This window comes from Chroicocephalus ridibundus, chromosome Z (genome assembly GCF_963924245.1).
Source record: "Chroicocephalus ridibundus chromosome Z, bChrRid1.1, whole genome shotgun sequence".
NCBI lineage: Eukaryota > Metazoa > Chordata > Aves > Charadriiformes > Laridae > Chroicocephalus > Chroicocephalus ridibundus.
This window is the reverse complement of record NC_086316.1, coordinates 86,462,246-87,036,818: the sequence shown is the minus strand read 5'-3', so window position 1 is coordinate 87,036,818 and position 574,573 is coordinate 86,462,246. Positions and strand designations below refer to the sequence as shown.

The 574,573-nt window shown below is 45.4% G+C and overlaps 11 protein-coding genes and 3 long non-coding RNA genes across 52 annotated transcripts; 5 read left to right on the top strand and 9 right to left on the bottom strand.

Annotated features, from left to right (window-relative positions):
- Positions 1-7,630: 7,630 nt before the first annotated feature.
- GRP (gastrin releasing peptide) lies at positions 7,631-12,363 on the bottom strand. Its single transcript, XM_063320437.1, has 3 exons — positions 12,055-12,363; positions 10,698-10,948; positions 7,631-8,019 (listed from the first exon to the last, which is right to left on the bottom strand). Exons 1-3 carry the CDS (start codon positions 12,203-12,205, stop codon positions 7,966-7,968), a joined length of 456 nt encoding a protein of 151 aa, XP_063176507.1. The 5' UTR covers positions 12,206-12,363; the 3' UTR covers positions 7,631-7,965.
- An 11,306-nt stretch (positions 12,364-23,669) lies between these two features.
- On the bottom strand, positions 23,670-29,471 carry SEC11C (SEC11 homolog C, signal peptidase complex subunit). The gene is made up of 6 exons (XM_063320637.1): positions 29,234-29,471; positions 28,108-28,217; positions 27,195-27,344; positions 25,210-25,329; positions 24,295-24,352; positions 23,670-23,871 (listed from the first exon to the last, which is right to left on the bottom strand). Exons 1-6 carry the CDS (start codon positions 29,273-29,275, stop codon positions 23,818-23,820), a joined length of 534 nt encoding a protein of 177 aa, XP_063176707.1. The 5' UTR covers positions 29,276-29,471; the 3' UTR covers positions 23,670-23,817.
- Positions 29,472-38,958: 9,487 nt separating this feature from the next.
- On the bottom strand, positions 38,959-87,495 carry ZNF532 (zinc finger protein 532). 12 transcript variants are annotated; one of them, XM_063321304.1, is made up of 10 exons: positions 86,933-87,495; positions 84,416-84,525; positions 69,346-71,705; positions 62,585-62,766; positions 59,486-59,662; positions 51,911-52,073; positions 48,670-48,948; positions 43,476-43,588; positions 42,189-42,336; positions 38,959-41,271 (listed from the first exon to the last, which is right to left on the bottom strand). In XM_063321304.1, the coding sequence occupies exons 3-10, from the start codon at positions 71,683-71,685 to the stop codon at positions 40,777-40,779; spliced, it is 3,897 nt and encodes a 1,298-aa protein (XP_063177374.1). In that variant the 5' UTR covers positions 71,686-71,705; positions 84,416-84,525; positions 86,933-87,495; the 3' UTR covers positions 38,959-40,776. The 12 variants fall into 12 exon arrangements, with proteins under 12 accessions (XP_063177374.1, XP_063177373.1, XP_063177372.1 ...); XM_063321303.1 differs by lacking the exon at positions 86,933-87,495 and adding an exon at positions 86,156-86,270; XM_063321302.1 differs by lacking the exon at positions 86,933-87,495 and adding an exon at positions 85,349-86,140.
- Positions 86,205-92,764, top strand: LOC134508991 (uncharacterized). 2 transcript variants are annotated; one of them, XR_010069201.1, is made up of 4 exons: positions 86,205-86,317; positions 89,425-89,586; positions 91,818-91,949; positions 92,614-92,764. It is a non-coding gene; the product is annotated as an uncharacterized LOC134508991 (long non-coding RNA). The 2 variants fall into 2 exon arrangements; XR_010069200.1 differs by having other exon boundaries at positions 89,425-89,598.
- Positions 92,765-103,262: 10,498 nt separating this feature from the next.
- On the bottom strand, positions 103,263-137,297 carry MALT1 (MALT1 paracaspase). Of its 8 annotated transcripts, none has more exons than XM_063320576.1 (17): positions 136,718-137,297; positions 134,795-134,961; positions 129,109-129,230; positions 127,828-127,978; positions 127,228-127,406; positions 126,554-126,650; positions 125,791-125,823; positions 124,314-124,340; positions 123,166-123,201; positions 121,103-121,306; positions 115,463-115,640; positions 114,071-114,145; positions 112,860-112,987; positions 109,926-110,075; positions 108,327-108,484; positions 107,335-107,460; positions 103,263-106,567 (listed from the first exon to the last, which is right to left on the bottom strand). In XM_063320576.1, the coding sequence occupies exons 1-17, from the start codon at positions 137,167-137,169 to the stop codon at positions 106,103-106,105; spliced, it is 2,748 nt and encodes a 915-aa protein (XP_063176646.1). In that variant the 5' UTR covers positions 137,170-137,297; the 3' UTR covers positions 103,263-106,102. The 8 variants fall into 8 exon arrangements, with proteins under 8 accessions (XP_063176646.1, XP_063176647.1, XP_063176648.1 ...); XM_063320577.1 differs by having other exon boundaries at positions 123,166-123,198; XM_063320578.1 differs by having other exon boundaries at positions 124,314-124,337.
- On the top strand, positions 137,256-214,963 carry ALPK2 (alpha kinase 2). Its single transcript, XM_063320556.1, has 14 exons — positions 137,256-137,391; positions 138,156-138,190; positions 139,273-139,326; positions 148,362-150,053; positions 158,579-161,459; positions 164,057-164,204; positions 165,723-165,850; positions 165,950-165,985; positions 168,015-168,289; positions 168,411-168,499; positions 170,208-170,425; positions 171,933-171,981; positions 179,144-180,628; positions 214,836-214,963. Exons 4-13 carry the CDS (start codon positions 148,698-148,700, stop codon positions 179,376-179,378), a joined length of 5,415 nt encoding a protein of 1,804 aa, XP_063176626.1. The 5' UTR covers positions 137,256-137,391; positions 138,156-138,190; positions 139,273-139,326; positions 148,362-148,697; the 3' UTR covers positions 179,379-180,628; positions 214,836-214,963.
- LOC134508675 (uncharacterized) lies at positions 171,988-189,892 on the bottom strand. Of its 3 annotated transcripts, none has more exons than XR_010069122.1 (6): positions 189,475-189,892; positions 182,803-183,015; positions 181,922-182,032; positions 180,559-180,797; positions 177,377-177,814; positions 171,988-175,904 (listed from the first exon to the last, which is right to left on the bottom strand). It is a non-coding gene; the product is annotated as an uncharacterized LOC134508675 (long non-coding RNA). The 3 variants fall into 3 exon arrangements; XR_010069123.1 differs by having other exon boundaries at positions 180,718-180,797; XR_010069124.1 differs by lacking the exon at positions 181,922-182,032.
- Positions 212,981-379,903, bottom strand: NEDD4L (NEDD4 like E3 ubiquitin protein ligase). 13 transcript variants are annotated; one of them, XR_010069120.1, is made up of 36 exons: positions 379,526-379,903; positions 342,241-342,314; positions 310,324-310,405; positions 305,726-305,764; positions 302,861-302,914; positions 300,482-300,616; positions 300,196-300,379; positions 298,134-299,353; positions 263,140-263,190; positions 259,804-259,865; positions 259,597-259,699; positions 258,545-258,711; positions 256,134-256,266; positions 254,828-255,004; positions 251,107-251,181; positions 249,088-249,147; positions 244,203-244,334; positions 243,601-243,720; positions 242,802-242,999; positions 242,186-242,263; positions 240,039-240,093; positions 239,893-239,949; positions 235,210-235,268; positions 232,038-232,103; positions 230,810-231,039; positions 229,025-229,146; positions 228,110-228,180; positions 226,951-227,046; positions 225,953-226,026; positions 223,096-223,156; positions 222,611-222,670; positions 221,998-222,105; positions 221,031-221,127; positions 220,356-220,428; positions 216,218-218,063; positions 212,981-213,923 (listed from the first exon to the last, which is right to left on the bottom strand). XR_010069120.1 is itself a non-coding variant. In XM_063320557.1 (35 exons), exons 1-35 carry the CDS (start codon positions 379,571-379,573, stop codon positions 217,961-217,963), a joined length of 4,524 nt encoding a protein of 1,507 aa, XP_063176627.1. In that variant the 5' UTR covers positions 379,574-379,903; the 3' UTR covers positions 212,981-217,960. The 13 variants fall into 13 exon arrangements, 11 of the variants coding, with proteins under 11 accessions (XP_063176627.1, XP_063176632.1, XP_063176633.1 ...); XR_010069121.1 differs by having other exon boundaries at positions 216,276-218,063; XM_063320557.1 differs by having other exon boundaries at positions 212,981-218,063.
- Positions 379,904-387,244: 7,341 nt separating this feature from the next.
- On the bottom strand, positions 387,245-422,549 carry LOC134508676 (uncharacterized). The gene is made up of 5 exons (XR_010069125.1): positions 422,415-422,549; positions 421,157-421,230; positions 398,966-399,140; positions 391,111-391,255; positions 387,245-387,322 (listed from the first exon to the last, which is right to left on the bottom strand). It is a non-coding gene; the product is annotated as an uncharacterized LOC134508676 (long non-coding RNA).
- ATP8B1 (ATPase phospholipid transporting 8B1) lies at positions 422,498-461,514 on the top strand. Of its 6 annotated transcripts, none has more exons than XM_063320572.1 (30): positions 422,533-422,617; positions 424,015-424,145; positions 425,638-425,774; positions 437,576-437,776; positions 440,523-440,620; positions 441,935-442,048; positions 442,587-442,685; positions 442,791-442,852; positions 443,290-443,362; positions 443,458-443,528; positions 444,793-444,875; positions 445,633-445,791; positions 445,970-446,058; positions 446,808-446,998; positions 447,912-448,120; positions 448,966-449,009; positions 449,156-449,312; positions 450,196-450,384; positions 451,128-451,240; positions 451,720-451,884; positions 452,238-452,349; positions 453,475-453,550; positions 453,951-454,083; positions 455,248-455,533; positions 456,305-456,528; positions 457,079-457,162; positions 458,136-458,381; positions 458,635-458,773; positions 459,793-459,923; positions 460,147-461,514. In XM_063320572.1, the coding sequence occupies exons 4-30, from the start codon at positions 437,596-437,598 to the stop codon at positions 460,375-460,377; spliced, it is 3,759 nt and encodes a 1,252-aa protein (XP_063176642.1). In that variant the 5' UTR covers positions 422,533-422,617; positions 424,015-424,145; positions 425,638-425,774; positions 437,576-437,595; the 3' UTR covers positions 460,378-461,514. The 6 variants fall into 6 exon arrangements, with proteins under 6 accessions (XP_063176639.1, XP_063176642.1, XP_063176644.1 ...); XM_063320574.1 differs by having other exon boundaries at positions 422,554-422,617; positions 423,991-424,145; XM_063320571.1 differs by lacking the exon at positions 422,533-422,617 and adding an exon at positions 422,664-422,828.
- A 278-nt stretch (positions 461,515-461,792) lies between these two features.
- NARS1 (asparaginyl-tRNA synthetase 1) lies at positions 461,793-475,906 on the top strand. Its single transcript, XM_063320638.1, has 15 exons — positions 461,793-461,886; positions 464,021-464,103; positions 465,028-465,093; positions 465,200-465,292; positions 465,516-465,605; positions 466,481-466,559; positions 467,570-467,640; positions 467,917-468,003; positions 468,785-469,006; positions 469,405-469,604; positions 470,071-470,206; positions 471,263-471,376; positions 472,931-473,062; positions 473,705-473,836; positions 474,441-475,906. The coding sequence occupies exons 1-15, from the start codon at positions 461,844-461,846 to the stop codon at positions 474,570-474,572; spliced, it is 1,680 nt and encodes a 559-aa protein (XP_063176708.1). The 5' UTR covers positions 461,793-461,843; the 3' UTR covers positions 474,573-475,906.
- Positions 475,907-479,421: 3,515 nt separating this feature from the next.
- On the top strand, positions 479,422-499,248 carry FECH (ferrochelatase). The gene is made up of 11 exons (XM_063319489.1): positions 479,422-479,575; positions 482,133-482,238; positions 483,479-483,598; positions 483,983-484,131; positions 489,741-489,875; positions 490,391-490,497; positions 491,485-491,583; positions 492,359-492,466; positions 493,448-493,612; positions 494,028-494,087; positions 494,556-499,248. Exons 1-11 carry the CDS (start codon positions 479,500-479,502, stop codon positions 494,688-494,690), a joined length of 1,260 nt encoding a protein of 419 aa, XP_063175559.1. The 5' UTR covers positions 479,422-479,499; the 3' UTR covers positions 494,691-499,248.
- Positions 499,249-505,512: 6,264 nt separating this feature from the next.
- ONECUT2 (one cut homeobox 2) lies at positions 505,513-535,340 on the bottom strand. Its single transcript, XM_063320104.1, has 2 exons — positions 534,185-535,340; positions 505,513-517,460 (listed from the first exon to the last, which is right to left on the bottom strand). The coding sequence occupies exons 1-2, from the start codon at positions 535,338-535,340 to the stop codon at positions 517,174-517,176; spliced, it is 1,443 nt and encodes a 480-aa protein (XP_063176174.1). The 3' UTR covers positions 505,513-517,173.
- Positions 535,341-542,001: 6,661 nt separating this feature from the next.
- ST8SIA3 (ST8 alpha-N-acetyl-neuraminide alpha-2,8-sialyltransferase 3) lies at positions 542,002-553,325 on the bottom strand. The gene is made up of 4 exons (XM_063320534.1): positions 552,904-553,325; positions 551,675-551,797; positions 549,015-549,572; positions 542,002-548,267 (listed from the first exon to the last, which is right to left on the bottom strand). The coding sequence occupies exons 1-4, from the start codon at positions 553,080-553,082 to the stop codon at positions 547,985-547,987; spliced, it is 1,143 nt and encodes a 380-aa protein (XP_063176604.1). The 5' UTR covers positions 553,083-553,325; the 3' UTR covers positions 542,002-547,984.
- Between the last annotated feature and the right edge of the window lie 21,248 nt (positions 553,326-574,573).

Here is a 574,573-nt window from a genome sequence, read left to right as displayed (position 1 = left end):
CCTTAAACAGCATCTAATTGCTCACTGTAAAACCTTTTCTTAAAACTGGATTAAATCATCTAGATCCTTAACCACTTCTTTACTCTAACTTTGCTAAGGCTATTAGCCTGGCCTTTTCTGAATGATCTATTTCTTCTTTTGCTTAAACTGTATTAGCAAGATAGTATTTTTAGTGTCTGTATTTGACTTCTTTGCAACATCTGGAGTTCTAAGGAAAAATAATACCGATAAAAGACTGCCAGCGGAAATATTAAGAAATGTACTCCTTTGCAATGAGACAAGCGCAGACGGTGAATGCTGGGGAAATGCCAGAAAATGGGATGCCACCTCTGGGAGAGGTGGAGGTGCAGGACAGGGTTTGTGAGGGGTAGTGGCTGCTCCTGGAAGTATGTAGGGTTCGTGAGGCTGTAAATGCTTCTTAGAGTTTTTCCAGGAGTAATTTGGTCTTTGCTCAGTGTCCTGACCATGGGGCAGCGGGCAAGGGCTGCCCCAGGAGACGCTGGAGAGATGGCCAGGAGGGATGGCTACCTCGATGGAACCCTCGCTGCCCTCCCGTGGGCACAGAGCCCTGCTCCTGGGGCTCCCACTCCTCCCCTCCTGACACAGGGCAACCGGCTCGGGACGGGGGGCAAACCTCGCTGGTGGGTCTGCCACCGGTCCAGCTGGGCTCTCCCGCCGCCTGACGCTGAGGAGCTCTTTCCCCTTTCCCTCCCTGTTGCCTTTCACTGGCTGAACAGGCTGAACTTAACTGTGTTTTATTTTAGTTCATTCCCAGGTAAATCCCACATGACTGGTCTGAGCTTCCTGGTTTTTTAACTGGGGAGAAGATGGATGGATAAACATTTCTTTATACTATGCAAGCCCTTAAACTGTCCACTTTGCATTTGCTTCAAAGTTCTGGAAAAGTAAAATCAAATCCCCGTCTCTGCATCTGCTTCACCTGTAGCGATGGCTTCACTGGCAAATGGGGTTAATCCTGGGTGATTTCCCATTAAGATGTGAAATGCAGAGAGGTGGGCTGTTTTTCGTGAGAAGCCTTCCCGTTAGGCCTGGCTGTCTTGGCCCAGCCCAGAAATCCCAGGCGTAACGTACAGAAGTGTGAAGTTTTGCACAAAACATAAAAAAATGTTGAAAACGTTGAAAAAAACATGAGCTATGCAGGAGAGAAGGCAATCGCTATAAAGAGCTTTGAAGATCTCTGAATTAATAATTATGAGGAAAGTGCCATCACGAAACTTGGTCTCAATGGCACGATTTCTCGGCAGAAAGTGTCTTCTAATCTGTCTTCCTTCCCACCCCTGTTCAAAATCCTGTCAGTGTTCAAGAGAACTACCAAAGACACGTGACCTACTTAAGCCAAGAAGTGTTTTGGCATGGAGTTTGGCTCACTTGCTTTCCAGTGGAGCAGGACCAGCTCCGTGTCCAGGGCTGAACCCCGGTCCCTGCCGGACGCGGCTGGGAGAAGCTGCCGTCCCTGCTGGAGACGTGGGACGGACGCCGTGTTCGCTCCACAAAGGCTGGGTCTTGGCCCCCGCAAGGCGAAAACACGCAGAGCCGGGTCACAGTTCAATGTCTGTAGGAGGTGTTGGGGCTGAGGGCAGCGCTGTTCCCTTCCTCTGTGGAGGATGTGTCGATGTCTGCAGGCGAGACGGAAGGTTGAAGGATCTCCTTTCCATCTGCCTCAGCTACATCTGACAGGGATTTCGAGTAAGAACATTTAACTACTTACTGTTGAAAAATCTCAAGTATCTGTTCAAAGCTCCTGGCTACATCTTTCTTCGTTTCAGAATGTTGGGGCATACTACGAGGTCCAACTCCAATGGGCATTAATTTGAGGTGCTTCCCTTCAGCTACAGGGGTTTTGGGCTGGACACTCAGGTTCTTTCTTTCATGCAATCAGCATCTTCCCGTGTCACTGATGCCGTGGGTTATAAACCGTGGGACTTCAGCAACTTCCTTCAGTAGCTTGCCCACCACAGAGTACCTATCTACAAAATCCTATCGTAGCCGAAAATGGCGGAATAAAACAAACAAAAGCGATCAGCATGAAAAGCTGGTTAGAGCAGGACACTGGTCACTCCGATAACATCACGATCTTTTCCCGGTGGAATGAATATTGTGTCTCCTCTCTCTGAGCATCTCTGTGTTCCGCCAGGGCGTGATGTGAAAACTGGCTGACATTTGGCAGCCACCCCTCTGTCATATGACATTTCTGCCCCACTAAGAACTGCGAAATCAGCTCTGAAACGTTTGGTTCTGTGTAGAAATGCAGCCAAAGTCAGCTAGGCAAGGCACTCCGGAGACAGTCTATATGGAGGCAGCAGAAATTTGGACGGAGGCAAGAAGAGGTAAGAGCCGAAGCTTTGGCCACAGATCCAGAAGGGGGTGTTGAGGCAAAGGGAGGATGGCGTCCTGCCGCTGAGCAGGGCAGGCAGGTCCGATGTCCCTCCTTCGACTCCATCTTGGCAGAGGCAGGCGCAGGGAGCAAACGACGGGCCCCTGGGTGAATCGGAGCGTCATGGAGGGGATGCTAGCTTGAAGCAATGCTTTTACACAAAGGTCTCCTCAGGCTCGCCAGCAGCTTGTTCTCGCTCAAATGCCTCCACTGGCTGCAGTGCGACTCCCAGACAGGGTGGCTCGCGTGGCCAGTCTGTGATGAATTGGTCACAAACATGCTGCTTCCCCGTCCCTTCCCCATGTCCCCGTCCCTTCCCTGTAACCGCCTACGAAATACCCTTGCAGTTGATTGATGCTGCCTTTGTGGGGTAAGGGGGGGGCCCCTGTTTTTCATGCGGAGAAACTGAGGCGCGGAGAAACATGGTTCACCCCAGCTCAGACGGGGATGGCCTAACTGCGTCGCCTCGTGCCCCTACAGCCATTGGAGACCCCTCAGGTAGCCTGAGCCACCCACACGTGCCTGGCGCGTACGACAGGCTTTGCAAGAGCAAAGTACAGCCCCTCGGCTTTCGGTGCCATAGCTGGGTCCGAGGCTGCTCACAGCAGCAGTGCCGGTGCTCGGCATCCCGCCCGCAGGCTGTACGAAGATCTCCCGAGTCTTCGGGTAGTGCTTTGGCTTCTGGGCCGGGCTGCTTCTCTTTTTATTTCTTGGCTGTACAACACATGCATGGATTCACTGCAGTGACTTTGGCCGCAGGAAGACCAAAGCCAGCCTCTGAGACACCTTTTGTGCCGTCCCTCTCGTTTTGCTCAGCTCCCCCCTCCACTCCACCTTCATGGCTGCCAAGGTCAGGAAAGGGAAGGTGGATTCAAATGTGCGAGCAAAGCTTCCCGGGGGTGGCCCAGTATCCCTGAGGGAATGTGGCACCGGCTGAGCCGCTGCAGTTTGTGTAACGTGGGTAATTTATACCGCGATGGGAAACCGAGAGCCTGCCCCCCACCCTGCCCCAGGAACAGCTGCCTCCTGCTTCTCCTGCTCTTCTGGGGATTCCCCCTGTCCATTGCCTTTCTGTCTCCTTCTGGCACTGCCGTCCCTGTTGGGCCCTGCACTGAGCCAAAATTAAACCACTTGATGGCAGAACCCAGATTGCATGGGAGCTTTCTCACACGGCCTTTGTCGCAGGTCCTTCCTCCAAGAGGGAAGAGGGCCTTGGGGAGAGGGGAGGAAAGACAGGCACACCACATGAGCGGGGCTGGGGGGGTTTCTGAAGTGCTAGTCCTAACTCCTGGCAAAACTTCGCATTGTCTTCAGGCAAGGTGGCAAACAGGGACAAAAAGAGAAAGGCAAAATTGAAAAAGATAAGCATTTTTTAAGTTATAAAAATCCTGGGACAACAATTAAGTACACTGGGTATTCCTTTTGGCTGGCATAGGTTGGGATGTTGAGAGAAATCTGATTTACCCTGGAACTCAGAATATCTCAAAGGAAGCATGCCGGTAATCACTAGAGGTCATAGAATCATAGAATCATAGAATCATAGGGTTGGAAGGGACCTCTGGAGATCATCTAGTCCAACCCCCCTGCCAGAGCAGGGTCACCTAGAGCAGGTTACACAGGAACACGTCCAGGTGGGTTTTGAATGTCTCCAGAGATGGAGACTCCACCACCTCTCTGGGCAGCCTGTTCCAGTGCTCTGCCACCCTCAGGGTAAAGAAGTTCCTCCTCATGTTTAGGTGGAACTTCCTATGTTCCAGTTTGTGCCCATTGCCTCTTGTCCTGTCCCCGGGCACCACTGAAAAGAGCCTCGCCCCATCGTCCTGACACCCACCCTTTAAGTATTTATAAGCGTTGATAAGGTCACCCCTCAGACGTCTTTTTTCCAGACTGAAGAGACCCAAATCCCTCAGCCTTTCCTCATAAGAGAGGTGTTCCAGTCCCCTAATCATCCTCGTAGCCCTCCGCTGCACCCTTTCCAGCAGTTCCCTGTCCCTCTTGAACCGGGGAGCCCAGAACTGGACACAGTACTCCAGGTGCGGTCTCACCAAGGCAGAGTAGAGGGGGAGGATGACCTCCCTTGACCTGCTAGCCACGCTCCTCTTGATGCACCCCAGGATGCCATTGGCCTTCTTGGCCACAAGGGCACATTGCTGACTCATGGTCATCCTGTTGTCCACCAGGACTCCCAGGTCTCTTTCCACAGAGCTGCTCTCCAGCAGGTCAGCACCCAACCTGTACTGGTGCATGGGGTTGTTCCTCCCCAGGTGCAGCACCCTACACTTGCCCTTGTTGAACTTCATAAGGTTCCTCTCTGCCCAGATCTCCAACCTGTCCAGGTCTCTCTGTATGGCGGCACAGCCTTCCGGTGTGTCAGCCACCCCACCCAGCTTGGTGTCATCAGCAAACTTGCTGAGGGTGCACTCTATCCCCTCATCCAGGTCATTGATGAATATGTTGAACAGGACTGGACCCAGTACTGACCCCTGGGGAACACCACTCGTCACTGGTCTCCAACTAGACTCTGTGCCCCTAATCACAACCCTCTGAGCTCTATCTTTCAACCAGTTTTCTATCCACCCCACTGTCCATTCATCTAACCCACACTTCCTAAGCTTCCCTATGAGGATGCTGTGGGAGACCGTGTCAAACGCCTTGCTTAAGTCAAGGTAGACCACATCTACCGCCCTCCCCTCATCTATCCATCTAGTCATGCCATCGTAGAAGGCTATCAGGTTAGTCAGACATGATTTCCCCCTGGTGAATCCATGCTGAGTACTTCTGATAGCTTTCCTTTCCTCCACGTGCCTTGAGATGACACCCAGAACGAGCTGTTCCATCATCTTTCCAGGGATGGAGGTGAGGCTGACCGGCCTGTAGTTCCCCGGCTCCTCCTTCTTGCCTTTCTTGAAGACTGGAGTGACATTGGCTTTCCTCCAGTCCGCAGGCACCTCGCCTGTTCTCCAGGACTTTTCAAAGATGATGGAGAGCGGCCCAGCAATGACTTCCGCCAGCTCCCTCAGCACTCTCGGGTGCATCCCATCAGGGCCCATGGACTTGTGAATATCTAGATGATCTAATTGGTCCCTCACTCGCTCCTCCTCAACCCAAGGGAAGTCATCTTCTTTCCCTGTTACTTTATTCAATGCCTGGGACTCCTGAGGGCTGGGCCGAGCAGAAAAGACCGAAGCAAAGAAGGCATTCAGTAACTCTGCCTTCTCCACATCCTCCGTCACCATGACTCCTGCCTCATTCAGCAGTGGGCCTACAACTTCCCTGGTCTTCCTTTTGCTTCCAATATACTTGTAGAAGCTCTTTTTGTTTTGCTTGATGTCCCTAGCCAGGTCTAATTCCAAGGCAGCCTTGGCTTTCCTTGTTTCATCCCTGCACGCTCTGGTGGCATTCTTGTAATCCTCCCAAGGGGTCAGTCCCTTCTTCCACTTATTATAAACTTCCTTCTTCCACTTGAGCTTTTTCTGAAGCTCCCTGCTCAACCATGCAGGTCTCCTGCGTCCCTTGGCCGATTTCTTTCTCTTAGGGATGCATCGATCCTGAGCTTGGAGGAAGTGGTCTTTGAATATCAACCAGCTTTCTTGAGTCCCTTTGCCTTCCAGAGCCCTAGCCCACGGGATCTCTCCAAGCAGGTCTAATTGACTACTAGCACTACTAATTGCCATGGGCACTCCGGTGCCTTTTTCTCCGCACTTTTGCCTGAGAAGACGTGCAGCGCCCCCGGTGCGGGCAAGAAACACCCGCGCGGCGAAGTTTGAACCCCGCCGTGCCCGGTGCGGGGGGGGCGCTCCCGGCGCACCCCCAGCGCCCGCACCCCCGCCTGGGTCCCCCGCCGCTTCCCCGGGGCGACCGGCCCGGCCCCCGGCTCCCCCCGCGGCCGCGGCCACCGGGACCCCCCGGGACCCCCGCCCCGGGGCCAGGACGCACCCTGCGGGTCGCCCGCCCCCCCCGCCCCCGCGCGGGTCGCCCTTCCGCGGTCCGAGGGCGCCCCCTGCTGGAGGCGGCCGGCGCCGGCTCTGCCCCGGGGCCCCCCCGGCTCCGCGGGGTCCGCAGCCGGACGGAGCCTCCGCGGTGGCCCCTGCGTCGGGCAGAGGGTTTGCACCAATGCGGTTGTTTGTGCAAAAACGTGCATTTGACTAATTCGCCTCCGCTTCAGAGAGTGGCTGAGGTCGGCAGGGACCTCTGGAGGTCACCTTGTCCGACCCCCTGGTCAAGCAGGGTCACCTACGAACAGTTGCCCAGGACCACGTCCAGATGGCTTTTGACTGTCTCCAAGGATGGAGGCTCCACCACCTCTCTGGGCGACCTGTGCCAGGGCTAAAGTTGCCCCCACAGTGAAAAAGTGTCTCCTGATGCTCAGAGGTGCCCGTTGCCTCCGGCCTGTCACCGGGTATCGCTGGAACGAGCCTGGCTCTCCCTTCTCTGTGCCCTCCCGCCAGGTGTTTATACCCTTTGGTGACACCCCTGAGCTTCTCTGCTCCAGCCTGAACAGCTGCAGCCCCTCCTCAGAGAAGAGATGCTCCAAGCCCCATCATCATCTTTTGTGGCCCTTTGTTGACCTCTCTCCAGTTTGTCCATGTCCCTCTTGTACTGGGATGCTCAGAACTGGACGCAGCACTGCAGGGGTGGCCCCTCCAGTGCTGAGCAGTGTCACCTCCTTACCCAGGCCTGCTTCTCCTGCTCCGTGTTGAGCTGTGCATCTCATCCTCACCGTCTGGTCTGCCGGTGCTCTCCTTGGAGGAAGGGTGGCAGCACCATCTCTCCTGTCATGGCCGCTGATGGTGTGGCTGCCCAGGCCAGAGAACTACAGGTGAGCAAGAAGCACTGCTCAGTGCGCTGTGCCCCACAAAAGATGTCGCCAGCTCGTTCTCCTGGGAGGCAACATTCTTCCTTTGCTCCCGTGTGGCCACACAATGGGTACCGGACCTGCTCACATGCGGTCAGGAGTGTGGTGCGGGCACATCGCTCAGAGGCAGAGCATCTCTCAGGGGTCTCCAGGCTGCCTGCCGGTGGAAGGGCATCACCTGCCCCGTCCTTGTCCCACTGACACCTCAGGAGGGCCGCGGCAGCTTGCCTCTGCTGAAAAAACACTACGGACCGGGGAGCGATTCAAGAAAGAGAAGAGCTTCAGTGGAAAATTAATCATTCTGTGTTTTCTTTGTTATTAGCTGTGGCACAGCCAATTTCCATTTTATTGACTCAAATAAAAGTATAAACACAGCCTTTTTACTGGTACTATTTATTGCGAATGTTGAAATGTCATGTAGTTTTGAACTAAGATGAACTGATTAGATAGGTAAGTCATATAATTAATTGGAAGACCCTTCCATGACAATTATATATATCAAAGCCATTCAAGTGAGAAAAATGCAACCTTGAAAATGAAGTAAAGAGTTTAGTCATTGCCGAAACATACAAGAATACGTGTATTTAGATATTTTACACAAGGGAAATCTTGTTTACAGAAAAGAGACCTTGTTGATTATCTGATACAATCAAGTGCTTGTGAAATAGTCTCTTACGGAAAGTATTCAATTTCTTCAAGATTTAGAGACCTTCTTTCAGCTTGGAGTGCTCTCTTTCGCATTCACAACTTGAAGCAGATAGTCCATCATCTGATAAAAAGAGAAAAATATTATTTATACTCCGGTCCTGAAAAAAGTAATTCACTAAGTTAATAATCCTAATGTATATCTCCTCTGTGTATTCACATAACAAACACATTCCTAATAACCTTTCCAAAACAGACCTCATTTGTCTTGGTTAGCGTAACAACCAGCTGCCAAAGGACGAGGAAAGTCATTCTCCCAAATAATTCTGGCTGCCATCTCATTTATATAGTGGCTCATTAGTGTTAAAAAGCCAAGTCATAGAACCAATTTAAAGCTTATTTTCCAACTTACTTTTACACTTAGGCCAACTTGCAGGAGAGATTTCCCTTCTGACCCTTAACTACTTTAATTGTAATTTAGTCACGGAATAAAGAGCAGGCAAGACCTTCATTTGCCTGTTGTTAACCGAAAACAGAGGAAAATAACTCAAGTGCACCACCCTAAGCCTGATTCCCAGAACTATTCTGCTCACGACTTTGGCTGTTTTGGCTATTTGTGAGCTGCGGCACTTTCCCTACTCCGGGTGACTTTCAGAAAGAATTTTCTTATTCTTGAGAAGAAACGTACAGCACAGCGTGAGCATTCGTGGTGAATAATGCACTGGGTGAATCTGAGCTAATAAGCAAGACCTTGAACCGAGTTACCTGAAGTGCGTATCCAGCCCTATTTACTTCCGCAGCCTTTAGCTTTGGGGATTTAAAATTCAAATTTTAAATTAAAGGTCATTGATGCTCTTGTATCACTGCGCACGTGTATGACTGAATTTCATATATATATATCAGGATTCCACCTTTATAAATAAACAAGGCATCCTTTATTAAAAATAACGATTATCATTCTTTAAATGTTTAGGAAACGGTCACAGGCCTCAAAACCCACAAAGCACATTCCCTTCCATCTTCAGGTCCTCTCCACCCGAAGGCAGATCTCAAAAAGAAACACAGCGTAACTTTCAGGTGCTGGGTTTTTACTCGCTGAAGCCAAAGGAAAAGCAAAGCGTCGTATCTTATCTGGGCTGCAGATAACCGCGTATCTGGGTCCAACAGCAGGAAAGGTCACATATTACTTTCACGCTTATGTTTTACTTCAAGATGTAGGCAAAATAACTGCTAACTGCTGGGAATCAAAGGTTCTGTGATAAAATGAGGTTCTGCAAGTTGTCGTATATCTTGGTCACATGAAAGACACGATTTTTTTATCAATCATTGCAGAAATCCATACATTTAAGGCAATAACCTCACCATTCCATGTGTATATTCAATGTCTGACCACAAAAATGTGGATATTAATTTAGGGTAAAAGTACACGCATATGGATATGATTCAACTTCCTGGAGGCAACTTTCAGCCTTCGTGAGTACTATTTATTACCAGATACTTTTAGAAGTCAAAATATTTCCCTCTTTCCACGGCATAATGGAATTTGTTCATCTGATTTGATTACGAAGCTGCACACTGCAGAGCCGAAGATGAGATAAATAGTTTTCTTTTTAGGTAGTATTAATCACAGTTATTATAAGCAACACTGTCGTAAAGCCATCGCCAGAAAGAAACCCCCGGGCGGCGTTCATATCAGTGGTGTAAGAGACTTAAATCATGGCTTAATTTAACGGGCAATTCAAGTCAAAACCAAAGCATGCACTGACTTCACTGCACCAGGATTTCAGGAGGAATACTGGGCTGAAGTTAGCCCGGGAACATTAATTACACCGTACTGCAGTAAAATATAGGAAGAAAAAAAATCTTCCCGTTAATGTCTTTAAGGGGGTGTATTAACCTTTTTATTCTATTTCAATGCCACCCAAAAGAATTCTGCAGCTCCATCAATATTACTGCACTTGGTGCATTATAAGGAAAGTTTTCTAGTAAATTCTGCAATTTACATTACGTCATTTAGACACTGATTGCTTTCTGTAAAAGCTCACTGATACCCTTCCCAGTGCATTTCACGGGATTTTCCGGCAGAGTCGGGGCGAATCTGTTGTTACCTTGTGACACGGTGCTGATAAGTACGCTACCCCGAGGAAAGAAGAGGTGGATCCTAGGCACACATTATAGCGCATCGGTAGCCACAGGCTCGTTTTGCAAGCCCGCAAAGGACCACAGCAGTGGCCAGCACCACCCGCTGCAGGGGAAAGGCTTGTGTGAGGCAAAGACCCAGCTGGGAACAGGAGAAACTCTCCGACCGGCCGCTCTGTCCGCTGGCGGGCAACCTCACAGGCCAGGCAAGGAAATGACAGCCAGAACGGCCACCAAGGGTGACAGTCACCACGGTGTGGCTTTATACACAATTTGCCTTCTTCCCGCTGCCGGGACTCACACCTGCTTTTCACACCGGCTTGTTTCTCCTGGGTTTACACAGAACTGGGTGCCCAACGCGCTCATCTGAGCGTGAAGTGCTGGGAAAGGGAAGAGTGGAACCACCGAGCCACTTGAAGGGAATTCAGACACTAAAACCTGCTTAACCCTTACTGAGCTTTTGCCCGGTACCAAATTAATTCATAAAAAGTACCGTCTGTGAGTGACAATCTGTAATCAAGAGCAGAGTCTTACTTCACTGAATGTGCAAGATGCATTTTTGCTACTTTTCTGGACAATCCACAAATTAGAGGAAGCTGGTATGTTACTGTAAAACAAAATTTGAATATATGGAGGTATTTTTACAGGTTTTATCTTACTTACATCTTTCCAGCTGCTATTGTCATCTGTCTCCCATGTGTTCCTGGTATACCAGGGAAGCCCCCCTTTTAAAAAGTGAGCACTTTTATTTTCATTCCCTTCCAGCAGCCGTAGCAAATATTTTGAGATTTCTTCCCACTGCAGGTAGTCTTCCAGCTGCTTGATATTTTCAGGTAATGCTGAAAGCGGGGTCTTATTTTCTTCTTCATAAACATAAGGAAAATCTCCAGTGCTCTTTTTCCCCATTAAGTGTCCTGTAAGAACAATGGTGGTAGCATGAAGTTAACGAAAGCAGGTACAGATTTGGTTGTTTGACAGCAGCTGGAAGTTGTTATTGACTGACACTATGGAGAGAAGGGAAGGGGTTGGATGATGCCGAAGTGGGAGCGCAGCTGGGACCGGAGATTTTGTCACAGTGTCACACGCACAATTAATTTCCTCTGACTCTACATTGTCAGAGAAAATGCTGCTGAGAACAGGACAGGGATAACCGAGCGTTTTGCCAGGGGAGGCACCTATTAGGATTTGCTGGAATAAGAAATGGAATGAGAAGCGGTAGGTTTTAGACTTTCCTTGCCTTGACACGGGATGCGGGAGCCGTAGTGCCAGCCTGTGTTCCAGCGCCTTTCGAGGGGCTAAACTGGAGCCACTTGGGATATACCGTGTCTTATGGTCACCAGAACGAAATCATAGCCGGATTTAGGCTGCAACGGAGGCTTCCGGGAAGGGGAAGGAGAGAGGCAGCACCGGAGGAGCCTCCTCCGTCCATCTGAGCGCCCCAGGGCGCCCCGAGATGCTGACTGCATCCCCCCGGGCGGCCGTCGGCCTTGGGTTCGGGCTCCTGCATCGCTGACGGGAGGTCGCGGCAGGAAGCGACCGCCGAAAAAACACGCCAAGGGGAGCGGGGAAAGCGGTCGCCCCGGCGCTGCCGGTCCCCGGGGAGCGCCCCGCCACCGCCGGCCGGTACCGGGGACGACCGTCAGGGACGCGCTGCGGCGGCTCCGGGGCGCACGAAGGGACGGGACCCGCGGCGCGGAGCCAAGCGGCACCGGCGGGGAGACCGGCAGCGGGAGGCGACCGGGACCGGCGGGGAGACCGGCACCGGGAGATGAACGGCACCGGCGGGGCGACCAGCATCGGAGGCGACCAGGACCGGAAGGGCGACCGGGACCGGCAGGCGGCTCCGCCGGCAGCCCGGCGCGGCGACGGCGGGGAAAAGTCGCAACCCTTCCCTGTCCCCGGACTGTCCCCGGGGGCACGGAGAGCCGTCGGGGCGAGGCGCTGCCGGGACCGGTCGAAGCGCGGGGGAGTGACCGGAGCGGCGGCGGAGCGTCCATCCGCGGCCGGGACGGCGACTTACCCACAGCCCAGTGGCTACCGCGGGGGTAGATCTTGGTGAGCCCGGGGGACCCGCCGGGCTGCAGCGGGGCCGCGCCGCCCTGAGCCGCCAGCAGCGCCAGCGCCAGCAGCGGCAAAGCTCCGGGACGCCGGGGGCCACCGCCTCCGCCCATCCTACCGCTGCCGGTACCGCCGCCGGTGCCGCCCCTCCGGCTCCGTCTGGGCGAAGCGCTGCCCGCTGCTGCCCCCCCATTTATACGGAGCCGGGACCGGGAGAGAGCGGAGCTCCGGCGCCTGACGCCTCCTCACGGGGACGGGGATGCGGCCGCCCCCGGCCCCCCCGTGGGTGGCTACCGGTAGCCCTCCTCCCCCCGCCCGCCTCCTCGCTCCCGGCGGGGGGGTGGTGACCCCGGGGCTCAGCCCTCCGAGGAGTCGGGCTGCCCTAGACCAGGTTGCTCCAAGCCCCGTCCAACCTGGCCTTGAACCCCTCCAGGGATGGGGCAGCCACAGCTTCTCTGGGCAACCTGGGCCAGGGGCTCACCGCCCTCACACCAAAGGATTTCTTCCCAATATCTCATCTCAATCTCCCCTCTTCCAGTGTAAAACCCTTCCCCCTCGTCCCATGGCTCCCCTCCCTGCTCCAGAGTCCCTCCCCAGCTTTCCTGGAGCCCCTTGAGGGACTGGAAGGGGCTGGAAGGTCTCCGCGGAGCCTTCTCTTCTCCAGGCTGAACCCCCCCAGCTCTCTCAGCCTGTCCCCACAGCAGAGGGGCTCCAGCCCTCCCAGCATCTCCGGGGCCTCCTCTGGCCCCGCTCCAACAGGCCCATGTCCGTCCTGTGCTGAGGGCTCCAGAGCTGGACACAGTGCTCTAGGTGGGGTCTCACCAGAGCAGAGTGGGGGGGCTCTGGTAAGTGTGTGTGGGGCTCTGAGGTGGCCTAGGTAGCTGTGAGGGACGACCAAGATGGGATGGATGCTGCTGGTGGTGGTGCCCAGTACGACCGATCCTCACCTTGTCAGGGGTCAAAAACAGCCCCAGCCACGGCACAGGCGGTGACAGAGAGGGACGTCCCTGCTGCAGGAGCCTGCGGTTTGCGAGGGCACATGGGGGGCTTTGACTAATGTGGAGGAGGTGGGTGAGGGAATGCTGATGACACCGTGCGGTTTTCACCCTCACCATGTGTGTCCTCCTGCTAAGCTTTACTGGGTAAAAAGGGTTGCCACGAACTGCTGGACCAGGGAGCCAGGGTGTCGTGGTTACGCTTCTGTTACAGGAACTATTTTTCTGAAGAAGAAGTTTCTGTTAAAATGCATCTCTCTTCTTTACAGAAAGCATGAAAATGTTCACAGAACTGGTTTGCTGCTCCAGACTAAAATGACCAAACAGGTTGAAAAATTTTTTACAAGAGCTCGTGGAAAAAAGATGCTCCAGCATTTTTTAAGAGGGAGGAATGGCTGTAAAATGACCAAACTCAAACCAACATCACTTGAAGTTCATTGAAATAGAAGCTCTTGTGCAAAGCGTTTCTTTTAGTTTCCAATATCATGTACATTTACTGTCACAGGTGACAGTGAGGTGACTCGCTGATTTACAGGATTTTCTTCTTTCCTTGCACAGAGACCCTGTAATCTTTCTGGTGCTCTAAGGCACCTGGAACTGGCCAACTTTGTAATCTTTAATGGATGAGAAGATTTCCATCCTGAAGAGGCAGTGCCGAGGAAAGGATGGGTGAATCACCGAAGGAGACGATATACAACTGTAAAGGCCACGTAGAGGCAGAACGCTTAAATGCATACTCAACTTCAGGCGTAAGTGGCTCAGTGAAGTGAGGGTGGGTGAGCAGCGCAGGGATGTCGCGTCCTGACGGGCCGATTGTCCCAGAGGGGGACGACAGAGACAGTCATGTGGAACTGGTGCAGCTTGTGTGATGGCTTTGCTGCCTGGAGAACCATGCCAGGAAGCAGGAGGCACAGTAACCGAGATGACTGTGAGGAACTTGCCAGATCCTTCAGCGAACGCCGCACGACTGGAACTGAACTGTGCCCAATGGAAACTACCGTGGATGTGAATTAACATAATTACCGGGCAGACTATCTAGTACAATCATGTTTGAAGGCAATTGTGTATCCATACGAGCTAAATTGTTCCCTTGTTTAGTCTTAGTTTATTGCATCTTCTTTTACTGATTAATGTGATTCATTCTTTTATTTGGGTTATTAATTATGCATTCTTGTTCAATTTACAATAGTATTCTCATGCCTCAATCAGGGGTTTCGCTGAGCAGCCCGCAGACCGACCACACGTGCTCTCTGCGGAGCAATGGCTCATCAAACACAATATTCCCATCCCTGGGAAACTCTGATTGTTCCCTGCCATTCAAGACAGGAAATTGAAAAATTCAGGAAGCCGCCTGTTTTCAGACCCAGTGGCCCAGACTAAAAACGGGAAGCCCTGGGACTGTCCTCCCCTCCCCAGGCTGCTGTGTCGGACCCATCCCAGCCCTCCCCGGTGGCCTCGTGGACGGCGGTGACACGCAGTGCGTCTGCAGGTGACCTGGGCTCCAGTCCTGGTCTTTCCAGAAGCCACCGACACGGGTCCCCCCAGACCCTGCTCCACCAGACCGGGGGGAGTCATCAGCAGGTCATCTCCCTGAAACCGCCACATTTGCACAAATTAACTTGGGAAGCCAGTGGTTTCCTCGTTCTGTGTTCGACACGGAGCTTTTGCCACTTTCAGCTGTTTACGGTGTTTTTGCTTCTGTTGCTTTATGCAGGGCTTACTGAGGATGAGCAACACAAAGCAATGTTGAAACCTGGTCAGCGAGTCCCACGTGGCGGCAGGTAACGCCCAGCACGCTGGCCGTGAGCTTCGGCTGGTAACGCCAAACCACGGACTCTTCCTCTGTTCCTCGTTGCCCAATAGTCCCAAGCCTCTTTTACCACAAACACCGTGCAATTCTTCATATTTTGCATACATACTACGCCTTCTATACACTTCATGTGTTAAAGGCTCTGTCTCCACATTAGATCACACTTTGCTCTGCCTTGAGCTACTTTCATTTGAGATTGTTCCCCATACACTCCCATTTTCAGACTGGGTATAATGGACTTAATGAAAGTTTAAATTAGTTTGACCTTTAGGTGATTAAACTTACAGTGAAAAATACTGATTTAGAAAGTTGATTGAATTTGGGGTTGAATTTTCTTTTTAATTAAGATTAGCTTTTTGAGTGGAGGGATATTTTTGCCAAGAAAAACATTTTCAGGGTTTTGTCATAAAACAAATGAACAGAAATTAAAGGTACAAAAATCTGTTTAGCTCTTCTAAACAACCGAACTGGGTTATTTGAAACAAGCCAACAACAAAAAACTCAGTTTGAGGATTTTCTGTTTTTCTGGAAAAGAAAAACAATAATTTTCCCAAACTCGAGCAACCCCACAGGCCTGTTTATCTCTATTAGTTTTACCTTTGCTTTTATACCGAGTGCCATCATGAGAGCCTTCTCTCTTCACTGCGTATGTTCAATGGAAGCTTATTCTTACTGTTTTCAAAAGAAACAGACCCTAGTAAAATATTTAATCCCGTAATTTGCACGTGTCTCTTGATTCCTGCATACACAGAACTGACACCCGCGGTAATGGACCTGAAATACTGAGCCCTCAGCAGGCTCCCGAAAGTGTCTGCAGGGAATGTCAGAGCCAGGCTTGTATTTTTCCAAAGCATCCTCGGCTGCACGACTTAACAGTTTCCCCAAAATCTATTGCATTATTTGTGCTGGACACATCACAAACGCTGCTTCGCTGGTCTGCCAGATACGGCTGGGGTTTTCTGCTGCCTGGTGAAACGCTCCCGGAGCTTTTGGGATCAAACATCCATCAGGGCATTCTGAGGACCTTCCTCATCCCCTCTCAGAACATCTGACAACCGGTTTTGCAATTGAAATTCATCAGAGCCCGGGTCTGGGGTAAATGGGGCTGAAGAAAAGGTGATGCTGGAGTGGCGGCTGTTAGAGGAGGAGCCGCTGCCCGAGCATTCACACGCCGTCTCAGGCACGGGACTGCATAAAATAATCGATTTAATTGAAAGGTACCGCAGCAAGGGCAGCCTGGGCTGGGCGCCTCCGTGGAGAGGGACCGGAATGAAGGAACCCCTGGACAATGGTGCCCTTGAGGTCCACTCACCCGCCCCTCGCGCGCTGGCCAGGCGTCTGCTACCCCAAGGGTGACTTTTGGTCTGGGGTCTTCTAACATCTCATGGGGTTCTTCTTCTGTGTCCAGGCCGGCTCTTACCTCGTTGATTTGCAGTTTCAGCCGAGGGTTGGAGCCCTCGCATCTCCTGGGTGTCACTCCTCCTGTGCCTGCACTTGCTGGCAGAACAGGGAGAGCTGACGAGCCCCAGACTTGGGGAAAACACCACCAAAACACCAGTGAGATATCAAACCACTTTCCCGTACTAAAAGACTAAACGCAGCGCTGCACCAGTTGCTGGGAGAATTACTGAGAGAAATAACTCTATCGCAGCCTAAAGGCTTCAGCAAATCCAGCTACTCCTGCTAAGCAATGCTCGGCAAACAGCCTGAATCACGCCGTATTCTAATCCTAAGTAATTTATTCTCATTACAGCTTACTCACTTACGCTAAACAACTAATGTTCCTCAGCAGTTGTCCCCAGGCTGTCACGGGGAGCCTCGGGGCTGGCGGGGTTGCCATCGGGGTGTGCCGGTGGCAGGGAGCCTTGGTGGCACTGGCCAGGGCTGGGGACGAGGACACTGCTGCCGTCGCTGGTTATCGCAGGGTCTGCCCGCGGCTCATGGCGGGGGAGCGGAGCGACAGTGGTCCCGAGCACCGCCAGCTCTGCTGCCGCAAGAAGCATCCCTTCATCCCCGCGGGGCACCTGCCTGAGCAGCGCCACTTGCTCGTGGCCTCACGGGAATTAGGCAGATACATTAATTAAACGACCTAACTGAATCTGCAACAAATACTCTTGCGGCTTTACACAGCCCCCTCAGGCCCTTAGTGGCTTTTGTTGAGCAGGAGAAAATGTATAATTTGTTTTTTTAATGGGCAGTACATGTGCGATCCTTGCCCGTGGTGAGGTGATGGGACCAGATTTGCTCCTGGGTCCGTCTGGCTCCGTCCCAGACCCAACTGCTGGCCCACGGGGTCCACTGCTGGCTACAGCCGATGGCTGTGGGAGCAGGCAGAGCTGTGAAGGAAGAAGCCACTCCTGGGCATATTTATTATGCCATGATCCCTGTAGGCCTTGATGACTTTTCATGGGCAGGATTATCATCTGCGTGCCGTGGCTCATGTCCCCTCCAGCTATGGGCACCCACCTGGCCCGGGATGGCAGTCGCTCTTTCCATTGTGTGCCTTCCTCTGCTGGCACCTCTGGTCTAACAGGGCACGAGTTAGTGCATTCTGTACCCAAAAACCCGTCCTTCCTCCTTGGCCTCGTCACCTCTTCCTCAGCCCAGCTGAGGGCCCAGCACACTCTTTAAACACATTTGTGCATTATGAGTATTTCTTTATTTACTTGCTCATAAGGAAAAAAAAGGCAATATGGATTTATTCTAATTATTCTTATTTTTATTAACCTTTTCAGAAAAATAATAATTTCATAATACACAGAAATACTATACGGGATCCCCCCAACAGAGAAGGATCCGGGTACAATAAATGCACGTTATCAACTGTGAGTCACTCGTTCATTTGAGACAACCTTTCCTTCTTGTAGAAGAAATCCGATAACATAAATTTGTGTTTGAACATCAAGAAACACCTCTCCATTTTAAAATATCCTTCTGCTTTTCATATATCCCATGACAAAGCGAACTATTATTGCAGTTCATGGCAGGAAAATATTAATGGGGTTTAAATGTTATTACCACAATAACACTCTTTAATTTCCTTCCTTTACATTTTAGACAACTATGATTGTTCTATCAGCAAGGCAGATTTTATGGAAATAAAAAGGGACAAAAGAAAAACGGTGTGCCTTTCATCATCTTCTTTGTGGTGATCCTGACGTTAGCGACAGCCATAATATATGTACAGAGCAAACAATGGTTTCGGCGTATCACCAATGTAATAACAGGGCGCCATCACTAAGGAATACTTTGTAAATGTTGAAGATGCTGAATAGACTAATCTCCAGCACTTCAGACCCACCGTCAGGGCCGGCATTCGGCAAATAACCTGAAAATTGACTCTCTGCAGCCTCAGCTCCCTGAAGAACTGAAGACATTTTTCAGAAAAGAGCTCCACAACTATACACAGGCTGAACAATATGAAATAATAAACATTTATTTAATAAGGCGCAGTTTAAGATATTTGATACTGTTTGTGCTGCATTTTAGGAAGCCCTAGACCGAGGCAGTTGAGGCCGAACTAAAGCCATCACTTACTGCACGTTCAGTGTCTGTCAGTGGCATCAGCCACCACATTTATTGTGATTTTTGTGGTGGAGGGCTTCAGTATTTTGAGAAATGGGAAGCATTTATGTTTCTGAATTCTGGGGAAATGCTGTTGTCAGGGCAGAGGCAGCCCCGGCTGAGCGTCCCGGGAGAAGACAAAATGCCCAAAGAGATATGGCTGCACTTGCAGTCCTGGGGGCACAGAGCGATGGGGACGTGGGCTGCAGGGCAGGGAGAGGTCGTCTTCATGGAGCCACAGACTCACGGCACGGTTTGGGTGGGAAGGGACCTTTAAAGCCCACCCAGTGGCACCCCCTGCCCTGGGCAGGGACACCTCCCACCAGCCCAGGTTGCTCCAAGCCCCGTCCAACCTGGCCTTGAACCCTCCAGGGATGGGGCAGCCACAGCTTCTCTGGGCCAGTGCCCCGCGCCTGCTCCCTTGCAGCTGGGAGGGCAATTCCAGACTCCGCGTCGGCTTCCACACGTGCTCCGTGTCCCCCTGCAAACACGAGGCAGCAGCACGACCAAGCCGTGGGTTCCGCCGCCAGCCGCGCGTGTGGGGAAGGGCGCGGGGAGCAGGTTGGGCAGGGGGCCCATGGCGAGGGGAAGGGCTCGTTGTCCCCGCACGGTCCCAGCCCTTTCAGCAGGGTTTCCCCAGGAGCTGGGGCTGGGATAGTGCAGCCACCAGCAGGTGACTCATCTGCCCATTTGTCAGTTTGCAACTAAATCTATGGAAAATAACCACTGCGGAAATTTAAAACTGCAAGTTTTATTTCCCAAATGTCAACTTTTTTCCACATATAGCTGCTGCTGCTGCGCTTATAAACACCGTATATTTTGGAGAAAAGAGAGCTGAGAACCTGCACGCCACAAGTCCAGACAGCAGACAGACAGCAAGACAAGTGCAGGTGGCAGAAAGGACATGAGCAAATCACAAGGCTACCGGGTGGTCCCAGACCCCCGTCACAAGAAGTGAAGCGGGAAAATGGCGCTGCATCCAGCAGCTGGCGGGGAGGTCACTGTCCCTTGGAAGCAGGGAGCTACCGTGGCCAGCCACGAGCCCCTGGGCCACCATCAGGTGCCCAACACAGCCCCGGGGGCAGAGTCACACAGTGCCTCCTTTCAGAGAACACAAATTCCAAACAGAACTCGGGCGGTGGTCACGTCAACGCCAGCTTTCAATACACCTACACACAGACACAGACTATATATAGCATTCGTATACATAGTCTCTGCTGAGAGCATATTCAAACCAAATGATAGGAGGCAGAGCGGTTCTGTACACAAAAGCAGTGCACTGGAGCATAAACGATGACAGAAGAGAGGGAATATACTTATTTAAGCCAAGCTGTGTAGCAGAGAAACATAACGAATTTTCGTCATGTGGGTGGCTTACGTTTTGTTTGCTTTTGACCCCCAAGTTGTTCAAAGAAGCACAGAGAAAAATCCACGCACACAGAGGGAAATGTCCTTTTCCATCACCGTTACTCGCTCTCTTGAGTAAACATAGAGAGAAGCGACTCGCTAAGCAAGGCTTAAACTGGAGGTCTAAAACTCCGTCACCGCCACCTCAGGCACCCAAGGCCTGAGAAGCCGAGGGGAGCGAACAAAGCCAACCTCCAAGCCCTTTCCCTCGAGCACACCCCCGTCCATGGCCGCGGGGACCAGCCTGCGGGGCCCGGCCATGCCCGCAGCCCCCTCCGCACCCCGCACGGCTCCGGGTGCAGGGGGGTGGTTTTCAGCCGGGCCGTGGAAAGGCAGCCTACCAGAAAGAAAAAACAAGCGGCTTCCATCAAAGTCTGAGCTTCTCCTCCCAATTACTAGTTAAAAACATACTGCTTGTGCCTGGAGCATCTTCATCTTTCTCAAAAAAAAATTAAAAAAAAAATTGTCCAGAGGCCTCGTTAGGATGGAGGCATTTGCTTTAAAATGCTCTTTTCTTTTCCCCAGTGACACAATGCACAGTACTTCACACCAACAGCCAAGCCAGCCGGTCGTCCCGGGGGGTATCGATGTCTCAGCAGCGCGTGAGCCGAGGTGAACCCGTCACCGCAGCTCCCCGGATCAATGGAGCGCTCCGCCGCCAGCTAACGAGTCAGTACCTCTGCCAATTACACCCTTCATCTGCCCTGGCTTCAAAGGGAAGCTGCAGCTCAGAAGTGGAGCAGGTAACTGAAGAAAGAAGTTGTGTTTGTAGAAAAGGGAAAGCACCTCGGATGCATCAAATACATAGGATCTTAACTCACTTCTTTTTATTCGTCAGCCCCATCTATAACCTAAGGAAACACGTGCACAAGCACAGCCTGTCCCTCACCTCTGAAGCGTGCACGTAAAGCTCTGCTTGAAGCACAAGGAGCAGCAATACACATAAATTTAATTTGGGGCTGGCTTGTGCCCTCACCGCAAATTATTTTGGAGGTGATAAACAGATACATGGGATAGAACAGAAGCCCATCCAGATGGAAGGGCTGTACAAGGATCATCTAGTCCATCCTGACCACTTCAGGGCTGACCAAAACTTAAAGCGTGTTATTAAGGGCATTGTCCAAATGCCGCTTCAACACTGCCAGGCATGGGGCATGGGCTGCCTCCCCAGGAAGCCTGTTCCAGGGTTTGACCACCCTCTCAGTTAAAGAAATGCTTCCTTATGTCCAGTCTGAGCCCCCCTGGTGCAGCTTTGAACCGTTCCAAGTTGTCCTGTCCCTGGGTCCCAGGGAGAAGAGCTCAGCACCTCCCTCTCCACGTCCTCTCCTCAGGAAGCTGCAGAGAGCCATGAGGTGGTCCCTCAGATGCCTCCTCTCCAAACCAGACAAACCCAGAGTCCTCCGCCGCTCCTCACAGGACGCACCTTCCAGCCCCTCCACAGCCTGGTTGTCCTCCTCTGGACATGTTCAAATACTTCCATATCCTTCTTAAATTTCAATCATGAACTTACATGCTATAGTTGGGAAAATGTAACAGTTCCCAAAGGCTAAACCCGTTCCTCCTCCTCTGCCTCCATCACGCTCCTTATTTCCCCTCACCTCACGTGCTTTGCTGAGCTGCTCAACTCACACAGCCGGCAGAAAACTAACAGCTTCTTCCCTGCTTCACAACTTGTGTTTTAGAAACAATTATGAGATTCCTAAATCTGAAAAAAAAAAAGAAAAAAAGGAGTCTTTTATCCCACATAAGAGTAGCTGTACCATGTTTTAGTCATTTCACTGTGTTTTTAGCCAGTTTTAGCATTCAACCACCCGCACAGTAAAAATTACTTTTTTTTTAAACGTTCAGACAGAATTGTCTCTTGCCGTGTCACAGGCATCACCGAGGAGAGTCCAGCTCCGTCTTCTTCACACCCTTCCCAGGCAGGCGGGAACGCGTCATGTTTATATAAGATTTATCATTACAGCATCTGGTCCTACGGGCTGAAAAAACCCCTCTTCTTTATCACAAAAGAGAAAGTAGATTATTTATACCGTTGAACAAGTTATTGTACGTGGCTGACCAAAGCTGTCTTGGTGGCTGCAATCGGCAGATCTCGAGGCAGCAGAAGACAGACGGGGCCCCGCCGCCATCCTGCGTTTGGCTGACAGCACACACACGGCCACGGCCACAACCACCTCTCGCCCCTCCGCAAGTCCATGCTGCAGGCTGGGATTTATCAAGGAGAGTTAACACAAGACGTCGGGCATCGCACCCAAGAAATACAACCTTTTTTTTTTTTTTTCCTCTGAGTATGAACCCGCGTATTTAGACGCTGTGTCATTTTACTAATCCGCATTTCCTCAACGCAAGAAGAAATTCCCATAATAACGTGTCAAATTTGTCATTTGGGTTATGTCCAAAACCCCCCTCTCAAAGTCGGAGCTGACTGTGGCAGCACTGGGGGAGGCGGATAGGAATAAACTGATTTCGGCAATATTGGGGGGAAAAAAATAATGAAAGAAAAATCTTGCTACACATAAACTGTCTCTAAAAATTAAATTATTTTTTCTTAACTGTGGTGATACGCTTCTGGGAAGACTGCATTAAGGATACCTACATTATTCTGACATGCCATTTATTATACTCAATTTTATTTCTGCACAATTTGACACAAAATAGGTCATTTTTATAATGCGGTTTGTCATGAAAACTGCTTAGTAGGACACAAAAGAAATAATATTACTTGGAAAAATTCAGCAGTTGTCTGCCTTTCAGCACCAGCAGTTACAACAGAAGAGGTGCCATTATTGGATAATAGTATATTTTTGTAGAGGTACGGGATTATAGAAGAAACAAAACTCCGTAGGAAAAAAGCATCATGCTGTTCCTTCTCAAAGCTACAAAACCAAAGCAAGCGAGGAAAACAAGTTCGGCTTTGTTGAAGCAGCAACACTGACATTTGAAGCCGAGAAAAATCCAGAATTTCATGTAAGACGGTTATCAGGTAAGTTTTAAAATGAAAAAATCAATTTTATAGTTTAACACTAGTTTAACGCCATTTAACAGTTCAACACTATCCAGGCATCATACGAGAGCAGAGAACAATACATTCTCAAAACTGGAACGTGAATTAGGTCTTATTGGTAACGTTACTTAAGGACACTACTGGGCTATTAATTCAGGAATTTACAAGTGTTAATAAAGCCCCACAAAATCTTGTTGTTAGGTTTGTTTTATAGCTAGGGAGGTAAAGGCAGGATGTTTTACAGCCTGAACTCTAGGAACACACACAGTCCCTAGAAGTCAGGCCTCTAAAAACCAGGCCATTAGGTTTTTTGTCCCTAAACCACAAAGGAGGTGGGAAATTCACGGAAAAAGCTCCAAGTTTCCATTTCTCAGTTCTTAATCAGAATGAAAGACCCTTTCTTGCCTATTTTTGTCAGACCGCATCTAGACAACTTTTCTTTAGGTACGAGTCTGACTAAACCCCTACAACTCACTACCTGTTCCAACCCAGCTGCTGTGTCCTACAAACACTGATAAAAACACTTTGTATGGTCGTGACAAGAGAGGGCGCTGACAGAGATTAAAAATAATCAAGCAAAAAAAAACAAGACAAAAAAAAAAAGTGAGCAACAGGAGGGAGCAAGTGGGTTGAGATGCAGCAGCGCGCCGGGAGAACGGCACAGCGAGCGAGGGAGGGCCAGGAGCTGCTCCAGCACACGGCAGTCAGCGTCCTGCAAGCGACCGGCGGACTGAAGGCAGCATCTATTTAAGACAGTAAACACGCCACTGTATAAATAACCGACAGCCAAAAGCTTTACTCATTAGTTGTACAGTTTATTTAGACAAGACAGAAGCTTGTACAGTTTTGTAACTGTTTACAGAAATGAAAACATCTGAAATATATTAGGTTTTTTTCCGCCCCGTATATTTAATTCTTGGAAAAGTGTCTTTTTTTTTTTTTTTAGGATTCGCGTTTCAGCAGTACATATGCTCCCATTACTGCCAGAAGAGCGTACTGCAAAAGAAAACAGAGAATGAAGTCCGATTAGAATTTATCTCCGTACAAGCTCTAAAAATCGCAAATGGTTCAGCTGTGCCCTCTCCAACATTACACCTTCTAGATAAGTACACAATTACAGAGTTGTGTTCCTACGGAATTACAGGAATTTTAATGCGATCAGATTCATTATAAATAGGCATCACAACTACATGCACTTCACTTAACAACATTCCGATAAATTAAACGTTTTCAAATGATACTAAGTTCTACTGGATAACACACAAGCTAAAATAAGCAAGAAAACAGCTCGTTTCAGATTAGGTACAAAACTACAGAAATAAATTTATTAACGTGTATTCTTACATGCAAGGCTCTTACTACCTTTATTTGCTATTTTATAGTTTTAAATCTAAGTATTCAAAATGCCTCCATACATACCTTAAATTTTGGATAGTCATTCATTATTATCGTGACCATACCAACGTAAGGCAAAAATCTGTAATTGACAAGAGAGACCAATGTAAAATTAACCATCAGATATTACACAGAAATGTTTCAGTGTTACTCTGTCTTCAGGATTTTGGATAACAGATTTCAGAGGAAAAAAACAATCAGACAGACAGCAAGAGCTTTAAAGACAATACATACTTGATGAAAATTTGGGAGCAAGATCGCTCAGATTTCCCTCTCCTTCCATGCTTCATCTTGCTGCGTATCATTTATAGCATTAAAAATATCCATGGATCCAGAAATGGCGAGTAAATATCATCGTAATGAGGGGTACGCACAAAAGCCTAACGCCCCACAACACAGCAGAATCAGCTTTTTAGGGTCTCCTGTTGTTCTGCAGCTATGAGAGCCACATAACCTAACACAGAAAGGGTTTAAAACTAACACAGAAGGTATTTTAAAGGAGCATTTAACCTAGCCGGCAGCACCAAAGGTTTAGAGGGGCACTTGTTCTGTTCCTTGTTATTTAACCTGGTGGCAGGGACAGAATCTAAACAACGAAGCAAGTAAGTATTCTTGCAGAAGAGCACTTTGTACTGTTAGGCAAGTTAACCTTATCGCTATGACAACTTACGGAACTCTTAAACAAGGTTAATTTTGTATTTACTGTTGAATTATTTGTTAAAGGTGCCATTTTTTCAGAAAATTCATTTCCACTCTCCACATCAGTGAAAGGACTACAGAAAACAACTTTTCCAGGTAAAGTATGTTTTTTATTAACATTTTATTTAAGAAATTCAAAAATTACCATACCAGATCTCATTTGTACCAACAGGAAAACTCATCCAAATTCTAAATTTTCTATTTCAGTTACGAAGAACACAGACATTTTGCATTACTTACCCTCTGGCTCTTCCAACAACATCCTTCTTCTCTAACCAGTTCTGACCTTCTTTGTACAAGCCTCTATCATCAACTTCATTATTATCCCCTTTCGTCAGAAATTTGATGTTCCCGTTTTCTCTAGAAGGCAATGAGATGATGAACTAAATAACACTTAATTTTAAAACCTCAATTAACATCTACTGAGCACAATGAAGATGGAAAGTGCTACGAGATTAGATAAGAATGTTTACTTCCAGTCCTGCTTATTTAACAAACACCATCAAATCATTAACATTACAGACTGTACTGACAGCGTCAGTAGATCTTTAACAAGAAATGTTTTTTTAAAACACTCCTAGATTGTCATTTGATGTAATCAATTACACAACGAACATCCAGAGCCGGCACTAAACTTCCTCAACAAAAGCAGTATGTGAGCAAAAGCAGTATCTGGGAAAAAAACGCAACCCTCTGCACTGTCAACAAAACAGAAATTTAACTGAAATACTGAATAATACCCTAGTAAGAGGGTGGGGTTTTTTGTTTGTTTTTTTAATTGTGGAATAAGAGCCTGTGAAGCCATCATGCATTAGAGAATTAATTTAACTGAATTTGAATCACTAATTTCAGATGAGGTAGACCCTAAAAATCTTCCCTTAGGAAAGACGGTCGTATAATACTGCAATGCTTTAGGCAATTTTCTTCTAAGTTCTACACACTTGTTTAACTCTTAGTAATCATATTTACATCAAAATAAAGCTTTGTCCTCCTTTTGACGGAAATAAATATTGAAGAGCCTCTAAAGTAGCTGCAAATCTGCATCAAATTCAGTATTTTGTCACTAACGCTGCAATGCAGTTTTAGGTCACTCATTGTTAAACAATATGGCAAGTTCCAGGCAAAACCTCACTTACATTTGATATTTATTAACGTGGCAAATAAAAAAATACATGTAACCACATAACCTTTCCCTACTGTTTCAAATGAACAAAGCATCTTGCACTACATTTTGAACATGATATAATTTAACCCCTGCTGATAAAAAAACCTGCCACATTTCGCTCCCTTTCAAGCATTCGGCATACGTGCAGGTGATACATGCAAGACTTCGGTTCAACGCTCCCATTTAAATAAAGTTATTTAGAGTCCTCAAAATCGTTTTGCTTGAGAAGCTGCTACTTGCAAGCAATGACATCGAGAAACAAGGAGTTTTTATGAAGACAAATTAGGTACAAAAAAAAAGCAGAGGTAGTTCTTTGGTATACATATTAGTTCCAAAAAAAACTTTGAACAGATACTAGTCAAAAGATAAACACCTTCAGTTCACGGCCAGGACTTCTGAGGAGCAAATATGTCAATGCTTGCCACCTCCGGGTCAGCTTTTCGCTGTGCGGAATTAAGAGACAGAATCGCCTCTTTCAGAAGGAACCGTTTATCGTACCAGGCACACGCAACAAAGGCAAAAGCAGGTGATCTACCTGTTGCTTTTCAGCATGAATTGCTGGCATTTGACTAACAGACACAAAAAGAATAAGAATCTCTTCTTTCACTCCGAGTCAAATCTCTTTTCCGGCAAACTTCATTTAGCAAAGATCACCTACTTGTCAGACTGCACCTATAGCTCTGATCCTGAATCTCCGCCTTCTCTCAGAGATTCGCTTCTAGAAGTAGCTATTTCTCATAACCAAAATCCCAATTCAACACAAGTCAGGACAGAAGCGGACTCTGCTCCCACACATATCGCCACCACTGGCAAAAACAACGCGTGCAGCTGGTGTTACCGGACTCCTCTTTGGCACAGGTTTACCTACTTCAAACCGAGGGACAGGAGTCGGAGCCTCAAGAACCGGGGACAAAAGCGGATTGCACCCTAGAGATAAGTTTTATCTTACAGCATATTCTCACTCGCTTTTTTCACAAAATGCTACCTAATTAAAACATAAGTGAAAGTCACAGTGAAGGAAACTATGTTTAGAAACAAGGAAAATGCCAAGTTGCATTACTTTTCATGTATTTTGATTACTCTGTGAACTATTGGAATGTCTCTGCCTTCAACTTTAAAAACAACTATTTCACCAGCTCTGATTGGGTCATCGTGGAAATTTGTTAAGAACAACAGGTCTCCCCTGTGAAAAGCTGGTTCCATGCTGCCACTACAAACAAAAATAAAGAGAGAGTTTATTAGCGTTATGGTAAATGAAAGAACCACCGTGAAAACAAAGGACATTTAATGCTTAGAGATAAACTCACAATTTTAACCGAAATCTGTAGCTTCACCCATTCAGTAACACTACACAGACATTTAACACAACCCAAACCTCAGCAAGTCCCGAGCTGAGCCAGCCTACAGAAGGCTTCCTTACTGCCTCGGTGCAAGAAAGAAATAAGCAGATAATTTACTGATAAAAGGAGTTTTACCGTAATACAGTTTTAAAATAAATACACATATGGTAAAAAAAAAAAAGAAATTAACAAATAGACCAGAAACTGTTCAGTGGCTTCTGGAAGCGCAACACTCATTTTCTTCAGGAGAGCACAGAAACTTCATAGGATTACACACATTTCTATGAAAGCAGAATTAATTTTTTGGAATCATAACACCTATAGAGGGATTACTGTCCCTAGGTAGCAATATGTATATGCTCAAGTAGTTTATCCGTTAATTAAACGAACAAACCTAGATGTTCAAAGGTTTCACATATCTATTGCTTCCACAAACTTCAACGGAAACTAGACTGCCCTTACAAAAGCAGCCTTTGCTAAGTGTCTGAAAACAGAGTTAGTAGAAAATAAGTGTCTGAGTACTTCTTAAAGTAGGTGAGACTTCAGCTCCAAATCTTTCCAAGCGGGAAGGGGAGGAGACGAAGGACAAAACAGTATTTGGACTTTAACAAAAAAGCCTTTACATCGACTTACCTCAGCACCACAACAATAGGGCTTTCACTTCCAGTAATGACGATCAGCCCTTTCCATATCATGAGGGCAGAAGACACTATCATTGCAAAATTTAAGACTTGGTAATACAGCTATATGAAACAAGAAAATTGTTTTTAAAAGTTACTGTGTTGTATTTAGAAGCACAACGTAGGATTTCAACCCATATGCACCGCTGAATCACAATCCAGGCACGTGGGCTTTCAGGCTAAAATCACATTCCAACAGAAGCCCTACCGGCAACCCAACCACCCAAACCACACCGCAGCACGCAGCGAAATCCTGTAAGATAGTATTTTTGCTTAAAAAGAGGAGCTGTTGGGGTAGAAGAGAAACAACAAAGGATAATTTCCAGCTATTGTCAGGCAGAAATTTCTCATGTGGAAAATCTTTCATTGACTTGACTAACTTTCTGCCCCCAAATTCGACTGCTTTGCCAGCCATTACAGCAGTGGATACCTTTTCTTTACGCTACCTCCTTTTTTTTTTTCTTGCCAGCATATGAAGATTCTCTGGTGGAAAACAGCCTGGCCTATCTCCACTTACCATCTGTCCCACTGATGTAAGAGACAGAACCAGAGACTTCCAGGACATCATTCGAGTTTGAAAATATATATGCTGGGATTTCCAGGTGCGTGACCCACTTAACAGCGTAGGCCAAGCTTCAGTATTTGCTCTGAAGTTTGGGGTTTTTTTTAAAACATGGTCGATAGCTATTAAAAACAACCCACCACAAGGAACTGTCAGAGCCTGGAGATCAGGTTTGTCACCAGCCTTACAGTCTCCCTTCCAGCCCGTTATTCGCGCAGACACACAGTAACGATAAAGCCCAGACACCCGTTCTGAGCTACGAGAGTCCAAAACCACCCGTTTGCTTCCGCGCGCTCCAGAGCGAAGCCGATCACTGACACTAACGTCAAAACGCGGTTTCCCTGCGTTAAGCCCCAGGCCCGGGCCGGGGCACGGCCCAGCCGGTGGCGGAGCGGCCTCACCGGCAGCAGGCACGGACAGCCCGGCCGGCCCCGGCGGGCCGCAGGCTCCGGATCCCCGGGGGCCTCCGCGCCCCAGCCCGGGCCCCGGCCCGCACGCCCCGGGGACCCCCCGCTACCTGCCGCTTGTTCATGCGCCGCAAGTCCCCGAAGAGGTCCATGGCCGCCCGCGGGGACGGCCCGCGCCGCCCGGCGGCTCCTCAGCGGGTGGCGGCGGAGGCCGTTGGCAGCCCGAGCCCCAGCGCCGAACGCGACCCGCGACTGCCGCCGGCCCGGGGAGGGGGCACCGCTCTGCTCCCCGGGAGTTGTAGTGTCCTGCCGCCGCCGCCCCGCCGGCCTCTGCGGCCAACAGGACTACAACTCCCAGCATGCTCTGCGACAGCGGGCCCTGAGGGCGAGGCCCCTCGCCTGCTGCCCCCGGAGGTGCCTGACCAGTTTGCTCTCCGAGGGGGCTCCCGGTGGGCGCCGAGACCTCACAATCGAGCGGATCGAACCAGACGCGCCTGCGGAGACGCAGAACTGGCGGCGTCGGCCTCCTCAGCCGCCATCGCTTTGGGCCAGGCGACCGCCGGCCACCTCTCCCCGCCGCCGGTCTGCGTGTGCGCGGCCCATTGGCGGGCGGGGGGGCGGGGCCAGCGGGAGGGGCGGGGCCACGGCAGAGTCGACGGGCGAGGGAGGTGGCCGCGGCCCGCCGCGGGCGGGCGCCGTGACCGGGAGCGGGGCGGGAGGCGGACGTGGGGGAGAAGAGCCCCCGAGGGCAACCTCAGAGATGGCCGGAAGGTCTCTGAATTAGCTTTGTGTAATTAAGATTTTTTTTTTTTAATTAAAAAGGTGTGGAACGAAGTTCTTTAAGATCTGAAATGCCGGACAGATTCATGCACAGAAAAAGGTTTTCTGCGACTCCCCTGAAGTGGGTTTTTTATACCGTGCAATACATAGATATCCTTTTTTTTTTTTTTAATGAGAAATAAAGATTAAAAACAGTGATCGGGACAAAGTGACGGGGAAGTACAAGCGATAGGAGGGAGACTAACAAACCCATCCCCCGTGGGTGGCTGTTACCCACAAAATCTGGAGCCGCGTATTGTTTTCCGTGCCTTTTTTTTTTTTTTTTTTTCTGGGACATACTGAGCCCTTTTGCAGAGTTTACTGATGCTCGTGTGTTGTCGCTACACGCGTTCCGTGATGACAGTTCAGAGCCCAGGCCTGTTGACGAGCCCGTGAACCTTCTCGGTGCCGGCTGAATCCTGCGTTTCGGCCTCCGGCTGCTCTGCGAGCGCGTTCCCCACGCGTCCGGTATTCTCACAGCTGGGAAACGACGATCACAAAGCTACTAATTAAAATATACAACACAAGAGCTACCTGTCATCTAATTACATTTCTCTCCCAGGAAACTGTGCCTTTCAAGCAAAAAAAAAAGGCCAAACTCTCATTTACACCAGAAATAATTGTACCTGGAGTAAATCTGAGCCCCTCGTTGAATGTACCACTAATTCACACGAGGGTGGCAGAACTGAGTTCAGACCAGTAACCCACCAGCAATTATAAACAATCTGACAGTTAAATCTTTGTTAAATTTACTTTGACGTTGGAATGAAATCTTCATGTTACTTCTTGTGGCTGTAAGTGTACGTTTCTATGAAAATAATTCATGGTACTAACGTTGCGGGGTTTCGCTCGGGGAGGCTGAGGACGCTCCGGTGGCCCCGGCTGTCCCCGCGCACCCATCTCGCCGAGCTCAGGAGCCGCAAAACCAACGGCTGACGATAAAGGGAAGAATTTGCATCCCGGACCGGAGTTGTGATGCTGCAACGCATGGAATGAAGGCGGGCGGCTGTGACGGGAGAATGATCTCCGAGTGTTCTTTGTAGGTTAGTGCTTTAGTTCTCAAAACAGGCAGAAAAGTATTCTCGCCTGCCTGTTGTGAAGTAGGAATACAGTAATTCTGGAGCCGCCAGACAGGCCATTTAGCAGGGAAATGGCAGCGCCCAAGAGAAAGTGAACGGCACAGACCGGGTGGTGTTAGAGCAGCTCCTCGCAGTCATTCCTGGTGGAGGGAACTAGAAGTGGAAGTTCGGACGATAAAATCTAATTTTGTAACAAGTAGAGCTGGCGTGCAGAGAGTTAGAAACACAAGAAGGCAGCGTTGTGATGAGACCGGGCAGGATCGAAGCTGCTTAGTTTTTTGTTCACCGAGATGCTGCGTTCTGTTGTCCAAGGTACAAACCCACACTTAATTCTGAGACGGCGGTGTCTTTGCCAGTATCTTTGCCTGTCAATTTGCTATCAATTAGGGTTCCAAAGCTTGGAAAACACTTTTGTTCACCCATTGTTCATGGTGAGTCAGAGGAAACACACTGGCAACATGCTTTTGTTCCTTCTCCACAGACGCTAGGAATCACCCACTCTTCTGTTGGGGGCTTTGTTATTTTACCATCTGGATGATTTAGATTATTAAAGGTTACATGTATTTTGAAATCTTCCCATACTCTGGATGTTTGACTTCAATATTTGTACAGCAGATCTTTTGGAACTCTGCAGCTAGAAAATTATGCTGATGTTTTAGTACGCAGGAAAATGTAGCTCTTGACATTCTGGCTGGTTTGCCAGACCTTTGCAAACATCCAGGCGCCAGTGCTACCTGTAAGTATAATATTTGAATTACAGCTCTTTGTTTTCAAAGAGATTGGTCATGGGCAAATAACGAGCACCTTGCACCTGAGCTGAAAAATGCAGGTTAATGGGCAAAGCCATAGAAGTCCATTTGCAGCCGCTCGGAGTAAAGCACAGAAGAAATGCAATAACAGTGAGCACTCTTTTCTCCCAAATACATCTGGAACTATTCTGCTTCCCGCTTCTGTCGCTCCACGGGCTGTTAGAGCAGCCAGGGCTGTCCGAAGGCAGCAGGCTGCCGTTTACACCAATGCCACGCTCTCTCGGGGATAATTTTTGTACCTGGAGGACTTTGCTGCGCCCCAGTGCGGGTAAGTGGAAATCGGGCCCCTTTGCTCTGAAAGGAGCTTCTGCCGCATCGGCCAAGCGACGGCGCTGACGGGGAAAAGATGTGTCAGGGGAGGGATCTGTCTCAGAGGAGAGGAACCAAAGTATGAACGACAACAGCAACTTGGGCATTCACTAAAGACATCTCGTTTGAACCCGCTGTGTTGGAAGCAGCACTGGCCCACGTGCACGCAGCAGACAATTCTGTGCATCACCTTCTTGGCCAGCCCCAGTTTGATTTTCTTTTACCACGTCCATAAGCAGGATCACGACCCTAACACTTCCTCCTGTTCCTCTTTTAGCCAGAGGAACTCTGCAGGGCCAGGTGCCTCCATCTTCAGCTGTTGTCACTCCACGTTTGCACCCAACATCGCACGGCTGAGCAAAGCTGCAGGGGACTCTGCTCCAGACCCGGTGCCTAATTCTCTTCAGTTTCTCACAAAAATCAGTCTCTGAACACTACACCATTCTCTGAGCCACAAAGCTGAGCTGATGATATGGGCCGGGATAGCCAGGCTGCTGGGAACCTGATCCCAACTCCGTGTCCTCCTCCTGCAGGAAAGCACGAGTTTCTGACGGCGACAGGAATGCCGGCAGCTCCCCTGCGGCAGCCCTGGGCGTCGCAGGGACCTCCTTCCCCCTCCTGGGGTGGTTTACGTGGGGCTTCATCCTCCTCAGCACGGCAGGCCCGTTCATTTTCACACGAACAATGTCCATCCCCTGATGTGCTGAAGGACTGCTTTTTCTGAGTGTGAAAAACAGGACAGTGGAAAATGGCCCCAGGTGCACACCTTTGCTCTTAAAAGTGGTTTTTGAAGTCATTTCAGCTGCTTCTGTTAGACCACACACCAAGTAGTCTCAGGCAATACTGCATGCCTCGCCTTTGAAATCCCATTAAGGTTCCTTAAAATTGGGCGCCCAACAGGCAAGACTCTCGGAATGGCCCCCCGCTGTGGAAATGCAGGCCTCCACGTCTGGGGTCATCAACGGGACTTTCTGGCTTAAGCCTCGCTCTTCTGGGAGGCTTTTTTTCAAAAGAAAACCTAAGTACATTCATTTCCCTGGGGCTTCGTGGAGGCTCTGGTTTATCTAATGTTTTTGGTGTGTGCCTCCAAGGGACATTCTTATTTTGCCATTGTGTCTTATTTTGGTTTTGTGTTGCATTCAAATTTATCTGCCCTTTATCTCAATAAAATTCCTTTCTTTGCTTCAAGGCTAAGCCTTAGCTGGGCAGCAAGGGCTTTATAATTTAAAACATCTCAGCCAGGATTCCTTTGCGAACCGCCCTTGGCAGCTCCTGCTCCCTCAGCCTGGAGTGGGGAGCGCGGAACGGCAGGGGTGAAGGTGAGGAGGGGGAGCAGGAACATCCCAAAAGCCTCCATCGCTTCCTGATTGAGACGAGACTGTTCTGAGAGCCACTGCTGGGACGTGCTGGAAAGCCTCGGGGCTGGCGGTAATTTCTCTGTGGAGGAAAAGTCACATCGTTTCTGTGCCTTCCCAACGCATTCTAATCACTAAACAGTTTTGACTTTTTTTTTTCCCCAAAGCTTATCTACAGCTCTTCATTTCTTGTCACCTCAGCGTCTCGAACTATTTATGACTTTTCCACAGTCTCTTCTCTCTTCTGTAACTGCATGACCTGTGAAGATCAGCAGTGCTGCGCCAGCAACCGAGCTGGCTGGTAAGAACGCTCGTTTGCTTTGGGATTTCCTTAACCTGCGCTGGAAGAGCTGAGGCTAAAACGCTGCCCAGGAAAACAAAAAAGAAATGACACAGGTGATGGCACTTGAAGACCTCAATCCCAGCAGCATCATAGATGATCTGGCGGCTGGTCACTGAGTTCAATGGACAGGAATTTGGCTTCTGGCCGTCGACTCTGCTATTTCACGCTTGTGCCTTGACTTTTATGAGCATTTGGAAATTGCTTGAATTGCAGGCGCGGAGCACACCCTGTGTGGGAAGCGTCGCAGTGAGGTAAACCACCCAGAGCAATGCTGGTGATGGGGAGATGTTTCTCGGCACATAAAGGGCTCTGCTCATTTTGCTAACAGCAACAGTATGTAAATGTAATGACCGAGCGATATTTTGAGGCAGTAGCTCCTCCAATTACAGCCTGATTGCAGTCACCGGGGGCTGCTCTGCATTTTAACTGAGAAAGTGACAGTCACTTAAAGCAGGAAATATTGTTGTACTTGACCTTCAATATTAATCTGGCACGCAGAGCTATGGCAACGTTGGCCAAGTGGTGGACGGACTCGGAGAGAGCAATACTTATAATGCAGTGCGTCCATATCCCCGCCATCGCATTAGAATCATTGAATACAAAATAGCAGAATTTGGGAATATAAAATAAATGAAGTGGATAAAGGCTTCTGCCAAATCACATTAGGGCACATATCTGTGAAGGATACAATGCTCAGATTATTTTGCTAATAGCCACATTACTGCTCCAAATACATTTTTTCCTTCAAAGCAGAAGCCAGGGTGTCGGAGAAGAAAACCGCAGTGCCTCCAGTTCATTTTCCAGACGAATTTGGGTCATTTCCGATGCCTTGCATTCCAAAACCCCCCATGGCAGAGGAGGAGAGCGGGTGCTTCGGCACAGGGCGCTGCTCTGGGCCCTGGCCGGCATCAGCCACCCCAGGAGATGGTTCCGGCGGGGACGGGGATCTCCGCGCGTCTCCAGAGCTGCCCGTTTGCCCGCCAAGCCCAAGGATGGAGGTCGGGCACACTCCTGCCTGCTGTGTTTGCCATATTCTGTACTTAGTTCTCTTTTCACTCCATTACCCACCCGTGGTCCTTCCGGACGCCTAGACAGGTAACCTTTTAGTAATAATCTGAAATTCAAATACAAAGAATTGACTCCTGAACTGCCCTAATATTTGAGAAAGGTTTTAAAATAAAATGGGTTTTTCTGTGTCCCATTATTGGCCTGGCAGCTGCGTGTGCATGCGAGGTGTACTGAGAAAGGTAATATTAACAGAATGAAAAGGTCAGAGTTATATAAAAATCCTTTTAAAACTAAATAGACCTGCCGTATTGAATTCCCCACAGATACACCCAGGTTAAGAACTGGGAACGTTTGGGCCTTTGGCAGGTCAAGTTGTGCATCTGCAAACGCCCTCCAGAACTAAAGAAGAAAAGCAGACAGGTCTGGAAGTCGAGGGATTGTGGTCAGCCATGCTCTGCGTCTGCCGTGCCCAGCTCTGCAAAGGGCTGCCGGCCAGGGCACGGCCAAACTCCCCCCTGGGCAAGGCAGGGCGAGCCCCACGAGTGCCGGGGGGTGCGTGGGACGCACAGCGGGGCGCGCGAGGGTCCGGATTGCACTGCAGGCCTCACGGCTGGGGGCAGAGGGGGGACAGACAGCCCAGGGGCACGGGGACGGACGTATCCTGCCCTTGGGTCAGGGCCAGAGGGGCTGCAGGGGACATCCGTCAGGAGGGGAAGATGGTGTGCGGATCTCAGCTTGCAGGAAAAACCTGCAGCTTGGGTAAGGAAGAGTCTAAAGCCACCCCGCCCTGATCAGACCAAGGGTTTGTCTGGCTCAAGGTCTCTCCCTGACAAAGCCAAAGCCACTGGATGCCTGGAAGATGCTGGTGGGAGAAACCACTGCCCGCCTGGACACGCCATCGCCTCCCTGCACCAACCCACGCCAGCACGGCCGTGGCACCGTGTGGTGCAGTGTCCCAGGGATGGCCGGGGCTTGCACCGGGCCAGGACACACCGCGGGGCTGGGACGCTTGTCATGGTGCCCTTGGCTGTGCCGGTGCCCTTGGCTGCGCCAGAGCGAAGGCCATCAGCCAGGCTTGGCAGGGAGGTGCCGCTCTCGCCGCTCACAGGGGCCATGGCTGCCACGCGGCTCCGCCATGGCCCAGCCTTCTGCTGCCTGCAGGGAATGAGGCGTCTCTGCCTAACCCAGTGCCCCGCTTCCCTCGCTATTGTCCCTTCCCACCAGCCTCACAGCCTTTCTCAAGGGCATTTTTGTTGCTGGCAAATTGAACACTCTGGAAAGCGTCCCAGCACAGTGCTGTGACAAAGGGATGGGCCGGCTCCACTCTGCCTCGCTGGCCATTGTGAACCCCCACGCTGCCATTTTCTGTCACCCTCCCCCTGGTAAGCGCACGCGTGTCCCCACGACGAGACATTCAAATCCTTCCCCAGTGGCCTGTGTGGTTTTCTTCCACAGGTACGACAGCCTCGCTGACCCGTTTCCGTGCCGTTTCCCACAGACCCCGTGCACACCCAGCCCTGGGGACAGCCCGGGCCAGGCGGGACGACGCACCGTGCCGCAGCCAGACCCCACCGACCCCTCGGCGAAAGGGCTGTGTGCCGGGGAGCCCAGCGGCCGCAGAGAGCTCACCCCCTCTGAGAGGTTTGCTCTGAAACACTGAAGCACACTTCGGGCAGCTGAGGGGGCCCGAGGTGGGCACGCGTTCGGACATTGAGCCACGTGGCCAGTGTTAACCGGTATCAGCAGGGGGAAAATCAGTTTTATTCAGGCTGTGCTGGCAGCTGGGTCCGAGCCTTGTGGTGCAGGGGCTGCGCAGGTCGTGAACGGCCGGGAGCGGTGGGACCAGTGCAGCCCCACAACAGCCCCACGCTCCCGGGCTGGTGGCCGCCATCCTGGTCAGGCCGTTTCTCTGCAGCCGGGTATGTGGGAAGAGGCCTCGTCGAGTGCCATTCCTCGCTGGAGAACAGAAGGGCTTGAATGGGAAGGCACGCCGCAGGAGCAGACACACATATATTTATACATGTGCACACGTATGTATGTACCCGTCAGGCACTGCTTCCACGGAGGTCAGAAATCCCCGCCTGTGCGCGGGGTGAACGCAGCGAAGCAGCCACACGTTAACCCCAGACCTGACACTAACGCTCTGTTCGTCTGCCCAAATGCTCCCTGAAGCCCTAATTAGTATTTCTGTTCTAATCTGCCGGCTGGAGTTGCTGTGCGGTGTTAAGTACCTCTGTGTTCAGCCAAAAGAGTGGCTGCAAAACAGTGGAGGATAAATGATCCCTTTCCTACCTCACAGGTTTTATGAGGTTTAATCCATTATTGTTAAATCCTCAGAGGAAAGAAGGTGTAGAAAAGAGGAGGATTAATGTTATCATTGTAATTGACTGTCAGTGTCACGACGTTAATTAAAAGCAAACAGTTCAAATGTCAGATCTCAGGTAAAAAGATGTTTAAATATTTTCTTTATAGTTTACGAGAGGAAATAATTCCCCTAGGCGTGCAAACTGAGATTTTTGCCGTCTCGCTGCTGTCTCACGTTGCTTTACGTTGTTCCGTTTCCTTCCTGGTCTCCAGAGAATCACTAGGGAATCGTCTGAGGGAACGGCAGAGGCGGTGCAGGCTGGAGGGTGTCCCGGGGGTCCTGGGTATCCGCAATGGCAGAGGCGGCCCAGTGCCCTGGAACCAGGGGGCTCCCCACAGCGGGTGGCCACGGCACCCATGTTGGCATCCCTGTGTCCCCTGGCCCTCTCTGCTCCGTGTTGGTGTCCCCATGTCCCCCGGCCCTCCCTGCTCCATGTTGGTGGGTCCCGTCCGGTTCCCGCGGCAGAGCCGGGCTCAGCTGGGGCTGGTGGTTCGGGTTTGGGGCTGCAGAGGACCGGGTAAAATGCACTCTCCGTGATGGATGCCGCTGCGCGACATGAGGGAGATTTGCCTTCCCATCGCTCCTGGCCTTCCTCCCCTTCCCATATGGTGGGAGTCTCTCCAGGGAACAGCCACGCTCACAGTCAGTCAAAAACTGGTTCATTAATAAGGCACTACACTCCCGACGTGCCTGCCTTGCATTTGGGGCCACTATTGGCTTTTACTTTTCCATCTGATAAGCACGCATGGCCCCTGAGGGATGGGTGGACACGGAGATGAGACCAGCATGCTCAGGAGCATGACAGACGCACACCGAGGGGCTTCGAGCAGCAAAGGAGCCGTCGTTTCTGAAAGGGGCAGCCAAACAAAGCGTGAAACTCTTTGCCCAAGATCAAGTAAACCAGCAACAAACGAACAGGTTGGTCATTGCCAGGAAATCTGTGCTCGGACGAAACCAGCTTCTAGACAGAAGACTCTCAAAAGGGAACCGGCAGAAGCATCGCCACTGGAGTAACGCTTGGACACTGGAGATCTCCCTGGGGAGAGAGAGGTACCCGACAGGCCTTTCTCATTACTAGTATCTAATCTTGAATTACTCAGGAGATACAGAAGGAAAAGCCCCAACATCCGGAGGAGCTGGAGAATGAGGCAAGAAATGCTATGTGAGAAACACAATGGTCTTAATTACCACACTAAATCTCCTCCGTCCCCTGGGTCTGGTATTTGGAAAAAGCCATAGTCCTCAAACCAGCTCCTCTCTTCGCCGGTCGGGTGGGTTTCTGCCTGCAAAAAGGAACCGCTACCTGGGGAAAAGTTGCCCTTTCCTGCCATACCCAAGTGCGTACAAGCTCTGACACACAAACATGTCTAGAGAGTACGGGGCAGTTGGAGACCCACCATCCCTTAAACCTTTCAAGAGGTTACTAGATGGAGAGTCAAATCGACCTTCCAGTGAAAACCGAACGGAGCCCACAGCCACGGCGCTGAGCTCCGCTCACCGGCTGTGGCAAAACGCACCCGTCGTGCCAGTCGCGGGGCAAAGGCAGCGTGGGACCTGGGGCGAGGGCTGTGACCACGGCGCCGCTTCACATCCTGCCCAACAGCTTTCAGATGACTTGTCAGGAACTTTCGGCGTTTTGCCTCTTGGCAGCACCAACAATGACTTAAAAGTCACTGGTTCACAGCATCCCTTGGCAGGTGCAAGACAGGGAAAAGGGAAAAAAACCAAAAGTATTAATAATGGCTGTGAAAATTTAATTTTTATTATCTGTTCACTGTATACAAAACACCATTCTGCATAGTGATAACTCATTTGTTGTACAGTTGACAGTGCACATCAACAAACAAGTGTTAGGAGGTATACACTCAATGGGAAGGGCAGTGATGGGCAGTGTACGTTACACACTCGGATCCTGCGACGCCAGCCGTCTGGTCTGGCACGGAGAAGTGCCTCGGAACCACTCAACACGCCAGTAATATCAATGGGTAACAAGCATTTACCAACGAACCAAATTAAGGGTGCGGATAAGAGACAAAGTGGAACTAACGTATCCGATACACAGTTTCCAGAGTGATTTAGAAGTTTTACAGAGGTGGCTGAGAAGGATCCATATTTTTTTCAAACACTTCCATTTTTAAAACTGTTAAAATTTAATGATAAATAACAGAATCTCACAAATCTTTAGGGGCAAAATGCTCCACATTTATTTACATATGAAATGTGTTTAATACAGTTGTAATGGACATAGTGTATAGTAACATCTGACAGCAGCAAGACTTCTAAGGAACCAAACAATTACTACCGTATATCATGCAGCTATCTATATATACACAATTTGTTTTAAAAAAAAGTACAAAAATTTTTTTCAGGGATACATACAAGGTATAAAATGCAAAAACAAACAAAAAATATAACTCTCACAGAGAACTATATATGAAAGGGACAGTATGGTACCTTTTTGTACGTTGTGAAAGCGCAACTAGTGATATTAATACAAGTTTGAAATGGCGGAACGAGCTTCGTAGGGTCTGTGCGGAAGCCGAAAGCCCCAGTTAGCTGCCACGGGCTGCGTGGGTGAGCGTCGGGACAGCTGTGGCTGTGTGGGACACTGAGCACCAGAACATTTGGCATTAGCATACGGAGACGGGACATACCAACCCCTGTAGCAAGGGTTAACTATTCTCTCTCAATAACCAGAGATGAAGGAAAATACATAATGCTGTGTGGTCACTTCTATATAATGTTTAATAAATTACATGACAAAAAACATCATCATTATAAACCTATTCCTCTAATTACATCTTATTTGTTAAATCCAGAGCAGCCCAGCCCTTTTGTAACAATGTGAGCTTTGATCACAAGCACCTGATGGCCTAAAAAAATCACTTCATGATACATAGAGTTGTGCAATTATACTTTTCAAAAGTACTTTATCATTCTAGGGGGTCTGCACCTGTTCTGGTGTTGCCACCTAAAACCAGCACTGCATTTTACGTATGCAGAGGTACTTTTTCTTCTTTTTTTTTTTTTATTATATATATTTTTAAGAGAAAGTTTAAAAGCTTCCTTAAACATTTAGAAGCACAAGATCTTAGAATTTAAAATCTCCCCTTAGCTTGCCTGCCCTCCCCACTCTCCTCCACGTGCTGCCTTCCGATGCGCTTCCATGAGCTAAACTTTCCTTCAGAAGCATTCCAAGAAGAAACAGCTTAAGAGAACCCAAGGAACTGCCCCAGCATCCAGAACTCTGTTTCAAAGAAACTTACTAGAAAAAAAAACAGAAACAAAACCAGAAAAACCCAAATTTTCCACTAGATACCGATACAAACACATAACAAAGAGTATAAAAGTTATTAGTTTAAATATATACAAACTCTTTTCAACGCAAATACTGCTTCGATGGTTTTGAGGGTACAGACAATGAGGTGAAGGGGACACTTTTATGCAGAATATATTGCAACAGCCTGAACAGTACTGTTAACACTATTATACCTTGAACTTTCTGTAGCAAAAGTGTCATTAGTATTCCAATGTGGAGAGAGATTCCTGCATCCCAGATGATCTGATCACTTTTCAGCCGAACTCATCCTTTTTGACTTGATGAAGGCCATGCCATGTGTTCTCATGTGAGTGTTTAAGGCCGCTTCAGTTTCAAAAGTCTTTGCGCACACTTTGCACCTCCTGTCTGAGGCCGTACTGTCAGACGATTCATCCTCGTGATTGGGTTTATTTTCCTGCTGATTATCCTCCCCAGACCCATTTTGTTTTGACACTGGCTGAGGCTCCTTCAGCTTATGTACAATGAAGAGGTGTCTGGAGAGGGACACGTGGGACGTGTAGCAGAGTCCACACTCCCTGCACTGGTACGAAGAGCCATCAGATTTATGCTGAGGAATGTGTTCATGAAACTGGAGAAGATTTTCTGTTGTAAAGCCACAAACAGCACACTTGTGAACTTTAAAAACATTTATCTTTAGCTTCTTCAATGGCTGAGTGATTGCACCTCGTGGAGGCCTGAACTCCAGTACCGGTTCTTCCAATTTACGCTTTGGACTAGGAACCTAAAAAAATGCCATAAACAGTACATTATGTAAGCATAAATACGCAGTTCTTTTCATAACTATTCGTGACTCACAAACTTTAAAATCTTTCCTTTGGTAGATTCCTGTACAACTTTGATAAATACAATATTTGAAACAGTACACGCAAATATATGTTGTACGTGTTGGAAAACCAGGCGTTTTCCTTACTATAAATCGCACATAACATTTGTTTGGTCAGCTCTGACAGAGCTACAGCATCTAATACGCTGTATAAACTTGAATACGTACTTGCCGGCGTAACTGCATCCAAGTACACACACCACCGAGACTTCCATCGTGGACAGGCTGTAGAGTACCAGTCTAGAAACTTTTCAGCACTACCTTCTGGAACTCCATTTTAATTACTTAATATTATTTCATGCCTGAAATTTGACTCGACATATTATCTCCTGCTTGCTAGTAACAGATTTGCAGAATTTTAAAAACTAATTAAACTGATCATTTTTTGTATTCTCGTTATTCTTCTGACATGAATATTTCTCGAGAATCCTCTGTGGCTCAGATACGCTCCATGATGTTTATGAAGACAATGTTTATAGCTGCCACATTTCCAACACGTAAATAAGATGACAATATGTTGGGCTGAAGGAGAGTCATGAGACAACAGACACAGAGACATAGAGAGTCAGAGACAATAGTATGTGTCTCTGCTGTCAGCTCTGGACGTGCTGGGTGAAATTCTTTATCATACAGAGCCTAAAACACTTTAAAATGTTGTTAATTTCTGCATGTAACAAGTCTTTTGGGGGAGGAGGAAGGGCTCTGCTTCACAGACGATCAGACATTTACGGGATCAAAATACCTGCACCTATTTAAAGACGTAGACCCTCAAAAAATTCACTCTCAGTGACGGAACGAATCTTCTAAGTGATTACCTTTGTGTCTTCTTTTACTTCCCTTTCTTCCATATTGGTTGATTCAGTCATTTCTTTCACATCAGGGTCTTTAATGCCATGCATCAACTGAATATGCTTCTCCAACATCAACCGCTTGGTAAAAGTACGTCTTGAATCTGGGCAGTGCCTACAGGAACACAAAGCAGATATGCACAGACTCAAACGTCAGGCCGAACAAACGTCATAGTGTTCTGAAGAATATAAATAGGATTAGTAAATAAATCCCGTCTAGTGTACAAGCTATTGAAGAAAGCAACAATGTTTTTCCAATCAATTGCAAAGGTAAGTATTATTAAGAAAATGAGCATAATTACAAAACAAAACTAGAAATGTTTGAGCAATTTATACACCGAGCAAATGAGAAGTTCTCTGAAGGTAATACTCAAAATGGTACGACGTGTGAGTCAGAATAAAACCTGGGAGCATCTGACTTTGTTTCTTGGACCTCTGCTAACATCACCAAACCGTACGTTCTATTAGACAGGTTCCCGAGTTCTCCTTAATTTATATTTCATAGGGAAGGCAATCACTTTCCATGTAGGATGAATGCTAGCTCCAAACGACACTTAATTCTGCACTCAAATCCAAATACTTTATCTCCTCGGCACTAGTAATTCCTCCTCAGCTGCCTTTCCAACCTCAAGCTAACCAGCCTAACAAACTTGTCTTTCAGAGTCTGTGCTTTGTTCTCCCACACGGACCCAGCCGCATCGCTTCCAAACCTCTTGCGTGCTTTTGGGAAGCGTATTTCTCCTGAGCTCCCGTCTTGTAACATATAGTACAGAAAACTTGTATTATGTATCTTATCTGACTGATGTGGATTTTTCTATTAAGTTACGCATTGTCTCTCCAGCCACTTAAACATCACTAAGGATTTTTAGATACTACGCACTGTTTTATGTGTGAGAAAAACACTACAAATACTGGCTTTTGTAGATTGGAAGCGTGGGTTGTGTATTTGAGAGACCACTGAAAACCAAGTTCACCACCGCAGAACGATGAGCCATGCAAACTCTCAGCGCAGTGAAGTTTCAGATTTGCTCGCCAAAGCCCCTGAAAGACAGCAGACTTCACGCACCTGCATTCTCAGTGGCCTGCTAGGTTTTTAGGACAACCTCAACAGTTTGGCCCGCCTACGTATCTAAATACCCGATTCGTTTGGAAGAACGGGACACTGGCTCTTATACAATTAAGAAAAGAAATTCAACTAACAACATTTTTTGTAGGTTTATGTTCTGTTTCTAAATAAATAAAAGTAGAACTTACGAGCATGTATAAACCTTCCTAATGCCTTTGTGCTTGATACGATTGTGACGACATAAACTATGGGAGGAACTGAAAGATTTGTCGCATTGTCGACACGGGTGTTTCTTCATTTGCTTAAAAAAAAAGAAGAAAAATGGCATTAATCAAAAAAAGCTCAGTACAAGTAGTGCTTGTGTCGAACCTGTTGGTAATAGGAAAGAAACACGACTTACCAGGGGCTGGCACTGTCTCTTCAAGAACACGGCACTCCTACAGCAACACTGCAGGAGTCAGAGGACCTGGACTCTTTCAGAGCAGTGGGGCCAGCGCGAGCTACACACACAGCTATCACCAGTTGGAAACCGGTGGCACAGACTGTGGGTGAAGGGAATTTCTTCCACCAAAGAGGCAGGGAAGATGAGTGGATTATTTCTGGCTCGGTAAAGGCCGTACGGTGAGAGATTCGCTTTCACTCTAACGTAACCTTTCCCTTCCCATCACCAAACTACGTCTGCAGCTGCTGACTGAGAGCTTATCAGTCACCTACAAGGAGGGGTGAAGAGCACACGGTAAGGATCAAAGCACAACATCACGGTCACTGACACACCAACAGGGCTCCGAGAAGTCGTGAAGAAATGAGAGGAATGGTCCAATGCCAACTTGAGGGCCATCTGTTTGGGGAATTCTGTGGCTTTTATACTACAGTTTGTTAAGCGGAAGGAGAAAGAAACGGAAGGAAGCTGGAAAGGATGGAGTGGTCTCCATCTATGTCATTCCAGCTGAACGTGGATGCAGGAGCTCTAGTATCTGAAGAAATACCATCTCCAAAATTGCAGACTATGCAAGCCCCAAGAATGAATGACATGGCCCTGTCCGTTAAATTCCATCAGTCCTAGACCTCAGTTCAAACGGCACGTCCTATCAACGGCAGCAGTTTCATACGATCAGTCAAGTGTCTAGAAGGAAAATCCGGTCCCTTGGATTGCTTTTTCCTGCTCTAGCAGAGATCATAGTTTTCCTTCATAGCATCAGTAACATTCTCTTTCCTGCATTTATTGGAAACTGAAAAAAACCCCAGATTTTATTCTACTATTCCAACTGAGGCCACTGAGCAAAAGACTTGGATCAACACCTGAATTTGGATCCTTCTTGACTCTTCTGGAGAGTGCATCCAAGATCTGTCCCTACGTTCCAAACAGCAAAGACTTTCTTCACAGAATAATACAAAGGGTCACTTATTCTTACCTTCTTTGGAAGTGACAAATGCCTAAAAAATGGAGATGCACAATAATCCGCATGCCTAATATTAATCAGTAATAATAATAAAAAAGAATTCTCAATCCTAAATACTCAAGCCCCACAGAAATGCTTCAGGAACTGAGAAACATCCATCTTATACTTGTGCTCCGAGTGCTGAACTTCATGTTGATGTTCATACGCTCTCTAATGGCTATGTTGCCCAGGAACAGCTACAGACAAGGCACTGGAGATCCGTAGAGGCGATGGCATTACTGGAAATTATCATTTACTGCAAAGTTTGGAGCGAATGGTGGAAGGTTTGTACACGGGAAAAAGTGATGTCTGGAACGGCTAAAGCAGTAACAGCGGATGCAGCGAGATGAGAGACCTTTCGCTATCAAGGCCAAAATCACACAGTGTGGGGAAAGGAAAGCAAAGCAGTTCCGAAAGGTCATTCATGCAAATGTGAAGCATCCCATTAGGAACCATGATATGGTAATTTTATTGGGGCGAGTCAACATAATGCTGTTAGAGGCGCAGTACTGTTCAACCTAGACTTCCTTTTCACATGTAAAGGCCAATTAAAACAAAAGGGAATCAACATATTTCGCTCTTAAATTGTTACAGGTGAAAACCTTACAGTGTGTACACACGGTGCGTGCTCATTAATGCTAATGCATTAATCAATACGTCTTGCAGTATGGTTTTGCAGCTAGCTTATGACTGCACTGCTCTGGGAATAATTTATAAAATAAAATAAAATTAAAATAAAATAAAATAGAATGTGAAGTCCTATTAGGGCTGTTACCGAGAACCAGCCCTGCACCGTGCTGTACAAACACACAGGCTCGCCCATGGCAGCCCGTGTCTCTCTGCCGAGGCCACTGCACGGCGCAGAGCCCTCCAGCATTTAGTCAGAAACGCAGCAGAAGGACCGTGCTCGGTAGGAGCCCGTCCCTCCCGGAGCACCGAGGGCGCTACCCCGGGAACACCACGACACCACACTCATCCTACACTTGTTGGGACGATTCCAGACAGAGACCCAAATGGGATTTCAGATGTTTTAGTTTCTGCAGCGGCAGCCAAAACCAAAAGAACTAAAAAATTAGTTCTGTAATTAGGTGCAGGAGGACCCGTTCCACAGCATCTTGACAGGAAGAAAGAGGATGTTCAATTAGATGCACAGCAAGTCGGAATTGGTAAAGCAACTCCTGCTTAAAAAACATCTGTCCTTTCATAGAAACACAGCCAAGTCCTAGGAAGCTCAGCATATGCCTGCCTGGCCGAGTGCAGACATACGCGATCCAGTTTCAAGCCAGGAGTTTGTGTACAGAGGTGTTAGAACCACGCTTTGTCTGGGCTAATAACATTTATTAATTTTTTTTTTTTTTTTACACAGCACTTTTAAGATGAGGCAGAGTCACACCAAGGTGGCTGCACATTCTCCTACCCTACAGCTGGCTTACCGTCAGCCAGCTCAGGAAGAGGATACAGAAAATGTGAGTCTGTCTGTCTGTCTGTCTGCGTAGAGATTTCCCAGTCAGGTCTGGAAATGGAAGAACCTGTCCCAAGAGGCAATACCTCTCCTATGAACACCTCTGAGTAATCCAGCTAGAAAGGGTTACAGCTCCAGACTTTTATCCTGCAAAACCAGCAATCGGAAGTTTGAAACTAATTATCTTCAAATACGTTACATGACAATGGACTTTGAGAATATCTCACAAATTGCTTAAAATAAGTTTTTAACAAACACTCTCCATAGATCTTTTAGAGCATTTAAACCACACCTATCATTCTTAAAGATAGCAACCTTCTTAACTTAGCAACTGAGCTTTATCACCTATTTCTGAAACGCATGGAGTTGCACCTCTATTCATTTTAAAATATATATGCCTTCTGTGTTGTTTGAGGAACCGCTTGAATAGGGGTAAAAAACAGCGCATAAATGTAAGCAATGCAACAGGCCTTTAGGCCACTATTTGAGTGCAACAATTACCGAATATTTCATAATAAGGGCTGTTCTTGAAGTAACATTGCACATTCTCAATAAACGTCAGCAACAGAAAGATCCATATTTAAAGCTCCTATTTAGAAAGCCTTATCAACGTGCTGCTAACCTTATCTTACAAGCCTTCTGCCACTCTGCTGCAGATGTGCTCAGACTGGGTATCATTCTCCAGTTCACCCTGAAGTGACAGTTTCACAGGGAGGTTGTGTTCTTTTGTTTTTAAGAACTGCATCGATGTAAAATGCATCTGGCCTTAAACTTGCTTCTGTTTGCCGGTAAAAGCACTGATCGAGTTAGTTGCGACTAACAGCAAAACATAGCAGACCAGCAGTTTTTATATGCTGCTAAAGAGACTGATTTTGAGAGAAAATTAAGCCATGATTGTACGAGCGTTACAAGATCAGACATGAACCCTCAGTGCATAGGCACGCCGCAGGGACTGGAACGTGTTTTATGGAGTTTCTTTACAGACACTACCTAGCAGCAGAAGTGTCGGGAATATACCTGCTAGGCTTGAAACTGCAGCAATTAGCAGTTCCTCAGTGACATCAAGGGACAGAAATGCAAAAACGGTCTTTTAAAGCAACTGGAGAAATCAAACGGAGACCAATGATCTCAGCTGTTTGTCTGCTTTTCAAGCCCTCAAGCTGTAAAAACAGCGCCAGGTGAAAAAAAAATGCAGTTCTGTGCATCATAATCCTTTGGTTTTCTGTGTTTCGTCCCGGGGGGGACTGGCGATGTAGTTACAGGGCTCTACAGCAGGAAGGCTGACAGAACAGAGTGGGAGTTATGAGAAACACGGAAATAGTCTCCTGTCAGTCGGGCGTGGGTGCTATTTGCTAGAAGTTGTCGTAGGGAAATTAGAGATGACACTCAGTAATCTGGCATTTTCAGCGTTTCCATAAAATGTTTATAAACAGAGTGAAATAATTTGCAGAACAGCTTTAGAGATAAGCACTGTAATTTGAAGGGACACAGAAACCTCTGGAAACGCGCTGCCATTTATTACAGCGTATCAGCATCCCGAAAACTACAGATTTTCACTCAGGGTGATTCTTCTCCACGTAGGCAAAGGAGTCCGTTATCCCTTCCAGTTCTGCTCCTTTTCTGCAATGCAGCACAGTACAGGAGTTTAATTCCCTGCTTCCCAGCTGAGAAAAGAATTGGGTGGTTTTCAGGAGCAAAGGGCAGGACCGGACCACAGAGGATGCCGAGTGCCGGCATCCAGCCTCCACGGAGCTGGCTGCAGCCTGCCTCAGCCACAGCCAACCCGAGGGTCCGTTCCACCACCGCCTACCTGCCAGTCGTCTGAATTTCATGTCATTGGAAAAGCTAGGGGATGCAGCTAGGACATCAAGCTGTCTTTCTGCTGACTTGAGAATACAGCGTTCCCGCATTTCACTTCAATCCATTTTAAGTAAGCTCTCTCAAATCCAGCTGTTTTGAACACAAAATTCAACTTGTTCAACTGGGCCGACTTGTTGGCTGAACCTGCAAGTGTAGGATTGGAGCAACAGCTCGACCTCAGAGCAAGTCTGCCTTTAAAATGAAATGCTGTTTGCCACCCACTGGACAAACAAAACAAGACTCCATTCCCTGAGTCTAACAGTTAACAAAGTACCGAGAGGGAACTGAGAAGGTACAGAGGAAGAAATAAGAACCTGGATCAGATGAGATGACTTGGACGAAATACCGCAACATCTTTCACTCTTTCCATCTTGAAACTGTGGTACTGGATGAACAAGTCTACAGTTAAGTAAGAGCGTGTGGACTTTCTCAGTAGAACTATGCAGAAAATGACAAAAACTAAGCAGCCAAAGAGAGAAAGATGAACTAGAGATAAGAACAAAGAGGACGAACACTGGAACTTAAAGGCATTATTTGCAAACACACAACCGAACTTGGAAAAAAATTACTTCGTATTTCAGGTTTAATTCACTTTTTTGTAACTGAATATTATTCATTTACCTTTCCATGTTCTTTCCTCATGTGAGAGATGTAAACGTCTCTCTGAGTGAAGAGCCTATCACACTCCCAACATGTCCAGCCAGGATTAGCGACCTTTTTAGGCTCTGCTTTCTTCATGGGAGACGGAGATTTCTTCTCCAACTTTTCTGTTCCGTTGACAGATTTTGTGTCCTCTTTGTTGTGACTGGCTGAGTTCTGAGTTGTGGGTTTAGTACTGAGAGGCAGATTTATCCCCAGGTTTGGTGGCCCCTCAACACTTTTCAAAGTTCCATGCATAGACTATAATAAAAGAGAAAAAAAAAAGAGTACAAAACTAACACAGATGTATACAGCTGTACTGACAAAATGCAAAGAACCTCTGAATCAAAAGTCTTCATCTACTTCCTTGTCATACTATCGTCAGATCACATTCTTAACTTAAAAGAAACATGATTAACTAACGACAAGGCCTAGTATAAAGAGAAACTAGTCGACAGCACTAACAGACACCATCCGTAGCTAAAGAGAAGTTTTCTTCAGTGGCTGGACATTTTCACCAAAAAAAAAAAAAAAAAAAAAAAAGGAGACTTTTTAGGTTAGGTTTAAATTGCTGTTCAATAGGGAGGAAAAAAGGGCTGAAGAGGCACTTTATGTTAAGTTTAATTTCTTGCTTTACTTACCTAATATAATTAGCTGAGCATCCTCATTTCAAACTACGTGACTAGAGACTTCCAAGAAGGAAAAGTTTTTACTGACAAATTTTGACTTGGCACATTGGTAAATAAGACAAGAAAAGTCAACTCTGGAAGAATATTTTATGTTAAGGCTGAGTTAAGCCCTGTCTTACCCCATGCTCAGGTTACGAGCACCCCAACGTGGGGCTCTTGCTAACAGCCCTTAGAGGCAAAGGCGTGCAGGGCTGATGGGGTCCCCAAGACCAGGGCACAGCTGAGAGGTGTCCAACAAGCTGTTCTCAAGCAGCCTGCGGCTCTTCGCTAGTGGCGCTTCCTCACCGATTTCTTTCTAGACTTTAAGTAAACTACCAGTAAGAAGGGAAGAACTCTTCCACCTCCTCCTTCCCCTGTTTCTGCAGCCAGTGTCATGTGCTGGTGTGGTACCTGAGCCTACCAAAAAGAGCACCCGTTCAGAAAGACCTGGCCGTCAGCTGTGTCTGAGTTCTGTACATGAACGTGGACACAAGAGGACTGAGTCAGCAGGGTTCTGGGCCAACAAAGATGCCCGTGGCCCAGATTTACGCTTTGACAGTGGATCCCCCTCTCAAGGTCTCTCTCACATCTAAAAGACTAGCCATCCCAAACATAATTATTTTTCCTACAGGTAACCTCAGACACAAAAGAACACATTCAATACATTCTTGAATCTGGGAATACAAGAATACGAATCTGATACTCCAGTACAATACTTCATTATAAAGTTCTTCCGTAAATCCTGCGGCTTTTGGGACTACACGCTGGCTCTACAGCAAATATCAACCTGATCTGTAGAACACGTTCTTCTATCTAACAACTTTTAAAAGAAAAGCCAGTAATTTAAAAAACTAAAATGTTATTAAAAAGCAAAGCACACGGGACCAACTGACTGGCTCTAAGAACATATGGAAGTTGTGCAGTAAAGGAGGGGGTTGCTAAACATCTTTTAAATACAATACTTGAAATGTAATTTGTTATTTGAAAACAAACAAAAAGCATTAAAGCGTAACATGGAGTCCCAGTGACCAGGGCAGACCCCACCAGCCCAGACCTTCCCCACCTGGTCCCACTGCCTGACAGAGACCTTCTTGCAGCTTGCCGTTACGGGAAAACCAGACATACATTTTGCCAGGAAGAAACATTCACATCTGCGGGAATTATTCCAGGTTATTTTTTATAGCTTTAAATAACCTCCTTCTGAGCTTCTTTCTATCCCTTTCTGTTCTATTTTCAGCCAGGTCTTCTCTGCCTTGATAGCCTATGTCTAGCCATACCAAACAATTACTTTTTGTGCAGCTGGGCTGAGCTCTGCCCTTGTCTGGCGCTCGTCCTCTCCCCGAGTCCTTTTCTGTGTTTATCTATACCCTGTTACCGGCTCTTCCATTTCCCCTTAACTGAAGTCCAGTTTCTACCTGTCTGCTGCTGTCCCTACTACTATACACACATCCTGAACGTAAAAGCACTAGCAATTCTGAAAAAAAGCAGTAATACTGTTACTGCACGTGTACGTTCTACTCCCCTAATTTTATTCTCAAAAGTGTCTGAAACAAAGGAAATATCCAGTCCTTGAATTTCTGAATGTTTAAGATTGGCTTTAAGACCAACTGTTTTTTCAAGACCAACAATCTTGTTTTTCAACACAACTTCATAGTTGAGACTAAAATGCAAAATGATGGTGTTACCAGACAAGAAAGACGTCTGGTTCTCCACTACTCTGCATGCAAATTTTACTAAGTCTTATGTGTCACTGCAGGAGAAATGCACTGAATTAAGTGCTACCATTCCGGATTCAAATGCTTTGCAATGCCGTAAATAACTTCAGCTGTTACCAGGCACTGGATCTTGTTAATAAGGCATAAGAAATTTCAGCACTGCTAACAGATCTGGTATATATAAAACAAAGTAGCACAGCGTATTTAAAATACACAGCTAACACATTATAGCCAGGGGACTGTTGGTTCTTAATAACATGATTTGCAAGGACGACAGTAAATCTTCTTCAGTTGTTAAGGGCCTTTATGAGAAAATCTACTTCGAGCTGTTTTTTTTTTTAAAGCACGTATGTGTTCATGTTCGTATGCAAACACACACACAAATAACCTCTACGTCTATTCAAGAAACATACTTGTTCCTACCGGTGAATTCTGAACATCAAAGGTTTGATTTTATAATGTACTCAGCATTCTCAGCTCCTGACACGGGAATACTACTTACAGTACTGTAAATAAGGCTCAATACTTATTAGGATTGGACTAATTTACTTCACTATTATTTTGATAAAATGACCAACTCAATGCAATGCACTGAGATACTCCTAGTACACCAAACCCCAACATTCACATAGGAAAACCCAGTTAGTGATTACATCACAGATACACATAACATTTTAACATTTGAGAACGTTATTCACAGATTCCTCTTTTGGAATTATTAACCTCTCTCTCTTTGAGCAGTCATCTTGTTATTCTGTGCCTTTTTACAGTATTTTCTCACAGCATATATTGCACGACACATGGTATCTACGAACGAAACAAGAGAAGATGCCTACACACCTTGATATGATCCATCATAAGCTGTTTCTGTGCATATAGAAGAGAACAGTCTGGACACTTGAAAACAGACACCTTCTGGTTTTCAATGTGCTGATCAAAGTGGCGATAGAGCAAAGGTTGTAGAGTAAACACAGTGTCACACATAGAGCATTTATATATTATTCTAAAAACAGAAGTACAATAAACAATGTCAGTCATGTTGATGATCTAATTTGCAAGAATCATGATGTTAACTTTTTTCCTCAGCAGAGACAAGATCTGACACGTTTAAGCAATCATTTCACACTGCCTGAAAAATGTTAAAATTAAACTAACTCAACACCCCCCCAATTTCAAAACACGGGAGCAGTAGGAAAAAAAAAACACAACAGAAGAACAGGAAAAAAATCATTAAAAAGTGCAAACAAGAAGCCAAAACCAACAGCATATGCCAGTCACATGTAATACACCAACAGCTGCTCAGGATACTCTGAAAGTTACATGTCTTCAGTTTCTGAACTCACATTCTAAGTAAAGGACAATACCCGTTATACAAAGGCGATATGTTTTAAAGGAGCGATTGATTCGATCAGAATCGGTAATACACTTCAAGATAAATTTCTTTTTGGCGACGTATATGGCTTTGAACCTCCTGACTGCCAAGCCTTGACCCTGTTAATGCCCTGAAGCTGAAACGTGACAGGAGGGTATTTCCCTGGTTTGCAGTCACAAGCCTTTACGAGCCCACCTGCCAAAGCAACGCGGCGACAGCGCCAACACCACGACCTCCTCTCTCACAGCCCGCGCGACTTCTAAAAGTAGCTACCCAAAGCTCCCATTCTGATGGGCAATATTCCCATTAAAATTGTAACAAAAGCTATTCACGTTTTAGTAGCAGTGTAACTGGTGAAGCAATGCATCTACTACCATCATTTCAAAAGTGCTTTAGAAGCAGGTAATACTAATTAACAAAGAACTAGGTAAGTACTGGGTACTAAAAGCATAGTCCCTGAAAAAGAACACGGTAGCCAAAATCTGCGTCACAAAATCCTAAAACCATTATTAAACAATCTGAAAACAGGTGTATTTTTAGCAGATCCTTGTCAAGTGTCTGTCCAACAGACGAAAACCACAGGGAAACCAGAAACATAATCCTCTGATCTAAATGCTGCAGCAACTACTACACGAACAAGAGTCTGAAGCTGGCTTGATTTTGCTGATGATTTTGTAATAACAAGTATGGTTTTGGTTGCATTCTAGGTAATTATTTACTTGATAGTTTGCTTGCTGTTTTTTCTTATCTGTATGTTTGATTGGATTAAAAATGATTTCCCTGGCAACTAAAGGTGAGTAACAAGATTAGCCACTCAAACCGCAACCCTTGAATGAATCTGTTTATAACTAGTAAATAACTCTATTCTTTCAGAAACATCACACTTTCTTTTAACTTGGAAAATGAATGAAAGGAACTGACACATGAAAGAAAAGTAACAAAGCAATTTGCCATGATGATCAGATGGGGGAGCAGTGTAATCCATCAGCCATCAGCAGCGGCAGTAGCGCAGAAGTTCAGCTCATGCCAGAGAAACCCAACGACTGGTGCCGGGTACGACGACAGGCGCCTCCTCTGCCAAAGCCGTCTTCCTAATCCCATCCCTTCGAGGCTGAGCTCCATCCTAAAGAATGTCTTTCCATTAAAAAAAACAACACAACGCACCCTGCTTGGTGGAGTGCTGAATATTCTCATTATCCACATAAATGTTCCCAGTTCTTTCTAGATCTCTCTAAGCAATTATCATCCATAGTATGTTGTTCAAGAGCTCTAAAGACTGCTCTGCACTGTGTTTGGAGATGACAAGAACAGGGACCTCACTTCGATGTCCGAGCCGTTCTGTGAGTCAAAATATTCAGCATAATGAAAAATAGTACACTTAACCGTATTAACTATGAAAAACATTATTTTTGTGGTCTATCAAGTGGTCCCAGTCTCTCACGCGTGCTCGGATAAATCTGTTACTCACAGAGCATCCCGCGAGGACCTACACACTGCCACACTGCCTGCGGTGAGCCCCGCGTGGGACGAGGCTGCGCGGAGGCGCAGCACCCGCCAGCTTCACCTCGTTGAGCGGGGAGCCCCCTCCCCATCCTCTGACCCCCACATTATGGCCCACAAAAGCTTCTTCAACATTATTCAAAACAAGTATTTTAGTTGGTCGTGTTATTACTGATCTATTCCCCCTCCGAATCCCAACTTCTTGGGTAAGTCCCGGACAGAAGGCGTTAAAGAGCTTGCCAGAAATAGAAAATGCTTCTTGATAATAACTGGTAAGAAAGAAATCCCAGGTTCCTAAAATGCAGTTTCACCTCACGTACCTCACATCAGTATAAACCCATGTATCTTACTAATAGTTTTAACTGGGATCATAAGAGACATCTTCAGGGGAAAGAAGCCGATGGACCACCACCCCAGCAGGTCAGGTGAACTGAGCGCACCCAGAGACGGGGAACCTTCTCCCAGCGCAGTGCTGTCACCGGCACACTCCGTGGGACATGCTATTCAAGGTCCAAGGGTGGGAAGAGCCCAAGGATTTGCTACACCAGGGATCGCTTCCCTTGGCCCAGCACACACAGCTACTGAGCACCTAAGCACGCTCCATCGCCTTGCTCCCATCTCAGGAGAGCAGCTGGAGAGAACTTAAAGCAGTGGTTTTACTGTCAGCCCTCTCCACTCCATCCAAGACAAAACCCGGTTTCCTCAGAAAAGTGCTTGCTGCAGTTGCGCAGGGAGTCCGCCTGTAGCGTCACAAGCCGGAGCGCTGGCACTAACCACACGCATTCCCTACTCCTGGGGCACCACGTATTTTTCTTCTGTCCCTTATGTCCTGTCTCTCAGACCACCGTCTCGCAGCGCCATCAGCAGCTTTGTCCACAGGTCAGGAAGCCTCCAGCCCGATTCCTAACCAAGCAGGCAAACACACCGAGGCACAAGGCCGTACCACAGCCTGCTCCCCAGCAGGGCGATCCTCGCCCTTCTGCTCCATTGCTCACATCCCACTGGTAACACTCAGAATCCCAGCATTCTGGTGCCTGTTGCCAAGCAGTCGATCCCAAGGCCAAACATCAGTAAAATCGCATTGTTCCAGGTTAACAAGATCTAAATAAAGACTGGCAGAATTAAAAACAATTCTCTGATTACTTCATGATGTATATTTCTATTAGAACCGTAGCTTGCTAATAAAATTAGACACAAGAAATTAGAAAAACTGCTTTATCATCTGTGGTGGAACCAGACAGTGATCTCCGCTGCAATGATTTCAGGTCTGTAGTATATAAATTTATCATCTCAGGGTTACACCATTTAACCAAATAAACTATGCTCTACTATATGCTTCAGATTCTTCTTGTACCTAGAGTCAGGAACAGAAGACTACAGAATGGCTGAGGTTGGAAGGGAGCTCCTGAGGCCACCTAGTCCCAGCCCCACTGCCCAGGACCATCTCCAGTCGTGTTTCCAATGTCTCCACAGGCTGAGACGCCACAGCCTCTGGGCAGCCCGTTCCTGTGTCTGACCCCCCTCACGCCAAAAAAGTGACTTGTGCTCAGGTGGAAATTCTTGTGTTGCAGTTTGTGCCCTCTGCTTCCTGTCCTGTCTCTGGGCACCAGGCAGAAGAGTCTGGCTCCCTCTTCTTCATGCCTTCCCATATGGTATTTATACACATCAACGATGTCCTCCTGAGCCTTCTCCTCTCCAGCCTGAACAGTCCCAGCCCCCTCAGCCTCTCTGCACACGAGAGATGCTCCAATCCCTTATTCATCTTCATGTCCCTTTGCTGGCCTTGCTCATATTATCTTAGAATAAAGAAAGACACGGAAAAGATGTTTAGCGTTTTGAAAACTTTGGCACCAGAGTATGGTACTTCTTCTTCCCAAATTTTTTTTTCTCTAAAAAAAATGGTACTTGTGGGATAATATATTTTGTACCAATAATACCGTATATATCCATAATTTGGCTTGATAATCAAGAATTTCTCCAATATCCAAAAAGAGCTCAGCCATGAAAAATACTTCGTGCCATTCCTATGAAATTACACTGTTTACTGACAGAAGAAAATCACGTATAAGCTTTGGTTCCCCATAAAACCCACGGAGCATGTTTGTGCAGCTCTCTCCTGTAGCACAGCTAAGTCAAAAGACAAGACAGCCATCCATTTCCCTGTATTAAAATGATCTAATTTCATCCCACCGAGAATTGCTGCACATAAACTTCATTTTTCATACAGCAAATAGTTTACTGTAGCTGTTCTGAAACAACCATTTGCAATGAAATAAGTCACACAGTTCCAGTAACTGCCAGAGGCACGCAGCCATTTACCCAGCGAGCCCCGTTCCCCTCAACCAGCGCAGAGTCCCTCAGGCCGGACCGTCCCCAGCCCACCCACAGGACCTCCCCAGCCCCCCGACACGCTGCTACGCCGGGACGTGCTTCGAGCTGCACCTCTGCGATGGCCAGAGGAACACCTGGAAGCCTGGCTCCACATCTGCCAACCCGGGGAGGCCTGAGACTCACGTTCAAGGGTCAGATACCTTGTATACACACAATGGAAACTCAAAAGCTTCATGTTTCCAAACACAGAAGGCTACCGTACCCTTCTTTTCATTTGCTTTAAAAAGTATACTTAGAAGAACAAAAATGTAACTGAGCTTATGTGGTCGTATCTATAGTAATTACGTGACTATATTACAATCCTTCTTTTCAGTAATGAATTTGGTAAGCTTTCAAACGTACACCAGTCACGCGCAAACTGGATGCTAGGTAATATGATACAGATAAACCAGCAGCAGCAGGCTGGTCAAATGTGAATGTATTTCCTCAAACACAACGGCTCTACTCAGCGCGGGTGAGGCCACAGCTGGGCCACTGTGTCCGGTTCTGGCCCCCACAACTCAAGAAAGACAGGGATGGACTGGAGAGGGTCCAAAGGAAGGCCACCAAGATGATCAAGGGGCTGGAGAACCTGCCCCACAAGGAAAGACTGAAGGACTTGGGTCTCTTGTCCCTGGAGAAGGCTCATGGGGACCTCATCACAGCGCTCCAGCACTTAAGGGGCAGCTACAAAGCAGACAGAAGGTCCCTCTTCACAAGGAGACGCAGGGAGAAGACAAGGGGCAATGGGTACAAGTTGCACCAGGAGAGGTTTCATCTTGATACAAGAAATTTTTTGCAGTGAGAACAGTCGCTCACTGGAAGAACCTCTCAGGGAGGTGGTGGAGTCTTTCAAGATGGGGTTGGACGGGGCACTAGACAACCTCACCTCGGCTCCCCTTCCCACAAAAGGCTGGACCCGATGATCTCCAAGGTCCCTTCCAACCGGGGCTGTTCTGTGATTTTAACACAGAACACTGCAGCAGATAAGCCACAATTTCAGCAATGTCACAAACATTTGATGTCAACTTGACCAAGATATGTGACCAACATCCTCAGAAACTAATTTAAACACAAACATTTCCTTTTTAAATTGCTACTAAGTAGCAGAAATACATGTAGGTAACTCTGAGGGGAACCACAGGTCCTGATAGCTTGAAATAGACCTCATTAAATGGTGCAAGCGCAGTCAATTGGTGGCAACACCGTGCTACCTACAGATGCTTGTGGAATGGAAACAGAGAGCTCCAAACACTGCAAAGACAGGAAAAATCCTACTAGTCACTCTGCGTGCATTTAAGACAGCATCCTCATTAAAACCGGCAAACTGGAAGAACGCACCCCTTCTTAAGAGAAGCATGCAACTATGAATCCTACGATTTATTACAATACAACAGTACTGCATAAAATTTTATTTGTCTTTTTATAACCAAAATAAATTCATAAAAGAATACAATTGTAAGCACATCTATATGGAAAGAAAACTAATGCAAAATACTTAATTCAAAAAGTTGATCAGAAACAGTTCAGCAGATCCAAGCACAGTACAAGAAATCTTCTGCACTTTTCATATGTGAAGTATCTTACACAAACGGTGACCTCAGTCTTTCGGTCTTCTCTAATGAAACTTAGGGGAATCTGAAACAAGTTTTACATGAAGTGCTGGTATTTTGGAGCCCCTCACCGAAGACACCATCCTGAATTAAAACAAGGTACCATTTCTCACTGGGTGGAAATGTCTTAATTTGGTATCAGACAAAGTAAGTTCATTGCCATTTTGATTTAATTTAGGTTTAAACACCCTAAAGAATGTATCTCCTGTAAATATGTTAGAAGAAACAGTGATAAACTAAATTCTCCTGAAATCTGGTTATTACATTACATAGGACCTTGTTTCCCTCATCTGCCTTCTATTTTCTTGAGCCTGCAAGTTGTTAAAATGCACCAGTGTGCTCTGCGTGCCCCAGAGAAACAGCACGGAGTTCAATACAGCGGTGTTTACTCTGAGTACGGCACTCGTACCAACAGCGGGGAAAGAAGACAGAAGAAAAAGCTCTGCCACGAGAAGGGATCAGGCCAAGACCAATGGGATCTGAAGCCTGATTTCATTTGAAGCACTGCCTTCAGCGGAGGCCTTGATGTCCAACACCTTACAAACAAAGACCCTGCAGCCCAGCTCCTAATTGTGCCCCGTGTTACCATCTTCAGCAAAACACCGTGCTTATGCACAACTTTCCTAGCTACAGAATGGAATCAGCTCTGCTTTAATCCGGAAAAAAAAAACAGATTACGCGTCGGAAAAAAGCTTATATGAAGAGCTCTACGAAGGCATCTATTTTGATTTGGAGGGGCAAGGCTGCAAAAGGTCTAAAGGCTGGCACCTCTCACGCACTGGCATTGCCCTCCTTCAGACACGACCGTCTTAGGAGAGCAACAGCCCAGCTCACAACTCCCAAACCCTACGGCTTCCATGAAGAAAAATGTGGCAGACAGACAGAGGAGGAGAGATCCTACAGGGAAAGCGAGCGGGCGGCGGTGACCCAACGAACGGGTACAGCAGGCGGCTGTAGCCCAACAGAATGGCCCGAGGTCAGCCCTGAGACGACGACTGCTGCTTCCAACACCATCTCCCACAAGCACGCACCCACTCCCCCACGAGCCGATGCACCGGGAGAAACAGTTTTCCCAATTCACCCAGCTGACCGTGAGCCCATAACAGGAAAAAAAAAAAGGAAGTAACTTTTTCACACCTTTTCAACCAGCTGTTATGAAAATCACTGCATAAGCACTGACGAGTCTTGGCTGTTCTTTTTGGCATGCCATTATTCTAATTCACAGCAAAAATGCAGACGAGCTAAGCAAATGAAAAGATAAGAAGGAGCAACACACTAGCTGCCTGTCCAAACCATTTCTGTAATTACTGTATTACTCTCTTGTAGCGCACAGCGTTTGAAGAACTGCTATTGCTATGTTCATAGAAATTTAACCTTTGCCAAATAAACTGCCAGCTAAAAACTCATGAAAGCATGACATGAACTCCACCCGTCACCAACAGGATGAGAAACTGTTGGTTGTATGGTATGCAACATTTAAGATTATAAGCATAGGGCAGAATGCAATTTCACAAGTTACTAAAATGCAGGCAAGTGCAGTAGAAGATTAATTTTGCTTACTTTGGTTCGCCTATCTTGATACCCGGGTGTTGTGTGTAGGCATGGGAGTGTGTGCTGGGAGCAGATTTAAATGCCATGGGACAGATAGGACACTTGTAAAAGACTTCACAGTGAGAACCTTGGATATGAGACTTGAGTGCCGCCACATCAGAGTAAACGACATTGCAATGCACGCAGCTGCAAGAGAGTGGAAAAGAGTCAGTTCAGCCTCGCTCCACGCAGTACTGAAAGAAACGGAATAAACACCGATTTTCAAGCAAGTGGAAGAGATAAACATACATATACACAACGGGGTAAAACTACGTTATTCTGTCAATTTAAAAAACTCAGTGAGAATCAACATAAACAGAGATTTGAGTATCAGAAAGTAAGAAAAAAGAAATTTCCCAAATTTAATTTGAAAATCTAAGAGATACGAAGTCAGAACATGTTTTTATGGCATTACAACAAAACAGATAGAAGGGTCGACAAAGGAATACTCTACTGATTGTAAAGAGAATGCTTACATCCTCTGCAAATTTGTAAAGAGATTTCACAAAATGCATTTTTATCACATGCACTGGATTGTATAAGGTACGCCACAGCAATTTAGAAACTACCACCAAAACGGAAAACCAGTAAGGAAAACATTTCCAGCATTTCCCTTGTTTAGATTTAATGAAGACAAACCGGTAATGATTTTCTGTACACGTAATCAAATCAGCGCTTGGATTTAAAAACAAATAAAAGAGTAATTTAAACTCAGGACAAACAAACCAAATCTCTACAATCAGATCAATTTATCAGATTGGAATTCTGAAAATATTTTTCAAAAACATACTTCTGCTGTGTCGAAAATTTGTGACCTTTCCGCATCTATTCTAAAATGAAATGATTAAAAAATTGAATTAATATTAGTACATAAGAATTTCTATACACAATGGTCCCTTTTAGCACCATACATCTCCAGTACTAAGTGCTACCGAGTAAGTCCAAGAGCATACTGCGATAAGCAATTACAAAATAACCTGGCAAATGAAAACATTTCTTATTGACCAGTGTTCTGCAGTAAGAGCTTTAAAGTTCAAACATAGGCGGCCTCCACCCTTCCACTATGACTGTTGTCATATAAACGTCAAATCATTTTTTGACAGTTTTAATGCCATGATGATAGCAATAAAGCAGGAAATAGTTATACATTGCATTCAAGAATCCCGTTTTCCTTTTAAAATGTATCACCTTTGAATTTTATGAAATGTCATCCTTCCTTTTCCGAGCACTTAATTTACATTCTTAATACTATTAATCAAGTTTATATCTACCTAGTCTCTGCTTACCAATGCATTTTCTAAAGTAAATGGTCCTTTTTTGGGTGTGTTAAGATCTTCTCCGCTCACAGAGATGAACATTTCTTCATAGCGGTACAGAGCAGGATCCTCGCATTAACAGACCTCCTGTAAGGCGTCACCTCAAGACAGCAGGGTCATCTCTTGCCTCCCCACCCCATCCTGCCCGGACTTCATTCTCTAGTGATGCCACGTAATAAATGATCCTCAGCATCCAGCACGGTGTATTAAAACAGCTCTCGAGGACCGAGCCTTCCTTTCTTGGACTGCTGTAACAGCTTTCTTGCTTTCAACTTGGGAGGCTGCAATTAAGGTTGACATTTTCCACGGATTTAGTTCAGACAACTATCCTAAATCACTGAAATGAAACTGATCTCCCTCACAGAGGGCCTCTGGAAAGCCAAGGCAGGTCATGCTGTTCCTTGAGCAAATGCACCGTGGTCATCAGGAGACGCTGAGGAGTCTAAGAAGGAAGATACCAACTTTCCCAGATAGTGCTTTTCTTTGCCTAGGTATTTCTGGTTTAGCCTCACCATATAGAGAAATTCTGACTTAGGGTGATGTGAGATGTTTATGATACAAATTGAAAAGTTTAGTAACTTTAGCTTAGATTCACAGTGAAGGATTTATGAGTCTTCTGATGTTACTGGTGCAGGCCAGGAGTCCCTGAAGCTGATTTTACCCGTGTCCAAATCCCCAAGACACAGACTGGAGGCAAGGGAAGTAGCGTGGAGGCAGCAGATGTGAGAAATTTAGGACAAGACAGACTACTGCTTGGGAGGAAAGAATAAAAGCGATCAACCCAGAGAAATGCAGAGAGCTGAGAGCTGTGTCAGGCCATGGGTTCAACCTGAAACCAGACTGCCACAGCAGCTGGCTTGGTGCAGTAAAAATGCTTTCTTCCCTTAGTGGAAGATTTCACAGCATCCTGGTAAATGAACCGGTGGCACCTGACGAGGGAAGAAGCTGCCTACTGGTAAGATTTTACATTGTCCTTCTCCAGCCAGCCAGGATGAAGCGGAGATGTTTGAGGACGGCTGAGCAAAGCCGGGCTGCTCGGGTCCCTCTTCCGATCTCTTGCTGTGCTGCCTGCCATCCAGTGCCAGTCAAAGGCTAAGATGAAACAATTTTTCAACACTTTCAAAACTTAACGCTTCCATGAAATGCCTCTGATCCCCATTTTCTCAGTGAGTTGCCATTACAGGAAAACAGAAGTACAAAGGGGAAACTGAAGAGTAACAAAGAACCAAAAGACCAGGCTGTTTGAATGAGAAAGGTAATTTTCAAGTAATGAAAAGCTGAGGAATTCTGAATTCCCACAGAAAAGACAGCAACCAGACAGGTGCAGTACGCCCATCAGCATCTCGACAATAAATCCTGGCAGTAAATACTGAAAACGACTGTTCAACCAGAGAGAACAATCCAAAATCCAGTGTTTTGAGAAAACTCAGAAGGATTTTAAGAACCTGAAATTAAGAAAATAATCGGAATTATCTAGACCTTATAAACTATGAACTCCTGAATCTGACATTTTACAGCTGGATGAGATTAGCTAATATTCCGATACAATAACATACAAAAGCAGATGCCCAAAACAAAGCAGAATCCCAATGTGGCATTTATTCCAAAATCTGTAATACTAATAGCATTGTTGCTGTGACAACCTTACACCCATCAAGCTGTATTCTATAAACAATGCTTATGAAAATGGAAAATTACTTTTAAAAGCATAAATTATACATAAATTGACAACAAAAGTAATCATTATACTGACCGAAAACCAACTCTTCGGGTATAATGCAGGCAGTTCTTAGTGACATGAGTCTGGAAGTGGACAGATCTGCAGATTGCTCCACATTCGGGACACGTGTATGGAGATTTATGCTGATGAATTCTCTGGTGTGATGCAAAACTGCACTGGTTAGGAAGCAGCATCTGGCAGATATTGCATGTCTTCTAAACGATAAACCAAAATAGATGAAACAAAAGGTTTGGTTCAGCTATACACACTGTCTTGTGTCAAACACTGTAATACATCAAATAAAAGGTTAGACGTTAGGACTGCGATGGGAACCACGAGAAGCAGGCAAGTACTAACTGCAGGCCCTACTGACCAAGCAGGCAGGACAGAGCTGGCAGACACTGGCCACCAGACACACTGGCACTCTGGGCCACCCAGGCACAACGCCGCTGTTTCATGTGCCACTCACCACGGGACGGGCATGTTGGCTTACATAAATCTTACCAAGGTGCCTCAAAGATTACCGTAATAGGGCAAGGGGCCTAAGTACAGCTTGAGCATCAAACCTTACGGTTTTAACTCAGTGTACCACACAAAGTGAAAAAAAAACAAACCAAACCCACCAAATATACTATCTACGCTTTCTTTCATCCTTGCTCCTGATGAATTCTTACGGTAATATCCATAATACCGATAAAATGGAGTATTATCAGGCAAAAGTTTGCAGATGTTCTCAAAACACATTTCTCGGGCTAGAATACAACACCTGCACTGTATCAACATACTGTACAGCTGAGTAAAAACGAGAGATACGCAAAATGTTTACAAAACTTTTCTTTGCAGGGCAATCTTTCTACATACAGGAGTAACTTACTAAGCTAATTCTTTTCTTGTAATTTGTTACACAAATAATTAAAAAAAAATAAATCTTAAGCTACATGTTGACTATATGCCACATCAGAAACACTGAAATTCTCTGGGTGCTTTGTGCCATTCTCGGGATGAAATGCATGGGATACAACCCAGCTGCAAACAGGCTTCACTTTTGCTCACAGTTACTTTGCATCACTGGAGGGCACAAAGAGCCAAACCTCTAGAAGCGTTCCAGAAAATGTCTCATTTACAACAATGCACCTCTAAAACGTGTGGGCAGGTAGCTGGCATCCAGTACGGAGCTACACTTCTGTCTAGCTTTGATCACGGAAGCTGCTTCACCACCTTCCACAGAAACACTCGTGGTCTCCCAGTCAAGCAGAACAGGACTTTAACTCAACTTCATTTCACAGACTTTGCTTTGTAAGGCTTTTAAAATGATTATTTCTTATGATTTGGGACTTAACCACCTCACCAGTGACTTGGGAAGATTGAAAAACAAAACCAAGACTCCTTCGTGGCATGGCTATCTTTTTAACAGAGATTTGCGTCTTTTTAGAAATGTTATCCGTAAGTCTTGCAGATGTAGCAATGCGTACATTTTGCAAGAATGTGGAACAAAACAAGCTCTCCAGAGCTGTGTTGTAAAGTATTTACTGACCTATGTATGAAGAAATCCTGAAATAATTAAGAAATAACGCCTTTCCTCAGGGTAAAACAGTTTCTTACTAAAAGATAGGTGCTTCACAAAAAGTCACACCCTTCCAATTCAGGCGACTCTTCTTTAAATCTAAGAACAGTAAGATCCAGACCATATAACAGCAGAATCAAAGCTACTATTAGGGAAGAAATAGTACAGTATTACAAACAGCTTTCACAGGAGCCTCAGTTACTGGTATTAGCAACTATGCCAGTAAAAAAAGTACCCTGTTCCCATTCAGTCAGTAGGAGTCAGACATTAACTCCAAAGACGGAAGGAAAAAGCCTTTATAGTCACTGCAAAAAATTATTATTTTTTTCCTAATAGAACGCTATTTAATACCAATGTCTAAAGTAATTTAATTGCCTTAGCATTTATACAGTATTACTGATATTCTAAGAACAAGTATATTTTTGTATTACAATCTGTACATTCCATTTTTAATCTTTTTCCAAAATAGCCTAATCTAAATGCTTTTTTTTGAGGGCGCATGCAAATACTTTTTTCAAAACCACTAATTTTAAGTAGAAATGTTAACATGAAACATCTTGTGGTCACAGACACAGGAGCAAGGAGCGTATTTTCACACAGTTTACTCTGTGAACAGGGTGGCCTGAACTGTCTGAACACGGTCTCCATCCAAACACAGTTCTCAAACGTCCTGACCACAGCAAGATGGTGAAACTCAAAACGTTCAAATAGAGGAAGTTAAGCAGAGAAAATCTACCATTACTGAAATTCAGGTTCAATATTAGCCCTACCGCCAGCCCAAAGGATTAGTAGGTAGCATGGACACATGTGCCTGAGGTTAACAATCCGCAGGGACTTGGAACTCTCACCCCGACCGGAGCCTTTGTGACACAGTATGTCTGAAACTCTGTTCAGACACGAATAAATATCCACTTTGAAATGCCAATCGTTCGTCCTCAACCAACGGAACAGTATGGCGGGCACCACGGCCTCGTGCTCTCCAGCACTGACAGAACTGGTCTGGGATGTCAACTTTGCCGTCAGCTCAGGCTTAAAGGCACAATCCTGACTAACCACAGCTCTACTTAACACGTGCTCCTCACGTTTACTTGGCTCCGGTACCTTTCCTAAAATGTACCTTTTGCCATTTATGTATTAAGAAGCAGCAGTATAATACTGGAGAATCTGGAGTACTATTTGATTAGGTAAGAAAACAGCAAAACAGAACTTCTCATTCCAGTAACAGAAACATACGGGGTTTTCAGAGTCCTTCCAAACCCTTGGTCTGCAGCACTACAAAAGGAAATCACAGAACCACAGAACGGTTTGGGTTGGGAGGGACCTTAAAGGCCACCCAGTGCCACCCCCTGCCCTGGGCAGGGACACCTCCCACCAGCCCAGGTTGCTCCAAGCCCCGTCCAACCTGGCCTTGAACCCCTCCAGGGATGGGGCAGCCACAGCTTCTCTGGGCAACCTGGGCCAGGGGCTCACCGCCCTCACAGCAAAGTATTGCTTCCTCAGCTCTCATCTCAATCTCCCCTCTTTCAATTTAAAATCATTGCCCTTTTTCACATGGCTCCCCTCCCTGATCCAGAGTCCCTCCCCAGCTTTCCTGGAGCCCCTTGAGGGACTGGAAGGGGCTCTAAGGGAACTGGGGACACAGAAGAGCCGTCAACATTCCAACCCCAACAAAGCGTCACCTCCCTGACTTTGCACCAAGCACCTGAGAGATTTATCTGGAATGCTAGTGACTCCTACCGACACCAAATGCCAACAGTGCTACTTGTTAAGGCCACTGGTTTGCTATTTTGATGAGTACAGTAAACTGTTTAATTGATTACAGTCGAGCAAGAAGAATCTACTGGGAAATTCTGAAATTCAGCATGTTTGCTTACCATTTTATTTTGGGGTTAAGGTGGCATTAACTTCCAGTTCTCTCATTCCAACCCATACCAAAATAAAACACAGTTTGTGAAAATCATCACCTGCCTGCATTTAAAGTCAAAGTTTCAGAAAAAAAAAAGGTTAGAAATAAAAATGGTGGAGGTGGAAAATAAAGATACACAAGAACTATGAGTATGAAGGGAAATGAGCTATGTACTTTCCATGGGAGCTATACACTTATATTTGTAAATAAGACGAACACTAACATTAATTAGCTCAGGTTTGCTATTTTTTTCCCCCCCAGGAAGTCGATGAGGGTTTTATTCAGCCAGGAAACCTATGAGTGACTCGTCCTATTCCCTTTAACGGGAATATTGATTGAAGCAATATATTACGAGGTAATAACTTTATAGGGAATATCTTTTAATCACTAGGACTGTGTTACTATTGTTTATTTTAAAAGAAACATTCTGCCTTCGTAAAAGGAGTTTAAGAACAAGAAGTGACAGCTACTTACTGCTTGGACTCACTGAAAACATAAACCAGTGCACAATTTCCATTTCAAGAGCAATTAGCTGGGCACTAGGAAGAACAGTAAGCTGCAAATAGTAACTTTTTTTCCTATTATTTGTTTGCATAAACCCAATGTTTATTTTTATTCTTTCTTCCTTCCAAAATTAAAATATCAATTCCATCTAACTTTCCTGTCTTCCTCCCCCCATAATAAAGGTAGTTTTACAACAAAAAGCCAGTGCCAAGCACTAAGAAGGAAAACAGAACTCAAGAGTATTTCTTGTCAAGCTTTTCAAGGGGTAACATATAATGAAAAAGTACCAAAATGTTTATTAATAAATGCCTGTACAGAGTCTTCCTTCAGCAAACACTACCCTTGCAGCAATGCTTGGGACAAAAGATAGACAAAAAGATAACTTATCGAGAAAGCAGGACGTATTGCTCTCGCTAAAGCAGCTGTTCAGTTAAACAGTTCCCATGGTGGGCATTTCAGCATAGCTACACCACCACAGTATGCAATAAAACGCAACGTAAAAAAACCCTGCACAGAACTGAAAACTGCTGCTGGATATCTGAAAAGGACTAAGAAAAATATTTAATTCATTTTTAGGAGGATACTTCCACAAAGAACATTTAAAACGACATTTATTGTGTTCTTTTAAAATGGAACAACATGAAATCGCCTCTTTTCCTCCAGTGCTTTGCAGCAACAAGGCTTTTTTTAAAAAAAACAACAACCCTGGAAATCCATGGCCTACTAAGCAGGTATTAAGGCCTTGTTCATCCATCAGCTCCTAGGAGAGAGCAAGTTTCCAACAAGAGACAGGAGCACACTGGTAGGCAGTAGGCAGTGCTGTTTTCTGCACCTTCATGAGCTTTCCTCCCTGAAGAGCAGCATCTGTGCACCCCTCCTGATCTCTCCCCCTAACTGCAGGTGTATTTTGACGCTGTATGAGGATCTCAGCTGCTTTCCCGCAGTAAATCAGCGGGGCAAACAGTATCTAACAGGACGCGCAGAGAGCAAACTCGGCAGCAACAGGGCAAAAGCACCAGACAGAGGTAGCAGCAAAGGGCAAAAGGTGTTTCTACAAGTCTGCTTAGTTTCCCTGTCCATGCAAAAAAAGACCCCCCCAGAAAGCCAGTACCTCACTTTTTATCCTTGCTATTTTTTTTCATTTTACCCTCACCTCACCCTCCCAACCTATTCTCAGTATATCTGTCTGTCTCTCAAGCGCTTGCTTTGTCTTAGCGCCTTCTTAATTGCTGGATTTTAAGTACCAAGAACAACAGGGATTTCACAAGGACTACTGGATCTTATCATGCTAAGTGATACCTAATGCACCTATTACGGAAAAAACCAAGACAAATCTAACACCGATAAGCACCAGCAAAGCAGTTAGCTAAAAACCAATTACTGAGTATTAAGTAATGCAAGAGCTGGTGCAGAATATACTCATGGTCAGCCACTAGATACCGTTCAAAACTGCAGCAAGATCCAGGGACAGAATACATTATGATAACTTCTTCCTGGCAAAAAGCTTAAACAAACTCTCTTTAGGCAGGCACATCTGTAGTATCTTACAAACAGAAATTCACAGACATGGCATTCACTGGGAATCCAGGCAATTTCCGCCTAAATCCGCTAGCCCACTAGTAAAGTGGAGCTGAGGCAGAGCCACATAATCCAGATTATTTCCCCATGCAAAGCTCTTTACATGACTGCTGTAGTGTGGGCGCAGGGAGCTGCTGCACAGCCACAGAACAGGGCTTAAGCTTAGTAAATAGACCCTGACAGGAACCCGCCTGCGCTTCTAGGACTAGTGAATTTCTCCCTAACTGCAGGACTTAAAAACCTTTATCCTGAATACTGCTGTGCGATTCCCAGAATATTCCTGGGGCTTTCCTGTCTTGATAAATCTGAGCACGTTTGCAGGTTTTCAGCTTCTCACGTAGCAAGGAGCTGCAACACCAAACTCAACTGAATGCTTTGAAACACATCAGAATCCCTTTTAATTGGCACGCCCCAACAGAAATCCAACTCTTCTAATTAACAATCTCAACTCTTAGAGGATTATAAAATACGTCGCACACTGATTATTATTAGCTTTTATTGAATTACGTGTTTCTTTCAGATTAGGCCACATACATTAGTAAAGAATTTTAAAATGCTTTGTAAATTTAACCCATTAGCAATCGTTAAGAGGAAAGGAAAACCAACACAAATAAACAAACGGTCACACAGGAAGAAATGCATGCCAGTGAACACCACTTTCACTTCTGTTTACAAAAGACTTGAAGAAAACAGCATGCATATCCTTTCCAAAGAATCAGTGTGCCATTTATTCATTGCCTAGAGCCCCCCTAGGTAAGAGGAATGCCTACCTCACTTCTGGTGCTATGTGAAATAGTAGAAACTGAAGACAAATCAAGAATGAATCACTTAAAACTATCATTCAGATTCAACAGATGGGCTGCTAATGAGGGTGCCAATTAAGTGGGTTCCACAGGTTACTTCAATTCCAAAGCACAGAAAGAATCATTAAAAATTCTTGGTGAAGACTATTATTAATTTCAGTATTACAATGTTCAGCTGTAAGAAAGCTAATGCTAAATTTTAGCAAAAATAGGCAGTGTAAATTTCAGACTTCAGGGCCTTAAAAAATCCTAAGAAAACTTGTATTTAAAATATGTTGACGTTCACTACGTAAGTGCTTGCAAGATTTTTTGTGGTTTTCGCTTATACTTTTTAATCGCGGAGGTTCGGATAATTAATAGCTAAACGAAAGCAGAACCATATCCAAAGTCTCCTAGGCTTATAGATCAAACATTGGAATTGAAACATAGGATACTCTACTTGTCCACTTGTGTCTGCAGCCTGCTGGAAATGAGTTGCGAGAGATGTCTCATCTTGGAAAACTTCATTACACTCCAAACACTTTAGACTATGCCTACAGAGTTTGGAGGGATCTTCGTCCAGTGGCATAGCTGGGATGACAGGCGTACTCGCTGGGGCCGATATGACTGTCCCAGTTATGCCAGACTGTATCTTCGTTACTGCATGCGTGCCAGCTCCCACGGGGCTGTGAAGCATAGACGTCGCGGTATTGCTGGAAGGAGATGCTATCATTTGATCTGCTGGGACTGGTTTTAGAATTAGGTGTGAACACTGCATTACAACTCCTTTCTCCTTGTGCCCACGAGCGTGAGAAAGAAGACTGCACTTATTGTAGAAAACTAAATTCTTTGTGCAATGATTACACGTCACTTCAATTCGCACGCTCCTCCTGTCGTAATGCTGGGTCAGGCTCTTCTCAAGAGCAAAGGAGTCGCCACACTCCAAACACTTGTACCCTCGTGTTGGTAACGTTATTCCGGCGTTGGCAGGGGGACTAAGGTTTGGGATGTAAACTGGCACGGGATTGACACTACTCAGCACCTTATTGAACGCTTCCACTACAGAACTTTGTAGAGATGACACCACCTGGACTCGAGACACTTTTTTCGAAGGCTGTGAGGCTGCTGCAGAAATTATTGCCTGCTTTATTTGTTGCTGAGGTTTCGTTAGCACTTGGCGGAGTTCAGAGGTGGTTTGAGCACCTTGAGGCAAAAGATTAAGGTTGGCAAGATGGACCGTCTTTGGCACAAGTTTAGCACTGGCGAGGCTCGACGCTGGCACCACGACCGTCTGCTGTTGTATCGCATTGGCAGCTTTTATAATGGCGCTACTGGCACTCTGCACCGAAGCAGCCGAGATTACAGTGGCTTTCACTGTAGTATTGTTAGCGAGCTTCAAATTAATAACTTGTGAACCTGCTGTTTTAACTGCTGAAACAGGGAGAAAGGCAGTAGCCACAGGTTTGATAGTGACCTGTTTTGGTGCAAGTTCTGCAGATGCAACTGCATTGGTGACAACTGTGGACTGGAGAGGAGCTCGAGGAGGAGAGGAAAGAACAGCAGCAGAAGTCGGTGAGGACAGGAGAGATGTCACGGAAGTTACCATAGAAGCCGTCTGCTCTGCCTTTTTACCAGAGTCCAAATCAACTTCTGGCAACACCCTGGTAACAGTTCTCTTGATCTCCCCAGAAGAAGTCTTGATGGTTTTTATGCGAACTTTAGGAATTGCTGGTGTTGACCCCGCAGGAGAAGATGGAGACCCTTTGCTGCTGTTTTCACTCGATACACTTCTGGGACTATCAGGTGGTTTGACAGATGGCTTTTTAGCACCATCAATGAGACTCTGAGATTCAGGTGATTTTTCAATAGCCCGGGGACTTTCACTCATGTCTTTTGGTAATGGAGAAGATTCTCCCGAATGAGACTGTAAATCTTTACTGCTATCTGTAGCTGCCTTTTTAGCACTCAGTGCTGCAATTGCAGCGATGCACGAAGAAAGCTTTGCTGATGACTTTGCTTTGGACTGTGAAATGCTGGCAAGATTTGTTTCACTTTTTTCTGTACTCAGTTTTCCATCAAGTACCCTGTTTTCAAGAAGCTTCTCAGAATTGTCTTTTAGCAATTTGTCCTCCGATTTTCGAGCTTTAAAAGGCTCATAGACACTTAAGTTCATGGAATTTGTCTCTGTCTCTCGTTTAGCAACTTTATTTTTATCTATACTACTTGAAACGGGGATTCCAGATTTAATCAAGTTCTCCCCTCCAAGTGCCTTTAGTTTGTCATACTCCTGCTGAGATACAGATCCTGCCAAGACATGTGCCCTGAAATTTGCACGCATCTCCTCTTTATCCGGAGGGTCATCCACCTCAATTTTTTCATCATCATCAAATTCTTCAGCACTTGATATTGGGCTAAACTGGTTGAAAGCTGAATCCTTCAGTGTAGTCTCAGATGCTGACCCATCATCTTTAAGCACCTTCCCTTCATCTTTACCGTAACTATCGAGAGCTGATGACGTTAGAAAGCCATTATGCAAGCCATTGCCTGTGGAATGGTGACCGTCCTTGTCCACTCCTTCGGAAGAATCAATAGTACGCACATTTTTCACAATGACACTCACACCGACATCAGATGACGATGGGGCGTGAGAATCTTCATCTGGGTGAGCATTTGGTTTGATGTGGCTTTCATGGTCATCGTGTCCAGATTCAATAGCTGCTTTTGGATCAACCATGTCTGGTATGTCAAAGGCTGCAAGAAGGTCATCGAAATCTGGGGTCTTCATATCCCCCATGGTCATGTATTTGATGGTAAGAAAATCTGTAAAATAAGCAGAAAGCCATCATCTCAGTATTTTAAGCTCTAATAGCACAATTTTACACAAAATAAGCTTATGTTCACATATGCCACGTAAAAAGGTGTTATGTCACTTCTGAAGTAGTATTTTCAGAAATTACACATTACAGAACGGCGTTCCAGTGCAAGTGTACAGTCAAGTTATTAGACCAAGAGCTCTAGGAATCCATCAGCCTCACAGACTGTAACCTAGTCTTTTCATTCTAGGCACAAATTTCTCTTCAGTGACTTTCTTCCTGCCACCGCTCCGACACCCCCTCCTACCCTATCCCACGCTCACCGTGACTACAGCAGGATGCCTAGACTTGCATGAAAATAACATGAGGCACTTGCAATTCCTCCTAAGTCTAGATTTCCCTTGACATTTGCATTACCAAGCTGATGAGCCTTCTTGAAGATGGCAACAAACGTGCTTCTACTAACAGTTGCGCTGTTTTCTATAAATTAAATTGCTTTATAAGAATTATGGAATAAGTGTCTCCCGGTGTTCACAATGCTTTTTTTCAGCAACTCTAATGACGGATCTGCTGTATCTACGCTATTCCTGACAGGTGTCTCACTCTCACCTACTTTAAAGACCTCCCATAGCAGAGGTTCTACAACCTCCGATGTAATTTATTCCAGTCATTCACAGCTCCGTTATATGCTTCCTACTGCATAATCTGAATCTTTCTCGATGCAATCTGAATGAACTACATATGGTTCCATTCACCCATCCTCTTTGCATCAGCACTTTACTGCAAGGCCATTATCTCTCTTCAATCTTCTTTTTAGGCTAACCAACACCAGATCTTTAGGGGTTTTTTTTTCCCCTCACAGAAAACATTTTCCAGATCCTGTTCTTTTAGTTCGCCACTGGCCTCTATTGTTGGGTTTTTTCCTTCCAATTCCCAAACCAAAGAGGTAACTCAAAACTGAAACTTTACAAGTGCTGTGTAAAAAGAAAAATTAACTTTGAGTGTACTTTTAGATTTAAATCCCACTATGACATTTGCCTTTTTCCAGACGTTCCAATAATATGCAGAGATGTGTGGGGGAATCACTCGCAGAGATCTACAAAAATCAGTTACAGAAAGCACAGACAGACATTTTTTCATCCTCTTTCGTAACTGTGCACAGGTATGACTTGTATTGTTGTGACAGAGCTGTTTTTAATGTACTTTCATTGTTCGGTAATTATCAGGCTAAAGTCAGTATTCAATGTGAAAAGATAATTAACCAAATAAGTGTTATTGTTAGCAAGTGCCCGTTTAGGAAGCATCCTGTCTGTCCTCCTGCCTTTGTATCGGCCCTAAAGGGTTGGAAAACGTTCTTATTACATAGCTCAATGTTCTGCCACCAGTATCAATTAACAAAGGCCGTCAGAGAACCACGGTGTGACTACCTGCAACAGCGCTCTCCAAGCTCCTCACATGAGCTCAGGTAAGCAAGAAGCTACATGCCCCAGGGCAGGTCTGCTGGAAGCCACTTGCGAACGGAGATGCATCCTACAACTTCACTTCCTCCTCCCCTGAGCTCATCATCTCCAGCTCTGGAGAGAAACTACTGCTGACTGTTGAATTCAGCTCTAACAATGCTAAGAAAAACTAATCAAAATGCATATATGTTTAAATACATATTTTTATGCAGATCATTAGCAACACAGGCAGCACTAACTGTTCCTCAGAAAGATGCAGTTTATTCAAATGGTATAATCCCTTTGCTTGACAAAAATTTGTAAAACGTATATATTTATCAACGCTGGAAGTCATTATGGACTCTAAGAAAGGCAACTGAGGAAAATTTTTCAAGGATACCAGAATACACGCAGACATTTCCCATAATACCTTCGTATAAATATATAACGGTTCTGAAAATTGTTTACATGGTCCACTTAATGGCTTTGTTGCTTTGTCTAACTTATTAACTCCTTTTCATTGCACCAAGTCATTCTGCAGAGCTGAACTCAGCATGTGATTCGCTATGAGTATTCCATTGCAACTCACGAATTTACTCTCTTAATTAACTCATAATTCCTTTGCTTAATCGACAACATATAGTAGCCTGTCATGGTAAATGCTCATCATCAAGACTTCACTACTTTTGTAAAGCATATGGTTATAATTTATACTTATCAGACGTAAGATTGTTTCATAATGCTGCTAATTCTAGTTTTATTGTGTATGTGGTTTTAATTATAAAATTTTAAAATCTGTTTGTTCAAAAGCAAGTTTCTAGCCCTCGTGCATTTAAAACTAGTAACTGGGATAAAATGAACATAAAGATTTAAGAAAAGAGACTAGAAAAGTAACCAGTAGAGCTCAACTCGTGCAGTATAACCAGCAGCTAACTCGTTGCGTTCAGCACATGTGGCAGCAGATGCCTCTCCTACCCCAAAGCAAGATGATGATCACACTCAGCCCAGGGCTGCAGACCTGGACTTCAGTCTGCCCTCTGCCTGGAGGACTGCAGGATCCTGTGAAAGGGCCGCAATTACAAAGGCAGTTATCTAATAAATACAAAAATGCATACACGTGTAATAACAAAATTACAAAGACAGTTATTATAAGAATTAAACGGAAAAGATTCCAGAGGCCAAAGCATACAAAATCCATGTAAAACCACACAAAAAAAGCCTCAATTGACACAGTTTTTCTTCATTTGAGATACTAATTATTTGCACTCTGATTGTACCTCTGTCGGTAGGTGTCTTTTTACAGTTATTATATACACTGAAAAAGAACTAGAAAGTCCTCCTAGTCTGAAACTTCCTCTAATTACATATAGTGGAGACTAATTAACATTTAGCAATAGCAGTGAATTAAGTAAAGGCCCACTTACGCAGCATTTCATCTTTAACAGCAAAACTGTGTAGCAGAGGAGATACATTTCTCTTTTACCGAGAAACCTGGTGAGGCTAATTCGGAACGGGAAAATATCTCAAAAGAATTCAGAGGTCTGCAGAGCTAAGACCATAAATTAATTGACAGAGAGCACAGTGCATAAAGTTGCAACCATCTTTCAAGTGTGTGCAGCAGGAACAACTCCCGTGCTCTACCAGAGCATGACAACGCAATGGTTCCTTCTACATGGGGGACCCAGAGTTGCTGCTGCCCTTATGAAGAATCTCTCCCATTCTTCAAACTTCTAAAGCAATCTAAGTCAAACAAAAAGGGACAAAAGACATTGCCAGGCTTGATAAACAAGTAAGCAAAGTTGTAGCCTGGCCATTTTATTCATCTCTTCCTCCCTGTTTCAAGGTTCAGTATACAAACTGTGCTTCCACCACAACTGCCAGGACTCTGAAGCCACGTTCCTCCTTTTTCCCCCGAAAACCTTTCAGTAACTTCTTCCCTTAAGGAAAAAACTCCGCCTTTTATCCAAGATCCAAATCAACCGACACCTTGGCTGCCAGACAAGCTGTTAGTCTGTTCCTTCTCTGGGCCAACATGATGCCTGTAAATACTTCAGAACAGGAAATGAGGCAAGTTCCTGGTTCCCTAGGAAATCGTGATTTTCCAGGAAATGGAATTTCTTTGAGAACTGCTTCTAAGTGCTGAGAGCAAAGCTCAGTGCCTCCAAAGAGACAGAGCAAGGTGTAAAAATCTAGCATCAGAGGGATGCCATTAAGATGATCTTCAGAATCAAACTGAGGAACAGTCCACAAGGTGTGTAATCAAGGACACATTCCTCAGACTAAACAAACAAAGACATATTTAAAGAAACAACCTGCAAGTCACCCACCTCCTCACACATCTTTGTCCCAAACAGAATTTTTTCCATTTTTAGTTTCTGAACAATAGAAACAAAATTCACCCCAAAACAGGGGAATGCTGACTTACAGCATTACAAAGAACAATGGATAGAAGATACAACAAATTAAGCACTCCTAATTTTGTGGGTACTCGTATGAAGAGTCAGTTCTTAGATCTACTGACCCTGTCCAAAGTACTATGTCATTTTCAGTCTCCTTTTGTAACTTTCCTTTTCCTTCCCATGGACTAGTACCATTTCCTGCCTCTCCACCCGGCCGTCTGCTGATGTTTATCACGAAAATGCCACGAAAAACCTATCATCTTTGTTGTAAGATCTGTAACCTTTAGGACACTTGAATTACTTAAGAAAAGTTATTAAAGAAAACCAGTTCCTTTAAAAATTCAACTGTTACTTTGCTTACTGATTATTCAACAATAAAAGTAAGTAAAAAGGAAAAAAATTCTGAGTATGTCTGGTAGGAATTACACAGCTAGAGAGCCACGGAGCAGTGAGGTGCAATGCTTCTGGGTTCTGCTTCTTTGATGGGGGACAAGAGGGCTTCTGGAAAGATACTACAGAGTCTTAAAAACTTAAGGGAGCGGATTCTGAATATACTTACTCCATGATTGCCATTGATCCCTTCAGTGACAACATCCAGCCCTACGTGTATCAATATCTTACTGAAACTTAAAGTGCAGATTAAGTTCTGGAGGATAAATCAAGATTGGTTTGTTTGTGCTCATGCTTTGTTCAAAGCACGCGTGCATGACCTTCTACGTTAATTCTCTCTTTGGAAACGCATCTCCTGAAATAGGAGCTTCCTCTGAACAGCATGAAGAAAATGGCACAGGTTTTAGCCAAAGGAAGACACCCCTTGACTGCTCCACTATCTTACTTCTCCCAGTTAGCCTTTTCACTCCAGCTCATCTGATAACACATTCCAGTGAAGCACCCACTTGGCTCATTATGTCAAAACACGAGCCAGCCCACGAGAACTCTCTACTGACAGTGGAAGAAGCAAGCAGGCCAAGAATTCGATGCTACACCCATGAGAAATAGTTAAATTCTTGTAAATCTTTGGGGGCCTCCATATCCCAGCTGTTAAGATAGAAAGCCTACAGATGTATTCCAAGACTTGAAAAGGCTGATCTCCAGAAAAAGGGGAAAACATCTGCAAGATGTAGTGCATGTGGGAGCTTCTGCCCTACTACCAGGGATTCCAGAGACCATTCTGAAATACTGCCTTCTTACAGCAAGTATTTGTGTAGATGTGAGGAAGGCTCAAATATGCAATGACATAAATATCAACCAAAGAAGTATTAGGGCTTAGAAGTAAATAGCTGCTTCTGAAATAATAAAAAAAGCAGTTCTGTTTTACCACATGGAATTTTTGTCACTCCTCAAGCCTCGTATCTATACTCGTTCCAGGTGGAGGAACTCCAGCCCTATGAGGAAAACCAAACGAACCCACCCTTTCAAGTACTCTGCCAAGGGAGAGGGGACAAGGTAAACACACAGAAGAAAACATTTCTTCTCACTTTCTAAATATGATTTATCTCGTAGCTTGGGCTTCAGGACAGCTGCAGGCGGGGCTGTCTTTCTCCACAAGAAAGATCAAGCTGCCTATAAATTGGTACTGAAATGAAAAGGTACTTTTTGGTGTAAAGCTGAGCAATTGTAAACACTCAAAACAGACTCGTTTTGGGGAAGCTCAACAGCCTAATGAAGACAAGAAAACGGAATCATCTGGCAGCTCCCAGACATGTCCTATCTCCAAAGCGCTCAGAACTCTGATTTTTGTCCCTCAGGTGCAAGAACGACTCAGGCTTTCCTGGCCTAGCAATGACAAAAAATCCTCCTCCCTTTCCAATACTTTTCCAATTAATATTCTCTACACATGAAGGCTGCTAACTACTGTTTCTGAATCACAAGCATGGCCTTACATGCTCAATTTTTATTCTTCTATTTCATCATTAATCTTTAAAGAACTGACCAACTTTTTCACCTTGATACTCGCCCTCCGGCTCGTCCAAATCTCTGTTGCTCAACCATAAGTCTAGGGACTCTATGCAATTGCTTTAACTCCCTGTACTAGCGCCGTCTTTTCTACTGTCTTTTCTACCATATTAAACTCCTACCCTCTGCCTTCAAATCCCATGTAACTGTCTATACTTAAAATACGTAACTCCATGCTTTTGTTCAAACAACTACTCAACTCAAGCTTCTCTCGGCAGCAAGTCTGTTTATTATTTAAGGAAATAGGAAAAAAACCCAACTTTAATTTTCACCTACCTATGGAACTTATGTTCTTGCGACTACATTCCTTTACCTCCCCTAAACTCTCCCTACAGTTTTTACCTCCGTTTGTACTATGTACAGTTCACTCTTTAGGGCAGAGAACTTTTCTTTTGTATGTTATTCAAAGAAAATCAGTTCTCTTCCGTACTGTGAAAACAAGAGCATTGAGACACCACTTTTCAGTGCCTAGCACATGGTAATGTCTTGATTCTGGAAGAATACTTCTGGTGTAACCATATATAACAATTATTCTGTTAAAGTTAGACTGGTATAAATTCCCAGTTAGACACACTATTCCAGAACAAAATTCTGATAATCTGGTATAATTACTCCACTTCCAAAAACATGAGTAGTGATGCCTAAATAACATCATCCTCATTCTGGAATAAAATGCCTACACGGGGAGTAATACCAGCCTAATGAGCATAAAAGCATATTTTGGGGTTTTTTTAGTTTCTGTATTGTTATGCCAAGAAATTTCATCAGGTAGAGAAGACTGAAGTGATTCAATCAGCATTACAGTAGTATGTATCCTAACATTAGGCAAACATCAGCCTAATACACAGATTATGTGCAGTTCATTAGTTATTCAACATGTATTAGTAATTATGCCTGACTAAACCTACTGATTACTTACTTTGAAAGCTAAATATCTGAAAGACAGGCAAACGCAGTATGCTAATTCAACCACCAAACCTTCTTCAGGAAACGAGAACCACATCTCGAATCACAACTCGGTGTGGTTTGAAACACACAGCGGGCAAATACGATACGCAAGAGGCCACTTTAACCACAATCGGCAACGTCTATCACAGTCACATAAAATACAGGTTTCTTTTAGCATACCAAAGGTCCCATGACTTGTTACTGTCGCAAAACTCAGGTAGATTCCTGCTTCCAGAAATACAACTTTCATAATACACAGCATTTTGATTTCTTAGGATAAAGGTCTTATTTACAATCCATAGTATCAATAAGGTCATGCCAGTCCTTATGTAAACGTCTTTGTGAAGTATGGGGTGTTTTACAGTTAAAATTTATACCAACCAATCTGATATTGCAACATTATATACACTGTACCTATCTGCCTTTAAAAAAAGAAAAAAGAAAAAAGAAAAATCCAATTTCCCTCCATGCACGGGCCTCAATAAGCAAGAGAAATCTGAATTTGCACTTCTGGTTTTCTAAGAGAACATTGTACCTCCCTCTTCCCCCTCAAAAAAGCTGTGGAGGGTGTTAGCCCAGTATTTCAAGTCTTAAATTTTTTCACTTTTTTTTTTTCCCACTCAATGCAGTAACCTCGCTGTTGCGAGTTTCAGGAGAATTTCAAAATTCACTCTTTACTTGCCCAAAAAAGTTTTCTACGGGCATTTCTCCCAATCTCAGAATAGCTGAGGTTGAAGGCGACCTCTGGAACTCCAACCTCCCTGCGCAAAGCAGGCGCAGCTACCGCAGGACCTTCAGGACCCTGCCCAGTCAGGTGCTGAGTGCTTCCAAAGACGGAGACGCCAAAACCTCTCAAGGTAACATGCTCCAGCATTTCACCGCCCTCACAGCAAAACAGATTTAAACCATTTATTAGCATTCAGACCTGCTCCCGTTCCCTTGCCTTACCGCCCACTTATGACAATATCGAAATGCATTTTCAGAGTGCACCATCAAACGGAACAAGCCACGGAAGCTTGTGAAACCACTGCCCACAGGCTGCTGATGCAGAGCACAGTCCGGCTCACACCACGGTCAGGTGGAACATTCTGGAACTGGGACAGGGTAAGAAGCTACACAAACCTCAGCTAGTGGTGGGGATTTACCAGGCTGCCTCTGTGGCCCATCCCCCCAGCAGACGGTACCAGTTCACATTTGACTTTGATCTACTTTCATGCGAGCTGTGCAATTAGGATGCTATAAACAAATCTGGATGCTATAAGGAGGGAAAAAACCATGAACACCAATCTTTCTCAACTATTAATCCAAAATACTGTTCAGTATTACACACAAAAGACGATATTCTTTTAGAATAATTGCTAGACTATTTACAAAATTATAAAAAATTATTTAACTAACCCATTCCTCCACTCATTCTACTCTTACTCATCTAGTTCTAAAATACCACAGAAGCCTGTTAATCCACACACTGCCTGCAAGAGTTGTTTTAAACTACCAAATGCTGGAAACAAGCAAGCAATAAACCCACCAAAGTCGATGCATTACCAGGTGTATTCTGTTGATTTGAATAAAAGTGCAGTTTGGTTGTAATTGTTTACAATATTTTTAATTTTTCAATTCATGAGTGTCTTCCACATAAATTTTGGAAGTTCAAAACCACATACCCCAGGAATGAAAGCAATGGCAGCAAATTACATTTGGTGTGGCAGAAGATGGAAGTCGTGGAAAATATCATGAAGATACTGAACAGCACTTGCATGACGTTCACCGTGTATTGCTGTAAGCTGGCACAGAAACAGACCTACAGTGCGCGTGTACGCACATTGTCTTCTCCTGGTAAACAAAACAATTTGGGAGTCCCCAGAGGCCACGAGGATGATACTTATCGCCATGCACAGAATACAGATGCAGTTGCAGCCAGACTAATGCTTCCTTTTTTGCTGCTAATTCATACAGACAAAACTTTTTTCCAATTGGTTTGCCCATGGATTCAACTTTTGAGCCTTAGGAACACAAGATCTCTGCAGAGGAATCTCTTATTCAAAGTCTTTAACGTGAGGTATGGCAAAGTGCTATTTGTGCCTATCACTTAGCCGAGTTCTGCACTTATGGATCACCAAGCCATGCCAAACCAACAAGTGAGATATCCCCCTGAAGAAAAGGACTTGGGGGTGCTCGTGGACGAGAGGCTCCACATGAGCCCTCAGTGTGCACTAGCAGCCCAGAAAGCCAATCGTATCCTGGGCTGCACCAGGAGAATCGTGGCCAGCAGGTCGAGGGAGGTGATTCTCCCCCTCTACTCCACTCTCGTGAGACCCCACCTGGAGTACTGCGTCCAATTCTGGAGCCCATACTACAAGAGAGATATAGACGTGCTGGAGCGTGTCCAGAGAAGGGCCACGAGGATGATCAGAGGGCTGGAGCACCTCTCCTATGGGGACAGACTGAGAGAGTTGGGGTTGTTCAGTCTGGAGAAAAGAAGGCGCCGAGGAGACCTTTGAGTGGCCTACCAGTATCTTAAGGGGGCCTCCAAGAAAGCTGGGGAGGGACTTTTTAGGATGTCGGGTAATGGTGGGACTAGAGGGAATGGATTAAAACTAGAGATAGGACGATTCAGACTGGATGTTAGGAAGAAGTTCTTCACCATGAGGGTGGTGAGACACTGGAACAGGTTGCCCAGAGAAGTGGAAGTTTTTAAGGCCAGGGTGGATGGGGCTCTGAGCAACCTGATATAGTGGGAGGTGTCCCTGCCCATGGCAGGGGGGTTGGAACTAGATGATCTTTAAGGTCCCTTCCAACCCTACCAATTCTATCATTCTATGAAAAGAAGCCTGAGTTGTTTTACAACTGTAAGCATGTTACCACCATTTTCAAAACATTGATAATTGTCTTTGTCCTCTTTTCTACCAGATCCTACACCTGATTATGGATCCTTCTTATCTGATCTGTTAAAAAACGAACACTTTCACCCTGCAATAGGTATAATTAAGTAAAGACAGCTCTGCAAATTTTTGTTTTGTTTTCTTAAACAAATTTCCACAGGGTTTTTCTGACAGCCAAAATAGAATTACTTGTAGTTTATGACTCCTTAGAAACCTCATCTTGCAGTCTAACTCCTCCATTTCTGTTCTTATTTTTTTGCAAAATGGGTATCTCAAGTTCTCTTTGGGTAGGAGAAAACAGGAATGGAAAGAGAAGGTGTATGAAGTCTGTCCGTTTCCTCTTCTCACACCACCACTGACCTACCTCTAGCACAGTTTAAAGAGAACCACACGCAACTGGTTCAAAGCTCACTATTACCAGCCTTTGGCTGGCAAAAAGAAAAGGCATATTTTAACACACAGGCAAGGCATACCACACCGTATGGAGCTGAACAGACCATCTCTATCCACAGCTGGCCAAATGAAAACTACCTATACCTATTGAGAGGTTTTGGGCCTAGCAAATTCCTGAATTTCTCACAAAATGGAGATGAACCAATGAAAAGCAGGTAAATCCCCATACCGTTCTTTGTGCACTTGACTTAAAAATGAATTATAAAATTGGCTTAATTTTGTACTTCTGTATGTAAAATGGGCTGGGACAATAACACGTGAATAATCCAGATGTACAACAATAATGAATAGGATCTTGAGATTCCCTATTTAATGCAAATTTGAGTCGCATTCTAAATGACACTTGCTTCCTGCCCATTTTCTTTAATGTACTTTTTTTTTCAGTGGATGGCAATTCTTACTCAAAACCAGCGTGAAGCAGCTGCAGACAATCTCGGTGAGAGCACTCCCAGTCCGGCAGGGCCCGCCTGGGCAACACTTGCAACAAACAGGCCCTAAAAGGTTAGGGTCACGCTTTGTTTTGTTGTTTTTTAAACATACATTCCCAGCAATCTGTATGCATATTTATATGTTAACCACCCGTTCACACTTCTAAGAAAACCACTTAATTAATTCAAAAGAGGCTTGGAATTTGATAAACCATTACCCTTATTCTCAAGATCAACTACCTGAAACAAGCCTCAGTGCAAAATGAGATCATGATTACTGATACAGAGGACCAACGCCCCAGCATTAAGCAGCATTTTCTGCTGGAAAGCTGGCCTACGTGCAAAATCAGAATCTCCTGGTGAAGAGCACTTACAAATATTATTAGACTATAAAAACAAAACTCACCAAGAACACTGCGGACTCCAGCATCTATTCAGGTTTCTCATCTTACAGCCTACAAAAATCCCTGCAAATTCAAAACCTCCTTTGCTAAAAATACAAATTCATAGTACAGATCATGTTCAAAAATCCAAACAAAGCAGACACATTGAATTCCGTGACGATTCAAGAAATTACAATTTTAAAATTGCTTACTATTCTGGTAGAGAGAAAAAATAAATCGAAGAGGTGCTCTCATGTAACACATGAATTTTAGCTGACACTTTGAAAAGAACATGCATCATCATCAGCAATAGATACTATTCCTATCATGCAACAAGAATTCATGTTTGCAAGCATAATTTTGCTATGGGTGTCTATAGTCAAATATAGAACCTCTGCATCCAAATTATGAAAAATATGAACAGAAGTCAGCACAGTAATGTTAGGCACATAAGCTGTTTACTGCCCTATCAAATCTGAGAAACAACACATTGTAGCTGTATTAAAAAGCACAAAACCGTAATTTCAGGCTAAACATCAGCATGCTATTTTCGCTTTTCTACAATTAGTATCTAAATACCTTACATAATCTACTGCAGTCAGAAATGAAAAGGTTCCCTTGTATTGTCACTCTCTGATGCAGGCGCCCTGCCTATCATCAGCCACCATACAACTTACCCAATATCCACAACCTCTCAAGGCTTTTAAGACCGTCTACTTTATTCTGCTGAGCACAGAGGATAAAGACCCTCATTGCACACTAGAACAGAACATTTTCAGTGTTTTGCTTCCATATTTTTCTTGATTGTAGATTACCAAACCAGCTAACACAGCCGGGACTGGTCAGGTTTTTCAAAAATCATACTGGATAAGATTCTAGAGTTGCTGATTTCCTGTTATAGGAAGTAACAGTTCTAGCAGAAGAATCCCCAAGGCAAAACGTTTAGTGTTCCAATGTGTAAGCTCTAACAGCCTTTGTTCTTCCCTTTGCTATATTCATTACTGCTTTCTTCTCTCTCCCCCTCGCCCTCTCTCTGAATCCTTCAGCTTTCACTATAAGATACAAATGCCAACTCAAAGTACACATTTATTTTTTTAGATAAGGGGGGAAAAAAATAATCCTATCCATTATCTATTGCTTTGAGTTAAAAGTAGTCATCCCTCAGGAGCTGATGCACTGCCCATCTGGTTTCCTATTCTTATTTCATTACTGCACAATATTATAATTCATGCCACTAATAACCCACTGGAGCTCCATCAAACCTCTAAAATACATCTTTCCACTTGGCTGCTGCAAAATCCTCCCTAGGTTACAACAGTTTAAGAAACACCGTCCATACTATTTATTTCCTGGGCTGTTTTTTTTCCATGTAGGCTATATTAAGTACACGTTTAACACTGAAGACCTTAATTCAGAATTAAGCATTGGGTTACTCAGATATGTCCAAACAAGCAACCTTTAAATAATTAGGCAGCAAATTCTGAATGTGCAATGCTGTAAAACAACACAGAACAGTTCACTGCCATGTGGTTCACAATTTATGATTGTCACTCAGAGGCCTATTCTATATCACCGCATTGTGAAAAACCGTCTATCTGGCTATAAGATATTTCAATGATAATACTGTATTTAGCTAAGATATCCGTCTTTACAAATAATAGCTTTAATCCTATTAAAACTGGAGGACGTTAATAGCATTTCTTTAGTAACACTTAAACAATTGTCTCCTTACTAGTGTGCCAAGCGTGCAATCAGGAGCCAGATTCACTTTTCACATACATGTACCTTCATGCTATTGTTATATTCATACCCAAAACACCACATCTCACCTTGTGAACCTTGACCTTTGAAAGATTTTTTTAGCCAATGCTCAGTTACTGCCACAGATGCATTACCTCTGCAAATATGAAAGGGTTAAAGGCAGCCCCAATCAATAGGCCTACAAGGAAAAAAGAAAAAAAAAAAAAGGGAAAACGGATATGCCTTACAGCATCTTTGCAATGCTTTTATGCACAATTCTACAACAATATTGTTTCCTTTTGGCCTTAGAGAAAGGCACGACACCCCCCCACACACACTTAACGTCTCCTGAAGAAGAAAACCACAAGACAGCACCCTGTAAATAAAACAGCATGCAAAGCAGCATTCTTCAGTCACAAGCATAACTACAATTACAAATCATTCAATCAATTTTATTTAGTTTAGTTTTAAAATAGACTGCATAACCAGTGTCCCACCCTTGCAAAGCAAAAATATTTTAATAAGGGTCATAAATCTCAGCTCTTGCCCATTCCTTAAGCATAAAAAGGCACGAAAAGCCAAAGTAATCTCAGTTACTGCAAATATGTACATTTATATACAGAATCCTTTATGACTATATTAGCCACATACCAGTGCTGTGTGTCTAAAGTGTGCATTCACATACTGTTTTGGGATGGTATCTTTCTGCAAGCTCCTCTGCTTTTGGCTGCCATGAAGGGAGGAAGCTATCCCACTGTAGTAGCTCAGTGACTGCATTGTGTTCAGGAGCTGATCTGCCTCAAACCAGTTCCAGCCGGTTCTGGTCACCCTACATAAAAAGCTATGGCAACCCTCGCTGAGTTGCCAACAAGTCCCTGGAAATCGCAGGGGCTGTTTTTTCAGTGGCGGCGGGGCCAGCGGCGGCCCTGTGCCCCTGCTGCCCTCCTGCCCGGCCCGCGCAGCCCCCTTGCTCCCCAGAGCCGCCCCACACGCTCCCTTCTTCCCCCCCCCCCCCCACTTACCTCCCACAACCTGGCTGAAAGCTGGGAGTGTGTGCGTGCCTGTCTGTAGCTAACAAAGAGACCGCAATAAAAATCCTCACAGGATCTCTCTTGCAGCACCAGGCAGGCTCGGCCACAGCCCTGGGAGACAGCCTGCTCCCCCCTCTCTGCCCCCCTCAGCACACGGGGCGGCTGCCCACCGCCGCCACATCGGCCCCCTCACGCCCGTGGCCGTGGGGCGGCCCATCCAGCGCTTCTCCCGGCCGCCCTCCCCACTCCTCGCCGCCTCTGGGGCCGCCCGGGTGGCATTTTCTGCGCTCTGCACAGCGCTGCTACCGAGATCGCCCGCAGGCGCGCCTCCCTCCCCTCAAGAAATCCATTTCCGCAGCAGAGAGATGCCTGCAAAATAGTTCCTTTGCCCCCTCCTCGCAGCACCGAGCTGGCTGCTGAGCTCTTTTTTTTTTCTTTTTTTCTTTTTTTTTTTTTTTCCTTGCTATTCAACTATCCTTGAGGCACTGCAAAGCGGCAGGCTGCAGCCCCCCCCGCCTGCCCACGCCGCGGGGGAGGCCCGGGCACCCCGCAAAGATGGCTGCTGGGCGCAGCCTGCCCTCGGCCCCACGCCCGGCTCCGGGCGGCTCCTCGCCGAGGTCACGGCTCCCTGCGGGGCCTCGGTCCCTCCAGAGGGCCCTGCACCCGCCTTGGCCCACGGCAGCCTTGCTCCTGGCCCGCTCCCCCTTTCCTCCCTGCCACCCAGGGCCTTCGGGCTGCGGGGCCGCCGGTCGCCCCCGGCCCAGGCGCTGCTCACCCGGCTCCTCTGTGGCTACTCACCCTGGCACTGGCAAAACCAGCCACTACCTCCGCCTACGCGCCCGGCCCCATCCTCTGCGGGCTGTGCCGTGCGATGGCTCCTCAGCACGGCTCTCCTCCAAGCCGGCTGCCAGGCTCGGCCCCGCCGGCCGGCCCTCAGCGCTGCGGGCTGCACCTGTAACTGTGAGCAGAGGTCTCGGGCACAACCCCTCGCCCCCCCTTCCCCGCGGAGACGGCTCGGATCTGGCACTTTCTCCACATCCCTCATCCCCACCCCGTTCTGGGGAAAACGACCATGTTCTTCCGCTGCCTCAGCTCCGTCTCCTCGGCACAGGCGGCCGCTGCCGGCCCTCCCTCAGCCCCGCAGCCCGGGCGGGCCGCTCCCGCCTCTGCGGGCCACCGCCGCGGGCACCTCGCCGCCGAACGGCGGCCCCCTCCCCTCGGCGCGGCGCCCCCCTTCCCCTCCCCCGTGCCGGGCCCGGGGTCGGCCCTACCGAGCGGGCCCCAGCGGGGAGAACGGCCCCGCCACGGGCGGGGAGGCCGCGGCCCCTCCGGCCGACCGGGGGAAGGGGGGAGGAGGCCACGGTCGAGCGATGCGCCCCCCGCCCCGAAGCCGCCGGCCCTGGCGGTGCTCGGGTGGGCGCGGGCGTGCGGCAGCCGCCGCCCTGTCAGCGCCCCGACCCGCGGCGCGCCGAGCAGGCCCGGCAGGCCGCTCCGCCGCAGGCTGCCCGCGGCGCGGCGGGGCCGGGCGAGGCGACCCCCACCGCATGCAAACGGCGCTCCCCCATGCAAACACACCTGCTGCGGGCCGGCCGCCGCGGTCCGGCCGGCGGCCTCAGGCGGGCATGGCTAGGGTCGGCGCTGCCTCGGCCGCCCGCCGAGCGGCCTGGCCAGGCGGTGGTGGAACATAATGGCAGGGAGGCTCTGCCGGGACTGAGGAGAAGGTGGGGGTGGGGGTGCCTCGGCTTGCACAGATGGGGGAGACGCTCCCGTGCGATTCCCTGTGAAACGGCTCCCTGGAGTGTGCCGGGGGCGGGGAGGGCTGCGCTGTCGCCGAGCGCTCCTCCGGCCGGCCACCGGCAGGTCGCGGCCTCCCGCAGCGCGCGGAGGGGGGGGTCCCCACTCCGCCGCCGGGGCAGGCGGTCCCGCCGGTGCAGGGCAGGCCCCGCGGCCGGCCCCGATACCTCCCCGGGCCCGCACCGCAGCCCCGCCGGCAGGGACGGGGCAGGCCCGCCGCGGTCCCGCGGGAGCCCTGCCCGCAGCGGCGCGGTCTTGCGCCGGGGGGGCCGCCGGGCCGGGCCGCGCGGTCCCCGGGCGCCTCAGGCTCCGGCGCAGCGAGGGCAGAGCCGCCGCTCCCCGCCGTTCGCGCTCAACAGAGGGCGGGAGACAGGACACGGTGCCCAGGCGGCTCCGCCCGCCGTGCGGCTCGGCTGCGGGGCCGCCGCGTCCTGGCGAGGGAGGCGGCGGGCCCGCCGGCCCGGCCCGGCCCGGGCTAGGCTGTCCCCGCCGGCCCCGGGCCCGGTGCGGGGACGGGAGCCGGGGCGGCACCGGGAAATGCCGGCCGAGGGCCTTGCCCTGGACGGGCGCTGTCGCTCCTCACAGAAACCGGGCATGGCGAAGCCATGAGGCCCTTCCCGGGGGTGGCTCGGCCGTTTGGCCGTTGTCTCTTGCGACCAGCTGCCTTCGGTGACAGGCTTTTGTTTTGACGCAAAGCAGCCTGGCCTTAATGCCGTCGTTATAGACTTTAATATGAAATTTGCCCCCTTTCTGTCATGGGACAGCCTGTTTTGCAAGTGTGCACCATGGTCTCTAGAATTCGGTTTTGCACGTGAATCACTTTGTTGGATCATAGTAATGGCTTTAAATAGGTAACACCCCTCTCAAGTTTACGCTATAAGCTTGTGTTTTTCTACGGGCTATACAGCAATAACTACATATTCTGTTTGAGATAACGCCAAGTTCTGACTTGTTCCAGTTAACCCACATGACAGCAAACCGCTCCATGGCCAGCTGAGGCAATCAGTGAGCCTGACAAGTTCATAGAATTTGGATATAATCAATTGATTTGGTGATTTATATAAAAAATAAATGGATTTGTGGTCTGCGCTGGTTTCAGTGTTCAAGAAGGGCCATGAAATTCAGCTCGCAGAAGCTTAGGGCTCATCCTGCAAGTGTCTTGTAGAATCAGGTCATAATATTTATAGCTCCCTATTTCTTCCCAATTAACTAGTAAACTGATTTGATAAAAAAGGTGAACTACAGGCTGTTTTCTGTAGTTTTCTACTACTACAGGCTGTTTTGTTACATTGCGTTTCTGTGGTCGGCTTGCATAATAGCATAAAGAAGATGGCAGCTGCTACCACTGCTTTTGTATTCGTATCTGAAACGTTGATAGGTTTCACAAGTTATACATGGCACTAAGGCTCTTGTGTGTGCTGCCTTTCAGACAGATTTACTTGTTTCCCTTCCAGCCAGGTGTCCTTGACATCTTCATGGCAGAAAAACTCTGTCACCCTAGGTATTTGACTTTCAAAAAATGAAATTAAGAGAATATTAAGTATCATTTACAAGTGCTGCCAGGCTGATAGCTCTCCTCCAATGGCTTTTCAGTTCAAACACAAAAAATAGCTGGCAATTGCAATGCAAGCATCCCTACGGTGTCACTTCTGCATTGTGAGGCTTCGGGAGGTTTTTAGCATGTTGACCTTACATCTTAGGACTGAGATTGGGTCCCTAAGTCACTTCAGGAGTGCTGTGACCCTGCAGATAAAGCTGTTTCGGTTAGCTGCTGGGGAGCCAGCGGCTGGTTTTGGGTTACTCCAGCATTTCTAGCGGCGGGAACTGGAGTCCCTCGCTTTATCCCCTCCCGGCAGCTGGGGCTGTACAGGATGTAACTCATGAATTAGGAGAGTTTCGGTTCCCCACAGCTGCTTGATCTCCACCCCTGGAGGTTCCATGCGAAAGTACTCCTCCCCACACCACAGCCAGGTGGATGCGTGCGGCGTGGTGGCCCCTCTCGGCGGGCAGGGAAGGAGAGGGCCCTGGGGAGGGCTGGAAGAGGGTGGTGGGGCTGGGGGAGCCCGTGCCCCCGCAGCGAGGGGCTCCAGCAGCTCACACAGAGCTGACAGCCCAGGCTGGAGCAGGACCTGCTCTTCTGCGTCAGGTGACGAGTGTCCGAAACAGAGGTCCCGGTCACTCCCCCACAGACACTGCCATGTAGTCCTTAGAACCAGTGATGGAAGAAATTACTGTTTTTTAAGATGATTCTGTTTTCTCCATTGGCTTTGCAGTGGCGAGGAGCGAAGCCTCTGACACCGCTGGCCTCGCCGTGGAGAGTCTCAGTCAAGACAAACGAAACCACCAGTGTTTTCCTTCCACTTCCACTCCAGAACAGCACTGAGAGGGGATTGCTTGGGTGCCTGCACTGACAGAGCCCTGAACTTTGCTATCAGGTCACGTACCAGGTATTTCATTCTCCAGGAACTGGGAATTTTAACCCCACCTTTTATTTTTCCTGCTAAACCTAAAACCAGCCCGCTATTGCTTCCCAGCAGTCAGCAAGGAGTGCTGCCAATTCAAAACATTTTCCCTTTGATGCTGCAGTGAATGCTGAACTCATCTGCAATAATCACTTCTTCATTATTTAACTTCTTAAGGATTTTAAGGCTCTTGAAATCCAGAACTCGAAAATGTGGTGCATTCATGCCACACTTTGTGTACAGGAATCGGTTTTAACTGTATCAAATATAATTAGCTACAAACATAGCTTTTAGACATTCAAAATGTGCTGGGGCCAAAGGTAATTTTGCAGTGGATTGACACAACAAAAAATAAGGTCAATTTACATTTAATTTTTTTTATGTCAGAATAAATGATGCCCTTTCTGTCCTCTCCCAGTTTTGTTTGTTGTTTTTACTCGGTAACAAAACATTTCCTTCCTGGCTAGTGAAGCATCCCTAAGCTTAAGCAAGAAGGGTAAAATACAGATTCCATATTTCCAATCCTAAATTTCTTTTTTAGACTAAGAGCTTTACAACTTTTGGCAAAATCTTAATACTGTCTGTTACTTAAGTGGGTTTTTTAGTTTTCACCTTAAAATTTCCTATATTGTATTACCCACAAGATCAGAGCAGAAGCCTGCATTTCTTGTTTACAATATGCATATTTTTCTTTTTATCACTGTTTAGAATGCAATGGTACTTTAATCACTATATTTAAACATTCAGTATTAAAAAATACCAGCGTACAACTAAACTTCCTATTACTAGTCTCTAGACATTTTCTAGGCAAAAAAAAAATCAATTTCCTTTCCTGGTTATTAAAATAAGTCTCATATTATATTTTGGACTAAAAGCTCTAGGATTGCCTTTAGAAAGATGGGATTTATTAAAAGAAAGGGATCTCGTGAGATAAGATGAAGGACTTTGGTAGGGAGAAATCTATAACCAGACTCAAAATACATCTTAACTACTACCGAGGTCAAGTAAAAATGAATACCTAGGATGGTTTTGAATGGCAATCACAAGCGAGTGCTGCAAGGACAGGTTTGCTGCTCCATGGAGGATGGAGCCTGACCGGTCCTCCAAAAGTAAATGAATCAACTGAGGACTGATGACTTGGTTTTTAGCTTTCATTTTTTAAAACTAAAATAATTAAAAGATGTGCCAATTCTACTGGCCTTCGGAGGCATAATTTGGTAATTCTTGTCCAGAATATTCTGCAGAAGCAATGCAGTTTGCATTTTCCACTGGGATTAGCTCAGAAAAAGAGCACAGAATTGTTGTGAGTAATAGCAGAACTAGAGTGGTAGAAAAGGTGTGCAGGTGGTGTCCGGAGCTATTCTGACTCCTAAGCCTTGAAGTGTAAGCTCTGGTCCGATGAGAGAGGTCTTACTATTTAATAAAGGTGATTTGCAAGTTGGTTTTAAATTTGGTGGGTAGTGAAATGACTTTTACTCCGCTCATTAAAGGTTAATGAAGACCACACTTACGTAAATGTATGAATAGCTGCTTAATTTAGGAAGCAAGAGGACCTTTAATCTGCAAATTGTCCAACTCTGTGATGATTTTGTGGCAATGCCTATGTTGCAACATAAAAAATTAGAGCCATTTTTCCACTGGAGAAGATAAATCACTGGGTGCAGTGTTGGTCTCTTGTTGGGCCTGGTTACACTATGAAAACTACCAGGCAGGACTGGTCAGGATTTTCTCCTCCGTATTGAAAAGCCGTCAATGATTTTTAGGCCCAGCAACCCTTGGGCACTCCAGACTGGGAGCGGACATGACAGAGGGAGCAGGAGAGGCGCAGGGATCCGCTCCCATCTGCGGGGGACATTTCCCCCTGTCGGTGGTCGCCTCTTTCAAAGGTCCCTGTTGCTGCCTTCGCAGGTTGGGTGTACACTCAGCAGCCGGCAGCCAGTTTTATATTGCTGCTGCCTCTGGTACTGGTGCTTACCAACGCAAATAACCAGCACCTGGCTCAGAACAATGGGACTTTTGTGCCCAGTTTAAATGTAAGCGCAGACCACAGCAAACTAGTTAAAACGTACGTGGGCAAGTATAACCCGTAAATACATATATATTTATATATGCCCAGATGTAGCAGATATGTATTTGAAAATGATGCTGAAATAGATTTATGGTCAGAAAGTGAGAAATCTGTTGAAACCCATTCTTAACTACAGATTTTCTCTTCAACGTTGAGCTGTCTTCCTTGGCCGTGTCTCCCTGCTTGGCTTTGAAGACCATCTGTCTTGCAGAGAAACCAGAGGAACAGGAGGAAAAGCAGCGTGCCTAAGGAGTAGATACAACCCAAGGTAAATATCCGCAGTCTCAGGGCAGGGGGAATGTAAGAGCGTAACGTTAGCGCAGTCTCTGTGTGGCAGGGAGAGTTCAGATCGTGCCTGCTGCATCGTCTCTGCTTGTGCCCCCAGCAAACAGGGGACTATGTCTCCCAACAGGCAGTTTCCCCCAGATTTAAAGAACGTCTCGGACAAAGGCTAATGGCCTTGATAACTCTTGTTATCTCTCTGCAGAAGAGAATCTCTAACTACAAATGAACGTTTGCCATGCCCAGATAGCATGAAGAGAGAGAAACTGTAATAACTCTCAGGATGTTAAATGCTGGAAAAAACAGAATACAGTAATGTCTTGAACAACAAAAGACTCAGATTCTTAATCATCTGTAGAAGAGATGCTGAGTTCAGATATAATACACAGCCAGGAGGATTTGACAGGGCTTAATTATTTTTTTTTTTTTTTTTTTGTCCGTTAACAAGCCAGAGCAAACTAACCGTTACCCAAAGAAATCCTGGTTAGTTAGCCAGGATCGTGGGCTTAAAATGGCTCTGTAAGGGAGTGGCAGTCAATACCTCAACTCTTCCATACATTAGAGGTGCTGTCGTGATGCTGTGCTGGAGGTCGCAGCACCATCTAACAGCAACAGCAACAGCCCTCCTCCTTCTCCTCCTCTTCCTCCAGGCCTCGGGAAGGGCAGGAGCTGCAGCCGAGGGGCTGACACAGGCACCGTGACAGTGGGGCAGCTCCGTCCCCACCGTGGCAGCCACGGCTGCACCGTCCATGGCTGCACACGGGGAGCGGCGGCAGGACGAGGCCATGCAGCAGGGAACCCGCGGCGCTCAGTGGGAAGGAGCACAGGAGGAGGACACCCCACGCCTGATCCAAGCGGCACAGAGAGCCCAGCAGGCGGCCAGGCCTGGACCTGGGCTTTCCCAGCCGTCACTTCACAAACTCCATCCTCCACCTGCATCACCAGCGAGTTACACAACAGGCCACGTGCATATTGCAAAGCGTAAGGCTGATGGATTTTCCCATCAGCACCATGGTCTTTTCCGCTTACTAATACCTTCCAAATGCTGGGCCAGCACCCCCTCAGTCAGCTTTCGCTTCAGGCGTTAGCCACCTGCCTGATTAACATCCAGTACAACAAAGCTCATCAGCCTAGGACATTGAAAAATGTCTGGTTTGTTCCCTTAACGTGCCACGTGTGTGGGTTTTTTTCCTTCTTCCTCCTGATATTTATTCACGTATACGAGGATTATTTCTGAATTATTCATCATACAATATCTGATTAGACTGTGGCTGTGCTGGCTCCCACTGCTTAATGAATGAGCCATGAGCCTTTTGCAGATGGTGCTATCAACAGCTATTTGAACGCTGTATGTTCACCTGCATTTACACAGCGCTGTGAGCAAAAGGAGAGAGGTGAACCTAAACACGGGGTTTGGAGATGATTTTTTACTCTAATATCCGTGAAGCGTCACATCACGTGCAACACTCCCCGGCTCACTCGCTGACAAGGTCCAGGGCATGCGTGGCCTCATCAGGGACTCCCTGTAGGAGCCACGGGTGGAGTTTCCACAGGGCACCTTCTGACGCTGGACGCACCTTCTCTCAAGGCTGGAATCCTACAAACTGCACAAGGAGAGGAAGCATTTTTGCAGCGCTTAAATTCTGTTTTAGACAGTATCTAATAGAATTTTCTCAGAATAGGAAATCTTTGTGTAGTTGAGTATATAATCCTACCAAACTACTCATTACATCGCTTCAAGCAATGGAGTAAAATACATAAAAAGAAAATAGCTAGCAGTTATGGTCATTTAGGTATACACTGTCTTTCTGCACCATCATGTGCTGCAGGGTTTGGTCGCTGCTGCCATTTCAGGGCCACAGCTCACCTGCGTGAGCAGAGGCCAACACCGGCCACGTGCTCCAGATGCTGCTTTCTCCTAAAGTCAGAAACTGAAGAGTGAAAGAAGATGCTGTTTGAGACAACCCAGGCAGTGGACTGGCACAACTGGCACAGGCACAGCCCTGCTCCGGGAAGGGCACTGACAGATGTTGGAAGACTTTTCTGTTGAACTGGGGGACACTGTGTAGCTGGCTCACAGTGCCAGCGAGCTCGTGAAACTCAACCCAGAACATGCAGCGTGCTCATACATGCCTGCCGGGCAACGTTCCTGGGCAGGCTGGCACGGAACAGCCGGGGACGGGGTCCAGGAGGCCATTCCTCGTGGGACGCAGCCACCCGCTGCCACCAGCCCCACGGCGTGACTGCCCCTCCGCAGTTCAAGCAGGCACTCGGTACCCGCAGCAGCACAGCTTTTTACTCTGTCTTTCCATAGCCTGCCCCGTAAAATGGAATAAGCACGTAATAAAATAAGAATAAAGGGGACTCCAAAACATCCAGAGCTGGACTCTAAGCAAGTCATCAGAAGAACTAACTGAAAGCCACTAGCAGTCAATTAAGAAACCTCTGCAGCTGGAAGCAGCTCAATTCGGTGCAGCCTTGTTTCCAGCAGGAGCAATTTTTCTGCTACTTTTCTTCTGTTCACCTCAGGAAACGCTGTCCTCATGGCTGAGGATGTCAGCAGCGGCTCAGCCTGCCTGTGCTTGCTGATTTCGAGCTGCCCGTGATGTTCTTCCTACAACTGAAGCAAAAACAAAAATAAAGGCGGCTTGCTGATCTGCAGCCAGCACAGCCGGGGAGTCTCTCAAGCAATCTCAGACTTTCAGTGCTGGTACTTGGTGTCTCCTGCTGGAGGAAGGACATCTGATTCATCACCACCAAAGGCTACAGCAGATGAGTCAGGATTATACAAATTCCATTTAGTTTGTGTAACAACACTACTTTCTGTATTGAAAACTCCTGTGCCATAAAGATCTGTACTGAACAAAACCTTAAATACGCAGTGATCAGCAAGCTGTCACCCAGGCCGGGGCCGGTGGCTCATGTGACTCATTATTCGGTGTTTGCAGGGTGCGGGCTGCGAGGAGCCATGGGGGCACAGAGCCAGCAGGACGCTGGGGAAAGAAAACTGGAACTGAAGTGTCAGAAAAGCAGACAAGCGTGTCAGGTCGCGTGAAAAGCTGTCCAAGAGCAGTAAGAGACACCCAGCCCCTGTGATGAGTCAAATCAAAAGCAGAAATAACTTTGATCAAAACTTGTGATAAGGTATGGGAGAAATGCATGCATAGTTTGCACTTGAGTACTAAACTCTGTATATATTGAGTTAAAACCCTGGATTAAATCCAGAATATTTAAAATATTGGCAAGCTCGTATTTATGTTAAACAGTTAATAAAAAAAAAAATAATCCCCCAAGCCTGTTATAAGCTTTGCTCTTATACACATCATTTTCCCTAGTGATTATTTTAAGAAAATATGATTTTGCAAATGGCTTGAAGACATCCAAATTCCTCAAAACGCTGTACCGACCGTTTTCTAAGGAAAATGAAATGTCTGCAGCCATCACCCAGAGGGACTTTAAGGAAGGTGGCAGGTTTGCAGACTTAAACAACAGGAACCACTGGCATTAATAGCCTGTTGCCTGCATTCCTTCCACCACCGCCGTGAGCCCGAGGTCTGCTACAGACAGTCCTTGAGCTCAAGCTACATCTCCTGTCCCTGCCAGTTAACTGAAACCGTTACTGGGCTTTGGCATTCCCCCAAACGCACACTTTAAAGCCTCCTTTGAGCCAGAGTCCCAGCCCCTGGAGGCTTTCCCCTCTTTTGTGCAAAAGGGCAGGTGGTGCGGCTCTTTTGGTTTGTTTCACATAAAGGAAACAGCTAGAGGGTAGTTATCTCGCTGGAAGGGGCCCTGCTGACAGAGTATTTGTCCCCGTGGGACACGAGGTGGGGCGGCAGCATGCCCCCCCGCCCCGGCTGCTCAGGCCTGGTTACCCTCCAGAAAACCAGGGTGTTTTTGCTGCGCAGCGCGGTGGCTGACCATTGCCCGTTGGTCAGGCACCCCTCGCTGTCAGCAGCGACAATGCCCATGTGTGCCGACACATGCTGCCGCCCCGATTAGATTGTGTTTAATTGCTGGCTGCTCGGGGAGATTACGAGCCCATCGTGGGCACCGGCTCCTCCAGCATCCACACACATTGTCTGCGGGGGCTAATCCGCCCTTTCACACCTGCGTTGTGCCCTCCCCGCTCGGCAATCGGGCTCCCACGCATCCTCACCTGGGGTCCCGCTCTCGCAGCTGGTGGCACATCGCAGTCGCTGTGAGCCTGGGCAATACTTCTAAGGAAGTATCAAGCCAAAAAAAACCAAACCCTGTTGAAAGCATACTGGAAATTAAGTGGTTTAATAAAAATTTAGGTTTGATACGAAAGCGCACAGTTTGAGCCAGTCTGTTGAGTTCCCACCTAAAGGCCCAGCCCTTCGTTAGGCACCCAGTGTTTCCTCTGGCAGCAAAGCAAGGTTTCCAAGAAACCAGCAGGAGGTTTCAGAGGTAGCTGTCGGGGTGCAGCGGGGCCAGGGCTGCCCCACCGGGAAACTGGACTGACCCATTCCGAAAGCCTCCCTCCACCCCCGTTCTGGGGGAACAATATGAACAATTACACAAGCCCAACGTGCAAGAAGTGGCATGGCTTCAGATAAGGCAAAAATTAACATTTTGCGCTGCATATGCGCAAATAACAATCTAGGTAGCAAAGTCAACTGCTGAGCATTGTCTCTCTACTCACTGCATCTTTTTATTACTTCTTAGAGCTGTCCAAAAATGTCCGTCTTACATAATTAAAACCAACTCCAGTTTGTGATACATCAAAATTCTAATTATACATTTTGTACCTTCTCTATAGCATAGTTTGACCACCTCCAGCTCTGGCAGGCAGATGGAGTTTAACAGGAAACGTTACCTCAGCAGATGCTACTCCCGAGTCATCTTTGCTCAGCCGGGGAACAAACCGGGGGTAAGGCGAGGAAACGTGTTTTCTTACAGAGCCACCATCTGCTCGCTTGAGAAGCTGCTGCCGCTGATGACTCAGTATCACTTGTATATGTACAAGTATTACTAATATCGTTCTCAAGACAGCTATTATTAGGTATTAACTTTATTATACCTATTGACTAGCACCAAGATGATAGCAATATGTAAATATTGTAACTAATGAGTCTAAAAAGACAATAACTTTAAATAGAATTAGTGGAGAATGGGCAGTTATTTCTCTTGGGAACCTTCAGACAACAAACCTGTCTTTTATCCTTTTTTACTATCATATTCTGTTAGGAAAGGGAAGTTTGCTGCTTGGCATCTGGCAGAGCTTTTCCAGTTCTGGAAACTTACAGTCTAAAACAGAAAAGAGAGGGGGTGGTGTTTGTCAGAGTTTATAAGGAAGAACTGATTATTGGATTGCCAGCAGCAGCGGTGAGGAGTTACAATTACTTGTCTTAAAAAAGGAGATGACGGGAGCGCACGAGGTGTAAGGGGACGCATGGCATCCCAGCACACCCGGGGCCTGCTGAGCAGGCGGCTCCTCTCATCGGGTGAGGAAAGGAAAAGAGAAGCCGACGGGAAGAGGACGACTGAGCGGAGGGTGAAACCCCTCATTCCTCACAGCCGCTCACCACCTGACAAGGACCGGGAAGGCCTGCAAGAGTTGAGCTCTAGGGAATATACCTGTCACCAAACCACAAGCCAACCCCCAATTTTGACCTGGCAGACACATGATAATTAGCTTTAAACCCCCGCTTTTCCGTCCTGCTGCCCAGAGTGCTGCACCTCTGCACAGCCAGTGCCGGCACCGCTCTTCCCATCTCGCTGTCTGGATTTGCCCTTGCCCCCTCGCTCCCGCGCCAGCAGCGTCACTGCTGGTGACAACCAAAGGCCAAGGCAAATCTCTGTCCCAGGCAGTCGGTACTCCACCACCCACCAAGAACCAGGTACACTCAAACAGCATGCCTGTGCTCCCTTTAACTTTCCCGAAGAATACGGATATTTTCATACATACAACAATTATATGCACCCCTGAGACCCCTCGGAGGGCGTCAGATCAGCCTCTCGTCAAGCTGCACCAGCCGGCATGAAGAGGGACAGCCACATCCTCCGCTCTTCAGATGTTTCCAGCCCTGCAGCTGCTCCCAGCTCCAAACCTTCACCATCCACCAGAAGCAGGATGATACGCAGACTCTCGTGCAGGAACTCGGGTGCAGTCCCCGTGATTGACCCCGGAGCGCCGGACTCAAGAGTTATGGCTGGAGAAAGAACGTCAAAAAGAACCTGGAAGCAGGTCACCTAGAGGTGTCCCGTGGCTTCCCACCGTGAGCAGTGCTGGTGTTGCTCAGTGAATGCTCCAGCAGCAGTGACAAACTCAGAGGTGGATCCCGTAAAAGGGCATCAGTTAAAAACCAGAGCACAACGGAAAGGAGGAGGAGAGCTTGGTGGTTGTTTGCAATACACTTCTAGTTCTCTACAACTCATATTGCATCCTCCAGGCGTTCATTAAGAGAACAGACTGCACTGTGTTAAGGCCCATTTAAACAATGAACATTGTATCTATACCTGTGCACATAAACTTCACGTCATTAAACAAACATGGTATGAGGGAACTAAGAGTTATAATACAAAAATATTTCTGTAATTTTTGAATTAAACTTATTAACAATCTAGAGATGTCTTCAAAAAGCATCCTTAGAATTTATGGCTTTAGGTGGTAGGAGGAGATTTAATTTATCACTTTGGCTCATCAGGTAAAAGAGCTCACGACTTAATTAGCTCTGTGCACTCGGACGAGTATGTCACTGGTGTTTCTCTGTTAATCACGCAGTTGTGCAGGCATTTTTCTCCCACTGTGTTTGACAGAAGCAGGCGGGTTTCTCCCAGCAAGGGGAGTTCCAGCGCAAGTTTTGTGCCTCCCGAGTCCGTCACTACAGGACACACATGACAACAAAATCCCTCGCACGCAGCCAGCACACGGCTCGCTCCTGTGTGTTCCACCAGAGGAAAGCCTCTTTTAGCATGAGGGGCCACCGCGTTATCCCCCAGGATTACGCCAGTGAAGACGGAATGACCGATACCAGCAGGGAGTCTCCCCTGTGACAAGTCCGGCCTCCCATTTCTGTCCTGCAAAACCCACTCCGCCATCAGCCAGCACATCATTTCTGCCATTCCAGGCAAACAGCTGCCGCTCTCTGCCTGCCGGGACAGGTAAATGGCTTGATAGGAAGCACAGCTATATTCTGATTAAAATGAACCCATTATTCCCATTAAAAGCAGAGCTGGTAATCTAATGAGTGCTTCAAATGAAATGTTTTCTTGGCAGCTGCAACAGAGTCTGCGGCAGTTTTCTGCATTTCACCAAAACAGGCCTAAAGCAAAACCTGCAAAACTTTGAGAATCAGCAAATCAATATTCTGTCGTACTCTGTAATTCCTTGAAAGGCTGCAACGCTTCTTACAGCCAAAAAAATGCTCAAGTTTGGTACGTTCTGGCAATCTCAAAGCAGTTCTTAAACGTTTCCGGACCGGTTCTCAGTTGGTCGCGCGAGGCAGACAGCACGGGTACTGCTGGCATTGAGCGGAAGGGAAAAGAAAGGCGAAAAGCTGACAGGCACGAAGACGACGGGGTGCAAACAGGGAACCCTGGGGCCGCTTTAAAAACCTGCAGCACTGAAGCTCGGCACCTTGAGAGGGGAATTAATCTGAGCAGTTTCAGCTCTGTGACAGCGGCCAGGGGGACAGGCTCCTCCAGCTCTCTGGGCTGCCCCGTGGCAATCGACAGGAGAGGTGCCAGCTGCCCAGGGTGACCGGTGCTGTCCCACCACGCACACCCAACACACCTCCTCTTATGGGACATCAGAACGTAGAGCCACATCACCTTTAGGGAGGTGACATAAGTCCTAAGCACCGACCACAGCAAGTGGTAAGAGAGCCCAGGAAACACCCGAGAGCTGTTTGATCTTAGGTGCAGTGAGGCCATTTGCGTAGCAGGTTGAAGACTTTTCATACTAATTTCAACTGGCTTTGAGAAATGGCAGCTGGGCGGTAGCAAGAGACTGCAAGGACTGTGCCTGATGCAGGGATGGGGAAGCCCGAGTCGCTCCTGCATCCGCTGCGGATGCTGTGCGGGGCCGGTCACTGTGGAAATCCTGGCCTCACGCTCCCAGTGCGTGGCAACCACGAGGACAGGAGGCAGCATGTTTTCTTATTAGCTCTTAAAATAAGCCTGGTGTGACCGAATTCCAGCAGTGGTACCTTAGAAATTTAACAACTGCTTGATTTCCACAACATGGAGGTGTTCTTGCTCCATTCTTAGACTATTACAATTACTAAAATAAAAGGATGATCGAACTTTAAAAAGAAAAACCAAACACAAACCAAACCAACACCCAAACCCCCCAAATTCCCAAGCCCTTCTCCCACTGCCGATACCCTAAACCTATCTCCAGTTCATAGCAAACACCTTGGGTCTCAAAATGCCAGGCTCCAGAAAGTGAGCAGATCTTACTCGGCCTGAATGAAAACTCCGTGCAAGGAAGGAGCAACACGGAAAGGCGTTGTACTCGCAGTGCTCAGGGACACGTGTCAAGGTGAACACAGCCCTGAAGCTTGATGCGTGCGAGAGCTGCCAAAGCTATTTATAATTAGCTGACAGAATGAGGAGAAGTAGTCGATGCATGAACAAAAGCAGTAACTTCCCAGACAGCAAACCCGGCCCTGCAACCTCCTAGCGAGGAGTCACAGCGCAGATGGTCTCCTGCAGCCCGAGCCAGCGGAGGGGCTCCCAGGATAAAGGGCTGCTTTACTGAGGAGGCAGCTTGCAGAGTTTTACGGAGGTAGAGAAGGTAATTTCACTCCTACCGTTTCCATGGAACACGAAGAGCCTCCAATCCAACACGAAGAGCGCTTTGACTGGGCGGCAAGAGGAAATGGCTCAAGCAAGTGAAAGGACGGCGCTATTTGGATACCTCCTGCTGTTTAAACAGTTGCACTGTGAGAGAAAGAACGTCTCACCCTGGGCAAAGAATCCTCGAAAAACTCCATTAGGCCAATGCACCACCTGAACTAGACGGAGGATAAAACTTCACCCACGGTATTTGGCTATCCCTCTTCCCACAGCCTCAGCATTAGGGATGAAGCTCACTGGTTTCCGTGATCTGGTGTCAAACAGTGCAAGCCAGGAACACCACCTGATCATCTCCACCACCGGAAGGTTTCAGATCTCAGCTGCGCCAAAATCAGGTCAGGGCGTGACATGAGTTAACACTTCCAGCCAGGGTCAGCCTGAGCTCCAGAATGATATTCTGGCTACCTGATGCCTTCACCACCTAACAGCTGTTCCGAGGGCCCCACAGTGCGTGACGAATGGGTCACAGAGCACTAGGACAGGCCTAGGCAGAACTGTAAAATCCTTCCCATGAAAGCTACCAACAGCATCGTGATTTCAGAGTGCTATTCCAGAAACTCCTCGGCAGAGAAACCTTCTGCCCTACAGAACTCGTACAAAGCGGAGAAGACAGAAAACCAAGTGGACCGGCAGAGAAAGATGCTCATAGAGGACAATACGAATGTCTCGCTGCTTATGACGGGAGGGACGTCCTTTGGCGGCTTGCCACCAGGCAGAAAGACGCCAGAGGATGCCTACCCAAAGCCAGCGGCAGCTGGTGCCGCGTTGACTCCCAGCACCGTCTCCTACAGACAGGAGAGCATGGCCAGCACAGTCAGCAAAGGCCAAGGGTGTGAAATTCCAAATGCCACAGACCAAATGAATTCCAGACCATTAATTTTGGAGTGTCGTGGTTTAACCTGAGCTCTTTCTTTTCATAAGCCTCTCGTGCTCCTCTGTTCCTATCTTTTGCTAGAAATAGGATCACTTTCAGTTTATTGCTGCATTAATACCAGCTTCTTGCATTTAAATTAGCCCACCTTACTACAGAGTGGGGAGGAGAAATAGGAGTGCATCGGCCTTTCTGAAGCATATGAGCTCTTCCTTTGCCAGAGAAGCCTGAGATTATTTGGACCACCTTAAAACCGTTCTTCCAAACCTATTCAACATCCAAACCCAAATATCAAACACAGAAGTAACTTAGCCCAGCAGATACTTCAAGCAAAATATAAGTATTATCCCCTAACGATTGCACTTCAGGAAAAAATCCCAAGTTCAGAAAGGGCATCACAAGCCAAAGAAAGCTTTAACAAATGCCCAGGTTTAGTCACGTATTTTAATCCCACTGATTTCACTGGGATTTAAATGTTGGCTTAATTTACGCATGCTGAACTTTCACAGCGCTTTACTGGCCGTGGGCCAAAGGAAATGGATGCCTCCTGCAGCTTGGCCTTAAGAACCAGAGGATCTCACCCGTAACATCAACGATTAAAACAGTTGAAACAGTTCCTAAAGGCAGCAATACCGTAAGAAAATGCCTTTCCATCACCACCCCCTTTCTAAACGGGGCTCAGAACCATAGTTTTCCTCCACAGACCCTGCTGCCACAGGTAGCATTTTGTCAGAGGACGCGCACAGGTCCCTCCCCAGTCTCTAGAGCTCTGGGATGTTCTCTTCACCATGTTCTCCTTACAGTTCAGGCATCTTGGGCACTGAGCCTCCAAGGTTAATCAGTTCCTGCCGAGGCTGACAAAGACTGTGAGCCATCGGACCACGTACTGAACTTGAGAATTAATCAATGTGTGTTAGAGCTCTCCAGTAGCAGAAAATGCAGCGAGCGCTGAGCAGCCATTCCACCGCAAGGCGCCAGCTGGCTGCCCACAGCTGGCTTCAACTCCCGCATCGGCACGGCCGCTCCCAGGACTGGACAAGCTACTCACACGTCGGCACGGCCGCTCCCGGGACAGGAGACACCTACTCCCGCGTCGGCACGGCCGCTCCTGGAAGCCCTTCCCACGCCACGAAGCAGTGCACCTGCAAACAGACAACAGATACAGCCAGTGAGTTCCCTGCCTCTCTCGGGACTTTTCAAGTTTAAGAATCGGATTCTTTCTCTCTCCGTATTTCTCAAGGAAATTATCAAAAGTGTTACTGAAACTCATTTGGATACCTGCGAAGCGATGGAGAAGAATCATTAGGTTTAGCCACCAGTACAGTGGGATATCAGAAGCCTAGAAGGCATAAAGACTTGCCAAAAAAAAAAAAAAAAAAAAAGGAAAAAATCTTCCTAGTGCAGAGTTTGAGAAACCTTTTGAAAAACCTGCCCAGGACACAGACAGGTTTAACTTGAGCTGAAGCTCATGATTCAGATCTCCCCTTCCTTTTTGTTAAGGAAACTATTTTATTATATGTATTGTTTTCAAACAATTTGGTTTTTTTTTTTGAACTGGGAACCGGGAGGAGTAGAAGCAACTACAGATGCACAGATATATGGTTTTGTAGAGAACAGTTTATTACGAAGTAAAAAACAGAATAAGTTTTTACACAAATTAGAAAACTGTGACAAAGTATCAGCTAAATATTACAGTACTAGATCATATCTCAAGCTTTAATTTTTGATTTATAAGTCAATTACACAGGATAATTAATGCACAGGTAAGGTCTCATTCATCAATAAATACTTCGCTGTTTAATACCCTCCAAAGGAGAAAGGCAGAAACTCAAGCTCATTTGCAGATGTCTTCAAGCATGGCTGTCCTTTTGGAAATAACTACGTTAAAGTCCAGGTACATATATCCACCTTCCAGCGGAGACGAAGGTGAAGATGAGCAGACGCAGTCAATAACGCGTTACCGTGCCCACCGACGCTCGCTCCGGCCGCGTGCGGCACCTCCTCGGCCCCCAGGCAGCCTGCTGCCGGGCCCACGGAGCCCACCAGAAGGGCGGATCTCAACTGGAGATTTAAACTGCTTTGTCCACCACCTCAGTGAGGTTCCATTACTGTATTTTTTGCTGCCTACTTAATGAAGAGCGCTACCATAATTTTTCTAGAGTAAAAAAAGTTATTTCATGAGGGGGATTTTAATTAAAGCAATACTGCTTATCAGTACTTCCTGGGCAGGAAAGGCTGCTAGACATATCTGAAAATTCCCTTGAATTTTAATTACCTCACACCCCAGTATTTTCAAGATTTCATGGCATCAAGACTTTTAAAGACCTAATAAAACATCAGTGTTCTCTCACCTGACCCCAGGCACACAAAAGCAAGTCACAGATTCTTCAGCATTCTGGAACAAAACCAAACATCAAAAAAAACTTATGCGTATTTTTTGACCAAAGTATTCAACCTGAATATGCAAACCAGCTTGGTGAGCAAACTGCCCTTTCCTGAAGGCAGATGAAAAAACTTTGCAACATCTAAGGGGTTCGGCAGCTAGCCCAGGCCAGGTCTGTCTGTTCCCGTGTCCACCGAAGCAGTAAAGCAGCACGTGACAGCAGCTCCGCTGGCTTTCGGAGAAGGAGCTGCACCTCTGCCTGCAATGGCGAGATGCTGGGCTTGGGAGGCTGCTACTTTTGGCGTCTTGTCTGGGGAGGGATGAGCTCCAGAGCCAATGTGTTGGCACACGCAGGGCTACATATGGCGTGTCGGGTCGCGACATGAAGCGAGCGTCCCTCGCCTTCGGCAGACTGCACTTAAAGTGGCTTTATCCTTTGTAAGTCTGCGTGTGCTGGAATCTTTATCTTGGATTTTCACAGTTTTAGGGCAGACTTCTAGCATTTTTATTTCAATCACTACAAATTCATTTGGCCTGGAAAACAGCTGAGGATGGTTTGTTCAGGTTTGGTTTTTTTTCTTCCCCCCCTCCCGATGGCCCCAGAAAAGCAATGGCTGGTGCCCCTGTACCATTGCTGTACCATCCCTGTACTTTGGCCTGAAGAACCCTGAAGTTCTCACTCCTCTTACCCATCCAATTTCAGCCTTCAGCATGTCTTACTGCATGACTACCCACACAATACTTTGCTTGTTATGAACAGGCACTTTTCCCTCACATTTCCATTTAGTGTTCTTCCAGACCATGAAAAGACCACCCCCTTCCAGAAATCTCATCAGCAAAAGTCTTAAGTACATTACATAAGAGAAAGATTGTCATAATCAGAACAATCCACCACGGTATGAACCTGTGACTTTGCTCCCTCTGACGATTTGTCATCTAGTTCTCAAAAAAAAAAAAAAACCAACCCCCCAAAGAAAAAAAGAAAAAAGTGATAACATTATTTTACTATCGTGGTTCAGGTTCTGTTTCCTTGCACAGCTCTTCACCCATCTGCCAGCTGCTGCCCGGCACCGGACATGTGCCCGTGAGAGGAGAACGCAGTCAAAGCTGATTATTGGCTACCTCCAAGGGACTGGAATGTCTGCGACTGATCCCAATACATACACCAGGAAGCAAAGAAACTGGGGCTTGAAAGAGACGTATTCTTAACACTGGAATATTAAAACACAATATCTTCACTTCTGTAAAAGCTCCCTCTTCACTGAGTTCATTTACATTATGTGCTATCTTATATACTCAAATAGGAGGCTGTTAAAACATATATAAATACATAAAACCTTACTTTAATGCAGTATCTAAAAAGAAATCCCTGGGTATTGAACAACCGAAACTGAAAGACAGGAGAGAGAAAGGAATCTTTATCATTTTGGGGCTAATGGATTTTTAAAAACCATGTTAAATCATAGAGGACATAGAAATTAATTTTGCTGCATAATTCTGTCAACATTTTTTCCTCTGACAGCTATACCTGTTTGTCTTGGTTTTGCATAGGATGAGCAATTCCCCTCTGAAAACAGAAGATTTATGAAACATACATTTACAGTAAATCTTTTAAGTCCAATAGGTACTGGAGAAGCAGCTGGGAAGATGCAAGGCTTTACTATCTCAAGAGAACCTTTGACACCACAGCCAGGCTGTTACGCATTCATCCCCTAACAGCGGCAGGCAGCTTCCTCCCAGAAACGCAGGATTGCCTCTGTTCGTCAGCTGCTTGACTGCTGGAGAATGGAACAAGCAACTCTGGCAAGTTCAGGTTTTTCCCTGTATCAAACATCAAATAGGAGAAAAAATTAAAAATCATGCCTCTTCCATTCCCAAATCCATCAGTCCAGCTTTGTCTCTTTGGATCTGAAAAACGTTCATCGTAACCTCATTCCCAGTACCATCTCCAGACTCTCCAGCCCCTTTGTCCTGAAGCCCCCAAACTCCAGAAGGCAGATAAGCAGTGGGGAAGGTCCCCCGTTCCGCAATGATCCTCTGGTCTGTTCCGAACACATCACAGCTACTGCTGTTTGGAGAATCTGAGGCTGTCAGAGAGAAGGAATTCCAGTTCAACAGTATCGTCAGTGGTCTCTACTGGTACATTACTCTTTTCCACAGCGGGGAAGTAATTCCGTACTTCATGTCTTGAAGCTAATATCCTTGAAGTCCCATTGCAAGGACATGCCCCTGGCTGTTGCACGCTATCTGGGCAAACACGGTTCGGCTGGTAAACGCCTGGACAGGAATTTGGTTGGCCATGACTGGGAACATAGTATTTAGTTGCCACTGGACTTGCTTCGATTTGATTATGGAAAGGATTATTAGCCATGCAACAGGTCTGGAGACAGTTGTTATTTTTGAATCCATGATGAAGGCCTAATTTAGCAATAAGGGGCTTCCCAACATTCACTTCCTTTCTTTCATCCATTGTATCTTCTATTCCCGGATACTCATAGTGCAAGCAAACAGTGAAGATCAAGTGTTCCTGCAAAAGTGGAAAGAGACGGCGGGAATTAAAATAAAAAAAAAAAGATGTTACACTTCCTCCCCAAATAAACAATGTAGGAAACTCTTAAAGAGGCACAGTCTACTGGAGAAGATGACTAACATTTTTAGGAGCTAAAGACACATATTTGGTGAGACTTGTTTACTGAGGCCCTCTTTTGGTTAATACTTGCTCACCTGACAGTCTTTATTTCTAGAATCACTTGTATTACACCAGCTGCCAAAAGCACTGAAGAAGTACCCAGTGATGTCCAGCACAGATGTGCATGACACAAAGATACGGAGATAAACTTAACTGTGCCACAGCGTGTTGAAGTGAGACCCTTTCAAAAACTGCATGCCCAAGAGCACAGGTTGGACTGGAAGGAGATGAAATGTAATGTTTACATCTCCTGCTAATGACTTTGTAAGATGCTGCTGTGCTTCAGGTCACGTTCTTCTGGTACTACAGGGCACAGGAACACCCCCACAGTGCAATAGCTGATCTTCACAAAAACAATCATCTTGTCAAAGTTCAGTACGGGCCTAGAAAATACAGAGTGCCTTGCACGACACTATCAGGATTGCATATGCATTGATTCCCTGGCTCTTATTTTTCAGCTAAGAAACTAAAGTCACCAAATTGTGCTACTAGCCATTTTTTCCTCCGAAGAGCATGTTCCTTATGCAGACAATACATAGCCACCTCAACTGCAAAGCAACAGGGCTAAACTGAATGAAACTTGTGAGGAATAATGTATCTATTACCCTTAGTTTTTGCAGTGAACTCAGCCTGGTGTAGAGGCAGTGTTTGGGAAGGTCCTTTGATACTAAATAGCTTCCAGTTTCCTCGGGAGTTCCTTTATTGGCCTCTTTAGGATCCACATCCAGGTCCTGTTGCAAGAAAGAAATGAGAGCTCAATTGAGGGTAGGGAACGCGTAGATCATAAAATAGTTACCAGTATTTCTTTTTATACAGCCAGCATTTTCTTCTCCTTAAAGGGAAAGAAGACGCCAATCTTCCATTACTTGCAAAAGCTGCGAGACCACTGTTAGTCGCAGGCAGAAGGGGTTATGTTGGATAGATGACCCTCTTCTGCTACTAGCTCCTGTCAAACTTGCTGTGCTCGCTTCAGCATTGCTCTTTTTTACCTATCTTCTATGACGCACAGTACTACAACACTAATTCTGTGGCTAAAAATACATGTATTTATTATGCACATTAACTCAAATATTTTATTCATAAAGTGTCAGAAGCGTCCTCTTTGTTCTACCTAAAAAGGTTTTCTGCCCTACGTCCTCTTTCATAGACATCAGAAAAGGAGGATTTTTTGTCCCAAGGAGCTTTCTGTTTTACTCTTATCCTTCACGTTACTGTCATCAGCCGAGTAACATCAATGGAATGGGACGGGATCACCCAGGGGCAAAGAACTGTAAAACTAAAGCTTAAGAAACCTTGTCCTGCAAGGTAGGTGTCTCCTCAGCTCACGTAACAGCTGCTGACATTTAACATCTTTAATTAAATATAACAAATACTGGATATTAGACAACAAAAAACAAAGGGTATTTTGAAAAAGATGGGCTCAGATTCATTTTAATGTATTTTTATATATATTAAAAATATGCATTAAAAAACAGTAAATGTAAGCACCTGATTTCAACAGTCCAGACCCATTTTATTACAAAAGATGCAGTTTGACATGGAGAGACCAGACAGCTTTCAACTTCACTGGAAGGAGATGCCAAAAGGAAGCACTTACGAGCGCAAAGTCTGTAACGTAGGCTCTGCAAACTACTATTTCAGGTGGCTTCTTTACTATTCGCGTGTAAATTATCATGACATTGGAAAATTCGGCTGCAAAGCCCAACTGAATCTGAACACCACATTTGAATTCAAGATACATACTTTCTGGAAGCTCTGCAAATAAATAACACATCATTATGTTCTAAATAAAACTCAGCACATGTATTTTCTTTTTTTTTTATTTTGTTTTTAAATTCAGAAGTTTTAAAAGGTACAGACCTCTTCCTCCTGCCCTCCCTCTGGCTATCACTTGTCTATCTACCCTGAAGCAAAGCAGGTCAGAAGGCGGGCGCGCAGCCACGCTGTTTGCTGCTACCCCACGGTAACCGGCAGACGCCGCCAGAGAGGGCTGACTACTTCTGCTTCGCAGGTCTCTTTCCAATCTCTGCGCAACCAGCAAGGCAAGGTTTACTGTAACTAGCATACAGCTTACCGACCCAAGAATTTGTTTCCATATCTGTAATCAAATCAGCAAGGTGAATACAGTATATTCATATATATATATGAATATATATAGGAGACACAGCTATAGCATGATAGGAGCCTTTGAATTTGACAGCAGAACAAGTTTCAGGTTCTTTTTTTTTTCCTTTCACAGCCTACGTGCACATTGACAAAGCCTAGCCCACAGCATTTTTCTTCCATAGGAATATATCTGAAAGTGCTCAAGGGTCAATGACATCATTCTGTGTCTGCATGCTTTGTACGGATTCTTCTACTCCCACTGGAAGTGGATTATTTAACATTATCATAGACATACCTTTATACAAAGATAAAGGCTATTCTCTTCCCAAATTCCAAACACATTCTCTTCTATGCATGGCTTTAAACAAATAAACCATAAGATAACATTATGTCTTTATAATTTTTGTTTTGCATTTCAATCATTTAACAAACAAGAATTAAGGCCTAGTTTCCACAAATAAAAACCTACATCTGTGAAAGAGCCTGCCTACACAACTAGTTAAGTCTTAAAAATGCCACCCCTGACCCTCTGCCAAACCTGTCAAAGAAATTTTAAAATTTACTCCAACATATTTAGGTAAAAAAAAATAAAAGGGTCTTAAACCCCACTGCCCATCTTAAAAGAAGTCGAGAAAGCCTAGAAGTGATCTCACCCTTATTTTAGTTTTGAAAACTCCTTCTCATCAGGCACTTTTACCACCCAGTTCACCTGGCTGTTTTGGGTGATGACTTCAGAATGAGATTAGCGATGCCTTACAAGTGTCACTGTTAGACACAAACAGAGCCCTGGGAGACCATGCCAGGAGGCAGACACCACACAAGCCTCCCCTTCGGTGTCTGAGTGGTCTTAAACACACTTACTTGGGGTGAATTCTGCATGTCTCCTGTTCATTGAAATCCTACATAGAGGTAAACCTCAACACAAAAATTTCCAAGACCTGAACATACTAATGAAATTTCAGATATGAACTTAATTTTTACCGTTGCCATTCAATGTCACAACCCACCGACTAGAGATTATTAAGGAAGTACGTCCTCTTGTTTTTCCGATTGCGCAAGAAGGGTCATCTAAAAGTAGACTGTACTATACCATGAGCTTTGGCCCACTGTAGGTTCCGTGCCAGAGACTCTGCAGAAGATACGGTTTGTTGAATGGGATCAGTTAATGCCCTTTTCTCAGACAAACTGCTGCGGATCTCCAAAGCTTGCTTGCCTCTGGTAAGGTGACATTTGCCCATATCTAAAAATAAGATGCACATAGTTTCTCTCAAAATCAATGCTGCTGAAATGCTAACTACATTAAGTACACCACGGCAACGCTGTCTGGTTGCTACGGTTATGTCAGTGTCAGCACTTCCATAAAAACTCGCAGTTTCAGAAGGATTCATCGCCCAGCTATCTGCTCACTGCAGGCTCAAACAGCAGGCCAGGTGCCTGCAGGGAATCCTGAGGATTCTGCTTGTGTCCTAGTCAACACGCTCACATGAATTTCAAAACCAGTTCAATATCACAGCTCAGATTCAGTAAGGTCCTAATGAAAGTGACTAACTTAAAGCATACGAATAATACCATTGGAGGGGATTTCTGAAGAATTGGAGGCAAGTGGAGTATTTTAGGGGTTGATAAAGAGGCCAATACTGCTTATTTATCATCATCACAAGTGATCTGGATAACAGGACAGAGCGCACTCTCAGCAAGCTTGCAGATGATTAAAAACCGAGAGGAGTGGCTGATACACCAGAGGGTTGTGCTGCCATCCAGAGGGACCTGGAAAGGATGGAGAATTGGGCAGAGAGGAATCTCATGAAGTTCAACAACAGGAAACATTGAGTCCCGCAAGTGGGCAGGAATAACCCCACGCACCAGTACAGAGAGGGGACTGGCTTGCTGGAAAGCAGCTCTGCGGAGAAGGACCTTGGGGACCTGGAGGACACCAAGCTGACCATGAGCCAGCAATGCATTCCTGCGGCAAAGACAGCCTGCGGGCCAAGGGAGGTGATTCTCCCTCTCTGGTCAGCACTGGTGAGGCCACTTGTGGAGCGCTGGGTCAGTGCTGGGCTCACCAGTACAAGAATGACACATACGTACCAGAGAGAGGGCAGTGAAGGAACTCCCTTTGGAACACCTTCAAGTGTCATCAGGGCACCAATGTACGAACAGCCAATATCGGCTAATACTGACAACAACAGTTGTCACGCTGCCTGACAAATGAATCTTTCTCTCCACTCCGAGTTCAAGAATGAGATAAAGTCATAGGTCACACGTCAGAACATCTACAGCACATGACATTAACCTGGCAGTACAGACGAAGCAGTAGGAGTCACGCATATTTTACAGGACACTTGGGAAAGTGTAGGGAAAATAGCTGCTGGCAGAATTGTGACATGTTCTTATGGGGAGGCCATGAAGGTGAGAGGGAAGAGGAGAGAGAAATCTCAGAGAATAGTAACCCACTCAAGAACACCCCAAAGCGATGACAAAAAGGATGAGGGGAAGAAGAGGGTGAGAATGTTTTTGGATATTTGTTCATGATAAAATTTGTAAACTTCTTTAGCAAGCGAGCATCCAGCAGGAGGTGCCCTGTTAGAGCTGCTGCCAGGCTTCCAGCAAACACAGCTACAGCCAGCTCGGGATTCTACCGCTGCAAAGGAGAGCGCAGCAAGTCCTCAAATCGTTCCTTTGGATTTACGTAACGGCAGAATTGAGTAGTACTGTACGCAAACAAAAAGTGCAAATCGTAAAGCAAAAAGCTTTCTGCTTGAATGCACCTGGCAAAAGAAGAAAAACACATCACCCTGTGGAAAAAAACCCCAACAAACAAACAAAAAAAATTTCAGCCTTTGGAATAATCTGTTTTACCATCTACAGATCCTATTTCTTCAGGATAATTCTGGTATCTTCTGAAACTTTATTTAACTTTTCACAGAAACTTCATTAAAAGTTTACCAGATAAGACCTAAAATACAGACTGGTAAGTTTGTTTTATGGGCTGTAGTCAAGCAGCATACCAACGATAAGCGAAAAGACAGAGAATACATACCAGACAAACAGGCGAACAGTAACCAAGAACCATCACATTTCAGCGTGCATCCTGGGGTATGCTGGATTCCTATTGCCATCAATTTGACAGAAATTCCATGCTGGTATCTCAGCTAGTCCCTTTCCTCAATAGAGCACTGACAGAAGCCCTGTCAGTTTAATCTCTGCATTTCATTTTCAAGAGCCTGACCTGTTGACAGCAGAACTTTACCGTGCATTTAGGATCCTCTTGCATTTTTTCTACTTTTTGGATCTGTCAAAAGACAGACTGGGCAAAATTCTGAGACCTGCAGCTGCATCAAGTACACGCCAAGAAAATACAGCAGAACTTGGCTGATTATGTGCATTACCTGCAAATAACAGAATCTTACACAGGCAGCTCTTTGTTAATGGCCGTATCTATTCTATGTTTCAAGCAAATGTTTGCACAGAAGCAACACATTCTCCCTCAACAGTTTTCACTTTACGCTTCTCTCATCAATTATAAAAGTCAATTACCGAACCAGGCATATTAAAGTAGTGGATTGCCCTTTATAATGCTCTTACACCCTTTGATAGAGAGTAAATAATTACCATCACTATAGCACTCTTTGAGGTAGGTAGGCCTCGGTTAATTGTTTGAATGAATGTGGAAATGACTGGACTATCACCAGCAGCTGACACCACAAAACACAAGAGTAATTTTTGTGGATGGATAATTCATAGCTCCATGCAGAAAGAGACTCAGAACAAATAAGGTTCACTAAAAAGAAGAGTATAAATCTATCACTATTGAAGAAACTCAGATCCCTTTATATTATGAACTTCGTTAATGTGCTGCCCAGTAGCACCTGCTTCTTGATAAAAGATGTTATTTTAACAAAACGCAACAAGGAAGAGCTTAAAGTAATGTAACACGTTCCCCATGAGAAGAACGACATTTAAGCAAAGAAGTTTTTAGTAATGCAGGCTGAGAAAAGTGTTAGTACAGTAAGCTGGAGTTCACCTTCTGCAACCTCATCAAGCAGCACAGTAATCTTCTTGTCTTCTAACAAACGGTCCTTCAAGAACTTCATGAAGATTCCATTGGCCAGCCCCGACTGCTGAATTTCAAAAGCTTCTGCTCCTTGGCACCTATGAGATCACCAGTATCAGACAAAGAAAAAACACTGAACCATCTGCAGGATTAAGATCAACATGAGGACAAAAGGAGCAAAGTTGTGTTGGGAATGGGGGAAAGAAACCCTACAATTTGAAAACCAGGTTGTGTCTAAGTCCAACCTGCTCTTCATGTCCATTTGCAAGCAACTCATCCTGGGCAGATTTCACTTACAATCAAGCCGCTGACCAGAGCTTATGTCAAACTGTTTATATGAGAAGCTTAAATTTCTCTAAAGAGGTCTTCATTAAAGGTCTTGACTACTTCTATTCAACAGCTTTTGCACTTGACTTGAAAACTGATAGCAGGAGGTTATTTAGCTTTCTGCGTAAGTAACCTCTTCAAGTAGTTTCAAATGCGGCTGTAACTTTACTCTTTACACTTAGAATAAGAAACACGGGGGCCAATCCATATGCTACTCCTCAAATAATTCAGTAATTTATATTTCTAACACATTTTTTTCTAGAGATTTAACTTGCATGAACAGAGGATACACATGACTGAAGCGGGTACGGTACATAGATTATAGTTAGTCAAATGCTCCACAGTACTTGACTGCACCGTGAGCTCGGACAGAAGGTAAGTACCGTTAGGAGCACACAGGACACAGCTGCCCCCTCCCCACTGGCACAAAGAAACACAACATTATGGGTCTGAGGGGAAAATTATCTTTTTTCATCTCTAAGAAATCATATCTAGAGCAATTAGAGCAATATGTAAGTAGTAATAACGAGTAGAGCATTCCTACAAGTAACCATTAAAAAAAAGATCAGGAACCCTGCCCGGCAGTTTCTGGACTCACAGGAGTTACCCTCTATCTGAATGGGCGCGTTAAACACTGGGAATCATTACAAACGCGCTGCCACAGGCAGTTAGACTGTGGAATGATTCAATTAACGAAGTAACAAAGATAGTATCAGGACACAGATACGGATACAAATTACTGGTCCTTTAGCACGCAGTTAGCCTGTGTCTCTGTAAAAGATTAGCTATGCAATCTCCATGGTCACTTCTGGCTTCAAAACCTCTTTGGCGTAGCAGAAGCAAAACTTCCTTACGTTGCATATCCAAAAACAATGTTGGCCGTAACCTTCAGAGCATCTAAGATAAGAATTGTGTCATCATATTCGTTTCTGCAACAAATGGAAACACAAAAAAAAGTAAAATAATAATTTGAGAACTAATAATGGTAACAAACTCGACAGTTGTTCAAAATACCAAAACAGCATAGTTCAGAAATAGTCATTTTTTTTTTTCCTCTCCTACAATTCCTGAATGAATCCTGACAGCTAAAAGACAAAAAAATCAGTTATCATCCACACTCTTCATGAAGACTGTGTAAAGAACACAGTCGGATATCACACAGTACCCAGATGAGGGGATGCTATATTAACCAATATACAGTTTGGCTACAATCTCTTAAAAAATGACTTCTTATTTGTTTTCAAAACATGGTGTCTGCATAGTTAAGATGAGGCTTATGGAGCCGTATTTTCTATTTGGACAGCAGATTGTGAAGCTGAACTGGGTCACTGGGATTTCATTAGCAGTGAAGTTCAGAGGCTCCACAAATACTAAAGCACTAGCGATTTTCTATTATGAAACATTCCTTCGAGACCAATTTTCAGAAGTGCTGACTGAAGAGCTGATTTCAAGTGCAAGTTTAATCAGGCATAGTAGTCTCTTAACATGGAAAGAAAACAGCACTTTGGTTAGAGAAATCCGATAAACCAGTTGATTTTTAAGCTCTGAATAAAGATACAATCACCCCAGCATAAAAGCAGTTGACAAAATCCATGCCTCTCAAAAGTTCTAAAATAAGCACCTCACTTAAGCCCTGCTGTCAAATTAACATGCCTTTGACCATATGGGTTCTCCGTCCTCCCTGTAATGATGAAGATGGTTAATGATGCAAGGGGAAAGGGTAATTTTTCTTCTTTAAGATGCCTCATTTCACTTTTATCTAGTAAGACTGATGCTTTATAACTTTTAAACAACAACAAAAAATAGAGGAAATAAGTGTCATTCAATCCAGAGGCAAGTATCTACCCATGGAAACAGAAGTCTGATCACCAGCTTCACGTTTCCATCCGAGGCCAAAGGCAAAGCACGTCTATGAACGAATCCTATTGACTTTCGCAGCACTCAGGTGCAGGCTGGGAATTCTTGGCACCGTGAACTTTCAAGTGAATTCTCAGCCTAGACTAAAGATTTCTCCTCAGCGTGAAGTCCAGCTTTCTCTCAAGATCCCTTGCTATTCTCTCGAAGTGGCTGTTCAGTTTTGTTTGCTCATTTTTCAAATAGGTTCGGTTTTAATCTGTTGCTGCAGTGAGTAAACTGAACTTCACAGTTGGTTCCTAGTATTACAGTCATTTACCCTCTCCCTCTATCGTGAAGCAAAAACATCCCTCAAACATCTAATGTCAGTTCTCACTATTCATGAATTATACCTTTTCCGACACATATCCAGGAGGAAGACATTCAGTCCCGTCTCTTTTTCCTGCATTCGTTTGAGGATGTTCTGCACACACAGACAGTTTGCAGATCGGTAGGGGTTTGGAGCGTCAATAGGAACCATGAAACTGTTTCCATAGTTTTCGTAGCCATGGCCAGCGTAGTATAACAAACCTGAGAATTCAAAAACACGTGCGGCTGAAAACACAGGTCAAGAGTACATTGGAACATTTCTACCAATTTCAGCATGGTCAAAAACTTCATGCAGTATGTGTCTGCGGGAGATGAAGATCATTCAAGCTACTCCAAGCTTATATTGACAGGCCTTTGTAAATACAGGAAGGAAGGGCAGGTGGGGGGCGGAAATCACGTTAACATCAATTTCACAATACACAAACACAGGAAATTTAAAAAAAAAAAAGTCACTCATGCAACAGAATCAATTAGATATTTGCATCAAACACACAAAGTTAAATACTCTTAAAATGCTTTACACAGAGTTATGACTTCTAGCAGAAGTAATCTGTTATGTATAACATGTAACTCGCAGATAGGAAGGAGGAAACGTGCCAACTGTAAAACATCTCCACGTGCAATTACAAAGCTTTGAGCAACAGTGAGTCACTGCAGAATTTATAGACAGAAAAAAGATAGCACTCAACAGTTTGGATGGATTTTTTTTTTTGAGAGATGATATAATCTTTAAAATTATTCTCCTTTATTTTTTTTTTTTACTTACCATTAATCATTGGCAATTCTTAAAAGTATTTTAACTAGAAAAGAAATGAGAGAAAAACCTTGCTTGCACCGTGAAAGCATTTTACAAGTTTTTAGTTTTGCTGTACAGTCAGTTTCTCCATTTGTTTTGGTCTTTTTTTATAAGGAGAGATCAGAAATATTTTTACATTTAGAAGGGGGGAAAAAAAAAAAAAGATTATTCCATGATCATATTTGGTAGGACTCCAGAGCACATTCTCATTACCAAACTACCAACAACTCATTTTCAGTTGATTGCATCTATGTCTCTTTAGTTACAGACTCATGACCCCTGTGGGTCTACTAAACAAACAAATTCTTTGCACACTTACCTAGACACAAAAGATTATCCTACCATCATGTGTTGATACACAACAGCCTACAGTATTTTAAGATTTAAAAACTTAAATAAAACATGCAATAGTTTTGTATAAAGAAAACATATCATGGAATTAAAAAAAAGCTTTTCTTAACCCTGAAAAAGGGAACTGCAACCTAGGGCTTAGATTTTACTTATATGAATAAAAATTTCAAATATTAAGGTCATATGAATTTGCAGTAAGATTAGATGATCTTAGCATTAACAACCTCCGCCGCCATAAAATGCAGTCACCAGAAGCTCGTATGATTCAATGGAATTTTCCTATTGTCTGTTCCCAGTGCTGTTTTTGCTAATGCGTGGTAAGTTCCATCTTCTAAAAAGAATTTTTATCTATACAAAGCAGTCTATGGGTCAGATCTTCAATTGGTATGTAGTGCTGTAGCTGAATGAAAGTCAACAAAAATATGACAGTTTATGCTAACTGGAGATAAGGTCTTATGTCATTATTCTTACTAAAAATAGCTGTGAAATTTATGTCACTACAAAACTTGAATATTCAGAAGAGAAGAAAATAAGCCTTAGCCAAACATATTAAGACAATCAACATTTAAATCAGCTTGCATAGGCAGGTATGCTAGCTATTTTTCCCTTTTCATTACAGATAGCTACGACAAACGAAAACACTTCTCTCGCATAGCCCTGCACTTTTTGTAAAGGAATACCACGATATAACGATAGCCTTCAAACTAAGCCTTCGGTTCTCTTCTACTTGTAAGCTCTCAAGTCATTACCAGTTATGCCAAGACCTTGCAAATCGCTGCATTCCCTCCCACAGTGCCCGGCTTCTTTTTAAGGGGAGCAGGCAGAGGCAGGAGCAGCAGCCAGCGAGCGCAGCCAGGGCAAACTCCGGGAGGCAAAGCTTCACTTAAACCAAGAGCCTAATGGTTATTCATCTGCCAGGGTCTTGGAAAATAGCAACAGCTTCTTTCAATTAAAAGTTAGATTTCTAAAGGGCACAGAATGTAAAGTGCATGATTAAAAACCTAAACAAATAAAGGTACTATTGGGCTATTTATAAGATTCCAAAGTTACCTGAGACTGGGTAGTTTCAAGACAGTTAAAAATGAAATTAAGTGCCAAGTGCATGACTCCATGCTAGGTCCTAAGTTAAAAGGAAACTCTTAAATTTGATTTCCACAGAGTTTGGATTATATATATACACGTATGAGCGTATGTTAGATAAGTAATTGGACTAAGGAAACAAGTCTAATGTAAAGCACAGTTTACCAGAGTATTTCCTCAATTAACAGAAATATTTCAGAAATGACAACTACATTTCTTTTCTATCCTTGAGCAGATGACTGCGCTGTGCGTATGTGATGAGTACCTGCAACAGTTAATACGCTGAGCTCAAGATCAGAAATAAACCTCTGCATACCAAAGTAAGCAGAGTAAACATGTTCGGAGGGCCTCATTAGACACTTTGACACAACAATTTTAAGTAGGCTCAAGTTCCTCATAGACGTCAGCATCTAAGTGATATCTATGTCTCTGTCTCTCTCTTTTTTTTTTTTTTAAAAAGAAACTAGCCTAACTATTTTTAGCCTTTAAAGCATATGGGTCTATGCTTTTACTCTTTGTGGGATACAATATTAATTGCACCCTACATTTAGAACAACATAAACTAAGACATTAGGAGACAATCATCATCTCTTTGTTTACTACTCCTGCTCTGGATGAACAGTACCTGAAATGCCACTTTCCTGGCAGTAAGCAGGAATTACACAATGTCATATCACGAATATCTGTAACAGGGACTAAAGAGGAGTCGCCACTGTGCCTCTTCTGTTTGGAGTTATGCCCACTAAAAATGCAATAAATCATTACCGGTTTGTGCACTGACGGCATCTTTGATATGCTTTAAGCCATTAAGAGCCACTCTCCAGAAAGAGCAAAGTGACCATTTAAATCAAAGTAGTTACTGCCAACAGTACTGAAAGAATGCTCTGCTTACCTTTCAGAAATATCAACTTGCTGGAAACATACAACTGTAAAAATATGCCTTATAAGAGCTTTCATATGGTGCTGGTGAGAGATTCATTAAAGCCTTTCAGTATTTTATTTTCTAAATTCATGTGAACAATTATAGAAAAAAATTAAGAAGGTGCAACAACCTAAAAGCTCACTCAAATGTATAAGCACATCTATTTCCCAGGGTACAAAAAAAGAAAACTGCTCTCAGAAAGTCTACTCTACTCTACTGCCATAATTAGTCTTCACGTCATGCAAGTTTTGGCGCTGACATAGATGCCCAAATGTCAGATCAGCCAGTTCTGCACAGACAGAGCATCAGGTAACACACCATTTAAAAAGTCATACTAAGAAATAATCTGACCTTGTGTTCCAAAAAAGACTCAAATAATGTTTTCCCGGGTGGCCATTACTATAGGAATTCTGCAATTTAAATAGGACAACTGGCAGAAGGCTTTGGTCCCTGTTCTAAATAATTTCTGGAGTCGCTTATGCAATCTTAGCTGTTAGAAAAATGACAAAAATCATGGCATTCAGCAGCAAATTCCTCAAAGCCCACAGAATAATGTTTCTTACACTCCAAGCCAGGTCATTCTAGGCCTTTTCCACACAAGACATGGAGGTTTTTGCTCTGTGCGTCAATTCCACCATGCTCTCCCCCAGCTGGCACAGCCACCAGTTCTGCCTCGTGCTTTGTCCCTCAAAATCAAGTTTATGCCAGACAAGAAATCCCAATATATGAGTCCAATATATATCCATATATATATATATATATATATGTCTCTAAGGATCAAGGCACATCAGCACTAGCAACGCATACCAGACCCAGTTGGTCAGCCATCATCCCAGCAGAAGGCACTTCCTGCTGCAGCATGTGGAGGAGATCGTAAAATTATTATTAATATTCTATTACAGGTAGCTTATAAATGGATGTGTGACACAAATAACAAAAGCTTGGCGGGGGGGAGGGGAGGAGAAGAAAAACATGATAAACATGCATCTTTTAGTACGCATACTTAATTTGTCCTCCTATAACTTAAACCAATAGTGATGAGATGCTGCAGTACGATCATTAAAGTGATGCTGCAATTTAAAGGTGAGAGCCTTGGATTTTTGTGGGGTGTTATTTTTAAATCTCAAGAGTTTAATGAGGAAAAAAAAAAAAAGAGGGCTGCTGCCTGCTTAAGCAGCATACCCACTATTAAGCTTTCCATCTAATGCGCAAAGACACACAGAAAGAATAAATTTTATACTTCCTACTCAGACCTTCCACAGAGCTGTGAAACAATAGTGGTACCCAAGTTCTGCCCAAACAGGAATCTTAGCATTCAACTCAGCCAAAAGCCCTTATGACTGGCAGCTGCAGAAAGTCAGAACCTGAAGTCCATAGCTCACCAATTTCTCAGCTGATGCCTTACACAAGATATATTCTGCAAAGGATAATGTGAATTCTTCTCTGTTATGTTTTACTTCTTTAAAGTGCGTAGACATAACTTTAGAGAACTGCATTTTCATTTTACATAAACAAACTTCTTTTCAATTTGCTTTTTGAATTAGAAATCCAGGTTTGCACAACTCTCACTCCCTGTGAAGCACATTATGAAAAACTCTGTGCTTGTCAAGCCAGTACCACAATAACTGAAAGGAACCAGCAATTCAAAATAAGGATTTCTATTTAACCTGAAAACTTGGCAAAAAAGATTGCACCTGATCTGTTGAGTGTTGTGCCCTAATTCTAAAGCACAATGTTTTCCTCTTATTTCCATATTGCATATTTTGGTTCATAATGTCTTCATGAGAGATACGCTTTGCTACTGTGTCCCACTGTCCTCCCCCCCAGCAAACCTGGCAGGAGAGCGCAGCTCCCCGCCACGGCAAAGCACGGCACCCTCTTCCTCCGTTCCTTACGGAGCCGGTGGGCAAGGACTGAGCGAGCAGAGCAGCCCCCCCGGCAGAGCGCCAGGAGGACAGGAATCCGGAGGGAAAGAGCATTCTGCAGACAACCAGCAGGAAGAGAGGGGAAGAACGGAAGGGTCCCAGCAGCCGGCCCAGAACACGTTCCATGCTGCACTTCAGGCTGCTCCCCACCTCCCCAGCTGAAATGCGCCCAGCAGGGTACATGTGTCAAGGGACTGGCCAGCCCGGACCACACCGATAACTTCTAGGTGCGGGGCATCGTCTGCAGAGCACGTTGTCAAATATGCTACACAGAGGCAGCTGCTTTTATCAAACACATCAGTACTACCAAACAAAAAAATGCACTGCAGTTTTAGGCACGGTTAAAGAAAAAAAGTTCAAACATTTTATCTGTTTGAAGATTAAAGAAACGATAAAATTTTAACCAAAGTCAAAGGATATGCTGGTGGGTGTTTAAAACTTACTTTTCCCATTATACATACATGCTGTTTACCATTAAGTTTGTTTTGCTATCACATGCAGCGAGCTGTCAGAGGTAAATACCAGATGTTTGTGTACCTGATACATCACAAAACTGACCTACTTGAGAAGCGATATCATGTGTTCTTACCGTATACTCCTTTGTCCAGGAGAAGTAAAAATTCATCCACTGCATTTCGCATCTCGGACTCAGTAAGATCCAGCAAAGAAACAACTTTGAAATCCAGCTGCCTTAGCAAATTAGTCAATTCATAGACATCTACCATCGGAGCCTTGAGCTGGGGGTGATTCCAGTAGCTCATATTTCCTATTAGCAAAGCTACCTTGTCTGTTGCTGCAGAGACAAAGGAAAAACAAAACCACAGCACGTTTACATATTCCATCGCTTCAATACCTTTAAATTTAATTTCTTCTAAAGTGAAAATAATTTCTTCTAAAGTGAAAACAGTATCCAATCTCACTTCAGACACAACATTTTATGTTATTTTAAGCATCACCCTACATCAACAATACAGCTCAACTCTCCTCATTCAAAAAACAAAGAAACATTTCAGCATGCTCTGACAGCCAACATATCTGAACTGTGATGCATCTCAGACAGGATAATTTGTCAAGAAGTGAGTCACTAAGGTATCTCCCATTTCTTTCATTTTTCTAAAAGCACAGATAATTACTGAATTCCCCCATGCACGACGAAATCTAATAAACATGAAAATTCTTACAGCAAGTTGCCAAAGCTATGGTCAGTATACTTTCCCACCAAACTCAAATTTTCTTATGCTTCTTAAAACACAAACAAAAAGCCACAACACACAAGAGACCACTTTCACAGCCCCAACTCCCATGTCCCGTCTCTCTAAAACATGGTACTTTTAGGTGGAAACTTTTACACGTCAGAATTAAAAAGTTTTATTGCTATTTGTTAAGGTTTCTTTTTACTGTTCATCTGATTAAAAACAGTTATCTAGAGATACAAGAAATTTACAAAATTCAGAGAGAAATCAACTGATATTCTCATAGTTTGAGTCACTTTCACATCGACTTTATTTAAGTCGCAAGTAATTCTGTTGTGAGTAAACAAAGCTGCAATGAAAGGGGAAAAGAGTCACATTGACAGAAATGCTTTCGAGACCACTAGCCGATTTTTATCACAAAATTGCACACTAAGTTGCAAAAAGGCACTTCCTTCCTGCTTTGTTACTCCCATAAGGAATTTTCAATGGGAATTATTGTCCCCCAGCTCTGGTGGCAAACGAGCTCATGTGAATGCCCCAAACCTGCTTTGGAGTCAGGAACCCCACACAGCCGGATCCCGAGAGAATCCCTGTCCATAGCCTCCATGTCTAACATTCCACCTCCTTCAAACAAGATGTTTTTGACATTTTTGCAGCTGCAAAACCTCCAAAGTCTCGAACAGTGTAAACTATTTTAAACAGCAGAGACTGAGTGCCAGCGGCATACTGTCATTGAAAAACACTTTTTAAAGTCAAGCTTCCTAATTAATTCAGAAAAGATGAACCAGGACTGAGGAGCACTTACACTCCCTTACACTGATGATCCCGAAAGAGTGGTAAAATTTTGACAGAGGCCAGCAGCCTTTCCACCTGGTTTAGTATTGACATGAAAACAGGCCTGACCACAGTCGAGTCTACCATGCAAATTTAAGAATGTGATTAAAATACTATTCTCCAGCAACTATTCTTCATAACACGCATAGGCCATCCATCTATCTTTACGAGCTTTAGCTCGGGATCAAAGCCTGTCCACACTGTGCACTGGAAGAGCTGAGCTTGCAGGGACAGCACACCCTCAGCAGACAGAGTACCAAGCCTTTTTATCACATCTTTCTAATTACCACTCTCTCCAATCATCAAAGTATTCAAAGTAACGGAGTAACACACTTGCTAAGGTCGTGGCCAGAGGAATTTGAAACAGTAAACTGAAACAGAGGAGTTGTAGACGCTCCACCAAGTCACTAAAAATACCAATGCCCTCCCCCTAGTTTACTGCTGAAAGGGCATGCAAGCATTATAAAGGACTTGAAAAATACACAGAACTCTCCCCCTGGCAGCTCTTTAACATGCACTACCGTTATTTCACTAGCAGCAGCAGGAGAAGCAATATGCAGAAGCGGCAAAAGCTATTTCCTAGATATGAAACACATACGTGCCTTACAGCTACAAAACTACTTACCAACAGGTCTGTGATGGGATTGTTCTTGTAGGTCTGCTTGAAATAGATTAAAAGAGCAGATCGTCAGTAACTACAGTCATCGCTGCCAATGTCCGCAAATGAACCGCATGTTCCGTACAGCCACAGTCTATAGGCACTGCTTTTAAGTTATTAGTTTAAAATAAAAAAGTGCTCTTTTTTTTTGTTTTGGTGGGGCTTTGGGGTGTTGTGTTGTTGTTGTTTACCTGATTTCCTTCACCCTCTTCCAGCAAACATAGCCCAATAGGATATGAGTAGCTAGTTCTATAAATTAAGAAGTAACAGATGCTTACAGTACGATTCTGAATCTCACAATTTTCAGTAACATCCCGAAGAGTTCATCCTCTCCAAATGAAATGCAGACATGCACGATGGGGGATGTTTAGCAGAGATGCCCATCTATATGTGAAAACTCTTATTTTGTACTTCACAAAGGGGCGGCAGAGCCAACCCTCTGCCAAGAGGAGCAGGTAAGCGATATGCCAGTGGTACACTTTGGATAACGGGTTACACATCATGGCAGTACCACTTCAGTGACTAAGACTAAGTCTTGGCAAAAGTAAACCTATCTTTGATGTCTAACTCAGGAAATCATGAGACCTTTGTGATTTGAGATTTTGGGAACACTGCACCAGGGATAATCCCTTATGGAGCACTATTCCAGATCTCTGTTTCTATAATAAACACCAAACAGGCTTCAAATCACAATAACTCACTCCAACATTAATCTATGAAATATACCAATTCAACATATCATGGGTGACAGCCAAACACCTTACATTTTTTCACCTTAATCATCTGAAAAAGCAGCAACATACTAAAACTTAACAGACATGAAAGCAAAAGATAATTTCTTCTGTATTTGTATAAATACACACGCAGTATAAAAGAGCAGCTTTGTGTGATTTTACAATGATAATAGCAGCCCTATGATTCACTATATTCTTCAAGTTAATTTATTGGAACCAGAAAGCTGTGCCGCTTTTAACGTGACATCTGCCCCTATTAAATCCCCAGTTATAAATACATACAAATAACGTAAACTAGATATTGTAACCCAGCTGGGCTTTAGTGATTTGTAACATAAAATGAAGATGCAAAATTAAAGTGTTTCAAAACTTGTCACTTACCTGATTTTTGAAAATCACTTAGATCTTCTGTGAAGAAATACACCAATAAAATCATAGTTTAAACAAGAAGCAAGAAATAAATTTTGTATTAATAAAAATATAATTAAGTATCATGCCATTATTAATTGAAGCCGAACATTAGAAAACAAACTGCCTCTCTAAAATACTTTTGGCTTTGCATTTCTGTAAATCTAACCTTTCATATGTTTATTCCACAGGCAGAGAAGAGAAAATCCTACATCAATATACTAAGCTATGCCTGACATAGCATTATAATATAGCAGATCTCAAAACAGAGGGGAAACACATACTATGCCTCAATCCCACAGGCATGCAAGCAGCTGAATGAATAAGGAACAAGAGGTCAGAATCACCCTTTTGAAAAGTAGATGTTTGAAGGACTGATGAAAAAGCACCATCCTGAGCAAGAAATCTTGCTTGGTAAAACCATGTGTATTCAGAAAGGCTTCAGATACAATTTTCCAACATTCTAAGCTACCACGGGTTTCATCTAATTATTGTGAGAACACGGGAAACTATGGAAAAGAAAATAATTTATTTGAAGCCCCAGAGATTCGTCGGAGCAGGGCTGCTCCATGCCCAGAGCCCTGGGCAGACCTCTTCTGACACAAAAGCTAATCTATCCACGTGGAAGACTGCAGTGACCTGAGGGGATACTACTGTAGGTGTTACTGTAGATTAGTAGCAGAACGATGTTGCATCCAAGTAAACTCTAGTTTAGGTGTAGACCCCCACAGACAACACAGTGGTTATCTTCTGCTTCAAGGGTCAGTTAAATCACAGGTAACTAGGAGGCTTTTGCACAGCACTCCATCAGGGAATGCAGACACCCCCAAGCCAGAAAAGGTGCGAAGGCTCAAAGAGATGACGGGTCTCGGAAGCTACGCCATGGAAGGGGCTGACACCGAAACACGTGTCACTTATGTGTTCCAGTGAGTGACAGTACACAATCCCCTCACAACATTAAACCTTTAACAAAAGGGCTAAAAAGGAACATCCGCTCTGCTTAAACTTCAAACAAGAAATGCTGGAAGTTGCTGGAAACACCTCTTGCAGACAGCAAGCTGCCAGTGGAACTAGCTCTATCCAGCTCTCTAAGGTCACCCAGGCTCCTAAACATCTTCAGCTTTTCTTGCGAGGATGTTGCCTCCTGAGCCCAGCCAAAGAAATCTCAAGATCTTTAGATTTCACTGGAAAATGTAAGCACAGGACACAAAAGCAGTGCAAAAAAGCAATCAACTTTGAATGCCACAGAGGAAGAAAGTAGCTTGTTTTTTCTCCTTATGAAGGCAAGGAGGAGAGAAGCACATGCAGAAGGAATGCTGCATCACACATCAGTCTTTTAAAATAGACTGAAGCTCTTAACCCACGCATGCTTTTCAGCAACGCATTCAATGATTCATCACCCCCACCATTAATTTTTAAAAATTGATTCACAACTAAAGGTTTACTTTACCTTCTGTGCACTCCACTGCCATAGCTTTCCTTCCTTGTGTTTTAAGGGGGGGAAAAATTGGAAGACAATTGCTCTCAGTTATGAGAGTTAGCACACAAACTGGAAAGCAAAGGTCACTTCCAAGCTTCTCTGCAGTCTGGCTCATTTTATAGCAGTATAAATCAGCACTGATCACAATGCTGTATAGTAATTATTACTGAAACTCTGGAGTAATAAACTAGAATATTTCTTAGGATAGGAAAAAACTTTTCGTATGAATTATGCAATAGTGTACTCAGATATATGTGAAACCTACACAAACAGATCTTCTTCTCTTTAGTTTACTGCAAATACATGCACACACACTAAGCCATGTTATACGCATTTATTCTGCATGCTATGAATAATCTCACCTGTCCTGATTGCTGAGGGAGTGTAACACAGCTCATATCCCCAACAAGGGTTAAACTGGTTTTCGGTTTTGAAAGAAACACAAAGAAATCAGCTTGCAATCTGCTGACAAGCCGTGTACCTGCTAGCAATGTCAAAAAGCGGTAGCATTTCTATCCTTGTTCCTATAAAAGCCCAAAGAATTTTACAGCTGGTAAAGCACTAAAATTCCATTTGCTGCAAGCACACACAGCTGTTTTAACAAATGGATAAACTAAAAAAACAGAAGGCTATATATACTTGGCTTAATACTGAAAGCTTCAAAAGTAAATTCTAACCATAGGGAAGAAATTGATAGATCAACTGACCTATATCAAACTGAAAAACTCCTTACCTATAATGACTTCTATCTTCTTGCTGTCTTGATCTTCCTGGTCATTGTATACGTGACACCAATATGTCCCCTGATGTTCCACATCCACATAAGTTATCTAAACAAGCATCATCACAGTCACCCCGCCAGACCCCAAAACAATACCTGTATCGGTTTCGTTTAAGCCCACAAGCAAGGAAGAGTAAAAACTGAAAGCAAAGCCTAAACAAATCCAAAAGCTCACTCTTCAGTAAGCTGGACAGCACGTGTGTTCTAGAACTGCTTTCCAGAATTGAAGAAGGCATGCAAATCCACCTCACAGGCTTGAGATGCGTTCACACTGAATGCAACAGCTCATGCAAATCAGTCCTTTGCAGCGCGGATAGAAAGCTTTCACTTTTACTGATACTTAATCTTTGCTATCTCAATACATCACACTAATCCAAAATCCACTATAGCCTTCCACCCCATGACTACAACCTGAAATGTGTTCAGGATTAAAATTATGCACCCAAGAGCCTCAGAACAACATGGGCAAGTCAGAAACGACAGAACAGGAGAGCAACTTATAGCGTGCACTTCCACAAGAGGTTGTCAAAGCCACAAAGAAGTTATTTTGTTCAAGGAGAGATGTGTGATAAGTTAAAGGTGGTTACACATTAGTCCCCCAAGGCTGGCACTTTGCAGTAACTTACCATGTAGACATTTTTGCTCCCATTTGCCAAGGGAAATCCATTTCTGAACCACTGGTAGTGAGGAATTGGGTTTCCAACAGCTCCACATTCTAGTACCAAAGCATCCCCCACTGTCAGGTTTTGTGGCTGAGGCTGAACACAAATGCGTAACTTGTTTTCAGGCAAACCAATTAAGCTCCCTTAAAAAAAAAAAAAAAAAGAAAAAAGGAAGAAAAAAGAAAAGAAAGAGTGAGACAATCTAACCACACATAGACTAACAACAACTGAAAACATTCAGAATAGGCTGTGTGTGTCCAGTCACTAGCAAGTTACAACAAGAGGTAAACAACAAGAAAGTTAAAGAATTGCTTTTTTGGTCCAAGAATCCTCTAAGAATTAAAAGGATCTGAGACTGTGTATGTTTTCCATCTATCTATTCTTATCCACCGCTGTGGAACTTCATTTCTCTTCTGCTTTTGTGACCAGCACAAGAGCGCAATAGTTGGAAACCACATTTTTAATCAGCCCTTTTTCACATCTGTGCAAGACAGCAATGAGGACCCAAGTTCCTCTAACAAGTGGGAAGACAGACTTTCAGAAAACAATGTTTTTGCCACTCACCATGAGATGTACCCTGAAGATCACAAACTTCAAGTCGTGCCCACCGACTGAACACAAAGGAAGATTCGCTGTTCACTCGGCAGATGTAAAAGCCAGAATCATTTACATTCACCGGATTCAAAACCAGCTCCGGGGAATTACCATGGGGAACCTGAATTACAGGTGAACCAAGACATACTGAAGTTTAGATTGATTTAATCTAAACCAGGATGAAACATTAGAATATCTATTTCAATGTCCATAACACCAGCCTGAACTCCTTCATTTATCTGAAAGTTTTGGATGAGAAAGTCTCGTTCTAGGTATTCAGTAGCTCAGAGAGAGGCTTTCTTCCAAAAATAATTCATATGCCTCTACTTAAGACAACTCTGAGCTTTTAAGGCAGTTGAACAGTTATTCCTGAAATTAATAATTTTTACCTTTCTCCACAAATAACTCGGAATAATTTCTTAAGCACCACTCCAACCAGCACGAGTGCTACATTCAGCTCTAGTCTTAAGATATATTCAGCTATGACCAGGAAACTGTAACATTCTTTCACAGAAAAATAATTTTTCGCTACATCTACATTTCAACTGTAATGATCAGGAAATTACTGTAATCATATTTTTTAAGCCAGGGTTTGCATGATCTAGCTAAACCTTTAGAAAGGTGCAGAAAATGAGTTAAAAATTTCAGTCCTAACAGCAATTTAAAATAACCATAAACTTACTGCATTTTTAAAAATAGTACTTACAATAAAACATCATTAAGAAAAAAAGTGCATTCATCTTGTAGAAAGATAACCAGGACCAGAAATACGGGCACAAGTGCTGCCATTCAAATTGCAGAGGCACGAGCTCATGTGCATTCCAGCATTTTGCTGAAGAAATCTGTGGCACGACTGAGTTCAGGCCTTCAACTCTTCATTCTTAGGAAACCAGTTTCCATCTATCTAAAACCAACAGCAACTGGCATTTGCTCCAGTGTGGTGGTTTCTCAGCAGCCTTTGTTAAATTTCTTGGTAGCCTGAGAGGCAAATAAACTTGCAGTTTCCTTACTGTCACGTTCCAAGATTAGCCTTCCAGGATGAAGTGGTTGGAATATAAGGAACCACCTTATTGATTTAGCACATCGATAGGGTCATTATGCAGCATTTCTTAAACTTCTATTTTTATTAGTATATATAGCAATCTTCTCTCCTTGTAAATAAGAGCAACGGTCTTAAAAAACCTCCAACAACCATCACCCAAAACCATTACCTGTTCTTTTTCACCACTTATATTCTGTATCAGCTATTACCTCTTTTTCCTGTTTGAACCACTGGTAATGCACAAACGGGTGTCCTGTTGCCCAACAACACAGCTTGACGACCTGACCAGAGAGCACTGCTTGAGAGTCGGGCTGTACAACAATCTTTATACCTTTAAAAAAGAATTTACACATAGGAAAGTTATTAAGAATTACAATTCCACAATTTAAATTTGTGCTTAATTGTCCTCTGAGCAAAGAGGACATTTCTGTTATTAAATACACTTGAAAATAATTTATTTGTACTGTGTATGCATGCAGTTCCAATTAGTTATATGACTTCAAGACACTCAAAATTGTCTTCCATTACACAAAATCCATGCTTAAATTGGTCAGTACTCTACAGAGTTTATCAAAGACTTGAAGTAGATTATTCAGGCATTTTAACTTTAGGATACTTCAATTCCTCTTGCTGTCTACTCCCTAAAGCAAATAATACTTCCAATGGCATCACAGATCCCTTCTGGGAAAGCTATCCCTGGTTTTAAGAGTTTGCTCACTCCCAACAACTTCTTTGAGATGTTAATCTTCAGATTAAGATTAAGCTGATGGGATGAATCAAACCAGTAAGAGTTAGTTTAACTACAACATAGTCTGTTTTTCTACTATTCCTCATGCGACCTTATCAGCTGAAGCATTGGTTTCTGTGTTACACCTTTACTCCTGTAGAACACATGGCTGGGGTTTTCTTTTGCCAGTCTGCAAGGTAAAATTTTGCACTTCAAGTTTTACCTTGCCAGGCGTGAGCAAAATTCTGACACCGGACTGATATGATCCAGTTGTTTTCTTAACCTAGACCATTCCAGAGATCTAGTTACAGCATGACCCCAAATACAGATCCTGGTACAACCAAGGTCATCAGAAGAAGGCGGGGGGGAAGTCAACTACAGAAAAGAAAGTTTAACCTCACATTGCTGTCAAAAAATACACAGACCTATGCCCAAGGTGTTCACCAACACTGAGCTGATAAGCCATCAAATATCACTAGTTTAAAGCATTATTTGCAACGGATGGTAAAAAGCATTTAACAACCACAGTGGGACCGCAAGCGCTTGTACACATTAATGACTAGTTAATAACTCACAATACTAGTGGTGTGGGTTAACCCTGGTGAGCCGATAAGCACCACGCAGTTCCCCACCAGCAGTGAGATGGGGGAAGAAGGAAAGGGAGAATAAAAACAAGAAAACTTGGAGGTCAAAATAAAACAAAGAAACAAAAAATATTTGTTTAATAAGTGAAGGATGAGTGGAACAACAGGGAAGAAAACAAATGATGCAAAGACAACTACTCACCACCTCCCATGGGCAGACTGATGCCCAACCAGTTCCCAAGCAAAAGATGGCCAGGCCCTCCAAAACTCCCTCTTTTCCCTTTTATTGCTGAGCATGCTGTTATATGGTATGGAACATCTCTTTGGTTAGTTTTTTTTGGTTAGTTCTGCCCAATTGTGTCCCCTCCCTGCCTACTGCACACCTCAAATCTATCCACTGGGGAGGGCAGAGCAAGAAACAGAGAAGACTTTGATGCTGTGCAAACTGTTCAGCAAAAGCTAGAACACTGTCCCATTAGCAGTGCTGATTTGGTGAAAAATCTAAATCACAGCACCATATGAGCTGCTATGAAGAAAACCAACTCTATCCCAGCTAGGCCCTGTACAACTAGTTACAGAAAAAGCACAGAAATAGTGAATGGTACAGAGGCACTTCTTCACCATTTCATTACTCTCAGAAATGAACAATCAAATACAAAATAGGTATAAGTACTAATTTTTATTTTCTTGGAATCAATCTAATTTCCCTGTTTTGGGAGAAACTAGTTCCTTCTTTATAGTTTAATGAAAACACACTGCAGAAGCAGAACGTGTAATCTGGTACAGAAGCAGTATTCCAGATTGCTGGAGAAACAATCTTACAGAAAAGTAGAGTAAACCAGAAGCTGCGTTAAAAAAAAAAAAAACAGCTGGAAAGAGATCACAAATATCCCCGTACAAGACTCAAGATCATCATTTGCTCCACGCCTTCTTATTACACTGTGCCAGGAATTTTCTTTTTATCTGCTTTTTTCCCCCCGTCATGTTTAATGGCTTAGTCACACATCAGAACTTTTTTCTAACAGAGAATGTTTGAGGAGAGAAACCATAACAATTTGATTAACGGGCTGAAACCTGAGCAGAGACCCATGTGGTCAACAGACTGAAACGGAGATCATACGGCATTTGGAAATCACAGAACCTTTGCCTAGCAGGGAAGCGGGTTATATTGACTTCCTCCACACACAACCTTATTCTGAAATACTTGATCACAGTCAGCTACACGAAAGTAGCTACAGGACTTGAAATTTCCCTGCCCTTCTTGCTCTAAAATAACTTCCCTCTATACCCTAGCCCTGAAGATCGCTACCTCAGTTCCCCATTTAACACTTCCTCCGCTGTTTTTCATAGTTAAAGGGAGTGTGTTAAGTACAGTTTATGAGCATCACAATCACTTAACATTAACCAAGACAAACAGGAATTACATTATTTCAGCTTAAAGGACAAAAAAATTAAGACGACTTGCTCTTTCCAAAGATTTCCATTTTTTCTAAAAAAAAAAAAAAAAAAAAAGTCTGTCACGAGATCACTACCATCTCTTAAGAAAGTAGTTGAGAAAAACAAATTATCTGAAAGATTAGTATTTTGCACTCCTTGGAAGTATTAGAAACAATTTCTAAGAAATCTGATTCATAATCTCTTCACAGTTTCATTTATTTTCCTGCAATTCATTCAGCACTAAGCTACTTCCTGCAAGCACCACAGAATTCAATGGTTCAAAAAGAAAACCTTCTGGCTCAATTTTTTGAATGATTACAAAGATACAAAAATACTTCTTCAATTTTCACTGGAAAATGCAAACCTCAAATGTTACCATCAAGGATGGCAAACTGATATTTATGGTTACCAGATGCTGAAATATACGGTGCAACTTAAATACTCATAATCTTAACTATAACCCAACTGTTATGTTCTTAGCTTACACACAAGTAAACATTTTCAGTCATTTCTGGAAACTTGGCCTCAATTACTCACATTCAGACTGAAGTGCCTAAACCGCTGCAGAAGAGCCTGCAGAGGAAAAACACCTCTTTGGTCTTGTTTCAAACACCACAACTCAGTGAGGCTGCACAAGGACTAGACTGTAATACCACAAATTGTGTATTAAGCCTTTTTCCTTCTTAGCTTGGGAGAAAGCTCGTCACATTTCATCCATTTCCAGCAAGTTCACAACACGACAAGATAAAAAAAGGGAAGAAAAGGGACAGAGCGGTAACCCATGGAACACGATGCCTAGGATTTCTCACTACCAAAAAGGAGAAGTTTTAAAGTTATTATTACTTCTATTTTGTGCCTTTATAGAAAGAAGATCTACAGAGTTAACCCAATGTGACAGGCAAGGCTTTAAGTTCTGAGACACAAACAAGTTCTGGAACTTGTTTCTGGGAGTCTATGATTCTCCGAGAGATCCTTTGTATTGCTGCAAATGGCCACAAGCTGTGCCAGGGGAGGTTTAGGTTGAATATGAGGAAAAAATTTCTTCACCAAAAGGGTTGTCAAGCATTGGAACAGGCTGCCCAGGGAAGTGGTTGAGACACCATCCCTGAAGGTATTTAAAAGACGTGTGGATGTGGCACTTAAGGACATGGTTTAGATTTGGACTTGGCAGTGTTAGGTTTACAGTTGGACTCGATGATCTCATAGGTCTTTTCCAACCTAAATGATTCTATGATTCTATAAAGAAAACAAATACATCTTGTACCAATACATCCCTGCCATAAAGGTACTGAAGTGGTATCACTGCCAAAATGCACCACTAAGCAGCATCAAAACTCTTCTCTCATTAACCAGTACACTCACAGGCTTACAAAGGTTTGTGTCTTTTTAACCGCATCAACTAAGCTGGTAGAAAACAGTCTAACAAACCACTATGACAGCTGTAGAGGTCTAATATTAAACAATCCCATTCCTAAAGGAACTTGAGCAACACTTAAGCTTTTTTGGTGTATTAGAACAGTTATGAATTTGTCCTTAGACTGCAAGCATCAACCACCCCTGAATATTTAAATAAACGCACCACAAATATCAGGGCCTACCACTTCTTTTTAAGTAGTTTAAAATTCTTTTTGACCTAAACTTTCTTCAAATACCCTTTGCTTTGGTTTCTCTTGGTTCCAGTTTCTCAATCTCTGTGAAACTACCCAGTGCTCCTCAGCGGAGACTTGAATGCATTCTATGACAGATCTAATGTTCTGCAAGAGATGAATTTATAACAAGACCATCTCTGCAGTTCCAAGAGGTCTTGACAAAAATCTGCTTATTGGCTGGTTCTTCTCAATACAAGAATATCTTAGCTATCTATCCAGCTCCCTAGTCGATACCACTATCTCACAATTCTGCTACGTAGAGAGTTCCTGTTTTAGCCAGGATTTAGTCTTCATTACATATTTCAAAACGTAACTTGACTGACAGCCACACAAAAATCCTCAGGTCAACGGTGGTGATACTCGAGATGATCACAGATCAAGCAAGCACAACATTCTGGCTCAGTGCAGGCACACTGTAGCACAAATGTGAACCAGGAGCATTCCTGTTTTTCGTTCCCACCCTGTAACCACCATACGGAGAACAATAAAAAGGAACAGGCATTCATAGTGTAGGACAGCCTATGCCTCCACCACAACTCCTGCCCCTGTGAACCTAATCCGCTCACAGTGCTATAACACCAATTCCCCCCTCCCTGCCAAGCCTGCAGTAGTATACTTCAGTTAGACTAAGCTAGCATGTAACTCAGTCACACCGCATTCAGCACACCATGATCCTCCTAGCACTGTAAGAAGCAGCAGCCTTAACTCCTTAACTAGATGAAACAGCTGCAAAGCATTACTATAATCTACTTGAAAAATTCCAAAGTTGTCTTAACAATGGTTCTCAGCCCATGGCTTCTTTTCTCAGACTGCCCAAAGAACAGGACACCTATCAGTATGGCAAGGCAAGGAGCTTGCTAGTCTCATTTCCACTCCCTGCTCTGAAGAGAAGCTTTTGTGACTTCCTACTAGGCTGAATATCACCACATCCTGAGGGAGGAGGATGTAAAAAAGGGCCCTGGCTTTACCCTTGAATTCCTTGCATTGCCCCACTTCTAGACCTTTTGCAAAGAAGCATGCTGTATGTGTTAGCAGCGAACAATCTAGTTCTATCTTAAGCTAGTCTGTTTTTCTGTCCAATTAGCAAGTCACACTGGATCCAATATGCACCAGAACTGGCACTAATTGGACCCTTCCCCTTCAATTAGGGTAAGCTATGAAATGCAGTCAATAAAACCCGTACCCTGAACAGATGGCTGGCAACACTACTTGTCTTTCTAATTCAACCATTTCAGTTCAATAAGCATCTCCCAAAGGCATAGCTTGACACAGAACCCAAGTCAGCACCTGTCATACCCATGCAGCCAAGTCCAAATCTACAACAACACTGTGTTAAGCCTGCTTATCTACTTAGCTTACTTTTAATCTCAGAGACAATTACTATGGTAATCATATGGATACCAATCACTAGATGCTTTTTCTTACCGTAGAAAACAAATACTCCAGCGCTTCCAGTGTAAAACACAGAGTTGCAGTCAAAGTACAAACCAGAACTGACCTGAATGGCTGAGACACTGGAGAGCCTCCGTATGCTCCAGGGCCTGCAAGAACTCCACAAGCTCCACCACAGTGCAACCCCGATCTCCCAGGAGTTTCAGGAGACTCCAGCTGGGACTTCCTTCTGGCTCCAGCACTTTGAGGGAACACTGTTCTAAATCCAGAGGGCTACAAAATAATATGAGAAAGACATGGCATAGATCTTCTTAGCCCTTCTTCCTCAGAAAGGAGCAGAGTTAAAAATTACTTGTAGACAAACAAAAAGATTGAAAAAACCCAACCCCAGAGACGGGAAATTCCTAGCTGATTTGGACATATTTGCAGTATTTCCCTCAAGTTTCAGGAGTTCAGAAGTTATACAGCGACTTCTCTACAGACAGAAAGTGGTATAAGTGAGTTGCATGCTACAAAACAAGAGATGCTTGTACCTAACGATTCTGGCCAAATGTATTAAGAAATCTAATTTTAATTTTTTAAAGTCTCAGCAGAAAAGCAAGTACAGCACCTTTCATTTTCATGTGTCTAATTCAGAAGCGGTAAAGAGTGAGTCAGAATCTAACTTGAAAGTCCAGGAAGACTTTGATTTTCAGAGTACTTGTTAAAACAAGCAACTGCTGCAGGTTAACTGATACACACATCTACGGTCACAGTGCAGTTAACTGTTCCAATACGTTCATCTCCAGGTATAAACATGCATAGTTTGAAATTTTAGTGTTAAGTCTTCATGGGCTTTCAATCACAGCCGATTAAAATAACACAGATAACAAGGAAATGAATACAGCTATGGAAAGGGAGTGCAAGTTTATGTATTCCTACTACAAAAGATTCAACAATGTTTCTTGCATTAAATCACAGTGCCATGCAAACCTGGAGGCAAGATATTTTCGCTTATCATGTAGACTTTCATAGTGTTTTACCGGATAATACAGAGAAGCAAACATAGCAAGAGGGCCTACAGAGGGGTCACATTGTAGTCCTCAGGTTTTATTTCCCTATATTAATAAATACAACCATAATAGAGAAAGAACACATCTTCATGATGCGCGTTCCGTGCTACACTTGAAAAGCCTCATTTTTTGAGATACTACCCTCTAAGCAAAACCTTGAAAAGCCACAGGAAGTGAAGTGATCAGGAAGCGATCTAGAGAATTGGACCCAGGCAGAAAGAGCTGAAGAAAACAAAAGTGTTTACCCTAATGCAGACAAGAGGAGCTACAGGGAACAGTCAACAATCATTTTCCATGTTCCCTGTCCAGGGCAGGCAGTTGGCTAGCTTTGTGCTGAGGAAAGCCAGGTGAGCTACAAGGGAATGCTTTCCAACTGCAGCGGTGGCAAAGCAAAACACCACAGGACTTGCGCCCTGTTGCTTCTTCACTGGGAGCCCTCGTGTGGGACTCAGCAAACATCTCCCAGGGTCGGGATACACGTCCTTGGTCCCATCTGCCCAGCGCAGGGGCTTCAGTTGGGGATGGATGCTCCCTTCTTTGTACCAGCAAGGCGCGGGTTTGCAGGAAGGGATGGACGGTGTCGCCAGTGCAGGCTGGGTCATGTGGGGTTCAGGGAGAAGCAGTAGCAAAACCAGCACGGTGCTCAGCTGTTCTCCACTCCAGCACAAACTTACCCGGGAGCTGCAAAGCAAAGGGGAACCCACAACTGCCTCACCGTCGCTGCCCCGCCGCCGGCTTCGGGGTGCCGCTGGTGGGCCCCATCCCTCACGGCGCCTCTACCTTCCCCCACGGGTGCGCGGACCGCGGCCTCGGGCAGGCCCCGGGAGGGACCCCGCGGCCGCTCCCCCACCGGCGGCGGCACCATGGCCTCAGCCCGGCCCCGCCGCCCGGGGCCGCCCCCGCTCAGCCCCGCGGCCGTCCCGCCGTAGGAGCCCGTCCCGCCGGGGCCCTCCCGCCGCCCCGCAGGCCGCCCTCACCTCAGCCGGACCCTGCCGCGGCTCCCCGCTCGCTGCGCCAGGTCCCGCCAGCCCTTGCCAGGCACCGCTCGGTCCAGCAGCTCGCTGAGCCTCCGGAGCAGCGGCTCCGCCAGGCGGCTGAGGGGCAGGGACCCCGGCGCGCTCCGCACCGGCTCCGACATCGCCCCGCTCCTGCCTCCCCAGCGGCTGCGAGTTATCGGGCCGCCCGGGGCGGCGCTCCCGCCCGGAAGGACGCGCCGAGCGCAGCCGCGGCGGAGCACCTGAGGCGCGGCGAGGCACGGCCCGGTGCGGCAGGCCTCAAGCCCGGCCCGGCCCGGCGGTGCCCAGTGCGGCGCGCCTCGGGCGGGGCGGGGCGGGGCATGGCCGGGCGCAGCGCGCGCCTGAGGTGCAGCAGGGTGGTTGGCTGGCGCGTGATGCGGCTTCCCGCCCTTCCCCGAGGGGACGCTCGCCATGTCCGTGCCCGAGAGGGCACTGTCCCTTCGGAAGGGGAAGGTGTTCTCGCGTCCCGGGAGTGCGCGCTCCGGCGCTGCTGAGAGCGTGAGAGAACCGGTCAGGGGTTTGTTTTACACGTTTTGAAGCGGGGAAAGTGGAGCGTGTGAGGGGGAGACCTGCCGGTGTGGGCAGGTAGCGCTGAGGAGGCCATACATCGCCGGAGAGCCGGGAGCAGCTCTCCTGTGAGTGGGGGTTAACCAGGCCACAATCATACAATACTGAGGGCAGGGGTCTTTTTTTGAGGAGAAACAGCTTTACCTACCTACAGCCATGGGCTCTTCTCTGCGATACATCCTTTCCCCCCACTCTGCTGTCAGTTCACAGACAAGCAAGTGCCCAGCTTAAGGGATCAGGTGCCTTACATGTCTTTTAGCAAGGGAGAGGAGGCACTGCTTGTGTCTTCAGACTCTCCTAAGCAGAGATGCTTCCATGACTGCTTCTCCATCACCACTAATGGACAGATGAGTGTGGTGATGATGTAAGAGGAATTCTCATCTCTCTGTAATTACAACTTGCTCAAAGTGGACCGAAGGTGCCTTAGAAAGTAATTTTACTTTAAAACTTTCTAAGTAATTTTACTTTAAAAATTTTTAATCAGTGATCAAGCATTCAAATGTGGCTGCCTGTATTTCTGCAGTATTTTTTCATGTGACTGCAAGCTTGCCTCACTTTCCTAGCAAACAAGCTGGAAGTGCGGTGGCTGCATTCAGACCAAGCTAATAACTGTTGGTGTTCAGCAGAGTCTGTCTCATGAGTTGCATTGCTCTCGTCAGGCTTACATCTGCTTGGAGGTATGCATCTGCCTGCAGAGCAATGACGGTATAGTAGCTCTCCTGACTCCTCTGGGGTCAAGCATCTCTGAATTTAATTAGACTTAGCTTGAAGAAATTGCACTGAGTGGCTTTTTCCTGCATTGTTAACCAATAGTTTATTTCTCCTGGTTTAGGTGGAAAACCAATCTGCATGGCAAAACGAATACAGGTAAGACAGTGAATTTGGCTTGCTGATGATATGTAGTTATCCACAGCTATGTATGACAGCTGCTAGAAAATCAGGCAGTTGCCTTTCACCCACCTCAGCCTATGGTCTGTGCTTGTTGGGTGTCTTCCTACAGCGTCAAATGGTTAAATTGCCTCAGGTTGAATATGGCTTTAAATCCTGGTCTCTCATTTCTTTTGGGGATTATTTTGACTATTAGGCTATTACATAAAACATAGATATCCCTGCTGCTATTTCTGAATGAGGGTGGTTGTAGGTGCTATTTTTGTTGCTGAACACACCAGTTTCCTATCTGGGTCTAGATAACACTGGGAGCAAGAAGTATTTAGCACCATGGTATCTCATAACCAGTTTTAGCTGTGCTTTAGCAAAATGCTCAAAACTTGGCACAAAACTTGCTTTTCAGCCTTTTCTAGATTGCTTGAGCTCAGAGCAGTTTGTGTAGTTCATTCAAGTTCCTCCTGTTTGAGACTCAGCTTCTGGGTAACAGGAGTGGGAATACTTTCTCCAGGATTCACTTATTTGGCTTTGAGGAATGTGAATTGTTAGGTGAATTTTTATGTAATGATTGTTGAAAGTTCACTGTCTACCTTCGGTTTCCTCAACCTACTTGTTAGGGATTGCAGATTTTCTCATGTTCGGCAGAACTTTTGTGTGCTTAAGTTCAAGCAAGTAAAAAATTCCCAACGTGCCAGTCAAAGCAGTTAAGCACACTTAAGCATGTGCTTTAAAAAACAACCCCGTGCTTTATTATGAAAAGCTAAGGCCAACACTTCCTCTCTCTCAAGGCCATGAGGAAATTCCTGTGGACTTCTATGGAAGTAGGGTGTACCCTTTTGTCGCTGCCAACTCTCTCTCTCTGTCTTGCTCTGTCTGGCTGAGGTTTTCCCAGGAAGAGCCATCTGCTGCATGTAATGAAATAGTCTCTCTTAAAAGTCAAACTGTTCTCTGATCAGACTCACTATACTAAGGTCACACTAGCAAAACAGCACTAAAGCTTGCAGCTAGCTTCTCAGCTCTGAAACAACATGCGTAAATTAAATCTCTTTTGTCTTGTAACACAGAGTCAAACCACAGGCCTGGCCCACTTCTAGAACTTAAAGAAAGAGCAGTCAAGGGTAAGTGTGCATTTATGGTTTGAGAGGTCAAATTGTTTATACTTTTAAAATTACTTGCCTACTTTTTTTCCTGTGTGCAAATAGAACGTGTATCATAAAGATAAATGAACGAAGAGGAGGAAGTTACTTTATTTTTAATGCACTACATGAATATAGTGATTTATACGATAATTGAACAGGAAATATGATTTGTTATTTGCTTCTGCTAAGCTATAGTAATTTTTGCTCATTTTGATAGAATTTTTTTTATACACATGATGTACTTAGAATTCTGCTATATGTTTCTGAAATTACACTCTGGTACTCTTTGTATTGACTTTCAGCAAGACAAACAAAATTGCAAGAATCATACCAAAGCAAACTTCCTTCTCTAAAGAACCTGTGACACTAGGTATCCTGAAATATGTATTTCATTCTTTCTAAATATATATTGCGTAGCGTAATACTCATTAGATAAAAATTTCCTCCATTCCTGAGAAAAATCTGGTCACTTGGTAGCATGTAGATGATTATCAGGCTGCATGAATTGCTCATGCTGACAGTGTCAGATGCTCGACAGATGTTAAAAATAGATTAAGACAGATCGGTGTTAAGAGTTGTGCTGTTATTGCTTATTTTAATTACTCTATATTAAGGTCTTTGTTAGAGATACACAGAGCTAGTCATTTATTCTTCTTACATTTAGCCAATGAATTATAGTTGTGGTGTTTTCTTTATACTGTGCTGCTGTTTACAATGGGTAGTACACTAATGTAAAAGTTGTCAAAAAGCCTCAGATGTCAGAAGTTGAAGAAACACAATATACCACACTATATTTGGCAAGGACATATTTTCCAGTCATTTGCTTTTTGAACAGCCAAAACTTCACTGATGTTTTTTTTTATCCAAACCTTGTTAATACAATAGATATATGATAAATGGTTTAGATAATACAGTATTTTGGTACTTTGGTTTCTGACATTACATGCTCTTTGACAAGTGTGCTGCTTTAAATGTTGGATTTGATTGCAGTGTCTTGAAGGAGCTATAGAAGAAAAATATGTTTATAATTATTGTTTGTGGTCCAGACAGAAGTAAGTCAGGCAGAACTGCTGTGAGATACAGAAACAAACAGAAAATGCAGTCATTGTAAATCCTTACATTCACGGGTTCTCACTACTCTTACCCCATCAAATGTTAGACTCTATAGTAAGCAATCTGCTGTATAAATACTTACTAGAGCCCTATTGTGAATAGAGTTCACAAAGTTATAATTGAATTACAGAATTCCAGTTTCTGTTGTCTTGGAGATTTTAACTTTTACAAGTTAACAACATTTAAGTATGCAGGCATGATCACAACACTTTCGGAAAATGTTTTTATGGCTGTCTGGCACAATCACTTTGGAAAGCTTGTATAGGAGTGGAGGAAAGTGGCTCAGAAATTTCATGTGGAATTTGATTCCATCAGTACTGATGGATGCACAGGGAAAAAAAAAAGATTCATGGAAACGTGCCCATGTTGATAAAACTTTTAGAGGAAATCTTTTAATAAAAGCTTTGATTTCTGTTAAAGGAAGAGTTTATAAAGAGAATATGAAAATAAGCATTCAAATATGGCAAAACATGTATGGCAGCCTATTTGGAAAGAAAAGTTTTATGTTTCTGATTGTAAATATAAATATATTGTATGTATTTCCATACAGGGAATATAATACCTCATTTAAGAAATCTAAATTGGTGTGTAATGTATTTATTACATAACAGGAAGAGTCTATGTTTTGTTTTGTTTTGTTTTGGAAGAAGAAAGATACTAAACTAGGGAATTTGCTAAAAAAATTCTGTTGAGAGATGCCCTGGATGAGGAAGTGAAAAAAATGTGTGTATTCCCAAACACAAAACAGTTGGCAAGCTGGGAATGGGGAGTGGATGGAATATAGCTATTGATTTCTTAGAGGAACCTCACAGCTATACAAACGGCATGCACACTCTTTGCAAGAAAGCTAAGAAGTATTTGAGAAATATTTCCAGGGAGAATGGAAAGGGAATTAGCATTAACCTTGGAACGTAACTGTATTTGAGCAGGACCCTAAAGTTTCGCAGATGACTGGATGACAGGATATACATTATACATGCGGTGCTATAGTTGGTTGTTCTGGAAAGGATCTGTAACGTTATTTGGGTGATTAGGCCTGTGATGTCTTTGTATCTCTGAAATCCGAGAGTCAGTCATAAAAACACAAGCAATTCAAAACCTGGGGTCATAAAAACCCAAGCTTTGTTAGCAGTAATCTTTCATTTTAAGCTACGTTTGCTCCTGCAAGTTGTTTGCTCTGCAAGCTATTGCAGTAAATGTTATTCTTTCAGTTCTCATATACGTATTCTAGGAATTGCTATGATCTGTCTGTGGTATGTGGCTTTTCATGCCTAATCTTAAACAGTGCAGTCATGTTTATTGACAGAGATGCATATAAAGTCCTGTTTCCCTGAGCAGTATAGAAATCAATAATCACATGTATAAGTATCTTGTGGCCAGCACTTCATCCCAAAATTTCCTGTTTGTATCTAGACTAAAGCACCTTTGCATTCCTCAGCATTGCCTCAGTCCTTGGTCACGCAGACTGAGGGCCTGGCCAGGCTGTGGCAGGACTTCGTTATATCCCACGTGCTCGTGTGTTCTGTCTGTGCCAAATCAGGGCAAGAAAAAAGCAGTGTGTGCAGCACGCCTTCCAACATGGTGCCAGCGTGAGGCAGGGGCATGGATACAGATCCAGGTAGTGGAGAGTTCCATCTAGTCCCACCTTTTAGACACTGCCCCTTTTAAATTTTTCTTGGGATCGTGTGGTTGGTGGAGATTCCTTTCTGCCTTTTTTTTTGTTGTTTCTGTTCTGCTTTTGCTGCTTTTTCTCCCTTTAATCGATATAATATTTATAACATCCTGCTGTCCATACCAGCTAGCTTTCTGATTGGATCTGCATAGTATATGATCATTTATGTTCATCATAAAGAAAGGTTTTGTGGTTATTAGTGTTTTGGTTTGGAGATTTTTCATGTTTATCTTAAATGAGGTCTAATTATATCCACCAGCTTCCTTTGTGGTTGAGCTACCCGCCAATATAACATCTCTATAAAGGGATGTATGAAAATGTATATAATATGCCAAGGCACGTTGAGAAGGAGCTATTGATAAGTTTAAAGTTTAGTAGCATAGTCTAGGGGATAATAATTGTTTTTCAAAAGGGCAAATCCAGATCCCAAAGTTTGGTCTATGGAATGGAGGTGATAGTAGGAAACTGCTGGCATTTGGGGAGTTTGTTGTCTCAGACGAAGTATCTCAGAATAAGCAATGAAGCACGTAAGCAAATTCTCCACTGATTTTCTAAACAAGATCATTCTGATGGAGAAGTGTTAAAAGAATAGGTGAGTAGACTGTATTATACATGGATCCACATCCTCCTCATATACACATATGTACAAAGGAGAAAGATTGTGCTTTCCTCTATGTAGGTTTGTGTGTAGAAGTTCAATGAAAGTTAATCCTTGACCAGATTTTTTGTGGCCCCACAAATTGGACAACGGCAGATTAGTTACTGAAGACGTGGTGTGTGTGATCTAAGGCTATTACAAACAGACATTATTTATGTAGCTATCTGTTTTTCTTGTGTTTTCAGGTGTCCCAGACCCAGTGTGAACTTGGTATAAAGAGACCAAAATATTAGTTGATGGAAGGATATTTCTTAATAGGAAACATAGGAGGATTATCAGTTTCATTCCTCCTGTGTGTTTAGCTAAGATAACCCTTTGCGTGGGCCAATGCAGGTTCTTCTTTCCCACTCCTTTGCACTGCCGTGGGTGTAAAGCGGGGCATGTGCAGAATATGTACAGCCATATGGGGGTATTTCTGCACTGATGTGGAGCTTTTAACGTACCTAGACAATGCTTGGGTTGTCAGAGCATGTTTAGATAGATTAATTGTACTGCAGAACTATACAAGGTTTAGGCATAGATCAGGTGGCCATTGTGCCCGGCAGCATGTGAATACCAGAATGGTCCCTGCCCCACAGGCTTGTGTGGCAACGATAAGGAGAGAGACAGTAAGTGGGTATAGACTGACAGGTCCTGTGAAAGAGAGGGAGGAGGAAGTGCCTCTGAAAGATAGGAATAAATCCCGTTGAATAAGGGTGTGAGCTGAGTAGGGGTATACAGAGAACAGAGATTACATGATGAATACATAGTACGTAAGAGAAAAGATCTTCAGAGAGGTAGGAAAGGGAATTTTTTCCACTGACTGCATAGGAAATGAACCTCACAGAAAGACACTATTACCTCCTAAGCTTGTAAAATACGTAAGCTTTCTGTAGAAATAACTTCTGTGAATGTGAAATTGCTTACAAAGGAAGGTTTCCATTTTGGTTGTAACTAAATAAAGTAGGAAAAAAAAGTGATGTAAGAGAGGAAAATTAATGGCCACTTTTTAAGTTTAATCAGATTTGTATATTTTTGTCAGTTAAAAAACTTTTTGCTGACATGAGAACTGGAATTTCAGACAATTTTTTCACTATGAATAAGTTTTTCAAAACCAAGATGGAATTATGACAAAGTATGAATTTTCAATAACAAAAGCATTTTTTTTCTGAAAATTTAGGTGAATTTGTTTTACGTATTTTCCTTAGAGAAATGTTGTGTGATTATTTTAGCCATTTTGATGCTTTTTCTACCCATTCATTTGCATAATATTATTTGAAACTGATTGTTTTTCACAAGCACTTTGATTATTTCCTGCCATAAAAGGATTTTGGTGAAGCATCTACAAATATCTTTACTGCCCTTTGCTGCCTTGTTGATCGGACCATTCCAGGCTTTCATCAATTCTGTATTTCTTCTAAATGATATCCAGCCACAGTTCTCAGGTTACTGTTTTCATGCTGCTGCCAGCTTTGTTTTCCCTTATCCTTGCTTCCTAGGAAATTAAGCTTAGGCAACACAGACCTTAAATGGCTTTCCTTGTGGGAAAGGGAAGAGACCTGAGTGGTGGCTGGAGAAAGGGGAAGGGGGAAAGCCAACATATCCAGGGATAGTGAAGGGGAAATTCAAATTGTAGCTGCTCAGCAGTGGTAATTTGTGACTGAGGAGTGATCTGTCATGGAGGGCAAGAAGGCCCAGCTGCAGAAGGGGTTAAGTGGTCTGGGAGCAGGAATTCCAGAGACCAAACTACTCCGTGTAAGGGAATGAAGTTTCCCTTGGTGATAAGAAACAGGCAGGGTATTGTCTTGTAGCCATCCTGCACTGTGAGTGCTCAGGGGCCACCTCTGGGCAGCAGAGCTGGGCTGGGGATGGACCCAGGGCCAGGCTGTGGAGCCCATACAGCCGCTCATGGGATGGTGCTGTGCAGGTCTGTGTCAGGAACGGGCTCCTGATGGTCTTTGCAGACCCTTGTAGAACCATTTATAGCTGTAGGACTGCCCAATACATTGTTCTTTTTCTTATTTTTATTTTTTATTTAAACACAAAAGTGTGTTTAATTCACCTCAAGGGGTACCATAAAATTCTCCAGCAATCACCATTGTTTTGATAAGTAAGAGATGGAAAATGTGATTCCAGATAGTTAGAGAACTAAAATAGGCACCTTTCTTACCATTACCTGCTAGAACCTGGTGGTGTTAATCTCTGTGCTTCACTGTCCTTCTGTCATTAGCTAGTACCTGATTCACCAAGTAGCATCACTGGTTTCCAGAGCAAGACTTGAGGCAAGCAGCCAGAACACCTTTACACATTTAAATGTTCTCTTGTCTTCTCTGCACCAAATGTTCAAAACCCAGTTTATTAGAAATTGAGTTTATTTTCAGGTTACTAGTCAATAGCTGATGGTAAATAGCTGATCTCCCATTCATCTTCCCTCAGTGAATTTCTTTATGCATCTTCTGTCAAAAGTTTTCTGAGGAGCTGGGAGGGTACTATACTGACAATTCTCTTTCCATTTTCTATCTAAATTCAATAATTGAAATGATGGTTTTATCTATATCTTCTGTTTTCTCCCCAGATTTTAAAACAATAACGTCTCTCTATCTTGGGTGGAAAACCAGCATTTATTGCAGTTTTCCTCATGGAAAATTATTTTGCTTTAATTTCCATTGTTGGATCTGACAAAATGCACAGCAATCTAATCTAATTTTCATACTGAGAAATCTGACATCTCTTTTCCCCTCGATGTCAAAATGCAGCTGAACTAAGATAATGGTAACTGTATAGTACAATTGCTTTAGTAAGGAGTATTCATGAGTCAATCTGCATTAAAAAAATGTTGCCAAATCTCTCTTTAGCTGGGAAAATTACCATGCTTTTAGAATAACTTATAGCCTCCAAAAAAGAGAAGAGAGGCATCTGGTCTTCTGAAAAGTGAAGATGAAAGCAGATTTGAAAGAATGCAACAGAGGGAGCATTAGGCAAATTGATATTTAAGAGGAGATGGGTGAATGCTGGGGGGTAATTCCATCGACATGTAATAAAATGGATAACAAAGAGAGTAATCTCTACTGCTCCATTTTTTTCTGTTAAATATTTATATTTCTTAGAGTTGAAATGGTAAGCAAAATGTGATCAGGGATCTGAAAGGCTGAAAATAATGGGATCTGATGCCTGTTTTTCTCTGGGCTGTTGTTGCATGCATGGCCTAGATTGTAGTTCAAAGGCCTGCGTGAAGCAAGTGTAGAGTATTGGCCTAGGGCCAGTCAACAGGTGTCCCCGTTATTTAAAACCACTACAATATGCACTCGTTGTCCTCCTCTTGTTATCTGCAGCAGAGAAGTCCATATTATGAGCATATTTGAATGAGGCTGCTTCTCAGGCTGAAAGGTGGTAGTGTGAGGAAGCCTGCACACCAGCTTCCTGCCCTGTACCTCCTGTGTGGATAACCTGAAACCTTCTGTACATCAGCAGCACTGTACAGCGGCGCATGTTTCCCCTCTTCGTTTCACGCTGCCAAGCATCTCTAGTTCAGCCACTCTGACCAGGCTGGTTTGCACTGCTGCAAAGCTATTTTGTCATCTTCTGGCAACTTCCCAGCTACACCTCCTAGCTGACAGTACACCTTTGTGGCACATCAGGCTTGCTCTTCAAACCGTTCTTTCCCATTGGCATCCACCTCTGTGTGTGCTGGGCCTTTGCCAATGTATTCCAAGACTGAATTGACAAAACATGTCGCATCTTTGCTGCCTTTTCACTGCCTCCTCCCGCTCCCCCTTCTTTTTGTACCGCAAATACTGAGCTCTCCTCTCCGTCTCCTGCCTTCATGCACTCCAAAGGCCCTGTGCTGACCTGGGTTGCCCGTTGGGAGGTGCAGAGGCCAGCAGCCTTACAGCAAGGCTGCTGCAGCTCCATGCCACAAGTCCAACCAGTGAGGCAGAGCACGTGCACTCGGTAGGTACATACATGCGTGTATACAACACACATATATGTTGTGTGCTGGGAGAGGGTGCTGGTCTGGTTGCCCCAGCAGCTGTTCCTCTACACTCCTTTGTTACACAGCCTAACGTTGTCCCTTCTAGTATCCTTCCCATTAACCACCTTCTCTTCCTTCTTTTTGCCTCACAGGTAACTCTGTGGAAAAGGTGTCTGTGGTGGGGTTTGCCTGAAGGAAATTAAAATATATCTAGCTGCTTTATGCTCTTTACACGAGAGGCAGATTCCAAGCAAGCCATGCAAACCCCTTGCTATTTAGCCATTAAGCTCTAATCTGGCTTCCACGTATTTTCTTACTAACTGACTTTGATCAGTGTCTGCAGTGGACTGACATGAAGCTGGGTGCTGACAGGCACAATGACTGCTCTGCTTGTGGCCCTGCAGAGAGCAGATAGAGCGCTATGGAGTGCTTGAAAGGGCGCTGGGAAAGGTTGCTGTGTTTGGGGGCTAGTGGCTGGTGATCGTGCAGCCAGGAGAGAGACATAAGCTGAAAAAGGTCACAATGGGAGAAGCAGAGAGAAGGAAAAGGAGAATGAATAGAGGGGTCTTTAAATTGCTTCATCAGATTAGCAGGATGGCAAGAAAGCTTTTCCTGCTGTTCTTCATGTCATACCAATTCTGTGAATAAAAATAGGTCACTATTTTTCAGAGCTTTTAGTCTGGCATCCTTCATGGGGTCAAATTTACTTGAAACTCAGTTCTGCTACACTACTTTCCCTGATGAGTGGATCCCTGGATGGTGGAAGAGTCCTGCTGTGATGAGTGTGGGTACTCTGTGGTGAAGAATGACCCAGAGTGCCTCCTAGTAGTATACAAAAATATCTCGGGTATCTAAAATCCTAAGATTTGGGGATGCTTAGGAAACAAGTTTTTTTTACAAAAAGAGAGACACGATTCCATATTTATTTGGATTCAGCTAATGGAAGTGGTGTATTTCACTTTGTTCTTACGTAAACTCTGCATTGCCATACCATTTTGCTACTGCACAGCTGTTTGAAAGTAAGACTCGACATGAACAGGAAATTGAAGCTAACCAGCCTCGTTTCATTGTTCTCTCACCACAGAAATTACAGACATCAAGCCAACATACACAGAATTGCTTTAAACAGAAATAGCCCTGTAAAATCTAACCAGATTCATTGTTCCAGGTATTTCTACAAACAGATTTTAGAATTTATGTCCCTATGATGCCAATTCAAGGAATGGCCTACTGTTGTGCCAATGTGACTACCAAAATAGCAGGTACTTGGTACCATGCACATGTGAAAACTTACATTGTTTGCAGATTACTGTTTGTGTTTAGAAATGTCTAAACGACATGTGCTAAAGCCTGTTTTGTGCTGCTCCTTGTATGTGCAGACATGCTTTAGAATTTGTTTTCCTAGCACAAATCCCTCCAGACAGTTACAATGTGTTGCCTTTAAGTGCCATTGCATAGATAGCTGGGTTATAGTTACTGCTGAATGTTTGGTCTTGACTTTTAAATAATGATTTATCTTTTTTTTAAATCCTCCAACTATGTGTCAATTGACCACCTTTTAGAAAATATGTATACCTATTTTGAAGTAATTTTAAACTTTGTGTTTCTTTTATTTGCAGGTGCACAGAGCGAGATCTGCGCTTTATTGGGCAGTACTTGGAAACAGTTTGACAGCTAGAATGACCTGGCATTCAACCTTTGTTGAACTGAAATCAGATATAAAAAACAAAACTTCCCCAGAATTTGTCACTGACCTAAATGACAGTGTGGGAAACTTCAGGGTGAAATGAGAAGAACGAGAAAAATTTTGCACAGCACAAGAGTTACCCCTGTGAGGGTGACCCCACCTTAATTTCACCAGATTCAGTGGTTTACTGATTGAGAAGGTCAGAAAAGCATCAGTATTGTCCCCGTCTGAGAAATTCAACAAACACTTGCCTAACAGGGAAGAGAACATGGATGTAAAAACTCAGGAAAATATTTCCTGCCTAAGGAATTTTTCAGAGAATGGTGATGACCTAATTCATTTTAACAGTATGGTCAGTGTCACTGCTGGAAAAGCAGAGCAATACTGCAGCGGACAGGTGCATTCCCACCCTTCAAATGTAATCACTTATCACACAGACAACTGTTGCCTTAACACGGAAGACCCTGTATCTGGCCAGTATCTGGCAGATGTCCAGGCATGTAAAAAGAGTGGGCTCAGTAGACCTCTAAATATGAATACCATGTTCAGTGATCAGGCAGATACTCCCATAATAAATCACAATCATTTTATAAAGGATGATTCTGAAAATTCTGCCACCATTCTGGAGATTTATGCAGAGAAAATTTCAAGTGTAAGTGATGACTTTTCTGATGATGACCTAGAGTATTTTGAATGTTCAGATGTGCTGACAGTGCATGAAAATGAAATCTGGAAAAAGAAATTACAATTTTTATTAGAAAGTGATGATGAAGATGATTTAAAACTGAGTAAGGATTGTGATGGGTGTGCTTACTTCCTCAGTGAAATGCCTTGTCTGTTCCAAGTGTCAGATAACACTACGCCTATGGATACCACCATTGGCTTCTGTGGTCATCACTCAAAATTCGAAGGAGTAAATGTAAGGAGAGACCCCTCTATGTACAGCCAGTCAACTTTGCAGACAGAGATGACTCTCACTGTTGGACAGCACCGAGATAAAAGTTCCAATTTGAAAGACAAAGAAAACAAAGTGCCTGTTGCCTCTGCAGCCATTGAAAATGACCATCACAGAACTGAAAAAGAAAATCACGGAAGTGGCCACTCAGCTGCAGATTTCCCAACTGACAAATCAAAGAACAAGGATAATGTACGTGCCGAGGTGGACTCCGCTACTAGTGGCATAGGTGCTTCTTTGACAAATCAGGCTTCAGAGACGGTGACAGAAAACAGTACGGACAAGGACTTGCTGGGTGAAAGCTCTTTGCTGCTAGAGGAGGGGGGAAGAAATTTGCCGGAGGAAAATGCAAGGCATGCTGTCTGTACCTTAACAGAAAGTCTAAGAAGAAACCTTTTAAAATTGTTAAACCCTAAAGAGCTTTGCAGATATGTAAGTAATATAGGACAATCTTTCCAGACTGCTGCACAGGCTAGGGAATCCAGTGCTTCGTTTCCCAGTCAGGAAGGTGTTGTTTCAACTCAGATCCCCGAGGAGACAGAAAGCTTGCAAATGCAGGCTGGCTTGTGTCATACAGAAGAGGCAGATAAAGACTGTCATTGGGAGAGGCAAAGGACTTGGGGCCTGTCTGAGCAAAATCAGGTGCCAAATGAACACGTCTCGCTCAGGGTAAGTAAAGCGTTTATCATTTAATTGAAAGAACTGCTCTACTGATTTGAAAGCATTTTGTTCCTATTTGTCACAAAATAATGTAAAATTTAAATTACTTTGAAAGGTACTATTCATGTATTTCTGAATGACAGCTACGGCTGGGAAGGAAATCTGGTTTTGAAAAAGGCCCAAATAAACCATAAGCTGTTCTAATTATAGAGTGAGGCTGGCAATAGTAAGAGTCACTAATGGGACTCTGGACAGCTGGATAGGGAAATCTGATACGTGGGCTGTTGCACAGGTCTTACAAAGTAATGTTTCTTTCAACCTAGAAAGTTTCTCAAATACCTATTGTGAGCGGAGAATGTTTTGATCTACTTTCTTTTCAGTTTATATTCAAAGAACAAAATTGTCATCCACTGATGGTGCTAGAAATTTAAAACAGATCAACAGAGGTTTTCTCTGAATTTATAACAAGGAGGGGAGTTTAATCCGGAGAGTTCATGTTACAGAGGTGAATGGAGCTTTGCTTTTAAAAATAAAACAATGAAAGAGTCAGATACAGTTGGAATGTAAAAAACAGTAAAAAATAAAAAACCCAAAGTGGTACTCTCCATGTACTTGCATATTTTATTCTATTGGTAGGAAATCAACTAGGGAAGTCAGTATAGTTGTACAGACTGATATGATGCTCCACCAGCCTTCATTAAGGGGGAGAATTGGATCATACTTTTTATTTCATGTAGTAAAGACTGAAGATATATAAATATATGAGTATTAAATAATGAATAATCTTATTATCACTGACTTTACTGATTTGAAGGTGCATAGCTAATGGCACAGAAAAAAATATTTATGGCAAATAAACACAAGCTTTTTCCAGTTCCACATGCTTTTCTTCATCAATATTATTTAAGTAAAAATGTCTCCCAGTTCTGTGTAGTAGCCTGACTATAATCTCACCACTGGGGTGTCTTAATGCAGTCAAAAATCACTGAATTCTTCTGCCTGAAAAACATCCACAAGTTTCTCTGTTTTTATAGTACATAAAATTCCAATCACATTTTAGCAGCACATAACGTTCGTATGATGGGGAATACCCACCTGGTTGAAATTAACGTACTGAGGATTTCTTGACAGTATGTATTACCGTGGTTTGCAAGAGGCATTGTTTCATTTTTTTTCAAGTATGGTACAATAATTTTAATCCCGGAACCCTCTTCTCAAAGAGCAGCTGTTACATTTCTGTGAGTGCTGTGGCCAAATTTCGGGTTGTCTAGTTAGACTCTTGATACCTGCAGTCAGCATGTATTTCTTCTGTTTTTGTGTCCGTGACCAAAACTTTACATGAGATAGAAATGAAGTAGGAATGAAGTATTGGTGTGCGCAAAAGGGCTAGAGATGCGCACAGACTGAACGCCTGATTTTATACACGCATGAACGAAGATGAAATTTAGGTGGAGGTTCAAAATCATGTGGTCTTGAAAATGAGCCAAACCAAAGCATCCCATCTGGAAACTACTCTATAGCACAAAGCAAATGTAGACAGCTTCTCACAGCTCCTAAATAGTACACCAGAAACTGCTCAGCAATCTGCTTGTGTAACCTAAGAGAGGCAAGACAGAATCAACCACCTATCGCTGCACACAGGTTTATGTAAAAGTGCACGTGGTATTAGCTGGAGCTCGGCATTTGAGACAGCTCTGCCAGGAGCAAGGTGAGGGCCTCATAGCAAAAGCTGCAGCTGACCACTTTTGAAGGGCGTTGTATTTTCCCTGTCCGTGTCGTGAATCAGGTCTGCTGAGAGGTACATAGCAGCCACAGAACCACAGCACTAATTACCCAAGGATTTACACTTCCCTGTAGTGCCAAGTTGCCTCTGACTGGAACAACCTTTGCAGTCTGTCTTGTGCAGCAACTGCTGTTCTGGGTGACTTCTCCTTCCATCAGATGGTCAATGTGGGAGGCTCCTGACTTCTCTCATGACCTCATGGTCTAGACCCAGGTGAAATTCTTTATTTATATAATGCTTCAAAAAAGCTTAATTAGTAATAGGTCCTAAAAGCCAACTGTGCCAGCTGTATGGTATTACATACTGCACAGAGAGCCAGGAGGCTCCAAGTTGGCAGTGTGTCATTCAAGAGCTGGTCTCTGTTTACTGGTCAGCCGGCACCCTCAGCACAAAGTACTGGTGTCACTCCTGAATTACAGAGCCCATGTGGCCTGCCGAGTGCCAGTGATGTTGGTGAAGTCCTGCTGGAACTGGCAGGTTCAGAGGGATTCCAGGGCATACACAAAATACTTAATGTTTGCACTGATACCCCAGGAAGAATGGTGTGTGATGTTTCTGTATTTCTATAGGTTTTTTTTTCCTGCTGATTAGATCTATTAGTCATCCTGACATTATTTTGTTTTTGCTCAGATAGCCTGTTCTCATAAAATTTGAGATACTTGGTTTGACCTTCTTGACATAAATTTATGTCACTTCTAGATGATTGTAAATTTTATTGTACAAAAAGGAGAGAAGCAGAAGTGACACAGAACTTCCAAGTAATCGGGTAATCTGGTTGTGCACAAGAAGTATTTTGTCTAGTACATCATACCTCTGCTTCATTAGATTCCAGGGTAGCTGAACCATTTCTGTTAATGAAAGCAAGTAGTTCATCTCTGAAATGAGATGATTAATTTTACCTCACGGTTTCTCACTGGTTTTTAAGAGGAAATAGTTTAGCAAGGTAATTCTCCACTGTAAGTAAAGTCTCCATTTATATGGAAACCTCTCTTTGTACAAAACTCACATGGGAAAGGGTCATTTTAACTCCAACTTTCCTCATACCTTTTTATCCCTAACAGCAGTTAGGGGATTTAGCTGCTTTTCTGTTCTTTGCTTTATCACAACCTAATGTATTTGGCTTTCTTTAATGCTTTCTCATATTCTGTCATTCTGAGGTCCTAGCTTTATATATTTATTTAGGAGATAATTATGATGTGCTTGTGCATTTTGATATCAAGAAATACTGATAAGTAAAGGTAGTGCCAGTATCACTATTGGCTCTAGCTAACTACATAGAGTTTCTGCCTTAATTACAAATCAAAGCACTTGTACTGGTGTTTCTGTTTTACCTTCACTCTATCTTTTAATAAGTCTCTGGACATTATTTGTTGTGAGACATCAAGAAAGGAAATTGTAGCTCTGCTCCTGTATCATGCCACAACCTCCATTGACCTTATTATTACCTGCCATATTTAGTTTTTCCCTCTGTTATCTTTATGTCTTGGTCAGCAGTGTAGTTTACCCCTGATATCTTTCCTCTTGGCATGTATGTATTGTATTCCCATGTGCCTTACTTTCCTTTTTCCAAATCAAATTTTATTTAATTTCCTGCTCAGATTCATAATTCTGGGGGTTTTCTGTATAGGTATGTGTGGATTACCTGTTGAGATGCGATGGCTCTTCTGGCTTCCTCCTTTGAATGGAAACCTGGGTGAAAAAGGGACCAGCAAGAGCCCAGACCTTGTCTTGAAATGGGCCTGGAATGTGGCTGAGGCGCACTGCGTCCCAGAAACTGGGAGCACTCCCAGGCCACCTGGCTCAGTGTAGTCTTTGAGTTCCTCTACACTGTTGCAGAAGTTGAAGTTGAAGAAGCTTGCTGTTCTCACAAGTGTGCTCACTCTTTTTTATTTTGAGATCAGTAACAAAATTAAATAACACAGTTTGCTCAGGTGCTGTATTCCCATGCCTCGTACGTTGAAAACTCCCCTTAAGAATCAAGTATTTCTTTAATGAAACCCTCCCAGATATGGTACTAATTGTATCTTGTTCAGGTTCTTGAACTGCCCCAGTCTCCTTAGTATCCGATATTGTTTGGCCTCTCTGTAGATGCTTTTATTAGATGGCCCAAACAATGACTGATGGGGGTAATTACCTGAACTTCCCTCTGAACACCAACAGTAGTCCTTCCCAGTCAGGCTTCCTGCACTGTTTTTCCAGTTTTGTAAATGTGGATTTCAGAGTATTAATTCATCACCTTCTACGGGCTGAATTATCTTATCTTAAAAATCATAAAACAAGCTAAAAATGAAAACCAGCCATGCTCCTGGCTGCACCAGATTGAAGTTTACTTCTGTGTAACAAATGACTCTTGCCTTTGACTTGGGGTCAGTTTCAACCCCGGCACAAGTCTGGACCCAGAGTACCTGTAGGATTGCATCCTGTTGATGCAGTTATGTGTGTTGAAGCACAGCCAATCTATACCACATTTCTTAGAATGCCCCCCAGGTATTTGCTATTGCTTGTTAATTCAGTGTTATTTAAAGCCAATCACTGAAAACCACACAGCCTGCCAAGCTTAAGAGCCTGTCAGATCCGGAAGCGATCTCTTTTAACTTCAGAGAAGCTGTCATTCCCACCAAAATGTGATCCACTACAACTGATAAAGCCAAGAGTGGCTATGGGATACTAAGTGCAAATACCAAACCAGGAGGTAGACAACATAAATGGATCCCTCTGTATTGCCACAAGAGAGTCAATGGCTTTCAGAGCCAGAGCATTGTTTTCAGAAAATTATATTTTTGATCTAGGCCTTATTTAAACTTATGTGTAGTTTGCATACTCAGCTTTCTATGAGCATAGTATGGCAGTAAAACCATTAAAAGAAACAGTGAAAAATGTAACATGTTGGCCACTAAGTTGCATGGTATAGTGGATTGAATAGAAGATCTCCAGATCTGAAAATGAACCAGCCCAGCTTGGGCTGAAGGGACAGGGCAGTTTTGCCGTATCATTTAAGGCCACGGTTCGGGTGCTGTTTCTTGGTTCCTGGTGACTTGAAGAAGGCAGAAGCTCACTTCACCTGTAAAACGTTTTGCAGGTTTGTAGGTCATCAGTTTGGTCATCCTTGTCATCTAGATCTCCACAGAGACTGTCAGGCAAAAATGTTCCTGCTATCATATTGCAAGGAAGAAGTAGAATCCTTTCAAATTTCTTCATCTTTTCTCCATGTTGTCCCCTATTTCCTTACACAACTCAGAGGTAACAAAAGTGCTCACTTACTCCCTATGGTCCTTCTTTGCTTTTCACACACAATGGGTCTTGTTAGCAGAGCAAAAAACTAAGGAAGGGTCCTCCTTACATCATGATTTTACAATAGGTTAAAAAGAAAGCTCTGGTTTTGAAGTGGCTGTTCCCATTTTCCTTTTACATAGCTATTATGTGACTGACTTACCTGTTTATCCCTCCTTTATTCACAGTGACTGTGGCTTTATAACGAAGGTACATGGACTGTCTATTTCGGTTATGAGTTTAAATACAGAACTGTGGTTTCATTTTTCTGTTGTCTCATAGCAGGCAGTTTGTTACGCACACAAATTAAAATTGCTTGTTCTACTGCATTCACAGAATTAAATTCTCCAGTTTGTTCTCTAGTTCTTTTGGTCATCCCTGGAGTCAAGCAGACTGTCCAATAATTGAAGCAATTGTTAAAATGTATGGCATTAAACCCCAGAATTCCCTGGGAGAACACGGAACGAAAAAAAACAAATCAAGATGAATAGTTCTAGGACTGTGTTAGCTGAAATAAATCTAATCTAAGAAAATACCAAAGTTAAAGCCAGTAAGGTTTCCTAAAATACGTTTAAAGGATTTGGGTATAAGTACTTTCAAACAAAAATAACATGGAGCTGATTACCACATACTCTAGGAGCACATATCCCTGTTAAATATCAATTAAAAAATTAATAAATGTGCCATTATGAGGCTTCAAATTGCATTCTGCTTTCAGACCTACTTTTGTCAAATGCAAGGCAAGGTATTCCATTGCAAGCCCTCTTTCATCATTGTATTTATTTTCCGGACATCAAAATGTGTGTCTAGACTCTACAGTGCTGCCTGTCCATAAATGCTCGAGACAGACAGATGCCAACATGACAGACACATAGATTAGATAGATAAAAGGGTTCTTGAGATAATAAACCCACTTTCAAGTGGGCATGAGAGAGCTGGCTATTTTCAGTTTCATACCAACAGCAGGTAGGGACTGGCTGATCATTTGTCTAACATACTTAGCAAGAATTCCACAGGTTGTAGTGAAAGCTGTGATTGAGGCTGCTGTGGCTATAAGGAATAGAAAAATAAACTCTGCTTTCCAGAGGTTTGAGGGGGAAGTGGAAGTGGCAGAAGGAACGCTAGGCTGAGACCAAATGCTCAGAACTGACTGAGAAGAAAACTGGAACTGACTGTACAGACATGTCCAGGCTCACATCCCCCTTGACTTGAGAGAAGGTGTGCCTTTAAACTCAAAAGGCCTAGAGACCGGCATCTTCTCCTGCAGAGCAGGCTTGAGCAGGAGACCAAGGCATTGGGAATCAGAGGGGACTGCAGCTGTGGAGCTGAGGTTCCTGGGCTCGGGGTTTCTAGGTAAGTATGCACTGGCCAAGGAGTTTTGAAGACAGTGTGGTGGCAACTGCGTGGTGCTTGGGGTGGGAACAGCAGTTAAAGTCATTGACAAAAACTTTCTATATCTCTTCCTTCCCCATTGTCCACAGCATGTAGTCAGCTCCACATCCTACTCAAGCTGAATGGAGAAACAGAAAGGATGAAAGGAATTGCAGCTGAAGTGGGTGGCTTTTGCAGCAAAGGGAAGCAATTTTTACTACAGCCGGTAATCCTTTTACCATGCACTTATGGAAACTAAGAACCCAGTGTCTGAGCAGCTCCTGCCTCTACCCGAGCACACAGCAGCTCATGGGAAATCCTTCATTACATATCCTGCACTAAGTAACGGCACTTGCATCTTTTCAGAATCGCTTCTCTGAATTATGTGTCTACCAGCACTCATTACACATTTACAGCTCTGCTGTAACCCAGAGGAACTCACCCATTATGGATCACAGTTGTTAATTTCAGCCATCCAGCACATCATTACAAGTTAACAAATAACTATGGAACTGGGACTCACATGGTGGAAAAAAACCAACCCAAACAGTTATGAAGTTGAGTTTGTGGCTGGATAAAAGCTAAAAAATTAAAAATGTCTAGAAATATTGCTGTTTTTTAAACTCAGTCTGATGTCTTTTAGCATTTCTTCATTTTTACTGGGCGTAGGTGCAAAGCTTCAGACAACCACTGGAAAGATACAGGGTCAAATGTACAAACTAATTCATGAGGTCCATGTTGTTATAACCCATTAATGGCTACTTGAAAGTAAATCTTTTTTTTTCAAATGTTGACTGCTAAATTGCTCTATACTTTTACAGATTGTTCTGGCAACCAAATGCTTAAAGCATAATTCGTTTAGGAAACAATGTATTTTTGTCTAGTAAAAAATTGCAGGCTTCTCCCTCTGTGATTTGCTATGAGTGAAACATGCTCGCCACCTCCATGGAATTGATTTAGTGCCGAAGAGGACCAGAGAAAATCCTGGAGAACAAAAGCTTTGCATGGACACCAGGACAAGATTTTAAGAGTGAAAGCTCAGTTCTGAGGGGAATGGTGAACAGTTTAATGGATTTTGTATGCCAGGCAGATGGCAGCACTTTCTTCATCCCATGCAAGCCCAAACATCAGCCAGTTGGTGTCTTTAATAAGGTCTGCGCTCCTTGCGTAAATTAATTTCAGTTTGGCTTAGTTTAATTGAGGAATGGATTCTTTCTACCTAAAGTGACAGTTTCGCATATTTTGATATAGAAGACTAAAAGAGATGCAGGAGGGATATGGATTTTTATTTCCCGCCCCAATTTTCCCAGCAGTACCCCTAAGGTTGCAATGCATGTCTCTGCTAGAGGAAGGCTGAATATGCCTTATACTGAGCAATTCATTAGTGCTTGGGCAGAGGCAAGATCTGGACTGATCTCTGGCACTCCCTTTTGAAGCGGGACTTGTCACCTCAAGGGCTCAGAGGTGACCAAAGACAAATTTTGAAGATGGCTTAAAACTTACCCAGAGATGTTCATTTCTTGGTAGCAGTCTTGTTCTGAAGTATGTAGCAGGGCAGATGGGGGGGACATTCTCTGAAACTTTTCAAGACCGATACATACTAAGAAAGCATCTTTGGGAAACTTAAGATAACAATGCCCATGATGGAAGCAAAGGGGAAGGCAAGTTCCCAAAAAACTAGTCTGGGTAGTTCCAGAAACTCACAGTTTGGATTATGTGGTAATTGCATAAGTATGGTGCGACATTCTGACTGTTAGCAAAAGGCATAGACATGACTGTTTTATATTGTTTTGGTTATTTTATTTATTTTATCTGGTTTTAACTAGCTGGACTATATCAGTCATTGATCTTCGTCTTGATTAAATTTTATATTTCTCAGCATTTGGATCCAGATCTGAAACTTACCAGGGTTCAAGGCTGTTAAGACCCAGGTGTTTGATTTCAATCCATTAGGTCGATAGCTACAAATCAGAAACTTGATTGCTGACAAATATTTTAAAAAATAGAAAATAAAAAATTAGGTACATTTCAAGGCAGGACTCTAGTTCAGGCCTGTATCAAGCAACAATTCTATTTTTTAATTACATTTGTCTTTTTTTCTTCTTTGTAGAATCAAGGTGCTAATCTTAAAATCTTTACCCAGAATTGTGAGAGACTACGTATGGAGCCTGAAATAGAAAAGGATGGCATACTCATGACTTGTGAGAGTGCAGGAACCATCCCTCCAGCTTCAGAAATGCTCTGTACTGAAAAGACATTACAAGCAAAAAATGCAAATTTACAGACTTATTCTCAACACCGTGCTCCTTGTGATAAGAGAGAAAGTCGTCACCAACAAGTCTTCTGTGAACAAGGAATTAGGATTATTAGTGATGGCAATGAATCAAAGAGTGACATTTCACCTTTTCCTTTATGGGACACGAACTCTGTTCCTGATAAACAAGAATGTTTATGTGCTGTTCTCTCTTCTGCAAAGCTGTGTGATGAGCCAAGGGAGGCAGAGCAAAGGTATAGTTTTGACTCACATGATAGCAATGACACAGATATTCTCTCTACTTGGTCATGTGATGAATCTCTGCTTCAAGCTAATCCCAAGTCAGTCCTGGAGTCTGGAGAACCTGGGTGCAAGGGAGATGCTGATACATCTGCAGTGCATGACAAGCTGTGGAAACTTCTTCATGAAGATGACTCAGACTATCAAATCCCATTTGAAAACCGGGGAATCACAAGTTTAGAAATTAGGCTGACAAATACTGAAGTCACAGAACTGAACTTTGTACAGGAGACCTGTTCTGCTCAGCCTTTGCCAATAAATGTGATAGAGGAGCAGGAACCTATTACGCAGCCAGCTGGTAGCCAAGGAACAGAGAAAGAAGACTGCAATGTTTCTGATATCCTACTTAAAGCAGATGAAGCATATAACGGTGCATCCATGGGAAACATTTGTCTTGCACAAGTGGTAGAAACAGATGGTATATGTCTAGATTCTAGCACTGGAAATAAAACGGAAGCACCATCCATTTGTCTTTCAGCAAATAGCATCATCTTAAATACAGGGGAGTGCTTGGAGCAGAAGCCAAATCACGCGTTAACTGACAGTAATGGATCCATTCAAACGACTGTTGCTTGGGAAGGAAAGCTTGCCATTAATAACGCTTCACAAACGTGTGATGCAGATTCTCCTCAAAGATTAAGAAATGGTCAGAATAGTAGTTTAGCATGTGAGAAAGAAAACCAGCTTATGTCACATAAGTCGCATGGGATAATTGGACAATTACTTCATACTGAGCACAACATATCCTTGATAAATGAGTCTGTACCTGGTAAAGGGTGTAATTTTAGAAACTGTTATCCAGCAAGAAAAGAACTGGCTTATTTCCCTGAAAAGAAAGACATTTTCCCCAGTGAAAATACCAATCAATTTACACATGAAGAACACTCTTCTGTAAACACCATACATAAAAGTTATGAAGAGAATTTACAAGAAAATGGAAATCACTCAGACTTGAATGCACAAAATGACATTAATTCTGACAGTTATCATCTTTCAGAAAATAACGGCTGTCAAGATTCTCGAGTTGTTTCTAATGCACAGAAATACGGTTACCTAATGCAATTGCCTAATTTAAGTAAGGCTCCCGAAACCCTAACACGTAAGAATCTACTCCAAAATATGGACCGACCGACAGAAATAGAAAAACAGGAAGTGACATTCACTCCCTCTTCTGAGGATCCATTTTTAAGAGATTTTTATGTAGAGATGCCCAGATATGAACCACGTAAAACAGGAGAAGAACAGAGAGAGATATGCACAGGTGATGAACAAAGGTCTGAAACTTCCTGTGAGTCAGGAGTTAGTCATGTTTCGGAGAGTCAGACTGCAGTTTCCTCTCATAATACATCAGAACAGCATGTATTTTTTGTTGACAGCGCCTTTAATTCTGATGAAGAGTTAAAAACAGATTCTTCAGAACATCACGCATACGCATCTGGAAGTGTAACATCAGTTAGTACTCCACTGCCTAGAAAGGCTCAAAATGAGAACCACAGGATAGCAAGTGAGGATTACAGAGGTATCAGTCATCAGTTAGATGTCCAACAACTGGCTGTAAAAGAAACATTACCATTCTTCACACCTGAACGCCAGTCAGAGGGCCTTCTTACCAGTGTGTCAGCAATGGGCTGTCCTGGCAGAGGAAGTCAGGGAAAAACTGAATCCACACAAATTGCAGTCGAAGTAGATGAAAATTTGAGTACGCTGGAAACTTTCTGCAAAGCATTGCAGGATCAATTCCATCAGGTACCTGAAGAAAACAAGGAGGAAGCAGTCTTGTGTGAAAATAAACAAGAGATTCAAAGAGCTATTGAATGTAACCCAGATGAAGCTGAAACAAAGCCTCCTTTGCACGCTTTAATTAGCTCCAAGGCTCAGAGGCAGATTATGAATATTAGCACTAAGCAGTCCTGTCCTGACTTTATCTCTTCCAGTAAGGTTACTGAGGTTGGTAATTCAATTAAGTCTACGGACTATGATAAAGATGAAGAAGTCACTACATCAGAGAGCGTAGTAAGTGGTTTAGTTAATTCGTCCCTAGTTGATTCAGGGAACAGCCAGTATTTTCAAGAGCAGCCACCCTATAGCAGAAGTCAGCCGTTCTCCTTAGCGCTGACCACGTATGATCCATTCCCAGTTAATGCGGAAAGGCTGAGAAATCAAGAAGGGTCAAAATCCTACCAGACACCACCAACCGCTGCTGAGCCTGAGCCCATCAAATGCAAACAAGACACAGCAAAAAGTGGGCTTTTTGCTACTGGAGCTAAGAAGAAATTGCCACCAGCAATGCTGTCAAAAAAGCCCCGCCTGGAGGATAGCGGAAATGTCAGCAAGGATCCTAGCTGTGTGAAAAAGTCTGTGAAGAGTGAGGCAGGCATGATTGATAAAGAAGATAGAAAAGAGCAAAGGAAACTCATTTTGAAAAAGGATAGCAAAGGTAAGAGAAAACTGATTTTCGTTTCTGTCCTTTCCCGTGGTTCTGGCTACAGTATGAAATTTAAATTCTTTAAACACACTGCAAACCTCCTTTAGTCTGAATCACATCAGCTAAAGGGGTCCTGCCCTCACCGATTTCAATTTCCAGTTCTATGAACTTAGTGACTAGTGCTGTGCCCTTGGCACAGAGCTGAACACTCCCTAACATCATTTTCCAAGCTGGCAAATATATTTAATTTATGAACTTTTTAACCCGTTTGAAATAGTTACTTCTCCATTTGTCTCTTGAAGTAACTTTTCAGGGATTTGTAGCATAGTGGTAGCACATAGTTACACACAATATAGCAACTGCAAGCCCAGTACTTGCATGTTGTTGTGTTCCTGCAGGGCTGTGTTCCCAGTTATACTTCTACACTGTGGCTCCTGAATGCAATTACCCTCTCTTGGTTACCAAACGGCTTTATTACTAGTAAAGTATTATTGTTATTAGTAGGGTGCCACTGATAAACATAATGTTTTGCAGTTCTATCTGATGACCAATGGCTGGTTCTGCATTCCTTTTCACAGCTGTTGGTCACAAGTGACACTGATGAAATTAGCAATATTAAGTTGACATAGAGAAGATATAACTGAAATGGGATTCAGGTTGCTTGTCAGAGCCTCTAGGGGGTTGCTAACAGGTACAACAAAATGCAAACAGGGCTAGCAAGAGTGTAACAGCTAGACAGATAAGGTACTTGTGGTTTCTCTGGATACTTTGCAAGGACCAAGGTCTTATTTTTACCTTTTGATATTATATTTCATGTTCACAGCATAAAATAATTTAATAGATCAGAGCAAGACTGAACAGTGACTAAAGGTAAGCTACACAACTATGAAGCACTTCAGAGATTCTAATTACAGTGCGGTCTGGTGAGAGTTCCACTTTTCCAGTCACATTTAAAAAACCCCAAAACTTTTCTCTGTTTGAACATGTGTCCCTTGCCAGAGAACCAAATGTGTGGGAGGAGAGACACATTCCTTCAAAGCAGAGCAAACAAACTGCGGTTGTTGAGAAATTCCTGGTCTTTTTCCATGTACCTGAGGCTATGCTTGAAAATGTTTTAAACATTCAGGCTTGAATCAGATAAGACTGAATTTTCTTAACCTGCTTGTAGTCTGCTTCAGTCTAGACTGAAGTGGATGTATGTTTGTACTTTGTTGTGTGGACCTTTGCCCAGTATTACGGGAAGGTTGGTATGGTTAGTCTGGTATATACTCAGTGTTCTCTTTTGTATTATTTTCAGCTGCAGGAGGGACGACTTTGTGGTTAGGGCAGGGAATCTGGAGCCATTAGTTCTGTTTACAGTTTTGTCACATACTGTCTGCGTCATTTTAGCCCTGATTCAGCAAGATTCTTAGGCCTAAGGACTTAAGTGACTACAAGTTAAACATAGCAGTGAATTCCAGGTGCCTCACCCTTCAAGTTGGATCCAGCATTAGACGGGGAAAGTTAAACTGCTGGAATGGGATCCCTGAGGGAGAAGTGTCATGCCAGTTCATTTAGAGTGCAGCAGCACAGAATTAACACAGTAGGAAACATAACATCTTGCATTTTACATCCCTTACATCCAGCAGGGACATCTCGCTTGAGCACAGGGATGTGTCATGATCCCAAAACCTTCCCCTAAGTATATGATGATTCCCTTTCTTTCCAAGTACCCTCCATCCTCCTGCTCAGGCCATGCCTGCCTGCAGAAAGATGCTGGAGCATTCTGTGAGACAGTAAACAAGTCTTAGCAGAGAACCAGGTTGTCAGGACTTTCCCCACAGTGAGCGAGCGCTCTCTTTCTGTAACCTGAATGACTCTTGGATTTGTTCTGCGTAATGCCCAAGGTTTAGCAAAGGGATGTGCCCTGTGGCTGGGAAGGTAGGGATTTTCTTTAGAGGTGGGAAATTAATCTTTTGAAACTGCAGAGGGAAGCAAAGGCCACTGACATTACCAAATGCAAATATCTAACCACTGAGTGTGGGGTCCTCCCTCCAGCAGTGTTTTAAAGGAAGTGGTGCCACCACTGCATCTTGCAAAGAGTCTCATCCTGGCAGTGTGTTTTAGCTATGTTCCAGGAACACCTTGGAGCATGTGCTGGGACTTAAAGTCTTTTCTCTCAAAGGCTGTGATCAGTTAAAAAATCTACTAGTTACAAGTATTCAGTTAATAGGAATTCTCATTATGTAGCCGTATGGTATGCTGTACCTTTGCGGTGTCTTTTTTTACTGATAAAACCGGCTGCTCCTTTAGTCAGAGAATGTATTTTGATTAACAAGTTATTTTATGTTGATGCCTTTTCAGTCTAGAACTTCCCTCGGGTCCTTTTCCATAAATTCAGAATGTCTTTGCATTGAAAACATTTCCATTGACTGTGTGGGGCCCTGAATCGGTATTTTAAAACCTCTGTATTTTAAAGCCTTGATTTCTGCATCAGAAGAAATCATCATTGTTTACCAGTGTTGTCAGATTCGTGTTCTTAACATCTGCAAATCATTCTGGGATTCCTTTAAAATGCCAAAACAATGTCATTATCTTCTAATCCTAAACTGTGGCTCTTCTGTTTCAAGCTCCCAAGCTGCTGAAGAAAATCCAAGCAGAGTTGTTCCCTGACTGCTCTGGAAATATTAAGCTATGCTGTCAATTTGGTGACATTCATGGTGACTCCACCATTACATGGACTAAAGATTCCAAGTTACTAGCTCGACTGCAGAGAAGGTGAGTGAATGTTTCTGAAGGACTGGTAGTTTCTAAATAGCTTTTGGGGAAATATGACAGTGATTCACTCTTGTACCTGTTAGGAGGGTTAGTATGATAGGTGCAAAAAATAAGTTTAAACAGGGTAATTAAGAAGCATATCTTCACACAGTGCATTACTATTGTCATAGTTTGCATTCCATCACCAGTAATTCCTCTCAGCCTGTTTATAAGCAGTCTCATCCAGCTTTTGAGTACTGTAAAAGATCAGATGAAGTTTGAACCTCAGCACCCAGCCAAACAACATAAACACCCTTGGTTAATATGTGGGAGGCGCTCTGACCTTGTGTGGTGGAAGCAAATTGCTGAAACAACTAACATGCAATGTAGAGCTTGCCGTGATTATTCCACACTATCAATACAGACTGGGGGATGAACAGATTGAGATTAGCCCTGCAGAGAAGGACTTGGGATACTGGTGGACAAAAAATTGGACATGAGCTGGCAATGTGCACTTGCAGCCCAGGAAGCCAATCATATCCTGGGCTGCATCTGAAGAAGCGTGGCCAAGTGATTCTCCTCCTCTACTCTGCTCTCGTGAGACCCCAGCTGGAGTACCGCGTCCAGTTCTGGGGTACTGTGTTCTGGGGTCCCTAGCCCAACAAAGACCTGGACCTGTTAAAGCAGGTCCAGAGGAGGGCCACAGAAATGATCCAAGGACTGGATCACCTCTCCTGTGAAGAAAGGCATGGAGAGTTCAGGTTGAACTCTCTGAGTTCAGCCTGAACAAGAGATGGCTCTAGGGAGACCTTCTTGCGGCCTTTCGGTATTTAAAGGGGGCTTCGCTAATTAACTGCACAAAAGCTTTGAAACACAATAGCCAGGTCTCTGTAATCCTTGCATAGATTATCTGGTTTGCTGATAAATACTTCCATAGGCATCCACTGTGGTAGATATGAAAACCTTCATGGTCTAAGAGGACTTTTCACTCCATCATAGCACTGTTGCAGTGTAGTTTTATTGCTTCCAGAGCCAGCCTGGGTCTGCAAGTACTGTAGCTGCATTCACGTGTCACTGCGCCCCGATAACAGCTGCCTCCGAGCTGTTTGTGAAGGTGCATACACAGACATCCCAGAGCAAATACATGGCTTGAAAAAGCAAAGGAACAGAGAAAGCTGAGTGAGGAATCAATATTGAGGAATAGCACACAACATTTTCAGCTTTCATATATCCATTCCTTATATATTTGGCAAGATATTGATAGGAATATTAGAATGCCTTTCAGTGTGATTTAATTATTTTTGTATTTGATTGAGGCACTTTTCTGTCAGAATGTAGTAGGATCATCTTTTGAGAAACACATAATAGTCTGGATTCTCCTAAGTAGGGTGAAATAAAATATTTTGTCTACTTACATCACATTTGAATCAGTCTTTGCAGCGAGGGACATAAATTACAGGGACAGGAGGAGAGATACATGGAATAATCAGGACAGATCTTTTAAAAGTATTAATGTGGAAAATTAACATTCTGTTACAGTGCCCAGGATGACTCTCCCGTCTCTTTGGCAATAGCTAAAGCCAGCAACAAAGACCAGGGAATGTATTATTGCTGCTTGAATAATGTGTATGGAAAGGTGACTGCTGAGTTTAATCTGACCTCTGAAGGTAAACCCCAGTTTATAATTTTGATTAATAATAATGACAATGGCAGTTTCCATTCGTATTATTTTTTACTACAAAATCTGTTTTTCTGTTTCCTTGTAGTATTGGAACATCTCTCAAGTTTTCAGAATTGGGAAGGTAAGTACACACATCTTCTTGAGGGTGTGCTCAAATCTTTGTTCCTTCTGATTTTCAAGTAGAACAAAGGGTGGAAAAATATATCAGACTGAGACATTTTGACAGTTATCCCATGGGAAACTCATGTAGGATGGAACGGTTTGTGCAGAGTGATGGAGTACCTGCTGTGACAAACTACTGATTTGAACTTTACTGTGTAACTTCTCGTTAGCTTGCTGCAGTAGCATTTCACACACAGTAGACACTGAAAGAGCATTGCATCACATCATACAGAGATGCAGACACACACAGAGCACCGAAAGCTCTTTTAGCAGAAAAGCTTGCCAGTGGTGCTTGAACACATGGTCTTTGCAAGTCACCTGCTGTGTAACTTTACTCCAAGAGAAAGATGGTCCTGAAGATTTGGAATGCTTTCCCCATATGTTAACTTGTGTTTAATCACACTCGGCATATGTCTTGCTGTGCTGCAGCTAAAGATAGACAGTGCATTGCAAATTGGTTTATCATTTCCGTACACACTGTACTAATCAAGTACTTCATTCGGCCAATTGATTTGTCTTTCTTTTTCTAAAAAGAATAAAATTAAACATTTCGTTCCTTGTTAAAATAAAGACGGGACTTTTCATGCAACAGCACTGTATAACTTTGACCAACAGAGAATTTTAGGTGGAGTTAAGGAGCCTTCTAGTCCTAGCTTTATACGTGCACTGGTTCCTCTGTGCTTCAGAGAGAGGTAATAGAACCCAGAGATAACTACAGAGGGGAGCTGGAAGGATGTCATTGCTGGGTTGTATAGACTGGTTGTTCTCCTATTTATCTTTTCCATGGATGTTCCTTGAAATGTTATGATTAGAGAGACTTGAAGTGCAGTTAGAATTTTTTAGTTTCTCTCAGTGCTTAACCTTAACCACTTCCCCTCTCCTACATTTTTTTTTCCATTTGTATTCCAATGATCATTTGAAAGGGTGAAATCCATAATCCTGCTTGATTTCAGCTGTAACAAACTTAGGCACACATTCTTATACTACTGGTCCCTTCAAAAGCCACAGGTGGGGATAAGAGAAATACTATTTTCCTAATTTCTCCTGAATATAAAGATCGCTAAAATTGATGTATTTGCTTTTTGATTGAGACTGACATGGTCATTTATAGACATGTGGTTCTTACTCAAAATCACTTATGAAATAAAAATCTTGTTATTTTCTTCTGCCTTTGCTAATCAGCCTGTTTTTAAGCTGGTGCTTGCCAGATTGAAAAGCAGTAAACACGTTAACATGCCAGTCTGCAACTCTGGAGCTGATGTAGTGAATGTGGTTGGTACTAGGAAAGGCGTGTTTCCATCATGGTTGTATCGGATAAGGACTGAGATCTCTTTCAGCTGAATGCCTCTATGAACATGTTGGCAGAATCTTTCCCTGAAAAGATTCCAGGCTGAAATCTAAAACAAGCTCTGGTTGTACCAGCAATTTCTGGCTTTTCTGAAAAGACAGGCTAGCTTCAGAAGAATGTGCTCTGAGCACTTTGGGCACATAACTGTGTTCTACTTCTAAATTCATATCTACATACACTGCTGCACATTAGCTTTTTACTGTCTCTGGCTTCCCAAAAAAACAGAGTTGTCAGGATCTGTGTTACCTCGATGCCTCTTTAGTTCTCAGTCAGCTTGACTTTCTTCACATTCATTTGAAGCTCCAGTTTACAACTCCCCTAATAGGTGGGGTTTTTTTGAAAACTATTACCTTCTGTGATCTTTACCTCTCTTTTCTGTGTGCTACACTCTGTATTCTCTCCTTATGAACCTGAACTGCCACCTTTCTCCATGCTGGCTTTAGATGTTAGAGGCAACAAGCTACATTTAGAGGAGCAGGGTCCCAACCCCATATTAACACAAGTGAGGCCATGTATTCTGTTTCTATTGAGCGTTTTCTTTAATAACTCTATGGAAAGATGCATTTGTTCTCCCATGCGCACCCCTTTCCCTGTGACTGCAGAAGGATGTTGTGCAGAACAAAGTGGCATTGTGTTTTAGGTGTGGAAGAAATCGAATTCATGCAGCTCATGTTCAGAGAAGACTTCATCAGCGACAGCTATTTTGGTGGGAACCTGCATGGAATAATAGCTACAGAAGAGCTTCACTTTGGTGAAGGCATGCACCGGAAAGCCTTCCGGAGTAAAGTGATGCAAGGCCTCGTGCCAGTGTTCAGTCCTGGCCACGCCTGTGTTCTCAAAGTGCACAATGCTATCACATATGGGACCAAGAGTAAGGATGATCTAGTTCAAAAGAACTACAAACTAGCACTGCAGGTAAGCTTCCCCTGTCCTTTGTAAGCAAGAATTGTGGGGAAAAGTTGTCTTGCAAATATTCATGCAGACAATCTGTTAAAAGTTTTGAGTAATATTCCATAGGCATCTGTTTGTAATATAGGAATGCTACGTCCAAAATACTGCAAGAGAGTATGCGAAGATATATGCAGCTGAAGCTGAGCCCTTGGAAGGCTTTGGGGAAGTACCAGAGTGAGTATATATATATTTTTATACACATACACACGTATGTGTATACATATTGTCCTGTGTCACAGCTGCCCACTGACTGCTAGGTGTAATTACTAAAGAAGAAGAAAGAGTAATCCTGAGAACAGTGTTACAGTGGGAATCATGACCTAAATAATACTGAATATCAAGGTGGTGGGAGAGATTCCGTTCCCATTACAGAAGAATAATAAGGAGTAAAGACAGTAAGTAGCAGGCAAAAGGCATGATTTTGATATAAATTTAGAGGAAATGATTCGTGTTAGTGAAGTAACACCAGTAGGTGATACTACCAGTATCATCTAGTAACAGCAGTAGCGGATAAGTCAGGCCTTCCAACTTTCCATTAAAAATGAAATCTTGAGAGAAATCATGCTCATTCTGAAGCTGGTATGAAGTCACTCCTTAGGCAAGTTTTCTGTGTAGAGAGAGGCTTAAGCCAGAAAGCTCAACTCTGATTCTAACTTTCCCCAAAGACTGGTTTATTTCATTTCAGAAGTTTCCATTTCCTGAATATGTGTACATCAGACCAATAGCTCAGTACAGGTTAGCCTCTGCCTCTGAGGCTGGGAAGTGGCACCTTGAGGATTTGTAATAGATCTTTTCAAGGATTTGCTGTTCCAGTGTCAGGCCACTGTGTAGAGTTGAATTTGCAATGGATGGTTGAAATTCCATCTGCCTTGCTTCAAGGATAAGACCTACATGCTTGACAGCGGGCTGAATCTCCATCTCAGTTTAGGTGACACAAGATCTGCTCAGCTGCATCGATTCCCTGAAAAAAAGGATCACTTAAACCACAGCTTCTGGAATGGTTCCTTAAAGCCACCTTTTCAGGATTAGAAATAGTGATGGAGGTGGCAGTGAAATCTTTTGGAGAAAATATTTGTGCAAGTCAGCTTCTTTTCTGGAAATACACTGCTCTTGGTAAAATTTGTGTTTGAGAGATTTCTCTAGGCATGGGATGTAACTTCTAGTTTTGATATGAAAGAGAGAGCACGGACCCTACAAACTGTAGAGGTCTGGCACAAATAGCAGGCACATGGACGGTTCAGATCTCGTGCTTTATTCTAAACAATTGGCTGGAAGACAGCAGATAAGAGCAAAAAGAGATAATATGCGTATGCTTTTGGTTTGCTTTTTAATTTCAAAATTTTAAGGCTAGATTCCCTTCTTCTAGCCAGCCCTTGTGAGACCAAACTTGTACTTAAAAGACGGTATACTCCTTGCAACATTTTATAAGGTAAATAGAGCAAGCCTAGTCTGAGAAATCCTCCACTTACACGGGTCTTGGGCAAAGCTCTTTCTGGAGTGGATCAGATTTGCAGGTACTTAACACCTCACAAAGACTGAATCATGTATCAGTCAGCATGAGCAGCTAAAGCTCTGAAATAAGCCAGCACCCTTTATTGTGCAGAGTTTAGGGTTTGGGATGTAGTAGGACAACATTAGAAACCATGCTTTGAAAAAGTTTAAATCTGAGTAAATAATACAAAGAAATAAGCACATAGAGGATAATGCAGTTATGTCCTAGAGCTGCCTAGAAGTTCTCAACCTTATTTGGATGTCTCCTGGCTTGGTTTAAACTTGGTAGCTGTTCATTCACTCCCTGAGATCACTGGCCACTTTGTCTGTTTCTTACTCCTTCATTGACAGAATTCTCTGGATTTTATTAGTTTCTATCCCTTGATTTCAGGATCATTCCTGTTTTTCTTGTTCATCGCCCTGCTAATAACATCCCCTATGCGACAGTGGAGGAAGAGCTGGTTGGGGAATTTGTGAAATACTCTGTCAGGGATGGCAAGGAAGTGAATTTCCTGAGAAGAGACTCAGAGGCTGGCCAGAAGTGTTGCACCTTCCAGCACTGGGTGTATGAGAAGACCAATGGGAGCTTGCTTGTCACTGACCTGCAAGGTGAGTCATCTAAGTGGGGGCAAGAAAATGTCTTTCCCCCGATACCAGCCGGTGACCACTCACAGTCAGTCCCTGTAACTGCAGAACTTCCAGAGACTTATTTCTGAGCAATGTTATTCTTGGCTTTCTGTGTCCCGTTGGCAATGCTGAATGTGCTTCTTCCATTACCTTGTAATGGGCAGAGTCTTCTCCAGATGTGGACAGTACCCTGGCCCTGGAACAATTCAGCATCTCATGCAGATCAGAATAAAAGATAGGAGAGAGAGTTAGGATGTTTTATTTTTTAGCATTTTTTAAGTGCACTGTGTTTATTTTTGCGTCTGTGTTACCCGAGGGGAGAGAAAGACATTAACTAATTGCCTACTGGGGCAGCAGGGGCTAATGTGTATTAACCTATGCAGTATTATGACGTTTATCTAATCAGCAGAGAAAGGGAATTTTTGCCTACCTTATGTTCTTGTAAGAAGACAGTTTGGAAAAGAAAAACCAAACTTTACACTTTTAATGGAAGGGTTGTTCTTCCACATATCCCCTTAGTAAATCAGGACACTCAATACAAGTCAAATCTGGCCTATTGTCTCACTTGCCAGAAGCTAATGAAATGTCTTGTGAATTAAAGACTTCAGTTGTTAATAACATCCTAGTCCTTCACTTTTTCTTGTATTTAAATACTTACCAACAGTCTCTCAACAGTGGAATGCAGTGGAACAAAGGGCAATATACCTGCTGCTGTTGAAGAGAAACATCCTTCCTCTCTTACCATGTTTGCATTTGAGTATCTAGGCTGCATTTTTCAGGCACACCAGTTGAGATTTCTGAGGGTATTCTCCAAGGACAATGGTCTTGAGAGCTTCATTTTCTCGTGCAGGAAAAATTGCACACTATAAGACTGGATTTTGCCTATAAACTAGTCAGAAAAGGGACAGGTTAAAACCCCCAAGATTTTGGAAATACTGAATGAGAAAGGGATTTTGGATCTTACACCCAAAAAGTAAAAAGGTTGACTGACCTGTTGCTATTTGATTAGCAAAGCAAATATGCAATTCCTACTGATAAACAGTGTAGTCCAAGTTTGCAAAGCATCAAAACCACAAACCCCATAAATAAATATACACATCTCAGGGTAGGGGCATAAGCAAAGATTTTGTATGTTTTTTAAAATGCAGTCATCAAAGCGCAGTGCACCAAAAGCAGTCACTCCTCTCCCACCCCTGGCCCCGACTATGAAGCACAGGGAACAAATTATGCTCTATTTATCACCTTGCTATCTGTAAACTACTGGTATGAGACCGACTTCTAGAAATTGCTAGTGGTACAGAGCACAAACATACTATTTTTTATTGGCGTACTTTTAAATGTTTTGAAAAAATGGTTATAAATAATTAAAATTAAACCCATGAATCAATAAATAATATTTAATGCCTCTATATATGGTGCTCTTGAATCTGAAGATATTCCTAGAAATTCTGGTGTAACATAAACCCTCTGTTTCCTTGGTGCCTTGTAGGTGTAGGAATGAAGCTAACTGATGTTGGCATAGCAACACTGGCCAAAGGGTGAGTGAAAAATTATTTCTCAACTGCACGGTTTTGCTTTACACATCAATCTCTTCACAGTGTAAATATGTTGGGAGAGGGTGCGCTGGAAATTTATTGTTGCTTTAATTTTGGAAGCAAACAATCCTCATCTGACTCTTTTAGTTTGTTTTTGTTCATATTTATGAGAATCTGCCTATAAGGGAAACACATTTATTTTGTTCTAAAAGGATGGGGCTGCACTAGAGGTTGGGCTTTGCTTTTCCTTCATGCCACCCTTAAAATAGGCTACTTAAAGGGCATTTCAAGAGTGAGATCAAGGTCTCTGGTGACTTTAAGCAAGTATGGCACTTTACTTGGTGGTACATCAGCTAGAGGAAGGTAGGGCTAAAAATGCAGAGCCACCACTGGCTCCAGCCTGGGGTACAGCAAAAGACCTGGTGTTTGTGCTGGCCAGAGCTTCTGAGGATGGAGAAAACACCTCAAACCCCAGCACGCTGCTGGGGCCAGAGCTCCAGCCGTGCGTCACTCACTAGCACCTGCCCCAGCTAATGCAAGGACAAGTGCTTATGCCTATCTAGCCCTACTGCTACCTCCTGCTGCCAGTAGCCAAGGTGACTCTTCTGCCCTCCTAGAAGAGAGGATGTCTACCACAGTACTTGCGGGAACTAGAGAAGGAGATGCCCCAAAGGGGCCAAAGTTTGTGTTGCCCTTTTTGAAAGGAATTTGCAGCTGAAATCCCTCTTGCGGCCAGCAAAAGTGGCAAAGCTTTAGACTATGTATTTATGACACAAGCTTTTATAGACTCTTTTCTCAGTTTAGAACTTGGAGTTAGTTTTCTTCCTATAGCAGGCAGTGACTGGAGGCTTTTCTTGAGCCCACGTTCTTGTCAGCTGCATGGGGGGAGGGAAAGTGTCTGTTTAGCTTTGTATAGGCCGCTTATCTGATAAAAAATGAAATGTATTAAGGGATTTGATGGTATCTCTTTCCCTTCTCTCTCAAAAGCAGTAATTCTGGGCTATAACGAAAGATCTGTTCATAATATTTAAAAAGGCCTGTTTCCTAGTAGTTTTGCAATGGCTTCGGGTCTTTCTGGGGACTTCAGTGTGTGTGTAAAAATATAGGCCTTTAATGTTCTAACTTTCTTCCACTTCTCTTAAGTTTCTGTTAATTAAAGCTTCTAGCCATACCACAGGTCAAAAGAGCCATTGATAGAAATGGGCAGTGCAGGCAGTCATTCAAATCAGCTCGCTGATGGGAAGGGAAAGGGGATGGGTGTAAATGCCTGTGACCAATGCTTTGAATTCATACTCTTTGTTGAGAAACTGATAGAAAAAAACAGATCCAAACACATGTATTCAGCCTTGATACTAAACTGGAGCTTGCCTATATACCCATGGTATTGGAAAAAATCCTCATAATGTCTTTTAAATTATTAAAAATTTGACGCCAGAATATTCTGGGAAAATCCTTAACATTTGCAGGTTGGCATCCATTCAGAATTTACATTGATTTACTCTTTTAGCTGCGGATCCAAAGTGAAATCAGTTGAAATTAAGTTGCATCATCCTGTTATAAAACAAAAAAGTCATAAAAATTTTATTGAGGCAAAGCTGTTTTCTGGAATCAGAAGATTTATAGGAATGCCTTAATGGATGTTATTGTCCACCTCACTATGGGAAATTACTCCTATAAAAGCACATGTTGGACTAGGGAAGAGGAGGGTGAAGTGAGAATATGAATATGCAATTCAAGCTGTAGTAAGGATCACCTCAGTCAGATAAGGGAATATCATTTCCTTTCATCAACAACCTCTTGAAAATGTTGAGTATCGTTTTGTTTGTCATTTAGCTAATGATACTGCTACAAGACAATAAATTTTTCCTGGTCCTGTATTTTTCTTTCATGCTCCTTTCCCAGAAAGGACACCTCTGCATTAGTAGCTTTAGTTTGATTTTTAATTCTGCGAGCCTTGGTGGGGAAAACAAAGCAGTACACAGAATTCATCTGTATTACTGGCTATCGCTGCTTTTGGGAGTGTGCAGCCATGCTGTTGAGAAATTGTCTGTCTCACATGTCGGGGGGAACATACATAGTCCTACTTAACTAAAAGATATACTATGATATTGTAATTATTTTAACTGTGTTGTTAGAGAAGATACAAAGCTGATTTTTGTTGTAATTGCCTATAGAAATTCCCATAGTTTCCTCAAGCGCTCTTTGCAGAGGTAGTGACCTCACTGATGACAGATGGCTCCTCTGCCTCCAGTTCTCTGAGCCTGGGCCAGTCATATCAGGGCAAACGGAAAATATCCTTGGGAAATGCTTCTGTGGTCCCTGATGAATGGAAAAACATTCATATTGTTCCTGGTTGGACTGTAAATTAAATACAATTCTGATTTCATGCTAAGGTTAAACTTGGGATCGGGGGAAAAAAACCCTGAAAAAACGTAATCCATCTTCCCTACCCCCTCCATGCCCATGGCATAATCAAACTTTCAAATAATCTGTCATAGGGAAACTGTCATTGGTGAATTTGCAAAAGCCAGTATGGCAACTGTCATGAATTATTCATAGCCACTATTTATCCCCCAGTGTTTCTTGTAAGCCAAGCACAATGAACACCATGTAGTACCTATAGTCAGCATTGCTCATTGCTGTTAGTGATTCTTCGGGGGGACCCAGACTCACATTCCAACTCTGAACAAACATTTCTGATGAGCATTTATGTGTCCTTTTTCTTTATCCTCCCCCCGCTTCCTGTAGAGGCTGTGGAGAGACTGATGTTTCCAACAATTAGCTCTCTTCAGAGTAACTCTGATCGTCTCTCCTTTCTGTGGCTGTTTTGCCATGAGTTGGGAACTAAAGGAACCCAAAGCAGAGGGTCAGTAATGCGAGGCGTAGGAGTAGCTGCACTACAGTTTCTGTCAGCAGAGGGCGAAGCCTAACTGGAAACCGAGAAGCCTGGAAAGTATTTTTAATGTAGCCACTGGGGTGCACCAGAGTCAGGCGATCAATCCTTTAAATAAGCTACTTAGTAGATTCTTTGGCCAAAGTAAACAAAAATAATACAACACAGTGACAGGCTTCTAAGTGCAACCAGTGAGCCAGTGGAAGAGCCGTGCACAAGTGCCTGGCTATTTATCCAAGGCTGGTAAACACAAAGATGAAGAAGTCAGGAATATGACCCACGGTCATGATGATTACCAGGAGTGCTCTTTGCCAAATGTGGGTCTGAAAGTCTGTCTGATTTCAGGGCATGGACAAATTTAGTTTTACTCAACATGGCAACAAGAGGCATTGGGGAGTTTAAGCCTGGGGACAAATCCAACATTTTCCCTTCAGATTTAAGCAAGATTTGCTTAGGGCCGACCCCTAGCTGTCAAGTTTGGGAGATGGAATTCTGTCTGGGTTTTATTTATCAGCCATCTAGTGAGCGAATTAATAGTGCGTGCTGGGCAAAATAACAGATTCATATTTTTCAAGGCTTGGAATGGTCAATAGTTTGGCGTTCCTGAACACAAAACATAAGAGCGCAATACTAACTGTATAATTTAGAAGCCATTCACTATTGGAGATCTTCCCCCAGTTACACATACCACAAGCTATAACAGCACAGAATGGTTTGAATTAAGCTCACAAGTCCTGCCAAATTACAGCAGAGCTATGGTCATTAGGTCTGTCCAGAACAAATGATGCAGTCTGGAAGCGCACAAGGGGGGCTCTGTGGAAGCGGTGACTAACAAACAGCAGCCAGCTGGGAGAACTCAGATGCACAACTTTGGTCTTGCATCTGTCGACTTGTTTTCCTGTGGCGCGCTGTAAGACCTGGGGCTGTCTGCACACCACAGAGCCAAACGCGGCTCATTCTGGTCTCACAGCTTCCCAAATGGACAAGGAGTGTCACCCGCGCCATGTCTGCAGCCGCAAGATCGAATGCAAACCTGTTATTTCAAGAGAAGGGAAATGAGGATGGCTAGATTTAGGAGCAAAGCTAGTAAGATAAAAATAATCATGTGTTTTTAATATAAATGTTCTGTCTCTTGTTCACAAGGTATTTATGCTCTTACTTTCACTGCAAATATTTCTGGCATTTGTTGAATTCTAAAGCTAAAGTTAGTTAGCAGAGCATTCGGTTGTTCATTTAAAGTGGCTCTTACTCATACTGTCATCTGAGCAAATGGTGCCCTTTCTGCTCTTTGTTTAGGTGTTCCTTCACAGACATACAGGAAGTGAGAAACAGCAAGTACGGATTGGAAAGCCATTTAGACAGGCTTCATGAGAAAAGTGGATTTTTTTTAGCTCAACTTTTTCTTTCCGAGATTATTTACACAAAGAAATGAATATTATCGTAATTTTATGACATGAGAAAAAGAGATGAAGAAATTTTCTTTAGCTGCAACAAAATGGCTATCTAGGAAAAAATAAGAAAGGGAGACCAAGAGCAAGAGTGTGTGGTCATTTTGCAGCCACAAATTAAATAGCGAGCATTCAGTGCAGCGAAACTTCTCACCTAATTGGTAGCTCTGGAGGTGCCTAATCATTAATATTTCTGACGGAAGAGGCCTACACGCAGTGCAGGAGCAATGCTGCCTCCTCGTCAGCGTGGCAGCAGAACTGGCGGGTTGCAGCTGCAGGGTAAGCAGATGCTGCCCAAAGGCTGCTGCACGGAGCCTCGGCACCTGCTCAGACCCTGCAGCTCCCTCGTGTCACACGCGCCACTGCTGCGGCACCCAGCACTCACACACCACGGGCACTCCCCGGAAAGACCCAATGGTTGACTGAATATTTATGATGAATTCGTCGGAATATTTTGATCTCAGTTATTGCTCTCTGCTGACAGCGCATTGCTCTGCTTTAACTAGTTTCTGGAGTCAGGGTCAATGCTTGATATAAAGAGATTTTCTTGCTGAGCGCAGGGGTGTGTTTGCCCGTGGAACTCATGTTCTGCTGATGTGTCTGCAGCATAGACCTGACGGCTCTAGGAAAGGAGCTCAAGTATAAAGTCTCAAGTCTGTTATTTCTCCAAAGGAGTGAGATAACAGTTCATTATCTTGCTGAACTCCAGGGCATACTCCTGAAGTAACAATGGCAGTAAGAGGCTTAAACTTCCTTTGGGTAAGCACGTAACTTACTTGGAGAGGAGAGGAAAAAAAAATATTGAGACTTTGAGGTTCATCTGTCTGTTTATAGCAGGCTATCTGAGTGGTTTCTCTAGAGCAGTGCAGGCTCGCTACCTCTAACTTAGAGGGTAACTTGGTCTGGTACGAACAGCTTCACATGACAAATAATAGCAAAATACATTTGGAGGTTCCCTTCCTTGAAATACATATTTAACATTCAAAAACTCTGACTTCAGAGAATCTGAAAATAAAATATTGGTATGAGAAGACAAAAAAGACTCCTAAATACTTACGATGAGAAAGCTGAACTCCAGAATAGTTTTTCTTATTGAAGTTAACCAGCAGTAATTATTTAATTCCTTAGAAGATTAAGGTGTGCTGTTCACTTTACAATTATCTGCAGAGTCTTCAGCACCATGGCTGCAACAGCTTGCCTCAAATAATTGGGGATCCATCCTCCATGGTTAGGCAATTGCGACACTGTTTCAAAGCAGCACCAGCAAAATGTATAGATGACTTTTTTCGGCTGTAAGGGGGACTGCCAATATACATAACTGTTTTGGTATGTGCTGAATAAGCAATAAATATTAGCTTTTAGGTATACTAGACAAACTTTCAGAATCACATTGTCCACCGAAGAGATTTCTTTCCTCCTGGGGTGGAATTACTGATGCTAGGAAAGCAGTCAGCATGAGGTTTCAGCTTTTCTACTCCTTCTGTGCAGAGGAAGACTAGAGATGCAAAATGGGACAGTTAGGTATAAATTCATGCAGATATCGTCCCTTTTTTTCATGAGGTATTTTATTATATTTTCACCACTGGCACCATTCTTTTGTAGGAGAAAGTTTGGCAAACTATTTTGCAATAAAGAGGCTGATCTGTCAGAAAGAGTTTGACCTTCTCAGAGCAACAGTGTTTTCTTTAGCACTCTGCAATCTGCATAGAAGTTCTCTGGAATGCTGTGCAGTGAGCCCGTTGTGTTCATTTCAGTGCTAAATCTTGTTATTTTTTTGTGCAGTGGTAACTCACAGTTCATATCTCAGGACCTTGTGTGTCCAGTGAACCAAAAGAATAGGGTAGAACATGCACTTACTAAGGTTACCAAAAAAGGAGAGGAGCACCCTGGCCTGCCTTCTCCCTTCTCCACCCTGGTAATTTGACCAAAAATTACTACTTGAAAAAGCAGGTGCAGCTTTTAGAAAAAGCTGATTGAGCTTAAACAGCAGGCACCAGAAGGAATGTCAGCAACCAGTGGCAGGGTGAGGATAAGAGGGGTGTAGGTGCTGGGCCTACTCCCTGGCTTTGCTAGCCCACTGAAGAAGGGAGAAGTAGCAGTGGGAGATACGGTGGTGGCTTGGGAACTGTGAAGGCTGGATGAGACTGCCTTCCGCAGGAAGGCTTGGCTCCTTAGAATCACAGAGAGAATCATGGAATAGTTTGGGTTGGAAGGGACCCTTAAAGGCCATTTAGCCCATCCTCCCCTGCCATGAGCAGGGTCATCTTCAACTAGATCAGGCTGCTCAGTGCCCCATCCAACCTGGCCTGGAACATGTCCAGGGGTGGCAAAAAAATCCTTGAGATCTTGCAGTCAAGCCTGGCTGAGGGAGGAGCGTAGCACAGAATTTACGTACATGGTTTGGATGAAAACAGCTTCTGGTCTGCCAACACCTTGTGCTGCAACCTTGTCTCTTCATGGTAGTCGAAAGAACTGTTTATAGAGAATGATCTATAATGGATTTCATTTATATGTTACTGAGAAAAAGTTAGCCAGTGGACAATTATATTGCCAACTAAATGAAATGAAAAATAGTAGCCAGGACACAGACCTGGCTCTTCAACCCTTTTCCCGCTTCTGCCACTACTTATTACCTGGTTTCTTTCACCCCTCAGTGTCTCGCTTTGATTTTCTGTGACAGTTAGTGCTTTTCAAAACAGCATGGGTGGAAGAGACTTGCTTAATGTTTTTAATTTGCTTCTGAGTGAACACTCATGCTCTGCCTCCCTGTGCTGAAAATGAATCTTGAAATCCCATTTGGCTTTTTTTTTCTTTGTTACTACAGATACAAAGGCTTTAAAGGCAACTGCTCGTTTTCCTTCATTGAGCAGTTCAGAGCCCTCCACCAGTGCAATAAGTACTGTGAGATGCTGGGGCTGAAATCTCTCCGAACCACTCATCAAAAACAGCGGAAAGCAACATCCATGAAAATCAAAAATCTACCAAACTCATCAACTATAAAGCAAACAGTGCCCAAGAAAGCAAGAGAACCTAGAGACTTCATTTCTTCGGAGCACTGAGTTGCACTGTGCCATCTTGCAAAAACTCCTCTTGAAGATACGTAGTGGTGACAGGCACCAATGACCCTCTGGGGGATAACTTTAGTCTTTTGCCTCGTGACATTATTTTGAAGTCATCCAGATGCTGATGCCAGCAACAAAGAAAGGAGCTGATTCTATGGTCTCGGTACCTGGGATTTAACACCCGGGCAAGGTTTTGAAGACAAACTAATCCATCTGCCTGGATTATCTTGTAACCCTTCTCTGTATTGGTACCTGCACATCTTGAGTCTTGGACATTGAGTGCACCACAGTTCACTGGAGAACAGCTTCCCTTCTGTGTGTCTGCACCTGTGACCCTGTGGGTTCAGCTGCTACGTAAACATCAATATATTGAAGATGCCACTTAGTAATAAGTTTTGCACAGTGTTGTTGCTCAGGCTGCTATAGAAAAAATGTTTTCTTTCCCAGATTTTTCCATATTGTAGTACTACTATACCCCATTCTTGTATTTTTTCCTCCCACTTACACATCCTTAATACAAGACAAAGCCACTCATGATTGGACATTTCTGTCTTCTGCTCACCACAAAATTAGCTAGCATCTTTAAGGTCCTCACAAAGTGATGTCATTAGCTTAAAGATGGGCAACTTGTGTGATTCTTCATAGAATTCCTTGCTTTTGATGCAAGCTTCCTTGAATCTACACTTAACCCCATGGCACAGTACTGTTATGCTTGCACCAGTCCTAGTGTAGGATAGGGGTTTGGAGTCTGCATGTTGCCAAACAGCTACCATCTGAAATTTGCCATTATGTACAGAGGGTATTTCTGTACCTTGCAGCATTTTCAACTGGAATAAGTACAATGACTTTTCTGTGTAGCGAAGAGTTGTTTTTTAAAGGAACATGACGGGTGCCCTGGGCCAGTACCTGTCTGCTGAAGATTCATGATTTATCCAAAGTGCCTAGGCAGGGCCAGAACTGAAAAAAGATACTGTGCTCCATCAAACCTAAGTGTAGCTTATGTGGCAATTTGCAGCCAGACGAGGGAACTGCACGTCAGAGGGCTGCAGCAAGTTTACTGGAGGAGGCAGTTGAAAACCCAGCCTGCAGCACCTAACACAGGATACAAACACTGAACGTCATAGACTTTTCTTCCTTGTGTGATCACTAAATACCAGGTGGTGCCAGAGGCCAGTACCTGTGTGTAAGAGTCCCATCAGTGCAGAGGAAGATAAAAGCCATTTCAGACTGGGTTGTGCTTTGCATTGGTAAGCAGTGGGTGCTGAGTAAGAGAGAAACTGCTGGGGACTAGCTGACACTAGTGACAGAAACTCATCTGACTGCAGTGCAGATGTACCATCTAGGCTTGTCATCCTGGGCTCCCTTCATGGTTAATGGAGGTCTTCTCAATGGAATTCACAGCAAAGTGCAGGTCACCTGAAAAACAAACATTTGGAATAGTTTAGATTAACTGTATCAAGAACGTGCCTATGTCTCTCCAATGAGGGAAGAGGAAGCCACATGTCAGACAGACATCTGTATTTTAAATTCCTACTGTTACATGGGATGAGGTTCACCAGAGTTGTTCTGAAGCATTTGAGTTTTTAATAGATTTCTGCTAACTTGGGGGAAACCAACCACAAAATGGTATTGCAGAAATTAGGATGGTATTGTAGTCCACATAAAATTAAATATATGAAATGCTATTTGAAAGATGAGTTTTTAAATAGAAAATGCCAAAGAAAGGCAAAAACTTAGAGCGTGACTGAAATCTGGATCAAAACATTGGGAATGAAACCTTGACAAAACGGTTACAATGTACTGAGGATGGGAAGCCATTCATTTCAAAATAAAGGTTAATGACGATGCCGTGCTATTGCAGAGAACGTGAAGCATCGCAGCAGAATGGAGGTAGAAAAGTGCACAGAGCAGAAGTTCTGAGGGAGTTACCAAGCACAGCAGGCAGAGGGAGATGAGGCACAGGTGAGGCAGGTGGGCTTATTGGTACCCTCTGTGCTGTAGGGAAGAGGTTTTCCCGGGGAAGCGCCATTGTTCTGGTGTCTCAGTTGTTCAGACCAGGAACCAGCCTGGCTTTACCCACATCTCTCTCTCACCCAAAGGAAGTTTACACCGTGCGTGGCCAGACAGCACAGCTCGCAATGGGGGTGGCAGCAAGCCACTTTCCACTGCCACCTGGCAGTCATCAGTGCAGCACAGATTGGAGCCTGGAATTCCGTACTCTGTCGGTGTTTATTGCTGCCTGTGGTTCTGGGTAGCTTTGGTGGGGAAGAGAAGATGTTGGGAATGGGGCATAACTGGATGCTTGGCCATGTTGCAGCTGGAACTATTGGGTCAGTCAGGGGCATGAATGTCAGTGCCAGGCAGTTAGCATGAAGCTGGCCACCCAGCGCGGGGGACCATGCAGTTTGGCCAACACTGTGTCACCGCCTGGCTGAGCAGCCCTTTCCCCTTCTGTGGCGGTGGGAGAGGGTCTCAACAATAGCTCTGCTCTTGACAGCTTTCCATCCATGGAGAGTGCCAATATGGGAAGGAGAGCTTACCAGAGGTCTCTCCAGTTTGTCTGTAGCCATGCGTGTCAGTAGTGTGCTGGACGGTGTAACACACCCCAGTTCCGGGGCTGCTCATCAAAGCCAAGGGACAGTGTGAGGTGCCTGCATAAAAAAGATGAGGTCTGGTGTAGCCATTGAACTTGAATTCTCTCATGCACCGCTCTAACTAGAGCAGGCTGCCGTGGGGGCTATTGCCTGATGCAGATGCTGCACGTGTGCACTTGTGCGTTTGCGGGCCATCCTCGCTTTACCTCAGCTGCTCTTGTCTGTCTGTCATGTAGGAGCTGAAAACTGGCGCCTGAGCTTTCTGAAGTAGACAGTTTCTGGTTGTTCAAGAAACACCAAGTATGATAGTGGCATGTAGCATCTTTGGGAAGGAAATTTGCTCCCGTCTCCCCTCTTTCCGATCTCTAGGAGACGGGGTATTGGGAAACCAACACTCCCCCACTGCCACAACTTCAGAGAATTAATTCCGTTGAGATTTCATGTTATGTAATAACACGCCATCATATTTGGATTAAATAGATATACACCCAGCTAAAATGGATGATTTTCCACTGCTCAGGAGTTTATTGAAGGTATTTTGTTTGTTAATGGACATATTACATTGCTGATGTATTACAATACCGTGTGAGTCACAGTGCCTGAATCTCGGTCAGTGGAAATTCTAACTGATGATAATAGGCAAAACTAGCAATACACTGGCTTAAAGCAGTCATTTTTCTGTAATAGGAAAAAAGCTTCAATTATAATAATGTCACATGATCGTGTTAAAATTCAGTCATTGCCCTTGAGTTCAGCTACACATGCAATTACATTGAAATAATTATACATAAATAGCTACCAAATGTAGAAGATGCTTGCCCGATTACCTCAGGTTAAAGCCATCTGGACAAGTTTTAAAACCTTGCTCTGTCGTGGTGCTCAGATGATTGCTCTGTGGCACATCTAAGGGAAGCAGAGAACGGAGTCTTTGCCTTTTGTTCGTTGCCTTGTTGCCCCATGCTCTTTCACTCCTGCCGAGCTCTCTGGGCTGCCCTCCTCTGCTTGGCTGGCAGGTGGGAACTCCGGCAGGAACACCTTGTCTGTGCAGTAACAAAACCATCCTCAGTTCCTCACTGTCCTTTCTGGTCACGGTATAAAGTGTTTAAACTTTAGATAGTCTGACAGTGACACAGAGAGGGCTCCAGTGGGCATGTCAAAAACTGATGGGAAATGATGATTAGCAGACTGTTTCTCTGCCCATGTCCAAATTTTCATGTCAGATTTTTTTGAAAAAGACTTTGCTAATAATAGCTGTTCTTTGTAGACTGGTAACTGGCCACTCTACCCACCTTAGTCTTGCTGTTACAGAAAGTACATATATACCCTGTATCAGGAAGTATTTCCTGGCTATCTGAAAAAGAATGAAACCTGAGTGCATCTAAACTCCACTTTATACGAAGGTCTAAACCAAGAAATCAGTCTGGGAAGAGAAAGCTTGCTCCTATTTATGTCAGTTGACTTTGGTGGCAGAAGATTCGCCTGTAGAACTATGGTTTTACCTTGGTGTTAGCAATACACATCAGCTGGATGCCTGCGAAGTCATAAGAAGTGAAATAACAGTTATCAGTAGGGTAAGCAGTATTCTCATTGGGCTGGGCTTACTGGCCCACTGAGATGAATGGGAGAGACGGCTGCCTGTTTTACAGACAGGGTTTTAACCTGAGCCAAAGTCTGCTTTTTGCCTTTTACATGAGGGAACCAAAGCATGGGGTTTGTGAGCAAGTCAAGTAACTGTGTATTCTAATCTCAGCAGAGACATCGGCAAAGCAGAAACTGGAACCCATTTTTTTAAGGAGCACATAGAGGTTACTTCTTGCTGCTAGCACTTGCATTATTATATTAATGAATATTCTTAAGCACACACAGAATGAATGAATTGCACTGTGTCCTGATAGCAATTTTGAAATGTTACGCTTTTCATAGGGCACCACTGTAGTTTAGGCTGAAGCACTAATGCTTTGTGATTTAAATTCTATTACATAGACTAACAATGATAAAATACTCAAGAACAGAGTCAATAAAGCATCTACAGGGTGTTTCTTCTTTTGCAAAAGTAATTAATCACATGAATGGCCTATAGGTATTGGGTTTTTACATGTATGTGTCCCTATAGATAAGCTGATAATTCTCGCTGTTCTTTCACAGTTTTTCGTAGAATCATAGAATAGTTTGGGTTGGAAGGGACCTTTAAAGATCAAAAGTGCTTTATGTGCTTTAAAAAAAAATATCTGAGTTCCAGTGGTAATGTTTTTCAAAAACAACTTAAGAGATTTCAGTGTATAGGTCCATATCCACAAACAAACTATTAGGCGCATAACCCTTAAGTTGATCTTTTTTCAAGAAACGTCTTAGAACTTTATTGCTCAGTGAAAACTCGCCACCTCTGTCCCTTTTGAAATAGAGCCTTGAGTACATTTGAAAATGTCAGCTGCATGTTCAGAAGTGGTCAATGGTGAATGAACATCAGTTCTCCCCAGATTCAACAGTAAAGCTTCCACTTTTGAAAACCCGGGCACAGCTGCTGGGAATTGGCTGCAGGCTCTGGTTCCAGCTTTAGATCTGAAATAACAATCTCACCCACAAGGACAAAGGCCATGGGTATAGAAGACAGTCAGCCTGGTCCTGAAATATGAGAAGATATGTCTTGAGTGCAGAAGAGTTGTCTCTAAAACTAGAAAATTGAGAAACTTTTAACCAAAATGTCTGCAGCATTTTTTAACCCGTGCAGGAAGATAGATCCTTGCCATAGAAGTTAGATTATCCTTTATTTCAAGTTTCCAAATGCAAAAAGCCAAACTGCTAAGCTTCAGGATTTGAATGTATGACTGACTAGTCTTTGCAGTGCTATGATACGTATCTCCAGTCCTTACGCATACCGCTGCTGTACACATTGCTTGGCTCCAGGTCTCCAGCGGATGCAGCATTGGAAGGCAGCTGATGTGTTTTCAATGCCGTGCCTTGAATATTTACTCACTTCAAGGAGACGTAAGATGCAGGACCCCATGAGAAAACAGGCAGCATGTTTCCCAATCCATTCCTTATCCCACATAGCAAGAGAAAATTGTATGCAACTCTTACTGGAGGAACTTTCCAGTATAACTCCCGCAGCTTAACCTCGCATAACCTAACAGTGAACTGCAAGGATGTTGCTCCGTTATACCTTAATTTCCTTTCTTTTCTCTTCAAGAAACTTCAGTGTATCTAATATTTGTGTGGGTGTTGGAAAGGTCATGTTACTCTACAATAAAAGCCTCAGTAAATAACTTTTCATTTTTGAGTTTTAAGAGCCCAGTAGTAAGAAAGTAATAGGAAGAGAGAATTAATCTACACTGCTGTCCTGGCACAGAGCACCAGGGGAAGGTTAGGAACTGTTTCCCACGTGGATGTTTGACTGAATATTTGAAATGGGTTTCCTTTAATAACATCACAAGTAGAAGCTGGGGAGCCTGTACTGCCATTCTGCTGCTGGAATACCAGCAGCAGTGGTTCATGCTTTGCATCTCTGAAACACCGAATCAAGTGGAATAAGCCGTGATGACATTGCAAATGGTAGAGCTCATCCAAACTGACAGACCTCATCTCCAGCTCTTTCTGTTGAAATGGTATGGATACTGTCTCAGGCAGGCAGCACGTGAGGCGCACTGAGTGGGAGGAGAGAAACAGTGTAAGATGGTCTTCAAACAAGAAAAACGGCAGCGCCAGTAATCAGGAGAAGGGCGAGCAAGTCTGGGACAGACTCTCTAGAAAGCACCCCAGGCATGGTGAAGGAGGGAAGGGACTTCATTTCTCTCTCAATCAAAGGCTGAGGAGGAAAGGAGCTGCCGTGAAAACATTACACAGACTCAAATCATCCATACAGTTGTGAAATGGAAGGAAACAAAGCTGAAAGCACTTGAAACCTGAATAAATGATGTTTCGAGTTAGAAGTAATAGCTTTTTAGCAGAATTTTGCAAATGTTTGAAAAATGTCATGAGCCTCTCAGTCAATTCAAGTTCCAAACGTATGTTTTAATTTGGTGTCAGAATAAGAGCCAGAGTTTCACTACATCACCCAATTGGCTTCAGTATTCTATTGTCACGGTCAATCCAACGGGAAAAAGAAAATCCCAAACTGGCCTTGTTTTTCAGAGGTGATCGCAACCCCGTCGATTCCACTGAAATCCACATTCCTAATGATGACATTGTAATGATGATTCCTTAAGAAGACTCGTGTGCTTTACGATGGGAATCTGGAAGCGCACGTAGCAGAGGATGTGTTTCCCACATGTTATGGTGGGGTTGCTTATGAAAGAAAGAGCAGAGTCATCCTGACATACATGTAAAAAGGTTATTTATTCCTCAGCACGGTGGGAAAACGTATTGCTACAGTTCACGTTCTTTTCTGAATTGATGTCTTGTCTACCAGTAGCTATTTAGTGTGATAATGGCGTTTGATAGACTGGACACAAACACCATTGTCACACTCCACAGCTCTGGTAGTAGTGGATCGTTAGTCCGTGGAAGAAGTAATACACAGACAGTGCAGACTTCAGCATGGGGACTTCAAAGATCTGCAAAACACAGCGAAAAGACCATGTTCATGCATATTTATACGTGGTACATCAGGATTCTCATCAAGGAAGTGGGAGACAGGATTCCGAATGTTTTTGAGGTGAATATTTTGTCTCAGTTAGCTGTAGAGCTCTGAGTGGGCTTTGAAGTAGCTTTAAGGTCCCATCTCTCCTAAGGAGATGGACAAGCGCCTTGAGAAAGAAAGTCCTCTCCTAAGAGAGAGATTTATGAAGGGAGGGATAAATCACGCTCTGCAGGGACCTGTGTCTTTCTCTTGTCCATGGAGACAGCTCAGAATAAGCACCTGACTTTTATAGAGCTGTGTTAGACCTGAGGAATCACGATGCTAAAGATTAGATGGAGACGTCTCTCTGTGCCAAGAGATGAGGATGGAACATCTTGCTATAATGCTTTTGCACTATCCATCTCATTTATTTTTAGGCTGGGTAAATGCATTCCTATTTTTACATAATTGGGAGCATTTGTTAACCATTTGTAATACAACTAGACTTTCCAATAGTCTTCTGGATCCGGTTGCATTTTAGCAAAAGACGGTTAAGCAAGTTAAAGCATTCAAAAGGCACTCTGAGATGCTCAGAGAACTCCTCCCATGGGCTTCACCTCCCTGTCACTCCCAGTTTTTATCTTTCCTAGTTCAGGGCCCTGGTGGTGGGTCACTGCCACACGTGACAGCCTCAGTGCCCCTGCTTTATTCTCGCGCTGCTCTCAGCAGCATTCCAGCTGAGAAACGAGACACAGGCACAAACCTCTGTCATCACCCCTTTGTAAAATCTCAATGTTTGAGGTATGTATGCTGAATGCGGTACAGTATGGAGGAAAATGACATTTCTGTACTTGTTGAGACCAAGCAGTCGCCATTTAAAATATCGGCTTTTGTAAGTAGGAGAGGCAGTCCTTAGCTTGAATCAGGGCATGCTGCGATCTGCGAAAAGCACGGCTCTGTGTGCCCCAAAATAAGGGATTGTGTATGGGCAACTACCTCTAGGCCAGCTGAAGCCCTGGAGCTTGTGGGGAGTAGAATGTGGCGCCCTGAAGGAAACGATCCAGCAAAGAATCTGCTCTCCAGAGGAGATGCAGAAAGAGCAGCCCTGGTTTGAGAGAGTGGAAGGAGCTGTAATAAGAAATGGTTAAGGACAGGGGCACAGGGCTTTCAAATAAAGATGTTTATGTGCAGATCATCAGGTAGGGAAATTAGTTCACTCTATTCTGCAGCATCCAAAGTTGAAGTGCCAGCAGAGGAGACACTAACACGTACCAACTAGGTGACTGCCACATGTAGTGAGTACGTCTGAACCACCAGCACACCCTGCGCAGTGTAACAAATCATTTTGTCTGCAGTCCTTACCTTTTGATCCAACTTTGTGTCTTTTCTGCATCTTTTTCTTAAATGTAATCTGGTTCAACCAGTGTTGATCGGTCAGTGCAGACTCACCGGGGCTCAGGACTAGTTTAACTGCAGATTTGCAAGTGCATCTAATCGATCCTGGGTGAAAGCATGAGCTGGCAGTATGAGCTGGAGTTCTGAGTGCCCCTTGGCTAGTAAACAGCAGAGAAATGAACCTGTTTTGTTTCTCAAAGGTGGTTATTACAACTGCTCTGTCATTCTCATCGTTGTCAAGGAAAAAAGCCTATAAATGCTTGGGCAGGGCTGAAGCTTTTCCAAGCGCTTTTCATCTCTCACTGATTTTGTCTCTGTTTTGAGTCTGTATGTGCTGTGGTGGGAGAGTTGTGCATTTGAATGCATAGGCAGAGCTGTCAGGCAGATCCGCAGATCCGCAGGTTAGGCCACTCTGAAATCACAGCTACAAGGCAGACATCTCTAAGAGAAGGTACGGAGCTGCAGCGCACCCTGTGCAGCAAAGTGGCCCTGAGGCTTTTGAATTAATGATGGCAAATACAGAGTCACACCCAGAACATATTCTGTCTAGTTAGGATTCAGCTTGCAGTTGTAGACCTGGGGTCCACGAGGCTATTTTTAATAAATATGCCCATGCCTATAGGTGATAATGAGAAACGAATGCCAAAGGAATGCAAGTACTGTACGTGACTTTCTAATTCATCACAATATCAGTGTTTTTCCCGCATACGTTTCCTCATACACATCCTGCTCTAATGAAGCTCTCTGAGGAAAAGGCTGACAACTGCTGGCAGCTGCCGTGCAAAGAGCAGTAGGGCCCTGGCAGAAGTTCCTCTAGATTGTACAGTGAAATGTGTCTGACAGTAGAGAGCCAGGCAAATGATGCAGGGCAAGCAAGCAGTTTTCGAGTTCCACAACTACGTGGAAGCTTCTGGCAATTCAACAGGAATATTTCCAAGACAAAAGGTAATGAAAGAAAGAGAAATGGGCACTAGTTTTTAGTACTGCAATGGGGGGAAAAAAACCCCAAACAAGGGGAAAGTTACTAGACATTACAGAGAGAAAGCAAAGTATAAACATCAGAGAAAAAAAAACAAACCACTTTTTGCTTCTCTTCTGCTAGACGTTTGTATAAAGACTATTATTGGAAAGTTCCAGTTGAGGAGATCATTGTGAAGAACAGGAGGGTTTTTCAAGAAGCATTTTAATGGATCACAGAACCTGTCCTTTTTGTATATCTGGGCTTGAAAGCATTCCTGTAACACCGGTGAAGTCTAACCATGCTTACTGTCAGCTTCCCTGACGCTCTTTTTTTTTTTAACAATAAACATTTAGGGTGGCTTGCCCACTGACACGAATAAAAGCCTAATCTCTTTAAAGTGCAGGCAGAGATCACTATGTAGAAGACATTAAAACCAGTTAAATTACACAGACGGGCCACAGGCATTTGCGGATATTTTGGTATGCTGAAGTGCCTTGTATTCAAAATTCACCTGCACTATTTTATTTTTGTTAGTACATTTTAGCATTTCCTTTTCCTCACATGAATCAGGCGCAGGAAGGCACTTACCGTCGAACACAACTGCCTGATGCTGCTCTGGTGTGTCGCTAGGGCTTGTCAGAACTGGGACTCTCTCGCATGGCGCTTTGCTGAATAGCACTGTGTTCGGGTCTTTGGAGGTCTTGGGTTTCTTTTATGAGTTCCCAGCAGCGGTCAGCTCTTGAAAGCCTCTGTTTCCAGTGGACACCTTTCCCTCCCCCTTTATGGGATCCTGAGGTTTGAAAGTAAACAATTCATTCTCTTTCTGATAAGTCATATTAAAATATTGATCTGGGGGAGGGAGACGGCCCTCACTGCACAGAGCCAGAGGCACCTTTAGTCAAACAGACTAAGAAATGGAAAAAACGCTCTGAAATCTCAATTTTCTCTGTCCCTTCAGAGAGAGCATATGTGGGTAGGGGAAAATGCACACTATAGGTTTTATTCAGCTGCCTGTTTTGCTTAAATCTGAGATGAAGGGTATTTACTCTGTCTTCATATTAATTGCTTACTTCTTCCAGCGAGACTGGTTTCATCAGTTCCTCAGATTGCAGTGCTAATCTTCCTGTTCAGTGCTGGCTCTTACCACTCTTTTTTCATTTTTTAATTTTGATTTACTGTCTTTTCTGCACAGGTATTTTCAGAATTCTCAAAGATCCTGTCTCATTTTTAATAGGTTTTACTTTCCAGCACGCCCGTGAGATGGGGGAAAATGTCTGACTGCAGTTGAGCCTATCTGAACACCTATGGCAAACCAGGAATTAAACACCCGATTCAGGACCTCATCCAGATAATCAACAACTAGACCATTGCATAAACCCCCGCATTCAGGGCATGATAAATTTCACACTTCTTGTGAAGGCTAGTATGGGATTTGAGCCTGAGATTTCTCTAAACATGAATTAAAATCACACTTTCGGTATGATAACCTTCCTGATAGTTAGCTAAACTAATTAGTACGTCATTGCTTACCTCTATTACCATGCTTCTGTTCCATTAGAACATATGTATTTTGTAACAGTCTTCAGTAAAAGTAATGTTTTTTTTTAAGAAAAGTGAAGTTTTCAATATAATACCTCACAGAAGTGAGGAATGAGGTCACTTTACTGGTTTTGGCTGGATGTGTCCATCCGGCAGCAGAAAACCACTGCAAAACCAAATCTGGAAAAAATTCTGTATCTTGGACTCTCCCTGCTTTCCAGCTTTGGTGTAGCTCGGCTTGGATAGAACCCAGCTGCAGCTCCTGTCCTTGTTCAGACACCTTCCCTCACCACTGCCGGGGGAGATGGAAGGGGCCAGTGTGTGCAAGCTCTGAGCATCAGAGCTCTCCTTGTGTGAGAAGGGTCCTGTGCGTAACCAGTTCAAACACGTAACGCAATACCATGTAATGGAAAAAGCCCTGCACTACGAAGCCACTAGAGCACCCTCATCTTTACCAATTTGTGGCACGCCTTTTCTCCTTTTAGGTTGTCATGTATTTGGGCTGCAGGTTTGTCGTGGCAAGAACTATCTCCTAGTGTTTCCTAAAATGCTGTTTTCTACTCACAGTGTAGCTCCAGTCTCAGAGACACCAGTAACACAAATAGTAACGTCAGCAGTCGGGAATAAAAGAACTATGCTTTCTATGCAGTAATGAAGCTATATTTATAGGTTATTAGCAGTCTTATCACTGCATATACAGGTCAAGAATAGCTTTTCCCCCTTATGAAAAACTCCAGAATTTATAATTCTTAGGGATTTGATGGCATATTTTATAACCTTAGTGGTAAAAGCAGTGTTAGATGCTTAATGTAGATGATTTGACTGCTTCACTGTAATCTTTTCCAGTTTTGTTAAAGAAAAGGGTTTTAATGAGCACAAAGCACAAATTAATAATGCTAACAGGTGACATTTAGTAGGGAAGCAGAAAATTAAATGAGATGGGAAAAGAAAAAGGGCACATGCCAGAGTTTTAGCTTTCAGATTCTGTGCTATATGACAGGATATTGGAGAAACATAGTGAAATGAAGGGTTTTGTAACAACACAATCCGATTAACTTGCTTTTAGTGTAAAAGTGCCAGTAATCTTTGGACCTAACTTCAGGTGCTGTACAAGAATGGGAGAGCATGGCTGCGTGTTGATCTCAGCTGGCTACACCGCACTTGGATGTACTGATACAGTCTCACTTTTTGTCCTTATAAAGACCTTAGCAGGAAGATAACTGGGGAAGTTCTGGGGTGAATCACCATCTGGCGGATCACTAAACGTCAGACAAAACCAGGATCTATTGAAGTCAAAAGAAACGTTTCCACTGACTTCTGCAGGATCAGGGTAGCATCTGCAGCGTTATGTGTCTGTCTGTTCTTTGTTCATGCAGACATCCTGCGCAGTGGGGCCCAACGGTGCCAGGATTGTTGCTACTGATAGACTTCCTGTAATATTTGGAAAAATACACCCCCAATTACAGCTATTCCATTCTCTTCGAGTCCCTGTGGCTAGGGCTTTTCCATGGTGCTCTCAACCTTTGTGTTACCTTCTGCCTTTCGTCTATTTAGAAAACCAAAGCAGGGGCTGCTTTTCATTTGGTCTTGATAGTGCTTGGGTTTTGGTGAAAAGTCTCTCACCTGGGACTTGTACAGGCACACATTATAAAGACAACAGAAGTACTAGTAGTAGTAGTAGTAGTAGTAGTTCACGGTGTGCCCGTAATAGTAGAACAAGCTTTGGAGGAAATATGTGTGCAAACTCCATATGCCATTCTGAAAACATGGATGTGCATTCTAAATCTACAGAAGGTATCTGACAATTTGCTTAATCATAAAAAGGGGGAAAATACCCTAAATTTAAAAGAAAAACAACAAAACACAAAATACCACATGCCATCCAAAAACAGCAGAGAAAGACTAAAATGTGCAGCTTCTACTCACAGAGGAAACACCACTTACTTGATATTTCTGGGGGTGTGTTTCTGGGAAAAAAGCTGTTTTCCTCAAAACGGCCATCTGGGATTGTAAGTGGAGTCCTGCCCACTACACGTGGAGCGGAGCCGCCGGTAAGAGTCTAAAACAGCATTGCAACATTCATTACTGTTGCAGACTGGTTTGGGTCAAATTCTTTGAAATTAAATGCCAAATTATTTGGAAATTCCTGAAAAAAAAAAGGAACTGGTTTGTTTAAATGTTAGTAAAGGTGACACAAGGACAAATAATGCAATACAGATTGCACATTCATCTGGGGGCCAAATTCTACCCTGAAAATAAGTAGATATGACCCCAAGCAAAATTATCTCACTTTGAACTTGGCACTGCTCAGAGCAGAGGACTGAATTCTGTGACCTCCAACGGTCCCTTCCAACCTAAATTATTCTGTGTTTCTGTGATTCCATTTTATGTGCATAGCTCCGCTTGACTAAGGTGTCGTTATACAAAGAATGAAATTTGATCCATACAAAAGTTCTTTCCTGTCATTTTTCTAACATAAAATGTGGGGGATATAAAGACTGAAACAGAAATCTGAGGAAGGGAGTCTTTTCTATGTGGAAAGAGTGAAACAACTCCAAAACTGAAGGAATAATAACTTACCACAGAGGCAAAAATAGGGCTATTTTAGGAAGTTTTTCATGCTGGGAAGATTTAGCAAACAGTAAGAAGCTATGGTTTGGCTCTGCAATACCTTAATTATGAAATTCTTCTATTAAGAACAACAATTTTGGCAAAAAAGGGGTTAAGTATTCTGTGTATGAAGATCTCACTTGTGTATTAGGAGAATTGTTTTATTCTGTTTGGAAATGATATGGGCCTACAAAGGGTTTGTGAGCAGTATCAGTCCCTTTGGAAGAATAAACCTTTTTTGCAGCTGGTTAATTTTGATCATAAATACATCACGTGTTCAACAAAGCTCACTTAGAAAGCCTTTTAAAAGGGCTTAAAAACCACAATTGCTTTGTTTATTTAGAGAAGATTTCAAAAGCCAGTTGCACCATTCGGTTCAAACTGAAGACTTTCAAATCGGGGTTCATTTACATGACCTGAAAGAGGCTCACCTCAATCAGTTCTTACTCTTCTTTTTCTCTACACTTAAAATCAGAATAGTCTGAACTTTATATGAAAGGAAGAACAACACAGAGACGGATCATGGTGTGCATGTAGAGTAAGTGGGGAAAAGCGCGTGGATTGGGAAGAGTTTCATCTTCCTCATTTGGATGGCCTGATAGCTCATGTTATCCAGCTAATTTCTCACAAACCTCAGGTTAAAGGTGGTTGCGGTTTTGAGGAGATGCGAAACTAGACCCTCAGTTGAGGAGGGAGGGAGAGCAAAAGATTCTGATCTGAAAAATCTGATGCTATAAGGTGCAGAGGTCTAAGAAGGAACTGCTGAGGCTCCAGGCCAGGGAGACCCCAATTCTGCAATCCTCTGGAACCCTGCTGTTTAACGATTTTCCTTCCCCAGATTCCAGCCTCAGAACTTGACTGTTGCACTAATGGCCATTCACATACGAGAATTTGAGTTGTATCTTTATGTCTTTACTCCAGCTCTATCTTTAATGAGCATATAATCAATACTCTTAAACTGATCTGGGGTTGGCTATTTCATCTATGGAAAAATCCTGTTACAATCCACCAGCTGTGGGCATGGCTGGCTTGGTGTAAACCTTGCAGACAAATCTGGGTCAAAGATTTAGGCTGGATCTTTGTATGGAGAAAACTGACACGTATCCAACAACGTAACTGCATTCATCCCCTTGCTACGACCTATCAATTTCAGTGAATCTATGCTGGTTTACGTCAGTTTAGGACATGACCATATGATTTTTGAGAGGAAATTGCTACAGGAATTCTTGGGCTCAAAGTGGGCAAAGCTGGTATTTATCTGTTTATCCCAGGTTACTGCAGTATTCAAGGGGTATCAGCCTTCACAGACATTCAAGGAAGCACATTTACCAGCACTAATACCACAACATAATAGACAAAGATGAGGCATACGTAGTGCTAGGACGATGTAGAGCACAGAAGGAAGATGCTGTGACCCTTGTAAGTCAATGGCTAGTGGTTAAAGATTACCTGTTCTGGTCATTCTGACTACTAGATAGAGAAAGATTAACTTAGAGCAGTATAAAGTAGAGCAAAGGTATTTAACCTGGAAACCATGATCTCTTCTGATTTCTGCTGGGGCTCAGTAAACGAAATTGATTTGAGTTTCCCAATCGTCAAACTCATTACATCAGTTCTCGATCATCCTGGCATTCCCCATAACGATTCACCATCTGACACATCTGACACAAAGAATTCAGGTTGAGGATTACCTTCAGATTAAGGGTGTAAAGTCTGATTAACAATGTACCGTCCCTGAAATTTCTGTTTCCCCAGCAGAACAGTTGTGGATAGAATTTAAGCCCCTTTGATGTAAGCAGATGGCTAACAGATAAACTTATGTTTATTTACCGGTCCCTAGGGGGGAACTCCCCACCCCCCAGGAAAACTACTCCCTCTGCAAACACCGTTATTCGGCTCCTTAGCACCAAGTCTCCTGCCCAGCTCGGCTCTCCTGCTTCCATTAGCCTGAGAAATTAACTGTCCATCAGCGGTTATCGAAGGCACAGAACTTCCTTTTTCCTGTCAACTGCTGCTGCAGCCTACACATTTCAGGCAAAGCATTAATCCTATAAATCCCAAACCACAGCAAAATAAACTGCTTAGTAATGGACATTCACAAAGAACATAAGATTTTTGTCACTTGCTTTCCTTCCTACGTTTTACTGGGAGGTGGACAGGCCGCCCTCTCCCATCCAGCCAGCAGCAAGGGGCACGGCCGTAAACCTGCCCGGCCCCGCATGATGGACAGTATTTTCCTGAATTTGGGTCAGTATCAGTTCACTATGCTGCTCTATAGTGACGTCTTTTTGTCTGGCAGCCATTACATGTATGGAATTTAGTCATAAGTGCCATAAGTGGTTCTGTGATCAGAGAAACGTGTGCCACCACCTCTCTGTCCGTGACTGCAGCCCCTCCATACCACATCAGGTACTGACATGCTACACACGTGGGATACGGAACGGTTAATCTTAGAACAGTAAATAAAGGATAGTCATTCCAAGACTGTTGCCCTAAACCATTTTGGAGTCCAAATTCCAGTGGGATTATTATCTCCGGGAATTGCCATCATAGTAAATCAAACCTTTGCTCAGCAGTGGCCTGTGCCACCCACCTCAGAAAAGACAAACCCCCCACCCTCAGCATTTGCCGCCTTCTCGGCTCTACAGATTAATTTACTGTCTTAACTCTTTGCCTACCACGTACCAGCATGGTCGCTCTGCACCGAGCACAGAAGGTGTGCAGAGCTGCGCCTGAGGGTTTTCCACACACAGCAGCCATAACTCAAGGTGAGCATCCACCACCTTTTCTGTAACGCCACCTGAGCTGCAGGTAAAACAGAGTAGACAAAGCGCAACATGAAGGTCTTTGTGCACAGGAGGATAAGCAACTTTATTAATTTTTCATATTTGCAAGTGAAAAAGCCGTTGAAATCCTCTTCTCAGAACTTGAAGAGATTTTGGTGTCCCGGAAGCTGTTAATCAGCAGCCTAACCACCTCAGAAAAGATATGGAGCGCCACATGCTCGTGGGGCAGAGGCCCCACACTTTGCTCCATGAAGGGCAGGGTCACCTCAGCCAGGAGCCCCTCGCCTCAGGGACAGGGGTGGGTCAGGGCAGGTGGGGCAGCAGAACCTTCTGGAAGGGGCAGGGCTGAGGAGGCCAGCTCCCCTGGGCGCCATCTTGCCACAGGCAGTTTGGGCCCGCTGGCACCGCTGGCCGTGCGTGCTGGGAGGAGAGGCCGCCGTGAGGCGCCAGCCTGGGCTGGGCACCCGGAACCAAAATGTCTCCTTCTGGCAAGAAAGGTCTGTGGGGATGAAGCATTGCACAGGTGAATTCAACTCCAGCGGCCAACACTGAAGCAGGTAGTGAAAAGCTAACTGTGGTAGATAGAAAGCATTGGAAGTAGGGTGGAAAGGGTACTCAGTACTTTTTGCTTGCTGTAGCCAACTATAATTAATCATTATTTATTTAAACTTCTCAGGCATTGGTGAAGTTCATTCTAGATGCAAGGAGTCACAATGTGCCCTTCCCCTGCCTCCCCTTTGCTTCAGGCGAAACATTTCAGCTTGCACAATTAAAAGGATTCATTATAGACTTTCATACACTTTTAATCATTTTTGCTCTTTTGATAAAAAATTCAGACTTAGAAATTGGTTTGGCCTCTTGAAAAATCATGAAGACAAAGTTTTTATAATTTCATGTTGCAGCTTTAACCTATTCTTGCTCTGCCAGTTTGACCTGGCTCTGGCCAAATGGTGACTGGAAAAACCCCCTGCGGCTGGCCTGTCTGCTAAAAGTGCATGAAGTAAAAGCCAAGAAGTAGCCAAGATAAAGCTATTTAAATACAGTTTGGTAGGGTGGGTTGTTTTTTTTTCCTTTTCTATAGTCTTCTGACCTATTCCTCCAATTAAACAGAAAAATAAGGTGGCTATAATATCAATGTTTTGAAGACAGAGTACTGATAAAATAAAATTTAAAAAAAGTCATTATTTACTTTATGTGACGTTGCAGACACTTTCCTTGCTAAATGTAAACTTTACGCAGATATCATATTTAGTCTAATCAGATAATTTACTAGCCTGTGCAGCATGAAATTGAATTTCACGTGGTTAGTCCAGTCCTGGATGCCACAGCTCTGCTGAACTGAAGTATTTTTCACAAAAGCATGATTTCAAGACCTCAGAGGAAATAAATCTGCTCTTTCTTTTTCTAGTCTGTCTCTATGGATAATTGCTGTCCTATCAACAGAAGGTGTCTGTCGGGGAGGGTATGGGCTTCTCAAGTGCAGCTGCTCTTTATTTGCTTAGATTAATGCAGGTGCTGAGTGTGAGGCATTGCGAGTTCTCGTTTTTTGCTAAAAGAGATTTCTACAGTGAAAAGAGAAAGGACTAAAGCAGGGAGAAAAGGCAGGTAGCTGGTCCTGTAAAAGAGCTCTCTCCCTCTTTCAACAAGAAAAGTTTATTTGTTAATGCCATGGAAAGAATATTGTTTCAGTAAGCAGAAGCTGGTTTTCAGTTGGAAGCCTGAATGGCTCTAGCGTTCCATGTTGCAGATAACTTGCACATAGAAACAACAGGTGAGTGAAAATTAGATCTTGAGCTCAAGATAAAATGAAGTAGTGGCAATTTCTGGCCTAGCACTGAGAATTGTGATGTTATTTAAGAAAAGTATTGAAAGAGGAATTATTAATCTACTTTACAGGCTGTAGAAACGGGGTTTGAGTGTTACACAGCTGTTTAGACCAATAGGCAATTAGGGAGTCTTCATTGAGATCAGGTGTGAGGGTGGTTCTGGGATCTTTCTAGAGACTTTTGAATCTGTAAGGTGAGACTCGGTGTGGCCAGGTCTTCAGAATAGTCTCTGTTAAACTGGAGCAGCTTACTTGTTGCACTGAGTATTGAATTTACTGATAGTAACAGCTCTGGAGGTCTTGAGGCCGCTCTCCTGGACTGACTTCGCTGGAGTGAGGAATCTGACAACCAACAGGTAAGTAGACTTTTCATCTTTGGTTGTAATGGGATGAATCTGAGGTTCTGGTACTCGCCAATTGAAATAGGAGGTGTTGTTCCCTTGATATGTGTTAAATTTGATGCCCTTTATAGAATGGATGTTTACGGGAAATTAGGAAACTTGTCGTGTGTGTCCCCCTTCCCCCCAGCCTTCATGCTATCTCTGTGTAGTTAATGGAATCGGAGGTGGCCTTGTGTTCTGGCCTCCGGGTAGTGTGATAGCGTACAGATGCCGCCACTTCTGTGGGGTTTGTGCCCTGAGCGGGAGGGAGGCTAGCATCCGCAGCGATGGGAGAACTTAACTGTATGTGAAACAGGAACGTTGACACTGGAGTTCCGGTAGCTGAGACAAGAGTTTCTGTGGTTGCTTGTGAGTCCTCCTTGACTGGAGACCTTCCATTTAAAGGCTGGAGGGTAGCTACAGAATGCCAGATCTCATGCAGGTGTCAAGGGATCCCTAGTCAAAACATGGTCTGGTATGTTGTGAAGCTGAGGAAGAGGCTCGATTTAGCAGAGTTTTGCTGAGGAGTTGTTCAGCCCATACAGTGTTTGGAAGACCAGTATTTAGGGGTGCGTCACTCTTATGGAGGCAGAGCAGAGCCGTAACAAATGGCAGGGCCCACTTGAAGTCCTGAAGTACATCATGGTACGTTGTGGATCATGAGACTTGTCTAGCAGGGCAGTGTTGAAGGCGTAATGGTTAACTCATGGGCTTGTTATCCTGTCCAGTAGGCAGTGGATGGTAGTATATATAAACACTTTTTTGTTGTAATGCCCTACAACTCTGGAATTTTTAAATTTTTTTCTAAGTGAGTATTCTCACCAAAGCTTCAGGGAATGCTTTTGCTGGTGTTTGAGAATAAAGAATATCCTATCCTCTACCTCACTGTGAAATATCTGCCATGAGAATAAAAACATTCAGTAATATAGTTGTTCCTTGTCTGTATTCTTTTAATACACTATTGATATGTGACTGTGCAAATGTGGGCTTGTTTTCAAAAGCAGCTTGAGCTCAGTGTAAAAAGGAAGAGTTTCTCGTTGTCTCATTGGGTGGGGAGGGCGAGATAAGTGATTGAATGCATGAGCTCTTTAAGAAAAACACCTAACTTTTTTTTAAGCTATTAGGAATTGGATGCAAATAATAGGAATTAGCTGTGTATATAATCACGTACCAATCCAGATCACCAGATCTTGAAATCTATTGCCATGAGCTCGCTGGTTTTCCAGGTTATGCAATGTTTTGCTCAGTGTACAGTTAAAAGGAAAATGATTTTGAGACTTCCTTTTTTCTGTGCTTCACTTCTTAATATCTCATTTCATTGGTATTAGTGTTCGAAAGAGGAATTAGGTTGCCGGTCGAACTAATTTTTTTTTTGTTTTCTGAAATGGAGACATGAAGATCCACTTGTGAAAGAGTGTTGGTTTTTTGTTTTTTGTTTTTTTTTTTTAAAAATGAAAAAACCAAAGTGGGGGAGGAGGGAGGAAAGTTCTGCTTGGTTTGCCACAAATGCCTACTTTAAATATCTATGTCTTGAAAACATTTTTATTTGGAGATACTGCAAAGATGTTTCAGTAACTTTTTTGGACCGAGGTGTCTGCTGTATTAGCCTATAATAGTCCCTATAGGGATTATATTTCATAGCCACCGTATAGCCCCCAAAATGCACTATGACACCCCTCTTCTCCTGAATCATTGATATCATTTGCTGTTGTTGCTCAGATCACAAAGCTACAATTTTCTCTATATCATGTGAACTTCTTTAAATATATGTTTAGTCTCAGAGGAGTCTTCAGCTGAAGAAGCCTGGTTTTTCTGGGTTGGTTTTTTATTTATTTTTATTTTGAAAGCTAATACTTTCTACTGGCATTAAAATCAAACAATGCTTTCCAACCTCTTGTAATTTTTCTTTTGTATTCAAAATATCAATTCAACACGTGCGATTCTTTGTTTTAGTAATCTCAGTGAATTAATTTTTATTTTTATTAAATAGAAGATAGGCTTGAGTTCACATAAAGATCAAGTAAAAACTAGATATTTTCATGTCCATGTGAAGACCCTTAAGCTATGCAATCTGCAGGCACTTCAACATTATTTACTTTCAAGGGATTCAGAGATCATTCTTTTCTGCTTACCAATTAAAAGGAAAATTAATTTTATGCTTGTAGGATAAATTCTGTATGAAATGAAATTTAGAACTCACCTGCTGTTCCTAGAATTCTCCTGAAAACTTGTTTTTCTTCTGAGGAAGTTTATTATGACTGGAAAAACCAAAACACAGCATATACAAATCTTAATCTTTATCCCCAGTGGAAAGTGGGTCATTTCCTCCAGATATTAGCTGATGTTTTTCCAACATGCATTAGAACGTTATCCTACTGTCTATGCTACGCAGCTGCCGTTAACACCGTGTGGTAGGAACGGCGCTGTACAAAGGTGGCATAGACTGCGTGTGCTGCTCGGGGTCAGAACGGAGCCTTTCCCTGCAGTCTGGCTTTGTTAAAGATTACTCAGTCTGAAACGTATCAAGCGCAGGCCTTCTCTTAGATTTGATTATTGCTGCGGGTATTATTTCTCTGGGACTCGCCAGTCTGGACCTTTGTTTACCCTTGTGACGGGGCTTCATTTCTCAGAGTGGCATTTGGCAAGGTCTGTTCCCTAGAAAAATTCATAGCAGTTTGGACACCCGTCATCAGGTTTGGTCACTGGGAGCCCGTTCTTGCGTCCCAGCTCTTTGAGGCTGTTAGGTTTTACGAGCGCAGTGCTGCTCTTCGGTGCCTCTGGGATACAAGAGGTTGTAATTGCGCTGCTCGGGTCTCTCAGCAGACTGACAATGTGCTGACTGAGGTGTGCTCTAGTTCTGTGCAGTCGCCGATGCGGTGGAGAGCAACGTACATTTTTAGTGTTGTGAAATATGCCTTCTGGTGGGGAAAATGCGCGTGTGTTTCCAGTATGACCGGTGAATTAAGGTATGATATTCTCATGGATAGCTGCTTGGAGCTATTTCACATACGTGAACTTGAGAATGTTAAATATTAATCACTCTTATCAGCCCTCTGTAAGCAGTAAGTCAGTGCTGGGTTTTAACCAGGTAAATGAACAAACGCTCTGGGGTGATTCATGAAGCTAAGTGGTTTGTGTAGCAAGATTTAGTTTGTTTCACAATTCGTAAATGCTAGTGGAACGTAAAGTTCCATTTTAATTTAGGAGTGGTGAGTAACTCAACCAGATGCAAGTACTATACTGCTGTACAAGCAAGTCTGGGAAATTCCTGAAGTTTGCAAAGATAACTTCTTGGCAGGAATGCTCAGGGAGCCAAGTAGGAGAGAGGCTCTCCTAGACTTGTTTGTGACAAGGAAAGGACTTGTGGGAGGTGTGATGGCAGGTGGCTGTCTTGGCCGCAGTGATCGTGAAATGGTAGAGCTTAAAATTCTTGATATAATAAGAAAAAAGGTCATCAGAGTGGCTACGCTGGACTTCAAGAGAGCAAACTTTAAGCTACCCAGGGAGCTAGTTAGCAATGTCCCCTGAGAAACTGTGTTTGAGGGCTTAGGGAATCCATGAGTGTTGGTCAGATTTGAAGAACCACTTTATTTTAAGAATCTTGCACAGGAGCAGGCAATCCCACTGTGTCAAAATTTAAACAAATGGGGCAGACAACCAGCTTGGCTGAACAGGGAACTCCTTGTATGATCTCTGGAAGCTAGGTCAGGCTTTGCAGGACAATTACAGAGCTATGGTTTGCCGTGGTGTTCCTCAGGGCTCAATTTTAGGGCCAATGCTACTCAACATTTTTATCAATGATCCGGATGCAGGAGCTGAATGCACCTTTAATAAGTTTGCTGACAACACTAAACTGGGAGGTGCTATTGACTCAAGGGACAAGGGGCCTTGCAGAGGGCTCTAGATAGATTGAGGCATTGGGAATCATCACCAACATGAAATTGAACAAGTCCAAATGCCGGATTCTGCACCTGGGACAAAGTAACACTGGACACGAGTATAAACTGGGAGAGGAGTGACTGGGGAGCAGCCCTGCAGAACGGGATCTGGGGGTGCTGCTTGATGGTGGGCTTGATAGGAGTCAGCAGCGTGCCCTGGCAGCCAAGAGGGCAAACCGCATCCTGTTGAAGCAATGAGAAAAGAGCATCGCTCCATCGGCTGGTAGGATTACCGAGCATTAGCTGCACAGTAAGATCGTGTGTTCTGAGGATAATTCAGGTTGGAAGGGCTGTCAGGAAGTCTCTAGTCCAACCTCCTGCTCAAAACAGAGTTAGCTGTAGGGTTGGACTGAGCTGGCCAGGGCTTTATCCAGCTGGACCTTGAAATCCATCCAAGATGGGGACTGCACAAACTCTCTGGGCGATGTGTTCCCAGCTTGAAGAGATGTGATCCTGTAGATCAGCTGTGTAACTACCAGTTACCAAACAAAATAACGTCAGATAAACAACTGCTCTTTGACCTGAAATATTCCCTAGGAAATTGGTAATGCAGTTTCCTATATTTTGACCTACGCACAAACTGTCAGTGCTTTCTTTCAACTTAAGTATGTCAGACAGTTTCAGGTGAGCTGCATCGTCAAAGAACAACCTACTGAAATCAAGGGATGCTTTCTACCGAATGTAGTGGGTGCAGAGACCTCTCTTCCGGAAGTCTGCAAGAAGTAATGGACAGCGGCTAAAAGGCCTGGGTGACCAGGAATTGCATACTTTGTTCCACAAGATTATCAGTTTTGTGGGCAGGTAGTGCTGGCCAACGTGTTCCGTTCGTTTAGTGAATGAAACCAGAATATCTGGAGTGTGTGCAGTGAAAATGATGGTTTCTTCCATAAGGTTTTTACAGTCTCAGTAAAAGATGAATGAGAACTTGATGAAAAAGCACAGGGAAACAGTGAGATTTGCATTCTTTTAAATACACTAGCATCTGCCATGGTATGTTACGGGGTTTGGTTTGTGTTTTTTTTTCTTCTGTGTGTGTCATTTGCTTATTTTTGTGGCCTCATGAAGAAAGAGGCAATACAGAGGCTTCTGAAGGCTGCTAATACATCAGTACTCTCAAAACCCACTATCTGTTCTATCAGGTGTGAAAGAATGAAAGCACTTTGTTACATGTTGAATTGTTTACGGTGATGGCTCCTTTTCCAAGTGGTAGGCAGAGCTGACGCTGAGTGTCAAACGTGAGCGGGTAGTAGTGTGAGGCCAGGCACAGGGGCTTTGAGAAGGGGTGGAGTCCATACTTGGCCTTGAGAAGATTTTACAAAGAGCAAGATGATGCCATCAAAGCAGCAGCAGGTGAGAAACAGTTGAAACACCATTCAGCATCATTTTTTTTTTTTGTGATTTTACTTCTTAAGCCTGCTGTTTAGGAGGTTCCTTGGCACCACTGCAGTATGTGTGGTGATACTGCTTTATTGGGGCCATAAAGAGGAAATGTCAAATAGCATAATTGTTAGTAAAAACTGATTAAAAGGAAGATCAGAAATATTAATTAGGATATCACACACTCAATTTTCTGAAGTTACTTTGAGGCTTATTTCAAAATCTGAAAAATATTGACTGATAAGTGACTTATTTGTATTTTTGCAGTTAATGTCTGGAAAGGCATAAAGAGGGGGGAAAGTTCTGCTCTTACAGCTTCTCTCAGCTCTATCTCAGACTGTGTTGTATGTATACCCACAATAGCAAAATAGTCCGGAGGGCAGCACGTCTGCTTTCTAGGACAGACTGCAAGGACTTTCAAACTTGAATGGTTTGTTATTTGTAAAATGAAAGTCTTGGGCTGTCCAGGCCTTTTTCTCAAACCCATCTGCACTGCTGGGAGTTTACAGGAGTTCTTTGGGAGTAACGCATCTCACACAGCACTGGGTGCCGAAGAAGCGCTCAGGAAATGTAACAGGGAAGTACCAGAGGCTCTGGGTCAGGGCCTGGAGCATGGAGAGAATAGTAACAAACTGTTGTCACCTTGGTTGTGACAGAAATTGGTGAATATTCTGGGGAAAACCCCCATGGCAGAAGAATTCCTGATGCTTTCCCTAGGGCCTGCGTCTTTTTTTAATTCTTGAAAGCTGGCACGAATATTGCAGTTTGAATTAAAATAAAGAAAAATGTTGTCTTTAAGTGTTATTTAAGATTATTATAGTTTTTGTTTTATTTGCATGAAGTTTCTGAGGTTTGGTGGTTTGTTTTTTGTTTTTTTTTTTTTAATCCAGCTTTCAAATAGTGTGGTTGGGAGCATGAGGAGAGCAGGAGGAGACTGGGCCCAGGCTAGCGAAGGGTGCTACGTATTGCTCCTTGGAGTTCTCTTGTCCACTGCCTGATGAAGTGATTGGTATTGGAAGTGATGGGTATTGGATTAAGTCCTTAATTTTTAATAAAAATAAACATTGTCTCTCTGTTTCTTTAATTCAGCAGTTTTAAGGATGAATTTCTCAATCCAGAGGACCTTGTGTTCCACGCATAACCATTTTAACAAGTTCACTTGATTGGCCTGTTAAAACTGGTGGTATGACAGTTTAGATTGAAAGACTTTTCAGCTTCCTAGCTATACCTTATGAATGAATCTACGTACATAAAAATGCAGTTACAAATTAAATAGAAGCTTCTTAGGTGTCATGTCTGACAGATGAAGCGTAGAAGTTAGTGAGGAAAGAAGAACTATGATACTGGGAAAGAGTTGGAATGCTTTTGTTTGGAAAAACTCATGCATCCCAAATCTGAAGGATGCCAGAGGAGGATTCAGAGAAGGGAAACCTGCTTGATATGGACCTTTTTGTATTTGCAAGAAATATTACAAATTCCTAAAGAACTGAGGCTGATGGGGCATGAAAGGGGAAGTCTTCATATAACCAAAAGTCAAGCCGTAGGAGAGAAAACAAAATGGAGGCAGCAGCTGCCAGTTTTGTCTCTAGGAGTTTCTCGAGAATCTATAGTGGGCTTTTCAGTGTATTTTAGGATATAACTCGCATTTCACAATGTGAAAGGTTTTGGTGAATCCCTGGCTTGAGTTTTTCGGGTGTTGTTACCCTCCCGCCTTCCCTTTTGTTCTGCTAATAGAAACTGATAGCCAAGAACAAACAAGGTGCTCGGTAGCTGAACTGACTGACTGGTCGTTGGACTCCTGTCCTTCAGGATATGGACAGATGTGCTCAAACAAAGCTATTTAAACAGATGCCAGTGGCACAGATAAAAGCTGGTACAGATATATATGTGTATACATACATCGGCCTTAGAGGCAAAAAAGAAAAAAGGCTTGCTGCTCTTTTGTTTTTCTTTTTAAACCGCCCAAGAAGAAAACATGATGACAATTCTTTCTGCACATTAACTTAAAGTTGTGGTGACAGTCAAATGAGTCTCGGTTCTCTCTGTTAAATGCCACTCGTGCTGGTATTCTGTGGTGGCAGATATTCTTAAGTTTTTAAATGTTCTGGCTTTTCTTAGCTAACGCTTATTTGCGCGTGCCGAAGGTGTAAAACCCTCTGACTCCCCTGAAGATTGTGATTGTTTCCCAAGTAGTTTGTTCCCCTGGCAGCCTGATGTGGGCTGCGCCTTACACTGGCAGTCTGACTAGTTTTTCCTTCGTTCCCCACACCCCCATGCTGTCTTATGGTGCCTGGTTTCTTTTTCTGGGCAAAAGATGCACGGAGTCCGTACCGGAAATATTTCCATAGAAGTTGCTGTAGATCAAACTGTCATTCAATACAAAATGTAAGAAAATGTCACTTCCTAAACTGGTGAATATAAGTGCCCTCTGAAATGCTTTGAATTGCTTTCATCCGTTCTTTTTTTTTCTGTGAGTTTAGATATTCGTGGTAGGCTTGGTTTTGGTAGTTATTTGTCCTGCGAACACAGGAGCAAGAGTAAGGGATGCAATGTGTTCAGGCTCTGTGAACAAGAGCCGATATAGGTTTAGGAGTGGGTGTAGTGCAGTTTCTTTGCCCTTTTCTTTTCTTGCAGAGTCAAGTGAAAGCTGTGTAAGGTAATGTTAAGAAAATGGATAATGTTAAGAATGTTCCCAGTCAGCGCTGCTCAGAGCCAAGCCTGACTCTGTGCCTACTGCTCCGGGCAACTACTGGCAGTGAAAAATTATGCTTTTATCACCAGAAAGAAAAATACAAAACAACCCCAAAACTAAGCTACTTGTACTGATGCTGTTAGAAGACTGCGTTTGCCATGCAACAAAATAAGTTTGTAGTAAGAATAAGCAGAAATTGAAATGATGAGGGTATCCTTCACAAATCTATAATTGTTTATGGTAAAATTGTCAGTATATATTAGGTATGTATCACCAAACCATAGTTCAGGGATTTGATGTGCTCTGTAAATGCATCAGAGGGCAAAGGTTTGGGAACTGGATTTGACCTGAGTTTTCTGGCTCCTGTATTCAAGATGTGAGAGAGGCTAGACACTAAAGCACTGTTAAAAATTGTAAGGAGAAGGGGTCTCCTTGGGAAGCAGGGGGGATTTTTTCACTTGTTTTTCATCTATGTTAGAGATGAAGCAAAATCTTGCTTCCAGGAATCCACACTGGGGGAGATTCAAATTCTGGCCTAATCTTCTGGTTTAGGAGAACTGATACTGACTCTCTTTAGTGTTTGTCTCTACGTTTAAGTCCCGATTGATTTCTTTGTGTTCTAAAAGCCACGGAAGGAAATACAACGCCAATGATAGTTCACTATAAAGGTTTCCTTTGCAAACAGTACATCAGCTTCTCCATTATCCTGAGAATTCAGAGTCCAAAAATGCAACTACCTTTAGATTTTTTTTATCTTGCTAGAGTTCTTACCAGTTCTTCTCTGTGCCAGTGTTCTGCCAAACTGTAGTTGTTACCAGCAGATAAGCACTGAGCCTTTGTACCTGCGCTTAACCTGTCCTGTTGTATTCTTCTGGTACAGTGCCCCTGCCCTCGTCGAGGCCAAGACAGCGTGTGTCAAATCTAGGTTTCTGAGGAACACTGTGATTCGTCTTGGGCCGCTGCCTCTTTGTCCTGGGGGTTCCTTCTCCCTGAGTATTGGGTGATCTGCAAACGCTAGTGTTAGGGTTGGTGCTGTTGTTACAAATAGAAGGCAGAAAGGAGTGACAGGGAGCTGTTTTCTGCCTCACTGTCAAATAAAGAAGTCCTTTATAAAATGAGGGAAAAAAGAATTTGTAATTTGGACTGCGTGCTCCTGTGTTTTTCTTTTTTCTTTTTTTTTTTAAATTTTTTCAAACCTAGGGGCACAATTGGGAAATATTGAGTCCAAGATATGCATGTTGTAACATGAGATAACATGTTATTGAGATAACAACATGTAATCACAATTTCTATTTACATTATTATTAAATAATCAGAGACAGTGAACCATCTGCATGCTTGATTAGGAAATAGAACTGCTTAAAACTTGACAATTTTCTTAAAAGCTGTTAGTCACAGAAGTAAAGCACTAGAGCATAGGAAACTACCGGGATGGTAGGGAAAACATCAGTTGTGGGATCAAGTAGCCCTGAATTCAATCCCCTGAATTCCAGATGGACTGCAGAGGAAGGAAGTTCCTAGACTTGCACAAAATACTAACCTCTAACTGCTTCAAAGTGGTTTTTGGTCTTTGTTCTGTGTAAAGAAACAAAACTAAAGGTATGTTCTGCCTTAGGATACCGAAATATTTAGAGGTACAGCAGAGAAGCATCTGTCCGCTGCATGCGGCTAATATTTGCCAATATTGATCTAGCATCCATCTCTGTTATTCTTTAACTTTAGTCCAAGGTTCAAAGTTTACGTTTTGTTTAAAAACTGATTTCACAGGGAGGTTGTGTCCTCTAGCTAATCGAGTTGCGATAGAGGTCTGTAGAATAAAAAATAGAGTTTACCACCACTTGGAGGACAACTCTGAAGCCCATAGAGAAAAGCTCTGTGAGTACCTATCCACAAACGCAGCAGTACGCAGTGAGCCTGAAAAAGCCACAAAATGGAGAAAGTCATAAGCCCAAATTAGCAGAACAAGCAGAAGCCCCAGGCTTGTCCCACCTATTTCTGCACAGAAGTGATGAAAATGAAGTTGTGTTTATAACTTGGGCAATTGCACCTGTGCTAGCTTAAGCTAGCAAGACTAGATAGTAATAAACTGGAAACCAGAGCACAAATGTTATGTTCGTATCTTTGCGTGTTACTGTGATGTTGATACCCAAGTTATTTGCACTAGTTTGAGGCAGTGGTTATTGCTCACTTTGCTTTTCAAATGTGCGTTACAGCTGTATTTCTTGTTAGCTGAGAGGGAATGCATTCAGCTCTCCACAGGATCAAGCTCACTGTGTTCGAGTCATAGAACCACAGACTCACAGAACGGTTTGGGTTGGGAGGGACCTTAAAGCCCACCCAGTGCCACCCCCTGCCCTGGGCAGGGACACCTCCCACCAGCCCAGGTTGCTCCAAGCGCCGTCTAACCTGGCCTTGAACCCCTCCAGGGATGGGGCAGCCACAGCTTCTCTGGGCACCCTGGGCCGGGGGCTCACCCCCCTCACACCAAAGAATTTCTTCCTGAGATCTCATCTCAATCTCCCCTCTTCCAGTTCGAAGCTGTTACCCTTGTCCTAACACTACAGTGGCAAAAGTCTTCAGCTTCCTGAATGTTCAGACCTGCAGACTCACCGAGGGTCTGTCTCTGTTCAGGTGTTGGAGCTGGACCCGCATCCCCGGGGGGGCTGGACTTAGCCCCTGCGAAATCCAGACACTAGTGAGGTGGCTTTTGCTTTTCTCTTTGCTTTCATTGTATAAGTTACTAGATGCGATAGAAGTGGTAGATGTTTCAGTCAGCTTCTAGGTTATTAGCATTGTGGCAAATTAGTAGAACATTTGAAAACATTTAAATTTGAAAAAATGAGCTACTGGCATAAAATTTTAAAGTGCTTGCATTGTTATACACTACTAATAGAGAATTATCAAAGAGGAAAATGCACTGAAATTTAAACTTCAAAACTTGTATTAATAAGGCTGAGATATGACAGGATAAAAGATAAGATTTGTGTATATATGTAATGAATATATCTTGAGTTTATATTATATTGCACTTTAAACTTAAGAGTCTAGTCTGTCAAATTAACGGAACGCCCACAGCAAACAGCAGAAAATAAGTTGGGTGAAAATAGCAGATGTATTTCAGCAAGAATAAATTGAATTTGAACAAGGCTCCCAATCAAAAGCTGGGAAAAATAATCAACAGTAATCGTCAAGAGACTATTTATCTTTGTGATCCTTGTATTGGAGATGTTTGAACCAGGAGTGTTTCCTGTTGGGTTGCCATAGCAGACCCTGGGTGCCTTTCTCATGATCCTATTATGTAGGAATGTAAATGGTAGTGGGTTTTCTGTAGACTCAGCCCTGGAATGAGAGAGAAACATGAAATTCAGCTTGTCATTCAGCAGGATTTGAAACACTGAAGATTGCTGAAGCAGGGAAGAGGTTGGCTTTGAGAAGAGGGCATGGACCAGAATTTTTGTAAAGGCATTTCAGCCTTTTGTCTTTGCCAGTAGGTTTTCAATGCCCGAATACTCATTAAATCTAGTTATAACTAAGTCTTCAACAATAACTGTCGTTCTCACATGCACAATTGCTCTGCTATGTTATCCCTACCTAATTAATGTCGTAATGTATGGAATGAATTTGTGGGCGTTAGCATATACCAGCTGCAAGGTGTCTCTGCCCTGCCGTGCTGCGGGGTGGGTGAAGTGCAGCCGAGCACCAGGCACGGAGAGTCCATGTGATGGTGGCAGTGGGTGCCTGATGCTGTCGTGGCACCCCTGTGTCCTTTTTTCTGTAGCTACGTCCTGGGAGCGTTTTTGCACCAGAATTGCCGTAGGGCAGAGTTGATGGACTTGCTGCTCCGTTTGTCGGCAGTGACATAAATGTGACTGTACCTCTTGTCAGTTCTGTTTCCCCTGGGCTGGGTCCCCAAGCGCTGCTCGGGCTGGTTCTCGCGTGAGGGAGCCGGCTCCAGAGGCCGTTGGCATCAGGCTGTATGGCCGTGGGCCTGCGGTCAGCCCTTGTCTGAGAGAGCGTGTGTGGGGCACGGGCTGGTGTCAGGGCCCCTGCTGACATCCGCCTGGGGTGGGAGGGAGTGTGGCTCCGACAGCCTTCCAGATGGGAAGCCATGGCGGGAGAAGGAAACCAGAGACCTCTGCACTGTCTACACAGAGACAGCAACCAGCGAAGAGGCGTCTAAGGAACGCCGGGGCAGTGTCTGTTAGACAAAGACGCGACCGGTTCAAAGCAAAAGGAGATGCTCCTTCACACTGAAAATGGTCACAGCCACTGAGCTCAAGCAGCTGTAAATACGAGAATTTCCCATGACATCAGAAACTAGGTCTTTAAAAATATATATAAATTATATTGCTATTTATGTACAAAAAACCCCGAGAAGCCATCACCTCTGTAGGAGGTCCTGGAGCTGCATGTCACTCATGTTTGAAAGATGCTTGTCCAGCTGCGCCTTCAATTTGATCTGGTATCGCTGTTCTCATTAGTGACAGGCAGCTTAAAAAAAGAAAGGGAATTAGTTTGGATAACGCAGGATTTTTTTCCCTTGGCAGGAGTAGGAAATGTCAGGGTAGGGAGCAACCAAGTTTCAGGGCTGGCAGGAGGAGTGTGTTCGCTGGTGACACAGTTCCTGCAGCGTCCCCTGTGGGTGGCTGCAGGGCTGTGTGGATACATAGGGGTTGCTTTGGGATTTAATACATTCGCATGGTTTCTCTTTTTCTTTGTTTGCTTGTTTCTCGAGGGCACCACAACCTTAGTAGCCATGTACAAACAGCACGTAGCAGGGATTTGCATGGACATTCTGTAACACCTTGGAACGCTACCTTGCCACAACTTATTTTTAATTTCCAATTAGAAAGACCAATGGAATCATGTGGGGTGTTTTTTGTGGGTGGGGTTGGTGGTTTTTTTTTTTTGTTTTTTGAAACCTATGGGATGTAAGTGTGCTAAACTTTAATACACAAGTAGGTATCACTGGAAGAGACGTGTGTGGAGGTGTTTTTTGTTTGTTTTTACACTTTTGTTGTAAAGAGTGCTGGCTAATTGTATGTTTCAGCATTACCCAGTTTGTGACTTTCCAGTCCAGCGCTGTTTGCTGGTGTAAAGGAGTGCATTACGGGTAGAGCTGCGTCAGTTCCAGCGCAGGGACGCTGCGATATCAGCCAACAGAATGACTTTGGAGCTGGCTCCAGCTGCTCTGGCTTAGGGAGAGGTGGTGGCTTGGGGAAAGGGGAGGAGATGGGCAGCCCTTTCAGAACCCAGCGCCCAAGGGAGCAAAATGCAGACAGGCACAAATAAAGCTTAGACAAAGTAAATTAGTTGCTGCTCTGTGGTGTTGATGCAGCTGGACAGCAGAGAGACCGGTGTGTTAATTACCAGAGCAGACTAAGTCGTGCTGCAATGGCAAGTGGAGATGATGTGCCACAACGTCAACCCTGCACAGGAATAACTCGGTTGCAAAGGTGAACAGGCTGAGCCGGCCAGGGGAGTGGGCTCTTGGAGAGGCCATAGGCAGCACCAGTGCGCTCCTAGTGACCTTGGTCCTAACAGGCATTCTCCTCCCTTGGGAGCTGAGCAGCGGTTCTGATGGCAGCGTGTCTCCGGGTCCTGTGAAGAGGTTTCTCTGGTGGCTGGTCGCCCTGGCCACCCTTCGCCTCTTCCAGTTCCTGCACGACTGGGCACTTGCTGCAGCGGATGCTGAGGGGGAGTGATGGTGCACCCTTTTTTTTTTTTCCCCCCTTCCTTTTTTCTTCAGCAAATTGCAGCTGAAGGTAGCTGCAGAGTCTGCTCCAGGACCCTTTGTGTGTACTAGTGCAAGGCAGATCAGTGTCGCGTGTGAAGCTCCAAAGCAAGGAGGCAGCTTGTTGCGTACACACTGGTTCTATATTTAAGACTAACAGACAATTTAGTCCATCTGCAGCTCTCTTAAGCACTGATATTAGCTGAGGAGCAACGCGCTGCGTTCCTGAAGTGAGCTCTTGCGTCAAAACATACTTGCGGTGGTTTTCTTTTTTTGGTTAGGTTTGGGCTTTTTATGTGGGTTTGCTTTTGTTGCTGTTGGGTTTTGCTTTCTGTGTAGCTGTTTTTTGGGTTTCTCTTTTGTAAGTTAGGTATTTACACTGATTAACAGAAAAGGTAACCTTGGTTCCATTGCTGTTCATAAGAAGTTCTTATTAGTACTACAATGTCGGAATTCTAACAGTGAAAATCAAAACAAACCTACCAGCGCCCAGACTGGCATTGTTAAACTGAACTTTGAGTTTGTTGCAAGTAGGGTATGTTGTTGGTAGTACATACATCATTGTGGGCTGCAGAGAATTCTGCTCTAAACATAGAAAATATGCAATAAAAATGACAGAAAATTCACACACATTCCAGGTATGGCTTAAACAGGAAAAGCTCATAAGTGTGCTGCTTTGGATAATTCCGGAACAGAACTTCTCATGGAAGTGTGCACTACAGGTTTTGTATTGTACATGATGCTGGAACAGGAGATACAAAAATTGCACCTCTCCAACTTCTTATTGGTATTTTATCTAAGGACACTCCTTTAGAGAACACCGCATAACCACTAACCTCGTACCAACTGGTCAGATCCTTACAAAGTTCCCTTGAAGGGTGCCTTCTGAAGGTGGCCGTGCGGCAGTGACCACCAGCCACTGGAGGCTTTTCTCAGGGACACGTTCCGATCTGGCTGGAACATCAGGCACGGTACCGTTTCATGGACACGGGGAGGGTCAGCGGGGAAAACCTGGGAACCACTTTTACAGGAGCTGAACTATGTGGATGGTGTGTTTGGTCACGGAAAAATAAATGTGTTATGGATGTGACTGCACGTGGGCTCCCCCCACCCCCAGGTTCTGACAGCCTTCCTGCAAATTGTGACCTTAAGGCTTTTTTTTTTTTTTTTTTTTTACAAAACAAAACAAAGCTTCAGTTAGACAAAAAATATATTTGAAGTATAAAATGCTGTAGCTTCCATAGTTCTTTATTAAATATTTAATTAAGTTGCATCATTTCATTACAACAACTTCATTTTGTCACATTGAGCTTTTGCTGTCAGGAAAACAAGCTACACTTTCTTTCATTGCTCCTCAGAAAATAAATGGAAAAAATGACTTTTGCCCATAAACAAATCCTTTCCCCACAGCGTATCAAATCCAACCACGGTTTAAAGCTGTATTAATTGTGAAAATGAGCATTACTTGCAAGTAGTACTTTTAAAATAAAGTTTAAGGTAGTTTAGTATAATTTTGAATAGCCTTCTAGTATGAGGTGATTTTTAAAAAAGTAATTATTAAACAGTGTGAATTTAAGCTGGAATGTTCGACGCTTTTGCATGTTTGGAAATACTAATAATCTCACTCTTAAATTTGATTTAAAATGTATGTTTACAAACATAGACACAGCAACATTGTATTCTGGTGGTTTCCATTTGGGTTTTGAGAATCGTAACCTCTTCCCTCTGGCGTGGTGGGGACAGACGGCCCACCAGCCTCTTCCAAGCCAATAGAATGGATTAAAGTATAAAAACGCCACGCAATTTAAGTATAAAAATGTGAATGCCTACTGTGTATATTATTACAGCTATGTATTAAAAAAATTAAGAGGGGAAACCCCCCCCCACAGGTTTATGTGAAAATAATACAGAAAAGGGAAACCCCCCAGCATGTAAGCAGAGGAGCAGATGGTTGGAAGCGTGCAGCGGCAGACGCGACGTGGCGCGGCTTGTGCTGGGGGTGTCTCACAGGGCTCTAGGTGGTGTGGGACGTTAATATGGTTAGGTTCCCGTTTCATGGGTTTCCCACGCATTGCAAATGTGCCCTGCTGCTTAGTGCAACATCCGAACCGATGGGTGAAGACTGTAGGGCTTTTTCTTTGTTGGTGTAATTTTACCTACAAAAGGAAACGTTTTTATTTATTAAAAAGATAAGAAAATCAATGCATTAAGATGTCCAATCTGGTAACTGATGTGTTTTATACATACTGATAATTAGCCCTTGCAATGACATGGGTATGATCGCTTATTTTTAACTCTTAAATCTGCAGTCTAAGGCTCTGGCTCCCCAGTGCTCACAGTTGCCGGCCCCTTACTGTGGTGTACGTGCTCCCCCAAAGCACCGGGACTGCATTACCGGGGGCTGCTGCAGTCGGGATTCCCAGCCGCACAGGGCTGAGCGGGTGGCACCGTCGCTGTGTCCCTCGGGTGTGGGACAGGCGCTGGCTGCCTGGGCAGCTGCCACAGCCTCCTCTGCCCGCTTAGCAGCACACCCCTCACCCTGCACGCCAGCAGGGAACTCGCGCGGGGAGAGGGCCGCGCGAGAGAGGCAGAAAGAAGGTAAATCTTGTGGTAACGGAGGGTTGTGGGTTTGTTGTTACTTTTGGATGGACAAATGAAAGGCAGCAGTTTCCAGCAGCTGGGCTGGCCAGCAGGAGTTCATGGGACCCATAAAGGGCCCGGATCTGTAAGCCTAACGTGACCAGGAGGTGACAGCTGCAGGCCCTGCGTTCTGACTAGAATTTTTATGAATGTTTTGCATTAAGGCTTCTTGAGAGCAAACAAACAATGGTTTAGGTACCACCCTTATGATTGATTGCCATTTATTAACAAAAAAAAGTAGCTGAATAGAACCTTTTAAAATACTGTTGGGCAACTTTGCGGGGAACGGGCTGAACTGTTGTTATAGCGGTGTACGTACTGTGGTGAGACAGGCACAACGCTGTGGTACAAGACTCCCAGCGGACTGTTAGTTGCTTTGTGTTTTAGGTGTTTTTGGGTAAATGACATTTAGCTACTTCTTTTCCTAGAAAAGATTCCTCGAAACGTAGCTTCAGGAGCTCCAGAGGGATCCCTAGAATGGCAAGGCTGGATCCAGCTTAGGCTGTCAGTTACAGCACTACGGCTTTGTGTTAAGAGCCCTGAAAAAGAGAAGCCATTTCCTCCGCATCTGCTACTTGGCACAGCTAATGCCACTTACCCGCGCAGCTTATTGCAAAACTGAAGGTAATGGCCTGGCCTTTGTCATAGCATAGAGGAGCTTAACCAAAATAAGGAGCTGGCTTAACCAGTGTGTTTCCCAGGCTGGCAGGAACGGTACCTTCACCGAGCGCTGACCAAACAACAGCCACCGGGGACGACTGTGCGTGGGGCTGCAGCGATGGCAGCTTTGCAATGCAGGCCAGAGCCGTGGCTGCGGAGTCCAGGGTGCAAGAGGCACAGATAGCATTTATGTAGTTATTTATTTGCATTAATTGCAAGACAGCCAAAATAGCACTAATTTCAACCTGAGCTGTACGAGTCCGTCAGGGCACTGCGCATTGGGGCTCGCTGTCAGTGCTGCCCAAGCTCAGTCCTGACTCCTGCCATGCTGCACGCCAAGCTGCCACCCTGATGGTGTCCCTCGGGGGAGACAAGGGCTTCCTCGTAATGTTAAACTGTTGCCTAAAAATGAAAACGCTTCTCTCTAAAGTAAACAACAACAGTCCAAGTGTGTGTTAATTACAGTTCATACAGTGGAATTCACCTCTCTGTTTTAATACCTAATGAATGCTTTTGTGAGATAAGGGGATCTGAGTAGGAGTGGCTCTGAGGCCATGTTAGGCTAAGTCATTCCAAATTTTCTTCAAAGAAAAAGAATCCCAACAGCAAAAATGTCCCTTCTAGTCAGATGTTACTGCGTAATTCTAGGTGGCTGAAAGGCCTTTGATGTTGGCAAGTATTAGTAAACCTGTTTCAGACGCCAAGGGTGAGGGGAGGGAAGGGACCAAGGCAAGATCACAAGAGAAATAGAAATGGCAGATTCTTAAACTTGACCTGACCTCACCTCTGTCTCTACCTCTGCTGCACTACCCCTAGGTTACTGCCCTCCACTGTACACGAGGTCACGCCGACGCTTCACAACCAAAGCAGCCTCAGGACTCTTACAGTACCGGCACGAACAGAGCCTCCAACCACACCAAAATCCACCAGCTGAAGACAGAACGGAAGCAAGTTTTGGAGTATGACAGTTCCCTCAAAGGAGCCCACGTCACAACCAGCTGTGCTTAACACGCTGCAGGTCAGTGGAAATACCTGGATTTCCCTCATTCCTACTTCCCCCAGTGCGTCTCCGCTCAGATGCAGTCCACTCTCTCCTGTCCCAGCTCACTCAGCCAATGTAAAAGGTCAGGAAGGAATGTCAGGAACTTACTCGATAGAAAATGGATCTTGACCCGTGTTCAAATAATGGAATAACCTTCCTCACGCACCTCTTAGGGCTTCAGACTTTGTCAGCACACACCACTTGCTGAAGGCTTCTCTCCAGCAGCCCTTCCAGCTGCAGGATCACGGCTTCAAGGCTCAGCAGTGTGGCTCTTCCTTCTCGGGTGCAGCCGGCACTTGCTGGGGGGGCCGGGGAGGGGGCAAGGGCAGGGCCGAGGAAGCTGTTGGCAATGAGGTGACACTGTGCTGGCACGCGGTGTCATCCTGCGTCATAAGCATTGGGCAGCTACTTGGGGAAAGGCGTCTCTCTGGGTAAGTCTGTGGGCAAAGCTTCCCAAGCTGACAGTTACGTTGCTCAGCCACCCCCGCAGACCTCCCTGGCGGTGCTGGAACCATTTCACTTAAGTGGATCAAATGCAAATCTTTCACTTTTAATCCGTCACAAAAGAGATGCAACTCAGACATTATAGTTTAAGCATGCAACATGTCATAGGTAACAAAATTGATTAGATAGCAGTGTATATTAAATAAATCTTTGTGATTAAGTAAAAAATAAATCACAAAACCAATTGCTGAGGAACATGTCTGCAGGCTCAGCTCTACATCTGTTTGTGTTTTTTCTTTTATACATCAGCAGCAGCCAAATTCACAATTGATAGATATTGCACCAGAAAGACATGTGCAGTGAGAAAGAATATAATCACATTAATGTTTATGATAAAAAACAGATATGACTTCCATGTGTTACATAAAGTGCCTTTAGAGTTGGTGCAGTTAGAAACAAACAAAAAAACCGCTGTTATTTAGCTATCATTAGCAAACGCGTACAAACAGGAGACAAACCAGACCTGTTTTCCATAGTGCCAAATCACATCGTGCCTCCGTCGCAAACAGTCAGAGGAAAGGATAATAAAAGAATCACTATACAAAGATAACGACAGGGTTAAGCATCTTTTCCTGAAATCGTTAATGCCAACCCTACCCCAAAATGCTGTATAATACACGTAAGTATTACCAAAAATGAGGCAATTTTGTTATTGAAGATGAGATTTGGCATGCTATGTTATGATTCTCCCGTGACTTGTAGCTATTCTAGTATTTATACAAAAATGCAACATCCAGTCCGTACTTCTGGATACTGAAAAATATTTATGTGCTGAATGAAGAGAGTTGCTCTAGATACACAGCCCACGTAGAGAAAAGTTCCAACGTAGCTTTCTCCTACTTTCTTAATGGTTTGGGAACACAAGGCTCAAAATGTGCTTTGAAAAAATGACACTGGCATCAGTCTGGTACGAAATTAAGAAAAATGCTCATTTTTCCAAGTATATGATATTTAATTGGCATGAAATAAAATCTGAAAATGTCTAAATCAATTAAAAAGTAAACATGAGTTGTAATACTATACCTGTAAAATGATTAATTCCATTCATTGTCATTAGAAATTATGTAAAATGTTTATTAAGGGCTTTGCCTACAGAGGCACAACATAAATAGAGTAAGTCCTGCTGAAATGTCATCAGAGTTCGGGTTGGGCTGTGGGGAGTCGCTGGGGAACGGGCGGAGGAGCCGCCGCCGCCAGTCCAGCCGCTGGGGCCCAGGCAGCCGCACGGCCGGAGGCTCTGCCCCGTGAGCCAGCGCCGGGCGGCTGCTCCGCCAGAGTCAGCCCAGGCCGTTCCGCAAGCGCAAAGTGCAGCAGAACTTGCGTGAAGGGGGAAAAACCGACGCCGTTTTAATCCACTCCTTCAAACCCTTGAGCATTTTCAACTGCCATAAGGAGCTTCTCTCGCAAATCTTCAAAAGATTCATACAGAGGTAAGTCTAGGCGATTAAAGCTGAAATTTAGAAGGAAAAGAAACATCTAATAATCCATTGAAAAACACACATAATTTTAATGAAAGAGAAAACGTTAAATACTTTGGGTGCCTTAGCAGAGGACGGCTCTTGTTACCCAACCCGGGGCAATCTCCGGTGTCCTTTGCAAACCCGACCAGCGCTTGTGCTCCCTGCAGGCGCCTTCTCAAGCCAGCCCTGCCCGCACTGGAGTTGCCACAAATAACTCTCTGCCTCCTTTCTTTTCAGAGCTGAAAGTGGGAACTTGTTTAAGAACCGCTTAGGAAAGGAAAAGAACCCAGTGGCAGAAACCCCTCTCCGTGTTTAGCTGACTGAAAACATTTCATCTCTGTCAAAGGGCTGGTTTCCTAACGCGCAGCAAAGATGTTCTCAATTTAGGCATCCAGAAGGTTTTGAAAAGGTCCTGTAAAATCTAATACATAATTGAAACATAAAGAGGATGGACTGAAGTTTAGGTTTTTGGTGGTGGTCTTTTTTCTTTTTAAATGAAACTTTTTATTCTATAGAATTATCATTTTTATAGAAAGCTCACCATTCTGTACTAATGTTCTAAAAATTAATTTTCCTATGCAGCACAATTTAAAGTGACCTCAAAAAAGCCATGTTCTTGATCTGCAACAGATCAAGACAAAGATTTGTATTGAATTCTTTCAACGTTTGCAAATTCTATAAATTACGATTAAATTAAGTCAGCTGGACTATGACCTCCCATTTTTAGGGAATTGTCCGGGGCCTTTACGTGGCACGGCTGGCTGTGGCGATGTTCTGTTAACTCAGACTTTCTGCAGCTCCTTATACCCGCTTACTAGGACAAGGGAAAAATAAAATCATGGGAAATGAGAAAGGGAAATTGATGGTGAGAGTAAAACCTGCAGCACGGCGATACCTGAAGCAGAACCACAGCACCAAGGGGGAAAAAAAAAGAGCATCAACCCCGATCTGTACAAATTGTAGTCTTGCTTTTCCCACTCAGGGCTATCCTTCAATTTCTTAGCTTTCCAAAAGGAAAGCGGAAGAGGTGATAATTTTCTAAGAAGTATAAAAGGAGGCAATGCACAGTATTGGCCTTGCAAGGGGAGGCACTATTTTTCCTTCCGGTATGCCCTGTTACACCCCGCTAACCCCGTAAACTGTCCCTCTCGGACAGTTTATTGCTCATCTTGTATTTTTTAAAGCCTTCAGGCTGACAGAAAAGAACCGAGCCTGCTTAACATTCACAGATAAATTGCTAAAGCATAAAATGTAATTGCTCTTGCTCTTTCTTCCCTACCCCAGTTGTGGCAGGAACCACCACATGGACAACTGCTCCCATCCTGCCTCTGCCAGGACTCAGTGGCGTCACCGGACTGCTCTGGGACTGTCCTCACCTCTGACCTTTGCTTGTCACTTCCCAGGAAATTGGGTAGGGATTGTAATGTTCTCCTAATGTGAAAGGCACTGGGAACCGTGAGGTGTTTGTGGTGGGAGGGCCGGCAGCCTGAAGAGGGGATGACACTCGGTGTCACTCTGGGACTCTCCCCAGCACAGCACCCCCGCGTGCCGTGTGCTTCTCTGCTGGGATCGTGTTGCCAGTACCTTACGTGAAGGGATTCTTACCTATTCGATGTGGGAAAAGTTTTCTAGCAGAAGGGATTCATGTTACTTCCTTTTTGTCAGAGTGCCGGTCTAATTGGCCAGTGCTTAAAGCAATTAGCGGCCTACTCTGTGGCTTCAAATAGGAGAGTTAACGTTTGGTATATACGTGAGTAGCAATTGTTTCCATCGCAGTGTAAGATAAAGCGGGGAAAAGCTCTCTTGTCTCTCTAGCACACATTTTAACACAGCAGCAGTTACTAGAAGAAGAGTCCCGCCTTGGAAGGGTCACTTGGAATACAATAAAATAGCGTTAAGAGGCCTTCACCAGAAAGGCGATGATGGAAAGAGTTTATTTTGGATTAATTCACCTGCATTTCTTGCAGAACCCCTGCTAACGCAGCCTCTCACAGGCCCAGAGGAAGGCAAAGCCACGGGCTGTTCAGAAACGAAGCCGCAAGAGCAGGGGCCTGAGCGGAGCCTTGCTGCTGCCTGCAGCTTTGCGTGTCCCACCCCACAGCCGCGTGCAGCCGATCAACACGCAAAGCTGCTCGCCTCGAGTACACCCCTGCACACACAGCAGCCCCTTTTACAAAAAGCGGTATGATTTAGAGCTAAAATATGTTTGAGATAAGCACAGTCGTCAGTTTCCCCCTTTCTTGGCAGAATAAGCTCTATTATTTTATGCTTTTATGACTTACCATGTGTGAGCTCTGGGCAGTTTATCAGGACTTCCCCATTGCTCTATTGTAAACAGCTGAGGACCATTTGAACCTGGTTGAAAATGAAAATCACATGAAATATAAATTGCTGGATGCTACGGAGACTGCCTAGATAGTATTTTTAACATTAAATGTTTGCATAATTTGTAGGCTGGACTCTTCAACTGCTACGAAATACCCGGTACAAGCTCTCTCAATTAAAACTACATTAAAGCAAACAGGAAGGGGATGGTTACCGGCAAGAAAGCCTCTGCGTAGAGTATGTGTAATGCAAAAGAAGTAAGCTCAGACATTAACATTGAAAAATCAAAGTGCTTGGTTAAACAAGCATTCTCCTCTTCTTCATAGGATGTGAATAATATTATTACACAAATATTATTCCAAAATATTGTGCATAGGACATGAACATTATTCCTGTTGACAGCTGAATTTTTCCTGTGGGAGCTGGGAGAGCGTCTATATAACACCCCCGTGTACAAAACTGTACTCCTCAGTGTGCCCCCCACCTCCTCCAGTGCTCTCGGCATCCCAAAGGACAACTGGTCCCTGGGGGTCAAGGGTTGGCTGCCACTAAGTTTCCCTTGTGCCCAGGATTTTGTGTGCGTGTTGAGCAGAGGTCTGGGCATATCTGCAGGCGGCTGAAAGGGAGCTCACCGTAAAGTTCAGCAAATCCATTCATAGGCACGCGTGACGTCCCGGTGACAAACTGCAGTAACCGAATCCGCTTCTCCGCATCCATCAGCAGAACGGCCTGTGACAAACACACACAGTCACCCTCCTCTCGCTTTCGCTGCTGGAGATGGCTTTGTTACAAACCCAACCAAACCCTCAGTGAACGGTCTATATTAGACTGTAACAGACACGTAACTCTGGCAGATGCGATATAGGTCCCACTCCAGCTTTTCTCTGATTAAATAAGGAGCATCCTTGTCCCGCTGTCCCTGGGCCCCAGACACAGCTGTGGGAAGGGCGGGCACCCTGTACCCAACTGGGGGTGCAGGCACAGCGGGGGCACTGCAGTGGTGAACGTGCCTGAGGGGGGCAGAGAAACAGAGATGGCCCAAAAGCCGTGAAGGTCAGACAGAGCCCGCAAAGTTCACAGAAAATCGGGTCGGTGCTGCAGCAGCCGCCACTCGGAACCGAGCCTCTTGGGGCCGTATCACCACGGGGACCGATACAAGTACATCGTCCGGATGTGCCTCACCCCTGGTCAGGACACGGAGGCGAGACACCCAGACACAGAGTTTGAAGTGCATACACGAAGCTGTAAGATTCCAGTATTTTTAAGAAAACCAGACACCCCTTCGAAAAATCCACAGCTATTACGGGAAAAAATATTTTTGTCGTTTTTCTGGGGATGCACACTTTTCATAGAAGTATTTTACTGCATGAATAGTGCAAGACGCTTTAGATAAAACCCAGGATCCAGACTTCCCACCTTCCGTCTGCTTCTAGTAGAGTCTCTCATTTTCCAGCACACAGAGCTGGATTCCTCAGCACTTTTCATGAAGAAAAAAGATTCCGTAACGGACCCCACAAAACAACACACAAACTTTCACTTTTAGGACCAGTCAGAGAAGCCCGACAGAGGAACAGACAGAGAAGCAGTGACCAGTATTACCTTCCAGAACCACTGGATAACGGGATGATTCGGGCAGTAACCATTTTTGTAGATTGTATGTTGTCTCCAGTCGTTAACGTCGACATCGCCAAGGCCACACATGAGTAACTGCGCAGGGAGAGTGGGGATGGCAGTGAGTCACGCGAGCGCTCCCCCCGCTGCCACCCGGCCCTTCCGCCAGCCCAGCCGTGCTAACAGAAATGCAAACCTAAAGCAGAGCCTGAGCTTCTCTTCGGGAGAGTTCCCCAAAAATATTTCCTTTTCCTGGAGAACCACTGTACCCTCTAACGCACACATGCTTTGTGTGCCACCATCTTTTATGTTGTTTTGCTCAAAATATGGCTGCTATAGGCATAACGGCATCAATTCAGTAAGCTACTGACATGCTTTTATACGCACGTACTCAACCACCTCCCTGAATAATTACATTTTTTTTGTGCTTTTAGTGATCAGTAGATTTGTTAATTTGGGAGAAAAATTTCATTTCCCACTATAAGCAAAACATCTTTGTCTGCAAATTCGCTCAGGATGAGTAAGTGGCGAATGACGAGCCCAGAACACAGCGCGTCTTCTTGTGATCTGTTGGCTCTGGGTGTCAATTAAACAAACTCACCTCGAGTTCATTTTCATCAAAAATTTTAATCAGATCAATGGGAAGAAGTTCTGTGAATCCCTGAAAGAAAGCAACGCAAAATTACAGTTCTCACACCATGTAAAATTAAGTTTTTATCTAACGGGGGAATCTTTGGCTTCAGGGAACCTCAGTAAATGACAGAGAACAAAGAAGGGTTTTGAAAATGAAACACAGAGTAGCTGATGTAGGATTCCCTCATTAAAAAAATTAATCGCTAAATTATTTCAAGCTCCAATAATTTAAGCTTGAAAGAGAACGACCTTACTCTCCTAAGGGAAAGATTACATACTGTTGTATACATGTTCTTATACAAGGTAAAGCCGTACAAACACAAAAGAGAAGCATTGCAGACTGTGTGCGGTTGTGCAACGCCTCCCATCCCTTGGCGCAGACGCGGATGAATAACAAGTCTGCATTAAAACAAAATACGCGGGGGGAAAAGAAAAGCAGGGAGGGAACCTTACCTCCAGGAAAGCATTCATTTGCTTCTGAACTCGGTTCACAAACCTCCACTGGATGACCAGGCTGCAAGACACAGACAGAGAAGCGCACTCAGCAGGCGATGGCGAACGACGTGGCGGAGAGATTTCAGCCACCCTCACAGCTCTGGTTCTCATTTACAGCTTCAGGCCCCGCCCAACCGCGCTCCCGTGTCACGGAACCTGAGCAGCGTTTTACTCCTAATTTGCACGAATGGAGCCATTACAATGTTTTCTCCCCTTTGAAGAGGCACTAATTAAAACTGCCAGCAAACGTAGCTGAGTTTATTATTTTACATTCTGCTAGGCAGGGAAACAGAGGAAGCTTGAGACGAAAACTGAAGAGCCTGTGCGGATTTGGCTGGTTTTTGCCAGCAGCCAGCACTGGCGCTGCCATCACTGGCACTGCCGTCACTTGCCGACACTTGCTGACACTGCCGTCACTCACCGACACTGCCATCACTCACCAGCACTGCCATCACCGGCACTGCTGTCACTCACCGACACTGCCGTCACCAGCACAGCCGTCACTCACCAACGCTGCCATCACTGGCACTGCCATCACTCACCAACACTGCCATCGCTGGCACTGCTGTCACTCACCGACACTGCCGTCACCAGCACAGCCGTCACTCACCAACGCTGCCATCACTGGCACTGCCATCACTCACCAACACTGCCATCGCTGGCACTGCTGTCACTCACCGACACTGCCGTCACCAGCACTGCCATCCCTCACTTGCACTACCATCACTCACCGCCACTGCCATCACTGGCACTGCCATCACTCACCAGCACTGCCATCACTCACCAGCACAGCCGTCACTCACCAACACTGCCATCACCAGCACTGCTGTCACTCACTGACACTGCCACCACCAGCACTGCTGTCACTCACTTGCACTACCATCACTCACCGCCACTGCCATCACTGGCACTGCCGTCACTCAATGACACTGCGGGTTAGTCAATAACACTGCCATCACCGGCACTGCCATCGCTCACCAGCACTGCCATCACTCAATGATACTGCCATCACCCACTTGCACTGCCACCGTCGTCACTGCCATCACTGGCACTGCCATCACCCACTTGCACTGCCACCACTGTCACTGCCATCACTCACCGGCACCGCCATCACGCACTGGCACCGCCATCACTGGCACTGCCGTCACTCAGTGGCACTGCCGTCACTCACAGTACTGCCATCGCGGGCTGGTCCCCGTAACGAGCAGGAGAACGGGTCTGCTGCAATTGAACTTGGGCACTTTGAGCCGTGCTTTGGAAAAGGCTCTTTCCTTTATGTGGGTCTCAGGAAAATCAAGGAGTTAATTTTATTTACTCTATTTTTGTTCCACTATTGGCCATTGTTACGTAAGCTGAATTTCCAAAGGTGGCATTACAACACGGTGTAATGTTCAACACTTACTAGAAAATTCCTAGTGTCACCTTCTCATAACGATTAAAGAAATAACACTGATTTTTAATTAGCAGCTATTTAGTCCATTTATCTGTTTTCCTTCGTTTCTGCAATAAACATTACATACCAAACTCGTGCAAACAAAGCAGCAGATTCTCTAGCGGACACTGACTGTTGCTCATACGGATGATATCCTGGAAGTGCTACATGTGTGGGAGAACGCGTCATTTCCATGTGCAGACAGAGAGGCAAAAATAAAACGACATTTCTGACCCTTCCTGCTGTTTGGTGGTTTGTTTGGGGTTTTTTCGAAGCCTAACAACTAGACTACTTCTGCCATAAGGGAATTCTGAGGAAAAATATTTGAAAACTTTAAGTTGCATGAATCATTTCCAAATGAGAGCACACTAAAGTTATAAAAATACTGTGACTAGCCATGAAAGAATTATCTGGATGTAAACCTAACGCAATTCGGAATTTTGCCTGCGCATTTTCAAAGGGCTTTTTGTTTCTGCACTGTATGGTACGGTAGAGATAAAAGAAGTTTATGATGCCTAATATTTTGCATCTGAAAACTGAAAGAAATATATACCTGAAAAATTAAAGAGCTGACAGTGCAAATATATTACACACAAAGTAATGGAAAAAAATAATAGTCATAAAAGCAGGAACTCTTATAGTTCCACCATTACAGCCAAACCTCTGTACCACAACACTGCCGAGCAGATTCCCAAGCAAGCCCCAAGTTCTCCCCTTAGGGGAGGGCTTACACACTGGCAGAGCCCCCGGTTCTGCCCTGAGTGAAGGCCGCAATGGCCAGCAAACACGGACTTGCTCCACCAGACGCCCCGTTCCGTTCCCCAGCTCCGGCCGGGCGCTCAGGTCTCCACCCCTCCTCCAGCTCTACTCTGCCGCCCGGCAGCTCAGCAGGGACGCTAAATCCCAGGGCAGAAACTCATCCCTGCTCTGGCGACGCGCGAGGCAGAGCTGGTTCCGCTGGGCTCTGCGGCAGGGAAGTGGGCACAGCCCCTGTGGCTCCTTGCGCTCGCTGAGCACGGCCGGCAGGAGCCAGCCCTTCTCAGCCAGCAGCTTGGGCGCACAAACCTCTCCCGCACAGCAGATTCTCTTAGACAACGATTGTTCCTGATACAGATGATGTCCTTCCTCACTGTGCCTCTGCCTGCCCCTCCAGAAAAGAGTTTCCCGTCAGCTCACAGACTCCCCTCGGCAGTGTAATTCAGAGAACAGTAAAGGTTAAAATCCACACTTTCTAAGGATTAGGGTACAAACAGTGTTAACGGTAAGATTTTCCTTCAAAAGGTTCTCTGATGATTTAGCACGGCACAAACTACAGCAATTGCAGTAAGGGGAATTCTAAGACAAGTACAACTGTCACGATAAATTCCATAAATATATACATACTCAATGTACTCCCTTTTGTTTTCGTTTGTTACCATGATTTCGGACCCATTTGGCTTCAGGTCGACTTGATATGTCTGTATTTCAAAAGAGAAAAAACCAAACCAAAACACAACATTATTTTAAGACACATTTCTCACAAAATCCACTTTCCTTGAGGAGCATTTTACAAGTGAACGTCATGTTCAAGACAAAAGAAATCATAAAGGCCGTTAGTTACTTTGCACCCACGACACACAGAAACAACAGAGGGGAGATGTAATAAAAAAGTAAACTGAGGAATGAGCCAGTGCACCTCAAGCTGCAGCGATGTGTAACACCAGTCTGTAGTTTCCCCGAGAGCACAAACGCCCCCGGACAGTCTGCAACTTCTTTTAATTCCGTGTCACCCTCCAGCAGTGGCCTACACCGCGCTGCCCTGCTGAAGGGTGGCAGCTAAGAGATTAACCTCGTCTGGAATCAGACGCGTCTACTGTAAATCGAACAAACATCCATCTTGCCGATAATGCCAGCATTAGCTATTTGAGGTACTGAAGAGGCAGGAGGAGAGCAGAAAGTATCTCCAAGTAAGTTGATTTATGCTTTGAGTCAGAAAACAAACTCCTGCCAGCAGAAGCGAAAGCTGGCAGTGCAAGGCTATCAATAATTTGAAGCTAAATCATTACAGAACAGAAGACAATGAAAATTACCACAAACAACTCAGTATTACAGAAGCTTTTCATCCTGTGGCTTTAATGTTCTCCCTAATTTTCCATGTAACTGATAAACTTAGGTTGCTTCAGGAAAAAAGTAGTAAGCGCCGAGAAGAGGATCACAACGTTCCTGACAGTCCATTGTGTGCGTCCGTTTTGAAATACTCGTCGTCTGCCTATACCCATCACTAACATTCAACAGTCCCCATCACGTTCCCAACCATGAGGTAACGTTCGCTATTTATTTATTTTTTGGCAATAACCAATAATAAGATGGAAATACAAACTTTGGGGATAACCTTTACATACCTGTCCGAAGTTTTCCTCATCTATGCAAAACATGAGATCCAACTCTGTCGGGTCATTTTCCAGGATCCACTTCAGAGAGTTGTAGTATTCGCTGTCCTACAGGAATTGGAATTAAACAAAGTTTGAAAACGTGAACATTAAATGTACAGTTTAACTTTAAATTGAACAAATAAAAACATTTAAAACTAGAACTCCAAAGGGACTGGAAAGGTGAGAACTCAATTATTTGCGCAGCTACTGCAAAGCAGGGTAAGGCCGATTACTTTACTCATCTGTATTTTTCTTAGATGCTGTATTTTTAGATTCATGTCACTTTTCTTAGTTGACTTGTAACTGCATTATCATACAACACAATAAACTGACTCTACATATCTATTTGGTTAAAAGACAAAACCGCGTATCATCCTGTTAACTTAACAGAAGCCATCAGTATTTAGCTACCGGACGTATCTGAAACGTCCCGTGTTTCAATACCGGCCCCCACACGTCTAGATGAGGCACCTGCAGGATCCTATTTGCCGTTGCCCTTCATTTTACAATACAAAGTTAGAGATTACTACCTCGTACAACAATTTGTTTTTCTCCCAGGCAGTGCCAAACGTGAAAGTACCTGATTGCAATTAATGCTGAAGGTGTGAAAATAGCGGGTGTGCAGGGAACAAAACCAAAACAGACGGAAGGGCATCAGTTGTGCTGTATTCATGACGCGTGTTTTGAAGAGAAGCCCTTCTCCTCCCAGCACTGTGGGGAACCTCCCGTGTTGCCAGGACAGAACTGAGCCCTCGCATCCCCCTCTTCCTGCTCCACAGCCTGAGAAGAAAGCTGTAGGGCTGGGCGGGGGTGCTCCTCTAGCAGGGAGAGAGCTGACCCAGTGGAAGAAGTGAAGGCATAGTTAGACAGCTTATGGGGCAGTTCTTTCTGGCCTGTTCATCACTCTTGGCCCTCTCACCACTGTTACCGCACCCGTGCCGAAACAGCTGTCCTAGCAGGGAATATTTCTTTTATTAAAAAACTACATACATATCCTTCTAAAGTAGTTGCAACGTGACCTTGTGTTTTCCACCATGCAGGTTACTGGAATTGTTGGCTCTCATAAATTTCCCCAGAGGAAAAACCCCATGTCATTGCTAATGCCGATACGGCTTAAATGTTATCTTACCACTGACTCCATGTCTTTCAGAGTTATCGGTTTCCCCAGCATCATCTTGTAAAAAGGTCTGATGAAGAAGCCTAAGGGAGAGGCAAGAGTGTTACTTCCACTCTTCTGCATTTTCCCTCCAATAACGACACGACTGCTCAAGGGGAACACACCACGGTATTCTCCCAGTGCCGGCAAGAGAGAGACCTCCTGAAAGTAACGGCGCCGTAACCGCTTGAGTTAACGCAGCAGGCTCGTTTCTTATTCAGGCAAAGCAAGCCCAATTTTTCAATCAGAAGAATTATGCCATTAATTACCGTATGCCATTAAACACTCTAACATTGATGGCAGGGAGACACGAGAGAGGGGAGCTGAGCTCGGGGTACTCTCATCCATTGCCACTCTTCTCTCCCAGGAGATGCTAGAAAAACCGGATGGAGAGCTTCCTCTGCTGCACTACCGCTAAATAAAATGCAGTCAGGTTACAATGTTTGCTTGCTTCTTGTGGGATTCCAAAGTCCAGCAGAAATCATACTTTCTCATTAAATCACTCAGTAGTAATTTTACAGATCAAAACACGCTGCAACTGACAGGCACACAACTGCTCTGGCTGCAGGTTTGCCTGGAAACGGCTGATAGAAATTTAGTGATTTTCTTTTAGGGATAGTGATTATTTAGCAATGCTTATTCTGTAGTTTTAACACGAGTGGAGAAAGTAGCAAAAATTTATATGAAATTTATTTGTGGGTAAGACACTATAATTTTTGAACCACCATTCACATCAGGAATGCAATCTCCAACAGTTCCAGTTCCGTTACTTTTCTCTCATGCTTTGTCTCCAGAAGTACTATGCTCTAAAGCATATGAATTATTGAAGTGACTTATTTCATTTAATAAAAATCCAGAAACAGTAACGTAGCCAGTGTAGTAACTCACCATCCAACAGCTTCCCGTGATACACTGCCAGACCAGCAACCCGACCAATGAATGTGAAATACGACAGATGATCTTCATTACAAAGACCTGAATTAGGATTAATCTGAAGTGTGTAGTTGTCCCTTTTTTGGGGAAAGAAAAAAAAATCTAAATAACCAAGTCGTTAAATAAACAGATATATTCAGATATGTTAATAAATAATTTGAGCTTAGGGCCATTTCCTTCCTGTTCATTTTTGCAAGAGTGTAATAACGTCATTTACCCGGTTGTTCCTCGACACAAGTATCGGACAGTCTGTGCCTGGGCTGACCTGAGCGCGTCTGTCTGGCCATGACCAGAATGATTATTTGACAAAGGTAAATAAAACTACTGCTTGTGGGGCGACAGGGTTCCACCTGTGGCAAGTGAGAGCGCTGTGTTAACCTCTCCAAAGGACAAAAGCCTGGCATCATTGAGAGCAGCAGCATTTTGCCATCGGCTTCAGTGGAACGAGAATTTCAGCTAAGTTATCCCTTCTGCTGGGCTTCAGTATTCACTCTTTCCAGCCAAATTTCAGGGCTTAAAATGTTAGGATTCTCTTTTGCAGTAGTTGCTTTTAGTTCTTGAAATATCTGAAGGTACTGAAGCGGAATGAAGTACAGACCCATGGTCCAACCCTGCGAGGATAAGGAATGTTTTCTTACTAGCATCTTAAACTAAACCTACTAGAGATCACCTCTGAGATATTCTTAACCCCCAGGATACTGGAAAAACTGTCGAAGGACTAAGATGCTTTAACTGGGTCAAAAAGCATTAAGACTTGTGTGAAAATGTGTGTCACAATAAGACATTAGTGTATTTTTAATTTGTAGTATATTCTTAATCTGTGAAGCAAGATACAGGGGTTTTAAGTAGTTTTTTTTTCTTATCTCTTAAAATAACTAGTTAGATTTCTGAACCTAAAATGAAATAACATTGTACTCAGAATATCTGCAGTGACCTATACCCGTAAGTGGAAATATTTCCAACCAAATGTTTATCCAGTGAACTCTGTTAAGACACAGGCTTCCTGGGCTCCCCAGCGTTGTGTTTCCCTTCAACAGCAGAAGGTGTCTTTTCTGAGACACGAACGCACGAGAACTCCTTGTGCAGTCTTTGTTCATCTACTTTACAATCTATTCGACACTTCTTAGAGAAAGGAGAGAGCTTGATATCGATGGATAAACATCAAAACTATTGCCTGCAATTAAGAAACCCGCCCTCGCAATGTGGAATTACATACAGCATATTAAACCAAATGGACTTCAGGCAAGCGACTTGCTCTCTCAATTACACTAATGGATCGCTCAAAGATTTTAAAATTGGATAAAACTTCTGTAAGGCCACTGCTGTGTAACTACTGAAATGTAACTGAGCAGCTGTTTTATGAGCTAATTGTAAAGGAGCACTGTAATTCTGGACGGCAGGTGTTTTACAATCTAAGGGAGGGCATAAAAAGAATCTTTTGTCTGACATTGCTCCTTTCACTATTACTAGTCTCAAAAATTGCAGTTTTGCTGCAAGAAAGGCAACACTGAATATTGTCTTAGTAATGATTTTTTTAAAAAAGAGATGTCAACGTGAATTTGAAAGCTCCTCTGAAGAGCAAGTAAGAAATGATAGCAGAGAACAGCGAGATCTGGCTGAGAAGGGTGCATACCGACACACCAGGAAGGATGCTCTAACTACTTTCCAGTGTAACTATGGCTCTTATGCAAAATGTAATGTATATCGCTTAGGAATGGAAAGAATCGAATGGACACTTACGTTGCTGAATATTCAAAGAGACCATAGTAAGGGTTAAACATCTCCTTGGACAAGAGAAAAAACCATTCTCTGGCCACACCTCCATAGTCAAGTCCTTTTTCTGACTCAAATTCAATCCAGAGTCTGGCTTTTAGTACATCAGGTCTCTTCACGGACATGATTCTTCTGTAGGACTCCTCAAAAATATTATTTCTGTGTAGCTTCATCTCAAATCTGTTCGGTATGTCAGCCTACGCGAAAGGAGATTGTATTATACTTGTTAGTCTCAATAAGTAAGTCTTCAGGCAAATTACTGACCAGTGGTAACAACTAAATGACAGATTAGACAACCGATAGGTCAAGTTTCCCCTTGTTTTTGTTTTCCAGTGCTCTGTAAGCCTACAGGTTGATAGCATGTGGTGAACTAGGTACGTTCCAGTACAGCGGTTCAGAGATTTCTATCATATTTGACAAAATAATGAAAACAACAGGAGAAGTAACAAACAAACAACCAAAAAAGTGAGAAAATGATTGCTATTACTAGGCTCTATTTTAAGGGCATTTTAACTTAAAAAGGTAACAAATGCATAAGACTTCGCAACCGCTTTACTCTCATACCTGTGAAGGCCAGGACAGTTTCACAACAAGAACACCTACAGTACCAGACACACAACAGACCTCAACTGCAAAGATGTAAACAAAAGAGAACGGGGCTGCCAAAATGTTTCAGAAGTTCTGTCTAAATGGGAAGGAGCTAACGCCCAGTAGGATTTTGCCCAGGGAGCTAAAGACAGAGAAGACAGGAGAGAACTGAGCAAGGAATTTCCAGAAAGAAGACTGGATGAACGGATAAACAGGACTGGTTGCAGGCATGTGTAGTTTTCCCGATAAAATTGACTTGAAATAACCGTTTCAGAAGGTTTGCTTTTTACTGACAACTCAAGAGCTTACTGTGCACAGTCACGGGCCAAACCCAGGCGAGAATTCAAGGAGCTATCAATAAGTGGGTAAAGACACTGGCAAGTCCCTCTCCAAACTCCAGCTGGTGTTGCCAAGGCTGTTCCACCATCACGTGCAAGCTAACACTGGGTGCTCTCTTACGTTAAATTAAATGTGTTACTGAAAATACTTTTTTTCACAGAAGAGCAGCACTAGAAGCTTGTGCCAGATCCAGACTTGGGACAGCCTGTTGTTTCTCCCAGACATAGCGTTAATTGACTCGAACGCAAAGCCGCATGTTTCTACTCACTGGTTTCTTTAACTTCTTCCGGAAATAGTCATATTTCTGTTTGAACTCCCTGGAATACGGAACTGCCTATCAGAGAGAGAATCACAAACACAGATTATTCCAGCTATTTGGCAGTTTGATATTCCAACATTATCGAAACAAAAATGAAATTTAAAGACATGCCCTCTACATATGTATGCCATAGGTCACCTAATGAAACCCACCGTGCACCAAGTACAGCAGCCAAAACGTTCCCATTTCTCAGTGCGTAATTTGAGATAAAAGGTATGAAAACTTTCAAGCCAGTTCTTCTGTTTATCAACTACTTACACTGCTTTTCTTTCTTCTTTTAGGAACAGTAAAGAAAAAAGCAATTTTTAACACAGACAAAAAAATTTGGGATGTATTGCTGCCATCCATGTATGTCATTAAGAAATAATGAGCATGCCGTATGACACTGAACTTTACAAATGACTAGTGGTACCACAGAAGATGGATTTGCACAGCTCAAAGTGCAAAGCATTGTTAGAGTTTTGAAGATGAACCTAAAACCAAGTTACGGGGCTCCAGTGAAGCCACAAGCTTAACAAAAACCACTGCCTGCCCTCCTGCGAGCGCAGGACATGACGCACACCTACAGAGCGGAGTCAGCCAGGTGGGGGAATGCCCATGGCTACAAACATCTTTTCAGCCCAACGTGAATGAATCTAATACTTAATAGTTAGCAAACTATGATCAAACTATAACAAAACTATTTTGTAAATTACTTATAATGAAAATATACACCTTCAGAATGTCTTTAACCAGAATCTGAAAGCATTTCATAAACAAATTAACATTCTTTTGAATGCTCATGAGTTACACCACATTTTTAAGTAACAGCAGCATAACATAACAATTTTAGAAGTTTAAAAATAAAAAAGGCGCAGTGAAGGCTGCTAGAAGCACATTAATCAGCAGAGCTGGAAATTGGTTTCTGGCACATGTAAACAGCCCTTAACAGTTGACACGGGTCTCTGAAGTATTTCTGTGGATTTCCAGGTACCCGAAAAGCATGGCGGGATGATTCCAGGCACGCGCAACTCTGGGTTCAGCAAAGGCTCTCCCAAGCTCTCTCATTCAGTTTAGAAAGACACGACTATTTTACCACTGCACTCCTCTTCCTCGCTGTACAGGTAGGCCAGCCTTTGACACTAAGCCAGAAGTTTGCCATGTTTGATGTTAATCCCCACGCCGCTCGCTGACCATGACAGCAGTCAGTAAGATGACAGTGTTCTTTTCTGCTACCTACTTACTGGTCTTCCTCAGCTTCCCTTGCTTTTGCACCGGGCAGGACATGCGCACAGATGGCCGGAAAGGCCAAGCCGTTTAAGGCACCAAGTAGTACCAGAGCCAAAAGCGGTGATGTGCAGCAGCCACCAGGCAGGAGCACAGAGGAGAGCCACCCCTGCTGCTCACTGCCAGCCCGAGGGCTCCAGCCCACGTTATTCAGCCCTCAGACGAAACGCCATCAAACGAAGTTGTGAATGAAACTAACGAGCAGGAATAGGCTGGAAAAGGGAACCTACGACAGGTACAGGTCTGGCTCTAACAAACACCTGCTCGGTATTTAACGGAGATTCCTTACTTCTCTGTGGGTTTTTTGACAATTTTCTGAGAATTAAGTATCCTTAATTCTCTGGTTTTTGACACCACATACAACATCAATTTAATCAGAGTTTGGAAAAAACCTTGGGGAAAAAAAAAAGGCTTCCTGGCCTTGATCATAATATTTTCCAACTACATCCCATCCCTACTTTCCTTTGCTCTACTGTTCCTTCAAGTTGAAAGGGCAGACCTAGTAAAACAACCAGCTAAACAAATACGTGTAATTTTTTGGGAGCAAAAGAATGATTTTGAATTCCACAGGACTGCAAAAGTTACATTCTCTGTTCTCTGAAGGCCGAATCACTAATTGCAAAGCTCTGGTTAAGCTGTTCCTGGGTGAGGACTGGGAATTTGGGGGAGGGTAGGTACGGGGTGGTCTTGAAGCAGATTCATGGCTGGACATAGGGGAGAGCAGGAGGCAGAAATATTTCTATGAGTTTTCTCTTGTGGACGATGAGACACAAAAAATTCAAAATCAAACTACATCATTTTATTCTGATGATAATATGACTTTACTACGGCCATTAAATAATCTTTCAACATGTTTCCATAGTTTAAATGCAATGTGAAATGCAATTTAAGTAGTTCTTTGTTCCTGTCATGGCATCAAAAATACTATTAAAAGCATTAAGACAAATCCTTAATATTTATATGGCTGTAAAATGGATTTGATCTTGCTTTCTCTTTAAGGAAACCCCAAACACACAAATAACTGTTATTTACTTAATGGGATCCTGATTGACCCTTATTACCTTGAAAGAAAATTTCCCCGATAGTCTTTCTCATTTATGCTTAACATTTCTGGGAAAAAACATTAAGAATTGGTATCTCGAGCATTAAGTGCATGTTAAATGGGTAAATCACTCCAAAAGCAATTATGTTCAAACAAGTGATTATTATTAATCTTATTAATAAACAAAAGGAACTGAAATTACACCATGCAGTAGTTAATCTGCCGTGTCCTGAGGCCCTTAAAAATCCCGAGGATTTACCCAAAATAAAAAGGTATTCTGGGTGCCTGGAAACCTCTTAGGGCTGGAACCCTGATCACTCAGAATACCATAACATGGCATAAATTGGCATAAGCTTCCAAACCCATCAAATTCAAACCTATTGTCTGACCTGGGAATAGTGTGCACAGCACTGTGGTTCCAAATGTTCCAGTGATGGCTAACGTGCCCACTATTGCTTTGGACCACTGGCAGCAGGCTGGATGAGTCCCCAGCATGCTCCAGCCTACGCGCAACAAAACAGGGTCCAGAGCCCGGTACAAGCATTTGAATGCCGGGGACAAGGCATCAGTTTTGGGGCACCTTGGCAGGCTGTCACATGGTGGCAGCTCCCCCTGCCCTTGGGCACTCGCTAAAGCTGGCCCTGAGCCCCCCACGTGCCGCAGGCAGAGGTTCTGCTTCCTGGTCTGTTCATCAGGCAGAGTCTGCTCTGATCTGCGGAACAGGCACGACCCGCTGCTCGATAACACCTCTGGCCCGTACCAAATGTACCCGAGTCACAGCATTCAATGGAACAAAACCATGGCAGTACTTACTGGACCAGTAATTGCCGGGTTCTGCAGTCTGGGGTCTTCCCATTGGGTAATTTTATTATCTGTAAATAACAAAAGAAATTCTATCATTACTTCTCTGTTACCACACTGTGAATTTATGTGGGTTTTTTTCTCCCTACAGCTTTTTTCCCTACCATTCCCACAACTTAGTATTTCAGGGTTAGAAAAGGCTGCATTCACCCACCCACATCAAACCCCCATCACACTGTTTAGTTGAAAACACTCACTCAAAAATGCAAAACTACAACAGAATCCAGTGTATTGACACTGCTTTTATTTCAACGTCTGTAGTAGTAAACATGTTCTATTTGAACATGGGCTTGGATTCAACTCATATTAGAAATACACAGACTTCATGCCGGAAAGGTAAAGAAACCCAAAAACTTTGCCAAATGACAGGCTTGACTTTACGTTTTTGAAAATTTGCATAAAGGTAGCCAAAATGTAATACTTATAAAAAACAGTCTGTATTTAAATTTGGAGGGAATAGCAGATCTTAAAAAAAATGTCCTAGCCACTGATTTAATGAAAAGGTTATAGGACCATTAAAGGAGGCAAAATTACACGGTTACGGTATAAGAGATCATTCCCTTTTGACCAAAGGAGATTTTGTCAGAAACACGACAGAATCCGTGTCTTTCCCTCTATAGCTTTTAAGAGCACCAGGAGGGTGATACGGAAGGTTAGAGAGGACCATGGTGAGACTCTCCCTGCCTCCAGACAACTGCTCCTCACAAGATTCTGAACACAACAGAATCACGACAGAATGATGATGTTGCAACAATAAGACAATGCTCCAAAAACCAAACTAGATGCCACCTGCAATGGCAAGGCTTAAGTCATCCATTTCCTGCACTGAAAGGGCAATAACAATACACCTGTTTGTTCCGTGCACTGCTTTGATTTATGAACCGTGAATCAGGATACTAGTCCAAATCTTAAGCTTTGTAATTGCTAAGTTTGGGAATAAACACACTAGGTTTCAAGAAAACTGTTTTTATGGCTACTATAGGTAAAAGCAAAGAACCAAACCAACTGATATTAAACCACAACTAGTTTTCATGTTTCTACAGTTGGAAAAGACCCGTAAGTTTTGAGCATCCCAAGCTGGTTTGAAAATGGACTGGGATTTGAAAGGTGACATTCATTAAATGCTAACCAAAGAAAATTTAAAAACATCACAAGCACATTTCAAGAAATGTGATCTATCAGTTAATTTAATATTAAAATATTATTTTATTTCCCTAGACGCATTGAGTCTATTTAGCGCTTATGGCAATTATGGAGGAAGGGTGGTAGACCGCCAGCTCCCGAAACCACACGAGCTCCACAGAGCAGAGCCTGCCATAAAGGCGTGATGCCCAATCTGGCCCTTTCCATCAGGCTTCAACCTCTTCAGCCAAAGTTCCTTCTACAAAGTTTAGTGGTTTTATACCAATCCATTTCTTATACCTACTTGCCACGGACAGCCACAAGTCATGGTGGTACTTTTCTATGGAATCGAAGACAGAACTGGAAATGACTGCAAGTTTGTCAATTCTGTCTTATTGCCCTACGTACTTAAGAGTGTACAATGTTACTGACAAATCTTTGGATAATTTTTTTTCAGAGTATTACAGTGACAGGGACTTCATATTATAAATGCTATTCCAGGGCTTAAATGCTGCAACCATTAGAAGGGTCTAACCTGAACCGCTCTACCTGGAATTGTAGCTCAGGATTCTCTGTCTTATCCAAAGTGGATGGGGATAACAAATTCATTCCTTTTGCAGGACCTTTTCAAAAATCTACCATCTCTCTTGAGTCTCCACACAAATACAATACTCTGTCTTTCCTCTTTGAAGAAAACCTTTCAGGATTCCCTCTTTTTGTCTTGTTTCCTCTGGTCCCTTTCCAAGTGGTCCAGTATTTTCTTGAAGTTTGGGCCCCAATGATACAACATTATGACAGCTGAGACATTACCAGTGCTCGTGAGACTAGAAAGATTACTTCAGGCCTTATTTAAGACACTCCTGTTGATACATGTTCATGATACATGAACTCATGTTCAGTCGATGATATATTTTTCACGCCCTTTTCAACCAAGTTTCTGCTGATTATTCCCTTTCTGAGTAATACTTTGCAATTCTTATCAAACAGCGTCTTACTTCCCACTACGATGGCAATTTGCCAGACTCATTGATTTCTTACCCTGTTCCAGTGAGCCCCTCTCACCTCTCCTACACTGTTGTTTTCTCTACTGAACTAGTGAGTACATTCCCCCTCATTCGGTGTTCAAATCACTAAGGAATATATTGAAAAATGGCGGATCCAAGACGGGCTTTGAGGGGAACCCATTTAATATATCCACCCTCTGCCAGTGAACCACTGGTAACTGTCCTGTATATGGTTGGAAAACCTTTGTGTTTTCCTTCGCGACACCTCCCAACAGAAGATCATATTCTCCTATAAGGCTCCCGGGAAATGCAGAAGTGTAAGCACGCTACAATGAGTAGAGAATACTATTTTATTCATGGATGGTAAATAATGCTGACTTCGGAAGCTAAGGACCAATCATGGAGAACTAGAGACTGTATTTTTTTGTTAAAAGATTGCTGCAGAAATTTGAACCATTTACAATTAAAATCTAAAAATATTATATTTTCAGGCTACTATGTTACTTTTTTTTTTTTATTTTAATGGTACTTTGTTTTACTAGTTTATATGGCATGCTTAGTGGCAGTTTGTATTGTCCCCAAGAGGAGGTTTCTGTGGCTGCATTACTCTTTTACAGTTTCTCTCAGGGATGAGAAAAACATTTCAAAAATAGGACAACAATATTGGATAATTATGCAGAAGAATTACAAAATGTATCTGAGGCACCAGGACATTAATAGCAGCTAAATCTGTTAAAACTTTCAACATTTATATTGTATTCTAACCATGAAAATTGAAATTCTAACCACGTGTTGCATCTTAACTAAGCACTTTAGCAGAGGAGGACTGAACCGATGGCCAGTTTATGGTGGTAACGGGCACCGAGACCTGCATGTTTAGGGTGAGCTGATCACAGTTGATCACGGCCACGCCTGATTTCAGCGTACGCTCTCAAGTTAGCCATGAAACAAGTAAGAGTCCACAGGCTCTGTCACAAATCTATCGGTACGGTCAAATGTCATCACGCTTCCTTACCAACACTGTGAAAACAAAGGCTGCTGTTGAGATCGCTCAAGCCAAACAGATCAGCGAGCACTGAAAACTGTCTGCGCTCCCTCCCTAAATGCTGAGCACGACTTTATCCCAATGGCGCTGCAATGTGTCCCTGGTAACCACTGGCACCACCTCTGCTCCTGGAGTCCACTTGCCATTGCAATGGCGCGGCACCAGACTGCCAGCAAAAGGGTATTTGCTGGAAACAAGCAGCATTCTAGAAAAAGGTCTCTAAACTTTTGTAGAGACCGCCAGATAAAAAGCTAAGAAAACTCAGATCAAAAGAGGGACTAGAGAGAGATTTCAGATGCCAATAAATTTAGTTTTATAATCATAATAAATTCTTTGGGGAATTCTAATTGATGTGCAACTTTAACACTCCGTTTACTTTTAGAGACTAATACATGCTTAAGCAGATTTAGGAGACTGAAAAATTAAAACTTTTTAAAGGAGGTTGAGAGGCTCAACGATTATACAGATATTTAAATAAGACAGTTTTATTCTGTGACTCTCCAGCGGCAGTACTTTAGAATAATTTGCCATATTTAAGTTTCCAAACAACTGTCGGGAAAAACAATTCAGAAAGTACAAAAGAATAGTAATTCTGTACTGATGTTTCAAAGAGGTTAATCTTGTGCCTGACAAGTGCATTATTTCTAATTTTTATTTCAAACTATTTATACAATTTCAAAATATTCGTATTACTTTAGAGAGAGTCTTTTAATAATGATTTAGTAATGTCATATATACAACTACAGATAAGCACTGGAGTCAGTGTTACTGATACTGAAGGAAAAATGTAATACTATCGAATATGTATAATAGTTTAAGATTTTAATTCTTTAAGTTTTGCATAGCATATGTACTCTCTTCTAATGGTTTTGCGAGTTATCTGTTTCTGTGAAGATTATGCCATCTGTAGAAACACCTCATTAAAAAGTCCAGCTGACGTCTTAAACAAAAAAAAGAAAACAAAAGGGGGCAGGAAGGAACCAAACCTTTCTGGGCTGCTTTGTTTTCAAACAACAACAAAAACTCACACAGTAGTTCTGAGATGCTGTAATAAGACGAGTCTACAATGAAACATCACTTACACTAGAACTTCACTAACAGAACTGAATATTAATGGGCTGGGTGCAGTTTAACATGCTATAAATAGGAAATAAGATCAGAATCAGCACTGCCACAAGATCTTCTTAAAGGAGAGGAAAGAGTACTTAGTGCTAATTTCTCCACTGCCTATATGTGGAGTTGTGGCTATATGATCTTTTCTCATCTTATTTTCTATTCCTAGTGTGTATTTTAATTTATTAAGTGCAAATAAGCCATGGGATCATCAACAACAACGACGACGAATCCAAAATATCAACAAGAACAAAAGAAACCACAAAGAAGAAATGTTAATGCTTCACAAGTCAGAGAGGGACAAAGCTTGATGAGCCAATTAAAAGCAAGCTTTCAGTGAATATACAGTACCGTATGAGGGCACTAAGTCTCTGGTATCAATGTCTCCACATATCAACACCTGGCTTCCTAAATGAAGAGTAAAATTATAAAGCTTTCACTTCAATATTTATTACCTCCCTTTGTCTATTTGCTGTAGTACCTGAGTGGTTACTTACTATGGTCTATATAAAACGTTCTTCCATCCAAATGTATTCTTTCCTCCCAACCAGGCTGGAATTGGGAAATAAAAAAGAGAGAAAATAAGTGAAATACTACCGCTCTCCCACAGCATGAAGCAATACATTATCCACACCTACTTAAACTGTAGGTCTGAAAGATGCTTGAGGTAGAAAACACAAAATGATCACAGATGCATTATGTCAAAGCCAAAAATCTAGGAAGATTCAAAGAACTGGCTATTTACACAGGTAACTGTATCCAATACAGTATACAGTAAATAATTTTTTGAAGCTTGAAAGTGGAAACTTCTTGCATCAGGGCTTATAGCCATTTCCTACTATGAGGAAATGATCACAAAGACTAGATTGTCCATCATTGGTTAGGTTTGAGAGTTTCTGCTTCTACTTCTGAAACACGTGTGGGTTATTTACTGTACACGCGTAAGCTGGGATCCCATTGCAGTGGGACAAGAAAGTCTAACCTAGTCCTCAGTTCCTCCCTTTTCTCATCTTCCCAATCACTGTAGTACAGAGAGGACAAGAAACGGCATGTGTTGGTATGTGCAATGCTGTCCAGTCTAGCGCTCATTCCAGCTGTATGCTCTACACCACCTTCAGACTTCACTAAAGTACAGATGAGAAATGATTTCTTTTCAATCTTTTTTGAGGAACTCTTGTTAAATTCTGTAGTCATTCTTAACTCACTCAAAAATTGATTGTTTAACTCAACTCAGTTTAAATCTGTTCCTAATTATACATTTACAGTGATATACCTGGCTACCCTGATTTCACGGCATGTTTTACCTCTTGCAATTAACGTAATAAATTGTAAATTGGTCCCCAAGTTCCTCCCATGCAGTGTCTCCTACTTAAGCAACGTGTCCCTGAAGGTGAAGGCATGCGCAATGTATCTAAAGAACTGCAAAAACCAGCTACTTCCACAGCTGTTTTCTTAAAGACCAAGTGCATTACTGCCGCGGTGTAAGCAGGAAATGCATCATAATAAATATTTTCAACCGTGTAGAGTTTTGGATCTGACCCGTGATTGAAGACACTGCCTGCCAAGCAGCCTAGCTTGATTTAATACAAGGCAAAACTTTTTGCTAATTGAGACAAAGGCAGTGAGATTTTAGGATGTTTTAGAGGAGGATGTTTGATCGTAGGCGGTGACAGAGGTTATGGCCCCTCTCCAAAGGTACCATTTGTCACTGCTCTTGCCCAAAAGCAGCACTCGTTTTGGTCTGCTGGCAGAGAGGTTCCTCTAAGTAAACTGTGACCCGGCTCAATGATTAAAGGATTAAAGACTTGTTATTCAAACTGCTTAAAACTCAAATCATGTAAGCCACCATGCTCTGTAGGGTGGACAGTAGCCTCTTCTGCTGGCCCAGCTGTTTGCAGACAGCCTGCCCGTAAGGCATGTGGAGCACTGAGAGTGCTGGTGACGTTTAGTGGCTCATCATCACTAAGGTTTCCAGTGTTGCACATACAATTTCAATGGCAATTTCTAGAAGTACGCTTAGTATATATGAGGCAATGAGCTGAATCAACACTATACTGTAAAAATCAGCACCTTAGAAAAAGCGTTAGCTTTCATAACATAGTCTCTGCCATTAAGGATGCAGTTTTTTAAGAACAAAGCAAAGCTCTGTATTTGTCATGGCTATAAGTCAGTATTATACTTTGGTTACAAGTGTGACAAAACTTCTGACGTTAAAATTATAATTTTCTCTGCAGAATATGGAAGTTTCATTGAAAAAAAAATCTATATTTATTTAGATTTCTGAATGCCATTATATGCTGGTACAGTAATAGAGCTCACTTTGAACAATCTGCTCCAGCAACAGGTAATTATTTCAAAGCACACAGTCAGAGACAAAACAAAGGTAAGTTTCTTCAAAGCTCAAAGCTTCAGATAAGCAAAGAAACATGTAATCATTTCAGAAATACTGCGGGCTGGCTTCAAAGACCCTGACTGATTGACAGATCACAATAAAGCTTTTTGGTGCTATGAATAAACATAGCTTTTATATCTTCAGAAAAGCGATGACAGCAACGTTTGTGTCCACATACAATATATGACTGCAATAATAGATCAGATCACGTAAGATAGCAGGTATATATTAAAATACAGAAACTTCACTTACAGGAAGAGGGCCCAAATCATTAGGGTTCAAAGACGCTTTTGATCTCAAATGCACTGGAAATTTCAGTCGTGGATCCTCCTGTAGCAGAAAGACAAAATATAATACATTAATAAAAAAGCAATGCTAGTCACAGCAAAATACAATACAATTATGGATGGTCTCCAACTAAACAATCCAAATCTCCATTGCACTGTGTGCCTCTAAACCCCAAATCTGTGGAATTAGAGAACAGTACTGTATGCAATGATTTGTGAAGTATAAAAAGGTCAAATACAAAATGCAAACCACTATTGCATGGTATGTAATGCATGAATGCACCAAAATCTAAGAGGATATGAACAAATAAGTTTCCTTTCTCTGAGTGCAGCAATGGCAGCACTACAGCCGTTTCATGAAATTAGCTACTGAAGTCTATCGCTACTATGTGCTCCACGACTGCATGGAGGATCCAGGGGGATTCCTGCATCAGTTCTATGAAAAGTTAGGCTGACAATCCCCTCCTAAAGACAAGACAAATGCCACAATAAAATGGGGGGTATATAGGCAGAAAAACAAAGACATAAACATTTATAAGATGGCACCTGACTTAAAATTCATTATCTAGAATTTCTCTTACCCACGTAGTAGTTTTAGTATTATGATCAATGAAGAAGGGCCTGCCATTGGGCGCTATTCGCATCTCCCAGCCAGGAGGAAGGAAGCTTTGTGCAACTTTGTGCTGTGGTTTTGGGGAGTTGTAAGGCGAGGGCTGTGGAGACTGGGGATTGGAAAGGGTGTCCTTCACCGCCCTGCGCACGGGGGAGTCCTTCATACCCTGAGGAAAAGGAAAGATATTAAGATTTATCACATAACACTCAAGAACGTAAAATGAATAAAACTTGGCGTCACGGCAAATAGTTTTTCATTCCAGATCTAATTAATACTAGAATTAAGTGCTGGAACTGATTTCCTAGAACTTACTTAGCTAAAGTCTGCTTCTTATAACATACTGAGCTTTTTGCTGTGAAGGACCCGGTGTTTTATCACTTCCCTCGGATTTCCCAAACCCAATTGCACGTATTATTTTCAGTTATTAGCATCAAAATACAGGTTTCAACTTAAAAATCCCAGCACTTGAAGGGAGTCACACCAATGTATGCTTCAGACGTGCACACAGATTATGTTTCAGCTGACCAAACCAAATAGTCATATATGAAATGCATCATTCAATGACCATAAAAGTTACGTAATACTATTGTACAATATAAAGATCCAGATGGAAAACCGCTGAAGAAAACAGCAGTATATTAGGGCAAAATCAATTATGGGGAAAAATGGCTGTGTCGCATAACTGAAAAGGAAATAAGAAGTTCTAAGGAGAACAAAGAAAGAGGAGTCAGACATAAGGGATCTTTCCTGGTAGCGGCGTTTCTCACCTCTAGTGGAGCAGATAAAGTTACAGTGGGTGAACTGAGGCTACGAGGCCGTCTTATCTGGGGTTCACTCAAATGGTTGCTGCTGTTTGCTGCTGACCCAATCATGCCGTCTTCTGCAAGCTAGTTCAGAAGTAAAACCAAGTGAGCAGATTGTCAGAAATACAGCTCATCCGGAGTTAGGACACTTAAAAAATGATGTAATTATTTATTATTATTAGGAAATACCAAATATACTTTCTTAAAGATGAAATATTTAATTTAATTCCACTGGAAGGGCAAATAACATATGGTACTATTAATAGATCAACACAACTGTCAAATTCAATCCTAAGGATGCATTTGCCTCCTTTTATCAGTTCATATCTACCTCGCTGTAAATTCCTTTCACTGTAGCAATCAACTTCGTCTGGACCTTAATATAGTTAAAGTAACCAAAAAATCCCGATCACTGAAATTTTTTATGATTATCCTGAGTTGTGAGGACAGTGCTTAGGATTATTTTTTGAATTTCAGAGTTCTGAAGAACTGCTTCAATGGAAATTATACGCAACACATGCTAAGTGTTTGCTATCTAAATGAAGCATTATAACAGATCTTCATACCTGCATAATGGGCCGTGTCCATGTTGTGGTTCGATTGTTGTGATTGACATAGTAAGTCCGGCCCTTGGCATCCTTCCTTTCTTCCCAGCCTGAAGGTAAGCCTGGTGTAGTATGTACATAGGCCACGGAAGGCTGTTCAAGCAAGAAATTACTCTATTGTTATTTTATAATTGCTAAAAAAAATATTTCATAAGTCTATTCTTTAAAAAACCCACTTGTTAACTTACAACATTCTTAAAAAAAGCATACAAAAAAATACGGTTTCTGATTTCATTTAATATAAGCTCTTCCTCATGCACCTTTGAGTCAAATCATTTTTTCTCACAATAGATCTTTTGATTCGCTTTTCAACAGATTGAGGTATTTTTTTCAGAAAACAGCTATGCTTATATGCCCTCAAACTTTTTAATTTGTAGATTACACGTAACGACAAAAAGGAACTTTGCAGTTTAATTTTTTTTTCTTTAAAAAGGTGGATTTTTTTTCTTTTGTGAGTATGGACAAATTAGAATTGAAGTAACCATGCAGTCGAGTCAAGCTCCGTTCTTTTCTTTACCACAGGGTGCCTTGAATCAGTTGCAAGAAAAGGTTTAAAAACTGAAGTTTAACCATTTTGTTATAGTTACAAATGTTGCATTCAGGATTAGGTGTCCTGAAGACCCAAGACACGCCCCAAATTTAGTATGGAAAGCTTTTTTGACTAGAAGTTGCACGAGAAAGACACTGTCCTAACGAAAATATACAGACAACGATAACTGTGCCAAAGGCACGAACTTCATTAAACATGTCACTATACAACACAATAATTATATTACTGTGTGTTGCTGACGTTGTCTTGTGGACTTCCTGTGAGGGAAATACTCAGTGCTTAAACCAATTGGATGTATTTTCTGAGACATACGGGGCGGGGGGGGGGAAGCCTTGTAGCACAAATGGCAAAGCTTCTTGAAGAAATATGGCCTAGAGGGAATTTTAACATTAACCCCGTCTGCATCTCAGTACCTAACCACAAAGCAAGCAAAGAAGTTATTCTTTCCACGTCCTTATAAACAGTGATTTGTGTTTTATGACCATTCCATTTAAAAATATGTACACAGTGGAAAATTACTATCCAAAGCGCAGTAGATGTGAACTACACTGCACAGTAGGATTTGGTAACTCCCTTTAGGCCTCTGAAGGCTCCTCTTGAAATCGAGGATACATTCTTTTTCTACACTCGTCATTCTTTGCTCCAGCAAAGTAATTAACTGTAATTCTTGCTCCTGCTTCATGTTCTTAAGACATCTGTCCCAGGACTCCTGCTTAAGTCAGCATATTTGCTTTTTAAGAGAAGAGCACAGCTGACACAATGAGCTGGAGAACTGCCTAGGTAATCAAGGAAGGAAATAAGAAAAGATCCTGAATGGGTCAGGAAGTTGACATACTACAATAGGAAACAGAAAACAGAGGAAAAACAGATGAGGAAACTAATAAATACCCACTGAAACAAACTATGAGACTCTGATTTCTTTCTTTCCTAAACAGTCAGGTGCTGGAAAGACTGTGCTATTTTCCCACTCGTCTTAGTTCACAGAGCTGGCAGGCAACAAGATGATGACTACCTTTTCCAAGGCTGTGTAATGGTTTCCAAACTGTTAACTAGTGGTTAACAAGGCCACGGTATGTGGTCCGAAGACAGTGCACAGACAACGTTTTAGTTAAAAATTTTATAATTAAGATATATGATATTCTGGGAGAAATTGAGAAGGCTGACAGTGATTCACAGATTTTCTGGACCAATGGATGACGGCTACACATTCTTCCATCTTTGCTCGTTTCGGGCTATTAATGTCGTCTACAGTACAGAGAAAATGTAAGGTGGGGATAGTTCAGAGATTTTACATTAAAAAATGGAATCATTTAGTTGTAATAATACACAATCTATTCACTATCTGATGGCACGCTGCAAATTATCAAATTTGACTGTGAGGATACAGAAAGACAAGAAAGATGCTCTAGTTATGCCACCTGATCTTTCCTTTAACACTCTGCCAAAATAAATCCAGCTGTCAGCAGCCTTCCTCCTTACTGTTCGTTGTATTAACAACTGCATTAGCAACCCATAATGCAACATGCAAACCAGAGTTTGCTCTTCCATCTCCTTTCCATACATTCTACCACATCGAGTAGAAACTTGGGAGATTTATCATGAGCCTTTTACCCCAAAACTGAACGCTTTTTAACAACTGTCTTCAGTAAATAGTGGGGGGAAAAAGTATTATGGTTAAGGACAAAATGTCGTGAGAATGGAGATGCTGGGACAAATACACATTAACTCATGTTTTGCTCAGAGTAGTTTCACTGTGTAGCCTTCACAGAGGAATGGTAAAGGTCCTTGGGGACTTAAAAAAAAAAAATTTTAAAATTCCTGAAAAGCAAAGTGGTTAATAACCGCAGCTATATTTACCCAAATATGCACTCATCGACACTTACTTCACCACACACACTCAATTAACACCTTTACTCATGTTCTTTCACTGACCAATATAAAAAGTCAGCCATGCCAACCCCAGGGCAGATGTAACATTTTTACAGTTACACATAATAGTTACCGTATCAATTTCTTATGAGCTCTCTAAATGCTTAGACTTGGACCCACAGGGGGGAAAAATCAGGTGGCGTTGGTTTGCATGAATATGCCCTTTAACAGCCTCCTCAGGCCCCAAGGCTGGCCGAGACAAGCACAAACCCACTCTGCCTGTTCCCTGCCCCACGCGCACTCTAAAGCAGACAGGGGGCCCATGGCGGGCACACCAGCTCTCATGCAAACCATCAGCGATCGCGGAGCAATCCATCAGGATCAGCCACTCTTGGGCAGAGCCAAGCAGGGTGATCGCTCCCTCGCCAGTGCAACGCCTCCCGTTCTGGCTGCAAAGCAGGTCCCAGCGGACAGCCAGCCCTGCGCTGGGACTGCTCCTGAAGAGCCACTGGAGTTACACACCTCACCCGCAGCAGGGCTCGGGACACGCTGCTTGCCGCTCTTAACTAGCTCAGCTAAGCCAGTGATGAAAAGGGGCATCACCACTTCTTCCTAAGATGCCACAGCACCGCATTTTGGTGTGGTCTGCCCCTGGGTGTCTGCATTAATTATGCTTCGTTAGGGACCAAGGCTGAAGAATGTTGAACTTGTGGGTCTCATCCAATGAGGGGTTTTGCAGGGATTCTGAAAGCAAAACTAAAGTGACCCAGAAACTTCTACTACTGACAGACTGTACGTCTACAAACCTTAGGCACCTAAAGGACAACGAGAATGGCAACCTTTGAAGATAATGCTTTTGGATTTAAATGCATGAATCCTATTTAAGTCCTAAGGACTCTACAGATTTGGGTTTCAGAGCACGAACACGCGCTGAATGAAGACCAAGTTGGGGGTAGGGTCCCATTAGTAAGCTGCAATATAATTAGGTAAAACATCTATGATACAGCGGTCTTAATTATGAGCTAGTGAAGTCTGAATTCAGTAACTTGCAGAAGAATATTAGTATTTTGATCTAAAAAGTATAATCAAGACAAGATATTCTGCCAACAAAAGACATTACAGTTCAATATAGCACACATTTTAACTAATAATTAACAAGTCAAGCAGGTTTTGAAAGGACACAAAAAAATTGCTCTTTGCCAGAACAAAATCGAAGTATGCTCCTCGGATTCTAAAATTCAAAACACAGTAAATATAGACAGTATTACAGAATGATGTCGACACCCAAATGAGCATCTGACATGACCACATATAAATAGGAAACACACCAAGTTTAAATTACATTTCTTTCCCTGAAACAAATTATTTCAGAGTGCATAGCAAGGGATGCCATCCAGAGGGACCTTGACAGGCTCGAGAGGTAGGCCCAAGCACTTGCCAAGTGCGAGGTCCTGCACCTGGGTCATGGCAATCTATGATTCTATGATACCATAGATCCATAGAACGGTTTGGGTGGGAAGGGACGTTAAAGGCCACCCAGTGCCACCCCCTGCCCTGGGCAGGGACACCTCCCACCAGCCCAGGTTGCTCCAAGCCCCGTCCAACCTGGCCTTGAACCCCTCCAGGGATGGGGCAGCCACAGCTTCTCTGGGCAACCTGGGCCAGGGGCTCACCGCCCTCACAGCAAACAATTTAATAAAAAATATTCAGAAAAGCTATTTATGATAGTTAGTGTAAAATGATTGCTATGAAATAACTTGTTTCAGATTGACATTTAATCGGGTTAAAAAAGAATGGGATGTTTTTGACAAAGTCCAATAGAAATTCGAACCCCTTACCACTTTTAGAAAAGCACTTCAAGAATTTTATTGGATGATCAAAGTAAAAATTCAGCCTTGGACTTCTGAACAACTACTGGAAAATTAAAACTGGCATTAAATAAGGCCATTAAGAGCTATATGATATATCACTGTAGCTCCACGGTTCTCAAATTAAGATCAACTTAAAAGAATTTAAATGAATGAGTCTAATGGAGAGTAAGGGAAGACAGACGCAAGCTAAAACCACAGCTACATGTGTATTACTTTGATGTCTCTAATCCCTGATTCTTTCAATATCAGTTTTTAAAGAATTAGGTATTGTATCTTTCATTTTTCAGAAGCCTGTGGTATTTCCTTAGTGCATAGCTTTGTTGAAACTCAGTGGCATATTCACATCATTAAAACATGCTAGTATTTGAGGGAAATTACTATGTTTTGAGAAATTTTGAGAAAATTTGAAACAAAACCAAAAAATATAACCATTCAGTGGTTTTATTTCATTCAACACTGCTGCTTTGTGGAAAACAAAAAAAAGTCCCTTATTGTACAAGACTTAAATCTACCTATATTTTATTTAGAGATAGTGTTTGATAAAGAGGATTATTACCGTTGGTTCCTCACCACCTGTGACAGTTGAAGAACGAGCTCTCCTAGATGGACCACTCTGCTGTTAAATGATAATTAACGTTACAGATAAGTATATTTAGCAATGAAGGTCACAGATACCGTCACATCTTTAGGAGTAAGGAATCACAGACACTCAAATTTATTAAAAGAGAGCAATTAGATGGAAAGGATGTTTGAGATAATAGCAAAAAAAATGAGTCATCAATCACTGATAACCAAGTCAGAATCTCAAACCACCACGGGAACTCATTTCAAAAGTTCCTGTATCCAATTCTATACGTTCAGTATTGCTAACAATGATAATAAGAGCATTTATACTAAACGTAACATGATTCCCCCCCAACCGAATTTTGCATGTTCTGCCCATAAACATGGTATTTAAAAACCAAATGGATACAGGCTGGTCATCAGTGAGCGCACAGAAGTCAGATGAAGAAGATGGAACCGATACTGTGAATTTTCAGAAAGGAATAATACAGTCAAGAAGAGCACTGTATTTAGAAAGAACGCATGTATTTAGTTGCTAGAAGACAAATTATCGTTAGCTCAGTAAGGATTAAATATGGTTAAGATCCAGTAACATCCCTGTTTTAGGGCAATGCTTTCAATTCTGCTGTTTTGAACACCTGCTAATGAAATGAGCATTCTACAACAACAAAGTGTGAGACATATCACCAATCCCAATCTGATTATGCTGGTTATGCTGGTTAAAGAACCCCAGAGTCCATACGGTGAGATTAAATAAAGAAGCAGAACACCTCTGGAACAGACTGCATTAGGAGTCAGCTTTGTCTAGTAGAGAGAGGACAGTTAAGGTGTAATTGGGCTGGAAACCACACCATTGTGCACCCAGAAGAGAAAGTAAAGAATGGATAATACTTCAGAAGCAGTTCTTTGAACAACAGCTATTACATGCATCTGTAAGCAGCAAACGTAGATACACTAAACAACTTGTAGAACACGTGAAAAAATTAAACAAAGAGAAAAACACTACTGTTATTGTAAATATCTGCCCAGTAGCAACAGAAAGAACAAGCAAAGGAGAGACATCGCCTCTAATAACAAACTTACTGATATACTCTATTTACTCAGTATTTCCATAAAAAAGATACATTAATTTGCTATCTGTAAATTCATATGTAATACATTTCTAATAAAAAAACTGGGGAAAATATTCCTGGAAGTATAATTTTTAAAAAAATTAAATTGTTTTGAAAATCGGAACAGTTTTATTCATAAACATACCTTGCACAATTCTATTTAAAGTAGTGTCTCTACAGTCTACCACCTTTGCAATCTTCATACTTGGGTTGTAGGACAAAATACGTACAATATTTTGTACTTTCTACCATTCAAAATAAAGGTGTGCATGCTTATGATGTGAAAGAGAAACTCTTTTTAAAAAACACCTTTGTATCTTTTCCTGTTTGAAGAATCTACTTAAATTAACTTGCAGAAGGTGCTGCTTATCTAAATTACTCTGATTGGAAAAGTACAACAGATGCAATTCAGTTCTATCATACGAGGCTCCTTTTAACTACAGGTAGGTAAAACGCCAATCCTTTTTAATATGCAGATTTATATATTTCAAGTAAAATCAATTTATGGGACACAAAAATATACCTGATAGGAGAGTCCTGTGGCTGCTACAGTTCCAAGTATAGATGGTGCTACTGCCCCCTCCTATCCCAGCTGAGATAAACCCAGTTTTTTGCTCTCCACTGACTATATAGCTAGAGTTTAGTAAACTAAATTTCTGTGTTAGATAACTAAAGTTAGTGTGACTATGGTCTCCGTCTCAAACGTTTCTCTCTCTCATGAATGTCCCCATTTTAGCTGCTGACCATGATGAGATCAATATGGTACCCGTTACTATTTGGGACAGTCATAAGCCCATACTGGTTACTGAGCTATATCGGACAAACTGACCTAAGAAAAGGTATTATTCAGCATCAGAGAACGTTTGAACAAAAAGAAACAGAAGTTAGCTTTGGTTTACCAAGGATAATTGAGACTGTTCGGCAACTGCGTCTGTCACACTGCAAGATCTTAATCTTGAAGAAGGATCTCTTTGCTGGAAAAAAAAGAAAAAAGATGTCTCTAAGTTAAGGTGTCTTAAAACATGGGGGTTTATTCAGTAATTTTACTTTTCTGCTATTTAATCCAAACACCTAAAAAATAGTACTTATGTTGCAATGTCTTTAGTTTTAATATTTCTACAGAAACATGGCAAGCAATGAAAAATGTAAATTTTCAGCATTCCATCCTGGACTCTTTCAGATTAACTGAGAAAAGGAAAGTACTGGGATATACATCTTGTACTCATCTTTAGCATCAAAGTTACAACGTTCTATTGACGAAATCTAAGAGAAGAGAATAGGGAAAACACGCAGGAAAATTAACAGTTGTGGAATCAGCAGTAAAGGGGAAAGTTAACTAAAGACATAATGGGACGTGAAACCGCCATGGAGCTTTTGAAAAGCTATTTTCAAGTATGTTTGGAAGTCATTTTAGAGAACCTGGAGGGAGCGTAAGCAGTATAAAGAAACTGTAAAACTTCGGGCTGACTACTGGCAACGCAGCCGTTGGAAATCAATAGGCTAGAGCTAACAGCCGTCTCGGGAGGGCTCATGGCTGCAGCTAACCCCTACAGGCGTTACTGGCACGGGGGCGCGAGGTGCTGCCAAGTCCCACGCAGGGGACGATTCTGTGGTTGCCACATCTGCGACATCCTGAGCCTGTGGCTGGGAAAGCAGCAAGTTCTGCAGAACCTTCACTGGGATTACAGCCTCAGTGGGAGCCTTGCTGAGACCATCTGGTGGCGTGTTAAGAAATTTCCAAATTTGCATCATAGTACATGGTTAGCTTACTCTTCAATAATAGCATTAAGAATAGCTTTAAAGTTTACTGTTTAACAGAGAAGTGCTGAGAACTTTGCTGGCTGGATTTTATTCAGAAATTTCATACGAAAGCAAACTAACTCCTAGAGATAGAACTCCATATTGTAATGATCGTTAGGGCACCTATAAATATAATACAAATAATACGAAACAAAAGGACATCAGAATATAGGTAATTACTAGACAGATTACTGAAGTTTTACAGGTACAAACCTCTTTGTAACAAAATCTCCTGTAAACACTTAGTATCTATTCTATCTAGGTAGTGGTATATGTAGTTTCTCTGTTGACAATGACTCTTCATATATAGTAATAATAAAAGGGCTCACTCACTTTTCTAAAGGAGAATTGTCAACATGAACAAATTCTGATAGAAAAAAGATGTGATTTCTTCTTTTTTTCCTACTATCATAAAACCAGTGGCAGAATGCAGCAGTGTTACGCCAGGTCAAAATACTACCATTAAGGGTGTGAGTATGAATGCACTAACAAACAAGCAAACGACCCAGCCTACTTATAACCACTCAGGTGGGCACCCTGATGCACCACTGAAAGATAACGAAGCAACAACTATTAGAGAGACATATCGGAAACTCTGGCTCTTCCTTGAAAACATCAGTACTAAGAGCACATTGTGTTAAAAGATCACCGTTTAAAAAAAAGAATAGAAAAAAAGATGTAATTACACCTTGCTTCTATGTTATGCTAAAGATTAATGTGAAAGGATTTGTCTGACAAACGTACTGACCCCCAAGTCTTGCAGTGTTTTCTGGCATTACACAGTTACATGAGGAGAGTGACAAAATACTTTAACACACATCCAATCACTCCTCAACTATCTGTTGGCAATTTTGCCATGCTGTATGCATGTAAGCATGTATGGATGTGGTGACATGGGAGCTGTCTCTGCATAGAGCTCCCAGAGGTCAGGCTGGATACACCAGTGTAGGCACGCTGTCGGGGAAATGCAACTGAAGGGGCTTCTACCTTCAGCCCACAACCTGCAGCTCTGGGCCAGCTTTATTAAACCCGCCAGTTTAGAGCTGGTGGGTTTGGAAGAAACTCTGGACCCAAGCTTCCTCCATGCAAAGTCACGAAGCTGATCTCACAAGCCTCTGGGAATCTGGATCAAAAGGAAATGCCATGTGGACATACCTGAGCACATGGATTATAGCTCACGTTCAGCTGGAAGTGCCAAACTTCTGCCTGCCTGGCTCAATCCAAATGAAGCTCATGGCTGTCTCTGTACTGAGCTTGCTGACCTCCAAACCGGGAGGATCTATTAGCCCAAGGTAAGCATTGGCGATCCACGCAGAACCAGCTCAGACTCAAGTGCTGGAGCTGTGCAGCGAGGCCTCACAGAGGCCAGAGTGCTGGGAAGCCCAGTTCAGAGACGTGAGCTGCCCTGCCAGACACGCTGGGGCTCCCCACCGAACACTGCTGCCCACCAGGCTCGGCGCACAGAGTGCTGCCTGCCTCGGCGAGGCTCCCAGAGCAACGTCACGGCCTGCTTTGTTACGGTACTTCCGGGATCCCAACACCCTTACGCCGGATCACGCCCAGTAACAGACATTTTAAATGCTTTGACAGTTTCCTACTTTGCAATGTGGTCTGAGCATAATTGTTATTGCACTGATAAGAAAGATGCTATCACTTAATGGCTCATAAAAGAGCTAGTTTGTATTGGAATATAATTATTGAATTATTTTAATTAAGATAACTTTGCAGCTATGCTATTTATTTATTTAATGCAAAAAAACGTAGGCTGCAGTCTTGCCACTGCAACTATTTGATTACCCTTCTGCCCTCCAAGTGAAGGTCTACTACAATCTGCAGTTACCTACAAAAGCACAAGCGCCTCTTTATGCAGATGGTCAGCCAGAGCTATAATTTGCTACCTAACCTCTAGATAATATTCAAATCATTGTAAGACACCTGCTGTGTAAGGCCTTTGTGAAAAACTTGCACCTAATCAAGATTCTATTTAATCAGACCAAGAGTAAATATGATTTCTTATCTCCTGAGTTGCAAAGGTACCTTCATGGCATATATCAAGAATAAAAAAATGAATAAATCTCAGCTTGATGTACTGTCTAATACAGTTGTTTTTTTAATCGAAGAGACATAAGGCATTTCCCTTCTTGCAAGTGTATTATCCTTATTTTTTGTGGTATCATCAGTCTGACAAACTAATGGCTAACACAAATGTAGAAAACAAGTTTTTGGTTTACCTCAAGTAAACTCTTATTGTGAGAGACAATTTTTTCCAGACTAGCCATTTATGAACTTGTGGTGGATTGCACCAGAACTACCTACTTCCAGTTCTAATCCTTTGTTAGTCTTATAATAGTTGATCCAGTAAACTATGAGCGGTTTATAAAATCCTAATGCAAGAGAGCACATGCTTTAATATAAACACGTACAGTTAAAATACTGAACTTCAGAAAAATTATTATGTACTAAAATGGATGATAATTGAAAGAGCATTAGCAGTTTCTCCTCTTTTCTTTGGAAATTCTTAACTTGATACTCTCTGGTATTACATATTTTGTTTCACTAAAGGTAAAACAGTAGCAGAGTCTGAAGTTTAACTCATGCAGAAGAAAATGTTAAATCTAAACTGAGGAATTCTGTTGTTTGAGGCAGTTTGCTTTATGATGAAATCACGATGCATTTCTTGGAAGATAATTTTAACTGCACGCTCAGGTTTTCCTGAGACCAGCAATTACTACCCATCTGTGTAAATGACTGAGATTAGGTCGAACTAACAGAAGGTTACAGTAATAGAGGTTTATACAGACAGAGCAGCACGTCACGTACAATCAAAGAACTGAGTTGCTCCCCATTGGAATCAGGAGTGACCTGAAGTCTTCTGCTCAGTTCCTCAGACAGCTCCTGAGGACTGGTACGGGATACTGGAGATGCAGGAGGGGGGGGCAATGACAAGCTTAAGGAATCTCCACTTGCACTCGCCTCCTCCGAAATGGTTTCCCAAGGCTAACAAAAGAGAAGAAACGTTAAGGGTTTATAAAGACAAATGGTGTCTTCTTTCCCTTCCCCGTCTACGTGACCACCTCATTGTGACAAACACAGGCGTGATGATCAGCCTTACTATTTAATGAAATAAACCAACTTCTAGACCAAACAAACAAACACTCTACTGGGTGTGAAGCAGTCACAGGGAAAAGTGGGTTTCGTGTTGACTTCAAAACAGTCTTCATGTTGTTGCCGACACAATGCTTTATTATTCAACACAGGAAATGATGTAGATGAAAAGAAGCATAAAAAAGAGCTCTCATTAAATTAATTCTATCTGAAATTTTGTCCAAAATGTAACTAATTCTGCACTTTTACTAAAAACTTGTAAGAAACAACTGTTAATTTTAATTTAGAATAAAATGCTTAATAGAAAATACTCATTAGTATCTGCAAATCAAATATTACCAGGTGACAAGTGCAACAACAGTTTCAGCAATCTATTTGTTGCTCTGAATAACATTTAGAGAACCAAAACTAGCTTTCATGAAGAATTTTGTCTGTGATTCACATAATAAAATATTTCTTAAAGTTGAATGGGATTAGAGCTTTGTACAAACTCTCACTTAGGCCTACAAATATCTACCAGATTTTATTTATTTAGACTAGCTATAAATTAAACACTCACCTGACTGATAAGATCTCAGAATTCTAACTAACCCCAAGTATTTGGGGAAAAACCCCAACAGCTTCTCTTTTCTCTAAATCAATTCACTGAAGCAAACTGAAGTACATGCAGTTCCAGCCAGTCCATTTCCTTTCTTTTTGCAACTTATTCCACTGCTATTCAAAGCAGAATATTGAAAGTGTTTCTATTAACAAATATATAACAAGCAACACTTGGAATTCTAAATTTTTCTCCCAGCATTTACATAGTATTTAATATTGTGCATAAATTATCAGGCACCCACAAATGCATGGGACCTTGAAAGTATAGCTCTGTTCAGGACTTTTGTTGTGTTACTGGTATTTTACTTACGCGATTTCCATAAATACCGCAAAAAAACGTTACTATGAATGTTGTATAGTAATTAGTTTACATATCAACTTGAAGTTTAGTCAACTTCTTAAACTCAAGACCTTTCCATACCTCTGGAATGTCTCCACCCTCCACAGGCTCCGGTTCCAAATCCTCACTAATGTGTCTCCGAGAGCGGAACCGCCTATGGGCTGCTTCCTGGTTTATTTGTCTGATATTGTTATCTGACTCAGATCCCACATCACTGGAAAGCGGGGAAATGAAAGCATGGGAAGAAGAAAAGAACAAGAAAATAATGAATGCTAAACTAAAACACCTACTTTGTCCATTCTTTCAAAACCTCATTAATGCTTTTGATTACAAAAATCATTATTCTTGCATATGTCAGGCTTCATAAATAGGAGCTCTATTAATCCCTCAATCCAAAGTAAATAAAACTGGAAGCACTTCACCAATGTCCTGTAACACTGGAAATTAACATTCTTTATGCATCGAAGTTGGGTGAGCAGAAATGGAAGTCCACGCTGAAATATACTAACCCATCCTTGCTCATCCTTTCCTGCCATGACCAGAGTCGTTCCTGACACAGAGATTTTACTTTTGCCCCTGTCTTTATGTCAACTATTGTTTTCCTTTTTGCGATAGCCAATGCGAACGCAAGCTGTTGCAGTATGGATAACTTTTTGAACTGGCTGCAACCACTAGCTTAGCTCACACCATCAGTGGTGGAAATGGAAAATACCCTAGTTCCGCTGATGGGAGACCTGCCTGGGCTGTTCTCAACGGGCACAGCTGGGTACAAATCTCTGCTGCAGTCCTCAATGGACAGATGTTGTTAGAAGGCAGCATTGCATTTGAGCCTCTCCTTCTGGATGAGGGACTGTAACTTTGAAAGATGGTTACATTGAGGAAGAACTTCTGCGTGCAATCATTTTACCATTGCACACACTAAAGAACTATGAGAAATGAACTACTCTCATCTTCCTACTGCAGACATGGACTGTACAGCACTCCCTGTTTTTCCTCGATGACGAACTTAGTACCTGAGTTACTGGCCTAAAAGTGAGCGGTTACGTATCCTACTTTCAACCTCTCTGAGACCTTCCGCTCCTAGTGATTTCATGAATTCATAGAATTTAAAAGCTAAAAATTCTAAAGTCTTCGCTCTTCACTGGTGTCACGCGTAAAGTTTATCAGCAGTAATTATGCATTTGTGTCCAGACATCCTGTGGTGATATCTAGCTAAAAGTGAACCTCTGAGGCCTTCATTATACACCCATCTGATGATGGCGCTTTCTAGTAATGATTATTTGATTATTACATTTCCAGTAATGATTATTTTTTGGTATCTGCTAGTCAAACATTTCTGAATCCATGTACTTTTTACTTCATTTAGCATAGTCAGATTACAAGGAGGTGCTAAATCAAGTAATTTACAAAACCTGCTTTTTTACAGACACTTACTGACCATTAGCAATCATAATGATAGTAGTTGATGAGATTTACTTGACAAAATACACATTGCTTAGTAAATAGCTCAAATAGTTCAATACCAAATATTTCAAAACATATAGAACAAAATTTAGTTCAATTCTAAGATAAATGCATCAGAGAAGAAGAACAAATAGGGCCTTAAACAAGGACAACACGCATTTGCGTAATTTAGCTATGATTCTGAATATTCAAGAAAGAATAACCATTACTGTTGTATAATAAGCAATAGTGGAAGAATAGTCACTACATAAAAATAACACAAGATGTTTAACTAGTACAGGATTTCAGTATAACTCTTAACATTGTCAATTACACCTACTTTTAAAAATGTAAGCTTGCTACAGCTTTATAAATCTAATCATAAGAAACATATAATGAAGGTTTGAACAGGAGCTGCACATTAGCACAACCAGTGTACACAGGTAATGCAGTCTGTACACTGAATAAGAATTAGGACCTCCTCAAAGCTCATCAGTTTACCTTAATTAATAATAGAGCTGACTTTTCCCCCCCTTACTTTTCCAACAGTCTCTACAGAAGAAAAGAATTTATTCCTGTTAAATTACTTACTGAAAAATTCCACATCTGTCTCCCAATATTCTAAGGTATGTTGTTAATGCACTGACTTCCCTCCCATCCCTAGAAATTTCCTAGAATTTCCCAGGATACTTATATGTATGTGATTTGCTGGGGGTGGGGAAGTCTCATTCTTAAAAAAAAAAAGAAAGATGTTTCCTTTTTAACTGAAGATATCCAGACTTTGGTTCTCAACTTACTAGCGCATCTGTGAAAATTTTTCCATGAATAAAATATAGTCTCAGACATGTAGCACAGCACCAAAATCATGATTAATCTATTACTGAAAAGAATCATGTGCCTTTATCAGCTGCTTCATAAAAGTCTTGCCTAAGACTTTTTCCAGCCTTGAATTTGTAAATTCAAAATGGTTACGTTTGCTTGAAAAAATCACTACCATTCGTGATAATTTTGCACACATCCACAAAACATTGCCCCACACTGCCACTCACATTAAACTGGGTCGATGCCACTGAGTAGTCCTGTTGTTATGGTTGACATAGTAAGTCCGCCCCAGGTTGTCCACCTTTTCTTCCCATCCAGGAGGCAGCGGAGGAGGTGGTAACTCCTCCTGACGTTGAGATGCGGAGTCACTGGAATCAACCACATCCCATCCGTGCTTAGAAATGAAGAAAAAAAAAAATTAAAATTTTAAAGTTCAAGCGCAAGAGAATTATTTCATCGTTGCTTACATTAGCATATAGGCGCAGATTCTGAAAGTTTTCCAGAAACTTTCAAAATTGCTTTAATGTAAACTGGGTAGAAATAGAATAAACTCCATGGTTACAGTGTGCACTTCCTTTCAATGACAAAACACCTAAAATCCCACGAGTCTATTATAACAGGGATTCCCAAACGTAGTTGAGTGGTTGCCTGTTCTAGCGGAATCAGCTGCTAACTGCTGAACTCAGGGACACACGGCTTGAGTTGAGAGCCCTCATTCCCAAGTTACAGACAACTGCTGCACACTATTAGTAAGGCAAACTTACTAATTAGAGCTGACAGAGTGACTGTCAGCCCTAATTGCAGCTAATTATTAAAATGGATGACGGCTGATAGAGTGCTTGGAAGTCTTTAAGCTTGCTGTGCTTGCATGAGCTTTATTCTCTGCAGTCAACGCTGCCAAGGAAATAAAGACAGACATTATAACACTGGTTTTGAAATGGCCTCTGAAGAAGATGTACCTAATACGGACCATTATGTTTATAAATTACTTGCTTATACTTTCTGAATTTTTCTACTTGGCGTGACTTCCAGTTATACTTGCTCACACACTGAGTCGGGCAGACTTTAGAACTCACTGTGGCAGCTGCAATACTTTGAAATACTTGAAATGGTTGAAAAAACACCGTGTTACAGTAAAAAAAAAAAAAAGCTGGGGGGAGGGGAGTACGCTGCTACTAACACTGCTACCAGGGTTTTATCTTTAGAAGGTACTACTTTTTCTATAATTATACCTAAATCTCTTAACAACTTGAATGGTTCCACAAGCATTAAGCCTTACCTCAGAATCATCCCTTTGATCATTGCTATCTTCCTCTTGGCCACCATTTTTAGGCATATAAGCCATCTTCAGTCTCAAGAAACCCTTTACACGAGATTTGTGGCTAGAAGACAAAGAAGTATATTTCATTCAACGACGCTTTAATAGTTGCAAATAACAAACCTTGCAGTAAGAAATGTTTTAAAATACAAAGGTCCTGCCCCTCACCTTCTTGGTCTGAGAAGGAAATCCTTAAACGTGTATGGCCTTTCCATGGTTGGGTCTTCAGTCTAAAAGCATTTAAGAAAATGGCAAATTAAAGGGCTTGCCCACAAGTCCAGAGACATATAAAGAACATTCACATCACCGATGTGGTAGAAATGCTAGAGAAGATATTTAAATAACGAAGTTACAGCAGGCAGACCTCTACCAGTGTATCCCCGTCAGCCGTTCACATACACAGTTGCAGGAGCAGCCCACGAGATGTCACTGCACATATCAGTGACGGGCTGAACCCAGTCTCATTTCTAAGCATACACAACACCCACAATTCAGAAAAAGGTGGAAAATACCAAACAAACAAATCCCAACTCTTTCCAGTCACCCAACAGCAGCGTCAGAAGAGGTGGCATCCATTTCAAAGCACTACTTTTTTTGCACGTTAGAAAGTGGTGAAATAAAACTCCTTCTCGGTTGGCTTTCATTTTTATTTCAAAGCAGCTGAGACTTTCAAAAATAATTAAGATTTTGAAATGTTATGATATACGTAAGTAATATTACCAGGCTGATGGATTATATCTTCTGATTTCCATTTAATTATAAGTTTCATAAAACCTTAAATCTTGAAAACTTTCTATTGGGAAATCTATTTGAGAATTTCAGCTTTCTTATCAAATAAGTTATATCCTTCACGTCTGTGAGAAAACAGATGCTATAGGTACAAAACTAGGAATTTAAAAATGACACGGGAAATAAAAGAATCAGAAATCCTTATACATACTTAATATCTTGATTATTTGGGGTACTTCATTCTAATCAACCATATGATTTGGGCCGATAAAACTGGAAGCATGAACTGTGTTACACTGAAAGAGTACGGGTACGCACATTATCATACGCACTACAGTAAGAGTAGAGATCTATTACCTCAGATTAACACCAAACTTTCTCAAAACAAGTACACAATTAGTGGGTACTTCTCAGAATGTTGTGCCCATCTGCCATCCACTAAAACCCCCCAATAGTGCATCTGAAAAACCTTCCCAGCCCTAGCCCTACAAACTGGAATACTTCTCCAGTCCAATGCTTTGACTAAATCTTTCTAAACACAGCATAATCTACACTCCAGACTGTTATTCATTAAAAGCTTTGTTGTCTGTTATATTTTGAAGTCAATAAAAAAGAATTTAAAAATCAATCCTAACACATTATCTCAGACATTCTATCAAATGCCATACAGACTTTCTTTTCACGGAATGAACTCTTATCCTGTGAGGAATTTCCTGCCTTGAGTGTCCTCTTCAGCTGTGAGACAGACTTCCCATTTTTCCAGAGAGATAGTAGTAGATTTTAACCAAATCAACAGGACATCAAAGCATGCATGATTAAGAAGTGCTGCTTTTTAGTACTCAACTGGACGTAACGTAGATAAAATAAGCAGCTGTATAATTTAACCAAATTTTGTAGGCAGTAATTACATAGCATTAGAGAAAACAAAGATTCTGACAAACAAATGCGCACTACAGCTAGAATGAGAAAGCAAACGTGTTACTAAATACCCTACAATGTCTCTTACTAAGGTACTGGAAGGATGAATGAGGAAAATATCAATTAGAACACAAAGATACACAGTACGTTTCCCTGAGTGTCAAAGTTAGCGTACACCCCTTAAAAAGCATATAAAAACCTAATTCTAGCAGAGTATGAGAAGAGACCCCCAGGCAGGTAGGTGAGCACCCTGGGGAGACACTGCTGCCTTACACCTACAGAAAGAACGACTCTTCTGAGATACGTATTGTGACTTTTCCCAGAGGAAATTTGTGGGGAAAAAAGTGGCTTCTGGAGCTGAAGAAATTTTCTTCAAAGGTGGAGAGCGAGAAAAGATTTTGCACAGAAATCACATTCACTTTCTAGCAAGCCCAGAAGGAAATGGGAAGCTCTGGACTGCAAAATTGCATCCTTTTAGCATAATGGATTTTATTCTTCAATGCCAGTTAAGTGGCTGATCCAGGAAATTTTACAATCTTGGATTTTCTATATAGACAGTAGAAGACTTTAAAACAATTTGGAAAAGTTTAGTGTTCCACTCAAATATGAGCTAGAAAGAGATACGCGCCCTCACGTTCTACCTAAGTCCCCAGTGAGAGGAGAGCTGTTCTCTTCCTACAAAATATGGAAGGAAAACAAAAAGTTGCCAATTCTTCAAAACAGCTCACAGAAAGCGTGTGACTTGTCTACAGCTCTATCTCAAATCCTGCCGATGATTTTTAATGATTAAAAACAATATTTACTAAAAAGGAACTTTAAAATACTACCTGACACTGCAAAATAGGCATGCACAAATATCTCCCTCGTCATTTTATATTTCCTAGTACATTGTTTGCAGGACACACGTAGCTTAGCGCTGGAGGACTTCTACAGTTATGTATGGGCTATTTAGCTACTGTCTGGGCAGATGGGTACATTTAAATGGAAATATACATACCAGTAGGGATAAAATAATGCTACACAATACAGCTCATATGAGAATGGAATGATGCATTTTTCATCAGAACACATTTCTGATTGTTCCATCGTATTTTTCAACTATTATAGTTTATATGCCAACAACAGCGTTATGACTCATGATTAACCATAACAGACATATCTAAATAAGCATCACTGTGCAAGTCATTACAAAGCCATTTTCCTCCTACAATAACATCCATCAATAGCAAGAAGTCAAATTCAGGCACAAATAGCAGCAGTCACGCTCAAATCAAAACCTTATTTCGATGTCAAGATGTTCAGTAACTTCCACCATTCCCATGCTCACCCATTCAAACACAAAAAACCCCTCCAAGTTCACGGAAGTAAGATTAACTTGTACGACGTTTTAAAAATATTAACTACATCCAGATGATGTTAGTCATCCAAAACATTATATAATATCAGAAAACACTTATACCAAGCATAAAACAATTAATAGTACAATAATCACCAACAGTAAGGTGAGAAACAACCGGTCTATTGGCCACATGTTGTTTATGAACTGACTCAGACCAGACAAGAATTTTAAGAAGGAACCAGGATGAGAAGTGAATCCTGGATGTTGAGAAATGTAACAGAGACCAGAGAGCAACTGTCTTCCTTGTCCCTGCAAAGGGAACCATCTCTCCAGTTCCTGTGCATGGTGGGGCTTTGTTGTCCACAGCGTTTTTCTTTAGGCTTCTAATGCTATGTGGGAATGCTTGCTTTAAGAAAATTTACCTGGACTACTTACAGAAATAAATTCTACATAACATCTGGGTTTTTCACATCTGGTGATGACAAAAAAAAGCACGCTGAGACAAAAGCACTGCTTACCGGAAGGTGACTAAGCGGCACATCCACTTGACCCAGGAAGTCGTCTCTGGTCTGTCAAACAGAAAAAAAAGGCAGAAAAAGGAGTAATTTTACATCAGAAAAGCAAACAGTTATACACATCAATCCAGTCACAATGATGCAAAACTGAAGATGGTTGAGTACCATTATTTTAACAATTACTGGTTTCTACCCCTTTATTATTGCACATTATCTGTTGTTGTAATTTATCTATTTCAGCAGAGCATTTTCTGTGACAGTCCAAAATGGCTTCTTAGTCCACAGAATGTATGTTAAGTACTGATGAAATCTGTTTCCTCTGACAACCAACGAATAATTTAAAGCACAAAGTAATAATCCACTCTTTCCATGAATTAGGCTCCACAGGCATTAAAAAGCAGAGTGAAATTACTGTTCACCACGTCATTGAAATGATTGTGTCAAATCTTTCTTTTTTTTTTCCCTTTTTTTTTAAAGGAAAACCTCATATGCACATCTGACATGGAAGGGAGGGGAACCCAATATCCAAACAGTGAAGATAGAAGTGTATGAATTGTGAAGTTTTTTCCCCAAAATAAGAAATTATTTTATTGCTTTCCCAAACAGAAACCAAAGTATTAAAACTTTTGGGTTTTTTTTTTTCCAGAATGCTGTTCCATTAATTCCGCACGCTTACTTTCTCAGGAACAGTTACAAACCCTTATAAGCAGCCTTTTCAGTAATCCTGCGTTTCCCACTTGAAGACTTGACCACTCATACGTCACTTTAAGTTAGCATGTGGATGTGGTTATATCACATTTGGGCCACATAGCGCCATCACAGATTCACTTATGCACAGTTATGTCCATACAGAAGTGATAAACACTGCTTTTCTGCATCTTCTTCACTATCTCTTTGACCACCACCTTCTCTCAGAGTGAACAAGCCAAAGACACCATCTCCCACGCAGGTAACCACCGACAAACTGACAGCATGACAGCGTGACCTGGTCTCCACCCGACTATACCTTTATTACTGGCTATTTGAACCATTATTCATACCTCCACCGACTATATTCCATACCCATTTTGCATCTATGAATATGACAGGATAAAGAGGGTCTAGAAATTCAAAGACCTCTCTGATCTTTGCAATAGTCAGTGGTTGTTGAAGATGCTTGGACTGGGCGGCATGCAGTGGCCTAATCACCCATTCACACCAACCACTCTGAAGAGCATAAAAATTCACACAGGATATCTCAGGGCACTTCTAGCAAGCCACTTACAAGGACAGGCAGAAGAAAAGGAACATGAAATACTAGCAGAGGTGGACAAACCAAGGAACACGTGTGCTGTTATCACTCACTTGACAGCTCAATAAAGCCTAGAAAGAAACAGCTCTCATCAGTATTCTGCCAAACACTCGATACAGTCAATTACACTAGATAAAACATTTCTAGATGAAAATATTTTCGTACTGAATGGAATGTGATTGCTTTAAATAAATTATAACTTTAAAGCACTGCTCAGGTGTTATCTTTACCACTTAGAGACACCTCAAAACGACTTCAGCATTTAACAATCTTTATGATTAACAGTGCCACCTGAAAATCAGAGTTGCACTGGTACCTTTTATTGTCAATTAGTCTAAATCTCAGGGGTGATTTTTCTTTAAAATGTGGCTGTTACTATCCATGCAACTTCAACACGTCCCTGTGCAAACCAACCACATACATACGGACCAGCTGATCTTCCCTGCTGGTAAGTAACAGCGGGCAACCCAGAAATCAAATCAATAAAAAGCACAGACAGTATAGTCAGGCACTGCAGGGAGAGACTCCTTTTAGCACCACGTTACCTCAAAATGCCACGTGTCTCAGTAGCTTACTGGTATTACACAGTACCCCGGAACGTGACAGAGTACTCACACACTGACAATTAATCATCACACACTCCCATCAAAATCTAGTTCCTACTGGGAATCAGAGCACCAGCAGCAGTGGACCGGCCTGCCACGCCAGGCCCAAGATAATCCGTTTTACCATCTACAGATCCTATTTCTTCAGGATAATTCTGATCTCTTCTGAAATTTTATTTAACTTTTCACAGAAACTTCACAAAAAGTTTAACAGATAGACCTAAAATACAGACTGTAAATACACGAAATCTAAAATTCATGCCACTGAATGGGGTGGTTCTGTTCTTGCAGCTACTCCATCCCAAATTCCCCTGTAACCATGACGTTATACATCAGATAACAGTAAGTCAATAAAACAGAACAATGAAGCAGAAAGCACTGAGCTTGAAAAATGAAGGGAATACTTTCCTAAAGATTTTTAAAGGCCTATTTAACTGAATACAAATCTATAATGTTTCCACAAGTAAAAATAACTCCCTTTAAAATGAATTTATTTTAAAGCCAGACAAACCATATATTGACCATCTTATGCCCCTCAATCATTTTAGTATCTTACCTAAACATGATGAACTCTAGCATTTTGATCTAGATTGGAAATGTACATTCATTGTATGAGGAATGTATGATGAATATCTACATCAAATGTAGATATTCAACAGTCAAAGAAAGGAAATTTTGGCAACAAAAGAGGTATAAAGTAGTTAAATAGCGTAAGTGTGTTTGCTTTGTGAGCTGGTCACTGTGCTCGACGGATTCTTGGTATTCATTGGGAAGATATGCATTTTCAAAAAAAAGCACACTGCATTCTTCAAAAATCAACTGTCAGGGAAAACAATTTCTCCCAGATACTGTTTATGATACCAGATATCAGCCCTAGTGATTCCCAAATAACCTGCTGCTTATTTATAACCACGCTATGCACAGAATTCCAGGAAGTGCATACTACTGCTCCAAAGCCAAGTTTACATATTTCTCATAGCAGAGCATTAAGTTTAATATTAAAATTCATATTTTACATGATAACATCCCAAGAACTCTGTTTCTACTACAAAGATAGCATAAAGTCCCGTGATCCCCAAATCACAGACACACACTGCTGTGCTATATGCCCATGGAACAACACAAAAAGAATATCTGCACCAAAGAGCCTGAGTTTTTTCCAAATTTAAGTAAAAATAGCTAACAGATTTCTTTCATCACAGAATTTTGATTAGTAAACTTCTTCCTAGCAACCACTGGAACAAGCTGGTAGCGTACACTGCTTTTAGAGAATTACTGTATTTCTCCCTTAATATTGGCAAATATCAAGTACCTTCCACCTCCTGCTTCAATACAGTTACTCAAATATCAACCACTCAGCAGAAAATATTTACACCTATTTCTAGATCTGTTCCTGCAGCTTTTAGTTCAAAAAAAACACAACTTGTGGACATGGAAAATTTTCACGTTGATTAGAAACAGGACTGACCAGACATGGGTGCAGTTTCACTATCTATGTGGGGAAGAGCGTCCCTCCTCTGTGCCCGAGATGGGGAGGACAGCCCACCATGGGCTAGTGCAGATGGTGGGGAGACAAAGAGATGAGTCTACAAAGTTCCCTTGGGGTATTTTTCTCAACAGACACACACATAGGTGACTTACACACAAGTACCAAGCCTGAGACACCCGATATATTCTGTAGTAGACATGCCATCAAGTATACCACATATTTATCTGATTTTAACATATTTAGAAATCATGAGAACTGCTGCATCTACACTGAATAACTGATTTTATCTGCTACTTCCAGATGCTCTGTAGCCTGGCTGTGGCCACAGCCACAACGGTAAACTAGGCTGTAAGAACTGTGCAAATTCCAGACTGGTGTTAAAAGTCTTCACTTCTACGCAGGCCAAGTTTTCAGGAGTGAAAAATAAAACCCAACCTCAAAAGCAGCTGAAGCAACAAAATCTGTTTGTCTGTGGATTAGAGTGGAACTGGAAAATCCTTAGTTCTAGCCTGGCTCTGTCAGTGAGCTGCAGTGACAGCTTAAAAAACTCACTTCCTCAGCTGCTCCTAGCATGGAGACGGTCACCTTTACCAGTACTACGCTTCTTATAAACTTCATCTTTATGCAATGCTTGACTATACACATACGTTTATAAGAAAAATTATTTAGGGGTGGTTAGTACATTGATATTTAGCATTTTAAGACATTTTTGTTCTGTGAAAAGAATTTTGTCTTGCAGGCCTCCACATTTCTAGTATTTAGGCATTCTCATCTCGGGGCTTCCTGCTTCCAGAAAACGCACTTCACAACCTGCATCAACCTTCTTCCTGCCCTATCGTAAATTGAATTTCCAGTACCTTATATTTCACATTTCTCATTATAACTATGTCTCTTCCTCAAACCTCCTTGTCACAAAAATAACGAGGGCTCTCCGATCCACAAGCTTGGCTGTTTGGTTGCATATTACACTGCTAATTCCCGCTCAAGTCCGACCTCCCCCCTCCAATAGCGAGTAATCCACTCTTAACAGCAAAGGCACGGGATGCAGATGCCTACCAACCTACAACTTGAAACACATTTTACCAATCAGAATTACTGAACTACTTTTCAGAGCTGTTGGCTAGAAAATGATGCTTCTATGTATGTATCACTATAACCTTTATTTTATATAGGTCATTATGTAACATATGAAGGCAAGCAGTTATTTAATATTTTTAAGCAATAAACAGAATGAAAAGTTAGTTCACTGGCGAGAGCCTGCAGCTGCCAGCAAAATCTTTACCGCCAGTTTTATTGTTCAGGTTTATGAGAAAATCTGAATGACCAGCTGGAGCTGTCAGAAATAGTCACTCAACATATGGCCTGCTCGGTGGAAGGCCCCAGCAGCCCCCGGGCTGTGTAACGCCAGCAGCCGCATCCCTGGAGGACCAGGAAACGCCCAAGTAAGGCCCTGCACAAGTGACACGGCTTGGCAAAGACCACAAAGGGACAATAAAACCGCCAGCATGCGCTGCCTTTTGGAGGGGCCGACCCCTGCCGAAATGTCACCGTGCTCTCGGTATTCACTCTGTGCTACCTGCAAGGCGCGGGCCAGGTCAGACAGGAAACGTGCTCGGCAGCGCGGGGTGGAAGCACAGCTTAGATGCTTTATAAACGGTCTTGCTGCGAATTCTAAGACAAAGTATAACAAAAGCTATCCCAAAATTTCCTATTTAGTCTTTAACACTCCAGAGCAATTTTTAGAAGTTACAGCATCCTCTGTTCCAAACGACCACTTGCCAGATGGGGCTTGGTTGGTTGGTTTCATACATTTACTTCTGAAGAGGAGAAAGTCAGTGAAAAGCTGAACCAATCTGCTTGGTAAAGAACAGACTCCCAGAAAGTTTTGGGTTTATTTTGCGCACCACATCACAAACTGACAAGTATTCCTCACCATCCACTTTAATTTGGAATTGAAGGAGGACAAAAGCCCATTTTAGAATGACAATATTTGAAAGTAACAAAAAAGCTCACAGCTATTGAGTTAGTAAATGAGCATTATTTTTAAAAACTTGTATTTATTCAGTTTTACAAAGGATGTAAAATCTCACTACTTCAAATGCTGTCCCATTTTCCTGCTAGCTCTCTCAAAATGAAAGGTAATCACTTCTATTTTTTGGCAAACACATAAATACATCTTGTCTATTTACGAAACCCGAATCTGTCCAACCATCTAGTTTATTTACGTACTGATCTTGTACAAAAGCAGTCCTAATGCAAGAATCCTTTCATTTCTCTTTCGTGTGCTCAAACGCATCAGGCACGTTAGGTATTCTGTATGCTGAATTTTCTTGAGTGTGTGACAAGTTACCCGTTACATCAATGCAGACATGGCAATGAAACCTGGTCACTATCACCAAAGGGTAGACAAAACCTCAGCTATCAGCGAATTACAATGGGAAAAAGGCTGCTTTACCTGGTGAGGTTCATGGAACCCTTCCAGTACAATACATTTGTTTTAAGCAATGTCCAACATAAGGGAAATAAAGGGAGACACTCCTGCTTTAATGCTCAAATGAGTCAGTTCTACATTAAAATATAATCTAATGTTAAATGTTTCGGCTCAATCTGCAAGTTAAAGCGATCGGTGAATATCATTCACCTCCATAAACAATACCAAAAAGTCAGTAAATCAAGTGGCTGCTGAAACGGTCAGGAGCAAAGTTAATAAAACGTCATACAAGAACCACTCAACAGAGGCCCTCAGAGTTCCCAGAAGCCTTGAGCAGAAATAGATTAACCACCCATTCTAGCCCCAAACTCACACAAATCAACTGCAAACCCAAAAGACTGCAGATAGGTATGCCGCCCCATTGCAAGGAGGACTGAAGCTGCATGGGGAGAGCCAACAGGAGGAAGGATTTCGCTATCAACCACTCGGCCATGGTGCGTATCTCAGCCAGCCAGCACAGACGGTAGTAGAAGCTCAGAAGAACCAACAATTAAAGAATGATTCACTTCTTCCTTGATGCCTTCTATATTCCCTCCCATTCTGCCTCCCAAAAACCATCAGGAAACTTCAAGGTCAACAAATTGCTTCCTCTTTGGCACAGCTCACACGGACTCTGTGTAAAGGAACCATTACACTGACAGCAGCCAGAGTGGCATGGTTCAGCCACCTGATTTTCCTTTGAATTTTGAAAAGGAGATAAGTGCAATTGAGGAGGATAAGGACAAGAACCATAATTGCTGGAAGAAAGAAGATACTAGTTAGTTTAGATAGTTTAAAATAGACTTAGAGTAAACGTATGCGTAATTTTACGATGTAGTAGAGTTTGGATTCTACCTATGGTATCATTAAAGATCAAAATTAGAAGATAGCTATCATTAAAGGCAATGGCATGAGAAAACACCTCATTAGTATTAAGTGTTATTACTAGTCAGTGACTTGGAAAGCTTTATAAAACAACAGAACTACTTCAAAATTCTAACTTGTGCCAAATAACTTACAATGTGAAACAACTGTTCAGCATGTGAGATTTAGATGACAACGTGACACTCGCAAGCCAAATGCATGTAAAAATTAGTCTGCAACTTGATCTATATCCAAACTGTAAAGCCAGTAAGAAAGGCCTGGGATAAAGTTACACCACCTGAAAAGCCCTCAGTCTAGTAGAAAGTATAGAAAGACAAGCAGCCATCAACATCTAGGTACAAACCATGAAAACATCACTGAAACTTCGGGTGGTACACATGCACCTCCATTTCACTTGGCACTGACACACAACCGGAGTCACATTTACAAAGAAAAACTATGAATAAAGCATTGTATTGATCTTAATTTCGAACATTTAAGTTTGTTATTTTCCAGAAGGGAAAGAGTCTATAGTTAACAGTTAAGCTGTTGTAGCTAATTTTTAAATAAAATTAGAGAATAATCTCAAATTCAGAAAGACAATGCTTCAAGAAGGGTTCTAATAAGCTTCCAAGAAGGACAGACATACTGATTTGTCTGAAAGAAGTGTCACACAGACAAAGCAGCTCTTTGGAGAAGGAAATGCCAAGTAAAACTGGAACACTACTCAGGACGTGTGAGATTCTAGATGAGTATGTATCAATGAAAGTCTTCCCTTAGATTTTCCTGTAAGACATGTTCTTGCAGGAGTACCTGCTTATTCCAGTTATGGAATAAAAGATAACTATTACCTCAGATGTGCACCTATTATTTAATCTTAATTCTTTTAGTATGCCTAACTAGAGTATTCACTATAAGATAAAACAGTAACCATTGCAAAGTAAGACAAGATCTGAGTAACAGCTGAGCACATATAAGGAATGACTTCAGGCAGCTTAAGTCCGCTTAGCTTTATTCCAGCCTAAATACAAACCAGAAGTTCAGAAAATAACAGAGATACAAAACAGGTCAGTCAGGACTTTCACCAAAAGGCTGCATGACTGATGCGAAGGACCTGCAGGAGGAGTGGGCAGGTCTCGCAGGTCATCAACTGGTTGCTTTTAGCTGTATAAATACCTGGCTGAGGGGAGTGAAGACGATTAAGCCAGACCTGGCAGCACCCAGCGACAGGATAAGCAGAAATAGGCAGAAATTGAAACACGGGAAATTCCATTTAAAGAGAAGACAAAACTTCTTTACTGTGAGACTGCTCCAAGACTGGAACAGGCTGCCTGAAGACACTGGATTTCCCACCACTGGAGATACTCAAAACGCAAGCGGACAAGGCCCTGAGCCACCTGCTCTGTTTGACCCAGATCTGAGCAGGGGTGGATGAGACAATCTCCAGAGGTCCCTTCCCGCCTCACCCATTCAGTGATTCTCTGACCACCAAGTAGAAACCAATGCTCTCTTTGAATTGCTTTAGTTTGGGTAAGACGGTACGGTGCCGTCTGAGCAGCTGGAGGCACAGTGCGTCGAGAGAGGCCCGCCTGCAGCTGCCGTTCTCTCCTGCCACCTGGGCTCACGCAGAGGCTCCCAGCCCCAGGCACTCAACACCTCCCGAAAACTTTACTGCTGAACTCAAGCATGCCAGGCAGCCTCGAGTAGATAATTTCCCTGTTAGCAGTTTTTTAAATACACTTTCCTGCTGAATTTTCACACATACCTTTCTGGTTTATGTTTTTATTTTCATCTTCCATCTTCATAATGATTATTCACATATATATCTCCTTGTAAGTTCTGAGAGCAGCATTAACACATTATCACACAATAGATATGTCTTAGAGGACTTGAAAAGCAAAAAAATCCTAATCAACAGAAAAATACTATTTAAAAACCCCATATGTGTACACAAACAAACATTCCTAATTCACAAATTCTCCTCCCAAGCAGACTGTAATGCTGCAATTTAGTAACAGGTCAAAGTGGTGAAATCCTGTGTTGCATCTTCAGATCCCTAAGATGCACCTCCGTCATCGACAACTGTCTCAATAGCCTTGTACTTTTGAAAACTTTCCTGTTTTTAGAAACAGAACAATATACCACATTAGTAAAACTGATCACAAATAACGCAGCACAAACTTCTGAAAATGCCTGAAAATTTTACAGTGTCCGAACAGCAGTAAAAAAAAGCATTTTGGCTCTGCTGCAAAACTTCATAAATACATACTTAGTTATGCCAAATGCACAACTCACTCTGCGTATCTTAAGACCTTCTTTCCAGGTCAATGAATTCACATCAGTGACAGGAATCTAAAAAGTCAACAGCCAGGATACTTTGCGTAGTTTCCAAGCCATCACCTGCGATGTGGTACCTCAAACACCCACACGTTGTTATGGTACCAATACAGAGATGTGATTGTGAAACTGTGTGACTCAGGAATTCACTAGATATTGGAAGTACACATCAACAGCTGCATCCAGTCATTTACTAAGTAAACATAAGAAAACAACTTAGATAAAAGATTGACTGATGTAAGAGTTCCAGTCCATGCAATGAAATTCCCATTTACAATCATTACCATCAGCGTTCAGGGACACAAGCAGACCAACTCACTCCTGATCCCACACTCCCTGGCACTGTACTATCTTGCACCTCCCATTGTGCTTGCATGAACTAGATCAAGAAATTAAGCTGGCTTTAAAACCAGAACATTCACTGCCTGATCTAGTTCGCTACGTGACCCTATTAAGAAATTCCCTGGCATAACTGAGGAGGATGGATGGTGGAGCAGAGAGTTGGAGCCAGAGCAGGAGGGGTAGGACAGACGTGTGTTGGGAACAATCACCAACGGGTTCCGACTGAACGCTCTTGTTGTGTGCAAATGTGCTGGTGGTCACCCGGGCCCGGGAACCAGCAACACCTGCCAACCACTGGAGTGACGTCATATCGTCACCTGTGGGTGAAACGGAAGTAGTGGACAGAGAGATAGGGGAGATGCAAAAAGGAAGACATTTAAAAGATACAAGAGAATCTGTACTGCTGGATGCTGACACTCCCCTGCGACCTGGAGGTGAGTCCTGATCAGCTGTGGTTACCAACAATCCACAGAAGTTTTCAGAGATGTTTTGGTTCCCTGGCCAAATACCAGATTGGGTAATAACACTCCACCCACCTACGATTCCCTTGGCATTTTCAGTTGATCATGATGTTCCCGGCTTCCTGACCTAAAAATTGTTGTGTACTATTCCTGTGCACTGCTTAAACAGATGCCACATTCCAACCCAGATATCGCTTGATTTCAGAACTGGGTGACACGATCCCTGTAGGTGATGAGGAAGCTGTTCTGAGATCACCCTCTCCCAGCAGCGCTCCATCACAAATGTGTGGAATGGAGAGGTAAATGCATGAAAAGACTGCAGAACCGTGGCTGTTGCACACTTCTGCATTGTCCTCACCAACTCTAACTGGGTTGTACTGGAGGCATGCGAATGCAAGACCTTCAAGCTGCAAACAGAGTTAGACAACAAAAAATACAAGAGGTTTTGTATTATAAACTCAGATCTCATGTCCTGTGGGTGCCTGAAGGTCAAATCTTCATTTTCTGTTGTTTAGCTCCTCATCTTTCTCTCGTGCCTAACGCCAGGAGCTCCTGGCCAGGAGAAAGACAGTCCCACAGTGGCTGCAGCCACGTGCCCCGTCACCCAACCAAACAAGGCTGCGGGGCTATTATCATTATGGGACAATTTTAACACTGGCAGCCTTAGTTGCAAAGAACGATCAGTATGTCAGCGTACATCAGCCCCTCAAGGTGCAGAAGTGCACGAGGCTTTGGGGACATACAGCCAAGCTTTAAGCTGATATTTTCTAAAAGCCAAAAGCTAATGGCACAGTTTAAGCGGGAAGAAACTGGCAAAATACACAACCTGGCAAAGAAAACCACAAGACTGTAGAGAGGTGGTTACCACCAGTGAGCAAATTCAGCAGCCACATTGTTAGAGCACAAAGTGTAAAATTAAGCAAGAATTAAGGAAATTTTACTTATGTATCACTTAAGCCCTGCTCTTGAGCTATGATGTACCATCCCTGCCGAGTGCCAGGGAAGCCATTCCAAGAGTTAAAGACTGTCCCACTTATATAGCACCAAATTGTCACAACATAAATAGGAGAGAGCTGCACATACCAAAAAGAAAAATACCAACACAACAGCAGAAAATACCTGCTGCCTTTAGATAAAACTACATAAAATCACACATCTTACCTTGATAGAGAAAACTCATTTCCCCCCCCGCCCTTAATTAGCAAACACAGAAACACATTACAGTGGTATAACAACGTAGCAAAGTCCCGGTCTTGTTACTTCATGAACAAAACCAGCATTCATTTGATAAAAGCAATTACTCTAATATAGGAAACCATTGTTGCATTAAAAATATTTTTACAGGTAACACAATAAAAATCACTCAGTTTGCCCTCAACAGGGGAACACGCTTAAAGAAAACAACAGAAGCAACAACAAACTAAGACACATACGTTCCCTTCTCCACACAAATACAATTACTTCTCCAGTTTCCTTCTTTTGAGAGTCTCAACTCCCAGAGCCCTTCGATTTGTAATAACGTAGCTGACTGGGGAAACCACGGAACTTTGCTTTTACTGAAGGCTTTAGAAATGGAAGGGACCCCAAAAAACAAAAGAGGATTTGTGTTCATATAAGTTTGGCATTTGGGTTTGGGTTTTTTTTTGTTGAAAACTAGCAGCAAACCATGATTTTATTAATGGAAACAAAGCACATTTATCTTTAACTGCTTTTGACTATAATCTTAAAATATTATTAGCCATGACAGATGTCTTTCTACACCTAAGGCATATCAACTCCCTGATCTCATTTGCATGAATAACACTACAGTGATAAGATTTGTACAACAGAACCTTAAACTCTGGCTTCAGTTAAGGAGGAAACCTCATATACCAGTTTAATTAGCTGATTTGTCTAACTACGTACAGTCTCTCCTTCCTTCCACAATCATAATAAAAATAGCTTAAAATAAAGAAGAACTATCACTGATTCTGCATTTTAGACCAAACGAAACACCTTCTTCCTTGTAAAATTACTCCCGTACCCAGCTTTTATGAAAACTGCATTATTACAAAAGTAAGGCTAAGCTTCTTCACATACAGAACTCCTGCTTTAGCTCTGCACTTAAGACATGACGAAGAAGGAACTAAAAGCAAGGGGAGGAATAGTTAACACTAAAATGATCAGATTAGAAATCATTAGATTAGAACTAATTATAGTCTGTTACTACTAGAATTATTAGAACTTTTATTTAAAGAGTGGTATTTTAAATTGTATTCCAAACACTCACAAAATAGGTAAATAGTCATAACTCTAAACTTAGTGTTCCTAAAAGCACAACCAAGATGAAGCAGTAGTTACATCAGTCCTTACTAACCGCTTTCGTACTTGGAAAGGATTGTGCTGGAAAATGTTTTTCTCATTAGCAGCGCTGCCTTCCCAGGGAGCCAGTTCAACAGCAAATCACAGATACCCTGTCTGCTTCCAGCCTCGCCAAATACCGAGACCCCTTATTGACATCCTCCCCAGATTTCCCAAATCTCACTACCTCATCTGTGTTAGATATGCGTTCACAAAAAAGGCACCCTCAGCACCTTGTATCTTGCAGAACTCCATACTGCACTTTTCTCTTTTCTGGCAGCTTCAAACCCGCTATCGTTGTGCCTCATGCCAGCTGGGGAGAAGGCAGAAGTGTAAACTGGGCAGTGATAGCTCAAACCTGTAACTGACTAAAAGCTTTTTAGGTAGTACCTTCAGTATGTACAATTTGACTGCATCTTTCATAAACACATAAATAAAGCTTTCCTTCCCCCTTGCTGCCCTTTGCAGGAAACGCTAAGCATTGCTAAGCACTGCTCTGCACTCTGGCACGAAACACGCCAGAGCCCCGCTTCTGGGCACACCAGCCAACCCGTCCCATCCACCTCCATCCCTGTGCTCAGCACAGAGCCCCCTTTCTGGGCACGTCATCCCATCCACCTGCACCCCTGTGCTCAGCACAGAGCCCCGTTTCTGGGCACACCAGCCAACCCGTCGCATTCACCCGCACCCCTGTGCTCAGAACAGAGCCCTCCTTCTGGGCACGTCAGCCAGCCCGTCCCATCCACCTGCCCCCCTGTGCTCAGCACAGAGCCCCCCTTCTGGGCACGCCAGCCATCCCAACCCATCCCATCCACCCACATCCCTGTGCTTAACACACCGCTCCGCTCCCCATTTACTGCTAAACACACCCAACAAAGCAGCCAGCCAGGCAGCCTCCCCGCTGCGCCAGCCAGGACAGCAGAACTGCCAGAGGGACCAAAACCGATGATACACAAAAGGCACAAATCATTTGGCTTGTACTCCTAGTTCTAGCATGTATGGTGATCACAACGAGGGGATACTCATCATTCAAAAGCAGGTTGCAAATTGGCTATTCCAACAAAAAAGAGTTACCAACTTCCCCGGTACTCTAAGGATGCCACTGGAAAATTAAACTCCTAAATAACTACTGCAAACTTTCTGTTCCTGTAGAAGCTGCTCATGAGCCCAAAGGCTTGGGGTCACCCCTACACTCAGGCAGGTGCCCAAAACAAACCGGGGGTGTTTTGTTCTACTGACCAAAAGCAGACCCTTCACGTAAGGTCACAAAATGGGTAATCTCTAGGTAGCTGAAGTTTGGTAAAGTTACTTTCATCCTAAATTTTGGATTTCTTTTTTTAATGCCTGATCCAACATGTTGTTCATGACATTCAGGATAACAGTCTTTTAGTAAGTCTCTTTCCTAACGCATAACAGGTGACTTGAGAGCACACATGAATTATTGAGTTGCTTCTCCAGATTCTTTGGGTAGGTATGTATCTTCCATTTTTTAACCAATATGTCTGAATGCTAGATTATTTTTTTTTCCAATCTATTTTTTTCACTATTTCTTTTTGTGACATAATACACTCAAGATATTTATAAAAAAAAAAAAAAAGATGTTTCAGTAATTCTTTCTAGAAAGGAAAATATTTTAGAAAAAATATTTTACACTGCAAACTTAAATTTTGTTGTTAAATGTATAATTTTTTTTGGACTTGGTATTTTCTGTTTTTAAATTCATTTTTACAAATAGTTCTGCTGATAGAGGCTCCACGTGAAATTCTGATTTGGGACAGTATTTCCTACCTAACAGTAATCTAAAGGTATTTAGTGTTCGTGTTCAACTGTAAGGCATACAATTTAACCATGGAATAAAACAGAATAAATTCTGGTGGTAGTGTTTTTCCTATTGCAAATCTCGAAGGGAAGGTAGAGCAGAATACAAAGACTAGTTTATTTCCTAAACAATTATGTTCCGTTATTCATTTGTACAAAAATAAATAAATACTTACTGTTCCTTTAACAGCGTTCACAGAAACGTAATGCAAGAATAGTCTGAGTTACATTTTCGTTTCCATACTACTTTCTTTCTCAAGGCCCGGACCAGGCTGTGGTGGGGACACGCTGATGCGCAGAGCGCCTCCCCATTACTGGCTAACTTCTGCAAATTTGTCACTGACAATGCTTTGTAACCACTTGGAAACGGTAAAGAAAAAACAGGGTACTTCAGGTACATTAACAGACTCCAATAGATTTGTATGGCTTATCCTGTAGGAATTAATGATACCCCCTAGAATACTGCTGCACAGCAGAAGGAATTTATTCTCCTTCAACCACATCTATCACGTGTTAAGACTTTTACCTTAAGAGTTAACTACTGTAAACCCTCTGGTATCATTTCCATCCATTAAGGACCGTTAACGACAAACCACTGCCCAGCTGGTTCCCAGGACATTACCTACACTGGTGCACGCTTGCTCAAGACCAATGATCTTTGACAAGACCAAAACGTGTCACGTGCAGACAGAGGCCCTTCACGAATCCAACCAGAAATAAAAGACAATGTGTTTAAGTTGCAATTTCAGAGATAAGGCAGTAGCGCTCCAATCACGGCTGACTGAAAAAAGCCTATTACCTAGCAAGCGTGGACAACCAAGGCAGCTAGATCCTTAAACAGACTAAGCAAGCCGCAGTACATAAGCATAAATTATTTAAATTCTAAAATATTTCTCTTGCGTTGCCACTGCTTATTTAAACATACTGAAAAACACTGGCCACCTATGCCAAGATCTAATGCATTCCTGAAACATGACTAACATCCAAAAAAACTCTGGACAATGCCAGGGAGAAGACAGCAAGTTAAAGATTTATTCCATTCGTTATAATAAAATGGCTTCCTATTTAGATGCCTCTTATAATTAAATGTGTGACACAGGAGTGCTGGAAACAGACTTCTATTTCCTCGCTCTACCATGGGTCACAGTTATAAAAGGCTTTATCTGTGACGTATGGCAAGAGTGAATACCTGCTATTATTAGTAGTGCTGCATTAGGAACAGCCTCTGGAAAGACGAGAATCCGTGTTTCTTCTGATATTGGACAGACCAAAAGGGGAATAAGGAAAGGAGAAGTCTTGGCAGGAGGATAGAGGTGATGCCTGAGAGATGCTCAAATCGGGCCCGAGTTGTGAGAGGGTGTGGAAAATAGGAACAGAATCAATGTGCATAAGTGAAAGAATGGGTAGAAAGTCTAGAACAAATTAAATGTGTTAGGACAGTTTCTGCCCCTTGTTCTATAAGACACGAAGGAATTATTGACTAAAAAAATATTTCAGAACAAAAATGAAATAATCTTCTCATGAATTTTCATTACAACTCTTCAAGAAAGAAGAGCAAAGCACAGTGAGCAGATGACACTGAAATGGACTACAGATTCACGATGTGATAATCAAGTAAGCACCACTAAGTTCCAAAGTACCCAAAATACTGCGGATGAGATGATTTCACTTGCATCCCAAGAGCTGAAATCACACTAGCGACAAATTAAAACGAACAAGTGAAGCCATAAGTTTACAGATTCTCATTAAAATTGGGATGGGGGATCCCAACACAGCGGCCATAATGCTGAGAGAGTTGTATGTTCTTGATGACAGAAACTCATCTGTAATTGCCAAATGGAAGACAAAAAATACAGCAAAAAATGGAGCCCTTACCAGTAAGTTCCAACAGCCTGATTTACGTACTGATTTGAAGTCAGTGGCAAAAGGTGAAGTATTTGCCACCAGGAGTTCAGCTGAAGAACCACAGCTGTATTATGGAATACACTTCACCTGTTAGGGATGTTTACCTGTATTTTTTCTTTTAACGTAAGTTTCCATAGTTGAAAAAAGATGGGACAAATGTCTCTCTGTCTTTCAGCAGGTACTAATGCAGAAGGAACAGTAAGAACTGTAAGCTGCTGGGGCAATTCTGCACAACAATCTGCTCTATGACTTAACAGAAACCCCTGACCTCTCCAACCTAGAGCAGTAACTTCAGCACCCGATGCTAAACGAGTATTTCCGTAATAGTTAGCTGCAGTCAGGAGAGCAGCACAGAACTGCGGAAATCTCTAACTTGTCCAGCCCAGTTCATCTATTCAAAATCACCAGACTGCAGGTAACGGCATTGCATTTTGATAGTTAATTTGCAAAACTGTGTAACAAGCCAATCTCAACCTGTTTACTTCACATTGGCTTTGTCACATTTAAGAAAAGGGCAGCACTCTAAGAGCAAGTTTTCCAAAGAACTCTTGCTTAAACCCTTTTTTCTTGACAGAGTTAAATGAAGTAGCTTCAGGTTACACAAAGTACAATCTTGCATATAAACCTAACTTAATTGATGACTGTACTTTAAGTCAAGGTATCTATACATTTTAGCAGCATGAGGAGGACATAATGCTATAACCCATTCCGTGCAAGTCAAATCTTTTTAATTTCCCTGGGACATTTCTAGCAGCCAAAATTTCTGAGCCATCCACCAGCTGGAGGCCAGTCAATAGTGGAACACCCTAGGCATCGATACTGGGTCCTGGAGTGTTTAACATCGTAATTAGTGACCTGGCTGATAGAGAGAATGCACCCTCAGCAAGCGTGCAGGTGATGCGAACCTAGGAGAGCCTTGTGCTGCCATTCCGAGGAACCCGGACAGGCTGGAGAAACAGGCCAAGAGGAATCTCGTGGAGTTGAAAGGGAAACGCCACGTCCTGGCCTGAGGAGTAACAACCCCGTCGCCCAGGCAAGGCCCGGGGCTGAGCAGCTGGGAAGCTGCCCTGCAGAGCAGGGCTGGGGGACCTGTGCACACCAGGCCGAGTGTGGCCCAGCAGCATGTCCTTGCTGGGACGCAAAGGTGGCCAGTGGCCTGCTGGGCTGCAACCGGCAGCCGAGGGGCGAGCCTGCCCTCTGCTCAAAGGCCTCCAGCCTTCCTCACCTGAGCTACGGAGCCAGAAAATGATGGAAAAAAGTAACATTCTCTCTTGGTGTCAGGTTTGGAAAATGTGGCAAAGAAAACCAGCAAAGAAACGTTTGGTTTATGAAGCAGAAGAAAAGCACACAGACTACATGCAACGCTCCAGCAAACGGTATAGAACACAAACACAGGCACAACTCTTACTAGCTGAGGAGCTCCTCAATTTCCCAATGCATCCTACTCGGGCCTAGAAGCCTCTCCAAGAATGGTTTACTAAACTGTGCTTGAAATTCTTGGATGTTTCAAGATCTTAGCATTGTACCATCATCCTACCATTATTCTTTCCATTAATACTCTAACGGCTCTAAAAATTTTTACCAAGTGCCCCAATACTTTTTGCCCTCAAAGCTGTTATGCATGCTGCCCCTGTCAAATCAAATACATAGTGCCACTGGTATGGAGCACAGAGGCTAAGGCATTTTTCACACTGTGAGTATGTTTGAGACTGCACAGAAGCATTCACCAAGGAGTCACTGTCCCTCCTATCTAACAGAGTAAACTTTATTCAAGTTCCGTATTTTTGTGTATGAGGTACAGAATTTAGAAAACAATGACATTCAAAGTTGAAAAATTTTAGATGAGAGGCTAACTTGGTCAAATCAGAGAGCAAAATGAAGGCAGGTTTACAACAGGAGAATTGTTCCAAGGAAGAGGCTGGTGGCTCCAAAGCACAAACAGCTGCACTTTACTACTTGGAACTTTCACAGAGGCCCAAAAATTCTTCATTTGCTCAGACTCATATTTAGTATTGCTTCTTGCCTGGCAGAGGGCAGCCCTGGGGCAGATGCACAGCAGCATACTGCAGCACACGGTGTTTGTCAACTGACACACAACCTACCCACAGCTACTTGTATCATACAACCAGGAATATCGGTGGGGTGTGACCTTGAAATTCCATGTTTATACTATAGAAAAATGATGACAAATCAATACAGTGGAGAGACAGAAAACATCAACAACCTTTTTTGTTACCATGCGAAGAAAATGACTAAACAGTTATGAAACTTCACAAAACCTTGTGAAACACAGTTAAATGGAAAGTACCAGATCCATCATTGTGGGATCCAATGTGGTCCAATTAAGGGTCACAGAAATGCATTTTTTTTTCTTTCAGATGCGCAGAGTGGCGAAGATCTAAGATTGAGAACCTCGGTCAAGTTTCGTTGGAGCTGACTTGGAGCACCAACACAGAAGGGCAGCTGCCTTCATGTCCCCCCACCACTGAAGAGGTGCGGTCAGGCAGACTAAGAGCTTTTCCCATCTGCTCACAGCTCTATCCATGATGGACCACAGCCTCCAATAACTGCATTTCTCAATCAGCTCGATGCTCAAAGTTAGCGGCCATGAACGCAAGACATCATGCTCACAACACATGAATTCTGTCATCTTCCCCACAGAAGTGCCTATTTTATTTAAACTCACTCCTTGTGCACTAGCAAACACCTATCTTGCTTCCTTTCAGAATTATTCCCTATGAAGTACTGCTGCTCACGTAGCTCACCTTCAAAAACCAGTAATTCACAAAACTATAGCGAAGGGATTTCTAAAGCGAAGTGTAACTGTAGCTGGGAACTATTTCCGCTAATACTGAGAAGCAAGTGAGGTAGGCTTGGTAAACTCTGCTATGGCATACAATATCAAGCAGATTAAAGAGAGTATAATTAGCTGGCCAATTGTTCATTAATATTGCTTTATGTTGCAGACACTCTGAACCACTCAAATCACAGAGCCTTTATTGTCTCTATTACCATTTCTTCTTTTCTCCTCTTCACTAATCTATTTATCCTACTTTTTTCTTTTGCTCAAAGAGATGTCCTACTTTTTCTGTTTCTTTTCCGCATCAACAGCCGTTCAGCCTTTTATTCAGACTTCTGGATTTCCCTACACATCCGTCATGACCAATTTTGCTGTGTATGTGCTTTCTTGGCAGAAAGGGATTAAGAAATAGAATCCTCAGAAAAGCCAAGTACTGTAAGAGTAAAAATGCTCTAGTGAGCTAGGGGGGGTTATATTCCCTCTAAAGCTATTCCAATGCCTATAATATATCCTGAAGAACTGCAGCAACTGAGATCCGAAAGACGTAACAGCTCAAGATGCAGAATGTATGCAACTCTTGCCAGATTAGCAACAGGATAGCAAAAAAAGAAGTTAAAAATGGACATCGCCTTCTCTTAAAACATTAACTTTTGCCTCCTGCTGCTTCTTGAAGAAGGGAGCTGAAAAGTACGACAAATCTTTCCTATGCTGTCTTGACCATACACTAAAATTCGGCAGCGAAATCACAGGTTTAGAGCCTGTTGGAATGCAGCCGCCTTTGAAAAATGCTGACTGTGACTTGTATGGGAATTGAACATCGACGAAACCGAAAAAATACGAGTCATAATTTCCTTCTCTTAAAATCGGTCAAAAATGGAATTGCTATTTTAATAAAAAGCAGAGGGATCAGAGGTGCATCACTTCCATAACGCACAATGTATACATATTCTGCATACACACAGAATCCTAGAATCGCCTACGGTGGAAGGGGCCTTTAAGATCATCGAGAGCAATGAGGAACCTGACACTGCCAAACCCACCACATGTGTGACAAGCAAAACAGTCCACTTTGTGAATTTTCGGACTACTGATTCTTCCCTCTGCAGCCCTTCTCCCACAACTTCTGTTCAAATTTTGTGGCTTTCTCCATATAAATAAGAACAATTTTCAAGCAAAGGACTCTGCAGCAAAGAACTCTTTCAACGGTGCAAAAATGTTCTTGAAGAACAATCATATTAATCATATAAACATATCATATAAACAATCATACAAACCTTATGAAGAACGACTGAGGGAGCTGGGGTTGTTTAGCCTGGAAAAGAGGAGGCTGAGGGGAGACCTTATCACCCTCTACAACTACCTGAAAGGAGGTTGTAGAGAGATGGGGGCTGACCTCTTCTCCCTGGTGACAAGTGATAGGACGAGGGGAAACGGGTTCAAGTTACGTCAGGGGAGGTTTAGATTAGATATTAGGAGACATTTTTTCACTGAAAGGGTTATTAAACATTGGAATAGGCTGCCCAGGGAGGTGGTGGATTCACCATCTCTGGAGGTGTTTAAAAAAAGGGTAGATGGGGCACTGAGGGACATGGTTTAGAAGTGGTTTTTGTCAGGGTAGGCTAAAGGTTGGACTCGATGATCTTAAAGGTCCCTTCCAACCTCAACAATTCTATGATTCTATGATTCTATATTTTTAGTCATCCATCACACACATCATTACACTGATGTAATATTCCTCTATTACTGAATACTATTCCTGAATTTGTTTTCCTCCATATGCACACTCCCATACTAATGTCAAAGTAGCGGTAATATGTAACAAAACATGACTCAAGGCGAAATAAAAGTCCCCAATTTTCCATTCAGTAGACACACTAATTTCTGCTATTTCATCCTCTCCTTAAACACGCTATACACTTAGGCATAAGCCACTATAAACAGCTCAGGGCAGCCTGAAAGACCAGTAATCCCGGCAGTGCTTTGAAATTCACTGTAACTTGACCACATAACACAAGGTACTCAAATGACCAGAGACAGTTTTTGAAAGCCACTAAATGTTTATCTGACCCCTTGTGAACTCTTAATAAAATACTTGGCTGTACGGGCAGACAAACAACAACTAACATTTATACAAGCTACAATTCCCACTGAGAGCGCGTGGGTTACGTCCAGCTACCAGAATTACAGCTCCTTCACCTCAAAGCTGAATTCTCTTACTCTGGAGAAGGTGCATCTTTATTAGCAACATCCAAGAAAATGGCAATTGAAGTCAGCCTCAGTAAAATGTAGGCTTTTGTTTAGAAATTACACGCTAGAGCTCCAGTAGTACTTTGAAAATTCTGTTCCTCCTAACTGATGTGTGAGTGTCCTATAAATCGCCAGGGCTGAAAGGGAGCAGAAGTCCCGTTAAGCACCTTCTCCAAGTATTCCGTTATATTACATTAGGACCCATCAACATGTTTATCTTGGACCGTGATGCAGCGCTTTAGGTATGTGGCTGATGGAAGAACTGTAGACTGAGGTTAATCAACAGAGAACAGTGACAAAGGGAAAAAAAAGTCGTGAAAGTATCAGGAGGCAGAGAAATGAGATAGCAGTAACGGAATCAGAGAAAGCATGCTGACATTTATTCAGACTAAATTTTCCAACGCTACTAAGTACGTTCTTTCAACCATCTGATCCGAGTAGCACTTATGTTCAGGAAGGCATTAGACTTGGCAATGTAGTATTTTTGCTTTAATGATTTTCCTACAGTTAAGGAAAAAAACCAAAATACATAGTAAGAATTCTAAATGCCAAGTTTATCTGACCCAAGAATACATTATACCTGCTATTTATTAGAACACTGAGGGGAAACACTGCTATGGACTGACTAGAGAGAAATAGAAAACTACTGTATGTTGAGGTCATTGAAATGCTGATTAGTGGACAGTTAACTAAGGCAGTCTTCTTAATTTCTTTAAATGAATGATCATTTACAGTAATACATGCTCAACCACCTTTTTTCTTGCTGAGACAAAGAACCTTGAGACCTGCTAAATTTTAAAGGTTAGAAATAACACATTTGTTCCTGACAGAAAGGCCAGCCAAAAATTACGTTGACTTACTGGTCTTGAACGTATTCAGTTCTGAAACAGGCATGCCCATGCTGCTACAAGAGCTTGTTCAGAAGCCCCTTTGCAACTGGGGTTATATTTTGCACGGAGGAAGAATGCAGTGTCTTATTTTATACTTTAAATTGTTTGATGAATTATACTTTTACTAGACTATTCCTCAGAAATGACCTTTTGGAGAGTTCACCTACAAACAATCTATATTCTTACCCTAGCTCATACCTTACGACAGGCAACCAAAACCATATTGATTTTAACTATTTCCTTTGGTCAATGATTTTTTCCTCTAATATAACTTGTTTCTGATGGAATTTAGGAAGGTATGAAAATTCAACTTAGAATAACGTGAATTTTTGTGTAATTAACTCTCCAAGAAAAGGATAGTTACTAGTTCATGTAGATCAATCAATAATATTTACTGCAAGGTTTTTATGGTGGGCAATTACTACTATACGTTTCAGTCAGTAAAAAACCCGAACAGCAGATAACTGGTAATACACACTCTCACGGTGAAAAAGAACACAGGGAAAAAAACCTTGAAACATTTGTTTCATGTTGTGAACGTTTTTTTAAAATCAGCTACCAGTCTATTTTGTTTGTATCCTGAAATTCTGCACAAGGAGTTGATGTTCATATATATTTTAAATTTGATTATAAGAAAAAGCAGGAAGGCCAGAGCTCCAGAAATATTTGCTGCAAATGTTTGTCAGGAATGCTAATCCCCGTAAACTCAGGAACATAACAAAAGGCAAGCAAGCCCCCTCTCCAGCTCCAAGCTCACAGGGTCTCATTTGGAGGAGACGGCATTTGCTGCGGAAGGGAACACAACACAAGGCAAACACACACAGCAGCCCCATGGAGAATGGAGCTGGCGCTACAAACCGACAACTCCACATTCTTTTCTCCCTCTTCTTCCCGCATCTGTTTTGGCTGGCATCCAACACAAGAAATCCAAGGATGGCACCTGCCCAAGCCAGCGCTGCTCCAACGCACTGCGCAAGGCACAACCCAACCCGAAAAGCAGGCCACGGCTCCCCAGCTCAGCTTAGGGCCAGGAGTGGCAATATCTGTGGAACTGCCGCCTGAAAACAGCCCAGTGGGAACCCCCCGGGGACGGCTCCTGCTCTGTCACCCCCAGATCCCCGCTCCTGCTCTTCGGGAACAGGCTCAGGGCAGCGCGCAGTGGGTCACGTAACAAATAAATCAGTACCAAATGCTGATCGTAGCAGATGTAAAAAGAATCAAGTATTTTGAAGCAACATGTGGGGAACAGGTCACACGCAAGCTCTGGGAGGCAACGTGTGTTTCACAAACAGCACTTGCAGGCTTGGGATTTCCATAAGGATGGAAGGGGCTGTTCTCCCATGTGATGCTTTCAAACAGACGTACCTTCTCACGTACTCCACAGGTCCAAAGGTTAACTGCCTGCCCTGCTTCCATGTGCTCCTAGCATCATGATAGAGACACTATTGAAGGTAAGGTAACACCCCGTAACTCCAAATATTTATTACTATAAATTAGGCATGTATTGTAATAACACCCAGGTTTTAGGAACAGGAAAAATTAGGCAGGATTGGTAAATTTCAAAGATATCAGGCCCTGCTGTGGGGTAAAGATGCATCCATTTAATGGAAAATTAAAATATTTTACATTTTTACGTACGGATACACTCTGCAAAGTTGGGCAAGTATTTAATTGTATCGAATTCACACTATTTACAAGCCTATATATAGAGAGCAACCAAATTCTCTACAGAAACCCTCCTCTACCCCCTTTTTTTATTTCTCCTAAGTTAACACAAAACTAAATAGGAAAAAAACTAGCACAATACAATGTTAATTCCCTAACATAAAACCACCACAGGGTTTACTGTGGGGATGGCAACAGTAAGACACAGTCAGTTCTCTCCTTAAATTTAAAGCAGATAACGTTTGCTTTCACTTAGGATGTTTGCATTAGGGCGTATATTGTAAGGCCAGAAAGATACTAAAAAGTGGTGACATCAGACAAAAAGAAATCTATTCAGACCAGTTTCCCACATCCGAACGGCTACTGTGAGGCTTTCCCATACTTGGCTACTGTATCATTACCCACAAAGCCCACATCTGCAAAGAACAAAAACATTATCTTCCCTTGCTCAGTTAAGATCAGATATTTTAATACAGTAAATTAAACATGTAATAGATCTCAAATAATGTCACCACAAATTAATTGATATCTGAAAACCCCTTTGGTTCTGGCTTTAAGCACCAAATTGTAGCTGCTGTTTTGCATTTCATACTGAAGTTGCTGGTATACAGCCACACTTCAGAGAAATGGCAATTGTTTGAATATAGGAATACTACTTGTTTCATTATGAAAATTTTATGCCCAGAATTGGCTCACAAAAGCATATTTAGGCCACAGATAACATCCAAACTGATAATTAATTGTTTTAAACTGCTTCCATTATAATTCCTAATATTCCTCATTTTACTTGTTATTTTTCAGTGCTGTGCATGTGACTGCACACAACTGGAGAGCAAAACAGGCAGCAACGTCAGAAACCAGGAGAGACTGACTATTCAGTGGACATACATTAAGAGGCGAAAGTAACCGCAAAGTTGGCAACAGATCCGTTTTCTAAAATTCAGAACCAGAAGATTAGTCCTAAAATAAAATGTCTGTCTTTGAGGTGCTTACTGAACCACAGTGCCATAATACTGTTCATCCTGGAATCGTAAGAAAATCTTCCACGTATTTCTGAATGTAAATCAATCAAACAAGCAAGCATTAAGTACATTAATATCTCCCTATCAAAGAAACAGCAAAGCCTGCCTTTTCAAAGGTGTAGCAGGCCCAGTAGCAGCAGGAAAATGCAGACAGATTTGCATGTCTCCTTCAAAACAGTTTTTCATCCCTGATGGTTGCTATGCAAATAGAAGCAACCTTTTATTGAGAGTACAGCTTGTCCTTTTAGATGAACAACCGTCTGCAGCACATTTCCTTCATTCAGTAGCATTCATTTACTGAATCTTTCCCACAGAGAAGTGTGTTTAGAGAAAGCGCAATTTACAGTTCAGAGTGGTTTGGGTTTTTTCCTTTTTTCCCCAGAGCTGAATGGTAACATTTTATCTAGAGTAGGAGACAAAGCAAACAATCTGCAATATGTTGGCAATATATAAACAAGCCGAACTAATTATTTACTTTAAAATATGTGGGAATTTAAAATTCTTCCAACGCCTCAAAAAGACTGATAATTGCAGAAGTGGACAGGCATAATCCTGAGGACTAGAAGACCTGCTACCACTTTTGAAGATGTTAGAAATTTCTGCATGCTCACCTGTCAGTAGAGAACCGACTGAAATATATAGCGAATTGAGAGCTACAGACTTGTCACTGAGCAAATGGATTCTGCAATGTAGGTCAGATTGGTCACAATTTAGCCCCGTACCTTCAAATCATACAAACCAGCTAAAATCTTGTATTAATGCCTGAACCTTCAACACATGTGTGCGAAACGCAAATGAGCTGAACTTCCTGGAAGATCAGGCAAGGATCCCTCTGCTACCTTCACTACACCTTTTAGTTGACCGTGGTTATGATCCGTTCTTTACAGGAAGCAATTCGCCCAGCTGGTTTCTCATTTCTGCTGGTAGGTTCTCTCTCAACCTGTTCCGTGACTCACCCAGAGCCGGCTGAGAGCAAAGTCACACGGCATCCAAAAGGGCGTCTCACAAGACTGGACGTGAATCGGGAAAGCTGATAATGTCACAAGTACTGTAAACTATATAAATAAATAAAATCTTCCAGAGTTACACTTCAGCTTAATTAGAGTGCCTTGTAGAGTATCGCTTGCAATCCTACACCGTAAAATGTCAAATATTACAAAAAACCTTCATGAGTCTGTCTAGGGCTGGGACCCCAGATTACGGATTGCTGAACTCCGAAATGCTGCCTGTGAGTAAACACTCTGCTCCATAACTGCAAGCTGCATCACCAACCATACCGCAAGCCTTTCCCAACAAGTAGGGGTCACTCATGTTTATGATAATTCAGTGTGCTGGCAAGCACCCTCTGATAGAGCTTCTAAAAATAATGCAGTGTTCGTAACGCAGCAACTACGGCAGCCTCCACTCCCAAAGCTTCGGGCAGGGAGCACGAGGCTGCCTGTGTGCGAGCCGAAGGAGATTCTGCTCCACTTCCCAACAATAAAGCCGAGTTCCACTTTCACAGAATTTGAAGCAAATAAATACCTTGTAGCAACATGATGCTGTGAATATAAAATCATGCTTGAAGCACATATCAAATGACTAAATGGTTAGCATTATTTGTAATTTAAAGTCTCTACCCCACTAAGTATTGAAAGAAAAATGTATTACTGGTAAAATGCACAAAACTTAAATTAGAGGAGTTTTTCACCATCCAGGATGATACATGCAAAATGTAATGGATATAATTCTTAGCTTTGATAACAACGCTTAAAATTTTATTTAGCAACATGAAAATATTTTAAATAATTGTGATTTAATGTAATCCCTCAAATAATATTGCTATTCCCACATCTTGATAAGCTGTGGGTTTTAGTAACAGGATGTGAAGTAGAAATACTTTTAAAAGCAGAAAAGCTTTTTTCTTTTTAAATTATGTAAACTGTTTTAAACACTCAGGAGGTAAAACAGGCTATAACTTTCACAAGAAGGATTAGTATCAGCCTCTAATGTCTTGTTTGAAAGGATTTTCACTGTTTGATTAATACCTTCTTTTTCATTTTTAAAGTAGCTTGCTTTTGACAATAAAAACATTTAAGATACCATGTTCCAGAATTTTATGCTTGTATGCGTCCAGCGATTTGTTGAATACTAAAGTGAATGCTGAATATGTAGGCTCCTGTTGCCTTATTATAGACAACGATTACTTATTATTCTTTGCCGTTAAAAAAACCAACTGACCAAAACTCTTCATAATAGGACTAAGAGTATAAGATGTGCAAAGGCGGCCAGTCAGGTCATAGAAATTTATAGCTGAATCTCTCTTTTATTGAAGATAAAAATCCCACCTTATAACAAAGTTTATATTCTCTTTTCCTTTTCTAGCGTACATCAAGCCTGGAAATGCAAGTCACCCAGGAGGTTATTCTTTTCAGCCTGGTGTGAAAGGGAAGATGAAGCATTCTACCAAAGCGACTGCAAAACTCCGCATTTACACCACAGTGTACAGGGCAGTCGGGATTTTATTTGCGCAACTCATCTCATCAGAAGCAAGTTTTTCATTAGACTTTCCCGTCCAACACACTGTACCCCCCTGCCCCCAGGGCCTGAGCAGCCAGCACACCACAGACCTGGAGAAGGGAGGGGTATTTTGGTAGTGACAGTGCCTGGGACCTCAGCTCTAGCATTTGCTGCTCCCACATGTGTAAGACACAGCCCAGCCTTTTGCTAGGTTTATAGCATCAGACGATTTAACTAGAGCAAGGATGAGGTTTTTCCTTTTTATTCATTCATTCTTTTTGGAGACAGAAACCTGCATAGTCATACTGCTGATTTTATTAATATATTTTTCTGTACATAATTTTTGACCTCTGGAAGCTAACAATGCCATCCTGTTAGATGAAAAAAAAAGATAAAAGCACCAGATTTTAGATTAGCGTATGCAGTAACACACTTTACAACAAGATTTAATCTGGAAACTAAGTAAACAGGATAGATTGGAATTAGAATAGCTTTCTGAACTAGAGCAGTCATGAAACGTGCACATTCCTAAATTCTTCGTTACTCGACGGATTTTCTCAAATAAGAAAACAGCTAAATAGTACAAAAAGCAATCAAGACTCTGTATCTGGTTTATTATCCGCAATTTTCTGTGGCTAGATCTGTAGCAGAGCTGCTCTGGCTGGCACCTTCATTGTTAAGACTGCGTCAGCATTTCCATTATAAATTGAGGGCCTTATAAACTCAGCTTTACAGAGATCACTGTGTACTGAAACTCAGCACACAATTTTTCCACGCAGAAGCAAATAGTTTATTACTGCTATTAAAAAGCGATGTTATTTCCATCTCTTCTGCTCGATGTTTTATTCTTATTTCTTTACAGAGAAATAGCAAAAAGTTACAGCTTTCAGGGAAAAAAAAAGCCAAACAATAAAATGCAGAATTTTTTCCCAGGGAACTATGAGAATGTGTAGGGACAGGGTAGACAGCACTGCCAATTCTTGACTCTCTAAAAACTTGTCTGAAAATTACGTGCGAGCTCATCTGCACCACTTCCAATGTGCTATTTGTCCTCCACTCACACGGGAAAAAGACATGACAAGACCAAAAATCAGTCTGCTCCTCGGTACTTTCCGTCTTGTCACACCAGCTTCTGCTCTGCACGTGCCTGAACCCGATGGCCTGCCCCTGCCAGGGCAGGGAGGTCTCTTCAGAACAGATGTGCAAGCTGATGGAAAGGCTAATTAGGAAGGGGGCCAGGTGATTTCTGGAGGGAAGCAAGAAAAGAAAGAAAAAATGAGGGGGGTGTGTCTGGTTCTTTTCCACATGAGCGAAATGCCCAAAGTGGGCTGTAGACCAGGGCGGATCCCTGAACAGAAAAGGATGAGAAAAGCAGTAATCTCTAGGCACAGGCTACTGTGGTCAGGAGATACTTTCTTGCCATGCAACTTAGAGGTCGGCTTCCTGGGGAGATAGGAGGGAAGAAGAATCGGTTTTGTCCTCGACAGAAAACCTAAAAAGACTTGAGGGATGGACTTCACCTCTACCTGCAGATGTCAACAAAGTCCTTGCCTGCGCAGGACAGAGGCTTTCCAGGTAGGCATCTGCACTCCCTGTAGAGCAACTGGAGAGACGGGATATTCATACCACTGTTCATTTGAACTATTTTAAACACCTAGCTAAGGGCAACAGGAATTATGTTCTAGAAAGTCCAGACAGCAGGCCCTGAAGTAGGTCTCCAAACTTCGACACGTGCAATAGAGAAGAGCGTTAGTCCTGCATAGCACGGCTGAGAAAGCAGCCTCTGAAAGGTGCACAAGACTTTCCACGCCGTTCGCCTACTGATGCCTGTGGCAGGACGGCTGCACTGGTTCAGCTCTTCTTGAAGAGACTTGGGAAGAAACGCTTCTGACATAGCTTTTGCCTGTTTTAAAGACCTCTGAATTTTCAAGAATATGCTCCTGGTATAACGAAGGCTGGCAAATAAACTGTTAACAATTTGGCTTTCCTTGGTTTGTACCATTTAGACTGCTGTACCTCTGCAGTGGAAGCTGCAGCCCTCCGAACTTCCCGCACAGGCAGCTGCCGCTGTGCCTGCATGGATGGGTGCACGGACAGACAGAAGGAGAATCTCTAATGCCAACTGAGTTTTCGCTCTGCGCAATAGATCTTACTGGAGTGGCTGCTGGTTCTAATATACTTCATCATCCGTGAGAAAACAGGACAGACAGATAAACAGTTCCATATTCCTTAGGAACAGGGTTTGTCCCATTTTTGTCTTTTTATTCTTTGGAGTACTTGGGCAGACTTGGAGAAGAGAGTTCTCTGGACTTGGCTCAGAAATTGTAAGAGAAGCAATTAAACCTTTTTTCCAATTCAAAAGCACCACCATTTCCCTTATCAACTCAAGTCCCAGCAAAGTATCAGCGTGGGGGCTAGTTAAAGATGATGAATGATGTTAAATTAAGTGCTGAATACCCTGTCAAGGGCAGGCTGGGGAATGACCACAGAAGTGGGCAAGAAGAGCCACTCTAAAAGAGAAAATTAAGATCTCTATCAACTGCATTAGCTAATGTGAAACAAATGAACTCTTGCAATGCTTAATGGGGGGGAATCATTTTCATTTCATCTTTAAAGATTTGCATCAATTTTTCTTGTGCTAATCAGCAATACGTAAACCATTTGGTGTCTCAGTACTATCTCAGGAAAGAGACTTTCAGACTTTGCCATAGTTTACAGTGAAACACTGAAGGATTTTTTTTCTTTTTTTTTTAATCAAATGGATCAGTTTATGTACAAAAGTAAAAATCCAGAAAATTCAACCCAGAGCTGAATTTCATACTAACCAAAACATGGCTTATATTTTGCAAATCACACTGGTAAGAAATGCAGAACAATGTTATTCCTCCACTGCCCTTTTTAATTGTCATACAGTGGTACCTGCCTTAGAAATGAAGGCTTAGCACAGGGCAAGTGTGGAGAATTGCTGCTTGAGCATTAGAGCCAGGCTATGGAATTGCCAGATAAGAAATTCTTGGATCCAAGACAGAGTAGAAATTTGAAACAAATGGGTAAGGAAAGGAAATACTATGGTAGAGATACAGCTTAAAGATACTGCCAACCGAAGCTCCTCTACAAATTCATCATCTTCAAAGGACTGCACACAATGAAGTTTATTTCATTTTCTTTTGCTTCTTGCAGCAAAGGCTTAGCTAGTAACAGTGATTCAGATGTTTCTTCCTCGAATATCACTGTGCACAGAAAACTATCTCCAGTTAGAGAACGGTGATCCACAACACTGAGTAGTGACTCCCGAGGCAGCCATATATAGAAATATAAAGAAGATAGCAGGTATCTGCTTTAGTGCCACTATTGAAAACACTGTAATTTGTGAGATTGTCTAAAGAATAAATATTCAAGCTAAAAAAAGCACAATGTTGGACATCCCTTAACTAGTATTTATTTTTAATTTAAATGTATTACAAATTTTCCAATGTGTGAAATTGAATAAAACTGCATTTCCCTTGTTTGATTTTTTTTTCCCCAGCTGTGGAAAAAAAAAAACCACAAAACTATCCCAAGACTTCCATATTCACAGACTATGAATATCACAAAGCATGGTGTGTCAAGAGCTTTTGACCAAAAACAGGATCACAGTAAACACCAATCTATAAGGCAAGTTAATTGGCATTTTTCCCCTTCTATTTGATAATATATGATATAGTACGTCATGATCACGTTCCCTTTCTGACAAATTGCTGTCAATATAGACAGCTGATGGGTCAGCCTTGTATCGTTTTCTGCATGGAGAATCTGTATGCATTTCTGGACACAAGCTCCTATATATCTGATATTAATTCACAGGCCAACTAAGGTAGAAATCTCGTAGTGTCTCAGTATGTAAGGAGGGTCTATAGAAGTGCTAAATTCTTTAGATATACATTTCTAATCCTAAAGAGCAGAAATGTGCATCTTTTATATACACAATTTAACATTAGATACTATTTGAGTAACACCGTTGAAGACTAGCAAATTTTCACCAGCAGCTCTTCTAAATCAATCAACAATCTCATTGACCTGTTTTCTCTTAGGTCAAGCCCACAAATAAATAGTCCCCAATATGATTAAACAGATTTGACTCGTAGCTCTCCTAGTGGGATGTGAAAGAGGATGGTTCAAGGTTTAAAACTCACATAGTAGTAGCAATTTTCCAAGTGGATTACTATCTGTTCTTCGCAAAGTTTTGCCCTGGGAGAAATCTATTCCCACTGACAGGAAATCACTAAGGTAAGAAGGGGTTACTAGCAACCTTTTTACGTTGAGGAGGTATCACTGAAACTAAGAAAAACGGCGAGTGGAACCAAGAGGAGCATTAATCTCCTTTAGAAAAATTAAATTGTCAAAATCCGTTATGCCATAATATAATAATGCATTAAAATACATTTTAATTACATTTTTCTCATCTGCATTGCGGTCATGCAATTGCCAGTTGCTAATTACTAATTTTGTAGAAGGATTCTAGCAAACAACTCTGCCTTTCCCCTGCACAGTTTTATCAACTGAAGCTGGCTCTGCTCTAGGTGATAAAAATTATTCCTGATCAAACACAGAGCTCAGCAGCAACACATCTGAAGTTCTCTGCCTCAATGACAGGCAGAGGTCTCCCACGAAAGCATTTCCGTTAAAACAGCAGCACTGGTACACCTTTCCCCACCAAAATTCAGGGTATCAACAGAAGCACGAAGTTTTGCATGAGCTCCAAGGAAGGGCAGAGAGAGGCAGGACAGTGGATGTTACAGCCTTTGGGAGAGGCAGAGGAGCAGCGGTTCTAGTGCCTTAATTCCGCTGACTTCCGCATTCTTCAGAGGACCTTTCTAGCCACTTCCCACAGAGTCCCTATGAAAGCCACCACGTGCACGGCACGTGTTCACCAACCTGCTTCCGCTTTCGTGTAAAGTAACTTTTGCCAAAGACAGAGTCTCAGCTAGAGGTCAGGCAACCCGTCGCTGGTCTGCCACACAGCACCAGCCTGAAAGAGGCCCACGTCAGAGGTGCCCACGTCCAAGTCTTCTGGGCACCGCGCAACCCAGAACCCTTCCTGACTGCTGAACTGCTCCTTTGGGTTTACATGCCCCAGTCCCAGCTGCGATCTTTAGGAGCATAAGTAGACTCTCTGTACTTTCACAACAATATTTATTCTACAATTATTTTTAAGGAAGGAAAATAAAAGCCGAGTTGTGAGAAATGAAGAGTCGAGAGTTAACTAAATATAATTCAATACTAATACTACAACATTTTGTTAAGGCACTTTGTATTTTTATCACAACAAAGATGCCTTTGTCAGGTCTCTGAAACAGTTGTCCAAGACAGGAGATTTTTGAAGTGTTTCCCACAAATACAGCTATGCACTCACAGCCCCCAATTATAAACAATGTGAGTATTTGTTATATGCCCCAGTACGCACACACGCTTCCCAGTAGCCTACTGCATTACATATAAATATCATCGTAGTCAAAGGAATTTGTAACAAGGCTTCCAAATAAAATTTTTCACAATTGGACATAAGCTCATGCTTTACTTAATATTTTATAATGACTTGTAATGAAATACATCCTGCTTGCCCCAAACCGCTTCTGTCTAAAACAGAAGATATTTGAAAGGTCATAAACACTTGGGAGCAGTAGGACTGCAGACGCCCGCCTGAATGTTTGCACTCAAGATAAATACGGCTGTAGCAGCTGCTCACAGCCCCAGGCCCATGCCCGATATCAATCAAATACACACCAACTTGTTTAACTGCAAGAGATGAGATTTTTTTTTTTTAAGCTAACAACTATAAAACATGACAACTTTTCCCCTCAGCTTAATAGAGCAAATATTTCAGGCACACCCTTGCTTAGTATCCTAGGTCCTCCAAACAAACTTCTGTGGGATGGATTAAAAATGACACCTTACTAAAGAATGTTTTATATGTAGACAAAATAAAGCAAAACTTTCACCAAAATGCTTTCATTGCCCACACTTCCTGTGGCATCTTGCCTAGCCAATCACCTCTACCCACAGTATTTCTGGGCTTACTACAAATATGAGAAAACACCACAAAAAAGTTTTAAGTTTCAATTAATTCTTTATTTTTGAAGCTTTTTGTACTAAAGAATGCAAGTACCATTTGGACTGAGCGCCTGTGTGACTGCCATGCTTCACGGCTGACTAAATTGATTTCCCATGGTAACTAAAACTAAGAGCACACAGGAACAAATTTCATAATTCTCCTCTGGAAACACTGAAGTATGTCTTTGGTATGTGAATCACTACTACAGTGAAGATCAAAGAAGTGACTTTGGGGGGCACATCTCTCTCCTGTAGGAAAATGAAAAGTACTGCAGAGACAGTGGGGCACATCTCTGCAAGCTGCACAGCCCTGTAGAGCTCTGTTTGCTGTAGTACCGGGTTTGACACACTACAGCTACTTATGGAATTGGTTATGGTGCTTCTCCGTAACAGCTATGACTGGGAAGGAACAAGGGATAATTAACAGGAAAGGGAAAAATCAGACATACTTTTTTTCCCCTTCTGTTTCATTTTTAGTTTGAGAGTTAGATTCATTTTAGTATGAGAACGCTCAACATACTATACTGCATACATGAAAGTCAAATGAAGAAAAAAAATCGGTGACGTATCTGCATTCCAAATTTTCCTGCTGAGATGTTCTCAGGCTGGCAGGAGAGACACTATGTACTACTTAACAAAACTGCTAGCTTACAGAGACAGAAATAAAACCTGTAACTGGCAAGGGATTTTTTTTTTAATTTTACTTTTTTAAAATAAAAGCTTAGCACAACTTTGTGATTGTCTACTCACAATGTCTACTGAAAAACTAAAGAGAAGGTTATACTGGAATAACTTTAGGACTCTCAGCTTTTTGAGAAGCTGCAGAGTCATCAGAGAGGCCTGCTGCAATGAGCAGCTGTCCCTGTGCTACGTTTCATCGAAGGAAAGCGCAGAGAACGAGCACACGCGGGCACTGAAGACCAAAATCTCTTCTAGTGACTCTGTTTTCACAGCTGGAGCCAGAGTGCTTACTATTCTATATACAGCATCACTCGGCTTAGGAACTCAAGTGGGCAGTGTTAGATTGCACAGGAAAGCAATTTAAGCAAATGACTAATCTAAACCCTTAAGTTTCATTCCTACTTTGGTCTTTTCAAAAGTGGCTTAAAAACATCGATCTTCTCCCCTTATAACCAAAAAAACCCAGAAGATTAATTTTGTCATCTTAAAGCAAAATCAAGGCCAATACAAACAACAAGCCAGTCTACTAAGTTGTGCTGAGCTACTTGTGCAGTTGTTTGATTAGGACTTGTGGCACACAAAAAAGAGGACATGTTTTTAATTTCCAGAAGGCCAAAAAAAAAAAAAGACTATAAGAAAGATTTTTTTTTTTCCTAATTTCTTGGTACCTTATCTGCTAAGTCAGTATCTTGATTGGAATTATTGTAAGATTTCTAGAGTCTTAGCAGTCTTCCTATAGTCTTATTGCATTACAATAGACATTTTAAAATCATGAAGTACGCACGCGTGTATATTATACTTAGAAATTGTCAAAGTAGTTGTTTTTAAAAACAGAGCATGAAGAATTCTTCATGCAGCAAGGTCTCAGCCACCTAAATTAACACGAGCACTTAATTTGCCATTTCAATGTTCTGATTTTTAGAAGTCTTTCCAGCTGATGTAACACTGAATTAAGAAAACACATGTGACATTAGGATCTCAAAATATTACACTGGGTGTAATCATTAACTGAGAGCAAAGTTACGTTAGATTAGAAATAGAGATGATTCGTGGCTTGCTCCAGAGAAATGCAGAACATTCTAGTGCTAACAATGGAAGTGCTTCAGTTGCCTCAACCCTAGAAATGCCTTTCTACAGCAATCCTGTATTTTATAGCATAGCATACTCAGCATCATACTTACCGCGGTGCTGGCTGTTGTAGGACCAGGGGTGCCACGACCCTCTTTACCAACAACCTGATTTTGTTCTTCAGGACCACGGGTGACAAGAATTCTGAAGTGCTGCTGCCTCGTGTTTTGATCTGGTCTGATTTTAAACAAGCATCCCTGCCCTTGAGGAATCCGCTCTACTGAACTGCTTCTAGACATTTCCGACCCGTTCCTGCCATTTCCATGCAGCTCTGAATTCAATCCACTATTTGCGGGGCTAATTTCTTCTGTTGGTGGCTGGACAGGGTAGGAAGTACTCCTTCCTAGCCGTATCCGAGGATACCTGACCAATCTGTCCCCTTTTGTTCCAGTAAAACCAAAGTTATATTCGCCTCCTGCACCTGTACCACTTGCCTGCGGTTGCTGTAACTGGAGAACAAAGAACTTTTTCCCTGAATTTGCTGACATATCTGGCACATGTTGCAAAGACCAACGCCGGGGTTCAGGGGTGGGTGCATTATTTTGAGCCTCAGTACCAAAGGGTAGTAGAGTAACCTGAGGCACATCTGCACTTGAAGCCCGATGCTGAATCCTCACGCCACTTATGTTTAAGCCTGAAGCTGCTTCATTTACCTCACCTTCTTGGGTAGTTGATGAAGCATCCTCACTCTGGTTGTTAGAAGGAATAGTACAAAATATTCTACGATTACAGCAAACAGTTCCATTAATCTGTTGCCCTAACTCTTCCGTCAGGCTGGGCGGAGAATTTTCAGGAGTCACCTCTGGACTGTTTGGAGAACGGTTTTCAACAGGGGATGCATAATGCTCCCTGAAGTCCGAGAATTTACAAGGAAGCGTTTCCTCAGGCGATTCCAGGGTTGCGCACTCGTCCGCGCAGCCGTTCGCAGCTTTGCGCTGAAGAGAGATCTGCATTGACGAGCTTCTCGTTGGACGCACATCAATACTGTTCAGCAGCTGGGGAATAAACATGGATGTACTCCTTTTTAAGGAGCCCACTTCTTGCAAATCACCGCCACCACCATAATCTGCTCCATGTCGGGAGAAGGCGTGAGGACTGTTTCTTCTTGGCAAAGTGTGGAATGCCATGAAAATGTCATCTTCTCTCTCCCGGTCGAGGATCTCCGATTCGGGGGCTGTGTTGCTTCGCCCAGAGCCAAAATGAAACCGCAGCCGATGGGCCATGGTTTTACAGAGAGAAGAAAGGGAGAGGGAGAACAGCAACAATTCAGGCACTGCCAGAAGTTAAAAACCAAAGACATAAACTCCAAGAAAAAGTGTCCCATCTGCCAAACTGTTAGCACTGCAGCCCTGATAGCGACAGATAGCAGAAATAGCCCAAGTGGCAAGCAGCATTCCAGGCATGATTGGGTAAGAGCAATCAGCGCTCCTACACACTGGGACATAGGGTAGGATGGTGGGAGTCACGTGGCCTGGTTCCCCCTCTCCAGTGTAAGCTAGCAGGGGTTTGGGGTTTTTTTCTTTTCCTTTTTTTTTTTTTTTTTTAATGCCAGCGAGAGCCTGAAACAGCACCTTCACAGCTGCTCCTTTTCCATCAGAGAGGAGCGGCCCCAGCGGGAGAGCTCTCACAGCTGACTAAGGCAGCGAACATACTCGGCACCGCTATAAATCTAAACCACATCATATTCACACGGCACATTTGTATAAAGCACACACACCAAAATTTAACTACAGCAAAACCACTCAGAGTTAGTGCTAAAAGTTTAAGTCAACTCCACAGGCAAATGAGAAAAATTATTTCACGCTTAACATTTTGGTGTGTGTTACAGCATTAGGCTATCATGGCAGAACACGAGTAAATATAGCACGGTTATGCTTTCAGTTTTAACTGAGCTCATAACATCATTAAGCAACAAACTTCTTGCCTTTAAAAAGCCACAACTTTTACATTGCCCCTATGAATGCAATATAACCTACGCTACCCTGCGCAGTCCCTTTTAAGAATTAGAAATTACAACAAACAAAGCAATCGTACATATGGCAAAGATTTCTCACACAATAAAAACAGCAGGAATGTGCAAGATGGCAGGAGACAAAGTTTCTTTTTCAGTTTTACCAGCCAGTGAAGACGAGGGAAAACCGGAGACGGGTGTTGCATGTCGTTTTGTACCGATTTGTCTAAAACACCGTCCAGAAACTCTGCCCATTGCTGGCCAGCCTCCAGTGAGAAAGTTAGCAATATTACCACGAGTGTGATTGCCAGCACGGAGTACAGTTACGCTCTCCGAGAGCCAAAAGACCTCAGAAGAAGAACAGACAAACAAGATACACCAAAACATAAACTGAACACCCTAAATCAGCTCTATTACAACGCAGAAACTCAGCGGTCTGAGAATACTCACATCTGAAGAGTGCTCACAATTGCACTCATAGCGCATACTGGAAAAGAAACTGTTTAACAAGAAGCGCAGCTTCGTTTCAATACATGGCCATTTGCTCCCCGGGAGAACTTCAAGGCGTAAGTTTTGACAACAGCTCTGAAAATTTGTAGGTGGAGGGTCAATATCGAGACATTTAAACCTCTGTTTGCAAGCAGCTTGTTTTCAAAAGACAGAAAATGGAAAATCGCAAGAGAAATGGAAGCTTAAAACGATAAAACTGCCAACAGACAGCACAATCCCCTATTGTTTTAAGTGGACTATGAGCCAACAAGAAAAACATGAATCACTTCTACAGTGCAACAGTATTGTACACTGCCTTGTGGAAGCACAGGTGTTGGTATCATTTTATCTTATTTTTCAGATAAAATGTATTATCCAAGGACACAGTCTCTCTTTGCCAGAAGATGAAGCTCGCATCATATATTCTCTATTTTGATTGGGAGACAGAAAGGGAAGGACGCACTGCAAAGACAGAAAGTGCTTCGATAATTTGGGAGCATGAAGAAGAAACAAAGTTCTTGCAATAAAAACCATGCAAGCATTGACAATAAGTTTTTCAGAGTAAAGCAAAAATAATCAGTTGAATGACTCCTCAATTCTGTAAACAACCTGATGGAAATCTGCTGCTCTAAAAACCCCAATGTACTTGCTTTGCCAGTAGCTCAGAACACCTTCTGGAAGGAAAAAACAGCTCCTAAGGCCCAGCTTGGTGCCTTTCAAGGAGGTTACGAGCCCAAGGGCAGACTGCCATCAGAAGTACGGACACAGGAAGAACAAAGGAAAACACTTCAACAATAAAGAAGTACTGAAACCATCAGTATAAGGCCACGTACTGCACACAGAAACTTGAAAATCTTAAGCAATATATCTGAAACAAGTCTACCAAAACCATTTCTCAGCTGTCACTGCAGATAGAATTCTTTTCCTGCACTGCCACCCCTACTGTCACCCACAGACATCCCTGTGCCACTGCCCTCTCCAGGCCAGAGCCAAGCCTCTTCCAGGAGCTGTGCTTTGTCCTCCACCCTGACACAAACATATTCCAACCCCCAGCAATCCACATGCACGCCATGCAGTAATGTCACCACAGCCCCGAGCCCGGGCTTACAGCCACTGCCACACAGTTACGGTGACAGGAGTTCTGCTGCAGCGTTGTTTGCATCAACTGGCAATGGAAAAGGGCCTTAACGCTGGGAAGAACCGACCGATGATGTCCTTTTAAGTTCAAAAGGCACAGGACAGTTTTAATAGTGCAAGTGATCATTTTATGTCAATAAATATGCTCACAGTCAGCCCACTCTAAATACACACTGTCACGGATTTACCGATTTACTTCCTCCTAAAGGAAGATATACTCACTTAGCTGTAAGTCCTCTTTTTCCCCACAAGATTACAGCTTGCGTGTCTTTCTTTGCTCTGTATTTAATATGAAGCCAGAGAAAAAGAATACATTTTTTGAAGACAGATGTTTCCATACTGAGGTTTTTTGAATAAAAGGATCTTCACAACACTGATCCTAATCTTCACAAAGCAAACAAGTTTTGTAGAGGTTGTACTGCACCCAACCAAGAAAACATTAACGCCTGATCTCAAAACCAAAGAGATGGTGTTACAATTCTCAACCGACAAAACCCCCAAGGAGTCATTCACCCAGCAGGCCATTGCACTGGCATATTAACCTAGTATGTTCCGAATGACGGGGTCGCTTATTCCATAGATGCCTGTGTGAAAACCTCATCTACTTAATCATAACAAAGCAAGCAGTAAGATGTTGGAAGACTTCTCTAGAAGAGCTACTGCATCAGACAAATCCAGTTCAAGACTAAAACCACTAACAGTATGCAGGGCATTATGAGGCGGAGAACTGAAAACAGAGAGCATGATTTTGTCATTACCTGAAACCTTCATACACCCACATCTTGAGTACAAGGTGCAGCTCTGGCAACCACATCCCAAAAATGGATGCGGAAGTATTAAAAGGTACAGGAAAGAGACGCTAAAATGACCAGGGGATGAAGCAGCTGCCTTGGAGGTGACTGAAAAGGTTGTGACTTTACTGGTTTGCAGTGGAGATGCCTAAGGAAGAACATGATGAGGTTTTCACTGTGAGGATACTGGGTTAAGGAGGACCATTTTGGTCTGATCCAACAGGGTACTACTATCGTGTTTAATGCTCTATTAGTCCCAAAACCCAGATACTTTTAATGCTTCCAGTTACATTTCTTATCACACTTACTTAAACAACAGGCAAAAAATCACCCTTAAGATTTGTTATATTTTCATCAGCTGCGTTATGCAAAGCCTTGTGATTAGTCAAACACAATCAACACATGCACTCACCAATCTGTTTTCATCAAACACTTCAAACAGGAGACGATGATTGGTTGGATTTACCTACGAGAAAATTAAAACAATATCACTTTAGGTTCATGAGCTTAATGGTAACTATATATAGGGACTAGTTCATAGTGATTAAACCAAGGCAAACAGAACAGGACTAATGGGGTTTGTGTAAATCTTTAGTTTTACTTGAACTGGCACATTACATCACTTCGTTTCTAAACCCTACTGCAACTTGCAGTTAGCCCAGCAGTTAACACTAAAAGCCCTCACTTACTGCGTTCAATGCAAGACCCTTACTGCACTTCTCTGTCTACAGAAAGCTCGGAAGAGGAACGCAGGGCTGCTGCACGCTGAGATGCTTCTCTCCCATGTTACCGCAGCACGTGCTGCAGCCAGAAGGGCCAGCGGGGTGGCTTCAGCTGCCTCCAGCACACCAGCCAAGCTACCGTGGTCTCAGGAGAGGTGGCCTGCCACACAAGCGCTGTGCCTTGGGAACAAGTCCCAGGTTGGACAAATTATCAGAGCTCCCAGATTTTTGTTCTACAGCTGCAAAGCTCAACTAAACTAGAGGGAGCAAGAGTTTTACTGCATTTCTTTCAGAATTCCATGATCATCTGTATTTCGCACTGCCCATCGCTCACCATTTCCAGCCCATGTACCACACATGCCTGTGGAAAAGCCAACAGAAGTCTCTCCAACATTTGCAAACAGCAAATACACCTCCAGAAAATTATTTACATTGAAGTAAATTTAAGCAGAAAGATTACCAACATTTAAAAGGAAAACAAGCAAACAAAAAACTCTGGCAGAAAGACAAAACAGCCACAATTAAACAAGAAAAGAGTTCTATAGTATTTCATCCACTTGTTATATTCTTTTCAGAAAACCTTTGTAAGCCACGTTTCACTATGTCCAACTTGTTTAATTAAGAAAACTTAGAAACAATATTCCACAACGGGCTGATAATTCTGTGGGGGTGGCAGTGGACTTGCCAGTTTTGAGAAATCAGAGAATTGTGGCACACAAAAAGGGGTATGCGTTACTTTATATATTCACATTACTGTCTAGGATTTTCAAGGTGTTTTAACAGAGCTTTTATGAATTAGATCTGTAGTTTAAGCAACACTAATTGTGGCAGTTTTGTGTATTCTCTTTTCCTGGGAAAAGTATACAATTAAAAAGACTAGTCTGAATAATACCACTTAAAATTACAAGCATAAATACACGTAACAAGTTTGCTTAATCCCGAGGAAATATATTTCACTTTAAAACACGTGAATTTGTTCCTTACAGTCTGTCTTACAACTCAGCATGTTTATGAGACCAGTATTCATAGAGATGGGCTTACGGAGGAGAGGTCATCCATTTCTGAATCATGTGTGCAGTCGGGATTGGATCTGGGAGAGCCTGAAGTGTCTTCAAATAGATTGACAGCCTAAAACTTTTTTTTGCTTCCCTTTCCTGTGCAATGGGCAGGATGGCAACCTGTCTCTATAATTTGTCCTCTATGCTGAAGGCAAAGACATTTAAATGCTTCACCATAAAATGCTCTCTTACTAGGGCAACGACTTTCTAGGGAAATTACGGTATTGAAATGCCTCTGCATTTTGACAGGCAGGTAACTTAAGTTACGCCAAGGTAGAGCCATCTCTGGAACAGCAAATCTTGCTGTTGGGTGGGCAAACATCAAAACCATTGTGATAAAAATAGAAAACCTTAGGCCCGGTTGTAATTTAGTGTCAAGACAGCTACTATGGCTCTGCAGAACTTTAAAACGTGTTAAGTCCATTTTTTCCCTTCTGAGTACATTTTAAAAATCAAAAGATTTCATTAGATAAAGATAATTGTGCATATGTATTACCCAGCTGCAAAACCTAGAAAAGCTATTTGGTACACATTTAAAAATAAAAATTCCACTTAAACCCCAAAACCCTGCGTATTAACAGTTATATTGGTGGGAACTATCTATCTAAAAGATCCTATTAGCGAGACGGCCAATTGCTAAGACTCTGTAAACAACGTTCAATACAATGCCCGTATTTAACAATCTACAATGACATCTTTTCTCAAGTAGCTGTTTAAGATTAAATTTTAAAAACTACTGAAATTCTACCTAACCTGCTTTTGTGAAAGTTACAGCTGCACTAAAATTAAGTCATTCTTCTTTGGAAAAATATTTTCAGCAACTAAATAACAAAGTTGCTATTGCCATTCTCATTTATATTATGTTGGTTTTGATAATCACTGTCTTAACCCCTCCTTTAGCACTTTCAAATATTTAAAATTATTTTTTCTGATAAAAATCACTCAGTCTTAGCTATGACTTGGTTTTCGTTTTAAGCAAGATCTAGAAATATAAAAATGGAACTACGGGGGAAAAAAAACACACATATTTTGACCTTTTTGGCAAGTAACATAAAGGCCAAGAGAAATTATTTTTTCTGTCTTTTCTCAACATGTGTATTTCATTTTTTTTTTGCCATGATAACTTAAATTTCATACAGCTTTTGAAAATAACTCTGATTATTTGCCCCTGCATTAACATTTTAAAACCACAGCAAACGTGCTCTGCTAAAAATACATTTTCAAGTAAAAGAATTTTTTTATTTGTCAGATGAATTAACTCTAAACTTACTCTACAATCCCAAATTAGGAAACAGTGCATTTCTAATTAACATTATGCCAATTTCTGCTGATCGTTCCATCGCTACAGAAGCAGAAGCACAATTACACCAGGACAAGCATTTTTTAATGTAAACATATAAACAACAAGTAAAAAATAATCTTCTTCCCAACCTTATAAAAAAACATGTGATTAATTGTACATGTTATAATAATGATTGCAAGTAAAGGGAAACTTACTCTAAAATAAAATTCTTCATTCCATTTTGGATTCAGTGTCTGTAAAAGAAATAAACATGTTTACATACTAAAATTTCTTTAGGTTTGCCATTTTGTAATCGTCAAAATGTGCATGCAAGAGACAATTTTCTAGGAAAAAAAAAAAGGAGGAAACAGCATGTCATAAAAAAATTGGAAAAAAAAATATTGCCATCAAATTATTTAGAAATTCTCTACTCAGTAAACCAAATGTGGGAGGATATCTGAGTCAGATGATCCTAAAATAGATGTTAAGTATAAACAGGATTCCATGAGGAAGAGGCAAGTCACTGAGAACCTATAGAAATAAAACCTGAAGACATTTCATTCTTGGGATTCATTTAAACTCAGATAAAAAAAAAAAAGAATAATAAATGTATTTTTTTTTAAACACAAGGACAACTTTAGGGCTACAAAAATGAGGACAAGACTTACACTGGAAATAAAACACAAAAAAGAAAAAAGGAAAAAAAGGAAAGGTTATTTCGTTTGAATAGGTATGGTACTCCACCTAATCTCCCTCAAACCTATGGCAGATTTTAATTTTGTTTTAATAACGTGAATAAAACGTACAGAATGCATATAGGTTGCAATCTTAAGGGACCTTAAGCATGAAATAATAAATTGATAATACACTACAAACTGTAATAATAACTACAAACATTAATAATTTGGGCAATTCAAATTTGGATAAGTTTAAAACCAAGTTTGATCTGTCCAGTGGTTTTGTTTTCATGCCAAATCATTCCCTCATTCTCTCACATAGCAGAGATTTACCATAAGAGCTGACAGTAAAAATTGGCTCTCCACCCAGCAGCATTCTGTTGAGCAGAGCAGGAAAGTCAGGGCTGTTTAACTTCACTCGGTGACACGGATCCAAGAGCGGTAGGAGGCCCAGGAGAGAGCGGCTCCCTGCACTGCATCTCTCCACACAAGGGAAACAGAGGGGCCACATTGCAGCTTCCCAGGCGCTCCTGTCACCCCAGCCTGCTCCTTCCCGCTTCAACGTGCGCCTGAATCCCAGCCAACAGACATGGAACTAGTTATCAATGAAATCAAATACTGAAATTTGAAAACCCTGCTCTAGAAAATTTAGGGGGAAAAAGGAGGGCAAAAGGAAATAACAGTATAAAAAAAAGTATAAAAAATATACACGAAACTCTAAACCTCTATAAACAGCAATGCATTCAGTTAACAGCTGTACTCCAAAAAAGTTCTACCTCCTTATCCTAAACAACCTGACAGAGTAGGAAAATATTTCATGAAAGGAAAGACCGCTATAAAGGGTAGAGGAAAAGAATAATGTGAGTGTAGGTAAAAGGTAAGGGGGCTAGGGGTTGGGGGGAGAGAGAAATTTTCAGCTTTTTTGCCTTAAGGAGTACAAATGTACTCAGTATACTCAGTTAAAAAAAAAAAAAAAAGAAAAAAAAAGAAGTAATAAGTAAAAAAGTTACTTTTTAAATAGTTGGATTAATCAAATCCGGCTGTTACTGGCAAGAGTGGTTCCATGTAATTTAACAAACGAAACATGGTCTCATACTAAATTTGAGGGCATGACTGTCCATCAATAATGCATTAATTTTGAATGCTGCTTAATCACAAATACAAATTTCAGGAAATAATTGATGAATATTAGGCAGTACAATTTTTGGTAAATGCCCTATAACTGGCAGAAATTTCTTCCACCTTCACAAGTCAAACAATTAGTAGGTCAAGTCAGCAAGTACAAACACTAGAATCCTAGCAAAGGAGAAAACCACTTGTAAAGAAAGGTTCCAGAAATAAATGCATGAATATCTTCATAAAGGACATTAGCAGGGAAACAACAACAAAAAGACTCATCAGCAAAAAGAGCTACATCCTAAAAAGGGCAAGTATTGTACAGATAAAGAACTGCCAAGAGTCAAGCTGACTTACATCTTCCACAGGATATTAGGACAAACACAAAGAAGGTTTTTCAACCGTATAAATAAAACGAGAACATGGAAAGAAATGATGCTACTAAGCAATGAAGCTCAATGGGGAGACTAAGCATGTTTAGATACAGGAAATTATGTTTAACATCACATATGGGAAAGGCAGAATAACTAAGAGGGATTGGTACAAAGATAGATGTTGTCACAACTGATGTAGAAGTGAAGTCTTCAGATTCAGCAGTCAAATTGAGAAACTGGATAATCTTCACCCAGGCTTTTGAAAGAACTGACACATGAAATCACAAGTCTAGTAGCAAGAATTTAAAAAACATAACGAGCACCTTACAAGATAGTAAGAAAGGAAAGAGCAAATACAGCTTTTTCTACTGCAGAAAGGAGAGCATTTCTAGCAGGCCATTCCAAACACAGCTCCAAAAGCAAACACAAGGCATTAATCAAATCTTACAGTTGGAATAACTAAATGTGTGGAGGGAGGTAAATCAAAACAAAAAGCCTCAGAAATTCAACATAGCTAGGTCATGCCAGCTGAATTGGAAATTTTCCTGATAACTTTATTTTTTCAGAGTAAGGAAACAAGGTGCATTGAATCCCTTTGGCTGTGAGTGAGCACTTCCTAAGGCTGGGCGCAGCTGGACAGCAGGGTACGTGTCAGACACACGCACGGGTAACGTGAAAGCAGAATAAAAAGAGCAAACATCAGCTCTCTTGAAGGCACTCCTGCAAGACGGTGCCACGCAGAAAGTTACCCACTGAACTGAGGAAGACAAAAATGAGTAGAAAAATAAGAAACTAGTGAAGGGTTAGATGCTGTCATGTTAAAAGAAAAGTTACAGAGCTGAAGAGATAATTGGCAGTGTCTTTTGGAATCACTCCTGAGATTGATTTTCTTCAGTGTTTTTTTGTTAATGATTTTAACTCAAAATCAATATATACTAATGATGTTTGCTATTTATGAAATTATTAAATAGAGATTGCAAATTGCGCAGGAAAAATACTGCTTTGAGGGCAGAAGTTTTGAGATGAAATTTAACAACTGAAAACAGAAATTACTTGCTAGAACTTTACAATACATGAGTTAATATTACTATTATGGAAATGACTGAGAAACTCCAGGCTTTAAGTGACAGTTACAAGAAACAGTGAAAAAAGGCAGATGCAATCCCAGGAATACATCATCATCATCATCTCATCCTCAGCCCTGCCTACAGTTGGGTGGTTGTGCAAACATTGTCCTTTTCTCTTCCTTCCTAGGGCAGCGCTGAGATCCATGAGTTTGTCTCTTCCTTGATACAGTCAATAGAATACCTTCCCATCTTTATTACATTTTTTCTTGTTTATGGTGGTCTTCTTGGAAGCTTTATCATCCTCCTTTCACATGGATCCAAAGAAGGTAAGTATCACTTCAGACCAGCAGTAATTTCTTTCCAATCTAATGCTCTCGTTTCAACCTTCATTTCCAATCTATTCCTTCAATTTCCAACCTAATGCTCTCATTTCAACTTTTTGCACTGCAGCCATTACATCTCAAATGTGTAGGAGCCAAATATGCCATGTCTTTAGCAATCATGCTTTTATAGCAGCAACATCTTTTCAAATAAGGGCAATATTATTCTAATAATAATTAAGAAATTAATTAAAATATTGAATTGATTTAAAAAAAGAAATCAGGAATTGAATAAAGCTCTGGATGTGATCAACATCTTTTACAATTATTTTTACTTTCCTACATCAAACGTGCCCTGAGTCCTGTGAAAAGTTCTGCTTGAAACTTCCACGCTTCCAAGATTTCACATCGGGTTTCTCATGACACCTAATGTTCTGATTTTAGAACAGCATCATGCTATTTTGTGTTTTCAATAAAAAAATTTTCCTCACTACTCAGTTTTGCAATAATGATTTCAATTGAATCATTGTTGATTCTAAATACCTTCATAAAAATGACAACTCATTATTTTCCCCTTACTTTTCACATGGGTTATGAGGTTTTTTTCCTCTCTGCCATCACTACCAGAAAATGTTAAAAAATAGAAAATAAAAGAAACTATCCTTCTAAAATCTTAGGGCCCTGATAATGACAAATATTCCCTGGTGGAATTTTGGTTTGGGGTGGAATGAACTTAACAAACCAAATAAAATTTAGTTCTGGTTCTAATTGAAAATGAAAACAAAAGCATTTCCAGTGCGTTTCCAGGCTCTTCTTACAGCATATCTTCTGTTATTTGGCTATTTTAAATTCCCATATTAGGAGAATATTTTGAAAATGGAAATTTTGAAGGGGAACATGAAAGAACGATCATTTTTGCTAAAAGTCAAATAAATGATAATTAAAGCAGAGTTTCTTAGTTCTTTATTTCAGCTATGTCTTTCATTAAAATATAACTTTCATAAAAGAAACAGTGAATGATGTAATGAGATTTGATAAGCCAAGCTTTAGAGAACAGTATACAACATATTAGATCCTATCAACAGATCATGCACACTGAAAATGCAAGCGCTTATTTTGGTTTGACAAAAAAATACACAATTCAGTTGCTATACATGCATGCAACAATTTACATAAGTGTTGTATTATGTTATAGAATTCTCTTCCAGTATTCCTAATATTTCCAAAACAATGGAATTAAAAAAAGAGTATAAACATACCTTTTTAATAGTTTTTGTCTGCACAAGAGCAAGTTCTCTGTTCTCATCTGCTACATACAAGGAAAGTTTCACGTATGGGTCACTGCAAAAGAAGATGCCATATTTAATAGGAATACAGTTTTACAGACAAATATAATTTCAGTATATATATATGTCACTTAATTGGATAATAACAGCTCTAAACAATTCCAGTGAAAGTGTTTTCAGTGAAACCTAGGAACTGTAGTAAGCTACTGAAACCTTTAAGGTATGCGTTTGAATACGCTCAATTAAATACTGACCATAGCATTAAAGATTATTTAACTTGCAGCTTTGTCCCATTGCTATGGCCAAGAACACTTGCCTGCACACAACTTCTGCTCATGAGCATGCACATGGCAGTCTATTAATACGAGTCAAGAAAAAAATCTGAGCTATGGGTTTTAGAAGAGACTCACTGTAACTAGCCACTTGAGGTTGATAGAAAAGGGAACAGGAATTATCTTGAAGAAGTGGCTCCAATTTTATTGAACCACAAAACCAAGCTGCATGGTATCAGTGATGATACCAGTACGGCCCTTCTGTCCATATGATTGCCCTGCCCAGGTCCTGAGCTCTCCTGCCCGTGCCATGGGTCTCCTCCTCACCAGCTGGTGCACTGTGGCACTCGCTGCTAACAGACGTGCTCATACACTTGTCTCACGGGAAACCCACACTCCTGGGTCCCCCCCGAATCCTCTCCCCATCTGGTACCCTTGCCCGGACCCAGCGGCTCCTGCTCACTGGCTAGTCCAACTTGGGTTATGCTTGTGAACACCACATGTCCTCTCCCACGCACACCAGGTCTATGGGAGATACACTCACTCTGCCCCGCAACAGCCAGCACCCAGACCGACCAGCAGCCCCACTCCTGCCACTGGCACTGAGCCCCTCACCTGCATCTTGGATAATCTTAATGAAGCAGATGCTGCCACCTTCCATACCAAATAGATACCCTTCCATACTGAAAGAGCACACTGACCCTGTGCTTCAGCTTTTCAGGCCCTTCTCATTGCCAGGTTGCTGAAGATCAACCACTATCATAAAGGTTTGCACAAATGCTTCGGCCTCCATTCAAATCCGGTTTCCAAGGTCAGTGAAGCAGAGTGACCATTAGATTTGCAGCTATGAGGTATTATAACCGCTACCTTGAGCTCTACAGAGTAGTAAGCAGAACCATCACTAGAGATATTTTCCATGACAGTTTATCTGCACTTTGGGAGAGCCTTGCCCACTGAGCCAGACCCAGCCAGCATGGACAACCCTGGCCTCGGATCTCGCCCTACCCCCTGGCCCTGCTTCCTCTTTTCAGAAGGAGAAGGAAGTCGAGATATTCCAGAGTACATACAGCTCCCTACGTCAGACATCTTTCAGATATAAACCATGCCACTGCTTTCACCCTAATTCCAGCTGCTTATCCCTGTTGCTGTGCTGCAGGTTTCTAGCCTCCAAATCTGTGCTTTCTAATTTCTTCCAGCAGGGAGACAGCAGCTACCAGTAAGGGGTGATGTGGAGGAAGGCTCCATGACACCAGTATGAGACGACAGTTCGCTAGATCTTTCCCAGTACCAGTAGAAGAATACCACATCTGTAGTATTCCAATTTACTTGGAAAATAAAATACCACAGTAAGGTGAAAATAAAGTAAGAATAAACAAGACATCATGTTGGATTGATTATTTGTATCAGTAGATGCATATGAATGCATCTACTTAAACTGCAATTAAATTCCGCATTAAGCACTGAGGTTTAGAAGAAAACAAAGCATCATTGTGATTAAAAAGAAATGCTAATACTGCTTTGAATTGCTTAATGTACTGTGCTGCCTAACATTTACTGGCAAAATAGCCTATTACAAGAAGCAGTAGAAACCAGATATTCATTGAAGCCTGCAGTTTGTAGTGTGGGTGAGGAATCAAACAGAGCCTTTCTGCCATAAGCCAACGTGAAGAAAGAAGTTTACATGGAAGAAGGAGAACTAAAAGGCAAAATTAGTAATCTTATAGGGCTGTGAAACCAAAGTCTTAACCCCAACGCTGCACAACATTAAGAAACTAAGACTGACTGCTAACATTTAAATTCAGAGGCATTTAGGCATGTTTGTGGATCTCTCACACAAGCTTTTCTACAGTCACAGTGTCATCTCAATGTTTTCTAAAGTCTACCATCTGACTTAGTCTGTGAACAAATTGAACATTGCAAATAGAAAACAGCACTTGTTAAGGACATCTTCAAGCCACATGAAATGTACTGCCAGCTTGGTTTTTTGTTTTTCTTTTTAGCTTTTTGAATTGCAATGAGCATTTAAAAAGACAGAAGAAAACTGTTAAATAGAACATAAGGAAACAAGTCAAGAGGAAAAGAAACAAGACCTGAAATTTACCACTACAGTTTCTTGTCCAGAAGCTGTGACTGATGTGATTTGATGACACCTTACAGAAAAAGTTGTTTAAGTCACATTATCTGCTTTACATACTGCTAAATTCAGCATTTCATTCACAACTCTGCAAGCTGCAGCTGCCTAAACAAACCTGACGGTAATTTTTTCTGTGCTTTGAACTCATGATCTGTTCTAGAGAGCGGTGAACCTTCATGTGATGAGGACCAGAGCAACAAACTCATTTAGTGAGAGTGGCACAGACAGCATCTCATTCACTGACTGTAGCTTCCAGGCCAAAGTTTCATAAAAGAATTTAGTTATCTGAAGAATAATCACCACACACACTTCTGTTCATGCCATCAGAAAATAAGCAGACATGAGTATCAGATACCACAGAACAGAATGCTGAATTTGTAATAGTTTTCTTCTCCACTTGGAATTATCTGTCATTAAGAAATATTGTTGAAGTCTATTAGGTTGCTTCTCTCACCACATAATTCTAACTCAGCAAAAGTTTACAGGAAGTCATCTAATTTTTCTTCATTAGGATGCAGTATCATGGTAATCACACGGAGGCATGGCAAGGGCTGAAACGTGACATACTTCCAAAATCATGAATCTGGGAATCTTCTGCATCCAGACAAAACACAGATTGAAACTTATTTTCAAGCACAATACACACTAGTTCTTAGTTTAAAAGATATTACAGAGGCCAAACGCTCAAGGAAGCATTTCAGTCAATCCTCTTGAACCATGTTTTTGTTCAGAAAAAGCTGTGTTTTTACATTAGTCAATTCAAAAGAAGGTCTTAATGAAAACAAGACAGTTTGTTATAGCTTACAGGTTTCAGCCAAGTCCACTGGGGACAAGGTTCCACCACATCTAATTTCTGTGAAGTTAATGTCTAAATTAAATTGAAATATAGCAAAAGAAATTGTTTAAATCAGCAGATCTTAAAAAAAAAAAAAAAAAAAGGGATGACTCAGGTGTCTTTCTACTGCAGTATCTAGCCCTCCAGAGTTCATCTCAGCACAATGCTGAGCTGAGCTATTTCCAAACATGTGAATAGGGTTGTGACTCAGCTAATAAACCCACTGAAAAAGAAAATGCTGAGAAGAAAGCAGATGCTCCAAGGTGGCTCTGCAAAAACCGGCTCTGCCCAGCAGGGCTGGTGCCAAATTCACTGGCTCCAGAGCTGGCATTCCAGCCAGGTGGTGCCCATGCCCTCCAACACCCCCAGCATCCCAGCACCCGTGCTGCTCAGGCGACAGGAACGCTCCCACCTGGGTGGACTGCCTTCCCTGCAGCTCCAGAACAGAGGCAATCTGCAGAGCGCAAGCCTCTCCGTTCCTTCTAGTTGTTATCCCGGACAAACTTGGTAAATGGCACCAAGGTGAAGTGAATACTTACTACAACTTTTCTCTAACCATGTCTTTTTCAAAATACTGCTAAAGTACATGTTACATTGCCACAAGGATTTCATTTCCCTCCCATAAAATGCATGATTGATTCTTACAAGAAAAATGGCTAAACAAAACTTCCAAAACCTACAAGATTGTGCTTGAAGAACAAAACACCTCATAGCCAGAATGTGTCAATGTTAAAGAACATAATCTTTCTGAAGAGAAGGCGCCATTAAAGGGCGCCATTAAAGACATTACTGTACAATAAGTAGTCACTTTTTTTATACGAGGAACGTACTCTGACACTTTAAACTTAAGACCTCATAAGCTTGAACACCTTTTTATGAGAAGTATTGTTAAAGAAAAGGTCAAGTTCACAATTATTAAGGTTGGGCTTTGTTCATTTGGTTTTGTTTTTACAGTTTCTTTGGGATATTCCTCTTATACCCTGGTGCCGTATCATCTTTAACTTCTCCTGTTGATCACAAATGAAGGCTCATCCTCCTGAATTCTAGCATTACCTGCAGAACTTCTTCAGGCCATTCAAAACTTATGTCTGGGCAGAGACATAGGAGACCAACATCTCCTTAGTGAAAACATACATGAGAGCAGGAGCCTTCTAACACAGTGAATTCACGGCATCTTCAAGGGCCTGCAACTGCAAACCCCGTGCCCCTATTTTAGAAAAGTAACTGCTATTAAAATTTAAGCAAAATATTCAACTACTGTAGTCACGAAAACACAATCACATCGATCCATCACTAGAACACTTGCTCTCAGATGTTGATTTAGCTAGAAAACACAAACCAGAACCAAACACAAACCACCACGTCTAACCTGTCTTTTTAGACTCCAAGAAAGAAAAACAGAAACACAAAAAACAAAGATGAAAGGTTCGGGACTTTAGAATGCCTCTGAAATATATAAATACAGTCAGCCTGCCTGTGTTTCTCATTGAGAGACTGTATAATCTACTCAAACTTAATCTCAGGTGTTTTACCTAAAGGACATATGAAAAGCAATTAGCAATGGTTATCCTTATATATAAAGTGCCTGTTACAAGCCAGTCGCCAATCAGAACAGATCTGCCAAGCAAAATTCAGAATACACACAGCCATACCAGGTCTCAATAAGTTAAAATAATGTGTGCCTAACACTGAGACGCAGGTTAATACCTGCAGAATGGTGCTGATCCCTTCCGATTATTAAGAAATCTCATCCCGTACATGTCTGTCAGTAAGCAATAAAAACAGAGGTTCCTGAAACCAATACATTTACTAGGAAAAACTAAACAAACCACAAAGACAGACTAGCTGAGGCTTCTTGGACAGCAGACATGGTAAAAGCATTGAGTAAACTGGTAAAGAAATAAAAGAATGGGAAAAGAATGAAATAAACAGACCCACAATTAAGAGTATAACTACAGCAGCAAAACAAAATATATAAAAGGTATCCCAGAGGACCGACACTAAGCGTCAAAGTAGTAATTGAAGCACTGAAGGAACTTCACCATGGCTAATTCCACCCTGAAGTCCTATCTAAAAACAAGTATTCTAGATGAACACGGCATCTTTGCAAGGGAAAACTGCTACTGACATGGAAGATTTACTAGACAACAACATGAAGATCAGCAAAACTGGGAAAAATTCGCAGAAAAACAAAATACAGCATCTGATCTGTAAAAAACCCCACAACAATCACTGTAAAAATTACCAGAAAATTGGAAAGAAATATACAGGAAGACAAGAGGAAATACCAGATTTCTGTCTAACGGCAGTATTCGTAGAAGTGTTAAAGAAAGGAAATCCTGATGATCCAGACCACAGAAGACACAATGATAAATGAGACACCTGCTGAGAGTACTCAGAAAAAACAACAAACCAATGAGGTTAGAGGGAACTTCTGAGCACAGAAAGCAGACTCTCATGAGTTTGAAGTTGTACCTGCCAGATACTTTCACCCTGAAACTGATGGATTAAAAGGAGGGGAGGCAAGGAATTAAAATGAAGTACTGTCGTCTTGACTTTTATAAGGCAGACAGATTCATTCTTGAAGAAAGAATATTAAAAAAACCAACATATGGCACTCCTGGTAACCACAATTACAAGTGATGTATGAATACTTTCATTGTGCTCTAAAAATAAGTTGAAAATAAAGCAACTCATTTCAGAGTTCCTTGCGAGCATCAGTCTCTGACTTGAATCACTGCTGATTTGCATCAGGTTTTAAAACGGAATGCCAGGTAAATTTAAGAGCGTGACACTGGATGAGCAGAATTAAGCCCTTTAGTTCATGTAGATGATATCATACATCTGACATATGTTTGAACTAACAGTTTTGCAAATTGCTTGGAAAACTCAGTGTAGAGGTTTGCTTTGAAGAAGCTTTGAGAAGAAGTTTTTTTCCTTGGGAAGAGGGTAAAATATTAAATGAAGAAACGTAGCAAAATAATAAAGTAGGTAACTACAAGTAGAGAACTTGATCTGTATGAATGTTTACGACAGTACCAGTGTTAAAATGCAATCTTAATGAAACCTGCAACAGAACAAATTGACAAAAATCACAGCCTTCTAGAAAGCTGTTGAAAGCTGTTAATGTAGTTAATATCTAAGTGAAAATTTACACAGGTGTTCTAGTAGAATTACTGTAGTAACAGAAAGTGGACATAGAAAATGAAACATAAGTCTGGAGCCTGGGTTCTTCATAGCCAGCCTGGTACCCGACTTTACACTGGCCAGTTTTCAACTGGGAGGATTACAACACCAGCGCCACCAGCAAAAAGAGAGGAGAGGCTGACTCAGACACACAATGCAAGCAAGATCACTGTGACCAACAGGCTGTCCACAAAAGAGACGACCCAACTGTAGCAGTAGGACATAATAAACCTACGTGTAGTGGAACAAAGAGCAATGTTATAATACCCTCTTCATCTGTGAAGGTATTTCTTGATGAAAGAGACGCTATTTTTATAATGAAGATTTGGGGGAGGTGGGGGGTGTAAGTAAAAGTTTCTTTTACCTGCTACAGGGCTCCTATTTTACAGATAGTGCTGCAGAAATCACCAAAAAAGCCAACTTCAGGTGCATTTGTAATAAAATGGCGGGGCAGAAACCTCCAGGTGCAGTGAAAGAGACAGGCACAGCTATAGTCATAGCCTAAAAGGTTACAGTTTTTAACGCTTTAAATTTCTTATACTTGACTCTGTCATCACCCACTAATATCAGAATTCAGTAGATATATTCAGTGTGTATTATTAGGCACTCAAAGGACTAAGTCAGGTTTTTGTAAAGAGAAACGAGCCCAGTCATTATCATACTAGTGACTGGAGATGAATGGGCATTGATTTCTTGAACACCTATCTATAATATTCCTCTTTACAAAATCCCAAAATGATCAAAACCAATAATCTCATCTACCTTGACGTGATCTGCCTAAACCTAAAGAGAATGTCAGTGCCTGCTCAGATTAGCAGAACTTTGAAGGTGATAACAGTTCTTTGGAGAATAAACTGGAATCCTAAGAAAATTATGTTAGTAAGAAAAGTTATGTTAATCATAATCACGAGTTACTGAGAGTTTGGCAGAGCAACAGCCATTAAAAAAAAAAAAAATCAGATGTCTTAAGAAATCTTTTTCCTGACCTTCTGAAATCCCTCAGACATTCAAAATTATCTATTTGCCATGGTTTTGCCAACTCTCAGTATTTGGTATTTTCTTAAACTCAAGCAATTGTGGACATATAATCACCATCTTTCATTTGAACCTCAGCTTGAAAAGGCAAGCTTCCAACACTAGCTCTTCTGCAGGACAACAGAAAGCACTGATGACTTAAAAGCTCTGAAAATTAAAAAAAAAAAAAAAAACAACCAACAAACCAACCAGATCAGCATACTTTAAAAAGTATGTGATTTCAGAGTACTGTGAAACTGTGGCTCACGAATAGTTTCCTATTTGTTCACTTGAGTCTGGAAATGCATTTGCGATATATTCTTGAAGCAGCTTTGAAAGCAAGTCTCAAAACATCTTGTGCCAGTGCCCCGATGTATTATTTATTTATTTAAAGGCACAAAAGAAGGGGGCGGAGAGCACAGGCGTATGTGAAAGAACAATGAAACTACTAAACCCTACACTGCTCTATTTTTATTTTAAAAGCTGAAACCACCTCCCCAAGTATAAAATTTAGTATCACTTGTTATGCAAGTGCGTGCATGCCAAGCTTGTCACATGAAGGCAAACTTCACGTTTCAAAATAGCCTTATTGTTTCAAAGGAAACGTGTCTTGCACGAGATGATAATTTTACTTCTGTAAGAAACGCAGGCGCATTCCCTTTGTGTTGTCCCTTTCCTGCCTCTGTTCCACACCCATGAAAGGAACTCCTCAACAGCTCATGTAATTCGGTCTAGAGAAATACTAATACCCTCAAACACGAAGGCAGAGAAGGCTTCTTCTGGAAGCAGCATCCAAATTAACTTCTTTCCGTGGTCTTGAGGGGAGCTCTATGTGGCTATTGGCTAGTTTTCACCCAACACCTTTTCCTGCCCACTCACCCGTCAAACCTATCTGCACTCTCTTTAGTGACCAGTAACGGGGGATATAAAAAAATCCTTCTTGAGCCATGAAAGGCACATGCTTCCCTCTATGCCTAAGTAACGTAAAGTTGAATGTTTTAATATTCCCCAAAATGACCAACTTCAGATTTATGTCAAGTACCTTGACAACCTTGTAGGCCTCAGGTCATCTTCTTCCTATGGATCCAGGAAGGCTGAGGACTCTGGGTTTGTCTGGTTTGGAGAGGAGGCATCTGAGGGACCACCTCATGGCTCTCTGCAGCTTCCTGAGGAGAGGACGTGGAGAGGGAGGTGCTGAGCTCTTCTCCCTGGGACCCAGGGACAGGACAACTTGGAACGGTTCAAAGCTGCACCAGGGGGGCTCAGACTGGACATGAAGAAGCATTTCTTTACAGAGGGAGTGGTCAAACCCTGGAACAGGCTTCCTGGGGAGGCAGCCCATGCCCCATGCCTGGCAGTGTTGAAGCGGCATTTGGACAATGCCCTTAATAACACGCTTTAAGTTTTGGTCAGCCCTGAAGTAGTCAGGACGGACTAGAGTCCATCTAGTGGACTAGATGATCCTTGTAGGTCCCTTCCAACTGCAATAACGCTATTCCATAGCTGTGACTCCTTCATGTCCAGTTCTAACAACCTACACGCAAGACGACTGATCTGTTTCTGCAGTTTAGTTTCAAACTCTGAGACTTGTGAAAAACCTTGTTTACATCATGTTGCAGAAAGAAGGAAGCAAGCACCATGCCACCTGCCTGCAGCCCTACGCGTCTCTCCGCTGTTGCAGAGAGCAGTCACTTCAACCACTGCAAACCTTGACGTTCACCAGTCATAGTTAACCGTAACTGAGGCAGACCAGGACAGACCGAATACCAGTATTTTAACCTCTGTGAAATTTGAAAGAAGGGGAATAAGCAGAATGCATTTGAAATTGCTGCTGTCTTACACTATTAAACTGAAATCTGAGGAAGCTCTGCACAGTTTACCAGTGCTTATCCCCTCCTTAACTGGAACAACACAAGCACAACAGCCTGCCACTTTCCAGGCATGACAGATTAAATACAAGCAAAGTAAAATGTACAGGTAGAGGGAAAGGGACAGCAGCGCAATTAAACATGCCAGAGCTCACTTGTCAGATTTATTTTTTTTTAATAACATATTTATGTTACCCCAGTCTTAAAGTGGGTAATATTTGTTCTTAGCAGGATATTGTAAAGATTAGAAAATACCAGCCCTAGCACAATTCGTTAAGATGCACAAAAAAAATCCTCACAGTTACTCAAGACAAAGCAAACTCTAATCTTCATTTCACACTGAGATTTGTGCCTTACACACCTTTAAGACATACCTGCTAGGAAGATGAAGAGCCCAGCCAGGATGTATCTGAAGGCTGCTGCATGTTTCTCCAGACCTGCTCTTTTAAATTGGCATGGGGGCATGATCTGAAACAGCTTTCTCGAGAAAGGGCTCGATATTTCAGAACCTTTCCCATATAAAACTTTTTAGTGCTAACAACCATGCACACCATTTGATACAAGCACCTACACATACAGCTATGCTACAGTTACAGAGGTAGACATGTAAAGGTGCCTGAATTAGCTCTACTTAGGGCAGCTCAGTGCTTCGTATGAATAAAATTACTCCAACAGGACACTAGGGTAAATCTGCAGACTGTGGTCTATATGTACTATTACAGATGCACTTTTACAGCCAATATGCCATAATTTACAAATTCAGAAGTGTTTACCTCAACAAGTCTCCATAAAATTATGGGAGCCCCATGAACAGCAATTAACGTCAGGGCTGAAGCAAATTATACTTGTCAAGAGGAGGTTCCTTGAACTTGAAAACCTTTTCCAGAATCATTTAAACTCTGTGTGTGCATGCACTTAGTTAAGTTTAAAAACTGATCAATAGTTTTTAAGAACCCTAGTTTTGTTTGGTGACTTTTAGATGAAAGAGATGATGGAAACAATGACCAAGATATGCACCATTAAATAAGGCTAGAATAATAACGAGATACTTCTAACAAAGTTTTATGAAGAGTAGTAAAAACAATGTTGTAAGGCAAAATATCTTTTAAAGTCACTATCATTTTTATCCCAATAACCATTTTCCCTGGCAAATTTCCCCATTCCTGCAGCTGTAAGAAGGGAGAAGGCACAATGAAAATATACAGAAATTAACTACAAGGAATGCCTCAGAGCCTATCGTCTGCATTTGCTCACTGATTTTTATTTTAGCATGAGCCTTCTGGGGTGCATCTTCCTGTCTGTACCACATAAAATCCATTATGAGTTTTCTAAAAAAGAAATGAGATTTTGCTCTCACTGTCATACAAGTCTCATGTACTCTGACTAAAGCAAAGCATGAAGTGACTAACTGCACTAGAATAAAAGAACATCTGCTTTGAAGAAGAAAAGAAAACCTTACCTTATCCTCCACTGAAAAGCCAAACTTGCAATCCGTTGTGTCTAAGCATCCTAAAATCTCACCTCTCCATACTAAATCCCAGAGCCATTTTACAGGCCTCACATTTTCCTTCTAGTTTTTTATCTTCCAGGGAAAGGCTCACACCTCATCTGGCACTACAAGCAATTTAGCAAGGCTTTATTCAAAGAGCTGCTAGAGATAATGACTCACACCGCAGACAGCTGCAAAGAAGTGCCTGTGGGTGAAAGAGGGAGTTAAAAATTATCTATCAAACTCCACCTACAGTGTTTCCACCTTCCTAGGTTGTTCCTGGGTTCTAATAGAGTAAGAAGACCAGGTTCCTTTTGTATTTTTTCTGTATTGAAAAACTCCCAGAGCACAAAGAAAAGCTCGGTTTCCTAAACATATCTTAAAAAAAAAAGTAATATCTTTTTGATTTTAAGAGAGATGTAAGTGTAAACATATGTATTTTTTCATTTTCCTTGAGGCCATTTTTTGTGATTGTAAGGCAAAGGTAAATGAACGCTGTAACAGAGAATCTGCATACGTCAGCCCTAGATCTGAATTCTTCCCATGCTGTTTCACACTCCCAAAATACCTTAACAAGTTCTAAAATCCAGCAGGAGAAAAAGGAAAGAAAAAAAAAAAAAGAAAATTCAATGACAACTGACTTTTGAAACAGAGAAGTTCCACACAGGAACTCCAGGCAGCATCCCTACCAATGAATACCACACACACTGGCTGTGTTCAGGAACAGGTTTATCCAGCTTGACACAAAGGGACAAGAGAGGCCACAATCTCAGGGACACTTTAAATGACCTAATTGAGTACCACTGCTAGAAGCTGGCTCACCCCACCACTTGCTCCTGTCCCTGTGCTATCCCCTCTTCTGTCACCAAACACATACCTCACACATCCAAGATGAAACAGAGGGGGAAACGAACTTGGGTTAAACTTGGGTTAAGCCTTCCTTCCTTCAGTCCAGGCTGTCATAAACCCAGACTATGTCCTTCACCCAGTTCACTGCAAAGCCTCGTAAATGCTTGTGCTGGTCGGTAGAAGAGTTGGTGAAGGTGGAATGAGCAGCTAAGGCAGAGAACAACAGGACTTGTCTCTGACATGTGATGTGCAGGTCTCGTCGAGGCTCTCAGACAGAGCTGCTGGGGTCTCACCCTGCTGCCCCAAGGAGTCCCACTGCTGCCACCCTCGTGTCTAGACGGGACAAGGTGAGCCATTTCACAGGACCAAACTGAAGACGACTGTTAGCTATTTTTGCTAGGTTTTCTGCTCAGCAAAGGAAGGAGCGGTATGAGCAAGACTCTGGCAGCAGTCATTTAGCAGGTGTAAACTGACATCTCATTCCCAGAAAGCTTGGCTCACCAGCAAGGCTGTTAGCCCATCCATTGGCCACAGGATCCCCCTGTGTCCTCAGCTGCTGCAGGCAGACGCATGAATCCTGACATGGGAGCAGAACTATATTTGACAAAAGTAAAAGGCAGAAAGCAAAGGAAATGTATAATTAGCCTGTGGAATTCACTGTGGTTAGGAAATTAGCTGGGTTCAAAAGGGACCAAGCTGGTCATGCGCATAACAGGAGTACTCAGCTAAGTACATCAAAAACTTTGGAATCCTCTTGCCTGAAGGCTGATGTCAATCTTTAGTTACTGAGGTAAAACTCAAACTTCTGAGAAGCACATTATTTCATTACTAACACAGGTTGAATTAGCCAGTACAGGTCACTGTGAAGGCCAGACTTCCAACAACCTCAGATTAAAAAATACTGAATTCAGATTTACAAGGAAATTAATGCAGGACAGCCTGCTAAGCTGAGGTTTTCAGTGCAAAATAAAGATCTCGCTATCTTTTGTCTAAATATATTCAGTGATCCTGATTCTGCAACACACACCAGGAAAGCCGATAATACCCTCACAGGCAGGGAGGAAGGTTATTTATCTAGCTATTTCATCCCCTTCCCATATGAAGTCTTAATCAAGAGCAAACAGATTTCACAGCAATGCCTCCTCTTTTTTTCAGCACCATTTAAACCCACCCCATAACCTGGAAAACACTATCATAGGTTAAAGAGCACCAAGAAAAAACACTGTAAATCACTTAACCCGGGGATGCTACTTCTACCAGTCGGATTTCAGTGCAGCCCACAGCTGCTGTTGGTGAGCCTCATTTACATCTTTCAGAAAGAACATCATCTCTTCTGTGCAGGTGTAAACACCATGAAGTTTGCTACTAAAGAAAGTAATTTTGAAATGCTCCAAAGTACGCTGTGTGCTGAATGGGAATGGGAAACTGCAACCACACCAGAAAAGTAAAAGTGATATGGACTGCCACATATCCTAGAATGTCTCAAAGTGCAAAGCGGTGTCATGTGGTTACTACTAGACAGAAACATTTTCCAGCTTCTGTCCTAAATGCGTCTGTGCTCACAAGGTCGAGATTTACAGGCAGCTCAGCTACCATAACCCCCGGTGCTCGAACGGACCTAAGGGACAAGCAACATGCTGTGCTTGAGCTCACGGTCTGCCCAGTGCTTTCCAGGACAGCTGAGATCCCTTTGAACATCTACCTTAAAAGGAACAGAAACTGTTAAGAGAGAGAGGTCTGATAGTCTCTCTTATATAAATATCTACCTTTGCAAAACTGTAAAGTTATGGATGATAAGGTCACACGAAACAGATAAATGAAGACCCCCTCACCCCTTTATCATTAGAAATTTACATGGTAGATCCCAAATAACTCTAACTTCAGTGTTGTAAGCTATGCCAGTGGAAGTCTTTAAATCTGTCTCTCTGAAACTGCATACACCATGCCAAATGCCACAGCAAATACCCTGCAAAAGAAACAACTGTATTTCACATTGTGTTATCCTCTGTGTTACCAAAATAAACTGAAGAAGTGTAAATTGATGTAAGCAAACGTATCATTAAAAGCCAGTGATGTTACCCCTATTTCCAATAACTAAAGACTGGATCTTCAGCCATTTCAGCAAAAAACCCCACATACTGACTGTCTCGAAATTCAGTGTAAATTTCTAACCAGAAATGTGTATTTTAGCAGTACCAACTTGCAAGTGACATCTTGTCATAACCAGCCACAGAAATTTTGTATAGAATTAAGTCAAGCACAAAACGTAGGCAAAATAAAGGAACTAAACCACCATTCAGTAACTTCCACCCTCACCTCAGTATCTTTAGCTCTTTGGGGCTGCATCAGGTATATCAGAACATCTTCTCACGCCTGTTCTTTGTCACACGCATCATGACATCACTATGGTGAGTCCTCCTGCTGTCTCATTTATGGGGACGCTTCCAACACCAAACAGCCAGCCTCAACACAGGTGAATTTACACAACAGTGAACAGTGCTCACACAAGTCCTCTGTGCTTAGACTGATCCATTACTCTCCCCTTCAGCCCACGCCCAGCTCACACACCAAGCATATTTTCAATTAAGAAAACAAACAAAAAAAGCAATTGTTTTCCTTCCACAGCAAGGTCCTCCATGTAGGATAGTCTCAACGAAAAGATAAAAAGTCCTGAAACTGTTAATCAGACTGGACACGCCATTCCTTGGTGTTAAACAAAACACATTATTATTCTATAGGAACATGGTATAAGCTGAATCATTAGCATGTGAAACCAGGTAAAACATTCAAGACAATCAATGGAGACAAATTACCAGTAAGTCAGGGATGATCAAGTGTAGCATGCTGAATACTAGGACAAATGACAGAAGAATACAGCAAAGAATGAAGAATTAATTATTTACATTGTATAACACATAACAACATCTTTTAAAGTCTTGACTTTCACAGCCACAGAGGACATAGATGGAGACATAAACGACATTTCTATCATGTTTAAATTTAAAGGGAAGCAGTGGAAGGAAAAGTTTCATGCTATTTATCCCAAGTACAGAAGATAGTAAGTTCTGTACAAAAGTACTACCATTTAGAGACTTGAACCATTGACCTCTACAACAGGAGGGGAACTTGGCAACAAGGGTTGGGTTTAATGAATTAAATGCCCCAGCGATTACTGTGTCAACAGTTGAATGAAAAATGCAAGTTATGCAAACACCTAACAGAAGGCAACTGGCCCCTACTGTTTCCCATGACTAGTAGTGACCGACATCCTACAGGTTGGGCAATGACACCGCCCACATCCTTTGCTGGTGCCGGTCAACCTCATTCACATCTGCCACATAAACATCCAAATGGCACGTGCACTATTAAAGGCCACAAACCTTTAAAGCCATTAGTAGGTAGAAGGCCAAAACTGTTACACAACACAAACATTGTTCCATCTGCCTTTCCCCACCGTGGCTGACATATAAATGTCTAACTCCATTGTTTCTCCTTGAAATATCCCATTTCATTATTTTCTTTCCTATGTGAACATTGAAAAGGTTGTGATCTCCAGGGTCAGTGCGCTCTCTTAGCCACTACCCGTGTCAAGCCAAAGCCAGCCTTTAGCTAATGCAACTCAAGGATGTGGCAACACAACTACGTAGAAGTCTCCACCCACCAGAAAAGGAGATGCACATCACATACTTATTGCCCAGAAACAAAATTTCATTTGTTACTCCTAGGAAATGCTACGTTACTCTTCACGCAGCTGTATGAGGAAAGTTTCAACTTGTCTGAGCAGCCCCTTCCAAAGGCTTTCTCCCAGAAATGCAGATGTACACTTTTGAACAGAACTTAACCCGGATCTGAAGAAAGATTTTCATTTTTTATTAAAATCTGTGGTGCAGACAGGGCTACAGCTTCAAGACAGCTTGCATTTGCTATCTACAAGACAGTTTCTGAGACTGAAGTTTAATTAAACTGCCATTCTACATCTAGAGTGGACAGGAACCATAAGTTGCCAAAAGTTCCCAGAAACTAACATTTATGGGTGCCACAGGAAGTCCACTTAATTAAAAAGGAATTCCTGCTAAACAACTGAGAGTTGTTTAGTGTAAGTGTAACCCAGACTAGCAATATCTCGATTAGGATTGTCCTTTTCTCAGACCTGCCTCTCCTTCCAGTCTCCCCCAGCCCCAGCAGCCGACTCCAGCCCTCCACAGGAAGCCACATTTCCAGCATGATGCAAGGCCCAAACTGAACACAGTGATAGCACCTGGCACCCGGTAGCTGACGCTATCAATATAAAATAGAAATTCCTGATGCAAATGACCGATTTGGTCTCCAGCTCCCCTGCACAGCATTGCCAGGCGCCCTGGGCCTGGCTGCTCCCTCACGTCCACACGCCACCGCTGCCAGCAAACCACAGGTCTGGGGCCTGCTGCTGTAACCACAACCCTCTGCCTTTTAGCATAAAAATGCACCAAAAACTGTATTATACAAGTTATTATGTTCACAAAGCACTGTGAATCTGCACACGGATGGTCAAACAGGCTTTTGCCTCCCACAGCCGCAGCTTCCGCACCTTTGCATGCAACCCGTGCCCACGTTTTTTATTTGTCCCAGCTTATTTTATTTGGTGTTTAGCCTTGTTCTGAAGACTGTGTGATTACTTTCCTCACAGACTTTTCTCAGGCTCTGATTTCCAGGGACTATTTCACGAGCATTAATCCTGCCGGCCTCACACCCGTGGAAACCAAGGGCTGGCGTTTTTCCACATTTTACAATTAGCTATCCCTGACACTGCAAAGAAAAAAAAAAAAAAAAAAAAAACCACCAAAACCACCAAAACCAAACCCCCACACAGTAGTTTTCTGTACTGCTTCTCTGACCTTGATGTTTGCAGGCCTGTTTCTCACACTTTTTCCCTCACTCCTGTCCAGTGTTTTTGCCCTTTCTTAAATCGGCCGTTCCAGAGGTGCCTGGGCTGTGCCCGGCGTGAGGGCGGCTGCAGAACCGGCTGGAACCGGCCAGGACCAGCCCTGTCCGGCACGGGGCAGCCCGGGCTCCCCTCACAGAGGTCCCCCCAGCACCCGGATACGGACACCCAATGTGACCGCACGCTTAAAATACAGTTTTTGAAGAGTACTTCGCATTCCACAGCACTTTATGACTATATTAATGTCATTTTTGCAGGCAGATGCACGCTATTTCTGTACTCCAGGCCACACAGATACGAACTATAGTTTGCGTCAGCTCTGACACGTCAGACAACATTGTGAGCTGACTCAGCCAACTAAACTCAACAGAAAATGGGCTTCTCCGCCATTTGCCACCTGAAAATGTGGCTTCCGAGGGAGGAATCATCCCACCACCATCTTGCTCAGAACCAGTGGTACCGGAGACTGGAACAGGCCCTTCAGGTTCACGTCCTGAAGACAGCACTTACACACACAAAGCCATAAATGGGAAAATCTGTTTCCTCTCCATCTCACAACAGGATTTTAAGTATTAGGCATTCACCCGTATTGCAACCACATCCATAAACATGTACAAAATTTACAGGGTTAAGTGAACTCGTGCCATTAGAGGAGCCAACAGGACCATGCTTTGGGATGCTGAGGAAAGGCATGACTTTCATCAGATGTCTCCATCCAGCTGCGACTGAAGAGATCCCACCCACAGCCTGCCCCCATCGGTCGCTGTCACCTCCCGGCTGGGAGCAGCCATCCCAGTGCCTCCCTGCTTACTGCCCGCTCCCGTCCCGGCTCCCATCCCAGCTCCCGCCCTGCCGGCAGCGGGCAGGCTTCGGCCAAGGCCGGGCGGCAGCCACCCACAGCCCGCCCCGCTGGCGGGTCCGCAGGGCCAAGAGCCCTCCCCGGGGGACAGAAGTAACGCCAGGACAGGTAACCCTCTTCAGCTGGAATCACACCGACAGCACTCAAAACACCCGCTCTCCACAGCTGCATCAGGAAGGCAGTTCTAGGATGAACTAAGGGAAATCTTGAGCGCACAGGGCACCTTTAGTAACAGAATTATCATCTTTATAACAGAAACACACTTAACAGGAACAGCTTGTATGCCAGAACAGGAGGAAAAAACAAATCAAGCCAAGAAAATTCTTCCTTATTTTAAGAGATGATAGGAAATCTACCACAAGTCATCACCTAAGATTAAGTTCTTAGTTATAAAGATGGTTATTTGTCATAAGAATGCGCTTATTAAAATGGCTTTAAGAAAAGCTTGTGTGTACAGGGGTTAGCGGTTGGCTGCCAAAGCTCTGCAGCTACATCTGTAAGAGAAGGCAGCTGCTTTCAAATAAGGCAAAGGCAGGCTGCAGACACAAATTACCAAAGAGAACAGCTTCAAGAACTGTAATCAAAAACCGCTAAGAGGGGGAGTTCAGCTTTGTTCTTGTATGCTATTACTCATCGTTACAATGAGGTTTTGATGAGATTCATCACCATGCTTTCCATTTTATCAAAATCCTCCTTCTGGCAAAGAAGGTACCAGGGAAGGCAGCGGAGTGCAGGGCGAAGAGCAGTGATTTCCCCACAAGACAGTTTCACATCGGTCTAGAGAGACACAACTCAGTAAATATTTACAAAGCTCCTTGGACATACAACTAACTGCTAAAATTGAGAAGCGGTCTTTTAAAATAGCTAGTTTTCCACACCTGGTCACATAGGTCAACATTACCTCTCAAATACAGGACTCCTGAATAAGCCCCATTCTCAATTTTATTTCTACTCTCCATTTATATTTATTAAATTTATATGAATTTATAAAACATTCACCTGCAACACAACACGTTAAAAGTCAGTTTGCTGTGTTAATAATGGGCATTGGGTAGAGAAGTAAGTGACTGAGCAGCATTTTAATGGCACCAACAAAAGCTACAAGTGATCATCCAAAGGCAGAAGAGGCAGAAAAAGCAGAACGAAGCCCTGTCACTCTAAGCCAGCTGTGACACAATCGAACTTACAGTCACTACAGAAATACCTCTGACGAGAGAGTCCAACAAAGGGCCACAGAGATGATGAACTGGAACATCTATCATACAAGGACAGAGAGAGATCTGGGACTGTTCACCTGGAGAAGAGAAGGCGCAGGGGGACCTTATCCACGTATATAAAAATACCTGATGGGAAGGGATGAAGATGAGGGAGCTGGACTCTTTTCAGCTCTGCCCCGAGACAGGCACAAACTGAAGTACGTGAAAGTCCACCTGAACACAGGAAGTCACTTTTTTACTGTGAGGGTGGGTCAAACACTGGAATGGGCTGCCCAGGGCTACGTGCAGACACACACTTCCACACTCTTTGCTATTCTAATAAGTCTACTAATAAAGGGAACCAAAAGTTAGGTCTGCCACCCAGTCCCTAACTCACCCGATGATGATCCCGTAGCGAACCCCTGAGAACAGAGAATGACAGACTGGTTCTTGGCAGTGTGTCCAAAACAAAGCTTTGGGCTTAGAGTGCACATCACTTTCCTCTCCCCAGTAGTGGAAAAGTATTTATGGAGTAGTAATACGTGATTGCCCTAAGGGGGGGGAAAAAAAAAAAAAAAGGAGGCTTTAAAGCACAATGGAGCAGCAGCTGTGCAGTCACACAGGCAATACCCGTGCAGGCTTGCCGACATGATGAAACAGAGCATGGTTTCTTGGGCTAATGGAAGTCTGGATCCACAAACTCACTCGGGGCAGCAGCAAGTCTGGTCCTACCAGGCCCCTGGGGCAGTGACCTGTTCCTCAGGAGGGCTCTTGTCTTTGCGGAAGAGGACAGTTCTGTCACCTCTGGCATCCCTGCCCATCTGTGTACCCGCACGCTCCACCCTCCCTGCCAGGGGGCAAGCGAAGGGCTGGTTGTGCACCCCAACACCACAGCTGCCAGCACGGGAGTCTTGAGACAGAAATAGAGAAATGAGTAGTTGCAGCACCCTGGTTAAATTTACATTTAAAAAAAAAAATCTATTTAGAGGGCTAATCCACCATTTATTACCTCCTAAAACATGGACACGGGTAGCTGGGTGGATGCTTTTCCTTCTCTCAGGTAGCACTGGCAGGCATCAAACAACGGCATGCCGCTAATATTCAAGCTCCTTGAAGTATTATTTTTGAAATTATTTCAAAAATGGAACTCACAAGTTAGGACAGGCTGAGATGCATTTATATCCTGCTTTTTATGCACACAAAGAGTAACTGGGATAACTGAAACTTTCTGGTCAAACTCATCTTGACTGAAATCTATCCTCTGCAAATACTAAACCTGCATCAGCATTTCCATCAGGGGAAGCAAGGAGGGAAACAGCTCAGCTCTTTAGTTCACTGACAATGACAAATGCATGTAGAATCCGTTCATTTTTAACGCACATCAGAAGGACTTACAGCAATAGAAACTATATTGGCCAGCAGCAAAACTGGAAAAAACAAAACCAAAAACATTGAACAAAATCTAACCACCAAGTTATACCCGCTCCAGTTACTCACAGAGATGTCGGGGAAAAAACGTTAGTGCTAAAGCAGTTATTTTTGGAAGCGTCTGAATTCCTCTCTACTTTCTTCTCCCCCTGCTTGCCCCCACTGCAATGGTTCATGCGGCCCATGGCTTTCTACAGATCTCCACCTCAGCAGCTCCCAGCCTTTACCACAGCCACAGCCTCCAGCCAGACCACTGTCCTGGGGCTGGCTGCCCCCAGTCCTGCTCTCCTGACCCGGCATTCGCCCCCCTCGCCGCATGCAGGGCACTTCGAGACAGAACAGCACCTGCATGGGGACATCGCAGACCGTCCTGAACAGACCGTTTGAGGAAGACGCCTCAAGAGACACTGGTCCCATTAACCAGAGTCAGCTCACCTCTTCACCCGCAGCTACCGCTACACCCGTCACCGTGGGCAGCTGATGGAGATGATCTCCGACACGAGGCAGCCATGGTCCTCCTGTGCTTCCTATCGAAGCCAGGTGATGTGCCACATCCGTGAGCTACCAAATGGCTTTCATCATATGTTCATTTTCCACCAAACCACCTCCCTGAACCGACGTGCAGTCCTGTTGGCCCTTCCACGAGCACGCAGATCCACACACAGCAAGCGGGGACCAGCACCGCAGCAGCCACTACTGAAGTCAGCTTAAACTGCCACGAGTCTGCACCTGATGTTGCAACAGCCAGCCCTCTTGAAAGTGACAATAACCATCACTGTTTAATGGCATCGACATGTGTTGCTCATCAGTAATCACTGTTCTGAACTCATTATCGGTGGTACTGACCACACCTGCACACTGGCTGCTCCAATTCAATGGCAACACCCAACAGCTGTGGCAAGGGCTGGGTTTGAGGAGAAATGCTTCTGGCAACTTCCTCGGTTTTGACATGGTTATGTCAGAATCTCCTCACATCTTACATCAATAAGAAAATAACTGTTGTGCTACCAAGACATGCAAAATGTTCTTCCAAGTTTTCTCAGGGCAAACCCCATTGTTTGCAGCACTTGTATTCCTTATTTCACTGGTCTTAACTTCCATAAAATTTGGAGCATGTTCTTATCCACAAATTATGATTTTATTTATGTATTTATTTTTACCAGCTACGTGAAGATTTGGACAACTCTAAGAGGGGCAAGTAAGCAGCTGGGAGAAAAGGCAAAGCTGCAAGAAAAGAGTACTGTCTGGGGCGGCACAAGAGCCCTCACACCACCTTGGCCACCACTGGGGTTTGCTGCTGCCCCAGCTGTCCCCTCCTGGGGACATCCACACCAGCATGGTGCAAACCACTGCCCTGGGCTCCCTTACACCTCCTGCATCTGCCCATGGCTCCCAGTACTCCAGTTTGCCTCTGACCATCCATGACAAGCGAGCACACCTTATTGTCACTCACGGAGACACTCAAAATTGGCTTTGTTTTTCACTTACATGAATTACTGGTTCAATTGTAATTTCTGTAAAAGCAAAAACAATTGCTGTGGTGTCTTTAAATGTGCAAAAACTCCTTGTACTGGACAAATACAGAACAGAAAAATGGTCCATGACCCTAAGAGGGGACAACCCAAGCATGAGATGAGATCCAACAGAAACAGATGGGCGAGTACAAGAAACAACAAACAGCACCAGACAGCGTGATGGGATACTGCCAAGAAAGGTTGGACCAGATCATCCTTGAGGTCCCTTTCCAACCTGGTGTTCTATGATTCCATGATACATATCAGCACTGGCCCCTTTGGCTATTAGCTAGGCATTTGCAAGCTTCACCGCCAAAACAGAGTTTTATGATGACCCACACAGCTGAAGTACAGTACGCAAAATCTTGTTTAAAAATTAATGGATTGTTTAGAGAGCCAGACCTCCTGAAGCAATCGCTGACAGTAGCTAACAACCTCAGGCAACTGAAAGCAGCAGTTTCAAAGAAAGTAGGGTGACGCAGTCAAAGCAGTGAGTTACGGGAAATTGGTCCTCTGCACCAAACGAATGGATGCATAGCACCCCAAGCAAGAAAAACAGGCTGTGGAAGTAACTGAGATGTGTGATGGTGAGAGGCAAGGAGGGCTCCAACTTATCAATTTATACTGAAGAGATCCGCAAACTTCGCAGACTGGACACACAGTCCCAAGCGATGCAGGCATGGAACAGGCACGATGCTGCTGTGAACAGAGACACGTGAGGCAGCTCAGCGCTTGAGGGAGCTGAAGGCTAGATATCCACAAGAGATCCAAACCACAATCATGGCATGAATCTCACACAAGAGGCGCATGACCTGCACTAACGTCCAGACTCACACGTTATCAGCACAGACACGGCTGAATTTGTAATTGCAGATGGGAAAATGAGTATGGGAAAAGGGAAAGGTCCAGGAAACACATGCCCAGAAACAGATTTTTCTCTTTCACCAGCTGGTCGTAATATACTGAATCCATAGCTCTATATGCAAAAACCCAAGCTATTCAGCAGCAATACCACTTCCTAGCCAGGACCCTGGGCTCGTGGCCTGCTTGCTGCCTTCCTATCAAACTTCATCCAGCTCTCTGTTTCTTAGGGCCTCCTTCACATCTGAGGGAAGTGGAGGGAAGACAACCTTGGAGAAGGAGAGTATGGCAAATAAAGAGTCAGAGAGCCCTCAGCTGGGCGTTCCTGCTTCCGAGCAAGCACCCAGAAAGGTCAGCTGGCAGGATCAAGCAGAGCAGCACGGAAGGGGGGAATCCCCAACCATCCCCCTGTCCAGAAGGTCCAAGCGTACCTCCGTACGAGCAGTGTTACTAACTCTCATTAAATAAAGACTGAAAACAGAATAAGAGCCATTTGAAATCTGAAGTGCCTGACATCCTTAAGTGCATAGGCACAATCCCAGGCCTGAAAATTTTGGACAGAAAGAGATACTTCACACACAAAAGAAGACCTCCACAAAAGAAAGCTTCTCCAAGTCTACAGACAGCACTTGGAGACGATGGGTAAAAGCAGCTGTACTTTTGTAGTAAAATACCACCTGTGGCTGTTGTACACTTTCCACAGCTACAAGATGAAAATGTACTTATAAGCTCACACTGTTGAGCTACTCATAGCAAGGTTTATGTTCATTTGTCAGAAAGAAAAGTATACAATTATGCTGGGACTGTCATTAGTTCAAGTGAAGTAGAAATCAATATACAGTGCATCCTGGGAAACTGTCAGATATGGACAATCTTTCAGCTACAAGATATGAGACATTACTAAGTTTAGGAGGAAAAATTAAAATATATAAAAAGTAGAAGCTGCTGATCATTTCAATCCATTCTGCTTAATGATTTAATGTGATCAGTAGAAGAGGAAGAAAAGACAGAAGTTCTGCCTCAAATATTTAAGATCTATTTTAAGGTTTTCCTTAGAAGATTTTGTCCACATCTCCCCCCGCCCCCCCCTTTTTTTTCTTTTAAGGATATCTGCTTGAGGTGAACTAGTGGATCACAGGAGACAGCAGGCTGGTAGAAAAAATGAGGGGCTGAATAGGCACTTCCTTTTTCAAACAATGAGAAATATTTTACATTTTTGTATCTGTACACAGAAACTTCTCAGTGAACAATTATCTGATGCAAATTATTCTTCACTGTGACATTATAAACTTCAGGAATTATTAGTAAGTCCTCTTACTCATTAGCAAGACCACATACTCGAATAAGGAATATTTCTCCATTTACAGCAACTGAAATATATACCCACTGCATCCTGAAGAGCAGATGTATAAAAGGATAAAGCCCTGATGATTTTGGTGAAAAACATGAAAGCCTAACTTCCATAAAAGCCATCAAAGTACCAGCTCACGGTACCTTGCTGAGGAAATTCTCTGCTGCCCTCTGGTGCCAGCTCCCCAGAGCGACCTGAAGCTGATGGCACCATCACTGGGAGCCACCACGCTCCCACCCTGCAGGAGCCACCACACCAATTTAATGAATATACTGATATGCCTTACGCCCACACCTGGCAGCCTAATAATCCGACACTTCCCTCACCTGTATGAGGCAAAATCAACATTAAGGTTTTATAAATGAAAATATCTGTTATCCAACATATTTCTTCTTAGCAGGCTTTAATCTCTCCTGATATCTCCACCCTCTACCATCCACTAGTCATACATTTTTGTTTCACTGTCCCTGAAAGTGCTTTCCTGAAGTAGAGCCCCAAACACCTTCTGTGCCCATTGCCTGAGACGAGGTGCCCAGAGCTCCCGGTGCACTGGGCCATCGCCCGCTGCGTCTCACCAGGTCGCGGGTCCCTGTGCCCTTGTGCCTGGCTGGCGAGACCAGGTGCCACCCAGTCACCCTAGGACAGAGTAAGGGATGAAACCAGCCGCTGGAGTGGGCAGACAGTGACTTGGGCTTTCTGTTGCTTAAAAATACACAGGCTGGAGTGCCTTTACCTTTCCTTAACACCACCATCAAGAATGCCTTGAGGAAAACAACTGAACAAGTGAAAGGTCTGCCCCAGGACCACAATTATTTCAGCACGTATCTTGCAAATCTCTCAGGAGAAGCTTAACACGACAAGAAATTACAAGAGGACTTACGAACAGTAGGAGTGAGAATGAATGAGACAGCTCTGGCTCTTGCAATTAGAGGTTATATATTGCACGTACTGAGGATGTGCTACCACTGACAACTTCTTTCAGAAAACAACCACCTCCGCTTATGTTTGGACCATTTCTCCTCCTTTCCAGGCAGGCACGCACACCTTTAAACATCACACTGAGTGAGTTCATTTCAACATTTCCCAAGGCTGCTCCAATTGCCTTGCAGCTTTTATTTAAGCATACTAATTTGCTAGGTAAAGCAGAAGCTGCGTGTGCTACTGAAGTTAAATAGAGCAGATGCTAGATCCTGCTTTCTTCAGGACATCCTCACCATTACTGTCAGCCTCTGAGCTTTTGTTTTTCCCCCTTTTGCCTTCCAAAGTACAGCTTGGTTTAGATTTAGTGAAATTCTCAATTGGTTTCTTTCCCTTCCCCCTACTCCGTCAATAACACGTTCATTTCTACTACACTAGAAAAACTTTCACTTTTTCATTGCAAATTGAGTCGCCTTTTGGAATGTATGGCCAGCAAATGTCCCCCCTCCCGTGCAAAGCTATAACTAACTGTCATGTGTTGAATCATTCATCGTTTAAAGAAAAGTAAAGGCAGCGGTGATAGGAACTCATCGTGGTTTCATCCCAATGCCTACTAGAGCACTCATTCAAGTTTGCAAGAATTAAAAGTCTTATTTGATTCTTATTTTTGTTGAAGCACCATAACACATCTAGACATCTAGAAATTCAACATGGATTTCCCAGTGCTCCCTCGGAACACAGCAAGTGCCTGGCAAATGAGACAATTCCATAGGTCCGGGGTGCAGAAAGCAGAGGCAGGGAGCAAGCACACTGCTCTCGGGAAGAGTAAACCCTCTGACTCATCAGTGGCATTGCACAGAACTCAAAATGTGCAACATTTGTATTGCTTTGAATATTCCGTTTCTCAACGACTTAAACCAGCAGGAAAGTGGTTTTCCGTACTTTTTTTCCCCAACTAGAAAAAGGAAAAAGAAACAGAGTATGAACTCTCTCCTACTTGAGCAACTGCCATCTAGTCAAGCGGCTTTGTTGACTTCAGTCATTTGAGAAGTTTGGGATGCAGAACTCTCTAGCTTTGCTCCACCTCCAGGAGCTCCCCGAGACAGGATACGGGCAGGATTTTCACGCTGGCACACTGGCCATTTTGCACCACTGAAACATTTCCCCAGGAGTTACTTCTATGAATCTAGCTAATGTAACATTTGACCAGGCAATAAAGATTTCTGACTGATGGCTGATGTTAAAATCCATTTCATTGGGCCCACCACAAAAAAAAAAAAAAAAAAAAATCAATTAAGAGTTTGCGTTTTGTCTGTTTTTACATATGGTAAATAATTCTAAAGGAAACAGAAGTTCTGGCTAAAGGCCCTTCCTTGCTGAGCTGCGCAGGAGACAGGCAGCAGCGAGAGCATTCCCGCTTGCTGGGATGGCGCTTGATTGCAGGGCACCGCAGAGACACTTCACTACCAGCCAGACTACTTTAAAAAATTGTTTGGTTAATTTTTGAGAGACATTCACGTCAATTAATGTGTCTGTGCTGGACAAAGGAGATATCACGAGGAGAACAGGCTGCTTTTAAAACCCAGTTCCAAGGTAGCACACTCGCTAGGAGGGACAGGGGATAGTGCCAGGGGCATAGCTGTCACCAGAATTTTTCCATTACTTAAACCAGGATGTACCGTAATTCGGATTGGGCTAGAAACAGCGATAGTGAACTTAAAAGAATAGCTAAAAGATAAACATCTGCTATCTTTGTCATCTGCAAGGCATGTTCACGCTCACATGTGCTCTCCTTCCATTGCCAATTCACAGAACACATACGAATTAGAGAATTCGGCCCCATTTCGAGTAGCCTTGTTCTCCTCCCCAGGGCCAGACAGGACAATTTCAAATGCTGCCAGGAGCCTGCTTGACCCGCACCGCCCCCACGCCCGCTGCATCGCTCATCCCAGAGGCAGGAAAGCACAACAGAAAAGCCGCTTGCACCTCGGCTGCCGGCTTTCCAGAAAAGAGCAGGTAGAAGCAATAAACCCGGAGGCAACCCACAAGAAGCTATCATGTCATTAGAAGCGTAGCTTCCTGTTAATGAAAACCAGACGTAATTTTAACTGAAAAGCACTTTGCCTTTTTCAACTTCCAGACAGCCACGATTTCCACTTGCTTCATGATTTAGAAGGCAAAAGTAGCAACTAAGAAATTCCATCAGATATACCCAGTTACAGTGTACACACAATCCCTTCCTTCTTTCCAAAACTATTAGTTTAACTAAGAACACCCACACCATAAGGTCTTATTTCACACAACCCATAATAAGCAGAAGACATTTTCTTCTTGTTTATACATATGCACTCACCTTTACTACTTGTGAGTGCATTTGTCTGTACATGCAGAAGCCATATTTATACGAAGTGTGTCAACACTGTGCCACATAACCCGATGGCCGTCCCAGTGCTACTTTCAGAAGTGCTGGATTCTACTTATTTGTATTTTTTTAGAAGTGGAAAATACCCTAACAATCAAAAACCCAAGTCCACACAGGACACACCTTCAGGGAAAGGCATGAACTTGTCCGCTGAGGCAGACCACGCTCAGCAAATAGACCAGGTCACTAGAGAAGCCCTTCTACTTAGACTTCAGTAACATGTAAAGATATTAGCCACCAGTATATATCAAAGGCTTGCAATTTTACAGGGCAGAACATAAAACAGGCTATAAAACACACTTACACCTAAACCGACCAGCCACTTACGTCCACCTCAACTGAAACCATGCAGATGAACTTCATCCCATTTAACCACCACCTCACGTTGCTCATTGCTTCTATCTCATTCTACATTCTCGTATACTTTGTGTCACCGTAATCATAACTCTATACATTTCTGAACTTGTATATCATTAGTTACTATTGAAATTATTTCATAAGCCTAAAAGAACTTCAAAAAAGCAAAATCAAAAGCATTGAGTTTTCTTTATTATTACAGTCTTCAGAAAGAAAATGCTAGTTTCTCTCATGCTCGACACTGGTAGGAGACCTTCCCTGGATTTAATCAGGCAAGGAACAGCTTTCAGCATTTGCAAGCCTACAGGCAGTGTTTTATAATGGTAAAGTTGATTAAAAGCAGTAAGGAAAACCCACTGCGATGCCAAACACAATGTATGCCTTGTAGTTAATCTTTCACAGTGAGGTGGTAACGTGCCATTCTGCCCCAGCACTGAGCCCGGCACGACTCCACCACCAAGAGGCACAGCAGCTGCTGGGGCCACAACTTTGCAATTCTAACGTGTTTTCAAATGACTTTAGATTAACTCATTCTGAAGTGCGCAACTATCTAAAATATTTAGCAGTTCACTTGACCTTCTTTCTCCTAAAAAGGACATTACAAAGGCCAGGAATTTGTCCTCAACACTTAATTTCTGAAGAGACACACACACACACGAAGTATTTGTCTGTAATTCAGAAATGCTGGTTAGGAACGACATGCAGAAACGCTAATGTTTCATAGTGTGCAGGATACTGAGTGTGTTAAAATCCTCAGGCCATGCTGTCGTGTCTCTGGGTGCTGACAACTTCTTTTCTCTTTGCTACAACGGCAGCAAACGCACAACACAACCCCATAAGTCAACCCTGTCCAAATCCGCAGCAGGCTGAGTCCCAGGGCATTCTCCTTGGCTCTCAAGTGTTTGTTGTTCAGAGCGCAGCCTATTTACCTGCTTCCAAAGACAGAGCCTGTGCGGAGCTGCCTCACAGCTTCACCCCAGCGCTTCCCAGCGGCATTCCCTGCCGTCCCAGCACCTCCGGCACAGAGGGACAGGTGCCCACTGCCGCTCCATCCGCATGTCCCCTTGGCAGAGGGACGGGAGCATCGCCCTGGCAAGCCAGGGACACCCAGCCCCAGCCCCACAGCCTCGGGGACACTGGGCAGCCACCTCCCATGGGCGGGAAGGGGAGTTCTGGGGCAGGCAGAACAGAACCAGCTGCTGTGGGTAAGAAGAGGAACGGGGGAAGCAGGGAGATTTAAGAGGAGACCAGCCCCTGGGAGAGACCCCTTTGTCACAAGCACAGAGAGGACGTCCGGGACTTGGCTGCTCCTCCTTCCCCAGCTGCACCACTGGGTGGCACCAATGGGTGCCCTGCACCTCCCAAGGGGTGCCCTGCACCTCCCAAGAAGGTCCCAGCACAGCCCACTCGGTCACCGCGTCTGCTGACAAGGGTCTCGGTTACCACGTGGCACCTAGCAGCCGCATGCGCTTTCACATCAGGTATTACTCTGGGTGCTAAAAGTTACACCATCACAAAAATCCACTTGAAAGAGATTTTTGATCTCATGGAAGTTATTTATGGGACAGCGTCAGGGTCTACATCCACACCAGGAGAAGAAAACACACAAAGGCAGGATTAGTTATTGCTATTTTTTAGGGAACCTGAACATACACTGCACAGTAAAAAACTATGTTACAGTTTTAACATGCATAAATTTTCCTTATCCTCTTGCTTTGGTCAAACATTACATGTTTCTCCTCCATCGCCCCAAATGAGAATTTGATCACCTCCTCCATACTGCTCCTCAACAGAGCTGTTAATGGGACACTCACTACACAGCACCGTGTTCAATACTCAACAGCTTTGTGAGAATGACACTATCTGTAGCAACTTAAATCACACTAAAGGTTCAAGTAGCATGAAACGTTAATAACTCAGCAAGGTATGCAGGGCCCCTAAAACAAACAGAAAAATTAAATTGGAACTTTAGCCAAAAAAGAAAGCTTTCTGAAAGCTTGCTGACACAGCAATTTAAGCATTTCACTAAGTTTTTAATATACGATGCTGTCAGTCTCAACTTTTACTAAGGAGCTGTTTAAAACAAAGTTAAAAACGTAAGTTGGGAATATGATTTTAACTCTCTGGTTTTATAGAAATTCTACTGACTTGAGACCAATTTACTTAAGGGCCACATCAGTAGAACTCAGTTAAATGTCACTTAGCTTTTATCTTTCAAAATGCATAGAGTTAAAGCTATTTTTACAATTTATCAATTCCTAAGCAAATTTTAGGAGTTCTTTTGAACACGACATCTTAAATATTTACAAAAGTTCTATGAGAAGTACGGCCAAAGGAGATACTACAATGTCGGGGATTCAGCTGTAAAGTTTCCAATGTGTCCTTTAACAAATCAAATGAACACTAAAAAGATTCTCACTTGTCTCAGATTACTTCTGTGAATTTGCCAGGCACTTCAATAAAGTTCCTCTTAATGAGCAGATTCAATATTCCAACCACTAGCTTTGCTTGTTTCAAAAGAAGTGGTAAAATTTAGAGCTCTGGAAATAATGCAGAAACAAAATCCAGCCAATATATCAAGTAAACGATACATCTATAATCTTATGAAAAAGCCAAATTAAACACGATCTAGAAAAAGCAAAGTTAGCACATAAACGCGGCAATTCTACGATTAGCATTTGCAATAGAAATCTTGTTTTCTCTGGGCCTCAGCCCCATCTCTTCTCTAGAATTTGCTCCTCCTCTCTTTTATTTCGGCAGCGCAGCATCTCAGCGCCAACGGCCGCAGCCTGAGGTAGGTGCTAATGTCGTGAGCAAGCAGCAGGACTGCTCCAGCGCGTCCCAGCCACACCAGTAACGGTACTACCTGGGAGCTCCTCCGCAAGCGCTACCTGCCCGACTACATCTACATACGAGCTGCTGCTTTTGCTGCTTACGGGCAGCATCAAAAGCTGTTCTTCAAATTAGCAAATTTGGGAAAAGAAAATAAAAAAAGCTTTGTCTTACCATATTCTGCACACAGCTACCAAAGGAACGTTTGTTGCAAATTTCACCAAAAAAATTATAGTTGATTAAACTTTTAATTGCTGCTTTCATGTAGTTTCAAGCTAGATATGTAAGCTAATGAACAATTTGTAAGCATCTTTAAAGAAATACAGGAAAATCCACAGGGAGGCTCATTTATACATGAAGCAATTAGTCATTTCAATAACAGCTAAATTGGATACCTCTAATTTCAAGCTGATAAAAAAATTCTAAGTAGATTGGAGCATTTACAGTAAAGCATTTCCTCACACTTAGGCTTGAGAGATCAAGAACGTCAAACTTGAATTAAATCTTTGGAAAAAAATTTAAGAATTTCCTGTTCGTTTTGGCTTCAGAACCAGCTTCTCCCCCAATAACTACCTGATTTGATTCTTTAAGTCATTGCACGGCAAGCCCAGACTTGGGGAAACGCTATTCCTACATCTGTGACTAACTCTTTCAAAACAAAAGACTTGAGAACATACAAAGTGACTGTATCTGTATCTTTCCATTAGACCATTTAAAACCAGCTTTCTTGTTTACAGTTGTTATTTTGGCCAAAGACCAGCGCAAACTATGGTCTGTTTGCCCCATCTTTTGCTACACAGGCGAACAGAGAAGCAATCACATGAAGACTGCCTTACGCGCTCCAAAACCTTCTGTTTTCCCTCTCGAGTCCCCAGTTTGAAACTCAAAGTGGTTCAAGGCTCAACTGGAATTAAAACCTAGACATGCCATAGCCTAACAGGAAAGCACCAAGCCAGCGCAGTTCTTGCAGAAGCCTTTGCTACACTCGTTCTTACCGCTCGCCTTCTCCTGGCACAGGCTGGACAGGAGAAAATGCTTTCATTGCCTTTCTCTCCATGATCCTTATGGGTTCCCTCCAACCTGAGATATTCTACGACTCTAAGGTGCCATCCTCAGGAACTGCAACAGTGGCACCTGGGTCCGAGACCAAGACAATTCACAGCCTGGCCACCGAGTCAGGCTTCAACGCCTGGCACCTGAGAAGGCGGCACTGGAAGCCCCCAGGGAAAGCAGAGCTTCCTCAATGTAAGAGAGAGGGTAGCGCTGGCTTTTGGGCCTTCTTGCGCTATGTGGGGCACATGGGGAGATAGCTGGGAGTCATTTTAAGTAACACCAAATAGTGCCAAAGTCGAGCTGCTCCTCAGACACTTGGAGAGCCAATGCAGTGAGCCTGGGAATGGCCTCCTGTGGTGGGCAAGGGCATCAACCGCCACCGCCGCAAGCAACGGCTCTTGCCAACTCAGTCCATAACTTGCATCGGCTGTAATCGAGTAACGGGATCTCTCACCATCAATTATAAAACATCCTCGCTCTGCTAAGTTTATTCTGTTTAAACCCATAAAACAGTCAACGTTGAACACCCACCTGGCACCGAAGATGTCTTTTTTCGCTAGATCAATGCCAGAAACCACCTTTACCCTGAGGATACGAGACTCCTCCTGTTAACAGAAAAGAAAAACGGGTTTAATGTTTATTCTGTAATTCATTTTGAAGAGCAAGTTTGCAAGAGGTTAAGCTGTGAATGAACTCCCAGCCTTTAGACAGCAGGAGTCTCTCCTAGGTAAGATTTTGAAAAGAAAAACCTCTTGGAAGGAGGTGTACACCTTATCTGCTAAAGAATATCCTGAATCCAAGCATGAAAAGCATCCAACTCCAGTCAGAGCTGTTAAAGCGTTACATAAAAGCACAGTAAGAGTACATAATAGCAATAATGTCATAGTCATAATAATTTAACAATAATAGTAATAAAAGGAGAAGATAATTTGCTGAGCAGGGCCATTTCAAATCCTCAAGGATCCATACTCCACGGAAATTCATTCTTAGATTCTAAAGCTGTCTCTTAAACCACAGGGAAAATATAACATTTTTGTCCAATAATGCTAATACCTCTTCATCAGAGAAATGTCTGCAGTTTAAAAAAAAGGGCGCAAGATTAAAAATAAATCCTTAAAATTACATTTTCTAAACCTGCCTCCCCACCTTGGTATATACAGAGCTCAAACACACCTGTCAATGACACATGGCAGCTTCTGAGGATGCCTATCACTACGACACCAACCCGATGCTCAGTTTGTCACTTCATTGCATTAAGCTCCTGAGGAACAGTAGTATAAATGGTATTTTTTACTTGATTTTTTTCACCATTTGACCAGTTAATTTTTGCTACACAAAGAGGCCACCAAAATTAAATCTGGAAAGGATCCTACAGAAACAGGTTCTGCAGACACCTGTATCAGTTATACCCCTTTCTGCTCTGATAAGCCTTCCAGACCTGCAAGATACAAGATTCAATTACAGTAATTTGAGACTCCGTTCCTTGAAGCTCGCTCAGAAAACAATACCGTTTTCCCACAAGTTTATCCTGGCATGACCGCGCTACACCTACTCTATTTGCTTTAGCTAGCTAAAGGCGAGAGACAGATTTGTTAGCTGTATCTGAGATTTTGGAGATTATTAGGAAGGTCAGAAACCCCCCAGAAGCAAAGCCGTGCCTGTCCGGTCTAATACCATTCCTCTGGAAGGAGTCACAAACACATTACTTCAGAGAAAGAAAAACAAGAGTCTCATTGAACCTGTCTGCAGGGTGAGTTTCATCCTGACACACATCCTGCCCTAGTAACTGTGCGGCATTAAAACAAACGCTTGAGGATTTAAATCCTTTCTGAAAATGTTTGTTGGTATTCTTTCCAGCAGCACTTCATACTGTCCAAAGCAGTTTCTAATTGAGAAAACAGGATTCTTTCCCAAAAGAGCCTAAAGCTTACCACATAGGTGAACAAAACATTATATGAAAATTCAATGGTGCTATGTTAGTGGATATTGACTTTTTTTTCATGTGTTAACTTTTCTCAATCTGTTAACGTCAATACAACATACTTGGTCTTCTAGACGGGTCTGAATAGACAAAAGGCAATGAACTTGCAAATTGTGATCAAGAAAATTCCTTCATTAAGAGAAGGCAGCACAGAAAAAAAAAAAGACAGAAATGCAGACTATTCTGACCTTACTGTATGAGAACTGGAGGACAAGAAGTTGTAATACTAAGTAAAGAGGCATTTCTGACAGTTACTACATTAGCAATGATACTCAGATTTCCTCCCACAAAGCCCAACATCAGCTTTGCCAGAGTGGCATCTTATTTCTGCATTAAAATAATCTCTCTGTATTAATTGCATAAAAAAACCCCCATATTTTAAAAAAATAAATTACAGAGCAGGATAAAGTCCAAGTACAGGAGGATCCCTAATTCATGTTCTGCAAGACACACCGCCCACTGTAGGGGAAGATCAAGTACAAGACCATCTAAGGAACCTGAAGGTACACAAGCCCATGGGTCCTGATGAAATCCATTCATTGGTCCTGAGGGAGCTGGCAGATGAAGTTGCTAAGCCACTTTCCATCATATTTGAGAAGTCGTGGCAGTCCGGTGAAGTTCCCACTGACTGGAAAAGGGGAAACATAACCTCCATTTTCAAAAAGGGAAAAAAGGAAGACCCGGGGAACTACAGACCAGTCAGTCTCACCTCTGTGCCCGGCAAGATCCTCCTGGAATCTCTGCTAAGGCACATGGAAAATAAGGAGGTGATTGGTGACAGTCAACATGGCTTCACCAAGGCAAGTCATGCCTGACAAATCTGGTGGCCTTCTACGATGGCGCCACAGCACTGGTGGCATAAGATAAGGGGGAGAACAACCAACATCACCTACCTGGACTTTTGCAAAGCATTTGACACTGTCCCGCATGACATCCTGGTCTCTAAATTGGAGAGACACGGATTTGATGGATGGACCACTCAATGGACAAGGAACTGGATGGATGACCGTGCTCAAAGGGTTGCGGTCAATGGCTCGACATCCAAGTGGAGACCAGTGATGAAGTGGTGTTCCTCAGGGGTCCGTACTGGGACCAGCGCTGTTTAACATCTTTGTCGGTGACATAGACAGGGGGATCGAGTGCACCCTCCGCAAGCTTGCTGACAACACCAAGCTGCATGGTGCAGTTGACGCGCTGGAGGGAAGGGATGCCATCCAGAGGGATCTGGACAGGATGGAGAGGTGGGCCTGTGCAAACCTTATGAAGTTCTACCAGGCCACGTGCAAGGTCCTGCAGCTGGGTCGGGGCAATCCCAAGCACAGATCCAGGCTGGGCAGAGAATGGCTGGAGAGCAGCCCTGGGGAGAAGGACTCAGGGGTGTTGGTGGGTGAGAAGCTCAACACGCCCCGGCAATGTGCGCTGGCAGCCCAGAAACCCCCCGCAGCCTGGGCTGCATCCCCAGCAGCGTGGGCAGCAGGGCGAGGGGGGGGATTCTGCCCCTCTGCTGCGCTCGGGGGAGACCCCCTGCAGTGCCGCCTCCAGCGCTGGGCCACAGGCAACCAGCAGGCTAGATGAGATGGACACGTCTAACTGCAATTTTTGTATTCCACTCAGTTACGTTCATCTTGAAAAGAATATATCATAAGCTTCTTTTCGAAATGCACTCTTTGAAAAAGAAGTTAAGCTCACCCCACAGAGGAATTTTTTCTGTCATTTTAAAACCTTGCCTGTAGCGCCCTAAGCCTGGAAGAGTCTCCTTAGGAAGCCAGGCGCTGCCACTGCCTTGCCCCTCCAAGAGCTGCAGCTGAGCAGCCCGCGGCTCCCACTCCGGTGGATGGGGCGCGCTCCCCCGACACCCGGCGCTGAAACAACATTCCGCCCTCCGTCCGGTTTTTGCGACTACAACACCGAACATGTCGCAGAATGTAAGAAAACTATGCCCTTCGGAGTACTTGGATTACACGGGTTTCACATTGCTGCTGCGAGAAATGCAAAGCTGTGCGTGCACATCGGGGAGGCGGCTGTTGGCTGGCTGTTAGCAGTTAGGCAGTAAAAGGCTAACGTTTATGAAGCCTTGCTTGTCAAAGCTATATACGCCTATACTCTTTCGTCCTCGCCCGCTAACCTGAGCCTACCTCACCCACGGCAGCGGGGGTGCCATAAAGGGCTCGGTTAGGCATTAATGGCGAGTTCCACCACTAACCACATTCATACCTACTTCTGCTTTGTCCAATGATTAACATCAAGTTTATGTATTCTTGCCTCCCCGAAAAATGTCAGAGGTTACATAGTTCTCTTCTTTGCTGAAGGATAACCTTTATACAGATTCTGCTTCTCTTCTGTAATTCACAATGCCATTTCAGAAGACATGGCTGATTTAGGTAGAACCGAGCTATGAAACCAAAAGCCAATCATGCAGCAGAGACCAGGCTTCACCGACAATGAACAGACCCCAGTTCACCTCAGAAAACAGATAAGAGAATATAGATGTGTCTACAGATTTAGGAGACTTTTGTATGTATATTTATGTGCGTGATTCACATTTTTTAATTCATTTTTAAGTGTACGACACTTCTACTTTCTCCAGGTGCTCTGAAAAGCAAAGTAATTTCTAAAACCTAATAAAGTATTCATATAAATAAAATTTATTAAAAAGTGCTCCTGCCCTTGGATTAATAAAATATCCCGGAGCTGGGAAGTTTAGGGAAGAGCTATGGCAGCAAAGGGAAAAGGCAGTGCCCTGAGCTGTGCGTTTCTTCCCCACCAGCGAGGATGTAACGCCACCCCCCCGAGAGACAACCCAGGAGAGGCGGCGCAGTCCACAGCTGATAAAAGAAAAACAGCCGGGCTATAAAAACAAACCTGAAGAAGTATCAGAATACACATCTCTATGTTCTAAATAGACACATGAAAAGAAAGCCACAGCAATCCAGAGTCCGGTGTAAGAAGGAAAGCTGCAGACGTCAACTTCCTATAGAACAGAAAATCTCACGATACGCGTTAAGAGAGTAGCGCTGAAATAACAATCAACATGGTTATAAAATTAGAAACTTAGCTTTTTTTTAAACAAACAGACAAGTGTGAAAGGCACAACATTTGGATCAATGCAAACCAGCGTTTGACCAGATGCCACGCAGACCAGAGAAGATTAAACATTCAACATGTTCTTCCACAACTACCTTTTAAAAGGTCAAACCCCTCAAGATGGACAAATCCCCTTACATATTCTCCAAATCGCACCGCACCCCAGCCAGCCTTCGCCGCACCCGCGTGGGGGTCCCCAGCGGCCGGCACCCAGCCGCCCCGCCGCCACCGAAGCCCAACTCACCCCGCACTGCCCGGCTGCGTGGGCGCCAGCCCGTCCCCGGCAGCGCCGCGAGGCACCGCCGCCCCGCTGGCCACCGCACAGGCTTAGGGACGGAAGCAATCAGTGTCCCTCTCCAAGGCAACCGGGGGAAAGGACGGCAATCTAGGGTTTCACCTGGAGACAGCTTAACCTGAACCGCGGCGGGGGAGTGTTGCTTTGGTTTTGTTTTGGGGTTGTTTTTTTTTTTCTTCTCCCTGTGTAGAGACATTTTTGATTTCAAACCAAGATAGGCGTCAGCGAGGTAAATTTCCACTAACTGGAAGGAGGGAAACCAGATCACGCTGGAAAGTTACCTGCACCCAGGGACTCTGTGAACTCGCTTCCATCCCCTGAGCACCTCATCTCTATTTTATTATACCTGAAAGTTTGCAAAACATAACAAAACAGAAAAGACAACAGATCTTTAACTCAATGTTTTGGTTGCAAAACACATCAGGGTGAAAAAGACAACAAATCTTTAACCCCGTGTTTTAACTGCTGGAACTTCTGTTATCCCGAACGAAAAAGCACACACAGAGCCCCTGCTGTGCCGGACGTACTAAAAACATACAGTCACCCAGACAAACTGCTCTGTAATTCTCCCCATCATTGTGAAAAATGAACCAGCATTCGCAGTTTCAAAACAAAACAGAGTATTTGTCATCTTCTTCAAAAAAAGAGCAAAAATGTTGTCTAGTGCAAGCCTAACAACATTAGGCACTCCTGAATCTTTGAGCAATTGAGAAGGCAGGAGACAAGCCGGATTGCGGAAGAGCTGTGCTGATTCTTCCTTTGCTTTGTTGGTGGATTAAACCAACCCACATTACGGCCGAGTGAAAAAAAACATACTTGGGGAAGCTCTCCCGCATCTCACAGCGTACTGCCCCACCACATTACCCTCTCCTCTGACAGACAAGCACCTGCCAACACTAACAAGGTGAGGGCAGCCCGGGAGGGAGAACCCGCACCCCGAGCCGGCCGAGGGCAGCTCCAGCTTCGGAGGGGAGAAGTGCCTGGCCAAGCTGCCCCTGACACCAGGGGCTCACCCCACTGCCACTGCCAGCACCTCTGACCCACCAGAAGGAGCCCCGAGCCCTGCCCACCAAACTCCAGCGACCCGACGCTCTGCTTTCAAGTTAAAATCTCTGCAAACCGTTCAAGGAAAAACAACCAAACAACAGAAAAGCCACCACAGTTTGGAAGGAAGGCCATAAGCCAAGCAAGGAAGCCAGTCAACATAAACCACTGCCCTCACTACCTCCCAACGGCACAGGCAGTCGGAGCAGGGAGAAGCTCGTTTTCTTTCTGGAGACATGGGGAGAAGAGAGGCGTCCAAAAGTGAACCGCTCAGCCTCTGGGGACATCGCAGTGATTTTCTGAAGGCCATAGCAACAGTACGTGATAAGTCTCAGTATAATTCCTGTAATATCTGAATAATCTTGAAATTTGTCAGTGGCAATTCTCCTAGAATCATAGAATCACAGGGTTGGAAGGGACCTCTGGAGATCATCCCGTCCAACCCCCTGCCAGAGCAGGGTCACCCACAGCAGGTGGCACAGGAACACGTCCAGGCGGGTTTTGAATGTCTCCAGAGATGGAGACTCCACCACCTCTCTGGGCAGCCTGTGCCAGGGCTCTGCCACCCTCACAGGAAAGAAGTTCCTCCTTATGTTTAGGTGGAACTTCCTATGCTCAAGTTTGTGCCCGTTACCTCTTGTCGTGTCCCCGGGCACCATTGAAAAGAGCCTGGCCCCATCCTCCTGACACCCACCCTTGAAGTATTTGTAAGTGTTGATAAGATCTCCCCTCAGCCGTCTTTTTTCCAGACTGAAGAGACCCAAATCCCTCAGCCTTTCCTCATAAGAGAGGTGTTCCAGTCCCCTAATCATCTTGCTAGTCCTTTGCTGTCCCCTCTCCAGCAGTTCCCTGTCCTTCTTGAACGTGGAGCCCAGAACTGGACCCAGTGCTCCAGGTGCGGCCTCCCCAGGGCAGAGCAGAGGGGGAGGATGACCTCCCTCCACCTGCTGGCCACGCTCTTCTTGATGCCCCCAGGATGCCATTGGCCTTTTTGGCCACAAGGGCACATTGCTGGCCCATGGTCATCCTGTTGTCCACCAGGACTCCCAGGTCTCTTTCCACCGAGCTGCTCTCCAGCAGGTCAGCCCCCAACCTGTCCTGGTGCAGGGGGTTATTCCTCCCCAGGTGCAGCACCCTACACTTGCAAACAGTCTCTGATAAAATCTCTGTTCTGCAATGAAAACAAGAACGGGCACCACATCTCCACTCTCCTCTGCAAAGTTCAGCACAAGAAAACAAACACAGAGCAAAGGTGACTAGGTTACAAGCACCTACTTATCTGGCTCAAGCACGGAAATGAAAACCTTGTTTCAGGTAGCTTCACCACGAGAAACCTGAGAACCCAACTCAGACCTTCCTCCCTTGAAGCGCTGATCACACTCCCCCCTTGTGAAGTCTGGGTCTAAAACAAATTGTGCCTTTTCTTCCCTGCAGAATTACCAACTCTTGTTGTATGATGCAATGTATTTAGAAAAAACACATTATTTTGTCTAAAGCAGATCTCAAAACCAGAGCAACTAAACCTAGAAGCTTCTGGAAGAAAGAAAGCCATGTAATTTGGATCAGAAGGACCCTCCTGGCTACAGGGAGTCGGTCAGTTCGCACCTGCTGCGGCAAGGACTTCCCGCACAGCATGGCAGCAAATCCCGGCAAACCCATCTTCTGAGGAAACCAGAACTCTTGCTGCCGAGCAGAACCTGGCTTCTTGTCTACACACGATGATGCCCCGAGCTGAGGGGACCTGCTCGTTTTCACACTAGACGAAGGTGTGTGCCCGTCAGCACCCTGTGCCGGAGCCGGAGGCAGCAGCACGGTCCTTCTGCGGGGCTGGCAGAAAGGACGAGGGGGGTTTGAGTTCACGGGATGGTCGCATGTAGCCAAGCTCCGCAAGTGTAGCCACAGGCCAGCTCAGTCTACGCTTAAAAGGCTCTGATTATCCCACAATGCTACAAAATTTATTGAATTGTGTTTTACTAGAATATCTTACTAATGCACACCAGAACACACCACATCAACAGATGAAGCAAACACCAGTAAGCATTAAAAGAACTGCAGGGTTCGGAGAACTGTGGGAATCTTAATCTCATACAACAGAGAAACATTAAATGTTTTACAATAATGGTTCCAGTCTTACTTCTAGGACTGAGGGCCTCTAGGAAGAGGCACCACGTTCATGTTTCCCTCCCTTAGACTAATATAGTTGGGGGGAAAAAACACCAGGCAAAATTTCAGAAAGGCAGGAGTTTGTCTTAGAGGGACATACCCCGATGCTGCTCTTGCAGGGGGACAGAAGGGCAGACACCACCGAAGTGAGCAAGTTAAAAACACACACCTCAGGAGCGGTGCATGGAGATCAAAGGTATGCGCGTATCAGCGATGGGGTTAGGAACCCCAAAACTCCCACTCCAACCTTGAAAGCACACCATTAAAAAGCAGGCTCCAATCACTGTACTGACCTCCTGAAAATCTGCTTACAAGGTATTTTTACTGCACGTTTAAAAAAAAGTAAGTGTTCCAAGTGAATTGTGATCTATTTTTATAAAAATCAGTTGAACTCCATGCAGCTAGATATACTTGAGCAATTTTAGCAAGTATGTTGAACCAGGTCACCTGTGCTCTGTAGAAATACCTAAGAGAATGAAAAAGAACTTTAAATTAATGGACTTGCTGTGCTGCACAAGACTTTATTCTCCTTACTTACCATTTAGATCTATTTATACCACTCACTAAAGGAATTCATCTAACCGACGCATTGTTTTCTGCACAACCTAATTCACTAGACTCCCCAGTAGCCTCCTGCAGGCTGCGCCAGTAAAGGAAACAATTCTTCTCCAACAGCCGCCTTCCCATTTTTTAACCCCGGCAGAGGTTACCATCTCTGCCCTCCAGCTGACAGCAGCGAGCGTGACGGTCACAGTAAGCCAGGTTGGATTCACTGGACTCGCTCCCTGGGATGGCTTCGAGCTCCCGAGCGCAGGCTGGGGAGGAGACACGACCCACACCAAGGGGCTGCGACTACTCACTGGTGTCCCTTTGCCTTCCCCTCTTCTGGGCTCAGACTCGGCGGTTACCCGGATTTCCATCTTCTTGGCTCTTCCACCCAAACAGGCCGACACTGGTCTAAGTACCCGCTCTTCTCACTCATAGGACAGGAAGGAGTACCCCCAAGAAGCTCACAATAGCAACAAGTTTGCCATAAAAAGCACAACGATCACTCATGTCTGCTTAATTTAGCACCATTTTGTGGCAAGTATCTCCAAGGAAAGAGAAAAACCAGCGCAGCATGAGAAAGGAGGGTATGGTTGCTGAATCATCCTTATACGTCACAGATTTATGGTATAGGAAATTCGCTTTCTGAAGGACCCCCTCAATCTGCTTTTCCCTGGACAAGCCAAGAGGGGTACACAATCTCTGGTGGGAGCAAAGAAACAGGAAAAGCATTTGGTACATATTGCTATTAAAAATATGAACAAAAATTTGGCGAGGAGTTACTGGTGCATTCGCAGAAGCCTGTGACCTGAAAGTAACTCTCCTGTATTGACTTAGTTTTAAAAAAAAAAAGAAACCAAACCAAAAACCCACCCACCCCTGATGTCGCCCCAGAGACCAGCACCAAGATCATCTGCATCCAAACTGAAAATTTACTGCAAGTTTAAATGGAAAATTCATAAAGGAAGACCTGACGGTAAGTTCTTTTCCTTCCCTTAGAGGATACAGAAACTCAACTGATTCATTAAAACCTCAAGTTTTTATTTAAACAAACATCTAAGTTTCTGGCATACCAAAACAGCTCTTCGAGTATGAACTACCATAAAATAAAGGAACAATGTTTTTACATGTAGGATGATTTCACTACGCTGGCCCTGACACTCGTAAAAGCTTTGCCAACCAGAGAGTGAAACAAGGCCAGCTGGTTTAATTTCAGATATTCATTATCCTCGGGTCAATGTCTGGACAGATCTATTACTTCCCAGCACACAGAAGAGAGCAGTACTTCAAAACTTATTAGCTAAAGAGAAACACAAAAAATCCAATTCCCCAGTGAATGTCTACCAATTTTGCCCAATAACGAAGAATGGACTGAATTCCCAATTAAGAGCCTGCAGTAAGAAGTCACAGAAGGACGCAATAGCCTTGTTTTCAAAGCATCTTTTCTAGCATGACAATTAAGTTTTCACCTTTCACTAAGCCAACCTCCGATACAATTAAATTTTTATACTTTTTTTTTTTTTTTTTTTTAAGATAAACATACTGAAGTGGTGGTTTTGAGATGATGAAATACATGAGACTGTTAAAATTCAAACTTTTTTAAAGTGAAAAGTCTGAATTACACTTAGTACAATCCTCTTAATTTTTCCTATGTCAGGCCCATCCCCTCCTGGAGCACGAGCTGTTCCTGGGCTACTCCTGCCCAGGTGCGGGACATGGATTTCCCTGTGCCGAACCCCAGGAGACTCCTGCTAGCCTTTTTCTCCAGCCTGTCCAGGGCCCCCTGCACGGCAGCACAACCCTCTGGTGTACCAGCCTCTCCTCCCAGTTTGTATCTCCTCCACCTCAGCGTTTGCTGACAAACAGCAAATTAGACTGGGGCACAAAGGAGAAGGCAGTGTTTCAAATTTAAATAATAATAGTACTACAAATGACTTGGAAACAGATAAAAACATAATTCCCAGAAAAACAGCTTGAAAAGAGCTATGGTTAGGAACCACACAGGTAGGAGAACAGGCTTAAAACAGCTGTGGTTAAGCACCAGGCAGGTAGGAAAACATTAAGCTCAGGTTTTATTTGTAGGCAAGTGAGACGTGCAAGGCTCTGAAGAGATCCACGGGGGCTGCTGGCCAAAGGGCACTTACGCTTGTGCGCAGCCGAAAGCTGTTCTAGGAACGCTTGCCTGGACCTGCGCTTCGTGATGCTCCTGGTGTGCAAAAGCTCTCAGCATCACCCAGAACAGCACCAGGACCAAAGTGCCTCCTGGTAACTCGACTGCGACTTGTTTAAACTGGATCTGAATAGTCACAGTATCATCACATGGCTACTGCTGCTACTGTTTTGAGGATCAAAACCACACTGAAGGTCACCAGACTGGTGAATTCGGGAAGAGTTATTTATCACAAACTGTCGAAGGAAAACCACGCGGCAAGAATAACGTCTGCTTCAGCCTTCGCAAATATCACTGCCTTTATGTCCAGAAAAAAAACCTCAAACACCTCAGCATGATTCTTCTGTAATTGGCTATTAGACATCAGAATGACTGTCTTGGGATGCACCGCAACAACAGAAACTCCCGGTGCACGGTAGGAGTATTTTAAATAAGGCCAGACAGAGGGATTGTTACGAACGCCCTGCCGGCAGGGCAGGGCCGAGCCGGGGGGATGCCCTGAGCCGCTCTGCGCCATCACAAGCCATCAGGTCCTAAGATTAACCAGAACCAGCGTGATTTCAATACTCCTTTCACTTATGATTCCCAGGTTGGGGCAGGCACACGCTCATCCGCCAGCCACCCTCCCGTGGGTGAGAAGTCTGCGTTACAGTGCCATGTCTGCACCCGCAGAGCGAGCAGCCCCAGGAACCGTCCCTGCCCCGCGGGACCGTCCCCCAGCACAGACCCCCCTCGGGCAGCGACTCCCAAACGACCTCTGAGCAGGGGATGGGGACCATCCCCAGCCCCATCTGCCTGTGGCCAGTGGTAACAGCCCGGCCACCAACTCCCTAGCACACACACGGGCGGCGACTGCTGCCTGCAACCACGCATGGACACACCACTCATCAGCTGCAAGAGATGGGAGTTGCCCACACATATAGGAATAAATCCTTATATATACAAAAATCCAAGGGTTACACACACTTCTATGTTTACACACTGGTATCTTGTTTTCTGTGACCAAGATTTTAATTATTTTTGGCATTTGACTAGACTTAAGACTTTGTCAGGTTTGTCTTGCAAGACAAACCTGACAACGACAAAATAAGTTCAGAAATGGGAATATTATTTTACCAGTCAAGAGAAGATCGTTCATGTGCTTATGAAATGAGTTACAGTTTTGTTAGTCACAGAGGTGGGTTTTGGTTTGGTTTGTAGGGTTTGGGGTTTTGTTTGTTGTTGGGTTTTCCGTTTGTTTGTTTTTCACTCGGTGGGTCTGAAGATCATGATCCAGTATTTCAACAGCTCATAACAAAAGGTTTATGCGTAGTTTTTCACAGTGGAACAGCAGTATGAGAAGAGGATCTCTGAGAGAAGCTCTTCCCTCACAAGAGGAAAAAAACCCACTTTCTGATGATCAGTTGTTCCTCTTCTGGAAAAGGAGGAAGATGTTCAGCAGAAAAAAAAAAATGGAACTCACCTAGGTTTCTGTAAAGGCGGTAACAACCAATGCACACACAGCCCCCCAAATTCAGCAGCAGTATTAGCTTGATTGACAGTGCAGACAGCACCTGCGGCCTCACTTCAGCTGCTCATCCTGACCAGCAATTAACAGTGCCGAGCTAACGAGGAGCACTGTCCCAAGCAGCTCTGGAGGCAGGGCTGGGCTGGAGGGAGGCGCGCGTTTCCTTCAGGCCACGGAGTGAGGAAGTGACAGCAGGTCCTCAGAAACTCACCTGCGAGTAACACCAGTGCTGGAGAGCCAAACGCGTCAAGAAAAGCAGGACTAAAGCTCAGATTAACGCATTTCAAAGACCTTCCTTAAGAGCCTCTGCAATGGCCAACAGTTAATTTTAGAAGTTCTTAAGAACGGGCTACTCAATCGCCGAGCAGAGAAAGCCAACAAACCTCAGACGAAAATGACTCTATTTTATCTCACGTTACACTCACTATCAGCCAGCATTTTATCCCTGCCGTTTCACACGCTTCCAAACGCAACTTTAAAGCTTCTATCATTTCACATGATAGCTTGAAATTAAGCCCTGGATAACAACTTTCCCCCCAGGGCTCAAGTGACAGGCTGTTAACTGCACACCGAGTCAGGATCCAGCCCGTTTGCTGCAAACCAGGCAAGAGGTAAGTCAGCAGGATTTCCCCGCTCCAACTGCTCTCCACGGAGGTACTTCCATTTTCACATACACACTATTTTCATACACATATTCTGATAGACCAGACGTCAAGATATTTATGTTTCAGTGAGCAACGGTTTCCTGCACACACAGGATACTCTAGACACCCTTTGACTAAAGCAAGTTTTATGAAAATTCTGTTATCTTCTTTCTTTAATCTCTGAGGACATTGACAGCTGTGATTTAAAAAAGCCAGTGTTGATTGTTATCATGTCACAGACTGATATTCACACTTCTGTAGTGAAAAACCGAGGAAGTAGCTGCAGATAACTCAAAAACTTGGCATCTTAGTTTTATGCATAGAAAATGTACGTTCACAAGGGTGGTGATGGATTTTTTTTTTTTAAAGACACGTACATTTCAATTACCTAATAAACTTTCACCATTTCTGATTATGCACACAAAACGTACAAGAAGATCCAGTATCAAATGGGGGAGGTTTAATTGTACTTCGTTCCAGTAGCCCAGTTAGTTGCCAGCTGATCATACAAGCATGTTTATGTAACCACAATCTATATTCTTGTTAGAGATTTAATGATTTTAGACCATAAACAGTCAGCTTTGTCACGGCTGCACTGTTTAACGAGAAGAGGCACTCAATAAAAATGTAAGCCAAGGGTAATGGGGGACTGGGGGTCACTGCCGACCCGGACAAGCCCCATCCTCTGCTCCGGAGCACAGACCCGTGACCCAAGGGGCAGCACTGGCTGTCGCAGCTGGAGAGCGGCCACAGGGCCGGCGAGGAACGGGACGAACCATTTCATTAAGAAAAAAAAAACATGCTGAAAAAGCCTTGGTAGTAGGAAAACTACAGGAACTGACAAGAAACCGCCAGTGAGCCTCTCACACCTTAAATACCTCTACAAGGAGAGCTTCTTACAACATTGGTGAGGCTGAGGTGCTGCAGCATCAAGCACGCTTTCAGAATGGGAACAGGTCTCAGGGTCTGGGGCTCGGAAGATCTAACACCGCCTTAGCAGGGGGCAACACCTACTTTAGCTCAGTTCACTGCAATGCATAAAACAACACTCGTCAAAACATTTTGTAGAGACACACAAACAAAATACCGCAGAGATAATACACGAGCTTGACTGAATCCATGCCGTTTGCAGCAAGAGGAGGGAAAAAAGCTCTTGAAAACTGAACAGAATTTAGAAAAGAGCAAAATGTAAAGCAAGTTCCAAGGTGTTTTTTGGGGTTTTTTTTGTTTGTTTTGGGGTTTTTTTTGGTTTTTTTTTTTAAATAGTTTGATTTTTCTCTTCTGTTTCAAACCAGAGATCAAGTATGCTTGTAACATCAATAATTACACCTTCCGATCCTAAAGTACTAATCCTGGATTATTAAGTTTACTGTAATTCATCGCAATTCATTCAGCAGTGGTAACTTAACCATACTAAGAGAACAGTACCACAGAAGATTACTGCCTAACTAACATGGTGGGAAATTGTTAGGTATAATGTGTTGTATTCCTATTCATCCTGGTTTGAGCTGGGAAGGAAAAAAACAAGCAAAGCTGTTAAAAAGCAATATGAAGTGCTAACAAATCCAAAAGACGTATCTGAAAGCAATTATCGAGAATGCAAAACATCTCGTACTACCCTCCTGAAAGGAGGGTGTAGCCAGGGGCGGTCGGTCTCTTCTCCCAAGGAACAGGCGATGGGACAAGAGGAAACGGCCTCAAGTTGCACCAGGGGAGGTTTAGATTGGGTATTAGGAAGTTTCTTCACGGAAAGGGTTGTCAAGCAGTGGAACAGCCTGCCCAGGGCAGTGGTTGAGTCACCATCCCTGGAGGGATTTAAAAGCCAGGCTGACGTGGTGCTGGTTAGGGGTGGTTTTTGTCAGAGTTAGGTTGATGGTTGGACTCAATGACCTGAAAGGTTCCTTCCAACCTAGACAACTCTGTGATTCTATGAAAAGGTGAAAAATACACGTGAATTCCCATCAGACTTTCAGTGGGAAGGTCTGGGGTCTGTCTTTGGCCTCTGGCTCTGTATCTCCCCCATGTTTCACACCATCCGCTGGTTTGCCCCCCGCCACTGGCAGACCCATGAGCCACGCATCTCTCCTGCATCTTGCTGCATCCCCAGGGATGAAAACTTCTCCTTAGTTGTTACTTTTTTTTTTTTTTAAACTCTTGTAATAGCTCAACTGCAGTAGGCTTCAGCTCAGAGCAGAAGTCAGGAATGTCAATTTTCAGAGAAAGACTCCATTTTCTGACACAATTTGTTTTCTTGCATGAATCATTCTATTACCCAACCAGAAATGAAATTAGATCTTCCAGCTCTCAACTGGAGTTAATAATTAATGCTACTGTACAAGTTCCCAGTCTTCCCTGGTGAAGAAACTCTGCCGGAGACATTAACATTTCAATGAGCGCTGCTGTCAGTCAGCCCAGCAGTTCACTCCTTTGGTCTCTCTTCTCCATCTTGATTGAGTTTCTTTTTTAAAAAAAAACAAACCACCAAGTCATATCCTCCAGCAGTACCTCTCTCCCCCTGGGGCAAACCCGACCATAAGCTTTGCTCCCCAGGGATTTCTAGGTTTGGGGGATGAATCACTCCTGTCCCAGTCTCTGTCCAGATGGGGGGAGGAAAATCCCACCACCCAAACCAGTGCCCAAGCCAAGCTGATGGAGAAGGGATCCACTCTCACCATCAACGTCTAGTGCTCCAGCTTTCTATCCCGGTTGTGCTCTCGCCGTTCCCAACATACTGCACTCCCTGTTCCACCGCTTTCTCCCCTTTTCTTTCCTACTCTTTAAAAACACAGCAGCCCTTTGACAAAGACTTGACTTTTTTTTGCTCGCAAACAGTATTTGTCATTTAAGTGTATGCTCTAGGGCTAACAAGCTCTTCAAGTCGAAAACTATGGTGTCTCATGAAAGACTGAGAAACCCATGCAGTTTCTAATTGGGGCTTGGACTGGTTAGATTTGGGAAGTTAAGCAGTGAGCAGACGCAGACCCTTCTGGCTGGAAGGACAGCACACCCCACCATGCCGTTCAACTCTTTCCTTCTCCAGTGTGTCCTCCAACATACAAGGATACATTATGAACAGCCAAAGACGTGGACAAAAGCTGAAGTATTGTGAAAAACAGCTGCAGTTAAAAAAAATTATTAACAAGAACATGACCAATGTAGGAGACTAAATTTAAGTAATTTACCCAAAGAAGTTATTTCCTATGCATACATGCATTCAAGATGCTTTTCAGGAGGAAGAAAAGTAGTTGCTATCTTTCTTTTAATTAAAGACATACAATCACTGCTCAAAAATGCCAAAGGCGCACCCGTGTTTATATAAACAGTCAAAATAATCAATTACAGCAAGTTTGTCACTAGCAAAACAGGATTGGGTAAAAAAAATCCATTACTTCTGCTTGGAGGAAAAACACTTGTTTAACAGTTAAAAAATGGTTTACTGTAGTTTTTAAAAATTAAGTTAGGCAACCGCAGCACTGTGTCAGTGTTCATTTGTCCGTATGATCTTCAGCGTGGGTTAGCAGCATTTAGATCCACGGCTTATTTTCAGCGTGCAGAGCAGTGAGCCAGGGAGCTGCCCTTGTACCATGGAAGTGCTGGTACCACCCAAGGCATTACTTTTCCCTTAATGAAATATGCTCATCTTTTTCACATTGTAAAAGAGACCCATATCAAAAAAGGGGGGAAAATACAGAGAACTTTTTTGTTTGTTTCATATAAATAATTGAGGGTGAAAGGCTTGGGGTTTTTTTGGTCTTGGGAGGTTTGGTGTGTTGTTTGCTTTGGGTTTGGTTTTTTGATTTATGTTTTTTTAAATTGTATTAATTGCTCATAGGGAACTCCTTAAGAATTTGTGAAATCCTATAAATAAATGGATTGTTGCTGGACAAAACTCAGAGGTTAGCTCAGTCACTTGTTCCCGAAATGGTACTTGACACTGACTAGACTAAGAAACACTCATTAAAATATTCAACACTCATTATCCAAAACAAAGGATGGACTTTGTGTTCTGCCAGGCATTCTGGACGTAAAATGTGGCTCAATGCACCGAACAAAAGCCACATTCAGAATCAATGTATTGCAGAAGATCTGCAATAAGGTCAGTCATTCATCATCTCCGAGCAGGACCTCATCCCAGAGAAGCACAGATGCGTGTTCTTGGAAGAAACAGAAAAAGAAGGGAGCAGAGGGCACAGCAATTCCAAATTCCTTCGCCAAACTACAAGGCAATTGAACAGCTTCTACCTCATCTTCCGTGGTGTCAGCAAAGCCATACAGGGTCAGGCAGGATGGGGAGCTAACACATCGAAGGGTGCGCTGCTAACACCGAGTCTTTTACCTTTACAGAGCTCAGTCAGGAACATCGAGAATCAAGGACAGGCTTTATCCCCCCCCACCGCCCTCCCCAAGACAACAAATGAATATTACGGTGAATGAAGTACAGCAGCAAAAAACTCTTGGGATAATACAAATGAAGAGATGGAGTCTGAAGAACAAAGTCAGTTTCCTCCAGGCAGGTTTAAATGAAGTTATGTCCCCTTTCGGAAATAACAAAGACAATCTACAGAAAGTCCAATTTTGCTTCTAAATTATTACTGTGGCCACAGATAGCGAAGGGAGAAAAACAGCTAAGAGCTGCTGCAACGATACCAAAATCCAGCTGCACACAGAATTGCCTCCTTCAACAGGCATAACTTTTGTATATATTAGGAGTTTCAAAACAATATATAGGCTTAAACCTTTTATGTAACATTAGTTGGCCTATACACAATTTCATATTGCAGTCGCTTATATTGAACATAGCAAAACCTGCCCAGAAGATCAGGTAACAGCTCCAGAAAACGCAACTGCCGGTAAGGAACTTACGACACTAAGAGAAGTGCTAAACTGGTCAGCAAAAAACGTCAAGTGAAGCTGACAGGCACCAACAGTGCTGCAAGGCAAACAAAATAAAACCATCCCTCCTGTATCTCTCCTCTCCCCCGCCACACTTGTTCAAACCTAACTAAAAGCGGCTTTAAGTTGTTGCCCAAAGGAACCCCAAAACTTAGGAAAAGCAGAAGGTACCCACACAAACACACTGCCATGGCCCTGGAGTAGAACCGGAGCCATCAGTACGGGACTAAAGCTGTAGGACGTTCAGAGATGCCATCACGAAGAATTACAAAGAAAAAATTTCCAGAAACAACACTCAGGCAGTACTAGTGTGCAACACCTGGGCAAGCCATTCTGTTTGTCAAGACTTTTGACGGACTGCCTTAAATCACCAAACACTAAATAAGAATGAGGGTGGCTGTGCTGACATTTATTTGGCAAGCAGAAAGTTTGGTGCAAAAAGGAAAAACAAAAATCCCCAACTTCCCAGAATTGCTATACTTCCCATTCCCAGCTGAATACCACCCAGACAACAAGAATCATCTCAAAAGCAACAGCACTCTCCCCAGTTCCAACAGAGGATTTAGCGGGGAGAACCAGTCCAGCCTACAGGAACTGCACTACTGAATCCAAGTCTGTTTACAAAGTCTTCCGGGCTCCCCTCTCCTCCCAAGTGCCATGGGGAACATTAGGGAGTGCTTAAAACTTAAAAACACATTCTCTCTGCATGCAAAATCTCCAACAAACAATATGCACAACTCACAAGCAATTGCCAAGAAAATTCAGTTAAGGAAAGTATCTGAACATTTTGTCAAACTTTTGGCTTTTTCATAAAACCTCCACAAAGCACCATGAAGAAATTTAGCTGAATTTGTGTTTTGCACAAAACAAGCGAAGACGCAGCATTTTAGCCTGTGTGTTCAATCACGAAAGTCCCACAGATGAACCTGCTAAGGCAATATAGAGGGATCGGTGAAGACATCTCCTAAAATGAAAGTGACTTAAGCTCAATATACTTTGCCCAAGACATCAAATAGACTTTCAGATCCCTAAGCTAACCTACACGGACATCAACAGTTTACAAGCAAGAAGGAAGCTTTAACACATCAAAAACAGAAAAAAACCCACACATACACAGCGGACTCTGAGCGACCAAGCTGTATTACACTGGATGAAGCCCCAGTGCAGTCACCCCCAAAGAGCGCCTGCCCCCTCCACCACCACGCGCTCGCTACGCCTTCCCTGCATCTGACCCACCGCTCCGACAGACACGGAGTAAGCCTGGCCAGAAGGTCGATTTGACAGAAACACAACCCAGCAAGAGATTCCTTCTGTGCCAGTTCAATTCACTGAGCTGACTGGCTTTGCTGCTCTCGGTCGTTACAGCTGATGGAAGGGAAGGGGTCAAGTCGGATTAATCAATTCAACGTGACCCTACACTGCCATAACTTATCCTTCTGCTTCTTGGTAGGAAGCCGTAGTGCACACATTCCTACCGTACACAGGAGGGGAAGAAAATGGTTTGAAAGGTTTGCTGAATACAAAATAAGTGTTTTGTGAATGGGTGAGCCTCGCTTGTTCAAAAATCTGCAACCCTCAACCCAATGTTGGGTTTTTAAGTTTCTGAGAAAAAAAAATATGGTGTTTCAGTCCAGGGGGTTTTGTGTAGTGTTTTTAAAATAGCATTTTTTCCAGTAGTGTTTTTAAAGGCATGTAATTAAAGCACTCTACAAGCTAATTCTGTGATTGCAAACAGACGGAGCTGTTTGGCTGCAGGGGATGAGGACATTGCACAGGGGCTGCCCTCCCACTTTGGGGCGAGGAGTATTTGTGGGGGGAAAACTTAGTTCCAGCTACGTTCTGCTACAATTACACCTTTCCAAATGGCTTCCTCAATGATTACTCACAAGCAATCCAAAAAAGGAGGGTGGGGCTGTGTACTTTTTAGCCTAACCCCTGTTGGTTTGGGAGGCACGGCCACCTGGTGACAGTGACAGCGGGGCCTGGGGTAGGTGGCCGCTCAGAAGAGGCAGTGGTTATTCTGGTAACCAGCCTCAGGGGTTATTCTGGTAACCAGTCTCGGGCTTTTCCCCTGCAGGGGGAAGTCTGCTTAACCCCCCCCGCCCCTATCATCAGAGAACTAGGCTTCAACAGAGCCACCTCCTCCGGTGGTGGTCTGCGAGTCCACGTCAGTGATTCCTAACCCAAGGAGCCAGCCTGTGTCCAGACTACCCAGTATCTGCTGAACCTGGGTTTGCTTTCCAACACATGCTGCTGGGATAACGGGAACAGATCCAGCCCTGGGCAGGGAAAAGACAGTCGCCTGTGTGGCACAAATCACAGCCCATCTCACCAGGGGAGGCTTCGCTACCAGGGGAAATCTGAAAATCACTGGCCTAGAGAGAGAGTGCCAAATAACAGCTCTGTGAAGCAGGTATCATTCAGAGGTATTTGTTCTCTATTCCTAAGCATTTTCATAGCAAGGAAAAAAATACACCAAAGCGAAACGCAAAGCTTTTTTATCTAGTTAAACTGGTGACCCCGGAGTGATGCTGCAGGGAATGACAGAATAAGCAGGCGGGAGAAAGCAGCGCTAGAGGAAAAGTACAAGTTCCTCCCATGTAACGAGTAACACCAAGGGATGGGAAGATGACTAAAACAGAAAAGAGTCACAGTACAATAGGTAGGTTGCCAAAGATGCAAGGCAGTAATGAGAGCAAGAAATTAACATTAATCACTAAGCCTTCAGCCTTTTGCAACAACTTTGTCTTGTTTCATTTTGATCATCTTGGAGGAAGAAGCACGGCAGCTTTTTAGCTCAGTAATTTTCCAACTAGACCATACTCCATCCCAGCAGCAGCACAGCCAGAAGAACGACCGCTCGATTGTAAGTCAGCTGAAACAAATGGGAGAATCTCACAAGTACACTTTCCCAAGTCATTGCTTGAATGCAAAAGGGTAATTTTTATTTAATATTCTTTAAGAGTGCTGGCCAACCCAGCAGACTCTTTCACTGGCATGCAAAGCCTACTACTTAATTTACTACTACTTTCTGAGGGGAACATCTAAACGTTTCTGCATCCATCAGCAGTAAAGTGGTATCTCCTCTCAATGTTTTTAGGTCTCAAATAGTGATATGGCTATGCTATTCTTTTCTCATCCAGCCTTCCCCAAAACCTGCAAGCCAGGTCAGAAAATTGTAAGAGCTAACAGTAAATCGATACACCCCCTGTCCTGTGCTCTCATACACCTCCTGCCTTTAACGCACCTTTTGTGTATTTCAAGCCTTTACGGACTATTATGGGGGGGAAATCTCTCTGTGAAAAAGCTTTTCTAAGGTGATCGCGTAGTGTGGATCATTCTCTGCTTCCACTTACCAATAACCACGTCTTCACATTTGACTGGGAGGCTCTTGTCCAAAAAGAAAATCTCTTTAGCGTCAGTGAAGCAGGAAGTAAGTTTCAGTCTAAGCTACGTTAGACCACACACCTACGCAACATTAACAGTGGCCAGTTTAACGGTGGAGAAGGTCTTAAACCTCTTCTGAAAAGTGTGATGCACACCGCCTTTATCTAAGACGACATAAAGAGCAGAGATTGCAACCAGAGATCAGACGTGAAATCCAAAGGTCAAGCGCTGCGCCCATCCCCAGGCACTGCAGTGCCCCGACCGCCGGTCCCCGCTCGGTGCCGGGCACCGACACCACAGGCACGGGACAGGAAAGCACCACCGCCCCCGTCACAGGCGGAGAAACGAGACCACCGTACCCGGCAGGAAGAAAAACAGAAAGAGCCTCAAAATGAAAAAAGCTGTTGCTAGGCAAACACATGACTTACGTGAAGGCCAGAGCTAGAAAAACTCAGGAAGTCAGATAAGAGCTGTGGACAGCTTTTTCCACACGGAGGTCCTGCATTTTCAGAGATACCACCCTTAGCACAACCAAACCCCAGCACACGTTCCTGATAATGGGTTCTTGCCCCACAGTCTGCCGTCTGCACAGCCACAGAGGGAGCTTGGGCAAGGGACGGGGCTCCCAGTGAGCTCTGCCCTGCTGCAGCCCGGCCGAGGGCCATGTCCAGGCCTTGGGGCCAGCGCGGCCCACAGCGGGCCCAGCCCACCCCAGGACACGAGCCGGCAGCAGGCGCCTTGGACAGCAAGGCCAGCCCGGGACACACCTGCAGAGGGTCTGACCTCCCGAGGGGAGCCACGGCACACCAGGCACTCCACAGCGCCAGCCACGATGTCTGCCGGGCCCAGCGTGCAACCCCAGGCTGGCGGACACGGGCTGCAGCCCTGCCTCTCTGATAAACATCGGGATGCCGAGCACCAAACACACCGAAACCAGCTGGTGCTAAAACTCAGGTTTCCACGGCAACGCTAGCAATGACACAGAGCGCTGCCGTAGTGCATTCCTGCGTTATCAAACGCTATCGGCATGTGTGCTCCAGCCTGCCGAGTGACTCCCGTTTGAGGGCCCTCAGTCCCTTCTCCAAACGCTGCCGTCCCGGCGTGCGCAGCCCGGAGCCCCAGCGGGTCTTGGAGCTCCGCAAGAGCGACCACCAGTTCCAGGCTGCGGCACTCCCTTCACCCCCGAGCCCCCTCTCACACGGGTTGATGCCTTTGCTCCTTGTGCAAGTTTTAGGAACCTGAAAGAAAACCTCCATCCCTCCCAGGGCAGGCGGGCCAGCTCGCCGGGAGCTGTGCAGCACAGCACACACTCACACGGGTTACCGTCACCTCCGCCGAGCTACCTCAAATTGTCCCTCACTGGAGCGAAATGAGGAGAAACCAACACAGCTACCAACAGTTCAGAACTGAACTGACCAGACCTAAAACAAACAAACAAAAAAAAAAAGTCAGACCTCATGACAGTAGCACAACAGATTAAAGGGAAATTTTCATGATGTCAGCAGGATGACAGAACAATAAAAAATTTTGCTAAATCAATTAATGCAAGCGTCAGAGGCATTTCTTTAATAACAGTGTCAGTCAATCAAAAGACAGTGACTGAAATGCTTTAAAATATGCACCAGTTCCAACACAAAATTTGGACAATATTCTAAGGAAAAAGCAACATAGGCAGTTACATGATACCAGAAGATCTCCACAAGACTTGAAAACGCATTAAGATACAAACTTTACCATCTGAACTCTGAGGACTTTGAGACCGCTGGTTAGGGGTTTTGAAGGCCCCGTGGCTCTGATGGCTCCCAAAGGGTCTCTCTCCCAGGACCTCGCATTAAGAGCGCACAGGCCTACGGTGACTAATGACTTCGCAGGGAATCCACACCCAGCTCATAACCGCTTAGCGGCAGCCTCTTTTACAACATTTGCCTTTTAAACTACAATAGAAACTAGTAAGACAAAACCAGAACCTGACTGTGCGGCTTCACGTCACGCGACCTCTGGTTCAACTGCAGGACGTCCCTGGAAATGGCAGCTCTGGCCGCGGCCGGGCCTGGCTAGCCCAGCACCAGCAGGACAGGAGCTCTGCCGGGCCGCCCCCGCCGCTCCCACCTCTCCCCTTCCCAGGGTCCCTGTCGGGCAGAGCCACCACCCCGTGGGGCAGCCGGGCCCTCCACTGCACTAGGTGCAAACGAAATCCCATCCTCGAGTCAGGGGAGGAGACCAAGAGCTTCTCTATCATGCTAATTAGACCACAGAATGAGAAGGTGCCTTCTGGATAAAAGAGGCAACAGGACAGCACCATCAGGATAATCCACTTAGTAAAGGAAAAAAAATATGGAAAAAAACATATGTAGTGTTACCTTAAAAAAAAAAAAAAAAAAAAGAGATCCATTCAAGTTAACTGCCCATTATTTCTATTAAAGGCTGTTTCAAAACACTACTGGCCCCCACGTTTACATCTGGTTTTCAAATCTTTAGCCCAGCCTTCCCGGTGGCCAGGTTATGCCCGTTTCTGTTTCTGCCCAGGTCACTAGCAAGCATCCAAACATCCAAAGTCACATCCAAGCATCCACCTGGAGTCCGGCCACGCCACTGGTACCCCACCAGCTCGCTCGTGCAGGTACACAGCCAGCCCAACGAGGAAGCTCAACAAATCAAACAAGACCTTCCACTGATTCCTTGAGCAAACGGTCACTGGGCAAAGGAGATGCTATTTTAAAGGTGGCTTTGACAGCTATTACAGTCAGAAAGCACTCAAAAAAATCATCCATCGGTTAGTCAGCCCAAAGCCACCTCCTAATCAGTAGGATAAACCAAGGCACACGACAAACCCAGAATACAATAAACTCTGAGAAGTGGAAAAAACATGCTCTGAGAAACTATACAGCTGTTACAGTACTTCAGCAGCCCTGGAGACTTCAGTGTCATTGAGTAATTTGGATTAGAGGGACATCTCCAGTCAAACTCCTGTGCCCACAGGGTCAACAGTGACTTCAGACCAGCTGGCCTGCGGCCCCGTCTAGTTGGGTCTCCAAAAGCATCTCCTCAACCGTGCTGCCCCAGTGCTGAACGGTACTGCAAACTGAAGAATGGACACACAAAGAGATACACAGCAGGTAAAACGTTCTGGGCTTACTAAAGGTAGCACCCCACGAAGTTAACAGAGTGTATTTCTTCCATGAGTTGAAAAAGAATTGCTACCCAAAGTGTATGTTGTGACTCTTACTCATCACGACTTCAGTGAAGCGACAACACAGCAAACACTACTGGTAGTTAAACAGCCGGTTATGGTTACAACCACAAAGAAGCTTGTGAGGAAGGAGAAACACCTGTGGTAGTCTCAGGCTGCTAATACCCTCGGAATGTCTAGTTTTTAATGAGAATGCTCCTGGACTCATCTCCTACAAGCCTCTAATCAACCACTACTGTTAAGAGACGATTAGCACCAGAACTGTGGGCGAGAACTAGCAGAAGATCTAGCAAAGGAGATGACAATACAGCAGAAGCAAGCCCTCCTGCTGGGTAAGACCATGAGGTTCAGAGGCAGGGAGGTACTACCAACGGAGAAGACAGGAAACACGACTCATCCTACGTACTGTGCTGTCTAATAAGCCTCTGCTCAAACGGCAAGTACCGGTGAGTCACCGTGAAGGACATTGTCAGGACAGAGGTGTGTCACAGCACGGTTGAGACCAGCCTACCCTGCAAGGGACAACGAAACCGCAAAGCTCCTTTGCACACGAAACGGAAATGAGAAGTGCCTCCTCAGGCCAAGGCTGCAGGAGCAGGCATCATTCACCCAAAATCCTGACTGAACTTGCAAGTGAACTTCTAGCACTGTGTTTGTTATGTCCTACCTGACCTCCAGGAGTTAACTTTTTTCTATAAGACACTGGAAATGAGGAATAAAATATTAAGTGACAAGACTTGACCAGGTGGAACCGAATCAAAACAGACAGCAAGGACGAAAATACAGGTCTTTCTCCTGCCCACCCAACCACACACCCCCACCGCTTACCTGAGACAACCACAGCACTGTACGACTGCATCGCAGGCAGACTCAACTCACCGGGACAGCAGAAAGCGAACCTGTCCTAAACTGTGGCTTATTTCTAATCCTTTCTGGTTAACCCGTATCAATTCACCTATCGGGAGAGTGCTAGCACAAAGGGTGGGGAGGGATCACAGCTGGAGCTAAGGAAGGGGGAGAGGAAGGCAAAGCCACCCAGCCTCCCAACTCAGGCCGCAACAAGATGTTAATTTAGCTCCTTTGATATACCAAAAATAAATTGCATCTGAAGAGCAACCATTTTTGTCACAGGTGGCGAACGTCTCCTAACCATAGGGAGAGTCAGTAACTCCCATTCAGTCAGTACTTGATGAGATTCAAAGAAGTTTCCACAAGTTTAGAGAAGTACCTGCACTTCCACAATGCCTAGACTGTGCCAGGTTTAAACATCTTTGTAGCCATTAAAAATGGGAACATTCCCTACTCAGTACAATGCAATGTACAGTACTGATGTACTTCTTAAAAATACAAACACAATACTTAATTTTTGGCATTCCAATAAGAAAAATTACAAATAACTGGAAAAACCACCCCAAAAGCTCTAGATACTTAGTACTTTGAGTGTGAGAGAGTTACAGGCAGCAAGAGAGAGTCCTGCCCGAGGACGGGTAACATAGGGAGTGAAGCAGCTCCCCCACCACGGCACACGCCTCCTCGGGCACGCAGCTTCCCAGCCTGGACTCTGTCCTCCCGAACCCACTTCTCGGCCAGCGCAGGGGTTTGCCATCTCCTCAGGTGTCTATCTACTGACCCGTTTACATGACAACGTTAGCACTAACATTGCACTTTAAAAAAAGAGAGGGGACAAAAGCACATACAAAGCCAGGGAGGAGAGCCTAGTAATACCGAGACTTTAAACAATGACAACATTACCACAGCTATAAAATGAAGTTGCATATACGCCATTTAAGTATTCCACACTTTCTGCAGCTGTCTTTTAGTTCACTAAAGCAAGACTTGGCCAAAACAGAGTATTTTCAAGTTCTTTTGGCTCAACAGTTATAACCAAGGGCTAAGCCAATATTTTATAATACATACAACATCATCTTACTGAGAAGAGAGGTTAAGCAAGTACATTGCCGCTTGCTCTTTCCAAAGCAGCAATTCTGTTGCTTTGTTAATAAGGCTAAATTAGCATAAGCAGAAAGCACAGACATGTAGTTTTGTCCACACACCATGTGTCCCTCTCACCGCTCCCGTCACCACAAATATCATCACCAGCAAACTCAAGAAACCTTTACTTTCTCCACTTGTTTGCTAGGGAGTTCGTCCATTTAACATTTCCAGAAGGCTACTGATGAGCTGCCTTTAGACAAAATTATCACAGATTTCATCAGGGTCAGGATTCCAGCCAAAGCTTTGGATTCATGAGACCCAGACAGCCAACTTGATAGCTCACAGCCACCAAATAGCAATGTCCTGCCCTCCCTTCCTCACACACCCCCTCCACCACCACCCCAGCAGCTCCTGCCACATACCTCTGACTCTCATCACCTCTGCGGCAGCTACTGCAATTCAACAGCCCAGCAAAGGAATGGGCGGCTGCCTGCAAATTAGCCCTTCGTACTAGTTCACGGAAGGTCCCAAGACGTACAGGAGAAAGCAGGACATCCCTTTCAGCAGTGCAAATCCACTAGATCCATATCGGCTGCTCCAGAAGCCACCACCTAACAGCAGCAGCCTCCAGCCCCTCTGCTAAACAGGGGTGGTGCACGGGCACTGCCCACAGGTAACGACTCGCAGGTGGCAGCAGATGACCACCAGCTGAAGGCCCTCAGCCCACTCAGCTGTGCCTGCCCCAGCCTCCCCAGGAGTAGGGAATCAGGGTAACGAGGGAGCCACAGCATTACAGCCAACCCAGAAATCCAGGTTTCAGTTCATTTTAATAAATTGGGCTAAACGACCTCTTTTCAGCCTCATCTCCAGCTGCCTGGGCTGTCTCCATCACCAACAGCCTCAGCCTGGCCGCCTCCCTCCCACCGCCAAAACCTGACACTTCTCTTCCACGTCAGAACCCGTGGAGACTTCGTCTTCCTCCACTTGGCCCAGAGCTAACATGCTGGGACCACCCGGCCACCTCCCCTCCACCAGTCCCGTGCCACAACAGGGAATTAGCTCTTCTAACACCTTCAGGCTTTGCCATTTGACAATTGTGTGAGGACTGAAAAGCTTTAAAAATAATTTCGTATTTAGTAGCATATCTGAGTGACACTCTGTGATCTACTAGACACACAATGCCAGCCGAGATTGGAGATGATGATCTCCCTGACCCTAAAAGGCCACACATCGAAACCCTTGCAAGAGGTGCAACACCCACCCCCCCACCCCCCACCCCCCACACCGCGTCGAGGCTTTTTCAACATTTGGGCAACGACAGCAGCTTTCCAGTGATCACCACCTAAAACTGCCAAGCGGATCCCGCTCCGCTTCATGGACGACTGGGTGGCAGCACCCGGGGAGCACATCTGCTCTGGAGTGCACCGAGTTCACCCAGCAAGTCCCTGTAACTCACAAGTTAGATACACCAGCCAAAAGTACACCTGGGCCAGCACGTGCCTTCCTACACTGACCGAAAGCAAACACTAAAGAGAATAAGACACAGGCAAAAACCCGGCAACAACAAAATGGTGTTACCTCCCAGCTTCCAGGGACCGCAGGCTCAAGGACCTTTCAGAGACTGGATCTGTCCCTCTGAATTCAAAACCAAGAAAGTGAGGCAATCTGTTTATAATAGAAAGTCAATCCTTTTTCATTCAGATTTTTTATTACTATTATTTCTTTTTGGACACAGCAGAATCAGGATCTGATGACTGCAAGACTATATGGTTTCCGTTACATGCTGGCCAGAATGCCTTATCACTTGCTGGCCATAAGGAGGAGTGGTGAAAATAGCAGCCAAGAAATTTTTTTTTTAAAAAATAAATGGTCATTTATTAAGTTTTTTCAAACAAACAGACAAAAAAGTTTGAGTGAAACGTCTCTGCTTTCATTTAGCAGTAGAAATGAAGCAAGATTTCACATAGACATACCAAAAGCTAGGAAAAAATGAAGCCTGGCTAGTGTTCAGCAGAAAAAAAATAAAATACTGAGATTGTGAAGCAATGCCTCTATTGTAATTTCTCAATGATTAAAAAGTTAAATACTTTTGTTGATTTATTTCAGAAGTTGATGACAGTTTATGTAAGTTACTCCATGGCGTGGAGGAGACCTGACATTCTCTCTCTCATCAGAGGAACTGGATAAACAGATAGAGGAGGAGGACTACAAGCAGAGCACCAAAAAAATTCCTTTGGCTCGTCTCCCTTCAACATATCCCAAAAAACTTCTTCCTTGCTGTTAGTTTATCTTCCAGAGCACTTCATTCTTGGCAAATAAAATGCTTCTTCATCCTCCGAAGACCTTAAACACAACCACAACCCGCCCCGCAGGGGAACAGAAGAGCAGAGCACCCTTCGAGCCTCAATGAGCGCCTGACGTGCGCACGGACACCCACCACGGCTCACGGAGCAGCGTGCTCGGGACCTCGCACCCCGTCTCACCAGGAAGAGGCCAGAAGCGGAGCTTTCCCCCGCCACACCAGTTACCAGATGGACAGCCGATGAGGACGTCATCCCAGGACACCTTCTGCTGAGAGTTACTCATCACTCCTATCTCTCCAAAATCCTGCCATCAACGCAGTGTGATCATCGACATCAAGATGCTTAAGAGTAAGACTTTGAATTGCTTTCAATTAAAAACACACAGAGAAAAGCACAGATCACATTAACGTACTTCCCTCCTCAAGCCAGGATTATTCAAGACGGGAAACTGCCAAAGGAGAGGACACCATGATTGTGCACCGTTCTGAACAATTCTGCTCTTTTCCAGCAGATAAACTACATTAAAAAAAGAAAACCTGTCTTGAGTTAGCATGACACCAATAAAACAACACTAATCCATGCAGTTGGGCACAAAAATAAGGTACTACAGCTTAATTGCAAACAACATCTCATTCACGGAATTATTCCTCATATCCTGCCAGTATTCCCAGAATCGTAGCTATTTCTTTTGTTACAGGCAAGGTTCCTAACTCCTAGAAATCAGGATTCTGACGAATATCTACATCCTGCCAGTGCACAGGAATTAAGGTTAAAAGAACAGAGGGAGGGAAAAACGAGCAATTACAAATGTACACGCTGAGTTTGCTGCCAGTCAAGACATTATCTGGAAGACAGACATTTCATAACACATTTCAAGAATCAAGTTTTTGGATGTGTTTCATTGGGGTTTGGGTTGGTTTGGTGGTTTGTTGTTTTTGGATTTTTTTTTAAACTATTTTAACTACAGTTAGCTTCCAGGCCTGTGCAATTTAACCACATCTCTTATTTTAAAGTGAATTACTATTAAATTGCTGCTTCTTTGCAGAAAACAATCCCTTTCCTAAGGTTCTGACTTTCTTCCTTCTTTACAGGAGGGGAGAGGAAAAGACAGAGGGAGCCGGGAAAAGGGAGCAGTTTAAGAACCCCATGCTGGAAGAAGCCGGCATGGCAGCGAGTTAAACACTTCTGAAAGCTCCAGCTCCAGCCCTGGCTGAAGGTAAAAGCCCTGGCAGGTTGTAATAATGAAATGGCAACAGCTCAAGTCCTGAGCTGAGCTGAGCACGCCAGCAGTAAAACCACATTCCTTTCAAGTCTGAGAAGTCACCCAACCTGCCGCTGCATTCTTACCCAGCTTACCGAAAATAACAGTGTTTACAAGATTACACTTCATTTCTTTCTAAAAGGGGACAGAGCTGCCTAGTAGCATTTCTTCTACTGCTACAGGAAAACTCTTATTCAATACAATTAAAACAAACATTTAAGAAGAAGCAGCAACGAAAGCAAAAGATGAAGAAATTTATAATAGAGAGATTTCCTCTGTTCATCGACACCAAAATTTACTACAAAACTGTAACTAAACCAAGCTACTACCGCACGTTGATTTTGCGCCCACAACTTTTTATTGACTGAAGCCAGTAGACAATCCATCCCTCGCTGCTATGAAGAGGATGGAGGTTTCCCACTCTCTCAGAGAAGTCCCAGTTTATATGCCACTGAGTTTAATTAAGCAAGAGGTCTTGGCCCCAGTGAATCCCCCGGGACCAAGAGGCTGTTGGTTTAGCCTGATTCAGCTGAAATCAGCCAGCTGCCAAACCGGCTGCACCCACAGCAGCCCTTGCAACACCGGCGCCCAGCGGCTGCAGAGCCCCGCAGCAGATGCCTTCTTCGGCTCCGCGCAGCATCACCCACAGGCATGCCACAGGCAAAGATAACAGCATGCAGTCCCACAACCCCCGACGCGGCCCCCAACGTGGCCCCCGGATCTCACAGCACCTCTGGAGATAGTCCACCTTGCATGATGAGCTCTATTTGGTTTAGAAAGGATAAATATTATAACCCGTTGACCCTCTCACTGTCTGAAGACACAACTCCAACCTAGAGGCTGCAGTGGTGCACTCTTTCTTCCCGTAACATCTTAAGATATTCATTTTATTCCCTTCTGAAAGGTAAGCTCATTTGGCGCTCCTGTCATGCCTGGTTGTATTTTCAAAACAAAACACGCCACCAGAGATCCACTGAGCGTAACTCCCGCGAAAGCGGTGTCCCCATGGCTGCGAAGGCTGCTGTGGCAGCAGAAGGGCTTTGCTCAGCAGCTGAGGGGCTCACAGTCCACGTTTCCTCCCCAGGAAAATGGAATCTGTGCACAAACAGAGGATAACCTTGAGTTTACATTTACCACTACACAGTGCCCTCCGATGGCCAGACCACAACACGGATCTTGAAAATATGAACCCAGGGAGATGGTTCTGGTCCCTTCCCCGAGGGCAGTGTCCGGGCGGCAAGGACAGGGGCAGCCGAAGCCCCTGCAGCAGCAGCATCCCTCGCCAGACCGTAAAACACCCACTCGCTCTACCAGAGGGCGGCGGCGGAGGACAGACAGAGCTCTCTGAATGGGTGTACATATAAAACCCAAATTCCTTCACTCCCTCAGACCCACATTTTAATATAAACCACCTTAAATGTCTTTACATTAATTTTATATTAAAACTAGAGTTTACTCAGTGTCAGTAATAGTGGCCAAAATATGCTGATAACTCATTAAAAGCAGCTTTAAAATGCAAGCTTTTATAAAAATCTATTGACCTGCTGAGAACCACAGCCTATTAATTTTGTTATTATGCCACAACAAGTAGATATGCAGGCCCTTTCATTTATGAAATGCTTCCTTATCTGGACTTTTTAAACATCATTTAAAGTTTTACGTGCTATCCCTGGGAAGCCAATGCACTTAGAATCTATAAAGCCAATCCAGATTTTTTTTCCATTTAAAAAGTCAATAAAAAAGTTACTATTCTGAATTGCTTATTACTAGAACACTGTGTCACTGCTGTGACCAAGGGAGGCCCCTGCTCACACTCCGACGAGTTATGCTTTTACATAGCCAGAGTACTCGCAGCAGAAACAACAGACCTGTTTCAAGAGTGCGTTCGTGGTGCTGTTCACGAAAGCTGTCTCTTCTCAGGAGCTCCAGTTTTTCCTGCACAAGAGCCTTCTGGCTCCCATGGGCAGCAGCGGAGCGGAGCCGGAGCAGGGGCAGATGCTGCACCAGGCAGGCTGGCCCTGTGCTGCTTGGCCCCTTGCCCTCCTTGTAGGCCTCCACAAGGAACCCCCACTGCCTACCAACTGCTCCTCAGCACGGCACGGCACCCGCAGCAATGCCCGTGACCTCTGAAAGGCGGCCATCCATCCATCCATGCATCCAAGGCTCTTCCAGTGCTTCTGCTCCAGGCTCCGAAAAACTTCAGCTGTACAGCAGCAACGCAGAAGCACGGTGAGCAGCCAGAGACAGCTTCACCATGGAGGCAACGTTATCAGAAACATTGCCTCAAAACTAATTGCAACCATCTAGAACTCAGACACTTCCCCCCAACAACTCACCATCAGGCTTATTTCACAGATTTACAGTTTGCTTAAAATGCAAAGTAGAGAAACCCAACACTGAACTCCACCACGTCACTGCTCTGTCATCTACTCAAGTCGGGGAAGCCTTTTTCCTCAGTAATACATCAAGTGACTCGGCAAGCAGTGTGCTAACGTACTCCTTCTGAGGCCTTCGTAGCCCACCTCGTGGACCACACCAGAACACACACAGACGAACTTCATTTACACCACATTCGAGTACAGGGAACGAGACACCCTCAAGGGAGGCAATTCCAGAGGAACAAACCCACCAGGACCAGGAAAACACAGGACACACAAGCCGCCTGCCCACAGGCCTCCTTTTGAAACAGTCTGCACAAAAAGAGGCCGTTCACCCCCTCTATCAGCCGTATTCCTCGTCACCTCACGCCCCAAGCTGTACTTTGCCACGACATCATTGTGGCAAATCTTATTTTTATTCTTCACGCTGATGTTAGATAAAGTATAGATAAGCCTACGCTTCACAGGAATTCATCCCATCCGCAGGTACCATTTCCATCATACCCAAAAACTGGTTTTGCTTGCATTTACCGAAAGCGTGTCTCATTAAAAGCAGTGTGCCGTGGAGGCTCCCGAGGTCTTGAAATCCTTCAGGATTCATTTCTCACACACAATGCTTTGCCCAGTCCACTACACAAGAACTAAGGTGAGAAAAAAAAGGTTAAGCTGCAGTGCCTATATCCAGAGCTATTTATTTTAAGGCATATGCAATTATACCTCATGCATCAAGATATTTTCATGAACATAAGCTCCTTTTTGACAACTTCTAATGCATGACAAAATGTCATCTCAGTAGGAAGCTTGTAATTTCAGTTTATTCAACCACAAGTCATGGAAGCTGAATAGAACTTGGGAAGAGAAGAAATGCTGGAATTGGAGAGAGCAGTTTTACATACAAACCCCTTTTTTGCCCGTATTTTGAAGTATAAAGAGATACTCTACCTTCAAGGATCTTTTCCTGAAGACATGTTATTTATTTAACCAAACAAGATACAAGAAGCTGCACGTTTTTCTTCTACCCAAGCACGCTGAGAAGGGCAAAGGGAATACCTGGGGAAACTTCCGTTTTGCTTGGCCCATGTTCAATTCCACAACTCTCCAGAAACCTCAAGTGAAATGAACGAGAGGTGACCTTCTCTAAGGGACGTATTACTGCCTTTCTTCTTGCAAAAAAGTAAAGATGACTAAAAAATAGATTTAAGTTTATGAGATTACTCCAGTAATTCCTAAAAATCAAGGGTCCAGATGTATTCAATGGTTCAGGGACGCCCTAAACAAACAAACGCTGGAGGAAATCACTTCCATCCCTTGCGCCGGTGCTCCCGTTCCCGCTGCTGAGCCCAGCGCTGAAGACCCGTCACTGCTACAGCAGGAGCAATTAACAAACAGCCATCTCAAAACCCAACGCGTGCAACGGGCACACAGCTTCCGTCAGGAGTGCTCTACGTCCACACACATTTTCAGCTACTCAGGGGTGTAAGTTTTTAAATATACTGCCATTTAAAGATTGCCTGAGAGCACCTGAGCTTCCAGTAGGCTGTGTAAATATGATTTCACGGAACCACGGGCTGGTTGACAGACTGTCATCTGGCCCACCCCCTTCTCCAGCGAGAGCCGATTGCCCAGGACCACGTCCAGATGGCTCCTGAATGGCTCCAAGGATGGAGACTCTACAGCCTCTCCAGGCAACCTGCGCCAGGGCTACAGTCGCCCTCACGGTGAAAAATTCATAGGAAGTGAATTTGATTTACAGATTTACAGCTAATTTTAACTAATAAACTTTTTTTATAGCTCATATTTACAAAGAGGCAGGTTTCTGAAAACAACATTTGAAGAAAAATGCAGTCTGTCAGTGGCTAAATGCAACGGTCGGTTTGTCATCTGTGACTCAGTAAGTCCCTCAACTACCGAGTGTCTTAACGCCTATCACGGTATTTGAACAAAATAAGAACAGATGTCCACATTGAAGGTATCCACTGAGAATTACAGCTATTTACAGCCATTAATGTAGGCACAAACTCTGCAAACACTTAAGCATATGCTTAATTTAAGACAAGAAGTAGGCCTACTGACACATACATCTACTGAGCAAGTAGAAGTTAAGCCTATGCTTAATTATTTGTCATAGATATTGCTATTTTTATGGGAAGCCATTAAGGAAGTCTAGCTTACATTTAAATAACTACTTTTCCCAATCAGCAATTGTGCTAGGACAGGTAGGCCTACATGAGGCCTACTTAAAGCCCTACATAAAACACAGAAGTATACAACAGAACTGCAAACTGTATTTTAAACCAAGGTAGGAACAAAGAAAAATTAATAGCCAAAATATGCCCACATACATGGTTTGGCCTCTCAAGAGTAGCAAAGAGATTTTGCTTTTCAAAACAAAGACACGAGTCAAGCCCGAGCCAATGCTAATGGGAAGTCATTATCCACAAAAGCCAGTGCGCAATCAAACTGTAAACATACCTGCCTTTCGCAACCGCTCTCGAGATGTGCCTGCAATGGAGCTTACGTATGGCCGCCTTCCCTGGGAGATTCCGCTCCTTCACTGCTTTCCTTTGCCCATATGTTCACCGCAGGCTCGACAGCGGTTCAGGCTGTCGGCGTACTGAAACACCGCCCGTGTTCTCCATGCCCTTCCGCACCCTGCCCCTTCCTCCTCCTTCTTCCACCCTATTTCCACTCGCTGCCTCCTGTCATATTTTTCGATGATCGCTGTACTGGTCCAGCACCATCACGATCTACAGGGATACAGGAACAAAGAACCGATCCACCGTTCCTCACAGGTAGGGTGACTGCAGTCGCCACTGCATCCGCGACGTGGGACCACCGTGGGTCATCGCGGACAGACCAAAGGCTCGCTTTTCCAAGAGGTTCTTTTGCAAACAGCTTGGCTTTACGTGGGGAGGCGAGTGACGGACACCCTTCCTTACCTGGACTGCTGTGCCCACCCTGGAGCAGGCCAGGTCCCTCGTACCAGCCGGGGACTCGAGCACCATCACAGTGCCCGCCCTGGCTCTCCAAGCCCCTGTCCACCCCGGAGCCGGGGGTCCAGCTGAGTCACAGTGTCTGCAGCTGCACTCCCCCGTCCAGTGGATTTCTCCATGCATTCGCTCCTCTTTAACATTCTGCGCGAGTACCAGCGTATGTCGAGGAAGGAGGCAGGGACAAAAGATACCAGCGAGTACACATGCAACAAAAACAGCAGCAGCCAGGCTCCAGGATTATGTTCTCAACCACCCACCCAGGGCATGGCAGGATGGCTCCCAGGTTTCCCTTCCCTCACTGATCACACCTGCTAATGCACTCAAATCCATCAAAGCATGTAACCGCCACCAATCCAGTGTTTTGGGGTGCCAGCACTGGGATGGCCAGCCCCGCCGGCCTGGCTGTGCCCCCCACCCACACTGGCACCCCAGGAGCGGGCAGATCACTGCCACCCATGTCACCCCAAGGGAACGGCGAGGCACCGGCACCCCGGGAGCAGGCGGATCACTGCCACCCATGTCACCCCAAGGGAATGGAGAGGCACCAGCACCCCGGGAGCAAGCGGATCACCACCACCCAGGTCACCCCAAGGGACGGTGAGGCAGTAGCATTCCCGCTGCCCGGAGGCTCCCAAAGCACGGCGGCCGCCAGACGGCCCTGCCCTCACGTCAAGGCTTGGGGAAACAGCCCCGGGAGGAAAAGATTCCCCTTGATGTTGTGCTCGCTACCTGAAGTGCCGAAGGCCCTCGCAGCGCGCTCTCCTCTCCCCTACCTCCACACACAGAGAGCATTTCATAGCTCTGTACCTCACCAAAAGCAGAACTCACCACCCCCCTTTATAAAAACACCCACCACAGCCAAAGAGCCTCCTTTCCAACTGGAATTAAATGGTGCAGTCATCTAGACTGGTGCCGCTCAAATATAATAGGTAATAAAATCATCTGGCAGCTTCTACAGTCAGAAGATTTTTTTAACACCAGTTTCTCCTATACCACAAACACACCGACAGACAGCCCTTCATGTTTAGTCCCATAAAACCGGATGTACCATTTTTATAATTATTATTATTATTCACTCTTGTAAAAATACAACCCAGGCAAGCAATATGCCTGATCCTAACAGCTGATACACTGAAATCACAGAACAGTGATATAGGTTGTCCCTTTTCTGATGCTTTATTATACTGCCTGCTAATAAAAAAAAGAGTACCTGACCAAGGCAATGAAATAAAAAGGGCATTAACTACAATTTTTATCACTCACTTAAGATAAAGCAGGCTGTTCTGCTTATGCATATTTAATTTGTTAGCGTGGCTTCTGCAGAACCATATGCCGTCGGTTGATAAGGCCGGAGCACGGCGATTAGCTATCGCCAGTCCTCCCTAGGTGACCAAGCTCCATCCGCACCGGGCACCAGGCGGGGGATGACACGGGGTGGCCGTCCCGCTCCCGGGGGCGCCGGCAGAGCCTCCCGCCGACGGCATCCCGGTCGCCGGCCCCGGCTCTTTGTTCGCCACCAGCCCCTGCTGAGGCGCGGCGGGGCGAGGGGCGGCGGCGGGGACCGGCGGCGGGGTCGGGGCACGGCCCGAGACGGGCTCAGCGGCGGGGGCCGGTGGCAAACCCCGCCGGACCCGCTCCCGCCCCCGCGGCGACGCGGCCCGGCCCGCCCGGCAGGCAGGCCGCGGAGCGGGTTGCCGGGGGGCTGCGGCCGCCCCCGGCCCCTCGCAAGCGGCGGCACCTGCCGGGGCGGCGGCGCTCAGCGGGCCGGGCCGCCCCGCTCGGGCACCGACCCGCCGCCCGCCACGTCTCCCCGCCCGCGGCTGCTGCCGGGCGGGGGCGCGGAGCCCCGCGGGGCGGGGCGGGCTCCCGGACCGACCCTCGACCTTCGCCCCCCGGCGGGGCCGGCTCCCCGGCCTCCCCTCCGCGCCCGGGGCGACTGGGGGGACGGGGGCGAAGGGCGCCCGTCCCCCCGCGCCCCGCCACACACCGACCCACGCCGCCGCCCCCGCGGGGGCTCCCCAGCGCCCCCCGCCCCGACCCACCTCGTCTTCCGAGAGCCCGTAGACCGGCTCCACCGCCGCGGTCGCCATGGAGCCGCCGCGCGGGGCGTCCCGCCCGCCCCAGGTGAGCCGCCGCCGCTGCTGCTGGCCCGCGGGCGGCGGAAGGCGGCCACCGGGAGCCGGGCGCCGGCGGGAAGGGGCCGGGGGCGGCGCTGCCCGCTCGGGGGCGGCGCTGGGGCCCGCCCGCGCTGCTGCCGCCGCCGGCTGAGGCTGAGGGCGGCCGCAGGAACGGGGAGCCCCGGCGGCGGCCCAGCGGGGCGGGCGGAGGGAGGGCGGGCCGGGCCGGCCCAATGGCGGAGGCGGCGGCCGGGGGCGGGCGGCCCCGCCGGGCCGGGCTGATTTGCTGCCGCCCTCCCCCCGCCGGCCGCCGCGGGCTGGTGGAGGAAGGGGCGGGGGGGCGGCGCTCCCCCCCCAGATCCCCCGCCCCGCCCCGCCCGGCCGCCGCCGCGGAGCCTGCGCCCCCCGGCGGGCGGGAGCGGGATCGGCGTCGCCCGGGGGCTGCGGTGCGGTGGGGGCCCCGACGCGGCGGCCGAGCTGCAGCGGGGGTTTCCCGGGGGGTTTCCCGGGGCGGGTCGGCACCTCGGCCCCGCGGTGCCGGTGCTGCGGGCGTCGCCGAGCTCAACGTCCCCCCCCCCCCCCCCCAACCCGGTGCGGGCTCCGTGCGGGCCCGGCGCACCCCCCATGGGCAGGCCCGGGTTTGGGGCTCTTTGAGAGAAATCCGCGGGGGCGGCGAGAGAAGGGCACAGGCTGCCCGCAGGTCGCTGCAGCGGCTTTTACATCGCTCAGCCGCCTGGTTTTTTAAGGAAACAAAACATTCGGGGTTACTGCTGGGCAAAAGCAAGGCACACTTCAGTTCTAAATGATTCCTTGCTTCGTTTCTGCTCCTTCCTTAATTGGCTTGGCTCGCCTCCCCTCCCCGGCCTTGCCCCACCTCACGCCAATCTCTCCTTTATTATCTATCTGATCTCTTTTGGCAATATGATAGTACTTAAGTAGAGGCAAATGACCTATAGTTTACATGAAAGCTGTTCTCAAACCCATTTATGCCTCTACAGGGCAACAATGGATTTCTACTACGTTTACTTTTAAGAACGCAATGCATTAATGAAGCCATGTAGAGTCAATGACACGGGGAAATATGTCGCTGCACCCCAAAACAGGGCTGTCCCCACTGCCTTCGGCCTCGCCAGCCGGAGCAGAGCTGGGATCGGGGAGCTCGGAGCGCCCCTGGGGTCAGCATGGTCCATGGGACCCAGCGGCAGTGGCGGGAGGGCATCAGGCTCCAAGCTGTGGCAGGGCAGAAACTCGCTCATCTCCTGCGACCTGTGTCTCCCATTCAGCAAAAGCGAGCGAAGCACTGGGGATGTGCAGTAGGAGCAAATATATTGGCAAATAACAAAAACTGGCCTATCACAAACAGAAAACCATCACGATGGCCCAGTAACTGTTTTCCCCTTACTGCGTTTTTACGGCAAAGGGTAAATTGGCCACTAACAAAAACCCCATCCCTAGAGGAGCTTCCAACTGACTGTTTGTCAGACAGACCGGCCTCCCTATGTCAGAGATCATCTTACACCTGTTTTCTGCTCCGCGGGCCGAGGGGAAGGGAAATAGGAGATCCCTTTTTCTGGAGAGATTCCACAAACAGTCCGTAAGCCAGAAAGTTTTTTTCCCAGCCTTTACAAAAGCTTTTCCCGGGGAAGGGAGGATTTGACCTCTGCCCAGACAACAGTGCATGGAGCGAAAACGGCAAGCTGTTAAAGTACAGCTTATGAAGGCATTAGCCTTTGTACTCACGTGAATGTCTCCTGGTCGTAAACTCCGTATGAGGCAGTTAACAGCTGGCACATCTTGGCAGGGTCTTCCCCAGCACCACGCTCTGAACCCGCCTGTTCCCCTTCCTCAGAGGACCTGTCAAGGTGTCCCTCGAATGGTCGGCTCTAAAGGAGCGCCCGGGCACCAGGCTCATTTTGCAGTTCTAATGTTAAGATAAATTCAGTTTTAATACTCTTTCTCCTCAGCTCAGCAGATCGTTCTCAAATCTGGATCTAGCTCTTTTCACATGCTTTTCAGTCACCTACTTTGATGCCTTAACAGAAGCAGCTCCACCACCTCTCATCCCCTGGATGCCACCAAAGTCAGGATTCTCCCACCATCCCCTCCCCAAGGGTCTTCCTCTTCAGTTGCCTCTCTCTTGCTTTAACTCCTCTTATCGCAGCTTTGGAGCTCTGGGCAGGAGCACACGTCACTTCAGGCTTTCTCAAAAGGCCTCTTCCTCAATGGTCTTCTGGGCCAGTTTGCCATCACACAAGCTCTGCCTCATCACTGGGGTCTGACCAGAAGGCGGGGGTAAACTGAGTCCAAATCACCTGGGAAATTCAGGTGACACTTGGATATCTCAAACTGTGTGATTTCAGGAGTCCTTAAAGTATTTTTTTTTCTGTAGTCAGTTTCATAAACTCGTCTCGGTTCTTTGCACGCCCGTATCTTCAGGCGTCAGCAGTTGAGACCAGTAACTGTAACTGGAAACTACTGGGAACCTGGCACAGACCCTCCAGAACATTTCTATTTCTGAAGTACAGAGTGAAAAGGAAATAGGTGGCTGTGATTCAACAACTGTAATTGGACTGTAATCCAAATGCTGTGAAGCTGGTGATGCACGGAAATCTCTGGATCCGAATCCTTTCTGCAATGCGTGATCCTGAAGGGTGAGCTCTAGACAGGTGTGCGCTGCCGGCCATCTCCGGCCTCTGAAACCACAGCAATGGCTTTTACTGCCTCATTACAGCATCCACACGGCCGGTTTTGCAGCATCAGACAGCGCTCCCATCAACAGGTCCCCCCAAGGAAAAATCCCTGTGTGCACACGCTGAATGAAGGAGCTCTGATGACAGAGCAGAACAGCAGCACTCTGCCACAAACACAGCAACCTTTGTGGATTGTAAAGCTTTAGTATCAAATCCATGATGGAGATTACTCGTTTATTTCCTCGTGACTAATTACATGCCTAATTCCTCTTCAGAATTGTGTTTAGAGAGTAGATGGCCCCGGAGAGATGGAATTCATTTGAGAATGCTAACATCAAAAATCTCTAGGTGCAGCTTGGATGATTTATAGCTGGCTTCTTTATATAACAGAGGTCCATTAATTATTTAAAATTCTCAGAGAAAAAATAGATTAAGTATATATTATGGATGGCAATCCTCAATTAAAGATTAAGCTTTGTAAGCAGTGTAAGGCGGGATGCAGTCGGGAGCAATGAGGACACAGCACTCCTGGCAGGTATACGCCAGAGGTGTAACGGGAGGCATTCCCCTGCTGGAGCAGGCGTCTGGCGGCGGATAGTGACGGGAAATTGATCACAGAATCATAGAATTGCCTGGGTTGGAAAGGACCTTTCAGATCATCGAGTCCAACCATCAACCCAACACTGCCAAAGCCCATCACTAAACCATATCTCTAAGTGCTACGTCTGCCCGGCTTTTAAATACCTCCAGGGACGGCGACTCCACCACTGCCCTGGGCAGCCTGTTCCAGTGCTTGACAACCCTTTCCGTGTAAAAATTTTTCCTAATATGATTCTTTTTCCCCTTCAGCAGTGTCCCCCAGAGAAGTGCAGCTGTGCCAAGGAGGCAGCGAGGGGCTTCCTCCCCTGTCCTGGTGATTAGCTTACGGTGATTCCCTCCTGATTCCTCTGCCCGCAGCAGCGCGCCAGTCAGAGCTGCTCCTCTTCACACAAATGCCTAATCCTGTTCTAAATCTCTCCGAGCACTCCCTCAGCAATATCCTCCAGCAGCCGCCTCCCCTGGGCTGACTATACAATTAATACAAAAAGTTCAGCCCTTTAACGCATGCACACGCTTACCACACGTTCTTTTGCTCATACTAAATAGCCAAATAATGCCAATATGTTTTTTTCCGTAGAAAAAGGGAAAATATCTGCTTTCCTGATCGGACCCACAGTCCAATGGCTTTTAATTCTCTCATACGGCAAATAAAAGTCATAAAAATACCTGAGCACGTGCCCATTTTTAGCCTCCAGTCAGTTCTCTGTGGAGGAGATTTGCTCAGGAAATCGTTAATGTGTCTTTTTTCTCCTTGGTATTACAGTGTAAATGCTCAAACATCCTCCAAGTACAACAGGGATTTTTTTTCTGCTCCTCAATGCCAAGTGATAGACCACATAGCACAAAAAAATGTCTTTTAGTGGGAAGGATCAGCATTATCGGCTTCTGGACTAGCTTGAATGAGCAGGGCGCTTCCTTGCAATCCTGTGTCCGCTGTGGAGGATAGATGGGCTCTGCTGAGCAGGCAGAAAACATAAATAGCATTTTTTGTTTTTATCAGGTACCAATGTAAACCATGGGAAAATTAAGGTAACAGTAAGTTGGTAAACAGGAAAACTTCCCACTTTGGGTTCAATATATCCTTAAAATCCTACTCACGGAACTCGCGCTATCCCAATGTCTACCAGACCTCTTCCAAATCTCAAGCAGATATTTTAAATCTTTTCCTCAGAATGTGTGTGAAAGATAAGAGGAAGGAGATCAGAAATGCTCATTTACTGAGGAACACACTTGCTCCCTGTCTCTTCCAATTACTTTTTTCTGTGTACTCTGAACATCAGTTTCGTAATGTACTTTGCTTTTTCCTGCGTTGCACCATCAACATTCATTTGTATCAGATATATAGTTTTGTTTCATTTTTAGCACAGACTGAAATACAATACTTACTCTAGCTTTTGTAGTAATATTGGTCTTATCCCTTCCTAGGTAATTTTTCTGTTTTTCCCACAATGAATCAATGGCATTTGATATCAGGGTCTGAGCTCTGAACTCCTCCAGTGTGAGAAAGCTTACAGCCCCATTGCGCTTGAAGTGAATTATTTCCAATTACAATTATTACAATTACAATAATTAAAATAAATTTTAGCTTTTAGGTTTTTTATTAATGAGAAAACATTTATGGGAGGTTCACGCCATATTCTGCGATTTTCAAGTAGTGGTATGAGATTTAATGAGGTAAGCAGATTTTACTTTCTCAATCACTTTAGAAACATAGAATCATTTAGGTTGGAAAAGACCTTTAAGATCACAGAGTCCAACCATCAGCCCAACACTGCCAAGGCCACCACTACCCCATGTCCCTCAGCACCGCGTCTGCCCGGCCTTTAGATACCTCCAGGGATGGAGACTCCACCACTGCCCTGGGCAGCCTCTTCCGATGCTTGACAACTCTTTCTGTGAAGGAATTTTTCCTAATAAAAAATTCAGCTCTGCATTTCATTGCTGCTTGTTTCTACAGTTCCATTTTTATGGACACAGGGATGAGATTCATGTGACCTAGTCACTCTGGGACCTTTTATCCCCAGCAGAGAGAAACAGGAGCTTTTGAAATGCAATTCATCTCATCATCCTGAAGCAGACATCTGAAAAATGTCAAATGAATGTTACCATGAAAGTGGCTGTTTCTCTCTATTGCCTGTAAGAACGCCCAGGGCAATGAGCTCCAGTAACGGCATCCGCGTCACGGCGCCCAGCGGCAGGTGGGGATGGGACTGTCTTTCACAGGCAGCCTAGATTCACCTGACCCAATTTCCATAATTTTCAAAAACCAAATGCAATAGTTTAAGAACGCATTTCCCTTCAACCTGCTGAAATTTGAGTGCGGAGTATTGAGTATTTTAACTCACCCCCCTAACAAGTAAACCAGCAACCCACCTCGTGCCCTTCATGCAGAGAAAAGCGGAGGCGGAGCGTAAAGCCCTTTACTGCGCTCTGCCTGCAGGACAACGCTCATTTCTTGCGCTGAGGATTGTGTCCCATTAGCAGGCACCAAGGAAATGCTCTCGACGGAAAACCTTGCCCTCAGAACTAAGCGGCTGCCAAAACTGCTCGGACACCGTTCAGCCAAACGCTTACGTGCTTTGCTAAACTGGAACAGATTTAAGCGTGTGCTTCAGATGAAGCACTTGCTGTATTTCTTTGCTACGTCAGGGCCCCTAAGATTAACTCCTGTATTTTTTTAAATTAACTTGGGAATATTTCACAAACTATTCTGTGTCAATTGCATGTTAAGAGAAGTTAAAACAACACCTCCCATTAGTAATCCGATCAGGTTCACTACAATGAACAACAGAGAAAGAACTAAAAAAGTGTTCCGAGCTCTGCCAGTCGTCTTGTGCTGCTGATGCACCTAGAAAATGTACGTCAGCACCCAAGCAAATCCTAATGTCAACATCAATGTCAGATGGAAAATAATTCCTTAAATTTCCACATTTCAGGAGGCTACGTTGCTGTAAGGGCTCATCCCAAAGCCACTCTCAGCAGAAGTGACCCAAGTGTGAACACCAAGCTCACTTCCTCCAGCTCGCGCTTCCCGAGTGTGTGTGACACTGTGTTGGCATGTTACAAACACTGCAGCGTGCCACTTAAAACAGAGCGGGGAAATAACGGCAACCACAGAAAAGTTTGCCACCCTGCATTTCTTGGCTGCTCTGCGCCTCATGTCAGCTCTGGCCCAGCAGCTCCCCTCCCCACCGAGCCACCAGGCGCAGCCCAGCCACCCACCCATGGGGTACCACCTTCCCCCGCCTCGGCCATCCTTCGCTTCTAGCGGTTTCACAAGAACACGCGGAAGGAAAACCAAGCATCACGGCTTGGATTGGCAGCTGATGCGTGTTTGTGGACAGCTGGTATGCTGAACAAGTCCAGCCCAGGCTGCTGAGATGGTGTGGGGCTGCGGCACACGGGGGGCTGAGACGATGCGGGGATGGGGCACACGGGGGGGCTGTGTTGTTGTATGGTTGTATGGTACCTGTGCATGTAGGTATAATAAAAAACATGAAGTAATGCCTTCTTACCAAGTCATGCAACAGAAACTAAGTGTTACTTTTGGGAGAGAGGCAGGAGAAAATTAGAGGGGGGGAGAAAAAAAGAAACCTTAGCCAAGGGAGCTAACAATACATTAACACAAATCCTACAGGAGTCCTCTTTGAGGCCCTCAACAAGCTTCTTGGGACAGATCTTAAGTGACTGCTTCATCATTTTCCTAGAAATAGCATGCATGCTTGATACAAAAATATTAACTAAACATTGCTGTGTATTTAACAAGAAAACTTCAGTAATTACGAAGAAGACAAAAGCTTAGTGAATCAGCTGCAACACTGCAAAAGCTTTCCTATTGCGACTACTTGCTGCCATTATATGCTGCAAAAGCTTAGCTATTTCCATTATTTGTAGCCACTATTTGTTTTCCTGCTGGACTTAACTGTACCAGCTGTTACTCAAACACTGGGAAACGCCACTTAGAAGGTCACTGTAACATGCCAATATATGGACTTTACACTGTAAATCCCTAGTACTTTTAATCACCCACTGACAGCAGACACAAAGAAAATCTAAATAAACCATGATCTTCACAAATACAGATGGTTTGGGTTTTATAAAATTGGCTTGAACAGATTAACAGAGCCACAAACTAAGCAGAAAATGCTCTTTAGGAAATTGGAGGGATGCTCCAGTGGCTTACCAAACAGCGTTATAACAAACTGCTGCCAGAGTCCGTCCAAAACGACATGCTATTCTATTTACTAGGGGCTGTAAATTCACAGCAGCAGTTTCTAAACAGCTGGGGTGAACTAAGCAATGACAGCGCAGAAGTCCCCAGCAAGAGTTGGTGCGTACCTACCTGTGCATGGACCCGGCCGCGGCTTCCCCAGCTGTAACCCTCCGAGCTGCTCCGACTGCCGCGGCGTGCAGAGGGCTCCGATTGCTTCTCCTGCAGGAGATGGGATCATGGAATCACGGAATTGTCTGGGTTGGAAAAGACCTTTAAGATCATTGAGTCCAACCACCAACCCAACACTGCCCAAACCACCACTATCCCACGTCCCTCAGCACCTTGTCTGCCCCGCTTTTAAATACCTCCAGGGACGGTGCCTCCACCACTGCCCTGGGCAGCCTGTTCCAGTGCTTGACAACCCTTCTGGTGAAGAAATTTTTCCTAATACCCAATCTAAACCTCCCCTGGTGCAACTTGAAGCCATTTCCTCTCGTCCCATCGCCTGTTCCTTGGGAGAAGAGACCGACACCCCCCGGCTACAGCCTTTTTTCAAGGGAGTTGTAGAGAGGGAGAAGGTCTTCCCTCAGCCCCCTTTTCTCCAGGCTGAACACTCCCAGCTCCCTCAGCCGCTCCTCACCAGACTTGTGCTCCAGACCCCTCACCAGCTCCGTTGCCTTTCTCTGGACACGCTCCAGCACCTCAAGGTCTTTCTTGTGGTGAGGGGCCCAAAACTGGACACAGCGCTCGAGGTGGGGCCTCCCCAGTGCCGAGCACAGGGGGACGGTCACTGCCCCAGTCCTGCTGGCCACGCTGTTCCTCACACAGGTCAGCAAAAAAATAGTTAAAATAGCTCGGCACTGGGCAGCCCACACAGTGCCCAGGCGACGCTGCCATCACCAACATGAAAGGCACCTCGTTAATTACATGAGCAATTAGGCTATTTTTAAACGAGCGAGCGTTGTTACGATGGAGGTATTGAGCGCCGGCTGCAGGACCAATTGACGACCCAGCCTCGTTAGAGGCAGAAGGCAAACAGGCTGGCGTGAAAATAGGCCACACCGCGCTCTCTCCCTCCTGCGGCTTTCACGGCTTTAGATGTTGGGTACGACAAAGGTAGTTAAAAATCACGCAGACAAGACTACGTTTCATTTGATGGGGTACAAGCTGCATGTTGGGTTTTGTCATTCCTGTGTCTTTTAAATGATTATTGCACTTTAGTGATTTCAAAGGGGATTTTAAAAGTGTTCTATTCGCAACAGTATTGCTAGTTCCGCTGAGCTTAACAAATCGTAAAAGTAATAATGGAAAGTTACAGATTTTATCCTCCTACTGTCTTTCCAGTCCTTGGTTTAAAATAGAATTTCATTGTTCTATTTCCACAGAGGAGAAAATAAATCTCCATCATACTGAGCCGAAAGAAGGCTGTTTACAGACACACTTCAACATGGCTCAATATTTAATGTTGTTACTGAACAATCTTTTGCTCAAGAAAAAGGCTTTTCTCACTGTGAAGCTTGTAAACGTAAACATTTTTCTCTTTTTTTCTGGAAAAATTTCATAAGAAATTTTAATATTTTATCAGGTTACGTCTGAATGACAACATTGCATCTATTTTTTCAGTACGTATCTTTCCTAAAGCGTTATTAAAGTGTCCAGGGGCTGAATATGATTCTAAACACAGAAAACTGGTTCTGAACGTGTAAGATTAACTATTTAAAAACACGTTAGTATTTTGTAATATATTAGTGAAAAATGTCATAGAAAACTCATGAAAGCTATAAACCAAGTTGAATCAAATTTCCACAAAACATAAAGAGCTTTTAATAGTTTATTACTGAGTTATTGTTATCAATTCTGTTCTTTTCTGGTTTCATTACTTTACGAGGATGAAACAGCAATCCCCTGGCCTACAGCAAGAGATCCGTTTTCAAAGGTTTGCGGTACAGCGTGGTAAAACCACCCAGGTAAGCACCTCAAAAGACAGAAACCTTCCTGGTGTTGGGGTTGGACCGAGTGTCCTCTAATTACGGTAACATCGTGTGTCAACCAGTTAAAAATCCTGCACTAAGATTTCCTTCAGCTGTATGTCATCAGCAGATAGGGTTAAAGTATGAAATAGCTTCAGACGACATAAGCTGAGACTTTGGAGTGGCCACTTTTTAAGTTGATCCACGTCATTAGTATTATCCACTAAATGCAAAGGGTGGATTCATCTCACCTTTGTGCCGGGCTTCACCCTCTGTCAAGTCAGTGGAATTTTTGTAACTGTCTCCAATGGCAGGAAGGTCTGACCCGACTTTTGGCTAGGTTAATTGTTATTCAGTTTCCAGTAACAATATAATACTTCAGGCATGAGCAAGATGCTTGCCCCTCCTTTAACAGGATTCTACCGTGTCGTAACTTCCCTGTGGTTTTGAGCGTTTTGGATGCGTGTCAAACAGGCACAGGAGCAGGCGCTGATACATTATACATGAAGGTCTGCTTTCAGAACTTCCTACCTAATGCCAGCGGTAACGCAAAATAACCAAAACAATTGCCAAAGCAAGACAAATCATTTTCTTTCTCAAGATGCAGCACAATGTTGCTGAGCGGAGCCAGGGCTGCGGCAGGGAAGGACGGAAGGACCCCCGTTTCCAGCGGCAGCGTGTGGCCATGCGGCGCTGCCGGACCAGGCACAGACCCCTCCGGGGCTGGGGTGGTCCTGGGGTGGTCTCTTAATAGGAGAGGAGACCTGCCATGTAACCAGTAGCTTCTTCGGGGGGGATTCTGGGACAAGGAGATGGATTAAACACAGATCTAAGGAAAACGAAGCACAGAACATTCAGATTTACTGGGAAAATGTGTTTTCCTGAGAAAATACCAGGAGAAAATCAGTATGAACATTGACGATTATTTTTGTTGGGCATTTCTTTACAAAATTGTTCTGCTTCTGAACTAATATTTACGCTACCGTGGCATATTGAGACTGCTAGGACAATTATACAATTTTAAAATAAATACTAAATAAAATCTACCATAAATCACCTAAGAGCAAACATTCTATCTTTTTTTTTCTTTTTCTTTTAGCTCATTTAAACAAAGCATTCATTTTTCAAGTTGTCTCATCTTGTTAACTAACTACTTTCTTGAATGGCCAAAGAAACTTTGTAAAATTCATGTCGATCTATTTTGCTTATAGGGCACGTAGGATTAGTCAGGAAAAGTGAGTTGATCTGCTCGATTTTCAGCAATCAAAGGGAGCATTTTTGTCTTGTTTTTAGAGGAGTTTTAGGCACATCTAAATGCTCCTCCTGAACTTACAAACACTGAAGTCCATGAAGCCAATTTTGTATTTAGGATGACTCCACCAGGTATAGTCCTTGCCTCCTACAGCAAGGAATACAACATCTAACCTGATGTTGGCTACTGTGCCGACAGTTCCGTGTATTTTTTTCTACAGGAGTGGGTTGAAAATGCACGTCTCTCATGTCTCCTGAAACAGTATTTCTCAGAAGTAGCATGTTTTTTCCCTTCATGACCAGTCTCCAAATTCTCTTTTTCTTTGTAAATTTGAGTCAATAAGCAACACTAACATTAAAGAAGTTGAGAGAAGGTCTGTGTTTCTATCAGTAATTCATAGTTTACAGAAAATGATAAAGAAAAACCGAAAACATTTTTAGGATATTTTAAAAAGAGTCTTAATAGAATTGTTATGACCTGGTCTGTGAGGTGTGGTGTCACAAAGGCTTTGAAAAGTGTCTGCTAATTATTCTTAAAGGTCTTTGATGCAGTCAGTGGCCTGTTTTTTGGACAATACAGGAAATCCTTACAGTTTACTGTCTTTCATGGTACGTCAGCTTTGCAGTCAGAGGAGTAACTTAATGGGTTGGGTGACGGGAGGGTACCCGTCCCCAGAGAGCAGTGTCGTGCTGGCAGAAAGCCCCGAGCTGACAAGAGACAGAGTATTGCCATGGCGGTGCACAGGCTCTTCTTCTTTCTTGGCAATTAAGCTGAGAATGTCTTACCTTGCTCAGTTTAGGAGAAATGCAAATCTCAGGAGATTTGTTATGCAAACTGTTTCTTTCACTTGGATTTCATGTTCCGTCTGTGTTTAATAAATCTTCGTTTTATTCAGATGACTGTGGTGCTGATAATCCCAGGCAGACGTCCCTGGGGAGAAAAAAAAAAGCGGGGGGGGGGAATAAAAGAATGGTGGAAAAAAAAATATCTGAAAGCTTTATGGAAAAGTGATGAAAAGTAAAGTTTCTCAAATTTACACATCCTGTCAGGCTCAGTCAGTGATGCATGAGTCTAATCTCCACGTGATCCCCACCAGCGTAGGCAGGTGGTAGGTGAGGGAGAGCATCCACCAGACCAAGAGGCGAGATCTGATGATAGACTTAACACAGAACCTTTTCACAGATTCCCTGAGAAATACAGTTGTTTCAAATGAGTCATAGCCGACACTGACTGTAGCACGGCCTGACTCAGGACTGCAGCCTCTCATCTCTCTGGCAGCCACGGAGCAATGCTGTCTCTCCTGTTACACCACCCAGGGCAGGTGCCACGCCACATGCCACCCCTCAGGGCCACTGCCCCTTTAGCATCCGAGCCCCAGCCTCACCGCCCTCACCTCCTTACTAATCTCTATGTGCTGTTCACCCCTTGCAGGGAAAAAAAAAAACAAAAACCAAACCCATAAGACTGGTGTAACTGATGTTCAGGCTCATCTAGTTTGGGATCTCGTCTCTGCCGGTGGCCAGTAGCAAACAAGGCACAAACAGTGACACTTCTGCTGTGCAGCCTCCCGGCTCCTGAACCAGAGTCCGTATCTTTGGATTTTGTAGGCTTTGATGTGTTTTTCTTCTCTGAACTGGTAAAAATCTCTTTTGAACCTATGTAAATTTTTGGCATTATCCTGGAATAACAAATTCCAACATACTGTGTGAAAAAATGACCTCCTTCTGTTTGCTTCTCTATAATTTTAACTATTTAATTTTATTTCTCCTGTTTCTTATATTACGGCTAATAGTGAACACTTATCAGCTGTTCAGCTTCTCCTGGGATTGATGCTTTTGCTGGCTCATAACCTCCTCTTTCAGCTCCTTTCTAGGCTGTAGCCTGTAGCACACCTAGTCCCTCCAAGTGCACAAGCTTTTAACCTTTGCTCATCTCTGTGGCCCTCTCACACCTTTTGTTAAGTCTGTTACCTCTATTCTAGGCTTTCGTTTCTAGGATTTTGGCTAGGAGAATGGCTGTAATCACGGTGAGGGCGCAGAGGGATTTATACTGTAGCATTTTAGTGTGTTCAGTTTGGTGTTTCCTTCTTAGTTATTCTGAACGGGCCTGCTTGGGAGGGCTGGTTTGGGTTTGTTTGACAGCTACGGGGTATTTAGTGGATGTTTCCATAAACCTACCTACAGCAACGTTAAGAACCTGAGTAGAGCAGAGCATATCACTGAATTTTTGTATTGGCGTTGGCTCTCTGTATTACTTTGCATTTATCCATATTAAATGTCATCTTGCTGTGCTACTGCCCACTCATTCTGTAGCATGAAATTATTGTGCAACTCTTCTCAGCTGGTTTGGTTTTTTTTATATTATCTTTAATAACCACCAGTAAAATTTTCACTTCATGATCTTTAACAAATTATTTACGAGCATACCTAATCTTAGGTTGCAGCACAGATCCCTAAGAAACTCTGCTTGGCATCTTTCTGCATTGTGAAAACTGATCACCTTTTGTCTCTTATTCTATAATCAATTATTGGCCTATGGAAGGAGCTTCCTTTTTCACCTGTGACCATCATGACAGTTTTCATACAACCCAGCTCTGTCAGGCAGACAGCCCCTCTCCACATGCTCAGTAACATTTTCAGAGTGGTGTAGCAGACACGTGGAGGCAAAGTCCCACTCCAAACGCTGTTGACTCTTTCCTGCCATTTCCTATTTGCCCCTGTGTTTACTGATGTTACCATTTCTGCCGATTTATCTACGAAGCTGGACCTGTTGGAGGGTGGTTCCCAGGCTCCCCTGGAGCCCTTTCAAACCTGGTGAGACCGTTGTCACATGCCGCTCCTCTCCGTAAAGAGCCATTTGTTGCCGCTCTCGGCGAATCCTTGCTTTAGTCTCCAGCCACTGAGCTGCTCGCAGCTCGCTGCTCTCACGGCTTTGCTCCAGGGCCTCTTCTGCAGATCCCACTGCTCCGAGATCTCCCGCAGGGCTCTCCCTGCGGAGGGGGCTGCCGACGTGAGCTCCTCTCCCAGCTCCCCACGAGCGAGCACTGAGGAGAAGATCCCGGCCAGCTTTTCTGCCAGGACTTCATCCTCCATGAAAGTACTCCTTTCGTGTGTCGGTCCTCAAGTGATGCTGCAAGGTCTCCTGCTTTCTGAGGTGTTTGAGAAATACGTATGAACTTTCATACCTCACAGTCTTGTCTTGATTGTCTTTTTTTCATTTTATATTTAACTTAACAAATCTATGTTTTTCTCTCCTTTCCTCAATTGGGCACAATCTAAAATTTGGGAGATACAACGTTTACTTAAGGAAGCTTGCTGTTCATCCATGCTCCTTTGCTCTTTTCAAAGGTTCTTTCCAATCAGAAATACACCCTTAGATTCGAATACAGTTTTTGTAAATAATATCCACCCTGCCTGCATGCAGTCTGCCCTCTGACTCTTCTTTTTAATTACCTGTTCTACCTGTTCTTGTGCAGTTCTTCAATTGGAAAGTCCTACAGTGGATCCCACTCTGCATCTATAAAGGATGTACGTTGGGTCACTGTGTGACCTTTAGAGTGACCTTTAAAAGAATCCATTTCAGCATTTTTGGTTCTAAGCAGTGCTGGCTTGGGTTTTGATTTACTTAAAAATAAGAAGAGGCTCCTCTTCTCCAGTCTGTCCATACACAGCCGATAGAAGGATTCATGTTTTACATCCTGGAACATTTTTGTTTCTCTGTAAAGTATCATGCATGATTTTTAGGTTAAGTATAAGACATGGACAATGTCACAGACTGTGTATTCAATTACCATGCTGAGTGCGTGATAAGACTGAAAAAAGATCAGATGATGATGTTTGATGCTATTGCCCTTCTAGTAGTCAGCCTGAAGCTCAGTTATCTCCCTTTTTGAATTTCCACATGAAAGGCTTTTCTACTCCTCAACCAGACAGCTCGTTTCTACATTTTTAGCTGCAGAGGATCCATAGCCTGATTTAGAAAATAGGTGGAAGAAGCAACTCACCAGATAGGCCCCCCACTTTTCCAGTGTCTGCTGCAGGCAGGAAGGTGCATCTGTCCCCCATACGGGAAAGGACCTGAGGCAGAGGACGCGCTCACGACTGTCCATAAGCATCGTTTCTGCCCAGCTCCACTGGCAGGTGCACGGCACTAGCCAAAGCCTTTCAAGGAGGATACGAGGGATTTCTGTCAATGACTGCCATACACCTCCTAACACTCCAGCTTTAAGTTTCATAGGAACAGCAGGCTTTTTTCTTACCAATTTCCTTTTATTTTTCATTGGAGTGCAGCACGGAGGCAGGTGACCCATTCATTACGATCAACCCCTGAGAAATGGCAAGCCCGCTTTTGCCAATTTGAATAGCCAAGTCACAAGTGATGGCAAATGTTATTTACGTTCAGCATGGATCTAGATGAAGTCCTGGGGGCGAGCACACAGTTAAAGACTGAAAATACACTGTGCTCAAGCCAATATTTGTTTAAAAACTCTGCTGGTCTCCTGCATTTCAGGGCAAATGCATAACTTGTGTATGGGGAGATAGTTATCAGCTGCTGTGATAAATCTTGCCCAAAAGTCATTATTTGCCATTATTAACAGGCTGTGCCTCAAGGCTATGATTTTGAGCAACCATGTTCTGTTGCCCCTTGTGTTACTAATAGATTTTGTATGCCACCAGACTTTTTAATCCCCCCATTCCTCTCTTTTTTTCTTTTTTTTTTTCTCTAGCACAAGCCCTTTACCCCCTCCCAGCCCACTACTGGTTGGCTATTTGGGAATAAGAGCACTGACAAACACAATCCTGTGTCAACAGGCCTGCAGCTTTCTATAAAAGGGACTTTTGGCTGAAGATTTGGTACTTTCAGCATTAGGAAGGCTGTCCTACTAAATATGTCTTTTCTTAGCTCATATGTCCTATTAAAGCTGGTGTACCACCTTGAGAACTGGCATAATGCCACTCTAACACATGGGCATGGTGGTACACTCTGTATAAGCCTGAAATGTGTTTGCCGAGGGTAGGATTCCAAGCCTAGGATACTGCAATGATATTTTTGGCTGGCATACTCACAGTGAAAATCCAGAGCCAATGTTTTCTATGTTCACTAACCTCCGGCACTCAATTTTAGGCATCTCATGTCTGATTAACAGACATAGCAAGACTTAGGCAGTTCCAGCTTACCTCAATGCCCCTGAGCAATATTTCTGCCAATGCAGAAAAGCTGAGCAATAGTTTCCTTCGCCCCCCGCCATGCTGGAGCTGGTCTGCAACACTTGGGACAACATAGACAAGCTATCTGCAGTGAAAGTTGCCTTTCACTGCTGAGAATTCAACAATAAACAGCGTTTATACAACCGGGTCTGGGCTCTGGCCAACTGGAAGGAGGAAGGAAGGAAGAAAGGGGTCAGCTCGAGTTCTGAAGTCCTGCCCACAGGAAGAGGGACGCGTGAATTTAGGTCTCACGGAAGTTTCCAGATCATTGCCTATATCGCTCATTCTCTGCAGGATTATCAATGAGGAAATCTGCACTGTTTGAACTTGACGAATGGTAAAAGGCTGCTTTGCTGGGAAGCCCTGGGAAGGAGCACAACCTATCTAAATGACCTCTCCTCCATCATTCCTACCCTAAACAGCAATCAGCAAAACCACCCCACCCGTCCCATTTGAATTCCAAACCAGGCATGCATATCACTTGGTTTAGGGTGGAGATCTCTCCCTGTATTTTGAGTTTCCAAATCAGTGTTTGTGTTGCAGATGACTGTGTCATCTGTGTCTGTAGGGTTCTCCCATCCTAAGTGGCAGCACAGTAGCTCTGGAGAGGTTTATCCAAGTTATGGCAAGTCCTTCTGCTACTCCTGGGAGGTTTTAGAAGCAAAAGGAGAGCTTTTTCTCTAGGCTCCTAGGCTTTGGTAACTAGATTGCACAGGAAGCGCACTCATGTTTTTTGCTCCTACCACTACCCAGTCAAGGGACAAGGCCAACGTGCTGCAGCGATTTTTCATCCCACAGGCTTGGGTATCCTTCCTAATGCAGGTCCTACGCATGAACAACAGCGCAGGCTTGGCCCTTGTCTTGGCACAGAGCTGGCAGACAGGCTGTGGTGCACACCCAGGTCCCTCAGGCTGTCTAACCAGTAAGGGTGCCTGTGCTAGAGGGCTTTTCCTGCCATGCACCAGGCCTAGGACAAACACACAATTAGGGCAAAAGAATAACAGTTCCACTGAAATAAACAGCAGCAGTAGTTTGTACCAGTTGCTAATTTGGCCCACAGTTTGGCATACATACGCTCACAGTGTGTTTGCCGTAGAATAGTATGTGTCCGTACAAATATCAGAAGGTCACACACCTATTAGAGGGGTTTTTTTGCACGCTGTTCTGCATTACTTTTTGAAATCACAGAAGCTGCTGTAGGAGGAATCATTATCCTTGGCATATCACATATGCTAGTATCTTCCACCTTACTTTCGCTACTTTCCAGTCTCCAACTATGATTATGGTGTTAACTGGTCAGCGCGGACTGGGACTCTTCAAAAGAGCGCAGAGGTGTGATGACAATCCCACCAATAATTCCGATGGCAGATGACAACAGGAATTACAAACAGCAAAAAGGGAGTGCAGAAGAATGGGAGTTTAGCATACACCTGTGCACATGGCATTGCTTGACATTTAAGTAACAGGGAAACTGGATGCAAGTGAAAGAACATGAACAGGTTATCCTAAGAGTCAGTAACTTGTTTCTTACCTTTTGAACTATTAAGAAATACATTGCCTTTAGTAACCTTTTTCCCGATGTGGCTTCCGGCTATGTTTTTGTCTGCAAACTGCACTTGCTTTGAACTCTGTGGGGTATTTTGGACTGGCCTTGGCTACAGCAGCAGAGAGAGGGCGGTGATTCGGTGTTGCACGTTGTCTCGCAGACCACACCTCTCAACTGCTCTGTATTAGCAGCGCCTGCTTTTGGTTTAGAGCATATTTGCCTCCATCCCACACAGATCTGGCATCTTATTTTCACTACTCTAAATCACTTGTCTGGTAGACACAAAACTAAGGCGTCGGGCACTATTATTTATGCTAATCCTACACCCTTTGCTCTCTTATTCCTGAATTCCTTTATCTTGTCCCCATCAGTGATGATTAATGCATACATTTCAAAAAGGCCCATTACGCTGAAGTGAAAAGATGCCATGCAGTAGTGGGAGACACCCAGCACACGCCTGCCCCCCACCATCGCACCCAGCCTACATTCTTCCTAACAGAGATGAGACCTGCAGCGCTGAGCCAAGGCTCCTAAACTCTTCCAGGCATCACAGACATATGATCTGGCTTGTTTTTCCTACTTCTTTCATTTTGTTAAAATAAACTAGCATTAAGGGCAAACCACAAAGGAGAGGGACGCTTAAAAATTCTACTTCATAAGTACACCAACATGAAAGCTAAATGCAGTCACTCATGTACTGTTACCTGAGATCCTATTGACATAACTCAGCAGATTTATATGTATTTTAGTATCTGATATTTTTTTCTTAATCCAAATCAATTCAACTGACTTCTACAACCTCTTTACAACCCCCAAAATTCTTGATTTTAAGAGGTTTTTTATAGCAGAACTGCCCCTTACTACCAGGCAGTTAGGTTAATTGCTAGCCCCAGATGAAGGGATGTTGTAAGGGATCCGTGCCGACAGCCACGCCAGGAGTGAGGGTGCTGAGGACAGGAGTGGCCTGTAGCAGCATGCCAGCTCATTTATACAAAGCGGTACAAAGCGGTGCTCGGTAATTGCCGAGCACGTGCATGCGTATTCAACACCCCGCATGTTGATAATGGCCAACTCCATACGCTCTGCCAAGAAAGTGACACGATCTGCACCGCGATGATGAAGCCAGAGAGGAGCTGCAATTAAACTGCTGCGAACGGCACCAGAAGGAAAGTCCTGGTCAACAGCCGTGAGGCAAACAGGGACCTGCTGAAAGGATTTGTATCTAGTCACTGCCTGCAGGGCAAAGCAGTCAGCATTTGCAAATACTAGTGACTCTGTTGCTCGCTTGTGTGGCTCTAGGTGTTGTTCTCACTCATACTGAGCTCCGCTATTTCTCTGGTTTCTATAGTCCAGGTTAGGTCCATTATTTAGGTCAGGTAAATATTGGTTAGGTAAATATTCAGGGAGTCATGTATCTTGATTTATCTGATGGGATTTTCTACAAGTCTTGTGTAGCCTTATCTGATTTTTCATCTTATGTTGTAGCTTTTACAGATCCAGTAATTAGAAATACTACAGCCATTTCCATGCTCTCTTTTGATCAACTGTTTAGGATTGCCTCTAATCAAACTGAAATCTTGGGCGCACGCACACACACACGCACACACATTCCATTTTAAGACCCTTATATTAACCCAATCGAATTGCTGTTTCCCACTTTGTCAGCACAGGCAGTCTACTAAGGAATATAGAATATATTGCCACTTCTTCTGTCAGAAACGTATAGATTGATGGGGAAAGTCATTAAAGTTGAAGCTAGGAAAGGCTAATTAGATAATCCAACCCTCCTCCTAGTGTATGTCAGCTTATATTAATAATGCAATACATTATTAGGGCTATCCCTACTTTTTTAATGTCATCTTTATGAAGGAGAATTGGTTTGCTTACCACAAATTCAGACGACCTCAGGAATTCGCTCCTAGTAGAATTCAAGGCAGGTCAGCCAAAATGGATCTTTTCCACAATCTTTTGTATTCTCCTGGCAGAGTCACAGCTCCACCTCATCATGCCTGAAGTTTCAGGAGGAGCAGCAGTGGATCCCGAAAAGATGACCTTTTAGATCCTTTAAAATGTGACAAACATACAATTAATAACATGCAAACTACTTCAAGGGGGTATGTCAAGAAATTTCAGCCCCACCGTCTTTTTTCCTGTCATAAAGAGAGGTTTGATCTCCCTCTCTCAACAGTAGCAATGACCTTTACCATTTCTGTGCCTTCATTTTGTGTATATGAATTAAGACAATATTAACAGAGGCTCTGGGGAGTTTCCAAGGCACATGGAGGTCTTCAGGTGAAAAGCCCGAGACAGAAATGCTGATTTTTATTAGTGTCCTCTACAGTTTCTAATGTTTGATTTTCTATGTCACGGGGAAACCAGCCTTTTCTCTGTTTTCTATCTCGGCCACCTCAGACCGCCAGCCACACCTCTTCCAGCAGTTCTGGGATTCGTGCGTTTAGCTGCTGCCTGTAGAGAAGTCAATGATCTGAGAAAGCCTGAGGACTTCATTCAGATTACACAGGAACTAATTTTACTGAAGTCCAAGCAAACAGAAAAAGGATGACTTTTTTCAACCGAAGGACTCATATAGTTATTTCTTCCCTCAGAGCTGTTACCTGCCCTGCCTCCCAGTGGTGCTAAGGCTCGGAGCAGCCCAGGAAATCTGATGGAAGCCAACATCCTTCACCCCACTTCCAGCAAACCCAGCAACACCACTGACAAACTCACGCTGGCGAGGTGTGCTCTGCTGAAACACCTTGTTCCTAAACAAGTTTCAAGCGTATTAATACAGGGCTATGAAAATTTGGAACAAGGTGACCTTTTGTGGTTTCCTCCAAGTAATGTCCCCAAATAAAATCTTTGAGAAAATACCTGTTCTTGAATAACACACGCGACATTAAAAGAAGCACAATTATTCTTATGTTGGGTTTTTTTTTGTGAAGCCAGAGGGTTTAGTCGCCTCCTAGCTATAGCAAAGCAAAGTTTTGTAAGGAGCAGGTCACCCGCCTTCTCTATTGTCTGGCTGCAGAAAGCTGCAGGACGCCCTGGCAGATCCTCGGCACAGAAAATAACAGCATCACGCTGAAAGGGATGGAAGATTAGGCTCCAGCCCCACAGGGCGATTGTCAGGATATGGCATAAATCCCATCAGCTCAAGCTGAGGCATTTAGATATTAGTGTTTAATGAGCTGTTTGGTTCCATTTAGTTTCGTATTGCTTTTAAGTATTTCTGTGCATTCGACCAAAGAAAATTGCAATACCACAATTTATTAAATGAACTTTTCAAAGAATCTTAAATAGGAGAATACTGTAGCAATGAATACTGCAGCAATAATATTTTAGAATGTAAAGGAAACTTTTAAGTATTTCAATAGAATTTTCATTAGTGTGATTGCAGCATGAAAATTAATCAGTCATCTGTATGTTAGTTGAATTATCTTTATAAACAGTTCATTTGCAGACTGAGGAAACTGGGACGCATACCATGAAATCAGCGATGTGTAAAATAGATCTGAAATATTTTCCGTCTGTTTCCCCACACTGTTTGTCTAACTTAAACTCAAGCTGCAAATGCATTTGTGTATCATCAATAACACTAGCCATAAACGCAGTCTGTATGTCTGCCTGTTAATGAGACTACAGCAGAAATATATATGAATGAACATGGAGCTGGGCCAGCATACAGTACTGTGTACGGGCTGCAGTGGGAGGTATGTGTTGGGGGTCAGCCCCGGTGCGCAGCGCAGCCCCCCCAGCCGCTCGCTCGCTCCCCCAGTGGGATGGGGGAGAATCAGACGGTAAAAGTGCCAAAACTGGTGGGTTGAGACACCAGCAGTTTAACAGGTAAAGCACAAGCCGCACGCGCAAGCACAGCAGAAGGAGGAATTCCTTCTCTCCTTCCCATGGCAGGCGTTCGGCCCCCCCAGGACAGCAGGGCTCCACCACGCCTAATGGCGGCTGCGGAAGACAAGCGTCGTGGCCCCAAACGTCCCCTTCCTCCTCCTTCCCCGCCTTCCTCTGCCGAGCGTGATGCCGTGTGGCCTGGGACATCCCTCGGACAGTGGGGTCGGCTGTCCCGGCTGGGTCCCCTCCCTGCCCCTGTGCCCCCCGGCCTGCTCGCTGGTGGGGTGGGGTGAGGAGCAGAGAAGACTTCGGGGCCGCGGAAGCCTCGCTCAGCAAAAGCTAAAACACCCTTGTGTTATCAACACCGCTCGGGTCACAAATCTACTATCTTTATCCAGACACTGGAGTTGAAGATGATTTGTGAGATGAAGTATCTCTCTTTGAAACACAGATTCAGAACCTTCTAATAATTATAGAATCCTAGAATTATAGAACGGTTTGGGTTGGAAGGGACCTTTAAAGGTCATCTAGTCCAACTCCCCTGCCATGGGTACCTCTCACTAGACCAGGCTGCTCAAAGCCCCATCCAACCTGGCCTTGAATGTTTCCAGGGATGGAGCATCGACCACCTCTCTGGGCAACCTGGGCCAGCATCTCACCACTCTCATTGTAAAAAATTTCTCCCTTATACCTAGTCTAATCTTCCCTCTTTCAGTTCAAAGCCATTCCCCCTCGTCCTATGGCTCCCCTCCATGATCCAGAGTCCCTCCCCAGCTTTCCTGGAGGCCCTTTAGGGACTGGAAGGGGCTCTAAGGTCTCTACTTTAGGAGCCTTAATTGGAGCAGACCTCACTGATTACTCACCAGCTCCTTTTCCAAGAGCTACTGTCGCTAAACAACCTCATAACAGCAGGTTTTCTCAACCCCAAGCATTTTCTGCACATGAGAAATAAGCACTTTATGAGTACGTATCACAGGGATATCTGGTGATAGCTGTCATAACAACCACTATAACCTACACACTTCTGTAAGTGTATCCATAAGCCTGACAAAAGCCATCTAGATGTCTTGCTACTTAGGATTAACATTACAAGAGAGTTCTGGCGTGGGATAAGGAATAACAGTCAAGAAAATCCATATACCAAAACACTCATGGAAGCAGCCAGTGTGAGTCTTTCCAGGAGTTCAAAATGGCACTTCACCCTTGGTTGTAAAGTCCACATTGGACCCTTTGCCCAGCATCCCACCAGCTAGACACTCCAAGCACCAGAGATGAGGGAAAAAGAGGGAACGAATGAAACAAAGCAGAGGAAAAAGAGATGAAGGGATTAGTTAGAGGAGAACCGGGGAGGAGTGTAGTGAGCAAAAGGGTGAGTAGGAGGAAAATAAATCTGAGATGTAGGCGGGTGAGAGGTACATAAAGCCATGAAGATGATACCAGATTACAGAGTCGTGAGTCAAACACTGAAGCATGAAGCAAGTCTACAAAGGGTATCCCAGATTCCTCTAATTCACACAAAAACTTCTTCAAATAACACTCTCTGCCAGAGATATGTTACGCAAAATCCATATTCATCTTTGTGGGTTAAGTAATGTTTGAAGAGTGAGTCACATAGCTGATGCATGTACGTGAGCCTGCGTGGTTACACAGGTTCAAAATGTGCACAAAATACAATAAAGGAAAAGAGTGGGATTAAATATTGTGCAAAATGTAAAAACTGAAATTTTCTCACCCTGAAAAAGGAGGAATTTGCATGGGTCATACTTATGTGGCACACAGGGCCGGTTTTTCAGGATCTTGCCACTGTCCCACAATTCACTGAAATCAGCTCCTCAGAATACAGAACTACTTTTCTCCAGACTTGTTTTTGCCCCCTCAGTAGTCTGGTATTTGTGTACCTCGGAGCAGGGATGTCTTTCTCCTAAACATGCCTGCAAAATAGGGAATAATAGAAATAATCTTTTTTTTAAAATGAAGGCCACGTGTAGAGATGTAGCCTGGGATGGCCAGGCAGGGTCATGGGGATAGGGCTGGGATGTCAGCCCACTGAAAAAGAAGATCTTCGCAACAAATGGAGAAAATTTAGGCTCTGAAAAAGAATCAGTTCAACCCATCCACCCTCTGAATTACTTTCATGGACATTTCTTTCTTCATCAACCACACAGGGAGCTAAGACACTTAACCTGGCAAACAAAAAATGGCCAAAAACAGATGACGTGTGAAACCTGTGATGTTTTCTCTTGACTTAAAACCTTATCTATGCTTACTATTTATTTCTGTAAGTTTACACCTCCTTACAGCATCTCCTAAACTTCTTGGCCTCACAGACAACAGTCAACCCAATTTTCTTCCTAGACCACCAAATACTCCTATCTGTAATTACCCTTTTTATGTCTCGTGTTTACGTAGGCTATTTATAACTAACCATGGACTCGCAGACCACCACTGCTGTGTGAACCAGAGCTTTTCAAAATGCGATCCTGTATTAAATACAGTGTGGGACCGGTCCAGCATTCCAAAGCTGCTCATCCTCCGTGCCGCTAAGGAAATCACTGAATTTTTAGACAAATACAGATTTTGATGGAGAAATTTTATTTCCTTTCTTAGGTGCTTTAGTGGGTATTCTACTTCTTGTTTCAGAGTATTGCCTCCATAGAAATTAAAGTGATTCAGGATTTCATTCCATATTTATATCTTCCCAGTATCCTTCTTCAGAGCTGCAGAGCCATGGAGGACTCATTAATAACTAAGCACTTGCTCTGACTGAGAGACTTTTGAAACTGGAATTAATTTTCCTGACCCGTAAGCCTCTTGTGTTTGCCACTCGATCCTTGACCTGACAATGTGCAGGCTCAAAGCAGCAGTGTTTTGCCAGCAGCAGCAATATCTGTTGCAGCAACGTTAGCCGTATGGACTGAGACCGTACGCCCCTCAGCTAGCTTCTGCTCCATCCTCACCCACTGGGGCTGCTGGCCCTGCTGACTCTGGACTGCGCGTGTGCAGCAGAGGAAATATTTTATCCATCCTGCAAAGACAAGAGTGGAAATCCTGCACATTCATGCCACTACCTTCCGGCAAGTATTCCTTCAGTGTTACTGGAGCACATTCATCATTTTACCTGAAAATAAGACTGAGATTATAATCAAGCCTACTAAAATAATAAGCTATGCATGTTTAAAGAAATATGGTGGCTGTAGGGTGTCATGAGAAAGTCGTGCGTTTGGCAGTCACAGAGCCTGCGGTGGCACCAGCAGTGCTGCCGGGAGCATCAGAAAGCTGCAGCTGGGGTGACGGCAGGGCGATGCTGCCGGCCCAGCACCAGCAAGGACTGGGGAAGGGCCGGAGAGGGCAGGAGCAGAGCTAAAGGACAGGTCTGTGCCTGAGCAAGTACACAAACGGGCTGCAAAGCCGAACACCTTTGATGTGGCTGCCAGGAAAGAGAGCAGAGGTGGCAGAAGCACAGCTCACAAGGGGCGATTTCAAACAGGCTGCTCGGCTAAAACAAATCTCCTCCATCACACCTTGCTGAGCAGCTGTTGCACAGACAACTCCTCCTCCTCGTCCTTCTCTTTGTAAACATTTGGGAATGGCTTTGAGACAAGTCAGGACTTTCTGCCTGATCTGTTCTTGGCAGAGCAGCGAGGTATTTCGTGCAGGGACTGTGCCGCCCAGCTCTCTGCTTCCAAACACAGAGCAGTAACTGGGGCTCCCTCTACAAGCACGTTCTACTACCTCAGAAACAAACCGAAACACAACTAGAAGGCATCTTTTGACAGATAACACATCTCCGGTGATTTTTACTTATACATGCTGCTCTAGGTATTTACATTGCTAGCTTGGGATGTAACATTTCCAGTGGAAAACTAGGGGTGATGTTTCTGCAGCTGAGAACTACCCTGAAAGCCTTGCAGGATTTTATGTAAATATTTTCAGACTGGATTCGAACAGCCTTTTCTCCTCCACAGATTCAATTAATAAGTACAGGATAATAAGGTATAGCAAAGAATGGTTCTAGAAGGAAGTGCTCCCCCCGGTTCTTTAGTATTTGCAGAGTCAGTGTATTTCACCAGAAACGCAAGGTCAGCTTTTGAGACCGCGGCTTTACCCTGACACAACCCAAGCTGGTCTCCCTAGGAAATGTCCACACATACCGAGAACACCCAGATGTGCACGCGAGGGAAGACGAGTGTGCAGAGAGGCCAGTGGGTATGTAACGATATGGCGTTCAGCACACCAAAACCTCTCTGCAGGACAGTGGAACATGAAGGACCCACCAATGAACAAGGTCTTGAGCAGTACATGGGATTATCACCTATTTGATATAAGCGGGAAGCTTAATTATGAAATTGTAAGCTGTGGAGAATGATAAACAAGCTCAGAGCAGCTTTTGTTGTTTTGCTAGGAGGAGCCAAACCTTAGCTTACTTGTGCAGCCACTTGGGATCCACAGAGGTCCCAACCAGGGCGCTGGTGAGACATAATGTAAAATATGTATGAACCCATTCAGTGCCTGGCTTCAGAGTACGGTGTGTGTTCTGAACTCCACCACAGCTCACGTCTGAGATAAAGCCTTTACTCCTTTCACCACCAAGCGCACAGGAAAAAGCAAAAACTGAGCACGACTGGGACAACAAGCATAGCAGTTCTTGTGAAATAAGACAAAGTATTAGAAGCACTGTGTCCTTAGCTATTCAGTTCCTGTTCTTCAGTCTTGTTAGCATTCCCTGTGGTACAAATGTTAATGCACTAGAACCATAATCCCAGGAGAACTGAGAGTGAAACTCCTCTGGTATTTTCAAAGATGAAACATTGTGTGCTGCAGGAGTTCTGTTTGAAAAGAAGACTCGGGATGTTGATCTTTCCGGATGAAATTCAGTCCTGACTGGCTAAACATCATGTGGAGACTGTTCTCCTGGTGTTTCTATATTCATCTCCATCTGGTGTGCTTGGAAGAAGAGCCGGAAGAATGCAGTGAGTGATACCTCTTCTTGCCAGAAGACCCTCCAGGTAGCAGATAATGCCAATAGCGGGGCATGTTCTTCAGGGAGGGAATCACTTATCTCCTTGTCTCAAACAACTCTCAGAAGAGCAAACTCCTCCTCTGACACTGAAAGATCTGTACATAAATCTTCATCAGCAAGGAAGACCTATAAATCCATTAGAAATACCAAGTCTTAAGCTACGTAAGGTTCAGCAGGTTTGCATTTCTGTACCAGAAAAACATTTTTTGCTCATCTGTTTTTTAAATTCTGAACACAGTCTTTTCTGCTGACACTTACAGGGATCTGGCAGAGGGATGCTGGGGGCAGGATATCTCAACCCATTGAAGTCAGGCTCTTCAGACCTCCTCTGCCGAGACAATAATGTACAGTAATTCTGAGAGCACGATGGTTGCCATTTACATGCTGCCAGCCAAAAGAATAGAGTAGTCAGATATATGTGAAATGTTTATGCCATTATTTCCTTACTGGTTATTTCCAGTGACTTGCAGCTCGGAGGTTTTTCAGCAGCATGCCGGGGTCTCCAACTGGGCAGCATCGCTATGGAAGCGGAACCAGAACCTAAACTTCTTGATTATCTGAGGATACAGGTTGAACACTCCGAGGAATCCGATTCTCAACACACCCAAGCAAGAGTCAGGAGTAATTCTTCAGAGATGTGTTAAATTATTCTAGAATAAGTCTTAGAGCGTGACATTTGGGTAAGCCTTTGCAGTTAATTTCCTTGCCAAGTGGGAGGAGGATTAGTAAAGAGAGAAAAAAGATATTAGTTAAGGTATTGAGTCTTCTGTGCTGTCAAAAACTGAAGTATGTGTAGCTCTGTAGATGGCTATACATCTTTACATAGTCAACACAGATTTCTGCATGCTTCTGTCTGATTTTTATCAGCCATAGCTTTATTGTATACCTATGATTTTCTGTCTCATAAAGCTGATCAGTCATATGAACTTTTTTTTAATGACCTTAAATAGAAATATTGGGGGCTTCTTTAATTAAAAGATTAAAAAAACCCTGTAGTTTTACTCACTCATTACAAGCACCTCAGCAAAAGCTCTCCAGCTTCAAAGCAAACAAATGGACTCTCCCATTTTCCAGAACCTGCCATCCTTCTTTAAAATTGGAAACGAATAAAAACTCTGGAATGAAATTAAATTTCCTCGACATCATCTTCCACCAAGGCAATGGTGGAAGGTAGGTGTCTCCCTCCAGGAGCACCCACGTTTCCCAGCTGCAGCCCTGCTGGGAAGCCCGCGGTGCCGGCTAGCCAGGGTGCCCTGAGTGCTTGCCGCTGCCCACCCAGCTCCGTGCCCAGCAGGGGAGAGGGTCCTGTGCCCAGGTGGGCCAGCGGGGCCACGGCACATGGTCGGGCAGCCACCAAGGCCATGCTGGGACAAGCTGCCGTCCGCCTGCACGCAGACCTGCGCCCGGTGAGAACTCCTGCAGCGAGTGTTCCCTGCACACCTCTCTATTCCCCACCCTGCCAATATCCTTCCTCAGCCTCCTCCGACCGCCGACCTTTGCCTGCGCTCCCCAAACACACAGACCCCTTTGTCCCCAGAGCACTGGTCCCACAGCAAGGACTGATCGCCTTCTCCTTCTCCACTTCACTCCCTTTGGATATTCCGTTTCCACTTGAGTCATCCCCTCATTCTCCCCGGTTCTTCTTCCGCTTCTCTCTCTCTTCTAGGCTCCCTGTCTCCTTAACTTATTTTCCTCAACCATATTTTTCTGCTTTGATGGACATATCTTTACGGTTTGAAAACCACAGTATACTCAAGATAGACCTAAACACGTTACTTGTAAATACCATCCCCCAGCAAGCAGCCCAGATGATGAGATGCGTACCAGAAATGGTCTGCTTCAGCAGCAATAGCTGAAATAATTGAAATAAACCTGCCTTTGAAGCAAGCTAAGTCAATAGATGCTAACTCACCAAATCTAATAATTACATGCTTCCTCCTGTGAAACTTGGAATATAAAGGTCTATTTCCAAGACACTGTATTTAAGCAAATCAACAAAGAGAAAAATAGAATGCACATTTCTGTGGGTGCATACATATAATATAAATATATTATTGAATATTTTTTGGTACAAATAGCAGCACTTTTGGAGAAGCTGCAAAAATTTAATGCAGATGTGTCTACATTAAAATTGCTAATGTTTTTATAGAACACAACGCATAAAGCATAAATCACATTTACCAGCAATCCAGTGCTTAGGCATTTCTACTTTGCTTACTTTGGGAACTTAATCAAATGAATGCTATCAACCTCTGACATCATAAATCAGCCATTTTAAGAAGTCATGGGGGCTTAAAGTAGCATGAGTGAATGAATTTCTAGTTAGCTCGTGCTCCTCTACATATTAATTTTAAGTCTTGAATTTTCTCCAAATGCCTATCAGGAAAAAAAAAATCAAAAGGGGATACATTTTTACTGGGTAGATGTCTGATAATAATGAATTCTCATTTATTACAGCACTAAATATGTGATTCTCTCTGCTTTGCAATTCAAGAGCACCCTGAAAAATTCCAGTGTTCAGAGATACCATAAAAATGAGCCAGTTGTAGGAGATGCCATGCTGCAGCACTGTGTACAAAGGCTCCAGCGCCATCTTCAACCCATATGAAAATGTTGACGAGCCCAGATGATAGAGTCCAAGTTCTCCTAGTTCTGAAGGGTGGGCTAGGGATTACACCGGTGAGCAGAGCACCCCAAGTCCCAACTGTTATTAGTGCAGCTGATGGGCAAGTACAACCTCTCCCTCCTCTCATTATGTTTCAAACCAATCTTTCCCACAGCTCAGGGAATTTAACATGAACCCTGCCGTGTGATTGCTTTTCTGGAATACTTCCCCCTTAGTTTCAGGCTTCAAGCCATGTCTGTAGGCAACAGCATTTTAACTTCCATAAAGCACCTTTCTGTAGAGATGTGGAACACAGAAAGAGGAAAAAGACCGAAATAATTTATTTTCACTGTCCATGAAGTTTAGTTGATCGAGTCGGTACTTCCTGTCCTGTTATATTTTAGCAAAGACTGAAGAGATTTTTTGACTACAGTTAAATGGATGCAAACTTGCCATTACTACTTGAAATCCTTCATCTGAAGACGTGTGCTCTGCTGGCTAATTGCTAAACAGCACAAAACAAAGTGTCCGCTGCCCTGCTGACTCTCCTTCTATGTACATGTGTTAAAGTTATGCACCCACAAAAAATTATGTGTAGCCTGCAAGAGAACCACAGAAGCTACAAGACAGGAAAAGAAGAAGGATGCCGTGACCAGTTTTTTAGAAAGACTATATGTGGCCACTTTATCGTAATGCCTTTAAAATATATATAGCCATGGCTGCTGATATAAGCCCACTCACGAAAATGTTACATAAAATGACTCTTGAGAGGTTGCTAAAAGCAGCAACTTCCCTTAAAAACAAACAAACTGACTCAATTTCACATGGCATGTCTCTGGTAAAACGGAGGGATGCTGCTATGTGATGAATAAACACCGTGACTCCTCGAGACAACGGCAGCCCCAGCTCTGGGGCTGAACCATGCGGGTACCAGGGCGGGTGGGATGCAGGTGATGCTGCCCTTGGTACCACCGACACAGGCTGGTCACGGGCACAGCAGGGGCTCCTTACCTCTTGCCCAGCACCCACCTGCCCAGGGAGCCCTTGCTAGAAGTCCCGGTGAAGACAGGATATATCACACAGTGCTGGATGTGTTCCTTACAAACTCTTTTTGAAACAGAAAATAAAAAGATCCACACAGAATCATAGAATCGCCTAGCTTGGAAGGGACCTTTCAGATCATCGAGTCTAACCATCAACCTAACTCTGACAAAAACCATCACTAAACCGTATCTCTAAGCACTATGTCTACCCGGCTTTTAAATCCCTCCAGGGATGGTGCCTCAACCACTGCCCTGGGCAGCCTGTTCCAGTGCTTGACAACCCTTTCAGTGTAAAATTTTTCCTAATATCCATCTAAACCTCCCCTGGCGTAACTTGTGGCCATTTCCTCTTGTCCTATCACCCGATCCTTAGGAGAAGAGACCGACCCCCAATATAACCCCCACGTAACCTATTAATAGTTTCACATCTTAAAACTGTGGTAGCCATCCAGACATGCCAGACTGTGCGGCAAGAGAGCAATTGTAGGGTACAAGTCCATGACATAATAATCCATTAAGAGCATCTGGATGCATAGCCTGCAGCCACAATCATTTGTCCTTGGTATTCTTCTACTTTATTCTTTGTAATCATATTCAATGCCTGCCAGAGTGTGCAGCAGCATTTAAGTCACTAAAATTACTTTACTAGAACATATCTCGTGGAATTGCTTTAAGGATTATTTAATGTTTGTACAATACTTTGAATTTGTAAGTAATATTATTGCTTTAATACCTTTCTTTCTCCTGGGGGATTCCATTGTTACAGTGAATTTTCCTGCAATTATTGCTAAAATTGCCTGGCAGACTAGTTTCTCCCATCTCTCTAGCAGGCCAGGAAGTCACGGGTACACTAATAACCAACGTATTCTATCTGGGATAACAGTCCTAAGTAAACCCTGCACAAAGGACTCTAGGAATAATATTACAGTAATTTCTGATCATAGAAGTGCCTCCAACAGTAGCTGCGGGGAAGCACAAGACGGATTCCCTTTGTAAGCTCCATAAAATAATAGCAGGGTTTTGTTGCCACTTCAGTCAAGCCAACATACATTACTTTCTCTCAGAAAGTATGAAAGCAGCAAATTACCCAAAATGTGCACAGCTTTGTGCATCCAACAATGCAGGTCACAAAATCAAAAATATACAAAAACAATTGCTCAGAGATGAACAATGAAATACATTATGCGCAAGCTAAACAAGAATAGTGCTCCCTTCAGGAAAGACACATCAAAATCACAAAAGACAGTTTGCTATACAGACTGCAGAAAAGTGACAGTCAGAAAATACTGAATTTTGATTTGTGGAAACACAGACTCACAGGGAGAAAAAAAAAAAATCCTTCTACAGCAAAAAAAAACCCAAAAAAGGCAGACTTCCTAAGTGTACTCTGATGGTCAAATTTTGGGTTTCAAAAGGGTCCAGAGATCAGTTAGTTCTGTAAGAAAATCTAAGGCCCAAGGTAAAACCTGAAGTCCATAACACAAGACTGCCATATTCACATCTTTTCCTTTTTTAACCCAGCTAAACAAACAGCGGCGCTCACCCAAGGCAGGGGCCACGCACACAGCACGGCAAATCCGTGAGCAAAACTAAGCTGCCCACTGAAATACCAAGTGGGAACCCCAGTAGGAATGGAGTGCCTAGAGGAAGGAAGAAGAAGGAGAAGAAGAAGAAGATTAAGAAGAAATTATCTTCCATGAAAACTGTATTAAGTACTGAATTATGGACCTGCATAACAAAACCCACTAAGATCCAAACTGGGTCCCATCACGGTGCAGGAGTAACAAATGTCTCCCCATTTCCGTAGTGGGTTAGCGGTGGCTAGCATAGGGAGAAGCCCCTGCTTTACCTCTCTTTCTCTTTGCACAATCCTCTCCCCCGGTGAGCTGCCAGAGGCAAATCCTAACAGTGGTCACTGGCAAATTACCCCCATCAGAAAGGAAATACAATGAGAACCCGCACAGAAATCAGGTCACTTGCTTTGCAGTTCCTTGGTCTTATCCAAGAGTCCTTAATTTCCAAATATTTCTGTGAGAGCGTGACTATATTCTACTATTCTGAATTTATCACTGAAACCAACACCGTTTTTAATTTCACAGACTTCAGTAACTCACAGAGCACTGCAACAGCTGAACGTAAGTCTGAAATTTATCCAAATCGTGCAGGATTCCCATTCCCTTCTGCTTCCTGAACTAATCTTGAGTGACAGTAAATATATCTAATGCTTTAAAAGCATTATTTTAAAACTTCACAGTTAAGATTCTCAAAAGTGTGCAATGAAGGTAGCTGTCTTGAGTTTTAGATATTTTGTTCAAGCCTGTACTTAGTGAGACCGAATCTCCAGGCGGGTCAGTACCTGTTCCCTGAAGAGTCTGGCTTCTCCTAAGTGTCTTAAAATTGAGTTCATAAAAACCTTCAAAGCAAATAACAATTATTTTCCAAAGCTACTTAACACGACAATTGGATCCTATTGCAAATCCAGTTCCAGAGGACCAAATTTTGACACATCATCTCTCAGCCATCCCACACATTCGAGAAAAATCCATTTTATGCTGCATAAATGCAAGCTGCTGCTAAAGCGGGTGCCCCCACCTTCCCTCTCCTTGGCTCTGCTCCTTCCTCCCAGTTCTTTATGCTGGGAGACCCTTCAGGCAGCCCTGTGACAAGCCTCATTAGGCAACCGATCCAGCTGAAGATGAAGCTTTTTAAATTAGTTTTCAGTCTGGTCATTTAGCAGATCCAGCACATGGCACATGTGCACAAACACTCCTGCCATTACGAAGGAGATGGGAAGAACTAGCAGCCACTGGTGGGAAAGAGAGCATGGCCTCTTGTGAGAGGAGGCTCCGATTTATGGCCCATTGACATGCTGGTGTAACCTCGGCTTTGGAGCACAATGTGCTCGGTAAGGAACCGCAGCAACCTGAGAATCAACACATCTGTCAGGGCCCGGCAGTGGCATTCCGGAGCTGATGGCAGTGTTTCCGTGGTGTGGTTCTCCCTCCATCAACGGGCCAGAGCCAGCAACAGCGCATCCTGGAGCTGATGGCAGCTCCGTGGTGTGGTCCTCCCTCCATCTACGGGCCAGAGCGAGCAATGGCACCCGCACAGCAGGCACGGTGCTCATGAGGCGCTGTGCCTTCCAGGGCCGACATCTCATCAGGCTGGGGTAAAATGCTCTGATAGATGAACGTGTACTTACAATATACTGAGCCTTTCCTTTCTTCTTTCTTTTTTTTCTTCCTGCTAAAAACCCGTATCGTTTTAGGAAAAGCATTAGCACATAAAATGCACAGAAACAAGAGGTTTTGAATGATACATTCCTTCCTCTGTGTAAAAACCACCTACTGATTTATTCTTTGTGGTTTATGAAAATGAATCTCAAGCATTTTATATAGTTTTTGGAGATGAGATTAAACACTATTTTCCTTTAAAAGCCAACATCATCATCATAGACTTAGAAAACAAGTGGAGTCAAGGGATCTTTCTGTATCTGTCAGAAATATTAAGTACTGATGTTACAACTAGATCACTTTGGGAAAAAGTTGCCCTCCTCATGTGAAACATCACTAGCTTGCTTGGCTGAGAAGAGATTTTCTTTACAGAAACAGGAACATCTATAAAATTCACGTGCATGTATTTGATGGATCGCAGTCAGGAAAAGGAATGTATAGGAAACAAAATTTGTTGAGTAGTTGGAACTGGAAATGAATTTTATTCTCTGCAAGGGATACAGTTAAAAACTGAGCCCACTGTTATTTTTAGCCCTCTTGCAAAGCTGCTATACTATAGTTTATACTACAGTCTCTTGCCACTGAGTCTTCACATATGTTACCAGTGCTCACATATGTCACCAGCACAAGCTGAAATCGCTGTGGGTGACCTTCCACTGCCACCACCAGCAGAACTACAGAAACACTCGAGTAAGAAATTCCGGCATTCACAGGTATGGTAAGGCAAAGCCGAGGAGGCAGCTGCGTCTCACACAGCTCCGTCAGCAGTGCTCACCAGGAAGAAACCCTTGGATTTGGGTTATCCCCAAACCTCTTACAACACACAAGACAGAGGAGTAAAATGTGGACAGCACCCTGCACTGGATTCCAGCTGTGAAGCAGATCACAGCCGTACCACATCTGCACAAAGGGAACGGAGATCAGTACCTCGTCTAACTGACACCTGCAGGTGCCCACTCCTGCAGGCGGAGTCGGAAAGTGCATTCTGGTATCACCTATCCTGCCAGGATTTAGATTAAAAATACACTGAATACACCCCATTAATCAAGTAATACATCAATTAGTAAATTGATAATAAAATTAAAGTCAATTAACAAATAAGCAATAGCTACCAGTCTATTAGTGGAGAATGATCCTTCCATTTCTGTAGAATGCAGGGGTCAAACTTCCTCCACACATCTATGACTATGCCAGGAAAATTGCACTAGCATTTCTTTATGTGTATACGCATGATATAAGAGAAGATCCCACAAAACAGGGAATAAGGAAGCGTGCCCTACGTGCAGTTTAGCAGGCACTTCATCTTGTGGAATTCCCTGATGAGCTGCACTAACCCCAGCACCGCTAATTAACAATCACGTTGGAAAGGATACCTCATTTAAAGCAGGGCTATCTGTAGCAAGTACAAAACATCAGGCAGGAAAATATATCTCCAGCAAGGAAAGGTTAGAAATACCTGCTCCCGTATTTTGCTAGATTATCCGGTCCCTGTGTTATAAGTTACTGTAGAAAAGTCTCTTTGCTCATCCTGTTAATGATACTTTAATTTTTACAGTATCAAGCTTTGGGGGGGAAAAAAACCAAACCAAACCAAAAAAAAACTGGCAAAACTTAAGACTTATGTTATTAGAAGAATTTTTAAGGTTGTGGCACAAAATGACACCAACCCTTTTCTTGATTTTAGTGACTAATATTCCATCTGAAATCACATTACTATGTGAAGAGATATGAAGGCATGGGTTTTCTTATGCCCTGAGAATTATCTCTAGAGTTCTGTCTACTATTGATTTGTGCGTTCCTTCACTTTTAAATATTGACTTTACGATATTGAATCTTCCAAAGCTGCGGCAGTAAAAGATCTAGACTCAGACCCTTTGACACTCAAACAGGGCTTTAACCTAGGAAGACCTCTCATCTACCAATTTTGTCTGAAAGCTTTTAATTTAAATACTGAAAAAAGGCAAAAAGAGGATAAAACCCTGTAAATATTACAAGTGCCTCATTCCAACTTTAGCTCTGAGGAACAAATGGTTAAACACTGCCTACCTTCTGTTTCAGTCCACCAAGCTATTGACTAATGCAACCCACAGGGAGGAGGAGGAAAAAAATAGTCCTATGTAAAAACCTATCTTATAAGGAGAGGGACTACTTTGGGGCTCTCAAACCTTTCTTCAGATCTGAAAGAGAGCCAGCAAACACCAAACTAAGGACAGGATCGGAACACACTCTCTCAGCTTAACGGATGATTTAGATAGTTCAGTTAAGCCCTGTATGTTGTTCCCAATCTGCACTTTGCCTGCAGTCTTCTGTTTCAGAAGTGAGAAAGGGCTTATGTACCCCAAAAGCTGACCATTCTTCAGATTCAAAAGTTGCTATTAAAAGAAGATGCTACCTCTGTACAAGCCTTCTTTTTCCTTATAGCCTTAACGATGAGAGCCATAACATTATCATTATTACAGGATGGATACAATTATATTTCTTATGGCTGCATCACTCAGGAGGGTCTGGTGCTCACTGGTGGCATTGCAAAGTGTGCCTAGTGATTCAGCCTGAACCTCTGCCATGCTGGATGTAAGCCACTTGGAAAATATAATCTGAGAGCAGAAATTTCTTAATCAAGTTATCAGAGCAGGTCTGAGTTAAAAAAAAACCAAACAGACCCAAACCTATGCATTTTGCATGTAATTGTTGCATACAGAAAAACATGTCTTTCCATTAAGCTTTTATGAAGAATGGTCACAGAGAACAAAAATCCCTATATTTGAAAAAATGCCACAATCAAATCTTCATCTACGTCAGGAATACTTTAAATCAGGGTATTTTAAATCAATTTAGATTAACCTTTATGAACACTGAAAAAAAAAAATCCAACCTGTCCAAAGCTGCCTGTGAATCAACAACATAACGTTAACCTTGCATCTAGAAATCCTACAATTATACATTTTCAAAACAGGCAGACTAGTGCACGTTTCATGTTAATCAACATAGAAACACACGGTTATTTTAGCATACAGTGTTGTCACAATTCGTTTTCTGTCTTTACAAACTATACAAATTCTAGCATGCACATTTTCATCAAATTAATAATTTTCAAAATTACTAAGTTACTTTTGCTTCCAGATTAGCTAAAAGATATAGAGAACTTCCCCCCCCCCCCCCCCCCATTTGGGTTAATTGGTAGAGAACCCAATGGCGAGATGAACAGGGAGAAGACAACTCTTTCCATAGCACAGCCTGTGAACCAGAGAGGCTTCAGTCTGGAAATTCCAACAGCTTCGAGTTACGCTGCCAGAGGCACCTACAGCTGGGCGCGGGTACCTGTCCTGCTCGGGGCCCCACGGGACATCTACAGGGTTTGGGGACATCATTGTTGCTGGAACACGTCAAGAAAGAGTCCTACCAGCTCATGGCAAGAAATCTGTCTCCAAAGATGGAAGTCTGGCACAGAAATAATTGGTCATTTCACAAAATTACAGTTGGTCTTTGTTTAATAAAGCCAGTCAAAGTAAACTGAGACCATGCTGGGATGACATAACTTTGTTATGTGTTTAATACCCCGATGGTAAGTAACGTCCTTCTCAGCCCCCAAAAGAGCTTTTCTAGTTGAATGGCAGATTTCAAAAATGGAGTTATATATAAAACATTAATAGAAAGAAAAGCCGCATCATTCCCTGTTTTCTGCATGTTAGGAACTGATTCAAATAAGAATGTGAATAAATATGCGTCACAGAGCTGCTTAAATATATTAATAGTGTTACATATAACTCTTGCTAAACAGGAACAACTGTTAGTGTTAGGTCCAAGTCAAGTGCCCATCAATATCTTGAACGATAAGTTATCAGCAAGAGTGAAGCCTGCCTTGACACTGTGCTCAGTTATTTAAATCAAGACCTGCTCAGTGCTTTAAAAAAAACACCAACATTAAAACTGACAACCAAGGGTGGCTATTGTAATACTTTATACTTATTTTATACAGCTCATTCTGAAAAGGACTGTCTTGGTGATCAAAATAAAAGATAGCTTTTGGTTTTGAGAGGCTAGACCAATACTCAGCAAGTTTTGGGTACGATTTCAAGTTTAGCCACAAACTGCTAGTATGATTTGAAGAAAAAGAAATTCAGTGTTTGTGTCCTTCCCCCCCCCCCCACGCAACATGTGGCTACAATTCCCACTTCTCAAAAAAGAAATAATGCATGAAGCTCTAAGACATGCTGGTGATGAGAATTACAACGAAATCAAACAAACTCAAGTCATGCAACTTTATATTCACCTTGGGGGTTGTGCAGAAATCTGCAGGAAAAATAACAGCCTGCCTGGCAGATTCAAAACAGTACCGGAGCTGTGCTTGTTTTCCGTTCGCTTATCTCTAAGTGATTGTGTTTATTAAAAACAAACTTGCTTTCCATCCACCAGGAATTAACAGATGCCAGGGTTAACTTCTCCAGACAACAGCAGCTCCTCTTGCAAGGCTTTGAAGGACACACCGGTTTGTTATGGAGGGTTCGTCCTTCGGCAGGATGCTCCCTCGTCCCCTGTGCTCCCTTCCCTAAAGTCTCCAGCGGAGAGCAGAGCAGGAGGCTGATCAGACAGAAGCAGCACAGCAGGGATGGGGACACAAGGACCATTTCTGCTCCAGGAAATCTCAACTCTGACGTGGTGAGTCCCGAACACTGACAAAATGGGACAAACAGGAACCGTGAGTAGAGGGAGGGAAAGAGAGAAGGAGGAACGGTGCAGAAACGAGTGCATTTTGGACTAGAGCATGTTGCTATCTGGGGGCAACGGAGCCTGGGTGAAAGATGAGACTGAGGGATAAGGAAGAGGAAGGAAGTATACAGGAGAAAAATCCAGGAACAGAACTGGAGGTACTTGCTGGGACCAACCAAGATCAGGGTCTGTGAGCGGCAGCAGCGGAAGTTTCTTCATCATGCCTGCTATTTACAGAACGGCTGCTGCATGTCGCTCAAGCACAGACCAGTATTTTGTTACGTGTAAAAAGTAATATTTGGACAGGGTCCTTAGTCACTGCTATAGCAATTAATCACTGCTAAGGGGCCTTTTTATCTCTAATAACCTTCTTCCTGAAAGGGCGTCATGCAAACCTTGCTGTGCATACAGCTACCAAATGAAAACTGATGTAGAAACCAAACATTAGCCCTGGACATGAATTAACTTCCTGGACAGAAATGGAATTGTCAAAGGCATAAGTAAACCTCTGCTGCTTTGTTAAGCCAGAATGTTACTGATTTTTAATTAACTTTGGTTTTATTCCTGTGTCAGGAATTTGAGGCAGGTAGCAAAAGAGAAAGGTGCTGAAAGACACAACTTTGGAATCCAGCATCACATTTTAGGTCTAGGGAAAAAAAAGTCTATTCGAACAAGACACTTTCTGGCACAGAAAAATTGAGCATTGTTGCTACTGAAAAATAAACCAAGCAATCTCTTACATATCTGTCAGTACAAAACAAAGATCACTTTTATTATACAGCAGCATCCACAAGTGGGCAGATTCTATTCCTGCAACAGCTACTCTCCCGTATGTATAATGATCAAACACTTTTATTAGCTAAGCCTGCAGCAAGGGAACAAAAGCTATGATGGTTCGGTAGTATATTGATTAAAAAGTGCAAGATACCAACCTTTTTCTTATTTCCCCCTGCTTGTATACCTGCTCAATAATAAGACTAGTGTTATGCCAAACTGAGAATGTATGTTAAGGTAGAAACTGCATTTCTCATTCCAAGAATAGAAGAAATTCTACTGTGGTCTTTCTCACTCATTTTTGTAATATGACTTGAGTAAGAAAGGCAACACATCAGATGCTGGTATTACCGCAGCCACATGGAAACTATTTCCTGGACACAGTCCCTTGAAGCTCACCACATTCACACATGGATAACGTCCTCTTCAGGAGGGGGTCTGGGTAAAGGGGAGCAAACTGGATGCCTTCCCCGGGAATTACATTTCCTCCCTATCTATTGAAAGACAAAGGGATTTTGCATTACTAAAATATTCTGATGTATGAAGAAGCTTTTCATTCCACTTAGGTTTGATCAATATGGAAAATTTCAGCCCAGGAGGCAGGTGGGTACTGGTTTAAAATGGATGACAATGCTGGAAATTCTTGCAAGCACCAGCCACAGCTTTGATTCTACCTTCTGTGGGTAAGAAGTGGAGTTGGAATAAGGCAGCTGGTTCTTGACGAGAAATTGACCCAAACCATGCAAACCAGTAGCATAACAAAGACACCAAAGCTGTACTTGCTGTGCATTTAAACCAGTATTGCTGCCCAAATGTCACTTTTTTGCAATTTTGAGCACCTTCCCCAACGGTTTTCCTCCACCCCTGCACCACTCTCTGCCCCATGCAATGCAAACATTTGAGTTCATGGATAACCTGAACAACATGGACGAGGGAACCAGCCGTGGTGAAATTTTATCCAGCAAAACACCAGAAGTGATTTTTTCAGCCTCATTAATCCCCTTGATGCAGTTCCCTGTGACAGCACAAGACTTTTGCTGCTGACGAGCAAGGTGCTGTAAGGAGATGGTACCATGTAACTGGGATGCGAGAGCAGAGACAACTACTTAGCGTGGCAGCAGCCTCAGCCTGCGTACACACCCAAACCTCCCCAGTCACCACCTCAGCAGGACAAAACGACGATCTGGTGATGGCACCTGGGGATACGACTCAGTTCTCTGCCTAGGAGCACTCACTGTGTCAGTAGGTACTGCAGAACTCACCAACAGTGGTCACACAAAGCACAGAAAAGAGATAACAAGAACGGGTCCAAACATCACAAACGGTTATTATGATACCGTAACAATCAGCTTTTACCCTGTCTTTAATGAGATACAGCACTATGGATGCTGATACATTAGTCTCATCTCGCATTAGCGTACACAGCTTCAAAAAGGAGCTGCCAGGATAGGTGTAGCAAAACAAACCCAGGACAGAATGCAGTGAAATGATTTTCAGTAAAGTTCTGGAGGTTTCACTTATACAAAAAAGGTCAAATTAAAAAAATAAATAAAGCTTCATTTAAAAGAAAATAAAGAAGCTGGGCTGGTTTAGAAAGAAAACATGACAGAAGCACATGTTTAATTTACAGTGGCCAGCCACTGAGAAAAAAATGGAAAGCATTATTGCAGAAAGAGCATATTAAACACTAGAGCATTTGTCTTATGTTACAGTTCCCATCATCACTTTAAGAGACAGCTAATATTTTCCATTTTTTCTATTTAATCAGATCAGTAAACATATCTGCATTTCACTTGCCATAAACTCCATTATTTGCGAATAAAAGTGTATGCAAAAATTTCATAATAATTTTAAAAATATTTATTTATTCTTTACAAACACTTAGTGACCATTTTCCTCTAAGCTGGGATGTATAATAAACTTTTAAAATCTTTATAATGGCACTGCAGGAAACAGATTTCTGGAAAACAATAAAAAAGGTTTAGACAATTCTTCCTGCTACACAGACTGGTGCAGGCTACCATCAGTAGCTTCACCAACAGCCCTTCCTAACAGCACTATTCCTGACACCTGGTCCAAACCTTAATTTCTTGGCTCGTATCAGCACTCTGCACTGCTCCAAAATTGCCCTTGGACCCTGGTGTGCCCAGGACATTCGTGAGGTGAGGGTTAATTCGTCCTCTTAGGTTATGCCCTGAAAATCTCGTCTCCCCACACACAAAGGAGCAGAGAGGGTCGGCCTTCCTCACCCAGCCAGAGGAACAGAACCTCTGCTGCAGCCCCCAGGTCTGGGGGTGATACCCATCACAGCGGATCATCATAACCGTCCAGACTGATGGGAACATTATGGGATGAAGAGCCTGTGGGGATAGCACGAGGTGGGATGGACAGGGGAAGAACCACAGTGGCAGAAGGGAGAGATACAGCTGATCTGGGGAAGAACTGCCTGAGCAGTGCAGTCTGTCCTGAATTCCCATTAAACTCCATTTCTAAATACTCTCCTGGGTGAGGGACTCTCTATTCTCTGTGCACCAGTGTATATGGAGGTCGAAATGCCAGCAGGACGAGGCCGTTGGTGCTGTTTGCTCCTGGATACCTCCTGCAAGCAGGACGGTTGCTAGGGCTGCCACACGAATGCAGATACCAGCAGGTGCGTCTCTGTGCGTGTGGCAGCAAAACAATAGTGTGAAGGCTTTTGAGACAGGGTGACCTGATCAGCAAACCCAGGATACAAACAAACCAGCAAAATTTCTCAGTCTCCAGATTTCAAGCCAGGGGAACTAACAGCCAAGTACAGCACCACCCAGGATCCTATTAGTATGGCTTATGAAAACTCACTGAATTAAAACTTACAGTTGGAGCTTGTCATGTTCATTTGACGAGTTCACAGTAAGCTCCGGAGATGTTTACATGTATTTTTCTGCAGCCTGAAAGAAGAAAAATACAGTGAAGAGGATTGCAAATAGATACAGCACATAGCAGAATTGCACTATGGTCAACTGCTTCATTAATTACCTAATTAACAAGAGCAGAACTATCGGTCTTAAGTGTTAACAATGTCATGATTGAGCATCCTCCAACTCTCCAATCCTAAAAAGGACTTGGGGACCAGGAGTCCATTTTGACCTTTTACAAAGGCCAAAAGGTTAAAGTCTTAAACCTCTTACAAAGTTTTCTCTGTAACACTGTATAGCCTTTCTAATTAAGATGGGATAAAGTAATTGTGTCACTTAAAACAACACTAGGCGGGAGGTCCCACCTTTCTCAGGAGCTGTGCCTCCTCGGCACAGCCCGTGTGGGGAGCAGGGCCCCGCCGAGCACCTGAAGGCCCTGTGCTGTGCTGGATGCCGTCCTCGTCCCAGACAGTCCACGTCTGCTGCGGGCGGCAGGGTGAGGAGCTGAGGGCAGGAGCCATCGCCCTGGCCGCCATTGGTACAGGGCTGGGTTCTGTCAGCCATCCCGCAGCGCTGAGCTGTGGAATGGGGCTGGGCTCCCTCAGCGCAGGCCTCTGCCCCACCAGTGCTGGGCCTTTGTCACCAGGGCCTGGGGCTGCGTCCTCGTCCCCCACAGCGGTTCGGAAGACACTGCTCCCCGGCCTTCAGGGGGATGTGGCCCAACACACTGCGCGAGCCGCTTCACGCCAATCTGAGAGAAATGGCATCTCTGGGTGACGGAACCGCCACTGACACCATGGACGGCAGTGCGGACACGGGTGGAGCGGCAAACCCTTCGGCACATCGTGTGGAAGGGGGATGTCGAAGTCTCTCTGTCCGGGGTAATGATTTCTGTTTGTTCTTTATTACCGCTGCTATCAACAGTTTCACCTCAGGATTCACCTTTCTGCCCTTCAGGCCCGGGGGCCCACCCTGCTCCTTCCTGGGCCCCGGCTGTGATCGGCCGCCCGTCCCGCCTTTCCCGGGGCAGGAGCGGCGGGAGGAGGCCCCAAAGGCCAGAGGGGGTTCCAGGCCCGTGCGCGGGGCCTGCCCTGAGCCCGGCGCATTCCCCCACCTCCCCTGCCCTGCCGGGGAGAGGAACTGCAGCCCTGGCCCCGACCCAGGGGGGTCCCGCCGCCGCCTCCCCGCTCGCGTGCCGGGGCCGGCAGCGGCTGTACCTGGTGCGATGGGAATGGCAACAGGTCCGGGGCCGGCGCGGCCCCTCCCCTCCTCCTGCGCGGCGGGGCCGGCCCGGCCAGCTGGGGGAACCCGTTTGTCCGGTCTGACGGCGGCTGCCGCGGGGAGGCCGGGCGGGAGCGGGGCCGTCGGAGTCGTCAGAGGGCCCTGAGCGAGCGAGCGGCGGCGGGACCCGCGCCCACAGGTGCTGCGGGAGGGCGGGCAGGGGCGGTGGCGGCGGGGCGGGCGGGGCCCCGGCTGCCGAAACTTGGGCGGCGGGGCAGCGGGGCCGGTGCCTAGCCGCGCCCGTGGGGCCGCCCCGGTTCCTCTTGCCTTCGCGCCGGTAGTAAAGTCCGGCCGAGGTGGGCAGCCGTGCCGGGGAGCGCAGGCGGGACGGGGAGCGGCTACACCGGCAGGTATGTCCGCCCCGTCGGGCCGCCCGGTGGCGGGTCGGGGCCGAGGGGTCTAGAGCAGAGCACTGTCACTAAACGCCTCCGCTGCCACAGGGGACCTGACCTGAAACGCCTTTATTTCTCAAAATCTCACCTCTTTAATCTGTAGCCCGATGGTTTTTTGGTTGTTTTTTTGTTTGTTTGTTTGTTGGGAGATTGAAAAGCTGGAAGGTCTCGCTCTGCCTGCTCGGGCTCCGGGGGCGAAGGCGGCGATGGCCTGTACCTCACAGATGCTGGCCGTGCCTCAGGGCGCGGAGGCTGTGAGCTGGGCCCCAGGGGAGCTCTTTTTCTTTCCATCGGACTGGGGAGGTCCAGTAGCACAATGAATATTTAAACAATTAAATATTAATTTGTAGACCAGTGGCTTCCTCAGGAGACTGTGAGGCGGTTGGCCCGAGGGCCATTCTGCCAGGTGAAGAGGCCTTTGCTTGGGGCCAGCATAGGGCCCAGCTGGGACCTGTAGTGGCCCAACTGGGACCTGCGGTGGCCTGGTTGGGCTGCTGCAGGTCCCAGTTGGGCCACCATGGGTCCCGACTGGGCCACTGGTGCCTCCCACACACACGAGGGGCTCTTCTTAACCTCTGTGCCTCACAGGATAGCAGGTTTGGGGAGTATCCATCTAAACCCTCACAGTGATTTGAGTCTCTTTTCTCTCTCTTCCACCCAAAAAAATGTGCCTCAGCTGATTGTCAGACTTCCCACAGTGTCTCCCCAGTCTGAAACTTTGGGTTAAGGAAAGAATTAAGGATTTGCCAGGAGGTAAGGCATAGGGGAACAAATGCTGCTTAGCTTTCTCCCTGAGCTCCGGCAAATACCACCATTTTACCAAGTTGCCTTTGTGGCCTTGGGCTAGTTATTCTGCTTCTGGCTTTTTGCCTATATTTTATTTTTTCCCCCACATCTCTAAATGAGGAAAATAGCTTTCGTGGTTGTGGGGTGATTAGTCGTTAGTCAATGTTTCTACAGCCTTTAGAGCAGTAATAGGTGTCCTTAGGAATGGTCATAATTCCGCAACAGAAAATACTGGAAAAGTTACTTGTGAGGTTGGTTGGGAGATGAAAAGCATTTTTTGACCTCCCAAAAAATCAGTATCTCAGTCATGTTTCCTACTGCTTTGTGTCTATAGCTTAAATAGCATCCCCTCTCTTAGAGTCTGAATGGAACTGTGTTAAATGGAGCGGCTAATGAAGCATTTCACCACTGGCTTGAATGTCAGCAGAAACGTTTTGAAGCTGAAGAAGCCATACTGTACAGGGAGCTTCTGGCAATAAATAGTTTCTGGTAATGAGTAACAGTTTGGTGTCTTTTATCTTGTGTGTGTGTGTGATGGGGGGTCTGGGTGCAAATGGCTGAAGAGTGCCCTGGGAAAGTCAGTGGGACTTACAGCTAACCTGGTTCTTGTACAGTCCCTACCTGTGTAACTGATGCTAGAGTCCTTGGGTTTAACTCCCTCTCCCTGCATAAGTGTCCACACTGGCTCAGACTTGCTCACAATTTTCTGGGTTTTTTTCTGTTTGTTTGGTTTTTTATTTGTTTTTCTCTTCAAAGTCTGGGTCAGGTGTCAAATGGTATTTGATTGTTTTGTGTTTTTCCCTGTCAGCTTCTGCATTGCTGTTACTGAGATTCACATTAGAGTGTGGTTGATTTTCTATCTGTCCCAGAGCTGTATTTATCTCTTTGTTAACTTGTAGGTATCATAAAGATTATTTTTGGTAAGTTCTAAACTGTTCTCTTTGTTTAATTCTCCCTTGTGAGACAGACTGTGAACATTATAGTCCCTTGCTGTGCAGTTTGTGATGGTGAATTCAAAAAGCCACTTACGTGCTTTGCATTGAAGCCCTCTTTTTAAATTAGCTAGAACTTCTTTTCCACGCTCTTTTGTTGTTGTGGCTTTTATTTTGATGGCATAGGTAATCATATTGGGCCCAAATGTAAAATGCTGCCTACATTTAAATACGGGGAGGGGTTTGATTGATTTTGTTTTAATTATGAGGGGGTTTGATGTTCTTCCTTGGCTGTTTCCTTTATGTGGCCTCTGTTAAATGAGATGCTTTGTGTAGATGTAATTGAATGCAGGATATTAGCCAGGAGCTTCTGAAACCTAACCCTAGCTCTGACTGTGACTTACCATATGACCTTGGGCAAATCACTTAACCTCTCTGTGTTTCTGTACTTGTCGGGGTGAAGAATGTGGTTCTCATTATATCCCTCGGAGACTGATGGTGCATAAGCTCTCAACCCTGCTTTGGAGATGCTGTGCTCTGTGACAGAGCACTGCTGCTGCACCTTTGCCTTTTGGCAAGCTTACAAAATTATTCTGTAATATGTAGTGGTGTGTTTAGTGCTGTGTGGTTTTTCCTCACATGTTCTTATATAGATTAGAAATATATTTTTAATTTGACAGTAGAGATGGGCAATTTTCAGCAAGTTCAGGAATGTTTTTGTTGGCAAAATGGTGTACAGTTATGCACAGGGAGATGTATAACAAAAACAATATCTAAAAGAAAAAAAAAAAAGGAGGGGGAAGAATAAGCAGTGTAGCGAAAACAAAGGAAACAAATCAAGGAAAGAACCAGGTCAGTTGCCAAAGTGACTTTCTGCCTGAGAGGAAGAAGAGGTAGCATGAAAGGGTTTGGAGAACTAACCAGAAATATTTCTTTTTGTGAAGAAGGCTTTGCAAGACAAGATAATTTCACTATTTGCCTAAAAAGAAATATTCTTTTTAGATGGAAGTCAGGCCCAGAAACCATTTTGAAATATTGTTTTGTTACAGATGGAGCCTAATTGAAAGTCCAGTACGGGGGATTCTTCTTGAGCGGCCAGCGGTCTCTCTGCACTGACAGTAGAAGCCTTTCGAGCTACACCTGTAATGCAGTCTCTTGGTTCAGTCACAAACGGCAGTGGATAAAGGTCAGTTTGGGAAAATACCTTTAGCGTCGATTTTTACATGCTGACAGAAAAGGCGTATTACTGTGTAACCTCCAACCTTGTTAGCATGAAGTAACCTGTATTTTTTACAGTTAAAAATACCTGCTGTTTTTGATAGGGGAGGGTAATATCTAGGAAAATAACTATTTAAAGCTCAAAAAATCTTCCATGCTAAACAATATGGTTTCTGTGTGCACAAAAATAATTATATTTTCCTTTATTAAAACAAAGCTATGCAGTTTTAGAACATGAACCTTGAAAGGCAATGTAGCGATCTCTCTAAAAGGCAGATAGAAACCCCTTCAGAGTACGCTCGAGCCTACAGCTTGAACAAAGGTTACCAGCTTTGTTATCTTCGGCAAAGATAACTTGTCTTGACTTGGACTTTAAATGATGGAAAGTCTGCATATCTGTTAATGAAAAATCCTAGTGCAGATAATGGATAGAATTATTATTTTGTTTCTGGAAGTGGCCTATCTTCAGCCATCCTTGCTTAGCCTCAGGCAGCTTGGACTGTAGGCTATGGGTGTCTGTTATTATTTCCTGTTAAAAAAATAACTGCCAGTTCCCTTCAGCCATGTTTGAAAAGAATCTTACTTCTGGAGAAAGTAAGATTTCACAGAGCTTGGTGTTACCAAAGTGTTACAGTTTTATACTGGTGTTTAGCTCCTGATGGTGCAGGTAATACATGTCATTAAGGCATCCAAGGAGGGACTGCAGTTGATTCCTTGTAAAAGAAAGATCTGTGGATGTTAGAAGGTTCGTTGTACATGATGCCAATAAAAAAAACTCTTAGAGCTGGAAGTAGTTCAGTTCAGTAAGTCCTTGATCCTTACAGTTAAAAAGGTATAGCTGAAACACCTTTTTGGAAACTCCTTGTTTTAATGAGTGGTTGCCCTCGGTACATCATACGAGGCTGGGTGTGTGTGTTTCTGATGGCAGTAGGAGCTAAAGAGACGCCATCGCTGTCTTCCAGTGCTGTGCCAAGGCACTTCTTCGTGGCAGAACAGCCCCATTCCAGTACACGTGTTTTGACAAAGCAGTTTGTTTATATAGTGGGAAGTAACAGTGCAACTTTGCTTATATCTTTATTTCTCCACCATCCTTGTTCTGCACAATTATGGCACTTCTCTTTTTCCCACTTCAAACGTGGGTGAGTTGATTAACATAACATTAAAGTTTTGAGTGAGGCACTGTGGGTTTATGACATCTTAGCATGTAGCTGTGTACACACAACTCTTATCAGTTGCCTGCACTGTGGTATTCCCAGATTTTTATCCTGGCGCTAAAATTTCAAGATTCACGGCAAGGGGATATAAGGAGAAATCAATTATTCACTGGAGTTTAACCATCTTCAGGTCTTCCTCTGGTGGATATTAATGCTGACGTTATTGCTTATTCTCTGTTAGTATACAAATTGTGTAAGATTCATTATTTTTAACCAATAGATACAACAACATGTTACCTTTACGATGCTATTGCTTGTGGAAAGTGAAATGAACCTTTGCTATTCAGACTAAATTCTAAGTAGCCTCTGCACAATTTGTGGTTGCGAATTGCTTGAAATGACCTTTGTTATAAATGTTTTCTGTGAGATTAGGTACTGTTGTGAATCAAAATATATATACTTTATATTTAAAAATTGTGTGTGTATTTATACATGCATATGCTTATAAAACTTGGGGCTGGGTGAACAACAGCAATAGATGATACAGCCAAGCTGACTCTCATGAGACAAAACAGGTTCTCCAAGGATTTCTCGTGTTGCAGTGATAGCTTGAGTCTCCGAAAGTGTTGTTTGAATCTGTGTGGTTCTGCTGTGTGGTGAAGATCTCGGACTCGTCAGGTAGGACGTATGTTCTGGTGTCCTGGGATTTGTAGATGCAATACTTCACCACAAGCATTTTATCTGTAGCTGTGTTTTAATGACTTGAATTTTAACCTTTTTTTTTGGTGGGAATTCTGAGTCACCTGATATTAGGCATGTGTTGGCAGTTTCAAGGTGGGAACTTTCTCCAGGGTCACAGTGCAATGAAGGAGGTGTGTAAGGTCAGGAGTCTGTTTCCTTACTACCTCGGTTTTGATTAGCGTATGCTCTCAAGTGTGGTTTGAGCATACTTATTTCAGAAAAGCATGCCTGACCCGGAATGTCTTCACTGTGGGTGGAATTGTTGAGCTGTGGGAGCTCTGACAGACAAGCAAAGCTCTACTTATTTTCTAAGCTCTGATGTCTTTCTGTTGGAGCGGTTTGGCTGTGAGCTGACCCGTTTGCAATGCACGATGTAAGCGCTCAGCAGTTCTGTCTTCCTGAAGCAGCACTGGGAAACGGGGTGTGCCTCTACGTCAGCTGCCAGGAACCTAATTGTCCACCATGTTTGGGCAGAGTCTGCTTGTCAGTTGCACCAAGCACCAAGCGTGCCATTTCTGATAGTCACTGGGAGCACTTAGGATGACACTAAAGGGCACACACCATATATGAGATGTTCTGAATTACACGGTATGTTTTTAGCCTAATGCAAAGTGTACGTGGTTGGCTTGTAGGAGTTGAGGCTTCAGCTTTAGAATTCAGTTAGCCCCACTTCTAATGTACTGCTTTGACGGTACTTGATGGAGACTACCTCAGGTGAGCAAGAACATGCCTCCAGTCACAGCTGCCTTAAAATAATTCTCTGAACTGGTGAGATTGCCTTTCTTTCTCCAAGGCATTTCAAGAGCTGGGCTTTACCACGGTCATGGCATACTTAAAGGATGCATACAAAAGTCAGTGTGTTTCAGAACAAGTGACTGATCGAAATCACTCCCATTGAAGATGTAATTTTGGGGCTGTTCAGTTATTTTAATATAGTCATTCAATGAAGTCAATATAACTGTTATGTATGAAGTAGCTATATGAATCGATGAGCTTAAAGCGTGTCATTTGCATGGCAATCTAGCTGAAGCTTAGTAGTGTTTGGAATGAAGGTTATTTCCTTGGCCCATTTGTGCTGATTCATGCTATTTCGAGTAACCACTTTTTTCTTTTTTTTTAAATGTCATAAAGATTAGCTAGAAGATTCCAGTTGTTCAGAAGATACTCTATCAGCCTGTTCAAGTGCTTGTTGCCAGTAAAATTTCATATCTCTTCTGAGTAATATGTGATCTGTCTCATATTTTGGAAGTAAATCTAGTTTTATTATTTGCCTGTTTCCTTGTAGAAGCTCTTGTTACAGGTAGGTTAGTTGATTAATACATTTTTAATGAAGGACGATACTCTATTAAAGCATTTGGCTGGGATCACTGAAGTGAAAATAGAAATGCAATATCCCACCATTGAAGGACTTCGGTTCTGACTGCTGCTTTGTGAGGATTAAATTGCGAGCATTAACTGAACCCATGTTACCAATTTGATGATTATCAGTCTGGGAGATGGAGTGCCACACAGTGTCCCAAGGTAACAGTTCTTTTGGAGATCCTGTAATGCTCACCTACAGCTATTACCTCATTTGTTGTTTGTACCAGCCAGTAGAAAGTTAGGTGGCAACTACTTTTTTGGCTGTAGGAATCTCACCTTACAAGTAAAACAGATAGTATTTTGTTTTCTCCCTGGTATTTACAGAACCCTCTGAGAACTTGTGTGATGAGAAGTTGGGCACCTGGTGTGTTTTGCTACCCCTTCCTCTGTGTTTCGCAGTATAAAAACATCTTGCGTTTAAGCAACTGCATTGGATGTATTCATCCCATAATTCACAGGGATCCTCTTTCTTTTCTTATGCCCTAAAAATAGCAATAGCTAATAATAGTCTTATGAATTGCTGCCACCAGGTGAAAAAAAAAATCTTTGCATGTTGACTGGATGAACCCTCCCTATGCTTTGAATTGTGCTGAATTGCCTCTGTGCTGTTTTAAGCAGATTTTTTTTCCTTCTATTTGAAGCCCACTGCTGTCTTTTTAGATGAAGAATGCTATCCTTAAGACAAAATGCATGCACCTCTGTATACCTCCTGCTTTGCTGTGTAAAGCAGAGCTTCCTTTTTCTAAAGCAGTCTCCGTTCCTCAGAGTCCTGCTGAATTTGCTGGTTTTGTTAGCGTGAAGAGGTGGGGAACACGCATTGTGTCTTGGTGTGCCCTACCTAGCCGTTTCAGAGCCCGTTTCCCACAGCCAGGTTTACAAAATGGTCATCTGGATTAAATACTTTGCTTGTTATCCGCATTGTCAGAAAGGATAGACAAATTGATCCTTAGGAAGCAGTTACTTGCCTAGGGCTTTATATTGGTGACCAGGTTATTCTAAAGGAAACAAAACTGCAACCTTACCCAGGAGCGGATCATGAGCTGTCTTTTCAGTTACAGACGTCACTTCTCAAACATTGTTAAGAGCCCTTCTTTAAACATGTGCTCATGGATGAAAAATCATTCCTAAACCTATCAGCGTATAAGCTGGGCCGTGGACTTGAGTCTCCTAAATACAGGCATCTGCTTTGATAGAGCCATCAAAGTACGCTGTGGGCTCCCATTTCTTTTTCAGTTGTTTGGATTGCAGTCCTGCAAGCATCTGTTCAGTTCCTCTGTTTCCCAAACAGGCTGTCTTTGTTTCATGCTCCCTTTCTAGCTTAAAATTTCAGTTATTGGCAAGATGAGCAATGTGTTACAGCTGAAGATGGCAGAATAATTACTTCTGTCTCTTGGGGGAAAATGTAATTGCAGTAATAGTGCATCTGCTAGAAAGGATGGGAAAGCTTTTAAAAAACAGACAAATTGATAAACACGGAAATTCTACCTGTGTGGAGAAATTTCAAATTTTATTTTATTTTTTTTACTGTTACTCTATTGCAGGACTACTCCTGCTGACAAGGAAAGCAGGTATCGTTTGACTAGTTCGTTGTTGGAGCTCCAGGTAGAGTACTGGCTTTAAAATGTCTGATGGAGTTTCCCAAGTGGGATTGAAATACGTTCTCATTTTATTGAGCAGGACACTGGTGTTACCGTGTTTTACAACTATGGTTTTGCTGTTTTATTGGAGAAGACTATTTCCCTGTAGGTTTGGCAAAATGCATTTCCTTGTTTCACAACAATATGAAGCCTGAAAGCTTTATATTTGGATTACCTTGTTAAGGGCTCGGCAGATGATCACGACTCAATAAACGTGGAGTTGGAGCCGCTCTGGGAGTTTCAGTATTTGCCTGCTGCCTGCGGAGGCAGTGATTAGCCAGGGCAGTTTAGATTGCCTCTCGGGATCCTCTCCACACGTGCCCGAGACAGACTTCAGCCAGGGGCCTACTGAGGCAGGAAGCCTCTTTGCATTTACCTGCTTTTTCCTGTTTTGGTTTTTAATATGTAGTGATGGCTTTTGTAATTTTTCTAGAGTGAAGAAACATGGGACAAAACCAAAATATCTGAGTATCAGGCCTTTCATTTATTTACTTTTTTAAATACGCAGTTAAATATCAGTGAAACATCTTGATGTAGCTTTTTTGTCCTATTTTAGCACCGGAGACATAAAGTAATTCAGAAAGGTTTCTCTGAGCTTGTTTTTTGTACTGTTTGTTTTATGACTCTTGCCTAAAATGTTGATGTTGTTAAGTTGTAAAACAACAGTTTTACAGGTTTGAGAAAGTGTTGTACTAGGTGCTGCATGAACCTGTGAGATGGCTGTGCAGAACAACCTGCTCAGGAGACCACGGCAGGCTGTAGGCTGTGCACGTGTTGTGAAGGGACTGGTGACTGATGGGTATGACATTGTGAGGCTTGTTCTGCTTCACGTTGTAAGTTTCTATATCCACAATAAATAAAAATAACAAATTTAGTAGTATTTTAATTCTTTTACTGTAGATATGACTTGTTCTAGATGGATCTGTAACTGTTTTAGGGCCACTTTGAGTGAGTGACTGTCTGATTTGCAGCATTACAGTTACGCTCCTGTGACCCCAAGTTCTTGCAACAGCGTCACGTGCAGTGACTCTCCAGAGGAGAATTTAGAGTAAGATTTGTTGTTGTTGTTTACGGCTTTGGAACGAATGCAGTAAATGCTTTTTTTACAAAGTTTAAGTTATTCCCAATTAGCTGGTATTTGCCCTGAAGCATGATCAGACACAAAACCTGAGTGACCGAAGCACCGTGGAATTTTCACCCGAGTTCTCTTTTTTTATTTCTGAGTAAATAAACTCAGGCAGGCATAATTAAACTGTGTTTAATACTATTTTCCTCTCCTTTCCTTCAGCATACATCAGCCCAGCTGTTAGATCAGCTTAATTTTGTAAGATAAGGAGACTGTTAGCCTGGCTTGTGCCTGTTGTGCCAGAACCGGAGCTGACCATTGCTTCCCGCTGGCCCGGTGCGTGCCCGCCGAGCTCAGAGCCGGCCCCAACCTCGCCGAGGGAGGCAGTTCTTGTTGCCACGCTGGTCTTGCTGCAAGCGAGGTGGAAGCAGCTGCACTTCACGTTGTCGGTACCCTGCGTGCCCACTCTTGGGGGCTGGCTGGTACTCATGGATGGCTGCGGAGTGAGTGGCTACTGAGCTGCTGGGGAATCCTCTTGAGTTCTTCTAATACTTTCTCTAGACTGAAGTTTAGTTTAATGTAAGGGTTTCTGATTTTGCGACTTATCTGAAATGGAGTGAAAGCCCCTGTCTTTAAGTCAGGAGCTAGAAAACGAGGACCATACAACCAAGAAACAACTGTTTTAAGTGCTCTTTTGAGCATTTCATCAAGCACCAGGTAACAACAGCGTTCTTCCATCTCAGACCCTCCAAGAACTGTTTCCACAGGCCCCAAAAATTCTCTTTGTAAATTTTGGCAGCATTAGAAGTTAATTCAGAATTTAATAAAGTTATTTGTGTGTAGTGCTTCTACTGGGATGCCGTCTGCTGCCCTTGAAAATGCATAGCTCGATCCCCGGGCAGCAGGATCCTTTGGGCCTTAAGCGTGTAGCCTGCATTACATGTAGGCAAGTAGATCTCGTTTTGTGAAATGCTCCTCCTGTCTCTGAGAGAAACTGCAGCTTTTCTTCTGTTGGAATTTTGGTTTGCTAATTATTTTTCTTTCCCTTCGCGTATGTTCAAACATTAGTAATTATTGGTTGAATCCAAGCTTGATGAGAGAGATGACAATTTCGGAGAGTTTTCTAAAGCACATTTATTTGTAGGCTTTTTTATTAGTCCATTCAATGCAAGATCTGTAAAAGCAGTGTTCATTTTGGATTATATTACTGTGAAACTGGAAGAGTAGGTGGGATCTTGTTTGAAACAGTTTCACCCCCAACTCCAGCAAACCAAACATTTTTTGCCTTATTTGAAAGACCGTTTTGTAAGCAATTATTTCAGCTCAAGTCGGAACATAAGCAGTATACACAAACATAAGAAATTGTCTTTCTCTGTTCTGGGAGGAGATCCTTTTAAGAGTGGCTCATTGCTATTATTTTATTTCAACATTGTTCATAAATAGTTTATTTATTCTGCATGGCATAGCCTTTTTAGCCTTTTTGTTTTTCTTTTTTAAATTGTGGTGCCTTTTTTCTCCTCAGAACAGTGACCACTACAAAAATCAGTAGCAGATGCCTTTCTTCCTGCCAGGTTTAATTCACCTTTGGTTTCTGTTGTGTCCATCCCCGTGCCAGTGGATGCGTGTTCTCCTCTCCTTCCATCCCCTGCTGGCTCAGTATTAGTTGGCATCTCTGCTGCTCCGTGCTGTCGGTTCCTCCCGTCTCCTCTTTCACCTTGTGATCGCTCCCCACCTTCTTCTGAACTCCTGACATCGCTTTGACGTCCCAGCTAGCCCTTTTCATGCAGACTAGGTGTCAAGAAACTTAACTCTAAACCAGTTTGTCACTGGAGGACTCCTTCACCCTCGGTCCTGCAACACCTCTTCTCTGACTGCGGGTGCCTTTCTGCAGTCTCCCAGCCAGGTGCTCGCCGACAGCCCCCCCCCCTGCTCCCCGTCAGTCGGACCACCGTCCCCTCAGCCGCTCCTGGTCCCCGAGGGCAGGATATGTACAGGGCAGGCAGGCAGCCATGCTTCCCAGGAGACTCTGCCGGCCACCAGGGGTGTTAGCGATGAGAGGTTAGTGTTTGGGTGCAGAGACCATGCCCTCTGCGTTTCATGGTGTCAGGGTTAGTAAATGCTGCCTGAAATCACTGACGTGTGCAATTTCATTGCCTTCTGCAGAACTGATAACGGTGCTGCCTTTGGCACGGAGCAGCTCAGCGGACAGAGCTGTGCTGCCTGCGGGGTAGCTGTTCATGGGATCTCCTCTAGTAGCGGGGTTTTCCACTTGACACTTTAGTTCTTTGAGAGAGTAAAATGAATAGAATTAGTTTGAACTTCCCCCCAACAAGCTGTTGCACCAGCACTCACAGCTAGCCTCACAGGCTGCTTCTGTTTGTATTTTAGGTATTGCCAGTTAGCTATGCATCTATAATAGACAACAACTACAGCGTTTTTTGGCATCTCGTCTAACCCTTTGCATGATTAATTAGTTTGGTAACCAGTTAATGAGTAAAGATTAATAGACTAAAGGCTGAATCTCTTTGTGCTGTGGGTATGAGCTTATTTTGTTTGTCTTGGAGTGAGAGCAATTCAAAGATCCTGTGATATTTTTTGCTTTAGGGACTGTGCATGTAAGGATCTCCAGCAATTCCCCTCCAGTGGTCTCCACGTAAGGTATTAGCAGGGCAGAATCCTTGACTACTGCAGGGCTTCTTGCAGTCATGTATATTTTATATATGCTTCAAAGAGTAATTGAGCATTATGTCCTGCTCTAAAAGGATTTTGTCTAACATTCAAACAATTTGGGATTGAAAACAAGGAATTTCTTTGCACGGAACGTCTGCTCAGGCAGAAGAAAATCTTAAGTGTCTGTAAACCTGAAAGTAGACACATGGGTGAAGGGTCTGATGCTGGCTTGCTTGAAAAGCAAAGGCTTTGATGGCTAAGGCAGGATTGTCCATATCCCTGTTCAGATAGAAAATACTGGGAAAAGTCAGTGTTTGTGTTGGCTGTAAGTATTGCTCAGCAAGTCAGAGCTTGCAGGATTGTTAAGAGGCAAGACTAATACCCGACTCAGAGTGTCTGCCTGGTTTGCTGAGGGAATGAAACCTGGATGTAACCTGGGGTCCCTGAGCGCTGACACGGGTTGGGCAGCTGCAGTGTCCCTGCGCCACGGCACCGCGCTCGGCAAGGGCTGCGCAGCACCGTGCACAAGGAACCCCCCGGATTGCACCACGGACCCCTTCCCTAGTGATGGCTGTGCCAGTTGTCCTGGCCACGTGCTCCAAGCTGTTAATGAGCAGATTGCTCTGGAGATAAATTTTTGGTTCAGGTTTCTGGTTAATACTTTTCTTCCTATCAGGTGAAATAGGAGATTTTATGGGGATGGGGTGGTAGTTCAGAAAGAACAAAGGAGTAAAAAGAGGAGGAGGAATAAACCAAAATATCATGGTGAGGTATTCAGGTGCCCGAGTCTGAGCTTGAATCTCTTGCGTCTTGAGGTGAATTCCCTAACTCCAAGGCAGTTTAGGAAAACAAATGATCCTTTCATGAAAGTTTCAGGATCCACAGCTGTGTTAGTGACTAGCTGTCATATTCCCGGCTAATTGTGTCAGTAGGGAGCCTCTAACGGCTTGAATGGGTCTTGGGAGAAGTTGTATTAATTCATATTAAATCAAACTGTGCATTCATGTGATACCTGCTGGTTTTGGTTTATTTTGTAAACTGTCAGCCTTGAAACATTAGCCTGTGTGCTGGGTAAGCACTGCAGAGCTGCGGCTCAGGAGTGTCGCATGCTTTGGGCTCCCAGCCAACAGCCGTGTCATTTGAGTAGCATATTAAGTGCTCATGCAATATTTATATATCTCTTATAAGAGAGATTAAGGAGGGGAGACAATTCAGCTTTGCAAAAATAGAAACCAAGGTGGATGTCAATAGGGTTTGGTGTCAGCCCCAATGATTGCTGTTGTGTTAGCAACAGCATATTGGGGCACAGGGTGTCACTGGCCTTCTTCGACACCATCTTCTTGCAAGATGGGTCAACAGACGTGTACTTGGTAGCTAGCTGCTGTGCACATTATGTTACTTGGCTTCAGCGATCTTTTAACGTGGTTTGGTTTTGAAGTTGCCAGGGAGGAGCAAGAGCAGACCTGCTCCCCATGGGAGAGCAAGCGGATGTGCGAGGCAAGTGGGACAGACCCCAAGATGGTGACCAGGCCCAGCCAGAGTCCAGGCCATAAGGCAACACCACGGTGATGAGGCTGGTCCAGGGTCAAGCTGGGAAGTGGATGTGTAGCTCAGGGTTAGGATCAGGACCAGAGATGGCCGAAGAGGTCCACAGTGTCGAGGCAGAGCTGAAGGGGCATGGAGGTGGCCACAGCTCAGCTGGAGACCGGCCCTCCTTCGATGCAGCTCAGACAGGGCCTGCAGGCTGAGACAAAATGTGGTTCCTAGTCCCATGGGTGCGAGGGGGCCGGGGCACAGCTGGTCGGGGCTGGAGAGGCTTATTGATGCCCTCGGGGCCCTGGCAGAAATGGGTGGGGTGAGGGAGCCCCCTCCTCTCCTCACAGTTTTTAATTTTCTTACAGTTGTTATGGTGCCTAGCACAGACAGGACAGAACCTGTTTGGGAGTGTTGATCTGCACAAACGAGTGCAAGTGACTTAAGCTTCAGTACCACAAATTTGGGTATTGCATGGTTAGAAATGAACAGCATGCTCTTGTCAGAACAGCCTGAACCCTTGTGCTGGCTCGGTTATTAAAATGCCAGGACACCCAGCAAGGTGACTGACTGGCCAAATGTAGATGAAGACCACCTAGGAGTTGTGCAGGTGGTTATTTGTAGATGTTGGTTGGACGGGAGTTACACAGGAGTAAATGGTTTCTGGATTTTGTTTAATCGGATGCTGTCTGTTGCAGCAGATAGCTTAAGCTGTAGAAACTGTCTCGGTGGTCTAGAAATGCTGCGGGAGGCTGGGATCCCTTATTGCGGATCTTGGTCCTGTCTGAGATCAGCCAAGTGCAGCAGCCCAAGTCGCAACAAAATTGAGAGCTTTTAAGGAGCCATAATTTGAGTAAACTTGATGGAAAGTGGAGATCCCAGATCCAGTTTAGGAGATAATGTGCTAGTGCTCGAGGGTCAGGGAACACATGCGCTTTCTGAGAAGCTTCAGGCAGAGGTATGCACACACACATCATGGCTTCAACTGACTGGCCCTGTGTGTTGAACCACAAATTAGTTATAAACTTCCTCGGGTATTTGGACACCAAGATGTGGGATCTTGCAATGACAAACACTGACGTTCAGCCTGTCGGGAGGGGAGAGGAAGCGAGGGCTGGTTTGGGTGAGACTGGGCAGAGCAGGATGGAGGACCAGCTGTGTGACCCGAACTGGGCCCTTGATGGCACGATCCACGCTGGCCCGGCCCTTGATGCCCAGTTCCTTGCCCCACTGTGGCCAAGTGGGGCTCTGGCTCCCGTGTCTCCGCAGGGAATGATGTAGTGGCCACTGGCAGTCAGGTGTTTGCAGGCTCCCTAATTCCAACGTCCCACTCAAGGTGTGCTGCGTCACGAGCGCAGGGCGTTCCGTAGTCTGTTGTGTGAGCATGTATAATTACATATAGCAGAACAGTAATGAAGGACTTGCTGTGAAAATAACTGCCTTGTGACTTTGGTCTGTGTTTGAAAACCGAGCTCATGCAGTATGCTGTTCCAGGGAAACTGGTTTCAAACGCGGGTTTTGGTGACTAGCATCAATAGAGGAAAATTACAGAGACGTGGTTTCCAGCACTTGCTACGTTAACCCCTTTCCCTAACTTTTATAAAAGGCTCGCAGGGCGCTAGCAGCATGATCTCAGAAAGGGATTCGGAGACCACCTTCGATGAGGATTCCCAGCCTAACGATGAGGTGATGCCATACAGTGACGATGAAACAGAGGACGAGTTGGACAGTCGGCAGCCTACAGTCGAACCAGGACAAAACCGAATCAACAGAGACACAAAGGAGAGACGAGAGACATTGAAAAAAGGTAACATTATGACAGAAACTTGATTTGGGTAGCAAACGCGTGGATCAATTTGACTTTTGTGCTTATTTGTTAGGTAGGATTTGAAATGGCTTATCTGAATCCATGGAGTAGTAATTAATTGATGGCAGTGCAGTTTAACCAATGTCAGAACGGAAATCGGCTTCATTCCAGCTGCAACCAGAGTTCTGTGCCACTGCTTGTTGCGTAAAGCTAATGATCTGCACGGTGACCTCATCTTAATTAGGGCAGGTCCTAGATGTACATAGCCTGTGGTCTGAGAATTGCTTCAACAGAACTTCAGATACTTGCCTTCCCCATCATCTGGAAACTTGAACCAGCATAGGCCAGTTTGCTGTGTTTAGTCAGATGGTTTGCATGTACGTTTGCTTTCTGAGTCTTGCACAGGTGAGATTTCAGCTTCAATGCTAATTTTGTGGCCTTGTGGGTTTCTTTATTTGCAGTAGTTTCAGAATCACAGAAAGGTAAGGTGAGTAGGAGGAGTTCAAAGAAACCTGTCAAGTGCTGCCAGTGTAGGAACATGAATGGGAGGAGCCTCTCTGACATGTTTTAGACATACCTGTTCTTTACCTCTGTCTAAGGGAAGTCTGTAACTCCCCTAAATACACCTCTTTGAGTGTTGCAATGTGAGTAACTTTTATTTAACCAAGGCCCGTTTAATATATATAGACTTCTTCCTGTTTGTGTGGCAGTAGGGAACAGTTGATCACCTCTCATTTTATAACCACCTATTACATGTTTAGTTTTGGTTTGGGTTTTTTTTTATTATGATGACTGAGATAACATAGACTATAGAATAAATGCAGTTGCCTTAGCCTCTCACGATCCGTCATATCTTCTTGAGTTCTCATCATGACAGTTGCTCTGTTCACCTGCTCCCCCTGTTTTTTTTTTTTTCCTTGATACTTTATTTCGTAGACCCAGTACATCAGCAAACACAAGTTTGCTTTGTGGCCTAGTATAAGCACAAGAAAAAGAAAAGAGAGAGAAACAAAACTAAAACAGGACCTCCTACACCTTCAATTTTGTTTCTGAAGTATACCGTGCCTTTTGCTTTTTCCTGGAGGGTGTCTGAAATCAGAGATGAGTTTTGATTCTGCCCTCCAAAGGGCTTGTAGCTCCCGCTAGTTCAGTGTAACCACAAGGCTCTGCTGTCTGTACAGTTAACGTTACCCAAGTTGTTATCCAAAATATGGACCAGAACTATGGATATGGCAGAGTTCCTTTGAACTCTGATCTAGGGCAGAAGCTTTAAGGAGGTGAGAGATGTAACCATGCAGGCTTGGTATGCCAGTACTCTAATCATAGACTCACAGAATGGTTTGGGTTGGAAGGGATGTTAAAGGCCACCCAGTGCCACCCCCTGCCCTGGGCAGGGACACCTCCCACCAGCCCAGGTTGCTCCAAGCCCCGTCCAACCTGGCCTTGAACCCCTCCAGGGATGGGGCAGCCACAGCGTCTCTGGGCAACCTGGGCCAGGGGCTCACCACCCTCACAGCAAAGAATTTCTTCCCAATATCCCATCTAAATCTCCCCTCTTCCAGTTTAAAACTGTTCCCCCTCATCCTATTGCTCCATCCCTGACAGAGAAATATTTATCTTGTTGTAGCACTCTTTATCTCTTCTGAGATTGCAACCGGTATGCTGGAAATGAAAGTTGTATAGTCACAGTAAAGTCACAGATGCATCAAATGTGAACTTGCTTTATGTGTTGGGTGGGAAAACAAAAACGGCTTTGTGCCTAGATTTGAGTTTTTAAGTCTTAGTCAGCCTTACCAGACATAACTACCTTACAGCGGGCCCTTACCACCCCGTGGGTCCCTGGCAGCGTTGCCAGTCCCCACCCCACACCTCTGCCCACCCATGCTCTGCAGTGCTGGGTGCGCTTAGGTCATGAGAATCCCATGAAACCAAAAAGAACACCCATTAAGGACAATTACTGTGGACTGGAGGAAGGCGGGAGGTACTTGGCTGATGAGTCCAGAAAGCTGGATTTCAAAATACTGTCTGCCTCATCCTTCCCAGGCAGGCAAAGCTCTCCCAGGAGTTGGTTTCAAAACTTGCAGGAGGAGTTGAGCGGGGAGTTCCTTTGATGTGGGCAGGGCCTGAACTTGTGGGTGTGGGTAGCAGGATTAATAGGGCTATCCGTGATGCAGGCTTGAGGGCAGGAATGGGATCTGAAGGATTTTGGGGGGAAAGAGGTAGCCTGTGAAAGAGGGGGCATGGATATCTGAAGAAATAAAATGAGTGCTTCAGATTTTTACTTTTTTTATGGTTGTAAATGAAAACCATTGCACAGTATAGTTATATGAAATTATTGTTTTCAAAAGTTGAGCAGACCTCTTCATTTCTAGAAAGTCTGAGAAACCGTGTTTTGGGTGCTTAGTGCTTCACAGGTGTAACAAAAGCAAACCAGAAGAGGGGAATGGTGGGAATTTAGCACGAATAAATGTTACTCTGATAGGTTTTCAGTTTCTCATAGGACTTCCAAATTGTTAATCACCACTTCTTCCTACCTCAGATTTATATTTTAATTGATCATAAAGACAAATAGCCTGGAAACTTCTTGAAAACCTTTTTTAGACTATGTACTAAAAAGCAGGTACCAGTTTTTCTTTCATTTGAAAGTACCTTTAAAAGATGGCATTTGAGAGAGAACCTGAAACTGGCAGATTTGTTCTCTTGTGTTTATATCGGATGTTGACCCATTTTGCCTTATCTCTTCCAGACTGCAGCTGGCAAGTTAAAGCAAATGATCCACACTTCTACGAGCAGCCCCAGTTTAAGAAAACAATATTTCTGTGCTTCAAAAAAAGCAAATATGCAGTAAGTTTTCTTTATCTCAGTTATGCATGAATAGTATTTGTCAGGGTGAATACTTTCTTAATCTCAGTAAGATCTTTCAAACTGCTGGTGATTAGTGCAAAAGCAACAATTAACACTTCCTTAGGATTTCCAACAAAGGTGGGGAAGTATAACTGGGTTTGGGTTTATGAATGGAAAATCAAGGTATCAAGAGACTTGTTTAAGATAAGACACAGAATTAGAAGCTGAGTCTCCTCAGTCCAAATTCCGAGGTTTATCAGTCCAAATTCCGAGTTCTATCTGCTCAGCTGTGGCTGTTGCAAACGCCTGCATAGGTGTCGTCTTCCGTAGAAGAAGTCTCAGTCTAGTATTAAAGCAATATCCTGATTAAGCTAGACCGGGACAGTCTTAAAAATAGACATTTGGGAATGCCTAATCATTTAAATAGTGTCATTCTAAATCCACCTTATTATGATACAGGCAACATTTCTATCTCATTTGTCAAGACAAAAGGTTGAATTTTTTTTCCTGTTCCTAATTTTTTAACTTTTCAAAGCAATAAAGCTGTGGTGCTTGTATGTGGTGCTGGTTGCGAGTGACAGAGGCTCGGACTGAGAGGTTGTCTGTGATGCATTGGCTCCTGAGATTCCCTTGTACCTACTGACATACCTGCCTCGCAGACTTGGGGCAGTTTGGATTATCTCACGCATGAGTATGAACATTTCATAGTAAAACTTCTGCAACTGGAGCCATTCAGATGGAAGTCCTCCATGGTTGGACTAGGTAGGGACTGGCACTCGTGAGAGTTGCCTTTGCTGGATCTGGCATAGTCCCTCCTGAGTAAGTGTAATTAACAGTCCTTCATATCTGGATTCATAATTTGTAGTTTGATGCCTGAGATCAATTATATTGCTAATAGTGATGTTGTGTATTTAGCAAATACTGTCGGGAGGCATTACAGAGAAGACTGCCTAGGAGGAGGAGAGCACTGAAGTTTCCTCCCCTCTCTGTGCTCATCTGGCAGTGCCATGTGCACGGTGACATTTACCTGGGGAGAGGCTGTAACCTTTCCAGACTATGCCCGCGCAGTGCCCTGTAGCTAAAGCTTCAGTCTGAGATGCCTTTTGGGGTACGTTCATGTCAGTGGAACAGACCTTTTTTGCCTCGTTTCATTGAGACGGTGACACATGTTAAACTGTTAAGGAAAGGTATGTATCTAACAAAATGTATAGGAAAGATTCCACTAGTAAAATGCTTTACTTAAAAATATGCATTGTACGTTTGTAACGTCAGAAGAATCCGCTGTTGTGAATGACGTTTGGCTTTCTTCAACAGGGAAATGCAATTAAGACGTACAAGTACAACCCTATCACTTTTTTACCACTGAATCTATTTGAACAGTTTAAAAGAGCAGCCAACTTCTATTTTCTTGTTCTTCTCATTTTGCAGGTAAGAGAGAGAGAATACTAACTGTGAAGTGAATTTGAGGTGCTCATCTACTGAGCTGAATAATCCTTATGACACAACTCAGCACTATCCTGTCAGGACATTGCAGGGTACTTTGTAGGGGACTGTAGCTGAACTACTACAGAAGCTAAGCCCATATTAACAGAAATCTGGAACAACTTACCCTAGCTTTGTATTAGCTAGGGTGAGCTAGCTGCAAAATTCATGAATTTCACGGGGAAGAGATATTTCTTTCGGTTGTTATTCTGTAAAACACGATGGCCTTAAGTTCCACTCATGAATCAGAAGTACCAACAGAAAATACGAGCACCTACAATTGTTAAAGAGAAGCCGATACTGAGGTGGGGCAGCATGGTCAAACTCTTCCCTGAGAGTCTCATTTATCTCCACAACCCGAGTTAAAACTCTCTCTGATGTGCTGCTTTTTTTTCTTATGTTGTAGTCAGATCACTATTAAATGTCTCTGAACTGAGCTTGATTGATAATCCTGTACTGAACTGATTTTATTTGTCTTTTGTAGTCGATTCCCCAGATAACTACCCTGTCATGGTATACAACGCTGGTGCCCTTACTCTTGGTGCTGGGAATAACTGCAGTCAAAGACCTAGTGGATGACATTGTGAGAAACATATTTTTTAATATGACAAGCAAAAGAAAGCAGTATAGTTCATTTGTTTAATTGTGATACACAGTATGGAGTACATTCTCTGCTCCTGGTTTTCAGACTCGTCACAGGATGGATAACGAGGTTAATAATAGGGCATGCGAAGTCATCAGGGATGGAAGGTTTGTACTGTTCCCTTCTTAACTATGTAAGTAATGTTTGCTGCCTTGTGACTAAGTTTCTTCGCAGATCTTAAACCATAGACAACAGGGAAAGTTCAGCTTTTTGTTCTTTACTGCGTGTGTGAAAACCTAATTGAAAATGGAAAACAATTGCCCAAATGAGGAATTTAAACTTAATTCTGTGGCAGTAAATCTGCTAAGAGCAACTTCTTTGGCAGGAAGGACAGAAATTCACGTATAGGTGAAGAGGGAAGAGAAGAGGTAGGTTGACCTCTAAGTTATAGACCCTCAACTAAATTGCAGTTTCTAGAAAGAAAAAACACACCTTACCAAGATGTAATGTTGTTGTACTAAGGAAAGTTCAATATTTCAAGAATTATAGAGTGGATAGTGTTCTAGATTAAATAGTAATAATGATTAAACTATCTTGATATTAGGTTCAAAAACACAAAATGGAAAGATATTAAAGTTGGTGATATCATTCGTCTGAAGAAAAATACTTTCGTTCCTGTAAGTGCTTTAGATATATTTGTTTTATGTTTCTACAGAGTTCTGTACGAATCGGGAGTTGGATTTATTTGACGCTTATTTATTTGTTTTTATAGGCTGATATTTTGCTGCTATCCAGCTCAGAGCCAAACAGTCTCTGCTATGTAGAGACAGCTGAACTAGATGGGTAAGGCTCTATTTAAGGATTTCTTGGATTTAATTTTGGCTTACTGGTAAGAGTGTGTATTTCAAGCTCTACTAGTCACTTGCTGAGCCACACCTGGCAAACTGTCCAGTTTTTGATTCCCGCAATTCAAGGGTCATTCAAAATTGGTGAGGGTCCACTGGAGTGCCACAAAGATGTCTGAGGTGTTGGAGAACATGACATGCGAAGAAAGGGTGAAGGACTTGGATTTATTCAGCCTGGAGAAGAGAATGATTTAACCAGTCTTTAGAAGAGTGATTTAATCAGTCTTCCAGTATCTCAAAGATAGTTCCAGAGAAGATGCTCTGTTCACAAGGATGCACATTGACAGAACAAGAAGCAGTGGATACGAGTTGCTTCAGATGAAATTCTGTCTGCATTCAAGATTAATTGTTCTCATGGTGGATGGTTTTTACTATTGGAATAGGCGCCCAGAGGCGTGGTGGAGTTTCTCTCACTGGGAACAGTCAAGGGTTCGCTTGACAGGGCCCTGGAGAACCTCAGCTGAAGTCCTGCCTCCAGCAGGAGGTTGGACTTTTGATTACCAGAGGTCTCTTCCAACCTGGACTTTTCTATTATTTTAAACTTTTCTTACTCCCCGTCAGAGTGGGGAAAACAAAAATACATGTGTCTCTGTGGAAGTTTTTCATAGAAACCGCTTAGATAGCGTAAGTCTTACTGTCTCTGTCATGTTGCTTTGTAAATGTTGTTTTAGTTCATATTGTCAGTTCTGAATTCCTTTAGAAAAGTCTGTAATGACACAGACTTCACCTAATGAGGTGAAATGTTAGTTTTTTCCTCAGTGAGCAGTGAATTCCTCCCTCAACCTTTAGTATCTTAAAAATGATAACTTATGCAAAACAAGGATCTCTTGTGTTGCGAAAGTTTCCTCTCTATTGGAGCTTTTAACAGCATCAGTTATTAATTATTGCTTTCAAATAACCAAAAAACCAATTAGTTAAAACTTAATTATTATTAGTGAAGCCGTGCTTGTGAGAAGCTTCACTTATGTGCAGTGAGCAGAGGTAAAGGGGTAAGATTTCACTTGTGAAGAAACGCAGCCAGTGTGAGCTAGTCGCGAGGGTCAGGAATGTTTCATGTCTGTGCAAATGCATGGCTTTGCCATTGCTTCAAAGTAGGAGGCTGGTACCTATGGCATATTGATTTGCTTAATTTAATTTTGTTCAAACTTCCCTTCCCGTATCCGTGTTTTTAGTAAAGTGACCTTTTTATCCTTTCTTCTTAGTGAGACTAACTTAAAATTCAAAATGGCACTTGAGGTAACGCACAGATATCTCCAAGAAGAAAGCGCGATGGCAGACTTTAATGGTTTGTACAGTCACATTCCTACAACTATTCAAATGTTGACCGCACAGTTCACAGTACAAGTAAATAAAACATGGGTGGGGATGGAAGCGTTGCCAACGGTGCCTGTGATGCTGGAGTTTGTGGCTTCCTGGCTTTTGTCAAGAGGAGACGTAAGCAAGTTGCACGAGGAAATTGTGCTGCTGAGCAAAATATAGTGTGTGTGAAGATGAGACCTTTGCCATGACTGAGCTACGGGTATCTGCGCCATGTAGCAGTGTGCAGTGGCAGTGCGTATCTGCAGCAGCATGGTGCGGGAAGGGTGTCTTCCCCCTCTGGGATCGTCGCTAGGAAGTCCTTAATGGCAAAATGAGCTGAACGCTATGTTCATGCTGGAGTGTGAGATCCAGAGAGACGGACGCTCCTGTAAGCAGGCCTTTGTTAAAACTTCAGAAATATTAAAAGAAAAGGTGAACAAAAAGTGCCCTATTTGGCAGTAAATGCTGTGTGTACCCGTCTTGGTGCAGAAATGAATTCTTTCTGCTATTTCAATCTGGAAAGCAAAATACCAGCCTAAGATACCACATGTAAAATATCAGCAATACAGCACTGGATATTTGTACACCCTAAATTTCAAAGAAATGGTTTATTCAGAACACTCGTTTTCTCAAAAAAGCAACCTTATGAAGTAAAACTACTTCTATGGTGGGTACGACTCAATGCATTTTTATTTAACATATTCGTATAACATATATTGATCATATTCTCCAATTTTTTTTAGGTCTGATTGAATGTGAAGAACCTAACAACCGGCTGGATAAGTTTGCAGGAACATTATTCTGGAGAAACACGAGTTATTCACTGGATGCTGATAAGATTTTATTACGTGGATGTAAAATCAGGAATACAGACTTCTGCCATGGAATGGTTATATTTGCAGGTATTTATGAATTGAACACGTGTAATATTTACCAACTAAATAGCAACTGAAAGCATGCCCTAGAGTGAAATGACATCTTTATCTTATAAACATTGACTGTATTTTATGTCCTAGTTTTGTAAAATAGTAATACTAGCACTTGTTTATGTATTGTATCTTTCCTTTTTTTTCCTTTTAGGTGCTGATACAAAAATAATGAAAAATAGTGGAAAGACGAGATTTAAAAGGACGAAGATTGACTCCCTTATGAATTACATGGTTTATACTGTAAGCCTTTTTGTTTAAAATTCAGATGTTTGAGTTAATTTTTAAGTGAATAGAGTGAATGCAAATTTAGGAAACTTTTTTTTTTCTTTTGGTGTACTAAGTTTGTTTCCACTTTGTTGTGACCTGATGAGTTGGGATGAAGTAGGAGGAGATCTAAAAAAGGTGCCTCACTGTTGGCAGAGTCTGTGACCCTAAACTGCAGGTGTAGGGCAGCCTACGTGATGCGGAAAAGTGCTTCAAACCCAGTGCTGCAGGTGCTTCTGCTTGTCTGCACTAAACTGCTGGGCAGACCTGAGGACCCAGAGGTCTGTTCAGCCTGAAAAGTTCACCACCTGTGGTTTTTGTCCTTGGTTGGCACCTGCGGGACGTGTGTGTGAGGAATGCCTGCTGTCCTACAACCGCACTCTACTGAGTCACTCCCCAGGACAGGAAAGGGGAGAGAGGAGCTGGCCTCTTGGGAGGCAGAGGCACTTACCTCAGCACGACTGCTGTTCTGCCCCTGCCCTGAGCACGTTCACGTACCCTGTTTGCTGCCTGCTTAAATAAATGTAAAAACATGAAAATGATGCTTGGAGAATAGACTAAAATTAGAACCCAGCTTATTTGAAGAGATCATTTTGTAGGAAAGGTTTGCTCCCCTTCTTCTTACTTACCAATACATGTAGTAGTCTATTTTGAATGTGGAGATTTGGGATTTAAGTTGAGCAAACGTTTCTGAAGTGTCACAAGCCACTGTGTGTACACTGTAGATTTTTGTCGTCCTTATCCTGCTGTCGGCTGGCCTTGCCATTGGACACACTTACTGGGAGCAGCAGATTGGCAACTCATCTTGGTACCTCTATGATGCGCAAGACTTAAGTCCTCCGTATCGTGGCTTCCTTAACTTTTGGGGATATATCATCGTTCTGAACACCATGGTTCCCATTTCCCTCTATGTCAGGTAGGTAAATACCTTGGCCTTTAATAGCTGAACGGGTGACAGGGTTGAATTAACTCATGGATTAATGGTGAATGGACCTAATTTCCCATTAGTGGTAACAAATGCAGCTTTAAGTTGGGTGGGAAAGCATATTACTTCTCTCTCTGACTGAAGAGACATTGGATGCACTCACCTTCACTGAGATTTTACAAGAAAGTGATCTGTGATTCTGTATATTGCTTTAGTATAAAATCAACACTCAAGGATCTTTGACTCAAAATTTAAAGATACCAAGCTTTTCCTATGGTACTAAGCATATCTGCTCTATGCTTTGACTCAAGAAAAAATTCTCCCAAGCAATGATCTCTGACAAAATGGGAGGCTTGATCCCGCTAGCATTTAACTTCTCAGTCTAATTCTGCATGAAGGAAGCTACTTGAAAAAAATTAAAATAGAAAAATCATATTTTCCAGATGTATTCCTCAAAAGAGAGGCCTTACTGCTCCATGAAGTATGAATACTTTTGTCTTTGACAAACCTATCTGTAACATGTTTGAAGTGCTCCAGCCTCCTACCTGCTCTTCTCCAAATTGTACTTAAAACGCTGTTCACAAGTGTGATTTTTTTTTTTATTTGTGATGGGAGCAGCACCATCAATACTTCTGGCTTGATAAAGCCATAGAGGCATTCCCCCTGTTATTGTGGTGGTGTTGAAGCTCAGCGGTGTGGTCCAACGTCAGTTTGAGTGGCCTGTGTAGGGGTGACGGTGCTCTGTACTGTGCTGGGAAACGTCATTGTTTTGTCTTAAGCTCCTGGCTGTCGGAGCAATTTGAGTCCTGGAAAACAGTCAGAGTCCCCTGGATCTGATAATGTGTCATTATTTTAGAATATGAGATGCAGCTGGGAGTGAGAGCATTCATTTTATTTCATTTAGCGTTGAAGTGATTCGTTTGGGACAAAGCTATTTTATCAACTGGGACCTGCAAATGTATTACCCTGAGAAGGACACGGCTGCGAAGGCCAGAACCACCACGCTGAACGAGCAGCTGGGGCAGATCCACTACATCTTCTCTGATAAGACGGGAACGCTTACACAGAACGTCATGACATTTAAAAAATGTTGCATCAACGGCCAAAGATACGGTAAGTCACCCTGCAGTGGAAACCACGGCTAGCCCAGGAGTGCTGCTTTGCGACGGGAGCGCAGAGGGGAGACAGCTGGCAGCCTCTGACCAGTCTGTACAAATAAGTAGGAATTTTAATGCTTGTTTGAAATCAGGTGCATACGAATCCTTTTAGATTCAACTGAACTACCACAATTTAGCCCTGGTATTGAGTAAAGCCCCCATAAAATTGAACTGTTGGGCTTTTCCCGCTTTTTTCCCTTTTAAAAAGTGGAAACTGGTAGACTTGAGTGGGAACTTCCCAGCAGAAAAGTCAGAAATGAATAATTTACAGAATGCTTTACTTTTGGTAGAAACACTTCAGGGACAAAAATCATCTAGAAACAAATAAGAAAACGTAAGAGCAGCAGTTTTTCATTTCAGTGTTAGATACTTCCATTTTCAATCTTGTCTGGATTTCAGTATTTTGAACATGCAGTGTATGTGCTCCAAAACTATTGTCTGGTCAGTTCAAATAACGAAGAACACAGTGTGCTAACACCACGTGTTTTTTTTAAACATCCTACCTCTGAAGACAGATGAGGAATTCCTGACAGTTAAAGCTGTGTTAAGCCAACATGGATGCTTTATGACAATTCCACCACATGCTTTTTTTTTTTTTTTTCTTTATATTTGCTTTGGTGTCCCTAGTATGCAAAAGTACCGCAACTGTTCATTAATCTTTTTTTTTTTTTTAAATCTGAGCTGTTCTAGTGCAGGAGCTGTTCTAGTGCAGGAGCTGTTCTATATATCTTTTTACTTTGTGAATGAGTCATAAAAGCTTTGTTGTCCTGTGCCTTCTAACCGATGGTGCTTGCATTGCAGGGGACTGCCGGGATGGAGCAGGGCAGCTGCAGAGCCACCCAGAGGTAGGTCGGTCCAGTCTGGCGCTGGGGTCCCTGCGGTCTGTAGAACTGGGAGCGTTCCCTTGCCAAAGTATGAAGAGATGCAGGTAGGCACAAAGCAATTGCACATGAGATAACTCAAACTCTCTCTTCTCCTATTTGCTAAGCAGCAAGTGGATTTCAGCTGGAACACATACGCAGATGGAAAGTTCTCATTCTATGATCACTATCTGATAGAGCAAATAAAATCTGGAAAGGAGCCAGAAATTCAGAAGTTCTTTTTTTTGCTTGCCATTTGTCACACAGTCATGGTTGACAGTTCTGATGGTGAGTACGTTTTTGGGTGTTGGTTGTTGGGCTTTTTCTGTGTAAGGAGAAATGGTAATTCAAATCCAGTTGCACGAGGGAGAGGACCAAAAGCAATGCCGATCCCATAAGTGAGAAGGAGTGTTAGGCTGCTCTTTTAAATTAAACAAAAGCAAGAGCTGATGCTATTCCCTGTGCTGAATTTATCTGACCCTTTATGGAAGGAGGTCTGTTTTTATGACAGGTAAAGTCGTGGCAAATGCACATCTTAAATAACAGCAGGTTTAGAAAGGTGGGGGAGCAGTTTATACAGAGGTCTTGTGGTTTATGTTACGGGTCTTTTCTCCGTTCAAATACATCTTTAAAATCTCAAAAGCATGAACCTCAAATGAATTGATAATGAAACTAGCATAGTGCCTGCTTCCACATTCATATGTGGAAGTACAAACACATTTGGAAACATTTTCAGTGTGGAAAAATGAGTATTTTCAGCATGAGGGTTTCATGCTCTTACTCCTTGACTCTCAGCCCCATAGACATATACAAATTACGTATGTCTGTCCTAAGAGTACTGGCAGCAAATAAGCAAAATTAATAACAAAAATGTGATGGAAACTGAATTTAGAGGTGAACAGCTATTGAAGAATCACAAACGTGAAAAATAAGGCTGGAAGATTCAAATAAAACACTGAAGAGTAATGTTGCTTTACTGTCATCTTTGCGAGATCTCTGTGGAACTGTCAGTCTCCTGTCCTTTCTTGCTCTTCCTACTGATATTTTCAGGGTTGTTTCCACTCTGTTATAGTGGTGTCTGTGGCCAAGGATTGTCTTTTGGAGCTCCCTTTGCAAATGGGATTGCTCAGGTACCTCCTGGATTCTCTTGTTTCCTGTTTCAATGATACAGGTCAGCTCAATTACCAAGCAGCTTCCCCAGATGAAGGGGCCCTGGTTACAGCAGCCAGAAACTTTGGCTATGTTTTTCTTTCACGAACACAAAATACTATCACTATAAGTGAAATGGGGATTGAAAGAACTTACGACGTCCTTGCTATCTTGGATTTCAACAGTGATAGAAAACGGATGTCTGTCATCGGTAAGCTGTTTACAACCAACCGCTGTAGAAAAGCTCACTCGTATTTTATAGGTGAAAAAGTATGTGCAAGGGAAGTTGAAGTCAACAATTATGGCTGTGTAATACACAGTCCTATGATAGATTTTACTCCACATAGCTCTGGATAGCAAAAGAGGGGCTTTGCAATTAGATGCAAATGTGTCCACTAGACAGTCCTGGTGATCAGGCATTGCCTCTGCTGAAAAAAATCTTGGGTCCCTCTAGTAGAACCTTGAAGACATGCTGCAAGGTGATTTATTCCCCCTTCTCCCCAGAGAACAAACAAGTTGTATGTTCCTCTAGCTATTGGAGTACTAGGTACGCAGGCTGAGGTAGCTTTAGTTTTGATTTTAACTATCTTTAAAGTGGTCAGTCTTGAATCAGTGAGAGATCTGGTTTTTGTAAGGCTGTAATTCTGGTGCCTCGTATCTCCAGTGTATGTCTCTGCCCGGCTCCTGTGGGCGAGTGAGATGTTAATACTATTAACAGTTATCTAAAACATAATCCTTGGGGGTTTAAACATCCTCTCCTGTCATGAAAGAGAAGAGGAAATGCACTTGTCAGCCAGGTTACTTAATTGAACATTATTAGAGATGATGATGAAGAAAGGTGGTCTTGTAGTTTTGGTCCTTAACAGCAGTAGACTGAAAAATCTAATCTGAAACTATTGCTTTATTTAAATGCACTCTAACCTTTTGTCCCACCTCTCCTATTTTACTCCACAGTAAGAGAATCGGGTGGAAATATCAGGCTCTATTGTAAAGGGGCTGATACAGTAATTTATGAACGGTTGCACCCAAGGAATCTAAAGAAAGAAGCTACAGAAGAAGCACTAGATGTACGTTTGTATTTTGTATGCCATTTTAAAATTAGAAATTGTTTATTTCTGACTATAATTTTATTGATTTCCTTCTCCTAAAGAATTAAAACAAATGCAGACCTATCATTGGTTCTGCAAATCATCCCAAACCTGAGAAATAATCAAAGCAATATAAGTTTTCATGCATGGTCTTAAAAATACATTCATTGTCCTTTCGTGAGAAGTGAACTTAAATTTTGTCTGCATGCGTTTTTTTTCGTAGTTATCAGTCTTCCAGCTCACTACACGCCATTCTATTTCTCACCTCTTCAGTCTTTCAGTTCAGACTGCCTTGTCAGCTATAAGTTAGTTTTTGGCATTTCTGAAATACCCAGGACCAACTGTGCAGTCAGATTCGTTGTATCAGACTTACTAAGTGCTGTGATCTTAACGCTTATGTTTGGATTGCAAATGAAGAGTTTTGTTTTGTGGATGTTTTATTTTTAATTGTTTTTCAGATTTTTGCAAGTGAAACTCTTAGGACACTCTGCCTGTGCTACAGAGACATTAGTCATGATGAATTTGAAGCATGGAATAAAAAGCTTGCGGAGGCCAGTATAGCTACAACTAATCGTGATGAAGCTCTGGACAAAGTATATGAGGAAATAGAAAAAAACTTGATTGTAAGTCAAGCTTTAAATTTGTAGTGTACTTTTATGCTTATATAAGAAGAAACAGATCTTTTTGAAAACAAATTATCCTTGTTTGCTAGGGCATTTTGATTTAGATCTTTTCAGTATTTTATTGGCTTTACAGCCAAGCCAAATTTTAGAGTTTAATAGAATGAAGGGAAATGTATTTACGTGTGTTTCCGTGTGGTCATTTCTATACGCGAGAATTTCTTTACTGAATTCTTAGCTTGAGCGGTAGCCTGGCTTGAAGATACATCCAGAATAGTTTCATTCTCTTCTCAAAATGAATCAGTTTTCTATACACGTTTATCCTACTAAATACCTATATTTCGTATATCTTCCAGCTGCTTGGTGCAACGGCCATTGAAGACAAACTACAGGATGGAGTTCCAGAAACTATTTCCAGACTTTCAAAAGCAGACATTAAAATATGGGTGCTTACTGGTGACAAAAAAGGTGGGTTTACTTACAGCCAAAGAGCTAGCAAAACCAGGGTAAGGGCTAGAAGATAAACTGGGACAAATGCAGACTAGAAATAAAGCATATGTTTTTAGAAAAGCTTAGTACGAAAGTCCGTTTAAATCACAACTAGAGGAATTTCTACAACATGCAGAATTTCATCCTAGCTGTTCCCTATCCAGAATTACTGGATGGGCTTCTGTGTAATTTCTGTTCCTCCAACAGCTCAGCCTAGATGACTGATTTTGTGACCGTCTTCGGTAGGGAAATACCCAGCTACTGCTTTTGCCAATGCAAAGCAAACACAGGACAGCTTGCTTTTAACACCAGACTTGCTTGGCTCTGAGGGCAGGTGCCAAAACTTGTCTTTTTACAGTGAAAATTTCCTTTTCAAATAATAGCAAGTGCTGCTGACAGAGACTGATTTGCTTTTCTTTTGCTAGTTGGCTAGTCTGCAGTCTGGCAACACATTTTGTTAAGCCAGTTCAAAAAAAGGCATTGAATTTGTAAGTAAGAATGGCTGTACTACAGCCTGGCTGGAGGTGCAGCCAGACCAGCATCTCTCCGATGCTGGACACAGCCTTGGTTCAGGCAGTCCAGAGTGGGCAGGGCGAGATAGCGTGGCGTAGCCTGTGGCTGATTCTGGCGGTGCCTTTGGTTCACGGCCCTCTGACACGGAGACAGCATCTCCACCATCAAGTTAAATGGGCCCTGGTAGATCTTTCTTCTGCGAATTGGCTGATGGACTTTTCAAGGTCACTAACAGTTGTTGCGTTCAGAACATCTTGTGACAACGCATTCCACCTCAGTAATGTCCACTTCATAGGAAATGTTGCATATGAAATATAATTCCCTGGCTTTAAATCCATTGCCCACTGTGCCTTCATTGCCACACAACTGTTGTATGACAAATAATTAACAAGCATTCCCTCAACTTCTCTGTCCTGTGTATGATTTTTCTTTTCCTGTTCATCCACACTGTGGTAATGAAAGGAACCTTTTCATATTGAAATGTAACTTCAAAAATTACTTAAGAGGCTTCAGGTACTTCTGGCTGCTTCCAGCAGTTACTCGTGACAGAACTTCAGGTAAATACTTTCCTTTCTTATTTTTTTATTTTAGAAACTGCTGAAAACATTGGATTTTCTTGTGAACTCTTAACAGATGAAACAACAATTTGCTATGGAGAAGATATCAGGCAAGTGAAAAGCACAAAGGATTTCTTTAGTGGGAATTAAAAATGTTCCATTTTTAAAATTAACCCAGCAGTAACAATGGTTTATCCCATCGTGACTCTTCAATGACTGAACAGTATTTCTTGGCAGTTGGTCAGCTGTTGTCAAAAGGGTTAGACCCAAGGAAAAACAACATGGGGCTGGGAGAAGAACCAGGGCCTTGCAAAACAGCAAGGATATCAGACCAGTGTGATCCTCTTTTCACTGTTGTTCTAGCACTGCTTAGAACATCGCCTAATATATGGCAAAAAAAGTCCTTGCAGCATGTATTGCGTTTGTTTCTTGCAGATTTTCAGTCTGGGACTGATCTAGCCTAAAGCTTATCCTTGACTCTTCTGTAATAGTATCCACCTCTCTTTCCAGTGCTCTTCTTCAAACTAGGCTGGAAAACCAGAGGAACAGAGCTGGATCAAGTACCCATTCTTCTCTAAGAATGAATGAGCCCTTCTTCCAGGGGGGTAGAGATCGCGCCTTAATAATCACTGGCTCCTGGTTGGTATGTACAAAAGATATTCTCCTGTCTGTTTGAGATTTTGGGGGCCACCAAATCGCAGTGTCCTTCGCTGAGGACTCTGTTCATATGTCTGCTTTGCTAAACCAGTCAATGAAAATTCTTTGGCCATTGTGCTGCAGACAGAACACATCTCTCTGGTATTTATGTTCAGAAGGATTTTTGGTTTTGAAGATTGAAAATAGCGCTCAATAAAATAAGGTATTTCTTGGGCCTTTCAAATCACCCTGATAACTGCCATCAAAGTAAAGCCAAGCCCCTGCAAAAGCACAGTCTGTTTTTCAGTGTGTTTATTCTTCATGGGGATTCTGCTCTAATGGAAAAAAAATGAGATACTGCCAGCGCTACAGGATGCAGGGCTTTGGTATAGGCACAGAAATCGTGCTTGAAATGAGAGAAGGGAGTGAAAGGGTGGAAACAAAAGACAAGTTTCCTGCTCAGTCCTGCAACATAGTGCTCTCACAGGAGCTTGGAAAGCAGAAAAGAGCTTTTGGCAGAGAGGTGACTAACAGTAATTCAGCGGCTGTTACCCACCCTGTTGGCAGGCTGCTCTTACACCCGTAAAGGAGAAAGTCCAGTGAACAGCTAAGGACCGTCTGCCACGTTTCAGTGTTCCAGCCCTAAATCTTTATTGGTATAAAGCAATGTACGTCTATGTATAAGGCACAGGAAGCAGGCTGGAGATGAATAAAGGAAATCCAGAAGGAACATCAGATAAAATTGCAGGTCTCTGTTACCTCCTACTCCAGCTGAGCTGCCCCAGAGCTAACCCGGGTATTTATAGGACACTTCTGCATGTGTTGGACGTGGTCATGCTTCCTTTTGGAGATGGGGAAATAGGAGAGAGGGAAGCTTAAATACCAGAATGGTTTCGAAAGTGAATTTGTTCCCATCAGAAGAAATATTCCTTTGAACTCTGCAAGAAGTGCTGTGACACTAAATACAAGCATTTTGCTTTTGTTAATCCCACCAAGTACATTCTTTTCATTATTTCCGTAGCTCTTTGTTCGCTCCTCTGCACAAGCATTTTATTAAAACGCTATAAATGGGTGATGGGAGCCTAATGACGTTAAGCGTGTTGTATAGGCAGCATTTGGAGTGCAATTTGGAACAGGGTAGAAGGGAACATAATATATTTTTGTTACACAGAATGAAATCCTGCTAGAGAAGAAAAAGAAGAAAAAGAAACTTAAACTGAAATTCCCTAGAACAGCAGAAGAGGAAAAAAAGCAATCTGAGGAGAGAAGAAGGGCTGAAGCTTACAAAGAACAGCAGCAGAAGAACTTTGTTGATTTGGCCTGCGAATGCAGGGCTGTGATCTGCTGTCGAGTGACTCCGAAGCAGAAAGCCATGGTGGTTGAGCTTGTGAAGAAATACAAGAAAGCTATTACTCTGGCTATTGGGGACGGTGCCAATGATGTAAACATGATAAAAAGTAAGGCAGCTGTAGAACTTCTCTCAGTAGGAAAGATCTCTTCTGGGCGTTCTTCTGCAGTCTCTTCACTATTACTCTTTGTTCAGAAGACTCTACCATCTGTTTCATTACCCGTGTTAACATCACTTGACTCTTGTTAGCCTCTATGCCTGTGCTTTCACTTTTGAGGAAGCCCCTTATGAAATGGTTAGTAGTTTTTGCTGATATATTTTAGCTTTTTCTGTAGACATTCCCTGAGAAGGGACTTGAATTACATCTGTTGTTATGTTGTGGGTTACAAAAGCATAATATAGAGAGCAAAGCAATAGCTTGGCTGCCCCTTGCTTGGAGGCGTTAGCCATCCTGTATTGCAACTGGTGCTCTTTGAACTGCTTCCTGAGAAATCCCACTGAGAAAGAAACTCCTGGGATATGGTTTATGTTACGAGTGTGTGTGTAAACTGCCTGGCCAGTTCATTCAGGGTTTGCTTGCTCTGTCTCATCGCTTAGTTCTCTCTTAGTCAAATTTCCCGGCATCCATTCAGATGGAACAAGCACTAAGAGAGAATCCAAGCGACAGTGGATACGTGAGCAGTGAATAACAGGGCAAAGAAGGGGCGATGCGCTATTGTGTTAGTCTTTAATACAGCCTTTTGTGCTACATAGAGACATAAAATGGGGCAGAAGAACCTGAAGCAGAGAATAGGAACCATTAGAAGACCTTTTGCCCTAGGTTATATTTTTCCTCTCCCTTTGTTCAACATAGTGTGTGGTGTTTGTTTCATTAACTTAGCTGCTCACATTGGAGTTGGAATCAGTGGCCAAGAAGGGATGCAAGCCGTCATGTCAAGTGACTACTCTTTTGGGCAATTCCGCTACCTCCAAAGACTGCTGCTGGTCCACGGACGATGGTCTTACATTAGGATGTGCAAGTTTTTGAGATATTTTTTCTACAAGAACTTTGCTTTTACACTAGTCCATATCTGGTATTCATTCTTCAATGGCTTTTCTGCCCAGGTAAGGAGGCATGCTCGTGTGCAATATTAACAAGCACATCTTCCTTTTTGTGGGTGCAGAATAGCAAAGGCTTAACCTGGGAAGTGATGGGAGCCTGAAGTTATCATCAATAATTTCTGCGGGAGAACAGCTGATAACGACTAAGCTAGTTAGTTACAAGCTAAGCAGTCGGCTGTGGTTTCAAAACACTCAAGTCAGTATCACGATTGTACAGGGAGGAAGAGATTGTTACACAGCGGTTTGGGAAACCTTTCCCAACGCTGCTACTTAAGATATTCCTAGGTGAAGTTGGATGCCACATGAACATTTCAGTAGGAAACCAAATCCAAAAGTCAGGTAACACTGATGGTTTGTAAGGAGTGCACCAGCTTGATACAGGCAAAAAAAGTTTCAACAGAGCTTTGAGCCAAGGTGCTGCTTGCCTTTGGGGTAAACACCAAGACAAGTAATTTAATGCTGTAGTAGAGCACGTGTGGTTTTTCTCAGGAATTGGAAGGAAAAGGTGTAATCAAAAAGAAGTCATTAACTACTGAAACTTCTCTTCTTGCAGACAGCCTATGAAGACTGGTTCATCACGCTGTACAACGTGTTGTATTCGAGTCTCCCGGTTCTGCTGGTTGGCTTGCTCGACCAGGTATTCTCCGTGTTGTTAACCACATATGAGTCCAAAGGCACCTAACATCAAGTCTTTAATTACACTGAAACCAGTTGCTTCAGTTTATGTACGAGGCATCTGAGGGGGGTTGTTTGGTTTTTGGGCTTTTATAAATGTATTCCTCTTCCCAGTGTGTGAGGTAAGAAGGGACAATAAGCAGAGGGTTACTGAAATAGCCAAAGTTAATCGATCTTCAGTGCTAATAATGTTTGGTAAAAATATTGCTAAGTGCCTGGTATTCCATGCCATCATTCACACAGCACAGCAACGGGCGGCTTTGTTAATGGAAAAGACATTCCTTGCTTAGCCTCCTGAGCTGAAGATGTAGGGACTGAACAGTTTCGAATGACTGTGTCTGACAGGAAGTCTTGGTGCGTAGCATTTATTTTAATTCAGTGGGACGCAAGTGCTTTTGGCCTTCTCCACGTGTTTTTGCAAACAAGGCTTACCTGCTGATTAGCCAAATCAATGTTTCTGCTTTCTATTGTGATAAAAGCTAAGAAATTCAGTACCAAATTAAGATCTCACCTGAGTATTTGTTAGAGACTTAAAGGCAGGACATGCAATGATAGCCCTCGTCTTCCGCTTATTCAGTGTGTAGGGAAAAGACCCAACACAATACATAGCCGTAAAGAGCTGTGCAACTGTGGACATTCTTGTCTTGGCAAATAATGGGCTAAAAGTGTAGAAGCCTGGAAAGGGGGTATGTGATGGCTTTGTGAGAGATTGGCTTTGTGAGAGATGTCCTCCAGGCCTGGCTCTTCCTAGTTGCATGTGTTGCTCTGTGCGGAGCCCTGCTGCCCACACTGCTATTTGAAGAGGGAAAAGAAATCTGCCATTCCCTTTGGGACGCTGGGTAGTTGAGCTTCTTACTCTTTAAAACTCACATTGAGAACAAGAAATTGCAGCAACTTTTGTTTTTTTTTCCTTTTTCTTTTCCTGCTTTATTAAGGACGTGAGCGACAAACTGAGTCTTCGGTTCCCTAGACTGTATATTTTGGGACAGAAAGATTTACTTTTTAACTACAAGAAGTTCTTTTTAAGTCTGCTTAATGGAGCTATAACTTCATTGATAATCTTCTTCATACCATATGGAGCTTACCTTAAAACTATGGGACAAGATGGAGAAGCACCTTCAGATTATCAGTCGTTTGCTGTCACAGCAGCGTCTTCTCTTATATTTGTTGTCAACTTTCAGGCAAGTAAGCTTAGCTTCCTCATCTCTGTTGCTCTGAGAACACCTTCTGGTCATGTTTCTGAATTTGTCTACTAAAAACTTAACAATATAAAAAGGCTTCCCCTTTTTGCCTTCTCTCTTCTCTGTTGATGCGCTCTCTCCGACTGACGTGTAACTGGATGAGAGGTGACTTGACCAAAATGCTGTCAGTTTTTAGAGTCGTTGACATTATTTTGAATTAATAAACTCATTTGGAGCTTTTGTTTGCTTTCAGATTGGCTTGGATACATCTTACTGGACTTTTGTTAATGCTTTTTCAGTATTTGGGAGTATTGCACTTTACTTTGGTATCACGTTTGACTTGCACAGTGCTGGAATCCATGTTCTCTTTCCTTCTGGCTTTCAGTTCACAGGTCAGTCCTTGTGTTTGTGTTTCTTCTTCCTGCCTCACACAGCAGAACTATGGCCCAAATGTCACAGCATGAACCTTTTCTTTCAATGAAAATGAGCTGGAACTTGATGTTGCTCAGCAGTAGGGGTCTGCAAATGAAAACGGAGTTAAAACTGGGGGGCCACCTTAAAAGAAAGGGAATGCGATGATCTGGCAGGGTGTGCGTTTGCCAGGTTGCTCTAACTGATCAGCGGAAGGTAAAACCCCAAAGCAAGCCGGAGCCAAGTGCTGTTAGCAGCTCCTGGGGATTTTGCTGGAAGTCCAGCGAGGTGTAAGTAGCAGCCAGTTGGACAATTTTTTCTGAGGAAAACTGTCCTTCCTAACTTTCCTAGTGACAAATCTTTCATGTGTTGCCTTGGATCTAAATATCCTCCCCTCCTCCCAAAATACCAAACCCCCTCAATTTTATCTTCTCGTTTTTAAGCTGAACCCAATTGAAAAAAGGTAGTTGCCTGTCATACAATGTTTTTATTTGACCTTTGGTAAAGTTTTAGACTTCTTTTATAACTTCCTTCTACCTGAATGCCTTGTGCGTTTCAGAAGTTGGTAAAGATAAGACTGCTACTTAGTTTGATAGAAAGTTCCAGGACGTTGGGGGCATGGCAACTAAATATCACTTGCCTTCTAGACCACATATATACCGATAATATGAGGAATTTTCTTGCTTTGCGTGCTTTAAAGCAGGACAAAAGCCCTGAACCTCAGCCAAGCGTTTGTCTTGCAGCCTCCCGTACCTCTCAAAAGGGTTTTGAGGCCAACATGGCTATGTCGTAATGGAAGTGCTTCATAAAATTCTTTCCTATTGTGCTCTCTTCAGAGTAGAGTCTCTGCATCCAAGCTTGATGGTGTGATAGACACGCGAATACCTGAACGTAAGGTCCTCAGGAAAGAAGCTGTGGCTTTTAGTACCCTATAACTATAGTTTTATAACTAGTTTACTTGATCATGTCATAAACTAATTTTTGCTCTTTTTATTGCTAGGAACCGCTCCAAATGCTCTGAGACAACCGTACCTCTGGCTGACCATGATTTTATCAATTGCTATTTGCTTGCTTCCTGTCGTGGCACAGCGTTTCTTATCAATGACAATTTGGCCTTCAGAAAGTGATAGAGTGAGTAAAGTCCTCCGTTATTTCGGTTAATTGGGCATGTATTCACTGAGAGGAGTCAGTACTGGTGACAGTTTCTAACAAAGTCAAATTTAAAGAAGAGAACCTTCCTGTTAAGCAGTTTAGGGATGTAAAAAAGTAGGGGGTTGTAATATAGCGATAGTAAATGCAAACAAGCTGTTTTCCCTTGTAATCCGTAAACTAATCTGTCTTTGCATGCATGAAGATTCAGAAGAACCGCAAGAAATACGTGGCAGAAGAACAAGAGTGGAAGCGCAGGCAGAGCGCTTTTCGCCGAGGGGTGTCTGGCCGCCGTTCTGCCTACGCCTTCTCCCATCAGCGGGGATACGCTGATCTCATTGCTTCTGGCCGCAGCATACGGAAGAAGCGGGCTCCTTTGGACGCAGTGCTGGGCAGCAGCATCACGCAAGGCACAGATGCTCGTCAAACAAGCTGATTTACTGCATTTGGGGGAGAAGCTTTTCATCCCAATAATTGCACAAAATGTTTTTTTTTTAAACAAACTCAGGATATTTTTTTAACCAAATGGCATAAGGATGTGAAGATTTTTATGTTTTATCGCAGAACTTCCTGGCTTTGGACTGCTGGAGACGTAGGAAGGTCAGGAGTTCTCTGCGGAGCTACTACTCCTCGTGCGACTGATTTCTGTGTAATGCGAAAGTGAAGGATATGTGTGCTAGGGAATGAAAACCCAGCATTGTCATTTTATTTTATTATTTTTAAGTGATGCCTGGAATTGCGAACTTTTTTCACATTTTAATAATACGTTGGTATAAAACTGCAGCTACATTTCATTTTTTGTCTTTGAAAGCAAACTGCTAAGTAGCAGTTACCTTGTGTGCGCCATTTCATTATGTTGCACAGTCATAATGGCAAACCAGACGATCAGTCTTTTGAGAGGGCCCGAGCTATTCTCACCTGAGCTTGTACAGCCTGAGATTAGGATAGAGACGGTGATAAACTTCAGTCTCAGGTTTTTATTAGGAATTCTGGCATTCATAGGTGCGGTTTCTGTTCCTTTCTCTTTCTTCAACATTTGACGACAGCTTGCTGCACTAAACGGAGAGACCTCGTTAGTATGAGTGATATGCCATTGCTCTTTCAGAGCCAGTTCCTTCACTTCCCCTGGAATAAAGAGATCCCAGTCACTAGTTAAGAGGGTTTTTTCCTCGCTTGCTCTTTGTTTCTCTGCCCGTCTCTTTCCAACTCTGGAATGTATTTGTGTCTACTTACGCAGCGTATTTATGAACAGGTATGTCTGATCTCTGGAAAGCTGCCCTTTGAGCTGGCAAAAGTTTGTTCATTTCACCTTTAGATACAAGTCAAAGGACAACTAGAAAACACTCACTTATTTCACTTGTGAGCGAGTCCATTCTTACAAAGTGTTTTTATGAGAGTCTTTTTACATTTGCACATACTTTTACTCTTCACGTTGAGAGGTATGAATGTTTCACTTTTATTTTATCTATGTCCAGCTCCCGGAAGAAGGCTGATTACTGGAATGGTTTTATCATAAAAATCATGATACTCAGCTCTTGTTTAATGGAATGTACATTTCAAAAATATAATGCAAATAAATATGCTAAAGTTTACAGCTTCTCTTCTAATGAGCGTGCGGGGGAGAACAGAAGCGTGAGAGGAGTTTAAAGAGGGGAGGGAGAGAGCGGCTCTCCCCGTGAGCCAGATGGGGATGGTCTGTAAAAACAGCCAAAAACCCCGAACCCCACCACTCGTTGCTCCTCGCAACAGCTTCCCTGTCACCCGCCCGCCTGCCCCGAGGGCCGGGCCCAGGCACGGGCCGTGGCCGGGCGGCTGATGCAAGGCTGCGGCGGATTGGCTGAGGGCGGTGGAAGCGCCGTGACGGCACTTCCGGCGGGCGGCTGCGGCAGTGCGGCGGCGGCCATGGCGGGAGAGGTGCTGGGGCGGACGGCGGCGCTGGCCCTGGGTGAGGCCGGCGGGCGGCGCGGGGCCGTGCGGGGCGGCTGGGTGTGCCCGGGCCGCGACCTCGGCCGCAGGCGGGAGATGGCGGCGGGCGGCTGCCGGCCCGGTGCCGGCGGCGGAAGGGGAGGCCGGGTTTCGGGTGGGGATGAAGGACGCCGTGGGAGCGGCGGGAGGGCTGGAGGTGCGCCTTGACGGGGTGGGGACGTGGCCCCGGTCAGCGCCGCGGCAGGGTGGAGCGGCGGCCCGGTAGGGGCCAGGGCCCCGGTGTGTGTCCTGGAGACTGCACCGGCGCTGCGCCCGGGAGCTGGGAGCGGAGGTTGACGGAGTGCCATTACGAGTCATATAATGGACAACCAGGGGAACAGTCCTAGCCAGCATGGGCTTATGAAAGGCAGGTCCTGCCTGACGAACCCGATTTCCCTCGGTGACAAGATGACCCGATTATTGGATGAGGGAAAGGCTGTGGACATTGTCTACCTAGACTTTCGAAAAGCATTTGACACTGTTCCCCATAGAATTCTCATGGAAAAACTGGCGGCTCATGGCCTGGATGAGCATACCATCTGCTGGATCAAGCACTGGCTGGATGGGCGGCCCCAAAGAGTGGTGGTCAATGGAGTTAAATCCAGCTGGCAGCCGGTCACACGTGGTGTCCCTCAGGGCTCGGTGTTGGGACCATTTCTGTTTAACATCTTTATTGATGGTCTTGATAAGGACATAGAGTGCATCATCAGCCAGTTTGCAGATGACACGAAGCTAAGCGGGAGTGTTGATCTGCATGAGGATAGGGAGGCTCTACAGAGAGACTTGGATAGATTGGACCGATGGGCCAATGCTAACGGAATGAGCTTCAACAAGGCCAAGTGCCGGGTCCTGCACTTGGGCCACAACAACCCCATGCATCGCTACAGGCTTGGGGCAGTGTGGCTGGAGAGCTGCCTGGCAGAAAAGGACCTGGGGGTTCTAATTGACACGCGGCTGAACATGAGCCAGCAGTGTGCCCAGGTGGCCAAGAGGGCCATCCTGGCTTGTATTAGAAATGGTGTGACCAGCAGAAGGAGGGAGGTGATTGTCCCCCTGTACTCAGCACTGGTGAGGCCACCCCTGGAGTATTGTGTCCAGTTTTGGGCACCTCAATACGAGAGAGATATCGAGGTGCTGGAGCGAGTGCAGAGGAGGGCAACAAAGGTGGTGAAGGGCCTGGAGAATAAATCTGATGAGGAGCGATTGAAGGAGCTGGGACTGTTTAGTTTGAGGAAGAGGAGGCTGAGGGGAGACCTCATCACTCTCTACAACTACTTGAAAGGCCATTGTAGAGAGGTTGGGGCTGGTCTCTTCTCACAGGCAATTGGCAATAGAACAAGAGGGAATGGCTTCAAGCTGCAACACGGTAGGTTTAGGCTGGACATTAGGAAAAAATTCTTCACAGAAAGAGTGGTCAGACACTGGAATAGGCTGCCCAGGGAGGTGGTGGAGTCACCATCCCTGGATGTGTTTAAGACTCGTTTAGATGTGGTGTTAGGGGATGTGGTGTAGGGGAGAACTTTGTAGAGTGGGGTTGATGGTTGGACTCGGTGATCCCAAGGGTCTTTTCCAACCTAAATGATTCTGTGATTCTATGGGAGCAGCTGGGCAGGGGGCGGCGGGGACGTGCAGGGCCCGTGTGCCCGGCGCTGGCGAGAGGAGGTGGCCTTGTCTGTGCTTTCAATTTGCAATTCGCCTCTGGGCTGTAAGTGAGCTGAAAGTCGGCCTGAACTCGCTGACTTTTCTCAGTTTACCATCTCCCTGCTTGCCTAGAAAAAGGTATTTTATATATATTTTTTATATATATATATATTTTATATATAAAACGCTGCTTCCATTTTGGTTCCTGAAGCGCAGCCAGTGACCTTCAAGAGTTCAGTGCCTTGGGAGTCCATGAGGCTTCAGTATAACATGCTTACTGCATGGTTTGGTTTTTAGAATGGAAAATATTAAATAATTCTTATCTGTCTGACCATCTGGTTGGTTTTGAAGGTTTATTGCTGCTGCTAACCATGAAGATTTTATGTCCTTGTGTGTTTCCAGTTTCTTCCTGAACATTTCCATAGCTGATTATTTCTTTTTTAGTAATTGCCTGTATTTGTCATGTATTGTAGAAGAGCTGTATGTTTCTGAACGAGAGGGCAACGATTCCACCGGTGATGGGACACAAAAGAAACCGTTCAAGACTGTTCTAAAGGTAACTGGAAAACACCTGCTCTTTGTTTTGAAGAGTGTGCCAGGTGTTGCGGGCGGAGTGACTAACTTCACTTGTAAGAGAGAAGTAGTAGTGAAATGTTTATTAACATAAAACAGTGATTTAACAAAGTTAGCAGTGAATGTGACAGCGTTTTATGAGATTCCATGCCAGGGCACACTTGATTATTTGCTGCATAGAGGCCGGGGTCAGACAGGCTCTGAGGGAGACCCTCCTGTTGAGTCACGAGGTTCAGAAAGGACCCCCTGGCTTTCTAAACTCCTTCTCAGAGAGGAGTCTGGCTGCGGCTGGATCCAATCCTAGTCCCAGACTTGGTCAACAGTTTATGTCTAAAGGATTCTATATGCGCAATCAATCCTTAGATCCCTTAGCTAAGATTTCAAAGTTTAGCATGCTATTAGTCACTTACCGAGAATCTGTTGCGGCAAGGAATCTCTCAGCCTCGAGGAGAAGAACCTTAAGCGAGCGTCCCCACTCAAGGGGAGATCCTGGTGTGCAGCCGCTGCCGTGCAGGAGAGCACAAAGGGCTCTTGGGCTGTCCACTGTTTATGGAGTAAGAGAATTGACCTATAGCCATATTCTCATGGGAACAAGATACCCAGGTTCCCACTCCAGACAGGGTTTTGGTTATGTTGCTGGCCGTCTCCCACAGTTCAAGCGCAACCCATAACAACTCCTGCTGATGGCCATGGCTCGAGCAGGAGCCGGGGGGGAAAACGGGAGAGCACACCGCCACACCTGCACTTTAGTTTCAAGTGATTGGCCTGTATTTCCAGTGTAAATTTTATACCTGTTCTTGCAGCTCTGAGCAGCAGGATCAGAAGTAGGATATCTGCTCGGTCTCTGTAAGGATGATTCAGTTCGCTTGCAGTGCCATTGATTCTGTTGTTTTCTTCCCCTTTTTAGGCCTTGATGACAGCAGGAAAGGAACCGTTTCCTACTATTTATGTGGATTCACAAAAAGAAAATGAGGTACTGTAGCATTAGAGCTTCCTAGTAGAAATTATTGAATGCTCTTTTGTGTGAAGGGACACAAATGTAATCTTTTATCTTCTGCTCTCTTCTTGGATTCATTTAGAGATGGGCCATTATTTCAAAGTCACAGATGAAAAATGTCAAAAAACTGTGGCACAGGGAACAAATGAAGAATGAAGCCAAGGAGAAGAAGGAGGTAGGTTGCAGGTGGTGCTAAGTTGGAGGAAGGATACCACATTTTTTTTCCAAAACAATTAAGCAGCATTGTTGTCATTCCCACCCCTCCAAAAAAGCTTCCGTTTGTTCTTACTGGTGTGAAGAAATGTTCTTCATCAGTAATTGTAAAGAGTGGGAATCTCACAAAGCCTGGTTACAGCTGTTTAATACTTTTTTTTTTTTTTTTTTTTTTTTTACACCAGGCAGAAGATCTCTTGAGAAGAGAGAAGAACCTGGAGGAAGCTAAAAAAGTTGTTATCAAGAATGATCCTAGTCTTCCGGAGCCAAAATGTGTAAGATCCAGTGTGCTTGATACATGGCCTGTGTTAGAGCGTCTTGTCTGCACAAAGATAGGGCCTGTCTCTGCTTTCTGGCTCTGGCAGCTGTTGAAGGCCACTCTCTTTTTGCTGCCCATAAATGCAACTTTGTTTTTCTGGTTATCCGTGTCCTCTAGGACATAGACTTCAGTCTTTCTTATGCACTTGGTGGGTATCTGAACCTTAGTTCACGCATCAGACTTCTCTGTGTCTGTGTTTGTCTGCTGGTAGAGACCATACTTCTGTTTTAGAAAGTTTGTTAGTTTTGCCTTGTGTGTAATAAGTTATTGAGGCACGTTCTTATTTGGCTGTTGGAGGGTGCTGCTGGATTTGGTGGTTTGGTGCAGTCCTTTGCTTAGTCAGCAGATACTACGTGTGCCGCTCTGCGACGGGATTTTGGGTGGACCCTGTGTAGAAGGGGTTTCTAATACACGTGTAGAAGGTGGTTTTGATTGGAGCCCTGCGCTCTCATGGCTGCTCTTTGGGAAAGGGGCAGCCGGGCCCAGCTGTGCTGAAATCACAGTCTCTTCTACACCGGTGCACTGTAGCAGGCTTTAACTGCCTCAGCCATGATCCGTTTTGAAGGTGCCCATTGGGTTTATGGACTCTGGAAATGCTGTCTGAATGTACTGCCTGCGATATAACTCGCTAAAATACTCTTTCCTTACTAAACAGCTGTTCAGTATTGACAGCTGTGCTTACTGGGTGGGACTTTGCTTCAGGTGCTTCTGGGAGGAGTTTTGGGGAGGGAGGTGTCCTATACACTTGTATTTTAAGTAATTATGCGAGAAACACCATCTAAATGGTGAATCGTCTCTCTTATTTGATTGCTTTTATCCCCTGCTTTACAGGTGAAGATTGATGCTCTGAAGGCTTACAGAGGCCAGAGAGTGAAGATTTTTGGCTGGATTCACAGATTACGGAGACAAGGTAAACCACAGGCGTTTAGAAGTTACTGAACCTGTGCAGAGAGATGGAACACATTCGGTAGCCGTCAGAATTTGGATGCTTTATATGAATCAGACAGCACCTATTCTTACATTTTTAAACCACCAATTAGGTGCCGCCTTTGGTTTATCACAGTGGTTGCTACAACACTGAAAACACTGCATGATGTATGAGCATATAGACGCTTCCTAGTTGAAATCATATGGGATTGTCAGTTCGGAGGCCAGTCCCGCAGAATTTCTTCAGAAGAAGACTTGGTTTGTGTTTTAAACTGTTCCTGCAAACTGAGGAGCTAACTAGTAGTGAAATCAGCAAATTGGAATTTTGAAGTTATATAAAGTAGCATGACTTCTAAAATAAATTTAGGGAGTAATACCTGCTATCAGAGCGGTGGGCATTCTGGTCAGCACAGCGGCCTTGGCTGGGGGGTGGAAGTGCAAGGCAGAGGTAGTTCTGACTCCCCAGGTGTTGGTTCAAATTATCACTGAAGAACTTGACGAAGCGGTTGTGGATCCTGGATATCACGAGCAGTTTCTAGCAAATTCTTGTTGTAAGTAGATGCTTTTGCAGAGAGGTGGGTGAGCAGGGTGACATCACTTCATCTGTGTTAGGTGTACCCTGGGCCTGTGCGTTCAGCATTTCTGCATGCGGACTCGTAGTCCCTCGGGACGTCTGAGGCTATGTCGCGGCCAAACAGTCTCAACCCTGTTGAGGATGGAGCAGGCTTTGCTCTTGATGTCTGTTGAAACTTACTTTAACTTGTTATACAGAACGCAGCTCTGTGAAAGGCTTCCGTGACGGTGCTAATGATTTGGTGTTTACCTGGAGCATTTTTGTTTTTTAAAATGGAAGAATGTGATCACCATCCCTTAATGATCTCCATATCAGTGATTAATATGTCTTGGGACATACTGTCCCAATGCTGTCTGTTCGGATGGATCTGTGAATAAAGCTGAGACTCTCTGGGGTTTTTTTCTTCTCTTTCTAACTAGGAAAGAATTTGATGTTTGTTGTTTTGAGAGATGGCACAGGTTTTCTTCAGTGTGTCCTGTCAGATGATCTGGTAAGTTGTGATGATTTAATTATGTTCTGTCATTAAATAAGCAAAGTGCTCATACCTCATCTGTTTTCCTTTTATATAGACATTTGGAAGTTCTCCTAAACCTACTGATTAAGTTGTATGGTTGTTAAGTTGTACCTCCTGCCACTAGAGTTTTTTGTCAGTGTGAGAACTATTTATAAGTGACTATGAGTTAATCGTGTCTGTTACTGCAATATATGTCATAGGAAACATAGAGAATTACTGTAACCATGCCTTTGTTTCTTTTTCTCTCTGTAGTGTCAGTGTTACAACGGGCTAATTCTCTCTACGGAGAGCAGTGTTGCAGTGTACGGTACGCTCAACCTTGTTCCAGAAGGCAAGCAGGTACGGGAGTTGGCGTGTTTGCGTTCTCCCTCCCTTCAACAGTTTATCACTTTCCTGATGGATGGAGAAGCAGAGGTGGAAATAATTAGATTATTTCGGAGGGAATTTGGTTTAGAGAAAAGAACAAACCTCCCAAAGCTGCTGCTGTCCCCCCCCAGTTCAGTGTGACAGATGAACTGTGTGACTGTTCTGCTCACGGTATGGTACTGCTCACAGTGTTTCGAACATCGAGAACGCATCGTGTTTTCATGTCTCATCACAATGATGCAATGCTTTTATGGAACAAACTCACCAGATTTGTAAGAATCTGTTGATTAGATTTTGAAAATCTGCGTTTATACCCTGAAAATACCGTGAATGAAAAAATACCATTTTATGGGAGAGAAGCGGAGTGTGACCCACACGGGGGAGCTGGTGAGACCAGAAATGGAGAGGTCTGTTCTGCACCTGGGCAGGGCTGAGCCTGGCGTGGGGACACACCTCCGCTTGCTGCGGGGCAGCAGATAGGGCAGGGGAGATTAGCCGGCATGGAACTGCTCTTTTCACACTGGGGCGAGGTGCTGCCTGGTGCAGAGAGATTGATTGTTCGGGCGTCTGACCAAGAAACTCAGAGGTACCGTAGCGAGCTAGTTCTTCCTCTGCTGTGATCTAAGCAAGCTTTTTCAACTTGTTTGAAGTTTGCTATGCAGCAGGAGAACCTGGCTCAAATAGTACAAAGATGTTGACATCCAAGGGGCAAAAAGTGGGCTTCTGAAATTTTTCTTTCTCCTCAAATTGGCAGGCTCCAGGAGGCCACGAGCTGAACTGTGATTACTGGGAGCTTATTGGTCTGGCCCCCGCAGGAGGGGCTGACAATCTGCTCAATGAGGATTCGGAGGTTGATGTGCAGCTTAACAACAGGCATATGATGATTCGAGGGGAGAATATGTCCAAAATCTTCAAGGTGCGCTCCATGGTAGTACAGGCCTTCAGGGATCATTTCTTTGCCAATGGATATTATGAAGTAAGTATATTTTCCTTTGTCAGCAAATGACTACTTGAATGTCCTGGCTTCAAGGCCATCTTTTTCCTGGAAAAACTGTAGACTCTCTAATTGACCTGAAAGGGGCAAACGAAAAGCTGTATATTAGGAAACTATTATTTGGTTGCTTTCATAGACATAGACACTCAAAGGTGTGTAGACACACTGGGGCGTGTAAGTGTTACAGCGTGATTCACAAACAGCCCGCGTTCCTCTTTTTAACATGCTGAGGGGTATCAGACTGAAGTACTTGTGTGTGTGCGTACACAGGCTTTGTAGGATGATGTTCTGGAAGAGTGTGTCTTACCTCACTGCTCTTGTGTGTTGTCATCATTGTCCTTAATTCTTCACTCAAGTAATGACATCCTGTTCTTTAACAGGTCACTCCGCCAACTTTAGTCCAGACGCAGGTGGAAGGAGGCTCAACCCTATTCAAATTGGACTATTTTGGTGAAGAGGCATACTTGACGCAATCGTCCCAGCTCTATCTGGAGACCTGCATTCCAGCGTTAGGAGATGTCTTCTGTGTTGCTCAGTCATACAGAGCTGAGCAGTCCAGGACCCGCAGGCACTTGGCAGAGTATGGACAGAGTATACTTCTTTGCTCTTTATGTAGAAGTGAATTTATAAAGCGGGGGGTGGCGGGCGGTTGGATGACAGAACGTACAGTGAGCAGACAACATAATGCTGATGCAGAAGGACTGAGCAAAAGTCTGTTTGGGGGTGGGAGATAATACCTTGTCTCCGTGAACGTCCAGCTGGTCATAATACGTTGACATTTAGTCAAGGAAGATCTGGGCGAAACAGAGCTCATACATTTTTAGGAAGCTTTGTCTCTTTAGAAAATACAATTCATCAGTTCATGCTGTTGTCTTTTTTTTTTTTTATGGCTTCATTTTCTTTACGGTGTAGAAGTGGGAGAAATGAAAAGGGGGACAAAAGTGTGTATTCTTGGGTTGTGGGGGCTTTTTCTCGTGAGAATTTTTTCATAACTAAAGATCTGTTGCTTGTGCATGGTTTTGTAACCGCATGACTTTGTGTTTCAGATACACTCACATTGAAGCTGAATGTCCTTTTATAACTTTCGAGGATTTATTGGACCGTCTGGAGAGCTTGGTTTGTGACGTAGTGGACAGAGTCTTGAAATCACCTGCATCAAGCTTACTGTATGACCTCAACCCGGTAGGCACAATGGGGAACAGTCGGGAATAGCCAAGAAAATATAATCTTTAGCCTTTCCTGATCAGCATGTTCATCTGGGGAAGGCAGGGCATGGCAGCGAGCTCTGCTTGCTTACTATTACTAATAATAAGAAAAAATACTAAATAACGTCAAAAGAATGAAAATGCTGCAAGGCTGGTAATGACTCTTCTAGAAGCAGGGGGCTGTGGGGGAAGAAGCTCCCTGCCAGCGAGTTGCAGGAGTGCTGGGATTATCCCAGTGTGCTGGGATTTATTGCAATGTGCACTGTACCAGTGGAATAAACCCCTCTAACCCAGAGCTCGTAATATTGATCGGCTGGTACTTGCAGATTGAGCACAAGGGAGCAATGAAACAACTGGTGTTTTACTTTCTACCCTGGAATGTGGAGCTCTGTAAAGCTATTTTCATTTGTTAGAGACCCTTTGTCTTCTGGTGCCTTTGCAAAGAAGATGGCTTTAAGAGACTGCTGACTTTATTTCTGTCGCTAGCTTTTCTCTCAGAACGCATAGAATTTCAGTCATCTCTTATTTTGTGCTGTTTTCCTGATAAACACTGGGAGGTTCAGTTTTAAATTTGGGCTGAGGCGGGGGCAGGAGGTAGGAGACAGCAGAAGCACAACCCCCCTCACAAAGGCGGGTTCTGAAGCCAATCTGTGCGCAGGGAAACAAAAATGTTCTTCTGTGGCCTTGCGAGTGAACCTCTGCTAATGGCTGAGTTTGAAACACCTGCGCATGCAACGAATTTGTCCAGAAAAGGAAACAGCTTTGAAAATTCTTCCTGCCTTCTCTCCTGCCATCTTTCTCAGCTTCTTTTCTGTGAGCTTTACTGGGCTTGGAAGATGGTTGGGTTTGGTTCTTGCTTTTTAGTACTGAGCTTGATTTGTTTGTTTGTTTATTTATTTATTAAGTAATTGTTGATGTATGAGCTGGAAAGAGTAGTGTGTGTGCTTCAAGCCTGGAAGTGGACTTGCTGATTAACTAGAAAGGTAGTATTCTTTAAAACTGGTACTCTTCAACTGTCTACTCTGATTTACAGGGCTTCCAGCCCCCTAAACGTCCTTTCCGACGAATGAACTATACTGAAGCCATTGAGTGGTTAAAGGAACACGATGTGAAGAAGGAAGATGGCACTTACTATGAGTTTGGAGAAGTAAGTCTTTCTGAGCCTCTGTAGGAATTACAACCAAAGAAAATCCCCCTGCCCCGCACTAAGGGTGTGCAAGTCCCGTGAAGAACAGCATGTTTGGCCCGTGGTGCTATTGGGTGTACTGTCGGTGTGTAACTCAGGTGTGGTTTGTGTGGAATGGTAGCGGGAAGGTGTGAAATTGTAGTCCCATGTAAGTTAAAGGGAGTTTTGCTGTAAACTTCAGCAAGGCCTGGATTTTTGTCTGGACTGTGCTGGCAGGTGTAGTGATGTCGTATTGGGGAAGGCAAGCGTGGGGTGGGTTTTCACGTGATGTCTTTGAACGTTGGAATCAAAATCTGTGTTGTCATCTGTCCGTCTGTTCTGTCTTGCTCTTCTCCAACATGCAAGGCAAAGTGATTTGAATCTCAAGAGGACTTGATGCTGTAGCCACAGTCATCAAAGGATTTAAGACAAATGAGATTTTTAGGAGGAGATCATACAATTGTTAAACTTCAAAGTCTGCACAGCGTATTCTGGGGGAACCTTGGCAGCTCAAAACAGATGTGTTGGGTTTTTTGCTGTTACTGCTTTTCCCATTTGTATCAAAGATGACAGAGATGAAGGGAGGGAAGGGCCTTCAAACTGCCCTGAACTGAAGGTTCCGGAGGGAAATAAGGATTCTTCCCTGCCTGCCCCCATTGTGGGCTAATACGTGCTTTGTGAGCTGCCCTTGCACAAGGCCCGTGTTCCTTGCGTTTTCCTTGCTGTGCGTGCTCTAGTGGCTCCTCCGGCCCCCTTTCCATGGCAGTCAGTGCTGCAGTGCAGTGTGGGGTTGGATTAAAACAAGTAACAGGTATGGCTGTCATCTCCTATGAAAGAAAAAATCTAATCTTCTGACTTTAACTCGGAATCTAAGAAAAGCGTGACACCATTGGTGCAATAGAAGTTTAAATTAAACCTTTCAGGGATAGTTTAACAAGCCGTGATCACATCATCACTGATGTTCCCTGCCTGTCAGTGTAACTGGTGCCATCCTTCACTTCTCCCCAGTTTTAAACAGTAAAATTGCTGAATTAATCAAAATGAAACTTCTGCTAGGTGTTTCACAGGTTATCAAATTTCAGTCTGAAAACTTTAACCTAAATAACACTAGGCTCCTCTGTGTAACTCATCAGTTGAGGTTTTTAGAAATAGCCCATATACATAACAAGAAAACACTGAAACTTCTTAGTCTTGAGGTTTGTGGAAAACGGTATTGGGGAGAAAGGAGATAAGGCTCTTCAGTGTTTGCTGGTTGTTTGGGAAGTCTGCATTTCAGGTTAGGTTTTTCCTCAGATTTCTGTCAGAAACATTGGGAAGACTTGGATTTTAATTGAACAGATATTTTTCCCCTGCTATTTATGTTCTTAAATATATTTTTTTCTAGGATAAGTTTGTTTTAAAAATATAGGTGTATAGGATGAATGTGCGGATACATGTGGTCTGAAACTGTCTTTGTTTCATGCCTGATACATGTGGGACTCAAGGTATTGGAGTGGTTTTGGTTTTAAATATTAATAAAGCCTTCTTTAACCTTAGGATATTCCTGAAGCTCCTGAGAGGCTGATGACAGACACCATTAATGAGCCCATCTTGTTGTGCCGATTTCCTGCGGAGATCAAGTCTTTCTATATGCAGCGCTGCCATGACGATTCCCGGCTTACCGAGTCTGTGAGTTGGTGTTTCACGTAGCGTTGCAGGCCTCTAAGCGGAATGGGGAGCGTCAGCGTGAGTGAGCACAGAATGAGTCAGTACTATGGGAATATCGTGGAGGACTCTTCCCGGGTTTTGGGTTGGGTGTCTCTTGGCGCGGCTTGTTGAGCCTACAGAAATAAACACAGCAACTCTGAAGTGCTAATAAAATGTGGGTAGATCATAGTGAGCATGCTCTTCTCCCACCTCGGGTACGTGCTAGTCTCTTGGCAGTACTTCTCTGGCTTCTCGGAGACTGTATTGTCTGAAGACTGGCTGTCTGGCAGCCAGGGGCAGGGGTGCTTGTTAGGGGCGCTGCTGTGTTTGTGGGGTTTTGGGGGAGTGTTTTGGGAGTTTTGGTGGGGTTTTTTTTTTAATGTTGTTGTTGGGTTTTGGTGTTATTTTTACAGTTGAGTGTAGCCAAGAGTATTAGAGGTTAACCTAGTCAGTTAGTTTATTCCATCTATAAGTTGGGTCCAGAAGGAATTGCCTTCCTTCCTGTCACAGAGAATTAAAATTATGTGGTAAAATGTGTTATGGGAATACAGTGTTAAGTTTGGGCGATTTTTCCTCCCCCTCCTGCAGGCAGCTTAATCGTAATAGTTTGATCTCGTGTTGTAGGTTGATGTGCTGATGCCTAATGTTGGTGAGATCGTTGGAGGCTCCATGCGTACCTGGGATAGTGAGGAGCTACTTGAAGGCTACAGGAGAGAGGGCATCGATCCCACGCCGTACTACTGGTACACTGACCAGGTTTGTGAAACAGATTAGATGTGCTGCTTGTCACATACGATAGTTGATTTTATTTTTTTTAAACTGTTCTTGAGATGATGCAGTCTAAATTGGAAACATTTTTGGTGGCCCAAAGTAGATAGTCATTTAACCACTGGCAAAAAGCAATGGGTAGGAGTTTGCATTTGGTTAGAATCGCTGCTGTTTGCTGCGGTTGCTCGCTGCCCTTACCAGATCCCCTGCCTTAGCCTGGGCTGTGCGGGTGTGCTCCTCTTGTAATGACTTCTGCAGTGGTTCTGGGTACATAAAAAGCTTGATCTTCACAGGCTTGAATGGCTGAGCTGTAGCTAGTGTAACGGGAGGGGGAAAGGAGGTGGCCGAAAAAGAATCGTTAAGACTTTCTCTTTCACCTTCCATTTTCCTCTTCTTGTCCTTACACTGCCTCAGGAAACTCAGGACAACTAAACACAAGTGTCTTGCCTGAAAAGAGCACAGTCTGTTTTCCTCATCTTTCAGAAAATAATCTTGGAATGGTTTTGTGGGGTTTTTCTGGTGGTATTACTGCAATTATAATATAAATAACAAGAAAATGTTTAATATCTACTCTCTGATTTTAATTTCACAGAGAAAATATGGCACGTGCCCTCATGGTGGCTATGGTTTGGGATTAGAACGGTTCCTAACCTGGATTCTGAACAGACACCATATCCGAGATGTCTGTCTCTATCCACGCTTTGTCCAGCGCTGCAAACCTTAGCCATCCTTGTGAAAAACTCCTAGAAAACCGAGCAACTGATGCTTGGAAAAGAACAATACACTCTGCTATACTACAGCCTGGCTGAGAATAAGACTTATTGCAACCTGTTGCTAATACAAATACTAATTTAGGATGTGAAAAGGAAAATAAACAAACCACTTTTTTAAAGGAAAATGCTACCAATTAACTGGAAGAAGCCTTAGAAAAAATCGTTAGGTGCATTTATGCTCTCAACTCAACATAAAACAAAGATCCTGATAAGATGTCATTTAAAAAACAAGATACACTTCTGCTTTTAATTTCTGTGACTTAAAATATGCTGGGCATTTGATTTTTTTTTTTTAATTTGCTTTAATCGGTTTTCTCTTGTGGTTTCCTGTTGGAGAAATCGGGAGTTCAAGCTCTTTGAATTCCCAAATAATGACCTCTGAGAATGGTGTGAAAAGACATCATCTAAATAGCTCAGCAAAGTATAAAAATGGGAATAATTATATTAAGCGCTGCACTTTTAGCTCCTACTGTTTTTAATGGAAGTTCCGTTTGAGTTTATGCCATAGCAAGGTATGTAGTATTGAGCACAAAATTCTGCTGCAAGAGACGTGGGTTGAGTTTTTTCCCCGCATCATTTATTGGTTAGTAATGGTGAGGCTGCTGGTGAGGTACCCTTTGCTCCTTTCCCCGATACCTGGACGAAGCGCTGCAGTGGGTCGATGCACACCCAACCTGTGCTGAATTGCAGTAGGAGGGGACGTGTTCCTAGAGCCTCGTCTGTCGGCTCGTGGACATGGGGATGCCTGTGGTGCCTTCCGAATGAAGGTTCTGCCACCTCTTTCAAACCAGAAATGACCGAGTGAAGACCCAGAGAAACTGGTGACTTTGAAATACAGTTGGATTTTGGGATTGTGTGCTGACTGGCCTGTCCTCTCCAGATGAATTGTAGTTCAAGCAGGGCTTTCCCACTTCATGCTAAAGCATGTTTCGTAGTAGAGCAGTTCCACCTTTCCTCGCTGGCTCCGTGTTCTCTTGTGCTACTGCAGCTGAGCAGATTCTCTGGCTGTAATCAAGTTATCAAACAGGTTTAATTAAATATTTAATGTGTTGAGTCATCTGTGTGCTTTTTAGTCATAAATAAAGTAATTCTTTTTACTAGAGAGAAAAAAATTGGTAGGTGCATCATTTGCTACCAGCACTGAGACTTGATTTGGATTTGCCATTCATAGATGTTGAGCTGTGTGATATCCATATTTTTGTAATAAACAATTGATTTTCTTCATCTTGCATGTTACATATATAAACTGATCTAAATCAGCAACCAATAAATTATGGCAACATCAGTTGGTGTGCGAGGCAGTAGTTCTTGACCTTTCCTTTCACTTAGCCTGTGTTCCCAGTCCTTTTGTAGCCGTAACAGGAAAATCCTGCACAGTAACATGCCTCAGTTCTCTCGGCTCGCTCGGCATTTTTGATGGGTTGTTCTCTGAACGTAGAACTTAAAAAGATTCCTTTAAATACCTGCAAAAATATAGTCAACTGTAAATTCCCTGTGGGTTGGGGGTTGTTGCATATGCGTTAAGTACATAAGCTAGAGGAAGAGGAGAAAAATTAACAAGCTTGACTGCAACAAAATGCTAGCAATTTCTTCCTTCTAAACTGAGATACCGGACAACTTACACCAGCGAGTTACAGGAAACGTCACCCCAATCCAAAAGTTGAACCCCTTGGGCTTGTGTTTTCATGGGATTTATTTTGTTGGTGGGGTTTTTTTGGGGGGGGATAGAGTGAGGGGAGCTCAAGAGGCTGCTGTAATTCAGAATATTTAGGAATTTATGAGCATATAAAGACTTCTATAAAAAAATGTCCTTCAAGAGCCTGAAGTGATGGGAAGGGAGGAGAAAGGTTGGAAGAAGATACAGCTAGAAAAACATCGCTTGTTGGCAGTCGGTTTTCTGCTCTTAAAGCTGGCAGGGCTGAGCTGCTTTGTAAAGGTTAAAAGCCTCTGTATCAGGGGAGCTACTAGAGGAAGGGCTGAGGACTTAAGAGGTGCTTGTGGCAGAGGCAGATCAGATAAGGAGCTTAAAAGGTGACTGGGATGAAAGATGCTGCGGAGTGGAACACAGCGGAGACTGCTGTGCGGTTCCCTAATCTGCTGGGGGAGCAGAGGTGGTGCTGGGCAAACCTCTGCCCCAGAAAGATCCTCGAATTAAGCAAAAGCCTGTGCAAATCTACCGGGGGGGTAATGGGGAGTAAATTCTGTAGGCAGCTGCTGAAACCAAACAAATGTAGTGATGTTCAAATGCTGCTTCAAACCAAACCTTTTTTATGTTAAAGAGGATTGGTGCAGTTCCTAATTTATCACTGAGGTTCAATGCAGGTCTTCTACTGTTAAGAAAAAAAAAATTACTCTTAGAGATTGAAAAATTATAAATGTAGCATGGTTTTATTTCTGTGCTCCGTCAGTTGTGGTTTTGTATGGTGTCTTACTTCTTTTTTTTTGTTGCGTTCTTAGAAAATTTGCTGAGTTTGATTATGTCTCGAGTGATCTCAAACCAGTGATGATCCTAGGTGTTTCTGGCAGCTATCCGGAAAGCTCCTTTCCAAGCTCTCCGGCAGTAAAACTTCTTGATTCTAAGTTATTATTTGGGGCTGATTTAATCACGCTTGCTGTCAGCGCGTTCTGTGGGCTAGCAGTGCTCCCAGGTCCTTCCTGTCTGAGTTCGGTATTTGTCCTCCATACTAACACAGGTACGTTGTGTACATGGGCAATGCTGGGCAGTCCTGGGAGAAGCGAAGCAGCTGGTTGGTCTCGCCGGCTGTGAGGATTCCAGGGACCGGAGGGAGCAGCAGTTTCCTCTGGGCTCCACCACGAATTCCTGCGCAGTTTACGGCCCTTGCAAATTGTGGTGATTAGTAATACTCCTCAGAAAGGCACTGCAGCTGGTTGGAATGCAAGAATACTTGGTTTTATTTTTATTAGAAATGGTAAACAAATCTGCAAAAGAGGAGAAAATATGCAATCAGAACTTGGATTTCTCCTCATCCTTACTTTCCTTTTCCTTCAAGGTATTTCTTTGCAGGAAACTCCAGTCGGGTTGGTAATTGAATTGGTACTTGGTAAACCGGACTGCCAGCACTGGCTCCAAGGTCCTTTCAGCCTTGTGACTGGCAGCTTTGAGATCATTTGTGTAGTTTTGTTTAGATTACATCTCCTTACATGCATTATTTTATATTTATCTATGTTGAAACTCATCTGGCCACCCTTTGTAAGGACCTTATGAAGTTCCTTGCCACTGGTGTGGCACCAGAGAGCCCAGCATCCTTTACAAATTTGGGGTTTCTCCTCGTCGCTCGCTTCCCCATCAGGCAGTTGGGACCGAAAGAGCCACCGCTCGCTGGAGGGACGAAGAGATGTGCGGGGCTGCCAGGCCTTGGGCAGCGAGAGCTGAGTCTGGTTTTGGCCTTCCCAGCTGTCCATGATGTGACTGAAACTGCTGCTGAGAAGATGGGGGATGCAAACCAAACATCTGTGTGCAGGGTAACTGTTCTGGTATTTCTGCACAGGTCCTGCAGTGCTGCTGTCTAAACGTACAATGTGGAAAAGATGGGCAAGGACGATAGCGTGGGGCGAGCAGTGAGAGCCCTAGAGCTCAAATCAGCAGCGGGGCCAGCAGTACCTCCCTGTCCGACCCCTCCTGCCACCAGACAGCCCCCTTTGATTCCCAGCATCCACAAACCACGCTGGGCAGTGACCAGGATGGTGATGGAGAAGCACGACTTGTGCTGTAATGGTATGCGGAGGTGCTGCTGGTGATAAATCCACGTCTGTGGATGTCTGCCCCCAGCTGAGAAACGCTGTTCCTCCCAGCACGCGAAGGAAATCTTCTCATAAATCATGCACTGTAAACACAGTGTGCGTCCCTGTGTGCCATGTGCAGCCCTGTTGCAGTGCTTTTCCACTGGGCCCTGGCAGAGGCAGAATTTGAGCTTTGAAAAGTGTGTTCTGTCTCTTAAAAACCTCCGCTCTGGTGAGCCTCCCCTGCAGCGCTGCCTCCAGCTCTGGGGCCGCCAACACCAGAAGGCCATGGGCCTGTTGGAGCGGGGCCAGAGGAGGCCTCGGAGATGCTGGGAGGGCTGGAGCCCCTCTGCTGTGGGGACAGGCTGAGAGAGCTGGGGGGGTTCAGCCTGGAGAAGAGAAGGCTCCGGGGAGACCTTCCAGCCCCTTCCAGTCCCTAAAGGGGCTCCAGGAAAGCTGGGGGGGGACTCTGGAGCAGGGAGGGGAGCCATGGGACAAAGGGGAAAGGTTTTAAATGGCAAGAGGGGAGACTGAGATGAGATCTGAGGAAGGAATTCTGTGCTGTGAGGGTGGTGAGCCCCTGGCCCAGGTTGCCCAGAGAAGCTGTGGCTGCCCCATCCCTGGAGGGGTTCAAGGCCAGGTTGGACGGGGCTTGGAGCAACCTGGGCTGGTGGGGGGTGTCCCTGCCCAGGGCAGGGGGTGGCACTGGATGGTCTTTAAGGTCCCTCCCAACCCAACCCATTCTACCATTCAAACTGTATGTCTGTTTCCTGCGCTACCAACAAGGGCCACAGAGAGGGGACTAAGCCGGGTGATAGGGCATGGCGACGGCCCCCTGAATATAAAATCCGATTTTTTTTAAGGATATTGCGGTCTTCTGTTTGGTTCGCGGCGTGTTCGATCCCTCATTCCCGAGCCCCCCCCGCCTCTCCTGTGGTACCGGTCACACACAGGGACTGTGGAGGAGAACCGGGGGCGGAGCAGCCTGAGGGACTCCCGGCTCGGCCCCGTCGCCTCCGCCGCCGCCCCCCGGCACCGCCCTCGCTGCCGTACGGCAGCGAGGGCGGTGCCGGGGGGCGGCGGCGGAGGCGACGGGGCGGCGGCGGCTGAGGGGCGGTGGCGGTGCCGTCTGAGGGAATGCGGGCGGCCGCCGCCAAGATGGCCGCCGCCGCGGGTGCTGCTGCCGCCGCCGCCGCCGGACGGGCGCGTCAGCGTGAGTTCAGTGGGCTCCGGCCGCCGCCGGACGGGAACGGGGTGCTGAGGCGGGGAGACGGTGTCGGGGAAAGGGTTGAGGGCTGCCGGCCTGGCCGCGGGGGCCGTGAGGGCGGCGGGACGGCGTTACACAACGGTGCCTTTGCGTAACGTTGCCGGTGGAGCCGGGGCCTCCCCGCAGCGGGGCCGACGCTGCCCCGGGGGTCCCGTTCCCCTCGCCGCGGTATCCGGAGACCTTCGTTAAGTCCGGCTTAATTACCGGGAAGCGGCGGGCGGGCTGGTGGTGGTTTTACCTCTAAACGCACTGAGGGCTGTGGGGCTCGGGCTGCTTTCCTCAGAGGGAGATTTGTCCTTTGCTGCTGTCGGGCTCCGGGTTTCATTGTTCGGTTTGGGTTGGTTTTGTTGTTTTGGTTTTTTTTTTCCCCCCCTCTTACGAGTTTAATTGTAAACGAAGCGCTTTTCTTTTTCGAAGGTGTTTGCGTGAAAGCCGGTGCTTCTTTAAATCTTCTTTTTTTAAGGGAGATTTTTTCCAACTTAAGGGCAGGCGGGTGAGGAGGTGTGCGCAGGGAATAGAGCTGCACGTCAGTTTCACGCCCGTCCTGATCCCAGAGCCCCCTGGCTTGGAAGGGACCTTTCAGGTCATCAAGTCCAACCACCAACCCAACACCGCCCAAACCCCCGCTACCCCACGTCCCTCAGCACCGCGTCTGCCCGGCTTTTAAATCCCTCCAGGGATGGCGACTCCACCACTGCCCTGGGCAGCCTCTTCCAATGCTTGATAACCCTTTCCAGGCAGAAATTTTTCCTGATGTCCATCCTCAACCGACCCTGGTGCAACTCGAGGCTTTTTCCTCTTGTCCGAATGCTGCAAATGTGTGTTATATATGCTACCTACAGATAGGCGTGCATTGCAGTTCTTACAGTATGCGCCCAAAGGAGGTTTTGGGTGCTCCTCCGCAGGAGCTGTGTTCCTCACTCTCTGTAATTACAGCGTGTCACCCACTGTATAACTGTAACCACTGTAAGGCTGTAGTGGTGAAGCTACCTTCCGAGGGACACCAAGAACGGCAGGAGTGCAGGCACGCACCCACCACCAGCTTCATCGGGCCTTGGCTCCAGAGGCTGCTACGATACTGCCACTTCTAAAACTTACAGAAGAACACTGTAATCAATCTTTCCATCAAGCTGGAAGCATCGTTGTCGCACGTCCTGTGTGTTCTGCATCATGTGCTTTATGGTGCAGACAGAAATGGGCCCAAACCTCACCTCAAGTAAAACAAATGCTTTCCAGTATTTATGTAGAGTGTGAAAGGATCAATGCAGCCATTGAAACGTCTCTTTTTTATTGTTCTATATACTTAACATATAGTGTCAGTGCTTCAAAAAATAGTAACCTAAGAACTGGAAGAAGAATAAATATTTGAAAAGTCTTTCAGGCATCAGCAGTGCTTGAATTGAAGTTCTTCAGTTTCCAGCCTTTTGTATTGCTACAGACACAGGCATCCATGGCTACACACTCTTAATCCTGAGTAAGAAGCTGGATTTGCAAGATGCTTTTCACTGTCATTGATTTCAGCAGGTTTTGAGGGCGTTCAGCATCTGTTCAGGATGTTATTAGGGACCTGTGAACCGTAAGATGCTCTTCGCAGCGGGTGGATCGGCTGCTGGGGAGGTCTGTGCTATTGGGGCTCAATTGCTGCTGGAACTCCTGCAGTCTGACAAGGGAAGTGTCGCACCAAACAATTGCTGCAGAGCCAGGGATGCAGAATTTAACAATTTTTTTTCATCTTGGGCAATTCACACTATTGTTGCACTGAGAAATATCATGTAATGACTATGAACTCCTACGGAAAACAAAGTGTGCTTTTGAAAAAGCAGACTGTAGCCAGCATGTGGGAAGTAAAGTACCCTTTTTTTTGGCTGATGCTGAAATCCAGGAATAATATAAGTTGCCTAGCTGGGTAGTGAGAAAGAAGGCTGCCCGCGTCCCTGGGTAAATGGATTCTGAAACTGCTGCTCAGTGTACCCGGCGCAGGGTCAAACTAAGGAGCTGTGTGCTTACGGCTCGCAGGTGCTGACCTACGTTGCTGAAGTTTGCTGGTGACCCTAAATTAACAAGTGTCTAACCTATGTTGTAGAGCTGCTGTAGAAATACTTTGCTTTTCTAGTGTTAGCCCAGGTACGTCTGTACCACGAGGAGTTAGGTAGCTTGACATCCTTCCTTCCTTAGCGTGTCAGCCCTGCATAGTTTCTCTTGTGTTGTCACCAGTTATTTTGGACTTACGATTGGAGCTTAAAGATTAGTGAGGCTTTGCTTTGGTTTTAGGTTACTACCTGGTATCTGAAAAGCTGTTAGTATAGAGTGTTTAAAGAAAGGCAGAAGCTTGCAATTTCATGACTTTCTTTGATTCCAGGACATGGAGTTTAAGGGAGAAAATGCCAAGCAGCGTGATACTGCCGAGTGTGTTTATGTAGCTCGTGGGGGATTAGTGCCTATCTGGTGAAAAGGCCCCTCAGCCCGGTGCGAGGTTATCAGTGTGCTGTTATCTTTCTTCCAGTTGTTAAAACCAGCAGTCAGCTGAGGGTCCCGGTACGATGGAGGGGCCAGGCAACTGCAGCCGCAGTGACGGAAAGCACAAAACCTCAAATTCAGCCAGAAGTGCGGTAAGTTTGCGATGAGGTGTGGGTGGGTGTGACCTGCTGCCGTTGCCCTCTGTCTCTCTCTGATATGGTATGCTGCTTTACTGGCATAGCAAAGCTGGTTACGTAGTAAAACATGGCAGTCACGGGGCTTGATCTAGGTTTTTTGTGTGTATAATTGCTTTTATCTGTCTGGCTGCATTCACCAAGCCTCTTGTTTTCACAGTTCTGTGGGGCAAGGATGGCCTGCCTTGTTCTTTGCGGAGCGCAGTGAGGCAGTGGCCCACGGTAAAGCCTGGGGCAGTGCAGCGGCAATAGAACAAACAGTAGGATAGTACTGTTACTTGAGGTTCTGGTTCCTGCTCCTTGGGTTTTATTCAGCAACCTCCTGATAGACATTCCAGGAGGAGGGGAATGGAAACTGAGGTCCTGACCCATTGGGGCAGGCCTAGGCTCCTCCTGGTGCCCCTTTGTAGGGCTTTGGCTTTAACAAGAGGAGGGCAAAACTCCCTGTGCATCCGCGGCTCCGTCTGCTCAGGAGGCAAGAGATCCTGGTCACTGGGCTCCCCTGGGCAGGGGAGGCGATTCGATGAGGAAATCCACCTCTTGGGTGAGCGTTGTGATCAGCAACTGTTTCTGTAAAAGCTGATAGTGCCATCTGCTCCGCTCTGCTGGGCTGTGAGGGGTGTTATCCTTGGAACAGCGTGCTGGACCTGCACCTGGGTAGAAAACCCATTATGGAAAAAAAAAACAAACCCAACGACCCAAACAAAACCAACCTTGCGCTTATTTTATGTGTAGAATTGCTCTTTGCTGCTTTCACGGCTTCAGGAGATGAGATGTGTCTCCAAAGTAATGAAGACAAAGACCTGTGTGGGTAGCTCATCTGTTTTCTGTGGAAGCTGATGCTTGGTTGGAATTTTGAATTGGAATCTACAGCTAGCGTTCAGCTGAGATAGTTCCTTAGGCCCTATTTTATAACCTCCCTTACGGCCTTCAGCTGCGAGATAATTTTCTTAGTATATTTCCAGTTAAACTCTGTGTTGCAAAGTGATTACTTTTTAAAAAAAAGATCACGTAAATACTTGTTCTCTGGCTATTCGTGCTTGTAGCTCACATTTTTACATAAGCAGGATGAGCTTCTAAATCGGATGCTGCTTTTGCGAAAGACATGCAGAAGGATAAACTGATCGTTTTGTAATAATAATAACAATAAAAAAAAGCAGTCTGTCACTCAGATTTGAAATATCTCTTGTCTCCGTAGGAAACCTAAAACAGGAATCTTGATGTTAAACATGGGAGGTCCAGAACGGCTGGATGATGTACATGATTTCTTACTTCGTCTCTTCCTGGACAGGGATTTAATGACAATGCCAGCTCAAAAGTGAGAATCACTGTGAACTCCTGTGTTAACAGTCAGTGTTGGGTGGTGGTGTCTTAGCTGTAGGCTTGAACATTTAACTTCTGTTTAAATCAGCATTTCTTAAGATTGTTTCATCTTGGGACCAGTCAGTGTAAGAAATGGTGTTATAATTCTCTGGAAATAGATTATGCCAAAATTATTCTCTTCTAATTGCAAATTGTGATTTCCTGTCACTTACTGTGTTTGGGAAGGGTGATGGAATGTAACATCAAATAAGCCATGCAATGCTTGTTTGCTGTAATTTGGGGAGATTGCCACGGAAAACCCACTGCAGTGGAGAGATTCGGAGAAAGGGCTGGTGATTTGGGGTGTGATGTTAATTTGTGTACCTTTTGAATGCTTTAGTAAATTGGCACCATTCATTGCCAAACGCCGCACACCAAAAATCCAGGAGCAGTACAGCAGGATTGGAGGTGGATCCCCAATAAAGAAGTGGACGGCGGTGCAGGGAGAAGGCATGGTGAAACTGCTGGACAGCATGTCTCCTCGCACCGGTACTTCTTTACTCTACTCTGCTTGTTAAAAAGTCGTTTTTGCTTCATGTGTTGAAAGTATACACTTGTAAAGCAGCTTTTACTTCTCCATTTTTATTGTGAGCGTGAACAGTGTTCTCAGTCCTGATAGGAAATCATGACAAAGATATTGCAGAAGTTCTTATTCGTTAAAAACTAAGCATATGCAAAAGCATGAGGTTCCCACACATGCAAATATATTTTTGTGCGATGGTCACTTCTGTGGCTGCATTGGAGAATGGCTTTGATTTTGGAGGGTACTGTGGGTACTCATTCGGCCTGCAGCACCACAGTGTAGCACCAAAAAGCCAACAACCAAACAGGTATCCACCTTCTCAGACCGGATACAGTATGTGCTGGGGTCCAACTGTCACCTCTGTCTGTGCCCAAGGTAACTAGCTTAAAAGCTGCTCTGGGTAAGTCCACCCTTAGATGCTGTTGGCATGTTTCCTCTTGCATAACTTCAGCCAGCAGGAAGTCAGGTCTCTGCTCCCTCTTTCATTGAGAGAGTAGGGCTTGGAGAGAAAGTAATTCAGTTCATCCTAAGGTCGTTATCAAAGATGGGGGGTCACCCTCTAAAGGTACACTTAGCTCTCCCCTTTGATTATGGGAAGAAATCGAGATGACTATAATGGACAAAGTATCTTATTTTCAAATGGCTGAAGCTAGGTGACAGGAGTCTCCATTGGTGTGTATGACTGCAAGGTGTCACACCTTGCCCTGTAAGTCTTGCTTGAGCTTGAAGAAGTTTACGCTGAAGAGAAGTGGTTGAGCTCTAGATGATAAGGAAGGGGAATGTATTTCATGTGAACAAATAAGGCAGGCATGGGAGAAGATTGTTCAGAGTGGCGTTTTCCCTAGCATAAATGAGGTGGAAGTTCATGACCATTGGCAGTGGCAGTATAATCTCATGTAATTCACCTGTCTTTGATGAAGAGGTAGAGTGGGAGAATGACGATCCTCTTAGGCTGCACATGTGCGTCCACATACAGCATAAAAAACCGCCTGTCGATCTAGGGTTTCCTGGCTGTTCATGTTCTGCCCGCTGGTGCTATTGAGTTTCACAGGGGGGTGGGATCTCCTGCTGTAAAATGCAGGGGCACCTTCTCCTGGCTGCTCCTTGTAGCTAACTGCAGGACGGTGTCATTCGGCTGCCGCACGCTCGCAGCAGCCAGCAGTTAGGGCTCAGAGGCCGGTGCAGCGTTCCCTGCTCCTGCTGCTTCCTCCAAGTGCCCTTCCCTGCTCAGGGCCAGCTCAGCCAGGGAGCTGTGCAGAGTCTGTCTGGTATAGAACAGCTCTGAGGCCAGAACGTAACGCTGTGAAACCTTTTGCATTTGCCTTTTGTTACACCAGCCTGAGCCTAAAGAATAGGTGACTGCATGGGAGTCTGACAATTCTCCAAAGCTGCAGGTGTCTTTCGTTCCTCTGAAATGTCCCTCTGCAATTATTGCTTGGATGTAATCAGAGCTTTTGGAACTTTGTCTGAATCTGTAACTATTAGTAATGGATAAGAGAACTAACACCAATTAGGCCTGGTTTCAGGACTGAAGGGGAGGTCGTTGGAAAGAAAAGACAAGGTTTTGTAGCTGAACAATGCAGGGCTTGGTTGAGTGATAGCAGTGTGCTCCACCCGGGGACATGAGCAGGAGATAAGGCCTAACCGTTTGCCTTGGGTGGAAATAGAAGCTGTCTTTGCCAGTTCTTCCTTGACAATAAGAAAATTCAAAAGGTGAATGCAACCTCCCTCCCCTCTCTTCGGATCACAGAATCTCTCTGAATCTTGCTCCCTCACAGCAAGGAGCTGTGACCTGTATGGAGTACCCTGTGCCAAGCTACCTGGTAGCACTAGTATGATGGGAAATTGTGGGGATGCTGTGAATGTCCTTTTACCAAGGGCTTCGGCTAACACGTTTTATCATGCAATTGCAATGGGCCAGGTGTGCGAACATAGACAACTGTGGTCATTCACATAGTGTTAATTTGCTGTGATTCAGCCACGGTCAGTCTCTCTACTAAAACCTCCAACTAATTGATACGGGTCATTTTTCAGCCAGGTTAGATGTATTCATGGTGGAATGTGCACCAGTGTAGCTGAATTGCTTTCAAAGGAGTTGTTAGTTGAATTTGACTTCGGTTCGTATTGTTGCTCCGTTAGCAGCTATGAACTAGAAGTCTGTTTCTCCTCTGTCGCTTGGTGAAGGCAATAGGTCATTTTCTTACAGTACCTTTTATGCTACAGTTTCTTTCTATGTGACATTAAAGCCATGGTTTTAATAAACGTGAGTGGCCGCACTAGAAATTAAACTTCCACATTCACGGAGCAGCTCAAAGGTGATGGCCATCTTCTGTGTCTTGCCTCTCATGGTACGGACAAAAAAAGACAGTGAATCACCCCTGCTTTGACAAAAGCCAGGAGAAACAGTAGTGTGGTCATTGGTCTGTCTGAAGTGACCCATCTGGGGGTCACCTTTGTTCCGATAAGGTATTTCTCTGCATTATGCTTTTTGGCCTTGAAGCAGCAGACTGTCTTTGTGAGTAGAAGGAACTGACGAGATCACTAAGCTGCCTGCTGAATTCCTCACCGATGCGTTAGCTACAGATAATACTTCTCATCCTGCCACTCCAATAGGAACACTGAACGTTTTCAAAAGAACACCTGCTGGAGTAAGAGAAGCCGAAGAGGAGAGCTCTCAATTCTCTTCAGCTCAGCAGCTTTACAATGCCTGGTGCTGCAAGCCTGCTTCTCCCTTCAGTTTCCATAACCCTCGCTGGTGTGGTGCTGCGGTGTCAGGGAATCCCCCTTCATGTTTGACGATACGCGTTACTTGATTCCTAGCTATTTTAGAATTCTTTGTGGGACCTGCTTCAGACTTGGGTAGAAAAGGGCTAGAGGTAGAAGACTGGTAAAAGGCTCTGGAATGTGAAAAGTAACGTTCTTGGAAGGCAAGAACCAAATTTGTTTCACTTGTTCATCATGGAACGCGTTGGGTAATATTTGATCCTTTTTTCCACAGATGCTACTCTCTAGCTTAATTCCAGCTGTGGTCCCTGGGAGTATAGTCAAAGCCTGAAGCCAAAATCGCATGTGTTTTAGCAGCAGTAGCCCCTGAAGGGTCAGGCTTGCAACAGGTTCTGAAGATAAGCTTAGAAAGTTTATCTGCTTTTCTCGCAACTACTACACTTTTTGTGTAGTCACACCCACCTCTGTGCAGTTCTTGCACCTGATAAGTCCTTTAGAGACCTCCTTTTTTACCTAACAGTATGTGCAGTTTTAAAAATTGACGGTGCTAACCATTGCTAACAATTTAATTTAGTGCCAGCCATTTCCTTAAGCATTTCGAGTAACCTTGCAGCGATACAGAGTACTGTGCTGCTTCAGAATAGCTTGAAACAGTTGCTTCCAGACGGACCTGGGTGGTTGGGAATATCGTGTACTCTTCCTTCCGAATGAGTGGGGTTGGGTAGGTTTAGTGATCTGTAAGAATAAATCACACAAACATGGTGATAAGAAAATCCATTTCTGTTGTTGGTTTGTTTGGGGGTTTTTTTAATGCTGGCATCAAGTAGGCTAATGTCTTGCAATGGTAATGATATTTTAAGAAGGCACATCTTGCTTTTTCATTGGTTTTAATTGTAATGGTTTCTAGTATTTCTTACAAGCTGTATTTTAGCTGAGATTCCCTTCACAGCAAAATGAAAGCTCACAGGACGAGGGGCCATATTTCCCAGGTTAAGCTGCTACTGTCTTTGCTCTGCTTAGTCAGACTTTTGTTTTTAATGCCATTTAAAAATGTTAATGAGGTTACTGGCTCCTGGGGCTCCTGAAGTTCGGTCATTATTTGCTACTGCTCCCAGCTGGGAGCTCTTTTGCCTCCTGCAGAGAACTGGGGCTGACTGAACCTGTTATCTGAATCCTGTATAAATGTTTGGAGTGGAGAGCAAGTACAGGACATCTGCTTCCTTCAGAGACCTCTTAAATCTTGTTTCAGAGGTAATCACCTGGAAACCCTGAAAAAGAAACTTTGCTTTTGTTCTTCTAAGAACCTCTGTCCTCTACTTAAAAAAAAAAACAACAAAAAAAAAAAAAAAAGAAACAAAACAAAACCAAACCCAAAAAAACCCACAACAACAAACCAAAGAACAATCAAAACCCAAAATAAAACAAGAAACTTGCCCTCCCTCCCTGCCCTTAAGCGAACCATACTCCCCAAACCTTGAGGCCAACACCCAAAAGATAGAGGCAAAAAATGGAAAAACCTGAAATGTTGTCCTTGGAGACAATAATATTGCCTTCAAAATAAAGTGTTTAAAGGCATGAAAAACACCCAGAAACCAGAATGAAGGAGCATGTGACCCATATTCAGTACCACCGATCTCCTGCCCCAGAGGACAGTCCTGGCCCTTGGGGGTTTACGTGCAAAGGGAGCAGCCTCACCGGGGTGGGGGAAGGCAGCGTCTTCTCTCGCGAGGATGGCGTCCAGAGCAGTTGCATCAAACGGTGGTTTCACCTTGTCTTCTTTTTAGCTTTGCGTTTTAATGTGGTTAACTGGAGGCAAGGAAGTGGAAAGAAGTGACATAGAATTACATCTGCATAAAATGGCGAAGGAGAAGATAGCGTAGGTGAAGGAAACGCAAGGGAGCCAGGTCTTTGCTGTTAGAGGGCAAGGAAGGGAGGGCACGTGAAGCAAACGGTCGGTACCTGGGAATTCTGCCCGAACACCCCTGCAGTGCTGGGACCGAGGCCTGTTCCAGCAAAGGCATACGAATCCTTCACACACAGAAGGCATCCTGTTTTGATGACTTCTCTGTTGGCACCCAGAGCATGAAAAGGTTAAAATTATCTGATTTTCTCAAAATGCCTTTTAGGCAGCTAATGTCTGTAAGGTGCAGGGCCTTTGCCTGTTTGAAGGTGATCCCTGTAGAGCAGAAGATCTCAGTGCTGGCACACAAAATTGCAGCCCAATTATATTTGAAAGTTTAGGTAAATAAAATTACCCAGAATATACAAACTGCTTAAGCAATGTGTTTCCTTTTGTATGGCAGAATGAAGAAAGCCTTGTCTTTCCTCAGATTTTGACATTTTAGTTACACTGGTGTATTTAAAACATCTGACTTCTGATTTCAATGAGCGAGTTGAGCTACGCTGTTAGGAAGCCTATAGCACGTCTGGAGCCATGATCTGTGTTAGGGCACAGGAGTGTTGATTTGGCATCTTGTAGTGACGCTTTTTTACCAATACATCCTTTAAATCAGAACTTGCCCGGTAAAACGTCAGAGCTCTGTGCCGTCTGGAAACCACGCCTCAGCTAAACTAAGTAAAAGCAGAAGAGTGATGCTTCTTGCAGAAGCCAACAATAGTATAAATCACTTTTAAATTCTAATAACAGCAAAGTGAATTACCAGAAAAATAGTTGGCCAAAGAAAGCTGTGTTTATACGGCAGTGGTTTAGAAAAGTAGCCAGAAAATTATCAACAAGTTTATTTCAGCAGTTTCAGTCTGTCTGATTCTGTACTTTGTACTTATTAATGATGTATCATTGAGAGTCCTTGGGTTTTTTCTGCAATTTCTTTTCCTGTGCTTTGGCTGGCAGCGCCTCACAAATACTACATTGGCTTCCGGTACGTCCATCCTCTGACAGAAGAAGCAATTGAAGAGATGGAGAAAGATGGCATTGAAAGGGCTATCGCTTTCACACAGTACCCACAGTACAGTTGTTCTACCACAGGTGAGCGTCTGCGCGGGAGCAGGGCACGGACAGAGGTGAACGTAGGTGCGTGTCTGTGATCCTCGGGAGTGTGCGGAGGGGCAGTGCAAGCTCTCCTGTCTTCTCAGAGTGCCCCTTCCTGTGGCTTCATTGCCCACTCCAGACCCTCCGTATTTACTACAACTCTGGATCTTAGGTAGCAACTTTTAAACTAAGGATAGCTTTATGTGACCATTGTTATTGTGAGGTAACATAAACCGAAGGCTCAGGAACACGACTGAGTAAGCTTTCTTCATGGGAACTAGAGCAGTAATTGTTCTGCAGCTAAAGAATAGCTTAGCAAATTGTTCTTGGCTTGTACGTTGTATGAACTTTGATATAATTGTTCCCATTTGAGGCGCTCTGTTCTTTTTTTTTTTGGTTGCATTTTAAATATCGTATTTAAAATGTTATAGCACCTTACTACAAAACTGTTTTCACCTGATGAGTTGCTAATGCGTTGGCTGAACTTATGTTCTTAATTCTCTGCATTTCAGGAAGTAGTTTAAATGCCATTTATCGCTACTATAATAAAAAAGGGGAGAAACCGAAGATGAAGTGGAGTATAATTGACCGATGGCCCACACATCCCCTTCTTATTCAGGTATGGATTTGTATGAGAGTCTTTGAAATTAGCAGTCAGAACGAGAGGTGTGAACTGAGCAGGTCCGATATGTTATCAGATTGGCATTCCCTGGGCTTTTCTTAGATTGGTTGATGTAGGAGAAACTTAGTACCTTTGCATTGCCAGCTGACTTTAAAACAACAAAGAACTAAGTAAATACAGATATTTCTGAGTTTCCTTTTCAGAAATATTTGCTACCAGTAGAACCACAGTGTAGTGTTAAACAACAGAAACGTTCTGAGGAAATGCTTCACTGAGATCAAGTCTTAAGTTTCTAACAAAGCTTACAAGATATTTAGCTATAGAATGTACTAAAAGAAGAAAAACCACTTGAGAAGAATAAAAGCAATGCTTCAGTTTGAGTGTACGTTTTAGTTATGGTAATGAAATGTGTCTTGTCTACTATGTATGAAATTACAGGAGAAGGATGGTTATTTCATGCCAGATGTTTTGGCATGATAATGTGTCTAAGTGACCACCGTGCACTCTTGATCCAAAAGCATGCTTGTACTATCCTAACAGTGTTTGCTGGAAGGGACCTCTAGAGGTCATTAGTCCGAATTCCTGCTCCGAGCAGGGCTGTGGCCGACACACAGACAGATCCCGTTGGTTTGTCAGGTTCTCATCCAGCAGCAGAGAGGTAATTCCAGGCACAGCGCTGACTGTGGCAGGAGCAATTAAGGGAAACCTTCCTCCTTCCTTTACACCATCTTAAAACAACTGGGATGATCAAAAGTTCACGGGAGCCTTTGGTGTGTTGGGACTGGGCACTGTGTGCTAATGCACAGTAAGAGTATGTAATATGCGCTGTCTCTCCCTCTTGCCCCACGTGTACTGAATTTTGGAGTTTTGGAGTTCCTAAGGCAACCTGGAACATTGAAGCTGCCTATCTCGGGTCATTCAAGAGCCCATAATGCCTCTCAGTGCTTCTGATTCAGGGCTTTGCTTTTTTTTTTTTCTGAACAGTGCTTCACCGATCACATACAGAAGGAACTGAACCTGTTTCCACCCGACAAAAGGAAAGATGTCGTCATCCTCTTCTCGGCTCACTCGCTGCCCATGTCTGTGAGTTACATCAGGTCCCTTCTGGCACTGTTAGACCAGAGTCACTCTGGCCGGGCTGAATGGAAGGGCATGAGGCTCGCCTGCCCGTGGGGTGGAGCCACAGTTGTGGGAGTGCCAGGCAAATATAAAAGACAAATATGAAGGTGAGTTAGTGGGTTGGAGGTGGAAGCCTGACGCGGAGCTGAAGGTGAAGCACGTGAGCTGTGTGCAGCACGCTTGCTCAGATCTGTGCTGTCGGCCACCATTGAGGATGGGGCGCTGGGTTACGTCGGGCTCGGTATGGCTGCTTTCATGGCCTCACGAATTTTCCAGCTTAAACTCAGATGGTAATGGAAGGGAAAATTTGATTATTTTCTCACCTGTAGAAAGCAGTAATAATGCTTTCCCTGAAGGAATGAAAGTAAAAAAGGTGGCAATAAATGACTTAATCCTCTGTCAGCAACCGGCAACTGCAGTGAAATGGCTCTTGGAGCATTTTTCAAAAATGCAGTGCTGTTACCGAAATGTAACCATATCTATGTATGATGATATAATAATTTATCTTTTGTCATGGGAGGAAGGAGGAGTAGATGTTCTGGTAAAGCAGCTTCATCATGGAGTTTGCTGGGCAAGAATGCAGTTTTTCTTCCCTGTTTCAGATGAGCCAGGCACTTTGTATGGCCTGTCCCTGGCGCAGCCGCGTCACGTGCAGCGTGGTCGCCTTCCCCAGTCTTTAGGTGATCTTTGCCCAAACGTGTTCACTGGGAGAAAAAGGTCTGGTGTTTCTGTGTTGAAGGTAGTGAACCGTGGTGATCCGTATCCTCAAGAAGTGGGAGCTACTGTGCAGAGAGTCATGGAGAAGCTGAACTACTCCAACCCGTACAGGCTTGTGTGGCAGTCCAAGGTAAGTGCTCAGGGAAGCTGCAGCGGCACCTGCCACTGTAAAGCTCTTCAGGTGATGGAGTTTACGATCTTACAGCTCAAGAGGGTCATAACCTCAGTGCTTTTTCCCATTTGCAGCAAGTATTTCTGCTAGAACATAATCCCCATATTTTACTCAAATTCAGTCTTTCCAGATACTCTATCCGCAGTTTCTTGCCTTTTTTGTATATTGCATCATTTTAAAGTAGATTTTTGATGTGTCCGTTAGAAAACCTATGATCTCATACATCTAGTTTGGCATTTGTCTCTGCCAGAAAGAAGACTCGAGCGCTCGCTGGATTTTTAAGGTGTTGCTTTTTGAGGATCAGTGAGCAATTTTTCTGAAATCATCACTATGGTACAGGATTCTTAATACAGAGTCAAACAGGCTTCATTATTCTTGACAAGGACTGTTTGCGTTACTTTGTACTGCTTATTACTACTGCAGATAGCAAGGAACATAAGTTTTACCAGAATTATGTAGTACGAGTAACTTTATATCTCAAAGGCATTACACCTATCATGCCATTGTTGTCTTGTTCTTAAAATTGCATTTTATGATACAGCAGCAAATACTTCATGGATAGCAAAGGGATTAGGACACTTTGCTACAGGATGGTAACTTTAAAAGGCAGGTAAACCCTGTGCAGTATTGGTCAGGGTTTTATTGAACTGAAAACAGCAGACCTTTATTTAAATTTTTGTTTAGTTTAATGAAAGTCTCATTTAGGCCAGCCCAGGTTCTGTTTCTTTGGGATTTAAATGACAGGACAGTATGTCTTCATAAAAAAAAAAAAAAAAAAATCAATGGAGAAAGTGAGAGGTACTGTCAAAAACGGGAAAATACAAATAACTGGCTCCATCTTAAACATGATCTGGCCTGTGTGGTCCTGCTTAAGAAAACATGCATGTTCTTTGTAAAAGTTTTTTTTTTTTCTTTATTTCTCTTCCCCTTTTCTTACAGGTTGGACCAATGCCTTGGCTTGGCCCGCAGACAGATGAGACCATTAAAGGGCTGTGCCAAAGAGGAAAGAAGAACATGTTGTTGGTCCCAATAGCGTTTACAAGTGACCACATTGAAACGCTTTATGAACTGGATATTGAGTATGCCCAAGTTTTAGCGAATGAGGTGAATGTTTTATAGTTTTTATAACTGTTTGGATAGTGGTGCTCTGAAATGACTTTTCCTGTTTTGAAATTTGCTTTGTACTTGCTCTTTGCAATATGCAAATTTTATTTTTCTGTAAATTGAAAATTAATCTGAACTGGTTTAGCTCCAATTGATTTTAGCAACGCAAAACAGGTGGGATTTTGTCTTTCTAGGTTTAACTCTTTCGGCCACTACTATCCTTACTGAAAAGAATCATTTAATTTTTGGCAGCAAAGTGAAATTTTGCATCATAGTTATTTTTCCCGTATTGAAAAAACATGATATTGCATTCATTTTGGGGCAACTTCCGAATGAAGCAGAAAGGAAGATTTTGAAGGCTAACTGGTGAAGGCTCTATCAGACTTAACTTCTCTTCTCCTTATTTTTGATTCAGTGTGGAGTTGAAAATATCAGAAGAGCAGAATCTCTTAATGGAAATCCACTGTTCTCCAAGGTATCTTCTTTGTTGCAGTAGTTGTAAAAGTTTGCACTTGTGTGTTTCCTAATAGATTATGGATGTCTTCTTGTAGTTTTAAAGTATTTTGAGTTTAAGAGTAAAAATGGAAACCCCTGTAATTTAACCTGTATACCACAAAGAGTTTTATTTTACCATAGTTCATGGTGGTGGTTTTTTTAGAAAAAAAAAAAAAGTTCAGAAGTTTGGCTTGACAAAAAAGAAAAACAGTTTTGTATCTATTTTTAGTAATCTTTTAATGAAATATTTGTCTTAAGATACTGTGCCAATACGGTTTTGAAGCAAGATTTTCCTCTGAAGTAAAAGGGGGATGGTGCTTAAAAAGTGTAGGCTGGTGGATACACAATTTGGCAATCTCGCTAGTCAGTGTGATGCATGTTAAGGCATTTTTTTATGTTATGTAGATAACGTTTGCTCACTTCTGTTTTTTAATAAACTGTCTTTCAGGCTCTGGCAGACTTGGTCTGTTCCCACATCCAGTCGAATGAGATCTGCTCTAGGCAGTTAACCCTCTGCTGCCCGCTCTGTGTGAATCCCGTCTGCAGGGAGACGAAAGCCTTCTTCACCGGCCAGCAGCTGTGATGGGCGCTGGGGAGGGCACCGCTGGCTCCAGCAGGAGCATCGCCCTGGTGAAGCAGTGCAAAGCAAAGAGACCGCTTGGCCACACTGCGCTGTTAGATACTTACAGGCTGGTAGTCTGTAACGTTAACCTCGTGGTAGTGAGGAGAACTTGACTTTTTATGGGTTTTTTTTTCTTCTTATGTTTTCTTTGTTTGAGAAGAGTTTGCAGAAAGTAGGAAAATAAGGCATTTCTCCTGTGAGATGTGAAAAGATCTCCTTTCCTTTGATTCTGATTGGATTTAGCATGAGCCCATAAGTACGCACTGAAAAACTTAAAAAATTTTTCTACAAATTAGCTTCTATTTCCTATGCAGGGATTTATTTGTATGCAGTTTTGTCATGAGTGCGTTAGCTGCGGCTTTCCAGGTCAAGCGTATGATTATTCGTTTTGTTTATGCTTAAGGTACCGTATAACCAGCATAGTCACCGATTGTCTCTCTGAGAGTGATTTTTTCAGATGGCTTTGGAGATCAAGTGACTTCTAATGCTTTTTAAATAATGTGTGTATTTTTTTTTAGAACATAAAGATAAGGCTTTGTTTTGTTTTGTTTTTTTCCTCCTGCCAGAAACTTCCGGTGAAAGCTTAGCTGGGATAGTAGAACGCACAAGATTTGTTTACATTTTCTAGCAAAAACACTCTCATTATCTGCAGGAAAGCCTCTGCGTTTGAAGAGCGTAAAGTGAAAGGAATAAGCCTGTTTGGGTGATGCTGAAGAGCATGCTTAGTTGAAACGAGCTGTGTACGTTTCAAATCTAGCAGCTGTCAGCAGCATGTATGGAAACATGTTGGTTTATCTTTTAAGCAAAATGGCTTTTTAAAGTTTTTATTAAAAAGGGCTTTCTCTGTTTGGTTAAGTAAATTTAGAAAGTCAGGCTTGGTCTCCAGAGGTTTATAGATCTGCTCTGTGCTTTCTACTGTGCCACAGTGCTGTGGTTTTTGTGGGATACCTATGGAGTTCCGTAGGTACAATTGATCTAGCTTAATTGATGTTGTTATTTAAAAGTGAGATGATAAGTCAGGAGTAATTTACATAGCAGATGCCTGAGAGCCAGCAGCGCCGCAGGCTGACAGCTGTGTGCGAGCGCGTACCTTTGTAACAGCTGAACGTGGTCTGTTAGATTCTCGGCACTCATTGTGGGCCGGGAGCGTGCACTCGTAACCCAGCTAAACTTCTTCCTCGTTTTGGCAGGCGTTGGGGTGCATCAGGACTGCTGAATCCACTCCTAAGTAGTGGTAGTTTTGCGGAGTGAAAAACCTTTTTAGGGCAGTATTCCCTCACTGTCAGCACCGGGACCGGTGTCCAGGTTAGTCTTGGGATAGGAGAGGCCTTTTCCGAAAGGCTGGTCGCTGCACAGCAAGCCTGAGCTTGGCACTGGAAGTAGTTCAGGGCAGAAGTGCCGCAGCACCTCCCTCAGTGGTCCCCTCGCGCGGGGACCTCTCCTCCTGGCTGGGACAGAGGAGGAGCAAAGCTGTGACAGTGTTCTGTGGGACTGAGCCATACGTCTGTTAGCCTAGCTGTCAGCTTCATGGGTAGAAATGTTTACTTTACGTAATTAGCACTGAAATTCCAGTACTTTGGCAATGCAGGTTGTTTTCTGTAATTGGCGATTCAGCTAATCGTGATGTTTGAGAAGCAGATGCCACGCCGCTCAGACAGTTTTATTTGCTATTGTAATTATGAGGCATGAACAGTTTGAACCTCTGATCTTTCAAGGATGGGGTTGTTTAAAAAGAAAACAGGCCTCTGTTGGTATAGCAGGGGTTTACCTTGTTCTATTTTATGATGCAAGAATGAAACGTGGGATACTAAATGGACACTGCGTCGATCAGCCAGTGGGCCCAGTACTGCCATGGAGCGGTGTAAATCCTACTGCACAGCCTCGCTGGAGCCTGTGGCCTGACACGTCCTGAGAGGTGATTGCCGTGTCTCCACTGCCATACTGCAGCTTCCCAGTGTGATTATGGTGGGACAGACTGAAACTCCTTCAGCGCCAGAGCCTCCGACATCACTGCTGCCCCTCGTTGCTTTAGCAGAAAGAAGTCTTCCTTGACCCTTCGTACCGGTGCCTGTTTCAGTGGCAGGGAGCCAGCAGCCAGGACTTCTCTTCTCGCTCTCTTGCCCCGTTCTTGGTGTCTGCTCGCTGCCTTGGCAGGCAAAAGGAACGCAAAGCTGACTCCTGCCCTTGCTCGGGTGGACTAGGTGGTTGTCACATGCGTATGGAAGGGTGACGTTTTCATGGAAAAGCTTTGAATCAATGGCAAAAGAGTAAAAATGTCTGCAATATGTGTGGGAAGGGAACACTGGCCTTATCTCTCCTTGGACAAAGAACTTCTTTTCTCTGTTCCCGTTTCTCTGCTTGACGCTTATGGGTCAGTGGAAAACAGCCTGTTTTGTAGAATCTTCCTACTTATACCTCTTTCCCACCAGCCGAAGGGTATATCGACCTTCAAATCCAGGTTGTGACCAGCACGTTTCGAAGTGTGGCTGAAGCTGGCAACTGAAGGTTAACTTTATATGAACGTTGTGATGCTATAAATATAGATTGGCTTTTTATTTCCATACTGGAGAGAGTACTGAATATATTAGCCGGCACTAATTATGAGGCATTACGTTTGTCCCCAGTTATAAAAGGTATTTAAAATTCACTTTTTAGTATGCTAACCACAAGTGAGATAATTAGTAAGCCTATTGCTGCTATTAGACCATAATGTAGAAATCACTTAATTTTCTAGCTTTTAGCAGATGGATCTCATCTCATGGAGTTGGGGGTGTTCTTAATTTTGCTGAACAGATCTTGTAAAACCACTCTGTCCTGCTGTGTAACACGCGTAATTTTGTCCGAGTGCAGCATCAAAAGCCTGTTGAAAAACTACCTGAGCGAGTTAGCTAGCAGCTCTGCTTAATGTTTGTAATAGAAATCAAGATAACTGAGACGGGTAATGGCGGGAATTCTGCTGCCATCGAAATCTTCTAATCCTGTGGTTTTTGTTTGGGAGTGTTTCCGACTATGCTAACTAACAGTGGCATTCATCTGACCTTACTTTAGATGCTTCCGATGTAGACGTCAACATCTGAGCTGGTTTCCTAGGTACTGTTTATGGTCAAAAGATTGCTTTAATATGTGATTCTGAGAAATTATTCGTCTCTCAAAGCGGATGTCCACAGCGGGGTGGATAAGTTTCACCCTGTTGCTGCCTCTGAGTGTGAAGGGAGCGTGGGGACTAACTCGGAGGTAGTTAGCTATGTTACACACGTCTAACGTGAGGAGAGATGAATCCCATCCATTACGTGCCTTCTTCTTCAGCACTCTGACAGCGATGTGTAGCCGCTGCATTTGGGAGATTGCAGTCTTAACCCGCAGTTATGCATTCAGTTTCCCTCTGGCAGATTTTAAACGTTTGGTGCTATGAAGTCAGGACCCCATCTCGGCAGATCCTGAGTGCTTTCTGCGCTGGCTGAATTGACTTGAGCACGTGGAAGTGTCAGCATCTGGCAGACTCTAGTCCTGGGACAATAATCGAGTTTGATTTTTTTGTTATCAATTACACTCCTTTTGCAGTACTTTATTTCATTTGCAAGTATCGTTTACATGTGCCCTGACAAAAAGCAACCAGTTGGAAGTGAGCTGAAGCGATGTGTTGTGCAGCGTTGTATCCCAACATTTGGTTGGTGAGAGCCGAGTCCTCAGGCTGGGCGCGAGCAGCGGGGCGGCTGCGGGGACGGTGGGGTGTCACTGTCCCCTTGCCCAGGCTGCTGGGTCCCCCCCCGCTGATGCTGGGGGTGCTGGTGGCAGCGCGGGCTGGCAAACAGCCGCACAGCCGAGGCTGCGCCTCAGAGCAGGGGTGAGAGCTGGGGAGAGAAATCTTCGCACCAGCGCACCCAGTGCTGGCCTGAGGATATCGACTGAAAAATGGGGGAGTTCGGAAACAGAGCCCTTGGTGTCCTAAGGGAAGTAAAGTGGGAAGTAAAAGTGCTTGCAAATGGAATGTGTTGAAGAATTTGCTCGCGATTAGGCTGTTCTCCTGATTTAACTCTCTGCAATTTTGCTTTTTTCTTTTTTTGTGTGTTCAGTTGGAGTTTTCCTCTTTTGGAGTTTATGTATTCTCTCTTACTACTGGCTGCATTTTAGAAAATGTGATAGCTTCCAAACGTGGTGCTGTAACGTTAAAAGGTGTGTGGATAGCCTGTGAGCTAGCCTGCTCCTGCAGCGAAGAGGATGTCACAGCTGAGCTCGGTGGGGCTGGCGTTTTCCTAGGAATATCTAAAAGCTCACTTCATTTTCCCTTTCTGCCACACCCAGAGAGCTGGAAATCAATATGAAGTGTAAGATGCAAGAGAGAGAAGTTCCTTTTATTTTTAATGCCAGATGTGTACAAATACTTGCTTTTAGTCCAACATAAGTGTTTCAGATTGAACAAGGACTTCCATTTAATGCAACACAAAAAAATTTGTATAATCTTACTGTGTATCATTCGCCATAAAGGTGGAATTTCAATTAAATTTTTTGGAAGAAATAACTGAGCTGTGTGTCTTTAGTAAGAGCCCTTTGTGATGGTGTTTGATGTCCTCTCTGTTCCTTTCCTTCTCTCTGAACTAGCAGGCAAAGGCGCTGGGGCATGTGCTGGGCGGCGCTGTGATTCGCATCGGCGTGTGAAGCGATGATTCCCCGGACAGAGTGCCGATGCCGATGCGCTTTGTGCTCGAGAGGCTCAGGCCCTGGGTGCCTCTGGGAGGAAGCGCTCCAGGCGCGCACCAAGCATTCCCACTGCGCGTGGCTCTCGGCCGAATCCTGCTTGAGTGCTCAGTCCAAGGAACCGGACTGATGTTACCTGGAGCAGGGCCTCAGCACCCACCCAGACGTACCGGCCTGGTCCTGCTGTGCCGAGTCGCTTGCCGAAGTGGCCGAGCTGTGGTGGGTCCGTGCCTTCGGTGTGCAGGGGAAATAAGGGCACTTCAGCCCTGCGGGCTCGCAGTCCTTCGGGGTCAAGTTGGTGTGCACAAGGGCAGAGTTCACTAAGGAAGTTCTGCGAGCAACAGCCTTTTTCTGGGGATTTATGTGTGGTTTTGCACGTGGATGTCCTCAGTAGTCAAAGCTGCTTATTGTGCTCCCCCGGGAGCATCTGTGTACGTAACCTTTCAGCAGGTGGTACCACGTTGGGCTGATGGTTTCACGCTGCCCTCGCCCCCGTGACTTCCCACCTGGGGTAACAAACTCCAGTATCAGTTAAACTGGTCCCTCGGCGGAGGTGACAACTGCACAGCGAGGCTTTTGCACGAACTAGTAGTGCCTTCCTCTGTACTTTTCTGGAGAAGGGGCCAAATTCAGCTTGAGCCTTTGTTTCGAAGGTCTGTTCCCTGCTGGACGAGCCCGTTCAGGCGGGGTGAGTTACACCTCAGCCTGCCTCTTCGGCTCCGTTTGCCACGACCTCGCTGAGTGCCCGGGACGATGCCGAGTGACGCTTCATGACGCGCAAGGGGATATGAAATACCTGGCTGCACATGGTGCGCCTTTCTCGTGCCGAGGCCCAGCTCCACGGGGCTGCACGCTGGGAGGACGTGTGGAAGTGAGTGTGTCCGTCTGCTTTCTGTGGAAACGGGGGCTTTGTGTGCTTTCTCTCAAAGGGGGCTCGAGAAGATGGTGAATAGAAGACTTGCACTCGTTTTGAATCCCACCTGTGACTTAATTTATTCAGTTATCTATTAACAGTCTCTAGGCAGCTTATTTCTTATGTTAAAAATTAAGTGCTTGATTGATTATTTTCTAGAACAGTGATGAGAGTTGTTGTATACTGAAGCTGATCCATTAGTGAGCTCTCATTACTAGGCTGTGATGGGAGGGAGGCGAATGGATGGAAGATGGGAAGAATGGAGGAGAGCGCTGCTTTTGCTTCTTTTCCTCTGGTGTTCCCATCAGTGGCTTTGCCATTTTGCATCTGGATGGGGATTGGGCTGAGGAAGTGTGGCAGAGCTTAAGGAGTGTCGTATTTATTTGAATCCAAAAGAATCTCTAACCTTGTGGACGCGTGGGCTCACTCTCCCTTTAGAAAGTTATAGTAGGGTCAAAAATCGCATCTACTGGCATGGGTTGGCCTGTGGCCACGGGCTGCCTGCGGGCTGTCACCTCCGCATCCCCCAGATGCAGCAGCGGAGAGCGCAGCTCCTCCGCGTTCGGCAGCAGCCACGGTCCCTCCAACGCGGCTGCAGCCGAGACGCTGGTTGTGGCAGCTCCTCGCCCTGAGGTAGGTCGGCGTCCTGCTGGTTTCTGCCGAGATCTGCGTGAGCTCGGGGAAGCCGCTCGCCCCGCTGCAGCTGCAGGTGAGCCCCACGCGCCTCGGTGCCCTGCTGCGACCAGCGGGACGCGGCTGAGCGAGAGGCGCCGCTGCAGGCTCGCGGGTGCTGCACGGCGCATGCTTTCCCTAAACTAATCCTGGGAAGTTAGGGGATTGTCTTGGCAACGCTTGGTCACTTTGTGTTGGATAGATGGGGTTTAGGTTGCAGGAGGATGAATATTCACGTCCTGTTAACAGCAGACAAGCCGAACTCCCTGCTGCAACCCTGAAACTGTGGCCGACAACCGCGTCCTCGCACCTTTCTGCTCGGCACGGGCTGGTCAAAGGCTTAATCTGAGTTGTACCGACTGGCTGGGTCAGGCCACCGTCGGGGCCATCTGAGCAGGTATGGGCTGTGCTCCTCTGTCCTCCTCTGTCAACAAAGTACTCATCTTCTGTCAATACCACCCGTGACGCACTGGGCAAGTCATTTATTTGTAATTCGTAACTTTCAAGCCCTCACAGGCAAGTTCTGCTCTTGCACGCAGAGCACAGGGATTTGTAAATTTGGACCAGGTCTAAAATCTGCCTTTTGTTTTCCTCCTAAATTCGTGTTCATCACTAAATGTCAGGAAAAGGTTATTTAATTTGCATCCCTTGGCCTGGCTGACCGGCGTCCTTTACGTGACTGCACGGAGATGGATGGTCCCTGAGACGCGCGGCCTTTTGTGCCCCCGGGCTGAGAGGTCACGTCGGGAGCGGCCGCCCGCTGACATCTGCGCCCCAAAGGCCAAGAGATCAGGAGGCCATATCGTGGGGGGAAAGCGCTGAGGGTGTCGCTGCCGTTGTCCTCGGAGGAGGGGACCGTGCCGGCGATCGCAGCGCTCGCGGGGCAGGGAGAAGGGCCAGATGTCGCGGGGATGGGGATTCATGGCAGAGCCCGTGCCCGGCGGTGGCGGGTGCTTCTCGCCGGCCCCAAGGACGTCTGTTAGGGCTCCTCCCTCCCAGGACCAGACCCGCCGCCCGGGATGCGGAGTTGGAAGTCAAACCTCTGTCTCGTTACCTTGATGTCAAAATACATTACCCACAAAGTACTAAAGAGCGACGTTACCTCCTGCTGATTTATGGCAAGGTTTCCGGGGTCTCTCAGAAATGCATGTGAAGACACATTTACACTCCCTAGTGGCGAGGAAAACCTGACACAGCGGCGGAGAGCAGCAATACGCCGTCGGAGCTGAAAGCACAACCGCCGCACCTACGCCGCAGCGCCCGGAAAAAGCCATTATAAATAGCACCCGCTCCCCAGCCAGCGCTCCCGGGGCCAGCCGCTGGGCACGGAAGGCCAGGCCAGAAAGGCTTGGAAAGGTCTGGAACCGCAGGGCTGGTGGGGGCAGCTGGGAGGGAGAGGGGTGGTTGGGACATCGTCCTCCCAGGGCTGCAGGAGGCTGGGGGGGCTGCAGGGGGCCGGCGACCACGGGCGTCCCCCCAGGAGCGTGCAAAGGGCAGCCCGCCTGAGACGGGTCAGAGCAGAGCTTCACATCAGAGTTTATTCACTGGCGGTTGAGAGAATTTGCTGTTCTTCATTTGGGGCGGAGTAAATAACTTGAAGTCAATATACCTGCTTGAATAATTACGGCAGCGTGATTTCTCTCGGAAGGTGGCCCGTTAACACTAAACCGCAGCACTCTGCTTCCGTTAACAGAGATAAACTGCAGAGATTACGTGAGATTTTGGGGTGACTGAGCCTGTGTGTGTGATTTAGACTAACGGTACCTCGTGTTATCCTGCCCGACAGCGCGCAGTTTCCCGGCAGCGCGGCGGTGCCTCCTCGCATTGGTCTGAACTGCAGCGGCTGCCATGGGCCTAAAGCCTCAAACTCGGGAAAATATGGCAAAAAACGCGCTTCTGGAAAGTCTTCTGGATTTTACACAAAGACATGCTTCTGGAAATGTCCTGACGCTACGCCAGATGGGCTCAGGATCTGCCATGGGGCCGGGGCGGCCGCGATCTCTCCAGGGGTGAGGGCGGGGGGGCTGCCCTGCCGAACCCAGAGCCTTGGTCATCCTTTTCCTGTCATTTTTAAGGATGATCCATAATGTGTGAACATCACCCTCAATCGGGGCCTAATTGCGTTTCTCAAGTGAGCACGCTGCATTTTCAAGGAAGTCTTAAACGAGCACTTAAGCCGTACTGCGGCGGAGCGGGTCCGGGGAGGCTCCGCATCCCGCCCCCGGCTCCTCGCAGCCAACTCCCACAAGTACTTTTATCGCAGAGTTATTAGGCCATTATGGTCTACGATTGTCTTTTACTGCCTTTGATTTCTTCTGTTGTCAGGCGTGAGGAAAGTGATGTGTAATATGATCCAAAGTGTTCTTGTTTGTTTTAATCTACTGTTTTAATATATTATGGCTTCCTGCCATTATGCCTTTCTGAGATGGGCCCTGGAGTCACTCGCCGAGGTTTTATATGTGCAGAAGCTGAAAGGCGTTTTTCCAGTGGGTACATCTTATGGTAGGCAGAGCTAATCTTGGGTTTTCCTCCTCTGCGTGTGTTGGTGTGCGCATTGGCGCTGGTTGTTTCCACCTGAACATCGCCAATCCCGCCGCCGTGTCCTGCCGCGCTGCCGATATCGAGTGTTTTTTCCTCCCGGTTGTTGTTTTTAGGCACCTCCGTGCCACACGTGCTGAAATACGTGTCAGCAGCATTGCAAAAGCTTCTGCCGTTTCTCCCCAGAGCAAGCCAGTTTCCTGGCAGTGACGCGGGGTGCAGCTCTCCCTGCACGCTGCCTCCCAGGCTTTTCCCCAAGGGAATCCCAGGCCCCGCCAGGCTTCAAGTTGTGCTGGGCGTTTGGTTTGGAAAAGACGGCAATACCGTAAGCTAAAAACCCCGTTGCCAGCACTTCATCTGCAGTCAGGAGGGACCCGTGCCATGATCGCCGTGGAGTCCCACGCAGCGCATCGTTACTGTCAAGTCCAGCCTGACAGATGCACTGCCGTCCCCGGCACTGCCCCGGGAGGAAGAGGAGGAGGAGGAGGGGAGCATGGTGCCCACTTCTTCAGCCCAGGCTGCTCTGCCCTGCCCGCAAGTGGGGGTGGACGTTTTGGGGAGCATCCCGGGGTCCCAGCGCGCTCCGTGGAGCCCTGCCGGGGAGCAGCCTCGCCGCCCCACGGTGCCCCCACGTCCCCACCATGTGAGTGCAACATTTTGCTGTGGGTTTTTTTAACATTGGTGACAAAACTGAGGGTTTTTTTTTAAGGTGTTTTAACCTGGAATGATCACGTGAGCCCCGGTAGGGTTAAGAAGCAGCGAATCGAGGTGAATTCACAGGGATGAGCCGCTCCGACGGGCAAGTTGGTCCCCTCGCCATGGGTGCGAAGTCTGCCCTGGACCCGAGCGCAAGCGTCACGAGCTGGCACTGGGAAAAGCCACCAAGGGAGGGAGCAGCAACTCTTGTCTCGGGAGGTTCCAGCTGCTGCCTGCTGGCCTGCGGAGGGGAACAGGAGCGGTGGCAGAGGGGAGCGGGAGACGGGAGCACCTCTGCACTGGGGACGCCACTCCAACCCCTGCAGCTGCTGCGCTGCCTGCGCTCGGGGCGTCAAGGCGTCAGAGGAGAACACGCAGAGAGACACTGTGGCTGCTTAACGCCCTTTGGGCTCCTACTGGTGTGTTTTTCTGGCCCACATTTGGCTCACACGCACGCCAATAAACAGAGGTGGGTGAAGAAGAGTCTCAGGTAGGTGGTGTGGGTCCCCCAGTGCCACGCGGGACACGGCCGGTGCCGTGGGTGCCCGCTGCGGCTGCTGTGGGTGGGCAGGAGCTGCCACCGGGACAACGGGAGGAGCTGGAGCATTGAATCCTCCCGGGGTTCCTTGGCTGAGCGCCGCCGCTTCTCCGTGCCCTGGAAGTGCTGGCCGCGGGATGCAGAGGGGCCTGGCCGCGGCTGCTCCTGGGCTGTGCTGGGGATGCTCCGGACACTGCCCGGCACCGGCTTGGATCAGCCGCCCCCGATCGCGGGCTCGGTGAGTAATGCCCAGCGTTTTGGCATCTCCCGCTGCTGCGGCACAGCCTGGTGACCACCCAGGCCAGTGGCTTCGGTGCCAGCGCAGCTGGGCACCCGCAGAGCCGAAGGTGTCCCTTTGCCTGGGGGATTTTCCGCAGTTCTTCAGCATTTGCAGCTGAAGCCGAGCAGATACGGCTTTGCAGCCCAGCTGAAGTCCTGCCACACGCTCGGGTCATCCCTCAGCTTTTTGTCAGCTTAATGAAATGGTCCCGTTTCCTTCTTCCAGATGTGCCCCCTGCTAAGTGCCTGGAAAACGCATTCCCGGGGGAAGGATCCCGCAAGTGAAATGGAAATGACCTACCGGGGGCTGCATTAGTCCCAGCGTCATCGCTTTTATTTCTTTGCTGTTGAAGTGTTTTTACCCTTCCAGTGGTCAGCCACCATCCTGCCCTCCCCCAGGCCCGGTGGCCATCTCGGCAGCACTCACTCCGTCACCGCCACCTTCTCCCGGGTGAGCTCCCGTGGAGCTCTGCAGGGGGACGGGGGCAGGAAGATCCATCCAGCCCTGCTTGTTCCCTCTTGCTCTCCCCGTGGAGCCCGGCACCAGGCTCCGGTTCAGGTCAAAGCCCGTTGCCCTGTGTGCGGTTGCAGGTCGGAGCGCGTGGAGCCGGGCGCTCGGAGGGATGCCGAGCCCCGTGCCCGGCCGGAGGCAGTGCCTGCGCTGCCGGGAGCTCGGGGCTCGGGGGGGTTCTCTTCCCTCCTCTTCCTCGGGAGCCCCCACCGCACCCCAGCCAGAGGGCGAAGGTGGGAAGGAGACTTGAACGAACAGCAGCGTTCAGGGCTCTTTGAGAGGAAATGCTGAAGAGGCAGGTCTGCTTTTATTTGCACCGGTAGCCACTCAGCAAAGTTAAATGAAGCAGCTTAAATTTAATTAACGGCAGAATCTGGCTCAGCATCGAGAGAGGGATATGAAGAGACTGAGCATGAAAACGAATTCTTCTCGTGACTTCATTAACCCCAAGGTTAAAAATCGGTGCTAAGGTTAGATTCAAGATAACAAACCCCACTGTGGCTTTTTTACTGGCGACGGTGCTGCGGCCCCCGGTGCCCGGCCCCCAGTCCCCCCCGCCGGCCTGCGCCCTCCCCGGGGGTGGGCAAGGGGGCAATGGTGTCTGCAGGGACTCTGCCAACGCTGCCGAAAGGTTAAGGAGGGAAAGAGCCATTTTTATGGTTTTTTTTTTTAAGATACAAACACAGGAAAGTGCTTTCCCTTTTTCATTTCATTTTGCTTATGATGCGATTACTCAAGGAGAAAAACGCTGGAGTAAAATGAGCGACGGCTGCAAACCTGCTACATTCTCCATGAAATTCCAGCTCGAGGAACCTCCTGCCTCCTCCAGCAGTGCTGCCTCAGGGAATGACAGTGCGATAATTTGCTTGATTTTATGGTAATTACATTGCATCATGTAATTCCATGATTTAGATAACAAACATCTTCACTGCTCTAATGTAGGCAGTGACTTACCACCGCCTGAACGAATTTTTGGAATTTTCTTGGGAAAAGCAGAGGCCACTGGAAGAGGAGAAGGATAAAGAAGCCGGGGCTGAGGACCTCTGTCCTCGCCGGCCCCCCCTCAGCTGGTTTGCTCTGGGCACTGGCCCGGGCCCCTGGGGGAGCCCTGTCAGTGACCTGCTGAAGGACGGTGGCTCCTCGGAGGAGCTGCCCTGTGCGAACGGCACCCGACGTGTCCTGGCCAGGCTGAGAGAGGATTCTGCACCCAAGGGACCAAGCTCTGCCTGGGAGTGCGGTTGCTCCCGCCTCTGGCGTTACCGGCTGCGAACGCAGTGCTCCGTTTCGTTTTCAGCCAGCCTGCATAATTACAGGACTTGCCTGCGTAATTACAGGATTTTTCTTTACAAAAGACCTTAAATGCTGACATGCCAGAGCCCCAAGCCCCTGTCTCGCGAAGGGCCCTGAGCAGCGGCAGCGAGTCGATGCGCGCAGCGTCCCGCGCATGATAAGCAGGAGGAGCGAAGGTTAATGCACTGGGAAGGGTGTGCGAGAGCAGAGCTGGGCCAGGAGGGCTGCAGAACGCCCTGCTTGAGAAACCCCCTGCGGGATAACGAACCTGCGCTTCTCCCCCTGCTCGGCTTCGTCCCCGTTCCACGCTAACCCGTCTCTGGCACCAGCCGTGGGAACAGAAGGACCTGCCACCTCTCTTTCCAAGCACTTTTTGCTCATGCTCGGCCAGATGTGACGCGCAGTGGCGTGTTTTGGGGACGCGGTCCCGCGCTGGTGTGGCTGTGCTCGGCTCTGTGTCCCCGACAGCGGTGACAGCCCCAGCCGTGCCGGGGCCGGAGCAGCGACGCTCCGCTGCGTGGGGCAGGGCCAGGCGGGGGGAGCAGCCAGACACCTGGAAAAAAGACAGGAACTTTTCATCGCACAAGGAAGCAAAAGCGTTGTTTTCCTCCTTTATTGAACTTTGGCAAATAATATGTGTGTGTGGGTTTTACATCAATAGCTATAAATAAAACTTTGAAAGCAATGTAATACTTGTCATCAGGATAAAGGACATCTATTGGCACAAATCATTGAGTAAAAACCCTTTAATGATAAAATAACATTCACTCTTTAGCTACTTTATTTGTCTGAAAAACTCAGCTTACACTCAGTTCAACATATCACCTTCCACAAAGTTAAAAAATGACATAAAATGACATAATAAAATATACCTTAAATTTCATAATACAAGTACCTTGGCAAATTTTAGCAAGCTGGACCACCTACTGTTGGCCGCAGCAGTGACCGTTGCCATTGTCTCACATACCCCGTGTTGCCTTTGGACTGAAACCTGGAGGTGAGCTCAGCGTGTAGGTATTACAACAACCGCGTGTGCCTGAGCAGCGTCGGGATCTGCCAGCATGAGTCGAGGCTGCCGAAACAAATGTCGAGTCTGCTTATTGCGGAAGAACATAGAAAGCTTTCTGGAAGATTAAACACTATTACAATCATTAACTGTCTTACAAAAAAAACCCTATTTAAAATTCTTGTATCCATTACCGTCTTTGGCAGATAAATAAGAAAAAAAAAATAAACAGACTATATTACAAAGCTTTCATTATCACAATCTACCGTATAAGGCCAAATAAAAATATGTTTCTTTGCACTAATGAAAGCACATCTCTAATATATCCTTAATGACAGACAATATAAACACTCTACCGACGTTACTTCAGATGCCTCATTAGAAGACTGCGACTTCCGTACTCCTATTCCCCGAGTGGCACTCTTCTACGCAGAGTGTATTTAGCAGTTGATTTGGCTTTATGTCCAGCGCGACCGGTGAGTCAGGGTTACGCCAAGAGCCGGCTATAAAAGACAATCAATTTGCCAGCCCGCCCGGGCACTGTGAGACTGGGGGGGGCCTGAAACCCGTTTGTGACACGAGGGGTAACTCAAAGCGGGCGCAAAGCGTTTTGATGAGCGTGAACCCCGAGGCGAGGGTGCCGGGGGTGGCTGGGAGAGCGCCGCAGACCACGCGCCCATCGGTGTCCTGCCGAGCACCCGCCGGGACGGGCAGGAGGCAGCGGGCAGGCGAGGGGCGCCGCGGCGCGTCCCCAGCACACCCCGTGTGGCCCGTCCCCCGTGCCGTGCCCCGCCGGGCTGCCATAAAGCCAAAGGAACTCCCGAGCCTGGGAAAAAACGCACAGTTGGCTCCGTTCTGAGCAAGATGTCTGTTTTCACGCGACCGACTGATGGATCCAATCGGCTGGGGCCGGTTGGCCAAGCTCTTCCCCAAATAAAAATTTAACTGGAATTCAATTTGTGCCCGCGTTTAAAACACGGGCAGACCAGAACTGACGCGCACCTCAGCTCTTGTCAGTACATAAGCGTATGAGGCAAAACTGTGCGTGTTTTCGCAGCGTAAATGTACACACAACTGCGCCACAACTGCTAACAGATAACAGGCTCCATGCATAAATAAATACCATCAAAGCAAAAGGCCTATTTTCAAATCCAAAAGAAGAAGTTGCCATTAAGAACCACGATGCATCACACTGCTAAGGTTTTGCCTCATGCATAAAAATGGTAGCGCTGATTGGCAGTTGCTAATTATAATACTACACCGTCACACAGAACAATTAGCTGTTCAGACCAAGTAGCACAAATGTAGAAAATAATCTTTTTTTTTTCTTTTTTTTTATCAACAGAGCAAATTAACACAGATTGTTTCTTCAGCAAAATATGAAACTGTAAACTTTGGGCTCATTCTGCAACTTTTCCCCAATCCGTAATAAACAAAAAAAACCCAACGGGAAGAAAGACTGACGTACATTTTTAAGCGCACCTGTTCCGTCTATTACAAAAGCACAACCTAAAACGTATAAAGCTTTTTCTTTTTTAAATCACAGTTACCAAAAAGAAACAGTGAATAATTTATTACATACGCTATAATAACATTACTCTAAACAACTATTCTCTATGAGGTATATCTGAGAAAATTCGGTAAGGGATTGCACGGTCTGCGTTGCCAACATGCCCAGTTTTATATTAAAGCTTTGGAACCATGAAGAAATAGAGAAGGAGGAGAGGAGAGGGAGAGGAGAAGAGAGGAGACGGAGAAGCAGGAGGAGGGAGAGGAAAAGGAGGAGAAGGAGGAAGAAGAGGAGGAGGAGGAGGGGGAGGAGGAGAATAAGAAGGAGAAGGAGAAGAAGGAAGAGGAGGAGGAGGAGAAGGAGAAGGAAGAGGAGGAGGAGAAGGAGAAAGAAGGAGGAGAAGGAGAAGGAAGAGGAGGAGGAGAAGGAGAAAGAAGAAGGAGTAGGAGGAGGAGAAGAAGGAAGAGGAGAAGAAGAAGGAAGAGGAGGAGGAGGAGGAGGAGAAGGAGAAAGAAGGAGGAGTAGGAGGAGGAGAAGAAGGAAGAGGAGAAGAAGAAGGAAGAGGAGGAGGAGGAGGAGGAGAAGGAGAAGGAGGAGGAGGAGGAGAAGGAGGAAAAGGGAGAGGAAGGAAGAGGAGAAGAAGGAGGAGGAGGAGGAGGAGGAGAAGGAGAGAGGAGCCTTTGGTATTATTAGGAGTTTTGTTCTTTGCAGGGCTGCATTGCAAAGCACCACAGTACAAAAAGCCCACCAGGTACGATTTGGCGGCCCAGTTGAAGCTGAGGTATTCACAGGAAGAATAAAAAAAAGCACAGAGAGGTCTAGACTGGCAAAATCGTTGCTTTGGTTCAAGCAAGGCACTCGTCCCGTGGTAATGTCACACTTTGCAAGTGAAGCACGTGTCTGGTGAGAACCGCGACTGCTGGGGGGACCCTGCCAGCTCTGGGGTTTCTGTGCCCAGCCCGCCGCCCGCCCCCGCTGGGCAGGGGGGGCCGGGGACGGCGGGAAGGCTTCGCCTACGCCAGGACAGATCGTCTCCTCCACGCCCGGAAGGCATCCTGAGAATTATTATAGCTTTTTAGAGAAGGAATACAGAGAGAGAGATTGAGAGAGAGAGAGAGAGAAAGCACACTTGTCAAGTCCCTATCTTTTCCAACACAGACTGGAAACCAGAAAGAAATACGAAATAAAAGGCAACACTGAATTGAAGCGGAGCTGTTGTGTTGGGCCGTCGGCAATCTGTCGGGGTGAATCCAGAGGCGTTGCTCGGGCAGATTGCCTGGGGAAAGGCTCAGGCCCCCGTCCCGTCCCGTCCCGTCCCGCCCCGGGATCGCCGCGATGCTGCGCCGGGGTCTCTCCCGCCTGCCTTCACCCTCAGCGCAGCGAGGCCTTTGTGCCGCCGCGGGGCAGGCCCAGGGATTTACGAACCGGCTTTTAACCTCAGCTAAAAGTGCACGCACCTGCGATCTCAATTAGGTGGTTTTTTTCCCCCTCTTTCAAATTTACCTACCAGCCAGCGCCCACCTTCTCGTTGTTTTTTACTGCGGAACAGGCTCCGCTGTCGGCAGGATGAGGCGGCTCCTACCGAAAAGCTGAGCTCGTGTCTGCCGGGGCCCGTGGGGAGCTCCCCATCGGATAAACAGGATAAAACAGGCCAAAAGAAGCAAATGCTAAAGGGCACCGCTAATCCCCCAGCGACAAACAACCAACTTTTAAGTAACCACTTAGGAACGTCATACTAATGGAGCTTAATGCAGCTTTGTTTCATTGCTAACTCGAGAAAAAATAATTAATTGATTTTCATATGAAAACTGTAGTCGCAAACAACACCCGCACCGCGTAGGCAGGAGCGAGCAGCCTCCGTCTCCGCTGTGCCCTCCGCGTTCCCCGAGCCCGCTGCTGGGCGTCCGGGTGGCCAAAACGGGGAGGGACCCCCCTCCCCTCAGCCTACCTGTTCAGGAACGGCATTGCCTCAAAACGATCATTTCTAGCCCTAATTTGTGCTGCTGGCGCAAAGGCGCACCCCTGAATCCGTGAGCGGGACCAGCGCGGGTGGCAGCACGCGGGTCCCTTTCCCCAGGGAATCGTCCTCCGGATACAGCCGGGATTCACCTCAGCTCAACACAACCGCTCCGTCCCCCGGGATCTGGCGTGGGGAGGGACGTGAAGGGGTTCTGCGTCTCCAAACGTTTTTGGCTGGCGGGAAGGCGTAAGGGAAACACAGAAAACGTCGTCACCAGAACTGGCAGCTTCCGCGAGAAGCATCTCTCTGGGTGTCTGGGCTGCAGCTGTACGTTGCTGTGTGTAGGAGAGAACAGTTGAAACTACAACAGAGCACAAGCAAAATGCAGACCGCACAGAGAAAGAAATCTTTGGTATCTTTGGTATCATCAACACGATTAAAATTACAAATGGAAAAAGTCAGTGAGGTAGCCTCTTTGGTTCTCACTAGAAATAGAAAGGTTTTTTCTTTTTTTCTTTTTCCCTTTTTTTTTTCTTTTTTCTTTTTTTTTCTTTTTTTTACACACACAGAAGTTCATTCTTGGAAGCAGCTAGTTTAAGGGTTTCTCTCTTTTCGCTTGGCATGTATTATGTTTTCACCCAGCTTAAGTTTTAAGAAGCCACAAAGTTCAGGCAAAGTATCCCAGTGTCTTTTTTTTTTTTTTTCCTATTGTTTCTGAATGCACAGTTTTAGGCTGAGTATTCATTGCTTGTCCTCAAAATTCGCTCTGTTGTTCTTACGGAAAATCAGCTGTAGTGCTTTAAAGGTGATTCTAAATAAAAACCAAAAACTATACAAGGGCATCCTCAGATGATTATGAATAAGTTAAATAAATAAGTTATATTAGGAAGGCTTTATGTGCCATAATAAAGGTATGTCACACTTTCTAATCAGATGGGAAGAGATTAACTTAAATAATTTAAACTTTGATATTTAAACAATTGAAATTAATTAAAAGAAGAAATTAAAACTAGACTCCTGTTTCATGTAACTCATTATTTTTCTCCTGTCTGTAACAGAACGCGGCTGCTCTATGAAGCAATACTAACTTTTAAGCATATTTACTAACACAGGCTTCGCATCTCTGATGCGCTACAACAGTAAAACGGATAAATAAACAAAATTAATCCCAAATTAATTCATAAATGATCGAATTAAATAGTTACAAATAACTCACATTGGAGCCTGATCCCGCAGTCCACATTCAGCCAAAACTCCCATTGAATTTCAAAGCTGAAATGAAACTCAATGGGATTTAGACTGAACAGAGATTTCAGGACCTACTCTAAGACTAAATTAAATAAATTACATTATTGATAGATAATATATCGGGTTAAAACCCACAAGTGTCTGGAAAAAAATAAAACCATTTTAAGCTTTACCTTTTTAAAAAATTTAAACAATAAAAATTCCCCTTAATAAATATAAAGGAGGCCAAGTATAAAGTTTCCCCGTGTCTTAAAAATACTCAGGTATTGTGACAAGCAAGAAAAACATCGGGTTTTGTCCGAAGCTAGCACACTCTTTGCAATACCGTGTCGTTACCGTGTCTTGCTCTGGAAGAGGAGACCCCTATTCCCTTCTGCAGTTTGAGCGTCGTTTGCTGGTTTAGTCCTTCTCAGGTCTTTGGATTCAGCTTTAGGTAAGAGAGATCCGGAATAAAGCTATTCAACCGAAGTCATCAAGCACATTCTTTGTTCCTTCACGGATGATTAAGCAATATCCAAGGTTTCTTGAAAGTTGAATTCATCTTGGATGTGCCCATGGTAGTAACTCCAAGTCCACGGTACAGAAGATGCTGGGATACTATCTGTACGTACCAGTCTTTCGTATCAGAATAAATAAAAGGAACAAGTTACATTATGCGGCTCTATAGATTCATAAATATATGGTATATAAACGTAACGTATCTATTTGAGTTTTTTTTTTAGCATGGGCAGAATAGAGCGTATATTCTGCTCACACGTGTACATACAAACATATCTACCCACAGCATATGCTACGGACACTCCTCTTCTGAGAGAGCTGCTACATAAAAGCCTACGAGAGTTGACAGTGAAACGGAAGACGTAACACAGGGCCATGAAAGATGCAGGGATAAAAAATGCAGCAGCAGTTTCAGATGTTCAGATGGAAATGACTTTTGGCGAACAGGGAGGAAACACGGGCACTGATGTACCTGCAGTCCCAGCGCAGAGAAGCCTCTGTGTTTTGCTAAACAAGCGCTGCAGCGCGGGCAGTCGCGTCAGCCAAAGCGCTGTCATTAGATTGTTCCCGCTGGGAGGCTGCGGATCAGCATTTGAAAGAGCCAAGCAAAAACTTAAGCTGTAATATTGCATAACAAAAACTTCCACAATTGGGAGAGAATTAACGATTTCATCGGGGATGTATTTTTTTTGTAATTCAGCACTTGATCTAGACTTACATCGTTATGGCGATTGGGATGAACTCCGACCAGAAATAAAAAGCCCAGGTCTTTGCTCACAGGCTTCGGGAGAAGCCCAGGGCAGGCTCCCCTCCGCCTCTAAGGATGGTGGTACGTGGGAGGCACAACCAAGGCTGTCCCTAACGTGGTGTCCCACATGCCCGTCTCTGGGGTGGGACACCGGCTGCTGGGAGGAGGCCTGGGACTCGTTCCTTGTCCCGGATGATACGCTTCTCTGCCCCGCGACTGCAGTAAGGGAAGGGGCGGTAAGGAACAACAGTCGGGGTTTTCACCAGTGGCGCGTCACCTCCTGCAGTGGTTACAGGGGCACTATGGGATGGAGCATGAGAAAAGTGACCAAAACCCAGCATCACCTGACACTGCTGCAGATTGCGGGAGGACACTGTCGGAACAGACATTTCCCGCGGGGGCGATGCCACGTTCAGGATGCGCATGGAGAGGCTGCTTTGAGCGGACACTCTTGGACGGGAATGAAGGTGGAACTTCAAGATGACCAAACCGCCTCAGCTGGGCGCTGCTCTACAGCGAGCTGGCTCAGAACTCCTCACGCAAACACCCCGAGGCGCTGGTACACATCAGCCCAGACCCGAACCATTCTTTGGCAGCTTTAGTCCTACTACCGGGCTTCTCTGGATTATTTTCAAATCATGCCCAATCTTTCTGGGAAATCTATGTTTTGCTTCCCAGAGCTGGTATGTGCTGTCAGTTTAGCTGTGAGGATCCCAAATTTACTTTTCAGAAACCTTTCCTGTCCTGAGCAGACAAGGCTTTTTGATTTTCTTTCTTTTTTTAAATGCGAAAATTGGAAGATGACTGCAGCGGTTTTGCAAAGTAGTTAAAAAGAAGCCTTTGTTTAAATGTAGAGATAGAGCACAATGGTACCACGGAGCTCCAGCTCTGAAGAGAAATTTAGACCGAGGTCTGCGTGTCATGACTTGGACCATCAGGACTTTGAGCAACCAACATAATGTGTCTAATACATCAAAACGAACTACTGAACTGCCGCATGAACTGCCGAAACCTCAGTTTTGGTTCAGATCAGGATCTGATCTCGGTGAGCCAGCCTGCGGCGGTGCTCAGCACTTACAATGACATAAATCGGTACATACATATATTGCGAGTTTTATCCCTGGGGAAGAGAAAGAAGGGTGTGGGTTACTCATCGGATTTCACATACAGAAGGATGGGTGTTCAAAGCTCTAGACATACAGGAGACCAAATCTACCTGACAAAACAAGTCATACCCAACGGACACGTTTTCCCTACGCGGCTCTGGAGAGAGGAGACATACCAGTGTAGTATCCCAACATCTTGCGCTTGGAGTCCATGCAGCTCTTGGAGAGATCCCGTGTGAGGCAGAAACAGGAATAATGTAAATAAACCCACCCTTTTGGTTGCTCAGAGAAACAGAAGTGATTACCTGTACCCAGATCAATGGTGCTATATGCATTCAGTCGTGCAAGAGGAGATAACGAACTGAAAGAAAAGTAGTGAGAATCCTCATCTTTGGTATTGTAGCTGTTGAGGTTTTGGTTGCTCTGTTCCTTGTTCTTTTGAAAAAACTGCATAGGCACAAATTAAAGACAATCTTCAACTTTAAGATGACTGAGTTGTCAAATGAAGCAGCAATCGTACTGGCTTTGCTTTGTTCTCGTTCTTGTCAACCCTTTCTTTGAGATCTGCTTCCTAAAATGTCCAAGATGTCTGTCAAAACACAGTGTGTTACTCGTTTGCTTCCTGACGTCCTTACTTGTTTTTTTTTTTATTTTTATTTTTAGTTTATTTTTAAATGGAACAGTTCGTTGCAGAAGAAGTAGGTGCAGAAAACGTTTCTTTGGTTTCGATTAAGTAGTACATAAAAAAAGTCTCAAGTGTCTCTAAAGAACCACGACCGCGCTTGGCTTTGCTGCCGGGGCCCCGGCGGGCGCTGCAGGAGGGGCCGTTCTCGGGTAAAGGCGCACGTCGAGCGGCCGCCACCGTCCCGCCATCGGTGCGGCGGCGAGCGCGGCGGCTGCGGCCGGGGCTCGGCATCGGCTCAGCTGGGCTGCTGGCCCGCCGGAGGTGGAGAGAGGGCTTGGAGTTTGTGAGGCTCCCCCATCGCCACACAACCACCCGCACCAGCGATGACGAAGAGAAAATGGCAAGTTATAAACATCTTTGGCTTGCAGTAATCCTGTCTCTTTGGTGTGCTGTGTTCCCGCCAGCTTGGGTAGCTGGGGGGTAAAAGGAACTTAGGGATTCAATAGATTTAGATGGCGTACTGAAGTCATACGCGGCACATCTGAAATGGCCAGTGGCATCTGAAGGGCTCGTTTCTGGTTTTTTCCTGCTTGAAAGTACCATAAAATACTGAAAAAAAAAAGGAACAAAAATACATTGAGCGCTAAATACGTTTCAGTAATAAGGACGTTGCCGAGGAGAAATTAGATTCCTGGTAACTAAAAAGGACGCATTAATGACCTAAAAAAATCTAGATCTTCCAAAATGTTGTGTTTGCTCCATGTACTGTAGCAGTTAAATTATTGACCTCCTGAGTGTGCATCTGCATTAGGTACAAACACAGAACTTGTGACAAACTGCAAACTGTGCTTGAGGCTCGCGTGGTCACAGAGGTGTTCCCCACCGGCCCGGGAAGCCGGGCTGCGCGGCGGAACAGTCGCTGCCGGGAGTCCAGGGTCGTACCTATTCCTATAGCTACTGGCTTTGTGCTTGATACTTTGAGCTCAAGTGAACTGAATTTTTCTGATCCAAGATCAAGCTGTACTCGCTGATTAAATTAAAGAAACTAAAAAAAAAAAAAAAAACCAAACAAAAACTTAAATTTGATCTTTTTTCCCCCCCCCACCCCTAAAACGCTTAACAAAACCGTGCCTGAGTTTTAAAAAGAGATTCTCAGATTCTTTAGCGTCTACGTGTCAGACTTTGTGCTCCGTTCTGGCGTGGCCGCGCCACAGCGGTGAGCTTTGGTGCAGGGCGGTGTGGCCAGCACCGGCGCCCTGTCGGCAAGCGCCGGGCACGGGCAGGCTGCCCGGGCTCGCAGCGGCACCCCGCCGGCCGCGGCTCTTTGGGGCTCAGGAGAAACTTGCCTCACGGACGACTCCCCTACGTTTCAGACCTGCTTCGCCTGTCCTGAGCATAGTATTGTATAGAAAGAGGTTAATTCTTGACTTGCGCCTGCTAAGACTGACTAAAAGCCGTGAGAAGTGTCCTTTGTTACAGCTGGGCTGGGGTTCGTTTCCAGGAGGATTGTGCTTTAAGTCACCAGTGACGGGCCCCGCTGCGAAGCCGCTCTCTCCACCGTGCCATGCCGCGCCGCGCCGTGCCGTGCCGCGCCATGCCGGCCGCTCCCCATCACGCTTTGGTACAGGTGCTGGGGGCCGAGGAGGAGCCCCCGGAGCTCAGGTCGTCCTGCCACTTCTCCAGGCTGCGCCGGCGGGCGTTCATGAAGAAGTTGCTGACGGTGGTGAGCTCCAGGCCCAGCTGCTGGGAGATGGTGATCTGCATTTCTTTGGAGGGGCGCTTGTTCTCCTTGAAGATGGCGAAAAGCGTTCTGCGCTGGAGGTCCGTGAAAACCAGGCGGGATTTCTTCTGGGAGTTGTTCCGCTCTTTGTTCGGCTCTTGCTCTTTGCGTTTGCAGGCTGGGGAAGGGGTGGGCAGAGACAGAGAGAGAGAGCGAGCGTCAGGACGCGCCTGGCTGCCGCAGACCCCGCCATGGACCCCGCAGACCCCCCGGACACGCGTGGCCACGCCGGGCACGGAGACCTCCCGCAGGATCCGCAGCGCCAGCCGTGCACGGCCGAGCCAGCACCGCGCCAGACCTGGGGGCTGGCGGAGGAACACCAGGGGGTCACGCTGGTGATCGCACTCGCGTCCCAAAAACCTGCATTTTCAGAAATTATTTTGGGTGGGCACCTGATTGTTGGGCATTCCAGCACTGAATTCCAAGGCAATTGGAGCGCCCCCCCCCCATCCTCAGACAGAGCCCTCGAATTCACCTGCCATTTCTGGCTAGTGCCCAACTTTGAGATTTCCCACACTTTTTATAAAGCCACCATCTGAGAAGCGCGTTGCTCCTCTGTCACAGCAGCATTAGGATTAACAAGTTAGCTTATCTGATGTCAGCCTGGGAAAGAAAATGCAAAGCGCATCCTTTTTTTCCCTTCATTAGCTAAGACAAAGATTAATCCTTTGCAGAAACTTCTCATGTGCCGTAGCATATAACAACTGCAGATGACTATTTTTTAACAGGCGCTGTTCCGTAACGTAAACTCCATCCCGTGCGTAATCTACAGGAAATACAATTGGAAATTGCTGTTCTTGCCTTCTGAATAAACCTTCCACCCATAGAATCATAGAATTGTTGAGGTTGGAAGGGACCTTTAAGATCATCGAGTCCAACCTTTAGCCTACCCTGACAAGAGCCACTTCTAAACCATGTCCCTCAGTGCCCCATCTACCCTTTTTTTAAACACCTCCAGAGATGGTGAATCCACCACCTCCCTGGCCAGCCTGTTCCAATGTTTAATAACCCTTTCAGTGAAAAAATGTCTCCTAATATCTAATCTAAACCTCCCCTGACGTAACTTGAACCCGTTTCCCCTCGTCCTATCACTTGTCACCAGGGAGAAGAGGTCAGCCCCCATCTCTCTACAACCTCCTTTCAGGTAGTTGTAGAGGGTGATAAGGTCTCCCCTCAGCCTCCTCTTTTCCAGGCTAAACAACCCCAGCTCCCTCAGTCGTTCCTCATAAGGTTTGTCCTCCAGGCCCCTCACCAGCTTTGTAGCCCTTCTCTGGACACGCTCCAACACCTCAATGTCCCTCTTGTAGCGAGGGGCCCAAAACTGAACGCAGTACTCGAGGTGGGGCCTCACCAGTGCCGAGTACAGGGGGATGATCACTTCCCTAGTCCGGCTCACCACACTATTCCTGATACAGGCCAGGATGCTGTTGGCCTTCTTGGCCACCTGGGCATACTGCTGGCTCATATTCAGCCGGCTGTCCACAAACACTCCCAAGTCCTTTTCTGTCGAGCTGCTTTCAAGCCATTCTGCCCCAACCCTGTAGCGCTGCATGGGGTTGTTGTGTTTGTTTTGGGGCAGATCGGTGGGGCGGGCCGGAGGGATGCTCGCAGCATCCTCTCCCAGCGATGTCCGTGGGATGGAGGGGTGCTGGCCACGGACACGGTGGGACGGGCAAAGCCGCACGCAGGGGAGGGCGCGTGGTGGAGGCCTGGGGCTGCCACCCCAGCAGCCAGGTCTAACGTTTGTACGGGAGTTTTATTGCTTTAAACACCCCAAAGCAAACCCCGGTCAAAGCTCCCCTGGCAGCAACTTCATGTGACCACCGCTGGCGGAAAATCATGTTCAATAGCAGAAACGGCTGCCGTCCAGCTGAACCTCCTGTTTGCTTCTTTTCTCCAGAAAGAGAACTCTTTTTAACCATTTACCAGTTTATTTGTGGCTTCTATCCGCTGCTGCAACAGCCGCTGTCTGAAAGGCCTGCCAAAACCTCCGAAATCTGCTGGGAGACAAACTCATGGCTTCTGCCGTGAGACCGTTTGCTTACGGCCTCACACAGAAATAACCGCACACCACCCCGCCTGCCTCAAATTCTGCGCCTCTGTAAGCTTGCGCTTTCATACGGTCTCTCACGTGTGGAAAAGCCACGAAAAAAGACAAAGCGAAACTGCAGCGCTCTGAGACGAAGCGGCAGCAGTGCCTGCTGTTTAGGCAATGTCCCTCAGCAGCAGTCAGCTCTCCCCGCACCCCTAGACTGCGGACACCCCTGCGGCCCCCGGCAGCCCTCGGGCAAGCCGGCAGGGCTCTGCGGGGGCCAGCGCCGCCCCCCTCCCCGGGGCATCTCCCGAGGCCGAGGGCGAAACCAGCCAGAAACGCCCGTCGGAGCTCAGGTCAGGCGGGGCAGCAGCGCCAGAGCAGCGCTGCGCCAGGCGATGCTAATGCATCCTAAAAAAAATCAGTATTAATAGCTGATCTGTATTTATTAGCACAGAGAGAACATCAAGTGCTGAAACCAATACCGCTGCCATAGCATACCCAGCTTTAAAAATAGCCTGATAAGGCTGTCTGCATGGGGCAGCAAGATAAAAAAAAATCCATATGTTGACATGGTTAGGTAATGCGCTGGGACAAAATAAGTGGAGTGAATTGATAAGCGGCCGGGTTTTTAAGCAGCCCTATTAAATAATTCTGCAGGTCTAGAATGTGAAATGAGAACCTGGCCCAAAAGGTCGAACTCAGACTGTGGAAATGTCTGTAATTAACCTGAAGTCAGGACTGTCCCTGTCTCCCTGTGCCTGAGCAGGGCAGAGCAGGGAGCCCGGCTCAGCCGGGTGCGTGACTACACTGATCAGCTTAGTGTGGCGCACGGGACAGTATTCCACTGGGTTTCTGCAGGAAACTGGAATATTGTGTTGGAACGGCTGATCCTCGTCTTGCATCCGTTCTCGGCTGCCAAACTCCCGTGGCTGCGGCAGAGCTGCCTCTGGGAGGAAGGTCGGGCTGGGACCATTTGAAACAGCCCAGGAGGGACAAAACGTAAGAGGAGGATGCTCTGGAGAGCCGGGTCCAAGCCCAGACTTACAGGATACGGGCGAGCGTCGCCGGGAGGAGCTCACAGCGCAGCTCCGAGGCAGCGGCACCAGCACAGGGCTCCTGATGGCACCCGCGGGAGTGGGGGGCAGCAAGGACCCTCCTGCCCGGGCACGCCGCAGGCGGCAGGGTGAGCCCGTAACTGCCTCCCCATGGCTGGACTTGGGTCTCCGGAGGCGATTAGCCCGAAGGCTAATCCGGGTTCTCTGACTGCACCTCTAACATGCTCCACAGATAACGTTTTACTGCCCGTCTGAGGTGAAGAAGCAGATTTTAGGCTGGATTTCTGCATTTGATACCTTGCGCTGCCTTTTGTCTGGAATCCACGCGGCGGTACCCGCAGCACTGGGGATGTGACGAGCACCCGCATCTTTGCCGCAGTTTCTAATAGGTTCCGGGACACTGGGAAGAGTCTAGTGTTTCCTAACATCACTAATTTATGTCCAGAGATACTCTGCGTTTTACAGTTATTGGTATCTTATAATAAATAATGCAAAGGTATGTGCTTTTCAATGCATTCAGTAAATACTTTCCTTGAACTGTTAAGTTTGCTCTTGAAAAGGCACCATAAAGGCAAATGTTGTTCCTTGACATGCATTTATCAGAAGAGAAAAATGGAGTGAGCACTCTAATAAAATAAAGTTATTATCCAGGAAACCTGCCTACAGAAAGAGAAATGTTTTACTAGTAGAGGGAAGGGAAGTGGCCATCTTGATCCTAAGACCAATTTGATTTATTAACTGCAGTTAATGCTGAACATATTCTATGGACGAGAACGGACAACTGGCAGGAACTGAAAGTCGTAACTGTGGAAAAAAAATATAATTCTTCTCTTTTCTTGTACACCGGACTAAAGACACTTTACATAGAAACAATCTAGAAGGAGCTCAGAAATAGATTCAGTGCTGCCTCGCTTAACTTTGGCTGAAGCGGAACCCCAGGGGTTTAAAGGGCATTAAGAGCGGCGCAGAGACCCGACCCAGCGGGGCCGTGTCCCCAGGGAGGGACAGGCTCTCTTCAGCGAGCAGGGCTTTGTCCCGCAGCTAAAACTAAGGGAATGTTTAAAAAAACGTGGCTTTAAAATAGAATTAGGTATTGCTTAGGAATAATAAAAAAAAATAAAATTAAAAAAGCATTCCGCGCAAGTGTGGAGAGGTGGGAGGCGAGGCAGCCGAGGCACCAGGAGGTAATGGGAACGAGCCCCAAAATCTCTGCAGCCCCCAGCGCCAAGAAGGTTCCTCTCCACGAAGACAACAACTATTCCGATGTTCAGCTTTAAACATGCAAGACACTCCATCGATTTTTTTATTAGCGTGTTCGCAAGCCTGAGGTTAAGCACGTGCTGAAATATGTCGCCAGGTGCCGGCGGCAGGCAGGCAGCCGCACCTCCCGGCCGAGCCGGAGCAGCGCTCGGCCCGTCTCCCCGGCCCCGCCGTTCTGTGGGGACATGAGCCAGCCGAGCACCCAGCCCTCCTTCTCAGCCAAGGAAGCGAATTCCAGCCACGGCTCCGGGCTGCCCTCCAGGAGCTGGGTAAAACCCCACCGCTCCCAGCTCGTCCGCCCCCCTCTGCAGAGCCTTGTCCCCCCGGATCCCCTCTCTCATAAGCCAGCTCCCCCACCAGTAAGGCTGGCGCTCGTTTCACCTAACGCTAGCCAGGGAAAAGCAGGGCACCCCACGTCCCGGCTTCCCCTGCGGCCGGGCACAACGTCGGACGCCGCCGGGCTGCGTCTGCCGCAGACGCCTGGCTGCGAAGGGGTGACAGCGGGGAAGGACGTGGCCTCCACTCCATCGCCTCCCGGGACGCACCTCTCTTTCGCGAAGAAGATTTGCTCTAAACTGCCGGCAGTTAATAGCTTTCCATGCAATTCACATGAGAAAAAGAATTATATCCCACCGCTTTGGAAGACTCACGACCCCACCGTAACCAGGAGCTGCAGTGACCGACGTGCGCTGCATCAGCCCCAGCATCTCCAACCCCATCTGCCTGAGAGGCGTCCGCAGGAAAGCGGGCCTTTTTTGGACTTTATTCTACAAGCCCCTCTGAGTTTTGGTTTCCTTGTGAACTTCACATGCTTCTAATTTAAGCTCAATTTTTTTTTGTTGCCGAGTATCATTAAATTGAATATTTCTACTAATAGTTTGTTTGTCTTATTTTCTGCAACAGTAATTCTTATTTTCCATTTTCCTCCAGAGGAGAGAGGAACCTAGCCAGCCCCTGCATTACAGACAGCTATAAATCCTGAAAAACATCTAGAAGCGTTTCAGTTGGTAAGTATTGTCTTTAAAACTTCCGTTTATAAAGACTGAAGCACTGGGAAATGTACTCTACCATTAAAGACGATGCATGGCAGCTACCAGCAGACGGCAGTGGGGTCGCTAACGCCGCCACGGGGGTCTCCCCTCCACCCCGCTGCCATGAGAGTCGCATCCCCAGGAGCTGCGGTGGTCCCCAGCACCCAGCCCATCCCTGGGGCCCGGCACCCGCCCCCAGCTGGGCATCCCACCCCGCTCCGGCACTGGCCCGGCTGGCTCGGGAGAGCTGCGGTGGCCAGTGGATCCCTGCGGGGGGGGAAACACAGTCCAGGGCAAGTCCTCCACCGAGCTGGGGAGAACTCCATGAAATGCAAATGGTTCAGACTGGACGATCTGGCATTTTCTCAAGACAATTTTTTTCACTGGCAGATATTCACAGGGCTCCACCGTTAATGGCTGAAACAACGCGCGGCCCGGCGCAATCAATCTGCCCTACGGCAGCCAGAGGCAGCGCTGCCTATCCCTGTGGGCAGCAATAGCTTCTACCAGCTGTTTATGCACGCACAGAAAGACCGGCCCTTTTTATAGAAACTGCTTTTGCCACACGTAGGCCAAAATTGATTGATACGGAGCTCATCACTGCGAGTGGGAGCGCTGCCATAGTGTTCAGCCAAACCCCACCCTCCGGACCCTCCGGCACGGGGTGGGGATGCGACTGGAGTGAGCTGGGGCCTCTCTCCTCCCTCCGCTTCCCCCTCGCTGGTGCCAGGAGCGAGACAGCCGGGGGACAAGGACATGAGGGTCACCAGCATGAGGAGGAGGAGCAGGACAGGGAGGGGTCCCGGGGGCTGGGGTGGGCTGGATGCTTCGTGCCAGCGAATGGCCTCAGCAGGTATTTCAGAAAGTGAGATCTGCAGAGCCTGGGCATCTGCGTGCTCATGAGAACGCCACTGGTGGCTAGTACATCCAGAGGAAGCCCCTGTCCCACATCCCACACCAGAGAGGGGATGGGGACCGTGCCGCTGGCAGAGGATGGGGCGAGCACCGCTCCTCTGCGTCAGCGCTGCTTGCGGCTGGGCTTGTGGCAAGCACGCCAACATAGAAACAATGATCGCTCAAGCAAAGGAAAGGCGTTAATGTGAAGTCTTCCAGTGGCTAATGCCACACAGAGGGAGCTGCAGGGAGTCTGCAGAGAGACGTCCCAGAGGTGCGGGAGCTGGTCCGTAAGGGGGCCCTGGGTGGTGATGCTTACGGGCAGGGGGCTTTGCCAGCCAGGCTGGAATACAGTCATAATAACACACATAACTACAGAGACAGGTGCAGAGGGACTACAGAGCCGTCCCGCTTCATTCCGAGTCCTGACACCAGTTTCCTTTGCGTACTGGAAATGTTAAGGAAAGGGCTCGTGTGACTTTCTGTCCTGTGAAGCACGGACACTGTAAGCCCCGCTCCCAACGCAAACAAAACCCCAACATGAATCTGACGTCAATCCATCTCCCCCCTCAGGTATCTCTGCTTTTACCCCAATTAGGCGAGGGGGTTTTAATCCAAAATCCTAGAGGATTTTTTAGCAGCCTGAAATTTCTTCGTCGTCTACTTTTGCTGAAAAAAGCCTCCCTTTGGCCTCACCTCTGCTAGATTTGGTTCCCTGCAGCTCCGCAGGCTAACTAACGCCCTCAGATAATCACTGGGTTTACGGTGTTCTCACTCTAATGGCAAAAGTGGCTCTGGCCCTGTGAAACAAATAGCAGATGTTAAGAAGGAGCCGAGTAGAAAACAGTATTCCCTTAATCCAGCAGTAAGTCATTCCTCTCCCTCGTTCGTAAGGATAAGCCATGAATATTGATCTCTCGTATGTGGTTTCATGCGGGTGTAGTACAAAGTCAACTAAACCCAGTTATCTGCCTGATGGAACTAAAAAATGTTCCTCAATTTGATTTCGGAGAGGGCTCAATGTGGGGGAAATTTAATTATGCTAGTAATACTGAACACAATGAAATGACCATCGAAACGTTTTCCAAAGGTTTAAAATGTTTTTCCTTCGCTATGATTCACTTAAAGCAACCTCTTGTATATCTGTGTTACTACAATCTCTTAAAAACTAGGCCTCAAAAATCAATTTGATTACCTCTCTGAATTAAGTATGCACAAATGAAAGCAATTGAGATCGATACAAATTAGGTTAAGTACTCCGCTGTGTACAGAATCATTATGTAACAAGAAACAATTTGAATGAAGACACAAATAATCACGTTGTCGGGGTGCGCAGCCCCTGCGCCTTCACCAGCTCCTTTCCCGCCGCCGCACGCTCACGGCACCCTCCCGCGCTCTGCAATCCCCGCCGATGCCCTCGGACGGCATTCCTCCGGAAAAACAGAGTACGCCCACCAAGGAGGAGTGCAGCACAAAGTGTTAATTCCTTTCCTCCAGGGAACATCTGCCGCTATTGGAAAAGATCTCTTTCCTCGCCCAAACCAACCCTCCCGTAGCGGCGAGGTGCTCCCCGCGCTGCAGGTCCTCTTTGGAGGTACCGGGATTCCTGCAAGGCTCCGAGAAAGCAGCGCAAAGCCTGGACGCTTCCCGCCAGGCCTGGGTTTTCTTGGTACTCAACCTGATTTTTCTCTCCCTTAATTCTGTCACGGAAGGAACGTCCTCCTCTCTCTGGGGTTTGCATCCTTCAGCGATTTGAGAAGAAAAGATGAATGGGTTCGGGGACTTGGTTCTTTTATATTTCTTGCTGGCATGCAGCAGGTCTCGGGCTATTTGTGTCGCATCTCTTGTAAATCTGCCGGGCAGCTGAAATTGGGCTGTAAATTCTGCGGGGCAGGGGCTGCTCCCTCCCGTGCAGTGCTGCAACACCCCTCGCGGTGCGGGATCTCTGACAGGGGCCTCCAAGTACTATTGCAATATACTCCCAGCATTAATACAGAATGATAAATAATAGATGGGATAGGGCCAATTTATTGCACTCCGGGGCAAGAACAAGTGGAGGCTTGGTGATTGTGCAGTACAGTTTCCACGTACCCCTCGTCGCCAGGCGGTTACAAGCTCTAACCCTCACCGAAGCAGTTTCGGCAAGGCAGCCCCCCAGGTTCTCTGCTGTGGCCGAGGTGGGGGGCATCCCCTCACGCTCAATATCCAGCCCTCTCTACAAACAAGCTTTTCTGCGAGCTGCAAAAGGAACAGACCCGATTTCGGGCAGATTTCTGTTTCAGAGTTGATCGCGAGCTGGTAAGGTCTCCTTTCCAACAGCTGGGGGACACGTAAGCTGTCCCCCCTGCCGGGATCAGCGTCCAGCTGGTGCAAGCTCCCACCGTAGCCCTGCCGCAGGGCAGGCACAGAGATCTTCGTCCTCCCCACTGGCTCCTGTTTTCACAAGAAGGGGCTCAACCCCCCCGGGTTACCTGTGAGAGCACTGGTCCTGGGTGCGGTGACACCCCGGGTACCCCACAAGGTACCAGTGACATTGTCCCACAGGGACAGACAGACACATGGCATCATTGCATCAACCTCGTCGAGCTGCCAAAATACACCTGTGCTGGTGGGAGTCCCAGCTGCTTTCAGAAGCACAAGCTGACGGAAACTGCGCAGCAGCAGCATTTAAATGCCATCCCCGGACTGTGACAGCAGCGTGGCCCCGCTGGCAGCGCTGGTGTCGCACCCGCCAGCTCTCGCGGCAGCAGCAAAGCTGCTCAGCTGCTCTGCCTGGTCACAGCAAAACGGCCTTCAAACCACGCTCTGCCAGTCCTCCACTTCTAACGCCTGGGAGATTTATGTTTCCTCTTGTTCTGGAGATTCTCCCTTTTGAATCCCAAAATAGTTTCCAGCTGAATTATAACACTTTTCTGTAAGGAGGATTTATATTCCCCTTGTCAGAGCACGGAGCTGAAACCAGACCTTCCCCCCACGGAGTGCTCTGCCTGTTGCAGCAGCATCTGCAAGTGATGCGCCAGCACATCCCCTCAAGTACTGGAACACAGCTGCGACCTTCTCCCCGTGGGGAAAGGGACGCACTTCGGGCACCTTTTCCACGAAAGGACTGGGAATTTAAAGTTGAGGTAGGTGAGCAAGCACTGAATAGGAGTCTGAAGTCTTCGAGTGGATGAGAATTTGAAATATTTTGCTTTCTTGTTTTCTGCTGATCGCATCTAGCAGCTTTCCCACAGCTATGTGGCTCTGACACCCTCCCACACTGCGGTTCCCTCCTGGCACCTCACACTTACAAGGCAGAGTTGAGAGCCAAGTCCCATGGGCCCTACTGCAGGGGAAAGTATGGATCTACCGAGTTCCTGCTGTGTGCCTCCAGAAATGGTTTGTTTTCAGAAATTCTGACTCATGGGAGAAAGCAGGAAATGATTATTTCCTTTTAATGGCTGTAACCGATGGGGTGCAATTATGAAGAACAGCAGAGAACGGGAGCAAAGCTCTGCCAGCTTCTCTGGCAAAGCCTGACCTGTGCTGCCCTCCTGGCTCTCCGAGCTCTCCCTGCACTTCGGACAACGAGTGCTGAATGCAGAATGCAAGAGCAGGCTGGGAGGAGCGATGTTCTTTGCCATACAGCCAGGTTCCCATTTCCTTCTTCCCAGGGGCTTAGGAAAGCACAGCTCCAGCAGCAGAGGTAAGCGTCCCTCCTCCCCGAGCACCAACGGGGTCGCGTGTGGAGGTGAGGAAGGGACTGAGACCCTCTAGGCAGAGGGCTGTGGGTCTCCCACCTCCGCAGCGAACGTGCCACCACGCAGCTGGTGGAAGGGAGATGGGATGGCTCGTCAGCGGGCCCTGTGGGCGAAAGCAACTGCCTATAGTAGAGCTCCTATCGCCCCAGTGGCATGAGCTAGCTGACACCGAGCGTGGCTCCAGCGTCGGGTCTGTGGGGCCATGCCCCACAGGACACCTCCTCTGCGGTGGGCTGGATGTTGGAGGACACCAAGGTGCTGCACCCTGGCAGGATCTGGGCATGACAGAGGAGAAAATTGGCACTAAAGATGCCAGAAGGACAGGGGGAAAGCTTTGGGAGCTTATACCTAATCTGTGTGAGCCTCTTCGCATCGGGAGCCTGTGGTCGGGGCTGTCACGGTGCCGTGGTGCCACTGGTCCTTCCCAGCCATAGCTGGAGGAAAGATGCTTGTGCTGGGACGCTGGCTGCCGAGGGCAGCAGCGGCATCCTCACCTGGTACAGGAACGAGTGGGCATGACAAGCACAGAGGAGAAGGAAAATGGAGAAGGTGTGTGGGAAGCTCTCCGAGGAAGACTTCCTCCTGCTCTTCCTTTATCTTCTTCAGCTACGTGCTGCTTGCCAAAGCTTAATGCCTCAGCGCAGGGCCCCGATCTTAAATGCCCATTATGACAAGATGAGATCTGCTGGAAAATCACCGCTACTCATAAATATGTTCCCTGCTTACTTAGAGATATTTTGGTCCCAGAGACAATTTGCGTTTTGGGAAACTGCCAGCCTCTATCGCTTGTCTAATAATTCCTTTGTGCAGCATTTAACAGTGGTTTGACTCCCCTTTTTTCACAATGGAGTAGTTTGATTTTATAGCTCAAAAAACCCAAACAACCCCAAACCACTCCAATTTCGTTTTTGATTGCATTTCTATCTGCCATCAGTGAGTTGTCTTGTTGATCTTATCACTGAGCCCATTTGAGATTAGTCTATTTTGTATGATTTCTGCGTACAAAAACCCTCTATAAATCAGAGAGCCTTTTATGCAAAAGTCTGCAAGATTGATAGAGCTGGATACAAAATCTTTTACCTTGGAAAAAGAGATGTATTATCTGTCCCCTTGGACGTAATGCTTTCTCTGCATATTCATCTCCTAAGTATGATGGGGCTTTTTCTAGAGAAGACAGGAGACAAGATAGCAGTCTTAAATACAAACAGATTACTATCAGAAGAAAGGGAGTCATTTTTTTTGCTGTGTCTAGCAGGGATAAGATGAGAGGCAAAGGATTTAAAAGACAAAAAGGGAGATTAAGGCTAGTCATTAAGGATTTTTTTGTACCTGTAAGCCCTGGAAGAGATTGCCTAGGTAGCCTGAGAAATCCCCATCACTGGAGATTCCTGAAGAACGGGGCAGACTGTCAGGACAAGTGATGTCTCAAGTCCTTTTCAGCCCTGCTTTCCCTGTTAGATTAATTCTCCGTACACCTGCAGAGCCCTGTTTCCACTCTGAAGGCAGCCACAGGGGAGCTCCTCTGATGCGAGGAGTTTGCTGCTGTTAGTGCTCGGAGACTCAGAATAGCCGTGTTGGGTTACTGGCAAGAAGCTTGTCATGTCTGAGTAATGTCTAATTGGAAGGGATGAAAAAGCCACTTGTAACTGGTGGACGGCAGGAACATCTAGGACAAGACTTTGTGACTAATACAAGGGAGGAGCGCTAAGGATGGGGCCACAGTGCAGAAAAAAGCAGCGCAAAGTTTGAGTCAAAACACCCCTATAAAGAGCAAGGGAAGAAACAGCATCAGCTGCTGGAAAATAATCCTTTTGGCAAAAATGTTCTCTCCTTTATGTGATCCTTGCCAGAAATAAATTCCGCCAGTTTTCAAATGCAGAGAAATATTTGAGTTTGGGATATTTCATTTCAAATGGTGATGGCCAAGAGATACTAGGCAAAAAAATGAGATGCTGGAAAAAATCTAATAAGGAAATAGCAAGGAACAGATCGGAAAAGTTCAGAATGATCAACACAGAATGATCACAAACTGATTGATTCTTAAAAACTTAGAGGAAAAAAGAAGATATAAACGCATTTCATGAGAAAGATGGTCAGATTTATCTGTATCAATCAATCAAGAAAAACTGTTTGCTTAACAAAAATGGTATGCAAATTTCTGCAGGGCAGAAATGTCTTCAGAAATAATCTGGAACAAAAAGATAGGGCAGGATATTATTTCAGAAAGTGGGTACAAGAGAAATATAATTTATCACCCAGCACCACAATTTACCGCATGGATTGTTCAAACATAACCACTAATCTATATCTGAAGAGAGTACTAATATTTCAAGCCACTAAGCACCTTTCAAAGAATCTTTACGTACCTGTATATTTAGTTCTGCACTAAGAAATAGTTTTATACATAGATAACGCACTTGATACAGATGTTATTATGCCTTAATTTTTAGCTGTAGCTACAGACAACAAAATAGGCTCAAAATCCAGAGAAAGGAGCTTTAGGTACGGCACAAAGAGGCAGAGGACAGAGAGCCAACAACAGTCTGCCTGTACACAACCCACCCCTGGCAATCATCTACAGCACGGGGGCTCTCCTGGGCACTGGAGCGTGGACGGGCGCCGTGGGGTCAGCTGCACTCTCGCAGCTCTGGCCTTGGTGGGGTGTGGAGCCACCATCCCTCCCTCCTCTGCTGTCACCTTGGTGGGGTGTGGAGCCACCATCCCTCTCTCCTCTGCTATGGCCCTCCCAGCTCACCAGGCCCTGGGCCAAGGAGAGGCCGCAGCCGCCGCCTGCCCCGGCGCTCCTCTCCCCTCTCTGCTCCCCTCTCTCCTCCTTTGCCTGTTCCTCCATCCCTCCCTGTCCCCCTCCATCCCTACCTGTTCCTCCATCCCTCCCTGTCCCCCTCCATCCCTCCCTGTTCCCCTCCATCCCTCCCCGTCCCCCTCCATCCCTCCCCGTTCCTCCATCCCTCCCTGTCCCCCTCCATCCCTCCCCGTTCCCCTCCATCCCTCCCTGTTCCTCCATCCCTCCCCGTTCCCCTCCATCCCTCCCTGTCCCCCTCCATCCCTCCCCGTTCCCCTCCATCCCTCCCTGTCCCCCTCCATCCCTCCCCGTCCCCCTCCATCCCTCCCCGTCCCCCTCCATCCCTCCCTGTTCCTCCATCCCTCCCCGTTCCCCTCCATCCCTCCCTGTTCCTCCATCCCTCCCCGTTCCCCTCCATCCCTCCCTGTCCCCCTCCATCCCTCCCCGTCCCCCTCCATCCCTCCCTGTTCCTCCATCCCTCCCTGTCCCCCTCCATCCCTCCCTGTTCCTCCATCCCTCCCCGTTCCCCTCCATCCCTCCCCGTCCCCCTCCATCCCTCCCCGCTCCGCTCCCCGCCGCTGTCCGTGGTGCTGACGGTGCCGCCGCCGCTCCGGAGCTCTGCTCGCCGCTCGGGCCGACGGGGCCTGACCCCCCCCGCCCCGGGCATCGCTCCCCGAGCCCCCCTGCTTGGCGGCACCCGCCCTGCCCGCAGCAGGCGGAGGTCACGGGGGGAAAGCAGAGCTTGTCCCTGCGTGGGCCACACGCTCCCGGGACCAGAGGACCGGAGTGTCGCCGCCCGCCATCCCCGAGCACTCGCGGGGAGCAACGACGAGACACGACCGGCGGGGGGCCTTCAGCGCAGCTCCCGCGAAACCTAGCCCGTGGGTGGGCACGTCCCCGGCCGCCCCCCGGGGCTACCCCACCGGGGATCCGTGGAGAGAGATGGAGCCCCCCGGCAGCCGCCGCTGCCCCTCGGCCGGGGGCAGGCGAAAAGGCGCGGGGCCGACCCAGCCTCCCCCGCCTCCCACCCTCCCCCGAACCGCGCTGCGATCCAAGGGATGTAAAGACGGCGAGGCCAGCGCGCCTGTTCTGCACAAATGAATCATTGATGGTGTTTTGGTACAAAAATGTTTAATCATCAATAAGGTGATTCAGCAATCGGGAAACGTAAACAAGCAGCGCGGGCGTTTTGCTGCTGGGCCCGGCGAAACGGAAAAGGCACCTGCGGGGTGCGGGCTGGCCCGGCCGGGCCCGGCCTTGCCCACGGCCACCGGGGCGAGCTGCCACCGCGGCTGCTCGGGGGGCCGGGGACACCCGCACAACCCCCGCGCACTCAGAACCGCCCCCGGCTCTGCACCGGCATCCCCGGACCCCGTCCTGCCCGGGAATACGGCACGGGGCTGTTTTCACGGCAGGGGAACGCGGCACGGAGTTATTTCAATTGCAGGGCAATACGGCACGGAGCTATTTTAATTGCAGGGGAATACGGCACGGAGCTATTTCACTTGCATTCTTGCCGTGTTTACCGGGCAGGGATTCGGCGATAAAGCCCCGGTTCCGCGCTGTGCGGGCAGCCCGGCCGTGAGGAGGCGGCTCCGTGCGCTCAATCAACCCGAACCGCGGTTGAACCCTGCCCTCTCAACTCGCCGCCCTGATAAATACCTTGACTCGCCCAAGAGATCGTTAATATTTTTCACCTCGGCAGAAATTTAGGGACTGCCCGACGGGGCCGCACCGGCCGCGGCACAAGCGCTTGTCAGAAGCCCGGGGCAGGTCCCCCAAAGCCCCGTCCCTGCTCCAGCTGCCCCGGGGCGAGCCCGGTGTCCCCGGGAGGGCACTCACGCCGTCACGCAAAAATTATGTTTTTACTCTCCGACCCCCAAAACGCGCACCGAGCTGCCTATTCACAGTGTGAGCTGCCCGCAACTCTGCCCGGGCTGCCCGCACCGCTCCGAGCACCGCAACGCCCGAGCACCCTCCACCAGCTTAGGAGTCTCTGAAAGACTCCCAAGAAGAGACAATAAGCACAGAAATAATAAGAAAAATTAGACTAGACTAGAACAGAACAGAATTCTATATCTTTTATAATAAGAATAATAATAAGCACACACGACTGCTACAGTTCCTACAGGGAGAGGGGGGATTTCCCTCAAAGGACAGCAGATTTTCATCCTGTTCAGGAAAAACTTCCAGGAAGGACAGGGCAAACTGGCCATTTTTCAGAGATCTGAAGTACTTTCGGTTTATTCCCCTTGCTCGGAGGGGAGTAAAGGGGAAGAAGGAAGCACCGAGGTAATGAGGCTGCATAGTCACATGCGGTAATAATAATAAAAAAAACTGATTTCCTGAAGGGAATGGTAATTTGCAAAGGTCTTTCCCACTCCACAGGGAACCTGTACCCACTCAGACACCCAGTTCTCTCCAAACTTTACTCCTGGGTGCAAAGGCATGCAGGGGGAACTGGGAAAGTGGAGATCCAGAATTATCTATGCATAACTCTCTGTGTACGGCAGAAAATCATAAATCGCATCTACGCAGCCGCCGGACGACAGCTCATGGCAGAAAATCAGAAATCGCACCTACGCACCCACTGGGCAACAGCAAAGCTGTCACCCGGCGGGCGTGTAGATGCGATTTCTGATTTTCTGCCCCATATGTAGGGCTCCATGGGGAACCCCCCACCTGGGATTGGTGCTGGGAAGGAAAAGCACCGGCAGCATTACTGGAAATGAGCCGGCTCAGGTTCCAGATCAATGAAAACTGGGTCCACGCGTTTATGCTCCTGTTGCCAGCATTAATGCTCTTTTAATCTTCTAAACATTATCTGCATCGATTTCCCTCTAGATACGCGTTTGTTTGAGGAGGCGACATCACCGCGTGCTCCGGGAAAAAAAAACAACAAAACACAACACAACCCCAAACCCTTTCTGTTCCTCTGATGCTGACATTGCAGACAAACCTCGGGACCTTCATTTGGTTGATAATACGGAAGAACTGGATGGTGTTGGGAAGGACGGGAGGAGTTTGCAGTCGCCGTGAGAGCGCAGAACTAATCAATAACGCGCGAGGATGGGTCCGTCCAGGTTGGAAGCAACCGCAATAAAGGAACGGCGGGCTTGGCGGAGCAAACCCCCCCCGGTTTCTCAATTGTGCAGGTGGACGTGTCGCTGTCACAGCAGAGAGCCGAGCCGGACATGGGCACACTACGGTGCGCCTGCCCACGCGTGTCTGCCCGTGTCACCGCCTGCACCTTTACCACCGAGACACAACCACCAGGCGACCGATTTCCACGGAGGGGAAGCCGGGGGGGTGTGCGTGTGTGACAGGCCACGTCCCGGGGTCCTGTGTGACCGTGGGACCAGACAGCCCACGTCCCTGCCGCCCCCCCCGCCCTGCCCTGTCCCCCCTCCCCCCGCACGGTCAGCGCTGTCACCGGGTCACCCTCGCTCACCCCACCGCGGGGCCGGCGATACCGGGGGTCGCTGCCCCCCCGTCGCCTCTGTTCCCCCCCCGCCCCGGCCCCGCGCCCGCAGAACAATGGGGGCTGCGGCGCCCCGCCACCGCGCCAGGGGGCGCCCGCGCGCCCTCCGCGGGACAATGCGGCCGGCGCGCGGGGCTGCGCGGGGCTGCGCGGAGCCGCCGGCCCCCCCCGCCGCTCCGCCCGGCCCCGCCGGCCCCGGGACGCGGCGCGGTGCGCCCGGCAGCGCCGGGAGGGATGGTGGCGTGGCGGGGCGGCGCGGGGCCGGGGGTGGGGGCCCTTCAGCACCCGGCCCCGGAGAGCTGCCCCGGCCCCGCCGACCGGCCGCGGCGGGCTCCGCGACGGCCCCGGCCGCGGAGAGCGGCCCTCCGCCAGCCCCGCCGCGGGTGCCCGGCCGCTGAGAGCCGGCGAGGCGGAACGCGGAAAGGGGGCGGGGGGGGTGGTGTCGCCGAGCCGGGCCGGTACCGGCGGGGAGCGCCCTGCGGAGGCGGCCGGGGGTCGCGCTCCGCTCCCCGCTCCTCCCGCGGGGCGCCGGCCCGCACCTACCTGCCAGCCGCAGGGCCGACATCCTCTGGAACTCCGGCTCCTGCAGCCACTTCCACATCCTCCGGAAGGTCTCCCGGCCGGACTTGAGTTTACTCCAAGGCTTAGGGTTCCGCAGCAAGTCCGAGAGGGTCCCCTGAGAGCGGCACAGCACCCGCTGGGCGAAGATGGCCTGGGGGATGCTGTAGCGCTTCAGCTCCGCCGTGATCCTTTGTGCCACTTCTTTGGTGTTGATCTCCTCCAGCTGCCCCGAGCTGCTCACCTGCGAGCCGGAGGAGGAGGAGGGCGGCCGCTCCCGGCCGGCGGGCAGCGCGGGCCCGTGGGGCGGCGGGTGGCCCGGGTGCGCGGGGTGGTGCATGCCGTTCAGGTGGGGCATCATGGCCGGGGGCGTCCCCAGCCCCCGGGAGAGGTGCTGCTCCCCCCGCGCCAGCATGGCGGCGTGGGCGTCGAAGTTGGGGCTGAGCATCTTCTCGTGGCCGGGCGGCCCGTAGCCGTGGAGGCCCTGCTGGGCGTTGTGGAGGGGGCCCAGCCCGTTGCCCAGCGGCGAGAGGCTCTGCCCCATGCCGGGCATCTCCTTGTAGGGCCCGTAGAGGTTGTTGACGGCGGGCAGCCCGCGCTCGTCCCGCATGAGGGCGAAGCTGCCGCTGACGTTGCCCGAGAGGCGCTGGTGGTGGTGGTGGTGGTGGGCGTGCGGGTGGGCGTGCGGGTGGTGGAACTTGTCGGAGACGGTGGAGATGGGCGGCAGGGGCTGGAGTGGCGTCAGGGTGGTGTAGGTGCTGCTCATGCCCATGCCGGGCGGCGAGGACTCGCAGGGCATGCTCATGGCGTGGTGCAGCGGGATGGAGAGCTCGGGGCGGTACTCGGCGGCGCCGTCCAGCAGCGAGGCCATGCTGGACACCATGGCCGGCCGGGCGGCGGCGGGGGCCAGCTCCTGGTGCGGCGGCGGCGGCGGCGGCGGCGGCGGCGGCGGGGGGGGGGGCACCCGGAGCGGCCCGGCGCTGCGGCCGCCGTGGTGGGGGCTGGGGCTGCCCATCAGCTCCGGCTCATGGCCGGCCGCCCCGTGCAGGCTGCCCAGCGGCTCCATCGCCATCTCGGGGTTCATGGCGCAGGCACCCGGCTCCCTGGCGAGGCATCGACGGGCGCCGCGGCCGCTCCTCATTCACTCATGGGGGCGGCGGCCGCGCCGGGGAGGGGTGGGGGGTGGGGGGGCAGCGCGCCGGGGCCCGAGGCCGCCCGCTCCGCCGGCCGCGCGGGCAGCGGGCAGCGGCGGCTCAGCCGGGCCCGCGGCGGCCCCGCGCCATGTCCTCGCCTCGCCGCCGCCGCCGCCGTCTGCGGGCGGCGGGAGCTGTCCAGGGCGCGCCGCGCGCACCGCCTGGCCGCGCCCGCGGGGCCGGGCCTGCGCCGCTGACGGCGCCCGCCAATGGCGGCGCGGGGCGGGGCGGGGCGGCCGCCGCCGGGCCCTTAAAGATGCCGCGGCCCTTTGTAAGCGTGCGGGGGGTGGCTCGCCGCCGGGGACCGAGCGGGATCCTTGCGTACCGCCGCCGCGGGGGGCCGCGGCCCGGCGCCGGCGAGGATCCTCCTGGGGGCGGCCCGGCACGGGCCCCTCCGGCTTCCGCTGTCCCCTCAGGTGCCTCGGGCTCCTGGCGCCCCCTCCGGTGCCCCAGCTCCTTCAGGCTCCTCAGGTCCCCTCAGCCGCCGCAGCCTCCTCCTCGGAGCCCCGCTCCCCCGAACGGGGCTGCGCCGAGTCCCGGCAGGCGGCGATCCCGCCCGGCCCGGCGGTGCCGCTGCTGGTGCCGGTGCGGGCCGGCGGCGCAGATGTCGCCTTTGTGCGAAGGCGGTGATGGGGACCGGTGAGCCCCGAACCATTGCTCGGGCCCGGCCAGACAGCGCCCCGGCCGCCGCGCCCGCGGGAAGATCCCCCCTCGGAGCGGGCCGGGGGCCGGGGCCGCCGCGGGGCTCGGAGGGACGCCCCGTCCCGCGCCCTGGCTCGGCCGGTCCCCGGCGGAGCAGCGTGAGGCGCGGGCAGGGCCCCGCTCCCCAGCCCGCGGCTCCCGGGGGTCCCCGCACGGTCTTCTGCCTCCCCTCTTGCTGGTCCAAAGCCAGGCGCGGTGTCCACCCGCGTTAGTTGCGTTAAACATGGGAGAAAGTACGGCTTGGTAAAAACACCTCACGGGCGTAGGTGACCTGGTACGGTGACAAAAGAAACCCGTGTCCCCGTGTCAGTCTGCTTTCACACGGCTGCCCGGCTCCTCTCCCTAGTGCACGCACACCCCGCGCACAGACATGCACATTTTTCCCTCTCTCTGCGGAAGGGACGTGTCCCCGGCAGCGGGAAGGGGCAGCAGCACCCACAGCTCTGCTGCGGGCGTCCGAGCCGGCAGGCACCCACCGGCGTACAGCGAGCGGGCTTCAACTGATTCATGTTTGCCCTTGCCAAAACCATCTGGTGTGTGACTGCAGGGCCATCGATCCGGAGCTGCGAGCTGCCAGCCCCCGTGCCGGCCCAGCACGTTACTGGCAGCCGGCTTCGCTCGGCGCAGCGCCCGCCTCACAGCCCTCAAAGTCCCCGAGCGCCCCGTCCCCAGGGGTGCCACTGCGCGGGGGGACCCCACCGGCCTCCTGCCGGGCAGACCACGGGTTCACGGAGGGACTCCAAGCGTGGCTGTAGCCTCCGCACACGGTGCGGTGTGGCACCGCGGGGGCTGTGGAAGGATGGGAGCGGGCAGGCAGGCCACAGAGGGGGTGGGCAGGCGAGGGGGTGGGCAGGGGGGGCCTGATGGGAGCAGCGCCCGTGGGGGCAGGAGCCGCCGGCACAGAGCTGGCAAGTAGGGACCTGCCTGCTCTGGCCAGGCCCCGTGCCCCCCGCGTACCCCGCTGCAGGGCATCTGTGCCGAGACATGTCGGGCCGTGCCATGCCACCCCAGGCTGGGCCGTGCTGGACTGTGCCACACCGTGCCAGGCTGTGCCGGCGTCTGCCATGCCGAGCCACGCTGTGCCAGACTGTCGCGCTGTGCCGTGCCGTGCCAGGCCATGCAGTTGCTGCCAGCCATGCGGTTTCCTCTGCTGTTCCCCCCGCCGCCTCCTGCCCTTTAATCAGTAACGCAGCGACGGCAGCTCCGAGCAGCCGTGTCCTTGCGTTTTATGTCATCCTTATCTCGGGCCCCGATAACCATCTCTACGTTTGTAAAGGTCCCACCCCCACACTGTCTTTCCGGTAACAAAATGGGGGGAAATGGGAGGAGATGTCACATTTTTGATAGGATCAGCAAGAGTTCAGCCTCGGTTGGACATTGGGGAGTAAAATTCTGAAAAGGGCCAAGGGGGAGCGGTGTGCAGGGATAGTGCGGTGGGGGGCTGTGGGGAGATGTGGGCAGTGTGGTGTGGGCAGCGCGGTGTGGGCAGCGTGGGCAGGGTGGGCAGCGCGGTGTGGGCAGGGTGCTGAGCCGCCCCCTGGTCCTGGGTACAGGCAGGGATGGATGATGGGTGCTGGGCAACTCTCTGCTTTGGGACATGCAGAAATAACGCGGGGCTTGTAAAGAAATGCAGCTGGCGAGTGAAAATGGCTGAACCCAGTCCAAAAATGGCTGTATTTTATATTCTTCCGAGGCAAGACACCGCACATTACCAGGCCGCTCTCCAGGGCAGCTGGAGCCTATTTACAAGCAGGTTGTGATGACAGCACCCAGTTTCCCTACAGATTTCCACTATGGATCCCAAAGGCTAACGATCCGTTTCTCTCCACTCCGCCGTGTGTCTCTGGAGCTCATGGTGTTTTCCAACTGCTTTTTGGCACTAACCAAGTGGGTATAAAATTGAAGCTCCCCCCACCCCAGCTACCCCTGCCCTTGTCAGCCTGTGGTGGAAAAGAGAAAAGAAAGGAAGAAGAAAAAAGAAAGCCCTGGCGTGAGGTGCCTTTGTTCAGGACAAGTTATGCGTGAAATCTTTTTGTCCTTCCTAAAGGAAGGCAAAAGTTGCAGTTGATTTGGGGAAAAGAGAGGCGAGTGCAGCCCTCCGGAGGCGGCGGGCAGGCGGGGAGGGGAGTGGGTAGGCAGACCCCGATGGGAGCCAGGCAGATGTGCCGGCGTCCTTCTCCTTCTTTTCCCTTTCCCCTGTTCCTTTCCCTTTCTCTCTCCCTCTCCCTTTCCTTTTCCCTTTCCCTTTTTCCTTTCTCTTTCCCTTCCCCTTTCCCAGAAGAGCTGAGGTTGGGGACCAGGCACTCCAACGGTGTCACACAAGCGTGAGTTGGTGGCAGGACATGCCATGCATTTTTAGGTACTCAACTCCATCCCCTCCTGCCGCTCCTGGGAACTACCAGCACTCTCTTTACGGAGTGGGAAACGTTACCTAAAAGTTAAGATGAATCATACTTTGTATTTTAGCTCCGTAGGTTTGCAAAGATCTTCTACCACGTTTCACAACTTCAAGGAAACACAACTTTTTGTTGCACAAAAAACGAACGGCACTGTTTTACTTGATTGTGTATCGATCCCCTTTGCTTTGAGGAAAGCCAGCTGCATTCAGCTCTCTCAGTAGGCACCTCGCCCCCCTTTTTGTTGGTTGGGGGGGTACTTGCTTTACTGGGGTGTGTGCTGGTCGGCATAAGACGGGGTTCCCCGCCGGGGCAGCGCGGCAGGAGCGCGGCAGGGAGCAGGGCGGCCGTCTGCCTGCCGTGGTGGGGCGCAGGATGGCGGGGGGGGGTGTGCAGCTGGCAGGGGCATTTGCCAGCGCCTTCGCTGCGCCACTCATTTCGATCAATTATGCTCTCTTTAAGTTAACAGAGGAAAGATGAGAAATTGATTTTTTTTTTTTTGCCTGAATAAATGATATTTTCCAAATTCAGGAGATAAGGCCCGACTTTGACCTTTTCTTTTTAAACCCGCGCCTGATTACTGTGTTCCACGGTTATGTTATATTACACCTCGTGGCGCCTAATTCTGGCCTCTTGCCAAATTGATGTCAAAATCTTTCCATGGCTAATCAGCCCCCCAAACGTATAAATAGCAGGGCGGCAGGGGCAGCTGTAAGCAGGGCGGTGGGTACGTGGCGGCACGGCGCCGCTCGGGCGCCACGGTGCCCGTCCTCCGCCGGTGGTGCGAGGGGAGAGCTCTGCCCTTCTGCCCCGCGCGTGCCACCTGCCTCGGCCCCCCGAGGCCCCCGCTCCCCTGGATGTTTCTCCCTGCGTGACGGAGGATGCTGGCGTGTCCTTTGGCACCCACGCGAGGCCGTGTGGCGCAGGCAGGGCTGGCAGGAGCGATGCCGGAGAGCCGGGGCGGCCGCTCGTTGCTTCCAGCCTAACGAGCTTTGGCTGCTCAGTGGGAAGCGGCGTTCCCTGCCTGCATGGCTGCCTTTGCCAGCGGCTTTCCCTCTGCTCTTGGGGGAGGGAGGTTTCTTTGTTAGTTTTCCTCTTTCTCCCTGCCTGCAGCCAGGACTCCCCGAGCCGCTTCCCCTTCCCCTGGACCAGGCAGCGGTGCGGGGCCCAGGAGCCGCTGGGACGGGATGGACCTGGGGCTGACCTGGCCTGGCCGCGTTCGCCCCAGGCTTGGCATCCTTCTTTTTTTTGTCTGTGGCTCCCCAGGGTATTTGAATTTTATTTCCTCTCCTCTTCTGTTCACCAGGGGTTGGACCCTGCGGTTTCCTCCAGCACCCACAAGCCATCTCTGAGCGCGGGGAAGAGAAGGGCCTGGCCCTTCAGCGCTGCAAAGCTGGCTGGCTGACCCAAACCGCCCGAAAAGGGCACGTCCGGGGGTTCATCACCTGCGCTCGCAGCCCTGCACACACCCTCGCGCTGGTGCGGGACCTGGCTTTCCCAGCCTTCCCTTAAAACAGCTGGCAGGAGCTGGGCAGCGGCGGCACACATCGTTTTCACCTGCTTTTAAACAAATATTGCAAGTGTTTTCTTTTGGTATTTTGAAATTGTTCTTGGACCTCTTTTCTTCTCTGCAGAGGGCAGAGGGGCCGGCTCCAGCCTCCAGTGACATCTTCCCAGCTGGACGCGGTTCCAGAGGGGACCTAAACTCGTGTTGGTCCCAGGCGTATCTGCTGCCCAGGAACTAAGTTTTGCTCCTGAGAAGCAGAACCAACCTTCCTTGTGATTTTTCTCCTCCCAGACCGGATTTCAGCTATTTAGAAGTAAAAGACAAGTCGGACAATATGGGATGTTTTTCCCTGAGTTCTTCAGGGGGCAGTTTAGAGGGTAAATGCCTGAGAAAGATGAATCCAGCTTCAACAGTGCAAACTGATAAAGGAAAAAGGGCTCAGGGGCTACCAGGGGCAAGCGAAACCCTGGCTGGGCTACTTGCCTCCAGCGCTGGCACCCTTCGCCTCCAGCACCGAGGGGCAGAGGCTCTGGGGAGCCTCCCTTGGGTTTCTCAGTGGGGAAGATGAAGGGAAGGATTTTTCCTCTCCCATCGCTACACCAGAAATTGGGTTTTGGGGCAATAAATCCCAGCTGGAGTGGTGCTTGCCAGGCTGCTCTTGCCAGGGGCTTCCCGAGCAGCTGCCAGTCCCCGTGTCCCCATCCCTGGGCGTCCTCACCAGGCAGAAGCAGCAGCTCTTGCGGATGGGGAGTGCAGTCCCCGCGGCACAGCGTGGCAAAACCAGGAGGCGCTGGGCTGCGGCGGGGACCGTGGCAGTGGGTGGGTGGTTGCTCGCTTGGGGGTTTCAGCTCCACACCTCTCACGAGACACCCCTGCCTTGGTGCACCCCATCCCCCGCTGCGAGAAGGGCATCATGGCTGCACCGGCGTGGCTGATGGCACACTTGGCTGGTGAGGACCATGGTTAAAGATTAAAACTGGATCCAGTTTGCAATATTTATCTTGGGAGCAGGAGGGCCCCAGCTTGTTTGGTTTGTGGGAAGTGTTGAGAAACAGTGATGCTGGCGGGGAGGGAGCCGGCAGGGCTGGCCCCGGCCGGGGCGTGGGGTCCCGGCAGTCCCCACGCGGCGAGCAGGGCTTCGGTGGCACTGGTGGAGGCAGGACGGGGAGAAAAGCCGCGGCAGGGACCTGCATCAGCGGCGAGCCCTGCAGTCAGGAGGCGAGCCCTGCTCGCCTCCCACGCTTGGCACGGTGTCCTGCCTCTCAGCGGCGACAGGGGCACCACCGTGGTTTCGAGGATAAATATAATGGATGCATTAGATATCAGGGGTGGGAAGCACGCAAGTAGCATAGACAGGTAATGCTTTTTCGGTTATATTGCACCAAACGTTACCTCCTGAAGCATTTTTCAAAGATCGATGACTGGTTGCCCAGACTATTAGCCCTACTCTGGAAACAGCCACACAGGTGCCGGGACAGTGAGCCCTCCAGTTTGTACGGGAGTGTGGCGTTTAAATGTATTTTGGTGGCTGGCCGGGGGATGTGGGGCCGAGACCACGGGCCATGGACGTCGGGGAGCGGCGCGGGCAGCTCTGGGACCCTCTGTGGGGGTCTGTGTGCCAGGCAGACCAAAGCACACGCCGTGTCGACCACAGAGCATCTGTCACGGTGTCCTGAGAGGAACCAGCAGCACCAAACCCTCACCCCTCTCACCACCGACTCCTCTTCGGCCAGCACCTCAAATACAGCGTGGGCCGCACGAAGCCGTGCTCGTATTTTTGCTAGGGGAGAGTGTCCTTGGTGTGCTTTCATACAATTTGAGCACATTTCCAACCCCACAGCGTATCCTTTAAGATATGGAAAGCTTTTTCATTAAAATGACGATCTGGTGCTCAGCGGAGTGTGCCTACAGCGTGGAAACCCTCCCGGCGCAGCCCCTTCGTTACTATTGACAGTTCAGGAAGTAATAAGAAGAAAGAAGCGGACGCAGCTGAGTTTTACAGACTTTCAATGCACAATAAAACATTTTATTTAAAAACAACGCATTCAATATTGTGTTTTGGCACGAGTCAATGTTGCAGGCACATTCACACCAAAGAACCACATTGCTGAGAGATCCCAAAGGAATCGCCGCGTTGTTCTCCACAAGCGATGCTGAGGACGAGGATGCGGTACTCGGCCAGGAGAAGAGCCAGGGCCTCGCTGGCCAGCGTGCCCGGGGGCACGACGTGCGGCGTGGCCGCGGCTGGCAGGGGAGGCGCCCGCCTGCGTGCCCGGTCCCGGTCCTGCCGATGCCGCAGAGGCTCTCCCGGGGAGCCAGGCTTGGACACCAGCTTGGCTGGCAACGGATTTCACACCGTGTGCGGCTCTGCCCTTCACCTGAGACTGTGCCCTGGCCCTTTGTGAACGTTAGCCATTGAAAAATAAATAATGCTTTTAGTATGGCCGTCAAATAATGAATCCTTTATTACAATTATGGCATTTTTTTTTCTTTTTTTAAAATATTTATCTTCTTTTTATTGAAAACAACTCCATCAGGCATTGAACTGTATAGCCATTAGAATAAAGACACATTCATTTACAGAAAACCTGCTTTTTTCTAAACAACCTGTTTTTGCAACCTCCATTCACAGTTAGTTATATTTCACAAACGCTTGCTTTTTGGTATACTCCACAATTAAAACCGGTAGCCAAAATGACTTCGTTTTAATGTATCTTGCTACCATTCACTGCAAAGATGCAAGCAACGCAAATACAAACCCAAGATGTGTAAAAGAAGAGAAGGTCACACACGTATTTCCACCCTTATGTACACCCCCTCTTCACACCCCCTGCCCGGCGGCCAGACCACCCCTGCACAGTGCCCGTCCCCGACTCCCCCGGACCCCACGGCCCCTCGGCAGAGGGGATGGAGCAGGATGCGGCCACCGCTCGCCCCCAGTGGCCACAGCGTGCGGGACACTGTCCTGGCAGCCTGGGGGCGAGTGGGCTCTGTGTCCCGCCGGACTCTTCCCCTGGCGCTGGTCAGAAGGGCCTCTCCTGGCTTTGAAAACTCAAATGTTCCGTACTCACAAATATTGATCACGTCGCATTACGCATACGCTCATTTAGCTGTATTCGCTTGCCTAGACGTTCAGTAATGACAGCGAGCGTTGTCCCTCAACCGTCAGGAATTTGTTCAGGTAGAGAGAGGCAGGAAGATTTTGGGCCAAAGAGACGGGAAGGAAGAGTCCGGCCAAGGCGGTACCCAATGCAGGTCCTGTCCCGTCCTGGCAGGGAGGGCGGCAGCCGGCACCTCCCTGCCTCACGGACCCACATTCCATAGCGGGGACCAGCTTGGGACACCTGATTTTCTACAAAACCAGAATTACCTGGGCCGTACGCCCGGCGCAGAGAGAAAAGGGCGCCGAGCCCAGAGCTGTCAGCGCAAACACCGGGGGGTCACCCCCACATTGCCGCTCTAGGACGCACAGTGCCCCAAACGCGAGGTCCCACCAGAAAAACCAGCCTGAAAATGGGGGTTTGGGAAAGAGCCCAGTCTGAGCGCGAGGCATCGGGGGGTCCGAGCCCACCCTGGGCCACTGCTGGTCCCACCGGCCGGCACAAGCTGCCCTTCCCCTCCCGTCTCTCTATAAAAGCAGAATTCAAAGAGCATCTAGGAAAACAGGCAAAAACAAAAGATGCACATTTTAAGATGATTTTCCACATTGCCAGAGCTCAGACAAAAAATATTGATACTAAGAAGCAATTTACTTTGGGCTGTATTGCGCCATTGATTTTGGGGCAGAACTCCCCATTAAAATCAATGATTCTGAAATGTTCAATGTGGTTCTGAAAAATCGATGGGGAGTTTTGCTTAAAAATCAATGATATAATATGGCGCTCTGTCAATAATTTTTCTGTATTCCCATTTCCGAATATTTGCAGTCGTTTTCGTGCTTCCTTCTCTGCGCTCAGTGCCTCTTTGTGCCTCTGGAAAGTTCCAGCTGCGCTGCCAGCGCCATCCCCGGGATTGAGGGGGGGGGTCCCGTCCCTTTCCAGGGGCGGGAGGGGGCTGCAGAGCACCGGTGTTCCCCCACACCCCCCGCAGCGGGGTCTGCTGCCTTTGGTCATCCCGGGACCTCGCCGCAAACGGGACGAGCCTGAGAGAGACACTCCCTTTGATGACATTAAGCAGGATCAAATTAAGGTACCGTGCATTAAACCCCCTTTCTGTCACCATCCTCTCCACAATCTGGGGGTGCAGTGGGGCGCCCCAGACCCCCCCCGAGCACAGCCGTGGGGAACAGGCTGGGGCTGCGAGTTGTGGGGAGAACAGAAATCCCGACCGCGGGCATCTTCCCCAGGTTTATTGTGACTGGGAAGGCAATTCAAATTTTTTAATATAAATGATGAAAAATTAAAAAACTACCCCGGGGCAACTTAGGGTTTTGGTTTCAGCCTGTAATTTTTATATTTTATTTTCTCTCCTGGGTGCTCTAAAGCAGTAGCTTGAGGGGAGAGAAGATTTGCCCTTCTCAGGATCAACCGGCCGAGGCCTCGAGCGTGCAGGGGCTCTGGGGGAGGCAGGAGGCTGCAGCTCTGCCCGAACCAGCCCCACACAAGCTTTGCCGCGCAGGTGCAGCCACCACACACGCCTTCAGCACGGGGAAACCCGCTTCTGCCACCAGCCCTCGCTGGGGACGCTGGGGACAGGGCTGGCTCACGGCAGGTGGCCCATCCCCTGTGGCTTCCCGGCAGCTCACAGTGCACCCACGGCCAGTTTGACCCTGGAGATGTTGCCATCCCAGTTACACGGATACACGGCAGGTTCCTCTGTTCCCGGTGCCCTGCAGCGGTCCCGATGCCATCAGGGAGGAGCTGCAGGGGGAGATGTGTGATGAACCACCTCGCCCCAGGCTGAGCATCCCCACTGCAGAAAGGGCACAAAGTGCGCAGATGGAAATACATTTGTTTAGGATAATGAGTGTTTACTCGCGACTACATCTAATTTAAAGTAGTTATGTCACGTAGACGCTGTGCAGCAGCCAAGCAGGATCTGCCAGTGCAATTTCCCAGTGGGAGCCAGCAGCCAAAAACTGTACAGAGCACGCTGGCCTCCACTTTCATGCCAATATAATGATAATAGTTCACATTTCCTTAATCTGCTGATTAAAAATGGTCACTCCCTACATGCAATTGATAAAGTGCCTCTTAATTAAAATACCTGGCATTAACCACAAGCCAACAGGCATCACTCGGGGTTCGGGGCGACCCTTCTCCCCCAGTGGACTCTTTGCTGAGCTGGCCACTGGCCACAGCTTCACCCCGCGCCCTGGCGACGTGCAGAGCCATCCGCCCGCCTTGGCCAACATGCGTCCACCCTACAGCTCAGCAGGAAACGATACCAGAAATGATTAATTGCGGTACTTCATTGTCAACCAGTGCAGAACTCTTCCTTCCCTGTGCAATTCCTCTGTTTGGTTTTTGGGCAAAAGCAGCCCGCGTACTCCAGCGCTTGGAGAAGGGTTCCCGCGGGACTCAGTCAGGGCTGGTGCTGCCCGGCTGCTCCCGGCCACACAGCTCCCCGCTCTGACACGCCGTCCCGGCGCCTGGCGATCCCGCAGACCCTCGCCAAGAGGGCCCACAGGGGCCGGCGGGGCTCGGTCCTTCCCTGGGGATGCCTGTCCTCGCACCATGCGGGGGGTCTGCGCCCAGCACAGCCCAGCTGCTGCCTGGCCCGGGCCCTCGCGCGTGACCACGACACAAAGAACACGTGATAATATCAAGAACGACTCATATGGCACCATATGGCATAAGACACCACCATCACTGCACAACTATGTCTTCATAATAACAGTTGCGAGAGGTCGTACTCTGCTGTGGGAGCGGTGATGAGCGCAGGACCGATACGACAGCACGGAGAGCCGGAGCCCGGGAACGCTGAGCCAGGCTTGGCACAGGGAGGGAAGCGCTGCAGTTCCCTGCGGGAGTGGGTCTGTGCACGCTGTGGCACTGGGGAGACCCTCCACAGCGCGCCCCAGCCCCAAACAGCCTTTGAAAAAGCAAAAGCCAGAAAATGTGGGATAATTAAAATGGGGAAGAGAGCTGCCAGCTCCTCCTCCAGCCGGGGCGCGGGGAGAGGGATGGCACGGCTTTGGCGGAGCCGCGGTAGCGGGCACCAGGAGATGCTCCGGGCCGCTCAGGTTTGGTGTTGTACTCGAGATCTCCTTCCTCACCTCCTACATCTGCTTGTAGGCAAAGAGGCTGAGAAAAATTAAAATGTGCCATTTTAAAGTATGATTTTAAATTGGATTTTGCATCTTCTTTCAGTGCGTAGTCAGTTCTCAGTGTCATACAGAATAGTAGAAAAATGTTAAAATACTTGTAAGCGTACTTACTGTAATAAGAAACCCAGTTATTTTACAGGCTCCTTTATCCTGAGTCATAATGGCCAACATTTTCAAACCGTAAGTGACCCTAAGGTTCGTCCCCTCTACAAACAGCCTGATTTTCAGCGGTACCGAGGCACCCGTGTCTTCCTGCGACTGCCTGGGATGGCTGTCGGCGACCGGAAAACGGGGGCACTAACTTAGTTGTCTGACCGTGGATTTAGAGATGTAAATGGGGTAGATCTGATAACTGCATTTCCTCTTCCCTGCGCTCCTGCCATGCTCATTTCCCTTTAAAAAACATTTTTAAAAATCCTGGCGCCTGGCTGGCGTGGCTGCTGGGCCAGTGGGTCCCTGCCCAGCTAGCCATGCCTGCTGAGCCAGGGCCGGGCGCAGGGCAGGCTGGGCACCCTGCCCCTCGGGGGGACCACCCTGGCCACGGCGGGGGACAACCCGAGCCTCGCTGACCTGAGGGGCTGGCCGGCCCGTCTACCCTGTCGCCGTTAACTGGGCTAATGAAGGCTATTACTGCTCCTTAGAGACTTGGCATCGCTGGGCACCCATCGCCCCCACGGGACGGATGGCATTTTGGGTGGGACGCACCGAAACGCAGAGGGTACCTGCTCTTGCAGCTCCGCACGGCGAAACACCAGGTACCACCGTGGCGGGGCCATGCACACCGGGAGAGGGGAACAGGGATCTGTGGGTGCAAAGGGATGGGCCGGAGCCCCCGTGCTCCCTGCTCAGGGGGATCGTCCTCTCGAAGGACCCCCCGTCGTCAGGGGTGTGGAGAGCAGGCGCAGAGGGAGGTGTGCCTGCGCCGGGGCTTGGGGTTCTTCTCACCCAACACACCTCCAGAGAAACGCCATTCCATTTATCGTGGTGGTTTAACTTTAAAATCAAAAGACCAAATAGTATCACACGGGTGGGAATGACCATGTTTCCGCCTGGCTGATTTGGACTAGGATTTGGCCCAAACTGAATTAAAACGCTGAAGCATTCTGAGAGCAATATAAACGCCTAGGTACGAGCCATATTGTGATCATCTTGTTTACGTTATTCTTTAAAAAATGTAAAATTCAGTAAATACGAAAATATGCAAGCGGTGGAAATCAGGATCCACACTGAAGAACTTGCAAGGGACGATGAACGGGAATTCAGAGTGGCTTTCTCAATCGGCCACAGCAATGTATGTATGCTGAGCTACTGATAGCAACATATACAAGAGGAGCAAAACCTTTTAAAATTGGCATTTCTAAATCTAATAGGGAAGGGATAATAAAATTAAGAGATTAAGGGCATTTTGTGGAATGCTAAAATATGAAAATATCTTAAAACATACTTAGTAGCGTATCTATAAATGCAAAATATTTCAACTTTGCTGCTGCATGAATAGCATCCACAGAATTTGATAAATGCTTCTGCACTGCTAAATATGCTTAAACCCTTCCGTGAGCAGTGACAAGGGTGACTAAAAAGGATCTTTATATTATGGAAAATATTTTAGGGTGGGTTGTTTTTTTTTATTTTTATTTTTTGAGAATTATATCTGAAGAATGTTTAATTCGGTTTTGGGCACTTTTTAGACAATCATTTGGCACTTCAAGATTTAGGTTCTTAGGCACAATGCGACAAGGTGAGTTTGGCCAGTCCTTCACCGTGCATCCTGTAGAGCAGCTGGAACTCTGCAGGCAGCTGGTGGGACTCCTGCCACTTGGTCGTGAACTTGGTTCCCTTCTTATCATAGTAGTGGTACGGGAGGTCCTCCCGCGTGTTGGGGTCGAACCCAAAGGGCCAGAATCCGTACAAGTGGATCTCCTCGCAAATGGCAGAAGCGAGGGTGTACATGAGAATACCTGTGCTCAGCCGCTTGGGTGACAAGTGCTTGTTCTTCCAGTACCTGTGAAAAAAATAAAGGTGCGTTAGTTTGGGGTGCAAGTAACGCCACAGGTGTGCTGTAAGAAAAACATAATGTTACTGCCTGGAGACCATGAGCGCTGGGAGTGACAGCCTGGATAAGGCAAGGGTTGCTCTTTGGGTCAGTCTGGAACGACCAGGAGTGAAAAGCAACCTTAGCAGCACCCTGACCGATAGTCTCCTGTGGTCTCCTCCCGAACGTGTTCGGTTTTTAACCAGGAGAGGTAGTGCCTTATCCAGAAAAGTGCGGTTCCCCGGCTTCTCCTCACACGTGCATTTGCTAAAGAGGTGGCAACGTTATCCTCCTTGGATTTATTAGTTTATCCTCAGACCACCTTTCAGCTGTCTGGCAGCATCCCCGTTTGCTCACTGAGAAGAGAAGCTCTTCCATAAGTGGTGCGTTGCTTATGCAGCAGCTCCCTCACCCCCCCGGCCTCCTCCCGCCTCTGGAAGCAGAAGCAGCGGCGGGAGCAGGGCCCAGGGATGGACCCTGCCCCCGTGCGACCGACCAACCCACCCCTGCTGTGCCGGGCATACTCTGGAAAGAAATCACTCAAGTACGTACTGAAGCAATAACAAACCTGAATTTACTCTAAAATAAAGCAGTATCAGGTCCTGACCTGTGAGACAGTGCCCACCAGATGAGGCACGAACAGAAAAATAAACACACTTGTATTTGTACAGAGAAAGACGTATTTTGACGCGTTAAAAACAAGGCAAAAATACACACCTGTTAACATGCTGCATTATATTTCCTGGCCAAGCCAACTGGACCTTTAGTTGCCCTCTATGCTCAACAAAGAAGTCAACCAGTGTTCTCGTGACTGTTGCTGACGTGTGGAAGAAAAAAGCGGGGATCCAAAGAATGGCCCCATCAAGCTTTTTCAAACTTAAAAAGAAGTTGTTGCGATCCTGAATGGTCAAAAGATTGTTGTAATACTTTTCCAGGATGCTGGGGTTGAAGGTTGTAAGGTTGGTTTTCCTTCCAACATCTTTCTGGAAAGCCTCAGTTGGAGCAAAATTGCAGCGAAAAACAAAATCGGATTTATCTATCTCTTGCCCGCACTGACTCCCGGTCAGGATCCCACTATTTCCAACCACGGCGCAAATGTTGTAATGCTTGTTGAGGATCGGCGACACGTCGGGAAGCAGCGACCTGAAGTTATTGCTAATAGAGAAAACATACTTGTGGCTGGAATAATCGTAATGCATCAGCTGTCCGATCCGAACACTATTCTTGGTCAAAGAAAAATTTTTTATTACGTCGACATGCTGAAGGATTTCTTGCCTAAAATAAAACAGGAAAAGAAAAGAAAACGTGGAGTTGTATTTCCCCTCTTTCTGCGGTGGAGAGATTTTCTTTCCAGCTAGACTTAAACTTTTCCTTTTTTTTTTTTTTTTTAAATGTAGTAAAGTAGCTTCCTGAGCAATGTGGTGCAATGGCTTTTAGTTCATACAAATAGATGGAATTATGGAGCTGGCTCCTCACCTAGAGCTCTGCTTGGCTTTACCGGGAGGTCCTGACTGACACCAGCTGAGGATGTGTGCGTTTCTTTTGGAACAGCATCAGGATTAAAGTATCGGATTCCCTGCGGAAGCCCAGGGCGCGCAGCTAACAGCACACCCCTCCCGCAGTCCCCTTGCTGAGGGGCGACGCGCAGCACGGTCCCATGTGTGCTGTGCCACGGGCCAGGTGGGCAAGTCTGCTGCCAGGGCTCACCGCGGGCACCTCGCCCTTGGTACGGGCCCGCCCATCGTTGGCAATGGTGGGCGCCGTGTTTGCAAGCCCAAGCAGCTCAGGATATTCAGTTGAATTAACAGTGGCTGATTTTTAAACACATATATTTTTGTGTGTTCTCACTAAGGAGCTTTGAATCACAAAAGCAAGTGACTGTCACTGTCTCTATTTATGTAAACATAATTCCTTAATGTCTTATTTGGGCAAGCACGCCGGCATTTTTACAAGGGTCATTAGAGATACTTGCAAACCAAACAAAACCAGCCCTGCTCAGGAATTTCCCTTGCAGGGCATAAAATTAGAAAACCAATACTGCTTTATTTGTTCATGTTTATGGAAAACAAACAACCTTTCTTCCAGCTCGCATCCTCCAATGTCTAAGCATTAATGGAGTCCCACTGGGTGCCCTAATTATCGGTTATGGCTAACGGACAAGTGAAAAGGCAGATCCTGAGGCATTAGCTAAAGTCTCTAGTGGGGTGGCACAGAGATAGACTCATGAAGGGTGAGCTGGTGGTGCCAGGAATGAAGCAATAACTGAGGGGTGGCCACTGTCACGCCAGCCTGGGAGGTCCCTGGGAAAGGATGGGGCAGGCAAAGTGCCATCTCCTTGCCGTGCCCCACAGCTCCTCAGGGCCTCGGGCAGCGTTTGTTGGCACTAGAAGGCCATTATTTGCCCTCTGTGCTGGCAGCAGCGCTGACTTGGGACCGGGGAGTGACCAGAAGGGAGGAGAGAAGCCCAAGCCCTGCCCGCCAGCACCCAGGGGTGCAGCAGCCCCATCCCGACTGCCAGCTGCCTGGCCACAGAGCTGAGGGTCTGGGCTCCTGCTCCTCAGGCAGGCATTTGTCAGGATAAAATTGCAGTCCAGGATGGTAGTAGCTATCATATCACTAAATATATATATATAAAAATGTATGAAGTATATATTTACTGATATATATATCTCCCAGTAAAGCAAATGAATAAAAGAGGTTGCCCAGACACCACCAAGTTCACGTCACAGTGAGAAAACTGAAAGCACATTTTACTTCCCATTAAGTAAGGAGCAGCTTTGGGGAAGCTGAAGGAATGGAGAAACCCTTTCCATTGCCACGCAGCAGGGAAGTCAGTGCGACCTGTGAACAGCAGGCAGAAGGCAATGCACAAAGAGAGTGCCTCCAGTGGATCCGGGCTCTAAGCCCCATCCGAACCCCCGGCTCTGCCCACCCCTCAGCCGGAGCAGTGCTGGAAGGCAGAGCAGCACGGCTCTTGCTCAGAACTGCCATCAGCTGGGAAGTTTCGCTGGGCGTGTGTTGGCCTCCATGAACCTGGCATTTCATGGCTGTTACAGTCCAATGTGTTTCAAGTTTTAAAACCCCAGCCATTTATCTAGAAGTAATGACAATTTCACTTGCACCCCAGGAAACTGGGTCACGTTCTGTTTGGTAAAATAATGCGTGTTGCAGCCTGGTGTCCTGCTCTGAAATAATCAATTCTTCCAAGATAGCTGTAACCACCTGGGGAATGCCTTTGTCTCTCGCCGCTGGCAAATCACTCAGCTCAGAGTATTTAGCGGTCCCTGATTGTATTTTCTTAAATCTTGGGGGGAAGGGGACACCTCAGGGAGGGTGAGAAGGGGAGGCCCAGACGCAGCACCTGGCCGGACACTCACCTCTGGTGTGCGAACGCCGTCCGGTTGAAGGCCCACCTGGAGGGCTTCTCCTGCAGCTCCTGGCTCAGGGAGTTGGTGATGGGGACGAAGGAGGGGTCCAGGAACTTCAGCGCGAACTGCGACCTGGAAACGAGCACACAGACCCACGCAGACACACACACACAGACCCACGCACACAGACCCATGCAGACACACACACACAGACCCACGCACACAGACCCGTGCAGACACACAGACACACACACAGACACACAGACACACACAGAGACACACACACACAGACCCATGCAGACACACAGACACACAGACACATGCACACCGACCCGTGCAGACACACAGACACACACACAGACACACGCACACAGACCCGCACACAGACACACGCAGACACAGACCCACGCAGACACACAGACCCGCCGCCGTTACTGGCCGTGCCCGCCCCCGCTGTCGGCCGCCGTCAGCACCGCGGACAGCGCCGGCCGCGCCGCGGCCGGGCCGGGCCGGGATGTACCGGGATACACCAGCCTGTACCGGGCTGCACCGGGATGTACCGGGATATACCAGCCTGTACCGGGCTGCACCGGGATGTACCGGGATGCACCTGGATGTACCGGGATACACCAGCCTGTACCGGGATGCACCTGGATGTGCCGGGATGTACCGGGCTGTACCAGGCTCTACCGAGCTGCACCGGGCTGCACTGAGCTGTACCGGGCTGCACCGAGTTCTACCGGGCTGCACCGGGCTGGGCCGGGCTGGGCCGGGCCAGGCTGCACTGGGTTGTACCAGGCCGGGCTGCACCGGGCCGTGCCGTGCTGGGCACGGTGCTGTCGGGCTGCTCCCCCCGCTTCAGCACCCCCGGGGCATTGCAGTTCCCACGCTCCCTCCCCACCCGCCCCCCCCCCCCGCCCCGGCCCGGTACCGCGGTTCCCCGGGGGTCCCTCCGCTCCCCGCAGGCCCCGGAGCACCTCCGCGGGCCGCGGAGCACGGCCGGGGCTGGGAGCGGGGGGAGCCGCATCCCCGTTGCGGGCGAGGGCCGTGGCCGCGGGGCCCTCCGGGGCCCGCCCGCCCAGTTGGGGCTCTCCCCCGGGCGGCAGCGGGGCCGGCGGGGGTCGGAAGGGATGGGATGGGCATGGGCATGGGCATGGGGATGGGATGGGATGGAAAGGGAAGGGATGGGATGGCGGCCCCCCGCCCCCGGGCCGCGCCGGGCCGCGCCGCGCCCTCACCTGAATCCCGCGTGGAACATGTACATGCGGGGCCCCCCCGGGCCGGCGGCGCGGGGCGCGCCGAAGATGTTGTCCTTCTTGAGCGAGACGTAGCTGATGAGGGAGAGGATGAGCAGCGCGATGCTGAGCATCACCAGCCCCAGCACGCTGGCCACACGCACCATCTTGCAGCTCCTCATGCCGGGAGGCGGCCCCGCGGCTGGGCGTGTGCGGGGGGAGCTGCCGCGGGGCTACATGGAGGGGGGGCGGCGGGCGCGGAGGCGGCGGGCGCGGGACGGCGGCGGGGACCGGGTCGGCACCGCCGGCTGCCGGAGAGAAAATGGAGGGACCGAGCGGCGGCGCGATGAAATGGCAGCCGGGAGCGGCCGCCCCGCCGTCCCGGCCCCGGCAACCCCGCGAGCGCCGCCGTGTCCCCCCCCGCCCCCGGCAGGCCCCCCCCCGGCAGCCCCGGCCCACGCACCGGCAGCCCCGGTGCCCCCCGCAGCCCCGGTGCACCCCGGACAGCCCCCGTGCCACCCCAGCACTGCCGGTAGCCCCCCGACAGCCCCGGTGTGCCCCCCAACAACCTTGCTACCCCTCCGACAGCACCGGTACCCCCTCAGCAGCCCTGCTGTGGCCCCCCAACAGCCGCAGCGTGTCCCCCAACAGCCCCAGGTTTCCTCCGCGACAGCCCCGGGGTGTTCCCCCCAGCAGCACCAGGTACACGACCTGGCATCCCAAGGGTGTCCCCCCCCAGCATCCCCGGGGGGTGCCTCTGACAACCCTGGTGTGCCCAGAGTGCCCTTCCCACTGCCTTGGGGGGCCCCGCAGTGACTCTCCAGAAGACTGGGGGTGGCCCAGCCTGGCAGCCACAGTGACCCCCCAATAGCCCCAGTGCTGCAGTGACCCCCCAAGCCCCGTGGGTGCACATGGGGGCTGAGCCCGGCTGCAAGCTGCGCCAGCGGGGAGCTGGGGCTGCCCGGGACCCGGTGCCTTTGCTGGGGGACCAGTGTCCGGGTGGGTGCACAAGGTCCCGCTGCTCAGCACAGGGCCGTGGGGACGTGGCATTTGCATTTCTCTGTGACACTGTGGGTCACTGTACGGCCCGTACAGTGCTGCGGGAGCCTACGCCACAGCCTGCACCCGGGCAAGGCAAAGCCCGGTGCTGGCTCAGAAGACCCCTTGTTCTTTAAAAGCCTGGTGTTGAGGGCACGCTACCGTCTAAAAGAACCCTACCGGTAATTAACTGCCCCATAAATCACACCGCAAATTTCATGTGAACTCCAAGCGAGCCTGACTTCTGTACTCTGAGGGATGTCTCTTATGAACACGACTTCTGCATGCCGCAATACTTCCAGTGTTTCTTCAAGCTACCTTTTTTTCCTTACAAAGCTCACCCCCATAGACAGCTCTGCCTCTGAGCCCTGAGTTCATAGAAGTGCCTTATAAATAATAAATACTGTCTTTGTAGCACCATCCTTGCTCTGGGCTATATCCTACAAGCTCTCCATGCATGAAGCTCTCTTTGAAGAGGAGGAACATGAGGACCTCGCAGGGTTGGGTTTTATGTCACAGCGTGGTTCTTCAGCCTTCAGTGGGAGTTCGGCCTGAGTACGGCCCGAAGGTCTATATCCCAGTCCTGTGGGATGCCTGTGGCTTTGGTGGAGAGAGAAAAGGATGGGAATGTAGGAAATAACACTGCTTCGATATAGGAGTTAGGTTTTCTTATGTGACTCTTCACACGGTTTCTGTTGTTGTCCACCTAGGGCATGGCGTCTCCGGCTGCAGTGTGTCCACCCAGGTGTCCCAGGACATATCGTCCACAATTTCTCGCCTTCAGATATTTTGGAAATCGGTTCGATAACACTTTGTCTTGTCTATGTCTGACCGTGCATCCCGGGGCATGGACTGTACATCCCTCGTGCCGTACACCTTTCCACTTCTCTGGCGCTCCTCTGGCAGAAGAAGAACCCCCAGCTGCTGGGCTTTGTACAAACCTCCCAAGGGCCCCTGTGAAAGCTAATGAGTGAGAGCAGAGTATTTATTGCCCACAGGCTGCTGGGCAAGTGGGCCTCTTCCCCTCCTGCAGCTGGCCCTGCGGTGTCCCAGAGCACGCTCAGTGTGTCACCTGGCAGTTGGGCACAGGCTGTGAGGGGATCAGAGGCTTTTTGTCACGAGTGGGTGAGCAGCACGGGAAGGCCACCACGGCCCTGGGGGCACGGGCAAAGCCCCTGGGGGCAGGGGCAGATGAGCCCTGTCAGGACACATTGCCCAGGCAGGGCTTTGATGCTCCGAGAGGGATGTGTTGGCAATGGCAGGACAGCAGGAGCAGCAGCAGTGCTCCCTTGTCACTGCTGCTGGGGAGAGCTCAGCCAGAGCCATGTGGAGTTGAAGGGAGGAGGTGGATGGCGTGCCAACCCCGGGTTTTGGACCCATTTTGGCCCCTGATCCTGCGCAATCTCTGTGCAAATGAGATCTGAGAGGACATTGGAAAGGTGCTTTGGCAAGAAATGTTTAAAAACCCTGCCGTGTGCTGCAGCCGCTCTCCTTTTGACCCCGCTGCAAGCCCCAGCCCTGGCAGCACCATCCCCGGAGCCTGCACATGCCAACAAGTTGCAGTGGAAACAAAGGCAGTTCTTGCTTCAGATTCTTCAGAGATAGCAATATGTCAGGAGCCCCTGGAGAGGCTGAAAGTAAATGAATCAGTGCTAGAAAGTGAAGGATATCATCCGCGCTGAATGGTGAAAAGGAGTCCTGAACAGTATCTTCATTGATTTTCCTGTAATTGACACAGAAGCTCGGCTCGCCGGAGGCTGCGGGCGAGAGGAGTGGGGAGGCCCAGGTACGGCGCTCCCTGCCCCGCATCCTGGGAGCGCTTCTCCTCAATTAGGCGCCTCGTTTTTTGTGTGAAGCTTTGAAGGAGGCGGTGGGTTGGTAAAGCCAGCTTTTTCGCTATTCACAGGGTGTTTTGCAAGCCGCGTAGAAGCCAAGGGGCAGAGAAGGACGTGTCCCCTGCCTTCACGTCACCAGCCGCTCCCCACTGCCCTGCAGTGTGCGGGTTACACCGAGTCCTTGCCTGGTGACAAATACCTGTCCTTAAGCGAGCGTGTTTGCTAGAAAATACAACAGTGGCACACAGTAGGAAACTCGTAGGGGCTGCTGTTTCGATTAGATTTGAGGCTCTCCAAGGAGGAACGTATGAAGCCTGCAGTGCCCGGGCACAGCTGATGGACACGGCTACCCGGGCGCTCGGTGGACACCCTGCCCCGCCGGCCGGCAGCCGGCTGCTGATGAGCAAACTACATCCAGCAGAGGCATCCGACGGGATTTTTACTGGTGCTAGGAAAGTCTGAATTAGAGAAGAAATGTGCTTGAAACAGAGACAAAGATTCAACCAGCCGGAGCAGGGGAGAGTCGGTGTTTCAGCGGAGAGAAGCGCAGCTACACCGCATGAAAGAAACCAGGAGCATCCATGCGCTTTCAAGCCCCGTGGAGGAAACACCCATTGGGTTGGATGTGCACTTAGGACCTTAGGAAAAGGTTCCCGCTTTTTGACTTATTCATGGAAATGGGACACGGTCTTTTTAACATTACAGGAAAGTTGTGCTTTGAAGATTTGCCCCCACTGAAATCAACCTTTTCCAGGCTATCTTTGCAGTTTTCTTCCCACCTTTGAAGCTGGTGTTTAGGGTCTCCAAGCACAAGGGGCTCTCGGTCTGACTGACTGCACCCAAAATAGTTTTAAAGTCTCTTTAAAACCAGGCGCTTGTCAGCCTGCTGGGGTGTGAAGATCTATGAATGCATAACCATTCTCCCTCCTCAGCCGCGGTTAGCAGCCAAGGCTGCTGGTTTGCAGCGTCTCTGGTTGTACTGAAAACACATTCCCTGGGGAAGGTGGTGAGGAACGAGCCACCTGCGGCTCCCGTCATGCTGCCCTGCTAACGAACCACCTCTCCCCAGCTCTTAGAGCAGTTGCAGCAGCCAACAGAGGCAGGAGCCAGCTGCAGATGGAGCGGCACAGGCGATGGCACCACCGTGGGTACCTGGGGCTTGGTCCTCGCCCCGGTGGGGGCACCCAGAGCCTGGCCTGGGGTTGTCCTGGCAGGGGAACATGGCAGAGCTACCCGAAATGGGGTGGGCGTCCCACAGGCTTTGCCACCCCTGCCTGGCAGGGACACTGCACCACCCATGGGCTGTCACGGCGCCGGAGGATGCCTGCAGAAATTGCTGTTTGGTGGCCATATAGGCCTGAGAGCAGGACCCAGACCGGACGCAGGGGGCACGCAGGGGGGACCCGGGCAGGACCTGGCCATCTCAGCACCAAGCCCCTGCGGTTTCCCTGAGTCACTCCCCTCAACGGAGGCCCTGGGGTTTCTGCTGATGCAGCGCCTGGGCAGCTAAATGCTTTGTTGAACGCCTGCCCGAGTGTGCCTAAGTGCTTTCAGCCTGGGTGGCTGCTGAATTGGGCTTCCTGGGACAATTATTTTGAACATAAGTACCCAAAGTCTGCTCCAGTCCTGTTCTAAGTGCTTATGTTATTTTGTTTTAAAAATCTGGCACTGCTTCCTTAGACCTGTGGTCAGACCAGCCCCAGATATGTATTCATTTTAATTATATTTGCGAAAATGCTTGCTGGACATAAAGGGCACACATGTCTTTCTGACTTTACTACATACAGTATTTTCTTTCAGCCTTTGAGCCCTCACTCTTCTGGCAGCCCCAGGAGCCCAGTGCCCATCTCCCCGAGCCCCAGGCAGGGGCTGGCTCATGCTTTGCTCACGTCCCACTGGGAATGTGCGGGAATTCAGCCCCAAGCCTCAGCGGGAAACGATGTCAAACCCCGGGAAAAATCCGGGGGTGCCAACGGGGAGGGAGCGGTGCACGTGCGGTTGCCTGCTCCGCTCACTGCTGCTACAAACACAAGGCAAGGGTTAGTTAAGCGGGGCTTGGCCGGCCTGGCGGGTGAGAGTTTGGCAGAAGTGACAGCCCGGCAGCGGGGGGGAGCTCATGGGCACGCAGGGGTTGGGAAGAGAAAGGCTGCAGGCTTTTGCGCCAGCGTGGTGCGCTCCATCCCTTCATCCCCACCTCCAGTTTTCCAGCCAGGCACCCCAGGGAGGGCTGCTGGGCGGTGCGGGCAGGCAGGAGGGTCCTGGGGACACAGGGGACCGCGGGGACAACTGCTCCGGGCCTGGGGAAATCATCAGCTCCCAGGTTGCTACTCACGCTTCGTCTAGTTAAACCACCAGGAATTTACTGAAGGCTTCAGGACATAAGCTAGTCATCTCTTTTAATAGTTTACTAGCTTTTAAAAAGATCGCACCAGCTGGTTTGTGGCACTGCGTTAGAAGTTTCCCATGCCCATTACTGCACCTCCCTCCCCAAGCGAAACAGAAGATCCCAGAGTGAAGGACATGAGCGGTCCCACGCCAGAGGCGCCTCTCTGGAGCGGAGCAAGAGGCAGTGAGCCACGCTGTGCCCCCAGCCCCGCTCTGCTGCTCGCTGCAGGGATGCACGGCACTGCAGGGGTGCACGGCACTGCAGGGATGCACGGCACTGAAGGGATGCACGGCACTGCAAGGGTGCAGGGCACTGCAGGGATGCACGGCACTGCAGGGATGCACGGCACTGCAGGGGTGCACGGCACTGCAGGGGTGCACGGCACTGCAGGGATGCACGGCACTGCAAGGGTGCAGGGCACTGCAGGGATGCACGGCACTGCAGGGATGCATGGCACTGCAAGGGTGCAGGGCACTGCAGGGATGCATGGCACTGCAGCGATGCACGGCACTGCAGGGATGCACGGCACTGCAAGGGTGCAGGGCACTGCAGCGATGCACGGCACTGCAGGAATGCACGGCACTGCAAGGGTGCAGGGCACTGCAGGGATGCACGGCACTGCAGGGATGCACGGCACTGCAAGGGTGCAGGGCACTGCAGGGATGCACGGCACTGCAGTGATGCACGGCACTGCAAGGATACATGGCACTGCAGGGATGCACGGCACTGCAAGGGTGCAGGGCACTGCAGGGATGCATGGCACTGCAGGGATGCACGGCACTGCAGGGATGCACGGCACTGCAGGGGTGCACGGCACTGCAGGGATGCACGGCACTGAAGGGATGCACGGCACTGCAAGGGTGCAGGGCACTGCAGGGATGCACGGCACTGCAGCGATGCACGGCACTGCAAGGGTACAGGGCACTGCAGCGATGCACGGCACTGCAAGGGTGCAGGGCACTGCAGGGATGCACGGCACTGCAGGGATGCACGGCACTGCAGGGGTGCACGGCACTGCAAGGGTGCAGGGCACTGCAGGGATGCACGGCACTGCAGGGATGCATGGCACTGCAAGGGTGCAGGGCACTGCAGGGATGCATGGCACTGCAGCGATGCACGGCACTGCAGGGATGCACGGCACTGCAAGGGTGCAGGGCACTGCAGCGATGCACGGCACTGCAGGAATGCACGGCACTGCAAGGGTGCAGGGCACTGCAGGGATGCACGGCACTGCAGGGATGCACGGCACTGCAAGGGTGCAGGGCACTGCAGGGATGCACGGCACTGCAGTGATGCACGGCACTGCAAGGATACATGGCACTGCAGGGATGCACGGCACTGCAAGGGTGCAGGGCACTGCAGGGATGCATGGCACTGCAGGGATGCACGGCACTGCAGGGATGCACGGCACTGCAGGGGTGCACGGCACTGCAGGGATGCACGGCACTGAAGGGATGCACGGCACTGCAAGGGTGCAGGGCACTGCAGGGATGCACGGCACTGCAGCGATGCACGGCACTGCAAGGGTACAGGGCACTGCAGCGATGCACGGCACTGCAAGGGTGCAGGGCACTGCAGGGATGCACGGCACTGCAGGGATGCACGGCACTGCAGGGGTGCACGGCACTGCAAGGGTGCAGGGCACTGCAGGGATGCACGGCACTGCAGGGATGCATGGCACTGCAAGGGTGCAGGGCACTGCAGGGATGCATGGCACTGCAGCGATGCACGGCACTGCAGGGATGCACGGCACTGCAAGGGTGCAGGGCACTGCAGCGATGCACGGCACTGCAGGAATGCACGGCACTGCAAGGGTGCAGGGCACTGCAGGGATGCACGGCACTGCAGGGATGCACGGCACTGCAAGGGTGCAGGGCACTGCAGGGATGCACGGCACTGCAGTGATGCACGGCACTGCAAGGATACATGGCACTGCAGGGATGCACGGCACTGCAAGGGTGCAGGGCACTGCAGGGATGCATGGCACTGCAGGGATGCACGGCACTGCAAGGGTGCAGGGCACTGCAGCGATGCACGGCACTGCAGGGATGCATGGCACTGCAGGGATGCACGGCACTGCAAGGGTGCAGGGCACTGCAGCGATGCACGGCACTGCAGGGACGCACGGCACTGCAGCGATGCACGGCACCGCAGTGATGCACGGCACTGCAAGGATACATGGCACTGCAGGGATGCACGGCACTGCAGGGACGCACGGCACTGCAGGGATGCATGGCACCACAGGGATGCACGGCACTGCAAGGATACATGGCACTGCAGGGATGCAGGGCACTGCAGGGACGCACGGCACTGCAGGGATGCATGGCACCGCAGTGATGCACGGCACTGCAAGGATACATGGCACTGCAGGGATGCAGGGCACTGCAGGGATGCATGGCACTGCAGGGACGCATGGCACTGCTGCTGCGGATGTTGTCCTCTGCCCCCCGTGCAGACCCCCTTGGGCTGGCACATGGCCGCGGCCCTCGGGACGTGTCTGACTGTCTGCGCCGGCCTGACCTCAGCAAGGACAAACAGCCCTCCCATGGAAAATACTAATGAAAGGGCTAAAGCTGGGAAGAGTAAGGCAGCGATTAGTGGTGTGCATGCAGCTGAGCTTCCTGCAGATTACTTGTATTTAGGCCTAATCCTCTGCATTGAAAAAAATCCCAAATCTCTTCATTTTTTTTATGGAGTGATTATCATAGACTCCAGAATGATTGTGTAAAAATTAATCCTGGGGGATGAGATCGGTTTTGGAGCTGCAGTGTGGTGCTTGCCAGACATACAAGAAGCTGGTAAACAAACGTTTCCCAGAGCGAGGGAATTAATCTCCGGCCGGGCTCCCTTGGTTTCGATGCGCCGTGGGTGTTTATCCGTGGCTTCAGCTGGGTGCAGGAGCAGGGTTTCACGGGCGGGTCGGGGATGCCCTCCAAAGGGCTTCCCAGGGCTTCCCAGCGTTTCCCTGGAGGCTGTGATGGAGACGGGTTGGGGGGGCTTTGATGGGAAAGAGCCATGCTGCCGGCGTGGGGCACCTCGGTGCTCTTGTGCTGAAGGCGGTATGGATGGGGACGCAGGCGAGACGGGCTGATGACACTGCCCGGTGGCCCTCGTCTCCTCCCACAGACCTTTGCCTTTTCTTACGGGAAACATCTCAGAAGGAACTCCGGCCTTGTCGGCACCACCGGAGGAGACTCCGGGCTGCCCGTGTCCCCCCGGCAACCCCCGGCCACCACGGGCACGGCCGCCCCGTCGGCGGTGTGGTCATCCTCAGGGCTCCGGTTCAAAAAGGTGCTTAAGCCCAGCATTAGGAACGCACGCCGTCCTGCTGCCAAGTGTGATGGATCTGTAACTATTCTGAAGTGATCCATGAATATTGCATGTGGATCCACTTATTGGAGCCTCCGCTGCATGGATGCCTGGCTCTGCTTTAATCGGCGGCTGTCAGGAAATGCAAGCAAGGGAGGAATACTTCCAGATAAGCCCTTTTTGCTGCCAGCAGCGGAGGACTCCCAGTGAGCAGGCAGGCAAGGGAAGGGGGGACCGGTGGGTCACCGCTTGGCTGAACCTGGGGGGGACAGTGGCAGACATGGGCGCTCTCGGCTGCTTTAAACCCCCTTTCCCCCCGAGCTGTTCGATTCCTAGTGCTAAAGGGAGCCGCACACGGGGCTGGGACGGCTGCCTGCGGGCAGAGCCCTGGGCAGGAGCAGGGGGCCGGGGACCCCAGCATGGTCCTGCCTGGAGCTATGGCACAGCCTGGGGGGGCGCAAGGAGGGATGGAGGGTGCCCAGCGCCAGGGGATGAGCCTCCGACAGCTCGGAGGGGCCGGGAGGAAGGGGGAAGGAGAGGTGACGGTGACCTCGGCGTCTCACTGCAAACAACTTCTTTAATCCCCAAAAGCAAAGCCACGAGATCCGGCACAGGCTGGCGTGATGCAGAGCCGCTGCTGGTTTCCAGCGTTTCATCTGAGCATCCCAGTTCAGTTCGGTCCGGGCGGATGGAGGGCAAGGAGCAAGATTCAGACTGCACATGGAAAAGCCACTCGGAGCCGGGGGGGGGGGCGGTTTGCAGTAATTTACTCAGTGACATTTAGTCATAAATTGGAGATTATGCCTTGGTTTAATTTTACGCGTTAATCAATAAGAGAGGGAACACTTTATTTTGACGTAGATGGCCACCGTCCCTCTCCCATTTACACCGTGCGGCTCCATTGATTTCATTAGGATCTGCCAGGCAGAAATGAGAGCGGAACTTGGCCCCCTTAATTAAGACGACTGTTGCTAAAGGCGGAATGATGGAAAATAATTAACCCTGTAAAAAACAGACGATGCTGAGAAGAAGAAATACATAATTTAGGAATCGGGAGGCTGTTATGCAATATTAATTGCAGACAGCATGTCTGAACAGCACGACATACCGAGAGTCGTGCCGCGTGTCACAAAGCCGCTGAAGAAGGCCAATTTTGCCCTTGGCGTTAAGCGAAGAGCCCAAAAAGGGCATCTCTGGAGTAAACGGCGGGGGGTCGGGCTGTGTCTGGAGTGGAGCCGGGGTCTGCACGGCTCTGCCCAGGGCTGTGCCGGCCCCGAGAGCCCACCGCCCCGCGGCACGGGGAGCTGGTCTCTCCCCTCCCGCATCTCTGCTGGGCAGGGACAAATACGCTGCCTCCGCTGGTGGAGGCTCAACCAATTTCATTAATTAAAGCTCTAATTGTGCTAAGGGAGCTTTGACCTCCTAGGAGGACCCCTTGCCCTTCTTCGCCAAGGAAATTGGATTATTCCTACTGGTGCTGATTGTCAGTGCCTTCTTTGCTGCTAAAATATTCTCTCTACTTCCTAATCAAATGACTTAAAAAGGCCAAACATGGAACTTTCAGCAGCAATAACAAATACGCCTATTTATTTAAACAGGCACAAGAAATAGTAATTCAATAGGCAATTTCTAGAGAAGGCTATAAATGAATGCAAACAGAAGGTCCGCTTGTCTCTGATGATGCTTTAGGGGTTGGATACTGGATTTAAAAGCTCCTTCAGCGCTTTCTTTTAAACACAAAAGCATTACTTAGGAACCAGAGAAATGCCTTTGAGATTGGGATTGTTCGTCACACCACGGATGGGGATACCAGCAGCGAGCAGCTGGATAATTTCAGGAGGAGGACACGGCCACGGCTGCGCGGCAGGCAGGACCAGGGGTGTAAATAGGCTTGTGCGTGGTGTAGACCAGCGGCAAATGAGCACCGGGGGGGGGTCTGGTGCCCTGGGGGGGCTGTGTCAAAGGCAGGGCCGCAGCAGCAGGGCAGGGAGGGCTCCCATCCCTCTCCCATGGCTGTGGGTGCAGCACCCGCATCCCGCCGGCTCGGGCAATGAGCGCTTGTGCCCGCAGAGAAGGGCGTCGCGGCAGCATTTCGCCATGTATGGAACTTTTTTATCACATTGGCGCCAATGTTTTACACCCAAAGGCAGCTCCATAATTGTGGGAGGGAAGGATGCTGGTGAAAAATCAATTAATGCTCCTTTCCTGTATCATTGTCATTAATGGCAAAACTGATAGGAACCATCTTCTTCTTTAATTGTTATCAGGTAAAAGTGGTTACAAGGGAATCTTGGTTCCCGTTTACCTCCGGCTTACAGAGAAAAGGGTTCGGATGTGACCAGCGCGGGAGGGCAGATGTAGATAAACCAACAAGAAAATCCTCAGATTGGCTTAAAATCTCACCACGGTTAAGTCGGTGGGCTTCAGGGGCGGAACGGAGACCGCTGAACCATTTAATCTGATGAAACTCTGCACTCCTCCGCTGCCTTAGGCACTTCAGCCTGGAGAAAAACATGTTGCTTTTTATGTAAATCTCAACTTCTGAAGCCGGCCCCAACCTGGAGTTCCCCAGATTTACATTTTGCTGGCGTACCAGAAGAAGACACCTTATTTTAAGGTGCTCCTTCAAGGTCATCGTTCTTTGTCCCCACTGCAGCACCAGGTACAAGGCTGTTTGGACCCGGCAGCGGGTGCACAGGGAGGATCTATGCGATATACAGTCGTGCTAAACAGGTGTCAGCAGTTACTCATGATCATGAAATAACACGATAACGAAATTGTTAGGCATAACTGGTGTTAGAGATTTCCCCTGCCCAGTCCTCCCGCTGCTGACGGTGCCGTCGGGCAGCAGCTCCGAGGACGCGGTGGTGGCCCAGGGGGGCCCAGAGCCAGGGGTTTTGGAACGTGCCGGCGCTGCGGGCGCTGCCCTGGCCTTTGAAGAGTCGATGGGCACTTCCCTGGGCTCCGGGGCGGCTGCTGTGATTGTTCCCCACCTTTTTGTTGACATTTATGAGTAACAGGCCAAACTTCAACCAGATAGAGACGTGTCTGTACAATTAAAATGTTACCTATTGTTATCCACGACTTTTAACAAATTATTTATGGTCGTTTTATAGCACGGGTAAGTGCAAAGGTGAAATAAAGTTGATGCTTAGGGTTCTAGCGTTGCTGAGCTGCTGCAAGGCTCTCAGTGAGGGGGACTTTGGAGCTGAGGCTGGCAACGCCTGAGCTGCCGTTCATCCCGAGGCAATGCCCGGCACCAGTTTTTAATCCCTGAGCCCTCATGTCCCAAATGTACCCGGAGGACGCCATCCTTCACCCGGAGCCAGCTCAGGGGTTGGCGATGCTCCCAGGATGCTGGCGGGACCCGCGGCCCCTCCGCGGGGGTGACCTGGTGCCATCCCACGGTGCCAGGCAGGGATGCGGCGGCGGCTGGGCAGAGCTGGCCGAGGGCAGAGGTGGATCAGCCTCACCGGGGAGGCAGGGCTGGAGGCTGTGCCGAGCCCCCGGACCCCGCGCCGAGCCCCCCCGGCTGAGCCCCGCCGTCCCCATCGGGCGTCACCCGCTTCCTCTGCCCCGCAGCCTCCTCTTCTTAAACACTAAATCAAAGAATTATTTCTTAAATGACCGTAATTTTATTTTCCAGCCCTAGCTAACGAGCTCTTTGTGTAATGAATCATAAATTACTTAGAGCAAGATCTTTCTTTTACTTAGAATGGGTAAAAAATAGGTGGCGTCTCCAGCCTGCGCCCGCCGTGCCCACACGGGAGTGGATTTTTCCAGCTGAAGCTCAGATATGCGCAAGCCCTTATTTTGCAGATAAACAGCTTCTATTTCATTAAATGAGCTCTGCCCAGAATGTTTGTCTTAGTTATTTCCAGAAAATTAATTCATAGAGTTTAATCTGTTTAGCATCTGATTAATGGGATTTTTAATCACCCATAATAATGATAATAAAAGGCTTAAAGTAATAACCGAGGAAAAGGTGTGTATTTGTCTTTGCTATGCCCATTGTCCTGACAGTCATCAGCGCTGCACAATAACTCATGATATTTGGCATTGTTTCTTTCGGATCTATTGATCAGACGGAAAAAACAGACCTTGTTTGAATCTGATTCATTTAACCATTTTTGTAAAATTACCTATTATCAGGAGAGGTAGTTTTGAAGCCAGCGTTTCAGTCTCCTTGAGTCAAGATACATCTGTACCGTTCCCTCCTGTGACACAAATACCATTAAGCCCATGTCTCCAATAATTAAATGCCTGCTGCATGACACCTAAAATCATATTTGTTGTCAGATCTGGCACAGGGTACAATAGTGATGTATTATAGCATAAATTTAGTGTAAGAGTAACCACGCTATGGCAAAGCCATTTGCCTCTAGAACGTTACGCCGGAGTGTATGTATAAAATAACTTTTATTTTCTTAAACCTCTAAAAAGTGTACGTCCTGCGGTATGCCAGAGCAAGCGGCGTTGTTAGAGGTCCCGCCTCGCAGTGAGACTACAGAGCAGCTGACGTGGAACGCAACGCGACAGGGCCCGTCCTTCTCCTTCAACGGATTGAATCCACTTGCTAAATCCTTCCTTGAATCCTGTGGTGTTGCAGAATGGCCCGGTGTGGGACGGCCACCAGCGTGCCAGGAGGGGCTGGGGGCAGGTGGGGTGCTAGGGACGGCCAGGCTTTGTCCCCGTGGTGCCAATGGGAGCAGCTGCTTGAGAAATGCGCTTTTTAAAAAATGTTTGTTGTTTGTTTGCTTCCTTGTTTTTCAAAGGAAAAGATGGTTTCCCCGAGATCGATCATTTTTCCTGTATGTGCGTGTAAATATGATGCAGGAATGTCACCGAAAGGTAGAGATAATGGAAAGATGGAAAATGGGGAGCAGCTCCGGCAGCGTGCTGGGTTGGTGGCGCTGGTGGCAGCCCCTGCCACCCGCCACTGCTGTCCTGGCTGGGACAACCTTCACCTGCTCCGGGGCAGAAACCGTGACTTCTCTGTCTGTGGGAGGGTTGGAGCTGTGTATTTTTGGCTGTGGCAGGGTGAGCGGGAGGTCAGGGTGCGAGCACTGCCTGCTGCACTTTCCGGGGAGGGATCAATATTCTGAGCAGCCGCACGCTCTGCGCGGGGAGGCACACGGACAGGCATGTGCCGAGAGTGGCGAAAGGCATCCTCTGCCTCTCCCCGGGCTCCTTCCCTCTCCCCGGCTGAAATTGGAAAGAAATGGATCGATTTTTTACTCTTTTCGGGGTGAGGGGAAATTGCAGAATGAAGATGGCTTGAAAGAATGAGATGGATGGGAGTAACTGGAGCTCATCCTCCACGGGGGAGAAAAATGCAGCACAAATGATGGTGTTAGCTCTCCATCCTTCCGTCAGGGGTTTATACGGAGGTCCATCACCAAAGGACCCGAGCGTGGGATGAGCGTGGGCTCTGCTAACACTGCGCAGCCTTAATAAACCATTGCCAGCAAATATTCGCAAATGGTAAAAAAATTTTAAAAATCGCCATGGGGCTGTCCGTGGAATGGGCTGAGGGTTCCCTGGTTCTCCCCTGGAGCGTCGGTGTCTGTGGCCAGGCTGTCACCCCAGCAGCGAGGGGACGGGGCCAGGCTTCGGTAAGGACTTGTTCCGGGGGGGCAGTGCCACCGAGCAGACCGGGGGGACCACGGCAACCTCACACCAAGTCACTCCCCGCCGTTCATACCAGGCTGGGGAGGGGAGGGAGAAGGGCTGCAGAAAGGGAGGGGAGGGCACTCGCCATCCCTGCCACGGGCCCTGCCTGGAGCAGGTCCCATAAATAGAACCAGTCAACCACAACTGCCATTTTTGCTCCCTTGAGGCCGGCAGAGCCGGGTGGGAGACGCGGCTGGGGACACGGGGGGACACCCCGCTCCACGCAGTCTGGGAGGTGCCGCAGGGGCCGGAGGGTTTCCACTGGCGGGCGCGCATGTCCCCCCTGATGTGGGCGGCGGGTGCAGACCTTGGGTGGCCATCTCAGGAGGGGGGCAGTCCGGCTTCGGTGCTTCTGGTCGTTGCAGGCACTAGACCTTGCTGGGGGGCCGGGGGTCCACGTGCCCGCAGGAAGGAGGAGGAGGAGGAGGAGGAGGAGGAGGCGTCCGCGCCGGGTTGCAGTGAGACTGCTCCAACCACCAACACCCACGGCTGCGTCCTTCCCCAGCAGAAGAGGCAACAGCCTGGGCAGTGTCCCCAGGTCCAGGGGTTTGGCAGCACCTCCCAAATGTGCTTTTTCCCTCTTTTTTCACCATGAGAATGCCCTTTTGCGCACTGGAGACAGGAAGGTGTCTTCCTAACGGAGGTGCTCCCGGCTAGTTCCACAGATGGCTGGTTCCCGGCGGAGGCTGGTTAGGAAGTCCATTGCCATTTTGATGGCTGGTCTTAGAGCTTCTCCGAGAGGGGGCTGCTGGGGACAGGGGAGCCCTGGTGGGACCGTGTCCCGGGGGGTCCCCGCGGCTCCCGGTGCTGCCTCCCATTGCTGCTTCTGCGGCTGCTGCGGAGCGGAGGGACGCGCTCTCCCTTGCGGAGCAGTTATAAATTCCCAGCTTAGCAGGTTTCAAGCTGATTGCCTTTCCTCACGGTGTCTCTCTGTAAATGAGGCTTTTCACAGATGACGGATAGAGCTGCTCCTCCGGAGCATAAATCCTCCCCAGCCCAAAGTGCCGCCACAACCTGTTTAACAGCCCTGCTTCCCAGCCAGCCCAGAGTTCAACTCCTCCGGATGACACAGCGCTCCGGCAGCAATTCCTCATCAATTAGCCCCGTCTGCTCCGCTGGGTCTCCCCACCGCAGCCGCTGCCTCGGGAGCCGCTCCGCTTTGAGCCGGGTACCAACCCCAGCTCCCAAAAAACCCTCCTGCCAAGGGTCACCCGTCTCTCCCTCTGGCCAGCCCGGTGCTGACCACCACCGGGGGACGGAGCTCCCTTTGTCCCTGCAGGCTGAAATGTGGTTTCCCCTCCTCTGCTGGGTTCTCCAGGAGAGCTTCCTCCTCTTCTTCCTCTCTCCCTTGGCTGGCTGTCAGACGTTTATCCCTGTTTATCAGTTTATCCCGGTTGCTGACCGCTGGAGAAGATGGCACTGGGGGGTCACAGCACATCCCTGCACACCCTGCTACTGGCACCACGGAACAGCCACTGAAGCCTCCCCACTGCAATTAGTCCTGAGGGCCATCGGCCCCAATCAGCGACCTCCCGCGCAGCACCAAACCCCTCCATCGCTGCCGTTTACTTTCTCCAGCCCCTGCCTCCACCCCGCTCCCTTGCCATGGGGCTGTGGGGACGGGGATACCCCAGCCCCGGGTCCCTGCACAGCCCGGCCGCCCCCGCAGACCCCGACCCGCCGGCTTCCTGCTGCATCCTTGTATTTTGAAAGTAATCCCTGTCCCCTACCTCTGTTTCCTCTCCTCCGTCCTCCCCTGCTCCTCTGTTTCTAATGCCTTCAGCAGCACCCTGGCTTGAGGGGGGGTCAGCAACTAACGACCATCAGCCCCGCTCCTCCCTTCACAGCCTAAGCAGGACATTAGGCTCAGTATTTCTTCACATTACAATTTATACAAGTTTCGTCTTTTATTTATTGTTCGAGCATCTTTCCCCCAGAGGGTATCGGGGTAGTTTTAGTCTCAAGGCCCATTTTTGCGGGCTTTCGGAGGGCTTTCCCCACGCTATTGGCTTCCTTCAGTATCTTATTGGTGTGCAGAGATTTTTCCTGGGGTTTCAAACCCAAGGGCTGGAGGAGAAACCTGCGGTTTAAGCCCCGAGGTGGCCTCGTTCCGCGCAGGGACGGCCTGTGCGGAGTGGCCTATAGGCACACGTCACCTATAGGTGTGTACCCAGCCCCGCGCGGGGGGCACGGCCATGCCTCTGCGTGCCTGTCCCGGCAGCTGCGGGTGCCGGCGGGGGGGACCACACTTCACCCTCGCACAGACACCTTCTCCCGCGGGACCGGGCTGGGGGGGCCTGCAGCACGCTGGCTGCTTTGCCGGCCAAAACGATGGGATTTTTTTCCTGCTCTATGAGACACATCAAGCCTGATAAGACCGGTGTATAAAAGCTTCGTAATTGTTTTATAGCAGAAAAGCGAAGCGATCCCACTTTGTCTGTGCAAATCAAGCCCCTTCCCTCGGCCTGGGCCGTGGGGCAGCGGAGCCGAACCCCCACAAGGCGCAGGGCTGGGGGGCTGCGGGGGGGGTCTCCCTGTGCATCGCTCAATGCGCATTTATTTACCCAGCAGGGGGAATTTGCAGATAAAATGCTAAGGCCACCTTTAAGAGTGGTCAGGAGCTGCCGGGGGAGCCCTGGCAGAGCTGCAGGGGGTCGGTGTGTGCCGGGACCCCCGGGGCACGGCCGGGGATGGGGGGCGGCATGAGCCCGGCCATGGCGCAGGGATGCTGCCCGTGCCGGAGCGCTGTGGTGGACCTGCCACAGCCGCGATGGGCAGCGCCCAATCCACCGCGGGGCGCATTGCTGTCGTTCACCTGAGATCAATGCAGCGATGCTGATTCACCCCCGGGAGAGTGATGCCAGGCCAGAAGGCGCCACAGAGCATCCTCTCACCCCATAAACGCAACTTCCAGCCCGGCCCTGAGCCCCTTCTCTGCCCATGCAGATCGGGCGCGACGCTACCGTGGCGTGATTTGGAGGAAGGGGTTTTGCCAGCGATTCGGCACGCTTCTTTCTGCAGGACCGTGCCACGCGCGAAGTTTGCAATGGAAAGCAAACACTTAGGAACTAATCTCTCTTTTCAAAGGCGAGCTGGCTGTGAACCTGTTCGAGAGCGAGCCCGCATTCCTGCCGAGGCAGGAGACACAGCCCGGTGCTCATTACTCCGCTCCCAGATGAACAGTAAGTCTCTGGAACAGTACTTACAGCCTGTAATAATATTACTGCTCGGTCTGCTACATGGTCCCTCAGTCATTTTTTCAATTAAAAAAGGACCAATGCTCTATTAACCTTTTGCCTGCTACTCCATTCTTCATACAGCCGCTGGCCTGAGATTGCAAGCCATGTATTAAAAAAGGCATATATTACTGTAAACCATCTCCCAAGTTTTCTGTCATTAGAAAGATGAAGTATCATTTTTTCATTTAAAAATATGAGACAGTTAATCAAATTCACAACCTCTGAACTGGCGGTGAAATCTCTTTGTTAGGGGCGAGGCAGGCGGTGGCGGGTGCGCAGCCTGCCTCACGCGGGGGTGCCCAGCCGGCCGGGGTGCCTGGGGGCCGCTGGGGCCAGCGCTGGGGCTCGCACTCAGGACCGGGGGCTAGCGGCGATTCTGACAGCCTTTCCCATAGGGACAGAAGTATTCTGCCTACAAATTCCTTTAGCAAAGAGTATCAGCGGCCGGAGTAAACAATATAAATATACACATCTATTTTCGTCACGCTGGTGTATGGATCCCGGGGATGTTTGGATTTAGGAATGCTGTCCCTGGCCATCCCAGGGCAGTGTCAGCGTGCCCGTTCCCCTCAGCCCTGCCTTGCACTTCTATGGCTCAGTACCTTCATTTCACTTACGCTTTGGCGAGGGTTTTACGGGACAGAATTTGACATACAGACCTCGGGATGGTGCTGCTGTTTTCCCCCGGGCTGCGGCAGCGGTGGCGGGACCCCGACATCCCATCCCCTCCGCCGCCGGCAAGCACAGCCGAGCCTCGAAGCACGCTGGCTTTCATTTTGTTTTGAGGTTGATTTGTTGCTTTTATTCCTTTTCTCAAGGCAGCGCCTACCAGCTGTAAGTACAGAGCCCCGTTAGACAACCGCTCGTATGTAAGAGCCCCAGGTGCAGCCTCGCTGGTATATCATCCCTGTGACCAGCCCGGGGCAGCCGCGGGGCAATCCCTGCCCAGCACAGCACGCCCCGGGCAACGGCCACACCGACAGCCACCACTGTCCTTGTGCCGGACCCCGCTCGCCGTCCCCCCGGCACCTCCCTGCCTGGGGACGGTGCTGCCCGCTTCGCAGCAGCCCGGCGGGCCCTAACAAATACCGAGCTAATTGATCACTCATTTTGCAGAAAACCCAGAAGCTGATTGATGGTGCACGGATCACGCTGGAGATTTTGCTTGGCAATACATAAGCCAATTTATAAGCAATTTATATAAGTTTTAGATACTTACCACGAGGTTGTGTTTGGTTCTTTTATACTTTCCGTGGCACCCACAGCAAAGTATACAAATTGACTGTAAAACTTTGGAGACTTTTCCCCCTGTTGACACAGGGAATGTATAACGGTCGGAATTCCTGATCTGGGCTTTTTTCTTTCTGCTGGCAGCGTTACACCGGCATTTTCACTCTGTGTTTTAGGGCCTCTCCTTTTTTTTGCCGTAAATTTGTGCCGGCCTCCTCCATGCCGACCCGGGGTGTGAAGCCATAAACACGTTCTCCGCGGGGTCCCTTGGCTGGCGTGATGCCGTGCCCGAGCCAGCCCTGCCGGGGCTGCACTTGCGCGCAGCAGCCAAACCAAACCCTTCCTCGCTCCCCTCTTTCCCAGGTCATTCATGGCTCCATCCCCTGCACCGACCCGCAGCTGGTGCCCGGTGCTCGGTCTCTCTCCCCCCTTACCCCAAAGAGCACCATGTAAGGTGACACGTCCCTCCCTCTGTTTCACGCCCCTTCTCTCAAGTCCTCTCTCGGGGTCCCCCGGCTGCCCCACAGCCCCCGGCAGCTCCCGTGGGGTCCCTTCTTTCCTCCGCATGCCCCCTCTTTGCCTTTATTTGATGGCAAATAAACCAAAAGCATTTGTGCACCCAGAGAACGAGCCGACGTGCTCTGGCAGCGACCAGCTCCTTGTTACCAGAGTCTGCTCTTAAATAAGTGTGTACAAGTGAGACCCGTCCGCTTCGGTTCGATCTCCAGGCTCCACAAATAACGGTGAACAGTACATTGTTTGCTAGAAATTACCCGAAGCTCAGCCCTTCTGAGATCTCTCTGCTGTTCAGAAAAGAGACCCTGTTGCAATCAATAGGTTTTCCATGGTCTCCGCCTGTCCACCGGCCATTATTTCACTGGTTGTATTTTGCTTATCGTGCCAGCTGCATCAATATAAAGCATTCCAGCTGTTTCTGGTTTAATTGTAGCAGCAGTGATAAGGTTCCAATTTTTCTTTTTTTTTTTTTTTTTGAGCTCTAGCCCTTTCCCTGGCAAGGTTACAGGCCCTTCGTCTGGAGAGAAGGAGGCAGTGGGAGACAGAGGGGGAGGAACGCGCTCCCCGAGCTTTGTCCTGACTCAGAGTGGTTCCTCGTTCCTGGAAGCACCAGCCTCCTCCGTCCACCTCCACAGGCTCCCCTTCACCCTGCCCGGCGTGATTCCTCACCGCTGTCAAGGGAACCAACGAGCCACGTATATTTGGAAAAGATGGCACCCATACAATACAGCTTCACAACGGTCTAGCTGTTACGTGGGCAAAAAAATGCACAGCTCCATCCCAGCGGTGGGGAGTGCAAAAGAAGAGATAATTTGCAGCATAATCTCAATTTTGGGCAGTTCCTGCATAAGCCTGCTTCCCAAGGATGTATGAAATGATTCCGATTAAACGAGAGTCAAACCAGTCAATCTTACGCACCATAAATGGGGAGATAACTCAATATGAGTATTGCTGTTGAGTTTTTATACTACAATGCCGTATTGAAGTTCATAGATTGTTCATTTATGAAAAGTCTTTGAATTTCACTCATTAATCTTACGTCATGCCCAATAGCTTGTGCCTGGGTAGAAGGTCTGTGGAGAAGGGCATCCAGCCTGGCAGAAGACACCAAATCTGTCCCCTCCTCGGGTACTTTGTCGCCATGGCTTTAAGGGCCCTCTTTCCTTGTGGAGCTGGCCTCGGCTTAAAGATGCCTTGTTATTCCGTCGTTTTTTCCTGCAGAACTTCCCATATTCTGAAGTCAGGACATCTTTCACACTTTTCTTGACAAGTTCACCATGGCAGGCTCTTTTAGCTGGTTTCTGTGCAGTGTATTTTTGGCTTGCAAGTAATTTTTATGGCTATTTTCTGTTCCCTCCCCAGTTTCTCAACATCCCTTTGAGACGTTAGTACCACAACAGGCTATAGCACTGCAATATCTGTCTACAAGTGCCACACGCTGAGATAGGAGCAGCTCACCTCCTCCTCACCCACCGTGTTCGCATTTAGCCAGGGCTTCCATTAGCCCATTTTTCCACAGCAGCTTTTCGGGTATCATGTTCCATTATTTATTTGAGGATAAACACCTAAAAGCTCGATGTTTTTCAGAGCCGTTGCTCCCCAGAGCAGTCTCCTCTGCAGTAGACGGCGTTGAGATGCCTCGGCCCGAGCGACCCTGCCGCAGCAGGAGACCTGTGCCAGTCCCCGGGGCTGCCTCTGGGAGCCCTCGCCGGGGCACGTTGTAAGTGTTTAATGGAATTTATCACTTATTTTCATCTTCAGGTCTTGCTGTTTCCCTTCTGGCTCCTTGACTCTCTCCCTGCTGTTCCTCTCGCTGGCCGGGGTGGGCTGGGGGGTGCTGGGTGGGCAGATTCCACTGCCCTTGCCCCAGCATCACCCTCTCGCCCGCGGGATGGACACTCCTTCCATTCCTCACCTTCTCTCTAACCGTCAGGCGGCTGATGGTGAAGAGCAATGTGCCTGAAGGAAATTTTATTTACTTTTTCTCCTGCGCGGGGAGGCACAGTAGCCAATATCCCTGGCCATAAATTTAATTCAGGTGCTTGCGAGGACTAAGAGCGCTCCTGAGAGGAGCGGCTCACGCTGTCAGCGCTCAACGGGCTTCTTTTAACTTCCTGCATTTGGCAGCACCTTGCATCATGGCATTTTACATCCTGGTGTGCCGGAACCCAGCGTGACACGGCGCGACGCGGCCAAGGAGCGTGCGGGAGCACACAAAGCCCTTAATGAAAGAGAGATGGCTGCCGGGAGCTGGCAGCGGTTCAGCACTCTCTGTCACCTGCCGGTCCCCTCCGCCTCCCCTCAAAGCCAGCTCCCGTGCTGGGGGCGGGCTGGGGACCTGCTGGGTGGCTGCGGCATCCAGGGATGCTCACAGAATCACGGAACGACTGGCAGGGGTGGGAAGGGACCTCTGGAAATTATCCAGCCCCCTGCCAGAGCGGGGTCAC

What these genes read in the sequence shown, in the direction of transcription:
- GRP (XM_063320437.1), bottom strand. Translation starts at nt 12,205, where the DNA reads ATGGGCGGAGGCGGTGGCCCCCGGCGTCCCGGAGCTTTGCCGCTGCTG. An exon ending in CGGTAGCCACTGGGCTGTGG is followed by an intron (nt 10,949 to 12,054) that starts GTAAGTCGCCGT and finishes TTGTTCTTACAG; the next exon opens with GACACTTAATGGGGAAAAAG. An exon ending in ACAATAGCAGCTGGAAAGAT is followed by an intron (nt 8,020 to 10,697) that starts GTAAGTAAGATA and finishes TCTTTTTATCAG; the next exon opens with ATGATGGACTATCTGCTTCA.
- SEC11C (XM_063320637.1), bottom strand. Translation starts at nt 29,275, where the DNA reads ATGGACCTCTTCGGGGACTTGCGGCGCATGAACAAGCGGCAG. An exon ending in GTAATCAAAATACATGAAAA is followed by an intron (nt 25,330 to 27,194) that starts GTAATGCAACTT and finishes ATTGCCTTCTAG; the next exon opens with AGAAAACGGGAACATCAAAT. An exon ending in ATGACTATCCAAAATTTAAG is followed by an intron (nt 23,872 to 24,294) that starts GTATGTATGGAG and finishes TTTCTTTTGCAG; the next exon opens with TACGCTCTTCTGGCAGTAAT.
- ZNF532 (XM_063321299.1), bottom strand. Translation starts at nt 86,402, where the DNA reads ATGAGGGATGTGGAGAAAGTGCCAGATCCGAGCCGTCTCCGCGGGGAA. An exon ending in ACCCGAAGAGTTGGTTTTCG is followed by an intron (nt 59,663 to 62,584) that starts GTCAGTATAATG and finishes ACTCTCTTGCAG; the next exon opens with CTGCGTGCATTGCAATGTCG. An exon ending in ATCAAGATAGGCGAACCAAA is followed by an intron (nt 52,074 to 59,485) that starts GTAAGCAAAATT and finishes TTCTGTTTTTAG; the next exon opens with AATAATATATAAATGCTCTA.
- MALT1 (XM_063320576.1), bottom strand. Translation starts at nt 137,169, where the DNA reads ATGGCGAGCGTCCCCTCGGGGAAGGGCGGGAAGCCGCATCACGCGCCA. An exon ending in GGTTCAAACAGGAAAAAGAG is followed by an intron (nt 127,979 to 129,108) that starts GTAATAGCTGAT and finishes CCTGTAATTCAG; the next exon opens with GTTCCCCATGGTAATTCCCC. An exon ending in ACGTTACAGACTTTGCGCTC is followed by an intron (nt 107,461 to 108,326) that starts GTAAGTGCTTCC and finishes TTCTTGCAACAG; the next exon opens with GACCTGGATGTGGATCCTAA.
- ALPK2 (XM_063320556.1), top strand. Translation starts at nt 148,698, where the DNA reads ATGGATGTAAAAACTCAGGAAAATATTTCCTGCCTAAGGAATTTTTCA. An exon ending in CTAGCTCGACTGCAGAGAAG is followed by an intron (nt 164,205 to 165,722) that starts GTGAGTGAATGT and finishes ATTCTGTTACAG; the next exon opens with TGCCCAGGATGACTCTCCCG. An exon ending in GGCTTTGGGGAAGTACCAGA is followed by an intron (nt 168,500 to 170,207) that starts GTGAGTATATAT and finishes CCTTGATTTCAG; the next exon opens with GATCATTCCTGTTTTTCTTG.
- NEDD4L (XM_063320557.1), bottom strand. Translation starts at nt 379,573, where the DNA reads ATGGCGACCGCGGCGGTGGAGCCGGTCTACGGGCTCTCGGAAGACGAG. An exon ending in ATCAAAGGGATGATTCTGAG is followed by an intron (nt 258,712 to 259,596) that starts GTAAGGCTTAAT and finishes TTCATTTCTAAG; the next exon opens with CACGGATGGGATGTGGTTGA. An exon ending in AAATGAATGCTTTCCTGGAG is followed by an intron (nt 222,671 to 223,095) that starts GTAAGGTTCCCT and finishes GCTTTCTTTCAG; the next exon opens with GGATTCACAGAACTTCTTCC.
- ATP8B1 (XM_063320569.1), top strand. Translation starts at nt 437,596, where the DNA reads ATGATCTCAGAAAGGGATTCGGAGACCACCTTCGATGAGGATTCCCAG. An exon ending in GAGACAGCTGAACTAGATGG is followed by an intron (nt 443,529 to 444,792) that starts GTAAGGCTCTAT and finishes CTTTCTTCTTAG; the next exon opens with TGAGACTAACTTAAAATTCA. An exon ending in CATGGTTGACAGTTCTGATG is followed by an intron (nt 449,313 to 450,195) that starts GTGAGTACGTTT and finishes TCAATGATACAG; the next exon opens with GTCAGCTCAATTACCAAGCA.
- NARS1 (XM_063320638.1), top strand. Translation starts at nt 461,844, where the DNA reads ATGGCGGGAGAGGTGCTGGGGCGGACGGCGGCGCTGGCCCTGG. An exon ending in ACCCGCAGGCACTTGGCAGA is followed by an intron (nt 469,605 to 470,070) that starts GTATGGACAGAG and finishes TTTGTGTTTCAG; the next exon opens with ATACACTCACATTGAAGCTG. An exon ending in ATTCCCGGCTTACCGAGTCT is followed by an intron (nt 473,063 to 473,704) that starts GTGAGTTGGTGT and finishes CTCGTGTTGTAG; the next exon opens with GTTGATGTGCTGATGCCTAA.
- FECH (XM_063319489.1), top strand. Translation starts at nt 479,500, where the DNA reads ATGCGGGCGGCCGCCGCCAAGATGGCCGCCGCCGCGGGTGCTGCTGCC. An exon ending in CCCAAGTTTTAGCGAATGAG is followed by an intron (nt 493,613 to 494,027) that starts GTGAATGTTTTA and finishes TTTTTGATTCAG; the next exon opens with TGTGGAGTTGAAAATATCAG. An exon ending in GAAATCCACTGTTCTCCAAG is followed by an intron (nt 494,088 to 494,555) that starts GTATCTTCTTTG and finishes ACTGTCTTTCAG; the next exon opens with GCTCTGGCAGACTTGGTCTG.
- ONECUT2 (XM_063320104.1), bottom strand. Translation starts at nt 535,340, where the DNA reads ATGAGGAGCGGCCGCGGCGCCCGTCGATGCCTCGCCAGGGAGCCGGGT. An exon ending in GTCGGCCCTGCGGCTGGCAG is followed by an intron (nt 517,461 to 534,184) that starts GTAGGTGCGGGC and finishes CCCCTTCCCCAG; the next exon opens with CCTGCAAACGCAAAGAGCAA.
- ST8SIA3 (XM_063320534.1), bottom strand. Translation starts at nt 553,082, where the DNA reads ATGAGGAGCTGCAAGATGGTGCGTGTGGCCAGCGTGCTGGGGCTGGTG. An exon ending in ATGTTCCACGCGGGATTCAG is followed by an intron (nt 551,798 to 552,903) that starts GTGAGGGCGCGG and finishes GCTCGTTTCCAG; the next exon opens with GTCGCAGTTCGCGCTGAAGT. An exon ending in ACGGCGTTCGCACACCAGAG is followed by an intron (nt 549,573 to 551,674) that starts GTGAGTGTCCGG and finishes GTTTTATTTTAG; the next exon opens with GCAAGAAATCCTTCAGCATG.